Source organism: Euwallacea similis, chromosome 33, assembly GCF_039881205.1.
Source record: "Euwallacea similis isolate ESF13 chromosome 33, ESF131.1, whole genome shotgun sequence".
NCBI classification, from domain to species: domain Eukaryota; kingdom Metazoa; phylum Arthropoda; class Insecta; order Coleoptera; family Curculionidae; genus Euwallacea; species Euwallacea similis.
In genome coordinates, this window is record NC_089641.1 from 1,188,521 (window position 1) to 1,758,394 (window position 569,874).

The following is a 569,874-nucleotide window of genomic DNA, read 5'->3' on the forward strand; positions in this document are numbered from 1 at the left end:
CTTCCGTGAACCATGACCATCATAGAAGAGCGATTACGAGGTTTATAATACGAAGAACGCGCATCAAAAATCTAGTATAGCACTTAGTCTACCATAGTAAGGTTTAAAATGGAGGTCAATTTAGATTAAGCAACTGCCTACCATATAGGATACCACTTATATTACACCTTCGGAGTCTTTGATCGGAACAGTCTCATCAAATAACAAGCCTTTTGAGAAGATGTACAAAGAACCGATTTAGCGGCGATATCTCCATCTTCGTCGCAATAAAATCTGCTAGAGCATCGGAGATCTTTTGGTCGCAAATCTTTAGCAGTTCGAAAGCTAGTACCATATCAACCAAATGAAGAGCCTTCAAAGCTTACCCCTCAGAAGCGACAAAGCAATACTACTTTACCTGTAATTGAAATTTTAACAATTATTCTTCAAGCATAGCATCATAGCATAGTGACTCCTAATAAACTTCTGGAAGAAAAGAATAATGAGAAAGCCGGAGTTATACCACCGTATTAGTTTTACTTAAAAGTGTCGGTCAGAGGAGGAGGAGCTAATTAAATATTGGGCAAAGATGAGCTGATGAAAATCGTCCATAACTTGGAAACTTCACAAACTGGGAATTGAACAATGGTGTTTATCGTCCAATAAAATTGTATCCTTAAAGGTCAACTTTTTAAGCCATTTCTCATATTTTCTCCAGTTCTAACCCAAGTAAATAATAATATTGGGCGCCTGTTTCGCAAACAATGTTTCCTAGAAGGGATATTTCGTTCCAATAGCTTCAAAGGAATCTGAATCAGACAAATTAGAAGAACGTGGAAATCCGAAACAAATTGGTCGATTTAAAGGGAGACTAGCCCAAGGATAAGGACATATTCTTAGGAATTTACATTGCAGATACTTCCTCCTTGATATTTTTTTTTGGAAGCTTTGGCCTTCCGTGACCATTTTCCCTTTTAGTATAAATAACGAATCAATTGGTTTTTATTTGCTGCTGAATTTTAAAAAGATCTTTCCCCCTGGTGCTTATCAACAAACAAGCATTTACCTTATCAGACGCATCGAAAGTACTTGACCAGATCGTAATCGGCCTCCAATCTAAAGTATTCGACACACACACAATATTAAATATTTAAACAAACAATGGTACAAATGGTAAATGGTACTCACGGGATCCCGTTTAAAGATTGACAGATTTTATCGGTGTTTGTCTATTTGTAGAGAGTTAAACATTAGGTAGTCTCTAACAATGAGATTTAAGTAGTGTGTAAAGACCATTATCGGTAAATATTTAAGGTGTACGGTATACCGTTCGATCAGTTGGAACGTTTGCTTAGACAATACGGAACCATTGTGAAGAGTTTGAGCCAAGGGAAGGCCAATGACTGCAGTGGCGGAGGGACTTTTGACCATCCGTTTTGCTAATCCCCTTGCACTATATCCTTGGAATTCCACACAAACAAGAATTTTAAAAAATTGTGAACATTCTCGTCTTGAATGACTTTGCAAATGTATGAACTGTGGGGGTTCATAGATATTGGTAATGGAGCTTCCACGCCACTGAAAAGCTTTGAAAATCTATTCCATGCGCAGCTTGTTAAAGCTGTTCTCTTTTGTTACAGATGGTCGTCCGTCACTCAGGAGGACCGGGGCAACGCTGCTTCGAAATGACCATTCAACACCTTTTCAATTACGGCTAATTAAAATGGCCGTCGGTGGAAATGTAGCCATCATCTTTTCAAGGCCATGCCACATGACTAATTTCGATGACACGGGTGTTTACGAAAGTGATCGATGGGCATCAGGAATGAATCTCCCCAACAACTGTTTGTGGATACTTCACTGTCTTGTGGTCATTTGCACCAACAAACCTGACGTGGGTCTACATTCAAAGATGGTTTGTTCATCAAAGTTGGCATGTAATTTTTGGCAATAAACCACTCAAGTTTGACCATAACCCATAAGGGGTTGGGAAACCGATTAATTTTGTTTGGTAAGGACTTTGGCTTACTCCGTTTATTATCAAAAATTTCGTGACTTTAACTGGCAAACCGAGACTCTACAAGCTCGGTTTATTGTTGGTATTATTGCCAACAATAACCGTTGGTGCTAAGTTCGTCAGTGCAAAGGCCTATAGGGCGCAAAAGTTCTTGCTTTTAATGTTCCTCAACTCGACAAGGGTGATCTGTGTTTGAGAGGCCTTTTCCATGGGTTTTACGAAAAGTGTGGCGTAATTTTCGAGATTTTTGGAAAGTACGTGTAAGATAATAATAATGGCAAACATCTGTATTTTAACATTATAAATATACAGAAAAATCATGCCAAAGGGTTCACAACGTATAACATATTTTTGTTACATACCAAATACAGTTTGGCAGTACCCCTGCAACGAATGTGGTTCCACGCTAACTAGCAATTTAAATAACTTTTTTTTAAATAGTTTTAATCATTTACATTGTTTTATATTTAATAGTGTTCAGATAAATTTAAAAAAAGGCACGTCGTCAAGATAACTATTTTTAAGGTTGTTGCCATAAAACGAATATCGGCGGAACTTCTAGTTTCTTGCTAAAAATATATGGAAAGCAGTAAATAATTACCCAGTATATGATTTTTATTATACAGGGTGATTATTTGAAATTTTTTTTGTGTAATAACAGGAGGAACAAAAAATATTCGATTAAATGAGGATTGATTACACAAAAAGCTATGCAAAGGTCTGGTTTTGCACCATCGCAATTTTTATTACATCATGATCATTTAACAGCACAATAATAAATTGTGAAATACTCATGGTGTAAAACCAGGTTTTTAGCTTTTTCTAATTCTTCCCTCGTTTAACGTCATATTAATTTACAAAGAAACCAACTCATTAAACATCTTCTAAGGCAAGATAAAATACATTAAAAAAAACCTTTAAACACAAATGATCTATAAATACGTTCTCACCCTCAATACCCCAATATAGTAATCTTCAATAGCAACCTTTTACTTACGATCCCTTCTCTTAAGAGTCTTAAAAAATACTATGGTACAGTGGTGTCTCAGAAAGTTGTATTTGATTATGTAGATTGCAATTTATTTTTAAAAATCTGAAGGATTTATCAACATTTTGAGAAAATTTAAGAGCCTGTCTAAAATCTTTCGGCATGTTTAAAATTTTGGTGTCCTGAATGGCATCGTTAGAATTTGCAAATATTTTAAACAGCAATTTGTAGAATCGACGCTTTCTGGCATAAAATAGTCACATAAATTCGTTCCAATCAAATTTTATCAACAATTTTTAAATCTGTGGATCAATTTCAGTAAAACTTTTTTGAGATTGTACGCACATTTTTAAAGATCATGCCCCAAAGAGGAATATTCAAAACATTTCCCCACCAGTCACTAAAGGGCACAAGAAAGTATTGCTTTCTTCTTTAAATTTAGAACAAAATTGTGCGGTAATTCAGTCGTGTAAATTAAGTTTCTCTTCATTTTTACTTAATCTCGATCATTCTTAACATTTTCTATTTTTAATTCATGTCAATATTTTTTTCACTCCAAAGAGACAAGTGTTAAACGAAATTCTGACATTATACGCTTATAATAACCCGCAGGTTAATTCAAATTAGTTTTGATGATGTCCTTTTTAATTAAAAATACATTTTTATAGAGTATAATGGACATTCTGCATATATAATAAACCAAAGAAAATTAACGCTTTTGATGGTGAATGAGCAATCACCAGCAGGAGTCACATTATTGAGTATTAATAATTTTCCTACTTAAAGTTCGTTATCTTGCGAAGTATATTAACATTCATTCTCTTCGTGTAAAGCTTGAGAACTGAGCTTGGTGAAATCTCACACAGTCGTTCACATATGCGTCATAGCCGGCCATTGGAACAGTGCTTCAAAATAAATTCCGTCAAAATTATCATTTTTTGTTGATAATTAAAAATTTTTTAATCAATACAGCAACGATATTCGAATATATTCCACGCTGCAACGGTCCAAGTATTCCAAGTTAGTTCATGTTACTCTTCAAAGAAAATACTTCTTTGTTAATATCTCAGAAACTGTGGGATGTACATCCATTTTCGGTTAGTTTTAGGAAAAGTTATCTTTTTGGGAGCCCTTTTTATTTCTTGCCTCATTAAAAACCCGCTATAGTCGGTCTTGAATCTCATTCAGAAACCTAAAAAAATGGCCCATCATGTTTGGTAATTTTTCTCAGAAAATACCCAAAAATGTTTATGATTTTCGATATTTTTATAACGGACCAGGTCACTGGCGCCTCAACCTGATGCGAGACTATAAGATGGCAAAAGATCGATTTCATTTTGACAGCTTAACCAGTCTTTCTGATGATCACTAGCGATGTCTAAAACCAATAAATTAGTGTTTTTGTGACCCTCTCCGCGGGAGTTAAAAGCAGACACGCGTCAAAGTCGTAAAAATGAGAATCAAGATTGGGTCGAGGCGCCAAAGAGTGCCCGTGTCTTCCCTGGGTACCTACATCAGGCTATAAGGAAATTTGGCAATGTTGGAACTGCGATGTTCCCAATAGATAATAATTCCGTATTTTGGATGTCTAGGGGATATCATTCCTAACATACTGAGTAATGCAAGAAATAGCAAGAAAAAAAAATGTTTATGGTTAATAATAAATTTCATTCTGCAGCTGAATCTAAGCGAGATACATCCGCTCTTTAGCTATATAAAATCATCAACTAAAATTCATCATCATTCTGAGAATTGTAAAATTCAGTAGGAGTACACACTTTAAGCATATTAAAAGATGGGATTGAAGGCCCTGACGGACGGTAGACAATAAAGAATTCTAAGCTCGAGCTTATCACCGAGCAGTTAAACATACTTTCGGAAAGCCCTTTGAGCTTTCGATACAGTCGAAATACTTGACAAAAGGGGGCATGTGCTAGGTATTAAAGAGGATCTCGATTTTGCGGTAACCAGACATTTAATAGTCAAATGAAAATCTAACCAGAAAGTGATTGAGTGAGATCCATGTAAACTTGAGGAAGATAAGGGCTTCGCAAGCAGAAAATCTCTCATCGTTTTCTCGAATATCTTGACCTATACAATCTATGGGTCAAAATGTCCTAAACATGAAACGTCTCGATTTAATCCATCCAGAGATCTCCGGCTATTAACATCAGGATGATCGCTACGTCCTAAAACTCACGTTCCTCCTTATAAATCAAAAAACTGAAAAGAGCTTAACACAGAATGAAAATTCTCTCCCAAAAAGCCAAAAGCCGACGACACAATCGTCAATCTCATTCATATGCGACCACAGATCCCTTCTGTGCCGTCCCCCTCTCTAATCGCCATGGTCCCAGAGTCCCTCACCGTAAGCTCCCCCCATTTCCCACCACCCCTCACTATAGGCGTGGCCCGAGCGCGCGAGCCGCATGCCCTGTTGCCCGGTACATGATCGCCTCACAAGTGCGCGATCTCTCGCATGGTTGTCATGTGTACCCGTTTCTGAGTCAAGAAGTGCGTCGAAGACATGCGCGATCTGTGACGTATTGAGACTCTATTTTTGTGGTGGTGTGATTGAGGCCTTTTTTCGCGCACCGTTTTGTTTGTTGTTTACGCTTTCCCACCTGTCAAGTGGTTTTCGTGCTCGATGGAGTAATCGGGAGGCGTCATGGCAACAACGACAAGTGACTTTTGATCTGCGACGAAAGGATCAAGGGGTGACTTAATGACACGTTTCTGATGCCGGGGCCACTACCGAGAATAAGACATTTTCAGGGCTAAGGAAAGAAGTAAATGTGTAGGAACTTGCTCCGCCGGGTAGTTTGGGACACAGCAATAATTGTTTTGAGACTGTGGTGTCCGCCGGTGAGTCGGCGAAGTTGTTAAGGTGTCCGCGGATCGTGTAGGTGAGGTCCGCTCATCCGGACTGTCGTTCCTGCAGATGGGGATATTTGAGGACAGTGCTGGAAGGCACACCTCACCTGGCATGCACTGGGTAAGAGTCATTAAGCGGTGTTGGTCTTTGTGATACTCATCCGGCTAGTCATCTAAGTCCTAGAATCAGATGCGCATAAGCAACATAAATGAAGTTATAAGGTGCCCGAAGTCTCCCAGGGTTGCACTTCACTGGTAGTTCGGTTTCCAGGGTCAAACCACCAGTTTGCCCCAGAGGTTGACTATGTCCCTCCAATTAGATATACTAAGGTAATGCTCTGCATAAATATATTATTATAGGCCAGTCTTTCAGAAACTGCATAAGTATTTACATCGGATTTACTTTATAAAACACATTTTATATCGCAGAAATATATCAGATCATGATCACTATCTCTACCTGACTGAAATCATAAAATAAATGAACATGTTTAAAATAGGTAAATCGTGCGGGTAGCTTAATTTGGTAAATAATTAAACAAACTGGAAAAAGAATGAAAGAAATAAGAAAATAAATAAACTGAATTCGGAAATAATAAAAGAATGAATTGCCAAGAAAAACTTGAACATGTTGATGATTCTGGGCAATAATTGATCCAATCATTTGAAAATATCAGAATAACGAAGAAGATTGAAGATCAGGATTTATTGATTCAATAATTCCTGATATTATTGAATATATTCAGATTCCAATAATCTGAATATTGATTCAGTGCAATAGAAGAAATGTTATATAATTGTTACATGATGATTTCAATCGCATTTAATTACGAGCCGGAGTTAGACTTACTAGAATCATTGTTTTGCTTTATATTTAGAAAAAATTATAAATAATGAATAATTCGACAAGAACTTGAAAAAGGTGATGGTTCCAAGCAAGACTTTGCTAATGTAACACAGGAGGAATAAGGAAGGTTAGATCTTTTTCGGGTCTTTCACATAGGATTCACATATTTTCTTGTAGTTTGATCTTTGAATCTACTACCAGCAGCTTAATATATTGAAATAATTTTTTGGAGATTAATGCTATTAAATGAATCACAAGTTGATACATTATATATGAATATACACTCACTTTCACATGAAATGCACCACCCAGTAATAATAATAATTAAGTCTTGTAATTTTGGCAAAATAATGCTTCATAATAGAGTATCAAATGATCAGACTTTCAGTAAAAAAGAAAGAATGCTGGTGGTTTTTTTGTCATCGACCTATTAGATTTTTTATTCAATTGTAAATAAATAAAATAATATTTACATGGAAATATCAGTTTATTTTGTTGTTGAACTGTGAACAAGACATCTCAAAATGCCCCCAGTGAGACAGCGTCGAAATTGTTCCCACGTTTCGGATTTTGATAGAGGGCGAATTATCGGCATGAAGGAGGGTGGACTTTCTTTTCGTGAGATTGCCCGAAGAATGAATCGGAACCACACCACGATTGCGAGAATATGGTCTTCGTGGTCTGAAGAAGGGGTTCAGCGACATCGTCCAGCTGGACGTCCTACCCGTAGCAGCAACGCACGTGAAGATCGACTTCTTAGACGGATGGCCATTGGTGATCGATTTCAAACAACAATGTCTGTTGCAGTAGATTGGATGGGAGCTCTAAATCGTCGGGTGTCGATGGCAACAGTTTACAGAAGAATGTTGTCTTTTCGCCTGCATTCATACCGCCCAAATCTACGACTGTCACTAACCGCCCAACACCAAGCTTCCACATTGGCTTGGTGTCAAGAACGAATTGATTGGAATCATGAGTGAAACAATATCGTCTTCAGTGACGAGTCGCGATTTTGTTTATGAATCAATGATGGTTGTAGAAGAGTAAGACGATACCGAGGTGAAAGAAGAAATTTGCAATTTTCTGAAAGGCGCCACACAGCTTTAACACCTAGTGTTATGGTCTGGGGTGCGATATGTGTTGGCCGAAGATCTTCTCTTGTGTTCGTTCCAGGCACCCTAAACGCACGTCGCTACATTGACAATGTTCTGAGGCCAGTATTAGTACCTTTCATGCAAACTTTACCAAATGGCATTTTCCAACAGGATAATTCAAGACCACATAGTGCGAACATTACTCGAAGGTACCTGGAAGAAGCACAATTGGAAATACTGCCTTGGTCTGCACGGTCACCGGATCTATCGCCCATCGAACATCTTTGGAATATGATGAGTCGCCGTCTTCGAAATTTACCGACGCCTCCAAACAATGTGGATGACCTACGACATCATCTTGAGGTAGCATGGAATGAAATACCCCAGGAAGATATTGATCATTTGTTTCAAAGCATACCGCGAAGAGTACGTGCTTGCATTGCCGTACGAGACGATGTCACTTATTATTAATTTTTTCATTATCAAATGTATCTTTTAACTGAAAGTCTGATCATTTGATACTCTATTATGAATCATTATTTTGCCAAAATTACAAAACTTAATTATTATTATTACTGGGTGGTGCATTTCATGTGAAAGTGAGTGTATTATACCTTGTACATATATGAAGAATAAAATCTTGCAATTAATGTTTTGGTCATATTGCTACCTTCAGGACGATGGACTGACCGCCTCTCAATAAATTAAGTTGTGGACGTATAAAAGAGAATTCTGCATCCTCTGATAAGCTAGAAAGTAGGATATTACGAATCAAACGATCCCTTTGGAAAATAAAATCATTTTGGAATTTTGATGGTAAATATGTTTGTCCTACACACTTAGCAGACAAGCTCAGATTTATCGTTTTATTCTCTTAAGTTAAAATGTGTTTTAGCATCGTCTTTTATCATTTATTTCCTCATATTGTTGATAATTTAGCGAAATTTACAAGGTTTTCTTCTTCCGTTAATCTGGAGAACGGGACAATTTTCGGTAAAAGACACACTCTTATTCCTCCGGTTCTTTCACCATAAATTGGTCACGTGTATTTGAATTTAAAAAAGTCACCTACAACACGGTTTTTATGGTTGCTCAAATGTTAAAGACATAAATAGCCATTGGTAATGTCAAAGTTTAATCTAAGCAAACGATAACCAGTAAATATTTGTTTATCTTGTCTTGTTTTATCTCTCATAATATTCGGACTCAGACATGACACGTCCGAACCTTGAACTGCAATCCTCGCAATACTCAATAGTGAGGGTTTATTTTCGTCTGTTTGTATAAATAGATTCAGGCCATATCTGACATTAGATAATACATAGAAAGGTATTTTTTCCTTCAGTTACCAAGTCACCATTTTTGAAGCGGAATTTTGTGATGAATCAAGGGAATGTTCTCAATAGGTTCGTTCACCTTTTTCGAATTTTTATCATCGTTTGATCTGGCTCCTGCTCAACTGCATATTACACATTATTTAGGGGTTCCGAAACCTTTGTAGTGTCAAAATTATAAACTGGCGTTTGGCACAGTTCAACATGTGTAAGCCAGCGGGGTCCCGAACCAGGATGGTCCATAACTCTTTCGAAACCGAGGCAGGTGAAACGGTTTATTTTTATGCAATCGGTGGTCCGAATATTTATGTCATTTATATTTTACTCTTATTTTTACCAATGTGAAGTTATAAATATCTAAGGTTAAAAGAAGAAGTCAGTTTTATGAACTTGTTTACGAGAGAGGCGCATTCGAATGTATTTGCGTATTGTCGCATGACATAGACATATAGGAGGTATATAAAACCGACATAAATTCTAACCCATTTTCTTACCTTTAGCGATATGTGTGGTATGACTGAGTCCTTTTAATTTCTTCGAGCGTCTCCTGATTTCTGCGTTACGCAAGCTTTGTGCACCAATTTGTTAAAAAATGCCATTATTCAACTCTTTCTTTGCAAGAAAAAAAATTATAAAATACCATTTTTCTCTTCTGAACTTACAATTACCAGCTCATGGCAGAAATTCCTACTATTGCTGATACTTTCCATTTTCTTCACCATTACATATCACTAAAAAATTCAAAAATAACCGAAATAACATACATAGGTCGTATCAAGTAAAACTTTTTAAATTTATTTACTATGTGATTCCATTAAGATCTATTTTTGAAAAATACATCTATCCCGGAATCGACTGGAATCAAGAAATAAAAAAAGTCTCTCAAGGTTGCGTGCTTTTTAATTCACCATTTGGCTCAGTTTTTGGCTTTCGAAGATTGCTGAATATTCTGGCCAGCGCTTCTTGAAAGAGCAGCATATTGAGCTCAAATGAAAGTTTCTAATAGATAGTCGCAATAGTGTTTTTTTGTTTGTTGATACCTCTGAATGGATATGCAAGATTCATCAAATTAGGAAAAGTGTCCTTTTTGGGAGCCTAATTTCGACCTCTATCAGTCTCAATAGAGACTAAGCTAAATAAAGACTCGTTAGAAATGTTAAATGGGGTCCATAAAAGGCTAATCCCATTTGTTTTACATCTTAATGAAGCCTGTATCTGTAGCCGTTTAGGAGATTGAGGATCTAAAGTAGCCGACACGTGCCAATAACAGCACCTCAAGAATTTCCTCGAGGATTGCAAAATTTTGCCGCTGATTTCGTTCATCAGTCAAAGCTGATATTTTAACAATGCAATACTGGTTTCTCATTGTTACGTTGAACCAATCACTGGAGAATTACAACGGCAATTTGCACTAGTGCAATTATCGCGATAATTTTCTTGATTGCCCTAGCAATGTTGTAAACAAGTAGAATATTTCAGTTTTGCAGGCTTATTCTTCGGGAATGTGATTCATGAAATTGTCTGCTTAAAAAGAATTCGTGCAACAAAATGGAATCTATAATTTTTTATAACGTTACACTTAGGCGATGTAAGCTTAACTTGCATTCGCGCAAACTCCCCGAAAATTATCGATAATTTTCGATGTGCTTTTTAACTCACCATTTCAAATATTCAGTTGGAGGGGGCTCTTTGTCTGAGAAGTTCGGGATGTATATCGGGAATACCATAGAAATACATCTGAATTTTAGAAAAATAAATGTGTGAATATTCAGAAATCTTTCGGAATTCTCGATTTTGCGCTTATGTTCAGAGCTTCATCTTACGTTTCGCTTACTTCAAGCTTGTTTACTTGAATTCGTGAACTCTTCGAGTTCAGCGTTTTTTCTTCCAGTTTTAGTTTTATCTGTGGCATACAGACTCGCATGCCTATAGTAAAAAAATATGTATACTGAGCGATAATATTTCTGCGGTGAAGACTTACATTCCCTGCTCGATTCTCTGTCAATCATAGCAGGTTCTATAGATCGAAGGCGTCAACATATAAAATCCCGAACACATTTTCCGTCAAAAGAGACATGTAATAAGATCCCACCGGGATATTAAGCCAAAATCACGCTTCCGGCCAAAAATGAGTGTAGGCCGGATATTTTTCTGGCGTATTCTCTCATGTGAAATCGCTTTACGAAGCGGCTGAAACGCCAAACCGGTACTCGATCTTAATCGGTTTACCTGTTAATCTGCAGAGGTCAACAGCACCTCACAATATGCAATTTTCCTGAGTCGTGACTTTTTAATAACACCTAAGTCGTGTGACGATACGCTTTTCCAAAGTATCGTAAACTGTACTCTCACAACTCACAAATACTCCTCCATTATAATTTCGCTGTCTTCTGCTCGTGTATTACCTCTTATGCATTCCCACACATAAAAATTATTTCATAAACAAACTTGTGGTCTAAAAAGCTTACGCAGTTGGAAAGAAGGAGAGAGTCACTTCAGTCTATATAAGCGAGACGCGGCTTATCGCGATAATCCAAAGAGACAGGGTGTCCAACAAACTTGAAATGTTGACCCCGAAAGGAGGACGTACAAGTCAAGAAAATATCTGATGAGATTGGAGCGAAGAGGACGAGAAATGTTTCAGTCCGATGGTATTCGATGACCTGTAAGGAGTAAAAAACAAACAACTTTTATCTTCAGGGAACGTATATTGAGCTTTCGATCTTGTTTTTGTTACTCATCCATTTCAAAAATAACAAATTCGCCTTTATCAGCGTTCCAAAAGTACTTTTGCGATGTATCGCAATCTATTTCAATAGACTCTAGATTTGCGCTTAAACTGCTTCATGAGAACTTGTTTGCTTGCAATTACTCTTCTCTATCACTTAACATTGCTGAAGAAGCTGCAGAAATAGCTGAATAATGCAATAATAATGACAATCATTGACCATTGGATACATCTTACATCTCTTATATAAGGTGTCTCAAAATTAGGTTGAAAAATGATTTTAACAGTATATTCTACCATCAAAAACAGGGCAAAAAGTTCATCAAAGCGTCATCATGACATTTTGTATCCTAAAAAGGCTTCGTTCCTGAGATACAGGGATAGAGATACAAAATTTTAATTTTGGCCTATATTGTTGTTTGGGGAATCTGGAGTGTTTTATTTCAATCTTCAAATCAAATCTTAACAATGTTCTGGTGCAACATTTGTTTGAGAAATAAACTCAATTGTTAAGGTTTTGTTCCTGGGTGTGGTACTCCACTGTTTAGTAAGTAATCCAACCGTGAATTTTGAAGATTATTGAGGACATTCGAGGTTGGCCACTGTTTATTATGGGAATCATCAATGTATTTTGGATTATAGAACACACTTAAGATTCTGTACGTACAAGTTTCATACATATATAGATATGTCCCAGATTAGAAAAGGAACGCCACTATTTATTCAGTCAATTTTGCAGATTATTAAAGACACTCAGTGCTGTAGCAGTGCCAAAGTTCATTGATGATTTTTGCTAGTTTCGAAGAAGAAGCTTCGGTTTTTTCTTTAAATTCAATCAATAAAATAATTTCAAACTTTGACTACCCATATCTCGAAAATGAAGAATTTGCGAATGTACGTTGGGATGCACTTTTTGCCTTATTTACAATAAAAGGATTTTTTACTAAAATTATGAAACAATAGGGTGCCTTGTATAATTTCGTCTCTATAACCTAATGCCATCGAAGAATTCGTCATAATTCTATAAGACATTCGGAGTCAGAAGACATTTTATAGGCGTATTCCCATTTGGAAAACCACATTAGACTAAATTTGAAATTTGTGGGAGCAATAGGAAATTTTGATCAATTCGGGAGTGAACGAATAAGGACATTTCAACAACATCTTTACATGTAAATGCAAAATTAATTAAAAAACTGCATAAATATGTAGGTACTTCATCTAGTGCGTATGAATTGAGCTAAAACAGAAAAGATACTTAAGCTCTTATTTTTCAATTTTACTATTATTTCTAAGCAGGGATTACTCGAGTATATCCATTCATAAATAATACACCTCAACACCACCTTAGTAAGCCGATATCCTAACGAAAAAATAATACACCGCAAGCCCATGCACGTAAAGCCGTAGCCCCTGACCAGGGGAGGGATTATGGCCCGTTTAAAATGTTTTGAAAAGCGAACACCATTCAAAATTCAAATGTGCTTCAAAAGTACTTTAATCTTCTACCGAATGCCCGAATTTCACACTCGAAAAACGTGTTACAAAGGTCAGTACTATGGCTGTTATTGTCCTCTTATTGTAATTCGAAACGTGGTATAGAGGAGTCTGCTGCGTCCTTAAATTCAAGATTTGATTGCCTAATAGAAAAATCGTCAAAATATTTTAAACAATATATGTAAATATAAAATACGAACAGATCTGATTGATGATAAACTATAGACTTTTTAAGGTAAATTCAAGAATTTTAGTTTGCATTCTGGATCGTAGCTTTACATAAAAATGAAATATTTCAGGTAGCGGTCACACAGACTGTTTTCCTTTAGATTGTCATAATGGCACTCAAAAGATGCGTTTTATTGTTATCGCCTTAAACATCTGCTTTGTAAAGGGAGCGTTAGGTGGTCCCTTCATCTAGCCAGACGCTTTTAAATGGTTTTAGAATGATGAATTTGGTGAAGGTTTTGACAAGAGTTTCCAGTGTATGCCACGAGGCTTAAGCTTTTACGTGATATACGTTTCGTGTTGAAAAGAGCTGCGAATTGTATCTAATTATGTAGCCTCTCTTGTTTCATATCTCCGGTACACATACTTAGATGCAGAAAATTACACTGTGCTTGTCTGCTTTGGCTTAAAGGTAACGGTAAACACTTTTTGATATTCCATCGGAGATAAAACGAGCACTTTTATTATGTTCTTCACATAAGTATTAGGCATCCTCACACAACCGTGCTCTTCCTCTTGATTCTTTATATGGAAATATTGCGTCGTCATAGTCCTCAAGATACTTCCCACAATTTTTCCCTCTTTTGGCATCGAGAGAGAAATCAGTTTGCTTTTACACTCACACAAATGAAATTTTAAGTAGATTAGGTGTTAATCTGTTTATGCAAGCGGTTTATTGCTTTGACACGCCTTAGGTGACAAGCGATATTTGATTGATCAGTCGAACGAGAACTGGTAGTTTGCGCAACTTCATATTTTATGCATGAAATTTCAGTAAAAACATTCGATGGTCAAATTTCTTGCTCGGCTATACTAATCTGACAGATTTGTTGACTATGAATGAGTTTTTTCAACGTGAGAAAGTGCCTTTCTAATTGTGCACGGTTTCGTAAAATAGAGAAAAAAAATGTCCTTGAACGTCATTGGCGTTGTCAAAGATATGACAGACGCCTTGAATGACAGCTTGTCAGATGTCTTGAGTATCTTTGACAATGTCAGTTAGGTTATCAAAGACGTCTTGAATGACAGTTTGTCAGATGTCTGGACATCTTTAAAAATATCAATTAGGTTGTCAAAGACGTCAACGTTATACAGGGCATTTCAAATTCGACCGTCACCATTGGGATCTCGGAAACTAGAGGAGGTACGAAGTAGTTTAAATGGGGGTAAAATTGTGTAATTTAGGATTTCACCAAATGCCGTTTTCAAAATTTGAATTTTTTGAGTGCTTTCGAAGATATCCGAATAAAATTAAAAATTGGAGATTTTGTTTTTATTTTTTTAGTGTTATTTGACAAGAAAGACTGAAACCACAAGTACATTTTTGTTGCCACTTTTCCTCCGCTACACGATGACGTTTTCAGATTTGCCATCTGACTATTTTTATGTCGAAAAATCCAATGTGGCGCCCATAAGAAAAAATAAAATTGATGATAGTAGCCGAAAGACGAAACTTCGGATGGTAAATCTGAAAACGTCATTGTGTAGTTGAGAAAAAGTGGCAATGAAAATATGCTTGTAGTTTTGGGCTTCCTTGCCAGATAACGCTAAAAAAAATGAAATCTCCAATGTTTAGTTTTTTACGTATATCTTCGAAAGCACGCGGAAAGTTTAAATTTTGAAAACGGCATTTGGTCAAGCGCTAAATTGCGCATTTTGTCCCCGTGTAAACTTCTTCATATCTTCTCTAATTTCTGAGATTCCAATGGTGAGGGTCGAATTTAAAATATCCTGAATGCGTGACTTAAAATAACTGTCATCAACCCGTTTGTACTTTGCAAAAAGCTTTTTATCACACATGTAGCAATTTTCTCATATGTTATAGTTCCTCATACGTATTTCCTTCCGTATCCGGAGGACAAAAAAAAACCATCAACCTTTTGCACGCATGTAGTTGGCCGCGTTCAGCAGAGTCAACAGTTATGCAAGTGTTTGAAATTTCTGCTGAATGACACCCTACCCTCCATGTAGACTTAAATGTTGCCATTCACTCATAAACTCTCACTTTATAAGCAATGACGACAAACTAATACCATTCTGACAGCGTGTGTAATGCAATAAGAAGAGCCAAATTACTCAGAATAAAATCGGGTTTTATAAGCCGAAACAATGATTCCCACGACTATGAGAAATATTGCTCGGTAGCTTTATTTGATTTAAAAAAGTTAGAAATAATATGCTAATAATGGATATGCGTTTCATGCATTTCTGAAGAGCGAACTCCGAGGCCATAGCTATGGACTTGCAAGTGTTTCGTTCGGCAAGCCAAAAACGGTACACCATTTTTCAATACTTTTTGTCTTAAATTCTATATCTACGTTCATATTTTTTCCTATAAACAGCACATAAAAGGGACTTTAAGACGAACCTTTCTCGTGACCAATGCCCTCATGATGGCTCGAAATTTGGACTAAATTTGTACATAAAATAATATTAAATCTAAATAAGTAGGGCATTTCTGGTAGGACTTTGTATAGCTTTTATTAAGTACGTTCTCTCTTCCACCCCTTCTCACACTTTACATCTCAAGAGCCATAATTTATTTTCCCATAATTTGGAAGTCCGTCAGAATGAGTACAGTATCCGCGGTTATGGTATACCTATAAGTGAGCCATATCACCATTACTGAAATCGCGATATCACACGTGATGCTCAATTTCAAAGAAGACTCTGAGAATGGGACTTTCACTACAGTCACAGCAATTCACTTGGGGGATGGTATTCTCCAGTTTCATCTACTATTTGAGCCTCGAAATTAAAAAAGCAAATTAAGATTTAAACTATTGTTAGTCGCATTTAAAACATATGATTCTTTAGTTAGTTGAAGGTGAAATAGCTGATTCCATGATATATGAATTGTTAGCGTGTTTCTTCTGCTGCAAATTTAATTGGCGCTTTACAAGAGGTTCATATAAAAATTAAAGAGTGCGTCCTTAAATCAAAAAGGCATCTTTCCATATGGGCAATTTATTCATCAATAACGAGTAACTTCCTGTTAACTGAGAAAAAAAAGCCATCCATAGATGGTAAGACCTGGCAAATATTTCTTAATGAGCACACTGCAACCATATTAATAAATTCTTCTGGACAAATAATTATTGTTTCTGCGCTTATTAACCGACTGGTGGCATTTTTCTCGTGCAGTTCTGACAAATGAGTTATTTTAGGGATACATTAACCTGTTATCTGCAAAAAATTTTATCTTAATGTATAGTTATATAAGCAGTCAAATGTGGTTTTAATTTTGAAGACTTGACATTAATTTGTCCGTGTACCGTGTTATCACTTCCAAAGCCATGAATGCACGGCAATATTAGATGACACTACTCGTTATAATTTTCTCTTTATGGGACAAATTCAGCGCTCCAGTCTCTAATAAGAACGAATACAAAAATATCTGCTAGATATGACTAACCGAGGACTGTATGCCACTGAATTTCTAGAGTTTAAAGTTTTATAATATTTTCTGCATATCTAACAATTGTCATTTTGGGCTGCAGGAAATCATAGGCGCACAATGCTCAAGTCTCCAAGAACAAAAACTAATGCAGAAAGACCTTTATAATTTAACGACAAGAATACAAGAATACGTGAATTAAAAGCCAATGACCTCCTCGATCATAGCGCTTCATATTTTTTCTAAAGCTCTAAAATGAATACTTTACGGCTATTGGAAAACATGGGCGTTCCAGTCTTAATACTGTAATAAATTATAAAATTTACGAGACGATTTTCCGTCCACAATTAACCATTCTCAAAATCTGAATCGGGACATCACTGGGTTTCTGACTAATCAGGGTCGACAATCCCCCATAGAGCACCACAAAAATTGTCCGTTTGAGTCAACGAAAAGTATAGATGTATAATTTGAAGTAGCTAATAAAATCGATACAAGAGAGAAATTTTAAAATTAATTACTTTCAAAATCTTGACCATTGTACATCCTTGAGTTGCTGGATAATTAAGGTCTATTTTCTCCCTAATGAATCTGAGAAAAAAATGCTCATTCGAGACACTGAAAACATGAACGTACCAACTTCGAGTTTATAGCAATTCAGTTTTAAGTATATCATTTTAATAAACTCGGCTTTAAAAGCACCTCAAACAAGGGTGGAATGCGAGAGAATTTAAGCAACAATGTGTCTTAATAACGTGTCTTCAAAACGCCAAGAAGATACCTTATGTGAACCAATAACAGTGGCGTAGACGTCTCGAATTATGAAGACTTAGCTATGAGCATGAAACTAATTTTAATGGAACTCATTTTTGAACAGTTATTGTACACAATCCAGGAGGGGTACGGCACTGGAATTTTAGCAGGAACGCGCTTGAACTATGTCACTATAAAATGCCGAGTAAATGTTCAATTTGAAACAATAACAGCGGTGCACCTGAATTAAAAATTCGTGACATGCATATGGAGAATTAAACTCAATGGGAAGCAATTAATTTAAGGAATTGATCTGTAAGAAAAGTGGGTCAGCTATATAATTCCTGAGCTTCTATTGTGGAATTTATTTTTTTAAACGTTATTTGTGATCTCATAGACAACACAAATAAATTTTCCTTCCTCTCCTTCCTGCCATATTCGTCCAAAGGAGATTTATTCAATATGAATGAAGCTTCACAGCACCCATCCAAAGAGTTCGCCAAGATCTCGTAATTCATATGCCATCCATTTTCAAAAACAGCTATTTATTGGCAGACTCAAATATCAAAGTGATTCCAAACTGAACACCACTCTCGCATCCAAAATATTAAAGAAATGTTGTTTTCTAGTTTGTTTCAAATAACTTGGACTAATTTATTATCTTTTAGTGACATTATGTAAGTATGTGGGTACCGAAATGTAGTCCCAACCGGGATTACACGTTGTCAGATTTATCACTCCGTAAACAACACTTAAAAGCTCAGAGGGGACTCAGATAACAACTTCGATAATCTCCACAACCCATTATATACGATTCCAGAAATTGTTATTTTATATGGGAAATTCCAATTTTTCATTCAAGAGAAATTACACGTTTTAGGCATGATTTGGCAAACTCGCACCAAGAGTGATATATAAATAAACGACTTTTAAACCTTTGACGTTTCCCAAATTCATTCCAGATGAAATATGAGGGCGATTCGTTTTTGAAAAATGTGCTTTTGAGGTCGTTAATTACGGAGCCCACCGCGACTGTCACTGTGTCGCTGTTGTCGACCCGTCCGCAGACAAATGACTGTCTTTGTAATTTATAACCCCACCAGAAATAGGTCCATAAAAAAAGCGCCTTTTCCATGAATTCTTCCAGATATGAATGAAGGACTTAAAATAGTTCAAAGCGCCTAGATGGGCGCGATACCGTTATATTGAAGCGAACATAGCTGAGTTTAATGGTTGAAATTTATCACGTCTTCACCGTTGGGTGCAGGATGTAGATTTAAAAGAATTTCGCCATTGTACGGGGAAACTCACTCGCACTGTTATAGATCGCATCAACGGGCCGTTTCTGAATTCATTTATGTATTTATTTACATCCGCCCATTCTGCACGCTATGCCATCGGCGGATGCCTGAAATTTATATATTTTGATTCCCGGCATGAAATTTTTCTTCTAAAAAAGCTTTATCTTCATCAGGCAAATACTGCACGCTCGGAAAAAATGAAGCTGCGTCTCGGTAATTATTTACGATGCGACAGATGGCAGGAGCGAAAAAATTGTCAGGCCTCCATAACGATAACGACGCCATTTTCATCTCTTACATCCGAAAAAACGGGCAAATCGAGGATTGGCATCGACACACTCGATGAATTATGAATCAGGAAGACGAGTTATGGCATCACAATACCAATACGAAGACGATCGAAAAACTGGTCGCTGCACCAGGCTGCTATACGAGGATTGGAACGGTACTACCTAAGTTTTCTTCTCCACAATTCCTTCTTGTTTGTATTTTAGTATGATTGACAGTTGTGTACTTGGGGTGCAAAGGAGGAGGGAGGAGGCGAAGAATTCCTTTTAGGGTTTAATCGCAGGGTTTCGCCTCTCAGAAAAGATCCCAAGGCTCTACCTAATCAAGAGGGCAGGCACCAGTCAGTGGACTAAGCCCACTTGTCTGGAGGATATGTTAGGTTTTAAGAGCAGTGACATGAGGAACATTAAGATTCCAAGCTCTCATGCAATTCTACTATATGATTTTCAATGGCCTTCCCCCATAATCGAAAAATCTTGTTTCGGCAGCCTTGATTCAAATTTTACCACCAATGCCATTTACCAAACTCATAGAAAATTAAAATGATCAGAACCAATCTCAACTTAGCTAAACTTTATGAGCATCTAAATGAACAAGACACAGGAATGAGACCAGTTAGTTACAAGCACCATGTTGCGATTATGTCCATATATAAGTCTTTTCCTTAAGGGTATTCTATGTCAGTGCCTGCCAGTGCAAGACTATAATTACTTACAGTTGTAGCCTATCCGTACCACAGAATTTACTGGTTATTCAACATCTTTTAAGGGAGGATGGCCTGGTGCATGCAGAATTGACAAAATAACAATTTGGTTCCTCTACTCATTGCATAGGTAAACTTTATGAATATTCCCTTCAGCCATCTTCCCCAGATTCACTTTTAATTAGATGACTCTCAACGGTGCTTCCTAGTCCTCCTATACTTTGGAAACTCGACTTTCTCTCCCTGTGTATGCCAATGCATTTTACTGATAATTTATGCATAAAGTAACTGAGTCTGAGGCCTCCGCCCGGGAATCCCGCCATAGATACACCCCTGGGGCTAAATAGTCTGCGTCAGGGGGTTTCTTCGTTCACGCCTCTTCTTCCTCCTCAAGTGACCTGAGTTTCGCTAACTATCCTGGAGAAATCTGGACCATCCTAGAAAGATCCAAGATATTGTAGAAAAATTGACGTGATTAATGGGTGCATTCAAGTAGTAGCAGCGCTTATTACAACGGTAACATTTCGCTGTAGCGCCGACCCAACGCGGAAAGGCGTATTACGCTGTAAAGCGGCAATTTTGAATCAACCTCCGCACAAATCAAATTGTCAAACGAAAAGCGCTGATTCAAGCTTCTTCAGCTGCAGTGCTTGACCGCTGCAAATTCCCTGAATATTTCCTGTCCGATGCGATCATCGAAATAACCCGAAATTTGACTATTTCGCGGTGCCTTATGTGACCTGACCTGGTGTAAGAAATATGAATTGACCTCGGCAATTTAGTTATTGCTACTATCCCGCAATTAATGGATGAATTAAAATGTCCGTTCTCTCCCACTTTCACAACCGTAATATGGGTCTGTGGCCAAATTCCACTGTTGCTGGTAGGCACGGCCCACCTGTCAGGGGGACTTCTTGAAATGTCGCATCATAACTAAGTTATGAATTATTCTCGTTACTGCAATTGCAATTGAAATTTCGATTTAAAAAAACCGCATGCATCACCTGAAGCGTTTACCTTGTTCAGAAAATAATTGTATATCATTTAAAATAAACCGAGAGGACAAGTCTGCATTTCTGATTGGACAAATGTCAATACGGCGCGACATCAGAATACTAAAAACCCGATGTGGCTATATACGTAGAAATTGTATGTCTTCGACGAAAAAATCTGTGACCGGTACAAAAACCGGACAGTCCGTTCTACCAAAATGGCGAGATATCTATTTGAAAATTCATTAACATTGGTTTTTTAATTCTAATTCGGTCCCGTTGACGACTTCTTAAGGGTTTTTGTCGTTAACCGCGTGATATCTTGCTTCAACTTGGGAAAAAATCACTCATTGTATACATAGATAAATGCAAGTAGGTACTGCAAAGTTATATCTACCAGACCATTTTAGGCGAGTTTTATAGCAGCCCATCACAACCATAGAGAAAAACTTGGTGGAACATTGGCAATTAGAATATAATTAAGATAGAAAACAAAACAGTACAACATGCATTTAGTTATTTACAAATGACAGGTACGATTGGAGCGGCAAGTGCAAATTGCGAATTGTAATGGTTTTAATTGTGCATTATCGTTAACCGAGATTGCAGGTTAATTTATCTGGGCAATTATATCTATTATTGCAGTTGTTTCGTGTTATTAATGTAAATACAAATACATAAATATAGTAGCCAGGTTGGGCTGAATTGCGCTTTTTGTTTGCGGTTAATTTTGCGCTGCATTATCTAGTCCAGGAAACGGCCGCTTGTCTAAGAGGGACGAATTTATGGGCTGAGCACACCACTAATTTCAATAAAATCCTTTGAGATATCTCCCGAATCAAGAAATTATTCTCAAAATATTACCATAAACAAGGAGCATGTCAACTTGGAGAGAGATTGAGAAATTAGTTGTAAAGATTGCAAGGCTTAATAAATAGGATCTCTGGGAATTACGTGCATATGAAGAGTATACGGGAAGAACCAGATTTGTCATATTTTACACGTGATATTTTACACACGACAGACATGTATAGATTTTAGCTCCATCTCGTAGGCAAATGGGGTAGTGTCATTCGCGTCATCATCAAACGGGACACAAACATGCTTAGTCGCCAAGTTGTTACAGTTATTTCATTTACAATACGGGGAAGAATCAGACCAGTCCAATACTAAAATCGCATTTTCTCGGCTTTGGCCTAAATGGACAAAGCTCATTTTTTCCCGTGTAATCTTCATATACCGCACAAGAATTCGGAACAATTAAGAAATCGTAAAGAGTGTCCTGAAACGTCGCGTCGCAAATGACAAGGGCGGTCGATATGGAACCAAGTCGGTTTAAGCCCAAATTACGATAGTCTTAGTTTCCCCCTCTACAATAAAAATGAATGAAATTGCATTGCGAAAATTTCAAAATCTCAATTGGCGTACCAAGGTTCAGCACAGGATCTATGGCAATCTTTTGAACCGAAAAACAGCGCCTCAAACATTTCTTTAAAATTTCTAAAGTGGAGGGGTACCTGCCTTTTCCGGTATTCAAACTTCAAGAGCAGATATGTCGGGAACCGGTTTAGGAATTGATTTAAACAGTACATTGAACTAGTTTCTTGGAAAAACTCTAAAAGCCAGTGCAAATCAGGTTGTAAATAGCCTCTAAATGAAGATTTTTCAATTTACAATTTTTTGGCCTGAAATGAGCTACGTAGGGTTAATTTAGGATCTAAATCGGTGCCTTGAAATGAAACACGGCACTGTTGTTAAGGGTTTTAGCGCCTTTCGGATGCTTTGAAGATGGCACTCAAGAATTTTTTTGGGGCTATTAAACCACATGGATGAGATTTTTGAACCCAGTGCTTGCACATAAAAAAAATTCTCATGTGGAGATAAAAAACGCATTATGAAATTGTTTGATTTCAAACGAGCCGAATTTAACATTTCTCTGTTAAGCGACGTTTAAAATCGTCAGGTTACGTCATTTAAATTACGAATTTCAGATGAAATCAACGATTTAATCAGATTTAAATCCACGTCGATCACGGATGTGTCAGTGGGCTTCTAATAGTTAACGACCGAGTAAAAATTGTCTGACAGGTTCATCGATCGGGGGGCCGTGGGAAGCAGACTTGACGCAGCCTTGCGCGTACCACCTGACCGAAATAGGTGTTCCCTATCTTCCGTGATCGTTTTCAATGTTAATTAGAAAAATACTACCGGGATTCCATGATCGGTTCTACAGCGGAGAAACGGACTTTCCATCCAATCTTGCGTAGAAAACTGTATTTTAAATAATCCGGATTGAGCTGTATATCTGAATAAACACGGACTCCTCTGTCAAACTACTCCTTTCGTTTTAGCTCATAATGAAAATCCCATATGCCCAACTTATTCTCTTAAACCATAAATCTGCCACAAATGAATACTGGCCTGCTTCGAATGGGATAGAACAGATTAATTATGACCCACCGAAATGTAACAAGTTTCTCTTGTTCAACGTCAAGCCCCAGTGATTGATCTGCTCACTAACGCAATAATTTACAGTTTTAGACTGATTTCGTCTCACGTTTACTTTACCTGCTCTCAGGTGGTACCGATTTTCAATTTTCGACCCAAGATCTCAAGTATCTTAATTTCCTTAGCCATTTCAACGTCTATTATCCAATAACGATATAATGATGAAATTATCTCAGCATTAATCATGTCAGCAATACACGCAAAAGAAAAGTGGTATATCATTTTTTTGCTCTAGTTACCTAACTGTCATTAACAATCTGAATAAAATGCCTTAACAATACTATAATTACGTGGTTATTAATGGCCAGAAATAGATAGATAATAAACAATGTTTTCTGTTTGTTTTCATTTTACATCATGTGTATGTGTGTGTGGAACTTTTTTGACATTATACACTAGAAAACTAACGTGCCAATGCGGCAGTAACCTATTAATAAAATTGTCGAGCAATGAGGCAGATAATGGCAATTACAATATATCTCTGAGGACTAATGTGGTAGTTCTATGAATATGCAATGAAGCAAATGAACTGAGAATTTATTTTGAAACGCTCCTGCTCACTCTAGATTGTTCCAACAAATTAAACGGCCGATCAAAGGAGAGATTTCTGTGCATTTCCTTTGGTCGCACATATATGTATCTTTAGTTTCATTAGTTTGTTAATTGTAACTACATGAGTTTGCTTTATGAGTTGCATACCAATTCGTTACAAGATTATGCAAAAAGCGAATTAAAACAGCGTTCAAAGGTTCAAAGAAGGCCAAAAGAAACTAAATTAGAAAATTTAAGATGGGCTGTAAGACATAGTTTCCTCGATCGCCAGTAAAAGATATAGACGAAGTCTTCTCACGAATCCTAAATTTTTCAGGGCCGAAAAGTGAAATCCTCAAAGAACTAACTATAGACGGTTCCCAATTAGCTGGCACCGTTCGGTGCCAGCAGTCGCTTACAACAGATAAGACTTTATTTGTCGCCGATTTTTGATGCAATTTCAGCGCCTTAAAATGGCTCTAATAAACCTCCATTTGGGTATTCACTTCAAATAAAACGTGCCGAAATTTTTCAGAGGAATTTACGAATTTATCAAATTACAGAAAAATTTTCGGAGATATTGGAAACAGGTGTTTGCTCGTTTAAAAATATGCAGAAGTCAAGTGGCTAAGTGATACATTTGCAGCTATGTTAGTAGATGTGAGTACGCCCACAGCAGTTATTATCTAAAGTTCAGGAAGTCAAAGCATAGGTCAGAAAGCGATATCAGGGCATCCGTACTAAAACACGGTGATTTCAATACATAAATGATGTTCCATAATTATTTATTTGTGTATTTGTCGCAGAGTGAGTGACAGTCGTTTACAAGCGAAGCGAACAACAATTCAGATACATTATTATGTCTAAAAGTTTATTATTGATTAGCGGCTAAAGCGATAAAGACTGTCGGTTATCGTTCCAAAAGAACGATTGTTTTGTTTATATTTCGAGATAGGAATGAAAAAGTTAAATCCCTTGGAGAGGTTAGGAAAGTTACATGCCAAGTCGTACCTACCACTCCAACTTGGCCAATAAAAAGAACCGCAACTATGCAATGAGATATCAAAATGGCAAACAGCAAAGCACAATAAATTCCTAACCGTAGATGACTTTTCGATTTTATGAGTGGCAGGTTCTTCTACGGGGAAAAAAGCTGGACGAAGAGTCGCATGGAATTTTAAATTTGTTAGGAATTAGCTTTCCCACAGATAAATCGCGAAGAGATTGATGCTGCACTTGTGTCTGATCTCGGGTTACGATCGTTAGGAGGCGGTACCACGTATGGTTTAGTTTTTTGCATATTACACAATAAAAACTTAAGTCAAATGTGCGAGACCACTCGGAGCGGATTTGAGTGGGGAGGTGAGTCGTGAAAGCTTTTACAAAGATAATTTAAAATGTGCGAGAAAATTCGATTTCGAATTGAAGGGATTAATGAGGACAGAGGTATACTCTTCTCATCTTCATCATCATTTTTTTTTTCGCTCTCCTCCTCTTTTCCTTCATCTTCTGCTCCTGCTTTTGCTTCTTTAAATTAAATTTTGCCCCTCCCAAGTTTAAACATTAAATTAAATAGCCCAGCCTACACTTTATAATAATCTTTTCACCTTTGATAGATTTGATCTTAACGACTCTTATACACTACCATTTCTTTTTAAGCTGGCTGGTTCCTCCCCTCGAAATTAATCCACGTCCTCCCATAAGAACAATTCATCTCCTCTCAGGAAGCCTTAGTTTATCGCTCGTATTAATCCTCTTTCCACTCCTCCTATACGTTTAATCTTAATCAGAACCTTCTCCTCCTCCTTTAAATCACTTCAGAGTTGAACAAAAACTAATGCGCAGACTTCAAACTAGTCAGCTCCTTATTCTTCAAATAAATCATTCTCAATACCATGGCTTCACCTGGGGAACCTTGCCAATCCTTTAAAAGCCCATCTTCTCGCTTTCTCAGATGTTTCAAATTCTATAATGTCTTTAAACACCCTCTTTCTTTTTTATAAAATCTTGCTTTTGCTAAATCAACTCCTCCTCTCTGACTAAGTTATCTTCTTTTATATCTTCGGCGAAAAATTACTATCTCTTTGATAGAGTCCATAAAGTGCCTATATCCCTAAGTTCTTCGTGGATTTTCTCAAGCGGTGCATAGAAAGTTAACGAAATCTTTTTGAAATAGGTATCAAGGTCACTAGCTGCTTGAACAATTTCCATCAAAGCTTCAAATATTTGAACAAATAAATTTGGGAATTCACAAAAATATCGTGAAAATATTCAGTTCAGGATGTAGAATTTCTTCTTGTACTCTATCTTTGGACAAGGATCATTTGCCACCAACGTTGCCAATACTCAAAAAATCTGAGTTTAACAAAACTAATAAATCCAAAAATTGAAAGAAAGTTTCTGGGGGAAAGTACGGAAATTTGGATTCCCAAACTCTCAAACGGTTAGAACTACAAGATTAAACATCATGGAAAAGAAAGGAAAGTTACATTTTATGGAGCCTCCTTAAAATTTTTAATAGATCTCTATGCATTCTCCCATTTGGATATCAAGAAATCGACGCCGATGGTGCAAGTTCCTGAGATATCATCAAGGTGCCAAAATAATTTTCGAAAAAAAGTTCTCTCGCCATTCACGGAGTTTCCACCTCTAGTTTTGAGGCAAAGTCATTTCATCTCGAATTGTATCGCATCAAAGCAACAAAATCATATTTGTAATTTAATCTCGAACAGCACAAATCCCCGTTTGTACCTTCAGGCCCTGTATATATCTATGTAATAATAGTCATTACCATTTAGTTTACGACAAACCATGAACAGATGATGGCATCGTTTGACAATGTTAGCTTTAGTCCATAATTTTCAATATAATAACACCACCTTAAGGACTTCAAGCGAAGGCTTAATCCATTGAAAATTTAAAACAAAAATTTTTCCCACGATATGTTTATCTTGAAGTATATCGGAATATCGCATTTCGCTTCCTCGATGTCTTATTTGATTAACTCACGAATATGGGAGCCACCTTACTACCGAGCAGGAAGAGACAGCAATACACCTATTAGCAGTTAATCCAAGCATGCATGTAAATTAATTTGTTTAAAACAGGTATTGGACTCAAAGTTAAATTAATTGGATGTCGTTTTCTAAGTTCAATTGATGTTATTTACTGTTCGTCGAACATGTGCTGGGTTAATAAGATTATTAGCTACCAGTCTTGGTGTGTGTATTACATTACAACTACACGAAGATGCTAGAATAGATAAGTTAATATTGAGCTAGGGGCAGTAGAGCTAATCTCCGATATGGGAGATTAAGGCTAAAGTAGATCTAAATGTGAATACGTATTAGGAAGAAAGTCAGATGGGAAGATAAGAGGACGAAAAGATCACCTGCACGCAGAATCTCGCCTCCTAAACCGATCAATCGTTAACGAAATTTGAAGGCCGAAGATAACCCGGACAAGAAAGGCAGCATTAAGAATTGTAGCAGATAAGCGGCGAATATTGATGTCGCATTAAAAACGGACGCATATTTTATTAAAAAATCGTCCGTTACGAAACGTTTTTTTATCGCTTAATAACTAGCGAGCAACGTTGCCTCATGCCGCGCGACATTTTGCTCCCATTTTTTATCTTATTTATTGACATTATAAAGAAGCCGACTTCATGGCGTGAGTGCGTTTATTTCTCATGTCGAACTCTCTGTAAAAACCAGAATGAAGGCGAACGTCCAAGAGGGAAAAATTACGTAGATGAGTTACACGTTTATATTGAACTAGAATGTCAGCGAAACTTACAAGCAACGACCCAGAAGAAGTGGACGAAGCGTCTTTTAACAATTTTGTCCCCCCTTTTTGGACGACGATAGTCTAATCCGTTGTGGCGAAATCGAAAGGAATGACGTCACCGTGTGTCACCTCTTGCACCGGTGCATGACACATCTCTGGCGGCCACATGAACCTACACGGGCGTTAATACATGGCGGCTTTTTGTCCAGAAAATGGGACCAATTTTAGTAGAGTGCCAATAATCGTGTGCTATGTCCAGATTAATTTTTCACTCGAAACTGGTGAAAACGAGGGTGCGTCGTACAGAAATATCGAAAGAGAACTTTTTTCTTCAAAAGCGGAGGACGAGCCCCAAGCTGATTTTTATTCCGCGTGGTGTAAGAATTATTTCTTTAATAACAAGCAGCGACGTGCTAGTAGTACCGACGCCACTAGCAAGGCTAGTTAGCGCCTAAAAAATTTCAATCAAACACCTCCAGCGGTTGAGCAACAGCTAATAAATTTTATTATTTGAAACCAATTTTGACACCCTGTATTTCAGTTACAGAGTGATTCTCGAATTTAGTTTATATATCAAACTAATATTATTTTCATTGTATAATGCATAGTTAAATTGTCGCAATTGCGAAACTTTGTCAGCAAGATAATTTCCATCGAAATGGCGAAATCAGAGCACAGCATTAATCAATTTCTCCGGAAAAACATGGTTTTGAACACTGTTCTGTTAAAGGGTTTATGCAACTGCTTGATGGATGATCGATGAATCTTCTTGGAAGGTGAAAGAGGTAGTAATGTCCAACAATCGCGATATCGAATTCCCCATAAACCCAACAACTTTAACCTTCATTCGCGTACTATTTAAACCTTAGGCGTAAATTATTATCATGTCGAGGCGACATAAGTTAAAGACGCAAAATACTACGTTACACTTTCGTGTTGCGTGCGGAACGCACCTCTTCGCTCACCAGCGGCGTCTTGCCGGTTCCAACAACCGAGGGGAAGGAATAATTCAGAAGCCCGACTGAAAGAACTTCCTTTCGATGCTGAAGCTCAGAAACTGAAAAATGTTGTTTACGACCTGAAATAATGAGCCTGTCGGAATGGCTGCCGCGTTGAAAATAACGAAAAAATTCGATTTTATTGATGGTAATTGGCAGCTGCGATCAACGCGGTTCAGCGAAGAAGTGGACATTGTTGCAAGCAAGAAGAAAGAAGTAAATTTCTTAATTCATTATTTCCGTAATAATAATTTTGATGTCCTTTGCCCGTTCCGAAGGGAAGTTCAAAAACCACATGTGTGTGTTTTGGGAGCAAATGTTTGTATACTGTGTGCTTCAAATTAGGTCTGCACGGATGAGTGCCTTGAAAACTATAAGAGCTAGAAAAATATTTAAATGGGAAACGTTTTGGGGACTTTACCAGTTGCCTTAACAATGTTCTTAGAGATTTAAGAAACATTTTTAATTCGGAAAATTACATTACTTTTTCGAAAATGGAGGATTTTGGTTTTTGAAAAACAACTTAAAATCGAAAAAACTTAAAATCTTTTTTGAAAAACACATCGATCTGATCATTAAATTCCCGTCAACTTTTCTCCAAAATCACAACGACTTGACTTCTTCATACAGCCCACTAATTTTGTGGCATAATTACTTAAGCCTTTCCTCATTTAACAGTGCATCTGTTAACCATGCTTTTATGGCCCCAATACATCCATCACCAATTCGGAAGACTGTAAAATTGGCGACTAACAATCAGAAAAAATTTAATTTCTGGTGACCGTGCCTTGATATTTTTGTCATAAGACACAGCTGGGCCGCTTTCTTTCGACTTATGATTTCGGATCAAAACGCGTTATGGTTTCACAATCACGTTCGTTCGCTATTTTGGAAGTTCTAATCTTGATTGATAGGCGTCAAAACACGAAACCAGATCCATAATCTGGCCCCCCAAGTTATTGAGAATTTCTGTGTCAGAGGGGCAAGAAGGGAGGATTTTATGATCACGACATCTGTTCTTGTCATCTACGACAAAAATCAGAGATTGCAATGATTTGGGAATGAATCTCGGAATCACGATTTCTTGAACATGATCTTACGAGTATTCAAGAAAATACGAGTCTAGGTATGTTTGACTTTGTTTTCTATGTAATCTGAACTAAACTCCAAAAATTATATTTTTGCCTGCATACTATAGCATGCAGTATCTTCAGGTAATTAAAAATTGAGCACTAAAATTGCAACAGATGCTATCCTACATTCTCCAATCTTGCAGTTATTTATTTTGAAGAGGCATATGTAAATTCGAAGAGTTAGAAGTTGCATAGCACTTCCTTTTCCCAAGGCACTGCTACCATGCGATACTCCATTTGGGTTTTGAATTTTTAGGGACGACCACGAGATAAAGCTGGTAGAGCACACAGCTGCTTTCGCTTTTCGCTCTTAGTTGCTACAATTAAGAGTAAGATCGATTGATGCTTAAAATTTACTTATTTAAAACATTTTCAGATCGTACTCCTAAGCTTTAAAGCTTTCCGGAAATTTATTAACCAATATAAAAGCTTCGTCCCCCAGTCGAATTTTTCCAATATCCACGTCGTCCATACCGTAATTGTACCGTAGGCCTTAAACAAACACGAACGGCGGTACCACTGCCGTTTCATAAGCACGTAATGAGTACCGGCCGGCCGTAAGAGTCGTGCAGTCGTGAGACTGATAGCTGTCAGGGCGAGTGTGCCCCCCGGGGGGCAAAAGGGGCACTAGGAGTACCCAATGGGGTCATGACCTAACCAGCACAAAATATTCTGTTGAATGATCTTTCGATCTGTGTGGCATATTCGAGCGCATGTCGTAAACTGAAATCGTGTGGCGATCGCCTCGGAAAAAAAATCGAAAATTCAATTGGACAATGTGATTTATTGTTGCTCGCTTTGTATTGCAATAAATTATTAGGAAATCTACTTAGAATTTTACAGTAATGCGTTTTTACGGATGTTAGTTCTGTTTATGGGAATACGCAGCTAAGTACTTGTAACACGCCATGGTGCGTGTATATACGCTTCTTCTGGGTTATATTATTATTTCGCTGGAATAAATTAGCTGTTTCTTCAGATGCGGAAAGTACCTGTACGTCTGGTGCTAATCATCCGCCCTATCATCACTTTGGTCAGTGGGCGCTAATGTCAGTAGCTTGCGAGCATTCACTTGGTACTTTAGCGGCTTTAAAAGTTCTCTCTTTAAAATTGAAAAAAAAAAGTGAAAAAACGCGAGAAGCAGGGCGATCTTGCTGGCACCTGTCGCATTTCATAACCGCCGTAAAGTGTTTTGTATTCAAGGTGTTTTGGCACAGATTTGTATTTGCATAAATTTGTCGAACAGGCGCAACGTCGAAATATTAAAACGCAGATGAAACGTCCAGATAAGAAAATCCACTTTTTCAAACCCGCGGCATATGAAAGACGTATTCAAATAGGATCTTTTGGTCAATGGAGATTAAGGTATTTGGGTGACGTGAAAAGACCTTCGAGTGTTTGCGGTAGTACTATGAATATCCGGACTTGGTTGGTTAAGAGTGTATGGGTTTTCAATATATCTGAAGTAGCCAAAGGCGGCGGGAAAGTTTCCAATTGAGACAAGAGGTCATCTCGAGTGGGAAAAATTTTATTAAAGCAAGCTCTTAGATCTCCACCATCTTCCATTAAGATGAGCTTGGTTTCGCTTGAGAAGATCCTTTTGTATAAGAAACGCTTGATTCCTTTAAAATCGTCTAACCATATGAATTTCTTCAACATAAAGCTCATGTTAAGTTCTGCATTTCAAGCATGATAACTCAGCAGAAGTAGGGAAAATTAATTTATTTTTTGTTAAAATTCCACATGAATCTATAGGAATCCATTGCGACATGCAACAGGATTAAAATGAATAAAAAGTTTCAAAGAATAATTAAAGAAATAGAAAAAACCATTTCGAAGGAAGCACAAGTCAAGAACTCTTATTAGTTAAGAAGAACTCGGTTTCAGAAGAATAGATTCATTCAGCAATATCGGCCTGAGCTATCAAGGTTGCTCACGTTATAACATTTCACAGGTTTTCGCGTATGAGTATACAAATCCTACTGTTTTGTATTCAAAATTATTAGTAGAAAAAACCTTGAAATCCTTCAATATTTTCGTGGAACAAATTCAGAAAATGACGTTCAGGTTAGTTTATCGGATAAGTCAAAAGGCGTTGAAGAGATGCAATTTTTGTTATAAAATTTCCTAAGTTTTCAACCTGAACTCATATTTTCAGGAAAAAAAGAATTTGAAAACAATGTTTTTGAAGAATTTCTTAACACATCTCCAAACTTGAAATAGCACACATAATTCATTAAGCAAATCCTCAATTGCCCACTAAAACTGTAACCACTGCTATCATTTCGATAAAACTCTAAACTATTCCCATTTCAAATATTGAAGAAGCAAGAAAACGGTTCGAAGATCTGCAATCCGAGTGCAAAAATGACGACGAGCCGTTGCATAATCCGCAGAACCAACAACAAAAGGACCACTTTGCAGTTGTAAAGCTAAAGTATAGTTCAAACAATCTGATCTTGAAACCCGTTAAATATCTCCTGGGTACTCGAGTCGTACTGCACATGGCACGAGCAGACATACTTTTCCGTTGCTCTTCTTCAGAGAACTAAGTACTGTTTTAATACCATACAGCAAATTTAACTAGATGCAGCGCATATATAAAAATTCTGACTAAAAACATGAGGGTACTAAAATTAATGACCCAGAAGTACTGGTAGTACCGTGCTTCACTTACAAGAAAACATAATGGTCTCCATAGACGTTCTGCATTCCTTCAATTCTAGAATGAAGCTCTAACGACGCGTTATTTATTGAACCATATACCACACATTAAGGCTGCACCCAGGCCAATTTAACACCATATAAGCCGTACACGTTTTTTGCATGACGAGGTATTCCTACACTTTTCTGTTCTAAATAAACAATAGTCTGGCGTCAATAATTAAACGCCGTGTTACGCACGTGACTCGGTGGTACTTCATTTTTATGGTCTGGAAAGCAGTTAAGTTCAAGTAAGTGAGGATAATTGAAATCGGTTTGTGGAAATGGTCGGAAGGATGAAAGCACCTTGGGTGGATGACATATACGTGACACGAAATTACGTTTTTGCACATTAAATCAAATATTTCACAGCATTAAATTTCAAAAATTGATAAGAATTTTTTTGCTTTTTATCACATCTAAAAATCAGGATCTGCCGTTCGAAGAGCAAAAGTATCCCTTTTTAGTATTTAAAAAGTAGAGAAAATAATATTGATTGTTTTGGCGTTTTTCTGTTTAAGCATTGACCAACGGTGGTCAATGCAATTCTTAATAAATTAATGTTTGCTCAAGCATCAGTGGAGTTCCAGCCGGTCTCCATAAGAGAAAATTTTTAATTTAATTTCAAAATATGAAATAATTTGTTATGGTTACTAAAATCAAAGCTGTGCCAATCATTAAGACAAGATACAAACCCTAATCCCAAAAATTGATTACTGATCGTCTCAAAAATAAGGGCGCGCCAAAGATTCCAAATTTAATTTTTTTATAACCCCGATTTAAAAAAGACTTTACATAAAAATATTGAAAAGTTCCTTTCGAATCCCTAGAAGCGTGCAACGCCGCTGATGTATCGTCTCTGATGTAAATTTCAAGTGTACATTTAATCGAATCGTCAGTTTCTCGTTATACACGCGTCTCTACATGATCCAGTAAAGAAAATATAATAGGGCTTTTATAGCACGTGTAAACAAATTGATATTTCTTGACGAAAACCATTGACATACAAATACCCAGGTGGTATCTCGAAATGAATATGATTCCCCTTCAAATGTGCCGTGGGAACCCTGCTTCTAGGCTCCTTCGTGGTTGGCCTTTGACTCACAAGTTATGTTATTGTCATAAACGCTAACGTTTCATCGCTAAAATATTTAGTAAAGTCAATCAAAAATATCGTGTTTAATGAAATTATGTCAATGTACATTCAATTATCCTTCAGCTATTACTTCTTGACACTTTTATAAAAGTGAACTTAAGACATTATGTAAAGTGGCTAAATTGCTTTGAAAATTACGTCGATTAAAAACGCAAAAAATCGAAATACCGATGTGCACTTAAGACATTTTTCTTATGCCCTCGGTATGGCAATATATTAAGTTGTCATGTCAGCTTTGCCTCGCCACAATTGCCATGAATTAGTCTAATTGCCAGCATTAAAATAGAGTTTTTCGAATAGTTCTCAGTTCTGCTTGGTGAAATGATATTTTCAGTTTCCTCTCTTTGATGAAACTATACTTTAATGACCCTAATTTTCCTTTTAGGGTCCCTTTACCCATATAGAAGAAAATGCCCTTGTATGCAAAATCCGTTTTTACAAGCGCGACTTTTTGAGAAGAAATCGTGCCCATTTATCAATCGGAAAAGGAAAAGGAAAAAAGGCCCAACATGTAAGGCGTTCTTATCAAAGGAAATACATGCAGATGAAATCCCAGCTTTACCGAAAGAAAACTGGCAAAAACTAAGACTTTTCTATCACATCCGACTGTAAAAGGATATTTATAACTTAAGCTGTTTACTCGGCGATCTTGTCTAGTAAAAACAAAATTGCCTACTCCTATGGCTGTTCACCAGACGCTTTCAATTATATGCGACAAAAAAGGACTAGTAGAATCTAGGTGCTTCCCAAGTTCGTCTGTTGCCTGAAAAACTGCTCCATATATTAGCATTTCCATTAATATCTTAAGCCCATATAATTACGATACTTAACGATAATTTAGGTTAAGTCTTCGATACAGTCGTTTTAATGTAGCTTCAGCCATGAGATACATAAGGAAAAATAAATCATCTCAATCTTCTTATTGGCGTCTTAAGCTCATGCTCGAGATTATTTTGTATTAAAAAAGCTTCTTAGTCAAAGAGTGAAGGTTACATTTTGTTTCAGCAGCAAAACGAGCGGTACCTGGGACCTGCCTACGATCCGTCTAGGGATTTGTCACCCAACTTGCCCTCATGCGAACCCCAAGTCAAAGGAGAACCCCCGGGGGATATTCAGGGCACCACTGGAACCCAGGATAACAATAATCATAGTGAAAAAAGTAATTATTCAGTTTTCAAAAAACTACAAATTTGTGAATTTTTAATGCTTCTAGTGCACCAATCATGTGGCTCAGAAACCTGCCGCCCCCAAACTAGTCTGCACGATTCTTGCCGAACAACGTCAAACGCACCCCTTCGACCGCCGCAACCAATCACCCCACCGGATCTACGGAGACCTGGCTCTTCGTTTGATCACCACATTCCAAAAATTGAGCCGGACACTACTCCGTCCACTCCTCCAACACCTCCATCCAGGTTAGTTTATTGGGCGTGGTTAAACCTGGAATCAGAGGGATCCCCTGGTTTAAAGTTGGTCTAGTCAATAAAAGTGAATTTAAGTTGGACGGCTTCATTTTTAAAGGATGAGAGTATATGACGTTTGATAATTCTCGTCTGACAAATGCCATGTGAGGATTTCTAATGGCAAAAATATACTAAATTTAGTTCTTATAACAGGGTTATGTACGCTACTGACCTTAAAGAATTCAAAAACTTACTCAGCTTTTTTGATTTAAAGGTTTCAAGTTTCTTTTTCAAATTCCATAATTCCAAAAATTCGGGGACCCCAAGCTGTAAAACTGCGCTAAAAATTTGCAACTGACAGTCCACTTTCATACAATTAAAAAACCCAAAAAACCCTGAAAATTTGCTTTGTACATTCTCGTGCATCAGCACATTAATCAGGGTCGCATCACGGGGGGTTTAGCAGAGGAAAAGCCAAAGTAAACCAGTATTGTTGCGCATGGGAGTTTAAAACGAAAAAAATAATCGATTTTTTCTCCATGAAATCGTATTTGCCTTAATGGGAATGTTATGTTAATATCTTTTCAGGGATGGCTGAACTGTTTAGTTAGTAAATGAGTTATCTATTGAGGTACACATATTTATTTTCAGTTAAAAACCAGAGTCGCATCATGCGAAAATTTAAAGGCGGATAATTACAATTTAGTTTTGTGCCTTAACACGTGTTTGTAACAAAGCTACGCCATTGATTTTCTGAAAATCGATATAATTCAAGGTTTATGACCACTTAGTGATCGACCTGATCTGGTCAACAGATCTATAAGGAGATCACGTTAATTCTATAAGATCTACGAGTATACTTTACAGGCTTGTACTATAAGTTTACACTATAAACCTTATTAATGGATTTGGTAAAAGTAGATCAACCCAATTACAGCTTTGATCAGGATTTGTTTGCCAAGTCGAAATTAATTTTATCCCTGGTGTGAAAAGTTTGTTTTCGGCACTAGTTGAGCCATTCGATTCGGTAATTCCACTCAGGGGCAAAATCGGCTTTAGCTTGGATATTAATTATTGGCTTTATCGAGTGGCAATTAGATTAGTTTTTAATAGATTTTTCTCTGCCTTTTCCAGCTGTGCGGACGAAATAGGTGGAATAGCAATTTGTGCGGGTTGTGGACACAAAATAACGGACAGATACTTTTTACAAGCCGTGGAAAGACGGTGGCACGCCCAATGTTTACAGTGTTGTCAGTGCCGGAATACTTTGGACGGAGATATCACGTGTTTCTCAAGAGACGGCAACATCTACTGCAAAAAAGACTACTATAGGTAAGTTCCAAACAGGACAAAAGAGAGATTATTTTTTGTATTTTTTACGCATAACTGCGTAATGATCCTAATCCTCGACGGTTTCTTCACTGAATACCCGAACCGAATTGTGAAATTACCATATCACCTAGTTAACACTTCAAGTGTGAATTAGATAGATATCAAGGTGCATGTACATATGTATGGACTAACAGAATTTCTCTTTATTATTTAAAATAGCACAACTTTTGGAAGTACGCGTCTTTAAGTGGCGAATTTCGCTTCAAATAGGCTCTCGCAGCAGTTTCGCTACACGTACAAGAACTCTCTGAAAAGCCCCATTCTCAAAGCCATTTTATTCATATGAGTCGATTTTTTTTACGTGCGTATACCTGTTCGAAACAATAAATTATATTGTGAAAACTAATGCGCTTAACTTACGAGTTCTCAAGCTGGTAATCGCCACTATACGCTTTCAATGAGCTATTAATAATGATTAATATATTAAGACACTTTTATAGAGGATTAAATCTGCCGCTTTATTTAAGTCGTCCCGTCCGTCCAGTCAGAGGGAGATTAAAAATATACGCGGTGTACAGTTTTACATGTACTTTTTTCCCTCATTTGTTTAATCACTCTTGTCCCCATCATCTTCTTTAGGCTCAATTTTTTCTGTAGCGAAATGCGTAACGCCTTCGAGCAAAGAAATTCACTTTTTAAGACTTAATCTGGGCAGTTTTGCGAGATCCACTGCGCTCAAATTTAACTCCTTCATCGTAACCTGAAACCAGATTATTGATCAATTTTTCTATGCTCTAAAGTCAGCATCGATGTGGCGTGCAACAAATGAATTATTTTTACACCCTTCATATTCGTATACGTGTTAGTGCAAGTATGCACTGCTTGGTGTTTAAATGTTTTATATGAATAGCAAAATAATAATTTTGTATTCAAGCGTCTTATTAAGAAACCTCTGAAACATGTATGGTGGCATGCAAGTAACGAAGAAGTTGCGGATCCAGGAATTGTGCTATTGAAATGTCTCTCTTTCAGGTCGCCCAAATGCATTAAGATTCCTGCTACAAAACCCCTCGCAAATTGTAATATTGAGCCAATAACCATCGAGAAAAACGATTCTTTTCCTGTCACGATATACACGGTGGCAAAAAATCGCGGCACGACCGCAGTTCAAGATGGCACATTATTGCGGGGACACTGTCTCGATGCCGGATCAAATTTCCTCGAAGTGCATGATTGCGAGAGCCAATCGCCAGCTCCTTTTGTTTGACTTTGTCTCCTGTATATCAGGCCCACACATGGCGCCCGACTGGTACCGGTACCCGAACCAAAACGGCAGATATGCATGCGAAAGTTAATTCCTGCTGCGGGATCGAACGGACATATTGGGTGCCTTAGAAGGTACCTAAAAGTCAGTGACAGATTTTCTCCATTAGCTCAGAACACTTCGTTCATTGACGAAGACCAAAAAGAAGCCAAGATTTTTTTTGAGGCCTAAATGAACGCTCAAAACTAAGAGAAGTCTGGTTGAGACTACTTAAGCTTGTGCCCCATAAGTTGTGGAGCAGGGTTTATTGATCTCCGTCGCAATTTATCCCTTCAAGAATCGCTCTATTAAACTCTATTGAATAGCGTTTAGAATCGTAAGATATTTTTAGATTTGATTGAATTGCAGTGGACAAGTAACATACAAACAAGATCATATTGTATTGTGCCTTTTCGTAGCTTCTTCAATGTTCCTAATACATTAAGACGAATATGTCTTACCCGCAAATCTTCAAAATTGGCCCTATTAATATGTCGCCTTCTCAGTAATAACTTCCGCTGCAAACTAATTGAAACTTTAAAATCGCCCAGGCCGAACAATTATAGCATTAGTAGTCAATAAATTAGGCAAATTTCTCTAAAAATACTCCTAGGCAGACTTCTTGAAACGATTAGAGACAAATTTTGCCCCTTAAATCATACTTGCATTTTATTTGTATACGTTTTAGACTGCAATTTACTGCGCCAGCTCAATGTAAATCACTTTTAGAGTGCTTTAAATGGAAAGGATTCGGATATATTTAGAAGCGGGGAAGATATGCTCAAGTCTTGATGGGAAAACTATTCGATATACAACGTATTCTTTAAATGGAATGGAATGGAAAATGGCAAAATCGATTATTATTTTCAACCGCATCAGAGAGAAACCCCGTTAGTTCTATTATACATATACAGGGTGGCCGCTTCTGAAGACTTTTCCCTGTGCGAAAACCGGTTATCATAAGAACTTCGTAGATCTCCATCACCATCACCACAAGGCAAACAGGATCCGACTCCCATGAGCCAGCACCGGATGGTGCTTAACAGAGGTGTGACTGTGTGGCAATGAGTATCGCCTTGTTCCCGTTTATTTTGTAGTGCTCCTGGTAGAAGAGTGACGGAACTCTTATGACTGGCATTGGTGAACGTCTTATTATCAATAATAGTATTTTTTATACATATAGCTTGCTAAAAGGACAAGGCGAATTCAGTGACCATTAACTCGTAAATGATGCCAATTAAGTTGTAAAATTCTATGCCATCATATTAGAGTTTCTCCCTAATTGATTCGAAATTAGTTATTCAACGTACAAGCCTATTAATGACGACGAATAATAATAGAGACTGTTTAACGCGTAAGCGTCGCCAACGTGTTAATAAAGTGGAGATTATTAATCACTCGTTAATATCCTTGTTAGTTATAACATTTTTCCGTCGACTGCATCTCCAAACACCAAGAGATAAAACGTTTCTACATTTCACTTCAAAATCACTCTAGCCACTCCGAGTAGATTGGCACGTCACTTCTAAGTTGAAAACCCATATGTCGAAAAGTATGACAGTTATAAGTGCTCGACACCGATCATGTGACAAACATAGGCGTTATGATTGGTTAGGTGCAAGCAGTCATGGCCACACTCGTCCGTATCAAACAACCATCAGAATACGCGAAATCGCACGTTAATGAAGAATCAAATTAATCGGGTGATGATTTTATATACAGGATGGATCTTATATAGAACTTTTGCTCTCCCCTAGCTATAAATCTAAACCGAGTTAGAAGGTCGGTTAAATGAGAGGAAGGTTGCTAAAATTAATAATAAACTAAGATTCGATAATGATGCTGCTAAATTTCATTTGGTTTTCGAAATATTGAAAAACTAAATATAAAATATGAGGTCTCGTGTATTTTTAAAGTCAAGTTCAGAATCGGACTGAAAATCTCATACAAAAGTCTGACCATAGCTGTTTTTCAAATGAGACGTCGCAAAATGCACCTTGCGATTGATCGTTGAATTGAGAATATACAGCACTTCCAAAATACGACCAAAAAATGGCAGGTCCGTATTTAGAAATTGGAAGATAGGGGTGGAGGACTCAAAGAAAAAACGACGTATGCCATTGATGGATGTCTTCTTAGGTAAAAAAAAATATTGAAGTAGGAGGAGGAGGAGGAAATTAAAATTACAGTTTTTTGGGTATACTACATAGGCCCAGATGTTCAATCATGATTTAATATCGGTTGACCTAAACCTTGGTGCAGCGAAAAAAATCAACATCATTGTAACATCAACGAATTTCTTAAGAGTCCCAGCAATGTACGAGTTCAACCGAACCAACCTTAAGCCATCATTACACCACCGGGCGTTAGTAATTTCAGTATTTTTTAGATATTGCTTTTAGGGCAATTTGCGTAGGAATTTTCGATGTGAGAACGGTTTGATATACAGCTTAATAGGTTTTCAACTCCGCCATAAAGAAACGTAATCGGAATAAAAGTTCGTGCTTAAAATATTACGCTCGTTTTGCAATTGCTTAGGTATATAAATGAAGAAATAACAATCATCCTGAGAACTTGCCGTTTCACGACATTTTTCTTGTTTCTGTGAGAAATTCCCATTTTATTCGCGTTTTAAAACAAACGTTCACCCAAGTAGGAAAATTTAACAAGGCCTGTTCGTTGCGATAATTTGTTCTGAATGAAAATTGCCTCAAACATGTTAATTTAAGTGTTCATCAGGTTATAGAGGTCACTAGGGAATTGAGATTTTTGTGTACATAATTCATGAACCCGAAAACACAAGTGGGTTCTCATTGGCACTGGTCCTTGACCGCAGGACCGGTTCTAATGACACGATATTAAGTTCACTTTCGGTAAATGGGTCAGGCCCATCTACGAAGTGGACCGGTTCCTTTGGTATTATCTCAAGAAGAATTCCTTGATTGAGTACGACCAGAAAACACAGTAAACCGACCACTGTTGCACTTTTATGAAAAGAAACTTGTAGTAATATTCTTGCTCAATAGTTGTTGCGTACATAGATACATTTAATCAAAGTTATTATGTGAAATCTTGGATAATTTTATTACGGATATTAAAATCCGTGACGTTAATAGGCCATTTTTTAAATAAATTATTTCCAAAAAATTGCGCTAATATCGCTATTAAACTTGTATTTTGATTTTACTACCTATTCGGCTTCCTATTATTAGTCAAATATAATTTATCGCCCCATAAGAAACAAGCTATAAAACGTAAGGATATGGAAAGAAACACATTTATAATGAACTAATAAAATAAATGTTGCCTTGATTAGAAATTAATTATACGGTCAAGATCAAGAGATTGAGTTGGTTGAAATTGGGTCATGTCTGAGCAGCGTTTTATCTAAAATGTTTGTGATCTTGTCCTCCCAAAATGAAGATTAATCTTTAGTGTTAAAATCTATACTGATAAAGCTCCAGTTGAAACTGATTCCTCATTCTTCCAACCGCTATTACGGTACATTTACGATGTAATTCCTACATCATAAAAGACTTATTAGTTAATTTTTTTTTTGTTGAAAGTTGTGAATTTAATAATAATATCATTAATAATTCAAAAAGATACTTTATAGCCTCGCTCTGTTTCCTGATTATGAATAAATCAAAAGTAAATTATACTTTATAGTCGTTGGACTATAAAGTCTCACAAAGTCATATATTAAGTCTCCTTTTCCCAAAAAACAAATTAGAGACTAATGGTTTTCGTTTATTAATTTTATTATTGCTATTTATATTCGCAGATTATTAAAAATCTGTATGGAATCTATATAACGAAAAACGTGTTGATGTGTATTAAAGGAGAAGAAATTCTTTCCATCAGATTAATCTACGGGTTCTGAGTTGTGTGTTTAAATAGGAGTGAACTGAATGCTTCCAGATTCACATATCTAAATACTTAAAATAAATATATACGTGGTTTAAAAGGGCTGATTTTACCATATCGTTACAATAATGGATAACACTGCAACATTGGCAATATACGTAAATTACTGTTTACCCCAGATCAAACAATAAACACAACTTCTCTTCCTTTTCTTTGGGAGAAAAAAAATCAGTTTAATAAACTATAAGAGAGAAAAATGTTATATTTGCCTTGAAACGTGTAGTGGAATATCAAAATGAAAACCGACCATTGAGATGGAAAACAAATAAAATCGACTGGAAGTACAATAGGCCAAAGAGGAAAATGGTTGAAAAGAGAAAATAAGAAATTAATTAAAAAATGATTTAGATTATTTAAATCAATCGAATGTGAAATATTGCAAAGTTCTTCAAATTTAGACACTTATTAAAATACTTTTTCCAATATCTCCATTTCATTAACTTTGGCTGGATATTTTATAGTAAATTCCCATAATATGATAGTCGGGACGAATTAGAAGGGTTCAAGACTCTCGGATTGTCCGGCCAACACTTCCATTGGCCCCGCTGTTCCCGAGTTTTGCCGAAACAACACGAACGAAGTGCGTTAGACGGACATGTCCCAATTCGTCCGCAGGTTAAGTAAACGGCTTGGATAATACTGTTGTAGTTTCTTTTGAAACATTTTCGTATTTGCGCGCCACAGGGAGAGTATATGGTATACTCTAATCTTACTTGTTCCAAGACAGTTTCGAATATATGAAGCGAAGATTTTCAGATAAGAAATAATGTGCTCCATTAAGTCATTTTAAGCAAAAATATCCCCGAAATACCCCGAAGACACTTTGATGGATCGGACACATAACAATTATTCCTCAGAAAGCGGATAAGGAAAAATCTCGAGTCGTTTGGAGAGAAACTGAAATCATTACGTCGAATGGGTCGAAATACCTTGGAGCACGGTAGTGAAAGAAGTTGAACATTAATAATGGACGAGTGCAATTAATCAGAAGTCATATTAAACAGTAGCCCCGCATTTTCTTCGGATACCGTGTCGGCAGACGCGGATTGTTTGAATATCCCCGCAGAGGACGCTGCGAGTCGTGTATTTTGCGGATTCCGCACTTTGTCATGTGGCTAAATTATGGACCGGTCGCAAGGCTGCATGTTTTGCTTACTTTATTAAGAAAACTTTGTCTCACGCTGCGATTTGCCGGTATTTTTCTTGAATTACTTTATATACGACCGAACGGGAGCTGATTTTTTATCCGGATTATTGCCGAGACCGTAGCTCGAACAACGGCCTCTGAGTCCTCTTTTTTTCTACACTTCTGTCTACACCATTAATCTTAAAATTATCAACATTGCAAACTTGTTTCTCTGTATTATCCCAAGATTCTAGTTAGTCGTTTACTGTTACTCGACACCACAGTAATAAAAAAAAACTAGTATCGCGGCAATAATTTAAATTACAACAACATTGTCTAACTACTCCATTCAAAGCTGTGGACGAATTTGGACATAGCCGTCTTACACGTTATTTTCGTGAGGTTTCGCCAATAATCGGATGTATCGCAGCCAATAGCAGTACTCCTCGCATTCTCCGAGTGTTGCGGACACATACTAATTCACCTCAACTTCACATTAAGCAAGGATTTACTAGTCAATGCGAGTACAAGATAGCGATCATATCTTTTTTTAGTAAAAAAATAACGTATTTTGATGTATTTTCTGAAAGAAAATTATGTGATTTTTGAGAATAGTCAATACTGCAACATAATAGTACAGTACTTTACATTAAAAAAATCCTAGCGGCCTTCGTTACCAAGTTATTCGTTCTTAAAGTAAAAAGTTAAAGAAAGTATTTTTGCCATAACTTTCAAAAAATTGTCATGGTAGCAATGAAAGTAAGATGGTTTAAATAACTCATAGTCATACTTATTTTCATATGTCTGCTTTGTAAAGGAGAAGTCAAAATTTCTCATTTAAATCCATTCATTGTTTTAGTGAGTTTACGAAATCATTGTTTTTTCATACTTTTCCTACAAAAAAGGAACACCTTGCTTTAGTTGAAAGAATGATCAATATAAACACCTTGGACTGCAAGACAACAGCTTCGGCAGCATTACCTTCTGCAAGTCCGAACATTAGATGCATATCTGCATACCCCTACTTGCTAAACTCCATGATATTATTGAAATAACTTATGTTGATGACATTGAATGTTAACATGAACATTTTTGATTACTTTAGCTGTAATACATGCCATTTTTTTTATAATAAACTGCTATTTTTGATTTCAAATTATTGACATGTATGTTGCATGTTGATAATAAAATGCAATTTTCTAAAACATGGTATAAGATATCGATTAAATCAAGGTATACCTTTTTTGTAGGAAAATTATGAAAAAATGAGGCTATAAAAAACTGATTTGTCAAACTCACTAAAAAAATGTGAATAAGTTTAAATAAAAAATTTTGACTTCCCCTGTATAAGGAAGATATATGAAACATTTTTTTACATATGAACACCAGTCATAAATTATTTAGACCGCCCAATTTTTATTGTTACCATACCAATTTTTTGAAAATTATAGCAAAAATACTTTCATTAACTTTTTACTTTGAGAGAGAATAACTTGATAACGAAAGCCACTAGGAATTTATTTACACAAAGTAATAGCATTATTTTAGCCTTCTCTATAACCCGTGGAATTTATGACATGATCTTTCCGGATACCCTGTGTAATTGGTCTTTTATGATCTCTTGACTATCTAAATTTTGTTTTTTTTTAAATGGTGGCTGGTGGTTTTTGGAGGAAAGGAGTAATTTTCTGCGAGAAATAATTAAAGTTATAAGTGCCCCATATTACGATACTAATTGCTTGAAATGAATTGCAAATTAATTAAAAATAAAATTCTAAACAGGAAAGTGAGTCTGAAAACATATAAAACCGGATAAGAGTGAAAAGTGTCCTGTCGGATGATGGATACATCGCAGCAAAGATTATTTACTCTTCTTCTCATGTGAGCGTTATGAGATAATATAGAAATACGGTAATAATTGCTTGAAAAGAACAGTAACTTAGTTAAGATATAAGTCGACGAGAAAAGTGAGCTAATAAATTACAAATAACGAATTTAAAATAATTTCAAATTCGTGTGATACCCTGCGGCATTGGGCTCGTCGAATCACCTTCATCGTTTCATCGGATGACGATTGCACGAGAGAGAGGTTTTTAAGGTGTCTTTTGGGTGCGATATCACAATCGTGTAACATAACGTCAACCCATAACCATTAGAAGGGATTTTTTGAATTCTTATTAGGACCATATGGCAACTATATACAAGTGTATGAAAACTGTAATACATTGCTCCTGGAGAAGGCAGTTCCTGTTAGAATTTCACACTAGACACTAAACACCTATAAATATTATATATAACATTATCAACCATCACTACCCATATCCTCGTGCATTTTTACGACTGCCGGTACCACTCCATGTCGATCACATTTTCCAGCCGTTTCCACTTTTTACGGTAAAATTCACCTTTATTAAAGTACCTGATATATTATGACCCTCATATAAGGAAACAATTCCAATTAAACGAAAAAAGACCCCATTGCTTCTGTCTCGTATCGACGGCTTTTTAATTATCGCAGCTAAAAAACCCGATCTCATAAATCATTAATATTTTCCAAAAATTTAGCATTTATGAAACGTTAAATAACAACAATTACCATTGATTTATGCCTGACAAGAAACGCTGCTGAACTCATAAAATATTAAAATATTAATTTAATTAAAATTACTGTAGCCTACACGAAGGTCGTTATTTCATAAAATATCAGCCGTATAAAACGTATTTTTTACTATTGGTTCGCTGTTAATTGTAAAATATGTATTGGTTTACTGGGGATTATTAATAATGGTATAGAAATGCAATTAATTCCCTACCCGAAAAAATGTAGGAAATTTATTGTCGCTTTGGTGCAAACTCATTTATATAAGTTCATAAAACAGAGAACTAATATTACACCTGTCGTTTGGCTCCATGCAAAACGTGCAAGCGTTGCGTGGTTTAAACCGCGTTTATCAAACTCATTTATTATAAAAATACAAAAATTATTAAAGGTACTTAAGGCTACTTAGGGAAAACATTTGAACAAACACGGCTGGGCAATTCAAACACTCAGGAAGTCAAGTCAAACCAAACATTTTAATACTGAAACCTGTTCTGCCGACAAACAATTTTATTATTGCTGGCGCATTTTCGGTAGATCAACAATTTTACTTTCAACGAGAACTACTACACCTTGAGAAGCAGACGGAGAAGAGAATGCCATCGTCATCGTCATCGTCATTTAAACGCTATTTGACAAGCAAAGCTAAATTTCCTTGACAAGTCCTTTGATGTTGCCCACTACTGTGGGGAGACATGAAAGTCGTAAATAGCGAAATTGGTTTTAATGCTTATGTTTGGTTCTGTTATGTATAAGTCAATTTATGTAAAATCGTACAACGTAGGTTTAGGGTTTCAAACAGAACCGCGGTTTTAGCGTTCGGAGGTCGAGTGGGTTTGCTAATTGGTGGTGACATGGGTGTTTCCGAGACGTGATGGTAGTTTGTCAACATTCGCAAATATTGCCAAACAGGTCTGATTTTGGGTCAAAGTTTAGTAAAAACCGAAAAGGATTAGATAATCAGCTCTTTGAAGTGAAACATTCCCCTTTACAACACCTGAAAAACACAAAATACAAATGGTTAACCATAATTAACCAGAACTTGTCATCGAGCTAGTTCAGGTTACAGAAACGAAAAAGATGCTTCACAACCGAGTGTTGATGGATTTTCTACTTTGCTGCATTAGTACAATCGAAAATTCTTTTAACTTTCAGAGTTACATACGACTGCTCTTGCCAAGTTCTATTTGTTTCTTCTTCGAATTTCATCTCCACGAATTTCCGGAAGAATAGCAATTTCGCACTATTCTAGAGCTAATAATTGTTATTAACCACAATGACAAATGTTTGTTTATTCAAGCTCCACGTTTTTCTAACTAGGATTATTGACTTAAATCCTATAAGAATAAAAAAAAATATGTAGTTTTGGGTATCAGCAGTTAATGGAGTCAAATTTTCATGTGGAAAACCATACCTTTCTGTGTGTATTTCCTATAAGATTCATTGTTATAACATTTTTCGAATTCAATCGGTAAATTTTCAAATTTAACATGTTTAGGCTAGCTAAGGAAAGGATTTTTGGATGTATCTATATTTGAAAGTATCGAACTTTGAATATACTCTCAGCATATTAGTAACGATTTTTTAAATGGAAGAGAATGCTTTTTCCTACATTTTCTGCAAATTTCATTGCTGCAAAATCTTTCGCCTTCAATTTGCTAACTTCCAAATTTAATACGTTCGTAACGACGAAGGAGAGGTTTTTTAATTTATTTACATTTAGAGACCTACAACTGGATCTATTGTCGACACACCAATAAGGAATTTTTTATATGTGAAAGACGATACTTTGCTCCATATTTCCTCTAAACTTCATTACTGTAATATTGCTCGATTTAATTCTAAAAATTTCCTAGTCCAACTTTGTAAGTCGCTTTAAGTTTGAACGTTTTATATCGAAAACTCTTCTATCATATTTAAAACATATTTTTTGACATTATTTCAAAATCAGGAAATTATAATTTGTTCAGTTTGTATAATTGTTCAGAACGAAAACTAGACCAATTTACTCGAAAGCGATAAGCCTATTGTACTCGAACGTTTTCGGAAGTATTTGGAAGTTGTGGCACCAATAAAATGTGCAAATCGGTTATTACAATGAAGTGGACGTATATCAACTGGTCGGGGTTTTCCGGGATGTCTTACGTACCAAAACACAGTTTAATTGGACCATTATAGAAATCATCAAACTCCATGTCTGATTTGTTCAAGTCAGTTTAAAAAGAGTTGAAAGTATTTTTCTTTGGTGAAACTAAATGTGTTCGCTGTCACTCTCATTCTCTAAAGCTCAATTCCTGTTGTAAATCCACTGGACCGAAATCCAGGTGCATGTAGAGTGATTATAACAATAACAATCGCTAAGCACAAATTACTGGGTATAAGCTGCGAAACCAGGCAATGTAATATGATGGAAGACCTTAATCCTGCATGCAATGGGTCTGTGTATACGGATTTTCTTGCACTCCTCATCATGCGACGGTTTACTTCCGCTCTTTTCTGGTCGAAATGTGATTTATTGTTGCATCTTCATTGCAAACAAAATCGTGATGAAGGGATTTTCTAGTACCGTTAGAAGTACTGTTTCCCGATTGTGTACAAGTCACAACTTTCAAATGCAAAAATGCCACTCAGACAGATGCATTTTTAATTGACTGGCTTTCAAACACTTAGTTATTATAATAATACTTATGCAAATACCCGTGTATTGTTAATAATACTAATATTGTGTCATACTTCGAGACTTTTCCCAACAATGGCCATTGCGAATGTTGAAATTCCTATTTCGCAGGCCAAAGCAAATAACTCGATTGATTTCAGCATGCTCTTAAGCTGCGTGACATAGAGTTGTGATTTATTGCTTAATTGCTTTGTTTCTCTGACAGCCCTATTATTTTAATTTCCTGCAGATTAAGTTGTTGCTTGTTTACATACACCTGGTGGATTTAGTATTAAAATCACATGAGTTCAATAAAAGCATTTTTCCATTATAACCATGGAATTAAATTTCATCGCAACAGTTATAATAGTAAATCATTCATAATCCGATTACTCGAAAGAAAAAGTAAAGCGATAACATTCAAATTGGGCACGCAATGTAGAAAAATATACATTCCAATAGCATGGAACTGTTAATTAAGAGATGCAATCGTCTCATCCATAACCATAACTTCCTATCAAACAATAAACGGGAATGCGAACAGACCAATAATTAAAATCATGAAGTGAATATATTGGTTTCTAATCAGTAAACCATTACGGATCAGATATTGACCATGCTACCGCGTGTTTCCTAGCTATAAGACGATAAAATCAATGTATATTTCTTGTGTTTACTGAACATTTCGCACGTATGTACTTGCATTATGCCGGTGCTTTAACAGTAATTGCATGTCTCCATTTATACTAATATCCAGCTGGATATTATCACGATTTGTTATTTATAGAGAAGGGCTTAGTTTTGAGCCGAGATTGCTCTTGATTAAACCAGTTTCTGGACTCTCTTACCATACTTGGTTGAATTGCAAGTGCGGTGAATTTTTCTCTCATTATTATCTCCATTATCCCCTCAGGACTATACCCCAGTTCTTCTCACCCCTTATCAGAAATATCGGCATGTTGTGTGGATCCACTATTTTGCAACATTCAGTATTGTCCCTACTTCTGATGTCAGTAAATTTTGCGCGTTGAAATAAGTGTGTTCCCATTTGTCTTGATCCATAACTCACCCCAATTTGTCTTGCTCATTCTATATCAATATTCTATCAGTATGTCATTAGTAATGGTCTGTACCACCCCTTTTCGCTCCACCCATTGATTCATGTTCTTTATAAATGTTTGTGTCCATGCGATATAAGAATTCCTTCCAACTTAATTTCCACTCATTTTGCAGGTTCATTCTCGCCAACGAGTGAAATTCTTGCCCGTTTTCATAGATAGATGATATTACACCTTTCTTTATTAACCTGCAGGTTTGTAGGAGGATTTCGTGAAATCGCCTGTATCGCACTGCATAACATTCATTTTCCGTTTGATCGCAATCGGTCCCCCAACTCTAGTCATTATCGTCTCCAAACCATACTCATCAACCGCTGTGCCTACACTGCTGCCATGGTAATATGATAAGTCATGCTTAGCTCTGTTTAAGTACACTCCCAGGTATTTTCCTTCCTTCTAGCTAACTATAGCTGTGCCTTGAACGTTAACGTGTATAGGTACCTTTAACAAATCGCTTTGCCTGTAGGAGAACTATCTCGTTTTGTTTATGGTCACAGACCCAGGTCTTCCAATGTTTCTTTGATGTTATACACCATGTGGAATATTTGGTATCCCGCTAAGTCCTTAGTTCTTGCCCGAAGGACAATTGTTGTCTGTTCTCAGAACATCGTCGTGATATACATATATTCTATAAGATTGGTCTTAATATGGAGCCTCTGGAACATCTCATGGCACAAAGCCATTTACTTGGCATACATTACATACATGGCATACATTACAGTTTTCCTTGGGATGTTATATTTTCCTGTTTGTGAGGCAAAACATGATTATATTTCTGAAGTAACTACTAATGCTCCTTTTCTCTCACTGCAGGAACTATTTGATCCTATAGTGCCGGACCAAGCGTATTTCCTACGTTTGTCTGTATCATCACGCAACTTACGCGATTCATGCAGTCCGTTTTTCTGATTTTATTTATGATTTTCTTTGCGGAAAAAAAACAGAGTAGAGGTTTGGATGTGTGAATCGCCCTTTTGTTATTTAGAGTCTTGGGGAATATGAACTTATAAAATTCTTAACACACATCAATGCGATAAATCCAAAGATTCAGTCGACAATGGAAATGCAAAAAAGGATGATCCGTTACCTGTCCTAGATGTCAATCTAGAAGACCAAGTGGAAAATTTGGACGGACACACGGTGAACCGAAAACCATCGCACACTGATGGTCATTTAAAGAAGGATCCAGATCATCTTTGGGACCAAAAAAGAAGTTACTTAAACTCTATCTTAAAAAGCGAAATGAAACCAACGAAGCTGAAAAAGAAACTTATGATCATCTGAAAAGGGTATTTGACTAGAGGGATGACAGCAAGCAAGAGTTCAGGAGAGTAATTTGTCAAAGGAATTATGAAGCTGGTGGAAAGAATGTGGAACCCCATGAGAAACGTGAGTTCGCATGTTTCGCGGATTCTCTGCAACTGTGAAAAACCTGATGCCATGAATGCCACGATGATATGAAAGTTGATACGGGCAAATAAAAAAAGAGAAGTAGAGAATCATTCAGTTATCTGAAACGTTTTTCAAATTGCAATAAAGCTGGACATGCTGCTTCGTGCCACCAACACTCTGTCGTCAAACAGCCTCAAAAAATACATAAACATATTTCAACAATTGCAACAACTTTCCTTTGCCTTTATTATTATTGTTATTATTATTATTATTATTATTATTATTATTATTAGTATTACTACTTATTACTATTATTATTAACTACTTGGTGAGATACATAATAAAGTTAGTGAATGACAAATATTTAAAAAAGCACTTTTCAATCAAAAAAGGAATTTCTGAGAAAAGCAAGAATGCTAGCAAATAGAGCAATTCAGAATAAAGCCATCATCATCCTGATGGGACCACTGAACCTGAACCAATCGCCATCGACATGAAAACCTCCACTTTACTGTCCATAAATGTCCTATATATTATTCGCATGACTTCAGTACGATAATAACTAAATCTTCAAGATTTCTGCATATAGAAAGCTAAATTAGGGGGATGGTGGGTAATTTTGAAGACCACCGAAGGGCTAAGAACAATCAAACATGCACATTACGTCACTTTACAATTAATCAGGGCAAGTGACGTCATCGCAACATGTATCTTTCGAAAAGCGATTTTCTGCTGACACGAAATTTCCAACAGGAGCAATTCATCGGAAGATAAGTCTCTCGGCCGGTGGTAAATGGTCAAATCGTGACCATTAGTCGAGATGGGCTAATGTGGCAACGATGGCACGAGAAATGAAGATCCCATAAGCCACTAATTAATTTAGATAACTTTGGGAACAGCTGCGCTCTGAGATAACTCTAGGAAACTAATACCAGCAATGTAAATCAGACCTGAAGCCAAATATGCACTGAATGGAAGAAAAGTTTCTCGGACTGTCGTCCAGTTTAGGTTGAATGGGACGTGGCTGTCAAGGATGAATGGGTTTTGAAGTGAAATAAACTCATCACCAAGATTCCTGAAAGCTCTCATGTAGATGTCCCCATTCGTCAAGTGTGAGCAGGAATTGTGCGACTTTGGCTTAAGCCAAAGTCGCACAATTCGTGAGGTCCGTTGTCGCTGATCATTAATTGCGTATAACATTTATAGCCCACTAAAGATAATCCGAATATCAGTTCTTCGGACGGCTTATTTAGAGCCTAACGAACAGGCGTACCTGTCTCGTAAATGCACTTACAACCGTGACAACATTGTTCCAATTTATTGCAATTTTATGACCCCCGAGCAGCAGGTGATTCTCAGATGATGACAACTAAATCATTTCGTTCCCGTAGGTTATGGAGGCCGAGGCATATTTTAGAGACATAAACTTGCATGGTCCAGTAGGTTTGCAATATTTATATGCCGATGCTGATGGTCGGTAGGATTTTATGTGATGAGTGATTCCAGAAATATAACCAGTAATATACAGGATGATGTTTAAGTTCTGGATTTCAACCTCCCTGCAAGGAAAGCTAAAAAATAAGTGCCTTTTTCAATGAGCACTTTTACGAAATGCCTTATTTTTTTCTACAAAAATATTCAATGAAGTGATACGCGCGCCACTGGTGTAACTGAAAATATTAGAGCCCTTGCCGCATTCAGCATATTATTAAAAATTTCTCTAATGTTGATTATTATCAACGATCCTCTACATTTTTCTATTGAAACCCGTACGCGAATATTGCTTAAAAACGGATCTTATAATTTCAGGAGACTTTTCTTCCATCCAAGAATACTTTTAACTTTTTTTTAATACTTTTAACTCTACTTGAAACCAACCAGAAAATTTGTTGGAAACGAGGGTCTGAAAAGGTTCAGAAAAGTTATTCTCACTTTACAGGATTTTTGATTATCGACGATTTTCTGCTTTGAAGTCTACCACAAAGTTCTGCGAAAAGAAAGATTTGCCAAGGTTTAAGGAATATTTTCTCCATCCATGGAGTGTTTACTAATCAACTACCTTTTAATTTTTTGCTTTTAAATCTATCAAAAATTTCCCTTAAAAAATGGCCATCGTTATAAGTTCATAGCACATAGTCGCAGAGTTAAGATTGAAAGTCATTTTCAAGCTTCAACATCCTGTATCTCGCTAACGAAGCATTTCCAGACACATGCTGAAATTAATGAATCTAAATTTGTATTTTCCACATTTGTAATTCAACATGAACCCATTTCTCAATTTTCTGAAATTTCACTGTAAGCGATATTTTTCAAAATACTGAGAGTGTTCGCAATCGTCATTCGGCCTCGAAATCCAAATTCAGATTTTCAAATTAATTTGAGCCTTGTGATACTTAGACTCAAACTAAACTAGTGGAACAAATAGAGGCCAAAACGCCAGTGGCGTGCAGCCAGGCGAATCTAATGAGGCAAATGACACCCATACTTTAACAATTTCTTCCGGAAATATGAGGACGTGCAATATATATGCCATCTATATACATGTATTTCTTCCTTTTTAAATTTTTTGGGGATTTAGCAACAAAGGTAAGGTGATACCCCATTTATATGTATAATATGAATATCTGAACGGTAACTTGTCATTTGTCAAGAATCCCAGTTTCATGCAGCTGAACGCGGCCATCCCTATATAACTAACAAGTAAACCACTGGAATTTTGTTGATGTGCATTGTTGACAAATCAATATATTATAAATAGGAATGCTGATAATAATGCCAATAATTTTATGGGGACAAAAAGTCCACTCATCTTCATATGAATATCTTCATCTTCACTGTTTTTATGAGTGAATAAATTCGATTGCGCACTGCAGCAGATAATGGCTAATTATTGCACACGCATTGCCCACTGGATAGTCGCATTTAACATAAACCGACATTGATGGTCGTACCAAATGTAAATCCACGAGTCGAAGCCCCGGGTGGCACGAATAAGCATCTTTTATTATTGTCTATGATGTAGATGATTTGGCAACTTTATTGCTTCTTTTATGCCTGCCAACTATTCCGATATCTGCCGTATTTGAGATGCATTTAAAGAAATATATATATAAATAAGAAAAATAAATTCAAATAAATTGGAAAATGGGGAAATTGGTAGATTCCATAACTTGAAAAAGGGCGCTTATAAATCAATCTTAGAGGACATACTTAATCACGAGTCCAAAACATAAAAGAATGTAGATAGAAAAACACGTATTTTTTTCAAAAAAATTTAGAAGTGCTACAGGTCTCTCTTGTGCGTTCAGTGAATAAATGAGTTTGATGCCTCTATGAAGAACTACCTCCTTAGCGCTCTTGTACCTTAAGTTGAATATTTTATTTATAGAGATGATACTTATAGAAGTCAGAAAGAAGTAAAGAATGACCACTGAATTCAAAAACTGTTGCTTGGTCTTCATTTCTCTTATTAAAATAAACAAATATGCGCAATTTGTTAAATAAACTTCAGGTTTGTTATGCCTATGAAATTGATTCAATTCTAATTTATAAGGATTGAAAAGATAATAAAATACTGCCCTTAAAAAATCAGTGACTTAGATCTAAATTCATCTATTTAACAAATTTTCGAGATCTACAAGTCGATTTGAGCTTTGAGTGCTTTTATGAAGTAGGATTTATTCTGCTCCTGGTCCTTGTGCGACGTAATTCCGATTTATAGAAGTCAAAAGATCATTAAAATGTATCATATTAAAAATCAGTGGCTCGCTTATCGTTCCTCCTATTAAATTAAAGCAAATTCTGACGGTTTGCGAGTGAATTTAAGGTTTCAGTGCTTGTATGAAATCGTACTTACTCCGCCTCTGTTTCTTGTACGATTACATTCTAATTCCGTGAGGTCAAAAAGAGCACTTGAAAAGTCGGTGGCTTAGCTCTCGTTTCTGTTATTAAAATTATTCAAATAAAGGATTTTCCGAAGTTCTGCTACTAAATATCCTCTATGAAATGGGGCCTGCTCTGCCCCTGTTTCTTATGTAATTAAATTTCTATTTATAGAGGAAAACACAAAACTAAAATACGGCAGCTATGCCCGAAAAGATCAGTGGCTTGCTTCTCATTTCTCGTATTAAATTTAAGATATTTCCGGGGGTCTGCGAGCGAATTTAAGGTTTGTCGCCTCTAAGAGATGGCACCTATTTCGCCCTTCTATGTTGGACGATTACACTTCTTGTTTTATTTTAATTATTAATTAATAAAATAACAAATTTTAGGTAAAATTAAACTGTTATTTTAATATAATATTAAAACAAACGAGTTTTAGGAGTTTTGTGAATCAGTTTTAGGTTCGTTTCTTTTATAAATTTGTATCTACTCTATCCCTGTTTCTTGTGCAACTCAGATTCTATTCATAGAGGTCAAAAATAGAACTAAAATTCAACGACATTCCTGAAAAAAATTGTCTTGCCTCCGGCTTCTACTAAAAGAAGGGAACGTCGGAACTCCAGTGAGTGAATTTGAAGTTCGCGTCTCTACAAAACGGTACCTGCATTGCCCCTGTTTCTTCGGCAATTAAGTTTCTACTTATAGAGATCAAAAGGCGACTTCTTCGCCCCCCCTGCGAGGCGGTACAAATACCTCCTCACTAAAGCGAGACAGACGAGCGACAAGTGAGCGAAAAGCCTCATCGTAAGTCAGGTGACGTAACGCGACATAGCTGCCATGTAGAGTGTCCGAGTCGGTAATAAAGATGCAAAGATATCGCTGTGTAAGCTGATACGGAACAAATTGTAGGAGCAGTGCTGCCAACATGGCCCCGCTATCTGATGAGATATAAAACTTTATTACACATGCAAATTACCCAGAATGGTGGAATCCATTCATCATTTTGCGTAGTAGCATATATCTTGATAAGTTCTTTTATACGTAGTCGCGTAGGTGTCTTATGGCACTGCTGATACTTACGAGGACCGTGTGAAGAAACGAAGATTTATAGTTATGGGGCCGTAGACAGGAGGTTTGTGTCTTAGATAAGCCAGGAACATGATAACATTGATATTGGAGTTTGGATTAAAGAGAGACGTGACCTAAAGTGACTACTGGTTATGCTCAGGAGAGCATCACTCTTCAAGTGAACCCCATAAAACACCTACGCGAGCGCATATCTCACTCTTTATGGTCTTTTCCAGCAAAATGATGAATGAATTCCAACAGGTTACCTAATTTGCATGCGTAATAAAATTCGTCATACCATCTGATAAGGAAACTGTATACTCTCGCAGTAGCTCTTCACATTAGCTACTGCGTTTAATATGGCTCTTCCAGGGGTAAAAAATGCTCTGTCTAGCTATATCCTCACCATTTTGAATTTATAATACGGGTAGGTCTGCCTCCATTCACATACATACATATGTATGCATTGAGCTGTCCCATACGTTTATATCGGACCACTTATGGGACTATAGACAATGGGGCATTGTATGGACGAAATCTACATAATGCCGCGAAGATCTTGACAGTCCCGTTTGGTTCGCTTCCCGTTGATTTATAGCCCTCAAAGGACGATTCCCGCCTTTTTCCATATGGGCTTACTATTGGTTACAAAACTTATTACGGATTAATATAACCTAACAACCGAAAAGGCTCTGGCCTAGTCAAGATTACCATGCAAATTCCTTGTTCAATTTGTAAACTTTGTATCTGGCACCGTCGTCGAGTTACCCACAAGGACACCACTAGTTCTCCGGAGGTAAATTTTCAAAATAAACCTACCAAAAACAAATCTAAAAAGAACCTAAAACGATCTTGTACCTTAAAATACCTTACGTGGCAGATTTGGACTTTTCTGGAACACGAGTCCCTCTCAAAACTCAAAAAGTTATCTTCTAAAAAAAAGATTTCTAGGTCCAGGCTCCTAGACCAGTGATAAAGCTTCTTTTAAGTCACTTTAGGTCATTGAATTTTTAATACGATATCGAAATCTTTAGATTGCTTCAAAGAACTCCAAAACCTTAAAGGTGAGTTCGAGTTTATTGATATTGCGATAAAACCGGGCTGTCAGTTTGAAAATTAACCACTAAAATTTCCAACGAGGCAACTTTGGAATACAAAAAACTCTAAAAACCTCTAACCTTAATATGAATTATGGGGATCCTTTTCCATTCCATCCAGTCCATTCCAAAAATTAACCTGAACTGATAATTATAAATCACTATGAAATTTCCCATTAAGCAGGTTTCGAATCTTTGCAATCCTTCCATATTTCTTAAGGACAGTTCGAATTATTTCAATGCGATGGTTATTTTCTTATCCAAAACTCAGCGGCGTAAGAGCCATTTTTCAGAACGCGTATATTTTGAGAAAATAAACTCTTCATTTAGTTTTTACTTTTTAAATGAAATTATTCTGTCCCTTGAATTTATGCTCTAAACAATGTATCGCTTCAAGTCTCTGGTACACAAAAATTCAAAATAAAGGCGGACAAAACCTTACGGGGAAAAAAAAGATTCGGAGCGAAAAGTATTTACAAAGAATGAAAGGTGGGAAGTCAGGAACAGTCCCAAAAATAGTTTTAAATTTCATATTGAACGAAGTAGGCACAGCATTAGAAAATACATAATTCAGAAAAGGCAAAAATAATTCAGAAAAAAGTCGTAAAATCTGACGGAAAGGATTAATCTGAGAAAATATAAACTTTCTAAAGAGCGGTTTGAACGCTAAAAATTGATAAAATTCATCCGTTTTAAATTATAAACGTGAAAAAAACTCGATAAATGTAATACTAATCCGAACTAATGGAAATTTGATTGACTGATTTTAGTTCTCCATCGTGAATGCAATTTTTTTTCCAAGATGTGGTTATTATAAAATGAAATTATGATTTTATCCAAATGAGGAGCTAAACAGAGTGTCGGGGGAGGGGAGGGTCGAACGAAGGGAGGAAGAGAAAATTTGTTGTTTCTTAGGCAAATTTTACCTATAAATGAAGCTTAAAGTCGTAAATAACAGAACGGCCCTTCTACTTTTGTATTACCTGCACAGAACATTTTTAGTACTTTACTGATGTGTTGTCACGTCCAGAGACTTCTGTGTGCCTCGTTGGACTCCCGCAGAGGGAATTTCACGTCAACCTCCATATACGGGCTGCCGTAAAGTATAATATTCTCGTGATTTCTAATTACAGCATCAAGATATGAAGCCTGTAATGTCAGGTCTACAGGGTGTCGTGTATAAAAATGGTAGGAGGATATATTTCCTACTTAGCTTCGTGCGTAATTAAATTCAAGTTTATTGCTCCAATCGAGGATTTTCCATAATTGTCTTCAGATAAGGTAGTTCTATTTGAAACATAGAATAATTCAAAACCCTCATGTCTAGTCACGTTTCCTTTGCTCATCCTGTATCCTTTCACATATCGTGATTAGCACGTTAGTTTCCTCGACTTCCATCCGAAAGAATTTTTATTGCATTTGTCTGGGTGCCTCATGATATTTTTATTGAAGTCCGTTTTTTAGATCTTATCATCGATAGGTTAAGAGACGTCTCGAAGACGTTTTCTCACAGTAACTTCCATCATCTTGTGCCGTCATAACTGAAACGTTGTTGGGTGGTTAAAACCATATTTAATTGGCCAACTTAATAATAACGCCGGGTTTATTTTAACTCACGTCTAATATATGTCGGTTGTAGTTATCATTAAGTTCGTGGATTATTTTATTATCCTTTTGATTATTGTAAGCATTAACGAGTTCATAATTTTATGAGGGGGATTGGTATCTCCGCATGGGCACTAATAGTGATGATCAAATGATTATGGTTTTCTCTTGGTTTTCAGACAGGATCATGCAAATCGCTCTGGCTTCGCTATGTCCTCTTTGAGTTTCCGTCCAAGTCTGATAATTTAAGGACATATTTCTTGAGGATAGGTCGAGAACCGCGTAGTACTTGGATTTTCTCGTGCTGATTCTGTACGGTAACATTCTCCTTACGTATTTTTTTGTTTGCAAATCTCTTCGCCACACGATAAAGAATGCTTTTACATGTGCCAATTCATAATCCGAAGATATAAGGGTACCTGAAAATGGAACAAGGCCTTAATATATCATTTTCAACCGACTGGAAAAAATATAGTTGACAGTGTAAGCTAATTCCCGTATCTCTTTCACTTTTCATAATTGCAGGCCTCGGTGCACTCAAAACACGTATTATTGGGTCGTGATAAATGTTATCGCCCCATTTTTCTGTAATATTACATGGAAGGTTTTCAGGTGAGTTTTTCGATAAAATGCCCCGTTAGTGTTATCGCGACATGCAGGAATTATCACTCTTATAATAATTTTGAGTTTAAAACAACAAACTAAAATTGCGGCAATCAATGGTCAAAGGCAACAATGGCAACATCATCAATAAATAATGCTTCGGCACGTTCAAAAATGTCAGATTCTCTTGATATCTTTAGTAGTCCTATCAGCACTTGCTGAGCTAAGCTGTATTAATGATTCACGTGCGGTTAAATTATGATTGGAGAAGGCACGATTTTCTTTTCAAATACATCCAGGTTTCGTTATTTTACTGCTTCCACCTTTCAAGGGTAATTACCATTTACAACTTTGTTTCGAATAGACCTTCATGAATAAAAAGTTTTGTCTTTCCTTTTAAGATTTTGATATTTTATTCGCAACTTCGTCACTTCTTCTCAACCTATGGTTTTATATGTCGAATGATGATAAGCTCTCTCTTTAATAGATTTCTCAATGAGTTTCCAAGCATTAACGGAACTGACGACACCAATTAGAGGCACTGTGCCTGGTCACAATCTTAAACTAACCAAATCCAATTAATTTACAGCACTGCTCGTATTTCCGTTACAAATTTTTTCAGGTGTCATTACGCACCCCGAGAACAATGCGATCGCACTGAAATAATGGGCTGCTTTATTGCCGGAGAAAAATAATGACTTCATTCAACAAAAAGCGAAAATTATTATCCACTTTGTGAATGGAAAAAAATTGGTCACACCAGACAAAAACTACCGGACGATATCGCTTAATATGTGAAAACAGCAACTTAATTAACGCTCAAAGTAGGTTAAATTACACCCTTTTTGCCAGCATTAGTAATTTATGTTAGGAAGTGTTTAAAAAGTGAACATGTGACACACGGTATACATTGACGGGCAAATTAAGTTAGGAATTGTTGTAAAAAGCTGTGTTAGAGTTGTGAAGAAATTAGGTGCCATTTGTCCAGTCCCACGATTGGTAATGACATGATTAAGGCTTTTAGCTGTTTCTGTTGGGGTTTTTGTGCATGGTTAATGGGAAAATAACTGTTAAGCAAAGAAGAAGAGGAAATTTTAAACTCCCATCTTCTCGGCAAATGTAAATCCAATACCTACATATATCTCACCTAGAAAGGCCGTTAGGATAATCGGATTTAAAACAGGGTGATTTCTTTCCTTCTGTTTCTTTTCACTTAGCCAGAATTAATTTGGCAAAATCAACTGGTCCATTACGAATCAGTAGACAAATGATAATGATATCCTTTAGCAGTATGGCCGCCAGGACGTTTGGATTTAAACTCGGGTGATTTTTAGCACACTCTCTCTACTTTACAACGAAGAAGTCTTATTTAAGACTATTTGCACCTCATTTTAAACATATTCGATGAAAATACCTGCACGTACTAAAATGTAAATTAAAATTGTTCGGCAAAAAACCTGCCCTCGAGCAGTTTCGACTCGGTTGTTGTTAATAATAATAATAATAATCATCGTAATAATAGAGAACATGTAGCATTTTGTATGCAGATGAGGTATCGAGTGACCCGATTTACATGCAGATATATGTCCTGAGAAGCTTTTTATATGTTTAAGTTACGACAATTCTACGCTATTTGCATGTAGATTTGCGTATTTTCATATTTCTTATGATGTTCTTGCGTGCGGTTTGAGAGGAAACACGTGCAGATTTTCTTATTGCTGCCCATACGAACGTTGACGTTATTACGTATGCATTGCATGTAGCTGCTTAAAGAGTTACTATCTGAACAGAAGCTATGTATATGAGCTCTATGACCTATTTTTTGAGAAATATACTGTCACGTGTCTAGTTAAAAATTAGCAGTAAAATATGAGAATGTTAATGGATATTGTATGCCATAAAGAGGCTCTATCTTAATAATTATAGAAACACCTGTTTATTAACTTCCTGATATTTCCACTGAATGCGTTTTCATCGAAAATATTATAATTTTGCAATAACGCGTGTCAACTTTTAACAGGTTCTGGTCTTCAAACCACATATCTGTCTACATAAATTAGGCAAAGAGCGATTCCTAATCAGTATTGGATTATTAAAATGGTCCCCGTTGTTTCGTTTACACGTCAAATTAGAATGTTAATGATTATTGAAAATCATTACATTTCGACTAATTCTAGCTTAATTAGAAAAACACATTAGGCTGTCTATGATTGAAGCTATTGGGGCTGAATTAGGGGGTATTTGCATCCAAACAGCAGTATAATCACAAACTACTTTGCATACTTTGCCTAAACCGTGAGAAAAAATTGTAAGTTTCACAATTTTAAATATTGCATCATTGTTTCCTAGATTGAAAAAAGCTAAAAAGAGTAAACTGTTTCAAGGCAGAAATGGCCTTGATATACAGATAAAATTCGTATTCTGATAGTTTTTACAGACCCAAAACATAAGGATTTAGACCAAACAATTGAAAACATGTTAGGAACAATAGAAAATCACAGAGAGAAAAATGGATAATAATAGAAAAAAATCTAAAGAAAAAATTAAATAGCTAAAGATGTTATTTTAGAGCACGCGAGTTAGAGAGAAAATGATTTATAAGTAGAAAACATTAAAAGGCAAAAGAATAATTAGTCAGATAGACTCAAATATTAGTAATCAGAGATCGTTCCAGAAAGGTGCAGAATATTGAGGAAAAAATAAAAAGCAATGCAGCAAGTGTAATACAGTTTAAGAGAGAGGGAAGACAAGGAAAAAATAATTATGAAAATTGTTTAGACAGATAGATAAATAAATGAAAGATACAATCAACGGTTCCTTAGACAGATTTATGTGCCCTAAAACTCTTCAAAATTTAAATTATGCCATCCTTAAAGTTTCCCTTTAGTTTTCTCGAAGTATTCGAATACCGAAGAATCGACCACACTCAAAAGGACACTCTTCAAAGCCTAATACAAAGGGAAATTGGTGCAAGCTGTAATATTCTAAAACACTAATTGAAAGAAAAAGGTGATAATTAACTAATTTGGATTAATTGGAAAAGAATAAAGCGATATGGACTAACTCATACTCTTCAATAACGGATTTCGAATTGATCATAATCTTAATATGCCGTTAAACCGTTTAAATAAGTCTAGACCATCTTGAAGATTCAGTATATTTTTACTATATCAAACGGGACTTCTATCACCGATCCATAGAACATCAGGGAACTACATTATTTATTCTTCTTTAATAGCAAACGACACTAAACTGCATTTCCCAAAGCGCAAACATACCCAGGAACCCCACACACCCCATGCTGTCCCGGAAACAACAACCGTTACGTACACCCATCGATGTTTCACACAAAAATGCACCGAAAGAGGGTCAGAACGAAAAGAAACAAACACAAACGAAACATTCGTACAAACAACTGTAACAAAGGCGTTAAAAAATACCGTATAATGTGTAGGGACTTGGCGGGGGGCTTGGGTGGCCCCCCGTGGAGCCCTGCGCCGGATTTGCTAACCCCTAAAGTGGGTTTTAATGTGGACCGCTTTTGAAGGTCCTGTGAATCGCTTTTGTTTGGGCGGGAAGTGATGAAATGTCGGGTTTGTGCGATGATGGGATAGTTTCCGGGATATTGATTGGGATTAAGGGGTTTACAAGATAGTAATCTAGAGAATAATTGGAATGAAGCGCCTTCAAAAGAAGTAAAAATTTAGCAAACGTCACTGGAAAATTTCAAAAGATTCAAAAATCCTATCTCTCTTTGCTTCTAGTGCCTACAAATACCTTAACAAAAGTCGCAACTCGCAATATACACCTTGAAGAACTGGTAAAACGTATATTCAGACAGGGTCAGCACAACGTGAGGGGTCCAATAGAAACAAATTCTAGCTAGCAAGGAAGATATTGAAAAACGAATGATGACAAATAGTGATGAAATTAAAGTCGAAAAATAAGAAAAAACATACACAACATAAAAGTAATGTACACCGAAGAGTAAATGGGACTGGAAGAATAAAGCAGTGGAGGCAAGTAGGACTAGATGATAAATAAATACAAGCAAAAGAAAAAAGGAAATAGACATGTTACACAAAATGTAATTATAAGAAGGCAATAAGTCCCCTTGGTCTATGACCATGTTTGGCGAGTTTAAGGAAATAAAATAACTCTCAACATTACAAAACCCATCTACTGTTGTAACTCAGCATCAACAATCCGGCATATTAATTTCAAGTTAAAAATATCTCCTCGATATTTAGGTGCGTAGCAAACTTCCACGTGATTAGCCATGTGACGAGTGACTTGTGGGCCATACTTCGACAACAACTGTGATCTTTCATTGCTAACGAAAGGGAAGTTGATACGCTTTAAAGCCGCCGACGAAGACAAGAAATAACGTCTTTAAAACGCCAAAAAAAGTGAAAGCAAACACACACCCCCAATTTGTTAAAAACCCAAATTAGATTCAAAATAATCTTAGAAAAAGAGGTGGTTCACAGGCTACACCGAAGACCTCCTACTTGAATGCGTTAAGTAAGCTGGCAGTTATTTACGCAAGCCAAACCAATAGATTAAAATCTAGATCAATACGAATCAATAAGTAGATTTGTGTCTACTTAGGTTAATAAATAACTCAACCTCTGGCGCAAAATATGAATATTCATCAGCAGGTCTGCACGGTCTAAACATTCACAAGGTTCTCTTGCAGTAAAAGATAAATCGGATAAACATTTAGTAATTGTTGCAAATTTTATGCGCATTCATTAGTAATTGTTTTTAGTTTCGGATCGTGTAATGTAGGTTGAGATTGTGGGCTTGATTTGGGCTTTTGATGTCGACGAAGGAGATGCGGTCATATTTCCCATGATGGAATCTGTGCAAGAAACTCGTAGTTTGATTAGTATCGTAAAAGTTATGAATAATAATGAAATGTTGGTGTCTCTAGTAATCTCAAAAATGAGCGAGGAAAAAATTAAAAAGCCATTACGTGCAGCGAGTGTCATCTGTTTTCGCCACTAATTACCTCCGAGGTGCAGACTAAAACCGTTATTAATCGTTTAGGAACTTTAGCTTCTTCCGCCTCTAAAAACTTGTTAAAGACACACGGTGCCAACTTTCCCGTGATGATTTATGGGTTTTGTCGTCGATTTCTATACACAAACTTGAGGAAAATGCGTGAAGAGTCAAGCGGAATGACAAATATTCGAACTCTTCTGTTTATCTTCTTCTTTTTCCCCCCTCTCTCTCTTTCTCTCTCTCTCGCTCTCCCTCTATAGGAGATATATATATATATATATATATATATATATATATATATATCCTTGTTTACCTCTGAAATTACTTTAATTAAAATCTGATCATCTGCTCAGTATTAAAAAAAAATTAAGTAGCATTAGTTTAAATCTAGCCATCCTGACGGTCGATAAGTTAGAAATTTTTATCAACTGATTGACAGGTCAACAATTGAAGGTTCAATTGGATAATTTTGAAAGCAATCACGTTGGTTAAAGTCTGGCCATCCTGGTGGCCATTTTGAAAAATATGTCATATATTTGTTCTCGTATGCTCATTAGAAGATATACATATTTACATTTTCGTTAAGCTTTTCCGAACGACCATTTCAATCTTAAAACCAGTTCTTCTATGTCTAGTTAGGGAGTCGCAGGTGTCAGTTAATAAGTAATTGGCAGATGAAATGTTTTTCAATGTTTTTTCAAATTAAAGCTAATTTTAACCAACAGTTGAAATAAGGGCAGCTGCCTAACACATCTCTGCATTGAACATAAATAGTTTAACTGATGGTTACTTTTGACTGTTAGTTACTTTACATGTAGTTTAGAAGGGATTTGAAGAACCCGCTGAAATAACCCCCTTAATGCAAATTGGAAGCTCCAACATCCTCAACAGATATTGAGTTCATTCCAAATGTAGTCATAATAATCTTCATAATCTAAATTAAATCAGAGTGGTTTAATATGCATAAACTTTTAGAAAAAATTTTTTTAGAAAAGCTCTGTTTCGGTGTCCCGGAAAAAACTTTAGCTTTTAAAACTCTACAAGACTTTAAGACTTTACAACAAACATTAGTCAGTATCGACTTTGTTGATCTATGAGTGAAATTAGAACATGTTGGCGAAGTGGGAAAATAAGTATCCTCACCAGCCTCGACTTTGTTAAAACGACAGAGCAGTTTTTGAGTCCATGTTCAGAAATTCTTCGATGTGTCGCTCTTTGTTGCTTCTGTGTGGGCCGATCTCTAGATTTGTGATTCGTTCACCAATTTGTCGGATTGAGACCATAAAACTTTCAAACGGACATGATCCCGATAAACAGCAAGAAGAGGATTAATCATCAAAACCTGGTCAAGTCAAACAGAGACTGTCATTAGAAAAATGTTCAATTGTCGAGTAAAATGTGGAAATTTTACGCACATCTAGAGAATTCTTCTAACATCGCAATAAATTAGCATCCTTTCAGTTCTACAACTGAGAATATCACAAAGTGACACTGAAAAACGCGCTGTTTTAATAGTATAGAAATACCTTTCCCTACTGCTGTTTGATAAAGTGTCTTTACTTTACGCCTTTTCAAACTGAAAATACTTTACAACACGCGTGCGGTAAAAAATGTTAGACGCAAGCAAATCGAAGTGAAATATATCAATATCGATTTTTTTTTTTTTTTTGAAAAATTTGTGACGTATTTTAGAAATCTTTCGTTCGTTATTAACAGGTTGAACCTGATTGAACAGAGTTCATCATATTATGCTTCTATAGTAAGAATTCATTCCGTATCTGGATTAATGGCAGATATAAGGCTTTTATTAAGAGGCATTCACAAGAAATTTCTTCGAAATTTATGAAACATTGTCTGTAGTTATAAAGCACCATTTTTGTTAGTTTACCCAAACCATTCCCTGTCGATTTTTATCTTTTTAGTTGTATAGTCTTTGAAGTAGCCACCCAAAACATGCGGTTAATGACTTAACGACTATCTTTCCCATCAAAACTCACCGAAATATCGGGTTTATATGTTTATTCCAATGCCTCCGATATCGTCGGGAATAAGATAAAAATCACCCAAAACCGCCTTTATTATACCTACTGCTTTTACGATGGTCACTAACTCGTCACTGTTTAACGGCTTCCAAATTATTCAGACTATTTTATGGTCTTGACAAGTTATTATGACTCAATAAATATCTAAAAATGTATGCTTCACCGTCGATGTATGGGAATTTTAATTTTTGTCGCCATTTATTTTTACTCTTTTCCTTCAGGAACCTTTGAAATCACCTCTGAAATTGTATGATGATGGTATTTTCTTTCAATGTGTGACTATGCCTACTTATTTCCATTAACCCTGAGCTTGTATTTGAACTAATATTCTACTCGGACCTATTCCCAACTTAACCAGCACAATTTGCATACTAACGACCATAAGGCCTGTATTTTACACCTTCTGGTGGGCAGCTGAAGAGTGACAGTTATTGAAGGCATTTAACGGTTAGGGTCGTAAATCCTAATCGAATATCGACATTTCTCGATCAGTTGTCCAATTTCATAGTGGACTTATTCGTAATTGAAAGGACATTCGTGCAGTCTAATGCCGCCCTAGCACGTTACGTTTTACGCTTACGTTTACATAAAGGTTGTGACTTTATTACCTACGAATAATGTTGGGTTTATGGGGTCCGATTAGATCACACCAGAAAGAAGTTTTACAAGTTGTTTATAAGAAATTATAGGAAAATTAGCATAGCGTTCTTAATCTCCGATCCTTCTTTCGGTAAGGCCTCCGGAGCCCCTTTGTAGCCCCCTTAGTGCAGCAATTGCGCTTTTCTTTGTCAAAGCACTTGTCTATACCAAATTGGGCTGTAAAACCAACAGCGCTGAATAAAACCCAACTTTACATGTAGAAATACCATTCTAGGAAAATCGTTTCAAAGGCCATTAACGCTTTTTCGCACGTTGGATGCAAGTAGAATACGACCGATGGTCGGTAAATAACAATTATTCAAGTTGATGCGGTGGCCGGTTTTTGTGCTAAAGCGGCGCCTAGGAAATGCCAATTGAGACCCATTAAACTTGCGGTAATTGCTCTTGTAGAGGAAATTAGCGATAGGTGGTAAACTCGATCGCCGCCATCGGTAAATGGCAGACACGCGAAATTTTCAAAGCGTTAACCACTCGCTGACTAGTGAGCTTTTTTTATGGTTTGACTGGCTCCTTGGCTTGAATCGAGAACATTATTTTTAATGAGTAAAACCTGCGGTTAGCAAGACAAAACGGAAATCCTTGGATCAGCTCTCAAATCGTCGAAACCAGCAAGGCATTTGGCACTCGTGCTTCTTCTTCGTCTCGTGCACATTTACTCATCGCTTGTCATTATTGTAACCTCAGACTCATCTAAAACCTAAATCTAAAAAAGGAACTTTATCGGTTAATTAAAATTAATGAATCAAAATCCTGCTGGGGCTCTCGAGATGCGCACAAAAAAATCGTTTAATGATGGAAAGGCATATCTCGTCCGTACAACTTATTACTCACATTTTTGCAATAGTAATTAGTGCAGGTTTACTCGGTATTTATTGGCAAAAATCTGCGATAGTTAGTGAAATATTTTACTTGGAACAAGTGGATGAAATTGGATTCCTTCTAATTATTTCGCATAGACATGAGTACTCGACTTGCATGCACAGTATCCATTAACGAACTAGACCATGTGGCCAATGAGGTAAGAATTAAATGTTATGACAAATTTTTACCTAAAGAACATTGAGAAATTTGTTATTTTAAATAATATTTCCACTGAATTCTTACAGAATTGGAGAACATTTTTCAAAACACACGCCAACATACGAATCTCATTAAATCTGATCAGAAGAAATTCTATACATCAAGTACTATAATAATTGCAAGTCCTAAAAAATCTAACGGTAAGGGTGCAGGCTGTTATTGTCTTGTCACTTATAATTGTCCTTTAAATTCTTTAACATCAAAACCCTTTTTGGTATGGTAGAATTCTCTAGATCAGCTTAAAAGGACCAACTCCTAAAGAGTCGATCGTCATAAAGAGATCAAGATCTCCCTATGGTCGATCTTCTGCTGCTTCATGTTACTCTGGTTCTCTCTTGAACTTCTGCACTGAGCTACTTTTCAAACTTTTTGACTTGCATTGATAATCCCTATCTACGTGTCCAGCCTACGTCTTACTGATCCTCGACATATCTTTTTTAAGATCTTCCTCATGTACTTTTGTTTTTCTCTTCTCTTATTTTGTATGTGTCTACAATATTTCGTCAATTCTCTGATTGTTTATGATTTCTTTTATTCCTTGCTCCTGCATGACTTCGAGCCCTCTCGTACAACTTGGTACTAAGACGGCGATGGTCTCAACTTCAGAAGAATTTTGATTAAGCTAAAGTAATCCTACTCTTTACGGGGATGTATGGAGAGTGACTTGCACACCGTTCTGGCATCAATCCTTTAAAGTCGGTTACATCAATACCGTCTCTTCTGCTTCTCTGAGCAATTTGAATAGAAATAGGTGATCAGTTCACAAGGAGACAAATGATCTCTCAAGAAATTCTAGACGCAATCTTTTTTTTATTTTCAGGTCATTTGAAATTGTTTCAATCATCCTTTCAAAGCTCTAACTATATTAACACAAATTTTCCTGAAGTACCGTTAATGAACTTCTAGGAGAGAACATAAGTTGTTCTTTCATAGTTAATCTTGATGGTTTGCTGGATCACTTTCGGATTGATTTTATTGGTCCAAAACAAAATATAAATTTGCAATGATCATGAATTGATGGAATGTACCAGCATGCAATGATGTTGATAATGGTTGGACGCTTTTGCAGGAGCTTTTAAATGGGAAGGTCAATATCCTCCTTGGTTTATCACTGATCTGGTTCGAAAGATAAGGAGGAAATATCGTCTCCACAATTTGATAGTTAAAACTGCAGTCAATAAATTTGAGCAAATTAAATTTAATGCCCTAAGATGTGAGATACAAGCTAATAATTGTAGAGCTAATAAAATTGAAGAGGAGTGGCGCACCAAGGGAGATGATCTGTAATATTGTTAAACTTGAAAATGAATATGGTGTTGCTAAAGCTGAAGCACATATTTCAGCTGTATGTTTGAGGTAAGCAGATTAAACAAGAGGTCAATTTTTTGAACAGTGGTAGCTTTGTTTTCCCCTAATATCCGATGAGGATATTCGCACCAGTATAAAAGCCTTAAAACCTAAAAGACGGGCATTCCGTTATATATCTATAGAGGTATGCAGTATCTATCAGTAGTATAGTGTTTTCATTAAAACATATATCTATTTAACCTGGCCCGAAAGTGTAGTTGTTTTCCTAATGGGTTTAAAGAGAACACGGTTACACCAATTTTTAAGAACGGCAGAAGAGAAAATGTTAAAGGTAATTACAGGTCTATCAATTTACTGAATGCTAAGTAAGGTTTTCAAGGAAATTATTATATATACACATGTACAAATTTGTATTTACACTCGTATATGGAGAAATCTCAATATATCAGTATGGTTTTTTACTTCGTAAACCAACAGCCTCAAGCCTATATGTTTTCTCTGAATATGTAGCAAATGTATTGCTAAATAAGCAACAGCTAAATGTGAGTTATTGTATTCATTCCGCAAAAGCCTTTAATGAAGTGAAGCAGGGATTTTAGAGAGGATGGAGGTAGAGACGAGGATAGAGGCGAGGTTCTCCGGCGGATCATTATGGTTCATAAATTTGTACTTGAAGAATAGAGGCCAAAGGATTAAGGTAGTTTCCTCTCTTTTTCGGTGCTGCATTGGCACATTTGGTGTACACTAGGGTAGTATTCTCGGTCCTCTATTTCCTTCACTTTTATTGATGATATACCGGAGTGCTCGAAAAGCTCCTCGGGATTGATGTTAATATATGATTTTAGAGTGTTTGGAAAGGTTCAAAAAAGATTTTCTCGCTATTTATATGTCGAAAAAAACATTTATCCATTTAAAGTTTCATATTTTCATTCAAACTCCATGCTCAAAAGCTTCGTCATGTATACATTAAGTGCTTGGAGGAAATCCCCGGCTGTTCTATTTACTTACAATATAGTCAATAATCTGAAAGATTCCGACTGTGATCTTATAAATAGTAAGCATGTCGAAGTGCCAAAGATTAGTTTAAGAATATTTTCTTTTGATCTATTTTCTATGGACAGGAGGTCCCTATCCATACTGCTTTTAATTAATGACTGCTATTTGTAATAACTTTGCCTCTAAAAAGCTTAGTGATTTAAGATGTATTTTGTCGATGCAACAGTCCACACCAGTGTTAGATTTATATTTTTCAAAACTAGTTCCTTTACATACATTTATATTTTAATTACCTCTGAATGTTTGCAAATCGTAGCATTAATAAACAGTAAATAAATAAAACCTTCGTCTATGCCAATTTGAAAGATTTCGACGTAATTTTCGTCTCTGGGATCAGTTGAAGCTCAACGCTTCAGAGTTGGTTTGACTCAGAAATGTGAGCACCTGCACCACATTATACATTTTCAAGAACTACAGACGTTTTGCGAAGAAGTTGCAAAGAATTAATTCTGGTAAATCTGCTTTTGCGACACAAGACTCATCATGAGTTGAAAATTGCTCCTCTCGGCATCTTAAAAACGATCTCATCCATTCATCTCTATTTCTTGTATAATAATTACTATGCATTAAATTACTAATAAAATCAGTGTATGTTATCGTCGATGACAAAGCACGAAGACTCGAAAAGTGAATGGTCTGGTGCGTGCACGTAACTTATTTCGGACGTCCGCGTATCCATCTTCATGGGAGGCATTGAGCTTCAAACAGGTGTCAGACGTTGGTCTATCTTGCACCCGATCTAGAAAAGCGGCAACTCATTATTATAAATGTTCCATTGTTCTCATTTCGATATCTACATGTGATATCCACTTATCTAGCCGGGCATTTAGGTCGAATTTAGTAGCGAGGCATAATCGCTCGAGCTTTTGAAATCTTCATTATTCTTATGAAATATTTTTATTGCTCAGGAAGAGCACCGTTATTTCCTCCACTATGACGGGGTAAATTAATGCAAAAACCCGCGGGATTTATTGCTGGGACCTTGAGAAATCTCGAGATGTTATCTAACTAACTTTCTTTACACCCAGATGAACAAGTTATTGCACTGGCTTAACCGGAATACCTCTTGTTTCAGGCTGTTCGGAATGAAGAGGTGCGCAAGGTGCCATGCCACCATATTGGCCTCAGAGCTCGTCATGAGGGCTAGAGATCTCGTCTTTCACGTCCATTGCTTTTCGTGCGAAGTCTGCAACTCACCACTCACCAAAGGCGACCACTTCGGAATGAGGGGCTGCTCGGTGCTTTGTAGACTGCACTTTGAGATGCCACCGGACCTACCCCCCACGGGGATGTTCCCCATGCACAATTACTCTTCCAAAACTGATGGTAAGCTTAGGGCTAAAGCGAGCCACCAGGCGTATTATAGGTATGAGAAATATTTTAGTATATATGCCCCCATTTCCGAGTCCGGAGTTTCACCCCTCGCTGCCGCCCCAAATACCTCCACCCCCAATTGAACCACCAGTGGGGAAAGCCCCGTTTTTTAATGGGCAAACTGGGGCACCTCCGAGGCAAAAGGGCCGGCCCAGAAAGAGAAAGCCCAAGGATCTGGAAGGGATGACTGCTAATTTAGGTGAGTGTTTAATTTGTTTTCTGGCTTTTTTATTTGTTAAAATAGCAAAATGCGGGATAACGCAGGAGTTGCGAAACATGTTATTTTTCTAAATTTGAGAAAACCAAACAATAACATTGAAATAAACATTCAGTAAAAATAGAAAGCGCATAGATTCCCATTTTCAAGTAACAACAACTATATCTAGGGAGGAAACAAAATTGGAAATTTACTAGATCTTAAAACGTTTTTCTGAGAGCATTTGCTGATACGCTTGTGGCTTCTAGAATTGCTTATTGAGTGCTATAAGTTTTCTGCAACATAAAAATTTATGTGAAATAGAAGGAGGAAGGTGCTGAATGCATTTTAAAATAGACAATTATTTATTACAATTATTTAAATAAATAATTTTGGAAAATTGATAGATATCATGGAATAGTGTAGATACGTCATGGAACTATTTTATGTGAATTTTTTCAAATTACAAAGAAAGAAAAGTGATGTAAAGGTTTAAAATAATTTTTTTAAATTATCATATAGGCATGGCAAGACCAGGGGCGAATTGGCAGGAATGGCAATTGCTGAGTCGTAAAATATTAAAAACTATCAGCACTATAACCAGTGCCGGGCATATAAATTTGCTTTGCGCCGAGGCATATCTGCTCCTGGATCCGTTCCTGTTTCAGATTGATTCAAAATAAACAGTGACGCAGTCGAGCTTAATTTAAAGAATAAGAGAAAGTACACATAACCTTTTCAAGAAAGTATAGCTATCCAAGTATAGTCCCTCATCAATGAGCTCCATATTGAATAATGCTTCAACTATTGTGTATAAAAACTGAAATTTCAGATTTTATGATGAAGAAAGTCTTCTCTCGAATGATCTGATCTGATCTAATCAGCTAATGCGATTAATATATGAAAATGATTCTATGCGATTCTAATTAATGAAGAAGCATGCTCTATTTTGTTGTTGTATTAACTATCTCGCTTGCAACAACATATCTACACTGACAGAAATCAATAATTTCATCTGTTAACAAATTGTCAATAATTAATAAATCGACACCAGATAATTAGATTTAATAACAATAATTATGAAAATTGCATAAAAACCTACACGTTCCTTCATTTAATAACACCTTAGGGACATTTTACAGCTAGACTAGTACATTCTTGCCACGAGTAAAATATGTATTAGCCATGTAATTGGTAAGGTGTAAAAACTAGGTTTTTCTTAAACAAATCCAATATTCAAAAGTGACACTCGGCTCGAATGAAAACCGCATAATATGCATGTAATTGTATAACTTAAAACGGTATCAATATGCATGATAATGTGTATACATAAATACATTTTTTCCGTGTAGTGCCTTTCAGTAGCCTGATTACTACATGGCATTTAAGTAATAATTTCCACCTATTTAAACTTGTTATAGACTTTATTAGCTTTAGCGTGATTTAAATTGAAGATCATTACTTCGGAACTTATACCTGACACAACTCTCCATTAATCCATCATGAAAGCTGAATCAATCAGGCAGAAACCACCCACTATTCCCTCGACAACGGAATCTTTCACCGGCCGCAAAACTCAAATAAATCTTTCCTCCTAAGCCAACTGGTTAATAACCCATAATCAGCTTGCGGTTTCTGACCTTTTTGCTCTCTTCTTGTTTGTCTAATGTGTTAAGATTATTGGTGGTTTCCAAGGAAGGCCGCAGGTACTTAACAGTCCCTAATAACGTCTTCTGTGTGCCGATCTTTTTGGTTTTTTTCTGGTCATGAAAACAGAGTGCTGAATTTTCCAAAGACGTTGAAATTAAAATGAAGAAGTATTACTTCTGATCCACTAAGTGTGATTCCTAATGAGGTGTTTACAATAATTTTACCAATCAACAACTAACGCTTTCAAACAGGAAACTGACTTTTATGGCAGAAGTTGAGACGGAAAGTAGGCATTCAGGAGGTTTTTGGCTCATTTTCACTACCTCTTAGGTTTCTATTAAAACCAATAAATTCTGTTTTTGCATGAACCATCTGGTCCAGCAAATAAATGATAAATTAGTACTGCAAGAGTTCTAGGAAGTCAAAGTGCTAGGTTACCTGTTTTCGATTTGTTATTTTTCTTGTGGTAACTCCTTAGATAGGTAAGACTTCAACTATAGGACTTTCTTCTTCAGGACTTTTAACCGTCCTTCCAACTAGTTCTGTTTCTTGTTTCTTCTCTTATTCGTCTAGGTTAAGAAGTGTTCAATTCTCTATTGCCGCAACCTCTTATCTATCCTTTCTTTGGTGACCATACCAATTTCTACTAACGTCACTTCTTGTAAATCTTCAGGCACATCTGCAATTGAGTAAAAATGAATTTCAACGTAATTAATTTTCTTCCTTTCAACTTCTTGTGTGATGCTGAAAGCAGTTTTTGTTGTTAGGAAACTCCATTCTCTCCAAGACACAAGCCTCCCCACCCTCGCTATGATCATGTTGATCCTTGCAAATATTTTTGTCATTAATTTAATAAGTTTTTACCACTCATTGATTGAATCCATTTACAAAGGTGCCATATATGTATAGATAAATCGAAGATTTCAAAAATTCTGAAAATACGGAAATTCTCGAACCCAGGCGCGTGGTTTTTACGTACATTTTCAGACGAAAAAATAGCGGCGCTATTTACTATAAATATCAGAGTGTGTTATATCTAGATAACACACAAGAATTAAAATTCTTAGACAAAATCATAACATTTCGTTTAATTTCCCACAAAATCGTTTCCAAGCATTTTTAATAAGCTCTAAGCTTGATTTAAAGCTGCTTATAGCAAAATTACAGCAATTTAATTCTATTTGGTTTCGAACAATGGCCTCCAACAAAATAAATCACAACAAATTGATTTAATAGACACCTTCATCCACCATGGGAAGGCATAAACAAGTCATCAACATCCTTTTCGTTTCCTTCTGAGGTGAATTTACGAGCAAGATGCTGCTGTTATTAAGGCAATTCCAAATTTTGCCACTCAATTTATTCGAATACAACCTGGGAATATATTGGCAGTACCGTTGGCAAAATATTGTGGGAACCAGTTCAGTGTAAGTCCTATAATAGGGAATTATGCTAATGATCGTGTGATTAATTGAGCTCAATTTATGTAGAAATATTATTTGAATTGCTCCAATAAAATTATACAACATTTGAAAAACAACAATAAAAGCTGGTATTTATTTACTTGTAGATGCGATGTAATCAATACAGCTTTACGGCCCTTCATAAACCAGTTCTCATATGTTTCAAGCAAATTAGCCCTAAAAAAGCTTTATGTCCTTTTGTAGGGCCCTTTTGTACGCTAAACCCTCATCCTCTTTATTACCCTTAAGCCTGGGTTTAGCTATATGTTCGGTCATATCCTTATTATCACACAAGCTCTATTGTTATTTTTTTATTTCAAGTTGACCTTCAAACTTCTTTACTACTTTGCGGGTTTTATTATGGTCAGAGAGAATTTATGAGTTTAGAAGTGTGAATTGGGATGAGGAATTCCGGCACCCCACTGGGCAAATATTTGTATAACTTTTCCCATATAGATTGCCTTCAAAGTCTATTATCCACTCTCCTAATCACGGACGGTAATCTGTGTGCTTAAAGGGCTTTCCCAAGGGACGCGTGTCAGGTATTTCGCATCAAACCTCACAACAAAAGTTTATTCATCCTGTAACCGAAACCGGCAACCACAGTCGATTACGATTGTTATCAAAACACGGGTGAAAGATCGCTTTATATTCGAGCCGTATGTTTTCAAAACATGTGGGTACGTGGGATTTGGTTAAACTTAAGGGCTGATCCCTTGTTTCAGACTTAAATCAGGAGTACTTGGACATTCCATTCGGGCGATCTCCAGGAACGCCAGGCATGCATGGGTCAAACCAGCGAACGAAGAGGATGAGAACTTCGTTTAAGCATCATCAGTTAAGGACCATGAAGTCGTATTTTGCTATCAACCACAATCCTGATGCCAAGGATTTGAAGCAACTCTCTCAGAAGACTGGATTACCGAAACGAGTCTTACAGGTAAGAGTTCGTTGATATCGAGATTCATTTACATGTGGGAAATTATACACTTAAGTGTTGTTGTTGTTGATGATGATGATGATGATGATGATGATAATGATGCAATTTCATGTTTTAATCATGTTCCTCACGTCTGAAATAGTGCGTACCAGTTTAATGTAATTTTAAGAAACTTCCTTCCTCACAATTATTGGATCGGGGACTAACCTGAACTAATCTCTCTTCAATTTGCTCAGTCTTTTATTTCATCACCTCCATAGACGCCTCTCTTTAACATAATAATTATATGGACAATATCTTCGGGAAATTGAATGTACTGTAGTTCATTTAAAACATACTGGTGGCACATAACACGGTAGCAAAAAATCTTCTTATAGAGGACTTTAAGGTTCTCCGAAAGTTTTTATGAAATCTCATGTATCGTGTACGAGTCAGAGATTTGGGTTATTTAATAATATCCACAGAAAAAACTCACTTTCCACCGGACCGATTATCCTTAGTGCGTTTTCATCTTTTTGTCTGTTTCTGTTCTGAAGTTGATCATTTTATCATTTCATAACCTGTTTTTCTTCCGTTCTGTAGTCAACGGTTTGTTTCTCAAATTGGCCAGATTCAACGGTCCTCAGATTAAATCTTGGCAAACTCGAGTTCGAGCGCCAAGCTGCGCACCGTGGACAGCCGACTTTAAAGCCACAACCCAATTATGGGGCTCCACGAGTTCTCTTAGAAGCTATGTCGCATTTAAATTTGTCATAAGAAATTTTATTGATAACAGCGGCAGTTGCAAGTTTGCCAGCCGAAAAAAACTAATTTACGGCCTTGTCTCCGCCTCGACAAGTAAGCCTTATTTCCTTAACCAATTACGATTCCTGTCGCTCTCTGGATAAATCGAGCTTATCGTCCGGCAAAGTTATTCGTCTTCACTTTGAAGTTTTAAGTATGATTAATTTGCGGACGTTTAAAGAGGAGTTTCTGAATGGACTGTGGGCATCTTGAACGTATTACCAGCTGTAAATCAAGCCGATAAGCCCCCAGATCAATCATTATTTATTTACCGTAATTAATCATTTATTACCGGCGGCTCGCGACTCGCGTAATTGTCTCGTATTTGCATTTCATGCCTTCAGGAATCGCTTAGGCTCCTACTGGGTAAATTACCGAAATGGCGCATTAAATACACATATGCATTATTTATATGGTTCAAGAGAATGGAGGTTTTAATATAATTTTCCAGTTGTTGAATATTATTTACCTGTGCGTTTAAGGTACACTTATCACTTTCAAGCTGCTGTCTATAGCCTCTTGATTCATGGTTCACTCTGAACTGAACCGATCTACCGAAAATGATAATTTAAAATAATTTACATTAGTTAGCGAGCTATTTTTTTAAATTACTGCCTTAACATCCTTTATATGCTTTAGATGTGATGCCCAGTTAAATCCGAAAATTACATTCTTGATATACATGGTTTTTTAACCAACGGGGCGGCGTATTAAGCCTCAATTACATCAGATTAATTTTAGATAACTTTTGATAAATCGTTCAGATCGCAGATAAGGCGCTCATTTTCATGTTTATTTAAGCAGTAGTCGCCATGGTATTTTTTGATGGCCCCTTAAGGCAATTATCCAACGTATGTTGTAATCCCTATGTATAGGTGCGATTTTTCCAGGGCATCAAAAGGTTCCACGGTGCGTCACTAATTGGTGCTTCTTTTTCAAATTGGCCGACAAATTTAGCTCGCAGATACGCAACCAGAACAGATCTGACGTTTATTACAAAAACATGCTCTCGGAGAGATAGATGGAGGTAAAAAACAACCCCTCGGAAATAATATATCAGGCTGGATGCGCGCGAGCGCTACATTTATCCAGACAAACGCGGCATTTATCAAGAGCTATCGCTATTTCCAGAACGCTAATCTGTGCCGCCGCAACTTTGATTAATTGCCTCGGACAAGTATTAGGGCTTTACAAAGCCGAACGTGCTCAAAAAGTGAGTAATTTGTTGGTTTTTCTTATGCAGCATGCAATCGGCTCAAAGAAATCCAAATAAGCGTTCAAACCCGTTAACCAATGTGGATAAACGATTAAATGATAAAGCGTATCGATTGAGCACGAATGTCACAGTTTTAGATTTCGAATTGAGACTTCCTCAAAACTAGAATTTTGCCTAGTTTTGTACGTTTTAGGGTTGTTTTTATTTGGTTTATTTGGTAGGGGTTGCATGACTGGATTTTCATATGTCCAAGCAGCAGCCCTGTATTTTGATAGTCTTCCCTCTGTCTCCAAGTCCAGGAATCTTTCCTAATTTATACATAAGAAATTGTTCTATGCAATCAATAAGAAAACTATCAATAAGCTCTGCGTATGGTGAAATGCTAACTTATATGGAAGTTTCAGCATCAAAAGTTTAGGACCTACGTCATAATTTCTTAACTTCGTCTTGTTTTGGTTTTTTTGTTCTTCTCCTGGTTATTTTTGGCTCGTCGGTTTCCCACGAACATAGCTCGACAGAAATCAGTCTGAATCAGAAGTTTCAAATATACCTTTTTTGCAAACCACAACCTAGACCAAGTTTTCACATTAGTCATTATACTTAACTACAGCCCCAAATTATCAATAAGTAGCTCTAATTCCACAGTCGAAAGTATGGTGTTAAGCTGCAGGTGAGTTCGGTCCTCGACTCTTTAGTCTACATATCGTCGACATTAAAAAAGATTGAGGCTTAGTGTTGTTACTTAGATACATGTGAATATTTCGTCATCGATATTGTTTAAAACGCGTGGGAAATTTCACTGAATTTATTAAAGCTGATTCCATTAAGTTGGCTTTGAGATAAAGGGCTCAAAAGCCTTGAAGAACCATTTTCTGTTGTTCTGAGGATGCAACTTTACTTTCTCATCAGAGGACCCTTTATAGATTAAAATCTCTGTCTCTGAGACATTCTCGATTAAAAATGAATTGTTCTCCAAATTATTTTGCATTCCGTTACATTATATTACTACGTTCAGTTGCATGGATTCAACGGCATTCATCAATAAAGTGGTGTAATGAGAACTCGTGTGGAGCCATCGTAACCATGCCATCCTTTTAGAGGTTGATGATATTGATTATCTCCTTCCCTCTCTTTTTTTGAATGATGCTTCTAGTACCCAATTTTAAAGTCGATTCTTCGGTACATACCATCAGTAAAATAATCTTTCCATGTATCCTAAATTTCAATTAAAGGCCCATATCGATCCATAATCGACCGGAGGCCTCCAAGTTCCAACCCAAACACCCATAAACCGTCGATCCAATATCGTAAAGCAACGAAATCAATTTTTGTGTCCGCGGGAAGACCATTTGGCGCAATCAGAAAGCCGAAATATCGTAAATCGCAATGGTAATCGATTCGGTCTGTTTCGCCCCAGTTAATGGCATGTTTATTTTAAATAAAGTGTTGCCTTTCGTGTGTGGCAAGGATTTACCATGATGATCTTCACTCCCATTCATAAACAAACATGATCAAATGTTTGCAACGATGAGCGCGAGATTGCGGTTTATGTAACACGAACTCTTCTGCTCGGTGTGCCTGGACTTCTATAGGCGGCTAGATCTCGTGATACATGCGAATTCCATGTAGAATTCATAATTTTATATCTTAATTTTTGCTTGATTTAACGTGCCAATGATATACCTAACAATTCGAAGGAAGAAATCTTTGCAGCTGCTTGAAAGTGCTAAATATGAAGACATTAATCTAGGAACTTCAACTAAAAGGTAAATAAAAGTTAAAGTGTGGTTCGTGACAATCACTCAACCCATAGTAATTTCTCATCGGATACAGACTCTGGGCAATTAACGGAAATAGAACGGGCACAAGTTACAAATGAGTCTTGTAGCGGCCAGATCAAAAAGGCTTCTTCACCAGGTCTTTGGACGATATTTCATTTAGAAATTTTTTCTGAGTTAGCACTAAAGCCCAAAACAGGCACAATTTCAGTTTCAGCAGATTATTTATCCACTTACTGCAATAATGAAAGTCAGAATTTAACGTTTGAGATAAAGACAAAACCTCCACGTTCCCTTTACGTGAGGGATAACGGCAACGTCCTATTTTAGTAGATTAGAGCGGAAGCGATTTTGTAATTTTTCTTCTCGGATTTTTCTAGAAACGCGAATTTATTAATATCCTCATAGCAACGTTTTGTTGAGAAACTAATTTCTGAATTTTGCCACAATTTATAGGAAAATGTGCATATCATATAGTTTCCGAGATTCTTACGGTGAAGCTCGAATTTGGACCACTTTGTCCGAAGCGAGCTTTTCACATATCAGAGGGAATTTTAAGAAATACATCAACAAAATATGGCAGTCATCAAATGAACTGAGACCTCAGGAATGACATATTAAAACCTTAAAATATCGTCCTAAAGAGCATATAAAAAATATAATAAAAATTCTTTAATGTCAAAACTGCAAAAATAGGTCGTAAAAATGGCAACTACCCGTGAATCATTAGTGCCGAACAATCGGTCAGTGGTAAGAGGACATTGCCATTATGATTTTCACGTAAAGCAAGTTCAAAGAATGATGACCAAATATCATGAGCATGTCTTGGTCCATTTTCAAAATGACACTGCGTTTAATTTATTCCTACTTTTCTGCAGCTTCTTCATCTGTGACAACAGAAATAAATAGATTGTGAAAATTAAATTTCCACCGCCAAACCAGTTCAAAGAATGTCCAATAAATATCTTGAACCTGTTTCATTTCAGTTTCCCTTGAGCTATTGCTTTAAAATTAAGTCTCATTTCACTGGATTTTTTCTCTATTTTTGGTTGATGCAATCAATGCGAAATACATGCAAATTAATCTCCTAAATTGACGAAATCAAGCTTGAAATATGTTAAAGTAATAAAAATTCTGTTTATGCGTTTCTAACCTACCGGATGTCGAAAATTTGCCAAGAATCACAAAAAACAAGCGAAATTCTACTAATTATGCCAAGTTTATCAAAATTAATGAACTTGTCAAATTTTGAAAAAACCCATTTTCAAAAACATCCAAATCCTGATCTTGGACGTTGCAATCCCACGTTAATAATTATTCTGAGAACCCTTTTGCAGTGAGAAAAGCCCTATTTTGGTTAGACGACATTGCCAAGTTTTCAGTAAAATCCTTGTCATTTTTTAAAAACGTGAAAAACTGATTTTGAAAATGCCAAATCTGCGTTTGTCGTTTGTTTCGAGAGGTTCTTCATCGGGGGAAACACCTGCGTCCGTTTTAAGAGGTCATTGCCAAATTTTCATTAAAGCCCTTAGTCTCTCGAAAACAGCAAAAAAACTACCTTCAAAATTGCCATGGTACATTTTGCATTTTAAGTCATGTGCAGTAAATGTTTCCCGCTCTTGCAACAAGTATCACTTTCTGCATTTATAACTATTTAAATCTTATTCTTGAGTCATATGCCATAATTACTTCCATGGTCGTAATCGGTGAGTTATGCATTTTTGACATTCATAACTCACGTGCTCATAGAACTTGGCCTATAGATGTAAATTGCTCCCAATCTATTTTCGGACGTCGTTCCGCCCACTTCGCTTTAAAGAATATTGAAAATCAATCGATGTGCTGTCATAGTCGATAAATTTATGGCACGGTGAGACTTTAAATCACGACCGTCGATATGCCGAGGGCTATTCGGGCCGTGCCGTCTCTAACGAGTTTTAAAACAAACGTATACGCTAAAAGAAAAGAAGACAAAGACTGAAATAAACAATCGCAAACCAGTAAGAGATTTTAATGGTCCCAGTTTTTTGGGCCTTGGGCCTCGGAATAAAACTTTTCGATCGATGCGGATGACTAAATCTCTTACTGGTGCTCTCTCGACTGGAGAGATTAGTAGTCATTTCAATCGGTAGTTGCTTGAGCGCTCTTCAGGCAATTTTAGCATTGATTAATTTACTAACGAGGGTGAGGGGTGATACCAAACCACTGGCGTATCCCAGCGTTTCAAGATCCAGAAATTTCTTATTGATACATTTAAATAGTTGAGAAGGTGGCTCAAAACTTTCGAGAATTCGACTCACAACTCTTGCAAAGACCCCAAATTTTATTTGGTTATCCAGTATTATCCGTCTCTTGAGCACGTTTTCGTTAAATTCAGGGTTTAATGTTTTCAAGCTTCCACAAATGAGCAAAGCATGCCTTATCGACAAATCGCGCCGAGTTTTTGTTACGCGATTTCTTGTGGAAATACGGATCAAAAATATCTCATGGTCCTCAGCAGTGCTACCTGTAAGGCGACTTGACTAGAATTTAGCCATGATAGTTCATGGTACGCCAGATGAATATTGCAATGAATTTTGAGGAAATTTTCAGAATCTGCACTTTTGAAAATATAATTATTTGACGAGGGTTTCTTGCTATTTTACAAAAATGCATCAGATGGCGCATCGTAGAAAAAACTCGTTCTTCTTATAGGGAAGTAATACAATGGCCTCAAACTCAAAACAGCACCATCTTTTTGTATTTCTCGTCTGACTTCGGAGTTTCTGCTTTCGCAGAAGCCGATTCGTCCCCTACCGAACAAAGACGTAAAAATCCCAAAACAAAAACGTCAACTTTAACAAGAATTTAACGACCATAGGAACAATAACATTCTGACTCCTCTCCGATTCTCACGTTCGACGGGTTCGATCTTTTGCAAATTGTCGCTAAACAAAAACCATTGAATTCAATGGGCATCGGCCAATGGTAGGATACCGACCACTCTACTTTTTTACCATCAACCGCGGCCATACAAAAGCGGCCTAACAAATGATAATGGGTCTTCGGACATTCTTGCACATTCGACTCGCGGCCGGTTCTCGCAAGACGATTATCGGCACATTCGGTTTATTGTTATTAATAGTGGCGTCCTTATTCGGAGCAAAACAGGACGTTTTAGTCACCTGATTAGCAAAGAGACACTGCTCATGTTAGTTTAATTAACTGCTCTGACGACCGATTTGCTGAATAATGAGAGAGAGTGCGAGAAGCAGATTCTTACGTCACGGATTTCTCACTTAGGACCAAATAGCCATTCCTTTTTTCACGCATTCACATCTTTTACTTTTTTGGTCTAAATTGGCGTAGTAAGACAGCAAGTAACATAATAGAATAACTTTCTTACTTATCTTCCAAAAAAGTAAGTTTTTCAGCTAAGTAAAATCCAGAGACGTATCGACAAGATTAGGAAACGTTCTTTATTTATTTTTTTAATTTCTAAATGCGAAGAATTTGAATATATTTTCTGGTTGAAAAGCATGTGAGACACTATTGCTTCTGCATATTACACAGTAATTTGAGTTTTCAAGTGCAGCATGAATTGGTTTTTGGGTTCATTAAATTCCAGAAGCGTAACAGAAAATATTTCAAAAATAAAGCTACACAAGAGAAGCCTTTCAATCATCAAAAGAATTATTTTCTATGAAACAAGAGCTAAATAAAATATTATGTTTTACTTTATATGTAAAGGAATGTGGAAAAAATGGGATTTTTGACTAATACAGAGTCCTGTGACAATTCCCAATCGACAGAATATTTAAGTAGTCACTCTTAAGTGTCACTCTTAACTCTCAACTCGAACTCCCCTCAAATAGGGAGTTGGTTACTATTCCAAACTGACTATAGAATGATATTTTTTACTAATACGAACTAATTAGAGAGGAAATACTCAACACGATTCTCAAGTTGTGATTTCATCATTAACCCAAAATAGTCCTAAAATGTGTGTTTAAGTGACGTTAAAATTACATATCTCTCTTGATATCTCTCTGACAGTTTGACGGCGTAGTTTTATACGTCAATTTTACGTTATTTATGTAGAATTTGAATAACATAAATTTTGCCTAAAAATGACATCAACATCACGTGTGCTTTCCAACATTGCAGCGTCCACACACAGTTTTCGACATCGATTTGCCATCATTCATCTGAAATTTTTTACTTGTAATTCGAAGTTCTGAATTGGTTTCGGAGAAATCACAGATTTCTTAAGGCATGTCATATGACAATCCCGCAAGAGAAACGTGTACGAAAATATCGACAAAACTCCCCATTATAGAGATATCTGAGCGCAGCAGACATAAAAGTAAAACAGAATTTTCTTCTTTGGCCCCCTTTTCAAAGTCGAGATAAAAGAAAAATGGCGTCTAAGGACTGGCGGCGTCGCCCTACGTCATCAAAAAGATTCTCCCGTTTCGTTTTGCGAGATCCTTCGGGATTTCAAGGGTTTACGTCGTTGGCTCGAGTAATTGGAGCCGCCGACCGGGGGGGAACGACGTTCAGATTTATTTCCCTTCCGGGTGGCAACAGGGGAGGCATCGGATCCCCTGCCGGGGGAGCGTAAAATGTCGAACGAATGGTTTATTGAAAAAGGAGAAGTTTCCCTAACGCTTCGGGATAAGCACGAAAAACCCGGAGGTCTCAAGTAGTACAACATGAACTTTCAACTCGTGCTTTTCTTCAAAAGAAACATGAAATTTTAACCTACAGAACAACTTCATATTTTGTTCTTTTTTGTTTCAGGTATGGTTCCAAAACGCTCGAGCAAAATGGCGGAGAATGATGCTGAAACAGGAGGGCAAATCTGGTGAGAAATGTTCAGGTTCAGAAAGTATGAGCGACATGGACATGTACGGTGGTCCCGGTGGTCCGGCCTCAATGGGCAGCAGCATAGGAATGGCCCCTCACAGCCCTCAATTCATGATGCCCGGAGGGGGAGGAAGTCCCTCGAGCTTAGATTGTTCCTGAGATATGTTAAAGCGCTGGTTTAAGTTCGTCGACTTCTTCAATAAAATGTTTGCCCAAGTAAAGTGATTCAGTACCAATACACACTAAAAAATGTATCATTATGAAGACTCTCTCTTTCCAATTATAAGCGTACCTTGTAAGTAGTTATTATAAAGCTGGAATAGGTGTTAGTTAAATTATTTATAACGATCGTTCCTAATAGGTAACTAACTAAATGATCAGTTGATTTACATAATAAAATACTCTTTTTTATTAAAAAAGTGTCTTCCTTCTATGATAATAGAGAGTAATAACACTTTAAATTATTGCCTACAATTAGGTGGCTTAAGTCTTCCTAGAATATGGCCAAATTTTTGTACTTTATTGTTGAATTCACACCTCGCGTGAATGGCTTTTCCTCCTCAATATTTCGAGGTTTTATACTCATAAAAGTGGAATAATTGCTGTTGGTTCAGAAAGGCTGGCTGAGATATATCTTAAACGTTAATAATTGCAGATATGATGTATAGGTAATCGGACATGTAAAATGACATTATTCCACTTTTTTTAGTTGTAAATTTTTGTGGATATACGATTTAATTTATACATAATAAAGTTAAGTGCTACCTCTAAAATAAATTGTAAAAATGGTAGCATATTCCTAATATAAATGAAATTATCACATTAGATTTGTGTTTTTCTTCGCTGCTCCAAATATTCAGAGGCGCCTACAAGAGTCAATAACAACAATTGTTTGGGTATTTTACTTATCATTAAAAATTTAAATTTTTTAATAGAAAAACCACGATTTACACAGAAGATGCATCGTTACTGAACAGAAATTTGAAGAAAATATTAACTCTGAATCCTATACAGTGCCACAAAAATTGTTTTAAAAAGAAATAAAATGAAAGAAACTTGAGGGAAACACATTTTACTAATTATAATAATTATAATATAAATATATAACTCCGTGAAACAGAACTTTTTAGGAATATTCCAAGCCATATACGCCACTGATTCTGTAAGATATGAAAACTAGGAAAATCCCTTTTCTCTTCTTCCTTCAAATAGATGGCTTTCATTACAAAAAAAAATCAGGCATAGTGCTGCTCAGTTTGCAACAAAAAAAAAACAGTAAAAAAGATGCTCTCTTGAAATAGAAATTTTCAATGTGAAAAATCGGACGCGTGGCACTTCCTTAACTCGAAAACTACTAAGAACAGGAATTTCGTTTGAGTGTTTATCCACGTGTATACAGTTTCCAGGATAAGTAGATCTAGCACTTAGTTTTTTAGATTACCTTTATAGCAAACTCCCATACAAACTCTCTTCTATTACAGAATAGAATCTCAAAATTCAAATGGCTCATTACTGAAAAATTAAAAACAAAAATTCGTGCATAGATGAAGGATGAAGAAAACTCTCACCAATACGTTTCTGATTTTTTGTTGCTAAATTTTGAAATTTAAATTTTTGACAGAAGAATCTTTACGCTTCACGAGGTGCTTTCAGACTCTGAAGCCATATCAAAGGATAATTTTGTACTAGCTGAGAAGTATCTTTGTGAATACATCGGAGAAAAGTGGAGAGATTTCACACTAATTAAAAAAGGCGAATAAATTTTACACCGAATCCGCATCAGTCGTATATCCTGTCATAATTGGGAAGTGGGTAATTCGAGTTCAGTGATGCCTTCCTCTCCCTAAATCATTGAGATGAAATATTAATGAGTCGCTCACTCGCCCCAATTAACTCCATGGATCGAGTTTTCCTGCACGCATGTGTGACAACGCCGTTCCACCGCATTAGGGATGCTGGCTGGATTCTGGAGTATGCGATGGGGATGATAAATTGCCGGTAAAAACATGTTTTAAAGCGAGAATTCCAGGAATACAAAATCCGTCGATCATCCAGATGATGTCAGATGTGATACCGCCAATCCGACGAATTTAATGCAGCTTTAACCAACCTCGTTACGTTGCTATTGTCCCAACTGCCGGTAGGCCACAATAAAATTGTTTATCACGTTAAAGGCGTTAAAAAGCCACAATAGGCGTAACGCATTGCGGCTGAATCACACCCGAATGTGAAGCCGGCTTTATTGTAGCCAGGGAGATAAATCTCAATTACAGACAATTCCGAACAGTGGCGCCTCACCTTAAAAAAACTTTTCTCAAGTCCCCACTTATACAGAACAACTCATTGGAATAATTTCATTTCACATGACGAGCCGCTCATGGAACAAACAATGAGGACATTCTCACGAGTCATGAACAAGAGGTGCCTGATTGAGACGTCAAAGTGTGGTGGCAATAATAAATTACGTGTTACTAACCCTTAGGCTCTTTAAAGCCTTTAGAGCGCCGCCTCTTGGTGTGCTTTACCAAAGTTTGTCGCAGCTTTTAAATTAACCCAATTTAACTGTGCACACAACCACCTCTAATAATAAACATTTTAAGGCCTAATTAAGTGAAACCCATAACCTGCCTCATAGGCATTTAATTGGACAAACTATTGAGAAAAATAGAAAATTGGTTTCAGTAGCGTTGGAGGAGCGACAGAGATGTTTATAGAGGATGGAAACTGAGCTGTGGCTTAAATTAATAGTTTATTTTCATTAGATCTTGTTGCAGTCATGGTCAGTGGGGAAACGAGCTTCGCTTAAACAATAAGCTCACTGGCTTCCTTTAAAGGGTTGTCTATCATCGGAAGGCGGTGATGTTATCTCTGACAAAACCATGTCTAAACGCCGTAATGCGAATCAAATAGACAAGCCAGCAGGCCGACCAGTGCCCAAGATTATTGTAAAGATATGGATCTGGATTTTCATACTAAACGGGGAGTAAATTGAGGTGTTTTGTTTGTTCGTTTTTATATAAAGCTCTAATGCAATTATGATTTTTATGGAATTACATTATGCAGACTGCTTCCTAAATGGCGGAACTTTAAAGGGATATTCGTTGGGTCAAAACAAGGAAAAAGGCCCTGTATACATATGTATGTCTGAAATCGCTTGATATCCGAAATACAGTGTCAGTATTAGAAAAAATGTTTTGTAAATATGTTCTATACGTTTGAAGCCAATTGTACGTTTTTCCTTTATTCTGTTAAAAATCACTCGTACTATGGTTTAACCAGTTTTCAGCAACAATCGCTGCTTTTTCAAGCATTCCTGTCTAAAATAGCGTTTTTAAAATCGATTCTACTCCATAATTGTCCATGAAGTGAATTCTTCCTATCCAGGGGCTGGACCATCATTTACCTTAAAAAACAAATTAGAAAGGTGCTCAATCAAAGGGAGAAAATCGATTATAAACTTTCCTTTTTCATCGAAATTATCTTAACGGCGAGGTTATCAGGAGATTTAAAAACTGGGTCTCAGATCCCGACATTTCTATATAAAGCCAAAAAGCTAACTCTGCCTTTGTTCCATCGCCTTTAAGGAAATTATTTCCCTGGTAAAATTCTCTAGACTTTGATTTTCAGCACTTAACTAATCCTTCAAAGAACTTATTCCTATCTCCCTCTTCTAGTGAGCGAATAGAACACTAAACATCTCAAATCCAAAGTGACACATGCCACCATTGTTGAACGCTGCATTACACCCCGCTAATTGGGAGGGTTTTGCACGGGGTTTAGGCTTTATACAGGGGTTGGATCCAGACAGGGCACAGTCAGCAGGAACGGAAATGATCCCCTGAGATGCAATTATCGGAAATCAGAAAGCATATTGGAACAAGTCGACCGTGGGGAGTAGCATGTAATCGAGACCGGATTGATTTTGAAGGGGGTGGTTTTTGGTAATTTAGATACAGATTTTTTGTACTATATCTCAGTTTCAAATTGTCTTTTTCCATCCCCTTTTCCCTCGAGTATTTTGTTGAAATAATTTAAGCAATTTTTGAATGAATAAATTAATGCTGCCTTAGAGCTATACTACGACCACGCAAAGGACTTTCATCTAGTTCCAAGCACAAAACTTAAATCTATATACTTTCAAATTATTTCAGGGACAAATAGGGCCTGATAGCGGCGTTTCACGTAAGAACCTGGGTAGAAAAGCAATGAAATTATCTTTTGGAAAATTCTTGCAAGGTTTGGAACCCCAGTAATGACTTTTACTAATTTTGTAGCTCAAAATATCCTCTAAAAATCTCGAAATTTTGAAACTCCTTCTGGAGCAGCCAGAGGACGCACGAGATAAAGAAGTCTGGAGTATAGTCAAATCTATGGGAAAATAGTATATATTAAATCCCAGAAAAAAGTCATTTGATCGAAGTTATTCGGAATTAAAGTTCCTACTTGAAGTTTTTAGTTTTCTCCCGAGTCTCGTGAATCAATGCTTTTGACACAAACTTCAAAAACACATCCTTATCCTTCAAACATTCAATCTTTTTAGCACCAAAACCCATCATTCCAATAAGCAAAAGACATCGTTATTAATGGTCTACTTCCTGGCCCTGATATTGTATACTCTGATACGCTTTGCAACCCAAAATAGTTTTTCGTTTGACATAATTTAGGTTTTTTACTCTTCCCCAACACGATCCATGTGTTTAATTAGTGTGACCATAAAAGTAGTGTTACACCAAATTAAACCGAAAATCCACCTTCTAAACACCATATGGCTAATTAGGATCCTCCGGTGATCGACGCCTCTTCTTTTCGGAAGTTGACCAATAATTTTTTTTTATTCTAGTCAAGTGGGCACGCAAAGTGACATTTATTAATTTTCAGTTCTTTGTAGTATTGACCATGACTACATCAAGAAGCTAATTGGAGTACCCTTTCGGAGACGATTCTTAACATGGGAAGCGATCAGTAAATATGTCACCTGTCTTCCACATGTTAGGGAAAACATGTGTTTTTCTATGAATTACACTGATTGATGTTGGGTTTTGTATTTACTATGCTAGTACTGCGCCATGTATTCATTTTTTTGTATATGAGCTTTTGGTGCCCTGTTATGAGGGTCATTATTGTACCAATTTTTATTTCTTAACAGCAAATATTTAACCAAATTTTACAATACATATGTAAAACCCAATCATTTGCCGTTGAATTTAGAAGCGCATCAAAACACTTCCTAATATCCAGAAAGTGTATTACTTCATTTTAGAAGATCTGGAACCTACTAACATCGTGTACCATTTGTTTGTCGGTTTTTGGACACACTTGCCATTTTAATACAACCATAATTAACTATTTGATACTTTAACCAACATAAGAAATAAAGATATCACAAGCAGCACATTAAAGTTGGTTTGAGTTGATTTAGACTGCCTTCCTCGCAAACTTCTCAGAAACTTTCTTACTCAAATAGCGAGAAAATCAATCATGACTCTGACTCCGTGTTGAACGCTTAAATAAAAATAAAAATCTGGAAATTCAATAGGAGGCCGTAAGAAAATCAATGTTTTCTGCTGTTCTTTTGTATTTTGAATAGACTTTGCAAAAGATTTTTTTCCATCGTAAAAAGGTTACTTGGAACTGTTTGGAACCTATCTTGAAAAGAAATATGCCTGTCGGGTTTTGACGCTTATAGGGTGCTGTAGTTGTGCACGATAATACGATGGTACTGGTTTCTCCAAGAGGAACTGTTTAATTAAATACTTCAACGATGTAGTGAGGCGTGTGAATTCATTTAATCATTGGGTTTATTTAAATCCTTAGTTAGGATCCATGCACGGTAATGCATTGATATGCTGACTTCCCCGTCTGCTGTGCCGAAGAACTACTTTCGTCTCTTTGAACCCCCAGAGTGGGACACCCCAGACGTATTCCAGAAACTCCTTTTGAACTTCACAACAAACGAAGACGTGGCTAACTTTTTCAAAGACCTTTAAGACGGGAATTTTCATGGTGCTATAACGGAGATTATCGATACGACAAAATTTCCTACTTCAAACGTAATCAGTTCACCAATGACCAATATTACTCTGTTTCAATGCTGCTATGGAAATTCACTTGCACTTAAAGTTAACACTATATCACTGATTTGGCCCTTAGACATTTTAACTAGAATCCGGAAGTTTTTGAATTGAACCATACCCAGGCTAACCAATCAAACCCTTTTTTCTCTTTTACCTACATAAATGCTGTAGTTTAACATCCCTGTATTATTTTCATGTCAACCTTCAGAAGCGAAACTCTTAACACATGCAGCCGTTTAACACATGCCCGAAGACATTTAAAAAGGCGACCTGTCATAACAATCGTGTAAAGTGCCTGAAAGTGTGGTAATTCCAAAGTAAACAAGATTATAGAAGTCGTTCATTTTGTAGCTCCCCATGTTTAGGTTTTGGATTAATTTTTATTCCCGTTAAAGCAGCACCCACTTGCCCGTTCTGCGTACGCGTGTGTTTGTTTAACGGATCCTTTTTGTCATACTTACAATCAATTTTGTTGTTCCACGAGGGTCGTCTCGACCAGGATATTAAGGCTGTCGATGGGCATTTGTAAGGGTGTGTGGATTAGGATAACGATTGTTATTGTATCAATTAGGAAATGAGAATTTCGAGAACACCTCGGTGAAACAATAAAGCGTTTGCTCCTTATTACCGGGCGCTCTTTGAAGTTGCACTCTCCCAAGGCGCAATTTCACAGTTTCGAAAGGCTTTAGCCAACTTTAAAGAGATTTATCGCGGTTCAACGCGTATAAACGTACACCAATTATTTTCGGCGAAACCGTTCCAGAAGAAATACGATCCTCCGTTTCTTTTCGTGTCTGCGGTCCATATTTCACGGGAGCGGAAAAAATTTAAGGGACGTGCTATACCGGTGTAACTAATTCGGCGTAGAGCCGTTCCGATGGCGCCAACCAAGAGGAAGAGGTTCTTTATGACCACATAAACTGAGGAATGTCTTAGAATCGCCATCAAAAGTGTCTTGGAGTAAATTGAACCACGCAGCATTCAGATGAGAACAGCATCTTCCTTTCATACTTAACAGCCCCTAATGCATAACGATTATTATCCCCCGTCTGTACAAACGCTTATTAACTTGTAGAACCGTATCGCACCTACGAGCCAACCAATTGAATGTTCGGATTATTCATAGTTTTTGCCAAAAAATTGTTTCTTAATGTCACTCCTCGATTTTTGGAAATCCAACAAACATTACTTTTGTATCATGTGGTTGAACAAAATTATACTGAAAAAAGAAAATTTCATAGCCCAAATATATGCCAGCGCGCCTTCCATAATGGTCATAGAATTAAATGGAACATCGTTACCAAAGAACCATTATCAAAGAAGCGTAAAATCAAGGAAAGTGCATATATTTTACTTAATCAAAAGCGATTTGTGGCCTCTTGTTCAGTAAGCATGGATAACACTTGGTTACCTAAGCTTGAACAAGAGGTCATCCTCGGATGCATGAAAAAATCTAAACATTAACAAATCCCCCTTAGGTAGCCACCAACACATTTATTACGGTTTAAAAAGGCACAAGTGAAATTGGGTATAATGATCAAAAACCTGTCACTTGCGGCATCCCAACCTTTTAAGATGATGACACGTCTCACGTTAAAAAGTGTGATTCTTTAGCGATTGAGACGAGGAATTTTCAAAGTGTTTCACATATTTTACGTATTGACATTCCATTCACGTTGGCTCAGCTAATTTTTATAATAATTTTTTCTAATGTTCTAAATACGATAAATGATCGAAACGTTATCGAAAATTTTCGTCCGAGCCCTTAGTAAAAGGATTTCACTGCCCCAACAACCCATAGTAGCAAACGACTTTATTCCCAAACAAAATAAAAGGAGAAGCATTTTTGATTATGTTTAATCTGTTGCACCTGCAAAATTATAAATCAATTTATTAGCACATTTCGCTGAGCAACTTAATGTTCAGACAAGCTTATGTATGTAAATTAGCAGAAAGCTTCAAAGCGAGAAATGCTAATGTGTCAACTCATCATACATCCAAATTTCATGGTATTGGAAGTCATTATTTTGAATGTTATGTTAGAAACGATTATCTTGAAATCTCACTATAGAAATTATTGAATTTCATTTCAGTTAAAAGTCTTTAAAAAGAATTGAAATTGAATTCGTTACCATTGTCTCAATTTAGTGGAAGTGTTCATTAAATCTTTACTAATTCATGGAACTCTGAAATGTTCTGTTTTTATCGGAGAATTTAAGATAAAGGACCATATAATAAATCTGTAATTTCATTTCGATTTAAGAGGTTTAACTCCCATGGAGAGTGGTAACAAAGATCTCACAAATTTACTCAGTTAAATTGACCTGTGATTGCATAGAACCCATCACCATGACCAACTACATGATTATCATTAAACTTTGTATTCTAATTCTGAAATTACATTCCCATTAGTGGAAAGTGTTGGTTGGTGACCTCAGGGATGATGAAGCTCGGAGTTCGGTACCAAGTGCCAACTAACTCGTAAATTCTGTAACATCATCAGGAGTGCAGTGATTTACATTGGATTTTACCCGTTTTCCTGAAACTGTTCCTGATTCTCTTTTACATTAAAGCATGTCTCAAACCAACTTAATTCTAAATTATGGAGAATTTAACTTATGTTGAGACCCTCTATAACGATTTTTGTCACATATTTCCTTCGAATGTGTGTCTGTACTTTGCTTGCTTATTATTAGGATCCTTCATCTTCCTTTGGCTGCTCCATAGGGTCTGAAATTAGTATGCCAATTGCGTCTAGCTTTTCACCTGCTCTTATAAGCAGTGATTAAACTGCTGATGTGAAAAACGGGAATTCACAAAGCATAAGACGATCTCGGTATATTTTATATGAGCTGGCACAGTCTCACGCGCAAGGGTTACCGTTAACTTAATTCGGCCTGGCGATGCGTTAACCAATCTTGATAAACTTATTTTTATACCCTTCTTAAATTATATGGGCGATGGGTGTTGTTACATGGGTTTCGTGGTGATGCAGGTGACCTAGAGCCTGACATTTTGATTTGCCACTTCTCATTGGGTTAGAAGGTTTTGGTCTCAAAACCGGTCCAAGCAGGTGAAACCATGAAAGATTTGAAAATTGAGGCAGGGAAAAGAGTGGCTCTAAGACAATCAATGATTTTGGGCTAAAATGACGACAACGTGATGTAAGTTGCGGATATTGCATGTAGCGAAACTACCCCAATTCATTTAGGACATTTTCAAGAAAGAATTCATCAGAATTAATTATTGAGTTGTTAACAGTTAATACGAAAATTAACCTACTGCGCTTCTGGTTACTTGAATATGAAGGTCGAAAGAAATTTTTCAAGATTTATTACAGATTCAAGTCTATTAAATCACGCCACGATCCGTTATATCAACATGCAAAAATGATAAATGATTGTTTTCATTCAAAAGGAACTTGTTACGCCTCTGGTTTCTTAGTCATGGCGCCTTTGATTTCTTAACTAGTGCGTTAGTAAGATGTAATTCTTTTATGTCCATGACTATAAAATCATGCCATAATCAGTGGAGCACATGTCGATTTCCCTGTTCTTTCGAAGAAACAAGGACAGTCCGAAATTTATAGTTATGGCACTTAAAAAGCTCCGTTAATATTTCAGCAAATCAAAAGTTAGTATATCAGCTAACTTGAACTAACTTGACCCACGCGTTTGTGTTATTTCACTTTATTCACTTCCGAGCTTAAGTGTACCGCACATGTTGCCCAAACCTCACATTATTTTATTATAGTCCTATTCAATACCATCCCTAACAACTCTCTTAACTCAAAACTATTTATCAAAGTTCCCCTCCCATAAACCACCCGAAAACGTCATCAATTGCGCTAATCAACCCGTTTAGTCTGTTTGGTGTCGAGATATTATCAGTGATTTGCGCCCCTTGTTTAAGGGCTGCTCTCGACCCTCGGCATGACCGTTGATGCAGACGTAAAGCTGATTTAGTATCATCCCTGTCGAACCTGATTATATTTGAGAGCCGGACGCAGGTTGAAAGGTTTTGTGTTTGTGAAGCTGCCGTTTTATGAGAACTGCAAAAAAGGGTGGAGGGATGAGGAAGCGGTCAAATGAAATAAAAAGTACATTTTGCAATGAGTAACGAAGGTGGCAAAACTTTCAAAAAGTGCATCGTAAAGCCGATTTACTATCATCCTAGACGAACCTGATTATAGTTGAGAGCCGAACGCAGATTGAAAAGTTTTCTGTTTGTAAAGTTGAAATTTTATGGGGGCTGCGAAGAGGGATGGGGGAATGAGGAAGCGGTTAGACGAAGTAAAAAAGTACGTTTTGCGAGGAGCAGAATTTCCTAAAAGTGCATCCTAAAGCTGATTTAGCATCATCCCCGTCGAGCCTGATTATATTCAAGAACCGGGCGCAGGCTAAAAACTGTTGTGTTTGTGAAGCTGCCGACTTATGGGAGCTGTGAAGAAGGATGGAGGGGTGAGAAAGTGGTCAGATGAAACAAAAAACTACATTTTGCAGGGAGTAATGAAGGTGGCGGAACTTCCTAAAAGTGCATAAGTTTTTCGCCGCAATCCACCTTCCATAAAAGCAGAAACGGCTTCGTTTCGTTAATATGAAATGAACAATGGTCGTACGCTTCAGAATGTCATCGTATCCGGTCGGCCCTGTTTATTTATTGGTTCGATTCCAGAAGAAATAAGAATTTATCAATAGCGAATGCGAGGCCTCGATGGTTTATTCATCGGAATACCAACCATGCGCTATAGAACCAGTTGAGAAACGGTGAATTTTTTGCTCGGTTACGTTTTTGAACTCGGCTCAATTTTCTTGAGGTAATTTTTATTGTCTGTCGGTATTTGCGGTCGACGAATACCTTCGGCCTACCTTAAAACGATGTAATTACGTGCACATGATACAATTTCCGAAAATGGCTCTTGTCTGATACCTGAATTTTCACCTTTTAACGGCCATCAGATAAACTAATCAAAATCATGGAAACATTCAACTTTGAACATGCTGGTTCCCAATTAGACATTCCCCGCTCACGTCCGATAATAAATCGCATAAAAGGCTTAGCGATATTTATCAATTTTATGCAGTCCCTTAACACAAAACGATATAATTGATACATCTTGACTCGCCCTAACAAGCAACATATGCCTGGTCCCAGTTGGCATAATCTGGCTTACCTCAAATGCGACCCCTTTTGATCGCAGCAAAAATCCATGACAACCCCTCTATACAATAAGGGTGATTCAGGGGGATTCAAATAGATTTATGAAGTTATCGGAGACAGGTATATGATATTGATTATAAAGTTGAGGTCTCGTGAAGTGGTTTTAGCATACAGAACTCTTCAGTGTTGATTTTATGGAGAAATAATGTGATGCCATAAAAGATTCTTCAGCGAATAATGATCGGTTTTAGAATCTCGATAATGTAGGAAGTTTGGCTATAAAGTTCTCAACGTTTGGCTTTGTTAATGGCAAACAAAGATACTTCTGATGCAGGCATGTGAACTTCATAATGCCATTGATTCATAGATATTTTGAGTGTACAGGATATTCCATATTCGACTCTCAACATGGGGATCTCAGAAACCGTAGGAGATGCAGAGTCGGTTAAATGGAAGCAAAGTTATGTCTTTATGGGAGGAGTACTTTGCTTTTTTAATTGTTTAAAAATTCCGACTGCTTCCGGAGATATCTGGAAAAAACCGAAAATTGCTATTTTCTTTTTGTTTTTTTTCTGCCTTAAATTACAGAGAAACATGAAAATAGAGAACGCTTTCTTAGGGTACTTTTCCCCGCGCTACAACATGAAAGTAGTTTTTTGAAGATACTGCGTTTCAATTTTTCAATACCATCATCAACTTTTTTTCTTCAAATAGAGATCTGACCATTTTTTACAAATTCGTCTAATCAATCTAATAGAAAAACAACCATATGCCACATTGGCCGATTTTCGACGTCTAGATCAAAAATATTCATTGTCAGGGGAAAAAATACCTTCAACATATTTTACATTCTGCATTAGTGCATCCTACTTATTCCACTTTCACGATAGAAATTGAAAACCCTTATGTCAAAATGAACAGGTCAATAAATATCAGATGTTGATCATATGACAGGCATAGCGAGTGGTGTCGCAGACGCGACCTATTTGTTTATGTTGAGGGTTACTTCAGTGGGTGAGAAAAAGAAAAAAGGGAGCACCTGATTACAACACGATATATTACAGACTAACTGTTTAAAAAGAACACACATCCAAAGGAACACTAAAAAACGCTGACCTCGCATATACGTTTGGCGGGCCGCCTTATCAATATTATTGCTTTTAGGCAAATTAAGGTTTTCTTTCTTCAATACTCTCCCTAAAACTTAACTAGAATAAAGCAATAAACAACACAACACTAAGATAGAATTTTTTCGAAACTTGTTAAGCCTAATTTACCTTTTAGAAAATTAAATCTTGGTCTTGCTAAGGCCTTTGTAAACAAATCAGCGATTTGCATTTCCGACGAAATGTACTCTATTTTTATTGTACTTTTAGCATAAAGATCTCTTATAAAATGACACCTAATATCTATATGTTTAGTACGTTCGTGAAACTCAGGGTTTTTGGCTAACTTTATCGCACTCATATTATCCATGTACAAAGTGTTTTCCTGTTTTGCCTCGCTAATTTCACTTAGCAATCGTAACATCCACAACATATCTTTGGCCGCACTAGCCGCGCTCACATATTCCGCTTCCGTAGTAGATTGAGCAACACATTGCTGTTTTTTTACTACGCCATGTCACCGCTGCACCACTATAGAGGCACAATGAACCTGTAGTAGATTTTCTGGTCTCGACATCTCCTGCGAAATCTGCGTCGCTGTAGGTCATGAAGTCTCCAGTATTGGAATAAAGCAATCCAACATCTTCTGTTCCTTTTATATATCGGAGGATCCTTTTAACAAGTTGACAATGCGCTTTCGTCGGTTTATCTAGTGCTCTGGAGGCAAGACCAATTGCAAACGCAATGTCAGGTCTAGTCACTACTTGTAAATACATTAGATTTCCCACAATTTCTCTATATGGAAAATTGTCTTCTTTTTCAGGAGATTTAGTTGCTTTCCATCCAGTTTCTATGGGAGTTGATACAGCGTTTGCTTCCAGCATTCCAAAACGATGTAAAATTTTCTGAACATAACCAGCTTGATTGATAAAAATTGAACCATCCATTAATTGATGTATCTCAATTCCCAAATAATTGTTTACCTCTCTTGTAATTTTTGCTTCAAACCTGGAAGTTAATTGACTGAGAAGTTGATTGGCTTCTTCTTGGCTATTTGTTGCAATTAGGCCGTCATCGACGTATAGAAGTAGTAGCAGTTTATTTTCATTACTTTCTTTGAAAAATAAACATGAATCCGCACTACTCTCCCTTAAGCCACAGTGTATGAGGAAATCTTTAAATGACCGATTCCAACATCTAGGGGCTTGTTTTAGTCCATATAGGCCTTTGTTCAATTTACACACTCTTTCTGTCCCATCTTCAAACCCTTCAGGCTGCTGCATGTAAATTTCTTCTTCCAATCTGCCGTAAAGAAAAGCTGATTTAACGTCAAATTGACTTAAATTTAATTTTTCACGTGCTGCTACACTTAACACTGTTCTGATAGTATCAAAACGTGCCACTGGACTGAAAGTTTCTGAGTAGTCGATATCTTTTTCTTGAAAATACCCTTTTATGACCAAGCGAGCTTTATAACGATCAGCACCTGTTCCATCTGAATTGTGCTTAGTTCGATAGACCCAACGATTTCCTATAACTTTCTTATCTTCTGGTGCATCAACCAGTAGCCACGTATTATTTTTCTGTAAAGAGCACATCTCTTCCTCCATCGCTTTTATCCAGTTTTGTGAGTTCTCTGAAGAAACTGCTTCTCTGAAATTTGTTGGTTCAAATTCAGCAAACATAGCTACAGGAATTCCGAAGTAATCAGGTCTTTTTAGCATGCTTCTGTCACGTAATTTTGGCAAAACTTTTGGTACCTCCTCTTTGGTCTCTTCTAAATCCTTGTTTTCAACGTCTTGTTTGTGATCTTCAATTTCAAACGTGGTAGGTGAGAGAGTTTCTTCTTTAAAGACAACATCGTGGCTTAGCACTACATCATAGAGCTCTGGTACCCACACACGATATCCTTTGACACCTTCGAGATAACCCACAAGATATCCTTTAAGGGCTTTCTTGTCCAGTTTACGACGCTTTTGTTTCGGCACGTGGACAAAGCATTCAGTGCCAAACACTTTGAGGTCGTCAAATCTTGGCTTTTTGTTAAACCAAAGTTCATATGGTGTTTTTCGGTCTAATCTTGTAGGTCCTGTCCTGTTAATTACATATACGGCCATATTAACGGCTTCTGCCCATAGATATTGAGGAATTTTAGTATTGGAGTATAACATTGAGCGAGCTGCCTCCATTATGGTGCGATTGTCTCTTTCAGAGCTTCCATTCTGTTCAGGGGTATAAGGAGCAGTGATCGAATGTTTTATTCCTCTGTTACCCAGAAAAACGGATATTTCTTTACTGGCGTATTCTTTTCCTCCGTCCGAACGTAACTCAACAATGTCTTTTCCGAATCTTGTCTTTACTTCATTGCAGAATAATTTTAGTTTATGTTCTACTTCTGATTTTTCACGTAGAAAATAAACAGTACGATACTTGCTATGATCATCTTTAAATAAAACATAATATCGTTTTTGTCCAGGAGATTGCACACTCATAGGTCCACAAACGTCAGAGTAGATAAGCTCTCTTGCATTATTTGAAATATCTTCCCTTCTGCTAAAACGCTCCCGATGTTGTTTGCCATAAGCACAAGCATCACAAAAAAGGTTGTCATTGGTAAATGCAATGTCAGAGTTCCTAAGAAAGCATTTCACATATTTTTTGTTTTGGTGACATAGGCGTTCATGCCAGAGTTGCAATGTATTGCTCATAGTCGCCGCACAAACGATTTTCGGCAAGATCACACGTAATTTAATTCGATAAAGATTATCGGCCTCGACTCCAACAGCGATAACTTTATTATTTCTAGTAAAGAAACACTGTGAACCGTTATTTTTCAAAATAAAGTCAATACCTTTCTTAGCTGCTGTTTTAACCGAGAATAAGTTCTTAGCCATATCTGGTATGAATAACACGTCATACAATGTTGCCGTTATCCACTCTTTGCCGTCAAAAGATTCTACATCTATGTTACCTTGACCTAGTGCTAGTACTTGGTCACCATTTCCAATGTAAACTGCTACTGGATCCGGGAATTCCTTGTACTCATAAAACCACTCACGCTTATTTGAAATATGATTTGAAGCACCTGAGTCTATCAACCAATAATTGTCACTGTTCTCATTAACAATAGTATTCCCAACAAAAGCTTGTCTTTTCGATTGATCACCTTGTTTTGACGAACAGTCTTTTATTAAGTGTTCTTTTGACCCGCACGAGAAACAACCTTTGCAGTCTTTCCGCTCATGATTCACTTTCCGACACAAGGAACAGCGCGACACGTTAGAGTCCTCTTTCTGTTTCTGAAAAAACTTTTTCTTCTTGAGAAAATTACCTTTTAGGTTTACTTTAGATAACAGGGCGACTGTGGATTCCTCCTCTTCCTCCCGCTGTTTTTCCAAACGTAATTCTTCAGTTAATAAACGAGTTGTTAAGGTCTCAATGGTCTTTTTAGAAGCTTGAGTTGAATCCCAGGCACTATGAAAATAGTTAAACTTGGACGGCAAGGTTGATAGAATTCTTGTGATCAACATGGACTCAGGAATGTCGCCTCCCAGCTTTTTCATTTTGCTGGCCAGTTGCTCCAGCTTTGACACATGGTGTGCAACATTACCATTGGGGTCCCACTTGAACTCGAAGAACTTCTTTTGCACTAGGGATAAACTTTCATCTGATTTTAAGTCGTACACGCTGTGCAATTTCTTCCACATTTCTTCTCCTGTGGCACAATTCATCAGCAGTTGTAACGGTTTGGATTCCACAGTTGTGACGAACAGTTTTCTTGCCATCCTGTCACCTTTGATCCATTTTTTAAATTTCTTTTCATAGTCCAGTTCATTTTCTTCAGGCCTTCTTTCAGTACCATTGCAGATGTCTAACGCATCTTCACTGTCTAATATCGTTTGTATAACAAACTGCCACTGTTGCCAGTTTTCGGAATCACGTAGTTTTTCGATTCTAGGCTTGTCGATCTCCATTTTTTTTTTTATGGCAGATAATACACTAATTTTGTAATTAGTCGTATAATTGCGAACAAAAGCTCAAACCGACACTTCTCACTACAACACTCGCGACTTACTCTCACTCGCACACTGGGCCCATAACCTGTTGAGGGTTACTTCAGTGGGTGAGAAAAAGAAAAAAGGGAGCACCTGATTACAACACGATATATTACAGACTAACTGTTTAAAAAGAACACACATCCAAAGGAACACTAAAAAACGCTGACCTCGCATATACGTTTGGCGGGCCGCCTTATCAATATTATTGCTTTTAGGCAAATTAAGGTTTTCTTTCTTCAATAGTTTATTTTATTTATATTATTATTGCTAAACCGAATATTGCCAAATAAGTGGATGGATAACCGTAGTGCGGCTCATTGGCCTGCTTGCAGTCCAGACTTGAATCAACAACCAGAATATTTAAAATATATTTTCAAAATCCTAACAATAGATATTTTTTATGTCAGTACTTCGTAGATATAAGACTAGCTGTAAGCATTTTTGGTTTACGGCAACATCGCTTGGGACAAATGCGTAGAATAAGGTTGATTTGGAACAACTTCCCCTGTGATTTCCCTCGCAATAGAGATAACTATTGCTCATGGTTCTACGTGAGTTAGTTTAGGGAATAATCGGTAGGTTCTTTTGACTGTATGCTTTGAAACAATCCCACGTGTTAGCGTCAACAGCTCTATTCCAAGAAATAATGTCACCAACCGAAACCTTCTCAATCCTTTATGATATGAAATCTGACACCGGCCAGTCGAAATATAGGTTCTTTAACATGGGTATCACTTTCAATATTCGTCGAAACTTTTTTTGTGCGAGTGGGTACTATCTATAGAACATCAAAAACTTAAAGTATTACCCTGGTGACAAGTACCAGAAAACACAGGACTATCGACTCGATCGCGTGTATCCGAAAACTTGTTCCTTTGTTTTTCTAATGGTTATTGAAATGAATTGGGTCATCGATCATTTTTTCCGTTTTGAATGAGATCAGTTTTCAATAAACCAGATAATGAAATGTCACCAGGTCCGAGCTGAAGGATAAACGATGTTTGTAGATTAGTGTAGATGGTGTTTTTGCACGAGAGTAAACAGAAAGCTGCATTCAATGGATTTGAAGGGTGAAGAGACTCGGGACAAAAGATGGTGATCTAAAACCACCCACAATTGATCCCTCATCAATTCTACAGCGAAAGTGCAAGTCATACGAATTATATCAATCAGGCGCCATAAACCCGACTTGGAAGACTGCCGACGTATACATTGAATAGAACTGTCGAATTTCTTAGACTTTTTTTCGACGCGGAGACGTTTACTGCCATATTATGTTGGTTTTGAGATGTGTGAAAGAATGCCGCAAGATAAAGAGATTAAAAAATGGGCATTTGGAGATGATAAATTATTTTGGACTCGAAAAAAGGCGAGAAAAATGATGCAGACCCTTTTAAAGAGGCTAAAAAATCGTTGAACTTTTTACTAAACATTTTTATTACTCTTTGGCGCTCTTAGAGGCCATCTCCGGACACACGTTTATGAGCACTTTTCCGTACTTTGGCCTAAGAAATGGCGCCCCACAATATATGCACGTTATTTCGAACGTTTGGTATAAAGTTGCTTTTTTTTATTCTGCTTGAAGAAAAACGAACATTTTTCGGTTGGTTCCTGATATCTTAAAAACAAGTCGTTTGTCCCAATTTGACCCATTTCGACCTAAGATTATTTGCAAGATGTCTGTGTTTAGGTCGACTGGGATTTCTAACACCCTGTAGAGAATCAGTAGTGGTGATTAGAAAAAGTTGAGTCGTTTATTGTAGGATTCAATGACGACTTAACATTTTAATTTCTATTATTTAAAGTTCCATACACTGAGGACAGGTTTTACTAGAATCGAGTTGGTTTGGTCTTTTGTCAATTTCTTTAAATTTCTGATAATTGAAGATTATCCTGAATAAGCAGTTTGTTGTGGATATGGCAAACCGATGGCAAATCTGCGATTATCCGCAATTTTCTTAGGTAAACGAAATAGCCGATAGGTAAATTCTGTAGACGATCAACAGTAGTGATTAGAAAAGTTGAGTCGTTTATTACAGGATATCAGTGCCGTCTTCATCATTTTAATCTCTATTATTTAGTTTAAAGCTCCATACATTGAGGAAAAGTTCTACTCGAATAGAGAACTTTTTTCGTTTCATATTTAATTTCTTTAAATTTCTGAAAATCCCATAGCATTTTTGAAATAAGGGAGACTAAGTTTCCGTTTCCCACAAATCATCTAAAATTGACCTGAACAACCAGCTCGTGACTGATGTACCAAACTGATGGCAGATGTGTCATTATTCGCAATTTTCCGAAGCAAAGGAAATGGTTAGTGAGAAAAATCCCGTAAAGAATTCACAATGAAGAAGGAGGTGATTTTCTCAAACATCGCTCTCTTCCTTTCATATTTAATTTCCTTCAAGTTCTGATAATTGAAGATTGCCCTGAACAAGCCGTTCGTTGTTGATATACCAAACTGATGGCAAATCTGCGATTATCCGCAATTTTCTTAAGTAAAGGAAATAGCTGGTAGACAAATAGAAGAAAAAGGCATGTCACCTGCTGCTCGAAGCCAAATTGGCGTTTCTCACGTGAGCGATATCGTGCTCTGATTTCTACGGAAACCGTTTAAACATGAAAGCCAGAAATGTCACTAGAACCATCGTCGACTCGTGGCTAAAGTTAAATATCGTAACTGTTAACATACATAAATTCATCCTCTGCAAAACGCTGCCAGTTAGAGAGGTCTGAAGATGGCTGCTGCTAATTAGCACCTGTTTCTTGTAGATTTGCACGTTCGCCTGAAATCGCTCGGTAAATAATAGACGAGTATTTAATTTCGCTAATAACTTGCATAGGCCAAATATTTTCATTTGCATGCGCAAAAAAGGGGGTCAAGGAACTTTCGAATGAACTAAATTTATGTAGTCGAAATGTCTACGCTACTGAGTTTCTTGAAAATAAGGGTCAAGTGAAGCCTCGATCTCTGACGGGACACGCACAGGAAGCTAATTGGCTGTAATTGACAAGAGATATACTCACATACGTGCCTTCTTCAGGTTACCAGTGATGAGCCTTGCCCTTTTTTCGTCAAATTTTGCGGTTAATTACTTATATCTAAATGTAGTTTTGGTATCAAGCAACGTCCCACAAACTCGGTCCCATTCTTGGTCCTTTGCCGAATTTAAAGGAGCCAATAAAGAGCATGGAACGCAATTATCATTACAACTGTTCAGCAAACTTACTTAAGCACCGTTGACGCCCATTACCGTTTATTCAACACCGATTCGATCAGTGAAACAAATTTACGAAATAACGAAAACTTAGCATAAACAACCACTTTAAACCATGATGAGAATCCTGAAGGCACCTTGTCTGAGACCTGATAAGGATCGCAATAATTGCGAACAATTTTTACCGAAAATCGCCCAATGTTTCAAAAATGTTTGCGAATTATTTTAATAGAGACTTGCTCATTAGCGGCGCTAATCAATTAAATTTTCCCAAGTGGACTACATGTGCATGTTAATTTGGTGAATTGCAGACATTTGGTCGACGCAGAGTGGTGTGATAACAATGGGATATTAAAAGGGGCACGTTATGGTTTATGCGGTATGGTCATCGGCCTAATTGCCGTTTGGCAATATTGGGACGTGCAAGTTTAGTATTCTTAAGGCTTGCTTCTTATCGAGCTTTAATTCGAAAACGCTTCTATATACTTTATGTGAGGGCAATTACCGGTTAATTAAGATAATAAATGCAAATAAGAATCACCTTAGCCATAATATTGTACGTTTATACAGGGTGCTTGTCGCGGGCAATTGCGTAAAACCTACGTGATAAACTTACTAACATTAGTGTAAAGAAGAAAACGAGGGAACTTTTGATTAACCCAAACTAACCTAAATCACAAAAATATGGGAACTTTTGATTAATCCGAATTGACCTGAAGATCAACATAACAAAATTTCTAACTAACCTCAACTAACCAAAATAAGAATCTTATGGAATTTTTCACTAACTCAATATAAAAGGTAAAAACCAAGAAATATCTGAGTGAACTACACTGATCCAATTCGCAAACATTATTGAACTTCAAGGAGAAATTAACCCAATTCCTGAGTAAATTGAACAGATCTGATCGAGCAATTATGAATTATTGAATTCTTTACTAACCTAAAATCTAAAAATACGTGAATTTTTTATTAACCTGAAGCAACCTGAAGAATAACACTCATAAAACCACTTACCAGCATAAACAGACCTGATGGGCTATTTTACTGAATTCATAACTTAGCCGAAGCTAAAATACAAAAGTTGAGGCCTTTTGTTAGTCATCTAAACTGATCTGAATTAAAAAGTTTTGTGATTTTTTTGTTAAGTCGAACTAACGGGAAAGAAATTTCACAAAATTACTCTTCTAATATTATGAAACGATACGGGAAAGACCAGAGCATTGGAACATACTCCCTGGTTAGCCTTAGATTAGGAAAGGGATGCTGCAACACAAGCAAGGACACCCATTTATAGTAATAGTATATACTATAGGTGAAACTGCAGATTTTGCCTAAAACACATATTTTCTAAATATTCCTAAAAAATCCTCAGATAGGCCACATTTAACACTTTTCCATGTGTGTTGCTGTGGATATCATTGGAGGTACTAACAGTTACTCACACGACAAACTTCATTCAACAAACTTCAAACTAAAAATCCAGATATTACATAAAATATTGAAATGTGTTATTCCCCTAGACGCCTACGTGGAAAGGATGGATAGAGGCGCCATACGGTACCTTGGCATGCCATAAAAAACGAACCCATCTAGGTTCAATTTGCCTCGGCACCGGCCCAAAGCAAATAAAGAAAATTTATAGGGCGTGGGGAAAAAACCATTTCGTATGCATTAAAATTTTAATTCATTCACAATATTTGTTTTGCTTATTATTAGTTGGTCGACCGCGATCACTGTTTAAAAGGCAATCATCCTCGGGTGCTTTGGGAATGGACGAGATTTATGGTCCAATGGGTGTTCAGAGTTCACCGGTTACGGTCTGACATCACGAAATGACGATCTGATTTATGACTGACTGACCAAGCTGGTCATATTCGGTTTTAGCATAATAAAACTAAAATTGAGGTGGCAGCCAATATCTTGTCGCAGGTGCGGAGATAAGTGGTCGAGTGTGGTCCGAAATGGATTTATCTTTTTCTTATAACCTCATGAATACAATACGAAACGTGTACTCGGCCGAAATGGCTTGAAAAAATCTGAAATAAGGAACAAAACGAATAAGAGGTTTTGTTCTTACACAACTGTTGCATTTCGGAATATTCGCCAAGACAAGGCAAAATCTCAGCAATCTATTGTGTAAGTTAGGTCGTAAATTTTGGCGAGTACAATCCCAACTGACCCGTTTTTCGATGAGGGTACCATTTTATTTGGAACCGCTGTGTTCCGAAATTTTGAAAGAATACGGGCAAATGAATCATGAATCTTGTGAACCTTGAATGAATAAATAAATTATTTTCGAAGATTCACATATGTCCTAAGGCAATCAATCCTCATCTGGAGGACCATAAACTACCTTTGGCATGCTTCAAGGCCTGTTTAATTATCTGCAAAGGTAGTGAAATCGATTACGGCATCTCTCATCCCTAGAAGTTCAACAGGTCGGATGTAACTTCCAAAATTTAAACAAGACATCTTGTAAATCTCCAATGGAGATTAGAACAATAACTCCCAAGAGAGCTGCCAATGAAAGCCCCAATGAAAATTTAAAGGCGCAAGTGTTAAAAGTAATAACGAGCAAATCAAAAAACTTCTCTATGAAGTTTCGTAGAGTCCCAGACGAAAAATTGATTTTCAATAAATTCTATCAGAAAAACTTTCGTTTTGTATCTGTTAAGACCTTAACAGCAAAAAATTTTTCCAATTAATATTTTTCAATAAAAACTGCAATTCTAATCTTAAGGACAAATAAATCAACGTCCAATCAACCTAACCAAGAGGAAAATATCCGTAAGAACGTTGAAATAAAAAGAGAATATTGATGAGTTTCGTGATTTTTAAGAAAATGATCTTCTAGATAAAATTGCTAGAACACTGATCTAGTAGCAATCCTTTTTTGAAAAGGATGTTGAATTATTTCTCATCATGTCTACTCTAATTTGGATAAGATCCTTTGGTTAACTTCTGGATGAGAGCTCAGTATGTTTCTGTGGAAATTATACTCTGAAGAAAGTTCTTAAGATGCTTATTATTGACCCTTAATAATTACTAATGGTCCTTAATAATTCAATGTTGAAATTAAGTTTATGAAAAAGTCAAGGTAATTTGTGTTTCTTAATAGAAAAATGTGCACGTACATTCAAGTCTTCTCAGGTTAGTTCAAGACTCTTAATGACAAAAAAATATTATGAGTTGCTTAGTCGATTTAGTGTTAAATAAAAAAAGTTAACCCTATGTGGATATCTTGAACTCATCTCCAAAATTGAGAAAACTTTGAGTGTTTCCTCCATAGGCTGAGCTTCCCTACGTGGGATACCCTCTTTTTTCTTTCCATCATTTCCAAACTGCTCCCGCATGAATGTATGTCTTCAGGCATGCGCAGCATAATGTTGTGTACCTGCTTTGTATGCACACATGTCTGAAGAAGCCAATAAGTAGAAAGACTAGTCGCCGGCTTGTCCGACATCCTCTCTCCATTTCTACTTGAACGCTCTCGTTCCTTTTTAAAAGCAGTTTTTGAGATATTAACGGTATGCCAGACTTGTTTTCTACCTTGTATTTTATTATGAAAATGTTTTATTTTTTATTATGAAAAGTGTGTCTCACATTCCATACGGCCATACGGCGCTTTCATCCATTGGAAATTCGTCACTTCGCTCTCCAATTTACAAATTTGTATCTGTGCGATTCTGAGCTGTTTTATAAAACTTCTATTTTAAGGTACCATTGCCGAACAAATGGGGAAAGCAGTACTTTTCTGCACGTGACTTATGTTGAGTAATCCAGAAATAATAAAGCGATTACGCTTTATTGCCGCTGAAAAGTACTGTAATTAATATACTACAAACTTGCTGCTATTCTCTCAATGTGGATTATAGAATGAGCAAATTGAACAGCAGTGATGAGTGCATATTGTTACCTACTATTTTAGTATCAGTATGAGGTGCCTGATTTTGGAATTTACTTGAAACTACGACTCTCCAAAATTCAGGAACGTACTCATTTCTCTGCTTTCCTGAAACGACGCATTCGTATAAAATACACAATTTATATCAGCAAACCTAAAATGGCTACTGCGAAAGGCTCTCTGATAGCTTTTCAAGATAAAGACATTTTTGCCTCGCCTGATGCGAAAATAACAGAAAAAGAATCGTCTCGGAATAAATCCGTCCTCCTTTTGTGGCGTGGCTTTTGTGTTCCCTGAGCCTTTTGTCTCTCGAATACGGAATCGTTTTCAGTTTTTGATGTTTCAGCGTTTGCAGACCAATTTTCTCTTGTTACAAAGCTCCAGGACTACAGTTCATCAAAACTTTTTGCTGTCGCTTCAACAATGGCCTCATTGAACGTATAACCCGGCCGAAAAAAACTGTTTACATTTCTGAAACTACAGCCCCGTTAAAACGGTCTAACATCTCTCTTGTATTGTTCTTACAATGCGATCTACTTAATATAAGATAATATTTCTTATCTTTGAGCAAACATCACCGCCTTGGATAACCCAGGGAGATCGATACGTGGGGCACGAGGTCTTGATTGATTTTTTCCAAGTGTCACTGTCGGGTTCGCTTTGAAACCCACGGGAGGTCCAGATTTGAACCCGCGGGAGTCCAGATTGTCTATGGTGATGACTCGTGCCCAACTTGTCTAAGCGAAAGCGAATTGGTTTCAAACGGACTTCGGTGTTGAATTGAACTTCTTTAGTGCCATCTAATATCTCAGACCCACTGCTTAGGATTGAAATCAAGTTCCAATTTTTATGATCCTTTACAAGAAATTTTCACAAAGCAGCAATATTCCCGGACTTGATTTAATCTAAAATAAAAATTTCCATATTCCCCTATTTAATTCTTTGTGTAAGTCCGTTGTGGAATATTAATAGCACCTTCTACGAAACCCAATAAATGGTTATAGTGGAAATTAAGGGTAATTTCTGCGGAAGTTGCTTTCGAATAATGAGGTAATTTCGATGTAAACTGGATTGTAATTATTTAGGTAGATGAGAGGTATTATGGGGTAATCCCACCTTACGTTATTTTTTAGTCAGTGAGTTGAAGTACTTGACTTCTCACTACAACAATATTTTTTAGGACAAAACGAAAAATCTCTTTTACTCCGATTTACGAAAACTGTGACTCTTTCCCTATTAAGTGACCTTCTAACTGTTATTTATCTTCGATAAGAGTTTTATTGAATATTCGCAATTATATTTGGAGTCATTTACGGAGTGACTCTAAAACGTAGTGAATAGGACTAATTTCGATGTTCTCGAACATCTGGACTGAACGAGGTGCAAGATGAAGAGGTGCCTAATCTCAAGCCTGTGACTACTCGTACTGTGAAACATGCTTAAGTCGAAGCTTAACCCTTAGATTAGGATTTCAACTTTGGCTCTACAACCGAAACCCAAGTTGAAAGACTCTTGAATTTGTTGTAACCCGTGTAGTCTTTGGATAATACTGGACCCCTGCGATCACCCTTATATCTCATTACAAAAAATCTCCGCTCTTTGGCGTCCATCAAAAACTCATATTAACGAATCCAATTTGTAGGGCGGCCAGCGTATTAAAAGGGCTCCACCGGTCCTTGACAATGACGTAACGTGCGTTCAAAACAAATGAAGCACGTTCGGATTTTCGGTGCGGTTGCGCTAATGAATGGTTTACGAAGGGCACGTGATCGACACGTGTCACGTGCCTCCGCTCGCCACGGGATCAGGAATAATGCCCCCGACAAGTGCTTTTCACGTGCGCAAGGCCGTGTAATAGAGCCCCTAAGTTGCTTTCAGTTTTTTTGCCGGAACAATTGATTTCTACGTTTCCCAGGGTGTTTTATGCCCGAGGGGGTGGATCTTGACCCAACAAATTAGGCAAAAATTGAGTAAACTGCTTTTTTATGGAAAAAAATGCAATGAAAAGTCTCTCTGACTGCCCTAAAAATTGTTTCTCATGGGAGAATCCTTAATCATTTCATCACGGTTGTTCGAAAGTACCTGCAGTAGCAACTACCACAATTCATCATGGTCTGAAAAAACCTCCAAGACGATGACTTTGCGCAACCTTTTTCAATGGTCCCAGTTGACAGGACGGTTTTCACAGTCATCACCATTTTTCGGCCATTGGAGCCCTGTAATTTATTACACCCACCGTATTTATCTCGACCCCTGAAGATTATTCGAATCATAAATAATTGTGGGAATTTAAATCTTGCATCTTAGGCAGGTCGCATGGAAACATTAAACATGATAGATGAAATAAAACCATACCACCTTCAAAGTAAGATTAGGAAGAGATTAAGAAAGATGGATGTAGAACCATGATATTAAAGGCCATGAAGGAAATTTAGGGGAAATTAGAAAAAATATCGTATAACCTGATCTGGTTCGAGGAAAGCTCAAAAAATTTAAATCCGTAGGAAAAGGCGAGATCAAAAAAATTAGAGAAATCATTACTCCCCCTAAATTAGTAAGGAATTATGATGAAAACGAAATGGCACCGCCATTTAAGACATTTTTCCAAAATTTAAGTTTTTTTCGAATACCTCAGAAAGAAATCAGATTTTATAAATTTTGAAACGGCATATTTTTTAGTTCCAAATTTTGCAACTTTGCCCCAATTTAACCCACCTCAAATCTTTTATGGTCACAGAGATCCCCATAGTCAAATTCTAAAAGCGGACACCCTGTACATATTTTTGGGAATTTTGGCTCATAAATTTAACCTAAAGTTCTTTAATCTTGATCCACCCCTTTCAATGAACATAAAGGACCATTTCCTCTGTACTACTTTCAGTATCATATTCATATAGCCCGAAGTGCAAATGAGCCGACACCTTGAAATGTGATACGGTTGACGTTTCGTGGCTTTTGACAGGACCGCTGGCGCCAATTTTTTCGGACGGCGACACGCCCACTGTCTTTGTCCAGTCACACTTTCTTTGGTAAAAACTGGAAATTCTAATGAACCGCTACGGAAGCTAATTAGTTCGTCCATAAGAGAAAAAAGAATTAAAATTTCATTTCCATGTAAGTGAAACAAATAACTTATTTCATTGCTGAGCACAGTATGTACCAGGTGATTCGCCATAATTTGGTGCTTAAACTTATCTTCATCTAATCGAGATCTATGTGATTAATGATTCGAAACAATTATTATATAGTAACTCTTAAGGTGGAAGCTGTAGAGGTTCAAGATTTATTGTCTCGCATTTCAATTAAATCTAGGAAATTACCCGCAGCACCTAGGAAAATTCATTTGTCTACCTCGTAACATATTAGTCAGTTAAATATAACATTATTATGATTGGCGATGCTTAAGATCCAACAGCTCATGCTTAATTCTTGGCGCTGATATAGCGCAAATGCTCACTTTACTTGAAAGAGATTGCGAGATAAAATATGTTCTGCAACTTGAGAACTTTTAGGCAATTTTAATGTTTCTTTAAAAATTTCAAACAAAAAGTAAAAGCATTTTGAGATACTTACTACAGTCGAAACTGTAAAAGACGATGTTACCTCCAGTTCTTCTAGAAAAACAAATAGCTCGAAAAATAGTGCGACGAAAAATGATCTACAGTGGATTAAATGAAATTGTTACTAAGTGAGACAAAGGTAGAGAGAATAAAGAAAAATAGAGATACGAAGGAATAAAATGTTCACGGGTTGAGTGGGGAATTTTTTTTTATATCATCCAAGGCGAGGATACGTTCGGAAAAGGAAGTCATGGGGGGATTAGCAAGAATTGATTGTAGAAGAAGAAGAGGTAGAGAAAATTGCAAAAGGCATCAGTTTAACCGGAAATTCAACTGTGACTCGATTTAATGTTGAATTCTTTGTCTGGTAACAGCTTTCTGCCTCAAATGATCTTTTCCTGAAGCCTTGAGAAATTGTATAAATTATTTAAAGAAGGAGAAAAAGAACTTACAATCGGTCTACAAACTCGTCATCAAACGCCCAGCATTTCCAAGAACTGTTTATAGGTGCGGGAAGTACATTTCTATTCTTGAGTAATTTCCATAATCAATTCATAAAAACGGTAATTTTTTTGGTAAGTTTTCGCGCATGTCGTCAGCCCACAAGATGATCCGAAAGCTAGTTCGAGCAGAGTTTTTTGAGGTATAACTGAAATGAAAAAAAATTATTCAAAATTTCACAAATGTTTTATGTGACTTCACTTTTTTACTTTAATTGTGCCGTGCATGACTGTCTTGATGTCCTGGAGATTTCGGCATTTCCCTTCATATTGAAGTCACATGCCTCAATCCAGACAATGTGACCTTACCCAACGAAATCACTCCTTACCGCTTAATTACATAATTTATGTATTCCGACATAGTTCCTTATTCGCCCCATCACGCCTTACCTCACGTGGTAACGTTTTATCATTAAAATTCTTAGGCGCCAATGTGTTTCCCCTGCCATACATCACAGGACGGGGAAGTGGGTGGGGCAAGAAGTCATAAATCCCCCGGGAAAGGACGTGTGTGTGTTTTCGTATGCCGCTAAATTATCATTTAGATTTTGAACCAAATTAATGATGAATGATGCGTGGTTAATTGGAAGAGGATTGACAGTAAGAAGATGCAATCAACTCGCAAAAGAAAAAGAAAAAAGTTTTGTGTAAGTACTTAGTTTTGCGTAGCCTCTCAAGATTTCCATAAATTATTACATCCTCTCTTTATAAATCATAAAAATGCTTTCATATCTCTGAAGAAGATTTCGTGGCAAATGCATGTCTTTACACACTCAGCGGGTCGCATTTTACGACCTAAACTCTCCTCGAGAAGCTTTTTCATAGAATAACCGGGCAAAAGGCTTCTTTGTGTTACATGATGCTGCCGAAGAGCGTGTGAGAGTTTTAGTGACATACATTAAAAAGCAAGATGCAGAGATAACAGCATCTCGACTATAATACATAACAGCGTACGTTATGTTCTTACATGTTTGTTATAACGTTTTTTATTGTTATCGCTCTCTTGACACAACATCCCAAGTTCTTGGTCATTTGTTACTGCCACAGTGGAGCTTCTTTAGCAATGTGTTTTGGGCACCCATATGGGTCCAAACCTAGGAAGTAGTGATCTCACTCGTCAATGGCGAAACCGCAAAAAACTTGTTTTCGTATCGGGTTTCGGATGGGGGCGGCCCTTCTGTGTCATTAATACCCTCAGTATCTGGAATAATACCAGAAACAATATAAAATAATAACACGCTGGAAGAGGACGTAACGTTCGAAATTTACGCCTGTTTGTTGGTTTACCTTGTTCTTGAGGTTCTTTTATAATTCCAAGAGGCAAATAAATAATAAAAACGTAGAGTTAGGGCAGTATAAAATTTCAATAAATTGTTATTTGGCATCCAAGCAGTCCCAACCTGGCATTACACGGTTTTTCTGTATCGATTGCGATCCGTTTAATTTAAATATAAATTGAAGAATTAACGTTTAATGCATATTAAAACAAACCGATTATGAGGAATTGATAAGATTTCTCATGGTTTAACAGATACACAATTAAGAAAGAAGACCGCTGAGGCTCGCGGTGTTATTACAGAGCGGTTTAGTGTTAATGGAAAAATTTATGTCTTCATATCGGCATAAATCTTGATGATAAATTTGGTTTCATAATTTGTTGCGTGGCCGATAAATCGTTGTTTTATTAATTTTGGCTTACGCAATGCTAATGAGTTAGGTGCAGGATGGCTCTTTGCACGAGAGTCCGAAAAGGCACAACAAAGAGGAATTGACTTACATATTTTCATCTTGCAAATTATTCTTACGAAATTTTGTCGTTGATTGAATAGAAGTAAAAAACGCTGGTAAAGGAGAAATCCATGTACTTAAGCCTATATGAAATAAATGAAGCACGCTCGACCCAAAAATGTAATGCCATTCATCTGAGCGGAATAGCAATACAAACTAAGAGTTATTGAAATTTTGAAAAAATTCACTTTAAGAGACGTTAAAAATTAAAAAAAGTGGTTCAGGAAAGTCACAGAATGTTTCAAAATTATATATTGTTTCAGTATGAGTTGCAGATGATTTTCCACGCGGTTTCACACTCTTTTATTAGAAAAAGTTTTACAAATCAAACACGGACACTGCCGATTGGAAACTCTGCTAGTGATTTTACCAATTTCACTCCTTTTAGCAAACTCAATGGGGAAATTCTGCAGATGACTGAAACAAGAAAACTTCTAAAATTACTTGTAACATAGCGAATCCGAGGAGGTCCGAATTTGTCGCAGATTGGAGTCGTTTAAGAAGTACAAAATAACCAGAATTCCAAAAGAGTGTTTTAATTAAGGCAAAAAACCAAAAGCTACATAACAAGTTTGTTGTATATTTTTTCATTGAACTTGTGTTGCACCGGTGCTTTCATTTTCTATCTTGCCAAGAACCTACATTAGGTAACCTCAGTCTTGCGAAGAGATGCTCGTAATTCAATTTGGAATGTAGTATGCCCTCCAAAAAACGAAGTTTGTTAGCGCAATAAGTTGTGTCCTTCCTGATAGCTTTCTCATATTATGTTTTTCTTGTCGCAAGAAAAAACGTCACAAAGACACCTGTCCTCGTGTAATACTATGGGATTCACCGAAGCGCTAAACCACTAAAATGCGCGGGAGGAAAAGAACTTTATCCACCCCCGATCTGCCTTTGAAAGATGTGACGTCAGGATTGGAGAAAACTGAAATTTCCTATAATCCAATCAACTCGCCTTCTACTAGTTGTTTCGCGCTCTTCTCAGCTGATGCGATTTCAGAACAATGCCATCATGGTATTTCCGAACCTTATCGTTTCGCTTTACTGGTTTTGCCTCTGAGGGCAAATGGAATGTTTGAATTTACGATTTGTGCCCTTTCAAATTAAGGGACAGCGCCACTCTTCCTTCTTAGAGTTAAAGCAAAAAGCGTGACCGGGTTTTGTAGAATGATATTACCAGCTTTGATGTATAGATCCAGCCGATGTTTTTTTTTCATTTTTTAGAAAAATAACATCAAGGATCGGAGCTCTTTTCAAACTATTATCGCCCTCAGCTACGAAAGCACGTTTTTCGCACCGAAAACAGTTCGAAAAGTGCACTTCTCTGTTAAGACAACGTGTAAACCTTATGAAGTCTCGAAACATCCCACTCCTGAGGACTCCACGGGAAGCCCATTCGTTTACGTTTTTATATGGGCACTTTATCATAACATATCTCACGATGTCACTCTCATTACCAAAGATGCTGCGTATGGCGTCAGCCGTGACGTACGACGTCTTCTGACAGACAGAATGCCATTACGCGTGTCGCTGCGATCGCAGATAAGAACACCGAGGGTCGCAGGTCGTACTTTCTAAGCCACTCGCTGCGTTTTATGATATACGTGAGCAGATGCGGAAATTTCCTACATGTACATGTCAATTAAGAAGATTTTTCATGGGAAAAATTTAGTATCTGTAAAAGTTGAATCCCCTCCTACCGGATCTATTAGCAAAAGTGTCAAATAGCAAAAAAGTAGCTTCATTTGAAGCGTGCGTGACGCCGGAACGACAAAGGAAACGTTTTCAAATGAAAAGGGAATAAAAAGGGATCCGATTCCGTCCCTTCAGATACAAGGGCTTTGTTTTTCGCAACGGGGGATTTGGAGCAGCACGAGTCGAGACTTAAAGCGAACTTAATAAATCAAGCAGTGTCACGTTTGTGACAGAAATCCAAGTTAGGATATTTTATTAGGAGACCGTTGATGACGTTAAAGGGCGTGAAATACCTAAAAAATATACTACTTTCAAAATGATTAATAACCTTTACAAGAAGATTTAGCTTAAAGCTTTATGGAAATTGGAAGTTTGTTATTCTGCGTCTATGCTAAACAAACAAACACCACACAAGCACTATAACGGTGGATGCGCGTATTTTCCAACTGCATGTATAAAGTGGAGGCTAGGTAAGAATTGTCCAATAAACCGTCGCAGAAACAATTGCCCAAAACCTTTAGCTTCAACAATGACACAAGAGTGACAAATGTGATAATATATGATAATAAATGACAGTGACAGCTGACACTTTTGACACATAAAATATAATTGACCGATAATTCACCGGACAAATACATGGACAAGTAACTTTTTTACTGTTTAACATTCACCAAAAAAACAAAATCATTCATTGATAAATTAGCGGTTTTGAATTTTCGACGATAAGCAAGTGGAGTGATTGTTGATTCAAAATAGAGAATCGTTTATAATTTAATTACTTTTTCTGAACCTATTTTAAAAAATTGTAACGATTCACTATCATATCACTATCATTAATACACTTGTTAAATAACTATTATACATGTTGTTCGTTTTATTGGTGTTGGTCAATTTTAATAGTTAAACATACAAAACTATGAAGAATTATTAACATAATGTCTAATGAGTAAGTAACGATTGGCATTATATCGGTCAACACTCCTGAACGGCATAATTGTGTTTTGCAATTTCCAGAACTTCAAAAAAACAATCATCATCAGGCTAATGGAATTAAAACCACCTCAGCAAAATCGCAACGTTTCGTACATTTACCCAACTTCAATTCAAACCAAAATATGCCGACCTTAGCAAAGTCACCATCTCTCTCTCTCTGTCTCTCTGTCTCTCTCTCTCGCACCCACACCTCCAATCCTCAGACCGTCATGCCGTCATGTACGCTACCGCCAGTCTGAGCTCAGTTGCCGAGGCAGCCGCTAGAGAGCGCCCTTGCGCGACGCACCTATTGGACCGTGACAGCTTCGAGGCACTTAGTGAAGGGCGGAGCTTGCGTTGACAACTGCGAAAGGGGCGTGATCCCGCCAGCATCCCTATTCAGAGATGCAAAGGAGTTTAGATGTGCCCCCTCTGTGTCGTTGGCGAAGTTTTAGTAGTGACAGTAGCCAGTTTAAGGCCTAGAGCGGGAGAGTGAGAGGTTATTTTTGTGACTTATGCGGACTTTTTTGGACGACGGGAAAATTGGGTTCGGTGCCTTGTAGTGACTGTTGTATTTTTAGGAGATTAGATTGATTGAGGATATAGTATTGATTGCGGTTTTCTTATGGTGAGTTGGTTTTGGATTACAGTCATATTCAAAATTGATGGCAGTGAAAATTGCAGTTTAATTAGGAATTATTTTTTCATTGTTTTTTATATTATACATTCTAAATGGGAAAAATTTAATTTACTGACATGCCATTATTATAAAAAATTTTCAAAAACATACGTAATTTTTTTTTTTTGGCACTCAGATGAAATTTGTGCTTTCTGAATAACTATCTAGTTAGTTCAATTTTTTTATAAATTAATTACCTATACCGGGTTACCCAAATCGAATGTACAGTAAGATTTCTGAGTTATCAGAGATATAAAATTTTAAGCATTATTATGGCATAATGGAACTAAGATTTTGCTAATGGCACACGTCATCTGTCATTATGCAATTGACCGAAATTAGTACCAACTTTGTTTTTTTTTCATGGCAGTGTATGTTTTTTAATTCAAAATCAATATCTGTTCAAGACGACCTTTTCAACGACCAATTGTACTTAGGGTTTTGACACAATTGCTCATACATTTAAATTGTATGGTATGTATTTAATATTATATTGTATTTAAACTTCTTATTTTCCCCTCGTATATGAGTCTAATTTCCAAATTTGACTAGAATAATTTAATTTTTTGGATATCCATAACAAAACACCCTTGGTTACATCCTGTTAGATCTATTTTTAACAAATACAAACTAATTTAATTTATTTTTTAACTTCATTATTTAAAATCACTTTTGCTTTTTATTGCACGAACGCAACGTATTAAGTTTGATACAGACATTACTAATAGTAAAATAGTAATTTTTTATTTAAAAAGAAATAAATTTGCATGTTTCATTTATTTAAAACTATTTCTATTCGGTGAACAGCGAAATAATTGAAAAATGCAAATTTACGTTTTTTTGCAATAAATATTAATGTTTTCTTGTCGGCAATGTAGTAAAATTGAAAAATAGCTTAAATTAATTTGTAAAACAAATTCATAGACATATATATACATATATTATACATATATATATATATATATATATATATACAATATACACATATATATATACATTCATGTATATTATATGTAAAACAATTAATTTCATATACAAACAATTCATATACGGGAGACAAAAAAATTTCAATGTCATAAAATGTGTATGAGTAATTGATTTTCCAGAAGACTAATTATACTAGTTCGTTGAAAATAGAATTTCGAGTAGATGTGATTTTAATTTAAATAGGATATCTTGCCGTTTAAAAAGCAAAAGTCGACATTAATTGCTGTGTATCGTAAAATGACATATGACATTTGGCATTAGCAATATCTTAGTTCCATTATGTTATATTGATGCTCCAAATTTTGAATCTCTATTTGTTATAATAACTGAAATCAAACTACATACATATGTACATTCAATTCGAATCATTCGGTAACCTTAAATATGTATAGAATAATGTTGCCATTAGTGGTTAAGTACCGGAAGATGGTACTTTTAATTAACAATTATTGATTCATTGTCATAGTCTATGACTATTACATTTAAACAAATATGTCGATCTTTTGCTTTTCCAAGTGCTGCACCCTAGGCATATCTATGGAATTTTTAATTTAAAGGTGCTGCCTAAGCTCGACTGCAGGTACCTCGGTAGCCCCTCGATTTCATTCTATGAAATTATTTCTCATCGAAATTAATGAAATCTTTAATTAAATTTCCTGACTGCAGTGAATATTAAAAAAAAATTATAAGTTATCAATTTACCCTTATTAGTATGGTTTAAAAAGTACATAAATTGTCACCAATTTAAATATATATAAAGTACGTACAGGGTTGTTCCTCATATTTCGACGAGCAATTATAGAAACGAGCACAAATTGATATATTTAAATGGAACACCCTGTGACCTCGGTCCAAAATCGCATAAGGAGCGCGCCCCTGATTTTCGATTTTTAATTGAATTAAAAATTAAAATTGATCGAAAAATCGATTTTTTAATTTTGTTGTTTCAAACGGCAAAATTGTAAACTCAGCGTATAAAATAATTCATATTCTTGAAGTTGGATTTGGAGTTGTCTTGAATACGTAAACACAAAAGCATACCCTCGTCATTCAATACGATCATGTGCCGTCAACCATTGATTTCATTGAGCGTCGACGCGCTGCGATTTTGTTTGCGAGCGCCAATGTTAAAAAGACAAAATTGGTTTAACTTCGACGGCAGCCCATCGGCAGTTCAGCGATAACTTCACATCCGACGGCTTATATATGGATCAATTAAATTTATTTGTATTTATCTGTCAGTGCAAAAGCCAATGTCAAATCTAAATCCAACTTCGAGTTTGTAAATCCACTTTTAATATTGGATTTTCCTAAAATTCTATATATTGCACTTCAGTGGCGCTTCTTTGTATAGATATGTTGGATTGTTGATTGGAGGCGCTTACGCACTTTCATGATGCTTAAGAAGATCTGCGACAGCACTTGAAGATTGTCTATGAAGAATTGTTTTGCCCTCTGTCGATTGTTTAGAGAGTGTACAGGAGGACAATGCTTTGCGTCACCTATCGATTGTTTATAGAGTCTACAGCAGAAAGAAACTTTTCGTCGCTTGTCAATCACTTAAAGGCTCTATAGGAAGGAGCTTTTTGTCATCTGTCAATTGTTTAGAGAGTCTATAGAAGAACCTTTTCCTCGCCTGTCAATTACCTAGCACATTGTTTCAGGAATTTTTACCAGCTTCATTTGAAGGGCCATTTAAAGCGCAACAAAAGAATGAGTAAATACATGCACTTATAGAAGTACAATTCGATATGAAATAACATTATATTGACAATCTAAATTTTATGTAAAAAAATTCTTCGGAAAAACTTGGGGACATAAAGGTGGATGCGCCCTCGCAATATCTATCACCTGTAAAGAATCATTATTGGGATCTCGGAAATAGTAGATCAATCAAATTTGAATTTAAAAATTTGTTGTTAAACTGAAATGTTAGCATTATAACTTAATTAACTCTCTATATAGGCATTTACAATAGTTAACAAAACCTCTAATGCCCCTCTCATTACTGTTACCCGTCGTAAAATTCCTTGATATGGAATTTTGAGAAAACTTATTTTTGCTCATTTATGATGTATTTTAGGTTGCAGCTCATTATTAAACAATTCAATAAATCACTGAAAATGACAATCGATCATTCCCAATGATGTGTTCTTGACACAGATCTATGGTTTCCTGTTATTATTTTCTTTGATTAGTTTTAATATACTTTATATATTATACCATATCCCCAAGGGGCAACTTTCTTGAAGATATAATAATTTCCGAAGTTTTTAAGGAAAATAATTATTACTAACCAATTTTCTGTTCAATATGGTGTATAACATGTGAACATATGAAAATTCAATTCGTGGCACAGTTTGCAAGGAAAGTGTCTAATATAGGAAATTTGACGTAATTGGAAGTTATCCAATCCATCGTACAAATAAATCGAATAATTTAAATCAAGCTTTGATAAACATCAAATTTCTAATATCTCTGAAACAAATTTAATACTAGTGACATAATTATTGTTATTCTATAACAACTAGCATGGTTTATGCAAAACTGGCACTTAAGGTGTACGATCGACGCCCGCGGTCTCGTATATAAATTACTCTCAGGTCAATTTGCTAATTGTTAATTGTAATTGGTCTTTCGATAAAATTTATTGACTGAAGACAATGCCCGCCATCATGTACCAATTAATTCCGTGTTGACTTCAATGAAAATGGGTGAGGATTTATTGATCGCGCGGAATTCTTGGAAAAGTAATTGGAAGTTGCACTTTACATTCCGTGTGTAACATGGGATTTCTCGGCATACAATCCAAATTTTTGAAGGTGGCATTACTATCGTGGTAATGTTGCTAGTAAATCAAGCACTAAAATATGCAGACAATGGTTCCGTTTCTATTGGTCAGCCTCTACTACCTGCTAGTGGATACTCTATGATGCTTCTTACGTGGAAAACTGGATAGAATAGTTTAACCGTATTTCCTTCAGACGTCTACAAAAGACAAAACTTTAGAAAAACATCATTCTGACGGGACCTTCGAATATTCTTATCTATATATGAAGTATTTTGACAAAAATGCATAATCATGTTTGCGGACAACTTTTCTACATCAAACAACAATTTTCACAATTTTACAAGGTTATTAATTTCGTGACTGAATCAAATTCAATAATTAATCATCAATCATCATCAAGCTAAAGCAAATTACTTTTATTTCGTCAATTCTAAATCTACATTTCCAGTGAAACCCAGAAACGATGAACAGTGAAGAACGCGAAAAAAAACAACTAAAGTATATCGATACAACTTATCATATTATTTCTTCTAAAAAAACTCAGGGCTTTTTATGTTCATATTAAATTAAGCCTGCCAAGGAGTCAAGAATTTCATACACATTTTAAAATATGTGAAAAAAAGCTATAGAGGGTTATATGCATTGGTCAATCCTTATAGACACCCCGGTTTTTGATTTTTAAATCAAATTAAGTTTCCGAAAACTTTTTTCATTTTTTATTCTACCAACTTTAATTTTCCAACTCCAAGAGCATAGTAAAACAAAAAAATCCGATTTTTGCGATTTTGCGAATTATTATCCCCTTAAGAGACGCCCTTGGCCTTTCAGATTTCAATCAAATTAAAATTTTGTTCATAGTTATAGGAAGTAATATTTTTCATTTTTTTTAGTCCTAAACTTTGAAGCGGTTTTCAAACTTTCAAGTTCAACACTATAATGAATTCAAGCCTTTGAAAATTACTTAAGATTTTGAAGATCACTTCCAGAATTTCGAGAGATTTTTAGGTTACTCAGTGAGTTTTAAAAAAAGTTTGTTAACGTTAGCAAAAAGAAGAGCAAGAAAATTTTGGTTTTCTTGAAAAACAAAAGTTTCAAGAGTCCTTATACAGACTTTTGGCCTTTGAAGGCCTCTACATAATTCAGTAATTTTTTAAAGAATATTTTTACCTCTAGTAAAATAATTTTAGGATACTGCAACATAAATAAATCCCAAAAATATTTACAGCACTAATAAATCTCCCCCAAAAAAATGAAACCCACATAAAGGTGTTTAAAATTACACAAAACATTTTTGAATCCCAACTCGGGAATTTCCAAGAGTACTCACGTCCCAATTAGTATTGCGAGGGATTCCCCTAAATCCTGCAGGGGATGTTTCGACGTTCATCACAGTTCTATCTCTTTAAATAAATCCTTTATGTTTGAAATTATCAGTCCTAAATATGAAATTTCTGAGGGTTCTCATAGAAGTAAGAAATAATTAAATAGAAGTAAATTTGAGGAGGTTTATTCAGATTCCCATATAATTCTATTTTTAGATTTTTGTTGAGTGACAGATCTTTAATAGAAACAGATTTCCCTGGGTTACAAATGCATAAGGCTAAATGAAAGTCCATAAAAGCTTGTAATAATTAGGCCGTTATATAATTTCCTAATCGTAGTAAATACAAAGCAACAACCATGCCGTCTAGCCGAAAAGCGGGCGCCAAAGTCGGAAGTAGACCTATACGACCAGACCGTTTGTAGCTGTTTAAAGTCCCCATTTCACCCAACATTACCATTCATTAAAACCACCATTATCCTGCGATTATACCAAGCAATTAATTCATCACATTTTTGTAGGCTTACACGACCTGATTTCCTTCCTAAAACCAAAGGAAATAGGGGCTCTGTTAGTGTGCTTTTAATATCAGGCTCATCAAGTTCTCCAATGTTTTTTTTGCAGATTTTCAATCCGATCGCCGATAGTATGCTGAAAGATCGGGAGTCCATCGACCATGGACCCACCTCCCCATGCTCCAGCATGGGGGGATCTTCTTTAGGGGAGGCTTCTTCATGTGCAGGCTGCGGGGGGAGGATACAGGACCGGTACTACCTATTAGCAGTGGATAGGCAGTGGCACGCCTGTTGTCTTAAGTGTAGTGAATGTAAACTACCCTTGGACTCTGAGTTGACTTGTTTCGCGAGGGATGGAAATATTTATTGTAAAGAAGATTATTACAGGTAAGAAAGGAGAAGTGGATTTTCACATAAAATGTAGAGCAAGGCAAAACTGTTACATGTAAATTTTGCACATTAAAAGGACTACTATTTTTCAATTTACCTACCCTTTGGGTGGCCCCTGCTTTTGGTATCCAAGTCAAAATTATTGTCCGACATTTTACACTATTTGTGATATTTACAATTTCATAAATTGTGAGCTTAATAGCGCTTAAAGAGTCTTTCGTAAAAAATTGAAAACTTTAGAAAAACCTGAGCATTGTCTCAATTCGTAAGCCCTTTCTGAGCCGCCCTTGTCTTCTGATGGACTTTTTAGGGTAAAACTCAAGAGCAAACCGTTACCGCTTTCTGCAGCTTTTTCATGTTCCCACATTTTTTTATTTTTCATAATCTGAACATTTTCTGAAATGTTGGTCAAAGAAAGCCAAAATTCTTTAAATTTTAGATGTTTTGTGGAAATTAAAAAATGAAAGGAAACTACATGGTTTTCCACAGGGTGTAACCCCTAAGTATTTTATTTTAATTGAAAAAAAAATAGTAACTTGAGGTAATTGAAATCATAGATGTTCTATAGTGCTCATTATAGCTGATAGTGATTTTCCAAGATGTTCATGCCTTCATTGACATTTTTCGCAGTTGTATATTTTTTAAGAACATTTATTTAATAAATTGCTCAACGTATTTTTGTCAGTAAAGTTATGTATTTTATATACATGTCAGCAAAGTTATATATTTTACATGCAGAGTAATGTTCCTCTAAAGATGGTCTTTACGGGAATAAATGTATAGCTATGTATTATCTGACAACTCTCCTGATATAATCAATAAATCTTCAAAAACCCTTCAATAAAATGCTACCATTACCGTTTGGCAGAGTCCCATTCAAATAAATTATTTAAGCGGAATTAGTTATCTTTCCCTTTGGGTTACGTAACGAAATAATGAGGCCGGACATTCTTTCCTATTAAAATTCCGGTGGCGTTCCACAAACAAAAACAAAACCAAAAACGTTACTATTGTCAAATTAATTGGACTATTTTGAGAATATCCCATTTCTTTGGGGCTTTTATTGCATCTGCGCTGCTTTATGTTCTTCTCAGTTGTGGGAATGTGCATCTGCTGCCTCCGATGTGTGCCCACGAGTTCCTCATTACTTTTGTTTTATGCTATAGTGGGTGAATGAGCAATTTTTTTTTAACTTCAACTCAAGCAAAAACCTGTCTGTTAAAATTAACTACAGCCGGGTATCAAGGCTTCATCGAAGTTAAAGCTAACACACACGACAACGTTTCATATCGTAGTTATTCATTCCGTCGCAAATGAAAACAAATTTGTGGGAAACACGCATCTGCGTCCGACTTGTGACTGACTAACTTTGTGTGGGTTGATATGCTTGTCAGTTCACATAACCGGTGATTTTGCTTATCAAAACGTTATATCAGAACTGTTTTATAAGGCGGAAGTATGTAGGTACTTGTTTAAGAAAATTTGTGTTTACATACAGTGGGGCGTGTAAACGTAATGAGGATAAACACATCTTCGGAACCTTCAGGGCATAACAAATATTTGATCGATTGATAGGAAAGCATTGAAGCTCTCCTAATAATTGACAATTTAGACAGCAATTTTCTTGAGCTTTTGGAAGCAGCATCGCTCACAATTCAACAACTGAGTAGGTTTATTTAAGGATTCCTCTATTTTGCACTTTCCGCAGTTTTGGAGCCGTTCCCACGACGTCTGTCAAACTGTCCAATTATTAAGTGCATATTAAGTAGGGATCCCACTAACCGACAAAGTTCAAGCGTCGTGGGATGCCAGCCTTAAAAGATTACGGGGACTCTTCGGAACACTTGAACTTTAATTTGAAATCTCATAATTGAAGATTACTTTTGAGCGTTAAAAAATGGAACTTCCTCTTTAAAAATTTTATGTAGCTCTTTTCGAAATATTTGAACTTTTCTTTAGCTTAAGAAATTATTTTCTTCCTTAATTCCTAAATTCCTAGGTGAAGGAATCTTACAAATCTTTCTATGCCGATTTAAATTGGGCTACTCCATTCTCTGATAAAATGTAGATCAGCTCTAACAAAAGTAGGCCACGTCCCTCCCTGCTGACAACCCAGAAACCTTAATTTTAACTCAAAACCCACTTTGAATCGTCTCAGAACCAATCTACGAGTGAACCTTTTTCTGCATTATTCAACGTCTCTCAAGGAGGAGTTCTACAAACCACGGAAGGTTGCCACAGATGTCGAGTCTATCTTGCAGACGTCGCGTGGGATGCCGGCTTTAAGATCTAACAGCTCATTTATTATATAAATGCAATTTTATCTCTATGGATTTCCGAAGAATTAGCACTTTATTATAGATTTTTCTTGAGTTTACCAATGAGTTTTAATTTCCCTCAAGGATTACTTCGATTGTTTATGTTTGTATAGGGTTGCATGGGTAATAGTTTAAACACATAAAAATAATTTTAAATTTTATCGTTTGAAAAGAGCAAATGTTAAATGTCCTAACTTGCATCGTAATTTCGAGTGCGGTTTTGGATATATTTTTTGATTTGATTTAGTTTTTGCCGCCATTTTTCAATGTACAATCCTCTAAGTGTTTATTCGCCTTCTATTTCATTTTCAAAAACTCAATTTCCTTCGTCGTTTTTGTCATTCTACTGAAGAAACTTTTAATGGAGCATATCCAGACTAATTCCCATTTTCGCGACTGTTGACACTTTCTAGTTTAAAATGATTTGGGATTTCTGAACTACTAGCTAAAAAAATCAATGTCTTTTGTTCACAACAACCGTCACTATGCAAACTTTGCCCCTACGTCAAGCCCGACCTCAAAGCAAACATCCACTCCTTTTTTTCGATATCTCAGAATTGGTGATTTGCAAAGGAATTTCGGTAACAATGAATATCAATTTCTACTAATTGGCTGTCTCCCGAATTTTTGCACCCGATGGAATTCCGGCCCTCCTTTCGCCTAATTTATTTGTTTTTCTTTTTCCTCTAAGACATCCGATTTTGGTAGATCCGAAGGTTTCAATTAATTAGGACGGGCCAAATTTATGGGCCTCATACGCAGATCTGGTTTTTATCTTTGTGAGAATTATGGTCCTTGTCTTCACTCCACGGAATTATAATGCGGCCATATATTTCCCATCCACGAAAAAAAGATGGTGAAGCAGGGTATATTTAGATTTAGACGAAGAGCATATAAAGCGAATGCAATCAATGTTGCAGGAAAATGAAGTGATCCATAAGGCGTTTTTTTTAAATTGCCCCCTTTTCCAGGTCGAACAAAACAAACTCCAAAACCCTTGGTTAACCCTCACCTGATGGCACATGTTTAATTGCCTCATTTATTCCCAATACATTCTAAAACAGTGTAATTAATCAGCAATTTATAAGGGTACTTGCAAGTTGCAAACAGCCTATCCCAGACAAGCAGGCAGTTCTTCAATTTGTTTTTATTACGTCCCTGTTGATGGCAGCTTATCACACTCGACAGAAAAACTGTATTTAACGAGTACGTATATCCGCAGTAATAATTACAAAAAATTAAGAAAAATGTGTACTTAATTGTGTCAGATTATGTAATTTCGTAGGCCGGCTGCAACGTGCAACTGCACGCATACAAATCCCTCATAATCCTCGCAAAAAATGCTTCATTAATGAATTTCTTAATAAGTTTTGATCGGGTTAATAATAATAATAGGCTTCAGGCAGCTAGATATGTTTTTTAATTAAAACAAGAAAGGATTTCCACATTTTTAATTCGGAAACCTTGATTTTGCAGGATGTTTGCGGTAACAAGGTGCGGCAAATGCCAAACAGGTATATCTGCCAACGAGCTGGTAATGAGGGCCAGGGATTTGGTTTATCATCTAAACTGTTTTTCCTGTAACCTCTGTCAAATACCTCTCTCCAAGGGTGACCATTTCGGTTTAAGGGACGGAGTGATATATTGCAGGTAATTTTCAACATAAAAAAATATTTTTATAGTTAAAGCTCCATTCAACAGGCCCCATTATGAAATTATGGATTCCTTTGACCCACACGACACGCCCATTTACTCGGGAGGGGAATCTCCAGGGTATTACCCCCCCAACACACCACCTCAAAGTCACAAAGGGAGGCCCAGGAAGAGGAAACCTGCTGTTGATGATTCGTCCTGTGGAGATATTCCTGTGGGTATGAGGATGGCAGCTGCTACTTTAGGTAGGTAAAGACGGTTTAGGGGTTATTATTTATTTAACAGCCTGCGGCAATGTGTCCAGTAAAGCAGCTTTACCGCCCGCATTTATGAACTGTATCAGAAATTTTTCAAAAATCATAAAAAAAAACCTCTAATTTTTCAGATTCTTTGACCAACTTTGCAAGTTGTCGACATTAAACGGAGCTTTTCAGTGGTGTATCAAAAACTAGAGAATTTGTTAAAGGAGTTGAAACAAAATTATAATCAATTGTTTCGATTGGTCGACCCTCGTGGAGACGCTATTTAAGTTAGTAATGTTTCTCAATTTTTCGGATGTTTTCATTGGCAAATTAAAAACCGAACCACTGTTTAGAAATCGAGAAATTCTGAGACAAAATATTATTTTCATTGATTAATCGTCTCGGAGCAACCCCCTTGGATTTACTCTCCAGTTGGTTGTTAATTAAGGGTGTTTTTGTTTCGCTCATTGGTCAGTAATATCGGGACCTAACTTACAATATCTAGGATAATTAGGAACGATGCAAATTCGTATCTTTTCAATATTAAATTTACCGTAAGATGAGTTAACTTCGGCTTGACCTAAGGAAATAATTTTCCGGGATTTCTGTGGAGTCGAGAAAAGTAGAACGTTGATTAAGGTGATTTTCATCGTTGTTCTGTGGTTCTTTCCACATTCACATGGCGATTCCTATATCATTGGCATTTCCAGAGTTACCTAAAATTGCGATATTGAGAACATTTTAACCAATATATTTACAATATTATACATCATGAGAGAATAATTTCTGTTTTTGCCCTAAAGGCCGATTCATTGTTATCGAGAATGGCGAGAAAACAAAGCATCCAAGCCACTGATGGAGAGCAGACAAGCAAAACCCTCGAATTTCCAACCCCAATGATCGCGTTCACCCTTCCTCCCTTCACCACCTTAATTCACAACACACTCACACGGTTGTCCATATACGTCCGCTTTCGATACCTTGTTACAAAAGTGAAGCAGTGCATTTGTAAACAATGGCATTGTACCTCTTAGTATTGTCCCGACGTTTTTCTTCTAATGAGCAAATACAATATATTTTCTACGTTTGTTTCGCTCATTGTTTCGTGCCTTTTTTGTACGTACGGTCCTCAACAACAAAACTACGCATTGTGCACTTTCGGTATTATTATGGACATGTCATGATATGTTTACGTATTGGGGCCGCGCTCAATCGGTTCCGAACAATTCCTCTCACCCTTTTTAAGATACATTTGGAAATTTCGTCTAATTGACCGCAGATGTCACTAGTACATAAATGATTATCGTAGCCGACGATAGGTCTACCTTAACAGAAATTCCTGAGCGGCCATAACGTTTTTAACCAATGGGCTACCGGATGGCACTTATCCAATAAGGATCTAAGGACACTTTTCAACTGTCAACTGTTTCGGTTTGGCCACCCACCGAACCAACGACCCAATAAATTACAAGTCGATATAGGATCGATACTCGGGTTAGCCAACCATTACGCAGTTGCCAAATAGTCATATTTTTGTTAAAGCTTGACTAATCACTTAAATTAGCAACCTACGGCTCACTTTCAATTAAGCCCAAAAAATCTACGCAGCACCATCTTCTAAATGGGTTTCCTAGATAGTAGAAATTAGGTTTTATCTAAGGGCACCTTTGAAATGGCAACGCCGCCTTAGTCGTGAACAGAATTAAAAAATAAAATCCTTAAAGTTGGTTCTTGTTGGTCCGGGTTCTGGGAGCCCGATTCTGCTCTTAAAGTGCCGACAATAAATTTAAACAAATCGATGCATTCGAAATGAGAATCGAAAATCGTCACCACCACGGTCTTTTTTTTATAAATGGGCATCTAAAGCTGTGTGTACATCACCTATAGAGATCTCGGGCGACTACCTAATTAATCAGTCTAAGTACTGGCTAGAAAAACGGCGAGAAAAGGCAAAATGGCAGACAGTCTGATTAGATGACATTACGAAACAGTTAAAAGACCCGAAAGTACGTAAAAATCTCTATTAATTGCTCTATGAAATTATGCAAAAGTACCCAAGAATTCTAACATTGTGGTTGTGCAGGAAATGGCAACGTAGCGTTTGGTATTTGTTTTTTAAATTCTTGTCAAATTTTTGACAGAAATACACAAGCGTCTGAGGAATCAATATTGCCAAATTGTTCATGAAATCGATATCTAAAAATCTATTTAAATTCTCATTTGCAACCGCACCTCTAATTCAAAAAAGATAAGACGGAACTGGGCTACCGTAGAATCGATAACATTGACGTCCGTTATCAGCATTAAAGTCACATAACGCCCTGCAGAAAATTTAATAACTTTTACTAAAACCGTTCCTGACATATATGATCGTTCCGGGACTTTTGAAAGACCCTGTATATTATATAATAATTAGAGAAAAAGGCACTTACACCATTGGAATTTAATGTCACATGTAAAACCACCATGGGAGAAGCTAAGAAAAAATACTCAAATGTTACCTAAAATTCCAATGCCGTCGCCATATTTTTCATTTTAAATTATATCAAAAAAATTCAAATGAAATTTTAAATAACTTTATTTAAAAATTCGTAAGTTTAGAAAAATATGTCTCTATTGAAATTTAAAGTTACATAAAGTGCAACTGTAGCAGACGTTAAAAATTTTTAGTGGTGTCTTAACAGACTTACAGTCCGGTTACTATTTAAATATTAATTTGACAAAAAATACTTACAGCATCAGAATTTGAAGTTGAGTAAAGAGTAACTATAAAGAAGAAGTTTAGGAAAACATTCTGCCTTTTTGTGAAATTCCAGTGGCGAAACCAAATTTTTTCCAATTTGCTTCTGCTTTTATCAAGTTAAAATTCATGTTTTTAAAGTTACAGAGACCTCTTTCAACGCTCAATATTCAATATTATGTCTTTTTAATTCAAGTTTTCATGAAAATCAATGGCGTATTTGGTATCCGGAAGTTTCGACAAATTCTCGAAATTCAAGCTGATAAACCACAACTTTCCAGCTATAAACTCGAAGTTTTGATGAATCAGTTTTTCTGAAAACCAATGGCGTACTTAGTGTCTTAGAACTTCCACAATTTGTTCAAATGTACAATGCAATAGTATGCAATAGTAAAGTCGGATTTTACAAGTATAAAGCAATGAAGTTTTTGTGTTTAGAAATGAAGAGTAATATCCCAGTACCAATTCGTTTTATTTAAATATTTAACCAAATGGAAATTTATAACGTGGAGTTGTTAATTCTGTTTAAACACTAGAACAAATTAAAAAATCCGAATTCCGGCACCTTCCCAGAGCTAACAAAGTCCGTCGACCATTACTATTAAAAGCCCCATAATTCTTCCGTTTCCATCTACGTTAGATAAAATAGTTGAGATAATGGGAAAATAGAATCGAGGCAGCAATAACCGAAAACCGTTTTGTATATATGTCCGGCAGCACCTGTCATTTGAAGTCACTCGGACAGGCTACCGCTTTATCTTATATTGGAATGGACGTGTCACCTTTTAAACGAACTATTTCTAGTATTTAGATAAAGAGCGTCAGCTTGTGTTTGTATTTTACAAGGCCTCTTCAGGGGTTTTAACCATAATTTGCGGTAATATTATTGAAGTGAGCATCGATCAATATCGGAGATACCAAGGCACATAAGGGCGCCAGTGTGTGTTTACCACTTAAACACGTCTATCAGATATGGAAAAATAGACAACGATGTACGGTCCACTTGAAGGGATAAGCCCTCGCCAGTGGGCTGAAGGGCCCTCGAGCGACTGCTGGGATTTTCAGCAAATATCATTAATTCCGGGCTTTAAATGTTTTATTTTCGGCTTGAATTTCACATATTATGTGCTCAGAGGTTTATGTGCTTATTAAATTTTTCAGAAATGCTCCATCAAGGTGATTTATCTTCTTCAATGGAGTCGCTTTCGTATGACTCGTCTGTGACCTCTCCGGCCTCAAGTAACGGGCACCATTCGCAAAGAACCAAGAGGTAAGAACATTTTCTCATTTACTAAGATAAATATATAACAGTTTTTATTCAAGAATGAGAACCTCGTTCAAGCATCACCAGCTGCGCACCATGAAGACCTACTTCGCCATCAACCAAAATCCAGACGCCAAAGATCTGAAGCAACTAGCCCAGAAAACTGGTCTCTCCAAGAGAGTTCTTCAGGTAAATTACCGCCTTATTAATTGAGAATTCGACTAATTGTTTTGTACAGGTTTGGTTCCAAAATGCCAGGGCCAAATGGCGCAGGAATCTGATGAGGCAGGAAGGTTCGCAGGGCAACAATAACAACAACATTCAGTCGAGCGGCCCCAATGGATCTCCTGGTGGATCTACTATCATCGACAGCTCCATTTCGCACCAAAGCTTGGATGATTTGCACCATCATTTGCATAATCAGAATTCGCAAAATCTTACCTTTAGTGATATCTATTAATGACTCAGTTTGTTTTTAATGCACTCATCTTTAGTAAGTACGTTGAAAACTGCTTACATTCACTAAATCCATATCCATACTAAAGTTCCTTAGGACGTTTGCTAACATAGCGCATGTACAAATTTTATAATGTTAATTATAGCAGTTTCACTTAAAGTAAAAAGTGTTTCTTTCCTTGATTTTTGGAACTAAATATCGTTAAAATAATCCATCAATTTTGTATATGTGTTCATTTCGTGCAATGTGATTTTGAGGTTTTTGCCTTTAGTGATCACCAATCTAGATTTAGGGTTTTCCGACCTCGTCGACTCTTTCCATTTGTACAATAGCCAATTTGTTATAGGAAAAAATGTATAGAATTTAGGTTAATTTATTTTCTTTTGTAAATAACATATAAATGACATATTATTGCATATTTCACATGTGTTTCATTGAGCTTGACATGGACAGTGTACAAATAAATTTAGAAACAACGTTGGTGCATCTATTGGGATATTTGCCGAATGATCCGCTACTCTTCAAATAAATTTAAATGAAAACTCCTGCAATTTTTGTTCCGAATTTAAAATTTTTCGCAAAATCTTCTAGCTCTCTTTAGTAATGGCCATTTACTTTTACTAATGACTTAAATTCAGTCTTACAAGCACCGGTTTCCACCATGCAAAAAGGAGTAAAAACATCAACGTCAAAAAGTTAGATTTTCCTCAAATCAAACTTAAATCCCTGTCCAAAATGAGTGAAAAACTCAAGACTTATCTCGTGGCAATCACCATAATTGAAGGCAGGCATTACATATGGGATAACATGAATTCTGCTGTTATAGTGAGAGTTGGAAATCAAAAGAAATCCACTGCTGTACAAAAATCTTCGGATTGTCCGTTTTATAACGAGGTAAGGGATTTTGTTATTAGGAGACCCGCATGGTCGGAACCAGAAAGCGCTCCAGGGGAAGGCTTCTTCGTATTTCATTGTATTTGACTTGATTTTTCTATGGTTTTATTTAGGTGAAAGTTGCTTTAACACATGTTTATTCTAAATTAAGGCATACGTACTACTATTGATAGCACAATAAAGGCAATATAGAGCCATAAACGAGCTTTCATTCCATTCCTTTATCTACGCTATAGGAATTATAGCAACAGGTCCATCACCATTTAGTCCAGAATTTGAAGACTTTGGTGGAAGTATTTTTTTGTAACTATTTTTATTCTGTATAAGCAATTATTAAACATCATATTTTATTTGCCATTTGGAAATTTCTAGAAATTCTTCAAGAACATGTCAAAAATACAAGAATGAACAGAGCCACCAAAAAGATCGTTCATCGAATATTTTTGCATCATACTAAAATTTTATTTTTCATAAATGCCTTAACAAATGTACGTGGTTTATGAAAAAAGTTAGACAAGAGATTAAGTTGTAATTTTGGTTTTGCGAGGAGGCATTGAGGAAGTTTTTTTTCGTTTGAAAACATCCATTGGCGTGATTAGAAGACGTTATGGCTTACTAATATTTTATTTGTTATTAAATATAGGCTTTCCATAACTATTAATGCTTGGATTCTTTAGAAATTTTAAACCCCTCTATTTTCATAAAAAAGCTAGCATTTTTCAATGATATAGGGACCTACACATTTGCCTAAATTCGTATATCGCAAACCCCAAAAACACTATCATTATTTTTCGATGTAAAGAATTTGTGAGGGGCGGGTTGTTTTGGATTACTTTGTATATACAAATATTTTTTATTAAACTTTGGTTTCTATATTAGTCATTATAAAAGCAATGAAGAAAAAATTAATTATTATTTTCATCCTCATCCATTCTTTCTTTATAATGGAACACCCTGTATATTTTAAAAAAGTGAATATACCTTTATTTTCTGATTTTAACAATGCAGGTTGGTCTTCTTTTTTGTAGCAGGATTTTAACAATCGATAAAAAACTTATATTAAGAAGAAAATTTCATATCAACATATGCTCATAAACGCTTTATTTTAAACATAGCGTTGAAAACTTTTAAAAAATTCGATTATTTTTTATAATACTCCAACTTCTGGAAATATTTATACCAAATTTAGTGTACAGCATCACATTGTATGCTGCCATATTCAGTAAAAATATCAAGGCCCACGAGCAACCAGTGCTAGAGTTGTGGGGTTTTATTACTATAAAACTCAATAAATTACTAATACAGTCCTGTCTAAAATCAAATTTCAATTTTTTTCCTAAATAAGTAATTCATTCTCTATAAAAAAATGCCTTTTGAAATTTTTTTCGTATCTGGATCAGTTGCGTCACAAATTTAATTAAAAAAATTAAATTAACAAATTCTCCCAACCTAACCCCGTTGGACTTTTTTGTTTGGGGATTTTTAAAAAAACAAGTATATGCAACTCCTGTGGAAACAAGGGAACAACTTAAAGGCTGCATTAGAGATGCGTGCACTGAATTTAGATATCATAATTTAATCGGTGTTCTCCGATCCGTTAGACGTCGGTGTGAATTTTGTGTTCAACAAAATGGTTCATATTTTGAACACCTACTTTAAATTAAATTAATTTTTGTAGCTGTTTTTCACTTTTAATTATGCAATACGTATTATTAACAATAATAAATAAGAAAATTTGATTTTAAACAGGACCCTATTTGTCATTTATTGAATTTTATGGCAGTAAAACTTCACAACTTCGGCACTGGTTGCTCGTGGGCCGTGATATTATTACTAAATATGGCAGCATACAATGGAATGCTGTACACTAAATTTAGTTTAAATATCTTCAGAGGTTGGAGTATTATAAAAATAATAGCATTTTTTAAAAAGTTTTCAACGTCTGGTATCTTTAAAACGAAGCATTTATGGATCTATGTCGAAATGAAATTTTTTTCTTGAAATAAGTTTTTCTATTGACTGTTAAAGTTCTGCTACAAAAAAGGGGACCACCCTGTATATATTAACATGTTGTCATTTGGTTTAACCGTTTTCGCGACATTTGCATTTAAAAATCGGGAGTATATTGTTTTTCTAAATTGCAATTGCCATGAATGAACAATTGTTTTGGTCATACATTCTACGAATGAAATAAAGAAAATATGACAGTCGAATAAATAATCATTGCAAGTGACGTTCGGTCCATTTGTTTATTCATGGCAACTGCTATTTAGAAAAACAATATAATCCCGATTTGTACGTGCAAATACCGTAAAAACGGCTAAACCCAACGTCAATATGTTATATATTTTTGAAATTCGAAAATAAAGGTCTGTTGAATGTTTATAAAATATACAGGATGTTCCATTATAAATTTACTGCCCTTGTGTCCTTTTTTAAGTTTGCAATATTCATCTGTTGTTTTATGTAACATTTTTTGATGATTTAGGATAAATCTTACAACTTTTGTATTTAAAGTTGTAATTTTTTTTTATAATAAAAATAATAGGCGCTGTTTAAATATACAGACAAACCCTGTATATTTTATTAAAGTTATTCAACAAAAAAATTATTCAACAAAATAAGTACCTAAATGTAGTCTAAAATTAATGCAACACCTCCCCAAATATCAAACCATCAGGACTTTTCCTCGTTGGCAAATCAGTAATAAAAAAATTCTTTTATAGTACTTCGTTTTTGAGCTGGAATCAACCTACGAGAAGTTTTTAGAGAAAAACATTGTTATCACGGTAAATTCCTTCTGCAGCTAACAAAAATTGCCTTTCCAACACAGTACCAAAATTACAGGTAATTCAACCAAGATGTTTCGTCAGAAAAAGAAAAATACTGGGCAGTATCAAATTAGATGTAGCAACAGTTGTAAACGAGAAAAGTAAGAAAGTGACTCCAATTTTAAAGCTCCATTGGCAGTAACAAAATTCCCAGACTCGCAGTTTTACCACCGATGGGCAATTTTGACCTCACCTAAAGCAGACGTTACCAGCGGGCCTACAGGATACCTCAAAGTTGATATAGACATTTTAGCCCGTGGTCAAATACCTAAATTGCCATTAAATGTGGTTAACGACGAAATTGAAGGGTAAGATACCCATGACCATCGTATTCACATCTCAAAAATAAGCAAAACCTTCAGAAATCTCTTGACTCCTATGACCTTCATTGGTGAACGTCAAAAGGCCAGATTCATCTTCGATATTTACCACTGCCAACATTTACAGCTAAAATCAATGCATTTCGTCGATTTTTTGACTACCAAACATGACGGTAATTCTAATGAAGTTAAATCTCCCACTAGAATTATTGTCAGCTTTGCTGGATCGGTGGTATGATACAAAACATTCTTAGAAATCCCTACCATTATTCAAAATGCAACCATTTAGGTAGGTACCACTGTTAGAAAAGGTAGCGCTAATCCTGTCTTCCAGGAAAGGCTGACTATTACAGATCTTTTCCCCCCATTGTGTCAGAGTGTCAAATTTGAGCTGTGCTATGATAGGGTCAAAGCGACTCACCATATAACTTTAAAGCACATTTCAAATGATGATGTCGAAGGTTTGCGTTAATATGCTTTTAAATTATATTACAATAAGGGAATTTTCCTAGGATTTCTGCCTACTTTTGGCCCCACTTATGTCCATTTTTACTCAAAGCAGAATCTCGAGGGCTACATGGGGAGTCTGTTAATGTCTTTAAACACTGAGCTTTTGCAAGACTCAATATCAACTAGTGCAACTAATAAAGTGAAGGTTCAACATGAGATTTCCTATTTAGAAGAAGTGAGTTTTATGTGGTGGTGATGGAAAATATAGAAATTTGCTTTAGGACACTTTGTTCAGCTTTGAGGAAACCTTGTTGTTCGCGACCATATTCGAGGCCAACTGCATTTCCAAGAAATACCAGGATAAGCATATTTCATTCAGAATCACTTTTGGGGACGTTACCACCCAAATGCCGATTGGGGATCTTTTCGACTTTGAGCACCCTGAAAATGCAACTTTAGGCAGGTTTCCATTTCACCTATTTTTCATCACTTATTTAAGTATTTAGGGGCGAAGCCTTTGAAGAGTGGGAAGAACTACTACATGGATTATGGGAATGAGAAGCCCTGTCTGAGCATTAAGTCTACTCGGCCAGATTTCAGGAAGAGAATGTATAACTCTAATATGATTGAGAAAATATCAAAGGAACTGGTAAGTTCCTGAGATGGTTTTATGATGTATTTTTGGAATTGACAATAGAGAGGAAGATTGGATATAATCGAAGGAATGCTCGCAAAATATTCCCCTAACTCCTCTCAGCTAATTGAGGAGAGTCTTAAAGAAACTATAGATGTTTTATTTGCTAGTGGAAAAAAGTATGTGGAGCTAATTACAACTAGTTACAGCGACTTCGACTATGGAACAGTTCTGGACAAGGAGAGAGTAAAGCTGTGCTTACGAACCATGGTAATGGTGATAATTATAATTGGAATGTCCGTTAAGAGCAAAATGAAACTTCCAGAATTCAGTTCTTGATAAGCTGCAAGTACTACAAGCTAACACATCCAAAAAGATGATTTATCGGCATTTAGATGACATTCAGCAGAAGATAGAAAGTTTAGTTGAGGATGTACCTAATCGTTAAAAATATTTGCTCAAGAACTATTTTATATTCCAAAATGATTTTAGGCTCAGTCCTGCTGGCCAGATATCTTCGTCTTCATGACTTGCTTAAACAAAAAAATAGGAGCTTTCAGGATTCCAGCGAGAGATATTGTCTTCTCCCACATTGACGAAGAAATGGGGCAGTATTGCGGGAAGATCCGGCCAGTGCTGTATATGGCAAGTCCTTCAAAACTTTTTTAGCTCCTTGTAACGTTTTCTCAGATAGAGGAAAAAAACACGGTAATGTGCAAAATAGAAATACTCCTGTGGTTAGGTCTAAACAAGCAGCATCAAGAATGCTTCAACATTCTCCCCAAGGGCTTCAAATACAAAGGAAAATCGCTGACAGCTGAGGAAAAATACGTAACAATTCCTTTTAAAAGGGTGAAATGACTTAAAATGTCAATGAGTTTCTTCAATAGTTTTTTGAAGCCAAAGCCTACATATTCCAAGGAGCTGTTCGTCCAGGCTTCGATAAAACTGGTTTGGTAGACCCATTTGTTCAAGTAACATTCCTCAATCAAACGAAGCAGACTCAGGTAAAGCTTCTAAGTTTCTTCCCTGTATGCCTGCCATAGTTATTTTGCAGCTTAAAAAGAACATCGTATTGCCCTTGTGGGACCAAACTTTAACCTTCTCCAACGTCTATGTGCAGGGCTCAAGAAGCTACATCAAAGAGAATCCCCCCTCTTTTTTCGTGGAAATGTTCGATCAAGATCAGGTACTAACCATCTCTTCAACTTCTTCAGTTTATATGACTAAGCAGAAATTTCAGATGTCAGCGGAAATAATCGGTAGAACCATTATTAAACCCAGGGTGTCGTTTTTGAGCGATCCTTTCGAGGAAACATCATCAATTACCAAATTGAGACTTCATACGATTCTCAACCAGAATGAGGTCACTGGAAAACTCCTTTCGGCGTATGAGTTAATAGAAGTGAATCAAATCCACTACTCCTCCTTAAAATCGAAGCTCATTAACATTTATACCTAGATCTCCCAGTTGAATAAAGCAATACCAGATAATCAAATCATGGCAGTACCTAGCCACATAAAACCCCATATCAAATCCTACAGAGTAGAGGTACTTTTTTGGGGTATGCGGAACTTGAAGAAAGTGAAGCTCATCAAAATTAACAGGCCTAAAATCACGTTCTACTGCGGCAATAAATCCATAGAATCCCAAGTTATAGAGAATGCTAGGAAATTTGCAAATTTTACTCACCATATCGGGGCTACTAATGTGGTTGGTAATGAGCAACCTTAAAGTGTGAGCAATTGAAGGTGATTTTTTACAGGAGTTGACTTCACAAGATGAGTACACAGAGACCTTTCAATTCAAGTTATTCGACAGCAGGAAGTTTGGAGTGTACGTGTTTGCAGGAATCAGTATTTGCGATACCACGAACTTTTTATTCACCCCTATGACGATTGATGAGAGACAAAATATGCTCAGTGGGTTGCATTGTAATAGTGGGACCAGCCGCCCCATAATGCACAACGAAACAAGTATAGTAATTTTGATATAAGACCCTTATGGGTTTTCAGAGCTCGCTTTGGGTTAATTTGCATATTTGGCTATTAATTGTAACTATAATATTTTGCTGTAATGTATACCTCTTATACCATGCAGCTCTAAATTCCCCCTCCCCCCTCGCCCTTGTTGATTTTTTTAAAAATTATTATTTTTTGAAAATTTAAAATCAGCGTTAAATAAGACAAAAAATGTTATTTTTTGACATTTGTTTATTTTTTTAAATGTTGCTTACGTCACTGGTAGCACAAAATGGCCGATTTTTAAAAAATTGAAACATAGGTCATCAATAAACATGTTTTTTCATTGTTTACGTACTATTTAACTGAGTTTATATTGAACTTTTTATCAAATTTATACTTGTTTTTCTCAAAAACTAATTGATAGATTTTGAATCGCAATACACCATTGAGTGTAGTTTTAAGAGACCTTTAATTTAAGGTGTCACTTAACGTATGTTTCAATTTTTTTAAATCGGCCATTTTGCGCTACCGGTGACGTAAGCAATATTTAAAAAAATGACCATCGTTAAAAAATAGGTTTTTTCCTACTTAATGCTGTTTTTGAATTTTTTTAAAATAATAATTTGTTAAAAAGGGAGTAGGACATTTTAGAGCCGCACAGTATACTTCCTTAGGTTCCGAAATATTTGTGAAAAATTGGTCACATACCTTAATTGAACGAACTGATGACGTCAAAAACGAGAACTCTGTCCTGAAGAAATGCTGGAGTTTCTTCGTCAAATGCTTAAAATGTTTGTGCAACATTAACAGATCCAAGAAGGCACCTAAAAAGTCCCAAAGCGGCTATTCTTTGACTTCAACCGAAGATATTCAAGAGGAATACAGCGATTTTGATTGGTGGACAAAATTTTACGCTTCTATAGACGTAAATATCTCAGATAATAGAAGAAATCAGAGTAGTACTTTTCGCGTCTTACAGGAAATACCCAGAAATGAAAATGAACACGTTCCACCTGCATATCGAAATAAGTTAAAGGTACTTAAAAGGCAATGGTTCATTAATATTTTGCTTATAAAAATCTTTCAGATCTATTCCAATGAGCTAGAATACCAGCCAGAGTTCCAGGGTTTTTCAGATATGTTAACCAGTTTCGAGATATTTAAAGGGAAGATAACTGGGGATGAGATTCTCGACGAGCAGATTACAACTGCAGTGTTTAAAGGGTATTTCTTTGATATTTTTAATTGTTCCTTATTATAGCAAAGATCTTTAGGGCCGTAAAATTTTACAAATGGCCACCTGATGATGAGGATGTTGAGAAATATGTGACACCCTCTGGCAACTTGGTACAGAACGGGGTGTTCGCTGATTATCCAGACAACCATCCTGTTCAGTATGTTTTAAGGTGAAATATCTCTTCTTTTAGGGAATCATAAATTATTCTTTCCGTTTTGTTCAGAATTTATTGTGTTCGCGCAATTCACCTAAGACCGAAGGATTTAAATGGCAGATCGGACTCCTATTTGCAACTAAAATTCGGACGAGAATTAGTCTGCGATAGAAAAAACTACGTACCTAGAGACGTAAATCCCATATTCGGAAGGTTGTACCACACTTTCAAGTACCTTAATACTATTTAGTAAGGTCATAGATGCTTTGAGTTCCAGGGGAGCTTTCCAGAAACGACTTCTGTTCTCATCCAAGTCTTCGACTATGATATGACCACTAAAGATGACCTAATTGGTGAAACAAGAATCGACCTGGAAAATCGCTTCTATACGAAACATCGGGCCAAATGTGGAATAGCGGATACATTTTTCGAGTAAAGTTCTAGATAGCCTCCTTAACTTCTTTAAAATGTGTTTTGGTTTTAGCTGCGGATATTGTCGTTGGAGAGACCAGTACTCACCCTGTGAAATTCTGAATACCACCTGCCAGAAATGGAGCCTTCCGACACCAGAGTATACAGCCACCTCTGTTTGTGTCGGTGGTAAAGAGTTTGTCCCTAAGGATTTTACCTGTAAACAATCTAAAGATTCCTTGATCGCATACTTTAAGAGTTGATTTTAGTCACTAACGACCCTGGCATCGATCGCGAGAACTTAGCCCTAGAAGCACTTAAGAGATGGCAGGAACTACCAGCTATTGGATTCGAATTTGTGCCTGAACACGTGGAAACTCGTTCACTTTACACCCCAGATAAGCCTGGAATTGAACAGGTATTTTTACCGTACAAGTTCACTTCTTTTGACGATAAAAAGTTTTAAGGGAAAAATCCAGCTCTGGATAGACATTTTCCCTAGAGTTGATTATCCAGTACCCGAAAGAGTGAATATAACCCCAAGGAAACCTATCACTTATGAACTTCGTGTGATAATTTGGAATACCGAAGATATAATCCTGTCAGAGGATGATTTCTTCACTGGCGAGAAGAAATCTGATATTTATGTTAAAGGGTTGATTTATCTCCCTAAGACGTTTGATTCCTATTTAGGATGGGGGTTGTTTTAGATGGTTGGACCAGCCTCACAACAGCCAGTATACAGACGTGCACTACAGATCATTAACTGGAGAGGGTAACTTTAACTGGAGGTTTATATTCAAGTTTGAGTATCTGGCAAATGAAAACAAGTTAGTCATAAAGAAGAAAGAGTCAATTTTGTCAAAGGAAGAAAGAGAGATTAAAATTCCATGCGTTTTGCACTTGACAGTTTGGGACAATGACTCCTTCTCTGCAGATGATTTTTTGGGTAAAACACAGCAATTTCAATGATTAAAAAAAATTGTTAGGTTTGGCAACAGGTTCTTTGAATTTGGAGCTTTTCCGGATGCCCCGAGGATCGAAATCTTCAAAGAAATGCAATTTGTCGATTTTGGAGCCCAACGCTAAGGGAATTAATTTATTCAAGCTTAGAAGTACCAAAGGGTGGTGGCCTTTTACGGCTAAAGATAAGAAGACGCGAAATGTTATCTTGGGGGTGAGGCCTATTCGTGAATTCTGCCCTTTTATGTTGTCTTTTTCTAATTTCAAATTTACTAACAGGTTCAGAAAATTTCTTCACGTCTCATTTTCTTTGTTAATTCTTAAAGTTCTTTGTTCTCTTTCCTTCCTAATTGCTGTTTCGAATTTTTCTTTGCCACTATTCTCAATTTTATTTAGAATTGCTTTACTTGTCCTTTAAACTAATACTTTAGTTAACTAAGATGAACATAAAATATTGGACAGTCGGAAAAAAAAATTAAACTGGAAACGTCCAAAGAGCTATCGAATTAGTTCACAAACCTTCCGGATCGAAGTCCTGTTGAGGCTGGACAAGAACCACTGTGTGGTCAAGAGGTGTATGCTTGCTGTGGCAAGGAATCTTCACGAGTACCTCTATGGGTTGGTTTACGAAAAGGGTGTATTACGGTTTCCTGAAAGGGATTTTCGAGTTCAAAACACTGAAGGATAAATTACTAGACAGTTGCAGAGCTTTCAGAAGTGCTATTTTACTTAACACAGGGTATCGTAAAGACAAACTATATGAAAATGAACCTGACGAACAAAACTTGCCCTGATCGGTACTTCTCTTGCAAGCAAGGCGGAATGAATGATCTAGAAAGATGTCAGGGAAACTGCAATATATTGTCAAAAGAGTTCGAACAGAGCTAAATCAAGTTTTCAGAAGAACAACGACAAGATACCGACTTGAAATACCTAATTTCATAAAATGTCATACACTCACATTTTCCGACCTTACTTACTTCATTTATTCTAGACTTCAGTGAGCTTTTTACATATTCTTTATAGCGATCAATTATCTAAATTTGAAATACATTGCTTTTCTAGGGCAAACTTGAGGCTGAGTTTGAAATCCTTACTAAAGAAGAGGCTGAACTAAAGCCCGTAGGAATGGGCAGACAAGGTCCTGAACCGCTACCCCCTCCGAAGTAAGTTTATATCTCTTATGTTTTACCATCAGCACAAGCATTCTGTTATCAACTGACAGTGGTTAGATTTCTAAAAATAATCATTGATTCACGCTCTTTGGCTTCCCTTAATTGGTTTTCCGCCTCTTACGAATATTAGATACTTTATAGACAACAAAACATACGGTTATTTCAATAAAAATCAAAACTCACATACCTTACTGATGGTTCTCTTTTTTAGGAGACCGGACACATCTTTCAGTTGGTTCAGAAACCCCTTAAAATCCTTCAAACACGTAATATGTAAAACTTGGAGGTGGAAAATCCTCAAGGGGTGTTGCTTTGTTTTTGTAATAGTCTTTGCTTTGTTGGCTATTTACGCCTTGCCCGGGACTTTTGTCCAGAAGGTGATGAAAACCCTTTGATAATGTCTCCTATAAGAGAGTGAACTAAGATTTAGTAGTAAGTTTGTGAGTTTTTTTTATTATCAACGAGTTAAAATACCGTGACTTTTAGATACAGACATCGAGTGCAATACCGACATATTGATGAAAAAATTCCCTTCTTCTCAAACCATTCGAAGAGCAGCCTCCCTCTAAGAAAACGTCTTTTTTGGTGCAATTGTTGCAAAGACAAATGGAGGAAAGCATGGAAGAGATTCCTAGTTCTGTTGGTCTTATTGTGTCTGCTTTTCATCGTAGTGATGGTTTTATACCTTGGAGGTTACCTCACAGGCAAACCACTATTTAATGCTAAAGAAAATAAGGAAGCGGTGACGAACCTTGGAGACGATTTTATCTAAGTTTTAAAACAATTTATACCTACGTGTTATTTTTGAAAATAAAAAGGAAACTTCTTAGTAAGTATTTCTTCCGCCGTTCTCAAAGCGATTCTATGATTATAAACCTTAAGCAAATATTTTCTATTCAAACTCAAGAAATATGGGTGGTATTTATTTACATTTCTGTGGAAAACCTTTGAGTAAATATCTGGCTGAAAATTGCCGGCTAAGTGTTTTCTTTGGCAATTAATAACCGGGATTTGATGGTCCAAAGGTTAAGAATCGATACAAGTAAATTAATTTTTGAGGACTTTAGTCCTTATTACGTTTCAGATTTTGAGAAAGAAAGCGTCGCAATTTAAGAATTGAAAATTTTAGCGAGTTGTGAAATGTTTTGAAAAGTTTGTTATTATGAGGTAAGTTTTTGGTATTTTACTCCTCATTCATAAAATGAGCTCATTAATGAAAGAATATTACATTCCCATATTAGAACTATTGTTTATGTTTTCTCTACCTTTGTAATCGAATAATGCTCCCGAGAAACATGAGCCCATTTGACTGATTATAATGAGTCTCAAATGAGACACAGCAGTTGGAAACAATGATAAAAATTAACATTAATTATTTTGGAATTTGACCGCCAAATCAAACATCAATTTACCGGCTTTATAGCACAAGAACTGTGCACTGAAATTTAGTACATATAATTACTATATCATCCATAATGCCGAAGCATAAGCATGCAAAACTCCATCATTTGAAACTCGTCGGAGATTCAGTAAAACGATGTCTCATCACTTCAGTGGTCAGTTTGTTGAAATGATATCGGATGTGAAACGCGGAATTGAATAGTGCTATTAATTAGAACTTTTATTGACCAAATAATCGCATATCTAATTAGCTGAAAAGTGATAATATAAGAGTAAAGTTGATTATTTCCTATTTTCGAAAAGTGGTTTTTGTTGGACAACTAGTGAGGACACCCTGAAAAGTTTATGTAAGTTTAGAGAAATTAAAGAAATTGCAGAGATCGGTACGGGGGAAGCTTAATTTAAAATATTAAATAATTTTCGAATTACCTACATATCTTCGGAAAAAATAAGTCTTTCTAATTTTCAATTTAGATCTTCAATAATTGTCCGTTGCGTCCAAAAAATAAGGCTATTTTCAAGCTTTGCCAGGAAATGTGGACACTACAGTACCTTCTACTTTCCCTAAAATTAAATTATTATCACAATTGTAAGTAACTTTATGCACAGTTTTAAACTCCAATTATTCAACAACCAAACGACTGTTCGCAGATAATATCAAGGTATATTCTCATCAGTTATAGGTAATTCTTCACATTCAATTATTGCTCGTCATTCAGGCACTCGTTGAAACTAAATTATAACAGATCAAAAACTGTTATTACCAATAGGCAAGGACGTCCATAATTTGTGTCGCAATTATTATTGGAATAGTTTGATATTAATATTAGAAAAACTCGGATACTGGTGTAGGATCACACACTGATACATGATCTTTGTAATAATAAGAAATCCATCGCAGGAATAAGATTATCTCTAGAAGAAGATGATCAGTGCCAAGAACACCAGACTAAAATGATTCAGTATTTCACCATGAAATTGGTACTAAAATATGTCTAACTTAGGATTTTGTACAGAAAGATCCATCGGGAAAACTCATTTCTATCATCCTGTATCCAAGAAAAGCAAAATTACAAAATATTGCATTTTAAAGTGCTTTTTAAATTCGCATTTTTAGTATTTTGCTCGGAATCGTACCGTCCATTTTAGCTTCTGGATATCTTAATAAGATTCGATGAGAAATTCAATCGGAAATCTCTGAAGACCCGTTTTCGGCCAAAATTAGAAAATATACAGTAAAGACCATTGCTAATTTTGCAAGACCAGGGCTATTCTTTCATTTCATGTTCTTCAATGGATGAGATTCAATTTCTCGTTTCTCTTAAATTAAATACAGAGTGTGTTTTCTTCAATGCTCAGTTCAGGGATCTCAGTAACTATCAGAGTTAAGAAATTGAAGCTTTGATTTTTTTTTTCAAAAAGTTTAAAATTCGACTTAATAAAAAGAATTCTGTCGATTCTTTCTAATTCACCTAGCAGTTATTAGATAAAAGTAAATAATATCCTAACCAATTTTATTCTCAGAATTTGAAGTGTCGAGATAAAAAATCGACGATTCTCCATTTTCATCATGGAAAAATAATCATGCTAAGTCTTTCTTAGCGCAATTTCATTTGATGTTATTATTAGAAATTATATATGTTATGTGAAGTTATATGTTATTTTAGAAGATCTTCTAAATTTAATCTTAACATTTTAGCAACCCGAAGAAAACTGCACTCTAAAGGTCATTCTCATCACACCAATACCACTTTATTTCATTATTCTTGCCATTACAATTTGCACTCAAATTGAGACCTTCATTAGCATCGTCCTTGAACCCGACATACTGATATCTGATTGTATCAGTTACAATTGAAAACTGCTATAGACATGTGCATAATTAAGCCATTGAACGCGCATAATTAGGTCCCTTGCCAAATTAAACATAGTGCTCGAAATTTCTTTCATGTCCCGAACAAATTAAATTGCCTACAAAGTTAGCCCCCATGAGATTCAGTATATTACCAAACTATTTGTGACACACGTTATTAAGAGGCATATACATATATATATATATATATATATATATATATATATATACACTGCGTGACATAGAAAAGAGAACACCCCGTAAAAATGATTTGATTTAAATAATTTTTGGTATGCATGTTGTTTACGCCAAAACAAATACTACATTAAAAAGTTGAACAAATTTAATTGTTAAAAACTAAAAAAAATTTAATAATTTGTCGGTCCTCCGCGGTGTCTTATACATTCCTGTACACGTCTAGGCATGGATCTAATGAGGTGATTGATGTCCTCTTGGGGGATCTCATTCCAGGCTAACTGGACAGCATGACACAGCATCGCTAGGGTTTGCGGAGGATGGGGTAAATTATGCAACCTTCTACCTATAATATCCCATACATGTTCGATCGGTGAGAGGTCTGGAGATCGAGGTGGCCAAGGTAGCAAATTGACTGCATTTTGTTGGAAGAAGTCCATAGTCACTCTAGCCACATATGGTCGTGCATTGTCTTGTTGGAAAACTGGATCAACAAGAGTTTCCAGATAAGGCACAAGATGAGGTTCCAGGACTTCTTGGATGTATCGCTGGGCTGTCATACTGCCTCTGACGAAAACTAAAGGTGACCTGCTACCATATGCAATGGCACCCCAAATCATTACCCCAACAGTCTGATGGACATGCCTCTGTATTGCAAACTGAGGATCCCATCTTTCACCCCGTCTCCTTCGTATTCTTGCCCGACCATCATGCATACCGAAACAGAATCTGGATTCGTCACTAAACACGATATTATCCCATTCCAGAGTCCAATGTATCCGTTCTTGGCACCACTGTAGTCGATTTTGACGATGATTTAAGGTGAGGGGTAACACGAGATAGGGACGGTAGGAAATCAATCCAAAACTTCTTATGCGGCGATAAATGGTTCGTATCCCAATGGGCCTTCCATACTCAGCGAACCACTGATCCGCCAGCGTCCTCGATGAGACGAACCTATCTCTTAGGGCCATAATTCGGAGTCGGCGATCTTGGCGTTCTGTAGTTCTTCGAGGTCGTCCAGTACCTGTTCTTCTGCCTGTTTGCCCTTCTTCGAACCATCCCTGACAGCATCTCACTATAGTGTTTACACTACGGTTCAATCTAGTGGCGATTTCCCTAAATGACAGACCAGCCTCTCGTAGACCCACTATTCGACCCCTCTCAAACTCGCTCAATTCATGAAAATTTCGCTCTATTCTGGTTCTAGGCATATCTCTACGCAGTTTCTAAGCACACTACACTCCAATAAATGTTATTTTCCAGTTGTATTGTTGATATTTTATTGCAATTTTTATATTTAAAAAAAACCTAAAATTCCGAATAACTCGTAAATACGTAGATAAATATGAGTGAAATTTTGATCGTTTCTGCTATACATATAAACAAACATGCATACCAAAAATTATTTAAATTAAACCATTTTTACGGGGTGTTCTCTTTTCTATGTCACGCAGTATATATCCATTCAGAATTATTACCGTCGTTTTATCAAGCAGCGATCTGAAGTAGATGAGTTAAACTGCAATTAAGCATAAGGATAATTTGTAAATCAGTCTATAGTGTTGTGTTAATGTAATCGCCTCCAAAAAATTGCTGGAAATACTCTAAGAACGGTCCATTTTGATCAGCGATTAGTATCTTCTTCATCTTCATGACCCGAAGATGCTTACCTTTGCCTTTGCCTAAAATGATTATAAAATTATTTACTTTTAGCATGGGCTAACGGACACAACAATGCCAAATCTACACCACATCGTCCAATTCTTGCGTTCCTGGCATTTAGATGAAGACCTCCAAGCTCATATATCCAGAACCAATACGCCCATCATAACGGTACTTCCTACTGAGATCGTGGAACCACCGGAGAAGAAGCCCATCATAACCTTTGAACAGAAGGCTCCCATGGATAAATCAGAGGAGAAAGCGAAGCATTGCATATCGGAGCTTAAGGAGTTGATGAATCAGAAGAAAGAAGAAATCAGCTTTGTAGAGGCGCAGAATAGGATCAATAAGAGGTTGAGTGAAGGTGGCAATAAGGAGGGAGAGAGGAGGAGTCCTGGACAGAGAAAACCAATTTTTGTAAGTTAATAAAGTTTGGCTGACTTTTGAGTTAGTTTCTAGTTGCCGATTCACAACTTTCTCCCAAAGATATAAATTTCAAAATTTCTTCTGCTTTTCTTCAATAAAATGGACTTAGTTTTAGTTGCTTTTTCATTTCTTGTATTCTAAGACAACAATTCTGAGAGCCGATTAACGTTTCACAATTCTCTTATTGCATTACCTTAAAATGGGATCAAAATGAATCAAACTTTCATATTATCTAAAAAAATCAATTTGGAAGCAATAACATCAGTAGTGTAAGGTTACAACTATTTTTAAGTTAACAGATCTTTTACTATTTTTTCAACCGTGTGCAAATGGCTATTTCACGCTGTTTTAGAGAAAAAACTCAAATTTTATGAAAATTGGATAATATTTTTCAGCAGTGGTTAATGAACTCTTTCCGCACCCTCATAAGAATTCGAGACAGCGAAAATGAGCGCAAATCAATGCTGCCATCTGACGTCGAAAAGGGAGAGGGCAAGCAGGCGAATGGGGGTTGCGGGGAGGCCGTTTGTTCAATAGCAGCCAGCCCTTACAGGATCCTAAGGGTGAGTAATTGTGACGAATACAGGTGGCGGTAGTTATACCTCGAATGTGAAATGAGGCTGAAACTTCACTGAAAAACTATCCACCCGGAACTCGGAGAAAATCATTTATGTACTTGAAATGGAAGAATCGTGTCGTTTCACTGTTTTCAGATTATTTCAAATATGAAGAGAAATCACTCTGGATGAATGATCGATTATGCTACTTCCTATCTCTGAAAATGCGAAACATAATTTATCAATATACGACACTCATTTTAAAATCGATAAACTTTTTATCCGGAAAATCACATTCTCTCACACCATCAATTTCATTATTGAAATATTTACAACAATAATTTAACATACAAAACTGAAATTTAATTAAAGGAAAAAATATGCAATGTTCCCCAGGAGGTTTCATTCGTGCCATTTTTGTAGCATCTATTTCCATGTCCCCTTTTCTATTCAAGCTCCTCGATAAAGAACACTGGATCATCCAAATTCAATTTCCTGTGTGGAAATTTCCGGAGTAAACCTTAAAAATATATATGTTTGATAGGATGCATGAACATGTTAAAAAGATTTTATTTAGTAACTTCAATTTATTTATTCAAATACTTGACTTACCTTGAAATCAAGTCAATATCAAATAAATACCTACAATTTTTGACTATATATTATATTTCGTTTATCAATTAGTACTTCCTCTAAGTAGATCCTAATAATGATTTTTTCTCAAAATATCGTTCAAATCAAATCAACCCTCTTTGGGCTAATGTGAATGTTATTTCCTCCTGCAGCCCAATTAATTCAAATAATATAGCAGATAACATCTGGAAAATCATACTTTAACAAAATAAGAAAATTTAACTAGAATTGAGGTCATTAAAATTAAAAATGTCGATTTCCGGAGCACACCTGAACCAATAACTCAGTGACTGAGATATTGATAAAGAACTTCCTTTTCAATTTCAAACATATTGTTGTATTAATATTTAAAAAAAAAATTTAAACACTTTTTAGAGAAAAGGTCATATGTGCAATTCATTCTAAAAAGAGATTGTTCTCTTTATCTGGTCCTACTGAAAAGGGAAAAATTTGCATGTTTAAAGCTCTCAAGAGTATATAAATCTAAAGTTTACTGCTTGTTAGAGTGTACAAAAACTAGTAGTTTTTATTGAGTTTCCTACCTTATTATCTTTAACTAAAATGGTCATGGAAAGGATTAAGGCATTTTGAAATTTTTATTACAATTTTCCGTCATTTCTGAAACCCTATATTTCCGAAACACTTTAAAACTTAATATAAATTTTAAAAAATTTAAAAACCGTTTCCTCTAGAAATCAGGATAAGCAATTTATCTTGAACGAAATCTATTTTTCCCATGATATATAGGAAAAAAATTCACTGTAAAATCATTATATTTCAACCTACTGCATTTGGTAGATAACGTAATTTTAGAATTTCTTGTTCTTGAGAAACCTAATTGCTTTTATTGATATCTCGGGAAATGTTTAGTTGTTTTCAGCTTTTAGGTCTAGAAAAAAAATATAGGACGTTTTCGAAAAGGTCGTGCTTTCTTATAAATTATCCTGTATCTCTAGAATACCGCGACCAATTTTCATAAGATAAATAGAATCTAAAAGCTGACTATTAAATGTCATTATAAAGAGAATCTTGGAATGAATGCACTCGCGATGTTACCATAATTAGCAGAAAGTTGAACAGTTTCTCGTTAGATTTTTGCCATCATTCTACAAAACCATTAGTCTATATCACTGATTTTACAGTCAATTATCTTTTAGAGTAAATTTAACATATTAAAATTGACTGCAATACTCTCGCGAGATAGAGTAACTTTTAAGAAAGTCTAAAGTTTTTGAAAACGCCCTCTAATCTTTTTTATAGACCCAAAATCTATAGAAATTTATGAATTTAGGTTAAAGAATTTCTGAGACACAGGTCCTGAAAAATGTTGGAACATTTGACTGAATCGGTTTTCTCCTTGAGCACTTTACTACGCTCGGAAGTCAATTGAAAAAGCACCAAACTTCTCCTTATGTAGGAGAAAACTGATTCAACGGCAAGTTTTTAATATTTTTTGATCATTTTTTACAGAGGGTTTGGATAAAATTCAGCAAACTTCTCGTGCACCACTAAAACTATCCTTCATTTCGCTTTCAAGTTCAATTTTTTTGTCACAACCCTGTATAATAGGGGCACAAAGCAGATAAAAGAATACAAAAACTTTCTCTATCCTACAGATTCGGCGTGCAAAGTTCAGTTTTGAGAGTTGTTGGCTGAAGTTGCGTGTCTCTCCACTTCTTTCAGTCCATGCTGAGTGTTGTCCTGCGTTCAGGCACGTTAAATGATCGCTCAAATTTCCGGCATTCGCGCTTCAAACTTAATAATCGTAAACTTTTCTCTGATTTGCTTGTAGGGAATCATTCGGTAATTCGGATTTTAGCTGAAGTTTAAGAAATGTTACTTTATGCTATAGGTGTCTTGTACAATAATTTTCTTTAGTTAATACCCGAAAAAGAGCTTGAGTTGAAGTGATGTCTGTGGCAGCACCTGAGTAATTAAGAGTTTATTATGCATATGAACTTCAAATTCATCAATCATCAGTTCTTGTTCAAAACCAAAGTGTATCAATAGTAGTTTGCGTTCTCAATTTTAAACTGTCTTCTTATATTTAGACTTATTTATTTGTAAATATGTAGATCCAAAAAGCTTTTACCGTTAATTACATTTTATTAATTTAACCATTGTCACATTTCTTTGACAGTTTAATTACCTAGTTAATTAAGAAGAAATTTCTATTAAATTTTGAGTTAGGTACTTTCCAATTTCGTTTTGCAAGATTTGTCATTTATTTTACGTTTCAAACTAAAATAGATGAGTTATAGGAATAAAATAATTCTTTTTTATATATATGAGGCAGCATTGGTTTGCTGCAGCATATTTTCTGCCTTTGTGAACTCAAATAAATATTTATTTAGTAGAATCAAAATTTTTTTAGTTACTTTGAGCTCTTGAATGATTTTGACAAATTTATATAACAAACTTTAGAGTAAACAGCACTAAAAAAATTATTTCGTGACTGACTGCTGTCTTTACACCAACAAGTCTTGCCTGATTTTCCAACACGTTTTACCAATTATACAACAAACTATCATAATCAGCGTTTAATGATTACAATTTATATTACTTCAGAGTGCGTACACACATTTGCTAATTATTTTATAATTACATTATTAGGTAAATAGGTAAGTACTATTCCATGAATTCGGTTACCCGACTTGGGAATTCAGCGTATTAGTTAAGCCCATGACACTCTTGTTCAGTGCTTCCAAGACTGGACAGATAAACCACTTCCACAAATATGAACAAATTGAGCTCTCAATTTGTAAGACTAAGGGGGGATATGAAGGCCTTAACAACCCTAAATTGATTATTCTATTTTACTCTAGTTGGAACATATAATTTTCCTATTTTAGTCCATCTTTCTAATGAAAGTCATGATTTTGCGAGACAACTAGATCCTCTTGCTTAGATAGGATTTCCAAGTGAATGCATAGGTTGAACTTACATTTCGAAAGGTCGAATTTCTAAATTTAGTTAAGTAAGACGTTTCTAATTACAAAAAATCCATTAGGTCCAGCAACAGTAAAAATATTGGTTTTGAATGCAAGTGGATTTTAGGTCAGTATCTACTAATAAGTCAATTAATATTTATTATTAATAGACGTTCTTGAGATTTGCTGTGCATTAGTCCTTTTTTAAAAGTTCTTAAAGAAACATGACATTTTTACTTTAATCTTTTAACATTTTTTTTCTATTTATTATATGTATATCTATTTTAGATCAAATTTTTAACTCACATTTACTGTAAGTACCCACTTTTTAAGTTAAGAATTCCTCAGCAAGGCTGTTATTTTAAAAATTCTTGGTTTTTAAGCTACTTTTTAAATAAGTTTTAAACACTTAAACCCTGTTTAAAGCTTATCTTTTAAATTATTTTAAGCATTGCTTAAAATTGTGCAATAAAAAACAATTTTTTTAAATAAAAATATTGAGTCAGGGAATACTAGGGCAGGGACTATTCACTCTGAAACAGAGTAAGATGACAATTGTCCAATTGGTAAATTACGGTAGAAACGTTTGATCAAAATGGACAAGTCATTTTGAATTTTCTCGAAAATTTTTTACTTTACCCGTCAATTTTAATAAAGACAGAATGAATGAAATAAATTTCTCTCAGTTTATCTTAAATTATTATTGAATTTTTATCACAACATCGGATAAAAAAATAGAGCACCGGATCATTTCCATGAACATCATTGTAATTCTGCCACAAAGCTTTCGTGCAACCAAGGATTCCCCTGGGTACTTGATAATAACTCTTTTTTTTAAGGCTAAAATGATTATTTGTTTTTTTTATATGATGGATATCATTATATACCAGGAAAATAAATTAAATTGTCCAGTTCTTTCAGTTCGTTGGTATCGTATTCATTTCACCTCACTTAGGTTCGAAAACGTTTCCAGTCGTTTATCAAGACGCTTAGGAGTTGATAAAACACTTTCAGTGCAAGCTTTCACATTTCCTCTCTTCTCAATCGTCTTTGAAAGCTAAAAATAACACTTCCAAATAAGAGCAGAAAAACCTACCTACAGATTTCTCTTTATTATATCTATTTACCGGAGAACACAAAGATCCTAACTACTTGGAGGTGTAAAGTCATATGCATAATGCAAATCTTGCTGGAGGTAATCGATCTCTTTTTACCAAACTTGTTCGCTCTCTGCAAACGTGTTTCAATTGTAATTCCAATATTCTCCTCAAATACAGAGGGTGCTCTGTTTTCCTCACATTCTTTTAATCATTAAAAGCGACAGGCTGGAAATCTATCCAGATAAATCTTAGTTCTCTAGGATTTACATAGACTTTATACAGGGTGAGTTTTTTTTATATATACTAATACTTAATAGTTATGAGTTTTAGAAAAAAGTTTCAAATAAAAAAGGGATTATATGAAAGGGGAAAACTTTTGGCATCATCACTGTTTCGATTCAAGGTCAACTTTGTTTTTTCAAATGGAAACCCAACAATTTTTTGACAGATTCTGATTTGTTGTTCAAAACAAACATGTTTTTACTTGAAACATTTTTTTATTCATTTGATAGTTTTGGCACAAATTGACATTTTTAAAGAATTTTGTTCTAACGAAAATGCTTGTATCGATACATTCAAGAGAAGAAATTTAAAAATAAACATAATTTTTAAACAATTCAATCAAATAAGTGTTCAAAATGATGTCCTTCTACTTCAATGCATTTAGCGATTCTCATTTTGAATGACTGTTGGATATTCCAATATGTTTCTGGTCGAATGTTACGGCAAGCTACTCTTATTCTTTCTTTCATGTTTTCAGCAGTTGTTGGCACATCAGCGTAGACAATTTGTTTTAAGTACCCCCAAAGAAATAAATCTGGAGATGTTAAGTCTGGTGAACGTGCTGGCCAGTTAACATAACCACCACGACCAATCCACTTTTGGGGAAACATTTCATCCAATTTTTCCCGAACAACTGTTGCATAATGAGCTGGGCACCCATCATGTTGATACCACATGGTCATTCGTCGATTTAGATTTACTTCTTCCAGAAGTATTGGCAAGTCATGTGTTAAAAAATCGAGATACTTTGCAGCATTAAGATTTCCATCGATAAAAAAAGGGCCAATTAAATATTCTCCTACAATGCCACACCAAACATTTACAGTCCATGGACACTGGTTTTCCACCTCTCGCAACCAATAGGGATTTTCAACAGCCCAGTAATGCATGTTGTGTCTGTTGACTTGCCCATGGTTTGTGAATCCAGACTCGTCCGAAAACAATACATTCGAGAAAAAATCATCATTTTGTCTGATTTTTCTTTGAGCCCAAGTACAAAAGGTAACTCGGTTTTGAAAATCGTCACTATGTAGTTCTTGATGAAGAGAGAAGTGGTAAAGATGAAACTTATGATTTTTTAAAATTTTACAAACACTACTTTGTGAAATACCAGACTTTTCAGCCAGCTGGCGAGTACTTACATGAGGATCAAGTGCAATGGCAGCTAAAATATCAATTTGATTGTCTTCATTTCCAACGAGAGTCTTTAAGCATGCTCTTTTTTGTGTTTAGACACTTCCTGTTGCTCGAAATAAACTCACAATTTTATTGACAAAAGTCCGTGACGGAAGTACGTTTTGTGGGAAACGCTCGGCATGACGCTGCACCGTTGCAGTAGAACTTCTACCTGATTCGCCATAAGCAAAAATAATTTCAATTTTTTCGTCTTTTGAAAATCGCACTGCCATTTTACAATATTTATTATTCTAAAACTGAATTGAAACTGTAAGCGAGTAGGATTGTGGGTCCTACTTGTTTACAAATTGATAAAACATCTATTTATTACGTTTTTTTTTATTCTTTCTTTATTCGACCAGAAACATATTAGAATATCCAACAGTCATTTAAAATGAGGATCGCTAAATGCATTGAAGTAGAAGGACATCATTTTGAACACTTATTTGATTGAATTGTTTAAAAATTATGTTTTTTTTTTTAATTTCTTCTCTTGAATGTATCGATACAAGCATTTTCGTTAGAACAAAATTCTTTAAAAATGTCAATTTGTGCCAAAACTATCAAATGAATAAAAAAATGTTTCAAGTAAAAACATGTTTGTTTTGAACAACAAATCAGAATCTGTCAAAAAAATGTGGAGTTTCCATTTGAAAAAACAAAGTTGACCTTGATTAGAGCCTGAAGATTACCTTGAATCGAAACAGTGACGATGCCAAAAGTTTTCCCCTTTCACATAATCCCTTTTTTATTTGAAACTTTTTTTTCTAAAACTCATAACTTCAGAGATATTTACGTGGCACACTTAAAAAACTCACCCTGTATATTAACATCTCTTAGGAGGTAAAAGAAATTCCGCCTTCTATTAGAGTATAGCATAATCAATTTTATCATTATTAAAACTAAAATACCTAAAATGATTCCCTACACAAACTAACTTAAGAAAATCTCGGTTAGTCCTTTGAACGGGTTTTTTGACTACAAGAGCTTTGAGAAAAATCTCAACCTGCTTCATATACCACGAAGAATCATGTCAGTTCATGGATCCATCAAAGTGTACAAACAATGGGCGAAGGTGTTTCTTTATTCAAAGAAACCATCTGTCGAAGAGGTCCAGAACATGATGTCGGTAAGTGATTCAGTTCGAGGTTTTATAAATTATAAAATGTTTATTTATCAGGAAATTTAAAAAATTATTCCCAAATGTTTCTACATCTTTTTCATCTTCAAACTACATGATCAAACACCAATTCTCAAATTTACCATTATATAATTTTACATAAAAGTTATATGCACGTAAAGAGTCAGAAATTAAGATTTTCTCGAATTTTGTCTTAGTTTCTGTTCCTCCACATATTTTGTTCACTCTGAAGTTTTTTACAAGCTTTCTACATCACCGTGTAGTTCTAAATAGAAACAGACGACTTATATGCAGCGGAAGAGAGCGAAATCAAAATTTTCTGAAAGTTGGATTCATATCATTATTTTCTTATTACAAAATGATCTCTTCAGATGTTTAGTCTCGAGTTAGAAATAGGCAATTTATAGACAGCTAAAAGGCAAAATAAAAAATATATATGCAGAGTGTGTCAATTAAAACTTCCCACCTGGAAAATTTCGGAATTAAAAAAAGAAGAAAAAAAAGCCGAGATACGTCAATTTTGTTTTCAAGGGGAACACATGGTGGCCTAAGTGTTGGTGTGTGATGTAAGTGTCTTGGAATCTGCCCCTTAGGCAGGGGTGTAATGTACCCTTAAATTTTAAATGACACCCTATCTTGACTGGACTTGGCTGGTATTTTAAAGATTTTTCAATACTGACTACAAAGGTGTATGACTTTTTAAATTTTGGTTTAGATGTGACAAAAAATTATCATTTAAAGAATAAAACAAGATATCGTGCGATAAGGCCCGGAATGCTTCGAAATGTTCGTTAGGAAGTGAAGGTTTTATTATTGCATAGAAGTGAAAGGAAAACAATTTGAACATTTAATTAAATAACATTTTCATGTTAATTGATATCTTGTCTTATTCTTTAAAAGATGATTTTCTTACCACATCTAAACCAAAATTTAAAAAGTCATATACCGTTGCAATCAGAATTAAAAAATCTTTAAAATGAGATATTAGTCAAGATAGAGTGTCATTTAAAATTTAAGGGTACATTACACACCTGCCTAAGGAGCAGGTTCCAAGACACTAACACTTAGGCCACCATGTGTCCCCCTTGAAAATAAAATCGATGTGTCTCGGCTTTTTTTTCTTTTTTTTTTATTCCGAAATTTTCCAGATGGGAAGTTTTAATAGGCACACTCTGTGTATATAAAATAAATCATAAGAATTGCATAAATAACGATATTAAAAATACTTAAAATCCGTGCATTACTGATTAAGAAATTATTAAATTAAATTATCCAAAAAAATCAAAATGTGTTCGTAAACTCAGTATTTATCAGCTTTCGATCGCTGATGCTGGCAATACGTTTTCTAGCTGACCTAATGTGAACATGAAGGAGAGCAAATATACAGGGTGTTCCACCCCAGCTAGAACATTCGATAGCTCCCAAACCAATGGAGATATAAAAAAAATTATTTCATAAATTGTGTTTCGATTTAAGTGCTGCACATTCTAAAATTATTTTCAAATATGGCGGACTTCCGTTTATACCGGAAGTTGACACTAACTTACTTATTTTAAATGGAACACCCTGTATATTATTACATTTTTGGATTCCTTATTCAAAATGAATATCAGTTCATTAAGCATATGGAAGCATTAATTCGTACCATTCACAAGTTATTAGACAATTTATAATAAAATTGACGTATGCATAACTGAAGAAAAAGTCCAAAATCAAGGAAAGTAAAAGAGATAAAATTTTGGGGTTTCTTTCATTTCAAAGAGCAGAAAATAGACTACTACAGCAGCTACGATTTTTTTATTTATTGTCTAAAATATCAATTTTCTGGTACTTGTCAAATGGAAATATTCAACCACCAACAACTTAAAAAAATTAAAATTAATTAAATTTAATTAATTAAAATTAACAAACAGTTTAATGACAGGGTCCAGTTGTGCGTTGAAAATACCGGTCAACAATTTGAACATGTACTTTGAAATCCCATTGACATTCTTTAGATAACCGTTTATTTTTTGCATCATTTTTGCTGCCCCTTAAAAATATTCTTGTTGCGGATTGATTTAAGAATACTTATTGATAATAGTATATCAAATGAGAGATATTTTTTTTCTGCGTCGGATAGACAAAAAATAATTATATCATTCCATTTGAAAAACTGAAGTTGTTGGTGGTTGAATATTTCCATTTGACAAGTACCAGAAAATTGATATTTTAGACAATAAATAAAAAAATCGTAGCTGCTGTAGTAGTCTATTTTCTGCTCTTTGAAATGAAAGAAACCCCAAAATTTTATCTCTTTTACTTTCCTTGATTTTGGACTTTTTCTTCAGTTATGGATACGTCAATTTTATTATAAATTGTCTAATAACTTGTGAATGGTACGAATTAATGCTTCCATATGCTTAATGAACTGATATTCATTTTGAATAAGGAATTCAAAAATGTAATAATATACAGGGTCTTCCATTTAAAATAAGTAAGTTAGTGTCAACTTCCGGTATAAACGGAAGTCCGCCATATTTGAAAATAATTTTAGAATATGCAGCAATTAAATCGAAACACATTTTATGAAATAATTTTTTTTGTATCTCCATTGGTTTGGGAGCTATTGAACGTTCTAGCTGGGGTGGAACACCCTGTATATCAGGTTTGGTCTTTTCGAATGAATTTTTGTTTGATTTTTTTTTGGAAAATCATAAGTCAAAAGTTATTTGGACAAAAAATCTTCTGGTAGACATGGTTTGGAAATGTGGTAATATTCAGAATTTCCTACTTAAAAATGCAAAATTTTTATTGATGTTTTGCCTCGATTCATTTCCCATTAGCCACTCTATATCTGACGTACTTCTATCATTTTAATTATCAAATACGCAACAAGTTAAGAAACAACAATCTTCCTAATATTACCATTTTAAACAAGTTTTAATGGTTATTAAGTTGCTGTATATTAAATTTCAATACATAATCCCTTCATCCATTTTTGAAAAACTACAGACTTGCCAGTCATTATTTCAACTTTTAACAAGCGTTCTCGATTTATTAAACTAAACTTTGCACGCCGCTATACAACAGAATTAATCTGAAGATTACTGCTTTAGGGCCAAATTATTAATGTGCTGATAGCTCTGACTGCAAGCTAATTTCCACAGAAACGTTGAAATAGAGCCTCAGTATTAATCAGAACTTGGTTCCTATGCAGACTAGCTTGACACTAAAGTTAACAGCACGTTAATGATATCATCGTTAATAAGTGTGACTCTCAATAGTGGACTTATGCTGAAATTAATTTGACTTCCAGGCTGCAGAAAGCGGAAATCTGGATATGTTCCAGAAGCTCTATGTGCAGGACCCATCCCGTCTATCCATTCGGGACCCGAGGGGGAGAACTGTCGCCCATCAGGCTGCTATGAGGAATAAAATTAACATTTTATCGTTTATTACTCAACAGGGAGGAGGTAAGATGTCAGTGATTTTTAATGCAGTTAAGTAAATGTACATTTGTTAAATAACATCTGTTGATTCGGGTATGCAGACATTATTGACACACCTCAATCCTTTACCACATTCCCTTGCAGGTGGAGGTACGGATAAACCTAAATATCGATATGAACAATTCTCTCCTTCATCTAGACAGATAATTAATACGCAATTATTATTGCTAATTTAATGTAAATATTTCTTCATTATCTTACCTAATATGGTATAACAAATATCGCAGCAGGCACAAAATGCTTTTCTTTTCACCTGCTTCTCGGCACATTTCAAGTCTGTGCGGCATTCGACCCCATCGCAGAAATCAGGTGGACACACTATGGCTAAAGCAACTTGAATAGCATAAAAAACCAAGACAAAATGCAATATGTTGACCATTTTGTGGTTGTAATTCGACTGATAGATCACTATAATATGATATTTGTGCCTTAGGTTCAACTGATTATCACTATTTACAGTTGAAGTGGTAATTGCCTGAGACGAGAGATTTCGATGTTTGATGACCTTAGTTGGTCATTTTTTGCCCACTAAATTCCATTAATTAATATCAGTAATAAACAGGATTTTAGCTAGAAATAATAAATAAATGTAGTTACAGCTACTAGAATTAGGAAGCTATAAACAGCTTCAAGGATGTGGAGAGGCTTCCCCTTAAAGCTTGTTACTTATTCGTTGCAAAACGTAACTTTTATTGTGTAACTAAACCGGTTACAGCCTGCAGAATATTCTCTATTAATAACTGAGTTATTGAACAATAATTGAAAAGTTGAATTTATATAAGCAACACAATCGTTATAGATTCGTTATAGACTGCCTGAGGCTATTTTATGGAGATTAAGTTGAAGCACAACTCTATTAAAACAATATTTGAGTGAAATTGAGGGAAGTAGGCAGTTGCTTTAAAAAATATTAATTATGAATAAAATTTAAAGTATTGGTCAGTTTCGCGGTTTCCATGGAAGTTCTCTTCCATGCAAAGCACATTAATCTAGTGCCCTTAAATGATTTTTTTCAAGAACACAAGGTGTTTCGAATAAGAATCCATACTAACCTGAGCAACCTCTGAGTCTGAATTAAATTTTCTTAAGTAACTTGTAATGATATAAGTGGCGTGGGTTTACCTGATTTCATTTCTATAAGTAATTTGAAATAACAAGAGTAAAATAACTATTGACTTGATTTTTTTTAGCGATCTTTAAAGTCCAATAAAAAATATCACAAAAACATTTTGGTAGCATTTTGAAAATCATAGTCTAAAGTATGATATACCAGGATGTTTTATGCTAAATACTAGCGTTTTTCAGACTTGAATGCTCAAGACAATGCTGGAAACACGCCTCTGCATGTAGCTGTTGAATCTGAAGCATTGCAGGCCATAGATTTTTTATTAGCACTGTAAGTATTTAGGAATAAGGAAAATTTTGGACAGATTTAACCCTTTTTAACCATACTTTGTTTGCATAAGATGTCAATTATATGAAAAATTGATACCAGCAAATTGTCCCAGTCATTTGAAATTTTGTCTTGGCATCCAAATGGCAATAATATATCTATTTGCTATATACATACCAGAACGAACTTTTCTTGCAAATTTTTCACCAGAGAAGATGAAACGCAGCATGTTTAAAACTTTTACGGAAACTTACAGCACAGTAGATAAATTTCTCTATAAGGAAACACCACTCTTGTCAATTCTTGTGGGAATTTTCAGAATCTTTTTCGATATGTGAAGGAGTAGCTCAGTTTTTTGCCATCCAAAGGAGTTTGTATTAGAAAAACTTTTCTATTTTAACTATGTCTAGCTCAAAACCGTTGTACATAGCTTGACAAGATTCAAATAGCTGTTATTTACGTACACCGTATTTTGTTACCTATTAAACTTCTAGAAGTACAAAGAGGGTTTAATTCAATGAAATCTTCCAGTGGCGTTGAGTCCAACCTTCTTAATGAGAAAAAGCGAGCTGCTATTCACATGGCGACTGAGCTTAACAAAATCTCTGTATTACAAACAATGGTCAAATATAAGAGCAAAATTGACATCCAGCAAGGGGGAGAACACGGACGAACTGCCCTTCACATAGCTGCAATTTACGACCATGATGATTGTGCCAGGTTTCTGGCAAGTTTCCTTTTTCCAGCGAATTTCGTCAAAAATAGATAAATAAAATTTTCAGATTTCTGATTTCGGTGCCTGCCCCAGGAAGCCCTGCAATAATGGCTACTACCCCATCCATGAGGCAGCTAAAAATGCCTCCTCCAAGACTATGGAGGTGTTTCTAGCTTGGGGAGAATCTTTAGGCTGCACTAGGGAGGAAATGATTTCGTTTTATGATGCAGAAGGCAATGTGCCTTTGCATTCAGCTGTGCACGGAGGAGATATTAAAGCAGTTGAATTATGTATCAGGTTAGAATCACTCCAAAATTCCTCATCAAACTTATTTGTATTATACATACTTAAGGTCTGGAGCAAAAATCTCAACTCAACAACATGATCTCTCGACTCCAGTACATCTGGCATGTGCTCAAGGTAAATCTCACAATTATCTTCCTTATACCCGAAAATCGAACATGATTTTTCTTGTACAGGAGCAATAGAAATCGTGAAAATAATGTTCCAAATGCAACCCGAAGAAAAAACAGCTTGTTTGGTTTCCTGCGACGTTCAAAAGATGACACCACTGCACTGTGCCGCCATGTTTGATCACCCAGAAATAGTTGAGTATCTCATAAAAGAAGGCGCTGATTGCAACCCCATAGATAAGGAAAGGAGGTCTCCTTTGCTTTTAGCTGCCTTGAGAGGAGGTTGGAAAACGGTGAGTTAATAAAAGATTTTGTAGACAACCATGAGGAATTTGACCTCAATTCACAGTTCAATGAGAGCATTTCGTTTTATGCTGAATTCCAGAAAGATCAAGTCAATTGAATTGAATTTGAATTCCAGTTGTACTTTTGATTCCTAAGTTGGAAATCGCCCAAACTAAAGAGAATTTTTTGTATTTTATATACCTGTGTTTAAGTATTTCTTGAGTAATCGGTAAAAGTAATAAACCAAGTTCCACGTATTTTATATCCCGCACGTTTAAGCCTGTGATAAATTGACAAAAGATTGAATGTTATGTTTACTAGCTATGAAAAAATGTTTTAAACATGTGCAAGAAAATTTATGTCATAATAAAATTAAGTCCATAAAATGAAGAATTAGACAAACTACTAGCGCAAGAAATATCAACCAAGATAATTTATTGATCATTTTCAACCAGCTAGGATAAGTTTAACTCCAAGAATAAGAAGATAAATATTCTTTTGAAATTTAACATTTTTATCTTCCTAATTTGCTATAGAAAACTTGTATGGGTGAAGTTCTAAAACTTCATGAGAGAGTCCTTTTAGTTACAGGATACTCGTTTAACAACGATTAAAAGAATTTTAAAAGTGTTATCTAAAAATTATCATTAAAACAGAACACTATCAAGATGATGAGGGACGAGAGTTTTGCAATATACTTTTTTTTTTGGAGGTTCATGCCCTAATCCGTCTTGGAGCAGATATTAATATCAAAGATATCAACAAAAGAAATGTGCTGCATCTGGTGGTTATGAATGGGGGTCAATTGGAACGATTTGCCGAAGAAGTCAGCAATGTGAGTAGAATTGATGCATTACGTGCGAATTACAAGAGTTATTTCATTTTAACTGGCAATTTCATTTAAACTTTCACATAATATTTTGCACTTGTACTTACAGTTACAAGAGCAAAATATTACCAAAAACAAACATTTTTTTAACATAACCATCTTTCGGTCAAAGCTACTTTGCTCATCAGTCAGCATAAAACACCTGTACAAAGAAATTAATTGATATAATGGAGCTTTAGGCAAAATCCAAAGAAAGCCTTCTCCAACTTCTGAACGAAAAGGACCTTACTGGATGTTCTCCTCTCCATTACGCAAGCCGGGAAGGTCACATTCGTAGCTTGGAGAACCTAATTCGATTGGGTGCGGTTATCAATCTGAAAAATAACAACAACGAAAGTCCACTTCATTTTGCTGCCAGGTAAAGTTATTTTAATGAAATAAAATTTCTGTAAATCATTACCTTACACATATTTTTAAATCGGTAAATAGTTGTTAGTTAAATTTAATTTATCCCATTGGTAAATTCAATTAATCATCCAAGTCCAGTAATATACCTAAAATACATATTTCGCTCAAGATATGGCCGATACAACACTGTGAGGCAACTACTAGATTCAGAGAAAGGAAATTTTATTATCAATGAAAGTGACGGGGAAGGGATGACCCCCCTACACATTGCATCTCAGCAGGTAAAAAATGAATTAAGATTAACTCTAAACTTTGTAGAACCTGCTTTTAAAGCAATTTATGAAGCTCAAACTTTCCTATTTTTCAATTTAGGGCCACACCAGAGTAGTCCAACTTCTCCTTAATCGAGGCGCTCTTTTACACCGAGACCATGATGGTCGTAATCCGCTCCATCTTGCTGCTATGAATGGGTACACCCAGACGATTGAGCTGCTACTATCCGTGCATTCTCACTTATTAGATCAAACTGACAAAGATGGAGTAAGCTCATTAACCTTCAAGCTCCAAGTCTTAATATTTGCCCTACTTTAGAACACGGCCCTACATTTAGCAACCACGGAGAACCAGCCTAATGTCATAGCCCAGCTATTATCTATGAGGTGCAAACTTCTTTATAACCAAGCGGAAATGAGTGCTATGGATTATGCCATTTATTACAAGTATTTGGAGGCTGCTTTAGCTATGGTTACGCATGAGGATAGGTAAGAATACGTGGGCTTTTATAGGCGTAAAATAAAGTATGTGTGTGTTATTTTACACACGAATATAAAAATTCTTTTATATATTTACAGTGTTTGTCGACTTATTAGTATCATTTTCTTCCTTATTTGCATTCAGCAATGGTCCTCACATGGTTTTTTCAGACAAACTAGCTCAAAGGTTGGGGTCCCTCTGTACCGCCTCTTTTTCGATGTGTTTTTATCTTGATGAAATTAAATTTAATAAATCAACTATTTTATGAGGCTTGTAAATGGTTAATATATATAATAATAAAGGAATAATTGGTGAAGCGCTTTCCGTCTTTCCCCTCAAATTTGGGAAATTTCTGCTTGATTGACATCTTTATATTACTATTCCTCAGACACGTCTTTGATTGCCGCGTTCGATGTTAGCAGCAAATAAGCTTTGTGTGCTTTTTATTGTATCCTAAATTCCATGTTCAAAGACTTCCAATGAACCTTTCTTAGCGCTTTCTTTTGACGTTTAATTAGGTCGTAGTTTATGTGCAAAATGTTGTTTTCTGGAACCTAATTAATACTTTCAATCGCCGAAGCCGTTACTTAAAATTCAGGCTAAGTAGTAGGTATCTTTAGTTAATATCCATGCTTAATTTACTCAAAAAGACTTAGTATTTGTTTGTTTCAAGTTCCAACGACCTCTCCAATCTATTTTAACGGCTCTAACTCTATACATCAAAACTTTATTTTACTATGTACGAGCACTTAGTTTACCTTAGCTGCTGAATGCGTTTCGAATTTACTTAACAACAAAGCGAACACGTAAAAAGAATGATATCATTTAAATATGAGACAAAGGAATTTTATAAAATAGTTCTGTTTTCGCTTACCTTAATAAACAGCATATACAGGGCGTCAGTTGCGAAGCCTTAGTGAAAATGTAAAATAATTGTCATATTTACTTACAAAAAATCCTAAGTATTTAATTTAATTTCACCCTGTCTGAACTTCGTTTAAAAAATCTACGTTACTATACAGAGTTTGCCTTTGAGAGCTGACACCATTCGTATATAGAAACCTGCAACTTTAATGTATTTTTAAAAATTGTATGTTTGTTTTGAGAGAAAAAAACCTAACATAAAAAAATAAACAATCAAAATAAACATTAAGCAACTTGATCGTGGAAAGGTGCGCTGATGCATCTATTAGCTACGCAGCATAAAGTAATTTATAGCTTTTTTAGATTTACTCAAAAAGTATTCATTTTTGATACTTTTATGTATATCGTATTTGTTTATTTTTTTGTACCAATCAAATGGTGTAATAATAATTGTAGGGTGCTATTTAAAAAAGTAACTTTTTTGAATTTAAAAATTCTAAATTTCAATAATTTTTTTCGAAAACTTTTCCAAATATTCTTCTTAATTCTTTAATGTTTTATAAAAATTCGTTAATTTTCCAATAATTTTAAATTTATTTCATCAATTTATATCAAATAGTTTTGTATTACAGATAATTGAGTTTTAGAAAAGCCCTTCAAATTTCGAAAAAGTAGTAAACATCAACATAAATCAAAAACAGTTGAGAATCGGTACTATGTCGTATTATGAAGCTCATGTTTATTTTCGACAAAAAAATACATTTTCATTAAAAAAACTGCACTGGCCCATTTAAAAAATTAAAATAAGGGTCAGTCTTCGGTGTAACCGGAAGTCATATTCAATTGAAAATATTTTTAGAATGTCAGGTTTTTTCCACAAAACAAAATACATTAAATTTGTAATTTTCCATATATGGATTATGTCAGCTCCCAAAGGCGAGCCCTGTATACTCCTGGGGAGTACTTGGAAAATCATATACAATATGCTTGACAAAAACGTGAACACTTGATGCTGAACGTGACGAAATCTGTCGGCCTAACTTAAGGACGCCCTGTATAAATGTCGTCAACAATTTTGTAAAAATGTTTTTCTGGTCTTTCAGAGCGGAAGAAATTTTGGCCATGAAATCGCAGAAGAACCCCAGCGTCTCCCTTGCCCTTATAGCCTCAATGCCAAGAGTCTTTGAGTCTGTTCAAGACAAATGCATCATTAAGGCTAACTGCAAGAAGGATTCCAAACTTTTTTCGGTAAGTCGATTTAATCATAATATTTAATGGACCTGTAAAACTCCTGAAAGGTTAGATAAAAAATAGAATTTGAAATTTAAGTAAATTCAAATAACATAAAATTACCTCTCTTTAATAATTTGCTAAAATATTTGTATAAAATTGTTGCTCATTCTTCATACGCGTTTCTCTAATCAATAAATACGAGAACTAAAATTTGTAATTTTCCTTACACGCATGTCAGCGAATTAAATACAAATTGCTCTTGATATTTTCTAGATAAACTATAATTTCACTTGTCTGCAATGCAGAACCGTTACTGAAGAGATTGATGAGAAGACCGGAGAGAAAAAAATCTTAAACGAGCCAACACCCCTTCCAGCTTTAAACGTATGAAAATTCCCATGTTTATCCACTTTTATATAAATGTTTTTACATTCATGATCCATCGCATTAGGCAATGGTGACTCATGGTCGCGTGGAACTGCTAGCCCACCCATTAAGCCAGAAATACCTACAGATGAAATGGAACACCTACGGGAAATACTTTCACCTAACGAATTTGCTGTTTTACTGCTTATTTTTAGGGTCAATTACATGCTTCTCTTCGCAGCTAATGGAGCACGAAAATGCATTAAACTTCAGCTACATCTATTCTAGTAATATGAGCACTGAACAGGTATGCTTAGGACTATCTAGAATCGCCAAGAAAACTTTTCTTTTAGAAATTCTCAGAAAGAAAATCCGAGATTCTCAACGTCCATGCGAACTATTCCATGTACATTTGCGCAATAGTAATACTGGTTTTCGTCATCGTAAATGGAGCCAGAGAGATTACACAGATGATCCAACAAAAGCACCTCTATTTTTTGAACCCCACAAACTTGGTCACTTGGTGCTTGTATGGATCCACCATTATCATGGTCAGCAAAAATATTCTTGATCACAGCTATTTTTGACGAAACTGACTTGCTAGATCCTTCCAATATTCGGAGACAAAATCTACGACATCCAATTCTCGTTCGCCTCTTTAGTGGTGTTTCTCAGCTGGTTTAACTTGCTACTCCTCCTGCAGAGGTTCGACCAAGTGGGTATTTACGTAGTCATGTTCTTGGAAATCCTGCAAACATTGATCAAAGTGCTGATGGTTTTCTCAATCCTTATCATAGCCTTCGGACTTGCCTTTTACATCCTACTTTCCAGAGTACTAAGTAAATTTCCAATCTGCAATACTCCGATTAAACGTGTTTGCTTTTAGGGAGACCATTTATCCTTCAAAACCATCCCCATGGCCATGATACGCACTTTTTCCATGATGCTGGGAGAAATCGACTTTATCGGTTCCTACGTCAAACCCTTTTACTTGAGCAGCAAAGAAGAGAACACCTTCCTGCCCTTCCCGATACCTGCCTTCCTGATTCTGAGTCTCTTTATGGTTCTGATGCCGATTTTGCTCATGAACCTTCTTATCGGTCTGGCAGTTGGAGATATTGAGAGTGTGAGGAGAAACGCTCAGTTAAAACGTTTAGCCATGCAGGTGAGTCGAGGTTCTTCAGGTGTTGTGGAATTTCTTACTCGAAATAAATATGTAAAAATATGAAGCAAATGGGTAAATATACAAATTTATTCAAGCTCTTCTCAATTAAATTCTCATCTTTTTCTTCTTGGGCTTTATTTCAGGTGGTGTTGCATACCGAGCTAGAAAGAAAGTTACCTAAAAGATGGTTAGATAAAGTGGACAAATCTGAGATCACTGAATATCCAAATGAATGTAAAACCAAAAAAGGAGTAATGGATTTCATCATAAAGAAATGGTTTGGAAGTCCGTTCTCTGAGGAGAGTAAGTTGCATTTTCTTTAGAGATATATTATTGTAGATCGCGTAGATTTAATTTAAGTGATGTTTTGATGAGTAGATGCACGCTCCACTTGTTGTTTTCTAGGCATGGTGAAGAAATTTTTCATGCGTAGATGGAGGTACTATGGTAGGCTATTACTTGTCCCTTAATAAATGAATCGTTCGCACTTTTCGCTTCAATAACTCACCCCTAACCCTCAATGAAACGCAGGATAATTTACGCTTTAAATTACGAAAACGAGGAATAAGTTAGAAATTTTTTCAATCTTCAGGTGATATTGTAATGGAAAACTCTGAAGACTATGTCATGAACGAGCTGGCAAAGACGAAATCCAAATTGAGACAAATCTCCCAAGTTTTAGAGACGCAGAATCAGTTCCTGCGATTAATAGTACAGGTAACTTTGATTATAATTACACTTGTTTTTATGGTCTGTAAAGGCAGTTGTATTGCAGAAAATGGAAATTAAGTCAGAGGCTGATGATATAGACGAGGGGGTTCCATTGAAAGGGGACGTTCAAGGACACTCGAGCAAATGGTCCTCTCCCAAGATTCGCAAGAAAGTAAAATCTGTGCTTAGTTTTTCCAATAGGGCTAATAGTACCTAGGTTGAAGATCTTTATTAATTCTTTTATGTCAATTATTGTTTAAATATTTGGATATTTTCACTTATTTCACTTTCAACAGCATTTTCTGGCTGATCCATAATTTGGTAGAATTCAGTTCTACTTATTGGTGGATTGAGGATGAAATAAGTCCAAAATTTTTAAGACGTGTAGCGTTAAGAAAATAAGATTTTTATGCATGGAAGGGAATGATGGCATTGAATAGTATTGGAACCAAATGCTACCATTTCCCATAACCAAAAATTATATTAATCAATGAAACATCATCAAAGGTTGGTAACAAAGCTGCCATCCGAATAGAAACTTAGCATAAACCACATGTTGCTATAGTAAGATAAATGTCATTAGAATAACGAAAATATTGATATAAAATCACTCTAGTATAATAGTAGGAATCACCCCCAAGGCTGCCTATCTCATGAGACATGTGAGAATTTTTATTTATATATTTTTATATTTTGTATTTTTTATTTCGAATTTATTTTCTATCAAAGACTTATTGAACATTCTGAAAAGTTTTCAATAACTAATTTCAATACATTAGATTTATGTAGATGCAAACATACCAATACCCTTTTCTCAAGATAAAAAACTTCCAGATTTTAATTCTTAATTGATGTTTGTTCAAACTAATTTCCTTCTTATTACTTTTTCAGGCTCTTCTCTATACTTAAATTATTTTAATATAATTATTTCCTATTATGTACTTTTTAAGTCACGTTTCATTTCCAACAGAAAAAATGATTTCGTACATATTCTACCTCCTCGATTTACAGAAAAACTGTGTTTAAACTCTATTTTGTGTACCCATAAAAAATAAAACTCTATTCAATTGAATATAGCTGATTTTTCTTAGGTCAAGAACAGAAATACAAATTTTTATTAAAAAAAAAAATATATATATATACTATACTATATACATATATAAGATATTCAGTTATCTATTTCAAATTAAGTTGTTGCCAAAAATCGTTTGGACTAATACTTACAATCTATAAATGCTGACACTAACGTACCATTGTACCCATCAAAGAGCACGTACTAGTCTGGGCGTTTATGACTAATGCATATATGCATTACTAATCAGAAAATTTTCAAGATTTAAGCTTTAGCAACTTCTTTATAATAATCTCAATGACCTTATGTTACTGTCTTCATGTTCATGGCAATGCACAGATTTTCTGAAACGTGTGGAAAAAAATCAGAAAAACTCGAATACAACATCAATGATTTTATTAACAGGATCATTTATAAGCAGGCAAATTCGCATTAATTATGGCAGTAAAGGACACATTATATTGGCAGCTGAAATGTTCCAAACAAGATCTAAGACATGAACCTAATGAGTTTTAATAATTAGATAAACAGAAACAAAAAAAACTTGACAAAAGCTTCAATTAATAAATAATTAAGTACTGGTAATGGTTTGAGATATTTTAGTACCTTTTAACCTATTTGATTAAATCTCAAGCTTTTGCATCGGCTTCCGCAGTAAAATTTGCCTTCAACTCCTCCAAAGCCCTTTTGTACCTCAAATACCTCGACGCTGATTGGCCTCGGTTTAAGTAACACTGACTTAAAGCATCCCCTTGATAACCAGAGGGGCAAGTACACACAGCCAAATGATTTCTGGGGGTGCATTCTGCGTTGACTCCACATTGACCAATGCAAGGACTCTGACATCTATTCATTTAAAGACACAATGTGACAAAATTTTTCACAATATACGAAAAGCTGTAATGATGCAACAAAAATTTAGTAAAAAACAGAGTGTTCTTTTATTACATAACGGCAGTCGTATTTCTTCGAATTAGACATTTAGAATCCACATAAAAAACGAACACTTTTTTCTATTTGGTTGTATATGCTCGAGCGTTACCGTTTACAAAACGTTTATACCACATGCTTTTATAAGGGTTTACTTACGGTTCTAGAACGTTAACTTAACATTTTGCCTTTTGTTATATCCCCATCCAGTAAGTAATGATATTGGAGCGCTATAAATGGAATAAAATCATATACTTACGCATAATCAATGCAAGCCTTGTTGTTGGGACAATCACCATCCCCAAGACACTCTCCTCTCTGACAACCCGAAACTGGGTTGCCCACATAACCAGTCTGGCAGAAGCACACCGGACGTTCCTTCGCCGGGTTCCGGGTCTCGAATCCGGGTTCGCAATAGGCGTTAATGCCACATGGATTGGGTTCGCATAAATCACCTTAATTCCTTATTAAGTTCGAAAAATTACCAATAATGGTGACAAAACTTACGAGCTTCGAAAGGTCTACACCTTACAAACGGATCGCCCGTCATGTCTCTTGGGCACGAGCAAACAGGAGTTAGGCCTCTAAGATTGCAATCAGCCCCCACTCCACACACCCCATCACAAGGATTCTTACAGATGCCGTAAAAGCACGCTGGACGGCCCGGGGGACAGTCTACGTCACCGTAACATTCGGGTTTGCAGGAGAGAAGGGGGTTTCCAAAGTAATTCTATTTAGTTTAAGAAAAAAAGATTGAGGTAAAGTATCCAATAGACTACGCCACTTAGTTCTTGAACTTATGCCTCAAAAATTGAGATTTGTTAAGCAAATGTCTCAATATATTGAATATAACTATTTAAAAAAATACAACTTGGTACATGCGCGTTTAAATAATTCCCGGAGTCATCGTATTTCTCTAACATACTTTAGGTGCAGCATATACTTGAGCATTTATGTAAACAAATATGAAGTTCGTTGGAAATGTACCTTAGGGCAAGTACACACAGCTTGATGGTTTCTGATACTGCAATCGGCGTTTTCTCCACATTGGGTACTACAAGGGTTCTGACAACGAAAGTCGATGCAGGCTTGATTAGAGCTGCACTCTGAGTCGCTCTCGCACTCATGGCGACAGCCACTCAAGGGGGATCCCAAGAACCCTAATCAACCATATCGTGGAACTATACCATTTGAAGCTTACAATAGAACTCACCAGGACGACATCTACATGTAGGGGTACCGTTAATGACTTCGCAGTTAGTGTTGGTACCACACGGGCTTGGATTACACAATTCGGCTACAGAAAGCCAAAAATGTTTTAATATTTTCAAGGAATATTTTTATTTATTTACATGGATCGAATCTTCTGCAGCTACTGAAAGGATTTCCTGTGTAACCTGGGGGGCAACTGCAAACAGGGACATGGTTCCTTGCTTGACAGTCTGCGTTAATACCACAGGTTCCTGCACATGGGTCTATGCACCTTCCATTTCTGCAGGTTTGGTAATATCTGCATTCATCGTCCCCTAGGCACTCTTGTCTGTAATTAAGGGATAAATTGAGAGATATGATTTTTAAAAACTATATTTATAAGCTTGCCTTATACACACGCTCAGAGGATCTCCAGAATAACCTCTAAAACAGGAACACACGGGCCTACCTCCTATTACTTGACACTGAGCGTTTTGTCCACAAGTTGAGGCTGTACAAGTAGTTACTTCGGTGGCAAGTGCTGTAGAACACAAAACATAGGAGGAGACTTATAAGGTGCTCAAAAAAAGGTGAGTTGAAGTATGAAGGTTTGACTGACTATGTTGATGGTGGTTGATTAACAATCTATAGTCAATCAATTATGTGATTTGTCATTGTGTTTTTTGTAGTAAATAAAACCCATGCACATAAAAAATACCATTATTTGCACTAAATCAAGTTAAACCCACTCGTTAAAATCCTACATACGATTTAGGAATTTGGCAAACCCATTTGAAAATTTTTGAAGTTTAGCCCTACAGAAATTCTTGCATTGCTTTGAAAATTTTAACATAAACCGCTGCCTTTCATTCGTTTCATGACTTCTTGCTATCAGTGATGAATTGCTGAGTGAAGTGCATAGATAATGCCCTTGTGAGATGAAAAATGTTGCAGTACTTTCGTAAACTGAAGAGAAGAATTCGACTTTTAACCTGTTCTGCCATAACCACTGGGACAATAAACGCAATCCCCTGTAGTCCTGTAACTTTGAACGTATCTGTTATATTCGCTTTGAGATTTTGCTATGGTGTTCCCATATCGGTCTGTTATGTAAACATTATCGTCGTAGAGTGGTCTTGAGTAGGTGTATCTAAAAGAACACGTTTTGTTTATCCTAATAGACAAAAAAACACTACGTATTGAACAAAATCCTGCGAAATGATGATAAATAACATCAGGATCTGTAGTTATTGCATAAGAAGCAGCTGCTCATTAAGATGTTCTCAAGGTTGTGACATTTAATTGTAACGACTATGTTTATACTGATGCACATCTCTAATTTGTATGTTTAACATTCTTATTAATTAATAGATGGTTCAACCAGCTTTTTCCACAGATCAATTACTCAAGTTTTTATTCAAATCTAGGGATGGCTTCCGTGCTTGTCTACCTGTAAGGATGCTCCACATATGCATTTCTGTTGTATGTGTAATAATCGTTGTAATAAGGCCTGCCGGAGAGAATTCTGTATGTTCGGTAGTAGCTAGGCTCACCTGAGGTCAGATAGATGATTTGGAAAGCCAGGGACAGGAGAACAGCGGTCTTAGTCCCCATCTAAAAAAGAATGCAATAGCATGGTGAGATTTTCCTGAAAGTCGCATCGATCTAGTGATTAAAACCAGTACTTTGTGAAACTCCTAAATATGAAGCTATAAGTTTCTGAGTTCATCGCTAAAAATGTACCTGATTTCTGTCATTTCCTTCGCTCTTAAAGTCTATGTGAATTAATTATTGATTAAGTATTGTTCATTTAATTCTACTACAATTTGCTCAATTTTTACCTAAAAGATCCTTCTATCCAGTAATTAAAATCGGAATTTTGTGAACCTGCTCAATATAAAGCGACAAGTTCTTGAATTGAGCATTTATAATGGGGAATTTTTCTAATCTTTATCGCTATTATTTCATCTCATAAAATCTATATTAAATCATTATCTTCAACTCATAAAAACTGAATTAATGACCGTTAGATATAAGCTACAACAAATTTCTGAATTTGTCAATAGACACCTAATGGAAATTTTGTAAAATTTACATAGTTACAGGGTGTTACAGTAAATTAAAATTATTTCCCAGGTAATTCTAGAAAAACTATCAGAGTAACAAAAAATTTAGTATTATGGTTTTTTTGGAGAGGTGGACAATTCGAGCTTTATTAAAAGGAGCTTACAGAAACGAAACCGAGAATACTGTTCAATAAAATCATGAAAAGTTTAGATATTTTTCCTTCCTTACATTATCACCCCACATATGAGCATGTGCATGTAAGGCTTTCGAAATAATATACGCGGTGTTTCAATGAAAAAAAAATCATAATAGTAATTTCTCATCTTTTTTATGTTTTTATTGTCCAAATTACTCATTTATGCTACTTTGCATACGTGATTTAGGAAAAGATTTTCATTCTACCTCACTATGCTATGATTTGTTAGTTGTGTAGGTCTGTGTATGATTTTAAGTTCGTAGCCACTCACCGTTCTGACTGACTAAAAAATATCACTCTTAACCCTAACCAAATCACTGCGACGAATACTCAACACTGTTTATCTTCTCTAAAACTTCAGTACCTACCTATTTCTCCCCCCCCCTGAGTCCTCAAGAACTCTTTAAGTAAACCAGGTAGAGAGAACTGCTAATATACGTTATACTTACCGACTAATGTTAGTTCTTCGCTAAGATGGTCTTACCGACAGTATCTAAAATTAAAAGTTATATATTTGAGAAATAACCTTCTGTTAAAAACGTTAAATATGAAATCAAACGATATTAAAAAAATTTAACGTTGCGTAAAAACATAAAATTACAAGTTATCTCTATAAAAACTAACACCCAAAGTGTTGGTACTGATGTCATAACACAATGCCACATATGCAAATTTCCCAGTTGTAGCTTTTTATGACTTGTTTTATTTGATCGGAGGCTTGTCATATGGAAATGGCAAAATGAAATCCGGTAATCACATTTTGGTCTGATAACGAAAAGGTTATATTTTTTACTCCCACGGAATTTATTCTTTTACTTTCAATTCCTTATGGGGAAAAGCATGTTATAGTGGTACAAGTCACAGAAATGACTTCTGATAAAAATTCTTAAGTAAATTGATTTCCTAGAACTGTTGTATTAGGAAGGCAATTGATGTTTCAACATGATCTTTCATAAAGTTCTTTATTTGATTTTAACGCGGTGTGACACTGCTCGGCTTTGCCCAGACCTTTAAAGGTAAAGGCAATTACAATATATTTATTATGAACATTAATATCGTATGACTGGAACCGTCCTACATACAGACGTACATATGTGAACCGGCCTTGATATTGTTAAATAGCCAAGGTTTGTTTTGATACCAATAATTGTTAGTGCCAGGAGCTTTTATGTAGTTTACTGGGGAAAATTATTCATATCAATAAATAATTCAAAAAAATCTTATTGACACCCAAAAACTCCACAGATGTCACAATTTCGTTCTTATTGAAAACAGGTAAAACTTTCGAATATTGTTGTTGGTTTATGCAGATATTTTTGTGCTGTTAGGTAAGACCTAAAGAACGTCTTTATTGTTTGTTATATATGGCCTTGGTAGGTTTTGAATCCAACAAACCAGGCATTACTAAACGCCTGTCTGAAAATGAATTTTTATTTAGTTTTCTTTGCATAAATTGCTTTTTGGTTACAGGAATTTGGCATTGAAAAGAAATCTTCAAATCACAGAAATATAGTTCTATTCCGCCATATGCCGTGTCTATTTTTAAAATCCTTCTTATACTGTCAATACACCATTATTGCAATTATAAATGATTATATTAAAAAAACACAAAATTATAACAATAAAACACTCACAAATAATAGCATTAATCACTGTGTACGGTTAGTCCTATTTTCATAAAACTTCACAGTTAATTATCGGACACTAAACTTTGTTTCTTGGTAGCACTAATCAAATACTTTTGTTTGAAGGGCATCTTTCTGTAGAATGTAATGCTGTCCAAAATCCAAAACTCGTTCACGCACACTGTGTTATCTTGTTTCACATACTGACCTACGACTATTTTGGCCTTTCGCCTTGATGTTACTATTTTACCTTTGCAAGTCGTTATTAGCTCCTTTAGATCCCAACAATGAGGATTAGTCGAAGGGGCTACGTAAATAGGGGGGCAATTTTCGAATACGTCCAAGGTGTGTTTGGGACCGAAGGCTTGTCGTTCCAAATGCGATTTCTAGAATAAAAAACAATTATTGAAGCAATGAAGCGATATTTCTGAATGAACAAAAAAGCAAAACCACCAGCACGATGATGTAGAAATTTACCATTTGCGCGACTTAAACATAAACTCAGTTGATTTTGGTGAAGAACTACAGTGGAAACAGACAGATAACTTATAAATTGATGATCACACAACTAACAACAAACCATCTCATAATAATCTCCACAGAAATCAAGTAAATGAAGAGGGGCCAACGAATTAAATTAAACCTACAATATATTCTTTAAATACAAATTTACCTAGTTTACTAACTATGTGAGAACTTCAATAAACAGAACTTGAATTATAACTTTATTTCTTGACAAAATATTACAAAACGTATTTATTGACAAAAACCGACCATCAAAATTGAAAAAGAACATTAATTATGTAAAACAATACACGAAAAAATAAATTACCTGAACTACAGGTGCAAAATCTGTTACTTCAAACTGATCTTCCGGAAGCCATTTTCCTGCCTCTAACGATTGCAGCACCTATGAAGGAAAAATTAATGTAAAATATTCAAAAAAGCTTACATCATGTTATCATATCTTTTACTCTGTAATTCTTTACAAATAGCAATATGATAAAACAATTATAAACGATTCAGAAATTCAAAGCACAATTATTACTCTAAGAAAGGTGTAAAGTACTAGAAATTGAACGAAAGGGTACAGCAGGATAAGCATGGCGAATCGGCCTATAAAAGGGATTTCAAATTTTTTGTGTAAAATAGATGTATTTGGTTATAAAAACAACATTTACTTTGATTTTGAGTCGATTTTTCAAAGTGGCCTTGAAATATGCCAAAAAGATCGCTTAAGTACCTTTATTACTTTAAACTCAAATATCTCAGGAACTAAAAGAGATACAAAAATGATTCAAAAATCAGTTTGTAACTGATACTCTAAAAAATATTAATTTTTTTTATAATTTTTAGAGGGTCGCAATATTTTCAAAAACTTTTAAAAAACTTTTAAGTGCTATTTTTTCATTTTGGTTTTTGAGTGACAATCACAAATTTAATATATGTTATAATATGGTCCAAATTCTATCTCATGAAAAAATTTCAATTTTTAAAAAGTGTCGCAACACTTCAAATATATAAAAAACCAAGAGCGCGTCACCAATTATTTGTATTCGTTAATGTTTCGAGTATAAAATAGAAACTAATACAAAATATAATTCTATTTAACAATTTAATCAACTATAGACATTTAGTCTTCATCACTATTTTCATTAGTAACCACCTGAGTCTTAGTTTTTTTTACAAACGTAATGTTTAAAATACATGTTAAATTATTATTATCCTTCCTATTCAGTTTTTTTTATTGTATGACTTTGTTCCGGTGATATAGTATTAAATAGGGAACCGTTTGGTGTAAAATAAACAAAATGATTAAAAATTGAAGTTAGAGATTTTATATTATTAACTGATGATATGCTAAAATAAGCAAACCTTTGCCTGAAATTAGTTTCATTATTTTGAGTTTGATACGGCTTGGGTTTTATTAGACCAACGTTTTTAGCTCTATTATTATTTAGTTTAACTTATTTTTTTTGTTAGCTATTAGACCCAAGTTCCGCGCTTGTGTATATCTTTCAGTCTGGCGATGTGAATGATCATAGCTAACACCACCGAAATCGCAGAAAACCGTTCAATTTAGGCGAACATCAGCTGATACTAATTATTGATGGTACATATGTATATTCGGCATCAAAAAAGTAGAAATAATTATTATCAAAGAAAATCGTATTCCGGACAAAAAAAACTCATTTATGTAAGCCCTCTACTATACGTACAACAAAAAGTTTAGTAGTGGATTTCGCTAGACCATTCTATGGCACTGAAAACGATGCTTCAATAATGAAAGTAGTTTTAGAAGATTCAGCAGGCATAAATTCCATTCTGTTATCAGATGATATATTTATTATTGGTCGTGGATTTCGGGATGTCATAGAGAATTTAACTCAAAAAGGTTTCAAAGTGTTTATACCAGCAATGAAAGGTAACCGAACTCAACTAACAACGGAGGAAGCTAATATGTCACGTTAAATTACTAAAGTCTGATGGTATTATTGGTCAACAATATAGACTTCTACATCATCAAGTTCACAATGCACTTTTGCCTAAAATGGAAAGATTATGCAAAATTGTTGGTTTTTTGCATAATAAATATAATAAAAGATTAGGTTCAGACGATGAATCAAATGACATTATAATGCAATATATAGATAATAGATTAAATATGCTTAATATATTGAGTCAAGAAGTTTTGGTAGAAAAATGGAATCGCAGAAAATCTAAATTCAAACAGCTCAATGCAAATGACCTTCTTGCTTTTAGCCGAGTTGATGGATAATGATAATTTATCAATAAACTACGTAAAAGAAGCACCTAACATACTAAAAGCAGAAGTTAAATCACGATACATAAACAGAAAATTTTATCGTATTTACATTGATTATGTTCCAGATGGAACATATTATGAAAGTATAAGACGTTATTGCTGTGATTGTCTTAATGACAACCGTACTGTAGGATGTTGTTCCCATGTGGTGGCTATTATTTACTATTTGTCTTATGGACGATATTTATCTCATATTTTAAGACCAGCCGCAATTTTATCTTCAATTTTTAAAAGAAACTAAGACTCCAGTTATTATTAATGAAGATAGTGATGAAGACATAGTTGATTAAATTGTAGAATATAATAATATCCTGTATTAGTTATTAGTTATAATTTATTATTTTTTACTTGTATTTGAATTAGTTATTATTTTTTATTTGTATTTGTGTAAGTTATTATTAGTTTCTATTTTATACTCGAAACATTAACGAATACAAATAATTGGTGACGCGCTCTTGGTTTTTTATATATTTGAAGTGTTGCGACACTTTTTAAAAATTGAAATTTTTTCATGAGATAGAATTTGGACCATATTATAACATATATTAAATTTGTGATTGTCACTCAAAAACCAAAATGAAAAAATAGCACTTAAAAGTTTTTTAAAAGTTTTTGAAAATATTGCGACCCTCTAAAAATTATAAAAAAAATTAATATTTTTTAGAGTATCAGTTACAAACTGATTTTTGAATCATTTTTGTATCTCTTTTAGTTCCTGAGATATTTGAGTTTAAAGTAATAAAGGTACTTAAGCGATCTTTTTGGCATATTTCAAGGCCACTTTGAAAAATCGACTCAAAATCAAAGTAAATGTTGTTTTTATAACCAAATACATCTATTTTACACAAAAAATTTGAAATCCCTTTTATAAGCCGATTCGCCATGCTTATCCTGCTGTACCCTTTTGCGAAAAGAGCAAGAAAATAATTGTTTGGAGAATGACAGTAAAAATAGCAGGAATATAGAGGACGGGCGAGGATACTCATTGCTGAAGTCAAAATATCGCACAATAAAAGATGTATGGAGAATAATTCCCAAGCACTAACTGGACAAGATGTGTATGGAACCTATCTTAAAAGGAAGGATTCAGGACGATTCGTACAAAAAATACACACAAGAACATCGTGTCAAATTCAACGAAGTGGTAATGGCATATCTATACTAAACTGTCAATTTAGCCGTAAAAAGCCTTAGAAGGAAAATACATATCTACATTCCTATTCTCCCCTTTTTCTTTCCCTTCTCAGGAGGTTAAACAACTTACCCACTGAAAACTAACCACCCAACATCCCCTGGCCACAGCCCTTAGCATATTGATAGTCCTTTTGGATTCCCCCGCAACGAGATGAGTCGTCCTTTCACCTACCTGATCTTGGATATTGAACTTACCCAATTTTTTAACAATTTTCATAAAAAGCTGAAAAATTAAAAATTTATGATAGATTAAATAAAATCAAAGCATTTATAGAATCTCAAAATGTGCTGTAAGAATTTCTATTCTATAACGCAGTGCTTACCTGAACATCCGCCTTATGAAGCTTCGTGCAAACAATGGTAGGCAACCTCTTCTCCATTTTTTTCATTTTCTTCCTCGTCGAGTCAAACTCAACAGGTGACATAAACTCTAAAGTACTCCTCCGATTCACTGGAGAAACCGGACGCAATCTCACTTTCGTTTCAGGAACCCCCACATTATTTACTGAAACCTGCGACTTTTGAATCCTCATCGATTTCCTTCTAACAGGAATTTTACACGATTTTTGTTGAATGTTACTTCCTTTGCCTCCATTTAAAAGCTCATCCATAAGCTCTTTTTGTTCATCTACTGAGCTGTCAAAAATTATTGTTTCATCTTTCTTCTTCCTTGGTTTACGCGCCGTCTTCGGCGAACTTAATACTTCACATGCCTCATTTTCAGAGGCTGGTACGATTAGAGACTGATTGAAATCATTTAGAAATTCCAGAGGATTCATTCCTTCATCAGATTTGCGCTTTCGGGATTGAAACCGCTCTTCGCGCTCTTTATCATCATCTACATCTGAGAGGGAAACTGAATCGTTGGGATTGTAAAGTTTACGACCTGCTTTTCGAGGGAGGACAGTTGCAGATTTTGGGTTTTGTAATTCGGAATTATAATCATTTGGCTTCTTGATTTGCGGATTTAGACTTGTAGTTCTTTCTCTGGTAGGAAGTTTTCTGGAAACTCCCAAAGTTTTCCTCCTGCGTCTTGTTTTGGTTGGACACGTATCTTCCTGTTCTGGAGATTTCATTACTTTTACTGAGAACTTCTTAATTACAGGTTCATTTTCATCATTGATTCTCCTAACCTCCAATATCCTGGAACGGTTTTTCACTGGAGATATAATTTCAGACTCGTCTGACATTCCTGATATATCAGTCTCTCTAGATATATATAAATCATTCGAAAGTCTTTCCACCAAATGCTTGGTAAGACTCCCGTTGCTATGATTCAGACGGGTTCCAAGATCATAGTTTTTGAGCCCATTATGACTTAAGTCTGAGGAAGAACAAACCAATTTCGAGTTTGTTTCACTAGTCAGCTGTAGCTTTGACATAGAAATTGTATTATCTGAGGGTTTTTCTGAAGAAACACGCAATGCAGACATGGAAACGTCAGTTTCGGTGGTTTTTGATGAATTCTTTCTGGGCGTTGGAAAAATTATAGTGCTTCCAATGAAGACCTGATGATCAGATGAAACTTGCAGGGCAGACATGGATCCTGTGTCTTGCACAATCAACTTACTGGGACCATTTAGACTTGCTTTTTCTGAGGAAATTTGAAGAGGAGGCATGGAAGTAGTGGAATCTGAAGAATGCAGTTTTAGGCTTGGCATTGAAATGGTATTGGTGAATTGCTCGTTGGAAGATGTCTGTAAAGATAATTCACAATCATTTTCAAAATTTCATTGAATGGATAGACTAAACTTGTTGTATAGTGTCTCAGTAAAAGGGTTCGCTCTGCACATCTTTTTATTCATTATTTTAAGAAAACGTTAAAACAAGTTTCAATATTAATATTCAATGAGACATTTATCGATGTCGAATATTATTGAATATGTTGTTCGTTGTTATTTTTTCATGAATTTTCAATAAAGATTAAAACAAATACCATATTAAAACTTACTCTTAATTCGTCGTACTTCTTGACATTACAATTCGAAGACCTATTCAATTCTGACTTAGCAGATCCTCTTCTCTCTGATACCTCATAACTGCTAGGTGTAGGACCCTTTTTTCTTGACTTTGCCGCTTTCCTACCCAATATAAGAGACTCACTAGAATGCTCTAAGCTACTACACGACTCCTTGGTAGAGTTCTTGGAAGTGACAAGGAGAGAGTCATTAGACATATTAGTTGATCTATTGCTAGTCCTAGTACTGGAATCTTCTTTGAATTTATCATTATCCAGGCTGTCTGACAAGGACCTAACAGAAGCTAATTGTGCCCTGTTAATATTTTTACGTCGATTAAAGGAAGTGGAGTCATTTTTTGAGCTATGACTTCGGCTCGGGGTTCTTATAGTGAATATTTCTGAGTCCTCCATGTTAATGTTTGTTGAGCACAATGGCTTTAATGGGAAACTATTGTTCTCTAAACCAATATTAGTAATCTCCATGTCAGAATTACTGATCCGGGTCTTCTCAATATCTCTATCAATTATTGTGGTAAGAATGCCAGGAGTATTCTCCTTGTCTGACAACTTGTGAGAACTTTCATTTGCGGTATGAAAGGAGGTGTTGCCGTTTTCGGGCGACACAGATGGAGTAAATAAAGTTCTCCGCCTGTTGATTAGAGATTGAGTAGTCGGCAATGGAGTACCTTGAGAAATGCTTTTTCGATATTCATGACGAACGATTTCCTCATATTCTTTTTGTATTTGCTGAAATAAGGATTTAAGAAAATTTTTCTTTGTCACCAATCTGTAAAGAAATTCCACTTACAGAACAAACTATTGTCTCATCATCAAATCCACTCTTCAAAGCAGGAAACTGCTTCTCGTCTTGTCTCTGCATACTTTTCCTGCAGAATTCCACCCATAAAATAGACACCAAATGCACTTTCAACAATCTGGCTTTTTGAAATGTTGAATAACAACCATCCTATATAATCACAATGTTAAAATTATAAAGAGGAAATAATTAAACAGTAAAAAATTTACCTTAAAAACTACATGCGTAACTTTTCTACTAAAATCTTCCAATATTATAGCGCCCATCGATTGCAGCACTGCTTTTACACTAGCAGATCTATCTTCGTTATGACGGCTTTTTATTTCCACATAGGCATTCACTCCTTTTAATATATTTTCAAATGGGGTTGAAGGAGTGGAAGAAGTAGTGATGTTACTTGAAACATTGGAAGATCTTGAATCTGCTCTGGATATATCTGATCTGCAATTGAATGAGTAGTGGGAAATGTATAGAAAATCCTCATTGACCATTATTCCAAATGTTGATTTTTATGAAAAATTATAAAATTAGGAAAGTATCTAAAATACTTCTGCCTTTCAAAGAGAAAACATAAAATTGCCAATTTTATTTTTGGCTATTTTTATATACCCAAACAATTTATATGACAAAATGTCACATTGCTCTATTAGCTCTAGTTACTTATTTTTTAAATTAAACTATCATATTTTATATAGGTGTCATTTTTGCAGTATTTTGTTATTTCAGACATAAAATCAACAGTAACAGTCAAATTATTAATGTGTTTATAACTTTCCCATAAATAATACTTACCCTGTATATAATTCTTACCTATTTGACGAACCAGGGTTACTGCTCATTTCTTTAAGGGCTCTTCTCCTTAACAATGCTGATGGGCTCTCCAAACCTTTTTGTATGGATTTAGATTTAAGTTTACCAACAGAGCCTTCTGCCTTTTCTTTCGTGTACTTTTTTATAGCTTCTTTGTTTGATGAAAGAAGCTACAGAAAAAGAGACAAATCACAAAATTATATTGCCTCTCATAAGACATAAGCCTAGGCCCAGTTTATACACTAAATTAACCCTACACTAATATTAATAAGATAAATATACTGCAATAAAATAAAACAATTTATATTCCCCCACAAGGAAACTACATAACTTAATTTTAGTCTATATTAATCTAAATTACCAGTTGTCTTCAACTCTGTATATTTTTAATAAAGTTGACAGTGTTTTTACTGATCTAATAGCCCTTAAGGTTTTTAGAATTTTTAAAGGCAAAATTAGAAAAATTTATGTTGATTGGGTTTCATTTTTGAGATACTGATGTAATTCTTCTTTTTTCCGTTTTGTCCCTGGTAGTCAATAATAGTACAAACTATGATTGGCATGTTTTTACGCAACTTTTAAAATATTGATAAAGCAGGTTATGCCACTCACTCCCTCAGTTGCATTTTGTGTAGCTTATACCATATTTCAATATAACAGAAGGGCAAAGAGAAAATTGAACAACAAATCAAATAGATACTTTATGCTCACCTGCAACACTAATTTCTTTTTCTCCGGACATTTCATCAAATCTTGGAACAACTCTTGGTCAAAATTAATTTCCCCTGCCCCGTCATTTACTTTGGAAATAGACAGTCTCTTACTACCATTTCTTACCGTTTTCTTAACTTGAGGGGTAAGATAACCAGTACTTATTTTCGGTTTCATGCTGGATTCCAAATCAAACTGAAATCAAAGTGTGAGTGTTTTTAAAAATGTAGCATGTGAGAGAAAATTAAAAAATGTATAAGTTTTGTTTACAAAGACATGTAATGAGTTCCTCTAAGAGTACATTTTAATAACTCTTGAAACGTTCGACTTGTGGACGCGCCAACCGCGCTTTCATTTCCCAAACACAACAAAAGATTCATATCAAAAGGAATTTGACATACAACAATGCCTTCAATGTCAATACGAACTGGTGCTTGTCTATGCATCTGACATAACAATCAATGGGTACGTCATCATGAAGACCAAAACGAAAACGTGTATATTTTACGATAATATTCTGATTGATGAATCTTAAATTTCAAAAATTAATAAACAAATTTATTATTCGAGTTGTACAAGGTGAGCAAAAAAGATATTAGGTTTTTGACAGTAAACAAAAGAATTTTTCGTTTTCGTATTATTTTTAAATGGCGTTTATCATTTGAAACATTTTTATGGAACGTTCCATTTAAGACAATTGACCTTGTGGTCATAACTTTTTTTACCACCCTGTATGTTTTGAGAAAGCGTTAAAATAAGCCACCTTACTTACCACTTCAGGAACTTAAATACTTCACAAAATAGTACTATGGAGTACGTTTCCCCGGCCTTTTTCCCAAGACAGTTGAGTAATAGGTTAATAATGACACGAGTTAAACGGCTAAAATGCCGTCATCATGCCATTATTGTTTAGATATGGTTACCTTGAAAACAAACATCAAATTAAATGTCACCGTCGATATTATCATCTAAGAAGTATTTATTTTGGTTTCTTGTTCAATTTGTGCTTAATTTAGATAACTTTCCTCCCTATTTTTAAAGAATTAAAGCTATATTCACTCATTAATCTTTAATGTAATGTAATGAAATATAAATATCTTTATAGTAGCATTTTATAGAAATTGATATTTTTTTCAATAGAAATTTACTGATATTGAAATAATTACATATTTCCGTGAGGGACTTTTTGGCAAGTACCTATTTTATATACATATTTATCTAATAATACATATTGGTTCAAAGGTTTGCGTTTATTAAATTACTTAAACATTGATGACTTAAATGGAAAAATCATTATATAATATCTAGGTATATTCATGTACATATATGTCAGAAGTTCCCTAACTCGTAGAGAAACAAAAACACAAGTTTAGGCGGTACTTCTTTATTTCTCTAGAATCGGGAATCGAATGAATCCCTTTTTGATGCGTGAGAGTCACCCCGGGTGCATCTGCTTTTCTTCCAAAAGTCTGTCACCATACTTCCCACATTCTTCCCACACTTACATCCCTTAATCATCTTATTCGCACCTCCATATGTTTTTAGGCGAGATGATAAACAGACCTTTATCTTTTACCACGAATGATCTATTCTGACTAGTACAAGTTTAGTCCATTTCTAATTTACAATGGGGCACCAGTAGGTGCCTGTGACATTCCGCACATGTCCAAGGATAGGTTACAATATTATGGGACAACATGTTTTTTGCATTTACATTGAATAGGTTGATAAGTAACCCCATATGGCTTTCTTTATGAAAGCTCACATATAGTATACCTTCTTACAACCTAATATTTTATTATTACCACCTAACAAAATTTTAAGTTATCTTTCTTATAAAGTAATGAATATTATCGAGCATATACTCGCTTCCATTTTAAATTCGTTTAAGTTTGAAGCAACATCCTTAGGTTCAGATTTAAGCCGTGGCAATTACTTAGTAACTGCTTATCAAATTCAATCATATGATGGGACACAATAAAAAAAAAATTCAAATAGATAATAATATAATAATTGTACATAAACTCGGTTCAAATTAATAATGCAAGGTTTAACATCTATCTTATAAAACTAGAGAAGGATGAACTCATTAGTGTAAATAATTTGGTCTTTGATCTTGACTAAGTATATTCAGTTTAAGTTGAGGTTCAGTAAAATGTAAATCGACAGTTAAACTTGAAAAATGGTTATGAAAGCTAACCCTCGTAGTACTCCAAAGGCGATAATTGTTTTTGTTAATTTGCAGAGACATCTGATTTTGTAAAGACGAGTATTCTGTCGTGCTTAATATTATCTTGAGACAAAAAATGTATTTACATGTTTTTGTAAGCTTTATACTATTAATATTTCTATTTTTAAATCTTCTCTCCAATAATATAGTAGTATAGTATTTAGAAACTTGACAGAAACTTTGTAAAGGCTCTTATAATTACGTACTTTAATATCTTTACGGCCTTGGAGATTTACAATTTCCAAAATTCCAGTCTTGAATTTGGGACACTTTGTACCTACTTATGAGAGTTAGAGTCCAGTGTTAAAAAGTACGGGTATGACACCGCTCTAGGTGTAGTTAGAGTAGTTGTCTTCTAGAAAAACAAATTCCCTAGAACGTCATTAACCTCACATTTTTACCGGTTGTTTCTATTCAAGTTAAAGAATTTTGTTTCTGCCGAACTGTCCATTTCGAAATTCTCCTTTCTGTTAGTTTTGTATAGTTTTAACTCCCTCATTCAAAAATTATCAAATAATACAGTTTAGGGCTTCTATTTCGCATCCATTAAGATGAAATTCACAGTGAAAACCCTCTTACACCGCTCACCACGTCTAGGCGAACTGAATCAAATCTCAGGTAAACCCGACATTTCCTTAGAAACTCCCTTGGCTCTTCTTCACACGCAAAGTGGGCACGTTCCCCACATCACACACGAGGTGTTAAAACTTGTTACACAGAAGCCGCAAATCCTTCAAATTCCTGTTGTCAGCATGCACAATTACCAGGATGCCATACACCACTATAATGGAAGGCTTTCAGAATTCATTGGCAGCAGAGACAGCTTAACTTGCCTCACTTTGCATGACCCTTCAAATCTAATGAAACAAGGGCACCACATTAAAGATAAAGTTCCTGTGTTTACAAAAAGAGGTAAAGTCTTATATGATGCTGAGCAATATATGAATATGATTGAGAAATTTAGACCTGACATGTACGTGTTGTTGTCAGATGGAGATACCAATGTGGGTAGCCCCAACAAAAGGGTATCGAAGGCTGTTGAAAACACTGTTGTTTTTGTCGAACAATGTATTGAAAAGTTCAAAAATTCTGAAGCTTTGAAAAATGCTTTTGTCATAGCTCCTATTGCAGGAGGATATTCCTTAAAATCACGGCAAAAGTGTATAGAACAACTTTCAAAGCATGACCAACATTTTCAGGGTTATTTAATAGATGGCCTTCACAATAATGGAGCAGAAGTAGAATTCATACCATTGCATGAGGTAAAACCTGTAATTGAACACATTGTAGAACAACTACCCCCTCATAAACTGAGAGCAGTCCAAGGTTGCTGGAGTCCTTTAAATATCATCAGCATGGTCAACTGTGGCATTGACATTTTTGACACTTCCTATTGCAGAATCCTAACTGAAAGATCAGCAGCTCTAGTCTTCTCTATTAACCATAATGAAATCTCTGAAGCCTATGAAATAAACTTGCGTCAGAATAAGTATGCTGAAGAGTTTCAGCCAGTGTTGAAACACTGTGAATGTGTCACTTGTACGAGCTATACTCGAGGGTACATTCATCATTTATTGACTGTCCAGGAGCTATTGGGTTCTGTGCTGATAATGATTCATAATGTGCATCACATGCTGAGATTCTTTGAAAAAATTCGGGAATGCTTAAAAGATGGCAATTTGAGTGAACTCGAAAAAAGAATTGAGGCTCAATTTAAATTGAGTGAATGTAGGGAACTTTCCAGTTTGGAAATTGAAAGGTCCAGTACCAGTGTGGAATGATGACGCTTTGTTTTTGTTTATAAATTATAACTTTTTTATGGAGGTTTGTTTTTTACTTACCTACAACATTATACATCCAAAATTAATCATAACAATTTAGACGTCTGCATCTCGAAAATTGCACAATATTTAGAAATCAAGAAAAACCAAACATAAAATATACAGGGTGAGTTTTTTAAGTGTGTCACGTAAATATCTCTGAAGTTATGAGTTTTAGAAAAAAGTTTCAAATAAAAAAGGGATTATATTCAAATAAAAAAGGGATTATATGAAAGGGGAAAACTTTTGGCATCATCACTGTTTCGATTCAAGGTCATCTTCAGGCTCTAATCAAGGTCAACTTTGTTTTTTCAAATGGAAACCCTGCATTTTTTTGACAGATTCTGATTTGTTATTCAAAACAAACATGTTTTTACTTGAAATATTTTTTTATTCATTTTATAGTTTTGGCACAAATTGACATTTTTAAAGAATTTTGTTCTAACGAAAATGCTTGTATTTATACATTCAAGAGAAGAAATTTAAAAAAAACGTAATTTTTAAACAATTCAATCAAATAAGTGTTCAAAATGATGTCCTTCTACTTCAATGCATTTAGCGATCCTCATTTTGAAAGACTGTTGGTTATTCTAATATGTTTCTGGTGAAATGTTACGGCAAGCTACTCTTATTATTTCTTTCATGTTTTCAGCAGTTGTTGGCATTTCAGCGTAGACAATTTGTTTTAAGTACCCCCAAAGAAAGAAATCTGGAGATGTTAAGTCTGGTAAACGTGCTGGCCAGTTAACATAACCACCACGACTAATCCACTTTTGAGGAAATATTTCATCCAATTTTTCCCGAACAGGTGTTGCATAATGAGCTGGGCACCCATCATGTTGATACTACATGGTCATTCGTCGATTTAAATTTACTTCTTCCAGAAGTATTGGCAAGTCATGCGCTAAAAAATCGAGATACTTTGCAACATTAAGATTTCCATCGATAAAAAAAGGGCCAATTAAATGTTCTACAATGCCACACCAAACATTTACAGTCCATGGACACTGGTTTTCCACCTCTCGCAACCAATAGGGATTTTCAACAGCCCAGTAATGCATGTTGTGTCTGTTAACTTGCCCATAGTTTGTGAATCCAGACTCGTTCAAAAACAATACATTCGAGAAAAAATCATCATTTTGTCTGATTTTTCTTTGAGCCCAATTACAAAAGGTATCTCGGTTTTGAAAATCGTCACTATGTAGTTCTTGATGAAGAGAGAAGTGGTAAAGATGAAACTTATGATTTTTTAAAATTTTACAAACACTACTTTGTGAAATACCAGACTCTTCAGCCAGCTGGCGAGTACTTACATGAGGATCAAGTGCAATGGCAGTTAAAATATCAATTTAATTGTCTTCATTTTCAACGACAGTCTTTGAGCGTGCGCTTTTTTGTGTTTCGATATTTCCTGTTGCTCGAAATAAACTCACAATTTTATTGACAAAAGTCCGTGACGAAAGTACGTTTTGTGAGAAACGCTCGGCATGACGCTGCACCGTTGCAGTAGAACTTCTACCTGATTCGCCATAAGCAAAAATAATATCAATTTTTTCGTTTTTTGAAAATCACACTGCCATTTTACAATATTTATTATTCTAAATCTGAATTAAAACTGTAAGCGAGTAGGACTGTGGGTTCTACTTGTTTACAAATTGATAAAACATCTATTTTTTACGTTTTTTTATTCGTTTTTTATTCGACCAGAAACATATTAGAATATCCAACAGTCATTTAAAATGAGGATCGCTAAATGCATTGAAGTAGAAGGACATCATTTTGAACACTTATTTGATTGAATTGTTTAAAAATTATGTTTTTTTTTTTTAATTTCTTCTCTTGAATGTATCGATACAAGCATTTTCGTTAGAACAAAATTATTTAAAAATGTCAATTTGTGCCAAAACTATCAAATGAATAAAAAAATGTTTCAAGTAAAAACATGTTTGTTTTGAACAACAAATCAGAATCTGTCAAAAAAATGTGGAGTTTCCATTTGAAAAAACAAAGTTGACCTTGATTAGAGCCTGAAGATGACCTTGAATCGAAACAGTGATGATGCCAAAAGTTTTCCCCTTTCAAATAATCCCTTTTTTATTTGAAACTTTTTTTTCTAAAACTCATAACTTCAGAGATATTTACGTGGCACACTTAAAAAAACTCACCCTGTATAAAAAGTATTTGATAGTTGCGATACTGTAACTAAGGGCTAAAGAGTAGGTAATCTGTAAATGCAATTCTTTGGAGGTGACCAGGTTTCAAATTTTACATATAACATAATGTCAATTTGATTTAACATACTTTAAAGGGATCTTGTCTTTTTACTCATTTTTGAAACTCCTCCCATTGTTTGTTTGCCTTGATCCCGTAATTACTACTGACGCCAATGATTTGTTTTATTCATCAAAGAAGGATTTTCCAACTTTGTTCGATCACAAACAAGGAAGTCCTTAGTGTTTATTATGATTTACAGCATAAATAATTAAGGTCGTCTTATCTCAATGTAATAGAGCTCCACTTATCTTTTTTTCGAATTTCGTGATGCAACTATTGATGTTAGGTGTTTTTTAATATCGATAGAATACGGTGTCGTAGTGATACGATGTTTAAAAACAGTAAAGCATTTTCCTCATGCTAGATATCAATGAACTTCCCATTAGTCAACAAACGACACAAATTCTCACTTATTCTATGTATTTTAATAATTGCAAAAATTCCTTTGCACATGCATATAATATTACATAGAAAGTTGAGTGTACCGCACTTATCTATAAAGTATTGCGCTGTAGACGGATTTTAATAATCCATAAACAACAACAAAATTCCTGGTGATATTTTTGCAGACAATCGTAAGACTTTATAATTGATTAATTTGGCTGAGTTAATTATTTGGCGATAAGGAAGATGATCTCTGCTCGGTATGCAGCGTTTTATATAAAAAAATTACAATCTGTGAAAAAAATTCTTAAATGGACACCCATTAAAGTTTTTAAAAGTTGGTGTTTTATCTATGAGCGGCCTTGAATGATTTATAAGTTGACCTTTGATCGATTTCTGTGAAATAGTTTGTTATTTTCTATTTATTTGCCACTGTTGTTTCTTTATTAAAATACTTTTAAGGAATATATAATTTTCTTTCAGCGGACACATTTTCAATATATAGAACGTTCATTCGAACGGCTCTTCATGATCCATTAGATTAGAGCATTTTTTGTGATCTATACAGAATAAATCCTTACATATCGCATCAAAACTACGACAAGTTCAAAGCAATGAATGAAATGATCAGCAATTTCTATTACAACTTAGTTAAATAACATTGCGATATACTTTCATCTTTATGATAGCGTATTGTGTATTGACGCGCGATCATTCCGGATATAATCTTTAGTCTGGTTGTAGTAGGAGAAGATCGGTAAAATGATTACCTCTTTCGTTTATGTTGGTCCGTATTTGATTACATTATTTTCCATTTTATTTTTATAGTTTTCATCAAAGTTTATTTAGCTTTCTTGTGTGCTAAGTAGCTTTAATATTCTTACGAATTTTTTGTTGTTTTGGACCTTTTCAGCAAGTTCGTTGCTCCAAGTTCTTTTGACGTTTCCTCACGCAACAAGATTTCATGATCCCAAGATCGCACACAGAGATTCAAGTTATTTGGTTTTGACATAGGTGTCCCTCCCTTATCCCCTAATTTTAAAAAAAAATTTTTGGCTTGTATGTGTGCTTGTAAATAGGAAGTCTAGCAAGTTCACGCATTATCAACATCACGGGATTGTTTCCAGATACTTTTTTCTTGTGCTTTTATGTTAAACATAATTTCTTGTAATTAATAGTACAGACAAAACATCATTCATACATTTTATCGGTAACATTATTAATTTTAGCAAAATATCATATCGCAACTCTAAATACTACCCAGCCCAGAAAGTGCAATTAATTCTTTTTCTTGTTTCTATTCTATTAAAGTATGTAGATAAAAGTTATTTGCTGATTTTGAGGTTTTTGGCGTGCCGGGAAATATTTTCCAGTTGGTTTACAATTTATTACCATTAATCGATAACAATTATTGTTTCTCAACTATGGCTCGTCCAATTAAGTGATTTTATTTGCTCATGCCAAGAAACCCGATAAAAAGTTTGAGATTTTTGAGGCAACAATAAGACCAATTATTTTAGATATAGGCGGGTCACGCGTCGAAATTGTGACCTACTGTTGCTGAGTCGCTCATATTCGATGATTCTGAAATAGCGAGGTTCAGTAGTTCAATTATTTTAAAATTTTCCTATAAATAGTTGAAAAAATCGTTTTCTTTTTAGTGACCATCTAAAGAACATATAATGCAAAAAATATTTTGTCAAGGATTTAAAATTTTATGCAGAGTGATTCCAAAGTTGGAGTTATTTTTTCACCAGTGGATAGGCATTCATAAAATAAGTGTTTTTTCCTTTGGCGCTTTTTTGAAAAATCAACATCAACGGAGATACGGGATGTCACAGTTTCATTTTAAAAATTAAAATTTATTAATAATTACCAAACCATTTGAGATATGTAATGAAATAACATTTTGTAGGTGTCAATAGCTACGTGGTAAGGAAATTCTTCAATAAATAAAATTATTTTTTAGTTTGCCAGTGGCGCGCGTATAAAAAAGTAGTTTAATATTTTTAAAAAATTTGTATGCCACTGATTTTTCTAAAAATAAAAATAACTGAATTCCTTCTTCAATTCTAAAAAGAAAAGCTATTTTATTATTTTTTGGTTCAACGCGCCGTTTTTGAATAAAAAAATCAAAATTGTTTTAATGTTTTTTTTTAATTGTTATTTAGAAATTTAACCAAAACTCAAAAATTGTTTAAACTTATTTTCTGGTAAAAATCATCAAAGTAATAGTTCTAATGCAATTTAACTATCACTAACACCTACAAAATTATGTTAAATTACCTCAAGTGGGTTGGCAATTATTAATAAATTTTAATTTTTAAAATGAAACTGTGACATCCTGTATCTCCGTTGATGTTGATTTTTCAAAAAAGCGCCAAAGGAAAAGAAACTTATTTTATGAATCCTTATTTGCTGGTGAAAGGATAACTCCAACTTTGGAATTACCTTGTATACGATATGAGTCATTTTGGAGCTGATATCACGATATAAATCAAGATTCAGCAGTATAATTTACATATGATATATGGAGGATTTTTTATCGCTGTTACGATGTGTAAAATCATGTTATATGTCAATCAAGTTATGAAATATTAAAAAACTGCTGTGTTTAAGAAAAATTTATCACCACCATCGATTCCTCGCCCCAAACCCCAACTTGGCACTCTGGAGGAACCCTATTATGCGGGTCGGGTTTAAAAAATTTATTTTTTTAAATTTAAATATAAAATTAAAAGTAAATGAAATGGGACAACAAATAATCGTTTTAAATAAGGATTAAATACCCTATTGCCGGCGGTGGTAGATAGCGTTTGTTGTAAAACAGCGTAAGGAAAATGTACCGAGTGTGGACTCTGTAGCAAATTTAGACACGTTTTATTAGGAAAATAAGAATTGCGCTAAAATAAATATCTTTTTAAACTATATGTGATAATCTGAGGTATTTTGTGACAGCCTCAACCAAAAATCCATTTTGCAAATCATTTACTTTTCTTTTAAGAAATCCCATTTCCCAGGATTTCTAATATTTATTTATGTTTCTGACTTATTTTTAAAGATATACCTGTTTTTCCAATTGTAGCATGCAATTATTAATTTATCAGAATCCTGTTGACCAAAATATACAATTTCTAATTTGAACACAGAGTATCAGAATTATGCACATGCAATACTATGTTCAAATATTAAACAATCTTATCTATCTTGCCCCCTGTATTATATAATAACTATTTTCATTATTTATTTGAAGACTCATTTCGAATTCTTCAATAAAATTCACAGATTTCTGTAACTGTCCAATAAGGAAGAATTATGTCCATGTTTGTCCAGACACTTACGCATCTTTTACACCATCTATCAACATGCCCCCCGTTTTAGGAATACATATTTCGATTTCAATGCTGACCTCATAGTTAGACGCATATAACGTTATGATGACGACATTATGATATGTTTTTAGCTCAAGCACACCGAAGGTTTCCTTCGTTCGCGGCCAACGATGGAAAAGAGTTACTATGTGCTAAAGTTGGAGTGGTCTGGATGGCCATCTTCAGTGCATTGGACCCCATTGAGAGCACCACTTAATGTTCTGCTTGGTTCGCCGAAAGTTCCAGTTTGGATCAAGAGAGAGACTGTGGCTCCCCATGGGAGAATTGAAATAGTGGAAGAAAACATTAGGCAAAATCGGTCATTCGAGGGCTGCTGGGCTCCTTTGAGTAGACGTTCCAATCGTATTGTCGGAGGAGCAGGACCAAAATGACCGAGTAAGACTGATTCAGTTGTTTTGGGTCGATGGAACTTCTTCAGCCGCCATCGGACAATAAAGATTGGGTATACTGGTCCATCACGAGGAAGTTTTTTTTTGAGATGACCACACGAAAGGAAGTCAGAGAAGGAATGAAACAGGAAATTTACTAACATCTACACCTGCATTCAGGTGGTCATACGAGCAAAGGCGGGTTGAGCTAAAAGCTCGTATAAGAATACAGAATCGTCCTTTGGAATATGCAAAAATGCCTGACGAATATATTGCCAAAAAACTAGTGGAGTAAGTCTTGGAGTTATACCCTATGATGGATGCAAAATAGAAGGGGAAGAATGGGAAACAAACACAAGAAAATGATCAAATTATCACGGAGAAGGAAATTAATAGCTTCAAAATACATGTGTTACGGTGACTTTTAAAGTCCCAGAATTGTTTTAAATGGAAAAATAGCAGAATGCGTTGTCGCTGAGGAAAGCTGAGAAAGATGAATAATCGATATGTCATAGAAAAAAATAATTATTAATCTATAGAAGATATTAAGAATAGCAACAGTTAATGATGAAGGCCAAAATTATACAAAATTTTAGTAAACCAAGTAACGTCTAATTACCTGAGAGAATGTTCTTCATCAAAAGCAGCTACCGAACCAGCGTTACTCTCAAGCCGTTGTAGTCTCCTTAATTACAAATAAATATCACACGCACAATTAGCGTCGATTTCACAACTCGAAAATTGTTGGTCAATTTCGTTTATCACCGGGAGTAAATTCGATATAACATCAATGTAAATTAGTCAGGAAAAAATGGGCAGACGACTCGTGCATTATCTAACTTCAGAGCCCATGCCCCCGCCGGATGATCTTTTATTATTTACCAACGACAACCAGCCAAAGTGTGGATCTTATCGAGCCAAGTTCCTAATTAAAATAATAAGAAACGCCAGTCTGATTAATTTAATTAAATGTGTATATTTAAAGCCCTGTATTCTTCCTGGTACGTTACTTGCTTGTGTTCTCTCGAGCGGAGTACATAATTTCATGTATTTGAGTTCGTTGGAGTAAGATCACTTTAAAAGCCTCATTTGGCCATCACGTAGTGACAGTGCAAACATTTAATTCTTCTTCGTCCAAGCTGTGCAAAGATTTATTAGAAATGGTTCTTTTCCAGGTATGTTTAAATGTTATTTTTCGGTAACCAAAGATCTGTCTTATAGTGTTTGAAAGCAGCCTCCCTAAATTTGATTTAAAAAAATAAATAGAGTGTCGAGGTCTAATTAAATTAGCTGCCATAATATTGATAGTGGAGGAGTTAATTAAGACGATTATATTGCTGTTAAAGTAAAGTTCATGTTTACAGAACGTGATAAATTGGGGCATAAACACCAATGAAATGTAATTTAACTTGATACCGCGTAAAGCTCGATGCCACTTGTAAATTGTAAAATTGCTGTAATTGGGATTTATGGATCTCAATTATAGGTACAAGAAAAGCCGGTTGGAAATTTTGTGTTGTCGCGCAGATCAGTAACTAAAACATGATAATTATTGTTGCATAGATCAGGGTGGCAGCGAACTATAAATTATACAAGATGTTCCAGAAAAAGGTGATTTCGCTATTGCTGCATGTATTAAATAAGTTAAACTATGAAGAAAATCTTATTGCCTAGAACTTTTTGGAAAATGTTCCTTTAAAGAGACATAGGGGCCCCAAAATAATGTGGCACGTCACTGAACAATTTTTAAGAAAAAATGTCACGCCACTGTCTTAAATTAAATACTCTCGTAAATTAAAAATGATTCCTGAATTCCTTAAATTTCTAAAAGCAAAAAGTTATCTTGAGCGATTTTTGGACAACGTACCATTTTTTACTAAAAGAATGAAAACCTTTCAAAGTACAATGGACATTATTTTAGTCCAGGCTCATTATTTCAATATTTGATCAAGAGAGGCTTATCCGAAATCGCCTTCCTTTGAAGAATCCATTCTGAGAGGGATCCATTTTGGAGCTAGGCAGTCTCAAAATCGGGTGTACCATTTCAACTGACGCTCAGTTTATCTTAATTGAACGAATATTTCCAAAATAATTTTTAGTTGGAGGGAAAACAGTGGCATGCCATTTATTTTGTTAGACTAGTATGACTACAAATTTATTAAGTTTTATTCTCGAATATGCCTTTTTTTATTCAATTAGAAAATAACAATTTTGGGCGATATATCTCTTCATAAAAGAATGATTCTTTCATAGTTCGACTTGCTTCATACTTAGTCGAAAAAGGATGATAGATTTCTTAAGCGCCGGGTATTACGTTGTAGTCTTATAGATAACGGAAAAGGAAGAAATACCTAAATGTAGATACAGAGTTTCGCTAAAATTTGCTAAGACTAACTAAAAAATTTTAAAAACTGGTTTCGGAAGTTATGAAAGGTGCCAAATTTTAACGACTCTTCAAATTTTATGTTAGGAGATTTTGGGAACCCGAAGAACGAATGCATTTAAAACAGAGGTCGTACGACGAACAAATCGATAAGCTATGTCAGCCTGCACTGGGCAGGTTTCTCTGCCTCTTCTAATTCCCGAGATATGGACTAACGGGATAATTCATATTAATTTTCGCGATTTTTATGGTCTCTCTAAATACAGTTGTTCAAATAGCATTTTTAAGGTTCGAGAGCTTCAATGAAATCAAATCTCAATATAAGATATATATCTGCTTACTAGAGCAATAAACAACACCTAAAAATATTCGATTTTTCTCATTAATTTTGAAAATTCTGTCTATTTCAAGTCTGATAAAAATTCTTAGCCACTCTGTTAAGATTTTCTTTCTGTTACGTTAAAATTTTGTTTCCAGAAAATCTTGGCTACCTTCTTGGTTAGCATGCTAATAGTGCACTCAGAATCAAGAACAACTAAAAGATATAGTACTACTACTGAGAATTCAAGCACGACTACGGATTGGGACAAAAAGAACAACCCTTGTACTTCTGATGTAAGTAGTGAATTGAATTGTTTTTATATTGAAATTATATGCAATTATCAAAGTCTAATAAATAATATACGTAGAGCACAAAAGAAGAAGTGTGCCAACGTTGTGCAAAGCAGACCAAGTCCCCAATCGTGTATCCAATGTGCTGCCGTAATGAGGAAAACGTTTATGACTGGTGTTACAGCTATATCAGCTATGGCAGAAGACCCTAATTTGGGAGGAAAAATCATATATGTACTTACATAATATTCATATGACAAAAATAAGACGCATAAGATTTAATTCTGGAATCAAAATCATTCCTTTTTCTGAGCATGTAAATCTTATTGTTTTTTCGTATATAACTAATCGAATATTCTCAGTAACGCAACCAACAAGAACAATCAGAGCAATGAAATTATTATACTATAATTTGATATTATATAAAATAGGAATATCATGTGATAATATGTAGATATTTATTAGATACGTGCTAATTTAATGTTCACATTCTCTTGGACAGCATTTACACACATGTATATAGCTTAACGATTATTATTGCATAAAGAGACAAGTTGGTCATAAACTCTACTTAACTTCATCACAGTTTGTAAAAAAACAATTCCCGAGTACATTTTAAAATTATTTATTACTAAAGATAGGCTGTGAAAATGTTGTTCGTTGAATGGTGTGAATACAGAGTACACTGCATCAGTAGCTGCATCGATGATGCCCTTAATTATTGTTATCTACCTGTTAATATTTATTTTTTATGTATTTTTAAATAATAAACGATTAAATACGTCTGATATTATTTTCATTGCATTAAATATCTGCGGAATTCACAAACTTGACCACCAAAAACCAGTGGCGTACACGATACATTTTACCCAAACAAAAATGACAAATTGAGATGTTCTGATTTCTATATTTGGCTCCACACAACATATATGATATAGCTTTGATATACAGAGGTCAAAAACTCGAATCAACTTCGATTTCAAATGTTCAATTCGACTAAAAATTTCATGATGAACCACAATGTTTTTTTAGCCCAAAAATTGATTCGAGTTTTGACCGCAGATTTCAATGCTGTGTCGTACGCTTGCTGCGGAACCAAATTTCATTGAAATCGGAGCACACAATTTTTACTTAATTTTTTATTTCAAATGTGTCATGTACGCTATTGATTTTTCGAATGGCAAATTGTCATACACGTGATGACTATTTTAATCCGAAAATTAACAAATATAGATCGTACTTAAATCGTTCAACATTCATCATTTACTTATTACACCCAGATTACTTCATAAATGGATCGTAGTAACCTCTATATTTTGCAGCAATTAAAACAATATTTGATTTCTTTTACATAATTTTATTATTGACAGAATTATTACGTTAATGTTACAATTATACTGCGAAACAATTAATCTTTAACCTACATTTTTTTGACACTTGAAAAAACGCATCAGGATGCCATCGTTTGTGACGTTAATCTCCTTTGCATTTTAATAGCAGTACCATCTATAAATCGTGCGATGTTTCAGTTGCTAAACGTAAACAGATTTGTTCTTTCGTACAATAATCTCTCACTTACATTTAGAGGGCGCCACAGAAAATATTCTACAGATTCTTTTACTTGACAATTAGCTTACCTCACGTTGTAGTGTGAAGAAGGCGCTACTTGCAAATATCTTTTGATGAAACAGTGCAGGCGTAGAGGGACACCGCCCTCAAACACTGTTATAATTGTAAAATATGAAAATTTTATTCACTCTCATTCTGAGCAATTTATTACGGGGTTTTACGGATATGAATTGAATCCATATTACAAGAAACACCGATTAAACTTGAGAAAGTACATCAGAATATACTGCCGTGTATGAAATTAAATTGGGCAAATTTTGTAAAAGAAGGATTTGAAAGGGATAAATAGTTCGAAAAATTCGCAAATTTAATTAGTAAAGAAACCGTGGCATACGTGACAATTCCGACCTAAAAAATTAAATGAAAGTTGAGTACTCCGATTCCAACGAGATTTGGTTCTGCAGAAAGGATACAATAGAGCTTTGATATGGAAAAACCAAAATTCGAGTAGACAACTTCGATTTTTTGGACCAAAAATTTTCATGTGTCCATAATATTTTTTGGACTCAAAAATTAAAGTTGTTCGATTTGAGTTTTGACCGCAACACATCAGTGCTGCATCGCACTCCTATTGCGGAACCAAATCTCGTTGGAATTGGAGCATTCAATTTTCAGTTAATTTTTTGGGTTGGAATTGGCATGTACGCCATTGATTTTTAGAAGAGCAAATTGTCATACATCTTATAAAAATTTGAATCCGAAAAATTTCAGTTACTCCGTTTTCAAAAATCTTTGGATTTTAAAAGCAAATATAGACCGTACGTACATATATCGTTCAATATTCATCGTTTACTTATTATACTAGCTTACTTTGTAGGTGTTCTACCTCTATATTTCGTGATAATTAAAATGACACCCAATTGCCTTTATGTAATTTCATTACTGGAAGAATTATTATGTTAATATTACAAGTACACTGCGAAACAATTAATCTTAAATGTACATTTTTAAAAATTTGAAAAAGCACATCAGAATGCCGTCGTTTGTAACGTTAATCCCCTCATGATGTAAATGCGCTACCTTGTAACGTCTTCAACAACTTGCTATAAAATTGAGTATTTCCCCTAATTATAAACTTTTTCATAAATATAAATGAACTTCGTCGAGTCTGAAAGATGTATTTAAACACAAGAATAAAAGGGAAAGTGAAATGCGTAATTTTAAGTCAAAATTTAATTCAAAAATTAATAAATTTATCTACACTTGACCTGCAAATCAGCTTTAATTTAGTATCGACCGCATCATGGGCCAGTCTATAAAACACAGAAATAAACCTTTAAAATCAAGCCCCCATAGCCTCTTTCGTTCGACTTGGGATTTCGAACCAAAACGAGCCATGATTTATTAATCACTTGATTTTTAAATCATAATGTGTTTTGATCCAAAATCAAATATCGATCAAAAACGACTCCTATCCGGTTCTAATGAAAATTCTGTATTAAAGCTTTTAATTGGTCTAAATTACGAAATAACATTAATTAAATTATCAGTTGTAAATAGTTTTTATTAATACAACAATATTGTTACAACACATTCTAGGTTAGGCTTAAGCTTATTTTGATTTTTTGCCACTCTCCTTTGAGTGTCCATATTCTGGATTGTTGGAGTTGACCTGGTTGTTATGATTATTCAAGTCGGTTTGAGTAGAGCGATTGCCTGAATTCGAATAACTTGTATTGACGCACCTGCAGGTTCAACTCATAAAATCAACAACTAAAGTTCAGAAAATTGACTTACCAATTATCAGGGCGACTAACAGATATACCCTTGCTCAGGTAATAAGTGTTGGACTGAGTTGGTTGGAGCGGTTGTCCAAATCCTTCTGGTTTCCATACATTTTTCAATGCACTAACTGATGATATGACGGGACTACTGGATAAGACACCGCTGAACTTAACAAAATCAAGATTAAAGACACAAAAAATATTAAGTGAAAATGAGAGGAAACAAAACCATAACGCACTTTTATACTTTGCTGAGCCGAGGAAGTCGTCATCTTTTGGGAAAATTAAGAAACAAATAACAGAGTTGCCAGGTTGCCATTGGAACTTTGAAAGACAATGGTAGGGGTGATTATTCGGCCATTAGTTTCACAGTCTTGGCATAGAAGGAAGCACAATAATCCGTTTAGCCAAAGAGATGGTGTTGATAGCCTACCCTTAAGGAAACATTCTTTTATCACGTTTATAGGGACGGCGAAATCGTTGTGAAATCGTGAGGCATTCTCTCCCGATTCATAAATCGGTATTCATTTTCTATTTAAATTAAATTATTGATTTGAAATCAACACGAAAAGTCGGTTTATTACACTACGTGTCTGAAAATATGTAGTAACTAAATATTTCATTTCCTTTAATTTACAAATTTTACTCTATAAATTTAAAGGAAATAAATTCTAAAATCCTGGGTAGAAAACGCTAAATGGGTTTGTTTACATCTTTGTAGCACTTGATAAATTTATTCATTTACATTACGTCATTGCCGTCAACACCACAAAGATTCAAAAATGTATGAGTATTCAAATTGTACAAAAGTCCAAAAACACATGATTAAATTACAGGGTGATTCACGTAACTGTTTCATTAGAAACTTTAGTACTTGTAACAAATTTAAATTTTTCATATTTGGGAGTTAAACTAATATAGATACACTCTACTTTTTTTAAATATTTTGAAGACCATATCACTTCCGGTTATACCGGAAGTCGAGGTCAACTTCCTTATTTCAAATGGAACACCCAGTATATTTTTACATTTTTGGAATCTAGGGATTAAGCTGATTAAATTCTTATTGGGTACTCCTATACCTAAACCTAACAATTTTAAAGATATTTTGGTTTAAAGAAAAATCTTTTTAAAACACCATTTCTATAAAATTTAAAATTCTCAGTTATTACTGAAACTGGCTTTACGAAAATTTGCTGACATGTTAACTAGATATGGTAGATTAGGTTAATGTGAAAAGTTTTTATAAATATCCTACAGGGTATCCAAAAAAACACGTCATATTTAAAGAACTTTGATGGCAAAAAAGTCGCTTATTTCAAATGGAACACCCCATATATTTTTATATGTCTAGAATCCAAATTTAATTCTGAATCGATTACTATTAAGCGTTCCTATATCCAAAATTAACGCTTTTGCTCTAATTTGCGATTTTTTAATATTGTACAATAATAATTGTAAGTATCTTAGTCGGCTTTAAAACGAACATGGCTGCTTCCTGTAAAATGCGTTTGTAAAATGCAATTAATGTAATTATCAATTTAATAAGTTCGCCGGAAGTGATATGACCTTCAAAATATTTTTAAAAAGTAGAGTGTATCTATATTAATTTAACTCCCAAATATGAAAAATTTAAATTTGTTACAAGTACAAAAGTTTCTAATGAAACAGTTACGTGAATCACCCTGTATACTCGTTTAAAAATGTTAAACATTGAACAATCAGGGCAATAACTCGAACAAGTCCCAAACAACAGTACCTAGTTAGAGCAGAACATACGAAAATACCACTAATCAGCTGATTGATATATATTGACATGTGTCACTGTACCCCCCATAACAATCATACCATTCATAATTTGTGAATAAATTTATCCCTTGTTTTTATTTTGATTTGAAAGGTAATTGTTATTAAATAGCGTAAATTCCAATAAATGATTAAAAACATTTACTCAGAAAAGGTTCTACTGACATGCCTCAAAAATGCCCCCACAGACGCTACAATGATTACTACTTGGTAAATGATGAAGATTTGATGAGTAATAGTGAGGAAGGTGTGGAATTAGTCATTCCCAAAAAAAGAAGCTTAATCAAACGAATCTTGTTTATTGTTTCCATCAGGTACTGCTCTTTAATAACCATTAATATTGTCATTATTATATATCTCTTTTTAGTCTTGTAGTAATAGGAGTCATTGCCTTCATATTGGCATTCATAATTTTCCCTTTAGTATTCAAGTTCTCCTTAACATTACAGCAAACCTTCGTTTTTACACGATGTAAGAAAACGTTAACCATCCATAACATGATTTTTTAACTAAAAATCATTGTTCTAGGGAATTTAGTATCAGATAAATCTTATTTTAATAACTTCCGAATAGCAGAATACCAAAATCACTATGTAGAGGTGATCGATACTGATAATAAAACTGCCCTTCAGCTTGGTCTGTGGCATATGTTACCCACGCGCCTGGCTGTAAATGCTATTTATGAAGAATCTTATGACTTTGAAGCTGCATTAAGAAACAGCAATTTCAGTGTTCTATTGTATTTTCATGGAACTGGAGAGGACCGCAGCCAAAGCTGGCAAAAATACCAATTGTTTAGAGATTTTTTTCATGTCATAGCCTTTGATTATAGAGGTAACATTGCAGTTATAAAATTACTGTTTTTTAAACAATTTATTTTGCTCAGGCTATGGTGACTCTCAGGAGGGACCAATGTTTGAGGAAAATATTGTTAATGACTGTGTGCAAATCTATAAGTGGGTGCAAGATCGAACCAACTCCCCAATATATGTGTGGGGGCATTCATTAGGGACATCTCTTGCTACAGGGGCTTTAACTCAGCTTGGGAAATCAGCTAATATAACTGGAGTAATTTTAGAAGCAGCTTTTACCTCACTTCGAGATGAGCTTTATCATCACCCCTATGTAAAGGTTGGCACTTGTAAGAAAAATATTTAGAAACAAATGGGGATGTTTTGTTAGTATTTTAGTTGGCTTCCATGGTTTGAGAGCACCATAGTAAATCCTCTTACAACTAATGGATTTATTTTTAATACTTCTGCTCACATACTAAGCCTGACTTCTCCAATAATGTTTATGCATGCCAAGGATGATTCAGTTGTTCCTTATTTTATGAGTGAAGAGGTAGATACAGAGAATGGTATATTAAGAATTAATTGTAAGAGTTTTTTGTTTTTAGTTGTACGCGATTTCTGATGAAAGAGATGTCAGCCAGGCTATTAAAAATCTAAGCAGTCTCATTCTTTTCAGTGCTGACATCAGACTTAACCATTATTTCATTTACAGGGATTCATTTTCCTTATATTATATGTAGTGAGTATTGTTTGGTTACTTGATTAGGAACCATATAACTAAATTTTTACAAAGTATCAGTTTTCTTGATAAGAGAGATGATTTACTCAGTAATTTTTTTTTCAGTGATTTCCTGAAAAAAACTTCGCCTGACTTGTATTCGAGATAGCTCACTTCAAAGTTAATATGTGGCTGTGATATTCTTACACGTCGGTGCAAATAAAATGTAGGCTTTAAAACCGTTTTTGCTTACAGTAGTTTATTTTAACTTTAAAAATACCGATTTTTAAAACAACTTATAAATACATATTTTATTAAAGTAATGTGTTCGTTTTGTTATGAGTTTTATTTTTTACATAAACTCTCAACTAGCCATTATAGTTTAGCTTTTAAACGCGGAAATCGCCAATTACAAACTGGTTTAGCGGAGGACTGATCTGCTTTCCACAGAAACCAGTCAACCCAACTCGATGCAATATAATACAATACGATATTCTTTCTGAGATATGCGATAGGAATTTTAATGGTATAGGAAAATAGATTACAAGGAAATATACCAATCTGAAGCACATAATATTGTATTCTATATTTTTTTTAAATTTTACAAGATTTTCGGAATAAGTAGAAGTAATATTTACAAGTCCTGTTAGCGAGACCAAACATTAAAAATGAATATTTGTTAATCATCAAGGAAAAGCACCATTCTTTTGTTCATTTTCGATGCTCAAACCATAACATATTTTGTACAAATAGAGAGCGCTACTGTTACATTTATTTCCGTAATAGACACTAGAATGTTACCAATTGCAAGTCGATCCCTTACGTCATACAATAATCTTCTAACAAAATCTAGCAGGCCAGTACATAGAACAATATTATTATTGGCATTTGAGTGGCTGTGTTATATTATCGTTTAAAAAATATAAATATACCAGTTGCATCGTTGACGAAAAGGTCAAATAAATCAAGTCAAGGTCAAAAGAATATCCGATTTTAGTAACGAGCCGCCACTGTCTGCGCTAGAGGGCAACATTGGCGATATACGGGGGATTATTCACTTCAAACATAATTTAAGCACTGATTGTGTGCATACAAGGGGGTTCGTTGAAATTCCATAGAAAGACGGAGAAAATAAGATTACAATTATTATTTTGAATTGTAATAAGTTTTATTTGCATGTATGTGTATTATGTAAATTTCTCAATGAAAGTGTATATGAATGAAATTAAATTATTAATTTGTTATTCTACAAAATAAATGACACAAACAAAATAACAAAAAAGAAATGAAAAAAATTAGTACTTTTTCAATTTACAGGTGTTTTGATATATTAAATTTAAGTACTGAACTTAACGTTTTAATACATTTAATTTCCTGATTTATAAACTTAAGTGTAAAATAAATTCTAACTCTGGTATATAAAGAAATGAAACAGAAGTAATCAAAATCTTTACAGGGACGAGAATAATTGAGTTTTGAAAATTGGATGAATTATAAGTAAGACAAAAAATCGTTATTATTTTTGTAAATGATGTGTAAATATATATAATATTTAAAATGAAGTTTTAAAATCATTACTTGGGCATTTAAAAAAAATAATAGTTTACTGCCCTCTTCACTTAAGTAGTAACATAACAGGATCACGGTCCGGGCATTACGTTAGAAAAATTTCCACTTCACACATTGTTAACAAGCTGAACGTCCGAATTCATGACTAAGCGAGGCAACTGACATATTTATATATACTTTTTAAACTGTTGTTAAATGTACTAATATTTTCCACAAACAAGCAAATTTCCGCTTCTTTTCGTTTAAATCTGCCTATTAAATATTCACTCCTGGAACCAAATTTGAATGAAAAATTCCATAAAATTTCATTGAACTTACGTCTCTGAAAACATCAAGTAAAACATGATCTCACTTACAGAAACATCAGGAAAATTGGGTTTGCTAAACATTAAAATAAAAGTAAATCTCAAAACTTCCGAGACTCAAACCCAACTCTCCCAAATAAAGGTGCTGTTAATTTTAGGAAAATATCTCATTCCAAAATAGATTCCCGTCTCGCTTAGGTCTAAGTGTCTATAAGTTAAAAAAAAACTAAAATTATTTTAAAAAAAAGTATCACTTTGTAACAATAAAACAAAATAACATTTACACAGATTCTCAGGTCGTGATAAAGTTCTTTTTTGTCTATCGATGTCGTCAATAATTAAGAACGTTATTAATATTATACATGGCGAATTGATCGTTATCTCTGACTTTGGGTCACTAGATCGTCGGAAAATGTATTACATTTTGTACTTGGGCTATTCTATGTTGTGTATGTACAGAACAACAAATCGACTAATCCACATAAACTGATAATTTACAGGAGTCTCACAGCTTGTTCAAAAAGCCCGTATCAAATCTCATCGATTCGGACAACAGAATAGATCAACTAACAGGGTTAAACGCTTAAGTACTTTTTGGAAAATATTTTCTAAAAATGTTTAAAACAACATTAAACTGCTTATGAAAATAGTCGGAATTTAATTTTTTCCACAACAGTCTACAGGAAGTGACGTCACCATGACATCTTAGCTCTTATACATATATACGCCGGCGCATCACACATTTCTGACAATAAAATGAGGTTATAAGGGTACTAATACATGGCAGTCTTCTGTTTAAAGAGTAAGCTCAATGTTAGTGAAATACCGGAAATTGTTTGTTCCACTCATTTTGAATCATTGGTTCCGACTATTTTTTTTAGCAATTTACATATTTTGACAGAATTTTGAAACTTGAGTAATGTTTCGTGAAAATTTAATAGGCCATCGAAAGAAAAATTCAAATGACTTGTATTATGTATAACTTCATTGTCAAAATACGGGGTGTTTAACTTTCAAAGCTTTTTTTTCACAAAAAGAAAATACAAAAGTTGCATAGCATTTTCTTAAGAATTTAGTGTTAAATAAAAAGAATTACACATTGCATTTCCGAGATATAAATGAAATTTATTTTTTTTTAATGGACAATCTGTATATTATTATTTTTATATTGAAGAAAGTAGTCACGAAAATAAATGCTAACAAACGTGTATATAATTGAAGTTTAAAAGTGTTGTATTTCAATAACGAAACTTTAAAACAGTACATTTGAACTTTTTTCTCGATTTTCTTTCATCTATCGCCTGTTAAATTTTCTTGATTAAAACCTAAACCACCCTGTATATTAAAATTCATTAATTGCCAAATAAAGTTAATTCTTACATCGAACAAAACGTATTCACTTTAAAATACTCGGAATATTGCAGTCCTAACTTTCGCGTCAGCCTCAAGTAAAACGAAATAAATCCTGTTGAACAATACCACCACTCTCGAAATTGAGTGGCGATACCATCAAAAAGAGTATAAAATCCGTAAAAATTTAATTTTTCTTGGGAATTCCCCGTTGCGTTAAACCCTCAAATCGTTTGAAAGTGTAATTGATAAACACCCAGTCCTTGTAGATGATTTCGCCGTCCTGTGGCAAAGGTGCTGCGGCTGTAACGGCACAAAGATGATAGTAACATTAAGGATTGCAGGGAGGAATTGCTGGTAAAATACTTACGAATTTCCAGTTTGACATCAGGAAAATCGTCAAAGTTGGACGTGTCGTCTATCGACCGCACTTCAACAGGGATAGCTGCCGGTCTCTCTCTGATGTGCTCCCAGTCGACCCCTCTGAAGAATGGGATTATCTTTAGATCTTCTAGTCCTTTTTGCGAACCGAGCCGGCGATCTGCTTCACAGCAATACCTTTAAAAAAAAAAGGTTATTAACTCTTTTTAATATAAGTTGAAAACATACTGCAACTCACTTGATTATGGTATCCTTCGCTTCTTCCGAAATAGGAACTTCGGCAGGAAAAACGAGAGTCTCTCGCCAGTTCATTACTTTCCGGTAGGTATCCTGCGGGTTCTCAGAACAGAAGGGCGGGTAACCGATCAGCATTTCGTACATGATCACCCCCAGCGACCACCAGTCGCAGGCCGGCCCGTAGCCCGTCTGTAGGAACACTTCTGGCGCGATGTAGTCTGGTGTGCCCACGGTACTGTAGGCAAGAGCTCGTCTATTCTTCTTCCAACTTTCTGCTCGTCGTTTCGAGTCCATCGGAGACGACGTTATTACTTGGAAAAAAGTTAATAAAAATTAGAAATGTCGACAAATTAGTACACTAGTACCAGGGGTCCAAAAAGGTGATTAAGCTAAACAGGCCTTATTGCAACTATCGAATAGAAAATTTATTGGGTAATCGCCAATGGACCGGTGCGGCAAAATGGCAAACTTTTTTAACGGTCCTTCTTTTACTGATATATGGTAAGATGTTAAAGAGATGTAGATAGCGTTCATCAGCCATATAACCTCTCAATGTCACTGTTAACGCTCCTGTCATATTTTTATTTATGAGGATACCGTCAACTGTACCCAGATATATGGCGAGAATAATAAAATAGTTATGTATTTACGTATAAAGCTGAAAGAAGAAGATTCCACTTGCGGCTGAAGTTTGAGGCCTGTTGCGAAGCACAGAACCTGGATTCAGTCAAGGGCGCAATTTTTCTTTCCATTCGTGGTACGCACAAATGATATTTCTTTGATTTACTACGTGCAAAATAGAATAATATACTTAATAGTTTGCTTAAAGGCAGTTAAAAAAATTAACAGACGTTATTATTACTTTATTTTACTCGTTTAGAAGAGCGACGGGCGTTATTGTAACCTTACAGCACGTCATCGTGAGCGCCAGGCCGTAAAATTAAACAACGCCCCAAGGTAGCTCGACAGTGGTCGTAAATTCGTTGTTTCCACCTGTGAAACGAAGATGTAAACAGTTTCGATTCATTTGGGCGTACATAACATAACTAGTAAAAATTAGATTTAAAACACCATGACGATTAACAACCACAAATATTCTAAGTAGAGTAACTGGTATATATTTAAATTCAAAAGGTCTATTGGGAGTAATGACAATAGAAGTAAATGCCTTTTTATGACAGATAAAATGATAATCTTGATGAATCATTACTTGTATTGTAATACTTTTGCAATCACTTTGATTATTTCACTTACATTTTGGGTTCAGTCGATTAAATTAAGACTTTGGATAATACCATACGCTACAGAGATTGACTGATGAAGAAAAACAGTTAATAAGCATTTACTTGGTAATTGAAATAACTTTCAAAACTGACTCCTAATTATTTTGTTTTGTATCTAACCGAACTTTGCAATTAGTAAGAAAAAAAGCAAAAAGACTCTTACAGGTACTAATTATACGAGCGGTTATATGGCAGTTCCAACCGCTTGAAAATTATTTATATCTGATGGAGTGCCGTTTTTGCCTCGGGTGGCGAAGAGCAGGAAAAACAATAATTAATTGTTTTTCAACTACTTCTTAGGTAACCATTTTGGGTATACATAAGAAAATTGAAATTATTGCGAAAGGTCTGTTACCAGCTTAATAAAATGGGTGCTCAATCAGGTAATTAATTATTATTCAAAAACGGCGATCTTTCAGTATTAGAATTAGATAATAAAGAATATGTCTGAATTTATATCCGATTAGTCTACTTTATCGTTTATGAGGCAATAGTTTTCAAAATAAAATCCAATTTATCACTGCCAAATTGAACTAGTGTTGAAGTTCATCAACGGCATATCACCATGATTTAACCCAGCTTAAAATTGAGACAAAACAAACCGCAAAACAACGATCATATGATATGAGGACACGCACAGCAATAGTCTGTGTGCCACCAGTCTGCAATGAATATTATTGTACTTATACAAGTATATACATGTAAGTTAATCCTTCTAAGTACCCAGATGACTAATAAATATCAGTAATTGGAAAAAAGATTAAATACTTACTGAAATCTGAGGGTTTCGCCTGACTTAAATCTCTATAAAAGTCTGTGCGGTGAGACTTCTTCAATCCCGTGCACAGCCCAAAGTCGGACAGTTTCAGGTGGCCCTTGGCGTCCAATAGTAAATTGTCGGGTTTGATGTCCCGATGAATAAATCCTAACTTATGAATAGAGTCTATCGCTAAAGCCGTTTCGGCAATGTAAAACTGCGTGCACTCCTCGGAGAGTGTGTCTTTTTTCATTAAAAGCGTCATCATATCACCACCCGGCAAGAATTCCATTATCAAATAGAGATTTATGGGGTCTTGAAAACTGAAACAAACATAAAATCTCAGAGAAATAGGACAAACGATTCAAATCAGTTTATTCAGCGACTTTCTCCGCAAATATCACCACCGATATTGGGCAATTCTTGTGGATTCGTATCTTCTACTACCAACTTTTACAGTATTTGGTCCTTCATTGAGTAAGACATTAGTCAAAAGTGAAACCCCAAAAACCTATTATTTCACATAGATATTACACAAATCTCTTGTCTTAATTGGTTGGTACTTTATGATATAAGACATCATTTCCTAACATTTCTTACGTTCAATTACACACCCACAAATTAACAATCACTTTTTTTGACCCTTGGAAAACAATAACATTTTGGTCTTTAAAATCGAATAACTTTGTAAAATCATTGCTTTGAAGCGAAATAACTTGTTATGTTTTCAAGGAGGTGTTTGAAATTCTTTGTGTAAAGACGTTTTCAAGAATTATAAAGTCGAGACAATTTTGTTTGAAATGCTTCCCCTTTTAAAGGTCCCTTATCGCAGCTTTAGTTAGATAAAGTTTAATCAGCAGGCATTCGCGCTTAAAAGCTTTCCCAAACCAGGCCAATTATTGCTATTAAAAGATGGAAAGTAGAAAAATGAACATGGCAGCGCTATTGCTGAAAGTAAAGAAGTGTTCTGCACTGATATTAGATTTTGCCACTTCAAATAATAAAACAGTGGCTTTTTAACACCAATCACGATTTAGATCGTTAGAAACTTCTAGCTCTGAAATAAAACCTATGTTGTTTTCGCACAATTTTGGAACTAAAATTAAAGAAACATTAATGCCACCTTGAAATGTATAATTTAGCATCCACAAAAAACAACAGCCATTTGTTTTGGCATTAAAATCGATTTTTGACTTTACCACTTATCTTAGACTACTAATTTTAAGGTCAACCTTTTTGATGTGGTTTATGCCGTTTCAAAGCAATCCAGACTATACAAAGTTCAGTAAAGTCAGCGCCATCTTTGATTTAAAAAAAAATCAAAAAGGAAATTTGAGATTTTTTGTTAGAAATTGCTGAATTGAGAGTTGTTGCATAGATAATCTTCGTTTTATTTACCTATAATACATTTTAACCACCCACTGGTGATCGGCTTCGACTAAAATATCCCTCTCTGCTCGCACATGTGCCACCTGCTCCTTTTCCAGCATATCGGCCTTCCGGAGGATCTTCATCGCGTACACGTGACCCGTGTCTTTTTTTTGTACTAATCGGACCTCGCCGAAGGCCCCCCGACCTATCACTTTGAGGGGTTCAAAATCCTCCACTCCCAGCCTAAAGCAGATATTCAATTAGTATTTTTTGAATAAATTTTAATAGATTTGTTGTAAGCAGACCTGGAACGTTTCAGTCTAAGGAACTCTGTTTCTTTTTGGGCATGCTGCAGCCGCTTTTCATGTCTTTGTTCTTCCGAGAGACTTTCATCCTTCAAGGATTCTTCTAATTTCGCCAACCTACACAGAGTACGATTTAATCAAATTGGGTCACAAATGACGCCACATCGCTAAACATTCTAGATTTATCTAAATGCTTCGGGATTTTTCTTTCTGTATGTGGTATATTGGCCTTACCTCTGTTTTCTTTCAACATGCTGCGCTACGAGATTACTGTAATAATTTTCTAAGGTGACTTTAGCCTTGGTGGCTTTATCTAGGGTATGGTCACTAAAACGGATGGCGTTCTCCGTCGCAGTCATGTCCAAGACCCCTGAAAACAAAAATTAATTCAATTTTATTCACTGAAAGTTAAATGAAATTGGCAAATAGCAGTATGTTTATAAATTTCGGATGTTTGTAAATAATAGTTCACGAGGCTTGTTTCTTGACATCCCACACACCAGCTTGCGTTATTTCACTCAACGATTTTCCAACGAATTATGAAATTATGTGGGTACACACACTGTTACCCTTGAAGTGCTTCCACAGGCCGAGAGTAAACAACAAAGTCAAGAACGTACGCGTGGGCCTTTTCAAGTTTAAACTCAGGGCGAATAAATAAATAAAATAAAGTTCCAAAAGGTTTTGTCTTTGTCGTAGGACTGGAAGTAAAAGTCACGGTTTGTTTGCAGTAGTGAGCCAGGAAAATGGGTGACACTATAAACAATGATGGATGGTAAAGTTAAGTGCAACTAAATTTCGAGAACTACATATATGTCAGTTATATCCACCCACTAGGGACTATGTACTAAGTGGCCACACCCTTTTTCAAGTAACTAATAACCATGGGAAAGAAATATGTTAATGATGGTAATAAAGTACTGGTCTGGTAATTTCTACACATCTAGGCATATTTTCATGATTCTTGAAATTTTTCTCAAACGCCTCGATTTTTTGTGCCAAAGATTAGTTTTCCCAAGAATACTTTTTAAGGGACGCTCACTATAAATGAGCTGATTGATTCCTCTAACAATTTATTTGATATTAAGAAAATTTTGTTGTCCACCTACTTTCTTGATTGATAATGTGCGTAATACCACATCAATTGGTCGTATAAATTAATAAATCTGAAGTTGATAAAATCTTGTCAAATCCTCAAGAGTGCTGCCACTTTTACAATGAAAATTTCTTACATTCCTCAGTTATGAAAACCCTTTTTAAGCCCATTAACGCATTATATAAGGAACAATGTAAATTCCATGGTCAGAATTCATCAACGGCAAATCGCAAAGATATTTTAAAGTTAATGTTAATAAATGTACGTTTATGCAGAAACATCATATGCTCAGAATTCTAATATGTCTATTTACATAATAAAACAATGGGTAGTTATTTGAAACCCGTTAAATAGTATGTTTTAACAAGGAAGGTATACAATTATGACACCGCTGGATAGTGACCTATATGGTGCTCCATTTAATGGCCTAAATGAATATATTGCATTAAGAGTTTATATGTACAAAAGTCTTACAAATAAAGTTCCTTAGAAAGTTGCTAAGGAAACATGAAAGTTTACCTAACTGACTGGATTTACTTATACTTACAACCTGATATATTACTCGTATATTTCGGAGAAGAAATTGAACTATAGAACTGATGCTTGTAATCACTTACAATCAACATCACTTGCGTCCAGGGTAAATAAACTGCTACGCCAAGGTCCATCCGATTTTTAAACAAATATCGAAATTTATGTACGAGTTAAGCATCAATTAATCCTAAACATTTCGTTAGCGAGATAACAAATAAACTTGTTTGCAGGGCATGCAGAATACAAAAATACCTTTACTACGATTAAAACGTAACATCGTACCAAATTGGTAGGTAAAATGAAAACTAATATCAAACTTGCAGAAATAGTTGAGAAATCAAACAAATTTTGAGAAAATTTATTTGTTTAATGTTAAATTAAGGACATTTACTAAAGAAATATCAGTCGGTCTATCTTAATTCCAGTAGATTAAGCTCGAATTAAAGTTCCTGAAAGGCTTAAAAAGCGACTTTCTTACCCTTGGGCTCACGTTGCCTATTAATCCCGCTTGCCAAACTGTTTTTAAACATTTCAGACATGATGTATTATTAGTTGTGCCACAATGTAGCTAAGCTGCTTTTTTTCTACATCAACAGCTGAGTGTCACTTTAAAAGGCGAATTACCTTACGTTTTATGGCAATCCTTGATAGTAAATTCATGCTGTATCTAAATCCCGTGTATGAGTGGTTCAAATGACTGACGACCACCCATGTAAGTGTTTTATGATTTTCTCCTCCAATTCCCATTTTTCTAAATAAAAAATCTAACTAATGTTACAAAAAAAAGTATATACGAGCATGTAACTAACTAAATAAAATAATAAAAAATCCTAATTGATTGATATAAGGACACCTTGTTGAATTGATAGGAGAGAAGGGGTTCTTGCGATATTTCCGTAAACACATTTAATTATATTCATGCCGATGACGGCAGCAATTTCGCGATTAACTTTAAAAATCAAGGGCAAACAATGCTGTGCTGTATTGTTTTGGAGCAATTTGCTTGGAAAATTGTCCTTTATTGTCCATATTTAAGCTGACGTGACTGCGATTTATTACGTTACCAATCAACAAGGATTTTTCATTGTTTATCCTCTTACTCATTTTTTGACAATCGAAACAGTGAGCTTCAAAGTTTGTAAGTTCATTGAAAACCGCTAATTAAATTTTTTTACCTTAGTTACGTTAGTCGTTGAATTTGACGATCATGCAGATATTTCCTAATTCGGTAAACAAACAAGCATATTGCTGTATCTTGGATTATTCACATATTAAATCAAGCAATACGTTTTATTTATTTTTCCCTTCTGAATTTACATGGCGTTTTTACACTTTGTGTAAGTTAAGATGTATTTTTGAAAACATCCCTAATAGTAACACTTTCACAACTTAACTTTTTTAATAAATATGTATAATATCAGATAAGCACTGAACTGTTTAGACTCATCGATTTTCGTGGCGACCTTGAATGCGAGGCAACACAAATTAATATTAACCCACTAGTTTTCCTTTCAACCCTAATAGCTGTTCTTGATCTTGGTAAATAATGAATCAACCACGTTGCTTATTATTATTTGTCGACTAAAGGGATTCAATTACGCTGTGTAAGTTAATAAGACCCAGATGTAAAGTCCTCCCGAGATTACTCATAACTGAAAATCCCATAATCTTAAAATAAAACAAACGGTCCAAAAATAAGTGTGCGTTAGATGCTTCTACATAGCGCAAAATTTAAGAATTCCGAAATTTCCTCGGGACATTAATCTCGTATAATATATTGAATTGCATAAACAAATTGTAAAGTAAACTTGTGAGCTTGCATATACAGGGTGTCCCAGATAAGGATGAACAGCATGGGGATCTCGGAAACGGTAATAGATACAAAATGGTTTAAATTGGGAAAAAGTTAGGCAATTTAAAGCAAATTAATAATCTGTTTTTATATCGACGAAATTCCGAATGGTTACGAAGATATCCGGAAAAAAACGAATTTGGCGGTTTTCGTTTTTTGCAAATAACTCTTATACGGTTATAGTTAGAGGAATAAAAGTTTTACATTATTAAAGCACTTTTTTGAGAACTGTTTAGCAGTGTTGCCAGTTTTCTTGTTACATCCTTACTTTCAGAGAAAAATGAGTAAACTTTTGATTTTCATATGGGCGTGATATCAATTATTTATATTTTCAAAATCATCATAAAATTCCGTTTTCAGCCATGCATTACATTTAATATTTTTCTCAGAAACTCTATGAGTTATAGCCATTAAAGCATTTTTTGATAAGTAGGCCATGATTTTGACTTATAGTAATGGTGCACATTAAATAAATGAATGCTGTGGAAACGTCAACATTATTTAAAAGTTGTAAAACCTTAAATTTGTTTGACGTGTGCATAATAATGTCTCAAAATTGCTTTTCTAATGAAGAGAAATTTGACATGTTGTCGTGTTACATATTTTGTCACAGAAATTGTGTAGATGCTGAAGATATGTATTTTAATCAGTTCCCGGAAAGAAAGCAACCCGGAAAATCCATATTTAGAAGACTGATGTCTAATTTGAAAGAATATGGTTCGTTTAAACAACCTGTAAATGCTCGCAAAAAGAAGTTGACCGAAAATATACAAAATGCTGTTTTACAATCTGTTATAGAAACTCCCGAAACATCATGTAGGTATATTGAAATGCGTACTGGTGTTGCTAAGTCAACGGCCCATCGTGTTTTAAGAAAGAACAATTTTCGTCCTTATAAATTTAAAGTTTGCCATGCTCTTGTACAAGGTGATGAAGTGAGGCGTAGAAGTTTTTGCGAGTGGTATACAAGAAAATGTGAAGATGATATAAATTTTCCTTCTAAAATAATTTGGACAGATGAAAGCATGATAACCAACAATGGAATTTTTAACCGACACAATACTTATTATTGGTCACAACAGAATCCACGATTAAAAAAATCATCAAGACACCAACATCGCTTTGGGTTTAATATGTGGTGTGGAATATTTGGAAATAGAATTATCGGACCAGTTTTCTATTACAACTCTCTCACTTCAGACCGGTATCTCAACATATTGCAACATGATTTTGAAAATGCATTTGATAATTTACGATTAGGGGAAATTCGTGACTGTTGGTTCCAGCAAGATGGGGCTCCAGCACATAATGCGAGGGTCGTAAGGGAATATCTCACTAAGCAGTTTCCAAGAAGATCTATTGGAACTCACAATGACATTTTGTGGCCAGCGCGATCTCCGGACATAACACCATTGGATTTTTTCCTCTGGGGTTACATAAAAAACAAAGTATACACTCAAAATTTTGAAAACGAAGAAGAATTACAAATATGTGTAAGAGAAGCATTCAATACAATTACCCCAGAAATGTTAAACAGAGTTTTAGATTCGACTGTGAAAAGAGCATACCTATGCCTGGAAAATAATGGTGGTTTATTTGAACATTTGTTATAATTTGAGATTTTGATTCGATCCAAGTTTAGCCGCATTGTTGTTATTAAATACATAATTTGAAACAATTATTTTTTTAATTTTAGGGTGATACCAGTAATATATTTATACTTTTAAATAATGTTGACGTTTCCACAGCATTCATTTATTTAATGTGCACCATTACTATAAGTCAAAATCATGGCCTACTTATCAAAAAATGCTTTAATGGCTATAACTCATAGAGTTTCTGAGAAAAATATTAAATGTAATGCATGGCTGAAAAGGGAATTTTATGACGATTTTGAAAATATAAATAATTGATATCACGCCCATATGAAAATCAAAAGTTTACTCATTTTTCTCCGAAAGTAAGGATGTAACAAGAAAACTGGCAACACTGCTAAACAGTTCTCAAAAAAGTGCTTTAATAATGTAAAACTTTTATTCCTCTAACTATAACCGTATAAGAGTTATTTGCAAAAAACGAAAACCGCCAAATTCGTTTTTTTCCGGATATCTTCGTAACCATTCGGAATTTCGTCGATATAAAAACAGATTATTAATTTGCTTTAAATTGCCCAACTTTTTCCCAATTTAAACCATTTTGTATCTATTACCGTTTCCAAGATCCCCATGCTGTTCATCCTTATCTGGGACACCCTGTATATACGGACATTTTATTACATGGTACTACATAAATGGCTTTCAATGAAAAAATGTACCTTCCATCCTCATCAGATTTATTACCAGGAATTAAATTGCTTTGAAGAGTTCTCACGGGCTGTCAGTTACCCAAGCACACAAATATTACAAGAACCCACAGATTCGAGGTACGACCCGATTCGACGGAACGGTACTGCACTGCTGACATTTCGTACTACCTCAAGTTTCCTAAAGGCCAAGTGGCCGAGGTAGGATAAATAAATGACCGACTGAGGCCATTATGGAGGAACCATTATGCACGGTCTCTCATCGGTACAGTACTGCAACAAAGGTAATACCATCACCAAAGAGACAACTTGTTTAAAATTACAAAATTCTTTGTGATAGAGAAATCAGTCAACAAATGTTTGATAGTCTAAGTAACGATGTTTGGATGTTGACAAATCGGATGTTGTTTATAAATTTCAATTGAATTAGGTCTATGATATTAACCAGATTAAGAAGTTCGACGATACTATGGAAGCTGTTAAAATTTGAATCAGTTTACATCGTTGCAATACTTATATTGTTATGATTTTAGGTCACCTTGAAATTTCAAACATCACGTCAAGAGGCATAATTATTAATATTTTATTTCAATTCGACTTTGATAGCGAAACCACTCTTTAACATTGAACAACCGTAGCTTATTACCATTTTTATTGGTCACGACGATTCCGCTATTCTAAATTTTGTGCATTGTGGAAGGAGGTATTAACTTGAGTTTTGGATGTATGACCTATAAAGCTCTAAGCCTAAAAAAAATACCATATGCAATATTAAGAACGCTAGAACACGTTTTTCTGAAGAAAAAAAGCAGTAATAAATTGGTCCAATCTTTTTCAGCTCATTGAATGCTTTTCTCACCTAAGTGCCGAGGTCTATTTTAACTGTCAAAGCCCTGGCCAAATCAGAAAATAACACCGAATCAGCTGATGATCGGTCTGGCCCAGATTTTCGGCCAACTTCCTTGAGGTCGCTCGACTTTCACCTCTCCATTCCGCTATTGTACAGTAGTTTATAAATAATAAATGAGTTCGCATATTTTACTCCTGCAATTTGCATGTTATTGAATGATTTGAAGCATATAGAACAATACCGCCTCTGGAGTATGTATAATTTCCTGACCCTATATGCCGACTAGTTCCGTTAACAGACTTATAGGAAAAGAACAATGGCAAGCAATTAGAGCACCTATCGCTCACAGGTCACGAGTTTTTCTAAAAAAGTATGCTGAAATTAAAACCCCGTTCTCTCAACAATAATTCTTTACCGGCAAATCCCCTGGAGAATCACCGATGTAAATTCCAAAAGAAGTGACTCAGACTAAAAGCAATAATTGACACAGCACATCATCGGTATTTTCGAATTGTACGCATAAAGACGAAAAGGTCAAAGGAATACTAAGAATATCAGCAAAGGCACAGAACGTAGTAGACCTTAGTATAAGTAATTTTCGAGGTAATTTTTATGTCTTTGCTCTGGGGGAAATAAAATTTATTAAACATGAAAACCAAGGCAAGTGGGTTCAGAACCACTGAACATATATTTCGGAATTTTATCCAATACAAGTTGACACTTTATTATCATCATCACCAGGACATTATTGCTCATACAGAAGCGACACCTATTGGATGTTCTCCTCATTAATATACAGAGTATACAGTTCGGCAGCGCTTGAAGTGTTTGTTCTCCATACTGCACATGCATTATAAGAGCTTATATTGTGTTAGCGAACGAGATCTCGATGACTTCTGGGAGAATATTCGTCAGATTTGAAATTTGTGATAAAAAATGTGCGATCTAAACGGTTTAGTAACAAAATTGATTACACGAATTAGGAAATTCTTCTTTTTACGGCAAAGTCGCAATCCACCAGACCAAGGCGTTCGCCAATCGATCTCCACTCCTTCTTCAAGGATAACGTACTTTCACCAACGCACAATGCATCCACGTTAAGTCGAATGAATAACTTATAAGACCAATGCCATCGAAATGCAGCAACTACAGGGTCATATGACCGAAAGTAGACCTTTCGGGAACTTCAGATGTACTTGAATGCTAACATCGGAATGTATGACGATTCAAATGTAACCTTAGAGAGGGGTTGGAAAGGAAAGTGGAATCGAACTGCAAAGGGAACTTGTAGAAAGATTTTAATTTAAAAAAATTGTGAGAATTATCTGATTAGCTTGCGAAAAAAAAATTCGGATTGTTATAATTAAAAAAACAAAATTTAAATGTGCGTCTTCTATAAGAGTTTTATCATATTTCGAAAATATGGTCGCACTCTTTTAAGACACTCGCTAAACCCAATAGCACAACGCGAATACATGATTTTAGACTTTGACCAGATAGTACTCGATTTGACAATATAAATCTGGTTGCAAAACTGTTGGCCGGAGTAAATCTGCGAAGGTCAGTTAATTCCAGCGGTTCGATTACCTTTTTTGTCTTTCGACGACAACCCTATTCTACTGCATCCGGCTTTAGCCACTGAGAAACAATACACGAACATGCACCCCAATTTCTGTTACATAACGCAAAAAAGTACGAACTCAAAGGACACATTTAACAACTGGACACTGAAAAATTTACATATTAGCGAGAAATTACTTCTTCGTTCGTTCTCGAAGAAATTGGTTTAAAGTCGCGAGGGTTAACTGTAAATGGTCTTCTGGTGTTTACTGAGAAGAAGAAACCACCAGGATATCGCGGTTTTTGAGGACTTCGTCACGGCACCGGGAAAAGCTCGAGGCATGACACGCATTGGCCGTGTCGGTCTCACCGGGTCGACTACATCAGCAGCAGATCAAGAACAGAAATCGCGGAATCGCGCCTGCGTTGCCAAATCGCGCTCGGTTTTATCAGTAGAAGTGCGCTTGAAAACCAGAATATCAGTAGCTCAATTTAAACCAATTACGTCTTCACGGAAAATATCTAGTAAAAACAAGTGATTGATCTAAAACATATAGATAACAAAATTTCACTTATTTTCAGTATCTTGAATAGACATAAAAAAAATTACACTAGCTCTTAGATCTTAAAAAGGATACCAAACAAAGGCAGTGTTTTTTTAGAAACGTGCTAACACGTCGGATGCCTCAAATTTTCCCCTTAGCTCCATCACTAATCAGAGAGTATAAAATCAAAATTAGAAAGCTACTAATTTTTAAAGCTTCACCAGCACTGTCAAAATCGCAAACATCATAGTTTATTTTGATCCAATTTCTGGCCACTCTTTTAATACATATAATATACTCATAGCTAGAATGATATACCTATAATGAAGCTAGTAGAAATAAGGCCTAATGACCGACAAATCAATCATCCACAGATCTTCCAATCGCGCGTGCGTTAATATCTAAACGTCCAATAAAAACTGCCGTCATCCTTCAAATAACACGTGGTGCCCAGTAGATATATGCGTCGTAAAACTTTTTTTTACTTCCTGAGACTTTAATTGAAGGTTCACTTGAGATCTATTCGAAAATGTTTACATAGTACATATATTTCTGCTTAATTGAAGCTAAAATTTCTCGTTGTAATTTAATGTTAGATGTACATATTTGTATTCGATGTAGAATAAATACGTCAGTTCAGGAGATCTGGCAACACACATTTATTTGCGGGCTACCGCGTGTATGAGAAGGTTTCCACCACATACATAGATATTATGCGTGTGTTGCTGGCTACGATTTATTATTTTTATCGATTTGTCACTGTAATGTCCTTGTCAGCTGGCTGTGTGATTTTCAAATAGTTGATTAGTGGTCAGACAATTAATCGTAGAAATTAAAAAAAAGAAAAAGTGATAGCTCATTCGATGATAACGCTCGAAAAATTCACCTTCGATCCATTATCAACTCGCTAAATGGTTTCATTTCCTAAAATTCACACAAAACAATAACGTACCTTTAAATATACATTGGTTTAAGATTCAAATGTAAGTAGCTACACTGAATGCTTTCAAATACACTTTCTCATTTACAATATGAAAGTACACTGACGTTTTACCACTTTTAGAAAATCGCCTTAATAAAAAATATATATTTTTTAATGTAGACACATTCTTTGAATTGGATTACCTAATTTTTTTCATTTTTCATAACAATGAGTTAAACAAATACACATATGACGCTTTTTGCATACTAGAGAGAGGTGGATAAATGTGTTTTCATTGTTTTTCTTACAGGCATATCGATTTTTCCATTAAATGTAATAGGTTATTCAAATTTACTTATTTAATATCCTTCCAATAAGACTAGGAAACAATGAAAACTACTTTGCAAAATTTCAGTTTCATTGGGTTTTAATATAAAATTGCGCAACTTTGCCAGGCTCAATTGAACCGACGTTTTAAACCTTATCCGAGATCCTTGAAATGGGACATTCTGTACAGCTACTATCAATGAAAAACCAAATTTGTTACTTCTGAGATACTGAGAGAAAATTTGGATGGGAATACTTTTTATAACATCCGGTAGATTTCAATCAATTATTCCTAACAAAGAACTTTAAGTCATAAATGATTGTGTTGCCATGTGAAATTGGAATATTATTACAAATGAATAAATAAACTATAATTTCTATTGTTTTATTGCCAATGCCGGATAAAAGTTCATTATTCGTTTGAAAAAATAAGTTTAAGTTTCTTTTGATTTCTAGCATAATCTTAGAAGGCAAAAAGTCATCGTAACCAGTATTCAGTGAAATTCCAAGACATTAAAAAAAGATTTCAGTTTTTCACAAAGTTTTGAAGAGATTTTTACAAAGACACTTCAGGCTCTTGTTTTTCGACCTGGAGAATGAGGTTTTGAAATGACATAAACGACTAAGTACGATAGAAAACCAAAGGATATTAATTTCGACATATTAATTATGAGAAGTAACTATACTATAAGTAATAAAACGAATCGAAAGAGTTAAACGTGAAGGTTTAAAATTTGTTGTATACGTTTCGCCTCATTTTGAAGCAACATTAACGGCTACTCATTAAATTGAATTAAACAATGTCAAGCAATCCGATTCGTAACAAATATAAAACCTAATTAGACTGTAAAGCTATAAACTAAAAGCTGTCACAATGCCGTGACAGACGAAGGTGTACCAAGCGCTTTTCATTTCAGCTTGCCTAATACAAGCGACAAAAATATAATGTCACCGTTATTGGGAAACTCGGATTTGATCGAAAGTCAGTCAATCGTGATCGTTGGCCTTTTCATTCTTTATTTTGTAACGCACTATCCGAAGTTTGAACCATTTGAAGAGCAACCGTCATTGCCTAACTCATAAATATGACCGAGGGGATATTCTGGCTTGTTTATTACGCCATTGTTTTTACGTTGTAACATAAACTATTTCCATTATAAAGACGTCAGGACCAACTTGGTCCTGTAATGTCTGTTTCTTATAGTCTGTAAAACTTTTCATTCTTCCAATGTCAGAGATTCTGACGCAGGAAACTCCTTGCAGTCTCCCTTGTCAGGTTGGATATATGATGTACACAACTCATAGTTTAAAGGTAAATATTGAATATGAAAAATTACTATATAGGCATTTTCCCTATTGTCATTAATGAGTTGATTATACCCTTGTTAACAAAAAGGAACAGCGTTCATGAGGTACATGTATATTTAAATAATACCGTAGAGACGTTCAATGACAGCTAATGGATTTATTATAATAAATTAAAGACACATCTTTATTTCTCTTTGGTTTATCTCATTAAAGGTCCGCCTAACATCAGATTGTATAATTAAGTATTCACATCATAACATTTTTGTTGATAAATGTCAAGAACTTTTGACGGTAATGTTGCTCAAATTTGGATAGGTTCGATAAAGGTGGTGGCAGATCATAGGGTTGCAGTCGAACTGAACGGTCAATTTTGACTAGAAAACGTTCAGATCGCCAGTTATTTCGAATTAAATGTTTTTAAAATTATAGAAACATTAGCATTAGCAAGACTTATCTAAAGACGGTCTCTGCTGGTGCAAACAACAAACTGATTTAAATTTCAGCTTTATGATTCAGGACCACTGACTTGCACGAAAAACCGACTTAAAACAAGAATCACTTGTATGTGCCACATTTAATTGAGACTGAGAAACTGAAAATTAATTCTCATAAGATGGCAAATTACAGCAATTCATTTTGCTATTTAAGTACGTAATTAATGTAACTGACTTTTGACTGTTAGAAATCTGGATTGACTTGTAGCAAAACATTCTCTCTCTCTACAAAAACCAATTTTGACAAACATGTTAATTCACTTTCCAATGTGACTATACCCAATGGAAAAGGCTTTCACATTAAAATGAAGTTTCCTCCTTGTCGATCAAATAGCTTTTTTCTTGGGTTCAATCCCAAAACCAAAAATAGGCAAATTGGTTGTGTGATAGAAAGTAGAACTTTAACAATAATATGAAACAATTGCAGGAAATTAAACGTGTAGGTACTGTTAGTCATCGAGTCACGATTCTGCGGCTGGAAAAGAATAATTAGACGCAATACTGTAAATTTAATTGTTTTATATGGAAATGCAGCTTCTGAACTTCCTCAGAGAGTCTGCATTCAAATGTTGTAATGGAACTTATTCTGCGCATAAGCACAGTTATTTTAAATTAGCTGAATTAAGCTTAAAAGTTTCATAACTTAGTACAAATTATTTCTTTTGGTTAATTTATAGCGATGTAATTAATTGAACATACTTGACGAGGACATACATTCTTGCAGAAATGTAGACCAATGAACCTCTTACCGCGGTCTTGCTTGAAACAAAGAATTTATTTGCTATTGCTCCAATATAGAAAACAAGGTTAGCCAATTATTGCGGAATAGACGTCATTAGTGTTTATATTTGCAAGTATCTAATCATTGCCTTATTTACATAAGAGTTATTGAAATGATACTCATTTCCTGATGAAAAAGTTGAGCTTAGTGCTTTTCACAATTATTCGATTTCACAAGTCCCAAAAACCTAATAAAATTGAAATGGATCAACGCTCTCAGTTCGATGGAACAAATTCAATCCAGGGTCGCAGTACAAATTGTTTATTCTTCTATTTTTATAGCGAAATAAGACTGTTTTAACTTCAAAATTTTCCTACACATCAGGTTCAATGTGAATTAAATCTGAAAGATCCGGTACAGAAATTATTTTAACTGGGAGTAAAATTTGGCTTCATTTTTCCTTCATCACGTAATGAGCAGTGAAATTAGCACAATACGTTCAGAAATCACTCGGGTCATTAACTAGGAAACGGCCAAACTAAGCTGGTTTCACTTTCACTATAAACATGACATAGAAAAGGTTAACGCAGCATGCTCCGTTTGCCCGTTTTACAGTGTAAATTGTGACAACTTATAACGCAATGTTATATAACATTGCCTACAAAGTAACTGCGCCTATTATGAGATTGAGTGCCAAATTGAGTTGCATTTAACACTCATGTGACTATTACGGAGCGCACCCTGGATAGAGTGTATTGACTTCCCACTCGACTTTACGTCAATAAACAGGAACAAAAATGCATTTTTAGCAAATGAAATTGGATCGATTTCTAAAACGGAGTGAAATATAGGAGCAGGGAGAACGAAAAAAAAATCCACACTTTTATGGCAAGTTATAATTCAACATTAGAAAACATTAGCGATGAAGTAAGTACATCGGTACATAAAAGATAACGTTGAGAATCAAATGAGTTATACTTAACACCTGCGAGGACTATTTCGGAACGTACTCTGGATAGAGAATATTGCTATCTCATTTGACTTCCTCTCAAGAAAAGAAAACAGTAATACATATTTAGCAGCGTCAATATAGTTTAACGCATTTAATACCGTTTTATATTGACAAAGGGGAGTCTCCTAACACGGTACAAACATATTGAAGAAGCATACATAACTTTCTTTTGACTCACAATAATGAAGCATATAAATAAAAAATTGGTCATTATAACTTTAGAAAATTAAGCAAAATTTATTCCCTAAGGCTGAATAATGTCCTGCCTGTATTACTCTGATTGACCCAACCTGTTTTCCACTCATAACGAAGGTTTTTAGTCGTGCTTAATTTCCTTTAATGTCAAGGAACGCCTTTTCCGATGACTTAACAGAACATAACGACTATAGCTGATGATGACGTCGAGGTTAATGATAATAATTAAAGACGTTTTTTCTGAATAACTGTATTGATCCATCTTTTCAAGCTGCAAATTTAAATTGCAATATCCTTATTAAATAATAAGGACATATTTGAGTTGACATATTTCATATATTTTCTACCTATCTGGTTTAAACACATGTCGTGGATGTTTTTAAAATTGGTTTCAAAATAGTCGTATCTGACGTCAGCAGTTACAGAATACGGTATTTTTGAACTTTTTAAGACCTTATTAGCAAGAAAAACGGCCGAAATCTCCCAGGGTGGTTAATCATCGATAAAGGGAGGATACCTGCGACAATTCCGACCAGAGTACCTTTATACATCATATAGACTTAATTCAGATTTTTTGCAGATTTTATTTAAGCAAATAATTCCCTGGAATTCTGTATAATTAGTAAAAGGACTGTCAGAATAAAACTCTGCAGTATTCATATTTTAATAATACCTTATAAAATGAGCAAATGCGGACATCGTGATTAACTGCCTAGTGGTGAATATAAAGACAAAACAAGCATTTTATTTATGTAAATGTGAGTCGCTTAGGCTAGCGACTCGTGCATAGTGTAGGTGACAAGCATAAAAAATGCAAATGTGTGTTACCATCCAAAAAACTGTTATTATGACTGCAAGTCTGACACACTCACACCAAGCTAATTAAGTCTTGTTTCAATGTCCAGAAGAAAATTTAACATGCAAATTTAGACATAAAAGAAATATTAATGAGAACGATATTCCAACAATAAATGTTGTTTGTCTGTCCACACAATGAACCATTTTTTTTTCTATTGACATGACAATTCAGTTTTCCTTATTGATTGAAATTGGAACTTTCATTCGCCATTATAATGCACTACTATAAGGTAATAGGTGAAAGTTATATTCAATGGGAAACTACTACTTTTTCTGTTTCTCTACATCAGTGTGTACTAACATGATATAACGTTTCTCATGATTATAAAATGATTGAAGTTATGTTTAAACGAAAGTGAACGTATGAAGATTCGGTAAATGGATAAGTAACAAAAACAACTTTGTAGAAAATTGATTAGAACTCTGACAAATTCATTACCAACGAGGTCGGAATCGACTTTCAAACTATAAATGGATGCATAGTGCGACGCATGCAAACAATATTAATCGACTGACTCGCCTTTGAGTTTCCGCTGTTTTAGCACCTTTAACCTTTTCTGTCCTCACCTTTATTATTATTTTGTGAAATATTGTGCAAGGCCGTGAGCGTTTAACTTCAATGTGAGGTTCGACTTCCCTATTCTTAAATTGAACGAAAATCATACACAACTTTAAGCCAATAAACCTAAACCTTAAAGAATTCTGGTTTCTGACTTATTAATATGGCAAGGGGTGGATTAAAATTATTTACAATATGGGTTAAATATTCATCAGGATATATTAAAGAGAATTGGGTGGAATTGCTATTAGTTTATTCTACTAAGGCAGACCTTTGAAGTCAATCAACACATTTCTAATAACGTTGTTATTAAACTCGACCAAATAAGTAGGATTAAAAATGACATTAAACTCAGCTGACAAATTGGATCCAGAGTTTCCGGCAGAAGCGGAAATCCTTTTAAAATAAATCAATGGAAAGCGACTATAAGTCGAGGGCTTTAATAATACCGCACTGTGATGAGCAGTTTTCAAGGGAATTATAATTCTTTAAGTTGAATATTAGGTCGTTAATGGTGATTGATACTTCAGACCTCTAATTTCTATACGACAAAGTCTCTGTATATTAAATGAGACGCCTATGGAAAATGAATAATAATAATGGAATCTTTATAATGTTCATCTCAAGACTTTACCCTATTTTCTTCGAACTCCATTAATAATTTCATTTTCCAACATGATGTGCACCTAACTCCGCAATGCAGCATTTACATAACTTCTTTATAGGTTATTTCTTAACCGATGTTCGGCACTTATGAACTATTTTAAGCTCTTAAATATAATCACCACGTTTGTGCCAGTAGACATAGTGATTTCTGTAACCCTCACTGAGGAGTATCTATCAAATTGCGATAGAAGTAAAGAGTAATTTGGAGTTAACTAGGGGTTCTTCCCAACCACGTTAAACTGATGTTTCAAAGTAATTATTTAAAATGTCAAGAAAACACTTCATATTCTTTCACTTAAAATCTTGAACATACACCTAAAAACATGCTGTGTTATACGTTCCTAATATTTAACTTCACAAGATGATTTACCTTCATTCTCCTGCTTCTTGACGCCAAATGTTTTGTAGTGTTACTATTGCTTTTCGTTTTAAATACACTTGTGGGGCCTCTTAATGTTTGTCTTTTCAGATAGATCGTACATCCATGGATATAAAAGGCAATAAAGAATATTTTCTTTAGATGGTGAATCTATACTATTGGATTATCGGATAATGAGCCTCAAACCGCAAATTTAGGCCGAATTTGGTTAATTTGAATTTCAATTAAAACTCGTAACATGTTAATTTATAGCTGGGCACTGAACTGATGCGTGAATCATGTTGTGAATATAAAACAATTTCTTAAAGCAAACAGGTTCATGGCCTCGTTAGAGCCCATAGGTCTAGAATTCGTAGTTGGACGAATCTTTCCCATATTCGTCAGACAAGTTGTTTTCATTTCTGTTATAATGATTGTTATGTTAATTGCGAAATCATCACATTACCGTCTTTAAGTAAACTAATCATTTCCTTCTATGCATTTTTTATAAGGTACCAAGCATCTTTATTTACCACAGATGGTTATCAGTTTCTCGTTGTTAACTTTTTAACTATGAGAATAACCTATGAAATATGCGAACAAGGAGAGATTCTAAATTCCCAAAATTTGACAAACTCATTCAGTAAAAAATGCATATTTACTTTAAACGTGTCATTCATAAAGGTTTGCCTTGCATTTAATTAATTGGTTTATCAAATTTTCTATTTCTCAAAACGCTCGCAGTGTAAGCAGTAATAAAAATGCATTGCTTCAGTCTGATACATTGCATTAGTCGATGACTATTAATAACCGATCTATTTCTATCGGAGACCCAATTTATGTCCGGCACATGATTTTCGAAAATAAAATACATATGGCACATACCAACTGTATGTAATAATTTTTAGATGTTTATGTAGACTCATTACGCAATGATTTCTATGAAAAAAGAACTATTCACTCCTTTAAGAAACAAATTATTCATGTTATGAAAAAATCCATTAAAAAGCGACAGAAATTATATGACAGGTGTAAAAAATATCCTTTATTCATATCAAAAAATCGCCTACTTGAATATCAATTTAGCTTCTTTACAATGTGCATATGTAATTTAATAATTTGATTGATGGTTTTCATTCACTTTTAAGGTGGCATCATTCTAAAACAATACGGTTGCTTAAAAGGAAGCTTAAGGAATTTTCCGCTTATAACATTTTATCGACTGAAATACGTTAATGAAGATAATAATTCATTCAATATAGAATTTTAGCTTTCAAAACTACCATAATAATAAATGAATTAATAAGTTCAGATAATATAACTTTAAGTTCCAATTTTGGGCAGTGTAGTTTAAAGAATAACAGTTCATGCGCTTCCCAGGTGGCAACGTGGCGCGAAAAAATGTAATTTTTCCGTAAATTTCAGCCACAAGTGCCGTAATAATAACGGATAAATGACGTCCGAGAGAGATGACGTTAAATCATGTCAAACAATCAGACAATAATGGCTTGATAGAATGTGCCTGTTTGTCGGACTTTGAGTATTTAAAAATTAAGTTTGACGTGTGCGAGTAATTACACAGATTTTGCAGTTATGACTACAGATTTTATTGGATATGTTCCAATCTGTACATTTTCACTGTCACAATTGCATTACTTAATCAATAACAGACAATTTTCAACTAAATTTATTTTTATCCATACATTTCCTGTTGTCTCTTGCATTTCTAACATTTTGTTTTTTTTTCGTTACGCGGTTTTATTACCGAACTTCTATTTCCACAAAATTCAAAAAGGCCTCAAATATCTATCTCATTTTTAGAATGTCCAATTATTAGCTAAATTTAAATCATGCGCAATATATCAATATTTGCCAAATTTATGTAGTACCAAATTCCTTATTTTTGCACAAATTGTAAACAACAACCCAGGTGTTGACCTCAGGTTAGTGATTCACCAATGTGACCGAGCCCGTTTTGTGCCTCGACAAGTTTCTGTAATAAATTTAGTAACAGTGACGTCACGGGGCTCATTACTTAAACCGTACGACCGTAACGATACCGCATTGTTTGGTCTACGACCTATCTACAATTTGTGAGTTTCCATTCCGCATTCCACAATTCACGGATTTGGGAAAAAGCAAGTCGAACCCATTATTGTTTGAGTTTTTGTTTAATCAAAAACCGGAACATACCGGTTCAAAAAATCGGTACGTTCCGGTTGCTGAAAATTGTCCCTTGCAACGATTTGGACTTTTGGAGGGGAAAAGGGGGATATGTGAATGACAGGCGTTTAAATCAATCATTACCAATGCCAATGAGTCAGATCGGTCATGGAGCGTGTAGTTCGTTAAATTATACAGCTGTCTAAAAAAACATAGCAAAATGATTTTGGAAATTTTTGTATGGACACCTGTTTTTATCTTTCCACCTATGAATAAATGCATAATGAATATTTAACACTGTTCATAATAAGTAGGCGAATTATATAGATTTCACTCACATGATAGTATGAGTATCTCCCTCTAGGACTATATTTTTAATGTAGGTTTTTATGGTAGTGCCATCTCTGAACTTGAAATGTTATGATATTCCTGAATGATCCTGATTGAATGATGATCGTTTTGGATAATGATCTTCCCCAAGACTTTGTAATGAGAAAAATATTTAAAAAATTCAATTCCTGATGGAATCCTCAAATATATGATTTCGAGATTCGTATGCAGGAGTGTTTCTTCAATCTCTCGTTCCTCTTTGATTCGCTTCCGTTATATTTATTAGATGCAGTGGAGGTACGTGACATCCGCGCCGTCGTCCTTTCAAAGGACGTTGGAATGGGCTCATGTCCTTTCGATATCAAAATTCGCCACATTGTGACGTCTGGCAGAGTTCCCTAACCTCATAAAATCGAAAAACGCATAACTAATAGAGAAGGTGCACGTTTCGTTAAATTGCATGAAGTTTTTATAACTGAATGACTTTGAAATTAGTTTTCCTTTTAGGAAAGTTATAATTGATAATTTTTTTCGTTGGGAGCAGCTAAAGAACTTAAAGAATAAGTTGCTTTAATTTTCAAGCATCCTTTCTATTATCTGCATGCATTGAATTTCTCTAATCTATTGTCTTTTGCTCACAGAAGGAGAGTCTTATCCATTTGCGTCATTCTGACTTTAAGGGAAGTAATTGCAACACTAGTTTATTGGTCATTAGTTATTTCTAACAGTTGGTGGATTCCATTACGGAGTACGATAACAGCTTTTTATGCCGCCAAAAATGGACAAATAAACACATATTCATGAGTTTTCTCTTCTTTCCATCGTAACACTTTTGAATGTCCCAAATCAGCTGTTTATGAAAAGATTGTATAGCGTATCAACTGATTGTACATTTTTGAATAGTTTTGTTGGTGAATATACTTCCTATAGGATACTAAACTTCTTTTTGTCTGATAACGAATTTTTAGTATTTACGTAGCGTCTGGGGCAAGACTATAAAGTCGTTGCCCCGCATACGTATCGTCTGCAACTTGAGGGTTGTTTATGTTTAACTTTGAAACTTCAGTATATACATCGCCGAAACTGTAGGAATTACATGCAATTTTGAATTAACCAACTTCCATTTCAGTATTGAATTCAAAATCAACTCCGACTGCTTGTCTTAAGATGCGCAGGAAAAGTCGGTCAGATTTGTTTCCGATTGAAGAGTTCAGGATTGACACAAGATCGGGTTTAGAGAGCAAGTTCTTCGCCACTTATTTTCTTTCCCACCGTTGTTTCCATACGTTGCTGTTACCAACAGTAACATACAATGGGATTTTTGAAGAAAATAAAACAAGTGTTTTTAATAGAAAATTGAAGGTCTTTTTATTGAATGGATCATATTACTCGGTGGAGGAATACTTCAATGATAGCTTTTAAGGTTATCTGTGGTTTTATTGCATGAGCTGATGTATTAATCTTAGGACTGGACAATGATTAGCCAATTACATTGATCGTTTCAAAACTATTCAATTTATTTGAATTAGTTTTTTTCTGTGTTAATTCAAAATTTTCTTTTCATATTTTTATTTTATAAACGTATCGTAATTTACCTTTAACGTAGTATTTATAAACCTAATTCAGGTGCTGGCTTTCCATTTTTTTCATTTCAATTTCGTAATTTTACTATATTGTGTCTACTTCTGCGTAAACACTAAAGATTTGAAATTAAATTCACTTTTCACGTCTAGACTTAACACCTTAACCATTACGTTTACATGAAATGGGAAAACGAAACTTATTAGAGGCAGACCAGTTTCAATTTCCTCTTTGAAAACGATTGAGCAATCGATTTCTCATCATCAACGTAGGTAATTACACAATCTGAGTCTAATTTCTGCAATTTATTAGAATACCAATAGTTTGATGAGGAAAAGTGAAATCGTTAATTAAAATTTAATTCATTTTGTGGAGATGTTTATTAAAATTAGTGAACGCTAAACTTACTGGAAAGTTGTATTTTTGCAAAAACGGCGAAAAAGTTAATCAACATGACAAATTAATTTTTTTTTATTATAATTAAATGCACAAAAGTTAAGTTAACAAGAAAATCTCAGATGGTACAGTCTGCATATCCAAGGTGACCCAGTGGCCACTCCTTAAAAAAATTGTTATTATATAAGATGTTTAGATGTTGATAAGTTCTGTTTGTGCAAATTACACAAATAAATTAATCTACCTCAATATTCTCCACTTTACGACCTAAGACATTCTATGCATCAACATCGTTTAGAAAACTTTCACCATTCATTTGGTTTTGAGGCAATTTCGCTATCAACTTCTCTCAAACTCGTTTATCATATCTAAGCTTAATTTACAAGTTTTCCGTAAGTGTCGTATGTTAATTAAGTTAACAAAACGTATGTCGTATCTGCAATGGGCAATTAAGAGATCGGTGTTATTGAATCTTTCAATACTGATTGTTCGCATCGTAGGAGTTATTTCAAGGCGAAAAACAATTTACTACTGGTTTTTTAATTAGTTATTAAGTGCTAAGTAGATGGTAATTATTGAGGCTTTCGTAACAAGTCGCTCGATCATACAGGTCGCACTTTTACGTTCAGATCTCGCCTAAATATCAAGTATTTTAGAATTTGTTTGAGAGTGACAATAAAGACGTATTATTTAGTTGTCATGCACTAAAATTTTATTTATATTGATTTTTATATTTACCAAATGAATAAAGTTGCTACCTTTCATTTAGTTCAAATAATGTTTTGGATCAGCGAAATTAACAAGAAAAAGAAATTAATTATTTCATTTCTTTCTCTTGAAAAGTTGGCAACATAAACTTTCGTATGTTGACTCTTATCAGCTAAGCAATTTCCAGTTCTCCTACAATTCTAGGAACTACCGATAGAAGCGCTTCCAGAATAATCGATTATTAATGGGTTAAAGATAAAGACACCAAAACCTCTAATACATATAATAAGTAGTGAGAAAAAGTACTGAAATACCGTTCCAAATAAATGGTATGTTGTACAAATTATGTGTCATGCAGCTATAACACAATTTCTGCCAAACAGAAGTAGATTAATAAATTATTTCAAAGTGAATTTCTATTTATTAGGTTGTTCGGAAAGTAATTTCGTTTTTTCCCGACAGAGGATTTAATGGTATTTTTTTGCACTTAACCTCACACTTAAGCCATATAATTTTTATATGCTTTGAGAGCTCATATAACAAGGCTTGTGTGTGAAACATTTCAATTAATTCTACGCAGTAGTTTTTGGTTGGTGCCCTTTTAAATATGGAGAGCGATAAGCAGCATTTTCGACATATCCTACTGTTTTACTACAGAAAGGGTAAAAATGCTGTTCAAGCCAGAAAGAAATTGACCGATGTGTATGGAGAAGGTGTGTTGACAGTACGCCAGTGTCAGAACTGGTTCTCTAAATTTCGATCTGGCAATTTTGATGTCGAAGATGCACCACGTTCGGGAAGGCCGGTTGAAGCTGATAAAGACGCCATAAAGGCATTAGTTGATGCGAACCGTCGAATAACAACACGTGAGATCGGATTGAAGTTAAATTTATCGAATTCAACAGTTTATGACCACTTGAAAGGCCTGGGATTATCCTCGAAGCTCGATATATGGGTTCCCCATGTTCTCACAGAGAGAAATCTGTGTCGCCGCATTGACGTCTGCGATTCGCTTCTCAAACGTGACAAAAATGATCCGTTTTTGAAGCGCATCATTACTGGGGACGAAAAATGGGTTGTATACAACAACGTCAAACGCAAGAGGTCATGGAGCAAAAAAGATGAATCGACTCAAACCATTTCCAAAGCCGATATTCACCAAAAAAAGGTGATGCTGTCTGTTTGGTGGGATTTTAAAGGAATCGTTTTTTTTGAGCTTTTACCGGATAACACAACGATTAATTCGGAAGTCTACTGCCAGCAGCTGGACAAACTGAAGGATGCACTTCAACAGAAAAGACCCGAACTAATCAACAGAAAAGGTGTAGTGTTTCACCAAGACAACGCGAGACCTCACACAAGTTTGGTCACTCGCCAAAAGCTTTTACAGCTTGAATGGGACACAATGCCACACCCACCATATTCTCCAGACCTGGCACCATCGGATTATTATTTGTTCCGGTCACTCCAAAATTTTTTAGACGGTAAAACTTTCATCTCAAATGATGAGGTCAAAAACCACCTCGATCAGTTTTTTGCCAGCAAAGACAAAAAATTTTATGAGCGTGGAATTATGCTACTACCAGAAAGATGGCAAAAGGTGTTGGACCAGAACGGCCAATATATAATTTAATAAAGCATTTGTTTATTATACGAAAACTGTCATTCATTTTCACATAAAAAAACGAAATTACTTTCCGAACAACCTGATATTTCGTGAAATTGACTTTGAAGTAGAACAAATAATAATGTTTCTAAAGTATTTGCATTCAAATTGGCGTTAAATACGTTTTTTTAAATTTTGTGTGTTTCCATTGTTTTTTTGAATTTCAAAGATCCTTTCCAAATGTCCTTAACACGCAGGACCACAATGTGAGACAATTTATTTGTCATTTATCAAAGATACTTGAGATATTAGAAAATGACAATAGTGTAACTTATTTAAAAAGTGAAGAAAATTCCGAAATTTCTTCACCTCTATCGAAATGAATCCGAATTTTCACAAGTTTCTTCAGATTCGACGGATTAAAAATAATGAAAAACTTTAGTTAAAATTCATCGTACTTTAAATGCCAAAAATCTTGTTTTTCCAATTTGTCAATTAAAAATTTGGTCGTTAAAGCTTGTATGTCTACCAGTTTATATAAAAGTACATTCAATGTGCAGACAGAAAATCATTTTTAATGTCTTAACTTCTCCATCCGTTTTATTTTAATTTTTGTTTATAGTGAGCAAAAATGTTAAAAGGAGATTGCCCTTTTTGATTTTGAGGAGTAATAAAATAAGATACTCAGAAAAATACCCTAGGGATAAAAACTTCTACAATGAAACAATGATTCCATCGTGGGTATAGCGAAGACGTGCAGCCGCAAGCAAAGGAAGCATTTGGGATGGGAAAGTAAACCAAAGCATATAAAAGTGACACGCGCCGTGGGATGAATAAATAAACGGTATAAGGCGGATTTAATGTCGGTGAATCATTCTTTTATAGTCCGCGGCATTCAAATGCGATTTTGGCACATACACCTAATGACTAATGATACATGTTGGCCGTTTCGTTTGTTTGGTTAACTTCGATTCTTTAACCGGAATTATTTAAACGGCAAGCATTCTCTTGAAGCTTTCAAACATTGATTTCCTAGATTCACTAATTTACCAAAACGAAATAAATTGCGCATAAAGCAGTATAGCTCATTAAGATGATATTAGTTATGTTTTAAAAGTAAATTTACATTACCAAACTAATTTTAGGTTAATGCCCTAATTTTCCTTCGCCTATTCATTAAAAGCCGTAATTAAAAGTTTCCACTTCATTTCCCATTGTTCTAGTTTCAGGTAATAGGTAGACTACAGGTAATATTGATATCAGGCGAGACATAAGCCCGATAGTTCTATAGAAACTTTTTTTGAGATAATTTTTAATCACATAATCAAAACTTTTTGCATTTACATAGTTTAAATTACTTACTCATAATTAATAAGGTTCAGCGTTCCACAATTCGAAATTTGCATAGAAACGTGATTGTATTTTAAAAATCGGCTCATTCAATTTAAATAAATTTGCACTGATTAGCGAAAAATGGCACTTTTTGTCTAGAATACTTGTGCCTGTGACCCGGAGCAAGACGTTCAAGTTTGCTGTATAGACACACAAAACTTGTTAATATGGAGAGATAATCTGAGATTATATCATAAGATAGTAAAGCTCATGAGCTTCCTCATTTCCTCAACTATACACAAAGACATGAGTAAATAAGTAATTTCATTTTGAAATGACTGATAAATAAATTAGTACATGGCAAGGAGTTGTTTAACGTTGGGGATGAGCTCGTCAAACCTATAAGTACCTACACGGTTTGCAAATTAAATAAGGTAGGGGGATATGGCTTTGCATTTAAAAGGAAATTTTCCTTTTCTCTCATCAAAAACACGTAAACATAATGACAGTCAATAGCGTCAACCAGGAAAGTATGCTGGAGTGATAATTGTTCTGGTTAGACATAGAAACTATGACTTCATAGTTGACATAATTGGTAAAAATTGCTTGGACTACTTATTAGAGAGCAGATGTAAATTTCGAGCTATTCACCTTGTCAATGGCACATCTTTACACATTAAGTAACGTACGGCATATCATTAATAAGAAAACTGCTGTCCTTTGTTCTTCAATATCCCACTTCAAAGAATTGGTATAAATGCGTATTCACTCATTTTTAAATTATTTAATTTTACAAACAATGCCTACTCAATTTGTCACAATATCAACTGTGGTAAGGTAAACTCTCCTTGTCCACATTAATTATATTGCGACAAGGCTGAATCGCTCCACAATATTAATATGTTGCAAAAACATCAATATCTCAATTATCATTATATTACCGTTAAATTTCAATACTCCACCAGTTTCTACTGTAAAACTTAGACTAATACCTGATGCATCTTTGGTGGAAACACTCTGCAGAAAAACCTTGCAAGGATACCACATTGCGTCTTGCGATCCAATTACATAATTACAAAAACACAATTTTAATCAGAAATGTATTTTTACACACTAGTAGTGTAAAAGTCCAACAATGAGACCCACGGAATAGCGCGGGATCCGTTTCATGACACTCGTCATATCGAACCCGTTGATTACTAAATCTAGAATACAAAAATAACGCGCACACAGTACTAATTTGCACTAACTAACCCAATATCTGCAACCAATTAAGCTGGGTTAATATCAGTGGGTAGACGCGACGACCCGGCGCGTAATACGGTATTAATATATGTATTAATATTTATACCATCGGTAGGTACTACATCGTAGCAATTCTGACCTCTCGTGTCACCTGACAAAATTTGAGCACTTCACGTGCGGAAATCTACTAATAGATTATATGATGATAAGGGGATTCATACATTTTAAGCGACGTTACCATTCGTTTTCTGTGTCGATGTGAATACCAGACCAGCAGGAATAACTCTTAATGTAAAATTCTATACTTTCTTAGCTAAGATGTATGGGCAATACATCTCCAACATCAGCAAATAAATAGTAACAGAATCACAGCATTAATCTGGGTTAGTTCAGGTTTTCATGTCCTTGATTAAGCTAACATTACATTATCATCCAGCATTTAGATACATTACAACTGTCAGTTTCTAAGTTTCGATAACCGCTGGCCATATTGCAGCAATAACTGCTCCTGCTCAATATATCACAATATAGACAATAGATTATTTGTGTCAACAAAAATAACCAGGCCAAGGTAAAACTATAGTTAATTTGTTGTTTATTATTTGGGTGCTTCACAGATGGTGAACTGTTCTTTTTTTTGTTTTATTTCTTTCATGGTAATTAATTATTAAGCTTACTCAGTGCAAACAAAATCCATCGCTAAAATAATAATCCGGTTCCACATCAACTTAATTTTCTAAATTCATTGTTATTAATGAATTAGTGAAATCGAGAATCGATTTCATGACGAGCGAGTTGTCGAAAAGGTTCCGACAAACTTTTTTCACACGTGCAAATCATAACCCACAATTTACTTTTCCGGCTTATCAGTAGCTCGACGTATATAGATACACCACCCCATAATTACGCAATTCGTGGAAATATCAACAGAATCCTGTTTATCGACTAATAAATACTTTTAATGGGATCATTATCACTACGTAAATAAAATGTCTTATCGTACAAAAAATAAATATTAGAGATTTTGGATTTTTTAACAACTACACTCACTTTCACATGAAATGCACCACCCAGTAATAATAATAATTAAGTCTTGTAATTTTGGCAAAATAATGCTTCATAATAGAGTATCAAATGATCAGACTTTCAGTAAAAAAGAAAGAATGCTGGTGGTTTTTTTGTCATCGACCTATTAGATTTTTTATTCAATTGTAAATAAATAAAATAATATTTACATGGAAATATCAGTTTATTTTGTTGTTGAACTGTGAACAAGACATCTCAAAATGCCCCCAGTGAGACAGCGTCGAAATTGTTCCCACGTTTCGGATTTTGATAGAGGGCGAATTATCGGCATGAAGGAGGGTGGACTTTCTTTTCGTGAGATTGCCCGAAGAATGAATCGGAACCACACCACGATTGCGAGAATATGGTCTTCGTGGTCTGAAGAAGGGGTTCAGCGACATCGTCCAGCTGGACGTCCTACCCGTAGCAGCAACGCACGTGAAGATCGACTTCTTAGACGGATGGCCATTGATGATCGATTTCAAACAACAATGTCTGTTGCAGTAGATTGGATGGGAGCTCTAAATCGTCGGGTGTCGATGGCAACAGTTTACAGAAGAATTTTGTCTTTTCGCCTGCATTCATACCGCCCAAATCTACGACTGTCACTAACCGCCCAACACCAAGCTTCCACATTGGCTTGGTGTCAAGAACGAATTGATTGGAATCATGAGTGAAACAATATCGTCTTCAGTGACGAGTCGCGATTTTGTTTATGAATCAATGATGGTTGTAGAAGAGTAAGACGATACCGAGGTGAAAGAAGAAATTTGCAATTTTCTGAAAGGCGCCACACAGCTTTAACACCTAGTGTTATGGTCTGGGGTGCGATATGTGTTGGCCGAAGATCTTCTCTTGTGTTCGTTCCAGGCACCCTAAACGCACGTCGCTACATTGACAATGTTCTGAGGCCAGTATTAGTACCTTTCATGCAAACTTTACCAAATGGCATTTTCCAACAGGATAATTCAAGACCACATAGTGCGAACATTACTCGAAGGTACCTGGAAGAAGCACAATTGGAAATACTGCCTTGGCCTGCACGGTCACCGGATCTATCGCCCATCGAACATCTTTGGAATATGATGAGTCGCCGTCTTCGAAATTTACCGACGCCTCCAAACAATGTGGATGACCTACGACATCATCTTGAGGTAGCATGGAATGAAATACCCCAGGAAGATATTGATCATTTGTTTCAAAGCATACCGCGAAGAGTACGTGCTTGCATTGCCGTACGAGACGATGTCACTTATTATTAATTTTTTCATTATCAAATGTATCTTTTAACTGAAAGTCTGATCATTTGATACTCTATTATGAATCATTATTTTGCCAAAATTACAAGACTTAATTATTATTATTACTGGGTGGTGCATTTCATGTGAAAGTGAGTGTATTATCAATATTTAGTGAAACTTTTTTTAAATTTGTGGTTTTTAACTCATCTTATCTTGGTACAATTCAAAAAGTTATGAAACCAGACTGAGTCAAGCGAAGATCCATTTAGAATATGCATTACCTTATATAATACAATTCATTTCAGATTGGAGCAATAATACACACAATACAAATGGTTATTCGCTTCATAATAAATGGTTGGTTTCGCATCGACATGTATAACAGGTGTGTGGAAATGCGTGAATAATGCTCGAACTAACGGCATATACGCATTATATCTCACAAATAGTTATTGCAAAATACTAGGCTAAAGCTGATCGTCTAATGTATCAATTTCCAAACAATGATCTTGCACCAATAGTAGACGTGATTCATAGCCAAATTGTTTAGGGCTTGACCGATACTTTATTACAGCCCTAACGTCACATATACTGTTGAATTAAAAAACAAACATTCATTTAGAAGACATTTAGAAGAATATCAGTAGATAGAACATTTATTGCGTGGATAGAAACTATGGCGTGAATTATATTTGGTCCAGATTTGCGGTTAAAACCAGGTTCTCAAACATTTCTTTTCAAATTGATACACATTACTTTAAGACTGCTCAAGTCTATTTGAGTTATTTCGGAAATGTTCAGAAAAAAAAATCTGTTCACTCGCGAATGTTTCGGAAAATTTGGAGATAATGATTCAAGTATCAGTTCTGGCTCAGTTTAACCGACTTTGATACAACTGGGTGAAAATCGAACTTAAATTAAAATTTCGTACATTATGTTTAGGTGTAACAACTAATTTACCGATCCATACCTTGCAAATTCAGTTTGAATTAGTAAAAGATATGACACTCAGTTTGAATGTCCAAATCGAGATCGTGTTGGTGCCGCGTTAGTATCATCCACAATGCATAGAAGATATAGAAAATACTATAGGTTTTTTTGGAGGAACAATAAAACCCACAAATTCAGATATTATACAGGGTCCCTAAAATTGAGATCAATTGTTCGGGAGGTCAATGGAGAACCAAAAACAAGAAAAAAAGTTCATATAAACATAGGTCCAAATGTCCTTTGTTTCTGAGATACAGGGTGTTGAAATTTAAGAAAAGAAACAGTTTTTATTTTTAATTTCCAAACGGCTTAAGATTTTTTAACTAAATTTTGTACATGAGTTTCGCATATTGGTAAGTATAATCCAAAAAATTAGCAGCTTTAATCATTCACAAGTAGCGGGGTATGGGTACCATCTGTGCCAATGTATTCTGCAAATTTTTTATCTTTTCTTAATTAAATTAACGAAGGATTTTAAATGGCCCCAAAGATAAAAATTACACGGACTGAGATCGGGCGACCTAGGAGGCCTGGGTACAGGTCCTCCACGTCCTATCCATTGTCGTTCAAATTTGCGTTCTAATTCTTGTTTAGCAATTAAACTAAAAGGTGCAGGTGCACCATCTTGCATGAACCATATATTAACTTGAATGTTCAAAGGGATGTCTTCAAGTAGTACATGTAATCTATCTCTAAGAAATTCAACATAAATTTCGCCATTTAATCTGTTTTCAAAAAAATGTAATCCAACAAATGAATTGTTAATGATTCCTCTCTAAACTAAACAACTGAACTGTTTTGGTGTTTTTTTGAAAAATTGTTGGGGGTTAGCTTCCATCCATTCATGTATATTATGAAAAATCGTAATACCGTCTCTATTGAATGCGCTACGTTATCAGTAAACAAAATTATTTCACTGAAAGTAGGCATTCGTGCCAATTTGTTTACGAACCATTGATAGAAATTGAGACGTGGACAATCATCGTTTTCGGTCAGTCCTTGGACATATTATACATGATAGACATACATGGAATTTCTGTTAAGAGATTTCCATATTGTAGTTCTTAGCTGGCCCGACACTCCTGAGATGTTTCTGATACTAGTAGAAGGTTCTAATCGAAATGCGTTCAAAATTCTTTCTCCCGTGTTAGCGTTACTTCGAGGCCTACCCCCTCTTCGATGTTGTATTAACTGTCCCGTTTCTCGTAACATTCGATGAAGATTTTGAAAAGATCGTCGGTTTGGTGCGTACCGCCGAGGAAATTTTTCTATATACAATCTTCTTGTTTCTGTAACATTCCCTTGAGCGAGGCCATACATTAAATGCATGGCGACTAATTCGTTAACGATTAAACGATCCATTACTGACAAATAAATTGATATGGTTGAAAAATACACTAACAAATGCTCTCTAATTTCGATGTGTTTACTTCGCTAGTCGAACAAAGCAAAAAATCAAAACAAAGCTTATACGATAACACGGGAACTTGAAGAAATGCTTAGGTATAAGGTAAGCATTCGAGAAGTGCGGTGCATCTTAGATAGTGCTAAAGTAGCCCACAACTATTATCTGACTTTGGTTGTGTTTTGACATTCATAAAAACTATCTTAGGTTTTAATTTCTGCAAAGAAAAAATCGAAGGAAAAGCAATTTCAAATTCTGACATAAAAATGCCCTTAATCAAAAAAATATTCTTTATGGCTAAACTACTTGAAATACAACAAATTAAGGAAACAAAAAATTTGCAGAATACATTGGCACATATGATGGACTACTTTAAACGAAATATTATACTGAGTGTTACAACTTTTTATTACTAAGAACACGTGACAGCCATACCTCCGTCATTGGTGAATGATTAAAGCTACTAATTTTTTGGATTATACCTACCAATATGCTAAACTCATGTTCAAAATTTGGTAAAAAAATCTTAATCCGTTTAGAAATTAAAAAATAAAAACTGTTTCTTTTCTTAAATTTCAACACTTTGTACTTCGAAAACAATGGACATTTGGACCTATGTTTATATAAACTTTTTTCCTTGTTTTCAGTTCCCCCTTTACCTCTCGAACGATTGACCACGACTTTAAGATCACCCTGTACATGTTATATATATACGTATATACTTTGACTTACTTTAAGCCAGAAAATTTTCTACCAATTTAAATTTCGTCAATACCAACAATTTGTGCAACCGTATCATTACATCGCAACACTTGACTCGAACATGTCAGAGTGTAATAAAACTTCGGACTTCAGTCATTGTTAAATCATTGTTAAATCGAGTCTATTTAGGTGTTGTTATCGTGACCCAAAAAAAAACTAGAGGCAGATGAAAGAACTTCCGCATCATCGGCAACTGCCCAAACAACACGGCAAGGTTGCCGGTGTCGCCATCAGCCTCCTGCGGGCCTTAAAATAATCAGGCTGCGCCAATAAAACCCGCAACAGCGGAGAAATGTTTTGGGAAAGTGCCAGATGCTCCTGCTGCTGTTTTGCTTTCAATGACCTACAGCTTTCCCGCATACAAAATAAGCCCTTTAGGTAAACTAGGGAAAAGTAATAGTTCCGTCAAAATTAATAGAAAAACGTTCCTTCTAAATATACTTGTTAAGTTCCCCATATTTTGCAAAGTAAAATATGGTTATGTTATTGTTGGGTAAGAATTTGATAGGTTAGTAAAACTTGTCACTTTCTCTATTTCGGTTGACATGCGCCACCTTCCTCTCGTCTTTGTTCAATATGCATACTAAACCGAGAAGGAGAGACTTATGAAGTTGAAATAGCCAAGCTGTTGTTGAAAAGAGTGACAACCAATTTTAGCACGCGCGCATGCAGTATTCCTCAGTATTTGAAAGAATTATTATTCTGCCTTTCTATTATAATAAAATTGTAAATTTTATTGATAATGCAAATAGCACCTACTTCAGATTCGCAACGACTAGTGACCTAAACTATAGATTTTAGTTTCCTTGTAACACAATTTTATGTGACGTTACCATTACTAATGTTAGACATATGGAGTGCGAATTCTGCTAATTTATCAAAAATGATATCAGTTTCTGCATATTGCGTAGTTAAAATTAGAAAATTATGTATAATCCACATTTTATGACGAAAGATTGGAATATTTAGTTACTAAAGAGATCGTAAAATCCTTAAGAGGTACCATAAATTTCTGGCAAATCTCTGAATTCCAAAACTACATTTTAAGAACAATATATATTCTAAGATTTCTGTTTGGTATAAAAAATGTTTTAGTTTTCTACGCATTTAGAAACAAACAATAATTATCGCGTAGTACCTATTAGATGACCAATTTCTGCAATTTATTTAATTGGCAATTGGTAGGTGACATCAAAGGGAGATTAAACACAATTAAAGGTGAAGGCTATTTGCTTTATCGGTTATTTTCATTCGAAAACCAAGTCGTAGATATTTAAACTGAAAACTAAATAAAGTTCTACGCGACATATTTACGTTTAAATGTTCCTTTTTTTTAGAAGTATTGCTCAATATTAAACTGCATATTGACATTAAAGCTAAAATGACTCGGATTCACAAATTGTCAATTGAAAATTAATTTAGACTTTTTCGTTGTTTTTTGCGAATTAACCGTGCCAATAATATCGGAAATTTTCTAATCAATACTGAAAGAACTGAGTAATTTTAATTAAACTATACAGTTATCAGAACGAAGCTTCAAGGCAACAAACCTATTACGAGAAGACACTTAAATTGTAAATAAAAAGTGGGTTCAATGTAGAAAGGTTACATAGAGAAAAATTAGCATAAACAAAAAAAATATTTACATTTTCTAGTCAAAATTATCAAAAAACTCACTCTTCCTCTCAAAAATGCAAGAGTTATGGTATCAGATATTAGCAAGCTGTTCCATTTTCTTTATAGTTTTCATGGCCACCAAATCACTTCGTGTGAAAATGGGAACGCATACATCATGTGATGAAACGAACACGTTGATGAAATAACTGGTTACATATTTCCAATCATTCTTGGCGTAAAACCCAAAGATTAATCGTAAACAGATTTTAACGGGAAAAATTTTGATCAAAAGACCTTTTCAACAATTTTCCATCGCAGCATTCGATTGTCTTAATTCTTCGTTAACGGAATAGGGTCACACTTTACTAAAGCTTCCACCAAAAGCCATTAAGGTCGGATAAAATGGGACATTCGCCTTTCCTTTATCCCAGATTATTTCAAATTCTCGTGCCGAATCCATTAACTTTTTGTCGTAAAGATGATAAAATGGTGTAATCTAATAGTTTTGAACTCGGCTTTCAGATAAAACGGAAGATGACGAAGAGATAAATAGTATAGTACAACTTTGAATTCGTACAGCCTTATTAAGTTAATAAACCAACACTAAATCATAAGCTTTTAGGTGTTTACAGGTTTCTAGAAAGTGGTGCATAAAATGTAAAAACTTTACAGGGAGGTTCTCAAAATTTTGGAATATTGTGAACAGAATTCAGGAATTTTAATGCAAATTGATCAAGACTATTAGGTTTTTGATGATTCCCAGAAAATAGTAAACAATATACAGACAATTTATTAAAAATTAAAAATATTCAAGTCAATTTAGGCTCCTGAAAAATTGTAAAAAAAAAATAGTGAAACTTTGTAAAGGTAATCAAGATTGCTTAAATTTTTAGAAAAAAATTTAAAAATTATCTTCGGTTTTGACACACATATTAACTTAAAGTTTTGTACATGTACTAGTTTTGAGAGTCTACACTGCCGGATTTTAAAAATCCTTGTTCACATCTACAAGATGGTATTTTCTCTAGGAGCCAGATCTTCTGTATGAGGAATGACAATGAAAGGAAAAGGAGTAAATTTAGGAAATCGTTTATTTGGGGGTTTATGAGGGACATGCCCTAGCGTGGCACTAGGGTATGTCTCTCAAACATGAAAATAGGCGCAGTCGGTCTCGATCCGAAAAGCGAGAAGAACAAAAGAAACACTGGACATACAGCCTGTCAGCAAAGGTCAAGATGCATACAGCAAGGGAACGTTGATTAAAACGGATCTCCATTCTGTAGTGCATAAAATATAGAACACTTATTCAGACAGAAAAGTAATGCTAATAGTGTTCTATAACATAGAAGGAGCATTGGATAAGGCAAAGACCAACAAAATATGTGATGTCCTTATGGCCCGGGGTATTCATTTCAACTGGTAAGACGAGTAAAATAGTGAAACCAATTTAACCTGTAAAATTGAAGATAATCAAAGATTTGAATAAAAAAGGATTGGACAAAAACCGTGTTTAACTGACAGATTAAAATGGACTATAAACAAAAAAAAATAAAAAAATTTCGACTATTATCGGTCTTTAGTAACTATAAGCACAAAAAACAAAATATGTAATTACCGTAAAACCATTTTAAGGTTATTGTTTTCATATGTTACATACAAAGGACATAATGTATGTGATTATATTCTTTCCTTGTAACAGTTCACAGTTATGTCTTTCTTGTCTCTATTTGCGCATGAGTTCTTTGTTTAAACGCCATGAGAATTGGGTTGTTTCTAGAATAATTTTAATCGGACCTCTTTAACAGGCAAAGTAAATACCGATATCAGGGTTCGACACAGATTTCGGTGATCACCTGTGTGTAAAATATACAGTAAAACGAGTTATAAAATTTCAGCTCAGCTTAAAAAAAGGTTTTTGATTATTGTAATCTATTATAAACTATTTAGCAATTAAGCTTAAACGTTTAGTAGTAAAAATATGATTCCATAAGGTTTCTTGGAATTGTTGGCTATGTTGAGTTTTTAGGAGGATTAAATTTAACTTAGATTATCCATTTCCTAAAAAGGGATTACAAACACAATAGTTTAATGATTTCTACACGTCTTTGACTTTCGTATTCAACATTTCTAGAATAAGCTCATACATTTCCAAAACAAAACTTGGAATTATCGATTTCGAATTATAATCAGTCTATTGAAAAGTAATGTATGAATTGTGACTTTGACAAACCCGCCATTTTTGTAAAAATTGCCATGCATTTTGATTTAGATTAACTTGAGCCAACAAAGCAAATTGTCGTGCCTCGTGCAGATCTTTCGGGTCATAATAGACATATTTTTGTACAAACGCATAAATTTATTTTCTATGATTAATCACGATTACTATGCTTTCTCTTGCCCGGGATAAAATCGTGCTTCCTTACTCTTAACAGAATGATTGACACAATTCGTATGAAAATTTCGACCTAAAAGCACGATTGCTGGTGGCGAAAATCTTGAATGACCGTAATAACAATTCGTTAACTTGGTCAGTGGCGTTATGTAAATCGAGAAGTATATTCAGGAGTTAGATATTCAAGCCGGTAATAAGCGGCTCAAATTCATTTAAAATGGCAATTAAAGAGCACGAGCACGCAAGAGCGCAATACCCGAAATCTGGGTTAATTCGATGGTGGTTTAAGAAACTGTAACTCCGACTAATAGCGGTGTCAAAAAATTAGAAAATCTGATAAACCAATTAAATACCAGATCATAAACACTTGTTGACCTTAAATTAGGACCTATAAATCATCATCCACATGCGTTTTAGCTCCAAGAAAATCGTTTTCAAATAGAGGTAATAACGATGAGAAACGACAGCTGTGTAATCTTAATGTAATCGGCGAAGACTTCGTTAAGTGTGTCACAAGATTGCAAAACTGATGACGAGGAACTATAAATGTTGCCATCTTTTTTTTGTTATTGAGACGTTAAAATGTACTAAAAAGTTATATGTGTTATGAGACACACTTCAGCATATACTGGAAACAGATACTTCGCGAATACGTCATATATTCTTTAGAATATGATCAATAACAACTGGTAAAATTTCCGAATTATTTTAAGAGAAGAACTCACCTAGTAGCCCTATCTACATTTAAGGTGCTACGAAATGTCAATGAACAAAAATACAGGACAACGAGTAATCCTGTCAAATTCCTGGTAATGGATTGGCTGTAAAGCGTTTTAATTCACATGTTCGTCATAAAAGAGCGAGTGGATTTTTAAAATCGTAATCTTTTGAAATGAAAATCAAAACGAAGTTCTGGTTAAATCCTATATGGTTGCAGGCTCTAAAATTTTTTTTCCAGCTGGAGTTACACCAATGATATATGGATGCCTATACTTTGACCACTATAGTCCACCACTCTACCAACTAAGCTATCGAAAATGGAGACAATGAATTAAAAAATAGTCTTAATTAATTAGTTAAAGTACTTTAATCCTTATACATCAATTTGCGATTTATTTATCTTTTGCTGGGATCAAAATATGCGATAAGATTATCAGCGGCTCCAACTTTTTAATGCTAAACAATTATATCTAAGGAATAGCAATATTATAATTAATTGAAACCTTGACTTTCAGCGTCTCAGATACAGAAGTTAGAATATTCAATATTATTTGCGTTGTAATTTCGACTGACACCAACGTCCGGAGTACCCCGGGTCTTATATGTTTATATTACTTACGTCTTGTCTCATTTAAAAAGGTAGACTTCCAATCTATTTTAAATTTACATAATTATTTAAACAATTTGGAAAATGCCCATTGCGTAAACTAATCACTTTTTCTTCCTTTCCGAGCTTACGAAGGTGAACAACTTATACACAAATCATCAAGAATGACTTTCTTTCTGCGGGGATTTCGCAAGTAGACTAAAATTAATGGGCGAATAATTATCATCACAGAAATTATTATTTTATTTAGAGCAGTAAAATTACCAGCCCGTCTATTAATTTGCGGTTGCAAAAGTTAGTAATTATGCCTTAGGCTAAAAGCTTGGTTTAATTGTTTTGATTGCCTATTAAACCGGATGCGTCAAAAGAAGTTCACGATTTTAGGTATGTGAAAACTTTTTAGGATTTTGTCAATCAGGCGAAACAATAATTTGTTAACTTTAGTGTCATAATCGAGAATTGAAAGTGTTATTGCGAAATCGCAAAAATAATGGAAATTCTCCCGAAAATAATTTCGACAGGGACGGACTTAAATCCAAGTACTTTTAGAAAAATTTTATGTGGTGCTACATATTTACTTAAACCCTCGTTAATCCACAAAATGATCGCTATAAGCACTTTTGGCGTAGTTACCTAAAAATACGTTCTTGGCTCAGTTCCTGTTTTTCCCAAAATGACCGGTTCAACATACCCACTCGGTCGTTCATTCAGTAGATACATTTTCATAAAAACTTTACAATGTCCGAAATATGTCGGTGATTAAAAATAGATTAAAACGTGCGTATACGTATATTCGATTTTAGAATCGTCTATTAATTTCTTTTGTGCTCGTCCAATCATGTTCCGAATTGCTTATTATTAGACTATTAGGCTAAAGCCAAGGTTACCAACAAAATTTACCTTCGATGTTTTTGTATGTCTTAATAAAACATGGTAACAAGCTATCGTAGGAGAAATTTTAAATTATTTTTCGACAAAGAATAGAAAGTTCAATTTGAAACACATTCATACTAGAGGTGGTTTATTATGAACAATAATTATTCATTACGGTTGTTAAATATAATTTTTCAGAGATGTATATGTGTATTCAGAAAATTATAAATAAATACTGAACAACCATCTGACATTAATGCTTCTTGGCATTAATGCCTTATTTAGATAACAATACAAATTTCTTACGCATTGTCTCAATTGTAGATGTAGACCTTCATTCAGTCTTAAAATTAAATACGGGAATGCTTATACATTGTAAACAACCTAGAATGTGTCCAATATGTAAACTAATCACTTTTTTCTGAGTTGCCGACGAGGAGTGATGTGATGCGATCGGAATATGTGAAATTCAAAAAATTGTAATCCATGTCTATGAGTTCAAAAGTTAAGAATCCATTAGGTCTATGATTGATTCAGTTTTTTTCAACTTTTTTTCAGTTATTTTCATTCAAACAGAAATACATATATCAAAAGAATATGAAGTAAATAAAAAAAATTACAAAATGGAAATTGCAAACAAATCCTGTATTGCGGTCATTCCACTAGTTGCAATTGATTATTATATTGACAGAGAATGAAATTGAGCGTGTATAACCACAAAAAGAAACAAATAATGGAAGAAATTAAACAAAAACTGAAATTTCTGGTTTTGAAACGTGAGTCAAAATCAACATATACAACAAATGGATAAAAACTTACCCGTTTTTGGACAAAATGACTGTGAAATCGTTTTCTGCAGGTGCGTAAATGCTAATGTTTTACTAAAAGGAAAGAAGGAAGTTACGTGCTTTCAGAAAGTGATTTTACAGTCACTTTGTCCAAAACTGGGTAGGATTTTATATCCATTTATTCCATATATTAACTCTGACTCACATTTCAAAACTAAAAATGTCATTTTTAGATTAATTTTTTCTATTATCTGCTTTATTTATATTTATGCTCAATTTTGTGTTAATCCTTCCTTTGTCAATTTTGTATAAAATGTTGTTATTTTGTCTTCACTTCAGACTAAGATATAAGGTATCTCAAAAATTACACATTACATTACACATATACAACATTACAATATGTAACATTCAAAACATTTCTCCACACGTATTTGAAGCTGTTCGTAAACAAAATCGCAATTTGGTTTAATGAATTTCATTTTCCGCTTTTCAGTTTTATTTAATAAATCCCCTAAAGATGCAAGCCTTTGAATATTCAGTGGACGAAAGAAGAACTGTCGCAATGCATCACGCACGCCAGCATATTTTTAGAAAAATCCATATTACTTATTATGTGTATAATATTATACATAAGTTATATTGTACACAAAATCATTATGTCATATACAGGCCTGTACTTCTCTAAATGACATATGGAGAACAGGTTTTTTTTTAAGTTATTACGTGAATAGATTCGAAAATAGGAACTAACTATAATTACAGCGAATTGGACTCTGGATGTATCTAACTACCAACTAAATTAGCCTCAGATCAAGATTCGTCTTTATTGTTTACCGAGCTTAATTTGCAAGAATCCGGCCGGGTCGTGACCTAACCAGTGAAAGTTGTAACATGTTGGAGTGGTTTGTATATGGTGTTAGCAGATTTGGATTAACATAAGATTACAGTGGACATGGATTACCATTCCACGTCAATCACATGACAATCAAATGAAAAAACCTCGGGTAATCAACTTCTTCGCTTGATAAATGATGCGTGCGTAATTCAAATATAATTTTAAATTTTAGTTCGGAATACTTTTTAATATGACAGATTGGCTAGATCTTCCCTTTTACATAGAATTTATTATTAAAGTTCGAAAGGGGAAGGTCAAATTTAAATATAAGTTCCGGAAGTAAGAAGCAATGTGTCAAAACTTTGCCTGAACCTTCTTCCAAATGGGACCAATATAGTGAAAGCAGGCAGATCTTAGGAAGTCTACATTTTAATGGGTTAACGAAGTAATTTTTTTGACCTAAAACGTATAGAATATATTTACAATGAACGAAATGAATCAATGACGTCCAAGTATCGCAGAAGCAAGAAAAACAAACATTGGAAAATTCCCAAAACAATGCATGAACGACATCCAAAGAATATCAAGAGAAATTGGTTAGAAGAGCTGAAAATGAGAGAGGACCCTGAAGACTATGTTCTCATGTTTTCATAATTTCCAAAAGTGTGTTGCATGTAAAAGCATCCTACTCACCTAATCCGGGCTTATTAGCGGGTTGGGACCCAAATTTCGAAATCCACCTTAAAAACCGACAGGCACTTTGAGCTGTTGCAGCGTTGCGATATGCAGGCGAGTTGGCGGTTTGCTGGTGCAACACCGCCGCCAACCCTCCACCACCCGCAGAGTCCGACCCTGCCAGAGTCCTGTATCGACTGTAGGGCGACATCCCTAAAATGAGCTCAACTGAAACTCATTCTTTGCACTGACAGAGTTCTCGGCACTCGTTCAACACTAATTTCGGAAGCGTGAATGTCGTACGGTACGACCTAGTAAACTTTTTAAACAGAAACCGCTAGCCGTGACGATTGTTTATAGCACATTAATTATGAATTATCGGTTGTGACTGCATTGCCGGTAAGTGAACGAATTGTTCCGGATTCAAGCGCGCTGCAGGAGAATCACGATGATAGCTAATAGTTAGAATTTGCGTTCAACCGACACGGGAGGTCTGTAATAGACGACTACCAAATCTTCAAATTTTTGTCTATCACAAAATAAGTCTGCAGCACCACACGCCACGCGACCGACCTGAGTACCACAATAAATTGCTGCGACCCGTGCAAAAACAAAACAAATAAAACGACTTGAAGTGTTCCCCGGTTGTGACACGCGCGCTCGACTTTTGACGTAACAATCAGCTGATGATAATGGAAAGCCATGCGGTTGCGGCAAACCAAAAATAACAGTGCACATTTGGGTCGTAAACCGAAGTGCGCCGCCTCAAACCTAAGGTTCCAGTTGGGAGACAAACTCCGAAAAAAAATAACGCAAAAGAGCCATGACTACTGCGCTACGCGAAAACCGAAAGACGATGTCCGTCAACGACGTCTAACTATCGAAGACGGCGCAGCGGAGTTGGGTACCTGTTGCATTGAAGCCCCCCATTTAGCCTACTATTGCTTTTCCCATTTTACGTGAATTTGCGCTGGACTGAAAAATTTTATCCATGGACACACATCCATCACTCAATTTTTTATTACTTGCAATCCAGTGCACTATGGACAGTTCACATACTACCCTTTGTATACTATAAGAGACTCGTATACTGGCCAAATATACGGTAAACATCAATCATTCGCAATAGGTCGAAAGTGAAGCTCCGTAGTTGGCTCTGAAAATCTCGCAGGAGGTCGAAAGTTTTGCAGCGCATCTATCCCCTGCGCACCACGTGCTATTTGAAAGATTATTAACGTTTTCGTTAGACGTTTAGTTAGATATTAATGTATGCTCACGTAATCTTTTTAGAGCACTACGAATTTCATATCGTTCGCCGTTATAGCCTTCAATTCTACTAACTTCATTAATTTTATATTATTCATAATTATGAGTTGTACTTGGTTAATCAAATAAAACTGAAATTTAAATGCAAAAATTAACAGTGATAATAAAGGAAACTTATGGAAACTTGTTAAAAATGTGTGAACTTTTACTTTTTCGATAAAATGCGTGGTATATCCTAGAAAAATGGTATACGCACGTGCCAAATTTGAATGTCTACAATTTCTGACAGACGTAACATCGATCATTAATTGAATAAATAATTGAAATCGTAAAACATGAAGGGTCTATTTTTCTACTTGAGGCGGACTAGAGTAGACTAAGTTATCACTCTTTCCTAGACCCCCCTCGCAGTGAAATATAAATGGTTCCAGGGCAGTCTATATGGTTTTATTTATTTAATAATAGCTTCTAGTACAATATACTATATAACATAAGATAGCATTCCCAAATATTTTAACTGTTTTTTTGAGAAAAGAACTTAACTTTCTAAAATGCCACGATTCAATAATTTATTTCTAGCTCAGTGACGTGACCCTAAGATATATGAAACTAGGTCGAAGGATTTAAATAATGGATTTTTAATGGATACGAGCACAAATGGGAGCCAAATATCGGCATTAGATAATGGGAAATCGATGCAACGAAAGGGGTTAGTTGACTCCAGCTATAAAATTGATGAAGTATATTGAATAAAAACAAAACAGCAGGTGGGATTCACGTCACACAAACATATTCTCTACCGCTCTACCAACTGAGCTATCGAAGGTTATAAAAATTAAACCGACTTGCAGGATAAATTATTTGCACTCGTTATGAAAGACAAGACAAATTAGACCACCTACAAAGACCATTAAATTTGAACCGATACTCGGATAACGATTTGTTGATTTTTCCTTGACAATATGGTGGATCTCACTGTGCACCAGGAAAATAGTCGCATGGAAATTCATGGAATAACTTAACGGAAATAACAAATTTCAATTATGACTCAGGCCCGATGATGCGCCGGAATGAGGGACCCCCTAATTGGCCGTTAGAGCACAAATTAGCCTCGACTTTCGACTATTATCAAGCAGTAAACTACTTTTAACCTCAATCTGCAGTCAGTCGGGCAAGTAATCGTAAACAAGTAAATTGGCGCCAACTGATAGATTACGCCCGGTATATTAGCTCTACTGCTGGGAACCTATACAACGATATACCACGATAGTTCAATAACACACAACAGGCATTAAAAGGCGGTTGTAAACATTTGTGCAGCTCTTTAATTAGCTCCTTAACAGCATGTTAAGAACAACAAAAAAACAGTTTTCCTTGAAGAGATTCCCATATAAAGCCGATCGGGAAAACAAAAAGGTACGTGTGCTTTTTGCGGAAACGCTGGCTGAAAGGTAAAGCAGACCGAGAGCCGATGATAACAGTATTTAATGGGCTTCACAGAAGCTGTAGCTGCTAACGGACTTTTTTCCTTATTGCAGCATTTAACGGACGCCAGAAGTCGCAGATATGCAAGAATAACGATTAAAGATAAACACCAATGATTACTCTCGGGTATTTGTTGGCAACGCAAAAGGGACAACGCATGCGCGCGTGAACGACAACTTTTTATCACTTTTGTCAACCTGTCACATCACTTTATTTTCTGTGTAAGCTAAACAAACGCAAAACCATTAAGTGACGGTGACAAGCGCGAATTTAAAAATTCTGACCCAAAAACTGCCCAACGAAACTTGTAACCGTTAACGTCATCGTCTTTGTATTTACTTGAAGTAACCGTTTTTTTTTCATTTTCATTAAATTTTTTCATTTCAATTTCGGACCATACCGACTCCTTGATCATTTTTAACACTTAATCCTCAATTACCGTACCATTTTTCCCTTTTTCGGCTTTTCAGTCTCCCACCACTTTTATTGGTCCTTCTGGAGCGATGTTAATAATTCGATCACATGTTCGTCGTGTTTGCAATATTATAAGGTAATGTTGCTAGATCAGGCTAACCCCTGAATACGAAACTACAATTTACATATTACGATACATTTTATGTAACCAAGTCAAGGACTGCGATTCGGGTCAGTAACACACTAAACAAAGCCGAACAATAATCAATAAATAATCCAAAAACAATGCACAATAAAAAAATTAAGCAATTTTATCGTTGCAACGTTACAAAAGCAACTGTACTATTGACGCAGCCAGCAAGAAATATGCATTAATTCGCAACAAACGAACGATCACACAAGGCAGTACTGGCAATAACTATTTCCGTAAGTGCGATGGGACGGAAAATCGATTTAAATTATATTTCCCTTGGACCGTATTAATAACTCTTGTGTCTAATTAATTAAGCAGCAAAGTAACACTTATTTTCAAGATTTCTTCGCTCGACGTATTGCTAAAACAAAAAATTAGTTGCTAATTTATTCGTTGCATTTCACATGGGCACTGAAGCATAGGTTTTGATATTAACAGTTAAGAATCGCGAATAAAAACAACGTAATCCTGCACTAAAAAACTCATAGTTTCGACTAAAAGTACCGACTGTCATAATACTGCATTACAAATTAAGCAAAAAATCAAACAACTAGCGGTCCAATTCATCTTTGAATCCACAAAGGCCTTTCACGCCATATGGGAATCGTGGGTAACTGTATACAGTGTGAAATAATCGTCTGGCTATCGAACTGACACAAGGTGGGATGTAAGTAAAAGGAATACAGTTAAAAACTGTCCTAGTACAGTCCGCGGTAATGATCTTGACCGTTACTGATGAATGTTCTCCATGCAGTATTAGAGTCGAAAACGAAACAAGTTCATTTGAACGAAATAAATAGACCTTACAAAGAAATTCAAACATATAATTCAACTAACTTTACTCTTCCTTTTTCAATTTGTTTAGATACCTCTTTTTATAAGCTATTGCGAGTAATGGGTGATAAGCTTCGTGAGAAAAAGCCAACTGGCATTATTCTCAAACAGGTTTTGCAAATATCTTAAGTTATATTTACATAAATATAAAAATGTCATATATCGTATTTATAATAACCCATGTTAAGTCACCCACAATTACAAGGAGGATTAGTAAGTAATACTTGTGCAATAAAAACTATACTCTAAAGGTTCAATTAAAATTAGGATTAGCCTTAGGGTTAGTACTCCAAAATAACTCTTTAAGGTCTTTTAGGGTATTAAAGAATAATGAAAAATAGATACACTCTAAGCAAATCTCTAGGGGAATGTATAAGGTTGCTTTGGGAAACAAGTTATGAAAATGAGGAGAGCATGAGATAAGGAAGAGAAGATACTCAATTGAAATAGTATGTTCCCAAAATGAGAATTTTATCAAGGGGGAGAAGTTGAGCTGAACTTGGACAAAAGTAATAAAATTTCTTAATCAGGCTTACGATCAAAAGTGATATTGAAAAATGGACTACGTTTCTTTTCTTAAGAAATTATCAGCCTGAAAAGTAAAGCTCACATACAGGTTTGTATACAGGGTAATCCATGGCATTTCATGATATATGAGCTATTAGAAGTATTCACAGAATGGATTCATATAACTACATATGTTGCTTTCAAATTTAAAAATCAAAGTTTTTAAATCCAAAAAACAAGTAATTGCATTACATGTACTTAGCAATATTTCTACAAGAGACAACAGTACAGACAATCTCAACAGCAGTATATGCAGTATATCCATAATACCACCAGAATTCCCCCATAATATCAAATATTGTACATCTTTCAGTTATGTCCTTCTAAAATTAATGTATTCTGATTCTAAATAAATAATCTTTTAAATTCTTATAAGTAGTTAACAGAATACTAATTAAGTGTCTAAAATTATGCTGGAGAACTGAACTAAATTGACTAAAACACGAATTTTAACAGTTTATGGTTCTATTACCGACCATTACTCTGTGTTAAAAAAATACCTAATGAGTTGCAGTAGGTGTACCTACATTGGTTTGTTTAATTAGTCTGTATTTTAACTGGCTTAGCAACAAGAATTTTAAAAACAAATCTTCTGAATGCAATACACAAATATTTCGATCAAAATACAAATTCTTTAGATTCTCAGCTAGCCTTTTTTATGCTGCACATTGTTTTAGTGCAATGCCCTCAACAGTACTTTTAAATATTAGATTTCCCGATTGTTCATGTCAAAATCCAAATAGCTTAATTTTCAAGTTTCTAGTTATTGCTATTCATATAATGTGATGAATTCTTCCAGAATAAATACTAATAAACAGTTCTGCATTTAAAAAATCACAGAAAAATAAATATTTTTCTCAGTTGGCTGAAAGTGAACTCTGAAATTTTTATAAAACACCACAGAACTTGACATTAAAATATAGATATAGTATATATTAGCAGAACTCAGTAGAGAATGTCCCATTTTCAATGTCTATTTGAGAAATTATAATACATTTAGATTTCTCTAAATTTTAAAACAGTTTAGTTCGGTAAAATTGCACAAGTTTGCTGCAATTTAACTAACTATATATATTGTATGATTTTCAAGATTTACAAAGAGGAGTAAATTTTAATAACCCTGTATAGACACCTCGATACTCGCATATTAATATGATGGATAACTGAGGATCAAATAGTCAATCCACAAAAAGTTATCCTATGTACATAATTCTAAATCTGTATTAATTATTATATATACGCCAAATAAGTAATTATTAATTTGCTTGGGATTCAAACTTAAAGAAACAATGACTTACCTTCTGAGTTTAGCGGGGTAATGGTGGTAGTTGAAGTGGGAGCCAGTGCAAGAAACTAGGGGCAAAACAAGCCCCATCCAATAATCCTACACCTGTTAAGCAAACCACTGTCCTAGCTAAAACAAAAAAGTAGAAGTAGTTATGGGTGCAAGTAGCTTTCTGGGGGCCCAGATAGAGGCACTTTGGGTTATGAGTAAGAAAAACTCTTTTGCATGATTATGACCACATGAGACTTCTATATACTCAAAAAAACAAGATTGGTGAACTTACCACTTTTATAGAGCCAGCAAAGTCTCTGCTTTAAAACTAATACATTGTTTAATGTTGAGATGAGGATATGGAATATGAGAAGAAATGGGGAAGAGACACTAATGAACCAAAACAAAAAGGACACAAAGTGACTCAACGATGTTAAGGCGATGAAACACCTTTATGAGCTACCATCCACTATCACTAATCACAACAGTTATTCAATTCACTAGAGATATCCAAAATCACTTTATTTTTCACTTTACAACAATAAACAACAAATTTTTATTGTTCAAAGGGAATACGTTATCACCGTATCGACTGGTTTTTCTTTTCAGTTTGGGTACTCCAGCGCCCTCAGCGGATTATTTGTCAACATTAATTTAATTTTTCGCACAGAATTCTTTATTAACAATGTCTTTCACAGATGGCAGCGCAAAATCCATTAGGGTTCCCTAGAAATTATAGCAACGTTGCGTGCAATAAAATGACACCATTCTAATATGCTTTATTAAATTTTTGGTGAAACATTTGAATACTGTATACTATATATGTAATATGTACACTATAAATTCTTGATTTAAATTATGACATCACATTCAAGGGTTTAAGAAGCATTGCTGTCACTGCATATTGTAAAGGTGACTGACCACCATTGTAACTTCGATGTTGTCACATTTCTATTTTATCGTCTTAACAATCTACATATATACTATATTACAAGTATCAAAAACTTTGGTTAATCCCGTATTGTCAATTTTGTGAGGTTAACTTCCATATTGTTTTCTTTATTTCGTTGAGGTTTATAGCTTAATTATATACTTATTTTCCTTATAAACATTAACACAAATCAAAAATTAAAAAATATAAATAATAAAAAATCAAATTTCTTGTGTTATTTCTTATAATGAACGATATCCCGAATAAACGAAGGCTTCAAGACAACCTCAGTGCTCTAAACGAGTTCAAATACGGCAGTTTCAGTAGTTCTCATTCAGATGATGAAGAAGATTTGAAGATGAGCTTTGAGGATGTTGCTGAGGACATAAGCATAAAATCGGAAATGGATTTTGATTTATCAACGGAAATGGGCTTAAAAAGTGAAATTAAAGAAGAGATTCTTGATCTTGGTGTAGACATTATTATGCCTGAAGCTTCGAATTTGTCACTGGGAAACACTTCCGCTGCACTAGTTAGTAAACCAAAAAAGGATGTTAAAACTAAGCGGGAGATTGAGGAAGAACAACGAGAGAAAATGCAGTAAGTTTCATGTATCTAAATTATGAAAATTTTAGTAGATCAAAATTATTTTAGGGTTTTAGTATCAAATTTTACTGAGGAGCAGCTGGATAGATATGAAATGTACAGAAGATCTGCGTTCCCAAAAGCAGCAATTAAAAGACTAATGCAAACCATAACAGGCTGTTCAGTATCTCAAAATGTTGTTATAGCAATGGCTGGCATTGCCAAAGTTTTTGTGGGAGAGATTGTAGAAGAAGGTAAAACATGATTTTGTATACCTACATGAGTTATTGTGGTACCTAGCCTGAATTTTTAGGATTGGATGTGATGGAAGAACTTGGTGATAGTGGGCCATTGCAACCAAAACACCTCAGAGAAGCTGTGAGGAGAATGCGTAAGACTGGTGGCATTCCAAATGGAAGGGATACAAGGTCACATTTCAAATTGTAACCCAGGGACAAGTTAGACAAATTAATGAAAGTACATGTTTTTGGAATAAAATTGAATTTTACACTTTTTTTACTCTTACAACACAATCTTAACAAAATCTTTGTATATCTAATTCTTGTTTTGCTATTTTTTGGTCAAAATAGCTAGAAAAGTTTCGTTTAATGAATAAGTTAATATGCGGTTAGTATTGAGGTTTTATGAGGATAATTATCGCAAACACGTAGAGGAATACTGAAAAAGATTAGTGCCAATGTTCAGCAGAGTCTCAGAAAACAGGTTCTTTTTTCCGAAGAAACGCTGAAGGTCACGTTTACGCAAGAAACGTCCAAAATGAGGAGCGGGCTTCAGACAGTGAATGAATCCCAAGTTCCAAGGAAGGGTGCATTTATGTCTAAGAAAAAAAAAACTATTTTGAACAGCATCTTTGGTGTAAATTTTTTTACTATTACTTAATTTCGTTCAAATGGTAATGTCTGTTAAATTGTACATTGAACGAAGTAAAAACAAAATTAATAATGTGGCTAATTTCATTTCTTCTTTGTAAAAATCCCCTAAATCTGAATCCGGAGAGAGTTAATAATCATGGCTACTTTTATAAAAGGTGTTCTAAAAAATTCTTGACCATAAATGGCAATATGCAGTTCTTAATTTCAGTTTTTTTCCGTAAAACTTTTCATCAGTAATTTTTAGAACACCCACGAAAGCACATGATTTTATTTTTATTCGATTTAATTGATTTTGATCTTTATTACCAAATCGCAGTTTCTCAAAAAATTAACAAAGAATGAAAAAAAAGTGTAAAATTGAATTTACTCTAAAACTGGTAAACGTTAATTTCAAGAGTAGCCCACCCCTTCTACACTTGGCAACCCTTATTTCCTCCCTGGGAGGAAGTAAGGCTGTGTACACTGTATTCCCTGAATATTTTATTACCCTGAGGTCAAAGATCATATCTGGAGTCTCATGATCCTGAGGAGATCAAAGGGCTTCATTCATTTCCATACAGAATGCCTATGGGTATAATGAAAATTGCATTAGTCTGTATGCCGCCTTCTTTGTTTCTTGCTCCAGAAAATTCAGAGGAGGAAGAAGATTGTGGAGACAATTGCTGAACGAAACAAGATCTGTTTTCCTGGAATTGATTGCCAGATTTTCTTTTTTGTACCATTTGCGCATTACATCCAACACCTTCGAAACATTGCTGGAGATGCAACTAACTGGTCGATTATTCTTCATAGGTACTGCTATATCATCTGTATAGGCTTGTATTTAGGTTGTTTCTTTATAACACAGCAAAAAAGTCATACACGTTTACAAAAAAAATCTATGATTATGTGGGTACCACCACACCAACTCTGTACATATCTAATTCAGGTTATTCTGCGCTCGCCGAGATTCGAGTAGTACCGCTTGCGAAATTCTTATTATTCGCAACACAGTACCGACACACCGGGTCGACGAATTACCAGGCTTACGTTTTTGCTTAGGTAACGACGAATTTAATGTAAGTGCACCGAATAGTGTGGTAACAGCGCCGCCATTCTCTTATGTAACGCTCCTCGCTTTATAGTTCACGGTCAAATCGAAATACACTTACGTCGTACCTTTCGGTTAATGCTATTGTGGTATGTACCCACCGTAATTCTTGATTTGGGATAAAAAATTTATTTTGTTACACCACGCGCTAGTATAACAGATGTTACGTAATGGTGGTTTTAATTTTGAGATTATTATTGATAAGTTTCCTTATAAAACTACAGTTAAGTTTTAACGATAATGACTCTCGCTGTTGTCCCGCAGAGACTTTTCCGCGTAGGAAAGCTTTTTCTTCAAAACGTCCTTCCAGTTAGAAGCTATGGCAAGTGCTTTCTAACTGGAAGAACTCTTAAGAGGAGAAACTACTTAGCTTCACGTCTTAAGAGGGTTTTCATTCATACCTCTTCTTGGTTGCATAGACATTGAAGTAAAAATAATCTTTTAGAGCATATAATTACATAAATCTCGTATATAATCAGATAACAACTCATCATTCTCTTAATGTCTTCTATCTGCAGAAACTCCAAGAGATACAAAAATAGAGTTGTAAGTAAATTTCCCAATTTTCTCCTTCTTTTGAATAGGTCTAGGAGGTAGTGATGCACGCACTTATCGAAAATAGCACTCACTTCATCTTGACCAGATTTGTCCTCTTTGAAGCCCTTCATTTCGTTTCCACCAAATAACAGTAGCGCCTGTTTACTTTATAATATTCTTTAACCGAATTCCAGAATATTTTGGAAAATCTAACGCCATCTTGATATTAAATAAAAAACGAAAATGCGAGTAGCAAAATGGCTGACGCATTGAATGCTTGGGTAGCCATTTTATTTAAATTAAACAATAATCTGTCACTCTTAAATTCTCATCTGCGTTTTTTTATTTAGTTGTCAATAACGCATCTAGTAGAATACTTAAAATGCGACCATTCGTGACCGAAAATACTCGCCAAATATTTGGGAAATCTGACGCCATGTTGGTATTCCAAAACACCTCAAGATGAATGCGACAAAATAGCTGACACATGACGCTTTGAACTTGTTATGACCGCCTGGGTGGTAATTTTCTTTTTAATAAACAACAATTGGCGCTGTTCAATTGATTGTGCATTAATCCAATTCGCATCTGGTTTTCAATAATCAATAACGTCTGTAGATCCGACAATGAATATATCTTGGTTGCTGATGAAAAATGATCGCTCATATCTAGCACCATGTTAATATTTCCAAAAACCTCGGAATGAGTGTAACAAAATGGCCGAGTCATTGAACTTGCCAGAACACTGTTTTGTATCGCCTGTAATTTTGTGTCAAACTACTAAGCATTTGCCGCTCTTCAATTGTTTAAACTTTGTCCCAGCTAGTTAAACAAAAGAGAGTTGCCGCTGCGCGCACGTCCTTTTTCAGTTATCGCGACATTTATTTTTCGTGAAACCGCGCGCGCCTTGATCGAATTCGCGTTTGCGTTTTTGTCTTTAGTTCCCGACGAATAACAAGAGGCGTAACATGCGCCACCCGGTCCGTCGTCTCGACGTCCATGTGCTTACACCGCGTGTGACGTAACACAGTTTACATAACAATATCGTAAATATACGTGCGGGGTGATCCTGTGCGTGTTATTGGATAACAAACCACTGTTGTTGCTCATATACGCCAACTTTTCTTGTTTTTCCTTGTCTCTATTGGATTGATCTTGATTCTGGATGATTATTACTAATTAGAACAAAGCGGTAAGTTGTATTTTTGCGCGTATTTCAGACATGTAGGAGCTTGTCAATGCATACGTAATCGGATTTGTGTACAATATTTTCTGGAGGTGTTCGTTTGAATACGATCTGTTACATAAAAACCGACAAAAGGCACACCATTTACGGGTTTTAACACCAATTAAGTGTTTGGACTATTACAATTTGTTACTAATTATTTAGATGGGCGTGTGATTTGACCTTATAATGGCGCGATTCGATCACGGTTGTCTTTTTTTGTGCGCCTTTATTCAAAAATATAAGTAGGTAAGAAATCAGGTTTTTGATTCGGTCATAACAGGCCATAAAGTGATTTCATACTTGTTGCGTAATAAAAGTGGTTCTCCTATGCCAGAGATATCTACCGATTTAGTCATAAAATAAAGTACCTATCAATGATTTTAAATTAATGTTGTTTCAATTTATGTTATCCAACAATCCTCAGAAAAGAAGAAAACAGACTCAGTTCAATAATGGTCTTATACTGCTTATAAATAATAAGTGGTATATGGTAGTCAATTAATAAATTAAAATATTTCCAAATTAAGGTAATCAATAATAAAAGAGTATTCCAAAATGACCCCAATCTGTTAATTATTCCGTATGACTGCGAGAACAGTACTATAATATTAATATGGTTTGAGATCACTGGAACGGCTCCCAGCAGCCATTTTGAAGTAATCTTCTGACCTACCATCTTTGATCACTCTTGCATTCAGAGTCACTACTGTTACGGAGCACTATAACAGTTCAAACCGGCTTAACAATTAAAACCGGCTTATGCCTGTGATAATTCTAGACATAATCCCGTTAACCCGGGTTTAAACTGTTGCAGAGCATACAGGCCTACGTCACCTGAGGTGGCGACATTTGTCCATCAAGCTCATGGACAAATGTGAAATACGTAATAAAAACGTAATTTTATTTGTCCATCTTCGTCCACCATTGTCAAAACCGTAATCTTATTCCATGTAGCGCCTGCATGTGCGGTTGATGCGTTTGATTGCAGTTATCCCACCGACAGGCGTATTGCACCAGCGGCCATTTTGGATTATCATTTTTACAACGTCTTGGAATACTCTTGAATATTGAATGGATTATTTGGGATTGCCAAGAACGCAATTTTATTGATACCGCCCAAATTGCCTTGCCTTTACTGAAGGGCGTGTAGTGTGTTTTCGATTCATTTAGAGTATCTCAGAAGCCATTAGAAATTCAGAAAAAACATAAGTAGAAAAGTTGTAGAACTGTGTCTCTCTGTCTATGTAAGAGGGGGGAGTTCAAACATGTATATCCCGAGACTTCCCCAGGTTCAATTTCAAAACATGACGCCATTTTAATTAATTTCTTAGCTTCACAATTTTGACCCCATATCGGATTGTAATACCCGAAATGATACTTCTTTGAAACGGAAAGTTGCGCTCTTTTCAAATATCTAAAATAATAGAGAGAAAATTTACAATCATGGCATCTCAATTATAAATTTGCCAATGCAAAACACCGGAAAACACTATTAAAGTGTTTATCCCATTATAGAGCTGCGATTAATGGCATAAGTGCAGTTTACAGCTGGGAGTAGCGTCGGACTGACTCAGATAATTTTAAGCGGCAATTTTGTCAAACTTCGTGGGCAGTTTTAGAAGCGTCATAGTTACATACATACACCATACCATCTCCTGGTTTTAATTTTTACACGTTTTTCTTCTCTTAGCAACTTGAAGCAATGGACCAACTACCAAGACAGGACAAATCAACCCAGAGTAACATACACCAAACCCTCGCCAGTGCCATAGCCAACAACAGGCTGAGTCTTTTTTCGTGTTCGGCCTGCGCCCGAATTTTGAGGCATCCTGTAACCATCAAATGTGGCCACACCATGTGCTTAAACTGCTTGGACAAAGCAAATATGACATGCCGCACTTGTATGTCCAGTATCGATGAGGAACCTTTCAAGATTAACGTGTTGGTGCAGAATCTTATCGAGAAGTGGAAAGAAAGGAACAAAATGGAGGAAATGGGTATGTAGATTGAGGCTAAGAAATACAAAATGACCGTGATGAAACAGTAATGGGCAATCAGGTTGGCCATTTTCTTTTCATTGAGCATTAGGAAAGTTAGCTATCATTAAGGGCCAGAAGGGTAAATAAACCGAAAAAAGTATGTCCAAATCATAATCCTCAACTATGTATAATGCCAAAACATACAGACCGCTCACAATTTAAGAAAAAACTTGATCGAATGTCTTATTTTCCGATTTAATAAAAGTTATTTCAGGCTGACATTTTCGCTAAACCTCCTCTTACATAATTTGTTATTTTACCATTTTTTATGCAAATGCGGACAATAAACAATTAACGCGCATTAGTAGAGATAGAGATCTTTTGATGCCAGCGAAAACCGTATAACAATCTAATATTTGTTAGTTGTTATTTATAAATTATTCCTCGAACTTATATCATCGTCTTTGTACAAATAAAGTTGCTCTGATATAAGCGGCCGTAACAGTTCGCCGTGCTATAACAATGGTATTACGCAACGGCATTTACTTAGACACGTTTTAAACGGCGAATAAGAATTGTGTAATACACATAATCTATAATGGTAATGGTTTGCGATACATATTGCCAGGTGCATTGGGTAATGGATATAATGTAGCAAGTCTGCTCTAGAGCATACATTTAATAATAATATTTGCAAAGTTTGTATTGATTCTGGAGGCTAAAGTTTCAATAGGGAATTGAGTTTGTGAGGTAATGAAATGGAACAAACAACAAAGGGTTTTATTGGCACGTAATGGATGTGATTCTTGTTACAGGGATATTTTAAGGAAATTAACAAGAAATGTTAAGGGTTGTTGCTGTTGTAGACGTGTGGAAATGGCAATTCTACAATTTTATTCTGGTAGTTTTTTACTGATAAATATGGTTTTAAAATCTTTTTTTGCGAGACTCTTTTTAAACGAGTATAAAAATATATATTTATTAAGGTTGAACTTCTTTTAAAACGAAGATTCAAAGGTTTCCCTGTTCTAAAAATTCAACTTTAGGATGCCCATTTATCGTTGTAAAAAAATGGGTTGTTATTGAAGTTAGAGACATACAGTTTTCTCAATACATTCGCTCGATTTTTTAGTGTTAACAGTGATAAATAGTAGCCATATTTAATTTCGCGTATATAAAATCGAGCACAATTAATAACCGAGAGGCCCTGTGTTTAGGTATAACTAAACATCAACACCGTGGACAACAAAATGGCAGATTTTTAAAATTGATTTGTGCCCATTTGACGTTTACTTCGGCCATTTTCTTGCCAATTAAATATGGCTTCGGGTGCCGTATATGTCAGTTTCGATGCTTTATAATTGCATTAGTGAGGTCAATGCACTTGTAGGTGCAGCAGTGCAAAATACTTAATATCACTTTTGTTATTGTAAAGAGAAATGAAACATACATATGTGTGTTATTTATTACTGTTATTATTCGCTTTCATCTACGGGGGCCAAATAAACATAAGTATCCAAAATGGTTTTTTTTTTACAATAAAAGAGGACGAGAATAGATCAGTAAAGTTGATAAACATGTTTTTACAAACTGTTGTGACCTCATTAAGAACTCTCCTTATCTCTTGGAGCAGTGCCTCTCTTTCTAAATCTCGGTTGTAAACAAAGATAGACACCCCGTTATAACTTCTCAGTAGTAGTGCGATAAGAAGAGAAAGACACGTTGCATGATGCGTTACATGATAATTCTTTAATAAATTGTTACATGGAAGGTTTTGGAAACTACTGGTCGATACGTAACTGAATTGAAACTATTATCGCCCGATAAATTGTACTGATTATACTATTGAGGCAACATTTGTATATCATATCATGTTGTTGGTTGGAGTACCTACTTCCCATGCCGATTTCACTCGAGCCGGTTGGCCGGCGGAGAAAGTACGACCTTAACATTGAACCCAACCTTGACTGAGAGCGAAAATACACCGTTCTGTTTATTTCTGGTTTAGTGTTAGGCCACTCATTTTACATTCTTTTTATTTTTAGAGATCTAAATTGAGAACTGAAGCTAAATCGTCGATCTTCTAAAACTTATTCCCAAATGGATATGTGGTATCTTTGGTTTGTGGTTTTCCATCACTTTCCATCACTGCAATTTAATGTAGCAAACTAAAATACTTTCTACCCAGCTCGGACGATGGTTTAATATGCCAATACTCCTTTTTACTGCTATCGCCAGCCATGATGATATAGCTGTTTCAATTGATGGGCTCTTCAAAGTTCTTTTCTACGTCGTTTGACACCGATGTGGGTACACTTTCTTCCTCTTCGCCCACATCATATTCTTCATCGCCGCTATGTTCTATTTCTTCTTCCATTAAAGGATCTTCTCGTGCATGTGATGAACTCTATAAACTCTTAAATTAACAAATTAATTAAGGAATAGTCAGTTTCGCTGGAGCTATGAATCTGGACAAATAAAATTCACAAGAAAATCGTCAAGACATATTTTTTTAAATATGCTAAATGAGTTTAGAATCAACTTACACCAGTGGGTTTTATGGAATTTTGAAAGGTAAATTTTCTCTACACATTTTTTAACTCTTTTCTCCATAAAAATTAAAAAATTATAATGAATTGTGTACTGGCGGTTGATCAAACCTACATTAAAATTGCTTTAGTACTAGTCTTAACATTTGAATTCGTGTCATTTACTTAACGTTTTATTAAAAGATTATTTAACAAGATATTTAAGCATTTCTAACATAGCATTGACAACATTTACGTAAGGTAGATACCTACTTTTCAAGTTTTCTCGTCATAAGTCCTTTAACTTCCAAACTGTTTCATAAACTTTTTCTCGCAGATATGCATATACCACTAATTCCCATTATTAACTATAGAGAGAAAAAAGAGAATTAACGGTAAACTTGGGAAATTGATCATGATCGCTCCCTGTACCTAAGAGCACGGTAGTGTAGGTATCATCACCCAATTAAAATGGAACAAATTTACCTGGCAAAAGAGTCCAGATTAGAGCACAAAGGCCCAATAAACGCAATCCTAAAAGACTGGAAAGCACGTCGTAGCGGTAATAGAAATTTCTGGGAACGATAAATAACACTAAAATAATATTGTTATTTAATTAACCAGAATCGCAAAAGTGTAACGTCTGAGAACGATTAATATTTTTGCAGTTATCTTATAACTGTCCCATTCCGTTTACCGTTCCATGTTTATGCAAAACCAATTATACAGCTGCATAACAGGCGTGTATAACGGAAAACCTCTGAGAGGAAATTACTCTCGTATTGAAGATTTCGTAATTGGCCTTTTGTTTGCACATTGAGGTCGTTTAGCAACAATAAGTGCCACTTTCAGGTTCCTGTCTAATTGTTTCTTTACTCGCGTCTAGGTCGCAGATACGTTTTTGCCCCCATTAATAGGTTTAGGCAACAATTTATTAAAACGCCTTAAATCGTAGAAGCAAGAAAAATCTTTAGATTCGCATTCCATAAATTTATACTTGCTTTAAATAATCGCATTAAATAATAGCGGGTAACAATTAGGTGTTATGAAAATATAATAAATCGGTGCCACTTTCGACTCGAGTCCTTGTGCTCATTTTGCAATAAGGTTTGCGTTCTTTGCGTGCTCTTACATCGATTATTTATTTACTCAGCCGAGTACACTTAGCTTCGTAGTTTTTTCATTTTTTGAGAACAACACCTCACGCACACGCAGTTAGTTTTAACCGAAAATAGTGTGCCATTCCACCCTTCCATCCCTGCTGGGGTGTGAGACGTTGTTCCCAATTTTTTTTAAAAATAATGAACAATCCGTCTCAGACGTATAAAACATATTATTAATTTTAGTGTTGAAACCTGAAATTTATTCGTATTATTATTTCAGATTCGCCTGTGTTTAGACTGCTTCTTCGACCCAGGTATAAACTGAGGTCACGGAGCGCCGGTCTGCAATGTTCAGTTGATGTTACTAAATTAATACCCAAAAGGCGAAGAAAACATCAGGTAAATTTGCCGACGATCAAGCCCTAGCCTACTACAAATATTCCTATTTAATCTAACTATTAAAAAAATCAGAGATACATTCAGAAACAACACACTTGGTGTAAGTGTTCATCTCACCTGCAGCATTAAAAGATAAATTTTCCTAGGGTGCTTTGTTTCTGAATTCCATCTACAGCTCTTGTTATTGACTGAACAGGAATGGATCAACTTATCAACTTTTACTAACAATAGTTGCTTTTAACTGCATCCTCACACTCTTACTCTTACGCTACTCTTTTTCAGCCCTTTCAAGTTAATCTCAGACGTCTCTGTAAAAGAACACCGAATTGTCGCAAACCTAAAACTCGGTTGGAAAGAAAGCGTAGGGACAGCAACTTAGCCATCAAGGACTCGTTTCATAAAGTTCTACAAAACATTCTAAACGACTTACAAGTTACTTTAGGCAAGAACTCATTTCCAGCCTATTAAAATCTGTTTTATAAATAAATTTCCATTTTAGAAAGGGCGTTAAGAAACAGCTGGAATTGCATCACTGAAGAGGATTTAGAGTGTTTGCTTTGCAGGCGATCTCTCGTCGATCCTGTAACCACCCCCTGTGGACACACCTTTTGCAGGTAAACTGACTTCTTAATAACTAAATTAGATTGCAACAACAATGTTTGTTTTTATTTTAAGGGATTGCCTAACAAGAGTTTTAGACCATCGATTGACTTGCCCTCTATGCGTCTCCAAGTTGAGCGTGGGTGACTATTTTAGGGCCACCACGGGGGTTTTGGACCAAGCTATTCAGTTCCTTTTTCCAAATTTCAGCAACAAACATGTTTCTTCCTCCCAAAATGATGATGTTCCTGACCAAAATATAGAAGTAAATATCTACATATGTCGAGAAGTGTTACTTTTACCGATTTTAGAGTTGACTGCTTTATTTACATCGTTCCAAAGTGCAACAATATTATTTTACATTGTCTATTAAGTTAAATAATATGTTTACGCGGTTGATCAATAACGTTTATGTGGTAGGCATTTTTTTCGCTTCCACGATTTCCTCCCAAATTAACATTCTTCTTATATCTCTCAAACATTGTCAACGATGCTTATCCAAACAATAGGTTCCAGTATTTGTCTGTACCAATGCATTCCCTGGCGTGGCCTGCCCCCTCTACGTCAACGAACCCCGCTACAGACTATTGATCAGGCGTTGCCTACAGAACCCTTCAAAAACCTTCGCCATGGTTAGTACTGACCCCTGTGGGGCCAAGTTCATGCAGTATGGCACCATTTTAGAAGTAAGAGACGCTGTCACGTTAGAAGATGGCAGGATTATATTGTCAACGCAAGGAATTAGGAGATTTCGAGTCATGAGCGGAAACGAAAAAGTAAGTTATATTTTGGACATCATAAATAATACACTAGGTCATACACCTAGTGGTTTCTGTGACAATGCAACACTCATTCAAATCGCTTGCTTTTAATTTAAATAAATTGTTTCAGGATGGCTATGACACAGCAAAGATTGAACATATCCGAGATGCTAGACCAAAACACGAGGACGTCTCGAGTCTAGAATCGTTACATCAGAAAGTCTACACTAGGGCTGTGAAGTGGATTCATTTACTCTCACCCTCGGCCTTATCTGAGGTGGAGAGGTTGATAGGGAGGATGCCGAGAGTCGAGAAAGATTGGATTGACTTGCCTGACGGACCCTCTTGGATGTGGTGGCTCATTCCAATTCTACCTTTAAGTTCTCATCTTCAGGTAAGATTTAAAAGGTTCGATTTAATAACAAATTATGAAGTAATCTTTGGATCTAGATGGGGTTTTTGAGTAGCACCAATTTGGAGAAACGTCTGAGGGCTATCGACAAGATGTTGGAACATATGAAAATTCGAATGAAAGCGGTGCCCAGAGAGGAATCAGAGGCGTATGCACGGGAAGATGAAATCGCTGACTTTTGCAGCGAACAAGTTAATAATTGATATACGGTTTTGTGCAATTGTTTTGTATATTTTCACATTTTTAATTTATTTTTGTAATTTAATATAACTAAGAAAGTTTTAAAACAGATATAAGAATGAAGGTTTTATTTCATTCAAAATAAGAGGAAAATTTGAAATTTGGATAGATACCATCTTGGATAATTATCCAATTACAATCGTAATAAGAGGATCATAGAATCTTTATGTTTCCACCTTTTTCTTACACATGTCCGGAATGTGCAATAAATATTAATGTCATATTTGAAAAACTCATTGGATCTGTATAAGCCACAATAGAACAATTAATGTTCTTCACTTGTATGTTTGGAGAGGTCTGTCATGTGGTTCAATCAGTTCGACAGTTCAGTTACACGGTCAATCGGTGGTCGTCCGATGGGTCTGTTTGTTAAAAGGTTAGCAAATGAGTGAATGATCTGATATGACTGACCTACCTAGTATCATTATTGACGGATATTTAGTTACAAATTAATTAAAAAAATTATTTATTTATTATAAAAAATATAAAATTTGCCCATTAATATAATGGTAAAACAAGTAGCGCTGTTAAGGGAAAATGGTCTGCACCAAGAAAGAAATAAATACATTTTGGATCATCAGAAATATGCACAGCATTGTAGCTATTGTTGCTACATCATACCTCATATGTAGTGGGTTCTACTGTAAGCCATGGAAACTTGACATTATTTATATTTTTTGCACATACATATAAAAGAAATGAATATACAATCATTTTAATTCAATGGCTTAGTACTTTGGAATTATACAATAGATAGATTTATTACTGAAATTTTTATATTAATAATATTAAACAATACACACTTATATACAAATCTACCTCCTCTATACAAAATAGTCCTATGCTTCAGCTACTGTAAGTGTTAACGAAGACACAATAGGATCCAGCTGACTTTCCAAAGACAAAATTTGCCCAATATTACATTTCTGATTGGCAACAAAAGTTATAATTAAAGGCAGTTTATTCATTTGTACTATTTGGTACTGGGAGTAACTGCAGATTAATGTGTTTGTCTTGCCAAGACCCAGTTTGCTGCCCTGGTCAATTGCTATACAGAACGTAGATATAAAGCTAGGTTTTATTGCATTTTCTGGGGCTTTGTCAGTGGTCACCTGAAAAGGATTTTTTTCAGATATTTGGAGAGCAAACTGGCTGTTTGTTGTCTTACTTTTAAAAGAGGGACTCCATCTCGATCGGTGAACATAATACAATACAGGCCATCTATTTTGGAGACGATTTCTTGCAAATTCTTTCTTACTTCGTCTCCCATTTTCTTGCGAATTTGCAATAAAAATAAAAACAATCAAAAATTGTTCATAAACATTAGCAAAAAAGTAAACAAAGAAATGTCACTGTCAGCAAAGACGAAATGTCAAGTTTTCATTTTCCAAATAGAGTTCAGGTTAGTCAGGAGTCAATCTATTTAGAGTACTCAGAACCAGTAGAACAACATAAACTTAAAAATCATTAAAACTGTACTAATTGTCGTAAAGAAACACTACTTGCATAATATGTATAATAATTTTTCAAATTTTGTAACGCTATATGCTTGAACTCCAATTTGCGAAACTTTACTCTAATTTAACCGATTTTGTTCTTTATTATGATTGTGAAAATCCTTATGGTTGAGCTCCATAAACGATCACTGTGTAAATATTTTCTCTTTGTAGCGTCAAATACCTATAAACCACAGGAAATACACATTTCTTTCACGCGATACTCAGTTTTATTATTCACAAATATATGGCAGCATGAGGAAAAATGTCAAATTATTTTACACGGGAAAGTTTACTACGTGATCTGTGACCCCATTGGTCAGCGAAGTTTAACTTTTGCTGACCAAAAATTTGCTCGAATTTTGAGTGATTTATACAGAGGCGTAGATTAGGTTGTAATTGGAATAAAAATTGAACTTTTCCACACAACACTTCCTTAGTTTCTTCGCAGTTTGGACTGTAAAAATCGCCCTGCGTATGGAGTCCTAAATCAAAAGCAGCGGGAGGTCAAGATTTCTAGTTACGTTGCTGATTGTACATACAGCCACAATACTTTCATAATCCCATCCCAAGGCTTCCTATGACTACCTCCATTATGGTGCGGTGCATTCTTTTTTTCTTCCTACTGTTTAAAGTTAAGGAAAAAATAAAAACCCTCGAAAGTAATATAAGTATAACAAAATAAGTAATTTTATTTGATAAACTGGTAATTACTAACATCACTACATATCTGAACAACCTATACTTCTAGTACTGGAAACTGCAGAAATAAGCTGGACGCCTAAGCTTGATGGATAAAAGTAAATAAAAAGAAGCGCATAATCATAACATTAAATATAATATAAAATCCCATTTAATTCTTAAAGTTACGATTTGTTTCTCGCTTTCTTCGGTTTGTTCAGATTTCGCAGCGCCCTTATTGGCAACAAAATTTCCCATCATAAAACACTATATATATATTTATGTATATATATATATATAATGTATGTATATATATATACGCATATATAAGTATATATATAAGCTATATATATATAAATATATATACACATAAAAAAATCACATTAAACGATATACCTTGGCAATGATTTTATTGAAAGAGGTATTCCACTTAACAAATATGGCTACAAGATTTTCGTTTTTCTTAAAAAAATATGGTAATACGAAACATAAACTACTAAAAGCAAAAATTTAATGCTCCGCAATCTCTATTAACACCAAAATGTGTTCATTTACTTTATGAAGGTGCCAAAATGGTAATTTATGTACAATATGGCGAGTGGTTTTAATGTCAAACGTTCCACTGTGATATTTGCCTATATTGAATAATTACCATTTTGAAAATGTCGTGGAATGCTGGCGCAGAGGATACGATCGATGGAACAACGCATTTCGCCCTCCGAATTAGGTCAGGGAGCGCAATTGTAAAAATCCGAGCATACTAATAGTTATCATTGTTGATGTCTAAATATATAAATGTCACATAGTGTTCTGAACTTGATTAAAACACATTTTTAATACTCATAACTGTCAATGTTTATCACTCTGTCTTTAGGCTCAGAGTGACATTATGTACATTACGGCTATACTTGCTTTTATACATATTAATTGAACTAATTGGCTTTGTTCGTTTATGTTTCACATGAAGTTAAATATACAATCATGTTAGTTGGGATTCGTTCGGATTTTTATTTCCAACGCCCCCACAACCACCAATAAAAAAATCTATAAAAATATCAAAACCTGAGATGGCACTTATGGCACTATCCTGACTAAAACGTAGAAGACGAAGCATTTAGACTCACGCTCTACCCATTTATGGAGAGAACAATCTGGTACACAGGAATCTGTATTGACATTTAGTACACTTGCTTCAACGTATCAGTCACTGGATATTCTAGCCCCTCCTTGGAGAGAACAATAACATACGAATCTAATCACATAAAATATTTCCAATAGTAAAAACGAACATAATTTAAAACTGATTATCGTTCATATTAGGGAATAGATGCGCATCAACGAAAAAATTCTCTTGGAGAGCATTCAGATTTGGAGGAATAACGGCAGGCACGGGAGCCGCAATGTAACGTTGAAAATGTGGCATAGCAAAGGTACGGCCTCTGTGACGCGGATGATGGGCATGATGATTGTCGGCCCCTCGTATATGACCTCTCATGGGAACCTGGATGCCACGGTCCGCAGCATTCACATTACCAAATCCCTGGAATATTGTTAAGTATACTGTGTGTCCCAAATTCCATGCACATAATCGGGATTCAGTTGGAAAAACCAATAGGCAATTTTTGAAATCACCAAAAAATCCAGAATAATTCTGTTAAAGTTTGATATCTGTTACGAAAAAGGAAGAAAACTTGTTTTAGTTTGAAACGATATTTGAAATGAGGATGAAAATCTCTAAAGCTGATCTTAATTAAACCATCTCTTTAACTTTGATAATAACCAAGAAAATTATGGATATTTTATTGGAAACACACTGTATATCTTAGGAACATTCTACTGGCAAACTCTATCATCCAAAAAGTGTGCATTAAGTCTCTTTTATTATGACATTTTGTAACTTATTAGACTAATCCAGATATCTTTACACGGTGATTTTGTCGTTCTCGGTACACACTTTTTGGATATCCGAATTCACCATATATGTATGTTATTCCAACGTTTTTTCAGCCAGATTCAACTAGGATGCGAGCATGTGTCATTTAGATCAAGTGTTTTGCCAGCACTGAGATAATTTTTTAGATAGAGACAGTTTGATGGTTTTATCGAGATTTTTTAAATAAAATTGTTGAAACAACATAAATCATACACTAATCGAACCTTACCCCTGCAAAAGCAAAACGCTGATGCATCTCGCCAACGCGATGCTGCATCTGCCTATGACGCGCCTCCGCATCCTTGATTTTATTCCCAAAGTGTTTATCCAGATCGGCGGTTGGATCATTTTTTAGTTGTGCAGGATCAACCTGCTTTTTGGCTTCTTCTGCTGCTTTGAGCACGTTTTTTTCATTAACAAATGCATTTTCCGTATATAGCGGACATAGATCGTGCCGATCTCCTCCCTGGCCGTTGAAATGCTTGTAATCTGTAACCGGCTTCCGACACACGTAGCACATCATTGCGCCACAAGAGCAAGTCATCTTGTTGCAGCCTTCTTCCTTGATGAATTTGGCGCCACACTTCCAACACTCCCTGATCAAAGCTTCAGTCATTTTGTTTTCTATGTACGTGCGGGCTTTGACTGCTTCGTCCTTCTCCACTTCGTCGCACCTCAGGGGTACATGGGACGGTTCTTTGCACAGCCTGCAGGATTCTTTCATGCAATCCGGGTTAAGGCATCGGAAAAGTTTGTCCTCCGGAGGCGGAATGTTGGCGAACTCGCAAAAGGGACACGTTTCCAAATCGTCCACTCCCGCTGCTTTTACTTCGGCCAACGCTTTCTTTTGAGCGAGTTTTGAAAATAATTTAGGGGCAAGCACATTTTGAAGAACTTGAAGACTAAACTCAGCTTGGCACTCGGCAGAAAGGCAGGGATAGTTAGTTTTACTTTCACTGAAGGCGACTTCGGTGCTTCGTTTGATACAGTCTCTGGAAAGATAAGATGAAAAATAGAAAATATTAACTCGTTAATGCTGTAGTAGAATGTTAAATAAAATTTCCAATACGTAACTGGTCGAGCAATAAAGAAATCAGACGAGACTTATAAACCTTGGAGGAGTGCGTTGAAAAACCCAAACAACTCTCTTTAAATGGCCTTCAAATGTAGGCGTGTCATATGTCAGTTTCGGTAGAAAACGTACTTAAAGAAATCAATTTAATTAAGTTAATCATGAAAACAAGACTTTTTCAAAATTGATCCATAAAATATTGGTAAAAATGTGGAGAATATGAAAACCTCACATTATATACGTATCACATGTTTAACATTTATAAAACTGTATATCCATCTAAAAAGATAATTTATGTAGATGCCCTTGAATCCAATATAACAAGGATATTCAAAAATATAGTAATTTTCGGCCTATTCACCAAATTTTCTTTTTTGAACTTCCCCAAACAAAAAATCTTACCTACAAAACCTGCAGCCGCCTTGGCAAGTCAAAATGTCAGTGGGCATCACCTCCTCATCAAAACAACATCCGCACGACTGCAATAGCCCCAATTCTTTGGCGTACTTGCGCTCTTCGGCATCTTTCTGCTTCTTCACCTGTAAGAACTTTAAAATTTCATTTTTATGCTCAAAGTAGGCCAACTCTTGAAGCAACGGAATGTTCTGCGTCTCCCACTTTGGAGAAAAATTGTTGCGTGTCTTCTTGATGTGTCCCCCGAACACTATCTTATCCAATTGGTTCACTAGCAACATCAAGTTTTTATTGTACATCTGATCCACTATCGCATTGACATCTTTGACATATAACTGACTGTATAAAGTGCGCATAAAACACTTCACATAGTACTTGTCGGATTCATCGACGGCGGGGCTTTTGCGATTGGGGTCCTCGAATACTGAAACCGGATCTGGGAAGATCTCCACGAAACGTTCAACGTTAAAGTCGGTAGTGTATTGTCTTTGCTGAGCAGATAGTTGTTTTTTGCGTAGGTACTCTTTCAGGGTAGGGTATTCGTGGGTTTCCATGGCGTGTTCGACGAATTGCCGCAAAGCCTCCTTGTCACCTCCAAACTCTTCAAACTTTTTCTCCAAATAAGAAGGATCCGCGTTTGGTAATACTGCTTTCATTGTAGCTAATTGCTCGCGTGGGTCGACCTCTATGTCTGGAGAGGGAACCCTAGTGGGTCTTCTAGGGTAATCAATTCCCAGAATGACCTCAACAACTTCGGCAAAGGCAGCAGGACACCAAACCTTCCCCCTGCATTGAGCGCGGATATAGTCGGGGCAAGCTTCAGGGAAGACTTCCATAACTTTCCGGAGCAAATTCTCATCCACGGTTAATTCTGGGAGAGCAGGTACTGGTAAATCTATTAAACGGTTCTCTAACACTACTTGCTCTGCTTCGTGTCCCACTAGATTTTGCTGAAAAATAAACGAAACAACGTATACGTTCCCAACTTATTTAAATAAATTCTTTATGCTACTTACTTCAGACTCATGTATAGGTTGACTCAAATCGATTACAGCAGTGCCGTCATTACTAATAGAACTATCATCTAAAGAATCATTTAAAATAATTGCCTTGTTAAGAGGTGGTGGTGTGAAGATGGGTGCATGGACGAAATGATGTTGATGGATTCTCGACGGCCCTGCTATTTGGTCATTGGGAAATTTGTCATTGTCACGGCTTTCTTGTAACATATTCTCGAAAAAGGCTTGGCGACGACAATTGTGGATGGCTTTACTCTTCTTGGCAAGTGAACTTGGACGACGTGAAGCTATCACAGTTTCGCTTTTAGGTTGAGTAGATGAAGAAGGCTTGTTTCTCGATGAAGAGGTAGTAATCTGTTTTGGTAAAAAAATGGTGTGAAAAAATAATATACTGACTTATAACTTATGGAGGAAAATTTTAAAGCAAATAATGTTATTCAAATAGGGGTCATATCAAAGACAACATTCAATAATGATGGCTTTATCTAAATAATTTTTCGTTTGCATGTTTATTTACATGAAAGCTAAAAATGATTCGTTTTTGCATTATCAGGATTTTTTTAGATATTTTTGTAGTATAAACATAATAACAATAGAACAGCAGTATGGGAAACAGGCTAGAGAAAGGCTTATGACAGATCGGTTTAACCTTTAGAGAAATTGCCAATAATGTGATTAGAAATTTCAATACGGCTATGAGTTGTCAGACATTTTCCAGGGGATTGAATACAAAGGTGGAAAAAAAGGTGCAGGACGTCAATGAAGAAACAAAATATGTTAAGATTGTTGCTTATGACATTTGACTTTAAGGACCGAATCACTTCGACGAAAGCTTTCGCGAACCAGTAGTTCAGGAAACAAGGAAAACCTATTAAAATGCGAACATTTTTACCGTCGAATTTGGCTTTTTGGATTGATTTCTCTAGCCCTTTGGACTGAGCACCGACTAAATTGACTGGGGTGGTGCAGAGAACAATTGCAATGGAAATTGGCTGGTCTTGGGAAATGAATCCAGAATTTTCAAAATGAAAATGAAATTTTTCGAAAAATTTTTATTTTTGGCATTCAATCTACTAATGGAAAACGTCGAGACAAGTCTTAGCTTTCTTTTAAGACCTATCTATAAGAAATCGTATCGTAGGAAGTAATTAAAAAAATTTACTTCCTATTCCAATGTCACGAAATTTTACATTTGGTAAATTTTTCAAAATTTTGCTTGAATTTTCATGACACGGTAGAAGAAAAAGTTTTGGATAAAAAACTGTATGTACTGTATGTCTCATGTTTTTCCAATACCATAAAAATTTTCAGATCTTCACAATTAATTATTCTTTTTCACCAGTTTACAAGTTGTTAGCTGTCAGAGCAATATACAACTGTAGTGGTGGATGCATATTTCAACTGAGTAGAGATTCCCCAGCAATAAAAGTTGCCATGAAATTGCCATATGCTTACTTAAGGCAGCTATAAGAAAATTGAAATAATAGACAAATACAACAATTGAACGAATGAATAAATCGATGATTTCCATGCATTCCATGCATATGAAACGAAGATATAACGGAAACCATGCAAAATGTAAAGTCGGAAGAAGCAAATATCAAGAAAATTTTTGCCGCTTTGAAACCAAACTGGTGCCTATAGATAATTGAATTTCTTTCCATTAACCTTTTTATTCGATTTTTAGGGATACTTTTAAACAATTTACCTTTAAAAAAAGGGAGTTCTATTGGTCTATAAAAGAAAATCAACTCAGGGTTGTTATCAGGTTTTGGAATCAAATAAATTATAATTGCTTTTCATTTTAGAGGGACGGTAATTATTTTGTGCAACCATCGAAATGGCTACAAAACAGATTTGCTTGGTAATTTCTATTTTGTAATTCTATTAATTACTTCTATATTCTTGAAATGAAATGGGACACTTTTAACACAGTTGATTCTATCTATTTAGTTCTAAATTGAGTGAAACAATTGGAATTGAAAGACTTTCTAGGATTGTCAAGGTTTTGGAAAGGAATTTTGAACATTTACAAAATTCAAAGATTTTAAAAGACTTTTTACAAAGGTAAAACTTTAGATACATACATGTATTGTCTTGCCTTAATATTTTCACAAAAATTTGCACCCTTTTTTTTCTAGAAAGAATTTTCGACATGTAGCGTGGTCTTTCTTGGATTACAGTGTTACATTCAAAACTACACCAAGGGTTTACTATGTTACGGATAGTGTGAGTTTTTGGTATTGCCAGTTTAGCTGCTTTAATATATGTTTCCTAAATTTACTGTATGAAGTGTTTTCAACAAGTAGATTCAAGAGCAAATGATAATTAAAATGTTCCCAATTACCTTTTTTTACTATTATCTATCATTTTATTTTTTTATTTATTATTTGTACTAAGATCGTTATAAAGATTTTGATTAAAACCGGGTCGATTAAAAAATATCATAAATGAAAAATGGTCATTTATACGTGTTTGATGTGTTCGGAAGCTTGGAATTTTTAGCGATTACATAGAAGTAGGTATAAATATCAAGTAAATAATAATATATATCACATCATACATATATGATTATGTAAAATCTTCTATGAGAAGAATTAGCTAAAGGCGGAAAAGATGAATGCAACATAGGGATACCCTTAGTCTCTATCGGATTGGTAAACTAGTGATTTTTTTATTTAAACACATAAAATTATTATGAAGTTAAATTATAAAAAATAGTTCCATTGCGATTTTTTAATTGAGAATTCTATAAGGGACACTGTTCAACAAAATATTTTAAAAAACAGATGATTTTGAATGATTGAATCCTTAGTTATTTGCAATATTAGTAAATTTACAATGGTTAGAGGGATTATATACAGGATGTTTAAAAAAGATGTAGCAATATTTAAGGGGGTGATCGCCCAGGTCATTTTCAAAATCGCTTGAGATATCTCAAACAATTTTGTTTGGTTTTGGAAAAATCTTATTTTTTCTATCTAATTTTGTTTTTTTAATGAAAGATCAACACCCTGTAGATCGGTAACGAAGCGTTTGCGGACCTATGTTTATAAGAACTTTTTTTTATAAAATGACCTGGGCAATCACCCCCTTAAATATTGCCGCATCTTTTTTAAATATCCTGTATATTAATGACGGTAACTTTTCTAACTCTATTAATTGTTTCAAACCCCAAAAACTCAACAAAACTACATAAAAAGGCACTTACTGTGTAATGGTTGCCATTCTTGTCCTTTCTAATTACAACACTCAAATTAGAATGCCCTTCCCCTGCAGATTCTTCAGACTGAATATCAATAACTGAACTTTCCTCTGTTGAATCGGCAACTTTTATTTGCTTACTAGAGCCAGCCTCTTTGGGCTCATCTAGATGCTCACTAGGTCTCTTCCTGTAATACTATAGTCAAGCCTAAACCTCCTTATAAGGAGCATTTACTTTTATTCGAGTAATTTTATTGGCAAGCGAATGCATCTTTTTCGAAATCAATTAACGCAGTGAATTAGGCTGGAATTGTTTATAAAATAATAAAATTTCAGTGGAATAAAAATCTGAAAATGAACTAAAATAAAAACCGGATAATTCACCATACATATTTCCAGCAAATAAAAATATATCTATGCCACTACAGATAAATCTGGATCTACTGAACATGCATTCCTTGAACCTGAACCATGAACAATTTTGTCAAATAAAGTAAACTCGAATAAAGTAATGGCACCTTTTTATCGTGAAACTTGCCTGGGGGTTTTTGCTAACTTAAGGCACAAATAACGACATACTACTTCTTTCCTGTTGGGAAGGGAGGCAAAGATGTGCAACCAATCGGTTATTTCCCTCTGTTCAACGTCGGTAGTGGCAAATATGTGGAAAAGGCATAATTTGTCGCTTTCCAGCTCTAGGTCCGGATTTGGAACATTAGGTTGCATTTTGCAAAGTTGTACTAAAGCCTCATAGCAATTATCCGTGTTGCGTAAAACACCTATGATGTCACTTTCCATGAGGTGGGGGAATACTTGATTGAGGCGATAAGAGTCCTCTATTAGGTCCATTGTGACAAGTCTCTTACTGGAAAGTATATTGATCGGAACTGTTTGTTTCAATAATTTAATTCGATAGTGCCTGTTAACTTTCTAACCATCTTTAAATAAATAACTAGGTATTACTTACTAACTAACTTTAAATAAATAACTAGCATTACTTTACTTGCATGGAGAAGATTAAAAAATATCATTTGTGCATAAAACTTTGTACGTATCGCCGATTGTAAAAAGGATTACGTCCATAATCAAATGAAATCGATATAACCGAACTTCTAATAAGTCAAATTTTAGCCGCAGAAGTAATCTTCTTCCTTCAGCTGTACACGTAAATAATTACTTCATATTTTTCATACTGAAAGTGATACTTGTTAAAACCATTTGAAGTTTTGGAACGGTTTATTTTCACAACCAGTTACGAAACGTATTATTTTTCACTTGTGAAAATAAAAAGTACAACAACGTATTTTTATACAGTGTGATCATGTTACACGCAAGTCGACGGCAAAATTAGGAAAGACCTTGTATGAAACACGTCGGGAAATTGGAAAAAGTAAAACAACATATTTTTATTCTGTCTGATCATGTTACACGTACATTCCACTATAAATTTTTTAAAAATGTATGAAAAACTATTGCTTGTATAACTTATGAGGATAACTTATTTTATTTTTCATAAATTAATGAGGTTTGAAGCTTGTGGTGTAGAATATTATCACTTTTTCCTTACTTTTGAGACCAATTCTCGTTTGACAAGATGCTCAGCTTTAAGTTGCTATTTCAAAGGTCATCTGTCCATCTCAGGTCTTACTGTACAAAGAGTTTAGAAATGGAATGACAGAATTACAAATATTATAATATTACCAGCTTGAACGATGGCACTTCTTTGATAGAAGCGTTTTATTTTCCTGTAACAGCATTAAGAATTGTAAAACATACTTATTTCTGAATATTTGCCTACAGAAAGGCTTTTAAATTGAAAGAGACGCTCTCTTCACACCAAAAGGATATTTTATAGGGGTACCTACCTATACAAAATGGATCAACCTCCAACAGCATTTATCACTCACCACCGTGATTCGGTCCAAATATTGATCTCATGAGAGTGGATTTACGTATACACACAATAATGAAATATATCCCGGTTTTTATACTATATTTTAACCGATTTTAACCGCTTAGGTAATTTCGCGATGCGTCCTCAAATTAATGCCTGTAATTGGCGATAAATACAAGGAAAAGTTCTAAATAGGGCGAAAGGGCACAAAACATTACAATAATAAGGAATATATCGCATTTATTCAATATTTCTACTATATAGTTTCAATATGTGCCCAAAGTGTGTTTTATATTGAAAGGAACGTAGAAATTATGAAGCAAATAATAATACTCAAAGCTTCAAGATAATGTTATACCTAATAAGAAAATAATTAAAGTTCAATACACTTGTAACAAACAAAAACACAATTGTAAGTACTTCAGGGAAAAACATAAGTATTTATCAAATTTTGTTTACTTTAAGATGGAACTAGGTACATTACTTTAGATTTTTTATGAGTTTATGGTCAAAAATCTCTATTTTAGTTACGAAAAAATTAGCGTGATGACCTCCACCAAAGCTGTTAAAAACAATGCCACATAAAACTGCATTTAAATATTTCAAAATGATTATCTCTTTACACATTTTTAGAATCTCCAGGTGGCAAGGCCCCTTCCAAGAATCAATAGTGGATAAATATAAAATTTTACAACCAATTCCATGGGTTAAGACAATCGCCACGTTATTTTTTTCAACAATAAAGTCTCCCTTAAACCATAGAAACAATTGGGGGGTTTACACACCGTATTGCCCTTCATATTAATTAAAGCCCCACTACTCTAATATACCTGAATAATTTAATTAAAGGAATGTTATAATAGGTAGGGATGTTACGGATATATGACCTATGGGGCAAAAACCGGATATCCAACATATGAAACCGGGTGCCTGGTATTGCTGTATAGTTATTTATGGAGCCAGGTGTTTGGCAATTATAATTTTAACAAAAATTAGGTATTAAAATATTAGAACCCGCACTATGCGTTAGCAATAACTTCAGGAAAGAAAAATTTTTCATGCAACATGCCTTGTTTAGTGAAGTTCAACATTACCTCCAATTGTAATTGGACTACTTTGCCACTTAATCAAAGTAATGTTGCATTGACAAATTGCAATTTAACAAGTCATGCAAGGATCTTAAAAACAACTACCGTGGCATTTCTAAAAATGAGGCAAAGTCATGCAGAATATAGAATGCCTCTCACAATATACATATATGAAGGAAATAACAAGAGAATTTCTATTCTACATAATTTTGCTCCCCAATAGAGAAAATGTATAAATTAATTATATAAATATCCAATATATCTGTAAGAGCACCACTGGTGGAAATAAAAATATTTTCGTTATTTTAGTTGGGAACTGAAATAATGAAAACTGGAATCCCGAAAGTAGCATTATCCCCTGCGTGCGTGACCATACAAGCCCGAGAAAGTGAGTATCAGAACGTGAAATGAATAATACCTGTTATTATTATATTCTGAATTTCATTAGGAAGGTAGAAAATAACATTTTTCAATGCTCTTATGTGAAAGGAGTATTTTCAGTACAGTTAACTAACTAGGAAATTCTCATTTTCAGTCTCATATGATGCACAAATAGAGAAGTCCCCAATATTCAGCAAAATATACAATATACAGGGTGTTAATTAACTATATAGACAAACCTTGAGCAGATAATCTTTGACGAATTTTAAGATAAAAAGTTGGTACTAACACAGACAGTATAATAGCTGTATGATGAAGAAATGACAAAGATTAAAATAATTGACAAATATGATAAAGTGTGAACTGAAAAAAGTTATGGCCTTTTAAATTCAGGAATGTCACTTGTCGCGCCTTCTATCAGCAAATCAAGAACTAAGTAAATATTTGAGTTTCTCATCATTCACTTTTTTGATACACAAAATTTTCTCAGAATGAAGCACAAATGCATAATCAAAAAACAAAATTTAAGTTCCACACATTTTTATCTTGAGAACTTAGCCTTTGTGGATCCATGTTAATATAAACTTTTTATTTTAAAATTCTTCAAGATTAACTCCTTAAAATTTTTCCATTATTTAATTAATACATGGTAGAAATCAAACACGTTTTTTATCAAATTATCCATACATTACTGCAACTATATACTAGCAAATTTATTTTGTCTCTATTTTCCAAATTCCAGTAGAAGTGTAAAGGTACTGAAAAATGTATAAACTAAGTTTACTGGTAAGAAAAATATTAATCAATGCTTGCAAAGCATTCTGAAAATAACCACATTAAAAACTCATGTTTCAGCAGCAATAGCATACAAATATCAGCCCCAATCATGGTTTATCAACTACATTACAACAGAACTAATGGTGCATCTGTAAAAGCAGGAAATATATATATAAAAGCTCACTAATCAAGCAAATGTTAAAACATTAGATGTGTATATAAAAGCTGTCATTGCTGACCACTGACTACTGACCAAATGACCTATTATTGTGTTTAAAATTAGTCATTTGAAATTAGTATGTTTCCCAAGAAAAACAAATATTTATGCAGTACTTTGCCTGTCTTGCTTTTCCTTTTGAAGCTGATGGGGTAAGACCCAGAAAATGCAAAATGATGATAAAACCAGAAAGTTAAAGAACAATGGGTTTTATGAATTTATGAGCCTCTTTATTGACCTTAAACTTACCCAAGGTGCTAAAGGAATAGCTTCTACCTGAACAAATAGAGGGACTAGTAAATTTTTGTGTTAAGATTTCGTTGAGGATGTGTGCAGGTGCACTGGGCATTGGTCAATGGGTCACACTTTTGGTTTAAAGAAAAAAAAGTATATTGAAAGCCAAAACGATAAAAAAAACACTTCAAAAGTTCATAGTAAAGGAAGGCTGAAAAATCCCGGACCAAGGAAAACTGAATTTTAATTTTATTTCAACTTTAACATTGACACTGATATGAGTGACAGGAGACAAAGGATAAGGCAGATTTTGAGCTGTGAACAACCCAGAACCAGGTAAAAAATGTAGACAGGTATAGATTTTCTAAAAAGACTATATCAGAGGCATGTTTTGAATGAATTCGTCTATTAATCTGTTATTAATCAGATGTTTTATGATAAGGAGCAAATGACTTAATCAACGCCTTACGTTTACAGTCCACTGCCTACTACAAGGTTTTTTTTAATGATCACCCGTGATGTTTTATATATTGAAGATGGATTGTTCAATTTTTCTTCTATTTTATTTGGAAATAATGCGGAACGCGCAAGCACAAGGATTATTTCTTCAAGACAATAAAATTTTAAACTAGACAAGCTAAATTAGCTGCAACCATTAAACATCAATCGCTTATCTCACATCAACTTTTTGACAGTTATTGCTCTACAATTAAGGCGAGTAATTTTCAGAGTGTTTTACTTATTTTACATACTCACATTTCAAACACTTTAATTATGAGTTTACTTTTATCACATATTTGGACATCCAATTGATGCGTACTTCTAGGATAGCTGAACTCGCCATGCCACTCTGTATGCTATAAGTAAAATATTCAAAAAATTATCTAATCACGTTGCCTATTGAGCATGAGCAGCAGTCAACCGTACACAGTGCGTGTTATGTTGTGTAGTTCAAAAGTGACAGATGTCATTCTTCTTTTCACTTCAATTTTCAATTTATTTTTAATTTTGTTACTCATGCTCATCTTCTATAAAACAGTAAGACACGTAACTTTTGTAGAAACGTTTGATATCTAAGCTTCGAGAATCAAAATATTTAAATTTTGTTTTCAACTTTAAACAGTCGTTAAAGGTTTGGTAACCAAACACGTTTCAGAAAATATAACAAATATTCGTTCATCATGAGTATTCAGTGGACTTTAATTGCTGGATTTCTTTATGTAGAGATTGGCGTCGTACTGCTTCTAGTGCTGCCGGTTGCCAGCCCCAGGAGATGGAATGCTATTTTCAAATCCAGGAAAGTTGTTAACAAAACAGATAAAGTCTTAGGCCCGACAAAATAGCCAAATTTATAAGCTTGATGTGAAAGATGAATGTTGATGTTATATTCTTAGTACAACTTAACAGCTCAATTTATATTCATAGAGTTGGATTTGATATTATCTTGCAGGCTGTGTTCAGTTATACATCTGTGAGGCTTCAAAGTCCTTGGGATTAGTCTGAGGAGGATATCTTTCTTTTTGTTTGTTGAGTATTGTCTTCAGGCCAATCCGGAGCATCCTGAGCCCTCTGAGATCAATAACTAAACTTAGCCACAAAATTAATGTTTCATTTTTTTTCAAGAATAAAGATGTATCTCCTCATCATGCTATAAAAATGCTGACCTCAAAATTCTAATAGTACTTAGGAATATAAAATTGTTTTTTATTATTTGAATCAAAGAATTACCTTTACACTTTTCCTACTAAAAATGTAAGATAATTGAATGTCAAGTAAGACTTGCAAAAATGTAGCACTTTCCATTCTTGTTAAATAAATAACTATATTGTAAGCTATAATATCTAATTAATTGACATTTATAGGTTTTTGCAGGCTTTGCAGAGACAGGCAGGGATGTATTTCCTTATATTATTGGGCATATTGATCTTGTTCCTGCTTGATGCTATCAGGGAAATGCGCAAATATTCACATCAAGGTAAGCATAAATACAACTGTAAAAATGCTTAGTATTTTTAGTATTGAACTTATGAAATTGTATCATCAATTATGATGTTATCTCTAAATGACATCATGCTCTAAATAATATTTATCTTTAATTAGAAACTTGTTTTGGGTTGTATTTTCATTAAGAGTAGTTTACATTTTTGGAAAAATGTAAACTGGTGTTACATTATTTCTTTTAGAATGTAAATTTTGTAGGAACAAGAAATACTGGATTTGAACATATTTTTTTGTAAGCTGTTGAATGATGAACATCAAATAAAATTTATATTAATGAAAACAACAAACCTATAAGTAATAATAAATATACAAAAATATATATATATAATATAAAAATAATAACTCCATAAGTTCAATGCTCAGACTACAGGGTATCCCTAAAATTAAAGATCAATCATTCAGGAGGTGAATGAGGAACCAAAAACAAGAAAAAACTTCATATAAACATAGATCCAACTGTCCTTTGTTTTTCGAGATACAGGGTGTTGAAATTTAAGAAAAAGCAGTTTTTATTTTGAATTTCCAAATAGCTTAAGATTTTTTAACCAAATTTCATACATGAGTTTAGCATATTGATAGGAATAATCCAAAAAATTGGTAGCTTTAATCATTCACTAGTGGCGGAGGTATGGGTGTCATATATCTTTAGTAATAAAAAATTGTAACACTTAATATAATATTTCATTTAAAGTAGTCTATCATATGTGCCAATGTATTCTGCAAATTTTTTGTCTCCTTAATTTGTTGTATTTCAAGTAGTTTAGCCATAAAAAATATTTTTTTGATTAAGGCACTTTTATGTTTATTAAAGATTTTATTGCAGAAATTCAAACTTAAGATAGCTTTTATAAATGTCAAAACACAATTAAAGTCAGATAACAGTTGTGGGCTGCTGCTTTAGCACTATCCAAGATGGACCGCGTAGAGATACAGTCCACTTAGCATCCCTTGACAGAGATCAGAACCACAGTTCGTTATTACTGTGGTATTTATTGACTCCAAACCGTCTCTGCCGTGTATGTATCTGGATTTTCTCTAATGTTTTCAAATCCATTAGTTATTCTTTGCCTCAGTTCATGTACATTATTAATAAACCGTTTATAAACGACGGATTTTAAATGGCCCCAAAGATAAAAATTACACGGACTGAGATCGGGCGACCTAGGAGGCCTGGGTACAGGTCCTCCACGTCCTATCCATTGTCGTTCAAATTTGCGTTCTAATTCTTGTTTAGCAATTAAACTAAAAGGTGCAGGTGCACCATCTTGCATGAACCATATATTAACTTGAATGTTCAAAGGGATGTCTTCAAGTAGTACATGTAATCTATCTCTAAGAAATTCAACATAAATTTCGCCATTTAATCTGTTTTCAAAAAAATGTAATCCAACAAATGAATTGTTAATGATTCCTCTCTAAACTAAACAACTGAACTGTTTTGGTGTTTTTTTGAAAAATTGTTGGGGGTTAGCTTCCATCCATTCATGTATATTATGAAAAATCGTAATACCGTCTCTATTGAATGCGCTACGTTATCAGTAAACAAAATTATTTCACTGAAAGTAGGCATTCGTGCCAATTTGTTTACGAACCATTGATAGAAATTGAGACGTGGACAATCATCGTTTTCGGTCAGTCCTTGGACATATTATACATGATAGACATACATGGAATTTCTGTTAAGAGATTTCCATATTGTAGTTCTTAGCTGGCCCGACACTCCTGAGATGTTTCTGATACTAGTAGAAGGTTCTAATCGAAATGCGTTCAAAATTCTTTCTCCCGTGTTAGCGTTACTTCGAGGCCTACCCCCTCTTCGATGTTGTATTAACTGTCCCGTTTCTCGTAACATTCGATGAAGATTTTGAAAAGATCGTCGGTTTGGTGCGTACCGCCGAGGAAATTTTTCTATATACAATCTTCTTGTTTCTGTAACATTCCCTTGAGCGAGGCCATACATTAAATGCATGGCGACTAATTCGTTAACGATTAAACGATCCATTACTGACAAATAAATTGATATGGTTGAAAAATACACTAACAAATGCTCTCTAATTTCGATGTGTTTACTTCGCTAGTCGAACAAAGCAAAAAATCAAAACAAAGCTTATATGATAACACGGGAACTTGAAGAAATGCTTAGGTATAAGGTAAGCATTCGAGAAGTGCGGTGCATCTTAGATAGTGCTAAAGTAGCCCACAACTATTATCTGACTTTGGTTGTGTTTTGACATTCATAAAAACTATCTTAGGTTTTAATTTCTGCAAAGAAAAAATCGAAGGAAAAGCAATTTCAAATTCTGACATAAAAATGCCCTTAATCAAAAAAATATTCTTTATGGCTAAACTACTTGAAATACAACAAATTAAGGAGACAAAAAATTTGCAGAATACATTGGCACATATGATGGACTACTTTAAACGAAATATTATACTGAGTGTTACAACTTTTTATTACTAAGGATATGTGACACTCATACCTCCGCCACTGGTAGACAGTGACATTTGGACCTGTGTTTATAAGAACTTTTTTTCTTGTTTTTGGTTCCTCATTCATCTTCCGAACGATTGATCTCGACTTTAGGGGCACCCTGTGTAACGATTTCTACCTTATTAAAATGTTACTCCCATAACGAACCTATCTTTTAGAAATCGAAGAACATGGCCATTCCCACCTTGATAAAGAAATGCAGGGTAGTATGAGGCTTTTCCGAGCCCAGCGAAATTTCTATATTTCAGGTTTCACTTTATTCTTAGCTTTGGTATGTCTTGAACCTCTTTAATAACTCAGAATGTCACTTTTTCAATTTCTGCAGGTTATCAGACGCTTGGTTATTCTTATCTCCTCCCAGGCGGCTTTACTTGCTCAATCGGCCGCCTCCATGGCTCAAGCACAAAGCGCCACTAATGCCGCTAGGAGCCTTTTGGCCAAGAGCGGTGAAATTCAGCAGAACAACACCAATGAAGCCCATGATAAGGAGGTACATAATAAAGTGTTACTTTTAAACTTTTTTCAGTTATTTGTTTGGTTTTAGGTCAGTGAATTGAAGGAAGCAATTAAGAGCCTTGAAGATGAGTTAGCTTTAGAAGCAAAAGATAAACAAGCACTCAAGACTCAGGCCGATAATTTGGCTAAGGAATATGATCGACTCGCTGAAGAAAACATTAAACTACAGAAAAAAATTACTATTGGAGCAGGTGATAATAAGAAAGATGAGTAGTTTTATTTGAGATTTATAGTATTAAGTATTTAATAATACTCCAAACAATCTTTATCGTGCTTTGTAATTTTTCAAAAACTCAGAAGATGATATATGCACTTTATATTTTTGGAGATTGTTAACGGTGATAGAAGGTCTAACGAAAGTTCATTGCTTGAAATAGATTGATTTTATTTTTAATTCTAGTGTGTGTTAAGAATTTATTACTTTTTTCCTAAAATATATTACTTTTTGAAATGCCTTTCAATTCACATTAAACAACTTTAAAAACGTTTATTATTAAAAAACATTTTTATTATCATTGCCACCAAAAACTAACTGAAAAACTCTTATCTAAAGCCGTAACATGATGCCACCACTTCTGCGGAATAAACAGCATTTCTCCCGGCTGCAATAAACATTTGTATTATCATTGCCACCAAAAACTAACTGAAAAACTCTTATCTAAAGCCGTAACATGATGCCACCACTTCTGCGGAATAAACAGCATTTCTCCCGGCTGCAATAAACATTTGTACATTTTTGCTTTGTGGAAGTCTGGAAATTTATCGTGAGGCTTCAATGGATCCACTTGGGCAGTATTTGATAACATTTTCTCTTCATGAGGGTAGAGATAAGGGGTATCTTCAGGGGAAAATAACAGCAGGCGTTTAGTGCCGTAAACCTGCAGAAATTAGGGTATTAAATAAGTCCTACTTAAATTTATATATACTATAGAAACCTGTGCTAAAATATTATTTTTGGGATCCTGATGCAGTGGCGAAACTGTGCCTTTAGGCCCTAACCACGCGTTTATATCTGGTTCAGAAGAGTCTACATAATTTAAACTGCAGCAGCAATAGTCTGGAACTCGAATATCCTCTCTAAGTTCTGTAATCTGTAGTTTAAACTGGCACGTTAAAAAGCACTAGAGGGAAAATATTTGAAGAATGACCTGGTCAAACAGGTTGTGCTGGGCTAAATATCCAATTTTCCCACTTTCATATAAATAATGATGACTAATAAAATCCTTTAAAGTCATTAATTTCTGAGACCAATTCTCGTCTGTATAATGAGAGCCAATTTCAATGGGCACAGTGCGACTTCCTGCCACATTTAACAGATAGTTGACATCTAGCCATTTGGTTGAAGCTGGCCAGTGAGACATGCAGCCTGAATGGATTATTATATTTAAATTATGTCAATGTACAAAAACAGCTCCAATCTGGGTAAAATTACCTGTAAGTTTAACTGGTATTTGTGGTATAAAAAAAATCTTGTTAAAAGTCTCCATTGAAGGAAGTTTTAAAGTTTCGACATTCACTCCACTTAATTCATTAAATTCTTGATCTAACTCCATATCATCATCATCATGAAGTTTCCTTTTTAAATTTTCTGCAGGACCTTGTTAAATGATACATAATAGAAGAAGGAAAAAGTAATGTTTAGAAGAAATTAATAAATTACACACCTTGTAATTGAATTTCCAAACAATTAAGCTGAACCTGCAGATATTTGGCACTCTCATTTAATAGTTCAGGGTTTTCTTTAATTGGTGCTCCAAGCAGCAGCCCCATATCCACAGCTTTAAGGCTGCACTGTATTATATCAACAGTTAACCTATCACAATCACAAAGTATGAATATTGTTTTTAGGTATGATGCAACTGTATAGTTTTGCCTGGTTATTACAGGTATAGTGCTCCAATGACCTGAAATGTGATACAGTCTCTCAAAAAGAAAACTAGTTTGAGTTGAGCAATTTTGATAAGTTACCCAAGAAGCATCCAAGAAATTGTTATTGCTTACCAGTGTTTAGCTCATCATGGATATAATCTAAAATGCAGTCGACCTCGAAGAAGCGGTCTTTCCAAGATATGTTTGCACCTGTATTTGTGCTTGGATGTTGCAAATCGAAACAAATTTTGAGGCATTTTTCGAACGTGAGCAAAAAATCGCAATTGAAGTTTTCTTTTCTGATATTGATTGGGTTTTGTGCAAGTTTTGTTATATGCTGGATCACAGATTCTTTATTTGGTAGGCTCATTTATTATTAATTTGTTAAAAATTAAAATGATTTCAAATCAAAATAAAACTTATTAAAAATGATCTAAACATAAAATAACCTAATTTTCCACCATTTTCAAAAAGGGTATTTCAAATGGTGCATAACATTGTAGGAGGTGTTATCAGGAGTTAGAGGATTTACCAAATAACACAGTTGTTTTTGTTTATTAATACCTTGCTTTCTAGGATTTTTCTCAAGTTCTACTCATTCCTGCAAATTTTTGAATTGACTTAAACATTTTCACAGTTGTAGATAAAACACTGAAGGACAAACACATCGGCACTACAGAGAGGATGTGTCATAATTCATTTTTCTTTAAAAACTCGTCAAACTATATGCAGCCCCTCATGGGTCAGAAATTAGTCAAGAAGGTTTTCGGTGAAATAAACCCCGCTGAACTCCACAATACCATGTCTATAAAACTCAATTTTTGGGTTTTTGAGTAGATGAGCTGATTAGGCAAAGACCCTGAATTCTTCCAACCTCACCTGACTTGGTAACGGGACTTTTACGATTGCAAAGGAAGCACCAGCACCAAATGCTATGTGCCAAATAATACCAATAATTTGGACTCTGTACTTTGCGCCTCGACCGATCAAAATAATTTAATTAATTTTAAACTTCTTTCTGTATAATTACCAGTATCCTATTCTCTGCGTATTTTATCAGTTATCGTTTGTGTATTGAGAACAAGGAGTGTAGACGATGGTGAATTCTAGAATTCTGAATTATTATCAAAGAATTTTTCCCAAAGCAATGTGACAACACCGCGATCATCTTTCAAACGCCAAGACCTACCACAACACAACAACACTCAACAATTAATCAGTTTCCTACTTGTAACTAAATGTCCTAGTTTCCTCTAATTTCTTAGCTCCCCGGTTTAATTCCCGGACCTCTTCCGCTGTTAAATTGATCCCAAATTGACATTGTATAGTAATTTGGGAATCATATAACTGCATTTCTTGCTCTAACGTTACAATACTCATCGAATCTTCCAAATACTATGGCTCGCCTAAATAACGAAAGGAAATAGGCCTATCAACAGATTGTAATCTTTTTAAGGTTTGAATGTGTATTTGGGTAGAAAACCTGAGAATCTAATAGGTAAGCTTGACTTCGTAACAACAACGCAACATTAATGATTTATTACATACTAAGCAGATAAGCTGTTTCCTTCCATATGGCTTTTTCTTTACTTTATGAGTCCTAGGAAAGTGTTGAATACATCATAAACCGCATTTATCTGATTCCTTGCGTAATTCTCTAAACAGGAATATGAATACATATTGTTGTCATCTAAGAGAGTTCAACGAATTTTTAGATACAGATGTAATGGGTCATAATAACAAATCACTCCTCATATGTAACCTTCAACCAGCCAAGTTTTTAGAATTTTAATGAAAACTGATATATTCTAATAATGTGACAAAGCAGCTAAATATTTACAAAAACTCTAAATATACAAGAATCAATTTCTTTGATGTCTGTCCTTACCTTACCATGTACCTAAACATGAATAGGTACAATGTGCCCCTAATTTGTTATACATATAAGGACTTCTTGATTGCCACAGAAATCCATCCAAGAGAACTACAGGGCAACATTTATCATTGTGAAATGTTTCCAGAAATTCTTTGTATTTACAGATAGTAGATATTATATTTCGAACATTAATAATATGTCTTTCCAAACTAGAAATATTTCAAAAAAGTTGAGACTTTTTGAGTATTTAAGTCCCAGTATCTATAACATATTTCATTTCTAAATCACATAGTTCGACAAAGTCAATACTGATGTTGCTTCTAGGAGGCTGGATCTTTAGAGATGCAAAGTTGTTTAAAAGGGGAAAATTTTAGTTATGAAAAATTCATATCCATAATTTTAGAAAATTGAATAAATGTGAAACTGCATTTTGATTTTATGCTGTAATTCTTGAATAAAATTCAAAGTGTCATTTCAAATAAAACATTGATAGGGCAGTTAAGTATGTACATGTGTGTTAAATTTATTCAAATAAGTATGAGTAATAGGTACCTACTTAATGTATTATAATATTTACTAATAACAGTCTGTGAATCTTTCAAAGTACTAATCTGGCAAAGTCAAGAAGATACTAGTGTGTCTTAACTTTCTATAAGATAAGTAACTACTTATTTACCCAAACATTGTTATTTTTGTTAGTCAGTTTGTATGGTAAGTATATAGTATGTTCCAATTCATGGGAATGTATGAGGATCTTCTAAACGATAAGAAATACCGCATCAATTAAATTAAAAGAAATATGAACAATTTAATACTCATTTAGAATCTACTTTATCCATGGATTTGTGAGAGACCCTCCAGCTGATTATTGCAGTAAAAAACCAATGTAGAATGTAGGGTTTCAGGCCTCATCTATTTCTCACTTCCTCACGCAGTTGTCATCTCAGTGTTATTGTCTTATGGTACGTTTTTCTAAGTGGCTTTTCCAGGTTAGCTTGTTCACCTCTAAGTACTTAGGCCCCTGTGCTTCAGGTTCCTCTGGCCTCAGTAGTAGAGGTTACTTGTACGGCGCAGGTTTTTTAGATTCTGTATCCGTCTTTCTTTTGCTAAAAAGGGCAATCTCGGTCTTGCCAGGATTAATAGACAGTCCTCTCGGTATACCATTACTCTATTGTCCTACAAGCAATTTGCATATTTCAAATACCAGTTAATATCTCACAAGTGGAAGTAAATTAAAGTAAAATACTAATGATACACGGATTCTTCTTAGAACTTTTTATCGTTTATTTAAACTGTAAGGTTTTATTACGTGTAGTTTTACATAAGCACTTAAGCCTATCAAAACAAGTTACACGCACTTCTGGAATAGTAATGATTTTGAAATTATATTGTATTATTATCATTCTAAGCTTCAACTTCATCAGGTGATCATTTACATTCCTATATACTGAATCATTTCTTGCAATTTTTTTTATTGTTACAATTCCCAAAATATCTATATATATGATAAGTAATAAACCAAATTGCTTGATCTGGTTCCGTTATTATATATTCCGTTATGCCAACAAGACTATTTCATAGAGTAAACAGTGAGTCGTAATAAGTGGCGACTCATTAGAATCTGTGGTAGGAGTGTTATTAGCAAATTAAATAATAAGGCAATACCGGAGTTCATTCATCTTCCTACAATTAGATGATCTTTTTTCAGATTTAAGAATTTAGGCAACTTCCAGGCAGAGCTCCAATTGCTATCCGTTATGTACAAGTTCAATTTCCAATCAATTGTATTGTTGGTTAAACCGAGCTTCCACAGGCAAATTTTTGCTTATGTTGGTCTGGGCGTATAAATGCCGTAATAAGTGACAAGGCAAGTGAGTGGTGGTCCCAGTATTAGAAGGCATATTGTTAAATTCTTTAACGCATTTCAGGTTGAATTCCAGGACGCACTACGGAGCTAAAGTCTCTAATTTAAAGTACGTATTACCGATAATTAGTTTTTAACTGAGAAGACTGAACAGAGCCCGTCCACGACTATCGTGGCCAAAGTATATTTTTGTAATTCTCACATGCTTCTTGCCGATTATATTTTTTAACCCGCCTAAAGGAAGATGGTAGGCCCGTCATCTCAAATAAGCAAGATCCTCGTAGGCCTACTTTTCATGACGTTAATGTTCTACGCTTACATGGACTATAATCTATACGTTCGAATCAAAAACTTCCCAATAAGAAAGCCCCTTGACAAAGATAATACCACTAGAGTCGAGTACAAAGATATCACTTGGGTGGAGTGTGCTATTAATCCCCTTTGCGAGGTGACGGTTAAAGCTCTCCTCCTTGACCACACCAATTACTACCTTCTAGCCCCCTTAGTGACCATAGCAGACAATTTCATACACATCTCCGAAATATCCTTTATAACTCCAAATTCCATAAGTTTCTTCCACGTCTTCGTGGCAATTGTCAGCGCTAAGTGCGTGTCCAGCGGCAATTTGGCGTATAGACGTATTGGAGTGGCCTTGTTCGAGCTTCGGACATGGCTAGATGACTGGGACGGATATGTAGCACGGGTGCGCAAACACATTAAAGGAGAACGTTCGGAAATCGGCACTTCCGGTTATTATATTGATGGCATCTGCGACGCTTTGGGTTGTACAGCTTTGGTAATAGGAATCCTGATCTTCTTCCGGAACAATCCGCCCCGCAGGGGCTACATGCAACTACCCACAAACGTCGAAGACAACTTGTATTGCGGCAAAGTAGTGGCGATGAAAAAGGTACTAAAGAAGCTGGGTTTCTTCGTAATTCAGCTGATTATTAGTTCGGCCGCCTGGAACAGGTACATAGCTCTTTATCAAGATTTGCTAGAGCGACCCACTACCAATGTGATCGAATTGCAGCATCAAAACGAGGTTTTGACCGACTCTTTCTTCTACAGCATATGTTGGCTCTGGCGGGTGGTCAATGTCCACAATATGTTGCACTGCCTACTGCTGGCAATATTCTGCGATAAGTTGTGGGAGTTTTTGTGTTTCCTGCAATATGTGGGCTATGGGATTCTCTTTTCCGTCATTTGCGCCACTGAGCTGCACTTTATCGAGGCCAAGAACTATGTTTTCAATAAGATAACTGATGCGAACGAGGTTAAATAGAGGGCTGATTTTTTTAGGATGAGTTGTTGAAAAGACTGATGAAAATAGAGGGTATGGAATGTTTGTTTTTGCAGGATCCGAGGGTGATGAGTGCCTGTTTTAATATAATATTCTTATATTTTTTGAATGTTGCTTATCATATATTTTTATCCTTGGGTAACAGTATTTAAGTTTACAAGTGTCTAAACTGCCCCTGCTCATTTTAATTTCAATACGGCTAGGCCAGTTTCGTTGTTTCCCCATATACCCTGTAACAGATCTCTTATGCTTTAACAGATTTCTTTCTAAAGATAAAATAATGTAAATATTGTTGAGGAGGCCTTCATTGTTGTCAAGTTTTTGGCTGTTAAAAATGAGATTGTTTAATCCTTAAATATTTACTGGCATGTAAATGTGCCAATTTAAGGTCACTATTAAATATACTGTACTATAAAAGAATCGATTATTTTTGTTTAAAAATTATATTTTTTCAGAATTCTAGACGCTTTAACAATATTTAAAATAACAATAGTCCCATATGTTTGGGAAAAAGAGGCCAATCAAATACAAATGTTTTTTTTTCTCTATTAAATTGGAATCTTATATCCAAGATGTCCAACAATAATTATTACTACCAGAAACGCCCGGCATTTTCCACGTTCTTCCTATTTAAGCTCAGAAGTACTTAGTTCGATTGGCCAATATTTCCCATTCAATGGCAAATGATTTAAATAGAGAATAAGCTTACATCGTTATCAAAGTAGGTACCTAAAATATCCTATTTTATTCAATCGGAAAACACTTGGTGAAGGAGATATAGCAAAAGGTGAAGTCATATTGCTACTAAATGAAATGGGAGTATTCTTATTTAATAAGGTTTCTCTGTACATACGAGTAGTAAAGTGGCAAATGCTCTATTCCATTTTATATTTCCGACGGTGCTTTAATTATTTATATATGCTTATTTCAAGTGAATAGAGTAATTAATTTTGTTCATAATTTGTGGTGTGATTTTATTATAAATATAAAGATGATTTTTATATACTTGCAATGAATTTTTCTTAATCACTTAATCGATTTATTACATCCATGAAAATGTGAATGACCTTTTATGCGGCTCTCAACAAAAGTGAAAAATTATTACTAGCTCCTCGTTCTTTCTTCGCAGAAATATACAGGGCATTGTCTTATAAAGTTGCATTTTATAATAAAGGTATAGGTAACTCAAAACTTTTTTAATGGCCGTACACAAGCCGACAAGGCTACAATAACAACTTTTCTAAACATTACAATCGAGTAATAATAATATAACATCATTAAAACTCTGATCACCTTGTATAGTAATGAAAACGAATCCAATATATTTGGATTCCTACTTCAGAATCATAATTCGCACACGAACCTGGAGGGTTATAAAGCATTCCAAAACTACACCTAAAACCATTTTAAACGAAATTGCCTTGGCGTTCAATAGTGACAGTTACCTTTCACTTTTATCCGACTTAACCTCACTCTTTTTATTTACGACTCCTCATTGTATTTGTTTTAAATTTTCACTGTTTTTAGCATAAAAATGTTTGTAGTACAAGAAAACCAACAGGAACCTATAGAATTTAAGCTGTTCTTGTCAATATCAGATCAGCTACTTGTTGTCAACTCAAAGAATGCATGCCTAAAAATAGTTGATATACCTGAGCCTCCCACAAAAGAAAGTACCCCAAAAGGCCCAATGAAGGTAACTTTTTGATAGTAAGACTCTCTTTGTATTAAGTAGGTATAGTCACATGTAGTTTAGTAAGAATAAAATAACAACTATTAAATTTTAGCCACCAAAAGAAGAGACCCGAACTATAAATTGCCTGGAATTCTCTGCAGATCAACAATATATAGCAATTTCCTCCGAAAACAAGCAACTCCTAATCTTTAACACTGATTTCCAAATAGTTAAAAATATTGTTTTATCTCGAGTGGCGAGTAAGGTTGGTTTTTCTCTGTGCAATGACATTTTAGTTACGGATCGTACAGGAGACGTCTATCTCTACAAAATGGGTGATAAATTCAATGTACCAACTCTCATATTAGGACATTTGAGTGTTATTTCTGACATGTTAATAACGGACTGTGGCAATTACATTATAACCAGTGACAGAGATGAGAAAATTAGAGTGTCACATTTTCCAAATGCCTACAATATTGCAACTTATTGTTTGGGCCATACAGAGTTTGTCTCAGCATTAAAATTAATAAATAAGAGTAAAGTTCTTTTGTCTGCCTCAGGTGATGGAACCATTAGAATGTGGGATTACTTACAAGGAAAACAGGTTGGTTAAGGGATTATAAATCAGGAATAGTGAAAAACTTTAATTTCTCTAGGTTAACTTAATTGATACTAAGGATTTGGTTGATAAAAGTTTGCTGGAAAAGTTTGTTAATCAAATGGATGCTGAGAATGTAGACATATTGGCATTGCCAGTTACGAACATTCAAACTCAAGAAAATGAAGATTTTATTCATTTAGTTGTAAGTTTGTATACTGTTGATAAATTATTTTTATATAAAATTATGTCCAAGACCTTAGAATTTATGCATATAAATACCTTAGAGATAGGACTTCAAGGGTGTTGTTATAGTTTACATAGTAAGCTCTATATTTTATCAAATAAGTTCAGTGTTTTTGAGTTTAAAAACAATGATTTAAGAGAAAAGCACTATGGAGCGATAGAGGAAATGTTGCTCAAATATAGGGATTTATTTTCTTTAACTGGTAATGATGTTACATTGTGGTACAAGAGGAAATATGATAATATACAAGAGTATTTCGAAAGAAAGAGACTTAGGTTGGAGTCCAAATAAAACATTTTCAGAGAAATAAAATTTTTTTTATGACCTGAACGAAACTGCCTAACTGCCTTTTTATTGCTGTAGTAGTTATATTCATATAACTATGTATTTACTTAAATAGGTGTCACAAGTATTTACATAGAGTTGCATACAACAACAATGCAGCAGCTCAAATGTGGTGGTTTTCTAATATGTCCGACGTCAAAAACTTGTTTAGGCAACTTATTTATTCCTAAATAGAATATCAAAAGCTTAAATTTAGATCTGCTTTCTGATTATGCAAGAAAACTAAACAAAGAAAATATCAATTTCATTTTCTGTTTTACCAATTTTATCTTCACATCACATAAAATATAACAACTAAGCTTTAACCTCTCTCACAAATAATGTCAACCACACTAGGTTCCATAAGCACAGGCTCCAAACATCTATGCACTGTTGATCCCAAAATTTCATCCAAGAGAAAGTGTACCAAATTCTCATCGGCCACAAACCGCCAAAGATACAACTGCAAATAGTGCGTGTCTACCTGAATTTGTTGCAGCCCATATTTGCTAAAAGTTTTCAGTCTGACGCACTCCATGAAAGTCTTTAAACTAATTTTTATAATCCCTGTTAAGATTGATACTTTACTGAACTCAACTGGAGAAAAAATATCAATTCTCTCGCTGAATAGTTTATGCATATTAGAGACTAAAGTTGAGTCTAAATGGCTTGGAGTGTAACTGGACCAGTTGGATTTGTATTGAACTTTTGACACTGAGATACTATGCGTTTTTCTGCTGGAGTCACTGCTATTTCCGGTAGTAGTGCCTTGGTCTTCATAAAGAAGACCCACAGTGGTATCTATGGCTGAAATATCTTCAACCACTCGCTTCATTACAGCTCGGACTGTGCGAGGTTCAATTGTATGCAACCAATCTCGTGTTTCTACGCTCTTCCTTAACATTTGTGAGCAATTATGCCCTTGAAGCCTCACATAGTAGTTGAGCAAGTGCTGTGCAGATTCCTGCATTGCAGTGGCGATTTCAGCTTCTCCAGTTAGACCTACAGTATTTGAAGATTTTTTGTGTCCTGCCAGGAATATTTCATCTGTTTTTGAAAGCAAGTAGTGCATGCTGCCACCTTTGAAATCTAGACAAAACTTGGAAAGTAGCAATATGAAGGTAGGGGGTACTTTTGAGTCTAACAAGTTCTCAGAACAAGAACTCCTGATAGAGGCTGTAATATGGTGGAGGAAACAAACCACTAAACCTTCTCTGACATTGTCAGTACAGAAACCATCTTTAAATTGGATTTTCTTTGCAAATGTTATCTCAGGGTTTATGAATGCTACTAAATCTTGGAGAACGCCCTTCATTTTCTCAACTACAGTTACAGTAATCGAGCCCAACAGCTCACTTAAATTTTTTGAGGAGTCATCCTGACTCATCAATTTTGCAGAGGTCAGTGTTTGTTTTACTTTCCCTAATGTGTCTGCCAGAGCTAACTTCAATATGTGCAAATGTGCTTTGCACTGCTTTCGTCCAGCATTAACAATCACCTCCACAGCTTTGTCAGTAAAATTTACATCTTTTGACAACTTACTTGTACTAATTTTTAAGAAAAACTGGTCAAGGGATTGGACCAAGATGATTGTATCTGCAATTTCTTGTTCAGAGTCTACTTTGCTGCGCAACAGGTCAAAATACCTGCCCATATTGTCTTGCACAAAAGATTCCAATTCTATTGCAGCAAAGTTCTCAAAAATTTCACTATTTTCTGTACTTTCCAAAATTAGTCTGTTAATAAACATGTCATGGAATGAGGCAACTATGAGGCACAGATCGGAAAGGAAGCCTGCACATCCAAGATCAATGAATTCTGCAATATTCCTCTGCTCACTCTCATCTTTTAAGAGCACCATATGGTCTCCAAGGCGTTTCTCTGCACAATTCAAAAACTCCATACACAACTTCTTGGCAGGTTCCTGAAGATGCAGTAAAAGATCTACACATTCAGCAAGTTCTTTAGTGGAAGTACTTGTGTTACAAAACTGTTTCCTTAACTCTATCTTCAGCTCACTTAAGATCACCTCACAATCTCCTTTAATGCCCTGAAAAGCAGGCATATCTCCATACTGCTGCAGTACCCGCTGAGCATGCAAATAGTCCTGTGTGGCCTGAATGTAGTTCTTTTCTTCCATTCGACTTTTCAATGTAGCTGGGAGTTTGAATAGAAACTGCAGACGTTGCAATAATGAGTGAATCCCACTTAAGTGACTGATTTTGTCTCTGGTTTGTTTCAAGTTCGAATTTATTTTGTCAGAAAAGGAAGTAATAGTCTCCATGTTGGTCATCAGAAGATCCATCTCATCTTCCATTTCTTTGAAATCATTCTTCATTTTTTTTATGGTGTCAGTAGCAGAGATGAATTTATTATAATTTTCATAAACTAAGGTTTGCATGTCAGAATGTAAAGTCTGGGTATCCTTAACCACTTCAGTTTCATGGTCCATTATCTGGCGTAGGGTGCTCTCTCTAAATAGTCGATCTAGGTATAAGTTGGGATTAAAGTTGGGACCGTTCAGGTCCAAGGGGTTTGAGTTTTTTTCTGCCATTGTCGTTGGAGGGGATTTGATACTTAAGGTTGAATGAATAGTTGACGCTACATTTATAACGAGGTTGTTTATGATAAATGGAATATAATTATGTGTGTTTCTTACTATTTTCTGATTATTTGCTATTAAACTCTAAAATAAATTATTATGAAAAATAGCCATAAGTCATTAAAAAAAAATTTTTTTATTTAATTTTTTTCATTCAACTTTGACGTTTTGTTTTTGATTGTCTATTTGATGTCAACGTTCAGCTAATGTCGGACTTAAGAAGTTAGTTTGTTAATTCCTCCTGTGCGATCGTTCGGTGTAAATAGAACAACACCGTTATCAAAATTGAAAATAATAGCGAATATATTATATCTACAGACACTGAATATTTAATTAAAATATACATTTAAAAATCTTAATATTTTCATGTATGTATGTTCCGCGTTCAGTGTCGTATATTAGAGCAGCCAAGTGCGTTTGGTTTCTAACTTCACACTATTAAATACACGTGCTTTGCATTCCCCTACCTTTTCAAACTTCGCAACGGAAACTTAACCCAACTTTTACAGTCGTGTTCGTGTTTGCGGTTTTGGCATTCGTTTATTTTCTCTTCTTTAGCAAGAACTTTTACTTTGCACCTCAGTGAAGCACTTCACAGGGCAGAGAGGTAGCATTATAAAGTTATCATTCAGTCAATAATTTCTCCAACCTAGAAACCATGGTAAGAATTCTCAAATCTTTAAACTGCCATGCTTTAATCAACCCCAAAATCTCTCTCAGGCGGAAGAAGTCAATCCCAAAGCTTACCCCCTCGCGGACGCCATTCTCACTACTAAAATTCTTAATTTGGTACAACAAGCAATGAGCTATAAGCAACTGCGTAAGGGTGCCAATGAGGTAACCAAGACTTTGAACCGAGGCATTGCTGAATTCATAGTGATGGCTGCTGATGCGGAACCGATAGAAATTCTGATGCATTTACCCTTGTTGTGTGAGGACAAGAACGTGCCATATGTGTTTGTGAGATCCAAGCAGGCTTTGGGGCGAGCATGTGGGGTGTCGAGATCTGTGATCTCTTGCAGTATTACAGTACATGATGGCTCTCAATTGAAACCACAGATCATAACAATTCAGAAGGAGATTGAAAAATTGCTAGTTTAGGTTTGTTTTGTATGTGTTTCTGTATCTAAAACTCATAAAAACACAATTTTTTTAGAAAAAAATGGGGTTCATATGATTTTAAGATATAGGAATTATTTTCCATTTTGTCTGTAACAATTATTATTTTTTCTAATTAAAGAGTTGAGTAATCATTGGATGTTTATTTACTCCACTGTATATCTAGGGTTAGACTGGGCATCTCTCCTACTTCTAAATGTTAGTAAGGAATACACCATTAAAACTCATATTTTATTGAAACTGTCCTCATGTCCACGTGAATTCTGTTGTTTTTTACCATGTTACATGAAAACTTGATAGACTTTTGATAGTCTTTCCTTCAATTTTCTTTATTAAGAATTAAATTCGTTATAAAATTATTTATTATCTAATTATGCAAAAAAATAGGTACTTAATAAACATAAAAATAAAATTTGAGAAAATTGATTAAACTTTAGGCAACCCTGCAACAATGGCGCTTTCAATGCCTAAATGATTTTCACCTCTGAGAATTTTAAATGTGCCTAAAAGACAATATTTACAAATCCCAACTCTCAGCATTTATACATTTTTTTACCTTTGTCTCCCCAGTCAGAATTCCAGGAATTAGCCACTAGCCAATAGGGCACGTTTTTCTCAATACCCCATCCTAAAATCCTTATAGCGTGGCCCCCCAAAAATCCACCACTAACATGCTGATATACTCCTGAAAAAAAAAACGCAAAATTAGGGTTCTTCGAAGTTTCTTAGGGCGACCTTGTACCGTTCTTATAATTCAGGAAGTCTGCATAAACAGAAAAGGCACCTTCTACAGGCCCATTTGTTGAAATTTCAGTCTGAATTTGTTCAACTCTGCTGGAAATTGAGTAAGATTTTGAACCAAATTGCTTATCTTTGACATAATCGATCGTATAGTATGATTCACATTGATGGACACATTTGGGGGTTTTATTGTCATCTCCTGTGCAGGGAGGCCGCGTACCATTAACATGGTGTTCACAAGGGGCGATTTCATAAGGTCTGCAGCCCTAAAAATCATCCATAAATTATTTAAAATTTAGTAACAAAGAAAGCAATTAAGTATATACTTGATAGGAATTGTAACTTCCTCCAGACACAATCCCTTTCCGAACCCAGTAGTTAAAAGCTGCCCCCGGGAAGCCGCCATTGCAGCCCATGCCACAAGTGTAGCAGCATGAAACCAAGTCATCTGACGAAAAACGGAAGTGGGTTTTGCCTTGAGTATGGATGCACACTCGGTCAGACATTACTTCAACTGCTCCAAAAGCCTGTTATATTATTTCCTTGAGTTTTTTAAATCTACAAGAGAAACAGGGACTTTTATTGTTAAAAATTACCCAACATGATCCGCATGATCCTTGATCTCTAATTTCCTTGATTGTCGGACAATAAGACCACTTAATTCGCGCATCGAAGGACGTAGGAATTTGAACGTTTTCGAGATTGTGAATATGTACTGGAGGCAAATAGTTCTTGTGTTCAGGGAGGACACCCATAAGGCCTTTGAAGTACTCTATAGGGATATGCGGATTAAAGTTTCTTCCTGCCTGTTAATGAGGAAATCTAAAGGATAGTGGTCATGTAATGTACATATTTTAAAAACTTACAGTCCATGTAGAATTTTGTTGGTTAATATACTGGATGAAATCGTCTGATACAGGATGCAGTTCTGCATAGGTGACTCCTAGGACTAGGCAACTTGCTAGTAGTTTGAGGAGCATGTTCTAAACCAGAATTTGTGTGAACTGAATTCAATTTGTTCAAAGGACAATGATTGTGGCTGTTTTTCGCCAGACAAATGTAATAATAAACGATAAGTTAACGTCGCCGTTGAATTATCTTACACAAGCTTTAAGAGATTTATTTATGGACATTATGAATATAATTCCAACTGAACTTTCTTATCGCTGTTAAGTTAGAAAATGGGCTTTATTATTGTTATTGCGTGTGGAGAAACAAAACTTTTATTTGTTTTGCGACTATGCATAAGTATAGATTATTGCTGATTTGACTAATGACCCACACCGTGTTCATTTATTTCTCCAACTATAGAGGGTGTTTCAGAATTGCACGGCACTATTTGAGGTATGTATTCTGTAGTACAAAATAAAGAAAAAAGGTTATATAAGGCTGTGTCTGATTTCGATTGGTAGCAGAGTTATAAGGTTTTAAAAGCTAAGAAAAAAATAGGTTTTTATTTTATATAGACAGAGTTTTCAAATTTTATATGCATGTGAGCTTTCATAAAGAAAGCCATATGGGGTTACTTATCAACTTATTTAATGTACATGCAAAAAACATGTTGTCCCATAATATTGTAACTTATCGTTGGACATGTGCGGAATGTCACAGGCACCTACTGGTGCCCCATTGTAAATTAGAAATGGACTAAACTTGTACTAGTCAAAATAGATCATTCGTGGTAAAGATAAAGGTCTGTTTATCATCTCGCCTAAAAACATATGGAGGTGCGAATAAGACGATTAAGGGATGTAAGCGTGGGAAGAATGTGGAAGATATGGTGACAGGCTTTTGGAAGAAAAGCAGATGCACCCGGGGTGACTCTCACGCATCAAAAAGGGAGCCATTCAATTCCCGATTCTAGAGAAATAAAGAAGTACCGCCTAAACTTGTGTTTTTGTTTCTCTACAAGTTAGGGAACTTCTGACATGCATATTGGGTAGCAGATGCTGCTTAATACGAGAGTAGATTGCCTCTAATTACTATACAGGGTAGTATATTTTCTGAGGCTTTGATCAATAAAACCTTTTAGAAATATTTGCTCATATGCCACTGATGCATTTTAATGCTTTTCTTAAATTCTATTTCTTTTGATTTTTAGTCGAATTCTATTCAGGTAATTAATTTATAAATTCAATAAAATCTATGGACCCCTGGGTCTTCGGATTTTTTTTCGGAATTTTGTGATTCTTCTATCCTTTTCACTCTATTTTTTAAAAACTGAATAGATTTTGATAAAAAATCAAGAGACATCAAATTTAGGTAATAGATTGAAGATTAAGAAAAATATTAAAATTCACCAGTGGCGGATGAGTAAATTTTTTTAAAGAATTTTATGGACTAAGACTTAAAAAAATACACTACCCTGTATAGTAGTTGGAGGCAATACACTCTCGTATTAAGCGGGATCTGTTATTCAATACGCATATAAAATTAGGTAGCAGAGTTACAGGGTGTTAAAAGTTAGGAAAAATCAACATTTTTTGAACTTTTAACGCTTTGTAACTGCGCTACCCATCGAGGCCGCACACAAATTTATATGAGCTTTCTCTTTATTTTGTACTAGAGAATACATATCTCAAATAGTGCCGTACAATTCTGAAACATCTTATATAATTGGAGAACTATTTTCTTAAATATAAATTCAAATTATCGTCTAAATATAGCAGCACTAGTCATGATGCTATAGATACGTATGCTTTGTCGAGATAAAAGAAGAATAATCAAAATTATTACTGTATTGATAAAATACACTCTGAAATATTTATGCCTGACTTTGCTTACCAGATAAAGCACCAACACAGTTTTGTTTATGAACAACAACAATGAACTTAAATAAATGTTTTTGGCCTTAACAACAAACAAATCAATACATTCGTGCTGTTGGGGGGATTGTGCGTCATCTTTAAAATGAAACCGTATCAGAGGTGGATCTGAAAATTTCTCCTTTTTGGGCATCAAATATGCAACGCATCTTTGACTTTTTGGTGCAGCAAACGCTGTTTATTGAGGTACAGGATGTTAGGTTCAGAATTTCTAAAAATTGTACTTCACAGCTATTCCAGTTTTCGAGACATTAAATTTAAATTTTGAACGTACATTACGACTGTTAGAATTTATACAATCAATTAAGTATACCAGTAGGTAGTGTTATCAGCGGAAGCTAACGTCACATAGATGAAGGAGATCTTTATTCCGCAGGACAACAATTTAATTATTTATCAATACAACTAGTTTAAGATTTACAACTTATTATATTAAAGCTTGAAATTACATTTAATAACTGACACAAGAACAATGAATATCAAAACATTAGACGATTTCCCAATCGCTCAAAGATGAGTCATTATTCGAAGAGCGACGCCTTTCGTTTCTAACTATTGGAATGCTTTTTGAAACACTTCTACTTCCACTGACCTCTGCATTATTGCTCAATTGGATGTTATTCACATTCCAATCATTTGGTAGGGTGAGGACTGGGAAAAATGTAATTTCGTTATAATGTGTTGTTTTAAAAACACTAAAGCAATCATTACCATGCGTTTCTAGAGATTCAGTTTTATTCCCTTTATTCTTTGTTGTAGTTTTAGGAGACAAATCCAAGCTTTTTAGTAAGTCATCAACAGCTATTCTAGACTCTTTAACCTTAGCGCTTTGAGTAGGAATTTCCTGGTTTAAACATATGTTCAGTTTATCAATTTTTAAAACGTCTGTCAATAAGATTTTTTCCTTCTCTTTGAGTTCCCTTTCGAAGGTTTCAGGGCTTTTCACCTCGGGTAAATCGCCCACTATACTCAATGTCATTAAAGTTGGTCTGAAATTTATCAATAGGTATATTCAATGCTCATCCCAACACTCAGTAGGTTACTTAGTTACTCACTTAGTAAAATTGACATCCTCAGGCCTTATTTCAGCCTTTAATTCAGGTGAAAGTTTCTTATGATTTACTTTACGTTTGCCTTTTTTGCTAAAGAGAATGCTGTCATCAAACTCTTGATTGCTTATTTCGTCGAAGGATTTATAATCTTCTTTCGCTTCTTCGGCGTTCGACACTGGGACATCGAGCGCAATTTCAATGTCTGTTTTCTCGTTTACTATTAAATGTTATAATAAAAAAAATTAATATTTATTGGACAATTGACAATAGTCAACATGACACAATAAGTACCATTTAGTCAACTGTTATAGATTCGAATAATGTAATGTAATTGTCTCAACTTAAGGTGTGAAAGCTATAATTTAAAGAATACTTGATCAATTTATTTACTTGTGACAGCATTGCAAAGCTTATTTCTTTGCATTTTTTTAAAACAACTTTTAAAAACTGAAGTTTGCAAAAATTGGAAATTTACTTGATTTAGAGAATAAAGTTGAACATAAAATAATGAAAAATGTTGGAAATATTTGCTGATCAAAATTTACATATAAAAAGTAACTGAACATAATATATTAATCACACCTGTAAACTTATTTGCCTGTTTAAATGAATTATTGTTATTTTTTCAATTTAATAAAGACATCATGGAATCTGGACAAAAACTTCAACAGCCCAATAAAGAATACAACCACAACTTCTATTTAAACTTACCAGAAACATCTCCCTCAGCAAGATAAGAGATTCTCAACAAGCTCCTCTCTTCCTCCAAAACAAACAACTCATCTTTATAAGTAGCAATATCCAAGATACTAAAATCCACACAAAAGTTTCAAATAACTTATCAGAATATCTCTTTTACCTCCTTAAATTATTAACAGTGGCCAACACACTCATACTAGCAGGATCCAAAACATACACAACGTCACTGCTATAAGTCACTAGCAAATTATCACAGAACTCCTGCACTTCTCCAAATGAGGCCTCTTTTTGAGGCTTTAACTGTTGCAGTGCTTTTGAAATGGGATTTAACAATGGCACTTGCATGCAATCTTTACACAGTAAATCCTAAAATTCTTATTAAACACTTTTGCTAATAAAAAACAAGTAACTTTACTTTGAAGAGCAATGTCTTTTGTACTTCTCCCTCTAAGTTTGATATCCAAATGCGAAGCCCTGGTCTCATGCAATAAAGGGTTAAGTCACTGGGTTTAAATCCTTGTTGGTGGATTAAACCTCCAAATTTCCCCAAACTTTAAGTTTGTCAAACTCAATGAAAATATATTTAATAAAGAATTAAATAGACCTACACTTTCCTATCTTTTTTCCCCACTTGGCAAACTTTCCATTTGTCTGAATGGTGGCAAATGATACTGCGAAAGGTGGTGGATACCAGCAAGTGCTGCTGACGATAACTTAATTGAACTACCTCATAAGATTCATTAAGAATTTCTATTGATTTGCACACGTGCTGCAAGCAATATAATGTCATCTAGGTTTTTTCTTCTTCTGTAATCTCACCATATAAAAATCAATTTCAGTTAAAACTATGCTGCCCCTCTTGTCCCCAGAGAATAGTTTCATGCCATTTTTGGACCATTCGAGAGCAGTTATTGGAGATTTATGCAGATCCAACACTGTATATCTTTCAACCTGAGTAAGTAACAAAGAATTACTTTCCACAAGACAGTGGAATCAGACACTTACTTGCTTTGGCTTAGGCTTTAAATCATCAGGTAATGTTTCAGGGGGAGATTTAGGAATTTGGAAAATTGTTATACCTCCCATTTTATTGCCTGAAGCCACCATGTAATCCACAGTGGACACTGCTTTGATATATGTTATGGGAGAGCTGGAATTCTTTACAACAACATAGCCCCAATGTGCTAAAAGCAAACAAATTGCTTTACCTCACATCGAAGACGTTGGAGATCATTCCTCTTGCGATTGTACCAGAAAATAATGCCGAAATTCGTCCCAAGGACAAGAAAATCGGATAGAGCATCGACACACGTTAGTTTTATGTCTTGAGAAAAGATCCCTCCGCTTTTAGTTGGTAATTTGTCAAATAAAGTTGTTAAAGGAGCCCATTCTCTTAAAATCTTCGCGTTTTGACATTCAGCCATAGTCTCTAGGGTATAGTAAAGTGAATGGTGTGGTTCCCAGGATTTTAAGTGGGATGAAATTGCATAGTACTTGAAATGTAGTACTTTGGGAAGTACTAAACTCAGCGGAATATATGAAGATAAACAATCGTTTTTTAAATGATTATTTCTCTAATTTATAGAATTACTGTCACTGTGACTTCTGTCAGAAATAACAAAAGACAGAGAATTCTCATCAGAGTTACACTTTTCCTGCTCTCAAATATCGATAATTTAGCGATAAACCTTACAACAAACATATTGCGATGAGATATTTCATAAACCACGCACTGTATTTATGCTTTTTCCATTCACTTACTCACAGGTGACCCGCCGAAAGTTAAGATTACCCTAAACCAACCATTTTTATTCCTCCCAGTAACTTTGCCAGCAAGATCATTTTAATTGAAACAACATTCGAGCGGAACATTGGTTATCTTGCCGGTAGTTACCAGGAGTTTGAAAAACCGATCATTAAATATATAGAAAATGTTCAGTGCCGTGTCATGATGTCAAAAAACCAAATCCGACCGATATATCGACCATATTTCTGACAATTTCCCATAATCTCTTTTTCTTTATCCCACCTTCCAGATTTTTCTGTCGGAGAGGTTAGATTGTACTATATCGATTATACACAGGATGTCCCGAAAGCAAGTTGCGTTCGTAATATATTCCACGACTAAGAATTAGGCAAGAAGTTCATGTACCCATAAATCCACACACTTCTCATTTCCGACATACAGGGTGTCAAAACTGTAAATGGTTTAAAATGTTTTCTTTATTACGCCAAGAGTTTCTGAGATATTTAGCCAGGAGATTATGGCAATCCACAGGGTATTGTTAAGGTCGCGCCTCTTATTGTTCTCCCTTACTTTTTTGTGGCTTTAATCGTTTCTTCTTAAAATTCTAAAATCCTTGCTCAATTTAGAAAATCTTTCGACCTCTTGCGTTGTATGCGTATCTCGCATCGTCTTTCAACTATTTTCAAAAATACCAAGGAGTATTTACAATTTTCTCTTAAGACGCGCGAAGGTTTAGTACGTCTCCATTTGGAGATAAAGAAGTTGTAAGGAGATATGAGGGGAGTTTCTTCTATCAAATATGGCTTAACAAAGCTGTTCTTAAGTAGGAAAATTTAATTCCCTCTTCAAAAACTTCATGCATTAAAAATGGACAATTAACTATGCAGAAGACGAAGACGATCACTAGTGAAGATTCAAAGTGTCTGTAATTGATCGTTTTATTGCTGTCATATTGCAATAATTTAGTTTGTACTTTTTCACATTATTTGTTTTTTTAGAAGGAATTTATCTTAAATAATTATCTTAAGGGATTAATTGCTCTGGTGGGTGATCAATTATTTATTGTAAAAGTATTAAATGTCATTTGTTCTATTGAAAATATTCGTAAGAGAGATTTCGACATCGGTGACGAGGTACCAGACAAACGCACACGGAGAATTATGGACCATCCATTATAGAAGAGCTTTAAAATAGATTTGTTTAATTATGACATATATACAAGAAATTAGATTTTTTAGATAATATAAAGCTGGATTGTCGGCATTTTCGAGAAGTTGAGTAAAAGGTATGCGTGGAATTTATAATGCATATGAAGAGTTTTATAGGCGATACATGAGGTTTGTTGAAGGCTTATGCAGTGAATAAAATAAAACAGATCTCTTCAGAAACTTGACAATAATCTCGTGGTAACAAAACTTTGAAATAGTGTTTAATAGAATTAGAAACAGTTCAAAAATCGCGGAGCTTGGAAGAAAGTTTCGTAATTTCTTTTTTTGATTGAGATTATTTATTTACAAATTTTCATTCTCAACTGCACAAAGTGTTATTACACATTTTGCTGAAGTCTACTGAAGATTTGTAATTCAGTTAAGTATTCGACATTATTTAAAACATCAAAAGACGTGCAGGCAACTACAGAACGTTCAAAACTTCTTTGAAAAGAATAATCGGATCCATAATTTTCAAAAAGTGCCCTGAGAACTCTTGTTGAGCCATTTTCAAAAAATTTTCACCTTGATGGAATCGAAAGTGGAAGAGATTTTTCTTTTAGCTGAACCAAGATTAATTAATAATCAGTCAACTGAGCTCAAAAGAGGGAGGTATTATATTTACAGGTCAATTACTCTTATTTAATCAATTGATTATTGTTACTTAAGTCTGCGATTAGGTATACAGGGCGTTCCAAATTCGATGTCATGGCTACCTCTTAAACGGTAAGAGCTACAGGGTCGGTTAAATTAGAAAAAATGTGCCAAATTTAATACTCTTGTGAGAACTGAAAACAATATTGCCAAATGATCTTTAGTTTCCGAGTTGTTATGAAAAAACTAAAATTTGGTAAAATTTAATTTTCTAAATGAATGGAAAACTAAAAGTTTTTCAGTAAAATGTTTGATACAAAAATTTCATAGTTTTCTTACATCTACAAACCAATAAATTTTACATTTTTAAATATTACATAGTTTTTGAGATAATGACAATAATTTAAGTTTTTTATATACGGACCTATACATTTTTTGACGATTTTTAAAAGCTCTTAGTAATCCCTTTACAATGATGTATCACATGATATTTTTTTTTACCAATTTATTATTAATTTTCTATGGCTTGATTGATAATTTATTTGCCTGTATAACGTTTTTTAAGCAACATAATAATTGAATTTTTTTACTTAGAACTGCAGGACCAGCATAGTTTATTAAGAGAAAAATGCAGAATTTTTTTTGACCTAAAACATAAAAAAAGCTTGAAGGATGATACAACCGTTAACTTATCTATTTTTATGGCACAGTTATTGCTAATTTTTAAAGCTAAATAAGTGCATCACTAATAACTCCTGTCAAAAACTCTTAATTTCACGTTAAGATAATTGCCTTAAACCGATCCATCACCCAGCTAGACATACAGCTCTTTGTAGCCATAAATGAATACTCCTTAGAAAATTAAATCTCATTTAGTCTTATAAAGCATGATCGGGCACAGTTTCTTTTTCACGGTTGCCCTCGTAGCTACCAGTTGCGGTAAGTCCCAGATTTTACCAAGTAAAAGTTGAGCAGATAATGGTGAGATGATTGAAGTCTTTACATTGGTGATTACACAATACCAAGCTTTTTTATTCTAAAGAAAACTTACTGCTGTTTTTGTAATTTCCGGTAAAGGCTCTTTAAAATGTTTCTTTTTTAAGTGCCTTTGGAAGCCCAGCTATGCTACAGATGCTTCAACGGCAACTGGTGCAACAAATTCACAGATCCAGACTTTCAGTCCAACGTCCTAACCGTGGCCTGCCCTGCATCAACAAATTTAAGACACCAGTACCACGGAGAGAACCCATTGGTGACCAGGATTTTACAGAGTTTTGAGCTAGCTGCAAACAACAGCAACCACTTACTTAATGTTGACGATGCCGAGACCACTTGGGGGTGTGTCACGGCTACTATTCATGAAGGTAGGTCTTTGTTTCTCGATTAAATTGAGGTCCAAATTAAAAGTCGAAGGAGACATTCCAGAAAATTTTTGAACGATTTTGGACATTCAAGCGGTAAGCTAACGTTAGATTTGTGGCTTTTATTGACATAAAATCAATGTCCTTTGTAAAGGTTGTTTTGATCTGATAGAAACAATAATTTCGAACCTTTCTTAATTTTTCTAAAATTGCACAATTTTTGATAGTTGAATTTTTACACTTTCTGATTCAGTCTTAACTGATGTGTGATACAATTCAATTTCATCATAACATACCCCTCTATACAGGCTATTAAAATCACATCAGAGTTCATCCAGAAATTTCAGAATTGTGTTCACAGGGCTAATATTATATTTTATACTAACACAGTTACACCCGATATACAGGATGTTTCAAAAGTACGGACCGCTACTTCAGAGGCGTATTCTATATATTAATATAAGATAAAAGTTCAAATACTTTTTTTACTAAATTGTTTTCTAAGAAAGTTATGACGATTTAAAGATGGTGGATGGTAAAGTATGCTGTACTGATTATGAGCATTGATGGATAGGTCGATGAGGTCCGGTATCTTGGCCAGCTAGATCACCGGACCTTAATCCTTTGGATTTTTACCTATGGGATCTAATAGAACAAATTGTCTACTCCACACCTATTCACGATATTAAGGACCTTCGCGTACGAATTGAAAATGGATTTAATCAGATTCGCAATATACCAAGTATTTACGAACGAATAAGATCTTTCAGAAAACGCTCAGAAAAGTGTATTGAGGAAGGAGGAAACCATTTTAACCATTTTCTGTGATTTTTTACCTTTCTAATTTTTCATTAATTTTGTTAATTATGTTATTAAAATAATATTCTTTCCTTTTCTTTTTTTTTATTTTATTTTTTTATACTCGTTTTTAAAACCTAATTTTACGGCTGCCTATCAATACCAATATCATACACCCATCAATACTTTGTGACTTCTCGTTCACCAATTACGGTCAAAACACTACTTTATCGGCATCATTTTTAAATCGTAATAACTTTTTTAGGAAACGATTTAGAAAAAAAATATTTGAATTTTTTTCTTATATTAATGCATAGAATACCCGTCTGTAGTAGGGGCTCGTACTTTTGAAACACCCTGTATATTCCAATTTTCCTAATTATTTTGGATAAAGCAATTAAAAATTACATTTTTTCTCATTTCGACCCAAGCTTCTTAAATTTGCTGTGAATGTTTAGCCAACACCCTGTTGAAACGTGGTATTATGATTATTGGTGTTAACTATGTCATATTGACGTAACTTATATGACTGATCTGGAATGTAAACAGTTCTAAAACGTAATTATTACGTTAGGAACCCACAACAATTTGATTTCCTCGAGGATTGAGAATATAAAGATATTGATGAAGTAATGTTGCTTGTAGATCATGAAATCCATACTGTCAGGATGTGCCTGAATAATGCCGCCACTATCTGCCCTACTATTCAAACAGTCATCCTCAATCCAGATGTTAATGATGTGCCCTCGGATTTAGTTTTAGATTGTGCAGGCTGCGTGGGTTCTTTGTGCAATGACCATACATTTACTGAAGATGAGGAAATCTCTACCATAACTACTACTACAGCCCCGGCTACTATTACAACCCCTCTTACTACCACTCCTGATATTGTTACAACCCCTGACATTACTACAGGCCCTAATATTACTACAAACTCTGATTTTACTACAATCACTTTTACCACTACAACGTCCAGTGGTACCACCACCAACTCGCCAGACAGTACAACTTCATTGTCATCTATAACATCTTCCACCCAACAGTCAACCATTATTACTGAAATTACACAAGAACCACCTTCATCTATCGAATCCTCCTCCTCCTCCAAGATATCCTCGTCTGAATCTAGTTCTTCCGCAACCACATTTTCATCATCTTCTGAGAGTTCGAAAGTTACCACTACGACTACTACAGCCCCGGCTACTATTACAACCCCTCTTACTACCACTCCTGATATTGTTACAACCCCTGACATTACTACAGGCCCTAATATTACTACAAACTCTGATTTTACTACAATCACTTTTACCACTACAACGTCCAGTGGTACCACCACCAACTCGCCAGACAGTACAACTTCATTGTCATCTATAACATCTTCCACCCAACAGTCAACCATTATTACTGAAATTACACAAGAACCACCTTCATCTATCGAATCCTCCTCCTCCTCCAAGATATCCTCGTCTGAATCTAGTTCTTCCGCAACCACATTTTCATCATCTTCTGAGAGTTCGAAAGTTACCACTACGACTACTTTGGAGACAAGTACAAATTCCGGGTTCTCTTTAATGATGTCTTCTTCCCTGTTGGGGCTCGCTATTTTGGTGGATGGTCTTATATTTTAATGCGATAAAGTTGGTTGTGAATTAAGATATTGTATTATATGAAATATATTTATGTTGAGTTTGAATATTTTATATAGTCGTTTTGGCGCTTTTCTGTTCTTCTTAATGCTTCTTTCTTCGGAGGCAGTCGCTCTTGCGGGTTGTCGGTTGGGAATAATCAAGTTAACATATCACAAATGCTCTCTGGCTCCTGTTTTCGTCATTCCAGGAAAAGGATATTTTATTGGCGTTGATAGTGGTGGTTACCTCTCATGATGAGGGAACCTGGGCCTAGTTGGTACTAGTTAACGCGGATTTTTGTGATTAAATGCCTCGAATCCGGAGGATTTAATCTTCCTCCTGAAGGTGATTTGTTAGATGTTTCTTCTTCCTAGTTGGTCTTTCGTAAGTCCGTCTCCCGATCATCCGTTGTCAAAGAGTGGATAACGTTTTGGTTTCCACGTCCCCAAAACCTAAAAATAAGAAGTGCACCAGCGGCAATTAACGTTTAATTAATTAAATTTAAAAGGAATAGGGCGATGATTTAACAATAAGTTTTAAGGGATCAGCATGTTTTTTGGAGAATTTTCGATCGAGATAGTAAAGTTCATATAACTATCCACTAAGCACATTTTTGTAGGACGTTCTTGTATCATTTGTATGATTCTTTTACTGTTCTCGTTCTATTAACATCGGTAAAATTTACTTATACAAACCCCAATTCTTGGCTGAAATAAGGGAATCAAATGTAAAACACTTGATTAATTCAAGTGAGCGCTCATATCTGTAGCCGTTGGTCCATTCCAGATTGTCCATATGTTGTAACCTGTTACATTCACATTGTCAATGTAATAGGCGTCTAAAAGAGCACTCAAATATTGCTGCAAATCGACATTATTTCAAGTATATTTTTTCATTCAAGTATATTTTTGTAAGGAAATACTTACCCCAATATACTCGATCCTATCAGTATCGTTTATTATATCCTTAGTATCAGCTCACCCATTCTCAGTAATAATAATTTCCTTAAGTCCATATTCGTTTCAGACATAATTTATTAAATTCCTGAAGCCCTGTGGTACTTGGTTTACTCAGTCAACTTTAGATTTCCAGCTCGCGTTATAAGAACTTTCAATCCCGATGTCTAAAGAATAATTGGCAGTTCCAATGTTCTCGTTTATGGCAGTTAACTTAGTAGCATAGTATGTAGTATAACTGCAACCAATAACTAAAAATTTGGATCATCAAACACTATCCAAATCTTACTTATTTAAGCAGAAGAAGTCGGAGGTGTCTTGGATGTACTTAATCTCCGCTTCAGTGAAGTTGGGCAATCTAGATTTGGAGGAACCTTCTTCTAAATTTCTTTCTCTAACTCTAACGATCACCTCATGAGGCCAATTACCGTTGTAGATAGGATTAGCCTAGAGCCCCATCTGCAATATTGTAACCATTTGGTACAGTTGCTGTAATACAGTTTCAAAGCTGCTTACGTTGAAAACCATTGCCATTCTAGAGGTCTGTTGTTCCTCCTCAATAGAGCTGTTTTTTGGCTCCGTCCAATCCCTATCCAACACAATGGACACCCTCCCACCTCATTCTTTCCTGAACTCATCGTCATAAACGTGGTAAGCTTTGGTATGGGCCAAAACATTGGTATATGCACACTGATAGACCCCGTCTGCTCCATGGTTGAGTTCTGGGGCTTTTCTTTTTTGTTCATAGTCCTATCTAGATGTGTCCACTTAAAATCGAAGATTAATGGTGAAATTTTACCTAAACGCAAGTGGTTTGAGGCTCGTTGATGACGATCCAATTTTTGACGTGGTTTCCAAATAATTAGAAGCAAACTTTGACATATTCAGCGAAGTAGTCGAAGATGATAGGATTGAGCCAGCCGCCAGCTTCGAAAAAGACCAAGGGGAGATCCCAGTGGTATAGGGTGACATAGAGGATTATGTTGTAGAGCCCCAGGGTCTGAGATATTTAGTATTTTTATTAGTACGTGATTATATATATTATATATATATATATATATATATATATATATTATATATACTGAAGAACGAAATTGAAGACTTAATAACTACTTCTTGTCATTGATTAACATGATTTTGAAGATGAAGAGATTTGGTCAAGTTGAGATTTCACGAGATTGTTGAGGTTTTGGAGGTCGTTGTGTGTAGATGAAAAAATATTTTAGATATTGTACCAAAGTAAAATCCTTTTCTCATAAAGGTACAACTTTGATTTAACCAACTCTGCATCCTTAAGAGTTATCGAGACCTACATGTTCAGAGTGTGTAGTCTTGTACAGCCACTTCGCTCCAGCCATCGAAAAAATGTTCAATTGAGAACAATGGGGTCAAATGAGGACGCAAACCGTGGTGTGGCAATAGGGAAACAAATAGATGCATGAAGCGAGTATTTCGTGTTAAATTGATTGAATCATCAACTACGTAAATATAAATATCATTTTGATCGAGAAATTTCTGTCATTCCTCTCAATAACAAAATACTTAAGCTTATTCCTTTAGATTGAAATCTGATAATGAAATTTGAAGGAAAAATTCAACGGAAAAAATTGGAATAGTTTCCCAAAAGTAATAAATTTTACTTCATACGCAAGGACACAAAAAAATAACGTTTTTCCGATATTTTTTAAGAAAGAAATCTCGTTTTCAAATTGTTGCAATATAACACGAAACGGTACAACTCCAGCTTAAGTTTAACCACGAATGTAAATTACTCCTAACAGAAACATAATTTAGAACAAGGTTATAATTATAGGTACATTTTATTTAGGACATGCTGCCATTTAAAAACGATATCACTCATTATCATTTGTCATATCATTTATCTTTTATGGATATTCAAAAAAGGAAGTTCATAAACGTAATAATCGATTCTTACCTGGAGGATGTCAAAATAGTAATTAACACCCTCCATGTTAATATTCTCGATAGTACCATTGGGGAGGATTCTGCTCCATGACAAAGAAAATCGATAAAGGTCAACTCTCAAAGCCGCTAGCAGCTTAATGTCTTCCTTCGACTTGTGGTAGAAGTCACAAGCTACGTCCCCAGTAGCATTGTTATTCATTTTCTTCCAATGCTCGTGGGTGAACCTAAAAAGAAAATTAATAGTTGTTGAGATTTGGTAATTAAAATACTTGGGCGATCAGGGCAAAGTACTGGCAAATTTACTTAGAAGATAAAATCCATGGAAACGAAGAATCAAGTCAATGATTTTCCCTTTATTCCGTTATTTCTATGAAAATTGACATCTTGACGCAATCATCAGGAGGTTGATTTTTTGGTCCTAAGGGCCAATAGATTAATGTTTTGGCAATTGTACCAAGAGCCACGTCCATTGAAACACTGAGGTAAAGTCAAATCATCGATCAGTTTCGTGATTTCCACGGAAATTATCTTTCAGGTAAAGTTGACAGTAAATTGACTTAGTGTCCCTAAGAGTCCTTACTAATCCTACAAGTTCACGCTTTTTCCATCCTCATCATATGCTCTTTCGATTTGATAAGCACCTGTTGCAACCCCAAAGGAGAAGTCGTCAGGGAAGGAAATGTTGCTCAAAGAAGTATCATTACAGTTAACCCTATACCAGCAGAATTCAACTTCTCCTTAAGTTTTGTAATAGTACATACCCCAAAGCTAATAACAATGCAATAAAAACGTAAACTATCACCATTTTGAGGTGTTGGTCGTAGAAGAGATTTGATGCGGAATTAGTAGTTGCCAGTAAACGCTATTACAATTAAATAATGTGGGATCTCTTGAGTGTCTCCTGAAGTGCTTTTTACTGACAAAAATAGATGACAATAATTTATGTCCATAATCTTTGTTTAATCGAATTTCTTCGACTTGAATGTATTATCAGCGTCTCAAAATTGCCAAAGAGCCACTTTAATTCTTATCACGATTATAAGTGTGTAATGGTACTTATACAGGGTTATTCACGCTATACGGCACGGAATATTCTGGCTAAAATACGAGGCTTTCAAAAGGTTTCACTTTTGGGCTATATGGGGATCTATTATGGCTACTTTTTAAAATTATTTTCATATTATACAGGGTGTCCCAAAAGCCCTAAAAGTATCAAAGTTGTGTTTTTTTAAATGAAACCCTCTGTATTTATTGCATTTTTGGATTCTCCGATCAAAATAGGTGTCTGTTTTAATAAGATTTACTATACCTAAAACTTAAGGTTTTTTAAATAATTTGAATTTTATCAAAATTTGACCTAATTTTCATGTTTTAAACACTCGTGGTACCTGGTACGTCTAATAAGTGAGTAAAGTGTTACATTTTGCAACTATTCAAATGTTTTTTAGTCGACCACGGAAAAGTTTTCTAAAATCTTTTGAAAATCCTAAAGTCGATTATGGCGTGACCATGGCCGTAGTTCATACATCATAGGTTGAGATTTAAAATTACACTGTTCCGACCAATTTACCAACAGTTTATCGTTTTACAAAAATCCTTTTAATAAGGGTGGTGATCTTGAAAGACTTCAGCTAATTTCAAGACTGCTCCAACCCCCACCCTGCTTTACATATGCTTTCCTTCCCCCCAATTTCTACGACTTCCTTTGTATACAGAGGCCTCATTTTCCATTCCCGTTGATTGGCTAGATTTATTACGAAATGATTGATTATGTGCTGATAAAGTGGCAAATGGAAGGGCGTGCGCGCATTTCAATGTCAACTAGGGGGAGCTCGGGCAATATCGTTTCCAATTTAATAACTTCACTGGACAAGTTTAAACACCAGGCTCATTAAAACCTGTCAATACTCTTAACAACCGAACATTAACCCTCGAAAAGGTCCCTTTTTTCTCATTTTAGAGCCTTCTTCTAATTCCAACACAGTCCCTTTTGCCCCGTGTTCCTTCATTCTTTCACATTATATCGAAGCAACACTTTTACTTAACTGACAACGGTTCGACTTTGAATCATGATAATTATGTTCAAGCCGGTTAATTGTTTATAGTCTGCAAGGATCGGGGTACCACAATACGCGTGTCGGGTTAAAGTGGTACCAGCCATCGCAGGGTTCTCGGGTTTTACCCCAAAAAGGGGTATTTTGACGCAACAGCTTTCAGTGCACTAATAGGGACTTGTTGCTAGTGGGCCTCATTTCGGGATGGGATGCGTCGCAATTGGGCAGTAGAGGATTAAGAAATGGTAGGTAATATTGGGTCTATGTTATATGGACCAGAATTCTTCTATATAATATTTAATTCGATATTCTATAATTATAGAGAACAGGATCGGACTGAGGCTAAAAATTTAACAAAATTTGATTGTGATTTGGATAAAATTGCTACTTCACTGTTGGGCAAATATTGGAAAAATGAGTTCCTAATATCCAAAAATGAAAAATACTTATTTTGCCTTTTCGAAAAAACCAAAAACGTGTTAGGGCAAGTTTTAATTTCTTTTACAATTTGAATAATTTATTAATTCTTACACTTCAAGATTTCGCTACGTCACCGAGTTTAATATGCAGTTTGAATGCCCAGAAGTTGCTTCCCATAATCTTTAATTAGACATTGTTACAGAGCAACCAAGGACGTACTGCAAACTGCAGGATAACTTCTTAATATTCAAAAAATTATTAGTTCAAGTTATACATTCATGTAATAACATACAGATTTTGGGCTCTTCGGGCTTTTCATTTGGAAAAACAGTGTTTTCTTCTGCATCAGATATTGGGCAAATTGGCTACAGATATAATACTACATATTGAGTGATTCCGTGGGGGCAATAGCAGAAATCAAAAATATAATAAAATAGAAGTGTCTCATTTAAATAAAACGAGTTTCGGGTCTCTGAACAGATAGAATTATGTTTTAAGCTGCATAAAAATTTTAAAATTTCGAGAACTGATGAAATTCGATATAAAACTATATATTGGTAAATTGTTTGGTAACAGTAGTAGAACTCAAAATCATAATAATATACAGGCTGTCTCAATTTAAAATGTTGTATTGGCAAATACTCTATTAACAGCACATGGAACTTAGAAACGTAATAATATATAGGGTGTTTCACTAAAAAAAAATAGTTATGGGCCACTGAACCGAAAGAATTATGTTTCAAAAGCAATAAAATCATAATTTATCGCGATTTTTCTGTTAATGTCTCTAGACGTTTTCCAAAAATATAGGAAATAGTATTATTTCTCGTAGATTTTTTACCTCTGCCTAATCTCTGAATAGAAAAGTCCCTTGTTTGAAACTTCATCTGTATCAAGCTTCGAATATCTCAAAAACGTATTCAGATTAATGAAATATTTGTGAAGTTTTGAATAATAATGATTAAGAAAGACGGTCTTATAAATTCAACTAATATGTAATTGTCTTGAAAAAAGTAAAAATTTATGGATGGGAGAGGATAACAACCTCTTCAGTTTGGCAACATGGTACTTCTCTTTTATTTAAATTACGAATACTGAGCCATATATTGAGTTCTGCAACGTTGACATACTTACTTTTTCTTCCTTAATGCATACCAAAAAACTGCAGTGCGAATAGTATACTGCCTTTAACGTTATACTATCGTTTTAACACTTAAAAACATTCTAAAATTGTTGTATTAATGACATAATCCTCTATTTGTTTCAGTCATAGACATTATTCTCTACTTAAAAGTAACAAGTTACATAAGAGCGCAAGAAAATAAGTTTACTGACAACAGCTCAAGTTGAGTCAGTTTTTTTTAGGGTTTCGTTGAAATAACCACTTCAATAGTCATCATTTGAAATATAGTTTTATTTGACTTTTCGAACGAATAAATCGATTATTAGTGCATACTTTGGTTTCCAGGCAAATACAAATTCTGGGTAATGCGGAACCCGGTGCGTGAAAAAGTAGCTGACACAATCCATTTCGAAAATGCTGTTTTCCAATTCTAATTTATATATGTGGTGGAAGTATAAACTTAAGAACTAAGCGAAAATGAAATCCAATATGCCCAGCTACAAGAAACATCACTCGGGGAGACGATCTGAGTAAGTTGCTAAATGCAATTTTTGCTTTATGAAGTGCGTTAATGGAATTTTGTTTACGAAGTTTTAATAACAGTAGATCGTCTTGAACGGAGTCTAAACTACAGTAACACAAACATTCTACAAGAGACCCAAAAATTAGATTATAAGTTAAAAAGTTTCCCTTTTGCAAAATTTCAAATTAATAAAATTTCCCTGTGTTTTTCTATATCAAAAAACTGACAAATCTCAAAGCATTTGACAACATTGCCTTGTTTAACCAATATCTATTTCTGTCAACAATTTGGTGATCCATCCGAACAAATGCGAAACTTGTTGCTATTTCTTCTCCGACTTCGTCAATTATTCATTTTGCATTTTTTTACGATAATTTTTCCAATTGCAATTATTAACGTTAATCCATAACAAATGTATTACGCATTGTAGCCATTTTTTTTTCTAACTTAAACAAAATAACGGATGTTGAGGAATTGATGTTTTCTTTAGCATCTATCGTGCTTCTACTGTTAATTGACACTCATTGATGCATGGAATTAAATTCGAAATTAACCATTTCTAACATGTTTAATTCAGCTTCATTGCAAATTCGTAGATTGCACATTTCTTGCTCTATTTTGCAATGCTAGGTGACAACCCCTATCCTTAAAAACAAATGCAAAGCACCGCGTTGCCGTTTCGTGCAAAATCATAGAGTTAGGTACTTTTCTGTTAATTTTAAACATATGAAAACTGTTGTAAATCATTGAATCTTTTTGACTAAAGAAATTGAAAAAGTATCCAACTTGTTTGCAATTTTTTACGGTTACTATTATATTTGTATTTATACGTAGAATAATTTATTAACGGTAAACGATGCGATATGTGCTGGTGCTGTTGTTTTACCTTGATAGAATACAATTTATGCATTATTGGTTAATACGTTCAATAATGCATAGTATTATAACCACAGAAGTAATAGCTACACCCACTTTTACGGTTTCCTTTAAATATATATCTTCGGTAATGATTCTTGATCGTATGTTTAATATTCTTTTCTCTGGGGAGGTTAAACAAAACTGTAGAGCATTTCTATACAATGCGTCTTTTAGAACGTGTGATAGGTATTTAAACAATCCCTTGTTGCGAGAATTTTCGGTTCAAATTTGAGTATTTTTACTTCAATTTCAAATCTATTTGCTTCCCGAATATTGCTACTTTATGCTGGTTTTGCATATTAGTACAAGCTTTAGGAATTTCTGGTTTTTCGTATACGTACAGGCAATATTTTCATGAAACAATATAGATGATTCCATATGGTTCCACACCAAATATGTATGGTCTTCATAGGACTTCCTAGTGTTTTATACCAATTCTCTAGTCTTACCATAGTAATTTAAATTCACAGTTCTAATTAACACTTAATTAGGTTACAATACAGAATACAGATAGTGCCGATAAAGAGGATTTTTATAAATAATACAGTAACGGGTTCAAAAGTAACAAAACGGCTCGTATGTTATTATAATTTTTATACTTTTACTCCGACCTCCGACAACAGCATATCTATCACTTAATTACCAGTTTTTATTCAAATAAAATCAATCGATAACGGATTCGGAATAATTAAATAATAATGTTATCATGTATTTCTTATTAACAGTATTACGCGAATTAAAATCAGAATAAACGATCTTTTTAGTGAGACTATGGATGACGATTCAGATGATAAAGACTCGAAACGGTAAGCATGATTTGAACCACCAAAAAAGTGTTTTTCAACAATATTTTTACAGAAAATCTCGAAATTTAAGCGAAAAGAAACGCCGCGACCAATTCAATCTGTTGGTCAACGAACTTAGCTCTATGGTGTCCACTAGCGGGAGGAAAATGGACAAATCCACGGTGCTTAAGTCCACTATATCGTTCCTAAAAAATCACAACGGTCAGTACACTTGAAAAAGTCTCGGTAACTTTATCATGAAGAGATTTTCTATGGAAATTATCCACTGCCTGTTTCAATTTTTTTATAATATTGTTGGTAAAGTTACCAGAATTGGTAAATATTAACGACACCGTTGGTGTTGATCCAGAATTAGCAGTCCGTTCAAGAGTCAACGAAATCCAGGAAGACTGGAAACCGTCCTTTTTGACCAACGAAGAGTTCACCCATTTGGTGTTGGAGGGTGTGGACGGTTTCATAATCGTTTTCTCCACTAGTGGACACATCCTCTATACCTCTGAGAGTATTACGTCACTGCTGGGATATCTACCGGTAAGCACTCCTATACTAAGATTTATTCATAAAATCGGACTGCAAATTCTTCACCTTTTTCATTAAAGGGAATTAATCGGCAAAGAAGGTTGCCTAGAGGATACCGGGTTACCTTGAATGGTAACACACGCCTCTTAACGGTTTATGCGGTAATTTATAATTATCGCAATGTCAGTATCCTTTACATGTTCTTTTTTTTATTAATTTTCAACGATTTACCGTAACTTTATGCTAATGGAATAACTGCCTTGTCATTGACATTATTATTAGTTTTGATTGTTATTTGTATGTGTGAGTGTGCTGACTTGTGGGGGTGCAAAACCGTTAGTCTTTTACGTCTGTAAAACTATCTTTGAACAGCATTAAAATCGGTTAACAGGTTGTAATAAGTTGTATTTTGCACTATACATAATAGAAGATAAGTTTGGAATATTATTAATATCTCTAAAACTGTTTTATGTAATATTTAAAGGAACGAGCATATGAGAACGTTTTTGCTATTTTGAATGGAACACCCTATTTATGTTTATGACGACACAAGTAAAACTCATTAAGGCGATTTTAATGCTTTCTGGTTTAATTTTTTGCGTATCACTGAAAAAAATAATTGTTTAGACAATTTTATGTAACATTTATTAAAAAAATCTTTAACTAGTTCAGCCGATAAGAGGGTAAAATTGCCTTAAATTTCTGTCCCCACATTCAGGGGTTTGACGAAAAATCTTATTGAGAATAAGATTTTTTTAATTGTAAGATCTGCCACCATTTCTGGATAGTTTTTGCATAATTTGTTAAAGCATGAAATTTTCTTTAATTTGAGCTCTCACAGTCTGGGGTTTGATGGAACAACTGTGGGAAATCAAGTATTTTTATTCCAACATGGTCGACTTTTCTGAAGAGTTTTTGCATGATTCGTTAAGAGATTGAAATTTCATTTAATTCGAGTGCCCCGCGGTGAGGGCTTTGCGGTAAAAACTATGAGAATTATGATTTTCAGAGTCGATTATGGAGCGAAGTACGTCGAAAGTATGAAATCTCTTTTAATTCAAACTCTTCCACCGGGGGGCTGCAATGGAAATAAGATGATGATTTTGATACCAATACGGCAGACCAGTGTCGAGAGTTTTCGCAGCGTTTCTCATGTAATTGGTTAAACGCTAGAAATTTGCTTTAATTTCACCTCATAATCTGGGGTTTGAAGTAAAAACCCCAGAAAATGATTATTTTTACGTGAATTTTTCTTTCAATTATGTTTGATGAGTGTTTCTTCAATAGGTGAATATGCACCCTGAAATCCTTTTAAAAACTGGAATCTGACGTAAGTTTTTGTTCAGTCAATTCAAAGCTTGGACGATGTTCGAAAAATTCAATTCTTTTGGCTGTTGATGAAGGGAATATGCACCAGAAGACTGTCAAAAATTACGGTCTGCTTTGTTGCTGCAACATTTTCAGTGTGTTTACTGTTAAAACTAGGCGAAACAATCACAAATTCTATTCCCTTTTCTGTAGGAATCGCGGCGTATTATAAATAATTGACGGTACCATTAACTTTTTCCAGAAAGACATCCTGGACATGACAATTTTTCAGCTGGTCTGTGAGGAGGACCACACAGGCCTCTACAACATCTTATCCCATGCCCGCGAAGATGATAACCAGGTATCGTTTTCCTGCCATTTCAAAAGAGGAGGTTCGGATTCTGAAAAAATGCTGCACTGCGAATTAGTTTATTTTCTAGGTTATTTTCGTAAGTAGTTAAAAGAGTACTAATAAATTGAAATTGACTTTAAATCCTGCATACTTTGTGTGGATTATCCATAGGTACGGATGAGGACATGACTCAGGGCAGCGAGAACAAATTTGGTACTGCTCCTAGTGAACCTGAAACTAGGTATTAATTTCATAAAGCATACTTTTGAATGTTCTTAATCATATCTGCTATAGGCTGGTCTTCGTCGGTACTGCAAAAGTACAAACACCCCTCTTAATCAAAGAAATGCCCCTGGTTGACTCTAACAGAAGTGAATTTACCTCAAGACACAGCTTGGAGTGGAAATTTCTCTTTTTGGATCATCGAGCACCTCCAATTATTGGGTAAATTTTCAACATGAAAATATTATTTTCCATATAGTGATCGACTTCCAAAGGTATCTTCCTTTTGAACTTCTGGGTACCTCTGGCTATGAATACTACCACGTAGATGATTTAGATAGAGTGATTGATTGTCATGAGTCGTTGATGCAGAAGGGCGAAGGTACCTCTTGCTACTATAGGTTTTTGACTAAAGGGCAGCAATGGATATGGTTGCAAACGCGTTTCTATATCACCTATCATCAATGGAATTCTAAACCAGAGTTTGTGGTTTGCACCCATAGGGTGGTGAGGTAATATACTTCACAAATTGCTCCTTATAGTCTTTGGTTGACTCTTTTTTTTATTAGTTATATGGATGTAATAAAACGAGGAAATCAGAGTCAAGGCGTCCCTTCTGGGGAACCGTCTCCGGTAGGGGAGGTGGAGATTCAAGGGTCAAGTTCCAACCCTTGGAAAAGGAGTAGCAGAGGAGGTTCTAAAATAAGGGGTGCGGATTCGGACTGCACCTCCATGTCGGCCGATTCTCCCGCTTCACGACAATCTATTATGACTGAAAAGTCTGTGGTGAGTATCATCTGAAATTGATGGCAAAACGAGACCTAGCAATTGTGATATTTAATAAACTTGAAGCATTGGTTGACCTTATAGTAGTAAGCCTCTATACTAGGAAAATATTGTTAATATTGTCGATTCTGGAATAAGGCTACTTAATAACACCTAATTTTTCAAGTTTTGGAGTTTCAAATTTGCTTTTTAAATTGTTTGATCTTGGTACGTTTTGTGGTGCCAGAAGTTTATTATTTATTTTTTGTTAATCATAACGCTATTTCATAGAAATCTCGGATGAGTCAAAGCCTGATCGGCTCTAGTCTGCAGTCAATTCCTCCTTCACCTCAACAGCCTGAAAGAAGCCCTAGCCGATCTTCACAACCGTCCTTAGCTCCTATTCAGCAGGTGCAAGCGCAGCCTCAGTCGTCTCCCCAATTTCTGGAACCTGCCCAGTACGTGGCAGCTATCCCCTTACAACCAGTGCTTAGCTATCCAACACATCAAGCAGTGTTGTCACCATTACCTGTAAGTCTCCTTGGAGTTATGTCAGATTCATGCTCCCTTAATACTAAAAATCACACAATTGTCTATATCGCTTATCATGATTTATACAATGTCATTATTATATAAGTTATTTAAAGCCCTTAGATTAAGAAAAAGCATTTATCTAATTCAGGTTGAAAATCTTCCCTTATCTCCGGTTCATCATCAACTGCAAGCAGATCTTCAACGTAAGCAAGCAGAGTTGCAGGTCATCATTGGACATCAGCAGCAGGAGCTGAGGAGAATCTCTGAGCAGTTGCTGATGGCTCGCTTAGGGCTGCTGCAGCAAGGCCAGCAAACGTCGCCAACGGTGAGGGATCAAATGGTGATATTGTTCAAAAAAGTTCTATAGTTTCTTGTTCAGACGTATCAGGCTAGCAATGCGGCAGCAGTAAGCAGCACTACAGCTCCATCAGTGTCCATCATGCCCAACACGATGACAGGATCGCCTTCGGTTATAGTACCAGTCACTGTTAATGTGGCATCACACCAATCTAGTGTTTTGTATAATACTCCGGACTCTAATAGTCAAAATAACTGAATTACCGTTTAAAGTTGATAAAGAATCCGGTTCATTGATGACCATTTTCGGAGTTTTCTTGATTTGAATATGATCGCTACACATTAAAGATAGTGGAAGACGGAGGAATTCCTTTCAATAATTATTAAATTATTATTGTTATAGTTCTATGTTCGATCTTGTTTCTGATCAAAGATCTTGAACCATATACAATGTTGAAGTCTACTTCTTCTGTCTCTGATTAGTTAGTCAAAGACGAAACTGTATATTCTTCTAACATTTTGTCTCGAAACTGTTATGTATTTTGTAATCTAGGTGGTAAGTGTGTGGTGGCGGTGATACCACTATTACGTGCTTAATACATATTTAAACGGTCACAAATTGAGTATATTCTGAAGGTTCTAACTCATAAACAACTTGAAATTTTACAATTATAACTCATATAGGAACCCCTGTTTTCAAATGGAACGACTTTAGGGACAATCTTCACGAAAGAGTTATCCCAATCCCACATAAACCACTTTGTTCTTAGAAATCCCTAGCCAAATTTCGCCAAAACTTGTGTTTATATAATAATTATATTTATGCATTTATACTTAAATGTAATACCTATCAATCCAGTACAAGTACCTACTTTTTTGTGTCTATACAATTTATGTAATATCTACCTATACTTAACCATTATAAATTATTACTATTATTACCCAATAGCGGTTAATTCTTTAAATAATGTAAGTATTAGAGTATTGAGCCATACCTATCTTCTTGAAAGTACCTGCGTTATTGTTATTTAATTAAAGACAATTTAATCTCCTATTGTTGTTTCATTGCAAAAAAACTCGACCTGTATTGGAAATAAAGCAACTGACATATAAAGAAGGGATTTATGATGAATTTATGATTGATTTATGAAAATACACGAAAAGAATTATCAGGAAACTTTGTTGAAAATATTTAACTTACTACTAAAGCTGTTTTGGTAACTTAACATAAAAAAATCCTTATATAAAAATGGTTATTTTAATTGTAGTGGTTATTACATTTACATTGATTACATTGAAAATTTCTTGGAATCCCCTAATCCTAACTAATGGGGATTTCAAAAAGGAAAAGAGCAGATAAATTATACAGACAGCTACTAATTTAGTCTGCATCTTGAAACTCATCTTCCTCATTTCCATTTTGAATGTAATTTACGTTCAAGTTTTCCTCCATTCTTTTAGATAAATCGTCCATGTCTAGGAAAGAAATACATGAAAATCAACCTAATCTAAATAAAACAAATTAATACGCACCTGCATCACCAGCTCCACTATCTTGAATTACATAATGACCTTCTTCAAGCTCACCTTCAGCATCGGCAAAGATGTTCTCATCGTCATCTTCATCCATATCTTGAGGATCAGGATTGAGTCCCTAAAAAGTTATCTTGTACTGTCAAGGCTCTAAACTGATTCTTCAATACTTACTTGGCAGATTCTAATTGCATCATAAATGGACATTACACGAGCTCTAGCACTAGATGCATCTTCTTCATTAGGGACTAACAGCAATTCGCTAATTTCACTCACTTCTTCATCACTATCACCTTCATCTTCTTCTCCTTCTATGGTTTGAGGTGCATCACCTGGAAGATTAATTTAATGCAGGAATGTCGTAAATTTTATTCCCTATGAAAAATTAGAAGAGGGTTTTAGCATAATTCAGGATTATAATCAATGATAATGTAATTCTGTTGTCATCAAATTCTACAAGGACCTTGTAGTAGATTATAAACAAATATAAGATCAATAATCCTGCATCCAAAAACCATGAACTCCTGATCATCAAAATCTATTCAAAAAAGACAATTGAAAATTTTTAATTACTTTAGGAAACTTTTTTCCAGAAGGCATTAAGAGTGCTCTATTTATTTTTTCTTGCTCTTATAGTTACTAAGATCTCCTATGTAAACATTACTAAGATACTAATTGTCGGACTAAACTATCGACTAGCAAAAAGTTGCTAGTCTGTAGATAATCATCCAGTAAATAATAAATCCAGTCACCTGGCATGTAGAACATTCCATCGAGCATAACGTAAACACAGTCCTTTGGAAGTAATAGAGATTCATTTCCGAGGTCATCTCTTGCTATGGCATGTAAAGTCACATTGTGATAGTGAATAGAGAAGCCAAAAGAACCCTTTTCTTGCCAGCATAGTGTTCTGAAACCATTAATGGGGTTAAAAGAAGAAAATTCTTTAAAAATTGCACAAGAATACCTTTCGCTTACAAAGAGAGTTCCTAATCCCAAATCTTTCTTATCCAAAATAGCTCGAATGTTTCGTTGCTCGTATCTGACAGTGGATTCGGGATATCTGAAAGAGTTTATCATAACCATTTTTGTTTGCTTGATATAATACTAATTTAATAAGTGGTAATTAAAAGAAAAATATAAAAATGCGGCTGTTATATTCAATAAGAAATATCAATACATATTAGCAAATCGATTTCAATTTTGAAAGAATTGTCGTTGCAGTGTTGCCCATATTTTGTTTTCTTTTATCTTGAGGTGTTGATTTGACCGTGTTGCCAGTATTTTCACAACTACGCTCAATAAGTGATCTTTGAACATTCTAATTTCTTAGGATGCATTGACTTTATTGATTTAAGTATGTAATAATTGAGGTTTTCTAGTTTAGGCAGCCATCAATACCCAATAAAATCGCCCATATTGGCAACTCTGTTTTGATCAATTAGACGAAGTGGCTGTGAAGTCGTCAGTCGTGGTAATGATATGGGACTGCTCCAATTATTAATTATCGATATGGCTATGACAGGTTGTCGGATTTCAAAATATTTCGAAAACTCTTTTATTGAATCTATATCTGCATTGAAATTAAGAACAGAATATATTTATAATACTAGTCAACAAATATTTAAATTCCTCGAAGAATATCTACATAGTTGACACATTCGGACGGACCCAATTTATTTTTATGACATATACCGCCGCGATGAGTGCTGACTGCCTAACTCATAACCTCATTTTATTTCTTCAATCTAAACTCGACAGTCTTTTCAAGTTTTATCTGTATGTTTTGTGTGATAATTAATGTGAATCCCTAATTACTCTAATTTTACGTTTATTATAGATACTTGAAATGTAATTCATAGCTGGTAAACCTTGAAACTTGTGTTCTCTTTGCAGGAAATATTGGAAACATATGTGTAGCTACCAAGCGTTTTACTGAAAGATTTTATTTGAAATTCTGTCCTAAAAAGGCAAAAACTAAAATGGCTGTGGAGACAATAGAAATAGTTCTTCAAGAGGAAGAATGTAAAGAAGACCCAACCTTAATTGAGACAGAAATGAATGAATTGAAAGCTTATATCAAGGATGTTGAAAACAAACTTAAAATCAAGCAAGAGTTGAGAGCAGCAAATCAGAATGCCTCTCAGACGAGGCCTGGTGATTCCCACTTTACCAAGCTTGACTCCAGCTTAAAGAAAAACACAGCTTTTGTTAAGAAAATAAAAAATTTTTCAGCCACTCAAATTGACACTTATATTAAAGATATGTCTGGTCTCAATTTGTCTAAATATATATCAGAAGTGGCAGCTGCTATTGTAGACTCAAAGCTTAAGATGACTGACGTCTCTGCAGCAGTTAAATTGTGTGGCATTTTGCATCAGACTTATTTGGAATTTTCCCAGCATTTATTTGAAAACTGGCAAAAAGCTTTAGCTGTTAAAATCAATGAAAAAGTGCAAAATCCTAGTAAACTAAGAGTGGATTTAAGATTTTATGCGGAATTGTTGCAAGCTGGTGTTTTCTCAAACAAAAATGCTTTTGCCCTCTTAGGGACTGTATTGACTACACTAGTGAACATGGATAAAGAGGAGCATGTTAATGTTGCCATTATTCTAAGCTTTTGTAAGCATTGTGGTGATGATTATGCAGGATTGCTGCCTAGGAGGATTAGGCAGCTTTCAGCAAAATATGAAATATCAATTCCTAAGAGTGGATTTTTACTTCAAGACAAACAGCAAAATGTAAGGGGCCTATTGAAGGAATATTACTTGTCGCTAAGTAAACACTTAGTCAAAGATCATCAGGAATTACAAAATTTTGAGAAACAAAATGTAAAGATATTACAAACAAAAGGGGAATTAAGTCAAGAAAGGAAGGAGAAACATGAAAGTTTACAATCATTTTATGATAAACTATTAGCAAATACTCAGAGTTTTGCTGAGACGCTTGATGAAGACATGCCAACACTTAAAGTACAGAATATACCAAAAACAGATGAAGTAAGTTATTTCTAGGAGTTTCCTGATTTTTGTCTGAAGATGGATTTTTTAGAATATGATAGTAACAGGATCAGGTGCTGATTTTGAGGATAATGCTTCCAATGTTGAGAATATCTGGTGTGATATGGAAACCCAGAAGTTTTATTGTGATTTACCAGAATTGAGAGTATTTCTACCCACTGCCTTTTTGAAGAATCAGCCTCCGCCACCACCAGCTGAGACTGTTACGGAAGATGTGTTAGATTCTGAATTGCCCGTAGAAGATGAACAGGAAGACAGTGAGTCCTTTTTCAAGTCTTAAAATACTTTGAAGTTACTGTAAACAGATGTTTGTAATAGTTATTACCAAATCAGGGCCACTGAATATAACATTTTTTAATATTAAAAATGGAAAGTTTGCCCAATGTGCAATGAATTGATTATAATTTTGCAAAAGTTTTCATATGACTAACAATGAGATGATCCATATGACCTTTATTAGGCATAATTAAGTACTTTCTGGACAGAATAACCATAAATTTGCTACAATAAGTGTGACTATTACCTGTAAAATAAGATACAGATAGAATAGATACATCTGAATAATTTTGTACTGCATGAAAAACTTCTCTCTCAATGTAATATTTTATCAGCTTGTCTATATTTTACTCAGGCAAATCTGAAGAAGCTCCCCCAGCAACTGAAGAAGATACTGATGATCAAACATCTACTAATGCAAGCAATAAAATTGTCTTGGAAGCCTTTCTGAATAATCTCCCGAATTGTGTAAATAGAGAAATGATAGACAATGCAGCTATAGACTTCCTTGTAACTTTAAATATGAAGCACAATAGGAAAAAGCTTGTTAAAGCTTTATTTGGAGTTAATAGGACCAGGTATAAGTCATATAATATAATTTTTTGTTCTTAAATTATATAACAAAGTACATTATAGATTAGACCTACTTCCTTTTTACGCCCGTTTCGTGGCCATACTTTATCCGGCGCTGCCTGAAGTGGGTAATGAACTCTGTCAGATGCTTCGTCAGGACTTTAAATTTCATGTTAAGAAAAAGGATCAAATCAATATCGAGTCGAAAATTAAAGTCGTGAGATTTATCGGAGAACTAGTCAAGTTCAAACTTTATTCGAAAATTGAGGCTCTTTATTGTTTGAAAGTATTGTTGCACGATTTTTCCCACCACCATATTGAAATGGCATGCAATTTACTGGAGGTATGCGGTAGATTTCTGTACTGCAGTCCCGATTCACATCAGCGGACTAAAGTTTATTTAGAGCAAATGATGAGGAAGAAGACTGTTATGACATTGGATTCAAGATATGTTACCCAAATTGGTAAGTTGAGGAGCCTGGAATTACTGGATGTCCGTACATGTTTAAAATTGATTTAGAAAACGCGTATTATTACGTGAACCCTCCTGAAGTGGTAACTGTGGCCAAGAAAGAGAGACCTATAATGCATCAATTTATTCGTAAGCTTCTTTACCAAGACTTACAGAAAAACAATACAGACAAAATTATCCGTTTAATGCGTAAACTGGATTGGGGAACTGAAGAAACTGCCATGTATGCTATAAAATGTTTGACTGGTGCCCATAATACTAAGTACTTCAATATAAGGTGCGCCAGTAATTCTGTCATCCGTGCCAGAGAATAAAAATAGCTTTTTAGATGTTTGGCCAGTCTTTTGTCAGGCCTAGTCGGTTACCAAGAGGAAATCGGCACTAAGGTAGTGGACGGGGTTTTGGAGGATATTAGGTTGGGAATGGAAGTTAATCTGCCTAAATTTAATCAAAGGCGTGTGGCTCAAATCAAATATTTAGGAGAACTATACAATTACCGAATGGTAGAGAGTGGGGATGTGTTCAAGGTACGCAAAACAATCACATCAATATTTGGTTACAAAATTTTTCATAAATTTCAGGTGCTTTATTCATTGATATCATTCGGAGTGTCGATAGACCCCAACGAACCATCAAGTTTGGATCCTCCAAGTCATTTGTTCCGCATTAGATTAGCCTGCGTTTTATTGGAGACTTGTGGTAACCCTATCTACCTTCAATCTAGTGATTCATAGACTTGCTAATATGATGTTGATTTGTAGGAACTTATTTCAGCAGCGGAAGCAGCAAGAGGAAGCTAGATTACTATTTGGTGTTTTTACAGATGTATTATTGGCACAAAAAGGAAATGTGGAAGGAGTTGTTTCCTCCCACTTTAGAGCACATTTTCAAGGAAACATTGTCTATTTTAAGGCCCAAATTGAAGTTGGTTCAAAGCTACGAAGAAGCCCAAGCCGAGGTTAACAATATACGAACTATTTTGGGTATCGGTAAGAAACATTTCACAAACTTTGTCATATTAAATAATTGATTATGATAATTGTTTTGTCATTAAAGAACAATTAGTTAGCACCTCTATACGAAAAGAAGATGAGGATGGATTGGATACCATTGCAGAAACTGACAATGAAGACGGAGGGGATGACGATGTATCTGAAAGTGCAACTGCTCCTGTAACAGATGATACTGCCACAGAAGACGAAACTGGTGATCATAACACTCAAGATTCCGATGACGAAGGTAAGAGGAAGTAATTGTCATTTCGTTATTAATTGTTTTTTCAGGTGAAATGGACACAAGTGAAGCAGAAGCAGACCAAGTTTCTGAGTCCCTGGCGATTCCTAAAGGACCGAAAAAAATGGATTGTCCAGAAGACAATGATTTTTTGAGTGCCTTGGATAAGATGGTGTCGGAAAACATTCAAGAGAGGATGCGTGAGCCCGTTAAAGCTGGAAACATCGACATTTCGGTACCAGTGGTACTGAAGAGCAACGCCAAGAAAAATTACGAGCAGCTGCAGGTACAGAGTTATATCAGATAATAGGGGTTTTTTATCTCTGTTTTTTAGGAAACTACAGATAATGGAAAGCAACGAATAGGATTCGTCCTCATGATGCGTAAGGGCAACAAACAACAGTACAAGCAATTTGAAGCAGAAGCTGATTCCGAGTTGGTTCAAAATTTAAAAGACCAAGAGCAAGCCCAAAAAGAGGAAAAAGAACGGGTGAAAAGACTAACTCTCAATATCACCGAACGATTTGAAGAAGAGGATTATCAAGAGTCCATTTCACAGCAAACAAGACCGGTCACGCAGAATTTGAATCGTGAACGGAAAAAGTATCAGCACCCGAAAGGGGCGCCTGATGCAGATTTGATATTTGGCCCCAAAAAAATGCGATAAAGCTACACGAATGATAAACAGGAAAAAGTACACTACATCCTGGGATTAATGACTTTTAATCGGTTGACGCTGCCGCCGTTTGCGGCTAAAAATGCGAGGAAGTTGACAGCGACTTAGTATAAGCACAATAGTGATTAATCGAAAACAATAAAGTTTTGATTTGATGACGAACAGTATGTTAATTGTACAGTGTGATCATAAAAGCGATCAATTATCTCTGAAAACTTTTACCAACAAGTTGAAATAAATATAGAGAAATTTGGAAGTACTTTATGATAGTTGGTTTGTCGCTCTGAACTTACTTTTGTAGTTTTGATAATTTTAAAAAGCACCTTTATACCAATTTTCTGTTTTCCTATAATGTGCAAAATAACTAGGGGAAAGCTTTATGATGGCACTGTATATACAGGGTGTCCCAAATAAAGTGAGTTCCATGGGGATTATGGAAGCGGTAAGAGATACAAGGTGACTCTGAAAAGGTGGAAAGGAAAAGGTGACTGAGAAAAAAGAAGCGCATTTTTGTGCCCATTCAGAAAATGTTCTAAATTTAAAAATGTGTACAGGGGTTGTCAAAATATGAGCAAAAAACTGAAAACTGCGATTTTCCAAAATCATAAATTATGAGTTCACTGTTTGAGTAAATTGTATCAAATTTGGCAGTTCTTTATTATCGACAACTGCCAATTGAATGGCGTTTTCAGAATTTTTCCAGGCCTTCTAGATTTCGAGAAATTATATCCAACTTTGTTGTTTCTTATGGCTGCCATATTGGATTTTGGTGCCATCGAATAGACAATAAAAAAAGTTTTTTAACCATGTATCACAAAGGTGCCCTTGAACCTACCAAAGTAAGAAAAATAAATCAAAACATTTTTCACCTTAGTAGGTTTAGAAACAAGTACTTTGGTGTTGCTAATCAAAGAGCAGTAATGTACAACGTATTCTGTTTAATGGGACAATAAAAACTTAATAAGTTTTTTTTAGTATTAACGCAATTACAATTCCATAGGTTTTATGAAACACAACGAAGGAATTGGTACCTTTACTCACTATGAGTAGGAATTACTAATCCTAATTCCTATAAAAACTGTTCAAATATTTCTCCATTATGATTAACACAAACTCTACAGCGCTTAACAACAGACATACAAGCACTTTACCATATCTGGAGGTATTTCTTGAATAGTTCGCACAACTGCAGCCTCCAACTCTGCTACTGTATCGTAGGATCTGCAGTAAACCTTATTTTTTACATATCCCCAAACAAAAAAATCGAGAGGTGTTAAGTCTGGGGAGCGTGCTGGCCAACTGACAGAGCCTCGATTTCCAACCCAATTATTTCCATACGTATCATTTAGATATTGCCTAACAACTAATGAGTTATGTGGTGGTGCCCCATCCTGCTGAAACCACATGTTAGCTACAGTAGCCAGTGGTAAATCTTCAATCATTTGTGCGATATTCTGCTGTAGAAACTCTAAATATCTTTCCTCAGTAAGTGTTCCGTCAAAAGTTACAAATATCATATGTCCATTAAAAATTCCAAACCATACATTAAAGCCCCATTTGACTTGATGTCTCAATTCCCGGTTCATTCGTGGATTTTCGTCAGTCCAGTATACATTGTTTTTCCTGTTAAATATTCCACAATTTGTGAAATGTGTTTCGTCAGACCATAAAACTCTTAAGAGGAAATTCAAGATCTGCTCTAAATTTTCTCAAAAATCAATTGCAAAAATGAAGTCCCCTCTCAGTGTCACCATCTCTAAGACCTTGGCTAATATGTTCTCGGTACGGTTTAAATTTATTTTTCTTTAGGACCCGATAAGCAGTTGATCTAGGTATATCAATATTATATTCTATTTGACGCAGTGAGATGCGAGGGTTTTCAACAACACTTCCAACAACATAATTTTCAACATCTTCATTAATTCTGCATGTTCTGGTTTTCTTTTCAAATGATCCATACTTAAGTAGATTCACTCTAAGCCTATTAAATATTGCGTGCCCAGGTTGACGCCTCTCTGGATACCTCTGGAGATACATATTTTGAGCTCTACCTGCATTTCTTCCACTTAAAATGTAGCAGTCATTAATCTCCAGCTTTGCTTGATTTGAAAACCGTTCCATAATTTTATTACTTGAAAATTTCTGCCGAATGAAAGCGTAAAACTGATAAAAATGAAATAGAAAAAATAAAAATTGACCTCAAATACAACAATAGTGAAGACTTTTTGTTGACATTCGTTGCATGTAACAAAAGTATCCATAGCAACACTAAAGCACTTGTTTCTAAGCCTACTGAGGTGAAAAATGTTTTGATTTATTTTTCTTACTTTGGTAGGTTCAAGGGCACCTTTGTGATACATGGTTAAAAAACTTTTTTTTATTGTCTATTCGATGGCACCAAAATCCAATATGGCAGCCATAAGAAATAACAAAGTTGGATATAATTTCTCGAAATCTAAAAGGCCTGGAAAAATTCTGAAAAAGCCATTTAATTGGCAGTTGTCGATAATAAAGAACTGCCAAATTTGGTACAATTTACTCAAACAGTGAACTCATAATTTATGATTTTCGAAAATCTCAGTTTTCAGTTTTTTGCTCATATTTTGACAACTCCTGTACATATTTTTAAATTTAGAACATTTTCTGAATGGGCACAAAAATGCGCTTCTTTTATCTAATTTGAGTCACCTTGTATCTCTTACCGCTTCCATAATCCCTATGGAACTCACTTTATTTGAGACATCCTGTATATTTTTTTACATCCCTACATGAGGCGTCTCACTAGGAATATTATCGATCTAGTAAAAATAGAGGAAAGAAAAGGTTGCAGTATGAAAATTGATTTGATTTGTCTTAACTTATTTCAAAAAGTTTGATTAATAAAAGAATATGAAATATATTTAGGCCAAGTTATGAAACAAAACTGGACTTAGTTATTATAATACAATAGTGTCTTTGGAATTGGTGACGATATAAAATAATGAATTAGATACTTACTCGCGTTAAAAATTATACATTCATTACATCTAAATCACAATATTACAGGATAGAACATCTCTTATCATTTTGACATGAATGATATACAAAAATCTACATTGAGTCAAAAACTAATAAGCGTATAAAGTAAATACGAATAGAATTTATTTTAGTTTAAATGGTAATTTTATCAATAAAATAATGAAAAACGTCTTTATATCATTTGTATTTGCGCGTAATTTAAATATTTACGCAACAGTACGTATAAAGTTTTATCCCAAATTCATTGCTTGCATTTAAACTCATTTAGGCCACCCACTATTCTGCTTTTTTTCAAAGGGCTATTTAACATATTTATAAGTTGAATAGAGATTTATTTTCTATGAGCAATAGTTTGAATTTGAAATTTTTAGCGTTTAACTTTATTAATTTTTTATTTCATTCATACTCATTATACTTCTGTGTAAAACGTTAAAAATTCCAAATTTATATGTACTTACTTATAAGTGTCAATAATCATTTAAAGTAACTCTCAAATGTCTTGTACACCACTCCACATGCTTCCACTACTACTATCTGATTTGGCATCTAAATCAATGCTGGCTTGTTGCATGAGCGTGGATATCCTGTAATTTTGTAAAAATAAAGCAATAGTGTGATAATACCCAGGCAATTGCCATGTCTCATTATGCGTCCCTGCTGGTAGCTGGAACAATTGTTTTCTGATGCTGCCACTTCTGCAATTTAATCATTGTGCCAATGTTTCCATGGCCAAACAACCCTACCTTTCATATAGTTCTTGCATCATTTTTGGTGGCACTAACATATCAGAAAGCCCAGAAATAAATAAAGTGGGGGTTCGAAGCTGCTTCACTTTTTGCTTAGACAAATACTAAAATTTTTTATATTTATTTGTTATAAGGTAGGAATTGAGGCCAATGTACTGAACCTTATTTTTGTAACAGAACAGAGGTAGGTAATGCAATATTCTCCAGCCCAGCAAAACTTTTGCCATGTCAGGAATACTGGTAAAAGTATTTTCCAGGAGTAAACACCATATTTTATTTGTATAGTTTTCTTTTATAGCTAAATCTATAGCAACACCCCCTCCTATAAACGAAGAAAAGCTTGCTGGAATTGCCTTATTTTCTTTTTACCTAGAGATCTTCCAAACACAACAATCTCAGAGTGATTAATATCATTTCGGGTAAATAAATAATCTAAACTAGCTTTGGCATCAATGTAAAGTCCTTCCTCTGAAGGACTGCCCTCTGACAAACCATATCCTCGGTATTCTACAAGAAGTATGTTGGAGTGCAAGTTGTGATACAGACCTACACAGTTTTGCAATCTAAAATGTAACACTTAGATGTATTTAGAATACAAACAGTTTTCATACCTGTGACCCATATTCCCAGCATTTCCATGAAAAAATACAATAGTAGGAGCAAATCGTTGTCTCTCCTTAGGCTGATGAATAAAATACATATGAATTGTAACTCCATCTGGACACTTATAATTAATACTTTCAAATGGAAGACCAAACATTGACGGTATCGGTATGTAAACCCGGGAATGGCTGGGTAGTTCAGGTGAATACAGGAGATTATCTTGAACTTGGTATAAAATACCTGTAAAACACTCTTTATGTTGGCTGGAACAGGAGAGTGCGTTTGAGTGATAAAAACTCACCTGTAATCGCGAATACAAGCAATGAAATTGCAAACAGTCCACCATACATGTAATACAGTAAAAAACATATTACTAAAACTAGGCCTGAGTAGGCCCAAACCCTTAAAATCATCCGAAACAATACAGCCCCAAGTTGAGAAAGAGGCACATAACCTCCCATATTCATTAGAAAACCTATTGTGCAGCATGCACAAGCGAAGTTAAATGGATTAGGACTTTATTGTTGTCATTAGTATGTGAGAGTTTATTTATGTAACAGAAAGATGTTTATCATAACATTTTTAGGTTTATTTATAAGTATTTTTGTTCATTAGCCTCTACTCTTTCTTAGTAATTTTGAAAAAAAATTACTATTTCTATTTGACATTGGCAACGTCATGTGTCATGTATTTCACGGCAATTGTCGATTTCAACAACATCTTTACTTTTAAAGGCCATTACAAAATGGTTGACGTAGGGCATTAGTGGATAGGGCTGAAGACTGAATAAACACAAGCAAACATCGACAAAAATATTGCATGCTACATGAGTTATATAGCAAAGTCTATAAGGCCAAATTTTGGCAGGCATGCGATACAGTTCTACTTTCCACTTACAAATACGCACGGCAAAAATCACTTTACCGCACGCTAATAGAGAAACAAAAATGCCATTTTGTACTGTTATACAAGCAACTTTATTTATTCTTATACAGTACATTCAAACTTACAATTTAATTACCGCCGCATTCGAAAATAACTAGACGGCATAACGGCACTCTGAAACCTACAAATTTCTCATCTCTAAACCTTGAAATGTGTATGTTTCGCTTGATGAAAATGTTGTTATGTACCATTATTATTATATAAAAAACACGTTCAAAGAGAGTGGTATTACATACTTACACCTAGGTCATTTATAAATATTATTTAATTTGATATAAATTTTATTATGTGCACGAACGATGATTAACTTAAGAAGGATTTAATAGGGGGTTGGCGAAAGCTGAAGGGCGGGTGTTCACAGCTCGGCCGCTCGGCTTTCTTGAACCAAGTATACCTAAAAATTTAATATGTTAGGCAATAATATATTATGTAACTAGTGTTGAAAATTGTCCATTTTTGCCTCGAATATTTGTATTTTGATTCTGAAACTAGAAATATTTATGAAATTTAATTTCTTTTGGTACTCACTTGACTTCCGGGAACTGAGCTGGTGGTGACGAAGGTGCGGTGCTTGGCACGGATGAGGGAAAGGCTGCTCTCAGCTGTATCTGCGCGGTCTTCAGCGGCTTCGAGCTCCCTCTGGAAGCGACGTACGCGGGTGACAGATTGTTGTGATACTCCTTCCTGAAATTCAAAAAGAACCAAGTGACCAACCTTTCAAATTTCTCACAAAAATCTTACTTGTTCTTGCATTTGTCTCTTGAACAAAACAATCTTTTGGTTGGCCTTGTCCAGAGTTTCTTGCAAAAGGGCAATGTTCTTCTGGTCTTCCTCACACTGGATCATGACTTCTTTCACGGTGCGTTCCTTTTTGCGAAGAATCTTAATGGTTTCGGCATGACGGCGTTTTTCTATAACAATCAAAAGTTTACTGAAACTTTCTTATATAACCCGAGCTGAGGAAAAAGTAAAAACTTTTTCCAAAATTTAAATTATTTTTCGAATACCTCCGAAAGTCATCGGAATTTTTCAAAATTTGAAATTCTTGAACTCCAAACAGACCAATTTTGACCTAACTGAACCTCTTCTCTTTTATGGTTATCGATCTTCTCGTAGTTAAGCTCTACAAACGGATACCTTGTATATCACCCTGTATTATGAAATTTGTTGAAATTGCTTCAATACAATTCATTTACTTATAGAAATCCTTATACTCACTCTTCTCAGGTTTACAACAATATATTATAAGAAAAGAGTAGAACTTTAATACTTCTTAAAAGGACTTTTTGATATGAATCTCTCTACCTCGGAATTTGATTTTTTTTAAAGAGACTCTCGACTATTATTCGATATTGCGAATCCACCACTCACAAGAAACTATTGTTCGGTTCTTAATAATTCTTTATCACTATCTTCATCAGCATTGACCAACGTAAACCCCCATGATATCATGTTTTAAAAATTATTAAAAAAAAAAACATAATTAAATATTCAAGAAGTAGTCAGAAATGTCTCTTTTTCAAATGCTAGTGAACTCTCTCTTGCTTCAAATTGTGCCCTACCTTCATCTAACTCAGATTCAAAATCGCGGATACGGGCCTCCAACTTGCTGATGATTCTCTTTCCTCCAACAATGGCATTAGCCTCAACTTCTTCCAAGCGGACGGACAGATTCTTGACCTCAATTTCTAAAGATTTCTTTATGGCCTCAATCTTGACTACACGCTCTTGTTCTTCGTGCAGTATCTCCACAGTGTGTTTAATTTCAGCCTAGAAATGATGTTAGGTTGTATCTCAAATAAATGGGGAAGGACTGTGATTACCTGGACGCGTTGGTAACGTTCATCGGAAATCCTCAATTCCTTGGTGATTTCGTCGTAGTCGGCGATAATGGTGGACAGTTCCTGTTCGATCTTGGCCTTGGAGGAGGACAAGTTCACGTTGATGGTGGTCAATTCGTTGATGCGAGTGCTGGCTTCCTCGTAAAGTTGTTCAACTTGCCTCTTACCACGGAGGGCCTAAACAAGAAATTTTGGTTTAGAAGATGCTGTAAATCAAAAACGAATTGTGTGGGCTTTTTTCCACTTTGGGAATGCACAGGAATCTGCATAAAATGAACACGCAACCCTCTATTTAAAGCTTATTCTGCATGTCTTTCGAGTCTAATTAAAATTGTGTTTTCAACTGGACCTCTCTTTACTTAATTCAAGCTTATTGGACTTACTTTAAGTTTTCATACAATAATTTCCTTATCGACTTACGGATTCGTAGTTGCCCCTGATCTCTTCAGCCTCGGCGGTCAAGGCCTGGACTCTGCGCGTGGCAACGCTGAGTTGATCTAAAGTGACCTGCAACTGTCTCTGGACCTCATCGTAATGGGCCTGAATCTCGGTGAGTTGCAACGATTGTTTCTTGATGGTCTTTTGCAGGTCGATATTGATCTTGTTGGCGGAGTCCAAGGACATTTCCAGCTCGGTGATCTGGATCTGGAGCTTCTTCTTGATGCGTTGCACTTCGGTCTTGAGGCGGGTCTCTGCTTCGACCACGCGGGCGTTGAGCTGCTCAATTTCGATGCTGGTGGCTTTGCTGTACACCAAAAGAAAGGACTATGAACACGAGCAAAGATTCGAGTGTTCAATTGAGCACGTGGTTAATCACATAGTGATCAGCCCTAAAAGTTACTTATGCGTTACAAGAATTTTGTGGATGTCTCTCATAAGCTACGCAACGTTGGTGGTGGCGGTCGCTGCATGATCGCGATCGAGAATGTATAAGGAAAATCCGGGATTTTCTAGCGTTTTTCTATAAGGTAAGGTGAAATATCTGGCAAAAATTGAGAGAAGCTGACATATCGTGACCTACTGCGTTTAAAAAGGTGACCGAGAATCTTCGAGAGAATTCCGGAGCGTTTTTCTGTTTTCTTATGTATAAGGAAAATATTGTCATGTAAATTAATATGATTTTGAAGTAAATATACCATGAAGGCGTGATGAGACTACAAAATAGTAGACTTTCGATATTTAGTCCTTAAATTGTGAAATTTCCTTTGCTTTTTTTAAAGTTTTGTAAGATGTTTTTCAGATCAATTTCCTTCTCATATTCTTGTATTTTTTTCATAGGCTTAGCATCTAATTTACAATTCACTAACTTGCCTATTTTTACTTTTAAGCATTAAGCATTTGAGTGCCTATATAATTTAATTTCATGTTGTCTTAGGCACGGATTACAAGTCTAATTATAGCCGATCGCTTAACATATCCAAGACCGGAAAGCATTTAATTTGGCAGCCATCGTACATTGCCTTCGATTAATCTTAATTACAACTTATTTATAGGCAAAAACAATTCAAAAACGATATTGCGTAACTAATTGTGAAACTGTCGCGTTTGGCCTTCGGTTCAATGGAACAAATTTTATCACAAAATTGCTTTATTTTTTGTGTTATATTTTAGTAGTTACTCAGAGATCACCTTTGGTCGATGAAGCTGTAAGTGGCTCTTTTGTCGAACCCTCGAAGTTCATCGCTGAGAGTGTGCAGGGGTTGACTAATGGATTCCTCCAATTGTGAACTCATTCTTTCGTCCATTATTTTCACATGGGTTCTGATGCATCTTCCAGAAGTGAAAGCACGGCTCATCTGGGCCACCTTCAGGTCTTGGTCTATAGTCTCCGCTATAGCTCTCCTGCTTTTGGACAAGAGCTGCGCCTCTATGCCCTTTGCGGATTTACCTCGAAGGTACTTTTGCTCTGCTCTGAGCTCCCTCTCGATGTCCTTATCCTTCTCAGGGTCATAATCCAAATCGTCCCGCATCCTGCTCTTCAGCTTCCTGATCTCCTTCACCAGCTTGTTCTTTTTGCGCTCTTCCTGCTGGATCTTGGTGGTGATTCTTGCGGCACTCACCGACTTGGCTAGCACGAAGCCGGAACTCGCATGCGAGTGTCCAGCCCCAAGCCTAATTTTAGCACTTTTCTCCGTGTTGTCCGATATTCTCGCCAGATCGTGAGCACGGTAACTGCGGATACTGGACGGGTCAAACTGGCTTAATCCTAGCTCGTCGGTCCAGGGCAGGTGGGGAGGGGCCACTCTCCGTCCTTTGTACTTCTCATCAATGAAATCCACCATAGGTTGGTAATAATTCATACCAACGCCGTAATTGTAGTTGTAATACTTGGTTTGTGGTCGCCACTTTGTACGGGGGTTGCGGGTGTCGCAATAGACATATTCCTTGTGGCGGGACATTTTTTCGGGGTGGTTTTAGGGGTTGTACCGCCAGAAGGTCGTTCGATCGAGATGACTTTTATGTAACTGCTTTTCTGATCGTTATTGCAGTCATTTATATAGGGAATATGTACACAAAATTATTTGGCATTAATCATAGATTATTGATTCTTTAATTAATTGGGATTCGTTTGAAAAATACCAAAAGCATTAAGTAATTATTGGAGATTTATTTAGGGCCTGTTTATCAGGTTTCTGACGTAGGTCCAATGAGTTGGCCTTGCACTTAGGCCAACATTCTTTAACTTTGCACTTTGATGTCATGGCTGTATTTTATAAAGATCACGTCTATTTTTATTAAGATTTAAGGGTCATATTGTATTTAAGATTTTGTGCAGCCATATGGAGACCTATGAGAGTTGACAGAATTAAGACTGGTGGATTGAGAAAGGCATATTCTTATTGTTAAGATTTTGAGTAAATTTCAATTAAGCACTTTCCATTCTTTATTCCCAATGAATATAACATTTAATAATTGAACTTAATGTAAGTGAAGTTCTCAGAAGATTTCTTCAGTTTTAACCTTCCAGAAGGGAGGATATTTTGAAATTCAGTTAGGTTCGTTTTTTCGGTTTGAATTTATACGAATTTCTGTTTTTTTACTAGTATTTTATAGGATTTTTGAGGGGTGCAATTAACAAAACAAGTCTTCAAGACCCTTTTGGTCATTTCTTTTAGAAGAAACGACCTTTTGGTTTCTAAAGATGTCAACTCGATTATTTTGCCCACATGTACGTTCTACAGATGATGCTCTAACGTTGTGTCCCCACGGCCCGTACTATCATAATCATTCCTTTCTAGCAATTTAAAGTCAATCTAATGTAAAGACAAATTTTATTTCTAAAATTTTTTTTCGTGCATAAAGATTTTCTTTTGACACACTATGTTGGAAAAAAGGTTCATTTCGTTGTGTGCAGGAAACGATCAATTTCCGCACTTCACGCCTAATTTGCCTTGTTAGCAATCAGGATGGCATAGCAAACGGAAAACTAACACTTAGGATAATCACTTACCGAATGGCTTCAATTTCTTCGTCCTTCTCGGCGAGACGTTTCTCAGCCTCATGACGGAATTGAGCCAGCTCAGCAGACAAGCGTTGTGAACGTTGTTCTTCGGCTTTGCGTCCCTAAAGATTGATGTTGATTTAAAATCAGTTATCAGAAAAATATAAATGTACTCAAATAAAAAAAGCATGAAGAGAACTTTTAACGGGGAGAGACTAGAGATAGGAAAAATGACGAAAGTTTTGGCCTGAGCAGCATGTTGCCTTCAGTCAAGGTTTGCATGTGGAAATTGTTCAGGGCGAATATGTCACTGATCGTGATCTTTTTAGCAAATTGTGGTGAAAACTGAAAGACAGAGCATAAGTAATCAATTTTCATATCACAAATAGAGGCAGAGACATTTCTGGAGATCCTATTTTTCTTGGAGTAGGAACTGGAGGAGGAATATTTACAAAAATGTATGAAAAGTAAAATAATCTCTAAAGCAGACTGTTTATACCGCATGGCTTTAAGTCGGACCAAACAATAACAAAAATTTGCTTAATCCCTGGGTCATGTAAACAATAATGAGCTTTATCAAATATATGCGAAACGGACTAATCATTCAACACTTTGGAACGTATTTTAGAGAAAACTATACCATTTATTTTATCACGGTAATTGGACTATTGAACGATTACATTTAAAATAGGAATAAAATAATTTCATAATCAGAACTATTTTCATATGTTTCATTAATGAATGACCAATGAGAAAAAGACCAAAAATTAATAGGTAGTTATTTCCAGGAGGTGATCGACTATTTGTGGTCGATTGAATGGCAATGAACTGACTTATTAAGTGTTTTTGTATTCGATTTAAGTTAGCTTTATCCATATTTACGTCTCTTGTAGGTCATTTGTATGACTACACGTTAACAATATTGTAATCTGCAGTACTCTGTGGATGGTCTAACATAGGCTGAAACTTAAACTCTAAATTTGAGATAAAGCGTCAGTTTCTGGTTGGTCTCTGATCGAGTTAAGAGACAATGTTAAAGGCTGAAACTATGCTCATGGAATTGCAATCTCAAGCAACAAATTAGCGATTTACAGATATAGGAAATTACATTTATTTAATTCGGTCAGAAAATTCTCACCCTCCATCACTGCAAATAACAAAACAACTTTGTATTTTTAATTAATTTAATATTTTTGAGTAATTCGGGTGTTTTCAGAACAATAGTCGGCTGCATGAAACGCCCTGTTTTTTCTTTATTTTGGAGTAAATTCTCTTAAGAACCTATCGCGGAAATAGTAGAAAAACCAGAAACGTTACATATAACCAGTCTAACTAAAAAAAGGATTTCAAGGAAAGTTTGATTGAATAAATGCACAAGCCACGCTACTATTCTCTCATGAAAAGACGCTTAATAGTTATCTTAACAGAAAACCAATGACGTAACAGAAAATTATAGTAATTTTTTGACGCGCTAAATTATTGCAAACATTTTAATTTTTGAGGAATGTTTCTTGATATAAATTTGCAAGTCATGCCAGAGACATGTTATGGAAGAATTCTTAATGGTCATATTTGTAATTAGAAGATTTTTTTAAAGTAATGGACAAATCAGAGGCGTAGCATAGCTAGACTGACTCTCTCAAGCTCACATGAAATTGTTCAAAGAAAGAAAATTTTAACCAAATTTTGCTAGCAAAAAATTACAAGCTACGTTACTGTCTTTTCTTGGAACATTGCCTAACAATCATCTTGATGATAGAAAAAATATCTGTTTATCAACATTGGCAATGGTAGAATGGAGGGACATTCATATCTGCTGTAATTGATATTTCGAATTAAAACGAATTCATTATATAAAAAATAAACAATGGTTTTCTGTTTCCTATCTCAAGCCTCACCTCCTGCTTTAATTTAGTTTTGAATAACCAATATACTCACAGCTTCAGCTTCCTTGTAGGCAGCTGTGAGTTCATCACGCTCGTTCTCAAGACGACGGAGTTCCAATTCCAGTTCATGGAGACGACGGGTGAGTTCGGTGATGGTGATTTTAGCATCACCCAAGTCATCTACAAGTAAAAGTATTGCAAGCTCAAATCATCCATTTATCACATCCACTAATCCAGAGTAGCACCTACCAGCCAATTTCTTGTTCTCTCTGGCTAAAGCGTCCTTCAACTCTCTGGTCTTGTCCAGCTCGTGTACGGTGCGTTGCAATTCGGTAACCTTGTTTCTCAAGTCCCTCTGGCTTTGCTCATACAATTGGACAGTTTCATCTAGCCTGCTCTTGAGATCGATGTTGATCCTCTCGAGTTGTTCCACGCGTTTTTGCAGTTCCCTATGAAACAGAAATGTATGGTGCGTTTAGTGCAGATCAGGTGTTGTACTCATCAGGTTGTATTTCAGTACAAGTTACTTGTTTTTTTTTTTTATTGTTTTACTGTCGACGGGTGGTTTGTTTTTATGCATAATGTAACTCAGAGTGTTATCACCATAATGGAAAAAACCATCATTCGTATTTATTCATATTATTGTTTTTTAGAGTAGTAATATGATGTCAGTAATTTGTTATAATATCGTCATAAAAAAAATTATTAGATTTTAAAAAAAGAACAATAATACAACGTCCAAACCATCTTCGACAAATGTCAGCTCTGTAAAATATTCGGAAAACATTGACGATTACCTGGCGGTATTATTGGCCTTTTCTAAGTCAATGATGAGGACCTCAACTTCAGATTGCAGGCGAGATTTCTGCTTCTCCAAGTTGTTGACTTTGACGAGGAGAGCTTCAATGTGCTCTTCTTGTTCTTGAAGGCGAGCGTTGAATTTGCGGCGCAATTCTTCCACTTCTTCGGCACGAGCGGCAGCTTCAGTTTCGTATTTAGATTTCCATACCTAAAACAAAAATATTTTCACCAACCATAATCTTCCATTAGCAAACTGGATATGACCTGAACTTCTCCTTGAGATTTGACCAGTTGACGTTCAAGGTCTAACCTGGCTTCACTTTCCTCCTCAAGTTGCACCCTGATGGATTCAAGCTCAACCTCAACTTGGTGAAGTTGAGCCTCCAAGAGTGATCTTCTCCTCTCGTCATCTTCAGCACGGCGACGGGCATCTTCGAGCTGGCTGCCCAACTGACCTTTAAGGTAGATCAAGTTTTCGATGTTGACCTATAAGGGAAGTTGTTTAGAGAGGAAATGTGGAGGGTATATTACTGGTACCTTGAGATCTTGAACTTCCTTAGTGAGCTCAATGTTTTCCTGGGAGAGACGTTGCTTGTGAGAGGTGATGTCAACGACAGTGCGGTTGAGCTCCTCAATCCTGATGTTTAACTCAGTGATGGTGATTTCCAACTTCTCAGCGTGCTTGATGGAAATCAGTTTCTCCTTGTTCAAGTTCTCCACTTGGGACAAGAGTTCGTAGACTTCAGTTTGGAACTTGGATTTCTCCTTTTCAGCTCTGGAATTGGCAAATTACGGTAGGTTCGCTTGTAAATTTTGGCTCCTGTCATTCGCAGAGAACATAAGAATCTCATTTTCTTTACGAAAATAACTAAAATATCCGAATAACTGGAACGCCGGTTATTCAATCTTGTTTGTTCGGCTTCCAAAAATAATCCTTCGTGTTTATAAAGTATTTCGGGAAGATTGTGAGACTTAAAATCGCAGGTTTTGGTTGAAGTTTATGGAATGATTGGGAAAATTGCAGATGCGATGATATGGCATTAGGGGTCAAATCAATAAGGAACTTATCTCGCTTTGATGTATTGGAAATTGGCTTATTTTCTTTAGGTTTGCAAGCTAATTAATTTGGTAATTTACACGCGGTTGTGAAGAAAAATCATCACAAAAAGTGGAAAAACTTTTTAAATTGATGTATCCAAATCATCGAGGTTCCTCCGTAAGATGTTTGTAAGATTGTCGCGAAAACTTGAGTCAACGAGCGTTTAAAGGAGGCATTTCTTCTCTTTCCAGATCAGCAAGGTCGTTTTCTAATGATTCTAATTCTAATTCTAATGATTTACAAAATTCCCAGCAACCCCAAAGAAGGAAATGGTTAAACTAATAATAACACTAAAATCTGTGCTTTTAACTACTGCAAAAGCAAATACTCTCTCTTTAATTACTCTAATTTCAACTTTGAGTAACCAGGAGGAAGTAAATTGCATTTAATGTAGTTCCACAGAGAAAACACCACATGTGCTATATTGATTTTATTGAGAAAGGCATAAGGAAGTGCACATTTAAGTCTTAACACAAACAGGAACCTTTGCTGACATTAAGCATAGCTGGTCTGACAGATTTTGGTTGTAGTTCGAAAATCAAGCAGTATTTCGCCTGACTGGATAAAACGTGAATTGGAATTTTTCAGGAGCTGATTAAAACTATTAGTTGGCCAAATGGAATGGTATCCAGGACAAATATGGCGAGCGGTCCTCAAGGAATCTATTTATAACAAAACGACTGCGACCGAGTAAAGGCGAATTGTTCATGCGTTGGGCTATTGTCTAATATTCATAGTATTCATAGTGTTCATGGTAGATATTGCTTAATATTCAAACTGACTTTAAATAAAAGTATCTACTGTTGGTGCTCTTACACATGTTATGCTTTAACTACATGTATAACTGGAACAAAGAAAATGTTGATGAGGACCACTTCCAATTTTATTCTTTCTGAAAATTCCTCAAAATAGCCTTGAATAAATCTCCAAAAACAAATCAATGAAGACCACAATGAATTTCATGACTGACCAGAAAGTGACTAAATTTAAAGTTTTTTCCTGTCAGCCTCCACCAACACTTAAAAAAACTAACCATATTTAGAAGGATTTCTGCGAATCCGATTGAACGTTAATGAAAGTGAATAGATGATGATCTGCATGAATTGAAAATTTTTTTGAAACAACAAACCTTCCTCTATAAAAAGGTTTATTTTAGACCGATGTTCGAGGCATATCTTGTTTAATGGTTATGAGTAATTTTACCTCGGCAATATGGAGGTCAGTTATATAATCAGTCTTGCGTTTTCGAGTAGTGTTAGCCTTGAATCTAAATTAGAAATACTCCAAGGAATGAGAAACCTAGCTAGATGCAAAGGCTGAAGAATATAAATGATGACGAAGCACTAAGGTTGATTTAACGGTGGAAAAAAAAGTTTTTTTTATTTGAATAATAACGAAATTAGAAGAAAATTTAGCAAATAAATCAAATTTAAAAAAACGTAATAAGCAAAAAAATCAATTATAATAAATGAAAATGTGGCAAAAATTTAGGTTTACAACATTATAGTGGTTTAGTATGCAGGGTGTATCATCGTGGAAATATTTTCGGGGGGACAGTACTTTGTAAAATAAAAAAAATGATAATAAATCCAGGGTCAAAAACCACTATTTTCGATATACAGGGTGGCAAAGTTTCACATCTTTTCTCATATTTTCGTTTTGTCCACGTATGCCTTAAGTTAATTTTTTTTTATTTCGTAGACCTATTTTCTTTAAGACGTTTTCTACAAGATGTCACAATAGTTGGTATAGGGCCGTTATGTTTTTTAGGTCATGTACTATTTTATGCTTCGTATCATTTTTGGAACACCCTGTGTGAATTCCGACACCAAATTTAAATTCCTTCTTCAATTTTTTAGCTTTTTGATGTGTTATTGTATTTTTGTATCTTTCACCATTTTCCTAGAATTTACAAAATATCTATCGATGCAAATTTAAAATGTATATGAAATAAGGAAAAAACAATCATCCGGCTCAGTTATCAGCTATCTGAAGCAATTCGTAACATTTAGGCAAATTTCTTAAAATAAAAATAAATCTAAACGAAAACAAAATTATAAATTGTTGGAAATGTCTAAGGAAAAATATGAAACTTTGCCACCCTGTATATCGAAAATGGTGCATGTAGGTCTATTAGCATTTTTTATTTTTGCTGAGTACTATCTCTCCCTAAAATATCTTCATGATAATGTGTTACATCTTGTATTTAGGGAGTTGTCGCAGCGCGTGATAAACCCACTCAATTGAGAGTAAAGTAGTTAATGCAAATCGGCAAGGTTTACATAGTTGAATTTTACTCATATTTGCGTTACAAACGACCTTGTTGAACATAAAAAAATACAGGGTGTCTCGAAAATCAATGTCAAAAATGGTATCACGGGATTATTTGGGTCAAAACGTTAAGATTTAGGTCAAAAGTTATTTGAAGAAAGTTTCTCGTTTAGATGCTATTGGCAGTCAAAGTTCTTGAAAAAAAACATACTTTTTGCTATATCTCGAGAATGCTTCAATGGATTTTAATGAATCCCATTGTGCATTTATTCATTAGTACAGGGATTATTTTCATGTAACATTCATGTCTTTTCGCAATGTGAAAGTGGTAAATTCTTAGCCATCTTCGTACAAAAATTATCAGAACTTTTTGTTAGGCAGCTGCATCGTATCGTTTTTTTTTCTGATGATACATTAGCCCTTTCTCCAACTTTTCTATCTCTTGGAAATTTCTCGTACGGTTAACATTGCACGTCGAAAAAAATTATTTTCCTTTCTCATACAGAACACCAACTTGCTATTCCTTCGATAATTATCGACACTTGTCGATGTGAACGCTGACGTCACTTATGGAAAATGTCATCGAAGGAATGGCAAGTTGGTGTTCTGAATGAAAAAAGAAAAAAATTTTTTTCGACGTGCAATGTTAACCGTACTAGAAATTTCCAAGAGATAGAAAAGTTGGAGAAAGGGCTAATGTATCATCAGAAAAAAAACCGATGCGATGCAGCTGCCTAACAAAAAGTTCTGATCATTTTTGTACGAAGATGGCTAAGAACTTACCACTTTCACATTGCGAAAAGACATGAATGTTACATGAAAATAATCCCTGTACTAATGAATAAATGCACAATGGGATTCATTAAAATCCATTGAAGCATTCTCGAGATATAGCAAAAAGTATGTTTTTTTTCAAGAACTTTGACCGCCAATAGCATTTAAACGAGAAACTTTCTTCAAATAACTTTTGACCTAAATCTTAATGTTTTGACCCAAATAATCTCGTGATGCCATTTTTGACATTGATTTTCGGGACACCCTGTATATGTTAAAAACAAATCTTATAGTTTGTAGGTGACTTCATTAGTTTTGTAATGGATGTAGTTGCGGCATTTTTGAGCCTTCATCATTTATAATATAGGGATTGATTCATGGGTTATGATCTTTTGTGTAATGAGAAGTCTAATTCCTGAAAAGCTTTGTAATATATTTATAGAGGAAGAAAATCGAAGCTGATTGGCGTCTTCATTAGTACACTGCTACATTAAACAGAGTAAATTAGTAACGTCAAGCACAGACAAGTAAGAACGGTTTTACACACACAAAGGATCGCAACCCGACGAGCAATTCCTATAAGGTTTAGAGATATTTTCATTGTTAGTTTGTGATCAATTATTGAATTACTGAACTGTTTTACTTCCCATTTTGTCCATTATATTGACATTTACCTTGATTTGGCTTTCGCAAGAGTATCGATTTGATCCTGGAAGTCAACTACAATTTCCTGATGTTTCTTCTTAAGGATGGCGGCGGTTTCTTCAGACTCAATGTGCACATCTTCGAGAAGTTTGCGGAGTTTCAGCAGTTCAGTATCTCGTTTCTTGTTGATTTCAAACTACAAAACAGACGTAATAAATAGTCAATAACACTTGAACTAGTAACACTAGAACTTGCAGCTAGAGATGGAAAACAGTACCTGGCTTTCAGCTCCACCTTCGGCTTCTTCTAAACGTTCAGATAGCTGGATAACTTGCACGCTGAGGTCAGCCTTTTCTCGTTCAATCTGGAATTAAAAATCCTCATGTTAGAAGCAAATTAAGCTGATTGTTGGGTTAATGATTCAGAGGATACAGCTATTAGTAATTAAGAGTAATTGAGTAAATTATTATTAAAAGTAAGCTTGTAGCTAAAGCAGAACTGCTAAAGATGTTACACAAATATACTATACCTATCTCTTAAGACTAAAAAAATTATATGGATTGCAAAAATCTATGTACTGGCTAAATGAAAAATGTAACATCAATTATTGAGTTTCATATGAACATCTAGGGTCATCTCTAGAGACCGATGATTATTTTCTATTTCTAGCTTTCTTCATTCTCACTTTTTTATATCTATTTTTATTATTTTCATTTGTGTTTTAGAATCTCTATTTTCTTTGTGGTTCCAATAACACTTCTTCAGAAATGCTCTTTACTTGTTTGTTTTAGCTATTTTCTGTGTTACCTCTTTATTAATTTTGATTAATTTTTTTAATATTATTTCTTCTGTTATTTCTTGTAAAGTCCTCTCAAATATTTTACCTCGTTTACCTCAAAAAGTGATTTTCATTTTTCAATGGATAATATTTTTCTCTTAGACTTATGATTTCTATTTGAATGTTCCATTATATTTTTCTCTTTTGTATTCCTTCTCGTCAACTCTACTTTTATTTTTTATTTCTTCATCATCTCTTCTGCCTTCTATCTTCTTTTATGTACTTTGCGTTATTCATGAATTCCTAACTTGCAAAAAATTACGTTTCAACATTTTCCCTATTTTTTAGTCTGTAGTTTTTAGTGATTTCGCTTAACTTTATATTCTTTAATTATTCTTCAGAAGCCTAACAATAAGAGTATTCCCTTTTTTACTGTCTTTGTCTCGTTCAAACTCATCATAATGTGATCATCAAGGGAGTGTCATTGTCCTATCATCATTATCCTTATTATTTAGCCATTTAAAACATAGCTATTCATATTTCGACTCTTCGAAACAGGGAAATGCTATATGTTCCACAATGTTTACTTTTCTTCCGCATTTTTTCATTTCCCTTAATATTCCCGTCGTATTTTCTTATCTGATTTCCATAAACGAGTTGGAGTTTGTTTACCCTCCTCCATCATTCCCCTTTATCAATGAACGTTCATCATTATCATCTGCTTCCTTTCCATCTTCAAAATTTCACATTTTTTATTTCAGTAATATTTTTTATTTTTTGCTTTTAAATATCTTAAATCCTCTCGGATTTCATCGTTCTTTAGGGGTTAAAAAAATTAATATATTCATATTTCCTTCCATCCTTATCGCGTAGTTTTGGCTGTAGGCTTAGGAGAATACGTAAAAGTACCATCAAGTAGAAGTGTTATTATCATCCAGATTCCTATTACATGGTATTACTATGGGTCCTTAATGAAGTCGGTTTTGAAGGTGAAGTAAAAACCGTCAGTAATTTGGTTTTCAAAAAGGCAAATCCGTTCAAAGAAAATGATTATTATGTTCTTTTTGCCCATACTCTATTGGTTTTTCTATTAATCTTTTTTTTAAACAGCAATATGTGACTGCTGTTTCCATAATGGATGTTCAAAAGAAGTCGAAGGACAGTCAAGTCAAAGATCAAAATTTTGGTTTATATGACAGAAATAGTTTTGGCATGTGATTGTTAATTACTGCTAGTGTTTTTTTAATGTATCATAGTCATTTTCAGTCACATTCCTGCAGCTTTCTCAAGTATAAAACCCACGTAAGTGTTATATTAGTATCACGAGTCACACCAAACGCATAGGAAGAGGCGGAGTTATATTCTAGAGGATCCCTGAAGTTTTGCGCCCCAGAGAAAGTGTTATCTAAAAATATACAGTTATTTAGGTTACCTACAGAAATATTTCAGCAGCGGTTAATTTCTGAAATCTGAAATAATTGTTTTTTTGGAGTTAAGTCCATAATGTAGGTTTTTTCAAGGGTAGATGTCATTGTTCGGTGCGGTAGCATAAGTGTAAACCCAGAAGATAGCAGAAGTTTAGAGCCCTAGAGTCTTTCCAGTGCTCTGGGTTCATTCCAACAGTAGTCGGGTGGTCATCCTCAAAACGACACATAGAATGTTATGTTTACAACTCAGAAAAGGTCAGTAACCCTCATTAGCACGACCAAGGTTACGAATGTCAAGGACTCGATACCTTGTTCCTAAAGGCTTAAGGCTCGAACATGAGATGAAAAATGAAAATCAGATGATGAATCAGAGCAAACTCTTGATATGAAACGTGACTAAAGAATCAAAGATCATTGAGCGAAACTCCAGAAGAATTTAAGAGCACGGCTGACACACTTTCGGATTCACAGCTGTGTGACAAATATCTTCCGAAAAAAATACGTTTTTTCATAGCGAAGTGATATTTTTAGCTGCAAGTGAAACAGAGTACGAGGTAGACGGGCCAGCATGAGCTAAATCGGAAAAGCACCTTGCCAAAATTTAAAATAGCACCATTGCTAACCTCGTGTTGATTCATTCCTCTAAATTCAGGCTATGTGTAATGAATACCTACATTTTCGAGTTCCAGCCTGTTAGAACATGCAATTTAGGAGCCAGATTTCTTATTAGAATTACGCTAAATTAGCCTCCTTATAGCGTCAGTTTTGCGGCATATTATGAGGGCGCAACACTTTCTCCAAAGCATTTTATAGAAGCTCTGGCGAGCAGTGCAATGCGAAGCAATAAATTCACTGAAGCATTTTAGAAGAAGCAAAACGAATTGGTTAACGGCAAACTAAATACCAAAGTTAAATTTAGGGTCTTATGCAAGCCAAATATTCGATTTTACTCACTCTTCCTCTGAGTTCTCTTTCTACTTCGATGTCATCTTGGAGAAGACGAATTTTGTCCTGAAAAATAATTTCAGTGCTTCAATTCAATGCGCATTTAAGATTTCTAATACTGAAGAGTTACTTTCGTGGTGATTTTTTTTTCGAAAGATGTTTTCAGAAAAAATGTAAATGGGGTTTTCAATGAACTTAAAACTGAATCTGCAAGACTTAAATTTAATTTCCTTCACATGAATTATTATCCAAAAAAATGGATTTTAGGGCCTTATAGTGAACCCCAAACTTCACCAATCAACCTCTAGCTTAATCCTGCGACGTTGCACTCCCGATGCACAAATCCAACGCAATCACCAAAGATGGTCACTAAAATTTTGCACCAACCCGAAATCCGATATCCTACATAATCACCATTTTTATCACTCAGTATAACTTTACCTCGAGCCTGCTCAGAGCGGTCAAATCAGCGCTGTACTCGATGCTGACGTCAGCGGCGCCCCCTTGGGCGGCCCTGTAGGAGTATTTGGAGCTCCTGGATACGGCACTGGCAGATGCGGCCATTTTGCTGATTTTTCTGTACTTTGGGCCCTTTTACTCGTTTGTTTCGAATGGGCAGTTAAGGTCGGAGCACTGGCCAAAATGGGAACCGCGCGTGGCAGTCGGGCAGTGCGTCGTTCGTATGAACGTCGCGACGCTTTGGACTCCCGGAGTTAAGTTTAAAGGCGGAGTGAGGGAAGTAAAAAGTGCGCGCGCTTGAGAATTTTTAGAATTTTACTATATTTTGGAAGGACTGGGGGGCTTATAAATAGAATCGAGTTTTGTGAATTTTCACGGCGGGAGAAATTCTTCAGACACTTTGCGGATAGAAAGGTAATTCAGGCAGTTGTGAAAGCGATTGCAGTTAAAGTGCACAAACACTTAAAGATAAAACTCAGCACTGACAGGATGTTGCTATAAGGAGCAGACGAGTTTAGCAAGAGTAGAGCGTCGTAGGAGAGGGGCTTAGGATTTATTTTTACTGTTATTGTTGCTGATGATGGACTTATTCCTCTCATTTCATATTCGGAAAACGATCAATTTTGCCAAAAAACAGATGTATAGGAAGATTGAGAAGATGAATTATCTTGACAAATAAGACGAATATAGCTTCGAAGGGGTGGAGTTGGGAGCCAAAAAGGTCTATAAGGGCCTAGCTGCATTTCAATATCTGTTAGTATTCCTGATATTAACGTATCCAGAAGCTTTTAACTGACACATACACTCATCCTTAGGAACATCTAATTATCAGTCATCCATATCAATTTCCAACAAAACCGAATACTATTTCTGATTTTGATAAAAAATATTATTTTTATCGCGATAAAAAAACCCAAATTTCTATCATTGTCGACAAGCTAATATGACCAGATTGATTACTTTTCGACATTAGCATGTATTTTTGTTTTGTTGCTGTGTATATTGCGGGATTTCCGAAATTCTTGGATTTCCTCCACTGGCTACGAAAGAGTAGCTATTTAAACTTTAATATCTCAAACCGTTTTCGAGACATCGTATGACAAAACGTTTCAAACTCATTTTGCATACAGGAAACCCAAAATTTTCTTTCCATTTTTTTTTTCAATTTCTTCACTGCATGGTGGTCCAAAAGCTATTATCTCAGGAAACATCAAAAGATACTTCTTATACATTTCTGAAATTAGGTTCTTCGCACTTTTTTCTGTACACATTATTTATGTCTGAATGTTTTTTAAGTTGATGAAAGTGAAATATAACTAAGAGATGGTGAACAATTTGAGCATAAATGTTTTTGAATATACTGTAAAACAAAACTAAACCAAATATGGACATGTGTACACAAAAATACGGATAATAACTATAAATTTCAGAAAATATAAAGGATGTACTATTTAAAAAAAAAAAGTTGTGTCAATTACAGAATATTTCAGAAATCCATTAAAATGTTAGTTTTTCGGCCGTTCAATTTCACAAATTTACTGATCATCGATTTTTTTCACAAACTCTATACTTTGACGTTTAATAAGGATTTTTTTGAATATCAGAATTCATCTCTTAAATATCGAAACCTTAGGCTTTTCTCAGAGGCAACATTTTCGAATATATTTGGAGCTAGCGGTTCGATTACCAGAAATTACATAAAAACCTCCAAATAGTCTTCTTCCAATAGCATTCAGGAATTGTTGTTTTGAAGTAATTTTCTGCAATTAAAAAAATTTAGATTATGACCTCAGGTTATTTCAGAATGAATAGTTTCACCAACTTGAAATTATTCAAATCTGTAAAATGTTGTGGTGAAAGAGAATAATTATCATTATTTGGAGTTTTGCAAGCGCCGTAGGCACTACCTTTACCAGTTTTACGGAGATGATTTATATATGATGTGAAGATGGGAGGAAAAAGGGGTCTGAGAAGTATGAGCATTCTTACAATCTCGCTGCCTAAAGCCGTGGACTTTGGCCTCCAACTTTACAAATAAGTCAGATGAAATTTATTTCAAGTCACTTTCATACTATGTGACAAAAGGTACCTCAATAAAGTTCCATTTTAAGCACTTTCCATACTTCAGCTTAAAGTGTGTCACATAATTTAGAAAGATGCTACATGAATGCGTAAATGACGCTATTTTTTACATGAACATTTGCCAGCACACTACGTTGATGCACATCTTTGAAGCCGGTTACGACACTTCAAATAAAATCCGAGATATTTACGTAAACGTGGGACTTTGAAGCATTCACTGCAGAAGCGAATAAATTAAATCAATGATCAGAGGGAAAGAAATTTACAGGCTTGAAGGCGCAATAATTATTAAATCGAAACTTTACCCATGGATCGTCAATATTGTCAAATATTACGGTTAAAAGTACCCAGCTGTTTCTTTGAATTCCACATTCTGGAGTAAAAATAGACGGGTGTAGGTATTAACTGAAATATTTCCAGGAAACTGGAATGCACGCGCGAAAAGACAAGTGCTGTTGAGGGTACTAGAGTACACCTTAAAGTAGTACGACATACAGGGTGGCTACAAAAGTTTTTATTATGTAAAAAGTCCGTATGTTAAAATTATTTTCAAATCTACAGCGTCCGTCATAAAAGTGTGGCAATAACAAATTAGATTTTTTAAAATGGAACCCTCTTAATTTTTTGCCATTTTAAGATTTCTCGTTAAATTTTAATATCAGTTTTTTAAAGTACTCTATTTTTAAAATTTACCGTTTTCAAATTATTTGGGAAAATTTTAAAATTTTGACAACTACAAGGTCCCATGGAAATCGGTTCTATGCTCTAAGAGCTGTGAATTTCAAAATCGGCCTTCTGGAGCTTCAAGAAGACTTAATAAGCTATGTTTTGACGTATTTGAATTTGAGAAATTTTTGAATTCGATGTTGTTGAGAAAATTGGACATTCCACTTGAAATAAGCAAGTTACTGACGTTGGAAATCAAGTAACTTCGGAAGCATAATTCAGTGGTTGTGGAGATTTTTCTCAAATTGAAATACGTCAAAACATAGCTTATTAAGCCCTCTTAGACCTCTAGAAGGCCGATTTCGAAATTCGCCGTGCTTAAGGCACAGCACCGATTTCCATGGGACTTTGCAGTTGTCAAAATCTTCAAATTTTCTCAAATAATTTGGAAACAGTAAATTTTAAAAATAGGGTACCTTAAATAAACTGATCTTAAAATTGCAAAAAATTAAGGGGGTTCCATTTTAAAAAATCTTATTTATTATTGCCACACTTTTATGATGGGCCCTGTAAATTTGAAAATAATTTTAAAATACGGACTTTTTACATAATAAAAACTTTTGTAAGAAACGTTTGTTTCTAAATCGCATATGTGTTGAGATATTGGACTTTTTCCCACTAAGTAGCAAGTCTGTAGATATTTTGTTATTGTTATAGTTTGTTTATTCAGTTAATTTTTATACATGTAGGCCCTTGATAGTATATCATTAAATAACTACCATTTTTTAGCCTGCATTATCCATCAATATCTCGGTTTAAAAATACTATTCAGTTTTCCAGATTTTTCAAAAGAGTGTAAAAATAATTAAAGTTACTCTGAATGTTCGGTACATATTAACTCGCTCACTTCGACAAGGTCGGCCTGTTGGAATTGCTATGAAAATTATTATGAAATACTTTTTCATATGTTTTAAAACTATACAAATGAGTCATCAACATAATTTTAAAGAGAATTTCAATAATCAAATTTTATTTTTAACCATCTCTACTATCTTCAACTCAAAACAGAGAAACCATGATTTCCCAGGTAAATACCATGAATTTAGACTAAATGACGTGCTCTGTTTTATAAAGACATTGATACTAAATCTAATCTGGGTCAAGAAACTGAATAATAAATAAATACTAAAAATACTCAGTTTAGAATTTGGGTTTTTTGGTATAAGAAAATAAAAAAAATAGTTTCAACAAATTCTTAATAAGAAAAAAAACTTGTTCCGGAACTTAATGGAGCTTCTTACATATTCTGCATCATTAATTTATATGAAGCTCTGAATGAAAGTGAAATTTCATACAAAATTACAGTTGGTCAAACCAGCCAGCAAATATAGCTCGAAACCAATGACTCCCAGTTTAGCAACCTTTTGCCATTTGAACCTGCGTAGAAATAATTATTAATTAACAACGTTGCAACATCTCATTTCTCTGAGAAAAAGGCCCTTGACGAGATTTCACGCACTAATTTAGGATATTTCTCCCAAATGCTATTTCCATGTAACAATGTGAGCGTGTCTCCCATAAAACACAATTATTGTTACCTAAACATTCGCACTTCTGCCAAGAAACAGCATATTTATTTCTGGAAATCCACTGTCAAAAACTTTTCGAAATCTGGAGAAAACGCGACATCTGGCAACATGGTTTTACTCAGGTACGCATGATATCGGCGTCGCTGGGCAATGGCTAGTCGACGCTTGTGCCTATAAAAGGACGACGCCCCCTACAGGTAACATGAGCTATGCGCCGATGCTGCTGAGATGTCACGGCGATGTTGCCGATGTTCGTATATTATCATAAAATTTTATGAGCCTCAAACGTTTAGGTTATTGAGTGTTAAATAGTCAGGGACGACGTTGCAACCGGGCGTGTTTGAATTTTGGATTTTGATGTATTGGAGGCGCTTTGATGGAAAGGACGTGCCACAAGGACAAATTGCGTTATCATACGAGTGGATAAGTATCTCTGGACGTATGTAATTTTCTTACGTATAAATTGTAATAATATTGTTCTCATAATAATTTACCGTTGACTTTTAACTTTAATCAAATCCTGAGTTTTTGGGACAAATTTCCTTCGAGCCAAATAATAAAATTCGCATTTTGACGTACTATAAGAGAGTACCAACAAACAATTAGTACCACTTAATCCGCGATTAAATCTCGTTTCCCGGAGCTTTGGCAAAGCTCCAACGCCCACTTTCCAGAAAATATTTGGGATGTGACTCAAAAAACTCCTCTGTGATAAATACGTGAATAATATGTCCTAAAATTTTATTTGGTTGAGAAGCATTGTTGGCACTGTTTTGGACGTAAGCTAAGGAGGACGTCCTGCATTTTGTTGTGGCATTTTCTATGGCTATTTTTAACCAAATTTGTTATCTAGTTGTACATCAGTTCACAATTACAGTATAAAATATGAGGTGAAATTAAATGATGTTTGTCGCATTTTGCGTTTTTCTTGCACGTTTTTAGGTAGGAAGCATTCTATTTGTAATGCCTCCGCCATACATTGAAAACACAAGGATAAAGCGCTTTTTGGAAGTCTTTGAGATTATCACTCTACTTTTTATCTAAAACATTCTTGTTCATGAATCTACTAGCATCAGAATGAAATCCATAAAATTGCCAAAACGTCAAAGATCAGATGAAAACAATATTATTTTGGAGAAATTACGGTGTGCTGCCCGATGATGATGAACTTTCAACGTGTTCAGGTTAAGATCAGAAAGAAGATATACGGCAAATTGGAATTTGAAAATAGTAAAAGGAAAGTTTTAAAGCCATCGAGACCATATTTCAGTGACGGCGCAGGTCATAGTTGATGTCAGCGTTGTAGCGTAATTTCGACGTTATTTTAGACGTAAAATTGACGAAACTGAGAACTTGGTCTAAAGGATACATTTTTAAATACATTTTCTTCTTCAAATTAGTTAAAAAATCGATTTTTCTTTAAGTTTTCACTTTTTAGTGACTTGTAGGTGTATTTTAAGTGTTTTGAAATTATTTAAAAAATTCACAAATAGGTAGAGATTTGTGACTAATACAACGATATTCTGCATCTAAATATTTGGTAAATTTGAAGAATTAAATTTAGTTAAGATTTAAAGAATGAACTAAATTTCTAGTAACCTGAAGGCAAATTATCCATTGTTAAACAGGGTGCTCACGACTAGCGTGACACTTTTGGAGTAAGTCTCTCAAGCATAGAGATCGACGAATGCCGTGTTCATCTCGAAAATATGAGGAACTGACTACAGTGTCGCCAAATTCTTCAGACCACTAAGTTTATCATTTTTTTCGGAAGAGGCCAATGCGCATACAGCAAGGGAAAGTCGACAGAAACAGCTCTCCATTCAATAGTACACAAAATAGAGAAGGCTTATTCAGGCAGAGAGGTTATGTTAGCACTTTTCTTTGACATAGAACTCGATTAAGGCGAGGACACAGCGTAGGCTAATATTGTCCGAGTCGGACATCGGTTAGTATATTTAAATTGCGTTACCGCGCACTGTTATTGAATGGTAAATTTTATAGATCTGTTAGCTGTCATGTTTATAACTTATTAAACTTTTGTTCTACTTCATTTACTATTTATTCATTTGTAAGGTTAAAGTATTGATGTACTCTGTTAGACTATTATAAACGGTGGTTAGATGAGTGGCAAGTGCTAGATCTCGTCTCCCATGCTATTTATATTATTCTGATTGTGTTTTCTGAGAGTTTAATTAACACAATATTATTATTGCTATTTTGAAAAATTATTTTTACAATATTAATAAGACAATATTAAACATTTGAATTTTTGTCGTGTTGGATCCAATGGAGAAAGGTTGTTTGATTCGAAATTCGTAGGAACAATTGTATTCCGCGACTCCAAGATCAAACTTTATTCCTCTAGTGTGAAGTCGATGGTTGACTGGACTTTCTTAAGAACCACTCTGAAGTTTGCAGTCTCGGAGAAACTGCTTTCGAGAAACAATAACTCTCACTTTTAACTTGATATTTAATGTGCTCTTCTGCGTAATATTAAAGAAAGAGTTACCATTAACAAACGAGTAAATTATCAAATTTAAATTAGTGGATGAGCTCGAGACCATTCGCGTGGTATCTCAAACCTAACTATCTTCTCAAAGTCCATCTAAAGTTCTGACATACATTCCACAAAGGAACATAAATTAAAATTATACATTCCCACGCTGGAATATAAGAGTTATGTGATTACCTAGACTAAATAAAAGATAAATTCAAAACGTAGGGTCGGACACAAAATGCTCGCACTTAAAGGCTCTCTTATCACCGCCAGACTAAATCATAAACTTGATGGTGACAAATTAATCGAAAAAAATCTTAATATATGAGTTCATTACTAAGGTCCGAACAGTCGCCTTTTTTGGTAGGAGCCAGATCAAATACTACTAAAATTCCTTCTATAGGTTAGTTAAATATTTTCTGGTGAAAAATCATATCAAAATTTCTCATAAAGTGATTGAATAATCGACTCATCGACCTGAAATAAAAAGAAACATTTTTAATAAAAACTATTCTTAGTTCAGTCGAAACTGGATAATAATGTATTATCAAACGGATCCTATTTTGATTTTGACTTTAGAACTAGCAAATGATACAATCAAATATCATATAATAAACTAATATTTAGTGTAAAGTATCTCAGATAATGATAAAATCTATAAAATAGCAGGTATTATTAAAATTTGTGTGCGTGTTAAGTTTTCTTGATAGAATGGTGAATGAAAGATTCATAAAATCGTTTACTTGGAAAATTATCGTTAATTGATAATTTCCCTGAAAACTTTTGTAATATTTCCTGTACAGCTCTTAAGTAAATCAAATGAGATTTAATGTTAAAAAAGTATTTATACAGGGCTGAAAACAACAGTTTGCTCTCAATAAAGGAATAATCACGAAAAATTTGGATTATCTGAACTCCTGGAGGAGTAGATAGATAATAAACTACTGCATGAGCCACATCTTCAGCATTCGGCAGTGGAATTTTCATGTTAAAGTTCTTTAGGTTAGTTTATCGGTTATCGGTAATTTCGCTTTTTGTTCCGCCCGGGTTTACGCTTTGTAAATGAAACAAAAAAACAATGTTATATGAATTTTGAATTAAACTGAATTGAGTTGAAACTCAAATATTAGTATTCATTCTTACAGCGTGCTTAATGTTCTTGATTTTGTGATATGCCAGTTCGCTAGCAAAAGTCTTAGTGAGTGCTGTAACTGCATGCTTTGTTGCTGGATAAACATTAACCATTGGCCCATATATCAATTTGTGTCCGGTTATACTATTTATATTAACAATATGGCCGAAAATATTGTGCTGTTTCATGATTTTATGGTCTCCAGCAATGCATCAACCTATCACGTTAACATCGAACGTCTTGTTCCAAGATGTGTAGGGGCCTAAAAATCTTTCCTTTAGTATTTCCGAATACTAATTGAAAATTGTGTACCGTCAATTAAATTTGTGTCTTCAATAATTTTATCATTATTGATTAAAATTTGCACTTGCCCGACATTTACTTCAATCCAACGAAAGGCGTTCAATATGTCTCCTTCCTCGGAGATATCGCACTTAATAGCAAACAATTTTCCTTTCTTGTTTACTAAATTTGAGAATAATTCCTTAATTTTTTCAATTCTTTTTGCTATATTAATAACCTTAAAGAAAGCTATAATTTTGTATTTTTTTCTATAATATTATGAATAAAATAAAAAAAGTTACTTCAAGTCTACATTTAACTAATGCTTCTGCAATGCTTGTCCCAATTCCGGAACTAGCTCCAGTCACTACTGCAACATTTCCAACCCACTGCTCCATTGCGTGTTTCCAAGATTTATTTGTGAGGAATGATTTTCAATTTTATGTATTTATATGTTTATTTATATTTAGCACTTATCATCTCAATGTTTGTCTGTATTTTCACTATATTCAAACCTTTATGTGAAAATAAAGAATCTGGACTTGTTTGTTTATGTTAGGTACCAAGTTAAAAATGTATTTTTAGGTGGATTTGGAGTATATTTTTTTAGTAAAATAACTTGAATTAAACAAATATCATAAATATTATCATAAAGTTTCGGCATTTCAATGAATTCGTGTTTACTTAACATTTTCTTATGGCAATACAAATGAATGAAATGGAAAACTAATTCTTGGTATGATTTCTTTTAATGGCTCCATCAGTATACAGGTGATTTTATAAAAATTAGATTGTTGACAACAAGGTAGCTTTTGTTGTTGAATGGTGTTGTAAATGTTTATTCTTCCTGTATTTTCATAACACTAAATAGAAAATATTATGAAAAAACCTTCAGAAATGCAAACAAAATTTCAGAACTATCGCCATGGGAATTAGTAAAACGCGCATTCCGGTAGATGGCACTTACCCTACGGAGGTTTGCGTCCCGCTGTTTTTAATTAGACGCCTAATAAGTGACGCCACCTATAAAGTGCCAGAAGAATTATCATCAAGTACGATTAGCTAAATCTTCATTCACCATTGTCAAGAAGCTACAAATCATATTTAATTAGTGTTATTGATTCTGATTACACTCTTATAAATATTGATATAACTCTATCAAATAGAATTCATTATTGATAAATATAAAACATGAATAATCTCAGATTTAAATTTAATAACACTAACAAGTGCACCAATTTGAGCCCATTCTTATTGACATTTCTAGGTTGCATCTGCAATATGTAACATATCACACTGATCCTGCACTGTCTTTGACACAAACAGCATTGCCATTTGTCTGCTTTGGCGGATCTAATGTTGTATTACGATAATATTACTATTGAAACAATGAGAACCATATAAACACTAAAATCTCATCCAATACACAGTTCATGATTCGTGTCTCTAATGCTTCATGCACACATATTTATTTAAGTCATATGACTCGTCTTAATCCGAGTTTCTTCGGTATCGTTCGGATAAGACGCCTTTAGACGCTGGTCGTCGGCGCCTGAACAAAACTAGTGGTGAAAAATCGGCGCGGATTCACTTTCAGTGACTCAATTTAAGTTTGGATTTATTAACTGACTTTAGCCTTTGGATTCACTGTTTATTTATTCTTGAAGGGTGAATAAAAGTGGTAGTTTGTGTTAGGAGAAGAATTGGGGCGATTTTGATGGTGATTTGAAGGATTTAGGTTTGGAGAAGTTTATTGTTCTTTTAGAAGAAACGAATTTTGATTATTTTTTTAACCATTTTTAGGTATTTTAACAAGTTATACAATACCCATTTTTAGTTGATTTTATGACATAATTTTCCAGGAACGTTAATTCATTTTGAGGGTATTCCAAAACTTCTACCTACATTTATCATCTGTAGTGTTGATAAATGTAGGTTCAAATTTTGTTTTCAAATTGTCATCTCTATTTAAAAATATCTATCATAAATTTACCTTTCACCTTAGAAACTTTTATCCTAATGTAATCGCTGGCACTTATTTTGAAAAAGATGAGTTCCAAATGCATTTAAATTGGCGCAATTTTCAATTTTTAAATGCTATTTAGTGTGTCCTACAAACTGTTATAATTCCTTTAAATCGATACTTTATTGTATTAAACTAATTTGAATCACTACAAGGTATAAAATTGTATCATACTTAAACGGATCAAAACCGAATTCCAAATCAAATCAGCTGACTTTGATTTAAGCGCGATGCCAGCAAATAATTGTATTTTTGGACAATAGAAATTTCTACCGGCAAAGAAATAATTGGAACTTTTATTACTTCCAAACCTAATTTTAGCCACCTGGTTTAAGCCATTCACTATTTACTAAGCACAAAACAACTCTGAATCGCCATCAATGTGATGCGAAACGTAGCCATGAATCATTACTTCCTAATTAGCCATCTAATTTGTCACCAAACTCGTACATCAAACTTTCCTGATTAAAATTTAAATCGTCTTCAGCTTATCGTACCTACATGATTTGAGGGTTCGTTCCCCTCGCTTCCTTTTTATTCACCTTAATTATGTCTCTTAAATGTCTTAAATTAATATCAAATTTTTATGCAAATGCATGGATGACTTCTAAAGGAGGCAAAGAATCAAGGGTCAGTTATACTTAAGGTAACAGCCAAAGGGGGATCATCAGTGAGAACGTTTCGGTTATAGTGGTTATTGTGGACTAGAATCAATGGAAATAACGGGCTTTCAGGATGAGCAGTTTCCGGAATTACGTAAGTATCCATTTTTTAAGAAAAAAGTATAGAGGAGTTTTAACGCAAAATCTTGTAATTCTGGGCGATCAGTGATTTTGTGCTCGAGGAAGGATGTCTTCAAGATGGTAATCGTTATAATCTTCTTTCAATGTCATTATGGAGTTTCTCGGGCTCTAACGAGGTTCTGTTTATATTACGAGCATACATAATTATTGAACTTAATGTGGATATTTGGCAAAATTAAAGGCCAAAAGTTATTTTTAGTGTGGCGTGTTTACATAATTTACACAGAAAATTAAGGCGAATCCAATAATTTCTCGCATTATTATATGCAACCCACGTTTTATCTCTCATTTCCAGTCTCGGATTTCAAAAAGAGTTTTAGAAAGAAAGTAACGCGGCACGAACTCTTTTCCCTTTTTTTAACTTTTGCGCCAATCAGCTCAATTGAGTTATGGGAACAAAAGAATCGTATCACGATGTCAAATTCAAAATATAACCGTTTTTCAATTTCTCGCGGCAAATTTTTATTTTTTTTAATTTAAATTTTCTTCTTAAGATTCACATAATTTATCTTCGAATTTTCTAAAAGGAGTTTAAAATTGAGATGCATATCCATATTGCATTTCTTGTGTGTTGGATCTTTTCAGAAATTTTTTAGAACGCCAATATTTAGTTTTTACATGAAAAGGACTCAAAGAACTGAAACTGAATCTGAACGAAAGAAACCAAAAATTTAGACTCTCCATCGAGACAATTTGGGGGTGGTTTCGGGAACAAAAACATCTCTAGATTTTGAACATTAGGCAAATATCTCAGCAATTGTCTTCGCAGAGGAAGATTCCAAAATAACTGATTTTGCTGGATTTTACGACTCGAAAAAGTTTTTAAATTTTAATTTTTTAGCGCTAACTCTTAATCATCGTTCTCAAAATGCCTATTTAAGTCACACAAAGGTGCTTCTCCACTCAAAATGTCTTCAAACCTTTCACCAGAAAGGAGGCATTTGTCTATTCCTGCCATAAAAGGGCAATTTTTAAATCACATTCGGGTTGTTAAAGAACCATTTAACCATTCATAAAAGATGTTCATGGTAACGATTTTTTTTTACCATAAAAAAAAAATTTCCTTATAGTTAAGTCTGTTTTTGTTTCTCGTAAATTTCTTCCGGCCATTGCGGGAATGTTAAGATGCACTTCTGATGATTGTTGGTATAGAACAATCATCTGAGATTGCAATAAAAAGGCTATTCACCAGCAATTAGCGGAGATTCGAAAATAGGAACCACTTAAAGAATTATGTTCGCCAGAGGTAATTCATATACTTAACACTAGAAGTTCAAACGACTATTATTGAAAACTGATCTTCAGGTTGTTACTCCTGGAGGCGCTATTTCGAGCTCTTTGGATCGCTATTTTTAAATACGAAATCAAAATACCTCTTCATTTGATATTTGACCACTTACTTTGTTCAAATTGTACCTGGTTGTATTTATGAGAGCATGAAATTCAGTTACTCTAAGACTTAAGCAATGTTTTGACTTTCCGGTAATTTATCGAGCCGAGAACTTCTGCGAATGTGTTCATTATTGAAGCATGAACATGACAATTTATGACATGACATTTTCACGTGTCTTAAACATTCAAATTCCGGATAGAAGTCACTGACGATTTCACTTAATAATTGGCCTCTGCTGCCGTCTCTAAATTAGCCTCCACATCCTGGCTGGATGGCACCCCAACTCTTCCTTTTTCGATAGACACGAAAATATGTGAAGTCCCAAGGACATGCCTCATTTCGCTTTCATGAAATCTTTTAGTATATTCGTCACGTGTGACATATCATTATCTCGGCTTTAAGAGTGCTTACTTAGGAGTATTCTCAAAGAGTCTAGACAGGAATTGAATAAAAGAAGTCCAAATAAACAGGAAGCCTTTAAATAAAGACCTTAAAACACTACAAAGATGTCCCTGCTTTGTTGAGCTTTCAGCGATAAAGGTGTTACGTGTCTTAGAGCTGTCAGTTTAATTAGCCTGCAGCTTAAAAGGCACTTCTAATGAATGCTCTTGCTGTTATTATTTTCTTTACCGCAATTAGAACTTTCTGGAAAATAATCTGAGAATAGCAGCTCATTCTTATGCAATCTAAAATTAACTCTATACAAAACAGTTCCCCACCCAGAACTAATCAAATGGATTTCCGTTATGTACTAAATGTGTGAACGATTTTTATTTTGACTCCCCCCGATTTTGAGCACGGAATACTGAATGGGCCTTATAAAATCCCATAAACCTGTCAACGTGAAGAGGCATTCCCCAGTAAAAAGGCGCCATCGTCCGGTTATTTTTAGAAGGATTTGGGCGCACCGTCGTGCATAGGCGTACTACCGGAACGACCAAGAAGCGGAAAGAATCGTGGATTTAGAAGTCTGCTTGAAATTAGTTCTGCACAGTTGCTCAGCTCTTGCACGAAACTGTTATGGGCCATGGAAATTTGGTCCTTGAAATAATTCAGTTCTGAAACAAACTCGAGGTGCTCCAGAAACGAAAACGTTTAAACTCGATTAATTTCCAGGGATTCCAGGGATCAAATGGCTTCAGATGCAGCTGATTTTCACCACGCCTGGGAGGTGCCTTCTGTGCCGCTTTGGCTGAAGGTGAATTTGTTGGATTCAGGAGAAATAGATAAAGAAAGAACAAATAAATATGTGACAAAAAAAACGCATCACCCAGTAAAAGTGTAAATTGTTTGGCCCAAGTAGCTACGCATATTTATGGTGCGAAGAGGAATGTGTGACAAAAAAGTACCACAAAAATATGAATACCTATATGGTATGCCCTTTAAAAAAATAACTCCATTTTCCGCTAGTTCAATCGGTTTGTTATTGTTTGGCTCTAATAGTTGTAAACTAAGGTACTAAAAAATAAAAAAATAATAAAAAGAATCCGAAGACGATCGAATTATCACTAACTCAACGATTTTGAAAGGGGTCATGTAATTGGGCCACACGAAGCCGGAATTGATTTTTTGGGAAATCGATGGACGAATGCAAAGAAATGTTACGACAATACTTCGTTGCTGGAGAAGCTGGTCAGAAAACGGTAGTCGACAACGCAAAAGAAGCTCTAGAGTGACGATACAGCGAGATGAAAGGAGATTGAGACTGCTTGCTATTACGAATCGTCACAGTACATCCAGATCGATAGGAGACTTTTTTTTTGGAAGAGATGGGCCATAGAATCACAATGCGTTCCATATATTGCAGTATTCGTTCCCATGAGTTAAATTCACATCGCCCGAGATCAATAATAGCTCTAACCAACCGTCATCATGCTCTTAGATTGGAATTGTGTAATGCACGGACAAATTGGGATGGAAAATGGAGTAGTGTCATGTTTTCTGATTTATCTAGATTTTGCCCGTGGTATGATGGTGGTAGACGAGTCAGGCGTCGAAGAGAGGAAAGGCGGCTTTTGGAGTTCGTAGTGGAACGTACCTTTACCATATGATTAATGGTTTAGAGCGGAACTAGCCAAGGTGGTAGGTCTAGTATTTCTCCAAGGCTAGTTGAATGTCCACAGATACATTCATGAAATTCTGGAACAGTTTGCTACACTGTACATTTGAGGGTTAAACAATATCGTATTTCAACGCTCGTCCTCTTGTTGCCACGGATACATTTTTATTCCTGCAAGAGGCCCACATCAATATTCTCCCATGGCCCGTACGTTCGCCCGACCTGTCATCCATCGAACATATAATGGGTCGAAGGTTAGGAATGCTTCCTGACCCTCCCATAAACTTACAACAGCTGCGTGATGGGCTACAAGTTGTTTGGGATGAAATACCTCAGGACGCCATAGATCACCTCATTAGAAGCATGCCTACGCGAACCGCAGAATGTATTCGTTTAAATGAAGGGGCAATCCGTTACTGAATTTGGATTGTGCAAGACACGATTTTTTCAATAAAAATGTTATCAGTCTTTGTTCTTAACATCACAAATATTTGCAGAAAATTTGATTTAAAAAAATCCACTTTTACTAGGTTGGTGCGCTTTTTTGTCACTCAGTATAAATGTAGTGATTGCATTGAATCGGTGGAAACAGAAATTTCTCTCATGAGCGATTTCCGAGTCAATTCCGAATAAGGGTCTGAATCTGGAGAGTGGTCTGAAAGACATTGGCATGTTGTATATTTTCCTGCCACCTAATAGGTATCTGAAAGCAGTGTTGTGGCACAGCCAAGGTTAGAGACATCACGCTATTTTTATGACCTCACTTGCAAAATGCGTTACTTAACAGCCTTCTCTGGATCATCGGAAACGCACGACTTGCATTGCTTTGAAATTGGAACTCTGACAAAAATATTAATTTAAAAATATACACGCGGCTAAGAGAAGAAGATCCCCGTAGCTCCAGCTGTTGAGCAACCGATCTGGATCGATCTCAATTAAAATCCAGACAACTAAATATTTCGAATATTGCGAAACTAACAATTGATCAACCAGCCATGTGGTCTTTATAAAATCGGGTTTCAGGTCAGTAAAGCCGAAATAAAAACGTGCTATTTTGGTGCTTACATGAATGTTAAGTACGACCTCCAACTAGTGCATTTACCAATGTAGCTAAAAATGTGTGATTTAGAATTAAATTTAAATATCTCATAAATTAGTCATGAAGGCAGGGACAACATTGTAATAATTGTGGGCAGTAGTAAAAGTTTTTATTTCCAGTCTGGCGGATTTTGGCACATCTGCCAGGGCAGGAAGAGGAGTCCAGTTTCGCACTTGTGCTAAATTCGCTTGTAGGTACGGTGTGCATAAGGTAAATAAATCGACGTAAATGTTACAGCTTTTGGTGGGTTTGACCCAAATCGAAAATTGTTGAAGCCCAGCAAACAGTTCCGTACTATTTATAATGCTTATTGAGTTGGGTCAGGCAAGGCACATATGAATTTGGTACATGTGGCTGTTTTGATTGGGTTTATTTTAGTTCTAAAGAGGGTGACGACAATTTCGTTCCTTATGGTTAAAATTTGAGTTGATGATAAAATTTTCAGGCAATATTATGTCGCGGTAACACTAAAACGCCAAAGAATACTCCTGTCCAGGAGATGCACTCAGCTTGCGTACTGCATCATATGAAATTGCAAATCATTTTCATTTGGTAAGCTTGCCAAATTCTTCAACACGCTAGTGGTTAAATTACATGCCTTTTTATTTTTATTTAACACGCAGAGTGGTCTAGAAATTACGAGCTTGCAGCTTAAACCAAGCTACTTATTCTAGAATGGGTCCAAAATATCGAACTATCTGAACACAACAATTTGGCACAAATGTGCAAAACAAATATTTTTATCTGTGATTTTGGTATTTTTGACCAAATTATTACTTTTTGCGCTCCGAATTGCAGCCTTTTGATTTGGTTTTTCGGCAGGAATTTTGAAGTGTTGGGCCTTTTGGATCCTGAAGTGAAACCGCAACATGTACAATTCTGATTCAAACTTCAACATTTTTGGAACTTAGAACTCGCAATTTTAAACTCAGAATCTGTAATTCTGTCTCGCATTTGGGACATTTCAAATTTTTGACTCTCGAATTGAAACCTCACATTTTGTTCTTCTGTCTGAAATTCTGAATGCTGAAACAAATTATTTTGTCCAATATTTCCCGAAACGATAATTGACCATATTCATTCTGCTTGGTCACCTGCGCATATTATAGAAATGTTAATTTTCAGTATGATTCCACCTTCGGCCGGTCCTCCACTTCATCAAGCAAATCCATCTCAGACCCTAGATCTGCCCCATCTAGAGTAGCCACCAAATATGGAGGGTCTTACAGCAGCAGCATTGCAGCCAAAGATTCTGGTAGAATCCTAAGCGCTATCATCATTTATATACTCAAATATTCTCCCTTTCAGGTCGACTTGATCCACCCAGAATTAAAACAACACTCGTAGACAAGGACCTGTCTCACCCTCCTGTGTCATATAAATCACCACTTGCTCGATCAGCCCGATCTAGAGATGTCAGTCCTTCGTTGGATAAATCAGACAAAAGCACCACTTCTTCAAGCTCTAGTTACCTCACTTCAAACAGACTCTATCCTAGAGCATACACTAGAGGGAGTACCAGCAGGGAAAGTACTGTATCCCCCGCCGGAAGCACTAGCAATTTACCTAGACTGACAGCAAATTCTCCAAAAAGAGACGATTCTACAATTGCTTCAAAGTATGGCAGCAGAGCTTCTAGTACCACCAAAACTTCTAGGGAGGACTTATCTTCTGGTAGTCAAAAATACCTTAATAGTAGGTTCCTCCCTAAAAACTCGGTTGAGAGAAGTTATACAGCATATTCCCGCCCTTCTACAATTCGCAGTCATGAGGTTACGAGAAAGAACAAGGAGATTCTTAATGCTCTGCATGTCCAACAGGAGCTTCCTAGTAGGCCCAGCAGTAGGTGTTCATCTGTGGCCCCTGAAGAGCCATCAACAAAGAAACCTCCAGTGCAAAAAGAGAAAATAATAGTGGAAATGGAGACTGTAAAGGTGTGCACTAGGGGAACTTCACCGACATTAGGAACTCCAACACCGCCCACTTTTCTTAGAAGCAGGAGAATAGAGTTTGCTAAAACCATAGAAAAAACCATCTCGAGAGCTAAGACTGTCCCAGAGAATATGGTGGATAAAGAAATTCAGTCTGATAGGATGGATGATTCGACTAAATCCTCGAGGTTTGCCGGGGCTTCTAGAATAAGTGCTACTCCCTGGACTAATTTCCTGGATATGAAATTCACTAGTCCAACTAATAAAAAGGACAAAAAGGGCAAGCAAGACAATGCAGAAAGCCCTAAAAGCCTTTCCAGGACCAGCTCCACCAAAAGTATTGCTTCCGTAAAGTCTGATAAAGACTTAACGAAGAAATGTGTAAATAAGAGCAAATTAACTCCACCAAAGCAAATTGGAGACAAAAAGCAGCAACTTCCTCCCATACCAAAGCCAGAGGCAAAAACGAATTCTTTACATTCCCTGAACACTCCCAACAAAGACTTCAGGAAGTCGGTTCTGAACATGAATCCTGATGGCTCAAGGAAGAAGCTGGGAAGACGCAGCAATTCAGCTAGTTCTGCCGAGTCTGATAATGCTGATCCTGATGCCACAGATGTTTCAGAAAATTTGGCCAGTTGCAGATCGTATCACAGTAGTAATAGCTCTAAACTCCCACAAAGGGCATCTCCTAGTTCCGATGCTAGTACAACAGGGCCTAGTTCTAGTGAAGACGACTCTAGAAGCACCAAAGCTAATTCATCTAGAACGTCAGCGAACATTACTGAAGACTCTCTGCAACCGAAAATTTCTCAAGTTAAACTCAAGAGTGAGCTAAACAACAAGAATGAGGCTGAGGCCAAGAACTTTCTCATGAGAGCCTTGGCTCCGGTTACCAATTTGTTTAAAACCGGGAAACAGCCCAGTTTAGAAGGAGCTGAGAGTGAAAAGAGTTCTTCAGACTCAAAAGCCGATATTGATGGAAAGGTAGTTTGGATCTTGGATCCTAGTTCTGAAAGCACTAGTGAGCTAACTGGAGAAGCTAGGAGTGCCAAGTTGGTTTTACATAGAGTTGAAACTGATGATAAGCGTTGGTGGGGGGAAAGCCCTGATGCAAGTCTGCAACAAAACAGTGAACCAGCTAATATGAAATATTTAGATCAAAAGTCCAATCTTCCTCGTAGTCCTAAAAGGACCTTAAACCAAACTTCCTCGGGAGAAGCTCCTTGGTGGCTGGATAGTAATCAACAACCTCCAGAAGGGATGCAGATTTATTCTGGATATAATGCCGAAAATAACATGACAGCCCCTTTGAACAAACCACCAATAAGATATGTAGAATTAGGAGAAACACCTTGGTGGCTAGATGAAAATGCTCAGGTACCAGAAGGAGTGAAAACATACCCCAACTGGACCCAACAATCACGACCTGTGATCCACCATGTACAGTCAGGAGAGAAGCCTTGGTGGCTGGAAGAGAATCCTACGGAAGTTCCTGAAGGGGTGCAGGTATATAAACAGACAGGGACTCAAAAGAATGAGGAACAAAGGCCTAAAATCAGACCCATTGAGAGTGGGGAAGCCCCCTGGTGGCTTCAGAAAAATTCTACGCCACCAGAAGGGATTCAAACTTATCCCAACTGGACTGCACCAGAACCATCAAGTACTGAATATCGAAGAAATGATTCTGGAAACTCAACTTGGTGGCAAGATAGCGATAAGTCAAACTCAGAGAATAATAGAAAAATCGATACATATCAGAAACCATCAGATTGTCTGGAAACCCATCATCTCAGGCACATTGACTCTGGGGAACGTGAATGGTGGATTAACGATGATGACACCTCAGTTCCAGCATCAAGAGAAGAAGTACCTGAGAAACCTGCATATGCCATAAGACATCAACAATCAGGGGAAAGGGCTTGGTGGTTACAAGAGAGTCAAGAATCTGATCGTCCAGAGCCTCTGGGAGATAGAGCGAGTCCTGAAGGTTTGGAGATGCCCAGAGATAGTGAAGGTCGGTTGAGTCCATATGATAATGTACCCTCGTTGAGAGAAGAGGGCAAGAAGCAGTTGGTTTCGCTATTTATTTCACGACATACCAATATAGATGATATTCTGGGTGGTACCGGGCAGTTGTGGAGTCCGATAATGAACAAGATTTTCGGGTATAAAGATGAGCACGATGAGTGTAGGGAGGTAGATGCTAGGGAGGTGATAATTCATGAGGCCAGCACACCTAGTGGGGCTCCGATGAGAGGGTAAGTAATATTGGTGATAAGGATAATTTTTGGTGTGTGCTTGGGATAGGTCCTAAATTCCAATCTAAGGAAGAAATGTTACATTTCTTTGGAATCAAAATCTGATCTGACCATTAGGTCAATATACTGGTAGGAAACTTTATCAAAAAGATAATTTTCCAAGAAATGTACTAGACTGATCAATACTCTGTGTCGATTTTAATGTTTTTATGAATATATTTTCTTTAATTAATCATTTTTTAAAATTGCCAGGATGTTTATCTGTTGGTCCTAAGGCCCGATTTTACATAGTCCTGATATCTTTGCTAGCAAGAAAATTTGCATGGAGATGGAAACATTAATCAATGCTCTGCTCTGGTTTTTCTTTTTCTATGAAAAGAAATTATATTGCTGCCAAAGTTACTAAGAGTTTGACAGGGCCTTAGAGCTGCATTTTTCTGGGAAGCAGTAATTTTCAAGATCGTTTGGAAGCTGGAATGTATATTTACACAGAATATAGGACGTTTGAAAAAAGAGACACATGAAGAACTTTGTTGCTTTTAATTTTTATGATAAATGGTTTGTCAGTAAATACTAGATGGACATGTGGACATTTTGCATAAAACACCTGAATATTCTTAATGAATAAACTCATGTTTATATTAAAAACAGTATCATTATTTTTTCTTTTTTCAGATTGAGAAAAGATCCTAACTTAGCCCGCAATGCGGTAAGTAATTACTATCTATTAAATAATTTGCTAAATAGTACATTATATAATAAATGCGGTAAATAAGTTATTACCGCATGCGGCCACCAAAATTTGTAAATCGACCTGCTGAGGCGCGGTTTACAATCACTAGAGGACGGTAATTACATACAGTTACAGCGGCAAGGTTACCTTACCGTATGATCAGCGATAATTCACTATTTACAGCCCTAGAACCAGCGTGGTAAATGCTACTTATAGTACGCTTGTAGATAAACATTAATTATAATATTGAAATTTACTAAAAATCTAATAGATTAGAGAACATTGCACGTTCACCATATTGACAAGGTTCGTTTTTCATGGGTCTCCTTAAGTTGGATTTGACCATTATTCTTGAAAATATCACAGAACACTTTAATTCAAGTTAATTATAAACCAAGAAATAGTTTATTTTCAAACTTTGAGTATTTTAAAGTTACGTAAGAATAGGTGTATTGCTTGATTAATTAGAAACTGACAACGTCGTCATTAGCATTTCTTTATATAAATTGACGTCGATTTGCAAAAGTATTGCATGTTGCCAAATGATCTAGAAGATCTAAGATTTGAAGATTTTTTATGATGTAGAAGAAATTACTCCTAGATGAATGATTCATCTCTAATGCATAGAGACGATTAATTTTAGTGCTTTTTTAAGGCAACTGCTCTACGTGTTCCCAAGATATCGGCGCGAAAACGATGTACCTCCCTTTCTAAAGGGTGAATATTATTCCCAATGGTTTTGATTGAGAATTATGAGCACTTTCCCGCTGCAATAAAGCCTAAGTGTGCGTGTGAGTGTTAGTCTCAAGTAGAATAAAGAAAACAATGAACAAACCGCCTCAAACACATAGAACAAATTAGTAACTGATGTTCAATTTGTTTAATTTTGTGAAAGCTTCAAACACACCCTCGAATTTCTTGGTATCTTGGAGGGTTCATTTTCGCTCCTGTTGAAGATTTGTGACGATTCGACGATTTCTCGCTCTTCTCTGATATTTTTCTTTGATTAAGTTTAAGTATGTTAGTAAAAGTAGCAAGATCTAACTAAAGCTTTCAAATTATAAGCCGCTTTTCTATTAGGATATTTGCACCTAGAGTGCTCATCCTTTCAATCTAACGCTGCCCATAAATTACCGGACGGTCAAATCATGACTAGATAAACAGTTCTAACACAAAGCGATTGCTGTAACGACTTTTCCCTCCGGCTTGAGGCAAATCAAATAAAGGAACCAATTTGGTACGGTCTCAAGCCTCGTCATTATACGACCTTTCTCATGGGACTCCGAATAGCCTGCGTCTCACGTTTTCGGCATTAAAAAGTATAACAATTTATTCCAACTGGACGAATTTACATTTTTACTGTTACGAAAGAGCCGAATTTCGCATCATAATAAAGGTAATAAAATGAGATAACCTTTCCAAGGACAATTTCACTTCAATTAAGAATCGGTCCGGTTTTTTTCAGGGAACGATTGTTTATGGGCGAGTTCTGATAAGGAGATTAGTTACTCAATTTGGAGTATGTATGAGACCGCCATCCCCTCATTTTGGTACTTTAATAGCATCAGAATATATATTACAAATTAAAGTAATCTGAATATTATGCAAAGCGTTGCAAAGCTCTAGATTAAATAAGCGCAACATTGTAGGAAGATTCAGTACCTGCGTGACTTCATTCAATAACTAACGGTAATAAGACGTTCCAAATTTAAAAGCCCAAAGTCGGATAATTCGGAGATTGCTAATTTATTAAATCCAATTATGTTTACGAGTCGGCCAATGCGGGTTCTCCCTTAAAAGTTTTAGTTACGGTACTAAAGTCGCTCTTTATGCGAGGCGTACCGTTAAAAATTTCGTTTTACTTGGAAAAGGCATTATGAAGGATCCTGGGTTGTAGGCATTATTATCGAATACCTGCGGAAATTATCATAAATTAAGGTATAAAGTTATTAAAGTTTTCCCAACAAAGTTTGGGAAAAATCCGTGAGTCAAGTTTACGAAAAAAGTACCGTTTCGTCCTCAACTAACAATTGTTATTGTCTGGATATTATACAAATTTATGTGCATAAGTTCATAACTTGAGTGAAAAACAGAACGAAATTTGAAATTCATCAAGTTCAAAGCACTTGCCGTGAAATTACCTGAAGGTCATTGCATTTTGTTATGGCTAACATCTGTAGATTTCCAATCGATTTGTTTCTTGTAACAGTAAACTTTTTTGATTTTTTGGCGACAACTAGTTCAGCAAAAAATATACGCGATGCGTTTGATTTCAGTGCGAAGTGAAATGAAGTGAATTTCAATTCTCGACGCGGCTAGATTCTCTGCCTCTCCATAAAACAAGGCTATCCGAAGAGTAGAAATACAAGCGTGATGTTCACAGTTGAATTCCATAAAATTCAATCGAAATGCGACACGTTTAATTAATTTTCCAAATAGAAACCGTAAATCTAACACAATGTTGTTTGCCAATCTTATACACCGCTTATAGGGAAAAAATCAGATCAGTTTTCGTCGAACGCTTAACCTTTCGATTTATTTTTAGCTAACGCGGACGCAAAATGCTCCAATTAATCTTGATTTTAAAATATTTGTAAAACCACAATCTTAATTGTGTTTTATTTATGTAATAGAAGTAATTTTCATCGGAAAAAAGATTTCTTACAAGCATAGTGCACACCGCCGTCACACACCGCATAGTGCACTCCCTCCCAAATAGTAACTACAAGTCAAAACTGCACATCGAATAATTCAGTTTTTCCTTTAATTTCGAGATATCGACATACGAGGAAATCCTACTCAGATCAATTCCAAGGTAAATTACTCCTATTCCAATACAAAGCAGAGGCGCGCTGATTTGAACCTGTAAGGTGCATAGACCACGGCAATGGATTTCATTAAAAGACCTGTGAGCCATCTTGATATGGAAATATTTCCAGTGCGTTCCGATAGAAACCGGTAGCGTACTGGTGGAATGAATACCAACAAAGTGAAACCCCTTTACCCAGAAATGTCTTCAGTTTAGTTAGATACAAAACAGTGGCGTAATGAGGCCATGAATACTAACAAGGCAAAATAAAAAATGAAATACCTGTCAGAATTATTATTGCTCGATTTTTCAAATTTTCAACTTCAAATTTACACGCCCTACGCTAATGATTTTCCATTTAAAGTTGGGTACACGAACCGCCTCGAAACAGAAATATTTTCAGTTTAATCAAATTGAAACCAGTGGCGCACCGGGCGCGCGGATACCAACTAAGTAAAATCAAAACTTAAATATTACAATGATTGTAGCATAATTTTTGAAAATTTGCAACTTGGATTTTGCTTGTCTCACACTAACGATTGTCCATTTAAAGTTAAATATGAACCATTTCTACTTAAAAATATTTTCACTATAATCAGATTGAAACTAATGACGTTCAGAGGGGTATGAGTACCAAGAAGATAAATGAACAAGATAAGAACTTTATTGGGCTATTTTTCGTCATTTTTAGTTTGAAATTTGCATGTACTACGCCAAAAGTTTTCCATTTATAGCTCTACTGTTAAGAAAATATTTGCGTCCCCTTTTTTTATTTATAATTTTTTTCATTTCTTTGCTTCTTAAAATGATTCCGGGAATCATTGTATTGTTGTAGGTAGATACGTTTCTGCTATATCGTTTGTCCAAAATATAAAACCGGTCAGCAGCAAGCTACGTACGTGAGTACGTATCTCGTAGACAATGATAATGTATAAATAGGTCTTTTTTTAACAAATTACTTGAACCTCTTTTTAGTTTTTTAGAAAAGAACTTCCAAATCTGTTACCGCTTACGAAATCTTGATAATTATTAATCGACCAAAACGACTCTTTTTCTACTTACTATGCCTTTTAAATTTCTGTCCATAAATCTGAGTTAATTATTACCAAAGAGGATTTTTCAATGAAGCAAAAATTTTCCAAAAATTCAGAAAATAGTTCCCCGTTTCGCCGCTCGCGATGTTTGGCGCCATTCTCTGCCCACTTGCCAGTGCCGCACGACATGCGGTGAGTCTAGTCTGTTCTGAGACAGCTGAATAAAACAGCTGAAACTCGGCGGAGCCGTGATCACAGGTAGTTGCCAGTCCGACGATGTTCCGATGTTTTTGTCGTTACTAAAGGTACTGCCTCAGTACTACTGCATTTTTTAAGAACCGCGATATTCGGTTTCGTGACTTGTGAGTGACGACCGTCTTTTGTGTGGAGAGTGAGGAGTATCTACTTACTTAAACGTATCAATAGAAAGATTTTATGAAAATTTTCATTTAGGAGAAATTGGTGTCCCAAACAAAAAATGTCGAATTTGGTTAACGTGCTTGAATTAGAAAAATTTAAAAATCATGTATTACGTAAGTGGTTTCAGTAAAAATGCCGCAGAGAGTGAAATGGTGGTACCCATCGATTACTGCCGGACTTGGGCAAATATGACATTTACTTTGTTTACTTTATTAAGTTTTTCAGTGCTTGTGGTTCGCATGTGGGCGGCTTTACGATTCTTAAAGAAAAGTACCGGCGATTCACTTTTGTTGACACCGTTTTAAGGTTATACAGCACCCGGTAAGTCGTACCGGTTAGCGGCGATGAGTTCGTGGGAACAGAGCTCAAAATATGCTTCTTCAAACTCTCGAATGCTCGTTCGAGCGTTAAATTCCAAAGGAAGAAATTTTCTGCTAGGGTCTTTTGATGGTCATCAAACCCATTGATTTTCACTCAGTACAGAGAAATTTTTATGTAAAAATTTCGCACAAAATTCCATTCTTGAAACTCGTGTGTTTATAGATGTCACTTGACGGGTTCCTGGCGGTATCATTTTCAAGTTCAGCGACTGGTGGTATTCTTCGGTTCGTTTTTTTGCATTCGATTTTAAGACTTTTTAACGGTTCTTTGATTCATGCCTTCTTTCGCATCCCGCTTATTACATGCATTTCAGTACAAAGCCCGATTTCCATGCATTCGCAGCGAAGTCCCCGAAACTAAAGTTCAGGGAATTGCCGAGATGACCAATGAAACTGAACCCTGTAGCGACAACTAATTTACTAGTAGCCACTCGATTAATTATAAATTCAAATAAGGAACGTTTAACTCCGAAGTGGACCTACAAACCAGAATTGATAGTTAATCTACTTTTTTTCCAAACGAGCTCATTTAAAATTTCAGTCGTTAAGTTCGGTTGAACCTGAATCAAAACAGAACGGACAGCTCTTGAATACAAATCACCTTTCATTGACTGGGTACTGCGTTGGCATTGTGTATTTTACTATATTTAGACAATGACGCTTCTTTAACGACTGTTTCACTAAAAAAAATAATGATTTATAACAGCATCTTGAAGTCGTTTTATGTGGAAAAGAGTTACATTGAAAATTTCCCATAGGAAGTCCTATACTTATCAAAGTGATAATTTATTGCAGCCACTAGAAATAACTCATCCAGGAGTGCATGAATTCCATTTAAGTAAATATTTTATTTTGGTTAATTACTCGAAAACAATGAACAATTAGGATAAACCGTTTGTTGCCTAATAATGTGTCGTTAATGGACTTCCAAGATTACCAAATAGGGTACTTTCATTTGCTAGGAAAATCGCGATAAGTATTAATCAGAGTAAATACTATTTAGTAATGCCACTAACCAAACCCGGTCAAACCTTAAGAAAATAAACTAAAGATTGCGTTAGACCGATAGATATCTTCAATGAGATTGTGAATTACCTCAGGCATTAAAATGGAAGTTTAGTGGAGGGTTTCACCAACACCTCACCAAGATATCTGAAGTACTCATTCAGATATCCGATGCAATGTATGCAGCAAAAGCGTACAAAACCTATCAGGAGATCATGCAAGAGAGCTCAATCTAAATGCTTCAAGTCGCATTAAAAGAGTCTTGAATATCATCTTCACTTGTCTATCTTTCTTTGTCCATGGGCTGCTATAAGATCATCTACCTCTGGCTCTACCTCAAGGAATGTTGATGCTAGGAATGAAGTTTTTCCTTCTCAATTCGTGCAAAGTGCTTTTCCTTATTCTTTTGCAGTTCTTGTTATAATCTTCCAGTCGGTTCATCGTTGTTGCGTTCATTTACGGTAAGATCAACTAATGATTTTTGTGGATTCCATCTTTCTTCTTGTCACTAATTAAGGGCTATATGTCTCAATGTCATCTTTTCGGTTTGTTCTTGTGTCAGCCTTCCATTCGATGTTGGAATTGATGTTGAATCGACAACATTTACTTTTAACAAGGGGAAAACAAAAAATTAATCTATCATGTTTGCACTATCTGAATTCAAAGGAACAGTATTGATTAACGCACAAAGTCCGGAGAATCACAGACTCAACGTCTGAGATTTATGATTAACTAGTGATTAAGTCGAAAAGCTAAAAGCAGAACTAATAAGTTTGTACCTAAACAGGAACTAAAATAAGGCATTTATTGCAAATGTCGGATAAAAAGATCTTGTAGTTTTGTTGTCATGATAAGGAAATCATAATACCTCACGAGTAGTCTCGGAGGTAAAACCTAAACCATTTTAACCGCCCGCCCCATTCTTTAAAGATATCACAATATTTAGCAAATATCTAGAATATGGATAAAAATCAGTTATTATATTCGGAATGATTTCATATGGAGCAAAACCACTTTTGAGACACCAACTTTCTCGGTCTAAAATTTATGGTGTTCGATATAGGATTTTGAAGATTCTACAGCCTCGCTGGCCAAAGTGACTAATGTAAACACTCCTAGTGATACGAACTGTGATTCCACAATGTCTCTGACATGTAGAGTGCAATATCTGAATGATATTGATCCATTCTCTTACACCACCAATTATCCCGATCCGGCTAGACCGCCGTTGCATACCTTCAGCGTTACTTTGCCGCTCATAAATCAACTAGCTGCTGTTCATCGGTTGCTGAAGTCTCCCCATCGGGTAAGTTCTTTACCAATAAGAACTGTGATTATGGTTCTTTTTTGATTGAGGAAAAGTTCCTTTAAAATTACTTCCAAAATAAAAGATATTTCGCGTATGCGAGGAGCAAATAATTTTTTTTTCATGTCTTCATGTTCGGGTTATGAAAATAAACGCGTGCGAAATAAGCACTTTGCGCACCGTTATGTTTACTTCGCTTACTTGAGCAAAGTGCAAAAATGGCGCCTAGCAATGAAATAGCGCAGCGTTTTGCGCATCAACACTGAGGTTAATGCGCAAAGCTGAAAAATTGTATTAACAATCTATGAGTCATGAATTTTGAGACAAATTTAAAATGCAATTATTAACCTCTAATTAAGCATCTCGATGTAGGAGAGATTATTGGCAAATTATACAATGGCTAAAATTTTCCTCGCAAATCCTATAATTCCGTTATATGAATTCAATAGTCTCCTTTAATCCGAGGCCCAATCCAATTAAATTCCTTTAGTCGATGCCGTTATCTTCAAATAATCTGCCCATATATCACTTAGCAATTACTGTTATTATTATTTTAGTTTTAATAGTGATCATTTAAATGCTCCGCAATCTGATACGCGTTTGAGATAGAAAAATCGGATATGAGAATCCCGCGCTATTGCCCATTAACAAGCTTTATAGGAAGATTTATTTATCGGCATAAAATTTGCAACTTTGTGGTGTTATTTAGTACTGAGCTGCTTAGATTAAGTGGAATAGATGATGGATCACATTACTGACTAGGTTTATTTACCCGAGATTAGTATCTTGTGAATAAGATTATGGACAAAATTTGTGTGCACTAAAATGTCGCCTTATTCAAAACTTCATTTGAAATTCTATCTTTTTGGTAAAATATGGACGGCCATGGAAGGCCATGTTTTCTAATGAACTTCCAAGTACGACTATACGGCCGAGAAGCTTTTTGGCTGTGAAATTCCGTGATATTTGCGTTTGTTTTATTACAAAATTAAAATATCACCAAATATCAGTGGAATGCTCACCTTTTGGACATAAATAAAGATAAATTAGATATAAAAGAAAAACAGAGAACTAAAAAAAATTGTTTCATTTTGCAAAGAAAACATTACGTATAATTGGAAGGTACAGAAAACAAAGGAAATCCTCTGTGGTAAAAGAAACTTTGAAATGATAGAACGCGAAGATACTTAAGAAGCTCGACGGATTTCAGCGTGAAATGTGAAGAGGCATAAAAACAGTTCAATAGAGGAAAATTTGGAAAATGAGTGAAAGAATGAAAAAAGGCCGAAGGAGATTTTACAGTGTACTTGAAAAAAGAAAAATGTCTTAAATTGGAAAATTACACGAAATGCAGAAAGCAAGGGAAAACGTTTGCTTCTACAAGCTATAGCTGCACATCTATAACTCCATCTAAAGATAAACTCTATATTGTAATAGACCATGAAGGCTACGTCAGTGCTCTCGCTATGTTGTCAATTATCACGGCATATTTTTTTCATTAAAAGTTTAGTTTAGGCAAGTGTTTCTTGGGCTAACCTGAACGTGGGTTAACCTGAACAAACGCGAACAGAAACTACGGAATTTCTCGTATGTTTTTTTTGTATGGAATTTAAATCGGAACGCTGAAAAACATTAGATAAAGGAAAGAAAATACATATTGTAAAAAGGTCATTTGTTGTTTTTGCTTCTTGAATAGACACATAAAGAATGCACAGTTGCGAAATGTTAACGTGCCATTATTTTAAAATATCTTTGCAAACACGGGCAGGAAATAATAAAAATTATATAAAAACGTAAAATATCACAAAGTAGCTTGTTAATTAACAAACACCGTTTAATAATTCTGCATGGTTTCATAACACATCTGCAAATGGAACGCACTTTAATTTCCAATGCAGGTTTCTCTTTTTTTCTTCGCAATCAATCCAGAATACTTGAATTTCAGTTTTTAACCCTAGACAGCTTTTTTTTATCCGAAAACTCCACCTGCTTAGGGCGCAAAACAAATATTTGCTTTGGTCCTTCGATCTCCAACGAAACAAGAACATTCTTGAAACTACAAATCCACCCTTATTTATTCAAGTCCCTCGTGCTTTCTCTCCACTTTATAATTTCACATGTCAATAATAAAAACGGTCTTCTTTGAATTAAGCCATTACCACATAAAGCGGGTTCTCTGTATCTCAGAACTTGTTGAGCTGATATTGAAACTGGTGCAGAAGAGATTTAATGGTAGTCGTGACCATGTCGTGACGACTTTAATGATAGCAAAAACAAATAAAAATAAGGCAATAGTTTGTTGGGCAACCTTTGGTAAATAATGTTCTTTTGTGTTGTCCGTTGTACTTGACAGTTTTTGTCCGATACGTACAAATTCTTCTTGTCGGTTTCGTAACAGTTTCCCCCTGTCGAAGCCTGATTGAAAAGGACGCAAATTAGACGAAAAGTTAATGGTGCTGTCTCTTTCGTGACTTTGCAGACTTGATGGAGATACGAGTATTTTGAATACCGGATTTAAGTGGTAATATCTTCCATGTAATTGAGCAATCGGGGAGGGTTCTGGGTCAAGTTAGACTCAGGAAAGACGCGAGAAAGTCAGATGTGATATTAAATTATTAACTGGGCTATTCATTTGCATTTTAAATTCGTTCTGAAAAGCTGGTAGTGCGGCAGTATCCTCAAATTTCCCATCCAATAAAGTTCCTCTTTCGGCCTTGGTATTGAACTGCCCGTATGCACCTGAACTTCTTGGAGAGTTAACGCACTTTGAAAATTGAGCAAGCACTACTCGAAAGATGTTTAAAAAATTGTAGATCAGAAAAGAAACATTGTGCGCCAATTCTTTTGCCGAAACTAATTGCTCCAGTGACTTAAAATCCGCTGAAAAATTCTTAAATTATCTATATGAGAAACACTGACGTCATTATTTATGAAACCTGCTTTAAATTGCCAGTAGAATTTCAATAAAATCGTTAGAAAGGAAATTTAGAAAATTGCAATCCATCCCATTATATACGCCAATGCTTCTGCTGAGAACATTAGCTCTAACCACTTCGAATCGGCTGAAAAATTCCTGCATTCATTATATGAAAAACAGTGGCGTAACTATTTATCAAACAAAAATTAACTTGAATAAGACGTTGTGCGCCAATGCTGTGAATATTAGCTTTAACTCACCTAAACTGTAACCTGAACTGCACTTGTAACTAACCTGAAACAATCATGAATTCAAAATTCTCTCAAAATTTTATTAATGCCTTAGTTAAAGTAGATTTACAATATAGTCAGCCTAGGATAAATTCTTCATGTTGACGTTATTGGAACTAACCCGAATTGAGTTCTCATAAGTCGATTTATTAAGTTCTTTAAAGTCTTCGTTAAACGAATTGATCTTAACTCTATTGTTAAGATTCTTCTTTATCCTAAATAATTCGACTTTTCTTTAAAAATTATCTCTAAAATCGGTTAAAGCCTTAGTTAAAGTCAATTGCTGTAACAATAGTCGGGCTTAAAATCCCGTTGCTTTTCATATTCACTAAGCAGTATGAAGGATTTGCATATGTTAAATTTATTATTATGCTGCTAATTTTAACATAAAGCTGGTTAAGTTAAAGTTATTTTGCTTTTAATAGTATTTTTCAATCTTTAACTCTAACTGATTGATGAGCTACTTCTACTAACCTAAGGTTTTCTAAAGTTCGGGTTGAAATGAGTTGATGTTAGCATTTGTTTGGAATAAAAACCGTCTTTAAAATTGCCTTTAGTGTTAACTGACTCTTGCAGACCGAAGTGTGAAGTGTTCATGTTAACATGATCCACGCTTGACATCTGATTTTTGGAATTGCCCTCAAGGCAGTTAACGCAGATTAAAGTGTCTTTAAAACGTGTTAAATCCAGTTTACGTTAACGCGAGCAACATTCTTTAACAGCAAGTTTTGTTGCATTACTTGAGACTTTGTTTGTTTATTGACAAATATTTGCTGCGAACGCTGCTAAACTTCATCATCAACAATATTTATTCTTCCTGCATGACAGAGTTGCTTTCTCAGCATAAAATAAAATAAAAAGGAACAAAATCAATTTTCTTCAGTAGGATGAATGAAAGACGCGACATAAATTTACCCTGAAATGAAACAATATTGGCTTAGTATATCAAGGTTGATATCCGCCAATAGCAGCAAAAAGAGCTATTGTTGAGATGTCCATCTTTGGTAGGGTTACTTAGAGAGTTAAATTGATTTTACCTTAAGAATTTTGTCGTTACACGCGATAAATTATTATTGTCGTAAAGCGTCAAAGAATTTATTTAAATTTATGTTCGCCAGTAACAATTATCCAATTAGAGATAATAATAACCATGCACACTGAATAACATTTGGACTAGATTAGTGTCAGTAACAACATAATCAGTCGAATGGCATGAATTTTAATCTAATTGTGAAAACGGCTTCACCTTTTAAGAGGATTAAGGACCATGATATAGGTTTTGCTTGTTTACTTGAGGGCACTCTGTAGTTAGTTTAGCATAGAAATTGCTTCTTTGAGATAATGGAATTTTTCAAATGTATTTGGCCTTACTAGATCTCCATTCCCCTTACCGGCTTATGTAACTCGAATTTCAGGCCTATCATGCAGGTGTGCCTTTTTGCTCACGACTTTCGAAACTGTGTCAAAAATAGCCGAAATAAAGACCCTCAGGTCAACAAACTTTCCCGCTGTCTTCCGATGCGAGAGACCACTTAGTTACTTTAACAACCAGCACTTTGAAATTCGGAAATTAGTGCGAGAGCTATTTAGATTTCACTTTTGAATCCGGCATGATTCGAAAGGGGAAAAGAGTGGATCGGCTGCCGAACTACGGAAGCTTTATGTAATAAATCTGAGAAAGAATAAAATAAGAATGTGAGAGAAAGGGGCACAAGAACGTATTGGAATCAAATCACAAAGGTAACCAATTTTGAATGTAGAAATAAGGGAGCGATTTTCATGGACTTTCAGAAAAAAATCTGATAGTGGCAACATCGCAGCGTTTATTTATTCCGCCATTAGGAACAACTTGCAGACCGAAATTACTGTCAAACATTGCATGGTTTGTTGCTAATCACTTTTCGCTCTTGCAGAGATTGTGTGAATTCTGTACGAAAACTACTTGATAGAATATAATTTAACAGAGCTAAATTGACCTGGAGTCGATTCTACCTTAGAGGTTGTTTGTTTTTTTCCTTCTGATTCTACCGAGAACATAATAGTGAAGAAAAATAATTTAACGAACACGTTAGTTCAGTTCAGGCTTATTTAAGCAAAAAACTTCCCCTTTTGCATTGATGTCCAGTTCAGTCCTTTACCACCGTGGTAAAATTCTACTGAGAAAATAAAATGGCAACACTGCGGCGCTTATTTGTTTAGCTGCAAGATAGCAATTTGAACGAAAACAAGTTGTTGCCACACAACAATTCTGTTTTGTTATTTCAGAGACAAGTTGATATTTATATGAAAATAAAGCACTCTTGATTAGGAAATACAGTAAAAATATGTTATAGGAAAGAAACGTTTCATTTTAAAGAAAATACCATCACTGATTAGTAAAAATTACCCGCCAAATATTTTTAAGCTGAAAAACAGAAGTGGCAACGAGGTAACTTGCATTTGTTTAGCTGTCAATAGGAATGGCGTCATGGTAATGCCTGTCAACGCTTTATACTGTGCTGCCCAATATTTCTTCTCGACTTGAACTATCATGATATTTGTTTTACTGTTGAATGTAATTTGAGAGTTCGCAGCTTAATAATATTTGAACAGAGTGAAAATTTTGTTTAATTCGTCAGCAAATGCGGATAGCTTTGATTACCTTCTGAAAGATAAACAATACCGTAATCCTAACAATTCTGGCAAATAAAACTCAAGGATTAAGGCTATATTATGTGTTTAACCAGTTTTATGTTTATGTTCAAGATTCGCGGATGAAGATGTTAAAGGCCGTAAAGTTACATCATCAGCTAAATTTTGCTGAAATTACTATTAAAATTACAATGTTCATATTTAACTCCGCTTTTCATAATATTCTTAACAGTCTTATAGTCATCAACTAGTTGTAGAACAATTACGCTTCAAAAATAATAATATTAGATTGAGTCAAAAGTTCTCGCGAAAATCATACATTATATTTCAAATTTTTAAGAAAACTTAAAGTGAAACAGAATATTATTCCTCAAAGTATAATCCATTACTTTCAATCTCTTTTTTCCATTTTTCGGCTAGTTTTGAAATTTAGTTGCAATACCACTGAGGTGTTTTTGAGGCGAAGAACTTGCAACATCCAATTTTAACTTCTTCCACATTTCGAAATTTTGTGTTTTTAAAGCAATTTTGCGTTGACGGAAGCAAACCATAATTGGAAGGAGCAAGGTCAGGGCTGTAGGCTGGATGAGGTAAAATTTCTATCCCATCCAGTTCTTGGAATTTGTTCCTGGTCCGAGGTGTACGATGAGATGGAGCATTATCTTGTTGGAGAAGTTCGCGTTTTCTGTTTACCAAAACTGGATACTTTTCTGTCAAAATATCATATACTTGTTCTAGTTGTTGACAATAAAGGTTGACGTTCACACCTTCTGGAACTATTTCAAAACGTACTATTTCTTCAAAATTCCACCAAACGTATAACATAACTTTTTTCCAAAGCGGTCTTGCCTAATTTGTGCTTCTGGCTTTTCATTACTCGGTACCCACTGAGTTTTTTGACAGGATTTACGAAATACACTCACTTTTCATCAGAAGCCACGATACGCCTCCAAAAACGATTCGTCTAAAGGATTTTACAGTAGAATTCTGCAAACATTCATCCGTCTCTGAGCTTGTGCCGCATTTAGTTCATACGGATTTTCTCTTGGACGTTTGCAAGTGAAACCAATTCTGTACGAATGATTGATGGTTCGTTGAGAAGGTCCAAGTTATCTCGATAATTCTCTGGTGGCAGCATGGGGCTGCTCTTTATAGGTGGTACGTAGGGCATTTGGATCCACAACCGTTGGTCGTCCAATTTTGGCTCTGTCTTCCACATTGGTGTCGCCAGATTTGAAGCGTTGGAACCAATCTGTCGCAGTGCGTCTGTTCACAATATCTTCAACTTCACAGATGGTCCTTGCAGTGTCTGTAGGATTTAGGCACTTTTTCCGTAATGGCTCATCAAACCCCGAAGAATAATTTTCTCGGGCTATTTTTATGTAAAAAACAATTTTCTTAACTATAGTAGAACTCGGTTATAACGAACAAATAAAAAAGTCTCGCCCAAGTTACTATAAAGTTATTGTATTTTTATTCGGTTATAACAAACTCGAATATAACGAAATCTCGGTTATAGCGTACCAATTTTTTTTTCGGGAGCTTTGAATTCGGTTATAAGGAACCAACGAAAGATTCTTGGAAATTTTGACGGTCTGTTTTTTCTATTCGCCGGCAATAACCATACTGCCAACTATACAATATATAATATATCGTATATATTATCCTATGCTATAAATATAATATTATATACTATATAGTATAGGGTGTCCGGAAATGTCATGTCATAAATTCTAGAGGTTATAGAAGAAGCTAAAATAATGCTAGAACTTCATATAAAAAAAAATCCTAGCGGCCTTCGTTACCAAGTTATTAGCTTTCAAAATAAGAGGTTAAAAAACGTATTTTTGCCGAAACTTTCAAACCATTATCATGGTGACATTGAATGTTGGATAGTTTAAATAACTCATAGTTATGCTTATTTTCATATGTAAACCGATGTTTTATATGTCTTCCTTATACAGAGGAAGTCAAAATTTTTCATTTAAATTCATCTATTTTTTTAGTGAGTTGACGAAATCAGTTTTTTGCCTCATGACTTGATTTCTCCATAATTTTCCTACAAAAAAGGTATACCTTGTTTTAATCGATATTTTGTATCGTTTTTGAAAAAATCGCATTCAACGGAAAATTGTATATTTTGACATTTGGTTAAAATAGAAATATTAAATCAACGATCTTTTTTCGTCGGTCGTCTATAACGAACGCTTCACATATAACGAACAACAGGCCAAGTCCCTTAAAGGTTCGTTATAGCCGGGTTCTATTGTATATAAGCTCCTATTATAGATTTATAATTTTAAAAAAAGCAAAAACTTTTTACCTCAACCCAGTACATTTGTGACACATGAAATCCATTAACACCTTAAGTAACTTTACTGCATCAATAAACCAGAAACCGCCGAAACCGTTTGTCAACCGCCTACTAAATTTTTCTCAAAAAAAATATTGAGGTGAGCGAGAAATGGAAAAAACAAATAGAACATAAATTAGGAAGTGAATTAATTACCAAATTAAAAATCGTAACCATTTACACTTTAAGTAAATAATTTGCTTATGTCAGATGGTTTACGAGTATGTGTGGGTTTTCAAATAAATGTTGATTACCAACACTTATTTCAGAGATACTTTCGCCATGTACCGTGGGTTTGACAATGTTTTATTCTTGGGGAGGTAAGGTGTATATGTGTATGTCGTAAAAACTAATTGAATTATTCGAGCCAGGTGTCATGTTTGGCTAAATTTAATACGAGCAAAAGGATATTTTGCGTCAAGTTTATTAGAGCAGTGTTAATAACCAGAAAATTGGAGAGGGCAGGGCTAGGTAATCGTGGATTTTACGCAATTAATGCTGAAAATATCGCTTTTTCAGGCGTCTCGTCTCTTTACAACTCGTTTTAACCCTCTTAAAGGCTGTAGATATCTTCCTGGTGTATGGACTAAAATCTGTAAAACTGCGTGATTTATACACAAAATGTTCTGTATTTTACCCCTCATAAAAGTCATTGGCACAAATTTGGTTTCAAGGCAGCTATACGTTTTCAAAAACTCATTCACTCAAAATTTATTCTACATTATAGCTTACTTTTCCTTATTAAATTTCCCTATTCTACGTACCCTTTAATTCTGCCTGTTGTACCTCCCTAGATTTAGGAATAAAATCAACAGAAATTCAGGATTTATATGGAAAAGTTCGGAATTAAATTCCGCAAAGGTCAGTGGTGCAAATTAATTTTTAAGACAGTTAAATGTTTTTAAAAACCAGAGAATTGTATTTGAAATCGTAGCTTGTTATTCCCACTTAAACCCACCTACTCTAGGTCTCTGGTTTAGCGAATAAAATCAATCGAACTTCAGGATTTATAAACAAAGAATTCTGAATTTGATTTCCGAAGGTCAGGGCGCAACTTGCATTTTAAGACAGTTATTCATGTTTAAAAATTAGATAATCAGGTTGGAAGTTTTAGCTGGTTTTGCTCTCTTAATCCTACCCGCTACGCAACAACAATCGACAAAGTTTCAGGGTTCCTAAATAAAATATTCTACCTTTTACGCTCTCTAAAAGTCAGTGGCGCAACCGGAATTCTGCAACTCATTGAGGTTTACGTTTTCAGAAACTATTTAATTTTATTTAAAATTGTAGTTTGTTTTTCCTTCGTAAATCGGCCCACTTTACGAGCCTGGTTTTGCAAATAAAATCAATAAATTTTCAGGATAAAAAGGAAGTATTATCTGAATTCAATTTCATGCAAGTCAGTGATGTAACTTAAATTCTAAGACATTTACGTGTTTAAATATTACAAACTCTAATTTGGGATTTCACTCGTTTTACCTCCTAAATCTTTTACTGGGCGACTAGGTTCCTTTCAACCAAATATTTGAAACTTCATGATTTATCCCCTTATCAGTTGCCGCAAAGTACAAACTGAATTGCAGTCACCATTTTGTCTATGCTAAGGGTACTGTAGCATCTCCAGTATGCGTCACAGCAATACTTTTTTTATTTGTTCGACATCATTTCGATATCGGGTGTTCTCTACTTCTACGTTACTTCCTGCACCGTTTCAGGTTTCGAACTCTTGCGGGTGAGTTCGGATCTCCTAAGTTGTGCAAAGAATATGTTATTATCATCGTGCTTCCGCCTTAAAGACCATTGGGGCTCATTCCGCACCCCGATCTTGAGGGTGTTTCGCATCAATTATAATTTGAAAAATTTTTGCCTTGGAAAAACGCTCTAAAACATAATTTTTGCAACACACCTTGCAGCCAGAGTTTTCCTGTAAGGACTTTCTACGGAGCTACGGAGATGTATTATTCAGGAGAAGAAAAACTGCTGATTTATTGAAAAAATACTAAAAATAAGACGTTTGGTGACACAGATCCGGAACGAGATTCCATCACGGATCTGGTCCCAAGTTTCCTCAAAGATCGGTTTGATTAATTTGCGATTTGAAAAAGTAGGCGATATTAATGACTTCATTTAATCGCCTTATTCATTCCCATAACCGACATGTCAGGCATCAGACTGCACAAATATTTCTTCTTTATGCATACTCGTAAATCCTGCAGATTGGTGTAAATTGTAAATATTAGTAAATACACAAAGTTTATCTCGTTGTAAATCTGCCCAGCTTAGACATAAAGAAAATAAGTTAGGTAGAGGTGCATAACTAAACTGAAGACACCTATGCCAACTCTTAGAGAACAGGCATACGTATAAAGGTCGGTTTCAATTTTGCCCTGTTCAAAGCGCAAATCGGCGTTTTCTTCATTCACCTACGTAATTAGCAATAACTTATGGCTTTAATTCGCTATTGTATGATAAGTTCCAACTTTTCATAATGCATGACGTTCTAAATAACTGCATTCCTGCCTTCGTAATTTACGCAACGAGACATTCGAATTTGAACGCATAATGTTATGTTCTGGTACGAGGCTGGAAATGTCACACTCTTTTTATACCACTGGCATCACATTGGCCCCAACGTGTCTTGGAGGAAGATCGAGAAACTCTATCCAGATTAGAGCCTGCAGTCACGTTGTCCCGCATGTGCCTCCGGCTTATTAAATAGCGAAGCAATTTACGAAGCCTCAGTAGCATTTTTATTAGGACTATTTACTGCGTTGTCATGTGTTTCTATATTTAATATCTTATATCATTTTAAAATGGCAGTAATTTCAAGTAATCTCGGACCAGCATTAAACAGTAATGTGGCGTAAAAGTTGCAGTAAAACTGCGGGAGAGCGACTTCAAGAGGCTAATTTGGAGCAAATTTATTTCTACCTGGTTATGAGTAATATCGCTGTTGAGATGTTTAATGTCTTAGATAAGTAACAGATTAACTGATCGCTTTCATATGCGTCTTTTCGCTCTTAGTTATTCAATACGTGGAATCCAATTTGAACAAAAGTGAGAACGATTGTTAAATGGTGGTACCCACGCTTTAAGTGCCGCACCAGAGGTCTCGTAATACCACCTGTTGGAAATATATCAACTTACTCTTTATTGTTTAGGTTTTCCACTTGAAAAGTTACACGAGGACATAAAGGTAAGTAGGTATTGACTTATGTGTAAATGGGTTGGCTTTGGTCAGCACTGAAAGTGGGCGATTAAGTTGTACTTTTCTTAGCTTGTTTTATTTACCTGCGAATTTAGGCCAGAGTGATGCAACACATCAATCACATACTTTTAAATTATGCTAATCCCAACGACAGGCATGTCCAACTCTGTTATTTAGGTATTAGTGTTAATTTGCATAAACTGATAAGTAATATCGCTCTGGGAATTGTATCGAGACCCACCCACAATTTTATTAAGGCAATTTGAATAATGGCTCGCCGGTAATGAAACGATATGTCAAGTATTACCTAAGAATTTCGATCGTTTAGAGGTAATGAAGTCGTTTAATCAGTTTTCAATTAATTTTCTCGGGTAATTATAGTGTCAAACAAATCTTTGCAGTCAGAAAAGAAATGCTTTGATCTGCCATGGTCCATTTACTGTAGAACCAGTGACCTTTTAGCGTTACTGTAAAAATATGGGAAATACTAAGCCTTGTCAGGGGGATTTAATCAAAGCTCGCCCTATTATTCTCCGCGATAAAATAAAAACGATTCAGATTAAAAACGTACTGCCGACAAATTTGCCCATTATAAAATGAATTATAGTACGATATTATGAGGAAATTAATCTAGCGAAAATGTCAACGTGATTGTTACATTGTTGCAGTAAAAGGTGTTTGTGCCACAGGAAAATAAATCAAATATCAGATCGATGAAGGAAAATTATTGCAACTGAGCCTTATTTGCCTCAGTCTTACGCGAAATAATCGATCTGCGCCAAATCTAAAACACATTGTGCAGCCCACATACAATTATTTCATTATGCAGCTCTAGAACGTTATTTTGGTATTCAAGACGTAGCACACGGTCATCGATTATTTGTATCCGTGATTCAAATATTTATACACTTATTACTGCACGAGTACCTTTATTAATTGCATACTCCAATTCTGTCGGTTTACAAGGAAAAACATGCAGGCACGTAAAATAGAACATTTTGCAAATCTTTGAATCAATTTGTGAAGCTAAGTACTTGGTGAAACTTGAAGAAATGTTCATGTTTAATAGACGTATATTGATGGAATTCTCGCGACTAGGGCAGAGGGAGAGAGGAGAGCTAAGATTTACTGAGTGGCAGAAACTCTGCAAGGGGAATCAACAATTTAAAAAATTATTACCGCCTCTTGAGCTTCTCTAAGCTACCGAAAATTTATTAAGAAATAGTTATACCGGGTGTTCCTAAATATTATGTACATATGAAATGGGATAATTCATTAGCTTATTTCATGACCAAAAGTTTAAACCTAGGTCCACAAACGCCTCGTTATCTATCTAGAGGTGTTCAAATTTCAGAATGTTTTCAGTTTTTTTAAAGCTCCTGCAATTTTTGAGATATTTAACCAAAAATTTTGAATATAGTTTACGCTGTAGGACTTAAATCATTGACCGTGTCAAATAGTTTTAATAATCTACAGGGTGATATTTTTTTCGAGAGTCATGCCCCATTTTCTTCCACTGAACTTTTTCGCGATGGATAGCTTCTAAATTCTAAAATACGAAATGACATTTTTATTTTGTTTATAAACTTTTTGGTCTCTTGCAGTTTTTTCGTGTCTGCGTCGGTTATTGAGAAAAAAATTATTATGGCTACGCAATTATTTATTATAGGTAATCCTCTATTTTTAAGAATTTTGAAAGTTTATTAGGAATTACCTATTAAAAAAGCCCAGATGACCCTAAATAATAATAATAATAATAATAACATTAACGAGGAAATTACGTTACAGCAACTTAAAAGTAATCTACTCCTCCAACCCTTACACATGCTTTCGCCCTTCTTCTCATTGATACCCGTACTCTTTCGAATGCCCCCGGAGTACTATTTCTGACGGTTTCAAATGCATCTAATATTTGATTTCGTAACTCATCAACGGTATTTACTTTTTATTTTTTTAATTCGAATACCCTGTAGATAGGAAATTTTTCCGTTTGCGAACCTATGTTTATATGACCTTTCAGTCACGAAATAATCCAAAAAATACCTCTTTCTGTTTGTACATGATATTTAGGAACACCCTGTATAGATTATATTATATTTGTAAGGCGAATAGCATCGGTCTAGATGTCATTTTCCCCCGCGTACAGATTTTTAAACTTGAGATTGCAGAACTACCTAGAAACTCTGCTTTGAACATCTAGGAGTAAAACATTTGGCTCTGTAATTGGCAAATAGCACTCATATCGATATTCTACAAGTCACTATAGGAAACACAGTTAGAGACCACTCCCTTCATTCCATATGAGTTCCATGTGGGCTTCTAGAAACATCTTTCCAAACTTTACCATTAATCCGAATACCATCTTATATGGTATGGCGCTTACTCCGCAGCACATAAGACACGTCTTCCTCATTGTTCAATGCAAGCACAATTTGCTCCCCAAACTCATGAATATACTTAACCAAGATCTGCAACATTACTATACCTTCCAATTAAGCTCAATAGCACCAACCACCCCACCAAGAATTTCTAGATTCTAAACCTGATAGTCGAGACATTTAAGCAAACCGACTAGTATAGTCGGTAAATTATAACTGGATGCAAGATTTAATATCTTGTCTTGTAAAATCTCTTGTTTATTGTTGTTTATTACCTCCAAACAAATACCTTAATAAATGGCGTCGATGCCGATATAAATTATAAAGAGCTTTCACGTTACCTGAGAATTTGAGCCAGTCATTAACACTTTGCAGCAGTGGTTATTAAGTTTCCTCCTGCAAAGAAAGAAGAGAACAGGAGACGATGGTTTGATATTCGTAGTATGAAGTTGTTTCCTACACTGTTGAGTTGAGATCTCATAGGCGATTATGTAGGTATTGCCTTTAGTCTTTAGGCACGTTATTAGTAAACAATAGATACATGCCCATGGAACTAGAAGAACTACCATTAGAAATTTTTCCCATGCGCACCGCAGCAAAAACTCCCGATTGCATCTAAGACCCGAGAGCTTGTATTCTCTTGCTCACAAGCCGTGGTGGTACGACCCCATTGTTGTCTGCCCACTGACCCATGAGCCCATCTCTATCATTAAGTCACCAACTTAGACCTAGAGCATAATTTAGCGGGTGCGCGAGTAGAAGGTACCATTTCCGAGGTTCGTAACAATTGCAACGCCGGGTTCAAGGACACCGAATGAATCAAGGTTCGAAAAGTAACGCATTGTTTTTATAGAGGTACCACCAGCATTTGTAATCGTTTTAATGCGGCCTGGTACCAACCGCGGTCTACGTAATAAGTAATTGGCGTGCCAATGAAAGTGTCGGATTGTAAAGTGTACTAGAAGAACTGGTTGTTGTACCTTAGAGCATGCGGCCATTACGATAATGATTTATTTCTAACAATAACGCTGATAAATTGAGAGTGGGCATTTTTGCAAATTACTCACAAATTACTGTTACAGATGTAAATAGAGAATTTTTGAATTGAAGCTGAAAGGCTTGAAAATCAGCGGTGAAACTGATGTAAATCAAGGGGATTTGAATGTATAAACCTAGATGAACACTGAGCATTAATTAATTGGTATTATCGCATCAAGCTCCACCAACACACCCGAGCCGAGCAGTCTACTCACGAAACGAGTGTGCGATGAGCACGGATAGCGAAGATTTGCACCAACAGTAGAAAGAATCTAAACCTAATTGATTGTCGAGCAATAAGTAGATTGATCGGCCCAATGCTCCTGAGTTGATCAGTTGATTTACAAGTACAAGAGCTAAGTGATATATACAGAATGTCTCGTAAAAAACGGACGAATCTATAGCTCAGTTATTTATGAACGGATTTTGATTAACTAAAAACTAAATAAAATGATATTGTTTAGGCTACTAAATAACGTCAAAGTTAGTTTTTTTAAACTCAACTTCTTCTGCTACACGTATTAACTTCAGAATTTTAAATACAATTTCATATTTATTTATTTTTTTGATATAAAGCATTTTTCCGAATTTCCTGATTAAAACAAGTTATTGTGAAAACATTTTTTAACTGAAAAAAATGTTAAAAAAATTCTTTAAGTACTAACACATTATCTTATAGGATGCTTCTTTTGTATTTAACAACATATTTATTCGCAGTTTTCACAAACTATTATTTTTAAATATTGCTCTAGATATTACTGTACACTTAATCGACATCTTCTGATTACACTATGCGTAGCATAGCATTTAGTGCAATTTTCTGCCAAGCACTTATAATTCTTTGCCTTTAAATATTGAAATTTTTTGACTGGGCAACATAAATTTTATTTTGAAGGTGACTCCATAGCCAAAAATCCAGCGGAGAAAGGTCCGGTGAACGAGCCCGCCGGTTTATGCTGTTCCTTATCGCTGGGTCCTAATGATTTCCAGTTGTTTATAACGCCAGGAATCTTTGCACGGGATAATACAATGGAATAAGATGGGATGAAACACAGATGACCACAGGATAATACAGATTACTACTAGACTACATAAATCATATTCTTCAAAATTTTCAATTTTTTTAGCTAAAAATTGTTTTAACATAAATTTGTCACACATCATCGAATTCAGAAAAGTACTTTCCATCAAAAACTGTAAAAAATACGGAGTTGTATTTAAAATACTGAAGTTGGCACCTGAAGCAAAGGAAGTTGAGTAAAAAAATTAACTTCAATGTTACTTAGTAGTCTGAACAATATTATTATAGCTGATCTTTAGTTCATCAAAATTCATCCACAAATAACTGAGTTATAGTTTCGTCCGTTTTTTATGAGACATCCGGTACATGCAAATGAGAAGATTTTTATCAACCTGAACTCGGAAACTCTAACTGTGGAAAACATCTATGTATGCTCGAATGATTGTCAAGTAGTGGGTAGATTTATGAGCACCAAAGAAGCAGTGCCAATCAGTTTACTGGTAAAAGGAAGGTGCGACGTGCACGATATAGCGAAGATTTACACTAACTGTAGAAAGAATCTAATCCCAATTGATTGTCGACTAGCAAGTAGATTGAGTGTGTAGATTTATCAGCACCGAAGAAGGAGTACCGATCAATCTACTCATAAAGTTGATAAATTTACTTAGGCAATGCATGGGCACATGAACCAGGATTTGCTGCGCTTGGTTCGGGCAAATGCGGATTTTCCATTTAGTGGAATGATTTCTGAAAATCAATTTCTTAATCTCGCATGTTTCAATATCACTTTTGGACGTTAAAGAGTATTTTCCTCAGTTAATTCCTCGATCAGAAGAGCCAATTTTCGTTTGTAAATCAGCCTTAAAAGCTTAATTTATAGAAGAAGCACGTCCATTACTCACAGCCGTTGAATGTAAAGCGAATCTAAGAAGCAGACAGGCTAAAAAGTGAAACCGCCACAACTTAGGAAGTTACAAATTAAATTCTGAATGTTAAATAGATAATTCCGAGTTGGCTATACATTACATGCACTTCGCATTTTTCGTTCCACTTACGTTCCAGATTTTCTTGTTAGATAATGGAACGGCGAGCAATAATTTTGCACTGTGACGTCTAATGCGCATTTAAATAACGACCATTGTAATTAGGTTGTAGTTTGAATTATTTTTGCCTCGATTTAGGTGCGTGAATTTATCTTTGGCTACTTTCTTCTGCGGCAATAAATCATCATCAGGGATCGCAATAGAGAAATACTGGAAATGGGAAGAAAGACGTTATTATCTTTCTCTCCATTTGCAGTAACGATTCAGGATTATCTTGCCGTAATAGAAATGTGACCTAATAGACTCGAAGGGCTAAATTTGGAAATTGGCGGGGATTTTGATTTCGGTTATCGCAATCAATGCGGAAGTTATTAGAGTTGTTATAAACAGAGTCTGAAGATTGATAAAAGGCAAAGTAGAAAGTTCGGATTAACTGCCACGAAGGGTGAAAGCAGCACAAAAATTCAAAATTCAGAAGACAGAAGAAATAAACTATATCTGATAGGCGGATGGTAGTGCAATAAATAAGGCATTCACTTAAAGTAACCTGCATACTGTATAGGGTGAGTAAACGAAATTTCGAAGTAACTTAATGAAGTCTATTTAAAATTTACCCTCAAACTGAATATGTTATGTGATATGACTAACAAATATGCATATTTTAAAAATATTTATATATCTACAGAGTCGCTCAAAAAGATATGGTTTTCAAAAATTACCTTTTTTCAATTGCATGCTCTGTATTTGAGTAGCCTGTTGTACTCTAATCATAATTATAAAACTATTTTATATATATAGTTGAATATCTTTTATGGGTTAGGAGGTATCGAGACATTTTTCGAGAAATTGTCATTTTCAAGCACTTTTTTATTGACACATGGCTTCTTTAATTTTTTATGGGACAGTATTCATATTTGGAATCATGAAGGGAAAATGCTAGATCACTGTTTCTCCAATTAATCATTGGAAATATAACCCACAAGGTTTCTACTATTTATGTACCAACATAAAAATATTCAAATTAAAAAAAAATCACTTTTTTAAATGGAACATTTTTATATATTTTAAACTTGTCTAATAGTACTTTGAAAAACTGTCAAATTTTATTAAATAGGTTCCATACCCATCGTTAATAGTTTTCGAGAAATTTTAGTTTTAATTAATTCTACACACTACTTATGGAAACAATAGTATTTTAATCAAGCAGCCATGAAATAAACGTGACTCAATATGTCAAAATAGTTGTTTATTTATTGTATGGTTATGTTTGATTTAATTTATATTTAATATTTATATATACTTTTATATTTAATTTTGTCATTTAATAAAGAATTAATATAATAATAATTTCATAATTAGTAACAATAAATTTGACCCAAAACGAATTAAACGATATGATTTATACAGGGTATTTCAAATTCGACCCTCACCATTGGGATCTCTGAAACTAGAGGAGATACGAAGAAGTTTAAATGGGGACAAAGTTGCGTAATCTAACGCTTGATCGAATACCATTATCAAAATTTAAATTTTCCGAGTACTTCTGAAGATATCCGAGAAAAACTAAAAATTGGAGAATCCATTTTTATTTATTTTTAGTGTTATTTGACAAGGAAGATTAAATCCGTAAGCACATTTTCATTGCCACTTTTTCTCAGCTACACGATGGCATATTCAGATTTGCCATCCGACGTTTCGTCTTTTGACTACCATTATCAACTTTATTTTTTCTTATGGGCGCCATATTGGATTTTTCGACAGAAAAATAGTGCGTTTCATTCTGATTTCATTGATATAAAACTTCTTATAATTCTTACTTTTTTAAAAGCCGAAATATTTAAATAAAAAGAAATATCACATAGTTGGCCTTGACTTCATCGAAAGTCTTTCTTTTGTTCACGTTTTATGACAGAACTCCTCAAACGAGATTAGAGCGTGCGCAGATTTCCAATGAAAATGAGCTTCAGAAATGAAGAGAAACGAGATATGTTAAGACTTTATTACAAATTTTATAGGAACAGTACGAAAACAGCTCAAATGTATTTTGAGTTATATCCGGAAAGACAACAGCCGCATAGAACATTATTTAAAACTTTGGATCAACATTTAGCTGAGTTTTGTACCTTTGAAAATCTTTTTCCATTCTGCTTCCATACTTCTTTTTAGGTTTTTGGTCAGTTTGGTGAGTTTGGTGCTTTTGAAATGTTCATCCAAAGTTTTAAATAATGTTTTATACGGTTGTTGTCTTTCCGGATATAACTCAAAATACATTTGAGCTGTTTTCGTACTGTTCCTATCAAATTTATAATAAAGTCTTAACATATCTCGTTTCTTTTCATTTCTGAAGCTCATTTTCATTGGAAATCTGCGCACGCTCTAATCTCGTTTGAGGAGTTCTGTCATAAAACGTGAACAAAAGAAAGACTTTCGATGAAGTCAAGGCCAACTATGTGATATTTCTTTTTATTTAAATATTTCGGCTTTTAAAAAAGTAAATTATAAGAAGTTTTATATCAATGAAATCAGAATGAAACGCACTATTTTTCTGTCGAAAAATCCAATATGGTGCCCATAAGAAAAAATAAAGTTGATAATAGCCGAAAGACGAAACGTCGGATGGCAAATCTGAATATGCCATCGTGTAGCTGAGAAAAAGTGGCAATGAAAATGTGCTTACGGATTTAATCTTCCTTGTCAAATAACACTAAAAATAAATAAAAATGGATTCTCCAATTTTTAGTTTTTCTTGGATATCTTCGGAAGTACTCGGAAAATTTAAATTTTGAAAATGGTATTCGATCAAGCGTTAGATTACGCAATTTTGTCCCCATTTAAACTTCTTCGTATCTCCTCTAGTTTCCGAGATCCCAATGGTGAGGGTCGCATTTGAAATACCCTGTATGTTAGGTGAGGCGAATAATAATGTTCTTGCCAAACGTATATAGAAAATGAAATATCCTGAACGACGTACGCCGAATGGACGCAGCTTTCCAAGTTTAATGGAAAGGTTTAATTCTACCGGATGTGTTCGTTGTTCGAAACACAAAGTGACTAACAGAAAAATTACCGATGAAAATACAGAACTCCAAATTTTACTTCATATGCAAGAAAACCCTCAGGTAAGCAATCGTAAAGTAGCTCAATTGTGCGGTGCTTCACAGTCAACAATAAACCGAGCAACGAGGAAATATATAGGATGTTTCTTAATGGATGGTAAAAAATGAAATGGATGAATCACGAACTTATTTTAAGATAAAAACTTCTTATAAAGGCATGTCCTAAATTGCTTCCATTTTGATTTACAGGGCGTTGAAGTTTAATGTTTCTTTCTATTTTCAATAATTTCTCTGTTGTTTGTAAAGATAATTAACTCAAAATTGATAGTAACAATTATTTTAGCATTACGAATAAATTGAAATAACGATTATTTAAAATACTCTATATTTTACATGATAACTTTTTTACGACATTTTTAGATTTTATTCATTAACTTCATTTAATCTCTTATGTTTTTTATTAATTTTTTTGCTTCTTCAGTTTTTTCACTAGGGACAATAGTTTAAGAGATATTTGCAAAAATATCTAACCATGTTCGCCCCGATTGACCTAAGTCCATGATGAAACAGTAAAGTAGCGAATGCTGCAATTAGGCATAGTAAGCTATGGAATTTACATTTGTTTTATTATGAAAAAATCAGTCTGTTCGTAATGCTAAAATGATTATTACTACCAATTTTAAGTTAATTATCTTTACAAATAACAAAGAAATTAATGAAAATCGAAAAAAAAAATTAAACTTCAAAACTCTGAAAATGGCAGCAATCTAGGACATGCCTTTATATGAAGTTTTTATCTTAAAATCAACTCATGATTCACCTATTTCATTTTTTACCATCCATTAAGACACATCCTGTAGATATCATCCTTACCACGTTGAGTCACATCAAGAGCTACAAGGAGAAGATTTTGACAAACATGTTAACTTTTATCATTGGATGAATGCCTAATTAGAGGTGGATCGATTCTTCATAGCCAACATAATCTTTTTAGATAAGGCCACTTTTTAAGCGGAGCCGTAAACCGCCATAATATGCATTATTATGCTACAAAGAATCCCTTTCGGGTAAGAGAAGTCCGCAACCAGAATCACTGCTCAGTAAATGTTTGATACGGTATTCATCACGATAAAGTAATTGGGCCGTTTTTTTTAATGAACATTTAGTAAATGGACAAAGTTATTTTCGATTCTTGACAAAAGAACTGTCCCAATTACTTGAAGATATAAATTTATACGAACGTCTTCTTATGTGGCTTCAACAAAATGGTGCTCCGCCGCATTATCGCGAGGTACGTGACTTCTTGGACCAGAGGTACCTCCAAAAATGGATTAGTCGTGGAGGTTTCGTTGAATGGCCACCAAGGTCGTGCGATCTTACTCCACTTGATTATTTTTTGTTTGCGTTACATTAAAGAAAAAGTATATATTACACTGCCAACTACACGAGAAGATATGCAAAATAGGATCACAAATGTATGCGAATTAATAACTCTTGTAATGTTGTCTCGAGTGCGAGAAAATATTAAAAGGTTAAACATATGTATCCAAGAGGGTGGTCATTTGTTTGAACATTTGCTGAAAAGAACTAAATGAAATGAAATGTTTATTCCCGTTTTCTTCAGTTCTCAGAACTATAGAATTATGATGTAATAATAGTTTTAAGAAAACTTAATTAGAAAGGTGTTTTACATTTATTTCAGACTATAATGTTTCATGGCTATTTGATTAAAATACTATTGTTTCCATAAATAGTGTAGAAAATTAATTGAAATTAAAATATCTCGAAAACTATTAACGATGGGTATAATAAAATTTGACGGTTTTTCAAAGTACTATTGGACAAGCTGAAAATATACAGGGTTATTCACGTCATGCTACACGGAATATTGTGGCTAAAGTATTCAATATTTCGAATTTTTCTTTTTTGCGATGTGTAGAACTCATATAGAGGTACACTCTCAAATGATTTTACTTTTATACAGGGGGTTGTAAATAAGTGAAAAATATCAAAGTTATGTTTTTTTAAATGGAACACTCAATATATTAGTACCGTTTTAGGTTCCTTGAGAAAAATAAATGTAAGTTTGATTAAGGTTTACCTACCCTAAACCTTAAGGATTTTGAAATAATTGAAATTTTGTAAAAATGTAATGCAAATTTAAAAACTTTGCTTTAAAGAAAGTTTAAACTGGAGTAAGTCGAAATTCACATCAAGCCTCAGACATGAGGCATATTTCATGCCATAGTCATGAAAATTTAGATATCTTATACAGTGTGTGCAAAAAATAAATTGGAAAATGTATTTACTTTCAAGGGTATTAACTTGCTTAATTTAAATGGAACACCCTATATTTTATTACTCCAAGTTTCAGATTGAAATATTATCGATCGAAAACTATTATACTTTCCTATACCTAAATGTACAAGTTTTCCTTGAAAATTAAGAGTTTTAAAGAAAGTGGAAAATCCTATTACTTTCTGGATCAGTTGCCACGGTGACATCTAAAATGTCAATATAAAGAGTCATATTTGTGCATTCTTTTTTCGGATAATTCTTTATTTATGATATTTTCAATATTATTTGGGTAACTTACAAGACAACTTTCATATTTAATCAAATCTAATAATAAAAAAAAAATGGCAAAAATTTAATTTTGTGAAGAAAGAACGACTTAAATAAATTTACAGATGTTGTTCGAAATAATGACCATTCATTTCTATACACAATTGGTCTCTCTTTTGGAATGAATTGTCAACTTTCCTTAACATATTTGAAGATATACTTTTAAACGCTTCCCTGATTCTATTTTTCATATCCTTTGGTGTTGTGGGTGGAGTATTGTAAACGATTCCTTTTATGTAACCCTATAAGAAGAAATCTGGCGAAGTTAAGTCCGGTGATCTTGCTGGCCAGTTTTGAGGTCCGCCTCTTCCAATCCATCTATTAGGGAAATTAATGTTGAGAAATTCTTGGACTTTATGATGGAAATGTGAAGGGGCACCGTCCATTTGAAACCACATAGATCTCCTTATATTTAATGGAATGGCTTCTAATAAAATTGGTAAATTATTGGTTAAAAACTGATGAAATGATCTTCCATTTAAATGGTGTTCAAAAAAGTAAGGACCAATAACATTTCTTCCCATAATTCCACCCCAAACATTTACAGACCACTTCTGTTGCTTATTTATTATTCTAATTTGATAAGAATTGTTGTCCGAATAATAATGAAAATTATGTCTATTCACTAAACCACTGTTATGAAATGTGCATTCATCGCTGATTAGTACTGAATCAAAAAAATGTTCATTCTCCGCTACTCGATCGATTACCCACATACAAAATTCAATTCTTTTTTGAAAATCAGTCCCATAAAGTTCTTGGCATAGATGTATTTTATATGGATGGTACTTATGTTTTCGAAGTATTCTTGATGCACTCGACTGGCTTATGTTGGTATTTTTAGAAATTTGGGTTTGGCTAACATGGGGATTTTCGACAACAGCACTAAGCACATTAAATTCATTTTCTTCTGCGTCTGTTACAGGTTTGTTTCTAACAGCTTTCTTATAAGCCACACTTCCAGTTTCTTTGAATTGATTTAACAGTAGCTTGAAAGTCAAACTCTATGGATGGTTTCGGTCAGGAAATTTTTGAGCATATACTCGTGATGCGAGTAAAGCATTTTGGTGGCATTCCCCAAGCATAAAAATCATGTCGATTCGATCTGCTTTTGAATAACGCTGCATTGTAACAAAATTAGTTAAATTGAAATGAAAGTAATGTTATAAGAAAAATTTTTCTTACACTAATGGATCAATACAATACAATAAAAAGTTTTTAAATTTGCATTACATTTTTACAAAATTTCAATTATTTCAAAATCCTTAAGGTTTAGGGTAGGTAAACCTTAATCAAACTTACATTTATTTTTCTCAAGGAACCTAAAACGGTACTAATATATTGAGTGTTCCATTTAAAAAAACATAACTTTGATATTTTTCACTTATTTACAACCCCCTGTATAAAAGTAAAATCATTTGAGAGTGTACCTCTATATGAGTTCTACACATCGCAAAAAAGAAAAATTCGAAATATTGAATACTTTAGCCACAATATTCCGTGTAGCATGACGTGAATAACCCTGTATAGGGTGCTGTATTTAAAAAAATTACTTTTTTTAATCTAAAATTTTGTATGTTGGCATGTAAATAGTAGATATCCTGTGGGTTTTATTTCCAATGATCAGTTCGCGAAACAATGATCTAGCTTTTTACTTTCATGACTCCAAGTATGAATGCTATCCCATAAAAATAAAAGATGCTATGTGTCAATAAATAAATGCTTGAAAATGACAATTTTTCGAAAAAAGTCTCGATATCTTCTAACCCATAAAAGATAGGTATATTCAACTATTATATGTATAAAATTTATAATAATTGTGATTATAATACAATAAGTTACTCAAATATAGGATGCGCTATTTAAAAAATGTAATTTTTGAAAGGCATACCTTTTTGAGTGACTTTGTAGGTCTCTAAATATTTTTAAACTGTGCATATTTCATACCCCTATCACATAACATATTCAGTTTGAGATAAAATTTTAAATGGAATTTATTAAATTACTTTCTAATTTTGTTGACTCATCCTGTACAATACTTCTATGCAGTTCTACAGCAATAATATGCAGCATGCGTGGAAATAATATATTTTAGTAGTTATTTGTCTTTAAACTGAATGAACATCATCTCATTAGAGTTACTTTAGGTTAATCAAAAATTCAAAAAACCTTTCTTATTGCCAGTGGAATTGTATGCTCTATTTCCCCTCTGAAGTTAATTCGAGTTAGTCATATTGTTGAAAACTATTTTAACGTATGGAGCAAATTTTGAAATCCACTAAAAGGAAAATTTACAGTTTTTCCCGTAGTATTGTTTAAAAATTTTGGATTACTCTCCATTCAGGTTAGTCCAAGTTACTAAAAAATTCTGGAATATCTCTCCAATAGGGTGAGTTCCAGTTGATTATAAATTCGTGGGGCAGGACCAGCATCAGCAAGTGTTATGTTGCATTTACAATTAGACCGACAGAAAGAAAGAAAAAAGAGGAGGAAAGAGTCACTATGATGCTTCTACTAAGAACTACATGAGGTCTACTTCAATATCTTGACTCCACTATACTGTGCGGTCTTTCCAATACTTTTTGCAGTCTCGCATGCCTCCTGTTTCTTTTGAGTTGGAGAGCCATTAAAATAACCGTGAAAAACACTGCAGATTTCTTGGTATTGTCAAAAGTAGAATGAGCGTATCCAAAAATCTTAAAAAACTCACTTGAACGTACTTCACTGAATCCGGTAGTTTTTCAGGAAGTGCAATCTTTTGTATTTTTTTATGGTTGAAACAAATACGAAATGTGTAGCTTCCAAAAGAATGAATGTAGCATATTAAGTTTTGTATATAGTAGGTTCTTATGGATGTTGTTCACGGTGTAAAAATAGGAGCTGATACACGTAGTTTTCATGGAAGTTCTGGGCAAGAAGTGCAGGTCGTCAACGAGAATCCATAAATCTTTTAATGGTTGAACTGAATACAAAAATTGATGATTTACAAAGCAATGAATATAGAAGGTTGCGTTTTGCGTCTAGTAGGCTCTTATGGATGTCCTTTAGTGTGTAAAAACGGGAGCTACATCAGGTGGTTTCCCAGAAACTTTTGGGCAGGAAATGCACGTTTTTGCCGAGAATTAATTTTTTTAGTTGAATTAAATACAAAAATCTGTAACTTCCAAAAAAAAATAACCTAGATGACCCTGAACGTTCTTCTCCGTCTGGATTCTTAGAACTTAATATCTATATCAACGTTGAAGCCATCGCATTAGACAGTTTTTTGGCGAAGGGTACTGTTATATTGCTGGCGAAAGAATCGAAATATAGTTCAATCAGTATTAGTAAGAACGCAAGACACTTTCATCAGACCTGATTTTAAAGAGATTAAAAAAGCACTGAAAGATCGCAAGAATATCAAATGATCGCTATCGCTCTGAGTATCTGCAACCTGCCTCGGATTTTACACCACAATTTTCATCCGATATGACCCAAAATGGTGGTATATGTATACCTGCTTCTTGCCTATCAAATATCAACGGATCATTTTGCGCCATTTCAACATGGGTGTCCAAATCTCGAAAACCCGATAAGTCGCTTGTGAATTGTGTAACTTCTCTTATATGTCGAAACTGTGCCTTTTTCGTTTAAATGCAATTTTCCTGCATTCGCTCGAGGAAAGTCAGCGGGATTCCTGGTGTTTGAGCAGTTACGTGGGTGTCATACATATTTGCATAAACGCCACATCCGCAATGAAATCCTGCGAATTTCCGAGCGATCCGTAGTAAACTTTCACGTTTTCCCCCCATAAAAACATTGAGACAATTAACTGTTCATTGACGACATTTCGACATTATAGAAAACAGACAGACAATTCGGTCATCAAAGACGAGAATCGTATATCATAACCGCGTCCGAAACTCGCTTCTCTTTAACTGTTCAATTTGAATGACAGCGGCAGATGGCCGATACTTATTTAAACCAGGAAGTCATCAGAGAGCGAAAACAATCAGCGGCCAGAAATATATTGTTTGGCACAGTAATCTTTTGAAAAATGCTTTTCATTCTGTTTATGTGATGCTGCAACCAAACATGCTATAACAAATTTTCTGGTGCAAGGTAAAAGACACATTTGTGTAAGTTTATGCATATGAGAATTTCTGAAAATGCCTAGAGTTCACAAAAACTTGAAAGTATGTCAGGATCTTAAAAAGTTGCTTTTTTGAGATATTTTGTAACTTTCACCGTTTCAGAGGTAGCGATGGAGGTCGCAATTAAAAAGGGCACTTTGGTATATTACCTATAATTTTCGCGTAAGAAATAAGTGCACTAATAGATTTCCATTAATGTAGAGCATCCTATGTAAGGCACTATTAAAAGCAATAATCAAGTTTGACGCTCCACCTCAAATTCCCTATTTTCTAGTGTCTTCTTAGGTTTGTCTTCAGATTTTTGCCATCGAGCACTATTAGGCATCTGTTTTTCTACTTAGGTTCCCATGTTTTTTTTCGCAAAATAGGTTCTACAGGGTGATTCAGAGTTGTGGTGCCAAAAGCCTAGGGGGTATTCATCTCAACAAAATATGGAAAAAAGTTCATATGAACATGAGTCCGGAAATGCTTTGTTTCCGAGATACAGGGTGTTAAAGTTTAAGAAAAAATTGAGTTTTTCATTAATAGCTTAAAAACGCTTCAGCCGATTTGAAAGAATCTACTAAAAATAGTACATTTTAATCTCTTGACTTTTTTCTGTATCTCCCTTGGTTTTCCAGAAAAAAATACAGTACCATACTTCGACACGTCTCTGAACTCGAGAAGGAAAAGTAAAAAAAAAACATCAAAAGAACTGATTGGGATAGATACGGAAAAAAGTCAAGAAACTAAAATGTACTATTTTTAGTAGATTCTTTCAAATCGGCTGAAGCGTTTTTAAGCTATTAATGAAAAACTCAATTTTTTCTTAAACTTTAGCACCCTGTATCTCGGAAACAAAGCATTTCCGGACTCATGTTCATATGAACTTTTTTTCATATTTTGTTGAGATGAATACCCCCTAGGCTTTTGGCACCACAACTCTGAATCACGCTATATAGATGTATTACATGGAAGATCATTGGCGTATTCAGTTAATTTCCAATTTGAAAACTGCACGAAAATTCTTTCTTTTCTGTTGTTTTATAAGTCTGTTCTGAGACGCTTACCAGATCTTTTACATTTATGTTTTTTCTTTTGTTTCGCGCTTTTTTCTTGGACGATCAAAATTCTATTATAGACCGGTCACATGGAAGTTCATTGGCGTAGTCAGTCCATTTCTAATTTAATTATTAATTTAATTTAGGTCATTCAGTACGAAACTATCGAAGCCTTAAAAAAGTCGATTTTAGATCTTCAAAAATTTGTAAATTTTTTTCAAAATACATTTAAAGCAGCTTCAAAATGATGTGTTACTCGGCTCCTCTTGCCATTTAAATTTTTTGAAGGGGTGGCTCTAGACGCTAGAGGGATGCAGAAATTACTTCGAAATCAAGATAAAATTTGGTCCTCCTTCGAGTTAAAATTGACATATTTTAGTATTTTTCTTACATTTAGATGAAATTGAAGATATCATGGGGTGCAAATTTTCTTGGGACACCACGTGTTTAGCAAAATCAAAATAATCAGTCTACACATATAGTATATATATATATATACACATATGTATATAGGCCAAAACCTGCATCTGAAAAGGTTGAAACTGTACCTTAAAATTGTTAAATTAGGGAAGACCCTTACTTTTTGCCCTGTTTCAAATTTAGTTTTATAGCTTACCTAGACGGATTGCGTTGACTCTTATGTTTCCAGTGGTAGTCACTTTAGATATCTACTTTCTGGGGAAGAGGAGGATGCAGACTGCACCTCCGTCTTGATAATTTTTCTTACCGAGAGAAATAATTTTGTCGAATAAAAGACACTTTTTTTTAGGATGCACATAAAGTTTTCCAGAAGAAGAGTTCTAGTTGCTCAGAATTCCTCAACTTCAAACTGAAACTGAATACATTACCCTCAAAAATTGCACGTGTGCGTGATTATTCTCAAAATATGCCAATAACACAAGAATTTTTCGTTAATCCTACAGATTCTTTAGAAACTTCCACTAAGAAATGGAACATATTTTCAACACAGCAATATACAAATTTTCCATTTTCCGTGGTTCTATCCTGAATCTAACATAAACAACATTCTAATTCGGGTTTCTGTATTTATATTCGACGATTAACCCAATTGCACCTAAAGATCAATATTATTTTTACGGAAATCTGGGACAAATGTCCATTACTTATTCCAAGGTGTTGTGGGGCCTTGTCCGGTGGTGTATAAATATAATATAAATATAATCGATAGCATGCCGAAGGTAGAAAAGCCAAGTTTTTTTCATTACCGGGATATTATGAATACATATTAACAGTGTTTTCTTATTATAATCATTATAAAGATTGAAATAATTGCTCAGGTAGTAACACCGGTGAGGTCATTACCAAGTCAAGTGAAACTCGAATGAATTTCTTCGCATAAGTGTTATAACAACAGGGAAACCAGCAGCACTCCCAAACATAAATTTTATCTAACAACCTGTGAACACCATTCTTTTCTCCTGCAAACGCAGTCTTCAAGGCACGTCAAAACATTATAAATTAACGAAGAAACTTAAACAATGCATTTCACCATATTATCCAAGTTCAAAGCCTCTCTCACATTTAGCATCTCTACGATATGTAAGAAGTAACTGTAACTGTACTATAAAATATTCTATTTGAAAGAGGACCATCAGTTATAAATACGTTTGCTCGTTGAAGATGAAGCCACGAACACAATACTGGGAAAAGTCGTGAGAACTGGTCTCTTCACCGAGTGTGTTCTTTGATTTTGTCCGGGGAAAAAATGCTTCAGAGAATTAATTATTGATTTGCCATGCTTTATTTACGGCAACGGCATGCCAATATTTGAAAGATTAAATTGCAATACTTATAAAACGACTTGTTTTTAATTATCGAAATTGCTCGTTCTTGACGGGATTTGAATAAATAAACCATCGGTCAATCTGGATGGCCTTAATGGTTGACCAGGCACACCTGAACCGGGCATGTACTGAATAATTCTGGGTCAGTATTGGTCATCTTTGCTCGTAAGGTATTTTTATGCTGCGCTTTCGTGACAGGATTTCTTTTTCGGACTTCTTTTATCGGATACTCGGTTTTCAACCTGATTTTGTTTCCTTTTCGATTGCGATAGCTGCCTGAAATTAACGAAAACTTCCATTTCGACTCGTTCCTCCATCGAAACAAAATTAACCAAAAAATTGATCGCTGTAAGCTACACTTACATCACTTTCTCTAATAGCCAAAGAATTGCGGCCTTCGATGGACCATTGACTTTGAAAGATGGAACTTAATGCCAAGGGCACGTTTCCTCTCCCTCACCCATATCGAATCGGCTACACAAGCGATGCGGCAGAAATAATGGGAGAGTAAATTTGTGCGGATATGTCGTGGTATTAAAAGATATTATTACTTTTTTGTTTTATAATAGTTAACTTTAACGGATTTTTCCTCGACCAATAATTGTGCTCGAAATCCCTTTCAAAACAGCAAAAGGAGTCACGACGAAAGAGATATGCGGACAATAATAGACCCATTCTGAGTCTCCGGTCCCGCTTTAGGTCTTTTGGATTTTTTTTGGTCACTACTTTTTGTTATTGGTTATTTCAACCAAAATCGCTAAAAATACTCAGTAAGCAACATACAAGTACTATAAGTATATTACTCCTTGAGAAGTTCTTTCCTCTGTTAAATTTTACATTTAAACAATGCAATACTGGTTTCTCATTGTTACGCTAATACAATAATTGGCCAATAACGGTAGTAATTCGCACTCGTGCGATTATCATATGTTACCTAACAAATGCATAAAAAATTATGGATTATTTTAGAGCACTATGCACAAATATATAGTTTGGGATGAAAAACGCACGCGTGCACGCAGAGTCGGCCTTAGGAAGGCTGATACTTTGGGCGAAATTTTTAATCGTCCCTCCCCTACTCCCAAGAAAAACCGCCGCCCAGGGAAAGTCCGCCGCCCAACCTGGCTATCTCATAAGATCGGCATTGCCTGTACGGGCGCTTTTTTCTGATCCAGACTACAAGAATTGGGCTAATATGGCCTCCTCCAGGGTCATTGAAAGTTGCGTAAAATTGTAGCGAAACTTCTATCAATTAAAAGCCCAAATTCAGGGTCAAAATAATTGTTTAAAAATTACTCAAATTCATAAATACTCACTATCCTATTGAAAACTTCTATAAAATTCCCCAAAATTACGAGAAAAAGATTTGATTTGGTAGCATGATGAAAACATAAACGGAAAAAGATATGGGGTTGGTAAAATTAGAATAAAATTGTGTATGTTGGAAGCCAGCAAAATTCTGAATCAAAACTTTTGTAATTACAATATAGTTAATTAGTTACCTTTAAGATACGCCTTTCTCTTAAAGGCACGGAAAAATGCCTTTTTCCGATCTCCTAATAAAATTCAGAGGCTAACAACGAAAAGCATTGTTTAGTACACGTCTCGAATGCATTTTCCCGTGCTTGCAGCATGCATCACATGCGTTGTTAAACTCTAATAGCCAACGTATTAGGTTTATAATTAACAGTGTGCTTCTAGTGAAATTAACGTAGTAATCACTTCCAATCCCATACCTTCTTGGCTCTTTATTTTCTAATCACCCCAATACGAGGTCTTTAACTTGTAGTTATTACATGTTCCAGTCATGTAATGAGCCTCCAGTACTACTATCATGGAGGTGTACTTGACGGTCTTAAGGCGGTGCAGAAAGCAGTTTGTTATTTCATGGCGAAAAAGTAATATTCTTTGATCGTTTAAAATAATAATAGGTGCTTGTCGAAGCTTACTTTAATTCCATTACTTTCGGTTGTAGCTACGAAGAAGATTACACTACTCTTCAGCACACACGTATATCTATAAATCAATTCACGGCTTCATTCTGTGACTTTCTCAAGATCGAGGAACATTTGGACTATTTCTGGTTTAATGCTCAATTTCCTCTATCTTCTTCTTCAAGGCTTTTAAGGTCTTTATCTATGCATAGCTGAATGACCTCTTTTTATGATCCTCGGAAGACCCAAGAAGACTCGGATTAATCTTATTAAGCATTTAATTAAATTGTTTTGATTCTTGCTGGAGGCCAAAATGTCCACTTTTTTGTGGTCTCAAATGGTTTCAAGATATATAATTTTCTTTACATGAATGCACAAGTTAAAAAATTCATATTATGATTGTCTGAAAAACCAGTAAGATTTTGATCCTCGCTGAAGGTTGCAATTTGCTATTACGGCTTCCTCAAGGTTTCGAAGATATAGAAAATCTTCTATATACAACTGAAAGTTGTAGAAAATTTTCTATAGACGAAGAAAGATTTATTAATTTTCTGCAGCAAGCTCATCAATAACCTAAATGAACCTGAATGAACAAATCGCGTTGCTCAATGGAAGAAGCTACAGAAAATTATGGAATTTGCTAGTATTGTGGTGGAGAAAGAAATACTATTTAGGTGTAACTTGTGTTATACTGAGTGGTAACTCATGTCACAGTGTAGAGCAACTCGTCTTACATTGCTGCTTTGATCGTCACACAAGATTTCACTCGTTACACAAAACTGGGCATTTCTTAACTGATGAGATACCTCAGGAGCTATTATTTGTGCTTAATTAGGTATAATGATTTCCTCCATGTATGTATAACGCTTTCGGACTGATTGTGAGTTTACTCATATTTTCGAAAGAAAGCTGCAGGATCTTGTTAAAATGAAACGCGTTGGTTGAAAATACAAGTAAGACTAATTTTATTCAATAAAAGCAATATACAGGTCATAACAGCAAAACAAGAAGGTCCTGGACTCACTTTATATATTATATATATTTTTTTTGAGCTGTGAAACATGGGTCTTTGGGCATAACTTAATCGTTGGGGTTAATTTTCGAAATCTCAAAAAAGACAATTTTCAGCAGATCTTTGATTTAATAATTGGAGGAATCGACAGAAATTTGGTATTCTCTTCAGTTGTCGTTAGAATACTGGAAACATTCAATTCAAAACAAAAAATATGATGGATAAATATGTCATATACAGGGTGAAATGGAAGAATACACAAACGCTCACAAATTCTCAATTTTGATTCAGTTTTACTCTAATTTTGCTACTAACAGCCACCGAAAAACAAAAACGTACAATGTAAGTAATAACTGTCATTATTTCTTTTCCATGGCCAACTACACGAGGAATAAAAATTTACCAAAATTAATATCTAAAATTAGTTTCACATAAACTTAATTATTTCGAAAATGGTTTGGAATAGGTATGGGTAACCCTAATACAATCTGATAGAGAATTACATTTTCTATTTGATACTGCTTAAAGTTATAGGGTGTCCCATTTAAAAAAAACGACTTTTTCAACTTAAAAAATGTAAATATTGAGAGCTGAATTTTGAACACCCTGTATAATACTAAGCCATATAACTAGTGAAAGTGTGAACCTAAGATTATGTATTGACATTCTGCAAAATATGGAGATTATAACTGCAGAGATATGCAATTTTAAAATTGGCCATTACAGAGGCACATTTTTAATTCAAGGTCAAATATTTCAAAAACGGTAAGAACTAAGTATAGGACATTATACAGAAAATGTACTTAAAATATTATGAAGAATCTAAAAATAAAATAATATACTGGGAGTTCCATTTGAAATAAGCAATTTACAGCTATTTCCGGTTAAACCGGAAGTGACAGCAAGTTGAAACTATTTTAAAAAAATAGTATATGTCGAACTTAACATAACTCCAAATTTTCAAATTCGTATCACTTTTAGATCCTAGTAAACTAGTGAACGGGTTTGGTGAATAACGCTGTATAGGATATCTCAAAAGTAAACCACCATACGTTAACCATGAATTCTATTATACTTCGAAAAATAAACCTAGTTTACTATATAGACTATGGTCCAAAGATGTTTCGTTGCAGAAATACAAGGTGTTGAAATAAAATTTAAAAAACGCAAAGATTCAATTGTCTTTAAAGCTGTTGTAGACATTGTAATAAAATTTGGGTGGTGCCGATAAAAATATAAGTCGAAATATATTCTGCAATGCAGAATAATTTTTCAGTATTACCAGTGGCGCGCATAGAGCACTGTAATCGAGTATTTTTGAAGAAAAAAAATACGCCACTGATTTTTCCATAAATAAATTATTTCGTTTAATTCCTTGTTCCATTCTGAAGGAAATAGCTCCCTTGGCATTTTATCGTACGACAAACTATTTTTGAGGAAAAAATAACACTGTGTTGGTGCTCCGCATTATACTGTCAACAAAGTGTTTTCATAACGAATTATTTTACGGGCTAGAAAATTTAAAATCAATGTTAAAATAAAAATTTATTTTTAAATAATTAATAAAACTAACAGGTCTACAAAAATTGCGGTTAAAACGGTTCTGAAGATAATTAAGTTTTTAGGTTTTTTAAATTTTATTTCAACACCCTGTATTTCTGTAACGAAACATCTTTGGACCATAGTCTATATAACAAATTAGGGTTATTTTCGATGCAGAATTGATTGTTAACGTATGGGTGTTTACTTTTGGGACACCTTGTATGTATTTGTGTTTTACTGTCCTTTACGCGCTTATAGTTAAGTAAATACCTTCGCAACGCTTAGGGAGCGAGATTTTTATGTCGGTATCGTACCTTTGCTTCCCAATTTATTTTATCAATTTTTTTTTGTCTTACATGGAATTTTCACTGATTCGATTTCAGTTATTGATTAGCGAAAATTTGTGAATAAATCACCACCTCACTCGATTTTGATAATGGCCATTTTCCGTCTTGAATGAACAAAAGCGTTCTTAGAATAGCAGTTTTAGTACATACCGGCTCGTCATCCAGGATGTGAAATGGTAAAGTCCTAACAGTAAACGCAAAAACGACTCTGAGTCCCGTTTCTTTGAATTCCCTAGAATTACGAAGAAACGGCAATTAAAGGTGTTTTACGCCTCGCCAACTCTGAAGACCATAAACATTCAGTTAAATTTATTCGATTGTGTCAAAACTGCTTTTTTGGAATTACGACATGCCGTCTTTGAGAAAAAGAGACGATATTATATTGAAAAATATTAGTCGTACAGAAAGAACCATTGCTCATTGTTTATCGCCTGGTACCACGCGAGAACCCAATTTAGTTCTTTCACCATTGAGTCAAGAAATTTCAACATGGATTTTTCGTTGCAGTTGGACGATGCAGCCCTTCAGATATACAAGGATGGGGACTATGGGGCCTACCTGGACCTCGAGGCCTCGATTTCGGAGCAGCCGGAAGATTTCGAGGGGTTCCAATCAAAGTAAGATTTCTAATGTTTTACAGCACAAGGTTTAATAAACGTGATTAACGGGGCAATAAATTTTCCTACAGTCAAATAAACTGCATTAAATCTAACCAGCAAAGTAGTATGAGTCACAGTTGTTGGTATATTTTAAGCTTGAGAAAATGCATTAGAAGTTATATTGGACAATGGTCAGTGACTTGGATTTGAATTCGGTTTTGCGCCCTTGCCAACTCAATTCTAATGGATTTTATGAATTTTCTGCGAGCTAATTTTACGCTCTGTACCCGAACTTCTGCAATAATTTTTTTGCACATCTTGCAAGGTTACAGTCATGCACCTGGATACCCACTTGGAACTTATCCAAACGTCGGTTTTAGCCTGAAATTTTATAGCCGTTTGTTTATTTTAAAACACGGAAATTCTCCTGCGACGCTATTTCTCTGTAAAGCAATTTTCACGACATTTCCCGTCAGTGACAAAAAATGTTTTCCAATATAAGGAAGTTGCCGGTGAATTATCAAAAGCATTAAATATTGCACCTTAACATTAACGAACGTAATTATTACTAATATGCAATTTAAGAGTTATGAGATAATTATCTTGCTCCTATCATCGGAATGAACTAGGCAATGCGACGAAAAAGTCTCTCGTATTCAATTAACACGGGCAAGTGATTTAATTCTTGAGTTGTATAATTTCTCCTTTTGATTGCAAGATTTGCATTTAGTATTAAATAATATGAGGCCTATAATTTGAAATATCTGCCAGGCTAAAATGGTAATTTGAGCCATAATTATGTATACTATGTATACTGAGTTGTTTTGCGCTTCGAAGATGAGAGATTACTGGCGTAAAATACCAATTCTCTGAGGCAATCATTTATAGGTGATATCTAAAAAAACGGTATTGATGATCAGGCATATTTTGATCAATAATTGTTGCTCCTGTAAATTCATTGTCAGTGGAAATAAGATTTTGCATCTATAGATTCCATTTTAAAGTTGACAGAATATCAATAATTTGCCCTTTAATTGTACTATTAATTCCCTCATTTGGCGAGTCATCTTAAAGCTATGTCCGACTATTCCCATGTATTCCACCAATCTTTTGACGTTATTACTGTGTCTCCTATTTGAATCTGTAGTTGTCCGAAATTTGTTCTACTTCCGCCATACATTCCTTGCCGTGCCTAACTCCGGAAGGTGCACGTAGGATAGCCAAAGTCCTGCTTGGTCAGTGTTAGTTACCCGCAGTACGTGTGAAAACCCTAAATGAAAAATGAGGTTCTAGCTTAGTCGAATTTAGGGGAATTATGAGGGGGGAGCTATGATGTATCTGCTTTAAAGGTTCCCAAATAGGGACAAATTGTATTCTATCTCGTTTCAAAAATGATTTTCATCGTCTATTTAGTACTTCCAAAACAATTAATAAATCTGTTACACTCCTGCATATTTTTGGATGACATTCCCGAAAAACAGTATTATTTTCGGATTCGCTTTGCAATAATCGCTTAGTTTCTCTGAAATTTTCGACCCGAATGTCCGATTTTTCTGCTCTATTAAACCTCGTTAAAACCTGCTTCAACCAAAAGGATGCGGTACTTGTGTTATGACACTTTTTCTAGTAACACCAGGTAAGTGATAGTTGCTAACTAGATCTTCTGTTCTTTGCTAAAGGGAGGAATGTGGTTAAATCCGACACCTGACAACTTCAGAGCTTTCATTCATCTGAATAGTAGCAAAAAACACATCCTGCAAGAACTATATCTAATTAAAGTCGTTCTGGGACCTGCTGAGGTTACCTCCAGCTGTTCGTGGTTATATCGCGCAGACAGCTGACATTCGCTTGTGATTACAGATATGTATCGTTTGAAAGTACCGTCTCGGTACTTTTGAACAATAACGCTTTGCATGTAGTACAATTTTCATTCCCTTCAAGTGATTCTAATTAGTCTAAGAATCGCTTTTGAGAGTCTTTAGGAATTGTTAAGATTCCTACTTCGGAGTTTTTGTATTTTTTTAAGGAAATTTTTAACGCACATTTTTTTTTAATGTTTAAAGAGTACTGCGAATTTCCGACTTTCGGCAGTTCAATCATTCTTCGTAAGTGCTACTGAATACTTTTGGAGATCAAGTGTGAATTTGATCATTTTGGACAGTTTACTACTTTTGAGAATTTCTAGGGATTTTTAAAGTACTTCAAGATTTAGTTATTTGTCGGGGAATGTATGACTCAAAAAGCATTTGTGATACTTTTCTAAACATTCCTATTAATACATAGTTCTAGCAATCATGCGCGGCTCTCGATATTTTTGGCCTATCATACTATCTACTTTTGAATATTCCTAGGGATTTCTAGTAGACTTCAAGTTTAGTCATTCCCCAAAAAGGCTTGTGAGTATTGCTAGGTATTTCTTGTGGTCAAGTAAAGTTCTCACTAGTTTAAGATAGTCATACTAATTTTGGGAGTTTCTAGTGATTTTTGGAACAGTTCAGGGATTTTTTTAGAGAGGATTGGATTCACAAAGATTTTTTTATTCTTAAAAATTTTCTGAAATGCTGAATGTTTCCGATGATTAAGTGAGGTTTTCAAAATTTTGGAATATACTACTTATGAGATTTTCCTGGAATTTCTCGAATACGTCAGGATTTTCGTTATTTATTTTTAGGAAATTTGTGGCTTTTTAGAAATTTACTGTTTGAAATTTGTTAGTGTTAGATTAAGTGAAGATTTATGGAATTCTTCAGAATTTTCGTTTCATTTTTATGTGAAGAACCGGATTTAATTTTTCGGATTTCCTATAATTCTGCAAATATTTCCGTACAGGGTTGTTGGATATTTCTGGTGAACAAGGAGATTGTGGACATTTTGAGGTAGTGCTGCCACTATTAAGAGTTCCTAAGATTATTTGGAACAACTCTATATTTTCAATTGTTTTTCAGGGAATTTGTAATTTGCAAGGAATTTATGGATCTCTTCAAAAGTTCCCGTACAAGATGTTTATGGTGTCTAAGAAAGGTTTTCGACATTTTAAATTCAGATCATAAAACTTTTAAGAGTTTCTAGTTATTTCTAGAATAGTTTATTTGAACCTCGAGAAATTTTGGGAACTGTGTTAGACAGTTCTGAGGATCAAGCGAGGTTCTTGGAACTCTTGTGTAGAGTCGTAGGAAGTACTTTTGAGAATTTCAAGCTCTTGTGTTCGGGGATTGGCGCAATGGGACATCGAGATAAGAGCACCAATAATTTTTCTTATTAATGTACTGCATTTACAGCTATTCGTGCCTTATCACTGGCACTGCTAAAGACCCAGCCTCACATTTATATAATATCCGACAGTAATGCTCCTTTTTACGAGCGACTATCGGCCATTAAGTCATGATTGGTGCACAATTAACGCTAACTGGCCATGTTAAAAGCTGCAATTAACTCTTTATCGCATCGACGCCTTTGCGGATTCTGTCTCGTTGTTTCTGATGTGTTAAGGGAGATAGCACTGCACGGACCGTTAACTATTCAGTTTCGTCCATAGTGGAAAAATAACTGTTTTGCATTTGACTCAACGGAAGACATCACATTTAATAAGAAAAAACCTTCTTTGTTACATACTCAACTTTCCGTTCTTGACCTCTAAAGATGCTCGGGAGTTTTATCACATGAAAATATCGCTTTTCTACCTCCAACAATGGTTTCCATTAACATTTAAGTAGGAAGTGAACCAAATTCAAACAACAGCCTCTTTTTCAGCTGAAATAATGCCCAGTGGCCAGCCATCCTTTATATGTCGGGCATTTCAGACCTTTCACCGGCGATTTGCAGTTGTAATGGCCCGTGTTTTGATCCTGCTGGCGCTTTGTTAAACCCAGTTTTTTCGGTCGAAATTGTGTTAGTTTCGAAGAAAATTTAGTAGCTCCAAAAGTGAGTTTGGTACTTTTTTAATTCGACCTGGAAAAGACCTGGTTGGACCACCCAAATTGCAATGCAACAAAGTTAGTCTGTAGAAAAGTAGCGAGGAAATGAGAGGGATATTTTCTTTTTAAGGATTATTTTGAAGGATCAATAACGACTATGCGGTTATTGTTACAGCGTACTCTTTCGAGTATTAAAATTGAATAATCTTTGTGAGCGTCGATGAAAACGTAAAAACATCATAGTATACACTGCATCTTATTTAAAAATGTCTATTTTCAGGCCTCTGATAGAAAGAAGTTTTCAGTTTCAGTTGTCAAAATCTCGAAAATTCTTGGGGAACGATACAGAACTGTGAATGGGCAAATTCTTGGCTGACGGTAGAAGCTCAAAAACATAATAATATATCGGGTGTTTCATTTAAGAAAATCATACCTCTGAGGAACGGTTCCTGAGTGTTTGGCTTAACTCTATGTGAAATAACTTACTATTAAGGTAACCATCAATCAGAGTGTCTCTTCATTACGGAGGTGCTTCAGATAGCTGTGCTTGCTTCAACTGTTGGTTAAGTTTAACTTCAGAACGAAAAACACTCCATATGCCCGTTATTTCCGATTTAGCTAACTGACAGTCGTAGCTGCTTAACTGAAAATTGAAGAACTGGTTCTGTGCAGAATAAAAAATTTTTAAGTTTCTGTTAAAATTTGCAAAACCTCTGCTGAAGATCGAAATAAAAGTATTTATTAATAATACACACGCAGCAACGACTAAGTCTTCCGGAGGTTTTCATCCTCCCATTTGGATCCGCATTATTGGATCACCCTTGGGAAAGCCTGATACTAAAAAGCATTGGTGATATTTTGATTGATAGCAGCCAAAGTCATTAAGCGACTAATACTAAACGTGTACATCATTAAAAGCCGAACTGTAACCGGTTTAATAAAAAAATCTCTTTTCCTATGTACAAGCACGAAGCAAATAAATGATTTATTAGAGGCAATTTGGATCTTTAAATCCAATAACGCAAATCCTCAGCAAGAAAGTATTTCAGGATATTAAGGTCACGCAGAAAAGTAAGTCTCGGCTAGGCCTTGACAGTGATAAAAAGTCATTTAATGCATCAGTGAGTCGAGATAAAATCCCGCTTTGTGGTGTAAAAAATGTCGCTCGTTCTGCATCCATCCGAGAATCATCTTGTTTCGTTTCGCTGCCGTTTGCTTTTATGGCTTTTAACGAACAAATCGACAATGGCAGGCGCTAGATAACTACTGTCATAATCGTAAAATATCCTAACAGTCTTCAAACAACCGTTTTCACTTTTACTGTGAATTAGGTGAAGGAATGTTAAATCGCATACGAACCAATGGCTCAGACATGACCGGCATAACCTATTGACATAAATTCGAAATAAAATTCAGTAAAAGCGATCACGTATTATTAAAGAAATAGAGAGTTTTATATGGTACGGTCATGGGAATTCCAAAACCAGTGAATAATTTGAATTTTGTCTCAACGATTATTCCGCCTTCCAAACTTCTCTCACCGCAAGGGCGTACATCCACGGTCTGCAATTTGCAACTCTGGTACGTATTCATTTTGATGGCCTGGTGGCGAGAGCTTTAATTAAGTCCTTTGTACTTTCCTTCAACATTATCAGACCAGTTGTTATTTGAGCTTTCTGCATTCTTCAGCTAGATAAATAGAATATCAAGACAACAAAGACCAGGATGCGACGCTTGTGGTAGAAAGTAAAGGTAAAATCTGTCACTGACACTAGAGATCACGTTCTGGCCTATTTTCCTAGCTGCTATAATGTGGTTTACATTGCGACGACTAACCTTATGAACTTCCATGGAAAATATGCTTTTTGTTCAATAATTCAAAGACTTAATGATTGTGGCTTCAGGTGATAAAATTTAAGTTGTTTCCCTAACACTCAATTATGTTCAGTTCAGAATATAGACGCTGAGTGTAGCACTATTTAGACCGTTCTTGGTGGTTATTGATGTCCAGTGCGGAAGTGCACTGGGGTTCTTCTCTGTTTGGATTCTTTAGGACTTCGGTGTTCATCCTCGAAGCCTTGCTCACCACTGGCCGTATTATCGCTTTCATTAGTCCCGCGTTTTATTTCAATTATCGGTTGATGGCTTAAATTGCACTACACAGGGTGTCCCTTTCTGGAGCCCAGCCATGGGGGGTTCAGTAACCACAGAAAATGCGAGGTTGGTTAAATTGGGGCCAAATGATCTATCTTATCTGTAACGAGGCGATATTATAATTGAAACTGATAAACTGACGTTACGATTTTTGGTAAACTTCATCATCAGCTTTGCTTTATCTTTGACACTTTTGAAGTTAGCTCTATGATTAATTTTGATTTTCTGATGGCAATGTGAGAAAATGAGTTTTCTTCTTTTGAGGCCGGAAAGAACCGGAAAGAAGTTATTCAGTTTCATTTCCCCACCTTGAAATTTCAATCGATTCACTGTATCGATCATATGAATTGTTTAAACCTTATTTAAAGCAAGCTTCATGGAGGAGGATCAAAGTTATATTAAACGGAATGTGCAATTAAACATTTATATAAGTATTTTAAATTGAATTATGGATGTATAATTGAAGATTATTTTTAGTACAGAAGATTAAAGTTATTTACTGCGTTTACTCTCAATTTAAACCCTTGTTTAAATTACTATAATCTGTTTTTCGTCACATTTAAATAGAGGGTTTAACGGTTACTCAATTTTCGCTATCATTTAAATCTTGATAAGTCAATAGGTGTGATGATCTGCATTTTACAGGCACATGCTGGCGAATTAAAAATTATCGATTATTTTTATATGCAATTTGAGATAAAAAAGTAGGAGCATGTGTAGGATTCGAATGTTTTTCCAAATAGCTCGAATGACGATTCAAAATTATCCAAAATTTTGGATACACTAGTTATATTCGAAGGAGGGTTTCACCAACCAAATGCGACTCTTTTGCGGCAATTTTTTACTGATACTCATTGACAGAAAATTAATCGTTATAAAATTCTCTGACAGAAATTTTATCGCGAGAAAATGAACATGTGGTGAATAAAATTGTCAAGATTATCATAAGTGAATGAAAAAGCAAACGACTATTGACCGAAAAAGCCCGTTTAATGGTACCACCCAATGTACCATCGGATCATCCTCACGACGCATAACGGGACATCACCTGATAGGCCAAACACGACTACACTGACCAACCTGCTCGTTTAGTGTTCGATTCCAGCCCATCAACTATGTCTGCCTATTAAATCATACATAAATCAGTTTTGATCGATTTGTAATACTTTTTAAGATTCATCGGGCTGCGTTTTTAGATCAAAACGGAGGCCATTAAACCGAACGGTAATTTATTGCAATTCGGTTTTTGCGATATGTATGGACATATTTTTACTCTCTTCTTGTATGTCGGTCGTTTGTCTATGGCTAATGTAAATTCTGTTTGATGATAATTTCACCTGCATATTTGAAATTGTGCAGACTGTGGTCTCAATTGACGGATCTTGAAGACATCACCATGATAATCTTAATGGAATATTCATTTCCGATGCAAAAAGTGCCGCTCTAAAAGAGCGTCGTGAATACAAGAAATTCATATTTCTGCCTTGGCTTAAACATACTTATTCTATGGGTTGTCACACGTTTAAATTAATTTCACTACATGCAGCTGTAACTTGGGCTTAACTATAATCTGCCCTTGGGTGTGCAATTTCCTTATGTTTATGCCAGAAGAATTATTTGTCAAAGAGTTTTGCTTCCGGTTGGAAGGTGTGTGGTTGTAATCTTCAATCATGCCTCTTTTGGGCTAGCAGAAAACAATATTAGGGGAACAATATTAATTTTCGATCTTTTCTTCCCAGAAACGCATGAAGAATTCAATTTCATACTAAACTAATCTTACTACAACAAATTTACATATTAGTGGCATAACCACACACGCTACTGTAATACTAACAATATTACCGTAAACGCATACCCATTTCGCTATACCATTTTACTATCTTATATATCATCATTGTAAGATTACCTGTAACTGTAAAGCCGTGTAAAGAAATTACTATTTCAACCTGCAATAAATATCGTTTGTCGTGGGGAATTGCGATACAACAGTAGGGATTGTATAGGTATCGGCAACTGTAAAGGCGAAGTGTCTAAATAAAATGTATTGGGTTAGTTAATTTAACCCAAAACAATGGAAACACTAAGCTATTGGCCCATGTGGGGCACGTTGGGCACTACAATGGAACTTGGCCTATAGGCAAAAATCTATGCCACAACAACGTTTTCTATTGTAGCACGTTTAAGTCGCGTGAGGGTTTGCCTATTGAACAAAGCTGACTTCATTTTTTCTGTGAAAAAGAGTTTTTTTTACGGTAAGAATTTTTTGGCGATGGGAAAGATTCTAATTATCCCAATTAGAGTGACTTGCTTATTGAGAAAGTAAACTTTGCTCTGTTTCGGAAATTAAGCTTTGCCTGATTTTTCCTGTAGAAAAGAGTGAAAATTTTAATCTCAAATCTTCTTAAACCTTCAGAAATTGAAACTCTCTATTGGAGCTCGAAATCAAAATTCGCTGCTTGATAAATCGGACTTTACCTTACTTCTCCTGTGGAAAACAATGAGATATTTAGTGCAGATGAAGATCTTTACGAAGAATTGTGTTCAAAACTTCAAATTTTCACAAATTGTAAGTAACCATTATAGCACATATCATGAAATTCACGATTTGGAGGGAAACCAGATTGTAAATTGTAGTGGAGCAGGTGAGCTCTCTGGATAACTGTCTCTAAAATCATGTTTCTTTGGAAACTGTAGCTCTCTATTGCAGCGAATTTTGGTAGTGAGGTTCTCTTTACACGACAAACCAGTCCCTACCTTGCCTATCCCATGAAAACAGTATGGTATCTGTATTTATATGTAGAGCACACTAAAGAAAGTGTGCTCTATCAAAAATTGCCTCCCAAATCCCAAACCTCGAGAACTGGCAGCTGCCTGTTTTAGCACATTATAGAGCAGGGCGAAGGTAACGAGTTATCAAAAAATGCCCGGATTAAATTAAATTTTCAATTCAAAATAAACATATTACAAAGGTTTGTCCATAAAAATTCTCCTACAGTCCGTGAATCTATCGGCGTTCTTTGTTGCAAAACAAATTGCGACTGTTTGCGATAATTCAATCGACCTCTTGCGGTTTCCGAGATCCTCACGTTGGAACTCGAATTTGGGACACGTAATATAAATTGGCCGGCAGCATTCATGATGTATACAAATTATTGTCAATATATGTAATGCGCTAAAGTTCTCCATATGATTATCGGTTAGAGGTCGTAACGTAACCCGATGGGTTCTTAAAGTGAAAAGTTTCAGCTACTGTGTGATGCAGTAATTGACTTTTTGCGGTTTATGTGAAATGCTCTTATAGTTGCCGAGATAATGATACGTCATGTCTCAGGCTGACGACTGAAATGAGCAATAAAAGACATACGAGATCGGACATTCTCGCGATTGTTTGTTTTTGTATTTTTTTTGGAGAGGTGTGTAGAGGCTTTGCATGTTTGGTCTTATTAAGTTTGGTCATTGTCTTACCGCACTTAAAGAAATTGAGAAAAAATAGTGGCAATTTCACTTGCGTGCAAACGCAGAGAGGCGGCAGAAGGTGCCAGTTGTAAGACATGTTTAATAAGAAAGAAACTGCATGCATAGAATTGTAGAGGATGTTTAAACAAAAAAAATCATCTTTTAAGCGTGCAACAAGGAAATATTTGAAAACACAAAATACGTTAACTAATTGCCTATCGTACTACATATTTTACCATAAACTGAAGACATATGCATTACAGGCCTGGGCAGCCATCGACATCGAACTAACAAAGTCAATTTGTTGAATTATTTGAGATGCTTTTAATGGATATTGACTTAGAAGGCTGATGATCATATGGTGAACGAAAATGGCTTATTGTCGAGTTCATATGATTTGAGATTGCAAACCTCTCGGTAAAATAATATTTTAATGAAATTCCTCATTTGAAGTTAAAAATTTAATTTGAATTAATTTTTACCAATTTTGGAGCTGCGGGATAAGTCAAATGGGATCTGATTTGATTCTCTATTAAACTACATTTAAATTATGAGTATTTACTTTAAACAACTTTATAGCAATATAATTTAGTCACATGCTCTAAGTCGCATATAGTTTAAGTGAATTTAAGCTAATTTATAGTTTATCACAATATGTCCTAACTTAAATTCCCTTGAATATGCTTTTTTTCCAATATTTGCACCATTTAAGAAAATTTAAAGTAAATTTCAGGGAGGAGGATTAAAGTTCTTTAACAGGTAACATCTCCAAATTCAACATTTTTATGGATATTTTTAATTAATTGTTTTATTATATATATAGGGTGTAACATATTATTACGGAAATATTTCCGGGACGAGAGTACTCTGCACAATAATAAAAAAAGAAAAAAAAATCTAAACGAAAAGGAAATTATAAAAGCTGTTGAAAATGTCTGAGAAAAAATGTGAAACTTTGTCATCTGTATATCGAAAATGGTGCGTTTTTGACCATGGGTTTTACTCTTATTATTATCATTTTTTATTATTTTGCGGAGTACTATGGTGCCCTGAAATATCCCTATGATGATATGTTGCACCGTTAATATTAAAATTGTTTAGTGCAGAAAGATTAAAATTATTTAGCGTGTAACTCTTAATTGAAAACGGCATTTAAATACGGTTTAATAGGATTTAAATTGAGTATTTAAAACCCAGAGTTAAATTTACTTCGTTCGATTTAACATACGATTTATCATCAAAATTCATTATTAACACCAGGAAAATCTAACTTGTAATTTATTTCTAGATGTAAAGTCACTTAAGCTCATTTTACATCTAGAATAGCCAGTGAGAAAATTGAAAAAATCACTATTTTAGATGTTGATTTGCCAATATGTCCAATGCGATTCACTGGCACCTCGTTTTCAAGGTGCCAAGGAGCACCGAAATTATCCCCAATATCTCCACAGCAATCTGATCGTAACAAAATACACTGTTATCTCCAAACCAGCATCTCGTTAGCCCACCGTGTTGTGGGTACTATACATCGAATGGAACCTGCAGAGAAGTGGTGCCCGAAGAGTAGCACCCATTCATTCACTTCCGAGTATGCGACAGTCGCTTTACGTGGTACCGCGCGTTGATAACTTAGCCATTACAGGTACCAATCGCGCGATTTTTTTATACTTGTCGTCGGATTTTCCAAAATTTGTGATTTGTGGATACAGTTTTCTGGATATCGCTGGGGTGAGCAAGAATGGAGTTTTCTTTGCGGTGTTGTTATGATTTTTTGCCCATTCAAAAAATGCCGAAATCTATTCCTTCGCGGAACCAAAGAGGTTATTGCCACCTTTGAAGCACTAGCATACCAAATATTTTATAGTCATGCAGCAAATCGCTCAATCAAACTTGGCACGATTGGCTTGTACGGAATTGAGCGCAATATCTGTGTACCTAACGATCTTGGTCTGGTTTCTCGTAGACCAAAGAAATTAGTAATACTCCTTTTATAGGTGCAACTTACATGCGTGTAGCTATGCGTGCAGTTATGCTCAATATCCAAGGGATCGCAGCTGTTACGTACCAAATATCTTGGTCTGAACGTGATTCTCGTGTTTGATCTATTGATTACCGAAGACTCGTTCTCTCTAGGGAGTACCCACCGTAATGGAGTCTCTGTAAAAAATTATGTCACATGTGCGACGATGAATAATTAACCAAAGGTAATAACTCCTCGAAAAGTCAAGGAAGTTAGTGAAACGTTATTGGCTCATGCCAGCGACTGCAAATCTCTGCTTGAAATAAATTATCCGCACAATAGTTTGAGGAACATTAAAGTTTTATGTGTTGTAGAAACTCACGTGTACTTACCTATAGTATCAACACTATGAAACAGTATTGTTATAAGCATGCAAATGTCATTCAGGCCTCGCGAATAAATTCCACATAGCGTGTCATACACCGATAATAGTTTCGAGAACGTTTCGGCGTTTTCATATTCATGATATTCATTGAGGCCACTTTTTGCAAGGAGCCGTTACTGCAGCTTTTAATCCGATTTCAGTTACATCATAATGGCCGCACCGAAAATAGGATTCTGCACGGGGACGCGGGTGCGATCTATTTTGCCCCATCGGATCGGTACCATCGCAACGATCCGTAACGGTAACGTCCCAGCACAAATTTTCAGTATCGAATCCTTTCTATTCCCGAAAGTTACTCATGTGCATCAAACCACATCATTCCATACAAATTGAATAGTAATACACCATTTAGGAGGACCATTGATGTCAAATAAGATTAAGTGTACCCACCCAGCACATGCAATATAATTACCATTGTTCCAAACGAGCTGCATTCACCGTTCGAGAAAAAACTCCAAATGTCATTGACATCTTGAGGTATATCTATCTTCGGCATTACAGTTAAAGAGTATCGATCATCGGCAGCATTTTAATAGCTGAATGATGGACGAGGTGACTTGAGAGTTTCTTTGGTGTTCACGGGAGTTTTTGACCAAGAATAAGCCAGAGAACCGAGAAGAGGGTCAGTAGGTTGGGTTGAAAGACTTCCCCTATAACAAAGCAATTTCCTGGTGATCCTCGTGTAAAACGCAGATTTCTCGTAAACGCGAACGTTTATACAAAATAAGGCAATTTGCAAGATTAGCGTTATTGTTATTACCAGCGGATTAAGCCTATTGGTTAAGTAAGCAGTTGCAAATATTATTGCAAAGTAGGTTGAATACATAATAAAGTTATATCACGCATCACCTTTCTATAATCTTCTGCATTTTGACAGCAAACGTTTTCCTAGCTAAGGGAGATGACCACGCTCTAACATGCCTCGAAAGGCATCATCAGAGCCTCTTTAGACGATACTAATTCTAACCTTAATGCCTTAGATACGCACAGTAGTAATCTCCATTCAAAAGAACAATAGGTAATTTGCGGATTATTTAAGGATTATTACTCAACCGCACTATTCCCATCAAGGCCGCCAAGTCCAAGACACCCAAGGAGTCATTCTTACGCAAAATGGGGCAATGTTCAGTTAAAGTTGACTTTAGTGAGCGAATCGCGGGTGTAAAGTTTCAGTTCGCAGCAATTTGCTACAATTTTGAAGGTCGGAAGGTAATTAGCATATTTCATGTCTTGGGAGGTGATAAATGACTCGAGAATATGTAAAAATTGTTTCTATTCGCATGAGTTGTTTTTATTATTCTGATGGTTTATGTAAGCGCAAACAAAAAAATTCTTCAACGCCGAAATGGTATAGTGTAAACGTTGAGTTTGTTTTGAACTCGTTAGAGAACGTTTCCGGAATGGCCTGAGAATTCTTCTGAACGGCTCAACTTTGAGGATTTGAGCTTGAAATGAGTAACGCGTTTGCACAGAAGGGTCCTCGAACCGTTTGAAGACCGCTTCCTCCCGGGTTGAAACAAGCCAATTATTACTTAGTTTGGATTAGATTATTTCCAATAAGACCAAGAGTCACTCTAAGGTGTAATTTAAAATGCTCACAAACTTCTCTCAACAGGTGCAAACAAGATTTCTCCTATACTCATATGTGATTAGCTTAAGAGTTAATAATAGTAATTTACCTCACAAGTGTGTGGGTATACGCTTTTGCAGACATGAACTATACATCATTTTATCTTAAGAGCAATTTAATTAAACACATGTGTTCTATGATTTTAATTCACTAGTGAGTAAAATCATTTGTTCCTAGGTATGTTTGTTAGCTAGGTTCAGTTTTATTGTTACGAAATCCATCACACACTAAACTCATGGATAAGGGACCTGTATGGTTCTTATACTGAAAGAAAAATCAATTTCCTTAACTTTGTTTTGATTGCTAAATACCTGTTTTAACCTTTTGTGGTGCAAATCATTTTTCTTTAGAAAACAAAACTCTAAAGTACTTCAAAGCATATCATCTTGAATATTTGGTCTCTATTTTTCTATCAATGATGCTGGATGAACGATATTATTTCTGGCGGTTTTGACGCGTCGTTGATTGGAGATAAAAATGCTATCAGTGGGTAATCACCTTCCGAATTTTCAAAACCCTCGAGGTCTTCATCATTAGTACCAATCACTAACATCTTCTAGGAATAAATAACCAATGTGAACGTCCCGATTTCTCTGAATTTCTTCATCATTTTTATGCGAATATGAAAAAATCGATTCTTATCTATTGGGATTTCATCCAAGAAGGTAAATAACTCATTAGAAGGCATATTTTCTAACTCACAAATATTGAGTAATTACTATCTATCTACAAGTGATGTAGTTACTTACGTAACAAGCCAGGAAAGTACCTCTTAACGCATGAGTGATATACGTTGCGTAGAAGTCGCAGACAAGGGCAGCAATCACGCGAGTGCGTTAAGAGACTTTTTTGCAAGTTATGGTCTCTATTGTTCCCACCACCAAGCATTGTATACAAAAAAGTTAAAAAAAATCTTTTTTGAAAGAATAGTACATTTTAGTTTACTCTTTATTTTTATTTTTTTATTAATTTTATCATCAGATCCTTATTTTATGTCGTTTATGTCTTAGCGCGATTTTAAGCGAAGTCTCGGATATTTAGGAGAGGTCTCGTTTTAGTGTCTGCCAACACACCAACATGCAACTACATACTGTAATTCATCTCTATTCGCTTAATAGAAACCAAAGCTGTTCACTCTATACAAACTGGTATGATTAAATTTAAGTATTAACTGTTACGGATAGTTCATATAATGAAGTGTTCATATAACCGAACGCCCACTTTAGATTTAAATGGGAGCTGACGTCACTTTTGCTTCGAAGTTTAAACATCAGTTGCAAAACAGTTGCACAACTGTTACCTCTCCTGAACGTGGCCGAAGTAACAAAGTCAAAAATGCTTAATTATTAGATTGTTAACAGTGGTGGATTTACTAATCCGAAATCAGTTTTGAGCACGTCCTACTTCTCAAATTCTCGATTCTGGACATACCTTCGACATTCTCCTTTTTTTGGTTGTGTCGACATTTTTCAACAAACAGGATTCGTTTCCTGTGTTCACAAATGCGTGTTCTTTTGGCGGTAGTACCCAGCAGCAGCAAAAGTACCAGTACCGCGTCGCAAGTGTATCTCTCGAGCCATCAGGCCAGGAGGCATAGGTAACCTACTGACCGCAGCAAAAGCAGATTCACGTCTGCTAAGCTAAAACCCGCGACGATGCCCATGTCCAGATTTACCGGACCCCTTCAATACACGTCCGAAGAACGTCTTGCGTGATGGAAGTCTATTTCATGGCAACCCAATTTTCGGTACTACTCTCGTTGCACTTTTGCCCCACTTGTATTATTCGAGTGAAATCGAAAAAAGTATTTTGATCCTTCCGGCCGATATTGCGTGTCTCCTCTCGAATCAATCCAATCAACGCACTGAAAAGTGTAATTTGAGTCGGTAATTTTAGCTTCTGTTGTTCGCTTCAGGTGGATAATAATTATTGTTATTAGCGATTATCGTAAAGCAGTTCGAAGCACGATTTGTCTTATTAATAAATCGATTTGCTTGACAGTGATGAAGCAGATCAGTGTCTCTCACGCGATCATTCCAATAATCTTAAGAACGTTCGCGCAGAACGAATGGGAATGTGCAGTTTTGTGGAGGTTGCATGATTTATTGTTTCATGTTGAGAAGTCGGAAGTAAATTTGAAAATTATTTGCCAATTTTTCGCTCTTTCAGTAGAATAACGAAATAAATATCTCAAGAATTAGAGGAGGTTTGATGCGAAGAATAGAACACACCCAACTTAAATTCTTCCAAGATATTCGTTAAGGTTTCCTTTACGATCTAATATGAAATCTCGAGGTTTTTGGTTCTACGCCTTAATATGCAGAGTTTTTATAGGGTACATATCTGTTAATTAGAGAGATAAACAGTATCTTAAGGGGGGGGGGGGGGTACCCAATTTAGACCATTGTTCAAACTTTAAGTGCCGATATCTCGGGAACCCTAAGAGCAATTGCGCTAAAAATACAGATCAAGATCGATCGATTCTACCGAGTCTGCACGAAACTCTGCATGTTGACACCAAAATGCTGGAGGAAAATGGAAAATAATTTGTTGGAGGAGTTTCTTACAATGAAACTGAGAGGAGTAATCCTCGGGTTGAACAGTTCTTAGGCAGCTTTTCGAGGAAATATCACATATGGTAGTTGCAGTGACCAGTTTTCAGTGGCGATCAAACGATAACAAAGAAGCGACTTACATATTTGTTTATATCCTCTTCTGTAAGGACAAGATTTACAGCCGTAAGCGTCTCTCCCATTATCAAACTAAACCGTAAAGCAGCCAACATTTTAGCTCATTTCCACTCTAAATAAGTTAAAAATCTCGATAATTTTCTTGCATTAAATCTCTAAAAGGCTTATTGCCCAATCATCCACCTGGGCCATAAAATTGAGATCTTCTTTAAACACGACTCCATTATCATCTTTAACGGTTACCTAACATTTTGTTTGGCCAAGTCCGTGGTGGTCCTCAAATCGGGGCAAGCCAAACTTTTCTGGTCAATATTTATCATGAAATTAGCTCTTCCATTAGCGACCATCAGAGCCTCTTTGTTCTACACTCATTTTTATCATTCATAAATTGCTGCGATTAGCCCGTAGCTGCAATAACTGGCGTGATATAAAACAAAACACCCAGCCTTATGCATCGGGCAACCTACTTATGAATATTATATTTTGTACAAGATGGTATTTTGCAATCTGATATAACTGTCAAGAACTGTTGCTTCGGGTTGTATTGCCCGATTGCAAATGAAGATTGTGTTCAACATGAATATTGCTTAGGTTATCGAACACAGGAAATGGCTTATCAAGAGTAAAGGTTTTGAATTCCTTGGAGGTCTGAGTGAAACAGATGGGAAGGCGGAATGGTGAGACTCAGGAATAGCTGCGTTGATGGAGAGATGGAGTATGCCCCTTAGGCATTCTTACCAGACCCAAATAAACATTTTCGCAGTCCACAGCATCTCCTCCGCACAAGGCGAATAATTACTGGAGATGGTACTCGAACCTCTTCGTAACTGCATTAATGTAATCCACAGCTATGTAAAAGGCCATAAATAGAACTGCCCTCAGACACCTGTCGTGGCACTCAATAATAACCGTTGAAATACTGCTTCATACGTTCTGCTCGATCTGCTTAAATGACCGATAAGCCTTAAAGAAATACCAACATTAAGCCATTTTTTATAATGACCGGTACTTTTTCGCCCATTTATCGGGCAATATAATATGCAAACTATCCTCGAACAGTTAGTCGCGCTTAATTTTGTATTAATCACCATAATATTTTGCAATCAAACTGTTAATTATTTACACTGAACAAGAAAGTGCAAGACACGCACAATCATTAAGAATAGAGTAAATGGTACTTGAGGTGCCCTACAAAGGTGAGGAACAATTTTAAGAATTGTTGACGTTCTCGAGGCTAATTTCAAGGTATATTTGCATCAGAAACAGTTGAGAGGAATTACGGGGTCACTCTTGAAATTTCTAATTCTTCAGCTGAATTTGTGTATCTCATGCCCGTAGCCCGCAAATCCTTGAGCTCAAATTTAAAGAGGAAAACCTTCCGTGGGAGTAACCTCAAAATGATTTATTGTTGGCGTTGCCCATAGCAGGACAGTTTTGATATGAATAATAGCTTAATTTCCACGAAACCTTCCACTACTCAATGATCTAAAAGAACTGGATTTAGCATTGAACTGAATTTGGCAAATAAGACATCAATTCATGGCGATAAAATTGAAGAAAGTAACGTCACCGTGACCTCTAACGTCTCGTATGCGCCGATTGCGCAACTACATGACGCATCTCTGACGTCAAAATGTCCCTCGTAGGGACACTAATACATGGCAGCCTTGTGGCCAAGAAGTTGTCTCTCTTTTAGTGGAGTGAATGTCAACATTGGATCCAGGTTTTTGAAGAGTCAAACCGTCCCCAGTAATGACGACGAAATGACATGTGTTTCTTGGCTGCCTCAACATCAGAATTGCATTACTAGGTCATGAAAAATGCTTTGATGTACTCTTTAATAAAACCTACTTTCTTGTCGCTAAATAGTTAGACATAATTTTCCGGTTTTTGGGGTCTTTAGTGCCTCCAAAACCAATGTACATTCTGACTAGAAGATAAGGATGCACTGAACCGGCCTTTTTTAATGGATCTATTTACTCTACAACTAATATATTTGATATTTTTATTGTTCTTTTGTTTCGTGTATGCAATGATTTAGTTTTATGCCCCTGTAGGGGTCTATCATCCTTATTTTGGACGCACTGTATATAATCGTGTAATTTAAAATGTTTTTTTAAGGTAATTATATTAACAAATGTGAAACTTTACAGGCCGGCCTATTTATAAAAATCCAATTTCTGGTCGTTGGGACTTACAATTTTCAAGTTACTGAAGATTCGTCTCGATAAATTGTTCAATGTCTCCAAGGGTCTTGATAAACGATAATATGCCGAGGAAATGTTCCTTTATGTAAGAAACTCTAAAAATATAACCGTATATAGGGTGTTATGTTTGATAGCATTGAATTTCTATAATTTTTTAATGTTTTAAGGCCCGTATCCACGGATTTTTAAATATCTCGAAAATGAAAATTGATAATTGACGATGTATTGAGAAAATGTTTCTTCAGGTTACTCAGAATTTAAAAGAATCATAATATATGGTGTCCCAAAAGTAAACCGCCATACGTTAACCATGAATTCTACGTCGAAAAATAACTCTAATTTGCTATATAGACTGTGATTCAAAGATGTTTCGTTACAAAAATACAGGGTGATAAATTGAATTTAAAAAAAAAAACGAAAATTCAATTATCTTCAAAACCGTTTTAGTATTGTAATAAAATTTGGGTAGTGCTGATAGAAATATAAACGGAAATATATTCTGCAATGCAAAATAATTTTTCAGTACTACCAGTGGCGCGGATAGAGCAAGGAAACTGAGTATTTTTGAAGAAAAAAAATATGTCACTGATTTTTTCATAAATAAATAATTTCGTTTAATTTTTAGTTCCATTCTGAAGGAAATAGCTCTCTTAGCATTTTATCGTACGACACACTGTTTTTGAGGAAAAAGAATGAATACTGTGATGGTGCTCCGCATTATATTGTCAAGAAAGTGCTTTCATGACAAATTATTTTACGGGCTAGAAAATTTAAAATCAGTGATAAAATAAACACGTATTTTTAAATAATTAATAAAACTAACAGGTTTACAAAAATTGCGGTAAAAACGGTTTTGAAAAAAATTGAGTTTTTGGGTTTTTTAAATTTTATTTCGACACTCTGCATTTCAGTAACGGAAGATCTTTGGACCATAGTTTACATAACAAATTAGGATTACTTTTCGATATTGAATTTATTGTTAACGTATAGTGGTTTACTTTTGGGGCCTACTGTATAAGGTGTTTTTTTCTTTGATAAAATCGAATTTCTGGTCACCAAATCACAGTATCATCATCATGTTATACTTCGTAATCAAGAGGTTTTAATGATGATTGCATGGCAAAAAAGGAAAATATTTTTAACCTCAAATATATATCTACTGTGTTACTAGCTAGGTTTTGGAAAAGACAAATCATTATTTTCCAACAATTTTAGTAACCCGTTTTGAAAGATTTGAATCAATGGGCGAACAAATAAAGGCGAGGAAGGGAGCAATTTAAAATGTAACAAAAATCTTGGAAACGATAAAATCATAGATATTCCCTAAAAATTGGCACTCCAGGGTTTCTATATAAATGTGCCTGGAACACCACACTAAGTAACAGATAAATTTTACCTAAAAAGTGGGTAAGATATTAATGAAACTCTTCCGTTCAATGATCCACAATTTCCCTAACTCCTTTTTTTTCACGTTTCGAGATATTTTCTCCAAACCACACACGAACTTTCATAAAACAGATTTACAACCAAAGACAATAATTAACATTCAAGGTTCCTTCTGAATCAGCAAGAGACGTGATCGGCTGTCGCATAGAAATTCGTAGGCCGTTGCCTTTTTGGACAAAGTCAATATTTTAACAAAGAAACAATAATTTCTTAGAAACCCACTGAGCTGCAACTGGATGCAAGTCGTACATCCATTATTAATGATATATCGTAAATATTAACGTAAATATTTAAATAGAAAGCCCGGCATTTTTCTCCAATAATACGTTCATCATCTCTATCATGATTTGACTGGTTAACGCTCCGGCTTATTTGGTTGTTCCAACAGGTGGGCCTTGATTTATGGTTTTCCAAAATCTTCTAGCTCGTAAATCGTTGTTTACATAGACTAGATCAGATGGCAAATTTATTCTAACAAAAGCTTTCTCGAAGGAGTCGAAAGGTAGAACATGTATCATGGTTTAACCAGGTCTAAGAATTTACTGCACGGCGTTATTTTAATTACACTTTATGGTAAACGGAAGTGAAGTGAAACACTGTATGTGTATACCTACAAAGGTGGCAATAAATTTAAATAAAACTAGAAAATAAATAATTGTTTCGGCACGAGGTGTGTAATACGAGAGTGGCCTGAAGGCGTTTCAAATATGATTGAGAGAAATGTTACCGAAAGGTAAAATTGAATTTTCCGGTTTAATTTTGTTTCGCCTTACGGGACGAGACAGATAAATTAGTCTTTGCCTTCAGCTAGATTGAATTTCTGTGAAAATGGGTATAAGAATCATAACAATAAGACAATAAAAGCAACTTCCATGGTTTCACATTAGGACCGCACTCAAATGTAGTCCAGCCCAACCATGTCTTTGGATGGAGCCTCCAAATCGGATAGCGATTTAACCATCAACGAGGAACCAATCAGCTTCCACCAAAAGCAACCGTCTTTGTTGCTCAACCACTGGCTCGACTCCTTGGAGGATCGCTCCTCTTTTTTCTGGGTGCATTTCTCTGAAGATGACTTTCTGCGCAAATCCGAAACGCACGCCAAACGGCCTAACTCGCTGGAGTCCACTTCAGATCCCCTTAGTGATACGGATTCGCTGACTCTGAATTCGTTAAACTCCAGTGAAAACTTTGAAGAGGAATTCGAAAGGATTGAGGATGTGTTTAGTGCTACTCCTTGTAAGAGTATTGCGCATCGAGAGAGCGATTTATTGGTGGCTTTGAGTGAGAATTGCACCTTAGGGCCTGTGTGCTATTTTTGCAGGTAATGTTGGTTTGAATAAGGAGGTGGTGGTGAATGGGGCCTTTTCGTTATTCTGTTCAAAATGATTTGTATGTTGTCTTAGCGTTCCATAATGATTTTAACATTATCACAAATAAGGAAAAATACATCCATGCAATTTTCCTTGTTAAAAAACAAAAATATCCCCAGAAGATTCGGAAGATGGAACGAGTTTATGCTCAGACGTTAGTTCGACGTTACAGTAACCAGTAGTAGACGTCATAATAACCTCATCAACCCACAATACGCTGCGTTTCCTATATTCCTAGGATGCCTGACTTCAGCCATACATTTTTATATCTTAATCTTACATTTGGAATGTTCCAATTCTCTGAAATAAGGTCGTTTTGGTCCTAATTCAGCTTGCCCAAACGCTACCTTCAATTCCAATTGAAATCTTTGCACTCTACTCGATACGACAAACCATAAAGTAGGATTGTAATCCTGTTGACGATATTGCTAAACAAATTTTATCTAGCCGAAAGTAATATTCCTCAACAAAAGTTTCAATGCTATGAAAGAAACCTCTTGCTTTAATTTGAGCCGACCTTCTAATCCAGAATAAAATTTTCTCTGATCGTTTCAAAATCATCAATGATTCACGTTTTTCTTGAGGAGATTTAAAGTAACCTTGACTTCTACCATTATGAAACCGAGTTTATCATATCTCAATAATATAACTCTGGATTGAATTCCAGACCCATCCAGGATCGCCAGATGAATTTCCTTGATTGAACTTTCCCGATGGATCGGCTGCATGGAGACTTGTGCTGGATCAATCCAGCCAAGATCAATCCAAGGAATTGTGTCTCAAATGTAAATTAAAATTTGTAGCGTCATTTTGCCGTGGCGAAGCTTTTGTGGAGATTCCACATGAGGATCAGGAGGCCTGTAAATGTATGAAACTTTCATCAAAGCAATTCATTTTTTGTTTATACGCTGGTTCCGCAGGTTCTCGGGCTACCTAAATATTTTCTCGAGCCGTTGAGCTTAAATATTAATATTCAATTATTCTCTATGGCAACAAAATTATTGTTGCTGAAGTTTCAAGTATCAGTTACAAAGAACGCTGAATGAAAAATGCGTATTAACATCCTTGACCGAGGCCGTGAAATCGAGAAAGGGGGACAGCGGACGGATTTTTTCGTGGGCCGGTAATCAAAAGCATGATTATTAAATTATCCCACAGAAACAATGAAGAACTTGAAAAAGCCTAAAATTTCATAAAACCTTATTTAGTACAATGTTGCCTGGTGTATCTTTGGTCCGTGGGAATCTCTCCTACAATAGTGCATTATAACAATGGATTTTATGTAGGTTTTCGCTATAGCGCGAGATAAATGGGGCTGGGCGTATCCGCAACGACGTTGGGGTTTGTTTTCTCTATTGGCATTATGATAAATTGCTTATAATTATCATCGTTTATTCGGGTTATCACAATTCGATGGCACTATCGACAAATAATAGTTGTGGGCGAAATGAGTCTGCGAGATGCGCTTTCAAGGTTTGACGTGATCCCCCGAGGAGCTCCTCTTCACTTTGGTATTTTACATTATCATTGATTATCACACGGCAAATAAACGCTGGTGCGTCTCTTCTCCTTCTCATATACCGGTAGTGCTTGATATTATGCTTAAATTTATGTCTCCGAGATGTGGCATTTAATATTCATAGAACAACGGGTGGTTACATAAATATGTATAAAAATTCGACGAATAGTTAAGAATCGTGGCGCCTTGTCGCAATTATTATAGGTTTGATTGGTTTCTAAACATGGCGAATGTTCCGTGTACGACCCAATCTTAATATTTCAATTAATGTGCTGCACTGATGCAACGGGGCAGGGCGTGAACGGAGACTCAAAATTTCTGTTTCTAGACACAAATTTTTTTAACGAATTTAAGTGTCCTAACCTGGAGGATGGTGATCAACGAAGCTTTCACAATGAGATATTCAGTAAATTTTATTACAGCAGAAAGCGTGGGATTGGCTAGCATACATTTCTCTTAAAGATTCTGGAACTTTTTGGAAAAACTAGAAAACTCCTCGTAAAAGTATTCCGTATGTTAAATTTTGAAGGAAAAGACACCTACCTAGTCGGACCTCGAGAGATCTGAATTTTTCGACTCGGGCAATATCTGTCATCTCAGGCAAGGACCGATTTTGAATTTTGTAAAAATTTTGGAGAGTTTTTGCTTGTGACATACACGTGCCAGGAGAGTAAATTTAATTTTGTAAGACTTCAATTATTGAAATTCTGGCAAGTCTATCAGCGGCACAGTTTTCAGGGAAATGAGCAACTGAGCCTGCTAGTTATCGACCAAAGGACACTGTTTCTTAATTCCACCTATGTGTGTACATCCAAATGAAATCTAAGGATTCCTCAAAATACCGAAAAAAAATGTACACATTTTTGATAATATTCGTCCGAAAGACCACGAAATTGGGACATTTTTTCGGTTTTGCATGTTTTGTGATATTTAATTGTAAATTGAGGGAATTTTAGTTCTGCAAATTCATATTTTTCTCGGCGGTGGATAAAGTCTTCAATCATTAATTTCTTGAAGGTGTTTTGAGGCCAGTATTGATGTAGTATCAGCGTTTGATACTGATGTACATATAGGATAGTGTTTATATCTTATGAATGAAATCACAGGCCAGAAAAAGGATTATAAGTGTGCGTTTATTAATACAAAGTGAACAAAGCGGAGGACAATGAATTTGCGAGCGCGTACACGGCTGCTAAGTTGCCAGCGGCTAACCGAACCAAGAAAAATAGCTCCTTGTACATGCCCTGCAAATCTTTAAATACTAAAGCCTATGGTGATAAAGCACGGGCGTACCCTAACTAAGGTGCTATTTGTACTACCCACTGCTTTTAAACCGTGGCGCCCTAACTGAGAATTGGAACTGTCACTATAGGGCCGACAAGTCAATTGCGGGGAATTCCAATGCGGATAAGGTATGGCGTGGGAAATTCTCGTGCACCAACTAATGCCTACCAGGGTCGTACCTCAGGGGTATGTTAATCTTAAAAGTAATACCTACCATTTAACATTCATTAAACTTAAATGTAATACCTATCTACAAGAATACACCAACGGCCACTGTAACTGCAGCTTAGTTACACAACCTTATATTGACCACGAAATCATCACCAAAAAATGATTAAAATTTCCTCCCTGTCTTACACCATGAACGTTGACTACTATAAAGCACCAATACTAATGGCTCTTAGTGTTACACAACGTAACGCGTCTCTCATTATTGAACTTTCCATGATAAAGCAGGGAAGCAGCACACTTACTTCATCATTTTCCAACCACATTCATTTTCAAATGTCGCAATCCTAAACCATACACGTCCTATTCTCTTACCAAGTTTTTCTGCTGCGGCACACAATAGAACAAGTCTCCGAGGCTCGGAAGAATACAAATGACAACTTTCTTCGGAAGAAACGCAATCCAAGAAATTTGTATGCACCTCATAGAACTGCAGACAAAAAGCCCGTTTCGATTCCCTAATATAGATTTGATGTTATTAAAAATGTAATAACACGCTGCTTGGTATTCCTGTGAAATATTGAAGATACAATGACTCTTCTTCACAATCGCGATTGATTATAGATTCATGGTAGATAGCGTTAAGGAAAATTGATGATGTTGCAAGCATTTTCTGTGACTGTTCATTTTAAGTCTATGTCCCTGAAATTCCTGCATTGTCGTACCTAATAGCATTTTTTTTTTTAGCAAGAAAAATTCCATAGTACTTCGCACCCAGTTGTCTGTGCGGGTCCACACAATAATAGGTAAGTTTTTATGGTACAAATTCTTGTTCAGTGGACTTTACATTGTTTTAATTAAGTCTCTCGTTAGATTTGCATACAATTTGAGGCTGTTTACCTTTCACTCGTTGTCTCCAAGTTAGAAGTACACGTGACACTGTGCCAAGCAACCTTAATCACTATGTATTAATATTTCTGAAATTGCCGACGAGGACCCTGAGAAATTTGTTTGTTTCTAATTGTTTATAATGTTAAAATATGTGAAGTGTGTAAGTAGTAATTTCACTGCCAAGATGTCGAGCATGCATCAGTAACTTATTTCCAAATTAGCGGATTTTTATGAATATTCAAAAAATGAAATGCGTTTATTAAACACATTTTACTTTCTATTTATTATCGGTACGACGCTGCAAGTGGTTGTACCAGTAGGTTATTGCTTCAAAATTTGAAGGATTTATTAACTATTAGGAATAAAATAACCATATTTTTCTCGCTTTTTACGCTTTTTTCCTTCTCGAATTAGTGACTTTAATTATTACGATAAGTGCTTGTGTAGCGACAATGTGCTTATTTTTATGACTTTCGGTTACTGACCGTTTATAACAGTTTGCGTTTTCTCAACTTTAAGCAGATTTCGCTGATGTCGTGATTTGATATTATTCGCTGGTATTCAATAGAAAATGGAATGAAATGGAAGATACGTGGATTAAAGGTATCAGGGAGTCTTTGATACCTGCAACTCAAAGACGAAACACAATTCGATATCAATTGTGCCACAAACTATAATGTAGTGGTCCCTCCTTCTCCAATGAGGAAGTACTAAGCGTTTTCCCTAACTGCAACAATAAGTTCATTTAAAGAAATTAAAATTCGATTACTGGACTTATTAATTTAATTTCGGCATTGTTTCTAATTAATCTCTTGTTAATAAACCTCTCAATTTTTTAAGGAATTTTTCCGCATTTCTAAGCCTTTATAGACACTCTATTGTCCTAATGAATCTGAGAAAAATATGTTTTTACGGATTTATTCATTTGCCAAGCCCGTTAATCTAAAAGATTCTGTTTTTGTCAATTTTGAACCTCTATAGCTCAAATAAACCTGGGTTAAATTCCCGAGTTTACACACATGTCCTAAGCAAGAATTGCCAGCGAATCCTAATGGGAACTTTCTATTAGTCAAAGTTTAGGAAATTCTAGTTAACACACCTAGTGCTCTACTTTTTAGGTACTTTTTAGATATTTCTGGAACTTCTATAATTTCTCCTAAAGACTTAACATAATTCTGAGCTTTCGCTAATGAAAACATAAATATAATGTAGGGACCTTAAGAATATTCTTTTTTGGTGCGTCTGATGCTCACAATACTGTGTAAATTTAATAAATCTGAGTTCAAACCACGAATTTACACATAAGTTCTGCACATCATATGTAAATTGCCACCAATGAGTACTTCTAGAGGGATTTAGGTTCAACTATAATAATTTTAAGCATGTCCAGTTAATTGACTACAAGATTCTCTTTTGGCACTTCCGATCCACAACAAATAATTAATAAATTTAATAAATCTGAGTTCAGGCCGTTAGTTTACACACGAGTTCTTGAAATCATTTGAAAGCTGCCACTAATGAGATCTCAGACCTAGTCAGGTTCTGCTAAATTGGAAATGTCCAGTTGATCAACGAATTAACCTTGAAGGTGCCGCTTTTGAGCCGGTTCTGATTGACAAAAAATGATCTAGTATACAAGGTGTCTCTGAACATAGTGCAATAAATTCAACCATATATTTTAGGTCCCAAAATATGACGAAAACTTCTTATAAATATATATGGAAAGGCACTTCGTTTTCGATATACAGGGTGTGAAAGGTTGGTTTCTAGGGATGATTTTTTATTAATATTTTCGAAAATTTTCCAAATAAATTAATGAAATTTTGTATTTTACTATAAATTTTTTTGCTCCTTTTGAGTCTCTTTGAAGAAATTGTCACATTTTTTCAGGGGCGGGTAATACAGAAGGGTAGTGTTTAAAAAGTACGAAAATCTTTTTGTACTTAACTTTAGTAACTATTTTATAGGAAGAACATTAAACTTGAAGATTTAGACATAAAAAGGTACTCTCGTTGAAAGTCGAAATCTTCGATGGTTTTCGAAAAAATTGGGATTTAACAAAACGATGGATATTATGTTTTATTAAATAAATACCAAATTTAAAACCCAGTTGGCCTTGAAATAAAACGAAACATATTTTTGACATTTCGGTATATGACAGCATTTATTAATAAAGTCTGATGGTGAAAATGATACTAATGAATGAAAATAAAATAAAATGAATGAAAAGGGATTTTAAATCCGATGTTTATTTAATAAAACATAGTGTCAATTGATTAGTTAAAACTCGATTTTCTTGAAAACTCTTGGAGATTTGGATTTTTAACAAGAGAACCTTTTTTATGTAAAAATCTTCAAATTTAATATTTTTCCTATAAACTCGTTAATAAAGTACAAAAAAGTTTAAGACACTTTTTGAATGCTGCCCCTCTTTATTACCCACCTCTGAAAAAATGTGACAATTTCTTTATAGAAACTCAGAAAAACCACAAAAAGTTATAATGAAGTACAAAATTTCATTAATTTATATCGAAAAGATTCGAAAATATTAATAAAAAAACCATCCTCAGTAACTAACCTTTCACACCCTGCACATAATTTATGGCACTACCTTCAGATACACCTTGTATATCCCATAAATCTGAGTTCAAACTGTGAATTTACACACAAGTTCTGAACATTATTTGCAGACTGCCACCAATGAGCACTTATGGAGGTATTTGGTTTCAGCTAATTTTAGGAAGGTCCAATCGATCAATGAATTAGTGTAGAAGGTTGCATTCGACAGTTCTTATGCTCAACAATTACTTCATATGATTAATTCACTTGTCTTGGGATGTAATAACCAACATTTGGCTTCATTTCAAGTTTAGTCTAGTAACTTGAAGGTCAATTCGAGTCGGTGTGACTCGACCACGACAATAGATTTGCCTATAGAATGGTGACGATTTAAAAAAGTTCTCGCGGAATTAGGACAAAATCCAACAAAACTGATGGTATACTGTGGCGCAATACAAATCCCGTTAATTGTAAACGATTATTGGCTTTGACTAAAGGTTAATAATAGAAGTGCTTCGTAGACCTTAGTAATCACTTGCAGCAGACTATTAAAATCTCAATGCAAAGCGAAAATAAATTGAATTTACCATTTTTAAGGCACCGTTTTCCCAATAACTGATAGTTAGCGTACTCTTAATCAGTCATATTATTGGAGGTTGCTACTTGTGGAAATAGATTTTTATGGGGAGGCTAAAAATGAGAGAAAGTTGGGTTAGTAGGTATGAATAACCAGGCACACCATAAATTCCCAGGTAATACAAGAAATTAGTGTTTTCTCTTCGGATGCAAAAACATGTATGATGCACGAGATGGGGTTTAATAGACGGTTAATTGATGAAGATGTAAGTGGCGATTAGGTTCATCTGAAGAGAAAATGCGTGATTACTCAAGATATCTCAATTATAATCGAGACTTCTGTGTGCGTTCATCATCAACACTACTCAATATAATACAAACGAGGTAATAATTATTGCCCATCTCATTAGCTAAATTCATTTAAACGGTTTGCAATTTTAATTAGCTGTCATCAGCACAGCGCAAAATGGAACTTCATTCATGTAATAATACATTCATGAAAGTGTGATTAAGTCAAGAATCTCGTGGAGGAAATACGAGGTGAATTTTAAAATATATTCCCACATTCCTTTTTGCCGAACATCCGCTAGGAAGCGATTACAGGTTGGTCTGTCAAGTTAGTGACATCGCCGAAGGAATTTCTTTACGAAGAGGCTTAAGTATGATGATGAATATCAAATGGGATTTCATAATAACGACTTGGAATCGTCAAAAATAAGAGACCTCGTTATCTGAGACAGCCGTTATTTCGGTATTGTTGCCAGTGGGAGTGGGCTTTGTGGCTTTACTGTAAGATTTAGGTGCCTTGCACGCTTCATAATTGAAGATTTAGATGAGAATTGCGTGAAACTAGATTAAAGACGTAACGTGTAGATAGATCTAGTCTTACTTGGTAGGAAATCGAATGGTCTTTTTGATGATGAAGAGGCTCTTTTGCTGGGAGTTTAATCCTTTCAAATGAGATTTTCTTCTTGATGGCACTTTGTATCTTAAATTTTTGTGCTTAAACCCTAAAAGCGACAGAGAAAGAGCGAGAAAGAGAGAGAGAGAAAGGTATAAAAAAGCTTCTCTAAACTGAATAATTTAAATGAAAATCTCGGAATTTATAGAGGAAGCTGCAGACTTTTGAAGAAGGTACTAGTGCCCTTTGAATAGACCCTTGTTTATCTATAAGAATTTTTTAAGTCACACATTCACTTTGATTATACCTTTCTTGTTAAATGTATTCATCTAGTTTCGAATTGCTTGTTGCATTGCATGATTAAAACAAAAAAAAAATCAGAATTTATAGAGGAAACCATAGATTGTCGAATAAGGTACCAGTACCTTTTGGATCTTTTCTGGTTTGTCTACAGAAAACTTTCCTAACGGGTCTTTCACGCCGGCCTTAACTTTTCCTATTAAATTTGAACAACGGACACAGCTCTCCTGCAACCATCCAAGCCGAGCGATTGGAGCTCATATTTCAGGATTTATAGAAATTATTGATGGTCTAATGATGCCCCAGTGCCTTTTGTAAATTGTCTGGTTGTCTGCAAGATATCCTCAAAGGATAATGCAGTTTATTGTCACTTTTTTTAATTAAATTCGCAAATGAAGACTTCGGGATTAGTAGAGGAAATTATGGACTTTCAAATGAAGCACAATTTCTTTTGCAAATTGTCTGGATTGGATGTAAGAATTTTTTAAAGGAGAATGAAGTTTTTCGACAGTTTTCATATTAAATTTTCCCAGTCAAGACCGGTTGTTCGATGTCCACTCAAGCAGCGACTAGCAAATGAAGAGTTTCTTCAAACTTATGTGTAGCAGACTAATCACCTGCTGAAGTAAAGTTACAAGAATTAAGGCATTGGTCTTTACCCATACGGTATAGAGTCACGTAGGTACCTTTGGTGATTAACCATCTAATTGAGTAAAATCAAAGTTCAAAAATAATTAGGTCATCCTTTCTGGAGGGAATAAGTCAATGCCACACGTTTCACCTGGTACCTAATAGATGCAGAGATCTTTGCGAATTTCCATGTTAACGATTTATTAATTACAGGGGCCGTTTCACTATTAAGCTCGCATCCATAATTAATTCATTCTCTATGAATATCGAATTAGTACCTGGTGTATTTAAAGACGAAAGTCTTTCATCCGTCTAATCACCGCTCTAATTTTCCCCATCTGAAACCAGTTAGCTCTGGTGGATGTTGTTCGAGTCCAATAAGCTCCTAACATGCAGATCGAAATGCATAATTGCGAGGCGAAGTCGCGGTAATTACGGCAATTTACTGGGTAGAAAAAGACGACTCGAATGGAATCTAATCAAGCAAAATCGGGCTTCAGCGGGGAGAAAAGTGCGCGAAGGAAAAACAGAAACCAAAACCACTTGTCATTGCCCCTGTTGATGAATGGTACCGCATGCAAGACATCTCGGCATCGATCGCATACAATGCGATTTGCGTTGGTGCTCGACGCTAGTACCATCACAGTTCGATCTAGAAAAATGCCTTATTAATAGGTTAGGGTTGGTTTATGGGCATCCGAACCTACTATCATAGCGTTAATTAGATGGTGCGCCCAGATGGTCTTGCGGAGAATTGAGATAAATGAGTTGCTCGGAAATTGCGGTAGGAAAATGGAATACCTCGCAGTTTGCCCATTAAGGTTACTTCTCCTCAGGAAGTTGATATTTCAACTTTAAAAAATACCCCACAGTCACTGACCTGAATCTAGTTCTCCAAGGATTCTTCTCGCTGATTAAACTATTGATGTTTCTGAGATATCTCCTGAGCAAGAAGAAAGCAGCTGGGCGTCAGCATCTCATCCAAAATCGGGCCGAAGGGGCTAACTGCAGGGTTTGGCCTTGTTTGAAATACTTAAGAGACTCTAAAAAAAGGATCATGTTTGAATTTTATTTAGCTGTTAGAGAAGCGGCAGAAATGTTCCATTATGAATATCAATAGATCCTAATTTGAAGCCAGATTTTAATTAAAACTAACGTGCAATTACACTGCTACCACTATTGCTGTTCCAAGTAATATTCTCAAAAAAATTAAAAAAAGCATGAAAAATCCCCCTCAAGAGTATAGAACATATTTATAGCAATTACTACTGGAACGCATTGCAAATAGCCATAATTTCCAAACCTGAATCAAGAAGTCATCACCATCAGTCCCACAGTTTACAGGATCTAAAGCAACTGTCTGGGTTTCTGTTAGTACCAGTATTTCCTGTCGTCTTATTAAATTGATCTCGTTACTTTTGTAAATCTCACATCGATATTTTTAGCATATCGCCTCAATACATGAAGAAGAACGTGAAAATTAACGAGATATTTAATTCGCTTACAGGATATATTAATAACGTTTCCGCCACAGGATGGTGAACGATCTTCCGTAACCATTACTGAAGAAAAATTTTCCCTGAAGTTAATCTGGTCCCATTTACGGCAGTACAAATTCCCATTCAAGCGCAATCATGTAAACCAATTTATACTGAACAATTGAGACAATTTAAATCACATTTTGTAATCTTAGCAGGTGCTCTTTCACGTTTCCACAAATTACCAGCACAATTCCCAACGATCTTTGGCTTTTATTCACCACGCCCGAAAAGTAGCTTACAGGTTATTTATTACCAGACGGCCTTATTTGCCCTGTGTGAGAACATTTAGCGACCGATTTAAATGGCCATTTAGGCCACAGAATGTCCGTCTACTTTTTTTGGTCTCTTGTAACCAATCCTTGTTGGCGGTTGTCAGAAACCAGGAGGTAATTTAAATATGACTGAATGAGAGATTTTCTTATTGGGTAGTTGGTATTAAGACGTAATCCGATTAAGTAAATGCGATACATTGGAAGTTCAAGTTTTTATTGTTTTCTTTGCAGAGAAATTGCTGACTTCGGAAGGCAGGGAGCTGAGGAGAGCGCTGTTTTCGCTCAAACAAATATTCCAAGAAGACAAGGATTTGGTACACGAGTTTGTCCAAAACGATGGCCTGTCCTGCCTTATCAAAGTCGGCTCGGAGGCCGACCAAAACTATCAGAATTACATCCTAAGGGCTTTGGGACAGGTTATGCTTTACGTAGATGGGATGAATGGTATGTGCTCTCCACCGCAATAAATACAGTTAATTTAATATTAAGTTTAGGTCTCTGATATCGCCGCTAAAACTAGTTATAAGCCGGTTTTTCTATGGCTTTTTTATGCCTATGATTTCTCTATCTCTATTTATGCCTATGAAATCTCTAAACGTTTAATTTCCAAACTAATTCGGGAATTGGCAGAGGCGTGCAAGTCAGAAATCAAGAAATCAGAACAACAAGGATTTATGGAGGAAACTGACTCATTTTGAAAAAAATTTTGACTGGCGTTTAAAACGAACAATGCCAACAGCAATTTATATTTACTCTTATACTGCAAAATTTAGTAAACAGTTATAGAATTTTTCAAATTCGATCAAGAGTGAACAGAGGCGTGCAAGGCTAGAATCAACGAAAGTAAATTCTGTGGAAGAAACTAAGCAATTTTAAATAAAAAATATAACTGATACAGTTAAATAAACCCAAATACGCGAATGACTTTTATGTAAGATTTAAAGTATCTTTTTTTAATAGGGAGGTTTTTCAACTTATTGGTCAATAAACATACACGTGTAAGGTGGTAAATCAATTGGAATTTAAAATCCGTGGAAAAAACTATCGTTGAATTGATACTACGCCAATGACTTTTGTGTAATTTTGTAATGTAAAATCTGCTCTTTGAACTTGAAAATTTTCAAGTGCATTCAATAATAAACAGAAATGTGCGCGAAAGGCAGGAATAGCATAGAATCTACGAAAAACATTAAGCTATTTTGAAAAAACTGAAACGATGTTACGCCAATGATTATTATGTAGTTTATAGTGCAAAACTGTATTTTTACGTCAAGAAACTATCAAATGAGTTCAAGGATAGTCAAAAGCGTGCATACAACCGGCATTGAAAGAGTAATACCCTAATGATATTTATGCAATTTCATGGTGCAAAAATTTCTTTATAAATCTGTAAATTTTCAATGTAATTTAAGAATAAACAGAGGCGTGAAAGAAGGGATCAGCAGAAGTTATTAAAATCTATAGAAGGAAATACAATCTATTCTTTGATTCAACTTTCATGTGGCTTGTAAGGCCAAATCTGAAAGCATCCAAAATTATTCAGAAATATTCAGAGGCCTAGTTACCAGTCAGGAATGATAGAAAAATGTGTCCGAAATTTTCAAAACTCCAAAAATGCACTGAATGTTCCATAAAAAGCAACATGGATTTGAAGTAGTTTTAAAAAATTCAACAGTTTTTCATGAAAATTAATTTTAAAAAAGTTTAAATGTTGGAAGTCGATTGAAATATGCAGTGTTTCAAAAGAAATAAATTATTTTGATAGCAATGTGAAAATTTTCCTTTGAGACGTTTTAGATCATGTTTTTGAACGAGTAACTAGAAGTTCTGTAGAATGTAACGTGAATGTATGAAATATCTTAATTATCGAAGTCTCGATGTAAGATTGATGGATTATAAATATTTTATTTTACAATTTCGTATTGAATCTTGAAATATGGGATTAAAAAATCAAAATAAAAAAAAATTGGGTATACATAATGTAATAAGTAGTGCTTAAATGTAATATATTTCTACGTAAAATAACCAATGTAATCAAGTTTACCTGCGATATTGATTTTTTAAATAGCTACATAAATTGGCCAGAAAGCAATGATTTATAGCGTCTAAATACCAGCCAGTAAATTTGAGCCTAATCTAGTTTAACAACGAGCTTTTGGTATGGTGTTGAAACTCAGCTCAAGCTGCATATCTGTGGGTGGCGAATAATAAATTAAATTTGCAATTTATCATACTGGCGCCGTTTAATTGAAGTATCTGTACAACATGGCGTCAACAGTTGAGAAACGAAATCCATCACGATATGAAAGTTAATGGTAATTGAAAGTAAGTCATGGCTTCCCAATTTTTACCGGAAGATTTTATGATAATTGGAATTGTTGATAAGTCAGTTGTTGACTACACCCGAACCGTAAATAAACAGGTCTATTTGTACTTCGTCTGTAGGCTGCATTTACTTTTGCAGGTGTAATGGATCACAACCAAACCATCCAGTGGCTCTATAGCTTGATCTCTTCAAAATTCCGACTCGTTGTCAAAACTGCGTTGAAACTACTCCTCGTTTTCGTGGAATATACCGACTCCAACTGCATGCTCCTCGTCAAAGCTATCCATACCGTAGATTACTCACAGGGAGTCCCTCCCTATCACAACATCATGAAACTACTGAAAGACTTCGATGCTGCTGATACTGAGCTGTTAATCTATGCCACCACCCTAATCAACAAGGTTTGAACTCAAAACAATATAGAAAATTATTTCTATGTCACGATCTAAACTAGATCTTGAACGGAGTCCCAGATCAGGAGACTTACTACGATCAAGTGGATACTTTGGAGGAGCAAGGGTTTGAGACTATAGTTCAAAGGTATATGTCCAAACCTGGCACTGATCTGGACCTGCTCCAACAGTTCCAGATTTATGAAGCAGTGCTGCAGTATGAGGATGGAGAGGAGAAGTGCAATGGAACACCTCTTAGGCATCTTGGTACGAGCTGCAAAGCCAATGCTAATAAGGTTGAAGTGTGTTATTGTGTGATATTTGTAGATGAAAAGCTGAGAAAAACGTTGAGGTCTCGTCGTTCGATAGTGAACTCTGCTGAAAGACGAAAAAGTCGAAGACATTCTACAGGTACCACCCCAATTTACGGAGGATTCACTCCAAAAAACAACATTCATCAAGAAGACTATGACGAATCTTCCAGTTCTTCCGAAGTCAATAATTCGCAGTTGAATGGGAGCTACAAGGATAGTAACAAAGGTACTACGAGTAGCTTGCTGTGTTTTTGCAGTTTTTGAGGGCTTTTGTGTGATTTTGCTTAGCTAACGAAGCTGGCGTAACTCCCGCTCTGAAACGACGGAGAGAGAGGGCTGAAAGGCAACGAAGCTTCATGAAAGAGCAACAAGAAACAGCTGCTTTGCTTAAGGGGGTGGTTCAGCAAAATAATAATGAGGATATTAGTAACATTGAGAATATCAATGGTAAGTTTTAAGTGTCGTTTTTCCATATTCTTCTTTTACAAAAAGATCAAGTCTTCATGGTTCTAGTTATCTAATGTTTATCAAATCAGTTTTTTAGTGTTGTGAGGAGCTTCAGCAAGCATTACAAAAGTTTAAAAATCGTAGTTTAGGGCAATTTTACTGATTCATTAATTATGTTTTAGGTCACTACACGAATTCCCTGCAACAACGGCTCACAAATGGCAGCAATTTACTCAACAAAACACCAAGCAGAAAAGACATGACACCTTATCTCAATGCGTTGAATAGGCTGGAATCTGAAGACAGCTTGAAACAACCTTGGATCATGTCCATGATCCAAAATCAGGAAGGTCTGGAAGAATCAGATATAACCAGCGAAAACGAACGGAACATCCTCATGCAGTTGAAGAAAGAAAATACAGTAAAAGGTATATATGTTATAGAAGGATGAGGGTCGAGAGTTTTACAACATTTTCTATTATAATTTAGATATTACTCAGAAATTAGCCAATCAGTCGATCCTTCAAAGTCCCACGGAAGAAAAAGTGAACCGTTTTGGAGATATGTGTGGCCTTATTTCTAAGGCCAAGGAAGGCTTGGCTAAGTCGAAATCAAAAGCTGATGTTTTGAGGAGTCCTACCAGCGAGAATTTACCGAAAATCGAGCCCAAAAAGTCCGAAAATGAGCTTCGGTGGGAGGAGTTGGTGGCCAGTTTAAGCAGACCCCTGAATTTATGCGATATGGATTTCACAGATTTAGGTAGAGCCTCTTTAATCTAGAGTACTTGAGTTTGTTTTAACATCTTTTCTATTCTTAGTCACAGATGACGAAGTGGATTGCCTAGCACCCGCAGCCCCATTGAACGGTATCCCTCCACCTCCACCTCCTTTGCAAAACATGGGCAACGCTCCTCCTCCTCCTCCTCCATCGAGTAGAATACCAACTGCTCCACCTCCAGTTCCTAATGCACCTTTGTTTGGAGCCAGTTTGTTGAAGAGTAATAATAAGAATTCGACTGAAACTAGGATACCAGTAATACCACTAGTATGCATGTTGATTACCTAAATCCTAAAAATTCCTTTGCAGATTAAAAAGAATAAGAAAACCGTCAAGCTTTTCTGGAGAGAGGTCCGAGATGACCTAATAAGCCAAGCAAAACTCAAATCCGGGTATATATGGGATGAACTCGTTCCTGTTACTGTTGATACTCAAAAATTGGAACACTTATTCGAGTCTAGAGCCAAAGATTTAATTTCTAAGGTCAGTTTAAATACATTTTCAACTGTTAAAATGCAGGTTTAGATTAATTTATTGAAGGTCTGAATATTCGGTACTTATCTGAAAAGAGATTTCCATTTCAACTTTGTGTTTATTTTGTACAAAATGGTGCTGGTTCTGTTAGGATTTCAAGCATTTGTCTGCATTCTTTCCGCACAGAAAATAATTTTAATTTTCTTTTTCCTTTTGGTGTCCTGCGGAACACCTCACTTTGGTGACCACAGGAGGTGAGTTTTTGCAGTTTTTTCGGTGGTGGAACCCAATTTAGAAGTTCGTCTTTCCTCTAGTAATTCGAGCTAGTTTCTTTAATCACGTATATAACCACCACTCAACATCCTTGTACAGTCTTAATGAATAATACACTAGTGTGGAAATACAGCCACATGTCTCTTAATGTAGTTTTGTGCAAATTATATACGTATAGTTGATCATCTCTTAGATTTAGCATGTATATGTGCCAGAACGCATGCCTTTTCCTTTATGGCTAATAATTCATAGTTTGATTTGTCCTGTATCTACACTGATCTTCTACTAGAAAAATGGAATGTCTTTAGAATTTATGCGTAAATTACAATGTAAACGCCTTTATTGTTGTGTTTAGAAGCAGCAAGAACTGAATAAAAATAAGGAGATTATCGTGTTGGACCCGAAGAGATCGAACGCGATCAATATAGGGATGACCAAACTGCCTCCACCCAGATCCATTAAAACTGCAATTTTGAAGATGGACGCTACCATTATGAATAGGGAGGGAATTGAGAAATTGCTGACCATGTTACCAACTGAAGAGGAAAGGACTAAGATTCAAGACGCGCAAGCGGGTATTATTTCATCAAAAATTCCCAACTCTGATTGACTAAAAAGTATTTTCAGCCAATCCAGATCTTCCTCTTGGGAGTGCGGAACAGTTCCTGTTAACTTTAGCTTCGATCTCAGAACTTCCAGCCAGGCTGAAGTTGTGGGCCTTTAAGCTGGATTTTGAAAATTCCGAGAGGGAAATTGCCGAGCCGCTCATGGACCTCAAGCAGGGCTTTGAGGTGCTGAGAATTAATAAAACGTTCAGAGGTATGTAAAGATGAGTGTAGGGAATTTCACTTGATAAGATAAAATAATCGAATTTCAGCTATTCTCAGTACCTTGCTGTCCATCGGTAACTTCCTAAACGGGAACGAAGTGAAAGGTTTCCAAATTGAATATCTTACCAAAGTACCTGAGGTCAAAGATACAGTGCACAAACATTCTCTATTGCATCATCTGTGTCATATAGTAATGGAGAAGTTCCCGGAGGCTTCTGATTTATATTCAGAGGTAAATAGGGATTTCTACTTGTGTACAGAAAAAATCCGCACTTCTTAGGTAAATAACTGATTGGATGTTATTATTCCTCTTAGATTGGGGCCATCACCCGCGCTTCTAAAGTGGATTTCGACGAGTTGACTCTGAATATCCAAAGGTTGGAAGCTGATTGTAAAGCATCGTGGGATCACTTGAAACTCATCGCTAAGCACGACGGGTCCACTATGATGAAAGTGAAAATGTCGGATTTTCTGGCTGATTGTGCCGAAAGGATAATTTTATTGGGGATTATTCACCGAAGAATTATGAACAGGTAAAGTAGTTAAGCGGGGCGAATAAAATATAAAACCGACAAAATTATACTATTTTTGACTAATTTTTGAGAAGAGCATAAGAGACCTTTTTCAAATAGAATTGACTAGCCTAATCAGAAAAAGTATTCCCTCAAAGAAATGTGAGTGACTTATCACTTTTTTCGTAAATAATATCGAAAGACATGTATGCAGATACGCCACTGGTTGAGCTATAAAATTGTTTTTCTTATTAAAATACGAGGTTTTACGTCCTATTAACGCATACCAAAATTAAAAGTTATGTCCAAAGTACTTTATGAGAAATTTAAAAATTACGGTTTGAAAAGAGAAATTTCAACGCCTTGTTGTGGCTAAAAGTTTGGGCCATTGCGGACACACGTTCATATGAATTTTTCTTTATAAATAGACCTGAGGAATTATACCTTGAAACATTAGCATAACATTAAGGAACGCCCTGTATAATTTAACAATAAACTTGTTATAATTAAACCAAATTATCCAGGCACCTTCGGAATCGGAAATAAAGTTATTGAGACCATTCTTGGTTTCTTAGATTACTTCAAATTATTAAATCTATGTCTGTAGATAGATTTCCCAAGGTAAAATGTGGAAATCCCCTCTTGAGGTCAGGTATTGGGATAACGATTCTTCTTTTTGCAGCAATTTAGAAAAGCAATAAAAAATATTCCACCGATAAAGATGTGAATAAATGAACAATGTCACGCGTTTTCATAGATTTCACAAATTCCTCCTATGGTTGGGAATACCATTCCACCAAGTATCCGATACGAAACCAAACGAATTCTGCCGAGTAGTATCCGAGTTTGCCCTGGAATACAGAACAACCAGGGAAAGAGTCTTGCAGCAGCTGGAAAAGAAAGCCAACCACCGAGAAAGAAATAAGACCCGAGGAAAAATGATTACTGATGTAAGTGATGATGATGACTAACCTTGATTAAGGGTTTTTGAAATTATGTCTAATTAGGTCGGGAAATTCCGCTCCAAAGAAGATAGGGCGGATGCAGAGCTGAGGCAATTACTCGGCAGTGATATTTCGGACGTAGAAAGCATGCAAGGTATATTATGAAACACCTACCTAAGAGCTGATAGATCAGAGTTTTGTTAACTTATTTCCCAAGAGAAAAATTTCCATGAAAACGCAAGAATTGGTCAGTGCACGGCTTTATTTTCGGCAGTTTTGAGAAGCTCATGTGACTGATGGAGTTTAACAAGACTTTACTATACGCGTACTTAGAGTGTTCTTTTACCTTAAGAGTTAACTTTCAGGTACTTTGCCTTGGCGTCACAGGCGGAGGGAAAGTGGTAGTCAAAACAACACTTTAGGGCGGAATTCCACAGGGCCTAACGGGCATTTAACCGATGGGGATGATGAAATCCTGGAAAGTCTAGTGAAAACTGCCACCAAAGGGCCGAGAACCGCACCTAGGGAGAGGAAGAGGACAAGACATACTGACAGGAAATCTTGTAAGCATTTTATATTAGTAATACACAACACAAACTTATATGATGGTTCTCATCTTCGTGAATAGTTAAGAGGTCAAGAACAAGGGAAAACAACCCCTATGGTAGCAGAGATTCACCTTAATTGTAGTAGACAAGTTGGTATGTTTGAGTGTGCGCGTATTTTTCTTTAAGAGTTTTTTATTGAGTATTTATTAACCATTTTCCACTGTTCTGTGTATAGTAGTGGGAAAAGATGCTTTTGCGAGGATTAGAGCTACAGTATGCAGATTTAGAATCTTTTATGACATTTTTCTTTCGAATTTATCGTGTTTTATTGCATGATTTTGCATGTTAAATTAATAGGTTTCTATACTCTTAAAGGGAATTTTTTTTTTCGTTCCAGTAAGAAGAACTCTTAAAAATGGCCTTTCAGAGGAAGAGAAGAATCACCTATCGGCGTACATAAAAGGCTATTGATGCTGTGTCAATATGCTAAAAGTACGTTCCAACTAGCCTTAATAGGCACTAGATCACGTCTTCGCCAAATAATTTAACTTGAAGGATATCCTAGAAGATCAGTTGATGTGGATATTTCGCCTCGTTTTTATTTATTACCAATATAATATTCTTACCAATAAACACTGTTTTTTTAAAAGTTTTTCTTTATTTTTTGTTCTATTTTTTAAAAAGCTTATTCTGCTCTTGTGTATTATTGGCACGTAAAGTAGCCACTTGAGCTTGATTGAATCCTCGAGAAGCTTTCTTCCGGCGCCACTTTGATGTCTCAATAATTCTACCCACAACTTGGAGGTAAAGTAGAAAAATGAAACAAAGTTTTCAACATTGAAAGAATGAATTAATATATGATTTAAATGATGCAACGTTATTTGAACGTTGTTTTATGCACGTCATAGTCTTCATATCCGCAGTGCTGCCACATCTTTTCAAAATTAATGTAAAGCAGGAATTTGTCAGATGTTGGTGCAACGCTATCAGTATTTAGCAGTATTGTGAGATCTAGAGCAAATAGTTATCATGCCAATGAACAAAAAAATTAAAATAATAATAATCTTTAGTGCTAACAAATTGGCAAATCTAAAGGAAATGTTCTGATTAAACGCATTTAAAAAAACATAATTAGTCACTAAACTCATTAAAGGAAATTTCTGATTTTTTTTGTTGCTAATACCTTACAGTAGACAATCTCAAGTTCAGTACATCCGAAACACGCTAAATAAAACAAGAGTTTATAATAGTCAATTCCAAAATATTGAAATTTTATTTACCTTTCTAGTTAAATTCAGTGGTAACCAGGGATCATTATTTTCCAATTCCCTTTCAAAATACTTGGTAAGAGATGCTACAAGTTCCTCACACCGATTGCTTAAGAACTTGGGCATTGTACCAACAATAATAAATAACAATAAGCACTATTTTAATTCATAGAAAAACAAATTTTTATCGCTAAAGTTGATGCACAAAGAACACAACGGTTTAAAATGCCAAATTAAACTAAAACGTCAATGAATGAAGTGGCAACCGTACAAGAAAATAAGATGTTGTTTAGACATTAGAATATATCTTTATTCTTTTTTCTCACATTAATTCTATGTGACTTGTCATTTTACGTAAGGTAACTCTCAACCGTTACATTTTGTGACGTAATAAAAAGTAACATGATTTAAACCATAGAAGCTTGCTATCACGTAATGTGAGGCTTCCTAGAACAATGGGAATGTTCATTAAATTGTGTCTTTATCGAGACGAATAATGGAGGAACAGGAGGAATGAAATGTTTCCCATCTCGTATTGTAATATATTCTTAGTATCGTCATGCCCTACCCCTATTCCTCTCAAGTCATATAAAGAATTTTTTCTAAAATATTTATAATGAAACTTGATATTTTGGTCGATTTTCCAAAGATAAAAAGAGATAAGAATTCTTCTTCTGATTTGACCTTAATTTCGACCAATGATTTTTCAGATTAAAATCCGACCTTTTTTGAAAAAAGAGAACTCAAATTTGGCTACTCCTAAAGAAGGAAATTTGAAGCTAAGATTTCTCACAATTCAAAAAATACTTTATTTTTCTTCTAAGACATATCACGTTTTTAAAAAAATCTTACAGATTACTTAACTAAAATATTTTTTAAAAATATCAAATTTGGGAAATTTTTGCGTCAGTGGTTTAGCGAAGCCGTAGCTGACTAAATCTAATAGGAAACAGTGATCATACGATTTTATACAGTTGCTTTGCTATAATAAAGGCTAACAAATAATTTATTAAATTACTATATCATGTATGTAAAATACTGCAGTAATTCCCTAAATCAATAAAGCACATACACAAATTAATTTATTTAGTCAGTTTGATACTGATGTTTGGTAAATGTGAGGAACACCTAAAAAGAAATTAGGCACCTACGTGCAACTAGCTTTATTACATCACTCCTTACCTGTTCTAAGCTACTTTGCCCTAACGAATAATCCTCAATGTTCAATTCCCCCTTTTTAGCATTTTCCAGAATGCCAAACATCTTGGACCAAGGCACGCTTTTATCTGTTATATAATAAGTCAAAAGCTCCTCATGCTTTTCTCTTAACACAGCACTCGGAAATTTATCACTAATAAATTGCTCTATCTCTTCTGAGGCCGAACTGGCATCCACAAAACTTTCAGTCGGTTTCTTAACTTTTACAATAAGGGTATACCCTTCCGCAAATTTGCTCTTCAAATGTTGCGTTGATCCTAAACATTTGAAATTGCCGTTTACCATTATGGCAATGCGAGTGCACAAAGCTTCACATTCCTCCATACTATGGGTGGTTAAGATTATTGTTTTGCCACTATCACGAACGTGACAGAGGACGTTCCAGAGGAAACGTTTGGTTGCAGGATCCATCCCTAGAAGGTTTACTTTCACACTCAAAGTTTTAATGAATGAAATAATAATAACCTGTAGAAGGCTCATCCAAGTAAACCACTGGAGGGTCTCCAATAAGTGCAACTGAAGTACTTAACTTCCTCTTGTTCCCTCCACTAAGCTCTTTAACTTTCTTATCCAAATGTCTTCGATAATCGAAATCTGTGGCTAGTTCCTCTGCTATCACATCGCAGGAACTGCGGGGAATTCCCCTCAATAAACAGAACATTCTCAGAGTTTCCCTCGCAGTTAAATCATCCAAAAGGGCGTCAAATTGAGGACAATATCCAATGTATCTCTGGACTTCCTTGGAGGAGCTTTTGATGCTGTTTCCATTAACCCAGGCATCACCATAGGATATTTTTATATCCCCAGTAAGCATTTTGAAAGTGGTGGTCTTTCCGGCCCCATTAATGCCTAGCAGGCCAAAACATTCATACTTTCTTACTCCTAAACAAATTCCATTCACAGCCAAAAAATTTTTGTAATATTTCGTGAGATCTTTGGTATACATAGAATAGTCTCGGCTCAACTCGTTTTCTGGTGTGTTCCAGATGTTATGTTTTTCAGCCAATACATCTGAATCAACATCTTGGATGTCTGACGGGTATTTGGGAAAATATTTTTGCTCGATTTGGTAGGTTATTTGGGAAAATATCTTGTAGTCTATCGCAAGTAGTAGTAGGATAAGAGCAAATCCCACTCCAAAGGAAAATAAGAGGTTGCGTCCAATTCCAGGTGATTGCCACTTGAAATAGTTATCGTCAAGGCCTGGAAAATGGTGTTAAAATTTTGATAAAGGATAATTAAAAGTTTATACCTTTGCAAACTTCGCGCACAGCAGCACTTAAATCCCAACACTGGTCTTTGGTGAAATTCGGGTATTGTTGTTTACAAGTCTCGTAATAGGTATTACAAAGATTGTTGTAAGAATACAATTTGTAAGTATCAAAGATACCACTTGCTAATGAATAATGAGGGACTATTAAAAAGATCCAGTGAAGTTTGTTTCCCACATATTCCAAATCGAAACCTGGAGTTCCTAGCAACTGCACCACGAGGAAGGCGGCACATCCTGAATTTTTTTCATTTTTTACGATTTGAAACTTCTCGGAAACTTACCAGTGAAAATGCTGAAAAATGTCATCCTTGTGAAGCCAGTTGAAGGAATATCAAAGAGAAATCCGGAAAGATAGATCATGGGCAACATGCACCATCCAAAATATAGGAAAATGAGGAAGAGCCTTGCTGTAATAAGATTAAGCATAAAAACATCCTAAAATTCCTTTAAAACTCTTGAATATTGCTTAAAAAGGTTAAATTTTTTTCCATCTTTCCGAGATGGCGCTCAGCAATGTAGCAAAAATATTTGCGTCGAAGAGCTTTTCGGTAATTTGATTTTATTAAAGGATAATGAAAAATAGCAACCCCTAAATTCGGAAAAAAATTGTCAAAAATACAAGTGAAAATTGCTCCCAGATGCTGGACAAATTTCTTCATGAACTTTCTTCAGAAATAATTTAACGAAAAAAATAATTTGTAGGGTCTTTAAGGAATCTTTCAAACAAGCAAAACAAATAAAAATAAGACCTAAAAATTATCCAGGAACGCAACGTGCATTTTTTCCTATTTAATCAACTTCACATATCTTACCATTTCTTCCCTTTTACACAGTAAGGTTTTATATTCGCTTACCTATGTCCGAAACAGTCTTGAATCCATCTTCTTGGAAACAAATTAACGTGATTATAAGGGCCACTATGGTAACTAGGTAAGTAGCATAATCCCAGAATAAGTTAGTTAACCAAAAGGCATGCACTTTAACTCCAGACACAAATTGAAGATGTTTGGATTGGCTCACTCGTTCTCTGATCACAAATAGTATGTAGAACGAAGACACAAAAGCCATGGAGAAGCATATATTGAAGGCCAATTGAAAACCCATACTATTTCCTACAGTTGCGAGCAGACTAATCTAAAGATATTCAGGAGTTATTGCTCGGACTTGCATCATGTACCATACAAAGAATTTACTTGGGTGTCAGCGCTATAAGGCAAAGGGTAATTGGTAATTCTTATACCACAATCACTGCATTGAAGTATTTTCCTGTAAATAGAATTCAAAGCTAAGTTCAAGGCTAAAGCTGGAGTGTGATACGGGTCATTATTGAAGTAAACTGTATAGTTTACTTCAAAAATTGGTCCAGAAAATGGTGTAAATGAGGCCCCTCCGATGTAACGTCTTCGTACTGTAATTGGAGTTTCTGCAGTCTAAAAGAATTACCCTTGATTTCTTCTCAAAACAATGAGACTGCCGTAAAACTTACCAATTTTAACACTGTGTCTTTAATAGAACTGACATTTTTGAAAGCACTTCCGGCAACACTCTTATAAAAATCAGCAAATTCACCGCTGTGTTCCATTCCGTCCACCAACACCACTGGATCCTTAAATTTACTCAATTCCAGAGGCATTGCTGGAAGGCTTCCTATTCTGTTTTGCATTCTCACTACGATCATGGCAATGATCAGGAAGATCACTGGGATTAAGATTTGGATCACTAATAAAATCCAGGATCGAATTATAGAAAAAAGCTTCTTCAGCGTCATTGCTGAGATTTGGTTTATTAGGAGTTCAGTAGAGGCGGTGATGCGAAGCGATGAACCATTGAAGACTAAAATGAGTAAAAGATCCTTCCTAATAATCCAACAATTGCGATGTGATTTTTTACCTTTGGTGTCCACTATTGTACTGTGTCCATTCGTTTCGTTGTTGAGTTTGGCATTGTAGATTTCTTCCTGGCCGTGATCAGCACCCACTCTGAGAAGTAAGATTCATGGGAATGGTAAAAATGTAAGTAGTAAATTTACAGTTTAATTTTACAGTTTATTCACAACTGTTTGAAATTAGCCGCTACTTCCTTTGAAAATAATCTGCGATATTTCAAAAACTTGGAACATACATTGAATGCATATTTCATCAAATGTATCAACATTTATAGCCTACAGTAGCGGCAATAACCAACACAATTGGCAGTTTAAATCTATTAAAAATTGTTTCATCCATAATGAGAAGAAACTAATTTGAATAGTTGGAGATTACGAATTTCCACAATTTGGATGCACAACTGATCCAAAGTAATTTGAATTGGAAAACTCTCTTAAAAAGAATCCAAGCAAAACGTCATATCTGGTTTAGGTATTTCTTCCACTTCGCACGAAACCAAATATGACATAGAGTAATTATGAACAAATGCTCTTCTTGTATAATAGACCTTAACTTAGAACTTCTGGATTCTTCTTTAAGAGAGAATTTCTGGATCATTTTTTCCCTGGAGAAAAAGTGCAGGAAAATGCTGGGGAAAAACCTGGATTGAGTTGTTTTCCGATCATACCAAGAACTAAACTATCGCAAGCAAATGATAATAGTATAGTAGTATTTATTAATTCTCCAAGCGTCTACGTGGCATATGGAAAATATACTACACCAACGAAACATTTGCTTTCTAGGAAGGCAAAGAAGAATGAAATTGCCTACTACTAGAAAAACGAAAGTAGATGGAGAATTAACTTAGAGAACATGTATGAGTAGAAGGTAGAGATTTTGGATGCTCGAAGATTACTAGTTAATTCATTTGCATTGACAACGATCTCCAGAAGCTCTTTCTTCTTAAAAAAACTTGGATACCACACTTTTCTTCAGTATTTTAATCAGTATTACTATTAAATATGGTTTTTTTCGTGCAAAAAAGGACTAAAATATATGTACAATAGATAGAGAGTTCTCCTGACAAAAATCCTCAATCATTCAAAATTTCTATGTACAATAGATAGAGACTCAGAAATTTTGAATGATTGAGGATTTTTGTCAGGAGAACTCTTCAAGGAAGCAGTTAAAAAAATTATAGTTTTTCATTCTCTATGTTGTCTGTGACCGAATTCTGTGAATTTCAACAGACTGGGAAAGATTTCACAATTTAAGCTACTTACTTCATGAAAACATCTTCCAAAGTTGTTAAAGAGATACCATAACTATTGATGCCCAGATAAGTACACTGTTGCTCCAAATCTCTAAGCATGGTTTCAAAAATGTATGACTGACTTTCCGCTAGGAGATACGTCAGCTCGGATCCAACACTGCTATGAATCTAAATAAAAATTCATTATGTGAATTAAGGGTGATTCATAAAAGTATGAAAATTTCATTTAAGTTGCACTGAATATTACAGATTCTGTTGCTTAAGAGAAAAATTATATGTTACAAATTTTTAAGCAATTTTTGAAAATGAACTAAACATTCTCAACGTTTAGAGTTTCAACGGCTCTGATTACGAGGCTTCAAAATATCTTACAGAAACTGAATCAATTTTCATTTAAATCAAGCCATATTACCTCTAAACGACACTCAGAAAGAGTTTTTTCTGTTTTGCATCTACCTCAATGTCAGCAATATATTTCCTAAACAGCATCGTCACTTTCTCTGGATCACATTGCGGAGATTTATCCAGAATAAGATGATAACCTGCTCCGTACTTTTTCTTCAGAAAAAAACTGCTACCACAGCATTGTAATTCGCCTCCAGCCATTATTGCTATTCTATCTCCGAGAAGGTCGGCTTCATCCATAAAATGGGTTGTAAGAAGTAAAGTTCTACCTATAACAGAATACCAGAACATACAGAATAATTATTGGATTTCCAATTTCTTTCCCACAAACCGGTTTTTTGTTTCAGTAAAAGATCCCACAAAGCCCTTCTCGCCGTTGGATCCATTCCCGCTGTAGGTTCGTCCAACATCACCACCTTTGAATTGCCACATAAGGCAATTCCAACACATAACCTCCTCTTCATTCCTCCTGATAAAGTGCTGGATTTGGAATTTCTCTTAAAATGATTTGATAGTTCCACTTTCTTGCTACTTAATAATAATTTTACTCACCTTATCTTGCAGCTCCAATAAGTTCACATACTTCGTAATCTCAGCTTCAATTTCCTGGCCTTTCAAACCCTTGAGGCGGCTGAAAAAATATATGTGTTCTGCTACCGTTAGATCATCAAAGATTATATTGTGTTGAGGGCAGAGGCCTAAACTGTTTCGTACTCCTTCCATATTTGATCTTATATCATATCTAACGATGAGGAAAAATTTGCTTAATATACTTTCAGTATAATGGAAGGCTTTCATACCCATTTACAACTGCTGTTCCACTAGAAGGCGTAATCATTCCAGTTAACATTGACATGGTGGTAGTTTTGCCAGCCCCATTGTGGCCAAGTAGTACTGTTATTTGGTCTTCATACATATTTAAAGAGAGATTCCGAACTGCCAATTTCTTTCCAAAAACACGTTTCAATTTTTTTATCCTAATACCAGTGTGCAAGTTCTTCGGTTCTGCTTCGAAGAATTCGTTACTGTTTGTTATTGTGTCGTCAAAATCTTCAATTCCTTAAATTACATAATTAAAATTCTCCTGAGAAAATCTTTAAAAAAGGCTCACCGGAGTTCCTCGATTGTCCACACCAAAACTCTAGTGTGAACGGAAAGTACCATTTCTTGGGAACTCCATAAGAACCAGGGAAAACTGCCTCTACATAGAGAGCTATTAGCAAGTAGATTATAGTATCAAGGAACAACATTGTCATTACTATTCCTAAAGAGAGATCATCATCTGGGGTACTTGGTTTCCAAATATTATCAAATTGTACCCCTGAAATGTTACGAGATTAGAGTATAAAGCGTAATTTTGCTATCCAAACTGACCTTCTCCAGTGCCCTCATACATTAAAACAATTTGAAATCCATATGCCATGGCAGTATTCGCCCCAATACTGGATGCAAGTTTGGTACCTATTGATAGGGTATCGTAGTTATTTTGCAGGAATGAGAATGGGGCGTAGGAGAGAAACCACATTACTCCTGCAATGGTGGCTGCAGTGTTTGCTAAAATTGAGAACGAAGTTAGAGAACGAAATACCAAATTTGAGAAATTTATATGATGTGAAGTAAATCTACAGAGACGGAGAAAAATTGCAAAAATATTATAATAATCATTGCAAGTCGTTAATTGGAAGCAATCTAGAAAACACAATGAGTTTCTAAAAGAATAAATTTTCTGATAAATTTATGGAATATGTGGAGTTTCAACAGTAATTGAAGAAGTAACACTGATGGTTTCAAAAGTTCTTAATGACCACTTGAAAAGGTTTAAAAAAATAGTTCATATCCCCTTGGATTTCTGATTTCAGGCTGAAGTTTTGAGAATTTCACAGGAAGTTCATGTTATTCGGATGTTATTCGGAATTTTCTCAAAAACGTGTGAGTTTATGTAGTTACAAAGAGCAGATTTTAAAAAATAAACATTACAAAGTTTTGTTTTCCCTTTCGTTTCTCATTCAAGTTTTTTAAAATTTCCGGTTGTCCGCAAATAATTATTATTGATAATCGAGTTTCTGATTAATTTTCTAAGAACCACTTGACTTTATGAAATTGTAAAGAGAAAATTCATTGATTTCCTTTAGACTTTTTTTTTCTAAAGGATCAAAGAGGGAACTCTCAAGGATCTGCGATAATGCGTTCTGGCCAAATCTTTGAGAAATAAAAATTTCTATTAATGGAAAAGCAAAGAAAAAATTTGAATATGTCTTAGAGAGTTTTCTTTTCTTCAAGGCCCCTTGAAACTATCAGGAACTTTTGCGCATAAGTTGAGAATTCTTAAAGAATCCTTACTTACCTTTGGAAAAGAAGACGCTGATTGCAAAACAAAAAGTGATGATCGAACATATATAAAACAGTAAGAAGATGAATAGGACGAATGGATTTGCGTATGTAAACACCGTGTATTCAATATTAGTGTACCAATGCACTTTCAATAGCACTATCATAAGAATTATTGACACCAGCAAATAGCTGAAACTTTTCAGAAACCAGGCAACCCAGTGGAGCCAACTTGGAAGTCCCATAATTTTCATTGCTTCCTGAAAAAAAACATAAGAAAGAGCAATTTCAACATCGCTTCCTCTCATACCTTAAGTTGTTTTTCCTTTTCTGTAGTTATAGACTTTACAGTGTTAATGCAAGGATAGACGAAACTCAGCATAACAATAACACTAACAAAGGACTTTAGAGGAGTGAGAAGTAAATCCTCCTTCCAAGGTGCATATGGAAATCTTCTCATGTTTACAAACGGATATCCTAGACTTTGCAATTGAAGCAAATCACTTATATCGTGATTTCCAGAAATGTTGTGCCCTGATTTATACAAAGTAACCAACGTCGATAGCAGATGTTGTAGTGTTAGAAATCCTTCCGCGAAATAATCTAAAAAATACTGTAACAGTGAGAATTGCAGAAGATTAGAAAGGCAAAGATACAATAATTCTATGAGAGGGAGAGGGAGATTATATGAGAAGAGTTTCCTCACTTGGTGTTGCTCCACTGGTACTATTGGGGCTCCTGGGTCCAGCAGTTTGAAATAATGGATATATTAAGTTGGTGTGCCAATTGTTCTGTTCTAACAAGGACTTTGAGAAGCGGAGTTCTGCAGGAAATCTAAAATGTTATCGAAAATTTGGGAAAAACACTAATTTGATGTAAATTCTTCCTTACCGGATAGAAATATCTACGTTCTGATCCGGTCCCAAATCAGTCCTATTAATTAAACTATCTTGAAATTGGATAGCTGCAAATGTATTGTTTCTTCCACTAGTTACGTAGTAATCCACCATTTCAGCAGAAGTATTGAAGGATTCAACTTGGTGGAAAAAGGGAGCGAAAAGGGACATTATTGTGTCTATCGCTTCATTATGAGGAGAATACACCAATGTGTAAGTGCTAAAAAATATATATTCATTTATGTATAGTTTTATTTAACGAATGGGATTCATAAGACATGAGTAATAAAAAATAGCATTTTCTAATTAGTTTCATATACGATTATTTCCAATTTTGTTGTCGGAGAAAGATATTGCATAAAATTAGCATAGATTTGAAGATATTCAATTTGCTCATTGCATTTCTGTATCATTGTTGTTGCTGGTCCCATTTCTTATTTGAAGTATAAAACGAAGGTACTTATTATCAGTATGTGACTAGTTATGACATGAAATCTGTTGAATCTCAGGTTTTCATTACAAAAACCGCCACTTCTTCATTTTGCCAAAATAAGAGTTAAAACAATAAAAATACACGATGTTAAAAAAGAGTGTGAAATAATTAAAAATGGAGTAATATGGACCTAAAAAAACAAAAAAGTCTTAGTAAATATGAGTCCGAAAAGTAACGTTTTCATATTCTTTTTTGAAACATTTATTTGTAATTATTTATTACTTTTTAATTATTTACAAACAAACAAAACAAACTTCCGGTAAAAACAAAAAACAAAGTTGCATAAAATGTTCAAAATGCCCTTTATTATATTTGCCCTATATTATGTTTAAATCCTTTTATTTATAAGCAAGCATCTTTGTGGCACGACATCTTTGTCTGAAAGATAATCGAACTCTTTCTAAAACCCCTTAATTGGCTCGGATTTGTTGGCATTTTTGAATAATTCGTAGTTGCTTGAGGCTATTTACAATAGTACCATAAACTAGTGTTTTTAAATATTCTCCAAAAATGAAGTCTAAAAGGTTTAAATCAGGAGATCTTGTAGGCCTTAATACAGGTTCTACTTATCTATGAGAAAAAATTTGGTGTAAATGCTCTCTAACCACAATCGAAAAATGACGTGGACACCAAATACTAGAACCATATTTGTTGCCTTTGATCTAAAGGAATGTTGTCCAAAAGATCATCCATTGTGTTCTGCAGAAAGTTTAGGTAAGCAGCGCCTGTTAATCAGTTTGGTAATGTTTGGTAAATATTTCAAAAAAGAACGACCTTCCATATCTTCGAAAGCGTTATTTTGTGGACCCATGTTTACTAAGACTTTTTTATTTATTTTGGTCCATACTATTACCTCTTTAAATATTTTACACCCTTTGTTTAACATTCTTGTATATAGGCAACTTATAGTTCTAGACATACTTGCAAATCTGCAAATTCAAACTTTGCTCTGATAAGGCAGAAAAATTTCGAATCATCATAAACAGTCAGAACCATGTGCAGGAAATCCCGACCGATGTACTGCATTTTTCTGGCTGTTTATGACGGGCTGGAATCCGTTTTCGTCTATCTTGGAACTGACATTTAGAATAAACAAATTTGGTTCCATTATCTAACAAATTTTTAACACACATATCTACTTACATACCTGAATATATTATAATCATCGGTGTCGTCGTCCCTGCCCATCCGAGATGTTTTCAGCATCTTCTTCAACTTTTTGCTGTAAGTGCTGTTAGGTCCTACGGGAGTCTCACAAAAACCGGGAATATCGAAAGGAATGGTGCAAAATGGATTATATTCTATGGCGTCATGTGGTTCTGGATCTACCAAACTCCTTATTAAGACTAACAAAATCGAAAACAAAACAGGTGCTATGATCTCGATAAGGGTTTGTAGAGGTTTTCGGTATTGTAGCACCCAGTTTTTCCATATGAGTAGGCAAAATTTGTTCCATTTTTGTCCCATATCTAGAAAATAAAAATTTTCAGCTACAGTAACATTGAAAATAATTAATTTCTGAATGATTCGCGTTAGAAGCCTCATATCCATGCCCTAGAATAATAATAATAAGACAGAATCTCACTCAAAATGAGCCACCTGAATAGCACCTGAAATAGAGTCAATCGATTTATATGGAAGAATTCTGATAGATTTAAAAATAGGGTGAAGGATTTGCCGGAAGTTTGTAGTTATTAGAGATAAGTGTTTTTCAAATACTTTTGTTGAGGACATTTCTGCGAAAGGATGTTTATTCTGACCTCGTTTATCATATCTCAAAAATGGAGAGTAATAATAAAACGATTCACGAGGATTTTAAATAGAATTTTCTTGGCTTTTTTGCCCTATTGCTAATTGAATTAAACTCTACGAAACAAATTATACGAAACACAATAATACCAAATCCAGCGTTATTGTGAATAATTGGCGAAGAAAAATGGGATTGGTAGAAATTTGGTATCGACTTGGAGGAGTTGTATAACGAAGAAGGTATTTTAAATGTCTTTGGCACCTGCAGGTAATATTTGGGATTTATTATCTGTATCGGCCGTATAAGACATAAGGAAATGAAACCACATAAACCTAAATAGATAAAAGCCATAAATATCTATTGAGAAAAATTTTGTAAGAAGATTACGTGAAACATGATGACAGCAAAATTTGACGAAATTTAACAATTTCCGTTTAAACTTCTATAGAATTTTTGACAAAACATTTATAAAACCAAATTAGGTCAGTTGTGTGGGGGAAACCCATAAAAATTTTACCAATGAGATTTCTATATTTTTCTATCTGAGAAATTTTTGCCTAAAAAGAAAAAATGGTAAAAAGCTAAATCAACGATTCGATAATTTTCATGGTGATTTATGGGACATTTACCTACGCCATTTTTTCCTGCATCTCCGTAAAACACAAAATGTCCCTAAATTACCAGCCTAAGTATTAGAAGCTTTTATGTTTTTAAATTCCACCCTGTAAACACCATTCTGATAGGTAGGATAGCCTCAGTCAAAGAGAAAACCCGATTCTTTATTCTTAGTTTCACACTATTTTAAACACAATTCTGTCATGGGAAAATTGACCTAAATTGAAATTAATAGGTATGTTAGAGATTTTCCCACTTTATAAAATTTTTAATAATTTTCTTTCTGCTCTTTTATGTTTTTTTTTTTAATTTGATTGAGAACTCTGACATACATATGAAAAATAGGTTTCTTTGAAGGTTTCGAAGCTTTTAAATATATTTTAGAAAACGCCAAATTTCAAAATTAGGCCTAAATTCGGGGCCTGCGTGGAAATCCAGTAAAACGAGTATCTATATTTTTAATGGATATTTCTATTTGATTTTCATAGGAAAATGGGGTGCCAATAAAACACAGCACTAGATATCAATCCGAGCTAGAGCGTTTTTATTTTCATATATACAAGGTATTTCAAATTCGACCCTCACCATTGGGATCTCGGAAACTAGAGGAGATACGAAAAAGTTTAAATGGGGGCAAAGTTGCGCAATCTAGTGCTTGATCGAATACCGTTTTCAAAATTTTAATTTTCCGAGTACTTCCGAAGATATCCGAGAAAAACTAAAAATTGGAGAATTCATTTTTATTTATTTTTAGCGTTATTTGACAAGAAAGGTTAAATCCGTAAGCACATTTTCATTGCCACTTTTTCTCAGCTACACAATGACATATTCAAATTTGCGATCCTACGTTTCGTCTTTCGGCTACCATCATCAACTTTATTTTTTCTTATGGGCGCCATATTGGATTTTTCGACAAAAAAATAGTACGTTTCATTCTGAATTCATTAATATAGAACTTCTTATAATTTACTTTTTTAAAAGCCGAAATATTTAAATAAAAAGAAATATTACATAGTTGGCCTTGACTCCATCGAAAGACTTTCTTTTGTTCGCGCTATATGACAGAATTTTTCAAACGAATTTAGAGCGTGTGCAGATTTCCAATGAAAATGAGTTTCCGAAGTGAAGAAAAACGAGATATGTTAAGACTTTATTACAAATTTGATAGGAACAATACGAAAACAGCTCAAATGTATTTTGAGTTATATCCGGAAAGACAACAGCCGCATAGAACATTATTTAAAACTTTGGACGAACATTTAGCTGAGTTTGGTGCTTTTGAAAAACCTAGGATGAAGTATGGAAGCAGAATGGAAGAAGATACTAGAAATAACCTACTGGCAGAGGTATAACTAAATTTCACATTAAAAAAATGTAACATTTTCTTGATTGTATTAGATAAATGCAAATCCTTCACAATCAACTTATCAAGTTTCGTTAAATATGGATGTGCCACATACTAGCGCCTGGAGAGCATTCAAAGAAAGTGGTTTGAAATGTTATAAAATACACATTTCCCATAAACTACATCCTGGTGACCCTGAAAGAAGAATGTTGTTTTGCAATTGGCTCTCAAATAAGAATGATCCTCGAGATTTTTAAAAAAACATTATTTGGACCGATGAAAGTACTTTTTCAAATTGTGGTGTATTCAATAGAAATAATGAACATATTTGGAGTCAAAATAACCCTAGATGCTTTAGAGAAATTAGACCACAAGTTCGCTATTGTTTAAATGTATGGGCTGGAATTTGTAACGATCAAATACTCGGACCTTATTTTTTCAACGGAACCTTAAACGGTGAAACATATCTACAGTTCTTGACAACACAATTTGAAGATTATGTCGATGTGTTGCCCCTTGCCAATTACAATAGATACTGGTTTCAGCATGACGGGGCCCCCCCACATAATACTAGAGCCGTTTCTAATTATTTAAATCATAGATTTCCACATAGGTGGATAGGAAATTCGGGGCCGGTAAGATGGCCGGCAAGGTCCCCCGACCTTACAGTTTTGGATACTTTTTTGTGGGGCACTTTGAAAAATAGAATATATGAGAATCGAGATTATAACACAATAGAAGAACTTAGGGAAAACATCATTACACAATGTAGAGCAATCAGAAGGAGAAATATTATTAGGGCTGTCATTAATTTAAATAGACGTGTTCGTTTATGTATGCAGGAGGAAGGTCGTCAATTTGAGCACTTGTAACATTTAATAATAATTTAGTTTTGTCTCTGCCATTAGGTTATTTCTAGTATCTTCTTCCATTCTGCTTCCATACTTCATCCTAGGTTTTTCAAAAGCACCAAACTCAGCTAAATGTTCGTCCAAAGTTTTAAATAATGTTCTATGCGGCTGTTGTCTTTCCGGATATAACTCAAAATACATTTGAGCTGTTTTCGTACTGTTCCTATCAAATTTGTAATAAAGTCTTAACATATCTCGTTTTTCTTCACTTCGGAAACTCATTTTCATTGGAAATCTGCACACGCTCTAAATTCGTTTGAAAAATTCTGTCATATAGCGCGAACAAAAGAAAGTCTTTCGATAGAGTCAAGGCCAACTATGTAATATTTCTTTTTATTTAAATATTTCGGCTTTTAAAAAAGTAAATTATAAGAAGTTCTATATCAATGAATTCAGAATGAAACGTACTATTTTTTTGTAGAAAAATCCAATATGGCGCCCATAAGAAAAAATAAAGTTGATGATGGTAGCCGAAAGACGAAACGTCGGATCGCAAATTTGAATATGTCATTGTGTAGCTGAGAAAAAGTGGCAATGAAAATGTGCTTACGGATTTAACCTTTCTTGTCAAATAACGCTAAAAATAAATAAAAATGAATTCTCCAATTTTTAGTTTTTCTCGGATATCTTGGGAAGTACTCGGAAAATTAAAATTTTGAAAACGGTATTCGATCAAGCACTAGATTGCGCAACTTTGCCCCCATTTAAACTTTTTTGTATCTCCTCTAGTTTCCGAGATTCCAATGGTGAGGGTCGAATTTGAAATACCCTGTATATGAAGCAAGGGCAGCGTCCCTCTTTAGACTGACTAACTTACACACCTCATCTATATGGGGCATGTACGTCCTATTTCACATTTTATTTATTTTATCTAGTCATCAATATTCTTAATGGGTCTAGACGTTTGCTTTAATTGATACCTAATATTATTTATTCCTTTTGGATCTAGACTGGCGGGATACATAAATCTAATAATTTCAAAGCTTTAAAATAAAAAGATTGTATGTATATGTCGTAAGTATAGTTGAATCACTAAAACCATTACAGACCAAAAGTTGCCTTAAATGTTAAAATTTTCCACAACGAGTCTATTTAAACAAAAAGATGACTCCTCGGCTGTTAGTGGGAAAAATATCTTGTTGTGGAGAAAATTTCGTCAAAGGGAACTTTTATCTTTGAAAATGTATATTTCCCCATAGGAAATTGCTCTTTTGCTGTATTTATTGTATTATTCAATCTAATATTTTCACACTTTATTGTTTCAATCTGAGCTATGCCATGTGTCTCGTAGAGAAGGCAGAAGTTCACATTTATCTTAAAAATTTGAACAAGCAACACAAATACCAAAGATTGAACTTGTTCGCAAACTGGAGTCAAGTCCCTTGAGCTGAAAAAGTTTCGCGTATGACCGTGAACCCTGACTGTAGAATATTCAATTATAATGAACAATCAGCTGAGCATGATTAATGAATTGTATTATAACCTTATTTCAGCGTCAATAATCTTATCATTATATCACGTCATTCACATGTAATTTACCTAAAAGTTTGTATGACCCTTTAACAATATTTAATAAAAATAAAACGATCCTTTTCATCAATTAATGTTCGAGGTTAGGTCGTTTACATCAGCATTTGATCTAATTTTATTTTTACAATTTTCGATTTATTTATTCATTTCAAGTAAATTACTTACAATTTTCCTGAACACTGCATTCATGGCTATTCTCTGCGTTGGACACATTTGGTATTAAACTGTAGGAACAATCACGATTCAAACGCGACATTATTCGACTTGTTCTATTATTATTGTGAGATAATTAAATTGACCGAGCATGCAACTGACCAAAAATAACTTAGACATATCACTATTAATTATACTAGAAGACTATAGATTTCAGTTCTTATTCTGCACTTAAGAACCGCTGTTGAAAATGTTGATGTTTCATTAGACGTTTGTATTGGGTGTTGCTTTGTTTGTAGGCCAATATAGCGATGATACGGAGTGAATGAAAGAGCATAACACGCAAGTAGTGACCTTGCTTTGGTTCTCCGAATCTCTGATATAGCGAATAAATCGTTAGTTAATTATCATAGTTTCGATGATGTAATTGGATTTGCAGTCATGTGTACTAGGAAATCAGGTAAATTTTTATTGATATTGCTGGAAAATTTGAAAGTATTGGTGAATTGAAACAGTGAAACTGACTAAAATTCATTTAGATAAAAGAGTAATTTTGAATAATATTTTCCTTGTGTGGGAAGCTAATACGCTAGATTTTCATAAAGAACATCCTACACATATTGTAATTTTATTGGATTTACCACTAATTAAGGTTAATTTTCCTATAAAATTCTCTTTTTAGTTGCCTCACTCAGTTTTCGAGTAATATGTGGATTAATACGAACAGAGTATCGATAATTTTTAAAGAGAGTTTTAGCTAAAAATCTCTTTAAATTGCAAATTTTTAACGATAACTCTAAAATAGGTACAATGCATTGGACGAAATTTGCACGCGAATCTGTTTTGCGAATATTCGACTGGTTACAGTTGATAGATATAGAGTTATAGATCAGTTATAAATATAGAGAGACTGAAATTGGGCATAAAAATGCACAAAAAAGGCAGATAATTGAAGAAATTAGGTAAAAACTGACATTTGTGGGCAAAATGTGGGTCATTTTGTTTGAATATTTCCAATTTGTAATTTTACTTTTCATGCTTACTGTACCCACTTTCACATAAACCATAAAAAGTCTACACTTTCGTTCTATTAATTCTTTTTAATTCTTGAAAACTATTTTTTTTCCATAGGATGCTCTTTGTGTTACTAAACATTATAATGACCTATAAGGAATAAATTGACAAATCTTATAACTATCTTCACCAATTTTTGAATGATTTGATCCTATATAGAGCCATTGTTTCAAAATCATTGTCACTACATTTAGAAAACTCTACTTTTCGATATATTTTTATATTGATTTTTTTATTATTTTTATTTTACTTTTTTAAATTTTTCATTAGGGTTGAATAAGTAATCTTTGAGTAATATAAGAATTAATAAGAGTACGCCTTCAACGCTTTTCAAAAGAAATTTTCACAAAATTCTTTTAAATCTTGGAAACTCGATCTTTTGGCCATGGGAAACCTTGTATATTATTAAATATTATAAGCTTTGTGATCACAGGGAGCAATTTCTTAGTATTTTTTGTCGTCTTGTACCTTTATCGGATTTTTAATTATTTTATTTATAATCCTTTGATTTTAAAATTTTAAAAAATCATTTTAGCTATATTGCATACGTTAAATCTCTATTTTTTTCATACAGAATGGCTTACATATTGTGTTATTTTTTAGATTTATTACTCATAAATGTTAATTTGCTTATAAACAACATTATGTCAATTTATCTAATTTTTCCGAGGTATAAAGCTTAGTAACACTATGTTGTCAATTTTTTGAAAGGGGGCTTTTATGTGATTTTCTTTAGTTTCTAAAAACTCGTTTTTTTCTTTGAGACCCCATGTGTACAGGGTGTTTGGTAGGGTAATTGAAAGTTTTCAATGGGAGATAGATGGAATCATTTTGAATCAATATAACTATATCATTTATCTTTATACAAAGTCTTTCGTTTTTGAAATATTGGCCAAGGGGGTAGAGTGAAGAGGGCAAAGTAGAGAGGGCAAGTAAATGCATTAGAAATGTAAGAAATTAGAAATGGAGGGTCTCATTTTGAAAATGCAATTAATTAGTAGTCGTATTTTTGAAGTCAGAACTAGCACTATAAGTTTTAAACTTATTAATAATAATTTAAATTTAACGTAGCTTGTTTTCTTGTTGTGAGTAATATTTTCTTTTGTATTTAGTTTTGTGAACTATAATTTTGTCATAATGTCATATATCATTTCAAAAAGTATTTCATAAAGAAGTTTTTATGTCTATTGGAATTTATTGAGCTAGTGCCGTGTTGGAGAAAATTTTCTTTAAAATGAAAGATTAAAGTGGCACCAAAGTATTATATAATTAACACATTAAGTAGTCTACATATAAATGTAACAATGGTTTCTAATCAATTTTTGTTTTGTCAATATGCATATTAAAAGTATTTTTTTTAATATTTCTGAAAACAGAAGATATTTAATACTTAAAAAATTGAACTTAATTGCATCAACTCAATCACTTCCTATAAAAACCTACGAAGGCCGACATTTCGAAAAACGATTAGGCTTTGTATTAGGTGTACAACTTTGCTTCCGCCGTTTTTGAATAGATGTATGTAGCGGTAAGTAATGATCGAAATAAATAACCCCATGTGGGCATGCAGGAGCCTTGGGCACCTGTTAACATAACCTCATAAAAATATTAGTCTATTTGTGTCTTCATCATAAAGTTATTCGCGATTGAAAATGTCAGTGTACGAGCCAAATTCTCGTCATTTGCGGGAGGTTTTACTTTTCTGCTTCAATATGAAGAAATCTGCTGCTGAGGCTCATCGAACGCTCTCAGATACTTATGGGGAAGCCACTATTAGTGAAAGGACATGTCGTGAGTGGTTTCAGCGCTTCAAGAACGGTGATTTTCACGTCGAAGACCAACATAGCGGTGGAAGAAAGAAGGTTTTCCAAGATGCGAACTTGGAAGCATTACTTGACGAAGACTCGTGTCAAAGTCAACAAGAATTGGCACAATCATTGGGAGTGACTCAACAAACAATCTCAAAACGCCTCAAAGACATGGGAATGATTCAGAAGCAAGGATATTGGGTGCCGTACGAGTTGAAACCAAGAGATATTGACAGGCGTCTGTTCGCTTGTGAACAGTTGCTTGCAAGGCAAAGACGGAAGGGATTTCTGCATCGTATTGTGACTGGGGACGAGAAATGGGTTCATTACGATAATCCCAAACGCAAAAAGACTTGGGGATATCCCGGCCATGCTTCCACGTCGACGGCCAAACCGTCTATTCATGGTTCCAAAATCATGCTCTGTATTTGGTGGGATCAACTCGGCGTAATATATTATGAGCTGTTACAACCAACTGAAACAATCACAGGTGCTCTTTATCGAACCCAATTAATGCGTTTGAGCCGAGCATTGAAAAAGAAACGGCTGCAATACAACGAGAGACATGATAAAGTGATTTTGCAGCACGATAATTCTCGACCCCATGTTGCGCAAGTGGTCAAGAAATACTTGGAAACATTGAAATGGGAAGTCCTACCCCACCCGCCATATTCTCCTGACCTAGCTCCTTCTGATTATCACTTGTTTCGATCCATGGCACATGGGCTAGCTGACCAACACTTCCGGTCTTATGAAGAAGTAAGAAATTGGATAGAATCGTGGATCGCTTCAAAAGATGTCCAATTTTTTCAACACGGGATTCGTATGCTGCCCGAAAGATGGGAGAAAGTAGTGGCCAGCGATGGACAATACTTTGGATCCTAAAGGTATAATTAGTTTTTTACAATAAAATCGCGAAATTCGGAAAAAAAACGGCGGAAGCAAAGTTGTACACCTAATATAAGGATAAATGTCGTTACACAGGGTGTTTGTAAATAGATGGTAAAAAGTTGAATGGATGAATCCTGAGCCAAATTTAAGACGAAAAGTTCACATAAAGATACGTCCAAAAATGCTTCGTCTTCGATCTATAATAGGCAATAAAAAAAAACTTAGTAGGGAACTAACAACCAATAGTTGTCAAATCTGACAGCAAACAAATGCAGCAAAAAAATCATGGCCAATTTCACCAAGTATTACTTTATTATAAATTATTTATTTATTTATTTGACCTTGACTGACCCTGACACCCTTGACTATTATCGCGAATATTACCTAAACCATTGATTTAAGCGAAATTTTGTAAGAGATTGAACAGTGAGAAAACTCAATGCGAATTTCAAAAATTTGTCTAAAAGAATCAAAATGTTAACAAAAGAAAAAATGTGATAAATGAGAGCTTAAGACCCATCAGTCCGCATTAACCCATATGTGAAATCAAAGTCCGAAAATTTCCATTTATAGAAAACACTCGGCGTATGATATGTGCAAATTTTCAGCAAGTTTAGATAAAAAATAAACAAGTAATTTAAAAAAACATGTTTTTAACGCCCTGTAGATCGAAGACGAGACATTTTTGGACATATCTTTATGAACTTTTCGTCTTAAATTTGGCTCAGGATTCACCCATTAAAATTTTTACTATCTATTCAGAAACACCCTGTATAGATTTAAAATGACCCTATCTATCTTCCATTGAAAATTTTCTATCACGTTACCAAACACCCTGTATATTACTGAATATTATAAATCTACCAATCGCAGGAAACAATGATTTAATACACAATCGTGTCAATTGTACCAGATTTCTAGTAATTTGAACTTCACTAAAGCCAAGCAGGACACTTTTAAAACTTTCCTCGTTTATATTGAGAACACATTTTACACTACATACTGATTATTATGCGTTTTTTAAACGTGTGACTCACTAAAGTTTTATCAAGGAGTTTACCGGCTTTCCTTCTGAACCGCAGACGGAAGAATGGCAGCTAATTCTCTGTAAAGCACTTTTAAAAATCTTAGACAAAATGGGATATTATACGCCCCGATAATGGGGATAATTTCACGAATTATTCCATAGAATAGATCGAATCTTTTTGGAAAAGGATTCATTAATTCATCTGATATCAGATTCATAATATTGACTCAGTCACTTTATCGTAAGGTACATTATTCTTTGTTATACTTAGTCTGCCTGCATTACATAGCAAAATTGACGTATCTTACCTGATTAAATTAAATGTTTTCTCCAAATAACTATCAATCAAATGGGAAACTTTAAGGACACGTAAACTGAAGGACGTAATTGTAGGTTAAGAAAATCCGAAATGCTGAAAATAAGCTGGCTTTCGCCTTGGCATTGATGACGCGCCTGCCTGGACAAGCGAGTTCGATCCAGAACGTGGAAATTGTAGCAATCGTAGATCCAATTTGGCGATTGTTCGGCTGAAGGAAAACACATTTGAATTTTAATTATTAACTTGAAGGTTTGATGACTTGCGACAGATAAAAAATCATAAATATCCCTATAACGAGTATATATATCTCGAAATGTAGAGAATGTTTCTAATACAGAAATGAGCGTAGCACTACGTAGGTGATTATAAGATTATTGTTAATATATTGGAAAAGATAACAGATACGAGGTCATTTGAAATTAGATACGATCCCCCCAATTTAACTATTTGTTACTAATTTTGCCATGTAACCAGAGAACCCTAAATCGGGACGTTGGGAGGAATTTTTCTAGCAGTAATTTCCGAATTACGAAAGTAATATTCTGGAAAGCACAACGATGTTTTATTACAAACGCTTGGAAAACACACGCAAGCAGATTACATGGCAACAATATTAATCTATTTTCATTAGTTTCTATGGTGACAGCTTAGAAATGTAAATAATTTAAAAGAGGAAGAACGCGACATTCTGAAGGACCAAATTTGGGCCTAGGGAAGCGTCCAGTTTTTTAGCATAAAGGAAAGATATGCTGCCAAGGCTAATTTAAGGAAATTCCTTGTTGGGCCTAGTAAAGGTGCATATTTCGTTCGATAAAAGTTCGAACTAGAACCTTTCCTTAAACCCCCATTGAAGGTCACGTGTGGGAGAGTAAAATGGCAACATCAACGCTTTCTAAAAATCTACAAGGTGTTTCAAAACATGTATCAGAAAATAAAACGTATAATTCTTTGGCTCATTTTAAGAAAAAAGTTCCTATTAACATGGGTCCGCAAACACATCGTCTTCAAAATATGGGGTGTCAAAAAATAGGTTTTTTTTTCAGTTTTTTGACGATATCTCAGAAATCGTTTGAGATACAGAAGTCACATTTTGTACGTCTATTATCATTGATATTAGTTACGTGTTGAGCGCTACTTCAATTTTTCCCTATATGTCAGAGGCAAAGATTTTAGAGTTGCGTGAGATTTTTTTGCCCCTAATTTTTACGCCACCGGGAAAATTAGCATTTTAGAGGCACGTTTTATACCGCCAATGTGTTTTATACAAAAAAGCACTCATGGTCAAAAATTCTAATGTGAACCATCGAGAAAAATGATATTTTGTAATGAAAAACATGTAAAAAATTAGCAACATGATCAAGAAAATTTATTTATACAAAGCTAAGAAATTAAATAAGAACCACAATTGTTGAAAATGGTCTCCTCCTGCGGTAAATCTACGTCTTAGTGATTGACGTATCGACGTACCCGTTCGAAAAAAAAATGTTTTTTGGCACCTTGTATCTCGAAAATGATGCGTGGGCAGACTCATGTTAATAGGAACTTTTTTCTTAAAATGAGCAAAAGAATTATACCCTTCATTTTCCGACACATGTTTTGAAAAACCCTGTATATTCCATCTACATATATCCATTGGTAACTTAGAGAAATTAGATTTCTCTGAAGCACTGTAATTCTTGGATTGGAATTCCTAAATTCGCCAACATTGCAAACATTCCTATAAGAAACCAACAGAAATTGCTCGAAAGTCCAAAAATGTTTTTCATGTTTCTCAGAAATCGGTCCACATATTCTTAAAAGCATCTCTTCCTGGAATTCTAAAATGCCCAAAGTAACATTAGAATCATGGAGCCAAATGATGTTGGGTGGATCTCCAAAACGGAAAAATTCGTTCGAAATGAAAAAGATGAAAAAGGAAAATCTACGACTTCATAAATCTTTTGAAGCATCTTGAAAATTCCTCCGGTCTTAGAGAAAGCTCTATTGTTCTATGTGATTCTTAATGGCTTGAGAGCCACCAATATCCTTCAGAGATTTCAGTATGCTGGACAAGTCTAAAGAAAAACGTTAAGAACAGAAAAGAGCTTAAGGTTTCGAAAAAAGTCCTGAATCATCTCGAAAATTGATCAAGAATTAGAAAACTTGGACAATGGATAAAATACTTACCAATTTTTCGACAGGGCAATTGTAAAATCGCTTCCTCTAAGAGCGTAGCAACACTTGCTTCGTCAGTGCCCTTTTTCTAACTAAATTTGCATAATAAAATTATAAATTATGTTGGACTTTAATTCACTTTTTAGAACTATCGAAGTTGATATAGAAAGAAAATAGGAATAATAAATAGGAAGAATAAAAATTTTTTTAATAGGAAAAATAGGACAGAGATGAATATGAATGAAGTAAAAGTTACAAAATAGAAATTTGCTATTAAGTTAAAAAAAAATTGATGCTCATTCTAGAAATTCTAGAAGCTCCTGGTCAGATTTCTGATCAGTTGTAATGTTGGTAAATGAAAGTAATTATTACTTTATGATTAAGCATCTGTGTGAAATTTACAGGAAGTATGAACTTGAATAATGTATTTGCACCTCTCGACCATCATTGTTGTTAGCCCCATTTGTTAACTTAATTATGAGATAAAGATACCCGCTTTCATTACGCAACTTCTTATCAGTTTCCAATAAAAAAATTATTTCTCATTTGTTTAATAATAAAGTCACATTTTAGGTAATCTAAAGAGGTGATTAAACGGGTATCATTTCGTAAATAGTTACATAATGAAAGCAGTTACCTCTATTTCAAAACTCAATTGGTCAATGAGAGAATTGTTGCTATAGTTCTACAGATACGGGCCACAACTTGAATAAATCTAAATATATACTAGTTTCTTCTTATTTTTGTCGCACAAAAAAATTAGAAAAAAATCCTGCGTGAATCTCGTTGGGAAATGCTATTTAGTGGAACTCGTGCGACTTGTAGAACATGGCTTCTTGGCTCGTAAAATACAACTCTTTACATAAAATTACGAATTTCCTAATTAGTTAAATACATGGCTATTTTTATACTTTAAAATAGAGTAAACGTTAGAAAAGGGAACGATGTTTTTTAAATAATATATTATAGTTGTACTTTTATATTACGTTTACAGAATAAGTGCTTAGTTAATTTAAAGACGTAACAGTTATCTTTAGAATATACATGCCTGATGTTCTTCAGCATGAGCAATGACTTAAGGCTATACTCCATTTTGATGCCTTGTGAATGTGAGGAATACCTAAAAAGAGAAGAAAAATTCTATGATATATCTACATAAAACGCCAGAAGATGTATAAATGCTAACTGAACAAAGAAAAATGGACAGAGAGTGGTTTATATGATTTGGAAGCATTTTCCTCTCAAAAAATTAATAAAAGTTTAGTTAGTGGCGTCATTTTGGTGTAGTGCATTATTAAAATATCGTATAAAAGTGACCACAAAATGACGTCGCCAAATTATCGAAATATAAAATACCGGCCAAACTCGTTTCTAGGATAAACTGGTTCGTCCTAGGCCCAACTAGTATATCCTAAATGCGATACGATTAACTAGTTTTTCCTAATTGAAATGAGTTTGTTCTAAAAACAATGCAGGTCCACTAGGATAAACCAGTTTGTCCTAGTCTAAACTATTTAGGCTTACAGGATAAAATTAATTATTTTCAGATCAAAACCTAATCTGAACTAACCTGAACTAATTTGAACTAACCTAAACTAACTTGAACTTTGTGGGACCTTTTACGTAACGTAATGGCTTCCTCTATTCTAGTTCCAAAAGAGAATTGCTAAGGAATTCTCTACATAAAACATCCCTTAGCCGAGAATAATGGGTGGGTAAACCAAGTCATTGCCGGGAATCGTACCAGAAATGGTGATTTATATTAATGCACCTTATGGTACATTAATGTACCAAACTAAACAATAAGTGTTAGTGTTAAAGTACAAATGACAAATGTCCGTGAAAATACCAAAAATCAAAATCGATCTCGTGGAGACACGGCTTTACACTTTCGGTTAAACTATTAGGTTGGCAACTAAATTTCCGCCGTTTTCTTAAATTTCAATATTGCACATATTAATAAATGTTTTAAATCATTCAAAAGAGAATGTTTTGTTCTACGGGAATTTATGTTTTGTTTTTTTTTTGTTCGTGTTAATTTATGTTAATTTTTAGATCGTTAAAATGGAATGTGAAATTGAGAAAAATGAGTATTTTCAAAACCTCCCTCTTTTTACTTTAAATCAAGGTTTTCATCAAGATTTAAAAAAGTTGTTTCGCGACATTTATGCTGTATATGGAAAGAGTACCATAGCTGGAAAAACCGCTCGTGATTGGTATGCCAAGTTCAAAAATGTAAATTTTAACCTCAAAGACGCACCTTGTTGTGGTCGTCCAGTTGGTTCGATGAAGAGCGATAAAACCAATTTTTGCACAAAAATTCGTGTCAAACAATAAGGGAATTGGTAAAAAAATGGAATACTCTTACACTGCTATAAAGAAACATCTTCATTCGATACATTTTAAAAACATTTTAAAAACGGCGGGAACTTACTTGCCAATCCAATAGTTTAGACTAGGACAAATTGATTCATCCTAGTGGACTTGCACTGTTTTTAGGACAAACTAATTTCAACTAGGGAAAACTAGTTGATCCTATTGTTTTTAGGATATACTAGTTTAGCTTAGGACAAACTAATTTATCTTAGAAACGGATTTGGCCGGTAACATATACATTAACGAATTGACTATTTTTACCTGTTCTAAACTACTTTGAGATAGTGAATAATCCTCGATATTCAAATTACTATTTTTTCCTCTTTCGAGTATTCCGAACATACTAGACCAAGGAATACTTTGATCTGTGACATAATAGGTCAGCATTTCCTCATATGCCTCCCTTAAAACGGAACTGGGGAAGTTCTCCCTGATGAACATCTTAATAGGTTCTGTCGAAGCGTGCATTGTAGCTGAGCTATCTTTAGGTTTCTTAATTTTCACTGTCAACGTGTAGCCCTCAGCAAACTTATTTTTGAGGTGCTGGGTTGAGCCCAAGCACTTAAAGTTTCCATTAACCATCACTGCTAATCTCGTGCACAAAGCTTCGCATTCCTCCATACTATGGGAAGTTAGGATGATTGTTTTGCCACTATCCCTAATTTTGCAGAGAGCATTGAAGAGATATCGTTTAGTTGCAGGGTCCATGCCTAAAAAAGAGATATTGTAAATTTTTTTAGTTTAAACTGAATCATTGAGTTTGCTTGCCAGTTGTGGGTTCGTCTAGATATACCACTGGTGGATCTCCAATTAAAGCTATAGATGTGCTTAATTTTCTCTTGTTCCCACCACTCAGTTCCTTAACTTTCTTATCCAAATGCTGTCTAAAGTCGAAATCATCTGCCAGTTGCACAACATCTTGATCGCAATGATTTGAAGATATTCCTCTCAACAAGGCAAACATGCGAAGAGTCTCCCTTGCAGTTAAATCTTCCAACAGAGCATCAAATTGAGGGCAATACCCAATAGATTTCTGCACTTCTTTTAGATTATGTTTGATGCTTTTCCCTTTCAGCCAGGAATCTCCGAAGGAAATTCTGATATCACCAGTAAGCATTTTGAACGTTGACGTTTTTCCAGCTCCATTAATGCCCAAAAGGCCGAAGCATTCAGAATTTTTAATACCCAAACACAAACCATTCACTGCTAAGTGTCTTTTGTAGTATTTGGTCAAGTCTTTCACCACAATGTTGTATGTCTGATGAAGCTGCCTTTCAGGGGTGTTCCTGATTTTATGTTTCTCAGCTTGCACGTCTGAATCTTCATTATGAACTTCAACGTTTTTCTTGGGGAAAAATTTTTGTTGGAAAACATAGACGACTCCCGAGAACACTTCATATTCTATTAACAGCAGCAAAATCAGCAAAACCAGGCCTACTGCGAAGGAATATGCAAGGTTCCTGCCTATCCCTGGTGACTCCCATTTGTAGAAATTGTTGCCCATGTCTGATGTTTCGAAGGAAAAGAAATTATTATACACGGAAGTCCAAAGAAAACTTTGCATCTTGGTTTTCAGTATTTAAAATGAAGATGTGAAAAAACTCTCGGACCCGTCAATTTTTGATTCGAGGGGGATAATTTGTTATTATATTTTTAACCTTTCAATTTCTGAAGAAGGGCGACAGTTACCCCCAGGATTTTTAATGAGAAGGGGTGTCGAGTGGCACCTCATTTTAAAGGTAGTTGTACTCTGATTATAATGTCGAACTTTAAGGTCACTGCAATTATTCCCGTTGATTTGCCAGCTTGTCAAAGCCTGGGGAGAAAAGAGCTTTTAGTTAATAATTTAGCCCAATAAAAGCTGCAGACTTCAAAATAAGAGTAGAACGACCTTTAAAAGTGAGATATCACTGGATCGTTTTGACGGAGGTGAGTTTTACCCCTAATAGGATAATTCGTGACTACCACCAAATTATACCCGAAATGTTATATAACTTAAGACAACGTATTAGATTTATGTATCCCGCCAGTCTAGATCCAAAAGGAATAAATAATATTAGGTATCAATTAAAGCAAACGTCTAGACCCATTAAGAATATTGATGACTAGATAAAATAAATAAAATGTGAAATAGGACGTACGTGCCCCATATAGATGAGGTGTGTAAGTTAGTTAGTCTAAAGAGGGACGCTGCCCTTGCTTCATATACACATGATAATAAAACGCTCAAGCTCCGATTGATATCTAGTGCTGTGTTTTATTGGCACCCCATTTTCCTATGAAAATCAAATACAACGCTTCGAACAAAATTTATTTTATTGTGTTAAATTGGAATTAGATTAGAAGAATATTTGAGCCTTTATTTATTAAGCTTATATCTGATCGTTATTTGGCGTGATTTATATTTTTGATATTCCTCGCTGATTCTGCTTAGAGTCAATTTTCTTAGGCGACAAATAATATCAGAATCAGCATCGCCGATTGCTTTTCTTAATCGTAAGATATACCTATTAGTGTCAGTTAGTTCATTTTTGCCGCTCGTTATAGCCAGAAGTTCAATATATAATAAACTCTTTTCGTATCTACTGGTGTTTAAATTAACATATTGTAAGAAGGTAAATGGCGGTCATTCCATCCTCTAATAAATTAATTAAAAAAGTAATGTGAACATTTTTTTCATTTAGCTACCTTTTTTAAGAAAAAAATTACAAGTAAAGAAACGTGCCCTTTTAAATTTGAAGCGTAAAACTCGCTTCCGTCAAAACGAAGTTTTTTTCCCCCGCGGATTTTGACAAGGTGTCAGCGGGGATAATGGCAGCGATTTCAAACTTGGAGATTACAACCACGACTGCCCTTAAAATGAGGTATCACTTGACATCCCTTCCCATTAAACATATTGGGGATAACTGTCGCCCCTATTCATGGGTGAAAGTTGAAGGATTGAAAATATGATAACAAAACGCCTCCATTGGATAAAAATCGTCGAGTCCGAGCGTTTTTGCACATTTTCATTTGAAATACTGAATATCAAGGTGCAAATTTTTCTTTAGGTCACCCTGTATAAGCGTTAGTGTACAAAAATTATATTATGAATTTAGTCATCCCTTACCTGTACAATCTTGGGTTTCACTGCAGATTGAGTTTAATAAATACATTTGATTCGTGTCTCGAATACCGGTAGCTAGAGAGTAATGGGGAATTGCCATAAATACCCAGTGGAGGGCATCTCCTATGTATTTCAAGTTTAATCCAGGCATTTGTAGAATTTGTAGTATAACAAAGGCCACGCAACCTGAAACAGGCGAAAAAAAGTACTTATCTAGGAAACTGGAACTTTGTAATGACTGATTTGATTATACTAAGTGACATGGAAAAAAAACACCTGGTATATGACTTTTAATCTCAACAATTTTTGTATAGACATTCTTTAGGACTCCCGAAAAAAATTATAAAAATTTAAACTTTATCGGAGCAGTTTTTCTTGCAGGCATTATTTTGCTACAAAAATAAGTTAATCTGCATTAATGTAGATTTAGTATTTTATGTTCACTCATTTAACGTTATTTGGTGATTTGTAGTGCTTTATTTTTCAGTTCTTATTGAAACATTATTATGTCTCCTGTACGAAAACGTGCTAATTTTCATCAAGTTTCTGAATTTGAAAGAGGTCAAGTAAACGGTAAGAGAGAGGCTGGATTGGCGATTTGGGAAATAGCCCGAAGATTGCACAAATCGGTACATACAATAGCAAGATGTTGTCATAGATGGTTCGTAGAAGGGTGCCAACGATGAGCTAGGGGTACATGACGCCGTGCAAGAACGACAAAACATCAAGATCGTTATTTACGGTTGCTAGCAATAAGAGACCATTTTGTCACCACAATCGTTGTTGCTAATCGGTGGTTTCACGTGTATGGAAAGGTGATTCACATGAGAATGGTTTACCGCACAATAAGATCCTTTGGGCTTTTTTCCTTTAGACCACATTTAGCTCTACCTTTGACAGGACATCATCGCCAGCTCCGCCTAGAGTAGTGCAGAGAATGGCTGCATTGAAATGTTCATTGGAACAATGTAGTGTTTAGTGACGAATACCGATTTTGTGTAGGTGGTCATAATGGTCGCGCTAGAGTTAGAAGATGTCGCGGAGAAAGGCGCAATCCCAAGTTTTTTTTCGAAAAGCACGTTCACCTCACTGTGGAGATTATGGTTTGGGGTGCTATTTCTTATGGAAGCAGGTCACCTTTAGTCTTCATAAGAGACTGACTGAGATGACAGCTCAACGTTATATCTGAGAAATCGTAGATCCTTGTTTGCTAGCCTATCTAAGAACTCTTGAAACCCCTGTTTTCCAACAAGACAATGCACGTCCACATGTCGCCAAGGTTTCCTTACATCACTTGGAGGAGCGTCAAGTTCATTTGTTGCCATGGCCCCCAAGGTCTCCAGACTTATCGCCCATTGAACATGTGTGGGATATGAGGGATCGAAGATTGAGATCACTACCAGTGCAGCCGTTGACTACGGAGGCACTAATGCATTAGATCCAGGTAGCATGGAATGAATTGCCTCAGGAGGAAATCGATCACTTGATAGGATCAATGTCGAGGCGACTAATGAATACATACAAAATCGAGGTGCGTCCACACATTATTAGGTATAACAACCAAACACCTGCGTAAAACCTTCAAATTTTTTCATCAATTCTATAAATTAGCAGCAATAATAAAACTATATAACAGAAAGTTAATCAAATTATTATATCTGGCCGTTCCTTTTTCTATGTCACTTAGTATATTTTTATCAAGTAGTCAAAAACAAACCAATATTAAGTAATCACCGATAATTCACCCACCTGTAGCAACATTTATAAATATCAACTTTGTGTATCCACTTGAAGGCACATCGTAGTAATATCCAGCGATATACATCATAGGTAACATTGACCATCCAAAATAAGTAAATATTACGATCAGTCTCGCTGAAATAAATGCAGAAAATTATATGTGAATTAATTAATTAATTAAAACTTACATATGTCATCTATTGATTTGAATCCGTCCTCTTGGAAGCAAATTAAGGCTATCAAAGTGGCAAATACAATGATGGAGAAAGTTATAAGGTCCCAGATAAACGTGGTGAACCAAAAAATAAGAACCTTGGCTCCAGATACAAATTGAAGATGCTTTGATTTGCTGACTCTTTCTTTTACGATGAAGAGTACGTAATATGCAGAGACAAATGCCATCCCGAAGGTTAGATTGAAGGCTATTTGGAATCCACTGTTGTAACCAATTTTTAGTTGATTTACCTAAAAATAGTGATTAAAAATCATTATGAAAATGGATAAAATAAAGAGAGCAGGGAGATGTAAGATTAAACTAAAACTGATTTTGCGACACTGAAAAAAAAAATTGATCAGTATATTCCAGATTACCCCATAGGACTGCAAATAATTCAAATCCAAAATCTGTTAAAGTACAACAATTTCCAGGGTCATAGTTTTGAACACTTGAAAGAGTTTTAAAACTCAAGACTATGAAATTCTGGGTAATTCACAGTTTTTCACAAGTTTTACGAAGTTATTCTTCAAGGGAGTTGGAAGTTCCCAGATAACATTAAACTTACCCTGGTTTCTGAAGTAAATGGCATCGGGTGATTGATAAACTCAATACCACAATCATAACAATTTACATATTTCCTATACATTGCATTTAAAGCTAAACCCAAAGCCACTGCAGGGCTATGGTATGGATCGTTATTAAAATACGTTGTCAGTTTACCATCATGCAATGGGAACTGGGTTGACTCGATATTGACTCCTGCAATATAACTTCTTCTGAATGTCGAAGGAATTCGTTCAGTCTGCAAGACCATGTATGAAAACAAAATATAACAAGCATTTCAAATACTTACCAAGTTATAGGCTGCACTTTCAATAGAGTCGGTTTCTTTATAACTATCCGCAATATAGGTTTTCAGATATTCACTGTAATTATCCTTATTATCATAATGTAGTAAAGTAACAGGATTTTTGAAGTTGCTCAAATCTAAGGTCATTGCAGGCAGTTTTGGCACAGCCAGCATTTGATTATTAACCAGCATTGACACCACTATGAAAATGACAGGCAAGAAGATGTGTATTAAGTACAAAATCCAAGACCTCCATGTAGATAAGACCCTTTTGAAAGTCATCGCCCAAATTTGGTTTTTGGTAAACTCGCAGAAAGATATTGGTTTTGAGGTGAAATTCACCTGGACTAAAAGCAGAAGGATGTATGAGAAGATCATTTCCAGAGTCATTAACCCTCAACACTCTCTGTTTCTATAAAAATTATCCTCCCGATAAAGATATCAGGAGATACTAATATTAGTGCTAACCTGAAGTTTCATGCGAAGCTTTTTCAATTTGCTTATAGTTTGCCTGTCCATTAGTCCGCTCTTCTTGTTGATGATCAGCTCCTACTCTAAATAACGTGTGTTTTACTGAAGATATTGTAGGCACGTTTCGGTACTCAACTATTCACTTACTTCATAAAAACTTCTTCCAGGGTGGTCAATGAGACGCCATAACTGTTAATGCCCAAATCCTTACTATGGTCTTCCAGATCTTTTAACATGGGTTCGAATATGTAAGACTCTTGCTCTGATAACAAGTATTTCAGCTCAGACCCGGCATTGCTTTGAATCTAAATCAGCAAAAATCTGGATAATATATTTTCACTACACAGAACAAACTCACCTCTATAGTAGCTATGTATTTCTGGAGAAGTTGTGTCACTTTAATAGGATCACATGCGGGTGATTTGTCCAAAATAAGATGATAACCAGCACCGTACTTCTTCTTTAGGAAGAAACTGGATCCGCAACATTTCAATTCTCCTCCAGCCATTATGGCTATTCGGTCACCGAGAAGGTCAGCTTCATCCATAAAGTGGGTGGTAAGCAAGACTGTCCTGCCTTTGAAGAAAATGGAAGAGTTTAACTTGAAGTGTGTTATAAGACACAAATGAATATCCGGGTAACATTATTAAGAGGATAAATTAATGGAATGTTTAGGTTTCAGATGTTATTGCTAAAAAGAGTATTTCCCCCCCCCCCCCCCCCCTTAAGATAGCCCAAATGCTCTTTGATCTAAATTGAAAACCTAACTGAATGGGCATATAAGTATATAAGTTATAACTCTCTAATGCCAATCAGTTGTGCAAAATACCCTTACCCCCACCCCCTAGATCCAAAAACCCTTAAACCGCCATGTTCTCAATTATAACTTTTAACTTGAAAACTAATTTTTCGAAATATCTGAAAGAAACCTTCGCGCATTCACCACATTTTTTCATTTTTTTTCCTGCTAATTCTAACCTAAAAACGATATTTAAAATTTCAAAATAGAATGATTTTTTTTCAGAATGGACTGCAGGCTAAGTTTTTTCTTCTAATGATGGGCATTTTTATGGCAAATCTAAGTGTATATAAAGTGTGTCACTTTTTAGACTGCACCATATTGCAAAATGCAAAAAACTTAATTTTTTGGCATTTTTTATAATCCAATAGTATCTATTTAAATAATAGCAATTGAAAAATGCTTAATTCGATATTGAAAAAATGCCAAAAAATTAAGTTTTTTGCATTTTCCAAAATGGCACAGCCTAAAATGTGACACATTTTATACATATACACTTAGATTTACCATAAAAATACCCATTATTAGAAGAACAAAATGGACCTGAAGTCTATTCTGAGAAAAAAGTTATTCTATTTTGAAATTTTAAAAATCGTTTTCATATTAGAATTAGCAGGAAAAAAACGAAAAAATGTTGTGAATGTGCGAGGGTTTTTTTTATATATGTGTGATTTTTTTCAGAGTTTTCGAAAAACCAGTTTTTAAGTTAAAAATTATAATTGAGAAGATAGCGGTTTAAGGATTTTTTGATCTAGGGGATGGGGGTAAGGGTATTTTGCACAATTGATTGATATTAGAGGGTTATAACTTATGTACTTATATGCCTATTCAGTTAGGTTTTCAATTTAGATCAAAAGGCATTTTGACTATCGTAATGGAGGAGAGCACCCTTTGATCCATATGATTATGAGGAGGGAAATATTTTTAAAAAATGTTTTCTGAACGTGTTGGCCAAGAAGCAAATTATGTGTTAAAATTGAAAATGTAAAGCCTTATGTTGCACCAAGGTCCAGATATGTAGATATCCAGAAATCCAACCTGCTTTCTGTTTCAGCATAAGATCCCATAACGCACGTCTTGCAGATGGGTCCATGCCTGCAGTAGGCTCATCCAGCATCACAATTTTGGACTTTCCGCACAGAGCTATTCCCACAGAGAGTTTTCTCTTCATTCCTCCAGAGAGTTTACTTGATTTGGCATTCCTCTGTAAATTTGCGTGAATTTAATTCATAAAGAATTTTGAAGAAAGAATGGTTGAACACGTGATTTAAGCACTTTTCAAGATACATTTACAAGACTTCAACCGTACTGTATAATGGTACTTAAGAAATAATATCATGTGGAATGTCTATTTTACCGTACCAAAATACAGTGGCGTACTTAAATTTATTCAGGAAAAAGGCCTAATTACGCACCCTAATTTTAATTTAATTAACCTACTTTTTTTTAAATATTTACCTTTGGTCCAAGTTCAAGTAAATCAACATATTTTTGAATCTCAGCATCAGTTTCTTTTCCTTTCATTCCCTTCAGTCGACTGAAGAAGTATAAATGTTCGGACACTGTGAGGTCATCAAATATGATGTTGTGCTGCGGACAAAGTCCTAAACTGTCTCTGATTTCATTCATATTTTTTCGAATGTCGTATCTGAAATGCGAACATATTTACTGAGAATTCTGTTGGACTGAAATTCTAGCTCATTTGGTGAATCGAGGTAATGAAATGAACATTTTAAAAGCAAATGTGGACTTCTTTATATCCCATTTAATTTCATTCCTACCCGTTAATTAACGCCAACCCACTGCTGGGGGTTATCATCCCAGTTAACATAGACATGGTAGTAGACTTTCCAGCTCCATTATGTCCTAGCAGCACGGTAATTTGATCCTCATATATGTTCATCGATAATCCATTCACAGCAGTTTTTTTGCCAAACACCTTCTTCAGATTTTTCACTTTGATTCCGGGATTCAAGTGTTCAGGCTCGTTTTCAAAGAACTCCCCTTGATTTTCCTTCGGAATATCGTATGTGTCGTTATCTGTAACAATTTAAGTCATACTTGCCCTGAGAACAAAAAATTAACCGACTTACTAGTAAGTACAGGTTTTCCACACCAATAACTAGATGTAAATGGGTAGTTCCATTTTTGGGGAACCCCATATTCTCCGGGGAATACCGCCTCCACATACAGGGCTATAAGGAGATAGATTATTGCATCTATGGCCAACATGATCATTATAAGTCCTAAGGAGAGGTCGTCATCTGGGGTATTTGGGGTGAAAAGGTTATTGAATTGTACACCTAAAAATAACATGGTGGTAATTATGGAAGATCGGTGTTAAATTATACTACTACTGCATACCATCCCCTGTTCCCTCGTACATCAAAATTATCTGAAATCCAAAGGCCATTCCTGTGTTTGAAGCAAGACTGGCGATAAGTTTCGTAGTTAAGGATAGGGTTTCGTAGTTATACTGCATAAACGAGTAAGGGGCATAGAAGATAAAATATGTGAATCCAGCCATGGTAGCTGCAGTATTAGCTATAAAATTGCATCTTAATTACTCTCCGATATAGCTAGATAATAACAAACTGACCTTTAGAGAAGAAAACACTAACCGCAAAGCAAAAAGTAATAATTGAGCATCCATAGAAGAACAAGAAGATTAGAAGCACAAATGGGTTTGCGTAGGTAAATACTGTGTAATCCGTACGTGTGTACCATTTAACTTTGAGGAAAACCACCATCAGAATAATTGAAATGAAAAGGAAGGTGAATGATTTCAAAAACCAAGCGGTCCAATGCAGCCAGTTCGGCAAACCCATTATTTTCATCGATTCCTGAAAGTGAATGTGTTCAACTCATTCAGATTGACTTAGGGCCAAAGTTTTTAGCATCCTTCTATGCTGTTACAAGTATTCAATTCCCACATACTTTGAGTTGCTTTTCCTTCTCAGTAGTGATAGTCTTAACAATGTTAATGCAAGTGTAAACGTAGCTCAACATGAAAATCATGCCAACGAAGCTCTGCAGGGCTGTAAGAAGCTCATCACTGGTCCAAGCTGCATGTGGGAATCGGACCATTTTAATCAAGGGCATGGGATCTTTCTCCAATGTTTCATTCCAACCAGAAATGTTATGAATGGATGGAATTTCATTTCCTGCGATTACCATGCTAATAAATATTGATATCAAATGTTGGAGGGCTAAGAATCCTTCATTTCTGTATCCTAAAAATATCCCAAATAATTTAATTGAAATGAAATTAGAGTATGTACAAATACAGCGCTTGTAAAACGTATTGCAACACATTTATAACCTTCACAAACTCGATATTTTTAAAAATGCTAAACACGTATAATTTTATTTTAAAAAAACATTTAATGCATTATTTTCAAATTTAAAATTTTTCACCCCTACACAGCTACCCCTACTAACTTTTTATTTTCAAGTGGAAAGGTACCCAGAGTAGTATATCAAATGAAAGGAATACAACGGTTTACTCAGAAATTAAATTTTATCTACAGCTTCCTTAAAACAGGAACAAAGTACAATCGGCCACCAATTCATCGGTCTATTTTCCATAAAAGGGAACTTGAACAATGCGGCATACTTGCACTTATTGCAAAACGAAATAGTTTTAACAATCGCCGTAATTTTTCCTGGAGGAAGTGAGGAATAAGTAGCCAATAATATTTGCTTCCGGCAAAATAGTTCACTACCACGTTATGCTATGGCTGGGAGAGAGAGTATCTCGATGAGATTTTCCCTTGAATATGGACCGGTAAAAGAGGCGTAATAGAATGGCCGCCACGATCTCCAGATTTTGCACCCCTTGATTTTTTGTGGAGTCACTTAAAGCGTTCCGTTTGCAAAAATAGACCATGCAATTTAGATGATTGAATGTCTTAGATTTCAAACAGAATTAGAATTAATAATAGAGCAATACAGAATAATTACATAATAGAGTTCGAGGAACGACTTGGTCATTGCCAAATTGTTACTGACCCTATCTGAGCATTTATTGTAGAACATTTAATTTGGTTGATGAAATAGTTTCTAAATGAGTTATTTTATCTTGTATCCAATAATTTTATTTTTTAAGGAAGCTGTAGATCCAATTTTAGTTCTGAGTATACCACTGTAACTAATCTTCATTTGACATTCTACACTTGTAACTTTTCTATTTGAAAATAAACAGTTAGTTGGAGTAGCTAAATAGGGATAAAAAATTTGAACATCGAAAAAAAATGCATTAAACACTTTTTTTAAATATCGGATTTTTGAAAGTTATGAAGGTATTGCAAAACTTTTCACAAGCGCTGTAGATGTATTTGCATAACGAACGCCTTTCTCGCATTTTTATCCTACCTGGGGTGGCACCATAATTATTCTTAGCTTCCCTTGGACCTGCAGTCTGCTGTAGAGGAAATATAAGATTTGTTAACCAGTTCGGCGTCTGCGTGGAACTTGATTCAGTATCTCGCAATTCACCTGAAAGACTAAGAGATTTTCTCATTGATAAGCGATTTTCTCTCATGAGAGGATGCTTACCGAAGAGTAACTGTAAGACTAGGGTTCAATTTAATCCCGTTCACTAAACTGTCCTCGAATTGAACTCCAGCAAAAATTTTATCTATGGTGTTATTGCGCTCATAAACATACTCCATTTCTGATGCAGTATCAAATGATTTCACTTCGGCAAATATTTCTTTAAATGGAAACATTACTTCCTCAGTCGTCTTTGATTTAGGAGAATAGTACAATGTATAATTTCTGAAATTTACGAGTTTATCATGGAAGTACCTACCGATCTAAATTACTTACTTAAATGATAAGGTATTTACGGTGGAAAATATATCACCATCGCAACCATTGTTTGAATCAGGCACAGTACAAAATGAAGTATAGTTAATTGGATCCTGTTGTTTGGGATCGACTAGACTCCTTAACAATACTAATAGCATGGAAAACAAGACCGGAGTCAATATTTCAATTACAGTCTGGATGGGCTTTCTGTACTGAAGAACCCAGTTCTTCCACATGAGAAGACAGAATTTATCCCACTTTTGACCCATAATGGTTCCTGAAACAGGATTCAGCTTTATAAACATACATGGAATTGTGAGCTTCACAGTTAGATTTATGACTGATAGGAAACTTGTCGCATAAGTTTCAATAAAACCGTGCAATTTTCGAATTTAGAAAATTCTCGACACACAGTGATGCTATCGACGATCTGCCTTTGTGATATTTTTGTGAGTTGGCGAACATCGATTAGGGATATTTTTTCGATAATTAAATATCATCTATCTCTATACGTTATAATCCATATAAACCCGTGTTTGTTATATTCATTACGCTTGGGAAAATGAAAAATTTTCCTTAAACATTTTCTTACTTACTCGTAGTTTTGTACGTTACACTTAATAAGCATATTCTCTTCTTTTAAGCGCTTACTCTTCTCGTCTTTGTTACAAATTTACTGTGCACATAAAACTCATCTTTAAGTATAAAAAAATAGAAAATCATAAAATGTATTATTCCCTGCAAACGAAATGGTTTTTATGGTCCTAATCCGCTGAAGTGACTCTACAGAAATTACAGTGAATCGTGTATTTGTATATATTTCAAGTACAAAATGATGTGTTTCGTTTGTGATAAGAACATGAAAATGCACGCATATTGTATGCCAGACTAGAAGTAACTGGGGAATTTATAACGCAGTATAAATGAATGATAAAATGATTTTACAGAATCTACATTGAAATATATGTATGTACGCAATATATTATAGTTAAGTTTAGCTGTCAGTGCTCTATAGGATTACTCAAATCAACGTATCCAATTCTACCGGCTTATTGCCATACTTATCTTAGTATGGGGAAAGCAATAATATACTCAGTGAGTCAGAAATATATTGGCCAGCAATGAAACTACTGGATTTTGAAAGACATTTTGGAGCAGCATATTGAATTGAAGGAGAACGCTCTACATTATTACTAGTTTTGTGAAAGTACCTTACTTCCTTAGAAAAATTCGCCCTGTATAACTCCAAAATATAATGCAAAATATATTCTAATCTTTCCATAGGAAACTCGATACGGGTTGGCGCACTGAAAAGTTGTCACTGAGGTTTTTTCCTTATAAACGATTAAATGAAAATATGCTTGGACATGTGAACTTTACTCTTCAGGAGAACCCATTTTTTATTTATTTGCACCTCCTCTGCTTCAACCCCTACGAAAGAGTAGCTGCTATCCTAAAAATCTTAAATGGAAAGGGGGGCCGCGTAATATTCTTATTTTAAACGGAATTGAATTCCATTTATTATGAAACTTTCCTCATATTATTTGGTCGATAAATAAAGTACACAAAAAAAAGGTATTAATAGCATTTTGAAATTTCACTTGATCTTTCGAAAAATCTACTATTATCAGTCTGTTTCTAACAAAGACAGATGGTTGGGTGAAGAGGCCATATTGAATGGCCCGTAAGCTTTCCTGATTTGTCACCATTAGACTTTTTTTTGTAGGAGCATTTGAAATCTAAAGTTTATGTAACCAAACTCAATTCTTTGAAAGGCTTGCGGCAACGAATAGTGTACGAGTTCCAACAAGTAACTCCCGAAATACTCCATAATGTTCGCGAACATTTCGAACAGTGTCTTTATAATTGCATGGAGGTTGAATGTGAACGTTTTCAACATTTACTTTAAAAACACATGTGGCAAGAAATTTTGTTACTTTTACATTTAATTTCTTTATTTCCCACCAATTACTCAATCGATTCCAACGAGGAAGATGCCATAAGAAAGGGAATTTATTTCCCTTTAAAATAAAATATTACTCGCCCTCCTTTCCATTTAAGATTTTTAGGGTAGCAGCCACCCCTTCATACGGGTTGGAGCAGAGGAGATGCAAATATGTAAAAAATGTGTCCCTTTCAAAACTAAAATTTACGTGTCCGAGCACATTTTCATTTATTTGTTTGCAAGAAACAAAACCTGAATGGAAACTTTCTGTATATAATATCGAAGTAACAACTTCTTGCTGTCCTCTTCATCGAATGTTTATACATATGTGAGATACGTGTGAATGATGACACTAAAGAGAAATAAAATTATTTAATCAATCCATTAAATCGATTGAGAATAACATAAATCGCGAGTTCGCTGAAAAGTTAAGTTTTAAACTGTCTGATCATATTGAGTCATGTTATGACAGAGAAAAAAGTTAATATAGCAAATGAATCATAATTTAGATGATTTTCGATAAAATCATCTGACTAAATGATCCGACTATTGAGAGAGATTGCTAATATTGAGTAATTTTGGCATTAGTTTTATTAATTAATCAATAAATTTATCTGACGGACAGAAAAATTTGGTTTTATAGATTACGATCAGAAATATAATTTTCATAACTTATTTTTTGTGCCTTTGGTATACTTTTGGTCAGACTTTAAGATTTTTTATTTCTTTACCCTAGAAACCAAAAATCCTGGATTTGGTATGACACAGTGATGATCCTAGAATTAATGAAAAACTTAAAATTTTTTATGAAATCTAAGGGTCATATTGCCAGAAAAAAAGAGAAAAGTTCTTCATCTTCAGGTAAATAATTTTTGGTCGCTAAACGATTCTTCCAACGATCCCAAAGTGAATTAAAAAATATTTCATTTTTCAGATCTAAATGGAACTGAAGTAGAATTCCACTAACTGCGAAGAATGATTTGTATATTTACTATGTTGAGTCTGTTATCAAATTGACAGACCATCTAAAGATGCCACTCCCAGACCATGTCTACGCTCATGTTCTTAAAACAAAGATGTGAAGAATTGATTATGTATATTCCCTACAGGATGTATTTTTAAGCGAAATTCTATTATACATAGAATATGTAGATCGAATCCATGACTTTCTGCAAATGGCACGAGACTAAAGTTTGTCACAAGATCAACTTATGGAACTATGGATCCTAGGTATCGATCTTCTTAAGAAACCTAACGGAGATGTTCTACGGATTCTATGCAGACACTCTGAACTAAGATACAGAGACAATTTTGGGAGAAAGTTTCCTATATGAAGTCTGTCTCAAGATCTTTTAAAAGTAAGTAGATGTAGATACGAATAACTTGAGATTAAGAAAAACTAGCTTAATCATTAATTTTGGATCATTGTTTTGTGATGTAATTATGATTCATATTTGCTCTTGTTATTTATCTATGAAACACAATTCCGAGACGCGATATTATCTATGATAAGTATGATTTTATTTCTTGAGAGCATAGAAAATCTCTGGTTAACAAAGTTATGAGGAATTTGATTTGTTAGCAGTAAAAGAAATTGTATTGTATCAAAAGATTTATTGTTTAGAAAACGAACCAAGTGTTTACTCTTTAATCCCTATACAATGTGTAACATTTAACCTGAAATATCAAAATATCTCGATTAGGCATTTTGTAAAAAAATATTTAGTATCAAACTTTAATCACTTCATCAAGGGTAAATGTATTGGTGCTAAAGTTGATTCCCCTCTATCCCCCATGTGGGCGAAGTGGGGGTTATCTTTTTAATTTCAAATGGCAACCCCAATTTTTTTTACAAATTCTGATAATATGGCTAAAAATAAGAAACATTTGTCCAAAACATTTTTTTCGATTGATGCTACAAAATATTGTAATTAACGAAATTCCATTCATATCTTAAACGGCAACCTCCACTTTTAAAAAATTTTCTATGGTAGTAAAATGTGATAAATAAACAATAATATAAACAAATAAAACATCTACTTTTAAACATTCTGTTGTTAATACTGCTACACGATGGAGTATTTGACCGTTGAAAGGAAAGCCGAAATGGGTTTGGTGTATGGAGGAGCTGGGAAGTATTTAGATAAAGCTGTCGATTTCTACGTTCAGCGTTTTCTTGAAAGACCACAATCTTGGACTTCTTTCTATCGTGTGATTAAAAAATGTATTAATGAAGGGATTGTAAATCAGGAGAAAAAAAGTCGCCCAGCTACTGCGTGTGGAGAAAATTGCAGTCCGAGGTACTGTACCTTTTAATCGTCACTGAACACAAGAGAAACATCAGTATTATCAGGAATTTTTCATATGAGTGTTTGGAGAATGTTGAGGATGCATAAGTTTCAGCCTTATCGTATCTCTTTACACCAAGAGCTCCATGAGGACGATTTTCAAGATCGTTTAGAGTTTTGTGAGTGGACATCTGGATAAATAAACTGAAATTCAAATTTTTTCCGTTGTGTATTATTCTCTGACGAGTCATCGTTTACAAATCATGGTACAGTTAATAGGCATAACATGCATTACTAGAATGTTGAAAATCCGCATTGGCTTCGTCAAGTTGAGCACCAGCGTCCTTGCACTGTCAACATATAATGTGAAATCATTGACAATGAACTTATCGGTCCCCACATAATTGAAGGCAGCTTGAATAGTGAAATATAACGGAATATTGGGAAAATGAACTGCCTATATTACTGTAAGATTTAAACTTTGAAGTGCGTTAGAACATATGGTCTCAACGTGAGGGTTGTCCGACTCACTATTCTGTGGTGGCACGGGAGGTTCTTAATCGTAATTTTAACGGTTGATGGATTGGCAGATCTGGTCCGGCGAATTGGCCTTCTAGATCTCCAGATCTTACTTCACGGAATTACTTTTTGTGGAGATATCTCAACGATTAAGTTTATAAAGAAGTACCAACGACACGTGAGGATATGATTCTGGGAATTACAATCGTTTGTGCCAATGTTTCAGAAGACACACTTCGTAGATGTGAAGAGTCCTTTAAAACACAGAAAAAAAAATGCATTGAAGTACGGGGACACAATTTTGAACATATACTTTAAATAAAAGCTATACTAAAATTCACATTTTCATTAATTCTAAAACAGATATCATCAAACCTTTCAGTAAATTATAAGTGAATAAGAAATTGAATTTCATTAATTACAGTGTTTTCTATAATGAATCGAAAAAAATATTTCAGACAAATTTTTGTTATTTTCAGCCGTATTATTCGAATCTGTAAAAAAATGCTAGTTACTATTCGAAATTAAAAAGTTAACCCCCCACTCAACCAACATGAGGGGTGGAAGGGAATCAACTTTAACACCAATACATTTCCTTCTTAAAATGATTAAAGTTTAATATTAAACATTTCTTTATAGGATGCCTAGTATTCGAGATAATTCGACATTCCAGGTTAAGTGCTACACCTTGTATATTTATGTCTTAACAAATAGTGAGTACGTTCTAGTTCCAAAACCAAATTGCGTCTCATCCATTATGCCTTGTCCAAAAAAATGTATTGTTTTTCAAAATGTTTGAAGTGTTTGATTCATGAATAGTCTCCTACAAGTAGTAAAATATCGCTAAATTTCTCTATGGAAGTGTCACGAAAATTGACAATATCCACTCGTCTATACCACATATTATGATTTCTTGCCTTACTAGTTTTTGAAGTTTAAATGTAATGTTATTTATTATTTGTTATTCGAATTTATATCGGAAGTACCTTCTACATTGGAGATTGACTGATAATTTGAAAAATAATATATTCGTAAGGGATTGGGTCAAATCCGTTTCATTGGTGGTTGATGAGATGATGATGTTGGAGCTGTAGAATAGTTCCCTTTTGGATGCTACGTATAATATGATATCCAGGGTGCCCCAGAAACAATTATATAAGTGAGTATTCGTTGCTAGAGGGTAAAAAATAAAGCTATTCAGCTAAATTTCTCTTAGGCAAAAGTTGCTTGTTCCATTCTACAGAGCGTCGAAGCATTTTTTTAATTCTGTCAACTGAGAATAAATCTTACAGTTTTTGATTTATCGAGTTGAAATGCCCCCAGAAAAATTTTTGGATACGACAAATTAATTGAAAAATTCTGTTCTAAGCTTTTTGTACCTGGGGCTTACTCAGGTACAAAAAAATCAACTTAAATTTTTTATCATAGTCGTTAACTTTAACATTTTAACAAGTTTTAATACTTTGAACTCTTCTAAAACAAAAAACTCGCATTTGGAACGGTTTTCGAGATATTTTCAATTAAATGATTCCGTACATTTTCAAGATTTTATTGATATTACTTTCTACCAAAAGGTAAAATGTGAACACAATAAAATTTTTATTTAGTTAAGTAAATTGTTAAACAGCATAAAAAAATATAATACAAATAAAATTCCAAACTTCTTTATTATTTAAATTAGATGTTGCTTTATTCATACCAATGATGAAACTTCCTCGAACCAGTTTGAACCAGATGCTCATGATGCTTATCTGTCTGAATATGGTAAGCATGATAAAAAATATTAATTATTAAAATTTCTTTATCGATGTGCAAGTTAAACAATGAAAATAAATATTACTTTTTTATTTTGTTCGTTGTTTCGTATTACATTAGTTATAACGTATATAAGATATTTAACATATAATGTATTTTTATTTTTCGAGTAAATAACACCTCAAAAAGATAATTTACTTATGAACAAAAATGCTAATGGTTAAAGGTCCCTTTTGATGAGACAGTCGATATCAGAAGTGTCAGTATATCTCAAGTGTGGCATGATTATCTAGTGATCTACTGAAGAGTTCATAGAGATACACATCTACCCACTAATTTTTTCAGTTAGAACCAATACTCAAATAGAATAACCGCACTCTTATTCTCCTGGATAAGTTTCATACGTGTCGATACATTTCATCAAACGCGTTTTAAATAATCCGAAATCAATCCTAATGCAAATCTGCACCTTTTAGTAGGAATAGAATATTGATGAAGTCTGAATAATATCTCCTACACCCCAAATTAGGAAGCAAGGTCCAATGACGTTAATGTAACGTAAGCTTTTTGGATTAATAAATCGAAGAAGTCTATCCCGCGTCATTTTGACGTCATTCGCCAGAAATTTTCGAGCTCCCAAATATGAAAATATGGTCTTATATGTGTTGGTTACAGTGCCACCGATGGGGTGCAGCGATGCATTTTAGAAGAAATGGATGAATATTCTTATAATAGATAAAATCTTACAGAATTATTTAAGAAATCTGCCACTGTGAACTCCATCACTTTGAGTCAACTCGAATCCTAAATAGATACTTTCAAAAATTTGAGCTTTGCTCGGAATGTTTTAAAATACTCTTACTACGAATTGTCCTGCTTCAGAATATATTTAAAAACCACGATAGTTCTACTTGAAATAAGGGGCCATTTGATTGCGAAAAAATGAATCACAGACATTGAGTGACCATTAAAGAAATAAAGATATTTCCTCTACTTCACTTTCCTCTATTTCACTACCACTATTTCATACAGAAGTAGAGGTAGAAATAGGATGTGAAGTGCGTATCAAATGCCACATCTTTTAATTTATCAAAATTTTTCTTCAAACTAGTTTTGGTATCTTTTTTCATTGTTTGTGCTTCCTCGAAGATCTTATGGCTCGCACATTAGACACAAGATCACAGAGTCTACAATGTAAGGACAGATAATACTGGAATATTATTATTTTTTATTATTATCGTATCCTCTCATTTCATTTGAGATCAGTTTAAATTTAATTCATCTAAACTATTTTACATAAATTTTACTCTTGTAAATTGGATTGTTGGTCAATTCAAACATCCATTCAACGCAAAACTTTACTGGAAGAAAACCATTCTTCTACATCTTCAGTTTGACGAGGACTGTTATTGACTGACACAGTTCTGATATCAACTCATATTGTTGTAATGATTATCAACATTATCATATAAACCGCAACAATTTAAACAATTTGCACTTAACTTCCAAGGTAGAGATTTGCTAATTTCAAACCAACATGATCATCAGATAAATCTTGATTTTATGTATGTGCATTAGAAAAATCACAAGTAGCATAATATTATGTCCTCACTATAATATGATCAGACTTACCTTACTTACTGGAGGCACTAAATTTAAGTAAGGGACATACTCTTTAGGTAAAACAGGGAGCTCAACGACATAAATTGAAATAACGATGTTAAATCCTGTTCCAACAACAAAAATCGATCTGGGCACCTCTGATTAGATACTGATCATTAGCTTGATGTGGAAGGAATAATAATTCAAGGTATGGTTATTATTCAGTATCTTATCTTTATGAATAATTGATAATAACCATTTTTTATATTGTCACGAAATAGACGAATTTTAAAAGTTATTATATAATATCATCCTGTGAAGATTTGCTAATCAGTTTCATAAAGTTTTGTTATAGAATAAATAAAAAGATGATCCAAGTTACGAACAATACTTTGCTTTAATCATTAAAAATTCTTCATTCATTATTAAAAAAATTCTTTGGTAGCAAATCACGTTTGTTAAAATCAACTTCCAGAAAATTTTAGATGATTCTAGAGTAACTCATTTTGAACGCAATTCCAAGTTGTGAGATGTTAGGTAGTCGCGAAACTTTTCAAACTGTAAAATTGACAATTTTGTGCATTTTTTCTCTTTTTCACATTTCTGCACAAAACTTTGAAACTTCGAATGAGAATTAAGCAAATTTTCTTTAGATGAAAAATCCAGAGAGAAATGCAGGGAGCAAAAATCTCTTAAAGCGTCCTACAATATTCATTTCTCGACGCTTGAAATCAGATATAATTTTTAAATTTCCAATTATACAAACTTGAGAGTTGACTCAGCTTCAAAGGTACAAGATACAACTACTTTAGAGACGTAGGTAAGTATGCTCTCTAAACTCTCTCACTTTTTCTCCCTCTCTCTAACTCTCGCGTAGAAGAGAAGAGTCTCATTTGAAAAAATACGTAATATAATTGACAATTTTTTCTAGAAAACTCAACAAAACAGTATTTTAAAGACCGCCATGTTTTAAAGTTCACGAGTTATATTAATAACTTTTAGATTGTTCAATGTCAAGGCTGCTACAGATGGAAGAAAACTGATATTATCATCTGTAAGTATGCTGGAATTGATACCGTTACTTCACAGTTTAGATTCTTCCAGAAAAATATTCAGAACCGAAATTACAAGTCTTTTTTACCCTTAGATCACAATGCATACATAAGAGATAAGGGCTAAGTGCGATTTATGTGATAGAAAGTCTTGAGAGTTGAGACATAGGAACTAATTTGATTGAGGGTAACAAATTACCAAAACCTTCTCAAAAAGAAACAATTTCATTTAATTGATTAGAGACTGATCCAGTCTTGTATGATAGTCTAAAAAAGTATTTAGTTCTTGAGAAGCCCTTAATTAAAATGAGAACAAACTTTCAGTAACTCCAGGGTAAACCAATCAGGCTTATGTCAAGTTTCCGTTACGTTAAGTTAATTTATAAACCCGACTTAACTGGAACAGGCCTGCAAAAAAGTATTCAGTAATTGTGGAGTAACCTAAACTGATTTAAGCATGAACATCCACTAATTGTGGAGTAAACGAAAATGTACATTTAGTAATTTAGTAATTGAGTAAACCGACCTAATCCGAGTACACCAAATAAGAGTCATCAACAAGAAATCCACAATCAGTAGAGATGTCTTCAAAAGGCATAACACATATGGTTAATAATAACAAGAAAAAATGTATAATAGACAGTAACGCAAATTATTTTATTAATTTATTATAGAATAGCAAGATTTTCTTCAACTTCATTTACAAAAGATGCATTACTCAGTAAGAAATTTCTACAACGAAAGTCCTTATCTGAAGAGGATCCAAAGCTATATCAAAATCATCATCTTTCAATGGTTCTTTCACCTCTGCCGGTCCGTTTCTATTGAACATCATCCTCTGGACTTCCTCAGACCACTGATTGGCTGAGAGATTCGTTTCACGTAGACTTACGATTTTGAATGCGGTAAACAATTCCTGGAACAAAGTATTTATTTATTAACTATAAAAAACCTATTAGTGAGTAATATTAAAAATTCTGTAATTTAGGAAACGATTGACGACTGTAGTTATTTTCAAAAGCAAAAGATTTTCGGGTATGGAATAGTTGATTAATAGATTTTCCAGAAAAATACTTACTTCAATATTTACAGTTGATGATCCGTAGTTATCAGTTTCTTCTTTTCCCACGAAGTTTTCCAATCTAAGTAGGACTGTAGTTGAGCTCCATGGTTCCACTGTCAAGATGTGAACATTTCTTGGTAGAGATTTTTCATTCACACCAGAGAACTGAAAGAGGTTGAAAAATATGAAACTTATTACCTGTTAAGAAATGACAATATAGGTACATACTTGCATAACGTGTGATTTACTATAGTCTTCAAAAGATTGGTCGTTTGATGAGGAGAAGAACGTCCAAGAGTTTAGATAAACTTGCTGCGAAAGCTCCTTTGCAGTTAAATCATTTTCTTCAAGCCCTAAAATAAGTTAAGCTCGTTATTGTGAGATCTTCAAAGCAAGGTAAAATACTATATATATTATTCATCACAGTATTTGTTTATGATGACTACTTTCCTAAGGTATTTGGTGTTTGTGAGATTCAGAGAGGAATTTGATTTTGAAATTATACGCTTAAGTCAAGTATTTTAGGGAAATTTCCGACTACTTAAATGGAACATCTATGGATTTTTACACAGATGTTTTCTTCAAAACTAAAAACGGCACGCTCCTGGTTGGAAATCAATTTTCGCTAACCAGCCAAAATGCAGTGCCGTACAAGATTTTTTTAACTTTAAAATTTAGAACTTTGTTTGATTGTTCCTAAATGTTTTGTTCCAAACTGTGACAATATTCGCCTCTAGTTTCTATCATTTAAGGATAATAATTAAATGGAAGTTGGGGAACCTTTCATATCAAATTAAAGTCAAGAGCACGAACAATGTTAGAACTTCTATACACACATGCATGATAAAACTGGATCATTTACAAGAGCAATTCAAGCACGTAGAATTACATGATAAAAAATCGATAATTCACTAAGAAAAATTTGATAAGTTCTAATACAACATTGGTCTCTTTCGTCTTCCTGCAGTCACAGTATTTGGTCTTGAGAGTATAGAATTAAAATGAACCATTATTGCCTTGTAATTATGTTGTGTGCATTGCTGAGAACATGAAGAAAAATATTGATACAGATAAAGATAAGCACATCCTCTAAAGCCACAATATTTCGTGAACTGAGATAGGTGCGCCCTGCTTGTTTAGTCAGGCAAATCGGAAATGTATATGGGAGCGAAACGCACCAACCTTTAACTCCTTTTATGATTCAGATTTAAGTACTTAAATTCTACATACCAGTGTAGAGAACGTAGTGAGTACCGCGAGTTACTACTCCGGTATCATAAGCTTGTTCGTTTAAGGCTTGACCGACTCCACAGCAATCCTTAATGGTATTTCGGTGAATCTGCAAAGGAAATTTTCACTTCAGAATCACTAGAATTGGTATAAAAAATAAGTAGGAAAGTAATATTACTGAAAAGATGTAATAAGTCTAAATTCCTACCATGAATTCAACATTTTGATAAGAGACACTTCCTCCACCTTGAGCCCTATCGGTGAGCAAGGCAATACCGGCTGTGTCGTTCTTCAAGGTAACCCCTGTCACTATTGGGAAATAGTTTCCAGATTCTGGTTCGGTGACGGTGAAATTCCATGTCGGCCTGAAATCTCTGACACGTTCTATGATTTCTCTGCCATTAACGTCAGTATAAATTTTATCGTCATATTCTAAATCTGTGGTAAACCTGGCGATTACTTCAACACCATGCTCGTCACTAAAACAATAATTATTGTACCTGACCACAGCACTTCTTTTATAAGAAATGATAACTTACTAAGGCAATGGACCGATCAAGTAGTTGACCTCCACATATTTGGAACCACTGTAGTTTCTAGTAACAAAGCTGCCCCAGTCGTTGAGCTTCCAATGGTATTCAGTAACCAATGGTCCTGTGTAGGCTGTGTATGAAGGCGAGTCGGAAAGAGCCTGAATCGGGATATCAGGATCTGGTCTGAAGATGTAGTTCGATGATGGATTATCTCCAATGGCGCCGGAGTAATACAGGAATTCCACTGCTACTGAAATAATTCCATCTTCGGTTTTCTTTACTATTTTTGGTCCATGAGTTGTTTTGGTCCAATCATTCTGAAAGTGACAAGGAAGACATAAATAGCACTGCTGGGATAGTCAAGGTTTAATTGCACAGAACTGCAAGTCTTAAGGTGAACGGTAGATGTGTTGCGTGAAAATGTCAATAGAAATGTCATTCAGTCTCCTAGTTAAGGATAATAAATCATCTGTAGATTTATTGGTATAATAAAAATTTCAGTATCTTCACGTACAAAGGAACTGTAGATAAAGAGAAATTCAGTACCTCAATGAAATGACTCATTATAGCAAAATCCACCATTAAAATCGAACCTACAAATCAATAACTTACTATTTGGTACTCATCGTGATATTTTGGCCTCGCTTTTTCAGTCTTCTGGTAATAGAATGATTTGTAGCCCAGAGGTGGAATGTTCTCAGCTTCAAATACTAAGTCGAATTTAGCTTTGCTATCTCTTCCTGGAGTGGTGAGGACCGCTTCGTGTACAGGAAGAATCTGGGTTGTAAGCTGGTTTCCTACCAGAGACAGAGATAAAATGTAGGTAATGCAATTTTGAAACGAGGTAACCATCTAATTCTTCCTCCTCTGCTAGCTTACCTTCTGGGTCAGTTATGATGATCTCATTAGTGTCTTCGACTATGGGCAAACGAACGAATTTGGTTACAGACTTTCCCAAAGGATTATACAGGGTGATTATAAAGTTATCTTGGTTTTCTGTGACGTCGCATTGACTTATATTAAGATAGTGGCACGTTGTGAAGGTTGTATCGTCGACATTAGCCAATTTCCTAAAAAAAATTTATATTAAAATCACTAATTTTGGTCAATCAAATTCATTACTATAACTAGTGAAAAATAAGTAGTACAATAAGGAAAATAATGAAGTTACTTACGACAGGGCTTGGCTTGTAACTTCTTCACATTGGGTGATCCCTTTATGTAACAATCGGATGTAATCATGGGCTACATCCTCCCTTTCAGTTCCAGTCATAGCGTCATGATGTTGGAAGACACCCAAAGCTTCCCTCAATGTGTTAATTTTGGTAAAGTCGTCTTCAGATGTTGCATTGGTGAATACTGCTAGTTGTTTACATACCTATACTCATAGAGATTTTAATAGTCTGATTCATCTACATTAAAGCAGAAATTCTTACTTGCATAAAATTGTTGCTAAACCGTCCATAACCCTTTCCAGTGGGTCTGGAAGAGAAGTAACCTGTCCAATACTGACTAGCTGAAGAGCCATATGGGAAGAAGTCATCAGTTTTGAGGTCTGATTTCAGGGTTCCGTTTAAGGATTTGTATACTGCGTTGAGGTAGCAGGAAGGTGTTGAATAGATTACATTGTATTTAACACCGTCAATCTCTTTTCCATTCATATTGCTGCAATATAAATGTTTAAATAAAGGAATCTAAGGCATATTTTATTATCTCACAGTATACCTTATTAGCTTGTCCATGTTCAGGAAATTTTTCACGGCATTTTCATATTGGAAATCATCACCCATCGTGACCAGTAGGTTATTGGAGGGATATCCAGCTTTTGCAGGGTTGATCCAGTTATTAATGAAATCGTTAATCTGTAAAGACCAATTACATTTTTTAATTCATGGTGAGTGATGCAGAGAGGGTGAATTATAATTTAAAGTTCGAAGGATCCCTATTTGAATCTATCAACTCGAAGCCCTGAAAAGGTTCTGTACTCAGAAGTGTCAGACTCAAACTGCTCTATAAGAGGAACACTTATTTGAACGCGTTTTCATGGAAGTTTATGTTAGTTCAGGTTAGTCGGGCGAAGAAGAAGTCATGGAAGTTCGAAATTTCGACGAAACTGAATTCGCCTTGGCACTTAAAAGAATTAAGTCAAAAAAAGCACCCGGTCCGAATGGTATAACCACGGAGATTTTTGTGAAATGTCTTAAAGCTCATAAACTGTTCTTCTTAAGTATGTATAGTAAGTTATTTATTCAACGAAAATTTCCCAAAAATTTTGAAGATAACAAAATTGGTATTGCTCGAAAAGTTGAAAAAAGATAATGCAAATGCGCAGAACTATAGGCCGATCTGCCTGATCGATACGACAGGGAAGTTCTACGAAAGACTGATCGCCGAACGCTTGCTGAAAGAACTGACAGATAGAAACCTTTTATTCGATAAACAATATGGATTTAGAAAGAGTAGATCAACCGTAGATGCCTTGGAGCATATAAAATCTATTACTTTGGAAATCAAGAAAAAGGACGTCAAATATCAGAACTTCTGTGTGATGATATGCATTGACGTGGAAAATTCTTTTAATAGCGTACCTTGAAGAGGTATTGTGGGAGCACTCAAGAAATATGGGACTGATAAACATCTGATTGAATTGGTTAAATCCTACCTTGAGCATAGAAGGATAAAAACGGACAAGGAGAATGGAGATATTTTTCAAATGACCTGTGGGGTTTCTCAAGGATCGGTGTTGGGACTAATATTATGGAATATGTTTTATAATAAAATTTTGGAAGCGCGGGTGGACGCAGGAGTAAATCGGATGTCCTGTGCTGATGACCTATTGGTTATAGTGAGGGCTAAGGATTCAGAAAAACTGGAAGAGAAAACAAGAATAAATGTAAATAGGATTATAAATATTTTTTAAAATATGGGACTACGGGTGGTAAAATAATAAACAGAAATGATGTTGCTAGCCGGATGACGAAAGGTTAATCTACAGTTGGAAATGGAACAAGTGATGAGCACGGAGTATGTCAAACTGTTGAGAGTGTAACTCGATAGAAATATTAGATACCCTACACATGTGGAAAAATCAATAAAGAAGAAAACTCGCATGACCAACATACTCATGAGGCTTATGCCAAAAACAGGGAGGTGCTCCGTCGGAAAAAGGCGGATTCTAGCCAGTGCGGTGTTATCCGCCACTCTTTATGCAGCCCCGATATGGAGGGAAGTCTGCACAAAGTAAGTTCATCGAGGAAAGTTATATAGAATAAACAGAAAATTAGTTATTGGCATAATTTCGACTTATAAAACGGTTTCGCTGGAAGCAGCACAAGTGCTGGCCGAAATGCGTCCAATCGATTTCCTGGTGGAGGAATGATCGGCAGTGTATAGGAACGGAGAGGATCAAAAGGTAGAGGCTAAGGAGGTGTTGTATAGAGAATGACAAAACCGTTGGGATAGATATGAGGGACATGCGAAAATATTCGTAAAAGATGTTCCGAAATGAACTACTAGAAAATCTGGGAATTTAAATTACTATCTCATACAAGTCCTATGTGGACATGGTGTTTTCACTGTTTACTTAAAGAAAATTGGGAAAAACCTGGATGAACTGTGTTGGTATTGTAACGACATAGATTTTGAGGATGTAAGAAAAAAAGTGTAAAAAGAAGCTCAATAAACATAACGTTGCAATTATTGTTTAAATATTGAAAACACATAACGAAAATGTTGGAAGCAATCATGATCAAGAAAACCCAGGACAAAAAAAGTTGAAGTCGACTAGGAGAACAAATCGCTCAAGGCCTGGGCGGTTGGTAAATTTGAAATTTTGTGTCTTCATCCGAAGATATGTCGAAAGACGGTACCGACTGAGAATAAAACCATATGGCAGCGAGAGGAATGGGTCATGAAGACAGTAAGGGTACCCCCCCCCCCCCCCCGAAGTATTGCCTTACGGCGGTTCCAGGGGGAGGTCCAGGGTGAAGAGAGGAGGGTTTTAGTAGATAGGCGTCCCCGTTATGGCCGAATCCCGTATAAGCTGGTCACCAGGCAACCAGACCAGGTACCTTCGGAAGGTTTCCCTCCTCTATAAAAAAAAAAGGTTAGTCAGAGGGTGCCCCGAAGTCTTAGATGGAATCTGCTCCATAAGGGGAACACTTATTTGAAGACATTTTCATGGAAGTTTAAATACCCTCAATCATGTCTCAATTTACTATAGAGAGGACTATGAACAATTTACTTGGCATAGCTAATTACTTACCTTCTGTTCGACATTGTACTCAGGGCTATCAGGATCATCAATAATGGGCTCATCAGAACAATTTTCATCAAAGCATAGTCCGCCAGGTGCGCTGTAATGGCGGAAGAGGATGTTGGTGAATATGTCGGTTGATTCTCCTAAAAAAGCATTAAATTGCTTTGAACATTATTGGAAACTTAACTTTTACAAATGTATTGAGGAACCAAATGTCCCCTAACAAGAGAACATATTGGGGGATTGCTCACCTAAATTATCAGGACTACCACGCCAAATAAACTCAAGACCCTTGTTGTTGTTTCTGATATCCTTATCTTGATAATCGATTCTGTTAAGGAAAAAGGCATCGAAACCAATTTGGGAGAAAATTGACGCCATTTCTCTGCTGTGTCCGAAAGGATCGATTTGCCAAGCTACTTTAGGACGTCCACATTCGCCAAAGGTGTCATTTAGCCTCCTGAGGAACGCATTTAAGATATGTGAAAGGAAATAAATCTGTTGAAATAACAGTGTTTTTTTAAGCGATTTTTCTATAAAATTCAAACTATTTTTATATTAGAAAAATTAACTGTCTTGCGAAAAAATGTATCAAAAATTTACCAACCTCATACCCCATGTCATCTGATCAATGACCGTTTGGTAGTACGTTGTAGCTTCGTCATTCATTGACCATCCTCCGCTTATGAATTCCAATTGACCGTTGTTAACCAACTCTCTGACCTGATCTCTAGTATCCTCATCTTGGTTAACCCACCATTTCCAGAAAAAGCCAGTCTCAACATATATGAACCTAAAATCAATTATCCATAAGTTCAAGCAGGGTTTTCAATTATACGTATGAAGTATTAGGAGGGTTGGGAAAATATGCTTACCTTCTATCTTTGTTTTCTTGCAGAGCCTTGACGACATTTCTTAGAATGTATTGAACACCAGCTCTGTAGACATTGTCATGAGCTGAAATCAAAATTTAAATTAAAGATCATAGAAAATGAATTGATATTGGGTTTGATAAGAGAGCAGTATGAACACATACCTCATTACGAAATTCATCGTAATACCAATTTTTCCATCAAGAACTGTAAACACATACAGTACTTTAGACATCTGAAGTAAACTTGTATATATTTAGGAAATTAACTAAAATCTGAATAGTTTTCAAACACTCAAGCGCTATTTACTTCTCTCTCTGTTAAGCAGAGAGATAATATTTATTTTAAAACATCCAACTCTTGAGTTTCTAATTCTCTTAGATTTTTGTGAACCTTCTTCAACATTCGAAAATTTATGTGCTGAAGAAGAAAGTTCGTTTGAAAGGGATTTGAAGGGGAAGATTTGCAGAGTTTTAAAAAAGAATGTGCTTTCTGTTAAGGACTTTAGGTTATTGTTTCTTGGCGTAGTTTGCTTAGTTAATTTGTTTTGTATTTTTATCCCTTAAGTTACGCCCATGGGCATCGATACGTATTTGAAGGATTCCATCTGGGCGCCAGACCATCGTACCCATCAGGCCATATCGAAGGGCTCTTTATGGCTGGGAAATACACTACTAGTCAAAGGAAGCTTTCTAAATTGGACCTTTGCCACGATCCGCAATTCGGCGGATCGCAATACTTCAATGAAAGCGACTTGTATAGGTATTTGCCAGATGGCGGCGATTTTATGACCTTAGGCGCGACCATTGCCCGCAATGGCGTCTGGTATTGGTGCGCCCCTGGGTGGAGTTCCTCGGGTTTAGTACTTAAGGGATGATCGCAGTAATTTTGCTCTCTTTGACCAGTGCTCGCTCTAGACATGTGATCGTAAACGTAACTCGTAATCTTCCCAACTAAGCAAACTCCCACTTCATACTTAGACCAATACTTTACCATTATTTATATAAGTGAAATTTAATACAGTCCACTTTCGTAAACCAAATTGTTGTTTTCGTGGTTTTCGTTTATCGAAGGAACCTCAACACTTTCTGAATTTTGAAAGATGCTTAACAAACAGAACTTATTTAGAACATAAAATTATAGAATATGGTTCTACAAAATAGAAAAAAACAGCCTTAAATATGGTTCTAATTTAAACTAAATCTGAAGATCTGAAGACTGGACTTCTTAGAAATTTGGAAGGCGCTTATTGAATGCTGGAAACGTTTGACGATTTTAGTGAGCAATCATACTCGTTTCACATTCAAAACTTATGGTAAAAGATTTTTCAAAATAAAACAAAAATTGCCTCGAAATCGACTGTAATTTTCAATATTTTAGAGCTTGTTTTGAAAGAAATAAACCTGGAATATTGATAATTTTTCAAGACATTTTCTGAATCGTTCAAAAGCCTATTAATTTCCGTATATGTACCAGTTAAGCTTATTTTAGACTGAATATTGCAGTGAAGATTTTCAAAAAAAAAAAAGAAAAAAATGGAGTCAAATGCTTTTAATTTTATTTTCTAAAATTATTTGTTCAACTCTAGAAAAAATATCTATTTATATTGGTACAGTTAAAGATCACTTTGCACTTAAAATTGTATTAAAACTTCTTCAAAAAGGCAGAAAACAGCACTGAATATGGTTCTAACTGAAATTAATTTAAGGCCAGTTTTGAAGGCAATAAATATTCCTTAATATTCTTAAATAAGAATTTTGAAGTGATAATTTTTACAGAAAACTCGACTTATGATCCGAATCTCAAATGGTTTTTACAGCAGCAAAAAACCTGATATCGCCACTTTCCTTTCCAAGAAATATCTAAGACACTGCAACCGATGAAGTCCATTCTACATAAAATCAATTCTCATCTACTTACAACCATAGTACAACTGTTCATAGGTCTTGATCCATCCCAGGTCATCATGGGTGTGTGGAATCAAGTGAATGTTCAAATGGTCGTCTTTGGTTTCATGACAAGACTAGAAATAAATATAAGTGGCTGCATTATAATTTTAATTTTTTTCTGATATTTGTGATATTATGTGCAGTTAGTCCAAAACGCTTTCAAATAATTTTCTGAACAGGAGTTTACCTGATATCCACACTCAGCTTCGGCCTCATAAGCCAACACAACTATTGCCACCAAAGCCAAAAGAATTTTGACCTGCACCATTTTCGGGATTACGTGCAACTGATTATCTTAAGCCCCCAAATCGTTTAAATAGGATCTAACATTCTTAATCAGTCCCCATATAAATAAAATCATCAATAAATGAAAAAAAAAATTGAAGTGTTTGTAAAAACCCAGATTGATTAATGACTTTCTGAAATATTTACATTAAATTGAAGGAATGGAGGAAAATGTTATCTATGAACAATATACTTCACATTCCCTCATGGAAGATTTTTTTTATATAACATCCACAATGTAATAGTAGTATTACTACACTGTGGATTTACTAAATTGTAGTTATAGTGCTACTACTAGTTATGGTAGTAGTTATAGTACTAGATGTAGTGTAGTTTCTATAACTAACTCTTCATCAAATATGTTTTAAAAAGGTCACATATATCCCTGTTCTTTGAAGTACTTTGAAACTCTGATCATTTTTTACTTTTGTTTCCAAAGTAACTTTTTCAACATTAAGCCAAATCTATATCTATTTCCGTCAAAATCTACTGAATATTGTAAATATTTTGTATATTCAGCTGCAGCAAGCGGTCTCCAAATTCTTCTCCAAACCTCAAATTTTTGAGCATCAAATTCTTATAGCTTCAAGTCGATCTCTATTGCCATTTTTTATTGACACTCTGTCTGCATTTATATCATCTAAATCTACAAGAAATTTTAAATATTATGTATATGCATTGTAGTCGAATGGCGTACTTATTCAGTCTCAAGAATTGATAACGCCGCCTCAGCCACTGCAGTGCAACAATCTCGAATTTTAGATTTTTTAAAGAGACATTCTTAATTTTTTTAAAAGCAGATAAAATTCTTTATAGTATTTTAAACGTGAAACGACTGGAAAAACGACAAAACTGGTTTCGATTGAGACCTTCAAGAGCTCCAATTTGCCTCACTAACCTGTAAAGAAAAATAATCAGCTGAGTAACAAGGCAAAACCTAAAGTAAAACGTTTAAAATATCTAAAGATAGAATTTAAAAAAAGAGATAATGCATTTATGCAGACTTCTGTAAGTCTATTGAGGCACAAGCTATTTAACTCTCAAGTGTAGTACTTATCAATTTTTAAAAGGTTTATTCCACAGTTTGAATGGCTTGAGTTTAAACTTCAACAATGCATAATAAGTATTTACCTTACTTACATTTTAACGCCAGATTAACTGCTTGATAGATGATAGTGACAAATAAATCCTTATTTATTTCAATGACAATTCATTTAGAAGAGGTGTGATTTCGGTCAAACGTGCTTTAATTCGAATATGGAATTTCGAGATTAAATTATCTGAATTTATTATGAAGTTTATATGAATTTGAGTGATCTGAAGTGGACGTGGCAAAAAAATGTTGTTACTCTTTTGTTGCCAGTCCTTTAACGCATTATTGGCTAATAATATAGGGTGTTTCAGGTTTTAATACACAAACTTTAATTCTGTATTTTACATTCGAAAATAACCCTAGTTTACGAAATAAACTATACTTCAGAAACGATTCGTTTAGGAAATATAGGGTATTGAAGTTTAAATAAAATCACACCAAAACTCTATTTTTTGCAAAATTCTTTGAGGTATTTCAATAAAATTTTATGGGTGTCCATAGCTATGGAAGGAGCATATTTTGCAAAACAAAATGGTTTTTTAGTCTTACCAGTGGCACTCGTAGCGGCATGTGACTGTCTATTGTTAAAAGAAAAATGACACGCCACTACGTTTTGGAAAAATTAAATTAAATTTTTCATTCCCCATTCAATTTTGAAGATGTCGTAGGACGTCCCATTTTCGAGTAAAATATGACTGTGACTTTTTGTGTTAATTCTTTTATTTGTGCCCATCTTATAAAACTTAAGAATACTATTAAAATTTTAAATTAAATTAAATTATTTTTATCTCATTTTGATATAACGCACCGTTTTGGCTCTAAAGAGTTGAGAGTGTAAGATTGATTATTGGCAATTTGACATTAGAATTTATTTTAAAAAGTTGATATCAACCTCGATTAAACATTTTTGTGGTTCGGCATATTTCCAAGATATGAACAATATGCCTAGAGTTTTTACTAATAAAGAATATGCAGATATTTATTTTATTCACGGATATTGTAATGGCAATTTTCAACACGCAGTTCGTGAATACCAACAGCATATACTTTCGGCATATATCGATACTCTGGCAGCCTTCACAAGAAAATAGTTTCCATAGGAATAGAGGAATCTACCAATACCCTGATTTGATCATTTTCTATAGAATTTTTTTTGCTGACAAAGTTAACAGGAGTTTGTTATAGTGATATTAAAAGATAAAGCTATCTGTGAGAGAAGCAGCAGAATCACAGTTCCGAGAATCTTACCAGTTCTTTCTTTCATTACTTGAACGTATAGAGTTATCTTCATGGTTTGATATTTTAATTTGAATTTTGATTACCTTCTTCTACTCTAATTCCTCCCCGAACTTACTTTCTTGTAAGCAGTCCTCAACTGTTTCCAAAAGGGTCTAAGACTGGAAGCTGCATTCGTGATTTGAGCCTTCGAATTATTTTGAGTTTTTCTTTATTTCCAGTTAGCAAGATGAGATTCCACCTATTTCTCAATTGTTATGCATAGGAAAGAAGAAGAATGGACCCTCAAGACTGGAGGACGCTAAGATTGAGAGAGATTACTAAAGTTATAGTGTGTTAATTTGTCTAGAAGATTTTGATAAAAAAATAGGGTCAAAAGCCTTAGGTCAACTACTACTAAAACCCAACTCATCCTAGAGCTCAGGATATTGGTCTTTTTTAAATATGAATTTAGTGGTGTTTTCCCTCGGCATGCATCCTCTTTTTTTAAATACCGGCACCACTAGTAAAATCTTAGGAAAGTCCAGTAAAACCTCCTCTCTAATACACACAAAAAACCATTATGGGCATTCGAACGTGATCCCTACTGAAGGATGTTTTTCAAATTGGTGATGATATCTCAATAAAAGTAATTTTTTAGAAGTTAAATGTAATCTCAAAATCCAGTGGATGAGAAAATAGTGTTTGTTTCTCTTCTTTATCTCTTCATTTTCAATTCATTCATTCCATAGAATTGTAAAGCATAGAAGGAGAATCCACATACTGTATTCACTTTCCACTACGTATATCTATGTATTTTGCGTCTATATCTCAATTTTTTCAATTTCTTTTTGGGTGTCAAAAACTATATCTGGGACCAAGTTAATATCAAGGTTGCTCTCATCGCCATAATAGTCGCGAAGCTGGATTACCAAAAAAACATCTGATAGCCATCCAAGACAAAGACAGGTAATTGAATCAGGAAAAGAATGAATAGAAATAATACAACACACAAATTTCAAAAAGTCTAAGTATAGTAATTTCGTAGGCTTAACTGAAATATACCGGGCGTCCAGTCGAATCCTGGACATAAGAGATTAACACGATAAATGGGTTTTTATTTTTTTGTGCCTGCACGGATTATCCAATTGAAAAACTTTTATATAGAGATCATAATACTCAAGGGCGGCCATCTTCGTAATTTTTTTAATCTTCTAATTAGATTCGTTTTGGCTCAAAACGTCTTCAAATTTCAAAAATTTCAATGTCTCGCGTAACCGTTCAACGCCACGATTAGTCAAAATTAAACAAAACAAAATTGGTAACAATATAAGCATAAAAATCTCATGTCAAATAAATGTTCTCTTTTTGCCAATTTCTAAGCAATTTTTAACTTATTTACTAGTTAATTCAGCGAAAAATCAATGGAAAACCTGAGTATAATTATCATCTGATCTACTTTAATGTCGCTACAGTAAATAAAGAAGTTTCTTAGTAACCTATGATGATAACACAAAGACACTATATCTTTTATCTTACTTACTAGACAGAATCTCCGAGGGAAATTTTAAATTAAATACAGAATACACATTTTTTCCATTTTTACGCTTATATTGTTAGCAACTTTGTTTTGTTTAATTCTGACCACTCATGGCGTCTAACGGTTACGTGAGACTTTAAAATTTTTGAAATTTGAAGACGTTTTGAGCTAAAACGGTTCTAATCAGAAGATTGAAAAAATTGCGAAATGATGACCGGTCTTGAGTACTATGACCTCTATGTAAAAGTTTTTCAATTGGATAATCCATGCAGGTGCAAAAAACCGATTTCTCATGTTAGTCTCCTATGTCCAGGGTTCGCCTCAACACTCGGTATTCGTTTTAAATTAATTCAAGATTATCCTAAGCTACCTTCTTTTTTATTCCGTATGGCTTTCCCGCTTTTAGTAAATATCTAATTATTCGAAATGTGAAAGAAATAACTTTAAATATGATTAAAGAAACTAAAAGTATTACTCCAAATACATCTAACATATATCGTTTCCAAAATGGCATATCTAGAAGGGGATTCCTGAAATGCGTAGCTCCCTTATGACGAATCACATACTCGGTCCACCACACTGCCTTATCTACATCGGCCATATCTACATCTCGGAATATCTCTCCGTATTTTTGAGCGTTCGCTGTGTATCTGCAAAAAAATATGAACTTTAGAGAAAATGGAAAGTGCCCAAAATTTCTTCTAGAAGTCTAAACATATTCCTTGATAAATTAGGTCCCGTTTCTAGTTTAAGAATTTATTCAAATTGATGTAAATCTGTGGCGTCTGAGGGTTTTATTGAGAGGGCCAAGGACACTAAAAAAATACTAAGAAGAGAATATCTTGTTTCTTTGAATGGTTCATTTCTGTAATGATCAAAGAGAGGGGACGAATGGAGCGTGCCGCCACTGAAGAAAAACAATAGAACAAAAACACAATAACCCAATAAAGAAAAGAATCGGATGGAAACGCCACATAATAGGGGTGTAATAAATCCTCGTCTCTTGAAATACAACGATAATGACTGGATTTACAGAATTTTAACACCTCCTCGACACTGAAGATACGTTCCCCAGGGACGGTTCTGGAGCGTTGAAGGTTGGCTTTTATGCATCCCGAGGTCTCTCCCGCATACCGATCAGTACTCCGCAACTCTCGGGGAAAACGATACTACTAAAGTAATATTTCACAAAATCAATTTTTTATATCGAAAACTACTCAAAACTCTTTTTCATTCACTACTTCTAATTGAAAAATGACAAGAAATTAATATTCGAGCCTTCATATGCATGTCAAAATGTTCTTCAACTTTAATATCTAGAAAACAGAATTGCATAATGTATAGTAATTTATAAAATCTCAACAATGAGCCGTCATAAGAGCCTGCATAGGCAGAAAGCTGCCATGGTGAAGTTTCCTCTATTAAAAATTCCCTATTTATTCTATGTACTTACACTGGATTAGTCATAATTTCTGTGACAGTTTCACGAATTGATTCTTCCGTTATATTCTGTTTGAGAATTTTCAATCCATATCCGAGTCCAACCATCCTATTAACATTCCCATGCTGATCTCCGAAATACGATATTCCAATCATTGGCTTATTAGCATAGATTGATTCTTGCATCGATTGTAATCCTCCCTGAGTTATGAACAATTTAACGTTTGGATGACCTTAAAGCTATATTTTAGACTCGTGTTTTTAAAATTTGGTGGGGTATTATCGTGAATATGTTCCACATAAAGAAATTAAAATGAAAACCTATATTTTTCCCTTCAGGAGTAACCCTAAGGCACTGAAATATCAAAATTTATGGCAACTTACGTAGAATATCCAGTTGTGAACTAAACCATTTGGAGGTTAATATATTAGGAGGCATTTTGTCAAAGACATCTTCGATTTTCCATACAACTTTATACGGCATTTTCGAAAAAGCATTGATTATAATTTTCTTCATAGTGGCGTTTAGATGTTTCCCTTTGATATTGCTTCCCAAACTAAAGTAAATTGCTCCTTCATGGGCATCGTCCAAAAAGTCTTTAATATCCTGAAAAATGCCATTATAGCACAATACGGAACCATAGCAGAAGTACAAAATTTTAAACATAGAGTGTCCCATTTAAAATAAGCCAGTAGGTGTCTACTCAAAACGCATCAAACGCTGAAGACCCATGAAAATATTTTAGCGAACGTGCAGGATTTGCTTTCAGTTGGTTTTAACGAATTTCTTTGTGTTTTATTCAAGTTTATTTTCTTTAATGTGATATAATTTTGTAAATTTATATTATCTATCTAACTGACCTTTGTTAAAGGTTTTGGCGCGCTCAACTGCATACCACTACCTATAGTCACAGTGTTGGGCATCAATGCTCGAACTAAATGGAAAACTGGATTAGTCGCAACGAAGAGCATGCTCATCCGACTTTGAATCTCATCAACCGATGGAACATCCTCTCCGAAATACTCTCTCCAAATTGCGTGTTGTTTGGGGAACATCAGACATTTTACCAAAAATTGGTATAATCCCAAGTGCACTGAACTGAGTAGACGTTCGCGAAACGATAGGGAATATATGTCTTTAAGTACAAAATTTTGATCTGGGTTGGTAACAGGATGGATGTGGTTTCCAGCAGTTTCATGGTATTGCAAAGCGCAATCCAGGGAACATATTCCTAAAAACCGCGTTAGATTGGTGTAATTGTGCATTTCCCTCTTTTTCCGATGTCTGGGTAATGGTGTGCTGCCTGTAGGTAATTGTTGTCTGTTTTATCAGTGAGGTATTAAAATACAAAACTCTAACGAAGTGGAAGGATTCTCTTACCGCACTAGTTTCGTAAGTAGATTTTATTATTTTTTTCAATTCTTTTTCAATACGCCCCTACGAGTCCAATATATTTTACAGGTCAACAAATCCAGAACACTGCTCACCATGTACTCCGTTATGAACTTGGTTTAGTAACTTACCAATAAATGGTATATCGAATACCCAACTATAAATCATCATATCAGGCACTTGAGCTTCAACAAACAACAAATCAAAATGATTTTCTTTATTGTGGGCCAAGTTCAGTCCCTCAGGACTTTCGAATAGCTTTATCTGGGTATCTCTAAAAACTTTGCGAATAGCCACGGCCGAATCATATAAGCTTTTCGAATCGTTCATAACAATGTCTGGAAAATGATTTAGTGAATATTTTCAGTCATCAGTGGAAATGGATGGGGGGATCACATTAAAGAACATCTTTAAGGAACCCTCAAACTCGATACATGTTTAGACTTGGAGAGTTACCCGAACATAATCTTTCATTTTACCCGAAGATATTGATGTAGGAAGTTTATATTCAAAATACACGTAATCATCTGTAAAACTGTAACGATGATGTTTCATTAACAAACTTGAGTGGTAGACTTTGCATATACGTATTCAGACCAAACCTAAACCAGTACTCAGTCTATTTTACATCAAACAACTTTGACTGAGAACAAGAATGCTGCACTTACCCATAACTTCATATTTCTTCATGTATTCATAGCCATAACTTATATTTATTTGCTGTATATTTTCCAAATGTTCCTCATTCATTGGATCAGTTGTCACTAAAGTAACATTATGCCCCCTTGCTGCTAATTGCTTCCACAAGGGTCTCAACGTGACTTGATGGCTGAAAGACGCAGTGGGGATGATGACCAAAATATCAGCCCCAATGGAATTTGAAACCAAGGATAGCAATATCGTAACTGTAACATATGTCTGCAACATTTTCACTATGCCATTCACTGCTTATGAAGTATTTGCCAGGTAATGATTGATTATTTTTAAGTACCTTTTAATCTTTGATTAAATATTGATTATATATCAGGTTTCTGGTAACAAGCATGGGTTGTACGTCAGAGTTCAAAGACCTATCGTACAAGTTTACTGCAAAGGGTTATGACTATTTGCAGCAGACTTTTAAATTTGTAGAAATATCATATTTTTCAGATGCAAGAGCAAAACCGAAATTTTATTAAAAAAACTGTCAGATAGATGAAAATTAATAAGTATCTCGTCTTCAATCACTACATCTTCTAATCTTCAATCATATATTGATTGAGGGTGAACTTAGTCTGTCCAGGCATCACCCTCCAGAAGAAGCGAAGAGGTGTCTGCCTCGTAAGTAATTTTCTTGCACTACCCTGTCCTATCCTGTTTCTTCAGTTTTTCTTTTCGCCTTTTTCTCCTTTCCAGATTCTTTTCATGAAGTTCCATCAGAGGATATTCTACACACCAAATTATAATAACCTCCAGTTATTCGTCAAAATTTTCTTCATCTTCATCTTAGATGTTCGTTTTCTGTCTAATTCAAGTCAATTTCTGGCTTGAGGATAGGAAAATTAGAACATCGAGATTATTCAGAGATTAACCGTTCAAAGAAATGTTCTTTGAATGCAAAAAATATGATGATTTCATTGACATCAAACTAATAGACCAGGATTTTCTGTGATAAAAGCAATTAATATCGAAGAAGCAAGGTTGCTGGTAAAACATTGAAGACAAAGGTATTTATTTTGTAGAGATATATCACCGATTTACGTGAGGAAAATATCTATAATTATCTACAGAATAACTTATATTATTGTTTAGTTACTAAAAGCTGTACAATGCATTCGATACGTCATTTTGTAGAGAATAAAAAATTCTGAAACTTTGTAATTTAAACTTCTTTTCTGTCTTAAACAGTTTACGAAATACGAGGAATTCAAGTTTTGAGTCAATTTTTTATTTTTTCCAAATATCTAAGAAATTACTGAAATTATGGCAACCTTGTAGCGGTTTCCTTAATGCGCTCCACAAAGGGCAATTTTTGTCTAATTTTACCAAAGTTGGTACTCTCTCCGTTTCGGACATAGCAATGGTAGGTATGCTTAAAAACACACTGTATATCGTTTTAAAATTTGATTATTTTGATCAGGAAGTAACTTTTAAGCATTGAAGAAGCCAAGTTCATCTAAATCTTAAAAATAATCATTATCGGAGTCTAGTTGTACAGACGAACTAGAAACCTTTTTATGAAGTTAAGTGGAGTTTTCCACTGTAAATCGTGTCTTCTATCCATTTAGACTCCTCAAAACTCAATTTTTTTACCCTCGAGTGAAATTGTATTAGGATTAAATTTCAGCTCAACAAACGGAATTCTCAGTTTTGTGCTCGCATAACCCTCAGCTATAATATAAATCTATTTAATGGTCAATGATAACTCTCTGCGGAACCAAAGATCTTTACATTTTCTCTCATTTTTCTTCAGGTCTCAAATTCTCAAAATCAAGTTTCCATTTTTGCTGATAACAGAAATAGCTTTGGAGCAGACACCAACCATAATGGAACATTCCATATTGTCTTAGTTCTGAGTCTTATCTCATTACCTTTCGTAGAAGCATAACGTTCTCATTCATGTGCATTCCATTGCCTATAGAGATTGTGTTCGGCATCACTGCCCTCAAAGTGTTGAAAACTGGACTATTACTCACAAAAAGAATGCTGTAGTTACTATGCATTTCCCTCAACGAAGGGGGACTTACTTCAAAGTAATCTTTCATCATTGCTTCATAAAGAGGAAACATTATAAAATAAATCACTGCCCTGCTGCCCCAAGTGAAACCAAAAGCAATTAATCTCTCTAGAAACGTTAATTCATTGATTATTAAGTTAAAATCTGGGTTTACAATCGGATTAACGGTATTCCCTACTCCATCGTGGGCCTGCATTGCACAGTCCATGGAGCATATTCCTGAAATAATTAGTTACAAAGCGTAGAAATTGAGAAATAATGAACTGACCAATTAGAGGTGCTCTATAAATCCATCCAAAGAAGATCAATGCAGGGGAAACAGCCTCTATAATCACCAAATCAAAATGATTGTCCTTGTTGTAGAGCAAGTTTTGTCCTTCAAAGGAATCTAGAAAAGCCCGATTTGAGTCGATCATTGCATATAAGACTGCTGAGACTACTTGGTATAAGCTACTAGAGTCATTTTGGACTAGGTCTGGAAATATAAATTTATTTATTTATTATAAATCCCAAGATGCTTTGGCATCTTCGGATGTACAAAAATGAAAGGGATTATAGATAGAGAACCCCGAAAGTTTTTGTACCTCTAAATCAATGAAACACTAAATCCACCTATAAAGTAATGATATAGCAAGAGAAGATCAGAAATAACGATCAAATGTACTGTTGTGGAAAAACGATAAATGGGAGAAGCAAAAAGGGAAGGCTGAAATTTGGTTGGGACGTAACAGTAATTGGCCTTAATCTACAGCTTTTTACGGAAACGCGTTTGTAACAGTCCATGAGAAAATTAATCAGAGCTAACAAACATCGCTTGGTAATTTTACCCTAAATGATCACAATATTCTCATTCATAGTCAATCCAAGGCAGATGAACAATACTTACCTATTACTTGGTATTTCTGGTACCATTCATATGCTTCGTTAAGATGAATTTCAGTCAAGTTCCCTAAACTTTGATCATTCATAGGATCTGTGGTGATCAATGTAACGTTGTGTCCTCTCCTAGATAAACTTTTCCATAACGGCCTAAATGCTAACTGATGGCTGTACGATGGAGTTGGCATTATTGCTAGTATATTTGCCCCTAAACACTGAGTTGTATCAAATAATTCTATACCCAAGACCCATGTTAATAGGAATTTTAGTAACATTGCACCCTGCATGCGTTAAAAAAAAGTTAAACTCTAAAATGTAACATAAACTAAATTATTATCATCACGTTTATTTTATTAAGTAATCTCTTATTGTTCAAGAAAATTTATCAGTGATAGTTTTCTTTATATCTTATTTGTATAATTATGAAACATACAATGTTTACGTTACATTTTCGAAACTCAAAAATCTTGGTGTCGAAAAAATCACAAAATGAACATTAGTATGCTGGCTGAGCGAGAAGGTCTAAAGAACTTTTTGCGAAAAAATTACGAACTACCAGTGCACCCTCAGGGTGAAGAATTGGAAGAAAATTCTGGTCCTCATATATTTAGAAGAAAATGTCTATCAGTTAATAAAACTTAAAAAAGTAAAGCAAAAATTAAATATTCTCAGATTGCAAATCTTAAAAATTTAATAGAACAAAGAAATTTGAAAAGAAAGAAATGAAGAAATAAGAAAAGGAATTTTAAAGATAATTTGTTGCTTATTCTTTCACATATGAATGAAACGCTACTCAATAACAATTGATCGTAAAAAGGATTATTTTATAGAGGCTTCACGAAGGTGAAGAGTACAGATGGAATATATGTACATATACAGGGTATCCGGATATTCCGTGTACAACGCTCTATCAGATATAGTACAACTCATAGTAAGTCGATTTAACTAGACTTGCCTTAGTACAAAAGTTGATAATAACGGAGCTACAGGGTGTCAAAGTTGAAAAAGGAAATCAGGTTTAAAAGTGTCCTAATGGTCGCTTGTGGCTCCCTCTAGAAGATACATCAAAATCGTTTACAAATTTGAATTTCTCATCCCAAAAAAAACCCCGAATACAAAATTTCGTGAAATTAGTTTGAAGAAGTCAAAAGATATTAAAGAAAATCTGATTTCCTTTTTCAACTTAGACACCCTGTAGCTCCGTTATTATCAACTTTTGTACTAAGGCAAGTCTAGTTAAATCGACTTACTATGAGTTGTACTATTTCTGATAGAGCGTTGTACACGAAGTATCCTGTATATTACAACTCTGTCGGTAATAAGCTACTGCCATCATTTTTTTGTAAAACAAATATTGGTCGTTTATGAATAATTACTTTAGGACCGGATTATCAATGTGCTTACTATAATTTTTATAACAAAGTTGAAATAAAGCCTACGGATACCACGAACGGAATTCTTAGTATCTGTAGAAACTCTACTTCATTTATGGTTCTATGAGTTAAATTATCAATGGCATATGGATTACTTAGGAGGAACTTTTTGAAGGGTTTCGTTAGAAGGATTGGATGCGTTTTCTGCGTATTCGCTAGATTACCTAAGTATTGGTACATACAAAAATGTAGTAGATATAGAAATATTCACTAACTTTTCTGTGTAATTGGTTACATTGAATTCCACCTAATTCCAAATAATTTACATTTCCCTTTTCTTCATAAAAATAACATTTTCACTAAACGTACAAATTTTCTGAATATAAATAAACTAATTAAAAATATTATTACATTGAAAAGAGCTGTTACTGCATAAACATCCAACATGTAGCGTTTCCAAAAGGGCATATCTAGGGCAGCATTCCTAAAATGTTTAGCTCCTTTATGCCGAATAACATATTCAGTCCACCATACTGCTTTTTCCACATCCGATATATCGACATCACGAAGAATATTCCCATATTTATGAGCGTTTCTCAAATACCTAAAAGATTATGTTAAGCCTGGATATTCTGGAATGTAGCCATTCAAAATTACTTGGGATTACTCATAATTTCGGTAACGGTCTCTCTAATCGAGTGCTCTGTGATGTTATATTTATTAATCTTCAATCCATATCCCAGTTGGACCATTCTATTGATATTTCCAAACTGATCCCCGAAAAAGGGAATTCCAATCATAGGTTTATTAGCATGTAATGATTCTTGCATAGACTGCAAACCTCCTTGGGTTATGAACAGCTTTATGTTTGAATGGTCTGAAATAAGATTTATAATTATGTTATGGATTAACTCTTTGATTAATCATAACTAGTACTTACGTAAAATATCTGGTTGAGAGGTAAACCACTTAGAGGTAAAGACATTGGATGGTAAGTTCTCAAAATCATCTTCAATTTTCCACAAAACCTTATATGGCATTGTAGAGAAGGCTTTGATTATTGACCTTTTGATAGTGAGATTCATGTGCCTTGCTTTGATATTGCTGCCCAGGCTGAAGTAAATTGCCCCAGAATTGGCACTGTCTAGAAAGTCTTGAATTTCCTGGAAAATATTTGTTGGTGGTGAAAACCATTAAAAGTGTTTTTCCTGCATAACTTTTACACCAGAAGAGGTTTTCATATTTGTTCTTCATCACTAATTTTTTCAATTTAATTGTCAAATTCCTCAAAACCATTCGATTTAAATGCAGAATAGAAGGACCATCAGGTCTACCATAATACTACGCAACATATCTTAATTTTGTTTAACATGGGAATCAAAGGTTGTTCTAACTAACCTGTCTCAAGGGTTGAGGATCACTTATCAGAGTGCCACTACCAATTGTGATGGTATTCGGCATGACTGCCCTTACAGGTTGGAAAACAGGATTAGTGGCTAGAAACAGCATGTCGATGTTATTTTTAATATTTTCAATTGGAGGAACATTTTCTCCAAAATAGGTTTTCAATATTTGCGTTTGCTTGGGATGCGCTAGAGCACTGATTATGAATCGATAAGCCAAAAGAAATAGAAAGCTATAGAGACGTTCCCAAAATGATGTTGAGTGTATATCCTCTATGGAGATATTTTGATCTGGATTTGTTATTGGATGAACGAAATTCCCAACAGCATCATGGAATTGGATACTGCAATCCATTGAGCAAATCCCTAAAAATGAAACTTTGAACCTACAGTGGCAATGCAAAGAGGAGGATCTGGAAGAAATTACGGATTACTGTGGGAAAATAGGAATCAACGTCATCACACTTTAAAAACCTCCTGTGGTTGCATCAATTGCCTATTATACCTATAGGATCTAGTCAAAGAAACTAAATAGCAGGTCCTCTCTAAAACTTACCGATAGTGGGAATGTCGAATTTCCAAGAATAAATACTAGTGCCTTCATATTGAGCCTCAACTATAAACAAATCGAAATTGTTATCTGGATTATGGATTAAGTTTTGTCCTTCTGAGCTTTCGAGAAAAACTTTATGTGTTTCAATGGAGGCTTTGCCGAAGGCATTACCAATTTCATACGTATTTTTTGTGTCACTCATAGCATAATCTGTAATAATCACAAATTCAGTAGGGGCCGATATTTCAGCTGAGACTCAAACTGTTGTGAATGAAGTAGGATGACGAGGTGAAAATAAAATAAAAGCAGCCTTAGAATAATTTCAGAATAGTATAAGAAGGAATTTTTAGTTGTTATTGAAATTGAATGAATCTTATTATAAAATATAAGTCGAAATGTAAGAATGCACGAAACACCTAACAAAGATTTTCTTAATTTGAGTAATATTAAAGAATTTCTACAGCAACTGCGGACAAATCAAAAAATCAAATATTAAAAATTAAACACTGAAAAGTCAGTTCTAGGTTGAAACTAATAAAAAAGTCATTTCAAAATCCTCCACGGAAACTCAAAAACTATTTCTGCAGGTGAAACAGAGAAAACCTTCCGAATTGGGATATGTCTTAAAGCATCTGGAGCATTCTTTTGAAATTGAGGAGAACCTAACCCCGTAGTTCTTCAGAACTGAGTGACTTTGGGACCATAAAATGTCTCTCAGAATACCTAAAATTTTTCTAATTTGAAGCTCGAAGTTTTCACTTGAATACTGACAGAAGGAAACTTTGTAGCTCAAAATTATTGACAAGCTCTCAATGGAATAAGCAATAGCAGATATTCAGAAATATTGAGCAAACTGGTGAGAAATATGAGTTTGAAATACGCTGAAAGATTCATAAAAAATTTTTGGTTTTTCAGACGTTATGAAAAGTTGATAAGACGTTTAAAAGATTTTCTGGAATAATCAGAGAATTTAACAAAAATGTTGAGAAATAAATAGAAAAATACAATTTGAGAATCATTGAAGAATTTTAAGTATTAAAATCTTTTTTACGACAATAAAGGCCATTTTACCATTACTCATCAGTTGTGAATAGAAACATTGTCCATTGACATCATGATCATGTAGTTTCTGAATATTCTATATCCATCTTAAACTCCGTTGTGCATCAACTTACCTATAGCTTTATATTTTTGTATAATATCATACCCATAACTTATATCTATTTGATTAATATTATCAATCTCTGGATCTGTCATAAGGTCAGTTGTGACTAAAGTGATATTATGCCCTCTCCTAGCTAATTCCTTCCACAGTGGCCTAAAAGGAGCTTGGTGACTAAAAGACGCAGTAATAATAATTGCCAAAATATCAGCTTGCAATGAATTGGAAACAATCGAAAGGAACAGTATGGTTTTACAAATTCCGTACATGTTTTTAGCAATCTGTAACAAGCACGCTGAAGAAGACAACAATATCCACTGCACTTCTATATGATCTCATCTCAGGTATCTACACGAATACATGACGTGTGAGATGCCGAAATTTGGCCATGAAGTAGGATTTGATTACGATTTGCGTATAAATATAAAATACAGAAAACCTAGCTAAATCAACAAAACTATTTACACTGTGAATATTTACATAATGTGGATGGTTTGAGTATGATCTAATTTTTTTGAGTGATTTCTTTCTTTCGCCATTGGCCGTTGGAAATGCCCAAGTATGCTGTTAATTTCTTCATTTGAAATTCTCTTGATAACCCAGAGTTTGCATTGTGCTTCCCAATTATCCAAACAAATAAAATAAAAAATGAGTTTTCGATAAGCAGTTGAAACATGTTTCTTACGTATGTCTTCAAAGGTTATCATGTTAACATTCCGATGAAAGGCTTAACTAGTTTCCTTTATGATAATAGTTCCAAGAAGATATGTGCCCCAAATATACAGGATATCCCAAAAATAGGCCAGCAAATTTTAAGAGGTAGTGGGACACATCAATACAAACTTTTTAAAAAAATAAATATATGCCTGCAGATGAATCGTTTGAGCAGAAAAAAGACAATATTATATTTGTCATTATTATCAGTTTGTTCATGTTAGACGTTGTTTTATTGATAAATAAACGATGTCCTACAATAATTGTTCAAAATATTGCCCATTTGCTTCAACACAAAGATTGCACCGGCAGTTCATTGACTCACGGACCCTATGGAATATTCCGAGAATAGCTTCTAGATGTGTGCATCTGGCCATTATTCTTGCTAAGAGATCTGTTTCATTACAGATAGCCGTTTCGTAGACCGGATAGTTGAGATAACCCCGAAGGAAAAATCCAGGGTTTTGAGGTCAGGGGAACGCGCGGGTTAGACTACAGGGCCTCCTCTTCTAATCGATCGGTTCATATCGGTAAATTCTTCAAATGAGAAATTAACGTCTATTTTCAATACAAATTTCGATTTAAAAATCAACGAAATGAATGTTATTATGCCAACTGAATAAGCATAATGTATAAACAATACCTACTACGGTCTTAACATTAGCATCTTTGGAATGTCTAATTGTGATAAAGAAATGTTTGTGTTCTCCAACAACAAAAGTAGTTGAAGCAAATAATATTCAACCAAAGACAGTGGTGTCCATAATAAATCAAAAATTAATTTTATTATTTAATATAACTTAAAATATTTTATTTGCTCTATCATATGTCCGCAAAAGTCCTAACGGCACTTTTGCGGGTATATATTTATTAAAGAAAAAAATGTGTATTGATGTCCCCCACCATCCTTTAAAGTTTGTCGGTATATTTTTGAAACACCCTGTATTTCTTGCGCCAGAACTGATCGAACTAAAAGATTTTCCAGATTTTTAGATAAGTAAAAATGGGGAAAAGCTCATTATTGTTGAGCAAGGTTGGCAACATTACATTTTTAATGTTGAACAAGGAGGGACATTATAATCCTCCATCGTACGATAGTTACTGCTCATCTTTTCTAATATTGAAGACATGAATATAAGATGCAAATATGCCAATACAAATATAACTAGAGATTTTAAATTTTCTTTTGGTTGAAAGGAGATTGACTGAAGAGCTCCGCTCATTGATCAATGCATGCATCAAACTCATCTTTTTTACTGAGAAAGCATGTCATAATTAATAAAAAATTAATGAGGTTTCATGATGATGAGTGTTTATGACAATACGGCATTGAAATTTTCTTAGAAACCTCAGTAGTCTCTTCCCTATCCATTATGAATTGGAAATGAAGATACGTATTGCAAAATATGCAGTGCAAAATGGATTATCAGCGCAGATAATGATTTGGGGTACCTCGAGCGGAAATTCTACTTAAGCACATGTGCAATAACCAAAGTTCGTTCAAAAATTGGAAGTTTCGTGCATCTCCTAATAGTCGAATCCTCAACTCAAATATGAAATCATCATGGTCTTTCATGCTTTTTATTCAATAATGATAACTTGGTAGAATGTTTTTTCAATCAATCTCAAGTGATGCCTTTAGCTAGGAATTTTTCATTCAAATATGGTGACTTAAGAAGTATACTCAGACTCACTATGACCATCTTAACTCACCACTGAGTTCAATTTATTCCAACCAGAAACCACTTTGACGGATTGAAGTTTTCAGACAATGAAGGGATAAAAGATGTTCGGAAATATGCAGTGATGTTGTAGGTAAAGCTGATTCCGACCAATTTTATGAGTTATATAGCACTTTTTTCAGGTTAAGAGCTTTCAGTATATGTGAACACTTAGTGAGGAAATTTTTTAATTTGCGGAATGATCTGATTAGAAAAGTGAAAAAATACGCCTCTGCTTTTTGGAGAGTTTACGTAATAATTTTTTCCATAATTTTTCCAAGGGAATTATTTCAAAATAACCAGTCGTATAAAAATATATTCCAACATTTTGACTGGATTCCCTGACAGCATTTTGTGCTCAAGATCCAAGAATTTTACCCTTGCCCTATTTCCAAGATCTCAAATCTAGGAAGTAGGTGTCTTTTAGGGGAATTAGGAACACGCACAAGTAGATTTTTTAGCATTATGGCAATTATCTGATATATTGATTTTTTGAGAAACTGGCCAGGAAAACTCACCTTATGTAGGACTTTACGTTTAGCCCCAACCAAATGGATGCCATTCCCAATTGTAATAGTATTGGGAGTTAATGGCCTCAAAGTGTGAAAAACTGGACTAGTACTAATGAAGAGCATACTGATGTTGCTGTGAATTTCCTCTAAAGAAGGCACTTTTTCATCGAAATATTGTTCCAGTAATGCATGGTAAGTTTTGAAAAATTTGAAATACATCATAGCTCTGTAGAACAGGCTATAACCGAAACTCGTCAATCTTTCATAAAATAATGGATGATCCGCATTAACAAATGCCAAGTTGGGATCTGGATTTAATATGGGATGGACAGGATTCCCCATGCCATCGTGCAATTGCATTCCGCAGTCCAACGAACATATACCTAAAAAACTCATGATGTTGAGGGGACTTTTCTTGTTGGAAATCATTGAATTTACTCACCAATTAGAGGAGCTTGATACCTCCAACCAAAAAAGGTCAATGATGGAGAAACAGTTTCAGCTATCACTACATCAAACTGATTGTCCTTGTTGTGAATTAAGTTTTGTCCATCTGAGGATTCAAGAAACGCTTTAGTTGTGCTCAATATGAAATTAAGGATTGATGAAAAGATTGTTAAAATACTGCTTGAATCGTCAATAGCCACATCTGAAAGAGAAATATATCGAACCAGGATCATTTGATAGAAGTTTAGGATGAAATTCACAAACAGTGATTAATGGGAAAAGTGTAGTGGCTAATTTGGGAATAATTATGAATCAGAGAATTGGAAAAAAACAATGCACGCCTATGACTTTGTGTATGAAGTTAACATGAATCTTCATGTAGAAGCTCTAAAAGCGTAGAGAGCAGTGATGTGTAGCATTACCGTTGAAGCTGCTATGTTAGAAAGACAATTTGAAAATGTTTATAATTTGGAACAGGGAAACGATCTCGTGTCTAAGATTAATGCAGCTCGTCCTTTAAAAGCTCTAAAAGTGTCAATTTGCTTCAAAGTAACTTAGGACACGAGACGCAATGACATGTACCATTAACTGACCATTGAAGCAACATATTGAAAGAAAAATTTGCGCATTCCTGCAACTTACGAAGAAGCAATGTACACTTTCGATATCGTATCTAAATCTATCCTTTAAAAGCTCTAAAATTTTCGGTTTGATTTCGGACGAATTCGAGAGCGTTGAAGACAGTCATATACAGGGTGTTCCACACCAGCTAGAACGTTATAAGGAATTATAAAAAGGATTATAAGGAATCCAAAAATGTAATAATATACAGGGTGTTCTATTTAAAATAAGTAAGTTAGTGTCAACTTCCGGTATATACGGAAGTCCGCCATATTTGAAAATAATTTTAGAATGTGCAACACTTAAATCGAAACACATTTTATGAAATAATTTTTTTTATATCTCCATTGGTTTGGGAGCTATCGAACGTTCTAGCTGGGGCGGAACACCCTGTATACCATTGACTGTTGAAGTCACTGTGTTAGGGAACCCAATTGGAAGTATCCAAAATTCTGGGAAGAAGCAATTTACGTGTAAGGTCAGGTGTCTGGTGTTAGCTTTAATCTTACCATAAATCTCTTAAATGTTCAGTTTCTTTCAATTTAAATCAAAAATGTAGAAAGCAGTCATGTGTACCATTAACTGTTGAAGCAAATTTGTCATTCAGCTTAATTTGAACATTGCTGTAATTTGGGAAAACACAATATATGCCTATGTTCTCGTGCATTGTAATAGCCCAAACCTTTCTTTAAAAGGCCTAAAATTTTCAGTTCGATTCAATTAACACAATAACATCTACCTACCTATCACTTCGAATTTCTGAATCGTCTTATAAAAATAACTGATATCAACCTCCTTCAAATTGCTTAACTGCAACTCATTCATAGGATTAGTGGTAATTAAAGTAACGTTATGTCCTCTTCCAGATAAACTTCTCCATAATGGTCGAAATGCAGCTTGATGGCTGAACGAAGGAGTTGGGACTACAGCTAAAATATTTGCTCCTGAGCATCCATTTTTCGCGAAGAATAAAACAAGAAACAAAATTGAAGGCCTTATTGCCATCATTGTGACTTTTCTACAATTTAATAAATGAAGAAGCCTTGAAATCGTTTATCGTATATCGACATTGTTGTTTAACTGAGTACAACATAATTTATCAATTGGTATATTTGATTAAGAGAAGTAAAATAAATAATAAATGAGTAGAAAATAGAGTTTAATGAGTTTGTTGTGGTAGAATTAGGGATATTACAAATTCCAACATTTAAAAAATATTTTTACCCACAAATAAATTCTGTACCTCAAGGGTAAACTGTACTAAGGCCAAATTCTGTCCAATGTGAGTTTTCTGTGCTCAGTCCAATAACATTTAACATTAAATGACTCAGTACATAAAACTCACATTCGATAGAATTTGGACTTAGTACAGTTTACCCCTAAGATACAGAATATAAACTACATTGCTCAAAACAATTAGGGGATATTGCAAAATAAAGCTTTAAAATTTTTTTTTGTCACAGGAAATACTCCAAAACAAGTTATTATATGCATGTTAAGTTTTCTTCAGCATAGTAAAAGTGTTTTATATTGTACAGGCTTATTTTAACCGCTTAAGACAGTATTTAATAAAAATGTGTAGAGTTGTGCATTAAAAGGTCATGGTTTATAAAGGTAAATAAAACTTTCTGTTTATTAATTTGATAAAAAAACTAAATTTCAGTAACGAGTATGATCTTCTCTCGGTGCAAAGAAAGCTTGGCATCTTGATGGCATTGACTCAAACAAATTATTGAAGATTGTTTGTGGAATTTCATTCCATTCTTCAATTAGGGCATTTCGAAGATCTGGAATGGTTCGAGGTGGCAAATTTCTGCTGGCAACACGTCGTCCCAAAGTATCCCAAGCATGTTCAATTGGATTTCCATCCGAAGAATTGGCAGGCCATATCATTCTCTCTATATTAATTTTTTCCAACCAGTTGTTCATGATGTTAGCACGATGTGGATGAGCATTATCGTCCATGAAAATAAACTGATTGCCTATTACTGCAGCATAAGGCATTACAATAGGTTGTAGAATTTCATGAAGATACCTATGGGCATTTAAAGGACCATTGTTGATGAAATACAGATCTGTATGTCCACCAAGACTAATTCCTACCCATACTATTACGCCGCCGTCTTCAAAAGCAGATCTTTCTCTTACAAAATGGGATTGTTTCGTGTTCCGCGTTCACGCCAAATCCAGCACACGTCGATTATCAGGTTCCAGAGTGAACCTAGACTCATCGCTGAATAGTACCTGGCTCCAGTCATTATGGCTCCAATTTCTGTGAAGCTCGACCCATTCTTTCCTTGCTCGTTTGTGCTGCATCGTTAATGGAATATAAACCATAGGCTTTCGGGCATAAAGTCCGATATTATGTAGCCTATTCCTGATGGTTTGAATGGACACAAGCCTTCCAGTGACATTAGCAAACTCACTCCTTAGAAGTGGTGCATTGAGATTTCGATGTCGCCGAGTCAGCAGATGGAGAAAACGGTCTTCTCTTTGTGTTGTGGAAGATGGTCGACCTTGTCCAGGTCTTCTTCTCACATTTTCCATTTCCCGAAACCGATTCCACAGCCGCGAAATCACACTTTGACTCACATTAAACAATTAGGCAACATGTACTTGAGTTCACCCTGCCTCAAGTTGCAATATTGCTCTCCATGCCTCACTTTTGGTTAAATCGTATTGTACATTCATTGTACGAATAAATAAAAATGAAAGACTTAAACAACTTATTCGTAAATGCGAAACTGGACTAAACCGTAAGCGGTATAAAAATGCGCTTTTATACCGTTGGTGAAAAACCAAGTCAAAACCTGCAAAAACGACAAAAACCTAGCGAATGTATTATTTTCGTGTTGAATCCTGTTGTACTTTTATTACGATAAGAAACTGGGCGAAAAAAAATTGAACAAATAATTTTTTTTCATAAATAACATAATATCCCCTAATTGTTTTGAGTAGTGTATTTGTTATTACCATGGGGGAAACGCTGAGACAACAACTAGCGAGTCTTGTTATATTCTTACGGCTCGTCGCCCTTGGCAACGGACCGTAAAGTAAAACTACCATCTGTAATAAAGCTGTAAAATTTGTTGAAGAAAAAAACGTATGTCAATTATCGTTTGTGTATATTTGGTTACCTAAGTAACCTACATCATTTGTTAATTTTTCATGCCGAAACGCTTCTTCTGGGGACATTTAGCCAATCATTATTTATTATTTTGATTATTTACCATTCGGCCTTCGCATTTTTTTTATTTTCCTTTTTCTTATTAATTGTATCAGTTTTATAAAAAATCGGTATTTTTTAAGACCACAGTATCGTTTTGTTTAAATTCGGTTTCCTGTACCTATCGCAAAATGATGTTCGCGGACGAGCAGAAAACATTTATGAGTGAAGCCTATTTTCGTAATGGAAATAAAATTAATGCAGAATCGGTTTATGAAGTTCAACCCTGTTTTCAAGAATTTCATGAAAAATTCCCTAAAGTTGCAACAGATGAACCGAACTTCGCAAATACACTGAAGTATGTTGTAAATTTCTTCCATGAAACCGGCAACATTCAGAGATAGTCAGGCAGACCAAAAAAACGAACTCAAGACACTGTAGAAAATGTAAGACAAATAATGCATGAAAACCTGAATACTTCCTTGAGGAGATTGTCGCAGCAGATTAACTTATCTTAAGGTGTCTGTCACGAAATTCTCAAAAAGGACCTAAATTTGTTTCCTTATAAAATACAAGTGTTCCAAGAACTTCAGCCTTTAGATTATGAGACAAGAATAACTTATTGCACCTGATTCAATGAGACAATGAATAATTCTGAATCTATCACTCTTTAGTAATGAAGCCTGGTTTTATTTGTCGAGATATGTTAACTCAAAGTATATGAATATGGAGTGCAAATAATCCTCAAATATTTCAAGAATATCCATTACATCTACAAAAAATTGGAGTTTGGGTTGTTATCTCCTGAAGACATTTAATTAGACCAATTTTCGTCAATGAGAGTGTTACAGGAGAGCATTATTAAAACATGTTGGATGAATTCATTAATCAACTACACCCTGAAGGATTACAACAAAGTTATTTCCAACATGATGAAGCAACAACTCATATATACTTAGATTATCTAAGAGAATATTATGTCATTTGTTTGATAAGTTCACATACATAGCAAATCTACCCACCTTGGTCTCTAGATATTACGCCACTGGATTACTTCTTTTTCCCAACTTCAAAAAATAACATTTTTAGACAATCAGTCCATACAATCGAAGATTTTAAGTAATGGATTAGAGCAAAGTGTGCAAATATCTTCCCAGAAGTTCTCAGCAATGTCTTCGAGAGCATGAAGCGTCGGGTAAATTCGTACATTGAAATGAATGGACATTTTCAGCAATTATTGTAATTTTTTTAAACAATTAGACTTGTGTTGTTAAAAAATAGTCTTAATGTTTAATTAGAATCTTGAAAATTAAAAGTAAATAAAGTAACATAACCTCACTCGGAACCTTCATGAAAAATTAATTTCAATGTTATTTTGCGATATATGTTCAAGCTACGACCTACTTTATATCTTCTATTTCTCTTATGTAAAATCCCACAGCTGGCTAGATATGAAATTTAAATGATCTCTGTATTAGAAATTGTCGCGACACGTCTATATTGTTTCCGAGTGGGATACATTTAAACCTTAAATGTACAAATGCGAGGAAGTATACAAGGTGTCTTTAGGTGAGTACCCATTAAAAGTATTTAGAGAACCGCGGAAGCTAGAAAGTTAAAATTTGGTATGTAGCTATTTGAACCCAAGATTTATTAATTGAAAATATTTTCAAAATGGCGGCGCTTCCGGAAATACCAAAAATTAATAACAACTTTGCTATTTTAAATTAAATGATGAAGTTTTTTATTTTTTTTTATGATTCTGTGTTGAATTTCAGATCAACTTTATATAATATACTGCTACCCTAAAATATTAACTTTCGAAGATAAAAATTGTTTTATGTCAAAATTTGCAAAAATATTCTGTGTAAAAATAATTTACTATAGTGGAAATAACTAAGGTATAACAACAAAATTTTGCCAGTAAAACATCAAAACTTTGCACTTCATTCTTTTCAATTTCAATTTTTATAATTATCTACAAGGTGGTCTGCAAAATAAATTGAACTAGGCCAATACGAAAATGCCAAAAAGTGATTTGCTTCAAATGGGATCCCTCATATGTTATGTCATGGGTTAAAAGACAATTTATGTTAAGTATGTATGTTTTAGATTTTTTTATATTTGGAAATTTCAAACTCAAATTATTTTAAAAAATCTTATGTAAGAATAAAAAAATGTTTCATGATTGAATGCAGAATGAAATTGTCTTTTAACCCATGCCATAACATATGAGGGATCCCATTTGAAGCAAATCACTTTTTGGCATTTTCGTATTGGCCTAGTTCAATTTTTTTTGCAGACCACCCTGCAGATGATTATAAAAATTGAAATGGAGAAGAATGAAGTGCAATGTTTTGACGTTTTACTCATAAAATTTTGTCGTTTTATCTTTATTAGTTCCACTATAACAAATTGTTTTTACACAGAAGATTTTTGCAAATTTTGACATAAAACAATTTTTATCTTCGAAAGTTAACATTTTAGGGTAGCAGTATATTATATAAAGTTGATCTGAAATTCAACATAGAATCGTAATAAAACATTAAAAAAATCATCATTCCATTTAAAATAGCAAAGTTGTTATCAATTTCCGGTATTTCCGGAAATGCCGCCATTTTGAAAATATTTTAAATTAATAAATCTCGGATTCAAATAGCTACATACCAAATTTTAACTTGCTAGTTTCCGCGGTTCTATAAATACTTCTAATGGACACTCAGCTAAAGACACCTTGTATTTATGTAACTCCTGGTAGTTCTTGATCCGACATTTGAAAAACTAATATCGTCCATATATATACGGCATAAAAAAATCGAAGTTGTCCAATTCGAATTTTGACCGCGGCATATCAAAACTGTATTACTCGCCTACTGCGGAAACAAATCTTGTTAAAATTGGAGCACCCCAAATTTCATTTAGTTTTTTACGTAAAATTGTCATGTACGCCACTGATTTGCCGAAGACTAATTTATGATAAAAATTATAAAAGTTTTGACACGAAAAAAATTCAGTTACTATGGAACGTAAACGCTGTCGTTCAGCAGTAGCCAAATTAATTATTTATTTTTAAAATCGACGTTCAGGACTAAAACGACAGTTGGAACAACAGTTTCGTTTACCTATGACAAAAATGATGGATTTCTTTTATTAAGGAAAAAATAACCACCTGTAATAAACGTCAAACAAAATATCTCGCACGTCATTTAAGACGAAATAACATGGCCACATTGGTTATATTTATCTCGGAAACAATACACAATATGTGTATCAAACTTATTTAGTTATCATTATCATACGAAGGTAAAACGTATTAGTTATTAAAAATATAATTAATTTAATAAGAAATTTTAGTGTGACGTCATTCGGTAAAAATTCGATAATTCTAATGAGGTAAACATAATCACTGGAAAAATTTTAAACCAACAGGGTTGCCGCTAATCGCAAACCCATGGTTATGTTCTGATTATTTGTGAGGTTATCTTATAATACCGGTGATTTTGTCGATTTTTGTTCTTAAATTTTCCTTTCTTTAGAAGCTTTCGTGTTGTAAATTGTATTTAAAAATTGTTTTTTTCAAAACAAATACGTTATACAGTTTTTAAGTAGGGATTTTTCAATTATTTTGAAAATACTAAAGGAATTGAACAGACGATGCAAAGAAACGGTGGCTTCTTTAATCCACTATTTCGAACAGGAACGAGGTAATAACGGACCTTTGCTATCGTTAAAAGCTGTGCGAGACGTAATTATATATAGAATTTAACAATTGTAATATAATTAATACAGGAGTCACGTCACCCTTTTATCACTTTTGTAACGGGCGGCAACTGTTTTAAAAATAAGCTTAAAGACCGTTAGCAGAATCTCTCAAATAGAAAAGAAGGATGGTATCTTGGATTCACCAAAAAAAGCCACTGTTATTCAAAACGTGCGATTAATACAGAAACATTGGACACAAGTACTGTTCGTGAAGTTATTTACTTAATGTATGAAAAAAAGGTCTTCTCATTTATACTGTAATCTTAATTCAATAAGCCATACCGAGGAAGAAATCATTAGATGGTATGATAGGGAACGAACATTTGATGAGACAAAATTCACCCTATAATTATTGACTTTAGTAATGATGACGAATCAGACAATGACGAAATCATGTTTGATTCGAACTAACTAGACAATATGTGTGCAATAAAAAGTATATATTATTATTAAATAGATTGAGTTTTATTTACTTACACAATAATAAAATTCTTTAATTAAAAACATTTTTTATTAAATTTTACGATTGACTGTCCTGAAACAAATTATATCGCCTCAAAGAGTTGTTCTGAAGTCTGACAACAGCGTAGGGCAGCACGACATAAAACTTTGATGACATGCGAGACCTTTTCTTTGGCATTTACTATATGAGAGATCAGCTGAGTGTAGCGGAACCAGAGCACAGTGCATTATCACCCGTCTATTAATGACAGTGACAGTGCACTGCGAACCAGAGCAACATCTTTGTTCTGTAGAGAATTTAAACAACGGCGGGAAAACATTTTTCCGTAACGGTTTCCGTGAATACGTTCAGGAATGTTCCACCAGAAACTCTATAAAACCGTTAATTACACACACAACTCTCTTTTTCCTCTTTTGGGCTCTGCCTCCTTTAAATGTATTCCAACAACTGGTAACAATAATACTCTGTACACAATAGATATAAGTTTATTCTAAGTGTTGTAGTAACCATTTAAAAAGTTCCTGTTTTACGAATTCCATTTGGAAATTCACGTTGGCGTAGACACCTAACGAAAACGCCTAGTGATCCTCTTTGTGACCAACAAGATAATTGGTGACCCCTCTGGAAGTGCACTCGAATCAGTGTAACTGCAAAAAATCATAGCGGCGTCCCAACGATCCACAGCCCCGGATCCGGATGAAGAGAGCAGCATAACGTCGCAGGTAGGCAGACTTTCCATACGGGCCCCCCCATTTTGGAAAACGAATCCAAAAACCTGGTTGAGAGTCCTCTAGGCACAGTTTGCCTTATGCACATAACGGTGGATCTGACAAAGTATCACTACGTAGTGGCCACGATATACTCAGAAATCTTGGATCAGGTCTCGGACTTCATGGATAATCCACCTTCCAACGGTAAATATGAGGAAATCAAGTATAGACGATCATCTCCGTATTTGCTGAGTCAGATGAGAAAAGACTCAGGAAGCTCCTAGCGCAGGTGAAGTTGGGCGACAAGAAACCATCTCTCATTTGTTGAATGAGATGAGGAGTCTAGGAGGAGCAGCAGTACCCCCAGAGATCCTAAAGACTCTGTGGATGCAACATCTACCCGCGTCCATACATCCCATCCTGGCTGGAAGCAGCGAGCCCCTGGATAAGATGGTGAACCTCGCGGATAGAATCCATGAGATGGTGTAGCCTAAGGCCTGTAGCGTCCAAGCCTCCGTCAAGGAAGCACAAGCCCTTCAATTGATCGAAAGGATCAGCAGACTGGAGCAGTTAGTGAAACAATTGACTCCTATAAGGAGAAGCAGGAGCAATTTCAGGACGCAGTCGCGGAAGACTGAATCCAGATCGTCATTGGCGGACCCTGAAGTGTGCTAGTATCATCAGAGATTCGGGGATAAGGCTAGGCAATGCGTTAAATCCTGCAGTTATCAGCAGGAAAACTAGCCCCCACGTCATCTTCGGCGATCAGAGACGTGGGACCACCGGATCGCCATAGAAGTCAGAAACAACCACCCCCGGACATGGGCAACTACAAAACTGCGTGCCCTCGTAATTGGTTACAATCGCTACAACCACTTCCGAATGAAACTGTTGAGTTATGGACACCAAAATGCTATTAAAGTCAACAAAAACTCAACCAATATTATAACTAAGATAAAGCTTTAGATTTATTATATTTAGGTTTAAAGTGGAGGATAGACACTATCTATGAGATTTAAGGTGATGTTGACGGGTTTAATGTCCCCTTAGTGGGGTCGTATGGTTTACATATAGGGATGATAGAAAATGGTACAGTAGTGCGTCTTGGGCTTGCTTTCCGAGTGGTCTTAGCAGATAATAGATAATATAAAACTATATAATTGTGTTATTTACTAAAGCCGTTATCCTATAGGTTATGGGCCCAGGATACATCGCGTATAGCTAATTACCGTGCTTAACTTTTCTTTTTTTTTTCATTTCTTCTTTATTACATAGTGACAATGGAAAATTTAAGAGTCAAAAGAAACATTAAACCTTTTGATGGTGATAGATATGGTGTGTGGAAATTTAGACTAAAAGCATTGCTAAGTAAACTTAATGTACTAAAAGTGATTGACGAAGTGACTCCGGAACCACTGACTGATGAATGGATTAAAGCCGATTGTACCGCTAAAAACGCTATTGTGGAATATTTGTTGGATTCTTTTCTCAGTTTCGTAAAATCCGAGAATAGTGCAAAAGACATTCTGTGTGACTTGGATGCTGTTTACGAACGGAAAAGTGTCGCTCGATTGGATCTTAAAAAGAAATTACTGCAATTAAAGATTCAAGGCGACACAAGGCTAATTGAACACTTCAAAACCTTTGAAAATTTAATTGCAGAATTATCAGCAGCAGGCACAAAATTAGAGGAGACAGATAAAGTATCCTACTTATTGCTAACTCTCCCAAAATCATACGATGGCGTAATAACTGCATTAGAGACATTATCGGAAGATAATCTGACACTAGCTTTCGTAAAAACAAGATTCCTGGACCATGAAATTAAAATATTAAGTGAAAATAGGGACACCAGTGCAAAAGTTCTAAATGTTAACATCAAAGATGTAACAAAAGGGAACTTTTACCCAAAGATGTACTACAGTTATATGGCTATTTTGCCTTACATTGTAAGATTTAGATATGATTCATCATCTATTGTACGTGTCAAAATGACGAATACCAAGTTTAGCTATATTAGCAACTAATTACTATAAAAGGCGAAACCATGTAAACCAACAGTTAGTTATAAGTTGACATTCAAACTAGATGTAGTTATCTAAAAGAATCTTGTATCGCTCTAATGAATAAAGCTTTAATATTTTCTTTAAAACACTCATTTCACGATCAGAAGTATAATTGGCGCAGTCGGTAGGATTCTTTCGGAAGTGTTTTCATTAAGTGATCATTCGAGGTAGTGAAGTCGTTCATTCTTCCACTCTACGACACTGTGACGACCTTCTTTTGTGTTAACAGTTAAGAAAGAAGTGATAACTACAGCAACTTGTAACCTCCTGGATTCAGTCGCTGAGTTCCAGTATTGGACGAATTGGCATAGCTAGCGTCCACTACAAGCAGCTATTGGTGTTTTAAATAGTTTATCTCTCCTTCATCACAGTTACTTGATACAGGCACGATACTAGAGATAGAATTTACTGTAAGTTTCGATCTATTCTCTTACAGTTGGATAACCTGTTAGTTAAGCAAACATAACATTGTTTATGAAAAAATTCAAAAAGGAATTACTAGGTGATATTACATATCCCAAATCAGTAACACTCAAAAAGAGTGAGATAAATAACGAAGATCAAAAAGAACTTCAAGGAAATTTAGATAATAAACAAAAAATGGCTGATGCATTAAGGTCAACAGTCAGTCTATTAAAAACTTTTGACGGAACACCCGCAAAGTTAGAAACATTTATAAATCAAATAAATATTTTTCATGCTAGATACTATAATGCGGATCCTTCGCAACAATAATATGTAAATTTAGCTATTAAATCAAAAATAATTGGAGAAGCTGAAGATTTTCTCTTAATGAGACCAGACTTAATACATTGGAATGAAATTAAAATAGCTCTCAAACAAAAATTCAATGACCCACTCACAAGAGCAAATCTCCAACAACAACTAATATTTCTTACTAGAAAAAATGAGTCGACACAAGACTACATTTTGAAGTTAAAAGCGTTAGTAACTCAGATTAACACAAAAATATGTACAGAGGTTAATAACATCGAAGCCCTTGCAATATTAATTTCACAAAATGAGTTAACTGCTACTCAAAATTTATTATTAAACATTTCAAATGAATTGCGAACATTGCTAATCGTTCAAAATCCTCAAGATTTGGATCATGCAATCGACATAATCAATAATTATGAAATATTAACAAGCCAAAATAATTTCAAAAATCATTATTTACAAAATACATAAAATAAGTTTAAAACTGTACAATCTGAACAATCATACGTAAGACAAAGACCTAAATCTCCACCATTCACATTATCACACACTGTAAAACCACAATTTAAACCTCAATACCAAACCCCACAATTTCGATCCCAGTATCAATTACCTAACAAACAATTTCATCAACCATACTTCCAAAAAACATTTCCAACCCAGATAAGAAATTCGCAACCTCAACCTACTATGTCCGGAGTAAGCACTATACCTCCAACGCAAAATATTCCATTAAATAGACCACAAAGCAGACAATTCCAAAAACAATCTTTTCAAAACCAATCTCGAAACCCCAAATTTACTTTTCAAGAATTAACCCATATAGAAAATAATCAAGACAGTAATTCTTATCCTGACGAGATAGATTTTTTGCCAGATGACGATGCAGGATTTGAAGCAAATATAGAAATCGCAGGAAATCAAAATGAAAATTTCCAAGAAGATGAAAATTTTTATATGATAGCCTCTCAGTCAAAACCTCACACTTAAAAACGAAACCGGCAAATCAACTACCATATATTGAATTACCACACCAAATACGTTTATTAATTGACACAGGTTCACACTCATCAATATTACGCCCTTCAATTGTTGAAACATTCTACCCTGAAACCATAATTCTTTATACCAGTACACTATACACTTGCACAGGATCAAGAAAAGCAAATGCAAAAGCAAAAATCCCAATACTATCTTGTTATGGAATATCTAACCCAATAGAATTCATACTTTATCCCTTCCATGACTATTACGATGGCATAATAGGAATAAAAGATATGAGAAACTTAAAATTAACTATCGATTTAAAAAATAAACAATTAAAAAACGAATACTTAAAAATACCTTTCGAATTTAGAACTAACTGATGAATTTCGAATAGAAATCCCAAGCAAAACAATTAAACAAGTTTCATTTAAACCAAATTTACCTAACAATACTAATTAGATAATACCTCAATTTCAAGATGAAACAATTGAATATCCAACGACTTTAGTACAAATCAAAAATAATCGTTATAGCATCGATATTACTAATCACTCTGAAAAAAGCATTGCATTACAATGTAATTCACAAGATCACCTACCAATGAAACAGATTGAAATTAACAACTATGAAATAATTGATTTTGCAGAAAAACAAAATAAACAAAATCCAATATTAAAGGAAAAAGATAAAATTAATGATACAGAAATATCACAATTAATCAGATATGATCATTTAAATAAAGAAGAAATAAAAGGCCTATTCCAAGTAATTAAATCATGCCAAAAAGTGTTGCACAAACCCAAAGATCCTCTAACTTTTTCAAATAATGTTAAACATGTAATTTCAACCACAGACGAAATTCCTGTTTACACTAAAAGTTATAGATATCCATATGTTCATAAGGAAGAAGTACAAAAACAAATCGCACAAATGTTGAATGACAAAATAATAATACCATCAAACTCCCCGTGGAGTTCTCCAATTTGGATAGTGTCAAAAAAGCTAGATGCTTCAGGAAAAGAGAAATGGAGACTAGTAGTAGACTATAGAAAACTTAACGAAAAAACTATTGACGACAAATACCCGTTACCAAACATTACGGATATATTAGACAAATTAGGAAGAAGTCAATATTTTACGACATTAGACTTAGCAAGCGGCTTTCATCAAATTGAAATGGATCCTAAAAGTAAAGCAAAGACAGCCTTTAATGTTGAAAATGGACATTATGAATTTAACCGTATGCCCTTTGGTTTAAAAAACGCACCAGCAACTTTTCAAAGAGCAGTGGATAATATTCTCCGTGGTTTACAAGGAAAAATATGTCTTGTTTACATGGACGATATTGTAATTTATTCAACAAGTCTTCAAGAACATTTAAATTCACTAAAAACAGTTCTCAATCGCTTAATTGAGTACAATATGAAAATTCAATTAGATAAATGTGAATTCCTAAAGAAAGATGTTGAATTTCTTGGACACATAATAACACCCGAAGGTATCAAACCAAATAAAAAGAAAATCTTGCAAAAAAACAAAACCAATGACTAATTGTTTAAAGAAAAATACGAAAATAATTCACGATAAAGCATTCATTGAATCTTTTAATCTATGTAAAAACATTCTAACAAACAGTCCTTTGTTGCAATATCCAGATTTCTCAAAACCATTTATCTTAACAACAGATGCATCAAATTATGCTATAGGCGCAGTATTATCACAAGGAACAGTAGGAAGCGATCTACCAATTGCCTACGGAAGTAGAACCTCAAGTAATACAGAAAGCAACTATTCCACAATAGAAAAGGAATTGTTAGCGATAGTATGGGCAACAAAATATTTTCGACCATACTTATTCGGAAGAAAATTTATAATCGTAACCGATCACAAACCATTACAATGGCTCTTCTCAATTAAAGAACCAAACTCCAAATTAGTACGATGGAGATTAAAAATTCAAGAATATGATTATACAATACATTATAAAAAGGGAACCCAAAATGCTAATGCTGATGCACTACCAAGACCTCCAAGAGAAATTGATCAGGAAATAAACCCTATTGAAGTTCAACCACCATTAACCCACATGTCAGCAATATGTGAAAAGGAAAAATAAAATAATTCAGAAGATCAATACTTATGGCTTGACAAGATCAAATATTTCTTCGAATCACAAGAATAATTATTCGACAAACCAAAGAAAGTTTTCCCAAAACAACAAATTTACGTAATATCTGATATTCAAATTAAACCACCAGAAGAAAAAGAAAAATTTATTAAAGATAGTCAACCATCAACAAGTAAACAATTAAAAGAACAAAAAATATCTACAAAAGAATCTGACACAATTACTGTACATTCAGCAACTGAAAACCCTATATTAGGAGCACCCTATGTTAATAAGAGTATTAACTCCTATAAAAACAAAATAATCTTTAAATGGACAAATATAGATCATCCTTACGTACAAATTAAACAATCATTTGATACAAAAAGAAGAATATTCATGTTTATCAACAAAGAACCTATAACGGAGGAAATCCAAACATTAATAACAGAATATTTACCACCAAACCTATATTGTATGCATTTCCCTGATAAAGAATTAGAACCTTTAATATTACGAATTTTCCAAATGACATTCAAAAATAATACATACCAATTATTCATCTCAAACTTACTACTAGAAGACATAATAGAATCAGATGAACAAAAAGAAATCATCGAGAGATATCACACAACAAAAACACCCCATAGAGGAATAACCGAAAATATTGCCAACATTAAACAAAAATATTACTGGCCAAGTTTAGAAAAAGACGTGATAAATTATATTAGTGCATGCGAAATATGTCAAAAGGTAAAATATGAAAGACACCCTCATAAAATAATATTTAAACCAACACCAACAGGAACAAAACCATTTGAACACATTTACATGGATACATACTCAATTGCAAAACAAAAGTTTCTCACAATCCTTGATAATTTTTCTAAGTTCGCAGCGGCATACCCAATTAATGAAAATGCCATTGAAGTATGTCAAAGTTTGATTAAACTATTTGCACATCATGGAACGCCAAGTAAAATTACAACAGATAACGCACCCTCTTTTAAAAATGCAATGGTACAAGAACTATGTCAAACATATCAAATAGAATTGCACTTTACCACGCCTTACAACCCAAATTCAAACTCTCCCATCGAAAGATTCCATTCAACTTTACAAGAAAGCTTAAGTCAAAGACAATTCAACAATTAGTTGACTTAGCTGTATTAAACTATAATAACAGTATCCATACATCCCACGAATATACTCCATTCCAAGTTCTTAAAGGAAACTTAAATTATCAATTAAATTTTGAAAAAGACTTAAACCAGTTACAAACAAATTATATATATGAAATGAATGAAGTGTTGCAAGAACTAAATAATCATATCAATACTAAATTAAATATTAAAAAAGCAATAAAACTGTCACACAAGTATCATCACAAGTCAACACAAGTATTTCTACACTAGTATATCAACACAAGTATTTCTACAACATTAATAATCATTGTTGTTCTAGTGATTATTTGCATCATTCTTTACTATAGTTATAGTTATTATCATAAATCTAAAATAACTAAAAAACCTGTACAAATAGGCATAGAACTACAACCCTTGAAAAGTTACCCACCTTTTCTCAGTCTTAAGGAGGGAGGAGTTATATAGCTATTTTGCCTTACATTGTAAGATTTAGATATGATTCATCATCTATTGTACGTGTCAAAATGACGAATACCAAGTTTAGCCATATCAGCAACTAATTACTATATAAGGCGAAACCATGTAAACCAACAGTTAGTTAAAAGTTGACATTCAAACTAGATGTAGTTATCATAAAAGAATCTTGTATCGCTCTAATGAATAAAGTTTAATATTTTTTAAAACATTCATTTCACGATCAGAAGTATAATTGTAGTTTATGTGAAGCGTGCATAAATGGTAAACAAGCACGTCTGCCATTTCAAAAGGCAAAAGATAAAAGTCATGTAAAACGACCATTATTTGTAGTTCATACGGATGTCTGCGGTCCGATCACTTCTACAACGGTTAATAACAAAAATTATTTTGTTCTTTTCGTTGATCAATATACACATTATTGTGTTACATATTTAATTACACGAAAATCAGATGTATTTTCAATGTTTCGAGACTATGTTGCAAAAAGCGAAGTACATTTTAACTTAAAATTGAGTAATTTATATTGTGACAATGGAAGGGAATATTTATCCCTTGAAATGAAAGAGTATTGTGTACAAAAAGGCATTAGTTATCATTTGACAGTTCCACGAACCCCACAATTAAATGGTGTGTCAGAACGTATGGTCAGGACAATAACTGAAAGGGCTCGCGCAATGATATTCGGTGCCAAGTTAAGCAAGACATTTTGGGGGGAAGCAGTTCTAACTGCAACATTCTTAACCCTAGAATACTAATGTATCGTAAATTTTACGACGCTCGGGTTTCTTAGTCCGAATTCGTAAGGTTCCGTTTGATCCTGTGCCGCCTACTTATCAGTACCTTCCTGATTATTGCGAAGCTAAACGTCGATGAAACGGTATCTTGCTGGCTAATTGTTTCATGCGTCTAATAGTGTGATCGTCGTAAAATTTACGAGTGATTAGTATTTGCGTAAAATATTTACGAAAAGACAAAAATTAGTATAATCGGTAAAGCTTGGTTTTTCATGTCTCTTTTTTGCACTAACGCAGTTTTTTTATAGAAAATGGCATCCAACAATAGGCCTTTGAGTGACAAAGAACTGCAAAATGAAATTCAAAGAATTATGAATGGCGATTTCCAAAATGATTCATATTTAGAGTCTGGTGATGAAATTGATAATGAGTGGGAAGAAGAAGATCGTTTGGAGGTTGAAAGTAAATCAACTGACAGTAACATTAGTGACTTTGGGGAAGAAGTAAACAATGAGAGAGATAATGTAAACGGGACTAATTTAGTTATTGCTAATCAACCTTTGGACAATCCAATATACGGAGAGAGTAGTACATCATCTGAAGAAAATATTCCGTTATCTATTATAGCGGCTTCGTTAAAACGAAAAAGGAATATAATAAAACCAAAATCAATAAGACTAAAAGGAAAAAATGGACACAAATGGTCCACAAAATTGCCGCAACTATCAAAAAGGACAGCAAGAAGAAATATAGTCCATTTCATATCAGGAAGTAAAGTTGGTGGTGAAGTGTGTTCAGAAATTGTTGATTATTTCCTGCTTTTTTTTTCGGAGGATATTTTGAATAGAATTGTTGTTCACACCAACGAAGAAATTGCCAAACAGGCAGAAAAGTATACTTCTAATACGCCTACCATATCTATACTATCTAAAATGGAACTATTGGCATTGTTTGGTATTCTAGTAATGACTGCCGTCAAGAAGGATAACCATTTGAATGCCAAACAAATGTTTGATAGCACAATCTCTGGCTCTTTTTATAAAGGATGCATGAGTTGTGAGAGGTTTATTTTCCTGGTAAATTGCCTACGATTTGACAGCAAGAAGACAAGAACGGAAAGGTTAAAGAACGACGCATTTGCTCATATTCGTGAAATCTGGAATACATTCATCGAAACGTGCCGAACATCATATACTCCTTCATCATATTTGACGATTGACGAACAACTCTTGAGGTTTCGAGGCAGATGTCCGTTTAGGATGTATATTCCAAATAAACCTTCAAAATATGGAATTAAAATTGTTATGCTCTGCGACTCTTCCTCGAAATATATGATCGATGCCAGTCCTTATTTGGGAAAATCCACGCACACAGGAGGGTTACCATTATCTAACTATTACATAAAAGAGTTGACTAAATCTGTACATGGAACAAACCGAAATATCACAATGGACAATTGGTTTACCTCCGTTGGGATAGCAGATGAACTATTGAGTGATCCATATAAACTTACCATCATTGGAACAATTAGAAAAAATAAAAAAGAAATCCCACCCGAAATGCTTGAACTTGCAAAAAGAAAGCCTCAATCCTCAATGTTTTGTTTTGACAAAAGTAAAACTTTATTGTCGTATATGCCTAAAAAAAATAAGCTAGTATTACTGCTTTCCACTATGCACGAAGGGGCAGAAATTTCGGAAATAAATAATAAACCAATAATAATCTTGAATTATAATGAGACAAAGTCCGGTGTGGACACATTTGATCAAATGTGTTCAAACATGTCTTGTAGCAGGAAAACTAGACGGTGGCCACTATGCATTTTTTACGGAATGGTAAACACAACCTGTGTCAATTCGTATGTATTATATTGTTGTAACAATTTGAAAAATGGTGAAAAACCCCTTCGTCGATATCAATTTATGATTCACCTAGCTCACCAGCTTGCCAGGCCTTGGATGGAACATCGACTAAGTGGTACAACTTTACGCCGCAAACTTCGACAAACTATTCAAGAAATCCTCAAAATCGAAAAAAGATTTGACAACGCCACTCAAGTAGAAGGCAAACGTACCTTATGTTACTATTGTCCCAGCAGGTTAAGGCGAATGACGACCATTTACTGCACTCATTGCAAACATGCTATGTGCGGCGAACACCGCGGGAAATCTTGCACGGAATGCTTACAGGATTAAAAGTGATTAAACACCAAACATGAAATTATATTCCTTAGGGACCAAAGAGTATAGGTTAACTTTTGTTTCAATTAAAAAAAATTTTTTTTTATGAGTTTTTCGTATTTCTAGGAAAAGTCGTAAAATTTACGACACATTAGTATTAACGTGTGATAAAATCACATTAGTATTCTAGGGTTAATTAACTTGACACCTACTAAAGCTTTAAAACAATTCAAAACACCATATGAATTGTGGCATGGCAAAAGGCCGCAAATAAAATATTTAAAAGTTTTCGGTTCTACTGTTTATGTACTATCGGCCACAAAAGTGGTCGACCAATTTCAAATCAAAATCGCTTGCGGTACTGTGGGTCGGATACCTTTTTTGTCACACTTGACCTATATTACTTTTTGTTGGATCCCCCTTTTTGCGCAAAAACATGTATTGCTGGCCCAATTCATTGAGACAATTTTATTTTTTGGTATTTTCTTAGTTTATCGTTAAGGCGCAATGGCTCCGAATTTGGGCAAAGATATTAAAACTAATATAGTACTTTTGTACGAACAAGGGTGCAATATTTCCGAAATTAGTCGTGAATTGAATATTACGGTACGTAATCACATTGTCCTTTTTCAATTATGGTAACTTTATCACTGGCTTAAATTTGGGGACGTTTTTTTGTTTATATTATTACTTCTGGCAAGAAATTCATCTTGAGTTGAGCGAAAAGTCTGTGAGATGTCGGCTGTGTTATACAGGGTGCTCCAAATTCGATGTGCTATTATTCCTATCTCTTAAACGGGAAGAGTTACAGGGTGGGTTAAATTGGAAGAAATGTGCCAAATTTAATACTCTTCTAAGAACCGAAAACAATGTTGCCGAATGATTTTTAGTTTCTGAGTTGTGAGTGTGAAAAAACTAAAATTAGGTCGAATTTAATTTTCTAAGTGAATCGATAACTAAAGGTTTTTCATCAAAACGTTTGATACAAGGACTTTGTAGTTTTCTTATGTCTACAAACCAATAAATTTCAAAATTTTAAATATTCCTTAGCTTTTGAGATAATGACAACAACTTGAGTTTTTCAAATGCGGACCCGTGCATGTTTCGGCGGTTTTTAAAAGTTCTTAATAACCCCTTTACAACGATGTGTCACAAGATAGAATTTTTTATGCCTTAGTTTAAAAGAAGTAATTCTGCATTTTTCTCTCAATAAGCTAGGCCGGTCTTGGAGTGCCAAGCAAAAAATGCAATTATTATGCCTCAAAAATGTATAATCGTATAGCTTGATTGATAATTCATTTACCTGCATAACATTTTTGAGGCATAATAATTGCATTTTTTGCTTGGCACTCCAAGACCGGCCTAGCTTATTGAGAGAAAAATGCAGAATTACTTCTTTTAAACTAAGGCATAAAAAATTCTATCTTGTGACACATCGTTGTAAAGGGGTTATTAAGAACTTTTAAAAACCGCCAAAACATGCACGGGTCCGCATTTGAAAAACTCAAGTTGTTGTCATTATCTCAAAAGCTAAGGAATATTTAAAATTTTGAAATTTATTGGTTTGTAGACATAAGAAAACTACAAAGTCCTTGTATCAAACGTTTTGATGAAAAACCTTTAGTTATCGATTCACTTAGAAAATTAAATTCGACCTAATTTTAGTTTTTTCACACTCACAACTCAGAAACTAAAAAATCATTCGGCAACATTGTTTTCGGTTCTTAGAAGAGTATTAAATTTGGCACATTTCTTCCAATTTAACCCACCCTGTAACTCTTCCCGTTTAAGAGATAGCAATAATAGCACATCGAATTTGGGACACCCTGTATAAGAAGAATTGCTGTTCAGAAACCCAAATTTGAAAGGCTTTTAAAATTTTTGTGCCCGTGCAGTTTTGATCTCGTTTCAGAGGGAGACCGTCCGTCGCTGGATCACCCGTTATGGGGTCGAGGGTCACGTAAACGAGCGACCCAGACCTGGTAGACCCCCCAAGTTATCGGACGACCAGCGGCAGGAACTGGTTGCCGATTTTCGGGAATGTGGTTTCCGACGAACATCCCAGTACACTGTACGTTGGGATGTAAGTATGGAGACCATCCGAAGGACTCTTCATAAAGAGGGTCTTCATAATCGGCGACCAGCAACGAAACTTGCTCTGACAGAGCAACATAAACAGGCCCGCTTAGCATTTGCCCAAGAGTACTTAAATTTCGATTGGGCAAATGCTATTTTTGCTGACGAAAAAACTTTTTTGTCAAGCGAAAACGGCAGGCTACATTTATGGCGACCTCATAATACTCGGTACGATGAACGCTATATTGTATCGAACAGAAGGTCCGGCCGAATACGGGTTAACTTCTATGGGTGGATGTCTGCTGATGATCCCGGCGAACTGGCAAGTTTTGAAACAAGGGCGAATTCTATTGAGTACGTTCGGATGCTCGACGAAGTTATGCTTCCTTCTGTTCGTACTTTGTATCCTGTGGCAGAAATGCCTGTCATCAATTATGTTGATGACAACTGTAGGATACATCGCGCAAACATCGTGAGGGACTGGTATCACGAGCATCCAGACATAAATAATCTTCCTTGGGCTGCATATTCACCAGATCTAAACCCCATAGAAAATTTATGGGGCCTAATGGTTCAAAGGTGGCACAATAACAATGAACGTACTACCAAAGATTTGGTGGCACATTGCAACCAAATCTGGAATGGGGTTAGAGGTTCACCCTTGTGTCAAAACCTTGCGGGTTCAATGGGCCGGAGGCTACAAGATGTCATCGACGCCAATGGGGGAGTAACCCGCTATTAGAATTGTTTATTTTTTAATTTAGTCATTTATTTATATAAATTTGAAGTTTATTTTCTCTTAATCGTACTGTATTTCCGAAAAAAATGTGTCTTGAAATTTTCCCTTTTAACGTACGCATTACGAAAAACGCCGTTTATGTCATCTTTTGTCTAAAGAACTTTTGTGACATAGAAATCACTTGATTGTTAAGTGAGAGGTAGGAAACAGTCGGACTAGCTAATTCCTAATTCCCAGCAAAATATTATTGTTAATAAAAGTCTTGAAGTTTAGTAAGTTGTACTACAGTGTTTTGCAAATTGTTGGTCTTGTTTATAATTGAATTTAACATTTATTTTTTTAGTTTTCATCTTAAACAATTATATAGCCATATCAACTTTTGCAATTTACAATATTCAATGTTAATATAGTGATGTTTTCATACAATTACTAGCAGAATTGATATATTTGAAATTATCATCTTAAAAATATTCCGGCAAACTTGGTATTCGATGTAAAATTCTAAATTTATTCGCTAGACACGTTTTTGTTGTGGATCATTTTTTGTGAACTGATAAGGTACCTTCGCTCGGAATACGCGTCAAGCGATTTTGAACCTTAGCGTGGTCGACCACTTTTGTGGCCGATAGTACATAACAAAACCAGAAAAACAAAATTTGAAGAGAAATCCTTAAAAGGTATTCTGGTTGGATATGAACCAAACGGTTACAAAGTGTGGGACGTGGAAACTGAAAATTTTACTATAGCGAGGGATGTTATTGTGGATTAAACAAATTTTCTAGTCACAAAACCTCTTGGTAAACCTGAAGGGGTTAATTTGGAAACTTCTAATACGGGCAGTAGTAAAACTGACTCGAAATCTGAGAGTATTAAATCAGATACAGTGACTCGCATTAATATTCGGACACTATGGTATTTGTGGAAATATTAAGTTTTTTGCTAACTTATTATTAAGTAACAGTATTTATTGCGTAACCATTAGTTACAACCATGTTTCTAGTATATGTAAATACATTTTTGATCTTTGAAATTAAATTATATACAGTTAGTCTCATGAGTATTCGTACTCTATTGCTTCTCTATTTTAAATTACTGTTATTAATTTACAATGAACGATTTGAAACTGGTACCATCACAAACCTACTTTCCAATTAAAGGGCTTTTAAACTCATATGTACTTTCTTGCAAATTCAAATGTTTATATGGCGAAAACGTAATTTTAAGGAAATAAGAACAAAACGAGGCTCACAAGAGTATTCGTATTGCAACTGTCTGTTATGGGTTAAATCAAGATGATAAGAAATTTAGCCTGCCTTAACTTGTTTGCGGCATAATACGAACGATTACCAATATAGACATATCGATTTGTTAGTCTTTAGGAGATACTAGTAAAAATGGGGAGAAAAAGTAGTGAAGTTTCATTAAGTGATAGGAAGTTAATTCTTAAATGGCACACTGAAGGTAAAAGTTATTTAGAAATTGCGAATTTAGTGGGCAGAAGTAAATCTATGGTACAATATGTTATAAAAAACGTTAAGTCAAGTGGAGATATTTGCAATAAACAACGTAAAGGAGGCCCGAAGAAACTTACTCCTTACGAGGAAAAAGCAGTTATTAAGGAAATAAAGAAGAATCCACAAATTAGTGGACCCAAGTTAGCAGTATTCGTCTTAAAATACTTCAAAAAAGAAGTATCAGCAGAAACATGTAGAAGAATTTTGAGAAAGAACGACTACAATGGGAGAATTGCCAGAAAGAAGCCATTTATTAATAAAAGGAATCGAATGAAACGTTTAGAATTTGCAAAAAAATATGTCGACAAGGATATTAATTTTTGGGAACAAGTAATTTTTACTGACGAAAGTAAATTCAATTTGTTCAATTCAGATGGACGAACAATGGTGTGGAGAAAATCAAATTCAGAGTACGAATTAAAAAATTTAAAAGGAACCGTAAAGCATGGAGGTGGTTCCGTCATGGTGTGGGGTTGTATGTCCGCAAATGGTGTTGGTGATTTGGTTTTTATTGAAGGAATCATGGACAAAACATATTACCTAAATATTTTACGGAATCACTTGGCATCAAGTGCTACAAAATTAGAGTTACAACATAATTATTATTTCCAGCAAGATAATGATCCAAAACACACGGCTCATATTGTGAAAGAATGGATCTTATATAATACGCCACATACCTTGGCAACACCACCCCAAAGTCCCGATATCAATCCTATAGAACATTTATGGTCAGAAATGAAAAGAAGATTAAAAAACTACGAAATTGATAGCAAAAAAACATTAAAAGTAAAACTTTTGGATATTTGGAATAAAATTGAACCAACATATACGAAAAAATTAGTTAGTAGTATGCCTAATCGGCTTAAAAGTATTATAAAATCCCGGGGAGGTCCAACAAAATATTAAATAATAGAAAATAAACTGATCTTTTAGTATAGTTTTAGTAGGTACGAATACTCTTGTGGGTGTGATTTTGTTACTTATTATACTTAAAATTATATTTTGTTAATAATACTGTTTATCTTCAATAAAGTTTATAGGAATTGGGCTTTTTACACGCCCATAAAATATTTCTACTAAAAAAAAAATTGTTGAAAATTACTTATAAAAAAGTATTTTTATTTTTAAATCTGGAATCAATAGGGTACGAATACTCATGAGACTCACTGTACAAAGATACTATCGAACAAAGAAAACAAGGCATAATTTTACTGTCGCAAAAATATTCGGACACGAAATGCGGTGCGGTGCAATGCAGGTAAAAAATAATAGAAAAACATTTCATACAGAATTTTTTATGATCGTAAAAGATTAGAGATGCATCAAAGACACAATTTTCTTGTTAGTTATATGCAGTGCGTTGAAGGCAAACTTATAACTTACTAAAATTCATATTATGGGGCGAAAAGGCAAAAATATTTCTTTTGACGTACGACAATTAATTATTTTTCATCACGCTAAAGGCAGATCTTATCGAGAAATCGGTAATTTGTTAAGTATAAGTAAAAGTACAGTTGGTGATATAATTAGAAGATTTGTTCAAGAAGATCGTATTGAATCAATTCAACAAAAAGGACGACCGAAACTTATTGATGAACGTGAAAGGCGTAAAATTATTAAACAAATTAAAATAAACCCTGGACTGAGTGCTCCTAAATTGACAGCTGATTTACTAGAGTACAGTAGCAAAAAAGTGCATACTGACACAATTCGGAGATTATTAAAAAAAGACGGGTACAACGGAAGAGTAGCCCGAAGAAAGCCATACATATCGGAAGTCAATCGCAAGAGACGTCTCGCCTTTGCTCATGAATTCGTTGTGAAACAGAAAACATACTGGGAAAGCGTTATATTTGCTGACGAAAAAAAATTCAACATTTTTGGATCCGATGGTCGCAAAATGGTATGGCGCAAAAAGAATGAAGAGCTAAAAATTAATAATCTCAGGCCTACTGTGAAATACGACGGAGGGAGTATAATGGTTTGGGGCTGCATCTCAGCTGCAGGAGTAGGCGAATTAGTATTTATTGAAGGAAATTTAAATAAAGTTATGTACTTGGATATTTTAAAACAAAATTTACTAAAAAGTGCTGAAAAATTAGGTATACCCGACAATTTTAAATTTTACCAGGACAACGATCCAAAACATAAGTCGCGTTTAGTCCAAGAGTATTTATTATATAATTGTCCTAAAGTATTAAATCCTCCTGCACAATCACCTGATCTCAACCACATAGAAAATCTATGGGAATTTTTAGACCGCAAAGTCCATAGTAAGCCAATCAACTCCAAAAACGAGTTAAAACAACGATTAGTTGAAGAATGGCATCGCATGCCTGAAGATTACATAAAAAAAATAACATGCCAAAACGGCTAGAACAAGTTATACAATATAAAGGCAATCATACGAAGTATTAATTTGTTTATATGTTTTTTGTTTATATTAATTTTCCTCACAAATATTATGTTCCTGGTATGTGTCCGAATATTTTTGCGACAGTAAAATTATGCCTTGTTTTCTTTGTTCGATAGTATCTTTGTATATAATTTAATTTCAAAGATCAAAAATGTATTTACATATACTAGAAACATGGTTGTAACTAATGATCACGCAATAAATACTGTTACTTAATAATAAGTTAGCAAAAAACTTAATATTTCCACAAATACCATAGTGTCCGAATATTAATGCGAGTCACTGTATATTAGAATTCAGGTTAGGGGCAAAACCTAATAAAGTGGTTAAATTAGGTGAAGATACTGATAAATCAGGTAAAGAAAATAATAAATCTGTAATTGAAACAGATAAGTCGAACAATAATAAATCTGTCGTTGAAACAGATAAACCCTCTGAGCCTTTATTTTTTCCTGGAAATACTCATTACAAATTGCCATTGTCTTCTGAACCCAGAAGGAGTGATAGGATTAAAGATCTCCCACCTATTTCTTACAACGAAGATAGTCCCTTAAATGATTGTCTTTTGTGTGCTCAGTCTATAATATGTAAAATTCTTACTTCATATCAAGACATTAAAAATTCTGATGATAAAATTGAGTGGGAACAAGCAATTCAAGATGAACTAAATTCACTTTTAATTAATAATACTTGGTCTATAGTATCAAAACCTGACAATAAAAACATAGTCGACTGTAAATGGGTATTTACTCTTAAAAATGACGAATTTGGAAACCCATCAAAATACAAAGCTCGACTTGTGGCTCGAGGTTTTAGTCAGGAATATTTAAAAGATTATAATGAAACATTTGCACCAGTTGCAAGAATTTCAAGCTTAAGGTTCATTATTGCTTTTTCAAATCAGTTTAATCTTTTAATCCATCATATGGATGTAAAAACTGCTTTTCTCAATGGAGAACTAAAAGAAGAAATTTATATGAAAATTCCCGAAGGTATCACGAGTGAGCCTAACCAAGTATGTAAATTAAATAAGGCTCTATATGAATTAAAACAATCTGCAAGATGTTGGTTCGAAGTCTTTGAAAGGACTCTTAAAGAAAAGGGTTTTAAAAATTCCCTAGTTGATCGTTGTATTTATATTTTAGATAATAAAGATATTTCTAAAAATATCTATGTTGTACTTTACGTGGATGATGTTGTCATTGCCACAGCTAATAATGAAATAATGCAAAGCTTTAAAACCTATTTAGCAAATAAATTTCATATGGTAGATTTAAAAGACATTAAGCTGTTCTTAGGTATTAAAATTGAAAGAACAGATAATATGATAACTTTGAGTCAATCTGCGTACATAAAAACAATTTTAAACAAATTCAATATGTATGATTGCAAACCTACTAGTACACCTATACCAAGTAAATTAAATTCTGAAGTAAAATATGATAGCCCTTGTCGAAGCCTCATCGGCTGTTTAATGTATGTGATGTTGTGTACTCGACCTGATCTAAGCACAGCTGTTAATATTTTGAGTAGATATCAAAATAAAAATAATAAAGAACTTTGGCAAAGTCTAAAAGGAATTCTTAGGTATCTTAAGGGTTCAAAGGATTTAAAGTTAACTTATAGCCGAGGAAATTTAGATAATATTTTGTGTGGTTATGTTGACTCCGATTGGAGGGGTGAAGATGACAAAGACAGGAAAAGTACAACCGGTTATTTATTTAAACTATTTGATCATAGTGTAATGTGTTGGAATACTAGAAGACAGAGTTCAGTAGGAGCTTCGTCTACTGAAGCTGAATACATGGCTCTATTTGAAGCTGTCAAAGAAGCACTTTGGTTAAAGTCATTAGCAACCAGTATTAACTTAAATATTATTGAGCCAATTTTAATTTATGAAGATAATAATGGTTGTATTAGTATTGCAAATAATCCAACTGGTCACAAAAGATCAAAGCACATAAGTGTAAAGTACCATTTCTCTCGAGAACAGATAGAAAAAGGTGTAATAAAACTAGAATATCTTTCCACAGATAATCAGATAGCAGACATATTGACTAAACCATTACCAACAGTCAAATTTCAAAGGCTTAGAGAAGGACTAGGTCTAGTAGATTTTAATAACTAAATGGCTGGATTAGGTTTTTCTGGGTTTTCCCTAATCTTTTACAACGAATGTTGGGCCATTACTGTAACTTTTTCCCAGAAAACACAAGGAAAGTTTGACTATTAATCATACTACTATATCATTAGTACATATTAAGGATAGATCTATTTTGTTATATGGTTTATTTTAGGTGTAAATATAAACAAAAAAAAATAAATATATTGATTGAATTTTTGAGGGGGCGTGTTGAGTTATGGACACCAAAATGCTATTAAAGTCGACAAAAATTCAACCAATATTATAACTAAGATAAAGCTTTAGATTTATTATATTTAGGTTTAAAGTGGAGGATAGACACTATCTATGAGATTTAAGGTGATGTTGACGGGTTTAATGTCCCCTTAGTGGGGTCGTATGGTTTACATATAGGGATGATAGAAAATGGTATAGGAAAGTGCGTCTTGGGCTTGCTTTCCGAGTGGTCTCTGATAATAGATCATGTAAAACTATATAATTATGTTATTTATTAGGTGTACAACTTTGCTTCCGCCGTTTTTGAATAGATGTATGTAGCGGTAAGTAATGATCGAAATAAATAACCCCATGTGGGCATGCAGGAGCCTTGGGCACCTGTTAACATAACCTCATAAAAATATTAGTCTATTTGTGTCTTCATCATAAAGTTATTCGCAATTGAAAATGTCAGTGTACGAGCCAAATTCTCGTCATTTGCGGGAGGTTTTACTTTTCTGCTTCAATATGAAGAAATCTGCTGCTGAGGCTCATCGAATGCTCTCAGATACTTATGGGGAAGCCACTATTAGTGAAAGGACATGTCGTGAGTGGTTTCAGCGCTTCAAGAACGGTGATTTTCACGTCGAAGACCAACATAGCGGTGGAAGAAAGAAGGTTTTCCAAGATGCGAACTTGGAAGCATTACTTGACGAAGACTCGTGTCAAAGTCAACAAGAATTGGCACAATCATTGGGAGTGACTCAACAAACAATCTCAAAACGCCTCAAAGACATGGGAATGATTCAGAAGCAAGGATATTGGGTGCCGTACGAGTTGAAACCAAGAGATATTGACAGGCGTCTGTTCGCTTGTGAACAGTTGCTTGCAAGGCAAAGACGGAAGGGATTTCTGCATCGTATTGTGACTGGGGACGAGAAATGGGTTCATTACGATAATCCCAAACGCAAAAAGACTTGGGGATATCCCGGCCATGCTTCCACGTCGACGGCCAAACCGTCTATTCATGGTTCCAAAATCATGCTCTGTATTTGGTGGGATCAACTCGGCGTAATATATTATGAGCTGTTACAACCAACTGAAACAATCACAGGTGCTGTTTATCGAACCCAATTAATGCGTTTGAGCCGAGCATTGAAAAAGAAACGGCTGCAATACAACGAGAGACATGATAAAGTGATTTTGCAGCACGATAATGCTCGACCCCATGTTGCGCAAGTGGTCAAGAAATACTTGGAAACATTGAAATGGGAAGTCCTACCCCACCCGCCATATTCTCCTGACCTAGCTCCTTCTGATTATCACTTGTTTCGATCCATGGCACATGGGCTAGCTGACCAACACTTCCGGTCTTATGAAGAAGTAAGAAATTGGATAGAATCGTGGATCGCTTCAAAAGATGTCCAATTTTTTCAACACGGGATTCGTATGCTGCCCGAAAGATGGGAGAAAGTAGTGGCCAGCGATGGACAATACTTTGGATCCTAAAGGTATAATTAGTTTTTTACAATAAAATCGCGAAATTCGGAAAAAAAACGGCGGAAGCAAAGTTGTACACCTAATACTAAAACCTTTATCCTATAGAAACTCTGCTACAGAATTGAAAAAGACACTTTGGACAATATTTAACCAGATTTTGAAGTAAATAACATTATTTCATTGAATGACATCAGAAAACCTCGATGTGAATGGATTGTTAATTTTAATCATTTTGAAATTATACAGTCCGGTGTTCGTTGAAGAATTCTCTCAATATTAAAAGATTGGAAACCTAGACTTTTGTTTTCCATACATTGATGACATTCTTATTGCATTAAAGGACGAGGCACAACACCAGGAACACCTCAATTTTATCTTTGCTCGTGTGTAAGAATTTGGGCTATCTATTAACCTTGACAAATGCACATTTGGTGAGAAGCAAGTGAAATTTTTAGGTTACCTAGTCTTAGCACAAGGTTCCATACCTCTCCCAAAAAAGGTGGTTGTCATTTCTGATTTCCCTGTGCCCTAGACAATTTCAGAGCTAAGACGTTTTCTTGGCATGCTAAATTTCTACAGGAAATGTATTCCCAAGGCTGCTCACCATCAGGGCATTCTTCACAAAATGCACAATAATTGCAAGAAGAATGACAAAACTCCATTGGTCTGGACTGAGGAAGCACTGCATGCATTTCATCAGTGCAAGCTGGACTTGGTTAATGCCGCCTCTTTGGTACACCCTAGTGCCACAGCTCCAATATCTTTCACAGTAGATGCATCAGATTACGCAATGGGAGCAGTCATTGAGCAATTTGAAGATAATTCCTGAAAACCTCTAAGTTTTTTCTCTCAAAAATTTTCAGATACTCAAAAGAACTACAGTACTTATGATCAAGAATTACTTGCTATGTATTCTGCAATCAAGTACTTCCAATGCCTTCTAGAAGGCAGATCCTCACCATTTTCACTGATTATAAACCTCTTACCTTCGCTTTTTCCCAAAAGTCTGATAAAGTCTCCCCAAGGCAGGTTTCGACACCTTGATTTCATCACTCAATTTTTCACAGACATCATACACATCAGTGGAAAAAACAATATTGTGATTGATACCCTCTCAAGGATTCATTCCATCTCCACTCCTTAGGCAATTGACTACGAAGCTCTAGGTCGAGAGCAGTCCACTGACCCCAAACTGCAAGAAATCCTCAAGAATAATCAGCAAAGAACGTCATTGAACCTTAAACATTGCAACGTACCAGAATCGGACTCTCTGACCTACTGCGATGATAACGGTTCCAAGATCAGACCCTTTATCATACAAAACCGCAGAAGAGAGATTTTCAACAGATTTCGCAATCTTTCACACCCAGGCATTAGAGGTACCACTAAACTCATTGCCTCACGTTCCGTGTGGCCAGCAATGAATAGAGATATCCGTAACTGAGCTAAAGCCTGTATCAATTGTCAAAAGGCCAAAATACACAGACACACCTTCACTCTGTCTTGTTGTCGATGTACGGATTCACTAGGCGTTTTTCGTTGGGTGTCAGAAATGAGATTGCCTCACAGAATTCGTAAAACAGGAACTTTTATGTTTTATTATTAAACTTAGAATTTACTGTGTATAGAGTATGATTGTTACCAGTTGGAGTACATGTGGAGGAGACGAGGCCCAAAAGAGAAAAAAGACCGTTGGTGGTGTGATCAACGGTTTTATATGCTTTTTGATCGAACTATCTAGAATGTGTTTCCGGAAATCGTTACGGAAAATGTTTTCCCGCCGTTGTTTTAGTTCTCTACAGAACCGACATGTTGCTCTGGTTGGCAGTGTACTGTCACTGTCATTAACAGACGGGTGACACTGCACCGCGCTGCTGGCTCCGCCACAACTCCATTTAAACGATTTCAAATTTCGGACGCCAGGTTCCGGGACGTAAATATTGACATAATAGGTCCACTGCCTTCTGTTAATGGATTTGTGTATTGTCTAACTTGCATTGATCGATTTTCATGTTGGGCCGAGACATTTCCCATGAAAGACATGACGACCAATACGGTTGCCAGCACATTCTACAACAATTGGATTTGTAGATTCGGCACTCCACAAAAAATCATTACCGATCAGGGACGGAAATTTGAAAGTTCTCTCTTTGCATCACTATCGATATTTTTAGGTTGTTCTCGAGCATGTTCCATTTCATACCATCTCATGACGAACGGTAAGGTGGAAAGGTGGTACCAATAATGGCCTATGCAACAGAACGCTGGACGGAAGTCTTGCCGACGATCTTACTGGGTTTACATGCCACACTGAGAGACAAGATTGGTGTATCACCAGCTGAGATGCTTTACGGAACTCATCTACATCTGCTAGGAGAATTTTTTGAGGCAGTCCAATCTAACATGTATCCCACTTTGTTTGTCTCCAAATTGAAACAGAAGATGCAGCTTTTACAACCAGTGCCGCCCACTGATCACAGCAGGAGAAAAATTTTCATTGCTCCGGAGATCAATACCTGTATACAACGATGCAGTCAAGAAACCACTCTAACCTGTATGAAGGCCCCTTTCTGGTAAAAAGTCGCGCTGATAAATATTTCACAGTCTTAATAAATCACAGAGAAATCAACATCTCCAAGCACCGTTTCAAACCGGCGTTTATCCTAGCCCAGGATCCTACCTCCCATGATCACTCCTACGCCAAATCAAACCCTATTTACAACCCAAGCAAGAAGCGGGTACGATTCGACTTGTGCTAGAGTTCTGTTGTTTATGCCTGTTGCACTTCCAAATGTGAATATTTGTGATAGTTTTAGGTATTCTAGCTATATTTCTGTTGATTTTGTATCCTGAATTATGTGTTTGGTACCGTATCTGGGAGGGGAGTATTGTGGCGGAGCTAGCAGCGCAGTGCATTGTCACCCGTCTATTAATGACAATGACAGTGCGCTGCGAACCAGATCAACATCTCGGTTCTGTAGAAAATTTAAACAACGGTGGAAAACATGTTTCCGTAACGGTTTCCGGGAATACATT

General features: G+C 34.9%; 37 protein-coding genes and 2 pseudogenes across 49 annotated transcripts; 18 read left to right on the plus strand and 21 right to left on the minus strand.

Moving 5' to 3' along the window:
* Positions 1–5,431: 5,431 nt before the first annotated feature.
* On the plus strand, positions 5,432–84,524 carry ap (apterous). 2 transcript variants are annotated; one of them, XM_066404128.1, is made up of 8 exons: positions 5,432–5,979; positions 34,844–34,997; positions 35,052–35,253; positions 36,376–36,573; positions 71,178–71,428; positions 71,487–71,675; positions 75,511–75,725; positions 84,285–84,524. In XM_066404128.1, the coding sequence occupies exons 1-8, from the start codon at positions 5,926–5,928 to the stop codon at positions 84,507–84,509; spliced, it is 1,488 nt and encodes a 495-aa protein (XP_066260225.1). In that variant the 5' UTR covers positions 5,432–5,925; the 3' UTR covers positions 84,510–84,524. The 2 variants fall into 2 exon arrangements, with proteins under 2 accessions (XP_066260225.1, XP_066260226.1); XM_066404129.1 differs by having other exon boundaries at positions 34,847–34,997.
* A 32,206-nt stretch (positions 84,525–116,730) lies between these two features.
* Positions 116,731–132,137, plus strand: LOC136418215 (LIM/homeobox protein Lhx2-like). Its single transcript, XM_066404205.1, has 7 exons — positions 116,731–117,016; positions 122,791–123,068; positions 126,866–127,039; positions 127,091–127,287; positions 131,186–131,294; positions 131,348–131,477; positions 131,527–132,137. The coding sequence occupies exons 1-7, from the start codon at positions 117,014–117,016 to the stop codon at positions 131,746–131,748; spliced, it is 1,113 nt and encodes a 370-aa protein (XP_066260302.1). The 5' UTR covers positions 116,731–117,013; the 3' UTR covers positions 131,749–132,137.
* Positions 132,138–132,462: 325 nt separating this feature from the next.
* On the plus strand, positions 132,463–143,326 carry LOC136418168 (otoferlin-like). Its single transcript, XM_066404135.1, has 32 exons — positions 132,463–132,639; positions 135,366–135,428; positions 135,487–135,571; positions 135,625–135,778; positions 135,833–136,022; positions 136,080–136,251; positions 136,303–136,475; positions 136,522–136,699; positions 136,747–136,889; positions 136,938–137,144; positions 137,200–137,307; positions 137,367–137,519; positions 137,565–137,705; positions 137,765–137,881; positions 137,932–138,063; positions 138,118–138,279; positions 138,337–138,588; positions 138,641–138,851; positions 139,514–139,764; positions 139,819–139,875; positions 139,927–140,063; positions 140,114–140,245; positions 140,300–140,443; positions 140,492–140,662; positions 140,715–140,860; positions 140,911–141,059; positions 141,109–141,296; positions 141,352–141,590; positions 141,643–141,818; positions 142,670–142,770; positions 142,991–143,211; positions 143,272–143,326. The coding sequence occupies exons 1-31, from the start codon at positions 132,481–132,483 to the stop codon at positions 143,172–143,174; spliced, it is 4,875 nt and encodes a 1,624-aa protein (XP_066260232.1). The 5' UTR covers positions 132,463–132,480; the 3' UTR covers positions 143,175–143,211; positions 143,272–143,326.
* A 1,196-nt stretch (positions 143,327–144,522) lies between these two features.
* TrpA1 (Transient receptor potential cation channel A1) lies at positions 144,523–169,566 on the plus strand. The gene is made up of 23 exons (XM_066404282.1): positions 144,523–144,527; positions 147,944–148,309; positions 148,714–148,881; positions 159,436–159,592; positions 160,934–161,024; positions 161,553–161,748; positions 161,804–162,033; positions 162,089–162,156; positions 162,216–162,442; positions 163,147–163,269; positions 163,503–163,681; positions 163,841–163,952; positions 164,044–164,211; positions 164,263–164,432; positions 166,392–166,536; positions 166,795–166,905; positions 166,973–167,194; positions 167,241–167,438; positions 167,492–167,719; positions 167,774–168,052; positions 168,196–168,355; positions 168,645–168,769; positions 168,828–169,566. Exons 2-23 carry the CDS (start codon positions 147,965–147,967, stop codon positions 168,978–168,980), a joined length of 3,855 nt encoding a protein of 1,284 aa, XP_066260379.1. The 5' UTR covers positions 144,523–144,527; positions 147,944–147,964; the 3' UTR covers positions 168,981–169,566.
* On the minus strand, positions 159,552–163,586 carry LOC136418257 (uncharacterized). Its single transcript, XM_066404280.1, has 3 exons — positions 163,553–163,586; positions 159,830–160,036; positions 159,552–159,763 (listed from the first exon to the last, which is right to left on the minus strand). The coding sequence occupies exons 1-3, from the start codon at positions 163,569–163,571 to the stop codon at positions 159,639–159,641; spliced, it is 351 nt and encodes a 116-aa protein (XP_066260377.1). The 5' UTR covers positions 163,572–163,586; the 3' UTR covers positions 159,552–159,638.
* Positions 169,567–170,216: 650 nt separating the features above from the next.
* Positions 170,217–174,615, minus strand: aspr (asperous). 3 transcript variants are annotated; one of them, XM_066404258.1, is made up of 10 exons: positions 174,491–174,615; positions 173,407–173,570; positions 172,949–173,106; positions 172,365–172,497; positions 172,118–172,305; positions 171,979–172,062; positions 171,753–171,925; positions 171,273–171,495; positions 171,025–171,220; positions 170,217–170,681 (listed from the first exon to the last, which is right to left on the minus strand). In XM_066404258.1, the coding sequence occupies exons 2-10, from the start codon at positions 173,568–173,570 to the stop codon at positions 170,465–170,467; spliced, it is 1,536 nt and encodes a 511-aa protein (XP_066260355.1). In that variant the 5' UTR covers positions 174,491–174,615; the 3' UTR covers positions 170,217–170,464. The 3 variants fall into 3 exon arrangements, with proteins under 3 accessions (XP_066260355.1, XP_066260356.1, XP_066260357.1); XM_066404259.1 differs by lacking the exon at positions 172,949–173,106 and having other exon boundaries at positions 173,510–173,570; XM_066404260.1 differs by lacking the exons at positions 172,949–173,106; positions 174,491–174,615 and having other exon boundaries at positions 173,407–173,564.
* Positions 174,616–175,857: 1,242 nt separating this feature from the next.
* Positions 175,858–184,439, minus strand: MCPH1 (Microcephalin). The gene is made up of 9 exons (XM_066404236.1): positions 184,164–184,439; positions 183,453–183,622; positions 182,852–183,083; positions 182,634–182,792; positions 181,817–182,572; positions 180,189–181,562; positions 179,936–180,088; positions 176,677–176,754; positions 175,858–176,230 (listed from the first exon to the last, which is right to left on the minus strand). The coding sequence occupies exons 1-9, from the start codon at positions 184,338–184,340 to the stop codon at positions 175,910–175,912; spliced, it is 3,420 nt and encodes a 1,139-aa protein (XP_066260333.1). The 5' UTR covers positions 184,341–184,439; the 3' UTR covers positions 175,858–175,909.
* A 2,383-nt stretch (positions 184,440–186,822) lies between these two features.
* Positions 186,823–188,174, plus strand: LOC136418151 (queuine tRNA-ribosyltransferase accessory subunit 2). The gene is made up of 2 exons (XM_066404112.1): positions 186,823–187,305; positions 187,384–188,174. Exons 1-2 carry the CDS (start codon positions 186,945–186,947, stop codon positions 188,172–188,174), a joined length of 1,152 nt encoding a protein of 383 aa, XP_066260209.1. The 5' UTR covers positions 186,823–186,944.
* A 7,268-nt stretch (positions 188,175–195,442) lies between these two features.
* LOC136418156 (uncharacterized) lies at positions 195,443–198,410 on the plus strand. The gene is made up of 3 exons (XM_066404119.1): positions 195,443–195,806; positions 197,492–197,629; positions 197,704–198,410. Exons 1-3 carry the CDS (start codon positions 195,792–195,794, stop codon positions 197,836–197,838), a joined length of 288 nt encoding a protein of 95 aa, XP_066260216.1. The 5' UTR covers positions 195,443–195,791; the 3' UTR covers positions 197,839–198,410.
* Positions 198,411–202,802: 4,392 nt separating this feature from the next.
* On the plus strand, positions 202,803–204,615 carry LOC136418251 (lysophosphatidylserine lipase ABHD12-like). Its single transcript, XM_066404274.1, has 8 exons — positions 202,803–202,879; positions 202,935–203,099; positions 203,153–203,256; positions 203,314–203,619; positions 203,672–203,916; positions 203,968–204,129; positions 204,185–204,318; positions 204,424–204,615. Exons 2-8 carry the CDS (start codon positions 202,951–202,953, stop codon positions 204,464–204,466), a joined length of 1,143 nt encoding a protein of 380 aa, XP_066260371.1. The 5' UTR covers positions 202,803–202,879; positions 202,935–202,950; the 3' UTR covers positions 204,467–204,615.
* A 242-nt stretch (positions 204,616–204,857) lies between these two features.
* On the minus strand, positions 204,858–257,992 carry trc (Serine/threonine-protein kinase tricornered). Of its 5 annotated transcripts, XM_066404256.1 has the most exons (9): positions 257,673–257,992; positions 257,403–257,518; positions 212,090–212,225; positions 211,856–211,972; positions 211,578–211,793; positions 210,195–210,502; positions 208,141–208,450; positions 207,892–208,079; positions 204,858–207,824 (listed from the first exon to the last, which is right to left on the minus strand). In XM_066404256.1, the coding sequence occupies exons 3-9, from the start codon at positions 212,212–212,214 to the stop codon at positions 207,709–207,711; spliced, it is 1,380 nt and encodes a 459-aa protein (XP_066260353.1). In that variant the 5' UTR covers positions 212,215–212,225; positions 257,403–257,518; positions 257,673–257,992; the 3' UTR covers positions 204,858–207,708. The 5 variants fall into 5 exon arrangements, with proteins under 5 accessions (XP_066260353.1, XP_066260348.1, XP_066260350.1 ...); XM_066404251.1 differs by lacking the exons at positions 257,403–257,518; positions 257,673–257,992 and adding an exon at positions 251,364–252,221; XM_066404253.1 differs by lacking the exons at positions 257,403–257,518; positions 257,673–257,992 and adding an exon at positions 237,123–237,313.
* A 485-nt stretch (positions 257,993–258,477) lies between these two features.
* On the plus strand, positions 258,478–259,409 carry Taf11 (TATA-box binding protein associated factor 11). Its single transcript, XM_066404116.1, has 3 exons — positions 258,478–258,911; positions 258,966–259,150; positions 259,210–259,409. Exons 1-3 carry the CDS (start codon positions 258,559–258,561, stop codon positions 259,341–259,343), a joined length of 672 nt encoding a protein of 223 aa, XP_066260213.1. The 5' UTR covers positions 258,478–258,558; the 3' UTR covers positions 259,344–259,409.
* Positions 259,410–262,108: 2,699 nt separating this feature from the next.
* On the plus strand, positions 262,109–270,725 carry LOC136418246 (LON peptidase N-terminal domain and RING finger protein 3). The gene is made up of 9 exons (XM_066404257.1): positions 262,109–262,608; positions 264,335–264,641; positions 268,535–268,653; positions 268,936–269,095; positions 269,153–269,267; positions 269,329–269,518; positions 269,763–270,029; positions 270,145–270,408; positions 270,465–270,725. The coding sequence occupies exons 2-9, from the start codon at positions 264,347–264,349 to the stop codon at positions 270,627–270,629; spliced, it is 1,575 nt and encodes a 524-aa protein (XP_066260354.1). The 5' UTR covers positions 262,109–262,608; positions 264,335–264,346; the 3' UTR covers positions 270,630–270,725.
* A 642-nt stretch (positions 270,726–271,367) lies between these two features.
* Lamtor3 (Late endosomal/lysosomal adaptor, MAPK and MTOR activator 3) lies at positions 271,368–272,016 on the minus strand. Its single transcript, XM_066404279.1, has 2 exons — positions 271,835–272,016; positions 271,368–271,778 (listed from the first exon to the last, which is right to left on the minus strand). The coding sequence occupies exons 1-2, from the start codon at positions 271,934–271,936 to the stop codon at positions 271,506–271,508; spliced, it is 375 nt and encodes a 124-aa protein (XP_066260376.1). The 5' UTR covers positions 271,937–272,016; the 3' UTR covers positions 271,368–271,505.
* Positions 272,017–272,830: 814 nt separating this feature from the next.
* On the minus strand, positions 272,831–285,293 carry LOC136418241 (uncharacterized). 3 transcript variants are annotated; one of them, XM_066404241.1, is made up of 7 exons: positions 285,092–285,293; positions 281,020–281,344; positions 280,493–280,669; positions 277,279–277,635; positions 276,251–277,212; positions 275,006–275,768; positions 272,831–274,383 (listed from the first exon to the last, which is right to left on the minus strand). In XM_066404241.1, exons 2-7 carry the CDS (start codon positions 281,332–281,334, stop codon positions 274,138–274,140), a joined length of 2,820 nt encoding a protein of 939 aa, XP_066260338.1. In that variant the 5' UTR covers positions 281,335–281,344; positions 285,092–285,293; the 3' UTR covers positions 272,831–274,137. The 3 variants fall into 3 exon arrangements, with proteins under 3 accessions (XP_066260338.1, XP_066260337.1, XP_066260335.1); XM_066404240.1 differs by having other exon boundaries at positions 280,493–280,673; positions 281,024–281,350; XM_066404238.1 differs by having other exon boundaries at positions 281,020–281,350; positions 285,092–285,292.
* Positions 285,294–286,117: 824 nt separating this feature from the next.
* LOC136418255 (B-cell receptor-associated protein 31) lies at positions 286,118–290,452 on the plus strand. The gene is made up of 5 exons (XM_066404278.1): positions 286,118–286,371; positions 286,937–287,051; positions 289,727–289,839; positions 289,894–290,058; positions 290,113–290,452. The coding sequence occupies exons 1-5, from the start codon at positions 286,258–286,260 to the stop codon at positions 290,296–290,298; spliced, it is 693 nt and encodes a 230-aa protein (XP_066260375.1). The 5' UTR covers positions 286,118–286,257; the 3' UTR covers positions 290,299–290,452.
* A 118-nt stretch (positions 290,453–290,570) lies between these two features.
* On the minus strand, positions 290,571–292,414 carry JMJD5 (Jumonji domain containing 5). Its single transcript, XM_066404273.1, has 6 exons — positions 292,086–292,414; positions 291,749–291,988; positions 291,517–291,681; positions 291,233–291,450; positions 291,020–291,175; positions 290,571–290,962 (listed from the first exon to the last, which is right to left on the minus strand). The coding sequence occupies exons 1-6, from the start codon at positions 292,321–292,323 to the stop codon at positions 290,708–290,710; spliced, it is 1,272 nt and encodes a 423-aa protein (XP_066260370.1). The 5' UTR covers positions 292,324–292,414; the 3' UTR covers positions 290,571–290,707.
* Positions 292,415–293,114: 700 nt separating this feature from the next.
* Cpes (Ceramide phosphoethanolamine synthase) lies at positions 293,115–298,001 on the plus strand. 2 transcript variants are annotated; one of them, XM_066404117.1, is made up of 3 exons: positions 293,115–293,451; positions 295,538–295,700; positions 295,758–298,001. In XM_066404117.1, exon 3 carries the CDS (start codon positions 295,938–295,940, stop codon positions 296,976–296,978), a length of 1,041 nt encoding a protein of 346 aa, XP_066260214.1. In that variant the 5' UTR covers positions 293,115–293,451; positions 295,538–295,700; positions 295,758–295,937; the 3' UTR covers positions 296,979–298,001. The 2 variants fall into 2 exon arrangements, with proteins under 2 accessions (XP_066260214.1, XP_066260215.1); XM_066404118.1 differs by lacking the exon at positions 293,115–293,451 and adding an exon at positions 294,737–294,818.
* A 455-nt stretch (positions 298,002–298,456) lies between these two features.
* Positions 298,457–299,825, plus strand: wuho (tRNA (guanine-N(7)-)-methyltransferase non-catalytic subunit wuho). Its single transcript, XM_066404108.1, has 3 exons — positions 298,457–298,692; positions 298,784–299,278; positions 299,331–299,825. Exons 1-3 carry the CDS (start codon positions 298,531–298,533, stop codon positions 299,808–299,810), a joined length of 1,137 nt encoding a protein of 378 aa, XP_066260205.1. The 5' UTR covers positions 298,457–298,530; the 3' UTR covers positions 299,811–299,825.
* Positions 299,826–299,880: 55 nt separating this feature from the next.
* On the minus strand, positions 299,881–302,484 carry Vps51 (vacuolar protein sorting 51). The gene has a single exon (XM_066404107.1). It carries the CDS (start codon positions 302,395–302,397, stop codon positions 300,166–300,168), a length of 2,232 nt encoding a protein of 743 aa, XP_066260204.1. The 5' UTR covers positions 302,398–302,484; the 3' UTR covers positions 299,881–300,165.
* Positions 302,485–302,949: 465 nt separating this feature from the next.
* hoip (NHP2-like protein 1 hoip) lies at positions 302,950–303,695 on the plus strand. The gene is made up of 2 exons (XM_066404110.1): positions 302,950–303,106; positions 303,166–303,695. The coding sequence occupies exons 1-2, from the start codon at positions 303,104–303,106 to the stop codon at positions 303,544–303,546; spliced, it is 384 nt and encodes a 127-aa protein (XP_066260207.1). The 5' UTR covers positions 302,950–303,103; the 3' UTR covers positions 303,547–303,695.
* A 213-nt stretch (positions 303,696–303,908) lies between these two features.
* Positions 303,909–305,627, minus strand: CtsB (Cathepsin B). Its single transcript, XM_066404109.1, has 6 exons — positions 305,172–305,627; positions 304,902–305,111; positions 304,632–304,832; positions 304,307–304,571; positions 304,121–304,249; positions 303,909–304,067 (listed from the first exon to the last, which is right to left on the minus strand). Exons 1-6 carry the CDS (start codon positions 305,283–305,285, stop codon positions 303,991–303,993), a joined length of 996 nt encoding a protein of 331 aa, XP_066260206.1. The 5' UTR covers positions 305,286–305,627; the 3' UTR covers positions 303,909–303,990.
* A 1,903-nt stretch (positions 305,628–307,530) lies between these two features.
* LOC136418214 (WD repeat-containing protein CG11141) lies at positions 307,531–310,473 on the minus strand. Its single transcript, XM_066404204.1, has 10 exons — positions 310,090–310,473; positions 309,887–310,039; positions 309,701–309,832; positions 309,490–309,650; positions 309,297–309,432; positions 309,042–309,247; positions 308,894–308,991; positions 308,186–308,399; positions 307,842–308,119; positions 307,531–307,781 (listed from the first exon to the last, which is right to left on the minus strand). Exons 1-10 carry the CDS (start codon positions 310,303–310,305, stop codon positions 307,618–307,620), a joined length of 1,758 nt encoding a protein of 585 aa, XP_066260301.1. The 5' UTR covers positions 310,306–310,473; the 3' UTR covers positions 307,531–307,617.
* A 2,778-nt stretch (positions 310,474–313,251) lies between these two features.
* Positions 313,252–316,275, plus strand: LOC136418221 (uncharacterized). Its single transcript, XM_066404209.1, has 3 exons — positions 313,252–313,369; positions 313,534–313,794; positions 315,235–316,275. Exons 1-3 carry the CDS (start codon positions 313,318–313,320, stop codon positions 316,215–316,217), a joined length of 1,296 nt encoding a protein of 431 aa, XP_066260306.1. The 5' UTR covers positions 313,252–313,317; the 3' UTR covers positions 316,218–316,275.
* LOC136418220 (myrosinase 1-like) lies at positions 316,269–319,925 on the minus strand (annotated as a pseudogene).
* Positions 319,926–321,055: 1,130 nt separating this feature from the next.
* Positions 321,056–329,990, plus strand: Clk (circadian locomoter output cycles kaput protein Clock). The gene is made up of 13 exons (XM_066404094.1): positions 321,056–321,398; positions 323,042–323,226; positions 324,902–324,943; positions 324,996–325,144; positions 325,293–325,474; positions 327,033–327,219; positions 327,294–327,363; positions 327,417–327,566; positions 327,620–327,856; positions 327,914–328,130; positions 328,401–328,640; positions 328,792–328,968; positions 329,023–329,990. Exons 2-13 carry the CDS (start codon positions 323,174–323,176, stop codon positions 329,197–329,199), a joined length of 1,881 nt encoding a protein of 626 aa, XP_066260191.1. The 5' UTR covers positions 321,056–321,398; positions 323,042–323,173; the 3' UTR covers positions 329,200–329,990.
* A 191-nt stretch (positions 329,991–330,181) lies between these two features.
* On the minus strand, positions 330,182–331,744 carry icln (chloride nucleotide-sensitive channel icln). Its single transcript, XM_066404095.1, has 5 exons — positions 331,441–331,744; positions 331,226–331,383; positions 330,648–330,805; positions 330,474–330,594; positions 330,182–330,416 (listed from the first exon to the last, which is right to left on the minus strand). The coding sequence occupies exons 1-5, from the start codon at positions 331,557–331,559 to the stop codon at positions 330,322–330,324; spliced, it is 651 nt and encodes a 216-aa protein (XP_066260192.1). The 5' UTR covers positions 331,560–331,744; the 3' UTR covers positions 330,182–330,321.
* A 466-nt stretch (positions 331,745–332,210) lies between these two features.
* On the plus strand, positions 332,211–336,890 carry Upf2 (UPF2 regulator of nonsense mediated mRNA decay). The gene is made up of 11 exons (XM_066404237.1): positions 332,211–333,472; positions 333,525–333,750; positions 334,125–334,347; positions 334,406–334,806; positions 334,863–335,091; positions 335,143–335,341; positions 335,396–335,513; positions 335,576–335,803; positions 335,871–336,053; positions 336,098–336,333; positions 336,382–336,890. The coding sequence occupies exons 1-11, from the start codon at positions 332,456–332,458 to the stop codon at positions 336,712–336,714; spliced, it is 3,393 nt and encodes a 1,130-aa protein (XP_066260334.1). The 5' UTR covers positions 332,211–332,455; the 3' UTR covers positions 336,715–336,890.
* A 2,704-nt stretch (positions 336,891–339,594) lies between these two features.
* On the minus strand, positions 339,595–341,714 carry Bem46 (abhydrolase domain containing 13-like protein Bem46). 2 transcript variants are annotated; one of them, XM_066404276.1, is made up of 6 exons: positions 341,392–341,714; positions 341,099–341,330; positions 340,857–341,050; positions 340,649–340,809; positions 340,485–340,591; positions 339,595–340,325 (listed from the first exon to the last, which is right to left on the minus strand). In XM_066404276.1, exons 1-6 carry the CDS (start codon positions 341,555–341,557, stop codon positions 340,232–340,234), a joined length of 954 nt encoding a protein of 317 aa, XP_066260373.1. In that variant the 5' UTR covers positions 341,558–341,714; the 3' UTR covers positions 339,595–340,231. The 2 variants fall into 2 exon arrangements, with proteins under 2 accessions (XP_066260373.1, XP_066260372.1); XM_066404275.1 differs by having other exon boundaries at positions 339,595–340,436.
* Positions 341,715–342,043: 329 nt separating this feature from the next.
* LOC136418242 (paramyosin, long form-like) lies at positions 342,044–358,872 on the minus strand. 2 transcript variants are annotated; one of them, XM_066404242.1, is made up of 16 exons: positions 358,386–358,871; positions 357,954–358,010; positions 355,072–355,158; positions 354,824–354,990; positions 350,543–350,780; positions 350,270–350,491; positions 350,002–350,213; positions 349,454–349,653; positions 349,257–349,384; positions 347,328–347,440; positions 344,297–344,621; positions 343,859–344,053; positions 343,598–343,805; positions 342,777–342,946; positions 342,564–342,719; positions 342,044–342,429 (listed from the first exon to the last, which is right to left on the minus strand). In XM_066404242.1, the coding sequence occupies exons 1-16, from the start codon at positions 358,506–358,508 to the stop codon at positions 342,391–342,393; spliced, it is 2,640 nt and encodes an 879-aa protein (XP_066260339.1). In that variant the 5' UTR covers positions 358,509–358,871; the 3' UTR covers positions 342,044–342,390. The 2 variants fall into 2 exon arrangements, with proteins under 2 accessions (XP_066260339.1, XP_066260340.1); XM_066404243.1 differs by lacking the exon at positions 357,954–358,010 and having other exon boundaries at positions 358,386–358,872.
* On the minus strand, positions 345,502–346,360 carry LOC136418253 (paramyosin, short form-like). Its single transcript, XM_066404277.1, has one exon. The coding sequence runs from the start codon at positions 346,273–346,275 to the stop codon at positions 345,502–345,504; it is 774 nt and encodes a 257-aa protein (XP_066260374.1). The 5' UTR covers positions 346,276–346,360.
* Positions 358,873–365,709: 6,837 nt separating the features above from the next.
* LOC136418139 (farnesol dehydrogenase-like) lies at positions 365,710–367,052 on the minus strand (annotated as a pseudogene).
* A 1,168-nt stretch (positions 367,053–368,220) lies between these two features.
* On the plus strand, positions 368,221–461,270 carry Fhos (Formin homology 2 domain containing). Its single transcript, XM_066404227.1, has 24 exons — positions 368,221–368,392; positions 369,291–369,433; positions 375,157–375,286; positions 375,340–378,223; positions 378,899–378,932; positions 420,791–420,900; positions 445,876–445,934; positions 453,030–453,242; positions 455,263–455,525; positions 455,579–455,783; positions 455,844–456,056; positions 456,119–456,277; positions 456,460–456,705; positions 456,767–457,036; positions 457,095–457,309; positions 457,364–457,537; positions 458,157–458,376; positions 458,429–458,620; positions 458,679–458,863; positions 458,947–459,164; positions 459,901–460,093; positions 460,151–460,241; positions 460,453–460,650; positions 461,033–461,270. The coding sequence occupies exons 2-24, from the start codon at positions 369,413–369,415 to the stop codon at positions 461,104–461,106; spliced, it is 6,567 nt and encodes a 2,188-aa protein (XP_066260324.1). The 5' UTR covers positions 368,221–368,392; positions 369,291–369,412; the 3' UTR covers positions 461,107–461,270.
* A 1,418-nt stretch (positions 461,271–462,688) lies between these two features.
* LOC136418233 (phospholipid-transporting ATPase ABCA3-like) lies at positions 462,689–478,161 on the minus strand. Its single transcript, XM_066404225.1, has 21 exons — positions 477,971–478,161; positions 472,802–473,123; positions 471,157–471,381; positions 470,972–471,099; positions 470,576–470,868; positions 470,282–470,525; positions 469,312–469,491; positions 469,049–469,258; positions 468,738–468,996; positions 468,490–468,679; positions 468,269–468,434; positions 467,989–468,206; positions 467,543–467,700; positions 465,881–466,373; positions 465,588–465,824; positions 465,249–465,528; positions 464,676–464,801; positions 464,374–464,628; positions 463,587–464,324; positions 463,086–463,534; positions 462,689–463,031 (listed from the first exon to the last, which is right to left on the minus strand). Exons 1-21 carry the CDS (start codon positions 478,059–478,061, stop codon positions 462,990–462,992), a joined length of 5,304 nt encoding a protein of 1,767 aa, XP_066260322.1. The 5' UTR covers positions 478,062–478,161; the 3' UTR covers positions 462,689–462,989.
* A 7,294-nt stretch (positions 478,162–485,455) lies between these two features.
* LOC136418234 (phospholipid-transporting ATPase ABCA3-like) lies at positions 485,456–507,879 on the minus strand. The gene is made up of 22 exons (XM_066404226.1): positions 507,742–507,879; positions 499,621–499,879; positions 499,348–499,569; positions 499,165–499,295; positions 497,728–498,023; positions 497,390–497,633; positions 497,155–497,334; positions 496,884–497,093; positions 496,572–496,830; positions 496,249–496,438; positions 495,829–495,994; positions 494,350–494,567; positions 494,139–494,296; positions 493,989–494,074; positions 493,524–493,867; positions 493,236–493,472; positions 492,642–492,918; positions 492,463–492,588; positions 490,717–490,899; positions 488,376–489,113; positions 487,869–488,317; positions 485,456–486,351 (listed from the first exon to the last, which is right to left on the minus strand). The coding sequence occupies exons 2-22, from the start codon at positions 499,869–499,871 to the stop codon at positions 486,313–486,315; spliced, it is 5,004 nt and encodes a 1,667-aa protein (XP_066260323.1). The 5' UTR covers positions 499,872–499,879; positions 507,742–507,879; the 3' UTR covers positions 485,456–486,312.
* Positions 507,880–509,394: 1,515 nt separating this feature from the next.
* LOC136418161 (lysosomal alpha-mannosidase-like) lies at positions 509,395–518,997 on the minus strand. The gene is made up of 17 exons (XM_066404125.1): positions 518,856–518,997; positions 518,640–518,742; positions 516,723–516,804; positions 516,455–516,640; positions 516,099–516,307; positions 515,854–515,990; positions 513,315–513,451; positions 513,026–513,254; positions 512,765–512,967; positions 512,469–512,659; positions 512,202–512,386; positions 511,596–511,906; positions 511,265–511,535; positions 511,057–511,165; positions 510,055–510,179; positions 509,842–509,991; positions 509,395–509,679 (listed from the first exon to the last, which is right to left on the minus strand). Exons 1-17 carry the CDS (start codon positions 518,934–518,936, stop codon positions 509,482–509,484), a joined length of 2,907 nt encoding a protein of 968 aa, XP_066260222.1. The 5' UTR covers positions 518,937–518,997; the 3' UTR covers positions 509,395–509,481.
* Positions 518,998–522,284: 3,287 nt separating this feature from the next.
* LOC136418140 (uncharacterized) lies at positions 522,285–533,830 on the minus strand. Its single transcript, XM_066404102.1, has 15 exons — positions 533,734–533,830; positions 532,562–532,768; positions 532,001–532,371; positions 531,543–531,765; positions 531,260–531,479; positions 530,948–531,206; positions 529,237–529,510; positions 528,619–528,825; positions 528,330–528,569; positions 526,303–526,578; positions 525,766–525,972; positions 525,103–525,473; positions 524,626–524,848; positions 524,255–524,474; positions 522,285–523,451 (listed from the first exon to the last, which is right to left on the minus strand). The coding sequence occupies exons 1-15, from the start codon at positions 533,813–533,815 to the stop codon at positions 523,163–523,165; spliced, it is 3,669 nt and encodes a 1,222-aa protein (XP_066260199.1). The 5' UTR covers positions 533,816–533,830; the 3' UTR covers positions 522,285–523,162.
* Positions 533,831–535,343: 1,513 nt separating this feature from the next.
* Positions 535,344–539,739, minus strand: LOC136418141 (UDP-glucosyltransferase 2-like). The gene is made up of 5 exons (XM_066404103.1): positions 539,562–539,739; positions 538,479–538,664; positions 537,110–537,316; positions 536,674–537,050; positions 535,344–535,403 (listed from the first exon to the last, which is right to left on the minus strand). Exons 1-5 carry the CDS (start codon positions 539,737–539,739, stop codon positions 535,344–535,346), a joined length of 1,008 nt encoding a protein of 335 aa, XP_066260200.1.
* Positions 539,740–554,085: 14,346 nt separating this feature from the next.
* Positions 554,086–556,459, plus strand: LOC136418222 (piggyBac transposable element-derived protein 4-like). The gene is made up of 2 exons (XM_066404210.1): positions 554,086–554,327; positions 554,381–556,459. Exon 2 carries the CDS (start codon positions 554,384–554,386, stop codon positions 556,265–556,267), a length of 1,884 nt encoding a protein of 627 aa, XP_066260307.1. The 5' UTR covers positions 554,086–554,327; positions 554,381–554,383; the 3' UTR covers positions 556,268–556,459.
* The last annotated feature ends 13,415 nt before the right edge of the window (positions 556,460–569,874 follow it).

Bases quoted from the DNA above. Each gene is read 5' to 3' on its own strand.
- Fhos (XM_066404227.1), top strand. From the start codon at position 369,413: ATGAGCAGTTTCCGGAATTAC. The intron at 457,538-458,156 runs GTCAGTTTAAAT...TGTTGTGTTTAG, and splicing joins CCAAAGATTTAATTTCTAAG to AAGCAGCAAGAACTGAATAA. The intron at 459,165-459,900 runs GTAAAGTAGTTA...GCGTTTTCATAG, and splicing joins CACCGAAGAATTATGAACAG to ATTTCACAAATTCCTCCTAT.
- wuho (XM_066404108.1), top strand. From the start codon at position 298,531: ATGTTTGTAGTACAAGAAAACCAACAGGAACCTATAGAATTTAAGCTG. The intron at 298,693-298,783 runs GTAACTTTTTGA...ATTAAATTTTAG, and splicing joins CCCCAAAAGGCCCAATGAAG to CCACCAAAAGAAGAGACCCG. The intron at 299,279-299,330 runs GTTGGTTAAGGG...TAATTTCTCTAG, and splicing joins ATTACTTACAAGGAAAACAG to GTTAACTTAATTGATACTAA.
- Vps51 (XM_066404107.1), bottom strand. From the start codon at position 302,397: ATGGCAGAAAAAAACTCAAACCCCTTGGACCTGAACGGTCCCAACTTT.
- TrpA1 (XM_066404282.1), top strand. From the start codon at position 147,965: ATGCCAAATCTACACCACATCGTCCAATTCTTGCGTTCCTGGCATTTA. The intron at 162,034-162,088 runs GTTAGAATCACT...TACATACTTAAG, and splicing joins GCAGTTGAATTATGTATCAG to GTCTGGAGCAAAAATCTCAA. The intron at 163,682-163,840 runs GTAAAGTTATTT...ATTTCGCTCAAG, and splicing joins CCACTTCATTTTGCTGCCAG to ATATGGCCGATACAACACTG.
- Cpes (XM_066404117.1), top strand. From the start codon at position 295,938: ATGGTAGGCCCGTCATCTCAAATAAGCAAGATCCTCGTAGGCCTACTT.
- LOC136418234 (XM_066404226.1), bottom strand. From the start codon at position 499,871: ATGGGTCAAAAGTGGGATAAATTCTGTCTTCTCATGTGGAAGAACTGG. The intron at 497,094-497,154 runs GTATGCAGTAGT...TGTTATTTTTAG, and splicing joins GTACGAGGGAACAGGGGATG to GTGTACAATTCAATAACCTT. The intron at 490,900-492,462 runs GTGGGTGAATTA...CGCCTGTTTCAG, and splicing joins ATTTATAAATGTTGCTACAG to GTTGCGTGGCCTTTGTTATA.
- LOC136418251 (XM_066404274.1), top strand. From the start codon at position 202,951: ATGCCTCAAAAATGCCCCCACAGACGCTACAATGATTACTACTTGGTA. The intron at 203,620-203,671 runs GTAACATTGCAG...TATTTTGCTCAG, and splicing joins CATAGCCTTTGATTATAGAG to GCTATGGTGACTCTCAGGAG. The intron at 204,319-204,423 runs GTGAGTATTGTT...TTTTTTTTTCAG, and splicing joins TTTTCCTTATATTATATGTA to TGATTTCCTGAAAAAAACTT.
- LOC136418257 (XM_066404280.1), bottom strand. The intron at 159,764-159,829 runs GTAAGATAATGA...TTATCTGTCTAG, and splicing joins TATTTGTTATACCATATTAG to ATGAAGGAGAGAATTGTTCA.
- LOC136418156 (XM_066404119.1), top strand. The intron at 197,630-197,703 runs GTAAGTAGTGAA...TAATATACGTAG, and splicing joins ACAACCCTTGTACTTCTGAT to AGCACAAAAGAAGAAGTGTG.
- icln (XM_066404095.1), bottom strand. From the start codon at position 331,559: ATGGTTATGATAAACTCTTTCAGATATCCCGAATCCACTGTCAGATAC. The intron at 330,806-331,225 runs GTGACTGGATTT...TTAATCTTCCAG, and splicing joins TGGAATGTTCTACATGCCAG to GTGATGCACCTCAAACCATA. The intron at 330,595-330,647 runs GTAAGTATTGAA...ATAACTTTTTAG, and splicing joins ATGCAATTAGAATCTGCCAA to GGACTCAATCCTGATCCTCA.
- LOC136418151 (XM_066404112.1), top strand. From the start codon at position 186,945: ATGAAATTCACAGTGAAAACCCTCTTACACCGCTCACCACGTCTAGGC. The intron at 187,306-187,383 runs GTAAAGTCTTAT...TGTTGTTGTCAG, and splicing joins TCCTGTGTTTACAAAAAGAG to ATGGAGATACCAATGTGGGT.
- ap (XM_066404128.1), top strand. From the start codon at position 5,926: ATGGGGATATTTGAGGACAGTGCTGGAAGGCACACCTCACCTGGCATG. The intron at 34,998-35,051 runs GTAATTATTCAG...TAATGCTTCTAG, and splicing joins CAATAATCATAGTGAAAAAA to TGCACCAATCATGTGGCTCA. The intron at 36,574-71,177 runs GTAAGTTCCAAA...CTCTTGTTTCAG, and splicing joins TGCAAAAAAGACTACTATAG to GCTGTTCGGAATGAAGAGGT.
- LOC136418214 (XM_066404204.1), bottom strand. From the start codon at position 310,305: ATGGCTGAATGTCAAAACGCGAAGATTTTAAGAGAATGGGCTCCTTTA. The intron at 309,651-309,700 runs GTGAGATTACAG...TATTGCTTGCAG, and splicing joins CTGAAATTGATTTTTATATG to CACGTGTGCAAATCAATAGA. The intron at 308,120-308,185 runs GTGAGTAACTAA...GATAAATTTCAG, and splicing joins GAGGATGTCAATTTTACTAA to ACCAACTTTAATGACATTGA.
- JMJD5 (XM_066404273.1), bottom strand. From the start codon at position 292,323: ATGAGCCTACCAAATAAAGAATCTGTGATCCAGCATATAACAAAACTT. The intron at 291,682-291,748 runs GTGTGTAATTTA...TCATTTAACAAG, and splicing joins TTTGGAAATTCAATTACAAG to GTCCTGCAGAAAATTTAAAA. The intron at 291,451-291,516 runs GTAATTTTACCC...TAATCCATTCAG, and splicing joins AATACCAGTTAAACTTACAG to GCTGCATGTCTCACTGGCCA.
- LOC136418140 (XM_066404102.1), bottom strand. From the start codon at position 533,815: ATGACAGATCCAGAGATTGATAATATTAATCAAATAGATATAAGTTAT. The intron at 528,570-528,618 runs GTCAGTTCATTA...TAATTATTTCAG, and splicing joins TTATAGAGCACCTCTAATTG to GAATATGCTCCATGGACTGT. The intron at 525,474-525,765 runs GTAAGTTACTAA...CGCGGTTTTTAG, and splicing joins ATTCGATATACCATTTATTG to GAATATGTTCCCTGGATTGC.
- LOC136418241 (XM_066404241.1), bottom strand. From the start codon at position 281,334: ATGGACCTAATAGAGGACTCTTATCGCCTCAATCAAGTATTCCCCCAC. The intron at 280,670-281,019 runs GTTTCACGATAA...TATTACAGGAAG, and splicing joins TAGCAAAAACCCCCAGGCAA to AGACCTAGTGAGCATCTAGA. The intron at 275,769-276,250 runs GTAAGATTTTTT...TTATCTTTCCAG, and splicing joins GGCGGCTGCAGGTTTTGTAG to AGACTGTATCAAACGAAGCA.
- LOC136418141 (XM_066404103.1), bottom strand. From the start codon at position 539,739: ATGCCTTATGCTGCAGTAATAGGCAATCAGTTTATTTTCATGGACGAT. The intron at 537,317-538,478 runs GTAGGTAGATGT...TTTCTCTTTCAG, and splicing joins TCAGAAATTCGAAGTGATAG to ATGTGGCTATTGACGATTCA. The intron at 535,404-536,673 runs GTGAGTTTTCCT...AAAATCTTTTAG, and splicing joins AACGTAAAGTCCTACATAAG to TTCGATCAGTTCTGGCGCAA.
- aspr (XM_066404258.1), bottom strand. From the start codon at position 173,570: ATGGGGACTAAGACCGCTGTTCTCCTGTCCCTGGCTTTCCAAATCATC. The intron at 172,063-172,117 runs GTAAATAAATAA...GGCTTTCTGTAG, and splicing joins CTGCAGAAGATTCGATCCAT to CCGAATTGTGTAATCCAAGC. The intron at 171,496-171,752 runs GTACATTTCCAA...TAAACTAAATAG, and splicing joins CTGTGTGTACTTGCCCTAAG to AATTACTTTGGAAACCCCCT.
- LOC136418242 (XM_066404242.1), bottom strand. From the start codon at position 358,508: ATGGCCGCATCTGCCAGTGCCGTATCCAGGAGCTCCAAATACTCCTAC. The intron at 349,654-350,001 runs GTAATCGTCAAT...TCTGTTTCATAG, and splicing joins AAGGCCAATAATACCGCCAG to GGAACTGCAAAAACGCGTGG. The intron at 342,720-342,776 runs GTAAGATTTTTG...TTTGAATTTCAG, and splicing joins AGAGACAAATGCAAGAACAA to GAAGGAGTATCACAACAATC.
- LOC136418221 (XM_066404209.1), top strand. From the start codon at position 313,318: ATGATCGGGCACAGTTTCTTTTTCACGGTTGCCCTCGTAGCTACCAGT. The intron at 313,370-313,533 runs GTAAGTCCCAGA...TTCTTTTTTAAG, and splicing joins CCTCGTAGCTACCAGTTGCG to TGCCTTTGGAAGCCCAGCTA. The intron at 313,795-315,234 runs GTAGGTCTTTGT...TGTTGCTTGTAG, and splicing joins CACGGCTACTATTCATGAAG to ATCATGAAATCCATACTGTC.
- Bem46 (XM_066404275.1), bottom strand. From the start codon at position 341,557: ATGAATATGGGAGGTTATGTGCCTCTTTCTCAACTTGGGGCTGTATTG. The intron at 341,331-341,391 runs GTGAGTTTTTAT...AGTGTTTTACAG, and splicing joins GCTTGTATTCGCGATTACAG to GTATTTTATACCAAGTTCAA. The intron at 340,592-340,648 runs GTTCAGTACATT...AAAAAATTTTAG, and splicing joins TGTTCTGTTACAAAAATAAG to TATTTGTCTAAGCAAAAAGT.
- Taf11 (XM_066404116.1), top strand. From the start codon at position 258,559: ATGAACGATATCCCGAATAAACGAAGGCTTCAAGACAACCTCAGTGCT. The intron at 258,912-258,965 runs GTAAGTTTCATG...AAATTATTTTAG, and splicing joins GAACAACGAGAGAAAATGCA to GGTTTTAGTATCAAATTTTA. The intron at 259,151-259,209 runs GTAAAACATGAT...CTGAATTTTTAG, and splicing joins GGGAGAGATTGTAGAAGAAG to GATTGGATGTGATGGAAGAA.
- Clk (XM_066404094.1), top strand. From the start codon at position 323,174: ATGAAATCCAATATGCCCAGCTACAAGAAACATCACTCGGGGAGACGA. The intron at 325,145-325,292 runs GTCAGTACACTT...GTGTTGATCCAG, and splicing joins GTTCCTAAAAAATCACAACG to AATTAGCAGTCCGTTCAAGA. The intron at 328,969-329,022 runs GTGAGGGATCAA...TTTCTTGTTCAG, and splicing joins GCCAGCAAACGTCGCCAACG to ACGTATCAGGCTAGCAATGC.
- LOC136418168 (XM_066404135.1), top strand. From the start codon at position 132,481: ATGAGTGAAAAACTCAAGACTTATCTCGTGGCAATCACCATAATTGAA. The intron at 140,064-140,113 runs GTATTTCTTTGA...AAAGATCTTTAG, and splicing joins ACAACTGCAGTGTTTAAAGG to GGCCGTAAAATTTTACAAAT. The intron at 140,861-140,910 runs GTAAACAATCTA...AGTTGATTTTAG, and splicing joins TGTCCCTAAGGATTTTACCT to TCACTAACGACCCTGGCATC.
- LOC136418255 (XM_066404278.1), top strand. From the start codon at position 286,258: ATGAGTATTCAGTGGACTTTAATTGCTGGATTTCTTTATGTAGAGATT. The intron at 287,052-289,726 runs GTAAGCATAAAT...CCTATCTTTTAG, and splicing joins GCGCAAATATTCACATCAAG to AAATCGAAGAACATGGCCAT. The intron at 289,840-289,893 runs GTATGTCTTGAA...CAATTTCTGCAG, and splicing joins TCACTTTATTCTTAGCTTTG to GTTATCAGACGCTTGGTTAT.
- LOC136418222 (XM_066404210.1), top strand. From the start codon at position 554,384: ATGGCATCCAACAATAGGCCTTTGAGTGACAAAGAACTGCAAAATGAA.
- LOC136418246 (XM_066404257.1), top strand. From the start codon at position 264,347: ATGGACCAACTACCAAGACAGGACAAATCAACCCAGAGTAACATACAC. The intron at 268,654-268,935 runs GTAAATTTGCCG...ACTCTTTTTCAG, and splicing joins AAAGGCGAAGAAAACATCAG to CCCTTTCAAGTTAATCTCAG. The intron at 270,409-270,464 runs GTAAGATTTAAA...CTTTGGATCTAG, and splicing joins CTTTAAGTTCTCATCTTCAG to ATGGGGTTTTTGAGTAGCAC.
- MCPH1 (XM_066404236.1), bottom strand. From the start codon at position 184,340: ATGAAACCGAAAATAAGTACTGGTTATCTTACCCCTCAAGTTAAGAAA. The intron at 183,084-183,452 runs GTAAGAATTATA...ATTCAATTGCAG, and splicing joins AACCCTGGTTCGTCAAATAG to ATCAGATATATCCAGAGCAG. The intron at 182,573-182,633 runs GTAAGTGGAATT...TCCTTATTTCAG, and splicing joins ATGAGACAATAGTTTGTTCT to CAAATACAAAAAGAATATGA.
- LOC136418161 (XM_066404125.1), bottom strand. From the start codon at position 518,936: ATGGTGCAGGTCAAAATTCTTTTGGCTTTGGTGGCAATAGTTGTGTTG. The intron at 516,308-516,454 runs GTTGGTAAATTT...TGCGTTCCTCAG, and splicing joins CAGATGACATGGGGTATGAG to GAGGCTAAATGACACCTTTG. The intron at 513,452-515,853 runs GTAAGTAATTAG...TGGTCTTTACAG, and splicing joins AGTACAATGTCGAACAGAAG to ATTAACGATTTCATTAATAA.
- trc (XM_066404251.1), bottom strand. From the start codon at position 251,556: ATGTCGCCCTACAGTCGATACAGGACTCTGGCAGGGTCGGACTCTGCG. The intron at 211,973-212,089 runs GTAAGGCCAATA...TACTCTGTGTAG, and splicing joins CATGTTGAAAGAAAACAGAG to GTTGGCGAAATTAGAAGAAT. The intron at 210,503-211,577 runs GTAAATAAAACG...TGTTTGTTTCAG, and splicing joins GTGGTTAAAATGTATTATAG to TTTTCAAGACCCCATAAATC.
- LOC136418233 (XM_066404225.1), bottom strand. From the start codon at position 478,061: ATGTCGCGTTTGAATCGTGATTGTTCCTACAGTTTAATACCAAATGTG. The intron at 471,100-471,156 runs GTAAGGAAGAAT...ATAACATTTTAG, and splicing joins AACGTAGATATTTCTATCCG to ATTTCCTGCAGAACTCCGCT. The intron at 466,374-467,542 runs GTAAGTAGCTTA...CTTACTTCTCAG, and splicing joins TTGGAAGATGTTTTCATGAA to AGTGGGTGCTGATCACGGCC.
- CtsB (XM_066404109.1), bottom strand. From the start codon at position 305,285: ATGCTCCTCAAACTACTAGCAAGTTGCCTAGTCCTAGGAGTCACCTAT. The intron at 305,112-305,171 runs GTAAGTTTTTAA...CCTCATTAACAG, and splicing joins AACAAAATTCTACATGGACT to GCAGGAAGAAACTTTAATCC. The intron at 304,572-304,631 runs GTATATACTTAA...GATGATTTTTAG, and splicing joins GAAGTTACAATTCCTATCAA to GGCTGCAGACCTTATGAAAT.
- Upf2 (XM_066404237.1), top strand. From the start codon at position 332,456: ATGGCTGTGGAGACAATAGAAATAGTTCTTCAAGAGGAAGAATGTAAA. The intron at 334,348-334,405 runs GTATAAGTCATA...AGTACATTATAG, and splicing joins TTTGGAGTTAATAGGACCAG to ATTAGACCTACTTCCTTTTT. The intron at 335,342-335,395 runs GTACGCAAAACA...CATAAATTTCAG, and splicing joins AGAGTGGGGATGTGTTCAAG to GTGCTTTATTCATTGATATC.
- LOC136418253 (XM_066404277.1), bottom strand. From the start codon at position 346,275: ATGTCCCGCCACAAGGAATATGTCTATTGCGACACCCGCAACCCCCGT.
- Lamtor3 (XM_066404279.1), bottom strand. From the start codon at position 271,936: ATGGGAGACGAAGTAAGAAAGAATTTGCAAGAAATCGTCTCCAAAATA. The intron at 271,779-271,834 runs GTAAGACAACAA...AATCCTTTTCAG, and splicing joins ATGGAGTCCCTCTTTTAAAA to GTGACCACTGACAAAGCCCC.
- LOC136418215 (XM_066404205.1), top strand. The intron at 127,040-127,090 runs GTAATTTTCAAC...TCCATTCAACAG, and splicing joins GACGGAGTGATATATTGCAG to GCCCCATTATGAAATTATGG. The intron at 131,478-131,526 runs GTAAATTACCGC...TGTTTTGTACAG, and splicing joins TCTCCAAGAGAGTTCTTCAG to GTTTGGTTCCAAAATGCCAG.